The sequence below is a fragment of the Neopsephotus bourkii genome, unplaced genomic scaffold (assembly GCF_033783945.1).
Source record: "Neopsephotus bourkii isolate Nb327-2 ecotype Australia unplaced genomic scaffold, CSIRO-AGI_Nbou_v1 NB_533, whole genome shotgun sequence".
NCBI classification, from domain to species: Eukaryota; Metazoa; Chordata; class Aves; order Psittaciformes; family Psittacidae; genus Neopsephotus; species Neopsephotus bourkii.
In genome coordinates this window covers 800046-1328061 of record NW_026901034.1, presented here as the reverse complement: position 1 = coordinate 1328061, position 528016 = coordinate 800046, and the positions used below count along the sequence as shown (strand labels likewise).

General features: G+C 51.7%; 27 protein-coding genes across 71 annotated transcripts; 8 read left to right on the top strand and 19 right to left on the bottom strand.

The window, feature by feature from the left end:
- Positions 1-1600: 1600 nt before the first annotated feature.
- NME3 (NME/NM23 nucleoside diphosphate kinase 3) lies at positions 1601-5206 on the bottom strand. Its single transcript, XM_061350729.1, has 5 exons — positions 5052-5206; positions 4836-4966; positions 3913-4014; positions 2693-2805; positions 1601-1891 (listed from the first exon to the last, which is right to left on the bottom strand). Exons 1-5 carry the CDS (start codon positions 5095-5097, stop codon positions 1774-1776), a joined length of 510 nt encoding a protein of 169 aa, XP_061206713.1. The 5' UTR covers positions 5098-5206; the 3' UTR covers positions 1601-1773.
- Positions 5207-11628: 6422 nt separating this feature from the next.
- SPSB3 (splA/ryanodine receptor domain and SOCS box containing 3) lies at positions 11629-20613 on the bottom strand. Of its 2 annotated transcripts, none has more exons than XM_061350718.1 (7): positions 20562-20613; positions 18863-19011; positions 16225-16402; positions 15368-15555; positions 13422-13524; positions 12904-13029; positions 11629-12641 (listed from the first exon to the last, which is right to left on the bottom strand). In XM_061350718.1, the coding sequence occupies exons 2-7, from the start codon at positions 18989-18991 to the stop codon at positions 12295-12297; spliced, it is 1071 nt and encodes a 356-aa protein (XP_061206702.1). In that variant the 5' UTR covers positions 18992-19011; positions 20562-20613; the 3' UTR covers positions 11629-12294. The 2 variants fall into 2 exon arrangements, with proteins under 2 accessions (XP_061206702.1, XP_061206703.1); XM_061350719.1 differs by lacking the exon at positions 20562-20613 and adding an exon at positions 20492-20499.
- Positions 20614-20964: 351 nt separating this feature from the next.
- NUBP2 (NUBP iron-sulfur cluster assembly factor 2, cytosolic) lies at positions 20965-25566 on the top strand. The gene is made up of 7 exons (XM_061350727.1): positions 20965-21036; positions 22068-22186; positions 22833-23031; positions 23313-23467; positions 23684-23794; positions 24072-24141; positions 24676-25566. The coding sequence occupies exons 1-7, from the start codon at positions 21018-21020 to the stop codon at positions 24819-24821; spliced, it is 819 nt and encodes a 272-aa protein (XP_061206711.1). The 5' UTR covers positions 20965-21017; the 3' UTR covers positions 24822-25566.
- An 837-nt stretch (positions 25567-26403) lies between these two features.
- On the bottom strand, positions 26404-29901 carry IGFALS (insulin like growth factor binding protein acid labile subunit). Its single transcript, XM_061350717.1, has 2 exons — positions 29328-29901; positions 26404-28759 (listed from the first exon to the last, which is right to left on the bottom strand). Exons 1-2 carry the CDS (start codon positions 29341-29343, stop codon positions 26946-26948), a joined length of 1830 nt encoding a protein of 609 aa, XP_061206701.1. The 5' UTR covers positions 29344-29901; the 3' UTR covers positions 26404-26945.
- A 5847-nt stretch (positions 29902-35748) lies between these two features.
- On the top strand, positions 35749-50587 carry CCDC78 (coiled-coil domain containing 78). Of its 2 annotated transcripts, XM_061350693.1 has the most exons (16): positions 35749-35825; positions 35918-35986; positions 36249-36377; positions 36568-36654; positions 36921-37100; positions 40530-40670; positions 40748-40798; positions 41440-41528; positions 42134-42212; positions 43297-43422; positions 44073-44284; positions 44918-45089; positions 45744-45787; positions 47797-47863; positions 49073-49170; positions 49846-50587. In XM_061350693.1, exons 1-16 carry the CDS (start codon positions 35811-35813, stop codon positions 49964-49966), a joined length of 1680 nt encoding a protein of 559 aa, XP_061206677.1. In that variant the 5' UTR covers positions 35749-35810; the 3' UTR covers positions 49967-50587. The 2 variants fall into 2 exon arrangements, with proteins under 2 accessions (XP_061206677.1, XP_061206678.1); XM_061350694.1 differs by lacking the exon at positions 40748-40798.
- A 25-nt stretch (positions 50588-50612) lies between these two features.
- Positions 50613-53365, bottom strand: ANTKMT (adenine nucleotide translocase lysine methyltransferase). Its single transcript, XM_061350827.1, has 5 exons — positions 53015-53365; positions 52832-52936; positions 52182-52322; positions 51637-51687; positions 50613-51083 (listed from the first exon to the last, which is right to left on the bottom strand). The coding sequence occupies exons 1-5, from the start codon at positions 53363-53365 to the stop codon at positions 50880-50882; spliced, it is 852 nt and encodes a 283-aa protein (XP_061206811.1). The 3' UTR covers positions 50613-50879.
- A 4721-nt stretch (positions 53366-58086) lies between these two features.
- On the bottom strand, positions 58087-62039 carry METRN (meteorin, glial cell differentiation regulator). Of its 2 annotated transcripts, XM_061350697.1 has the most exons (4): positions 61916-62039; positions 60558-60979; positions 60378-60437; positions 58087-59861 (listed from the first exon to the last, which is right to left on the bottom strand). In XM_061350697.1, the coding sequence occupies exons 1-4, from the start codon at positions 61999-62001 to the stop codon at positions 59554-59556; spliced, it is 876 nt and encodes a 291-aa protein (XP_061206681.1). In that variant the 5' UTR covers positions 62002-62039; the 3' UTR covers positions 58087-59553. The 2 variants fall into 2 exon arrangements, with proteins under 2 accessions (XP_061206681.1, XP_061206680.1); XM_061350696.1 differs by lacking the exon at positions 61916-62039 and having other exon boundaries at positions 60558-61213.
- A 6085-nt stretch (positions 62040-68124) lies between these two features.
- On the top strand, positions 68125-80971 carry FBXL16 (F-box and leucine rich repeat protein 16). Its single transcript, XM_061350692.1, has 6 exons — positions 68125-68426; positions 76531-77241; positions 78126-78634; positions 78925-79009; positions 79342-79405; positions 79625-80971. The coding sequence occupies exons 2-6, from the start codon at positions 76546-76548 to the stop codon at positions 79771-79773; spliced, it is 1503 nt and encodes a 500-aa protein (XP_061206676.1). The 5' UTR covers positions 68125-68426; positions 76531-76545; the 3' UTR covers positions 79774-80971.
- A 1623-nt stretch (positions 80972-82594) lies between these two features.
- On the top strand, positions 82595-89804 carry WDR24 (WD repeat domain 24). Of its 2 annotated transcripts, XM_061350691.1 has the most exons (10): positions 82595-82679; positions 82791-83490; positions 84136-84313; positions 85155-85830; positions 86080-86195; positions 87582-87703; positions 88258-88362; positions 88448-88785; positions 89160-89344; positions 89476-89804. In XM_061350691.1, the coding sequence occupies exons 2-10, from the start codon at positions 83010-83012 to the stop codon at positions 89642-89644; spliced, it is 2370 nt and encodes a 789-aa protein (XP_061206675.1). In that variant the 5' UTR covers positions 82595-82679; positions 82791-83009; the 3' UTR covers positions 89645-89804. The 2 variants fall into 2 exon arrangements, with proteins under 2 accessions (XP_061206675.1, XP_061206674.1); XM_061350690.1 differs by having other exon boundaries at positions 82601-83490.
- A 276-nt stretch (positions 89805-90080) lies between these two features.
- JMJD8 (jumonji domain containing 8) lies at positions 90081-92120 on the top strand. 2 transcript variants are annotated; one of them, XM_061350720.1, is made up of 10 exons: positions 90081-90181; positions 90259-90342; positions 90496-90544; positions 90666-90762; positions 90841-90909; positions 90993-91112; positions 91207-91274; positions 91395-91529; positions 91609-91685; positions 91806-92120. In XM_061350720.1, exons 1-10 carry the CDS (start codon positions 90093-90095, stop codon positions 92098-92100), a joined length of 1083 nt encoding a protein of 360 aa, XP_061206704.1. In that variant the 5' UTR covers positions 90081-90092; the 3' UTR covers positions 92101-92120. The 2 variants fall into 2 exon arrangements, with proteins under 2 accessions (XP_061206704.1, XP_061206705.1); XM_061350721.1 differs by having other exon boundaries at positions 91609-91816.
- On the bottom strand, positions 91933-95918 carry STUB1 (STIP1 homology and U-box containing protein 1). Its single transcript, XM_061350726.1, has 7 exons — positions 95715-95918; positions 94959-95157; positions 94684-94849; positions 94422-94512; positions 93452-93508; positions 93157-93273; positions 91933-92816 (listed from the first exon to the last, which is right to left on the bottom strand). The coding sequence occupies exons 1-7, from the start codon at positions 95901-95903 to the stop codon at positions 92691-92693; spliced, it is 945 nt and encodes a 314-aa protein (XP_061206710.1). The 5' UTR covers positions 95904-95918; the 3' UTR covers positions 91933-92690.
- Positions 95919-96539: 621 nt separating this feature from the next.
- Positions 96540-101967, bottom strand: RHBDL1 (rhomboid like 1). Of its 2 annotated transcripts, none has more exons than XM_061350689.1 (8): positions 101807-101967; positions 99753-99884; positions 99327-99551; positions 98763-98911; positions 98561-98673; positions 98229-98329; positions 97802-97862; positions 96540-97396 (listed from the first exon to the last, which is right to left on the bottom strand). In XM_061350689.1, the coding sequence occupies exons 1-8, from the start codon at positions 101843-101845 to the stop codon at positions 97125-97127; spliced, it is 1092 nt and encodes a 363-aa protein (XP_061206673.1). In that variant the 5' UTR covers positions 101846-101967; the 3' UTR covers positions 96540-97124. The 2 variants fall into 2 exon arrangements, with proteins under 2 accessions (XP_061206673.1, XP_061206672.1); XM_061350688.1 differs by having other exon boundaries at positions 96542-97396; positions 99726-99884.
- A 2220-nt stretch (positions 101968-104187) lies between these two features.
- RHOT2 (ras homolog family member T2) lies at positions 104188-115374 on the bottom strand. 2 transcript variants are annotated; one of them, XM_061350714.1, is made up of 19 exons: positions 115253-115374; positions 114974-115032; positions 113996-114077; positions 113873-113916; positions 112776-112829; positions 112358-112410; positions 111747-111855; positions 110711-110812; positions 110230-110328; positions 109672-109780; positions 109282-109402; positions 108391-108475; positions 107357-107502; positions 107169-107269; positions 106966-107096; positions 106486-106566; positions 106227-106349; positions 105926-106128; positions 104188-104627 (listed from the first exon to the last, which is right to left on the bottom strand). In XM_061350714.1, the coding sequence occupies exons 1-19, from the start codon at positions 115287-115289 to the stop codon at positions 104510-104512; spliced, it is 1857 nt and encodes a 618-aa protein (XP_061206698.1). In that variant the 5' UTR covers positions 115290-115374; the 3' UTR covers positions 104188-104509. The 2 variants fall into 2 exon arrangements, with proteins under 2 accessions (XP_061206698.1, XP_061206700.1); XM_061350716.1 differs by having other exon boundaries at positions 114974-115027; positions 115253-115336.
- Positions 115375-115526: 152 nt separating this feature from the next.
- Positions 115527-150495, bottom strand: WDR90 (WD repeat domain 90). Of its 5 annotated transcripts, none has more exons than XM_061350698.1 (44): positions 150441-150487; positions 149601-149776; positions 149337-149513; positions 148935-149058; positions 148429-148599; positions 147241-147364; positions 145976-146043; positions 145792-145895; positions 144681-144911; positions 144395-144457; positions 144047-144115; positions 142949-143059; positions 142710-142855; positions 142369-142426; positions 140448-140566; positions 140113-140274; positions 139001-139119; positions 137317-137433; positions 136538-136773; positions 135669-135808; positions 135032-135162; positions 133766-133896; positions 133046-133207; positions 132641-132769; positions 131567-131700; positions 131435-131472; positions 130938-130994; positions 130741-130860; positions 130185-130367; positions 129134-129234; positions 128174-128276; positions 127293-127414; positions 126610-126769; positions 125044-125234; positions 124470-124638; positions 124056-124167; positions 123233-123404; positions 122399-122521; positions 122016-122196; positions 121652-121782; positions 120786-120929; positions 119454-119573; positions 118905-118989; positions 115527-115847 (listed from the first exon to the last, which is right to left on the bottom strand). In XM_061350698.1, exons 1-44 carry the CDS (start codon positions 150448-150450, stop codon positions 115693-115695), a joined length of 5679 nt encoding a protein of 1892 aa, XP_061206682.1. In that variant the 5' UTR covers positions 150451-150487; the 3' UTR covers positions 115527-115692. The 5 variants fall into 5 exon arrangements, with proteins under 5 accessions (XP_061206682.1, XP_061206683.1, XP_061206684.1 ...); XM_061350699.1 differs by having other exon boundaries at positions 144681-144881; XM_061350700.1 differs by lacking the exon at positions 130938-130994.
- A 126-nt stretch (positions 150496-150621) lies between these two features.
- On the bottom strand, positions 150622-174517 carry CFAP70 (cilia and flagella associated protein 70). 2 transcript variants are annotated; one of them, XM_061350674.1, is made up of 28 exons: positions 174449-174517; positions 173572-173683; positions 171328-171514; positions 170889-170984; positions 170413-170492; positions 169237-169413; positions 168660-168842; positions 168146-168237; positions 166997-167096; positions 165947-166081; positions 164268-164420; positions 163954-164034; positions 163390-163481; positions 161896-161956; positions 160372-160563; positions 159621-159752; positions 158886-159011; positions 158210-158343; positions 158018-158133; positions 157749-157874; positions 156174-156281; positions 155411-155499; positions 154628-154780; positions 153961-154122; positions 153206-153295; positions 151762-151863; positions 151448-151495; positions 150622-150733 (listed from the first exon to the last, which is right to left on the bottom strand). In XM_061350674.1, exons 2-28 carry the CDS (start codon positions 173677-173679, stop codon positions 150653-150655), a joined length of 3204 nt encoding a protein of 1067 aa, XP_061206658.1. In that variant the 5' UTR covers positions 173680-173683; positions 174449-174517; the 3' UTR covers positions 150622-150652. The 2 variants fall into 2 exon arrangements, with proteins under 2 accessions (XP_061206658.1, XP_061206659.1); XM_061350675.1 differs by lacking the exons at positions 165947-166081; positions 174449-174517 and having other exon boundaries at positions 173572-174343.
- Positions 174518-176678: 2161 nt separating this feature from the next.
- Positions 176679-180007, top strand: MSS51 (MSS51 mitochondrial translational activator). Of its 2 annotated transcripts, none has more exons than XM_061350682.1 (6): positions 176679-176978; positions 177275-177430; positions 177628-177752; positions 177953-178495; positions 179361-179454; positions 179536-180007. In XM_061350682.1, the coding sequence occupies exons 1-6, from the start codon at positions 176683-176685 to the stop codon at positions 179810-179812; spliced, it is 1491 nt and encodes a 496-aa protein (XP_061206666.1). In that variant the 5' UTR covers positions 176679-176682; the 3' UTR covers positions 179813-180007. The 2 variants fall into 2 exon arrangements, with proteins under 2 accessions (XP_061206666.1, XP_061206665.1); XM_061350681.1 differs by having other exon boundaries at positions 177932-178495.
- Position 180008: 1 nt separating this feature from the next.
- On the bottom strand, positions 180009-186739 carry LOC133210881 (cytoplasmic phosphatidylinositol transfer protein 1-like). 3 transcript variants are annotated; one of them, XM_061350683.1, is made up of 9 exons: positions 186457-186739; positions 183998-184178; positions 182897-182985; positions 182716-182723; positions 182189-182260; positions 181998-182093; positions 181763-181918; positions 181623-181686; positions 180009-180804 (listed from the first exon to the last, which is right to left on the bottom strand). In XM_061350683.1, exons 1-9 carry the CDS (start codon positions 186722-186724, stop codon positions 180539-180541), a joined length of 1200 nt encoding a protein of 399 aa, XP_061206667.1. In that variant the 5' UTR covers positions 186725-186739; the 3' UTR covers positions 180009-180538. The 3 variants fall into 3 exon arrangements, with proteins under 3 accessions (XP_061206667.1, XP_061206668.1, XP_061206669.1); XM_061350684.1 differs by lacking the exon at positions 186457-186739 and adding an exon at positions 185190-185480 and having other exon boundaries at positions 183998-184146; XM_061350685.1 differs by lacking the exons at positions 180009-180804; positions 186457-186739 and adding exons at positions 180865-181223; positions 185190-185483 and having other exon boundaries at positions 183998-184146.
- Positions 186740-188075: 1336 nt separating this feature from the next.
- LOC133210882 (myeloid-associated differentiation marker-like) lies at positions 188076-189622 on the bottom strand. The gene has a single exon (XM_061350686.1). It carries the CDS (start codon positions 189183-189185, stop codon positions 188319-188321), a length of 867 nt encoding a protein of 288 aa, XP_061206670.1. The 5' UTR covers positions 189186-189622; the 3' UTR covers positions 188076-188318.
- A 9-nt stretch (positions 189623-189631) lies between these two features.
- On the bottom strand, positions 189632-199423 carry LOC133210879 (septin-9-like). 4 transcript variants are annotated; one of them, XM_061350676.1, is made up of 11 exons: positions 199267-199423; positions 196435-197397; positions 192363-192551; positions 191810-191938; positions 191573-191654; positions 191340-191477; positions 191068-191185; positions 190895-190990; positions 190712-190808; positions 190469-190623; positions 189632-190366 (listed from the first exon to the last, which is right to left on the bottom strand). In XM_061350676.1, exons 1-11 carry the CDS (start codon positions 199319-199321, stop codon positions 189824-189826), a joined length of 2565 nt encoding a protein of 854 aa, XP_061206660.1. In that variant the 5' UTR covers positions 199322-199423; the 3' UTR covers positions 189632-189823. The 4 variants fall into 4 exon arrangements, with proteins under 4 accessions (XP_061206660.1, XP_061206663.1, XP_061206664.1 ...); XM_061350679.1 differs by having other exon boundaries at positions 199196-199300; XM_061350680.1 differs by lacking the exons at positions 196435-197397; positions 199267-199423 and adding exons at positions 194940-195485; positions 195528-196264.
- Positions 199424-202450: 3027 nt separating this feature from the next.
- Positions 202451-280434, bottom strand: RAB11FIP3 (RAB11 family interacting protein 3). 5 transcript variants are annotated; one of them, XM_061350709.1, is made up of 15 exons: positions 279939-280434; positions 259458-259551; positions 240122-240213; positions 227001-227188; positions 223842-224015; positions 220069-220203; positions 216641-216676; positions 214053-214146; positions 212461-212564; positions 210044-210184; positions 209005-209086; positions 206848-206985; positions 205888-206043; positions 205446-205586; positions 202451-204717 (listed from the first exon to the last, which is right to left on the bottom strand). In XM_061350709.1, exons 1-15 carry the CDS (start codon positions 280251-280253, stop codon positions 204604-204606), a joined length of 2004 nt encoding a protein of 667 aa, XP_061206693.1. In that variant the 5' UTR covers positions 280254-280434; the 3' UTR covers positions 202451-204603. The 5 variants fall into 5 exon arrangements, with proteins under 5 accessions (XP_061206693.1, XP_061206694.1, XP_061206695.1 ...); XM_061350710.1 differs by lacking the exon at positions 220069-220203 and having other exon boundaries at positions 279939-280403; XM_061350711.1 differs by lacking the exons at positions 259458-259551; positions 279939-280434 and adding an exon at positions 253287-253435.
- A 1290-nt stretch (positions 280435-281724) lies between these two features.
- DECR2 (2,4-dienoyl-CoA reductase 2) lies at positions 281725-288335 on the bottom strand. Of its 3 annotated transcripts, none has more exons than XM_061350725.1 (9): positions 288050-288335; positions 287831-287899; positions 287499-287550; positions 285414-285549; positions 285181-285305; positions 284576-284669; positions 284206-284310; positions 283458-283646; positions 281725-282699 (listed from the first exon to the last, which is right to left on the bottom strand). In XM_061350725.1, exons 1-9 carry the CDS (start codon positions 288244-288246, stop codon positions 282665-282667), a joined length of 1002 nt encoding a protein of 333 aa, XP_061206709.1. In that variant the 5' UTR covers positions 288247-288335; the 3' UTR covers positions 281725-282664. The 3 variants fall into 3 exon arrangements, with proteins under 3 accessions (XP_061206709.1, XP_061206706.1, XP_061206707.1); XM_061350722.1 differs by having other exon boundaries at positions 288017-288328; XM_061350723.1 differs by having other exon boundaries at positions 283429-283646; positions 288017-288325.
- Positions 288336-288757: 422 nt separating this feature from the next.
- LOC133210898 (nucleoside diphosphate kinase, mitochondrial) lies at positions 288758-290749 on the bottom strand. The gene is made up of 5 exons (XM_061350728.1): positions 290606-290749; positions 289400-289530; positions 289179-289280; positions 288995-289107; positions 288758-288909 (listed from the first exon to the last, which is right to left on the bottom strand). Exons 1-5 carry the CDS (start codon positions 290694-290696, stop codon positions 288789-288791), a joined length of 558 nt encoding a protein of 185 aa, XP_061206712.1. The 5' UTR covers positions 290697-290749; the 3' UTR covers positions 288758-288788.
- Positions 290750-293519: 2770 nt separating this feature from the next.
- Positions 293520-350158, bottom strand: XPO6 (exportin 6). 5 transcript variants are annotated; one of them, XM_061350703.1, is made up of 24 exons: positions 349984-350158; positions 332907-332997; positions 331470-331582; positions 328131-328328; positions 325201-325360; positions 324731-324808; positions 318916-319369; positions 314396-314522; positions 313363-313472; positions 310959-311100; positions 309748-309840; positions 307490-307559; positions 305869-306028; positions 304960-305052; positions 303634-303778; positions 302881-303027; positions 301535-301724; positions 300226-300381; positions 298714-298828; positions 298049-298220; positions 297455-297616; positions 296084-296182; positions 294916-295146; positions 293520-294249 (listed from the first exon to the last, which is right to left on the bottom strand). In XM_061350703.1, the coding sequence occupies exons 1-24, from the start codon at positions 349984-349986 to the stop codon at positions 294148-294150; spliced, it is 3411 nt and encodes a 1136-aa protein (XP_061206687.1). In that variant the 5' UTR covers positions 349987-350158; the 3' UTR covers positions 293520-294147. The 5 variants fall into 5 exon arrangements, with proteins under 5 accessions (XP_061206687.1, XP_061206688.1, XP_061206690.1 ...); XM_061350704.1 differs by having other exon boundaries at positions 309748-309837; XM_061350706.1 differs by having other exon boundaries at positions 310992-311100.
- A 15462-nt stretch (positions 350159-365620) lies between these two features.
- SBK1 (SH3 domain binding kinase 1) lies at positions 365621-379856 on the top strand. 5 transcript variants are annotated; one of them, XM_061350671.1, is made up of 4 exons: positions 365621-366125; positions 377225-377427; positions 377534-377736; positions 378103-379856. In XM_061350671.1, exons 1-4 carry the CDS (start codon positions 366064-366066, stop codon positions 378883-378885), a joined length of 1251 nt encoding a protein of 416 aa, XP_061206655.1. In that variant the 5' UTR covers positions 365621-366063; the 3' UTR covers positions 378886-379856. The 5 variants fall into 5 exon arrangements, with proteins under 5 accessions (XP_061206655.1, XP_061206656.1, XP_061206654.1 ...); XM_061350672.1 differs by having other exon boundaries at positions 365717-366125; positions 377230-377427; XM_061350670.1 differs by lacking the exon at positions 365621-366125 and adding an exon at positions 370877-371024 and having other exon boundaries at positions 377230-377427.
- Positions 379857-391319: 11463 nt separating this feature from the next.
- DNAAF8 (dynein axonemal assembly factor 8) lies at positions 391320-487900 on the bottom strand. Of its 6 annotated transcripts, none has more exons than XM_061350664.1 (31): positions 487894-487900; positions 485547-485706; positions 482784-482897; positions 481530-482021; positions 477826-477922; positions 477156-477291; positions 476033-476179; positions 475150-475215; positions 472558-472920; positions 470566-470725; positions 455111-455302; positions 452439-452594; positions 438335-438451; positions 435556-435700; positions 433101-433395; positions 431364-431470; positions 428725-428879; positions 427378-427522; positions 424618-424740; positions 422968-423162; positions 421342-421668; positions 419457-419519; positions 417607-417660; positions 415407-415576; positions 409271-409466; positions 405558-405652; positions 403976-404096; positions 400843-401060; positions 399203-399288; positions 394890-394959; positions 391320-391524 (listed from the first exon to the last, which is right to left on the bottom strand). In XM_061350664.1, the coding sequence occupies exons 2-31, from the start codon at positions 485691-485693 to the stop codon at positions 391447-391449; spliced, it is 4830 nt and encodes a 1609-aa protein (XP_061206648.1). In that variant the 5' UTR covers positions 485694-485706; positions 487894-487900; the 3' UTR covers positions 391320-391446. The 6 variants fall into 6 exon arrangements, with proteins under 6 accessions (XP_061206648.1, XP_061206646.1, XP_061206647.1 ...); XM_061350662.1 differs by lacking the exon at positions 487894-487900 and adding an exon at positions 487616-487870 and having other exon boundaries at positions 485547-485739; XM_061350663.1 differs by lacking the exon at positions 487894-487900 and adding an exon at positions 487616-487870.
- Positions 487901-492605: 4705 nt separating this feature from the next.
- On the top strand, positions 492606-506650 carry ANKS3 (ankyrin repeat and sterile alpha motif domain containing 3). Of its 4 annotated transcripts, none has more exons than XM_061350660.1 (17): positions 492606-492662; positions 492812-492987; positions 493314-493512; positions 493733-493854; positions 494560-494641; positions 495274-495409; positions 495715-495873; positions 496959-497084; positions 498522-498637; positions 499526-499693; positions 500199-500323; positions 500578-500719; positions 501531-501703; positions 502862-502965; positions 503817-503900; positions 504404-504498; positions 504740-506650. In XM_061350660.1, the coding sequence occupies exons 2-16, from the start codon at positions 492818-492820 to the stop codon at positions 504484-504486; spliced, it is 1989 nt and encodes a 662-aa protein (XP_061206644.1). In that variant the 5' UTR covers positions 492606-492662; positions 492812-492817; the 3' UTR covers positions 504487-504498; positions 504740-506650. The 4 variants fall into 4 exon arrangements, 3 of the variants coding, with proteins under 3 accessions (XP_061206644.1, XP_061206643.1, XP_061206645.1); XM_061350659.1 differs by having other exon boundaries at positions 502862-502977; XR_009725054.1 differs by lacking the exons at positions 504404-504498; positions 504740-506650 and adding an exon at positions 502615-502770 and having other exon boundaries at positions 502862-502977; positions 503817-503835.
- Positions 506651-508415: 1765 nt separating this feature from the next.
- On the bottom strand, positions 508416-513462 carry LOC133210874 (glucagon receptor-like). Of its 5 annotated transcripts, XM_061350657.1 has the most exons (13): positions 513217-513462; positions 512931-513027; positions 512490-512597; positions 511768-511889; positions 511589-511695; positions 511340-511496; positions 510973-511132; positions 510723-510783; positions 510483-510552; positions 509993-510081; positions 509658-509796; positions 509359-509400; positions 508416-509219 (listed from the first exon to the last, which is right to left on the bottom strand). In XM_061350657.1, exons 1-13 carry the CDS (start codon positions 513292-513294, stop codon positions 509148-509150), a joined length of 1302 nt encoding a protein of 433 aa, XP_061206641.1. In that variant the 5' UTR covers positions 513295-513462; the 3' UTR covers positions 508416-509147. The 5 variants fall into 5 exon arrangements, 4 of the variants coding, with proteins under 4 accessions (XP_061206641.1, XP_061206639.1, XP_061206638.1 ...); XM_061350655.1 differs by having other exon boundaries at positions 511589-511889; positions 513217-513367; XM_061350654.1 differs by having other exon boundaries at positions 510973-511496; positions 513217-513367.
- Between the last annotated feature and the right edge of the window lie 14554 nt (positions 513463-528016).

Genomic DNA, 528016 nt, shown 5'->3' with positions numbered 1-528016 from the left:
AAAAAAAGGAAAGGAAAGGAAAAAAAGGAAAGGAAAGGAAAAAAAGGAAAGGAAAGGAAAAAAAGGAAAGGAAAAAAAAGGAAAGGAAAAAAAAGGAAAGGAAAGGGGAAAGGAAAAAAAGGAAAGGAAAAAAAGGAAAGGAAAAAAAAGGAAAGGAAAAGGGAAAAGGGAGGGGAAAGGGAAGGAGCCGGTACCGAGGGGACCGCTGCCGCTCACACCCTCACCGCCGCCAACTGCCGCTGGATGGCGCTGCGCTCGCGCTAAAGCGGATTGTTGCCGGCCACGCCCCACGTGACGACAGCGGGCCAATCCACGGGCAGGAGCCTCCCTCGCACTTGAGGCAGCCTCGCGCAGCGGTGGCTGCGGCCGGTGCCGGGACGGAGAGGCCGCGGGGACCCGGGCCGGTGCGAGGACAACGGCGGGGCGGGCTAGGGAGCGCCGGGAGCTGCCGCCTGCAGGAGGCCTGGGGGCAGCAGAGCACTGGCTGTGGCCGATGGAAAGATGAGGGAAGCCCTCAGTCCCCTCAGCCCCTGCTCCTGAGTCACTGCCGGCACTGCCGACCTCAGCACCACCACCTTCGGGGTCAGCCGGGAGCAGAGGTTTGGGTTGAGCTCAATCTGCCCTCAGAGAACTCTGCTCATTCAGCAGATACAGAAGTGGAGATGGAGAGAGAGAGAGATGGGCTTGTAGGCCACAGGCAGTACATGCCCCCCTTCATGCAGGCAGGCCTGCCCCTGTCCCACAGCAGGATGCCACAACACATGCAGGGCTATGCCAGACCTGGGACACAGGTGTTCCAGGAGACTCACAGCAGGGTCAAGGTGTTCTCCAACTGATTACAAATGGGGTCTCCAGAAACCCTTCCACAGGAAAACTCCACTGTCACAGACCTCAGGATCCCCCACTGCTCAGTGCTGCACAGCCTGCACTGCACACAGGACTGAACAGTGCTGGTCCTTCCTGAGCCCCAGCTGTACAAACCCTTCCCCACCTCCCTGTCACTCCCTGAGTGCTGTGCTGTGCACAGCGCTGCTGCTTCACTTGTGTGTGGTGGGTGCCATGGAGGGACAAGACCAGGGCCATGCAGCCAGCAGTGGGGCCCACCAGAAACCAGAGTGGACCAAAAGGAGCTGCTCCAGCACCCACAGAAACTGTGTGTTTAACAGCATCTGGTTATTCTTCCTTCCAGAGACTCTCTAATTCCACCTGAAGCCAGGTGAACTAGTGCCAACCCTGGCACGCAGAACTCCCACCAAGGGACACTGAGCATTTTGTCCTGTCCTTTAACACTTGCCCTGGAATGAGTTCTTACCCCAGGGGGCACTGCCCCCTTATCCCACAGCAGCCCAATTTTTTTAAAAGCCTTGGGTGAAAAACCTTATAGAACTGCAGAGAAAATTACACCAAACACAACACCAGAGCTCCCAGCAGGAGCACATGTTCTGCACCAGGCGTATCAGAGAATCCACCAGAATAGGTGCACTTTTCACTTCAGTGAATCACCTTGAGTTATTTGGGATTTAAGACACTGCAGCAAACAGCCACAATACCAACTACATACTACAGCAGAGAGAGGAGAGAAAAAAAGACACAAGTAGTCTTGCAGGGAGCTGAACCAGAGCTTTCATCCAGAAACCAGCTCCCAGGACCCCTCCAGCCACACACAGCACAACTCCCACAGCAGGATCCACAGCCAGCTCAAGCAGCTGAGGTGACGTGGATGGCAACACTCCATGCCCAGTCAGGAAGATGTAATTCCTCGGCATGCACTTCTCACTCATAGATCCAGTGCTCAGCTGTGTCCTGCCAGCAGGTCAGCTCCTCCGGCCGGAACCACAGGGAGATCTCCTGCCTGGCGCTCTCAACTGAGTCACTGCCATGGATCACATTCCTGGTGGGAAGACAAAAGGAATCAGCCAGCACTAAGCAGAGAAAGGTGAGAGAGGGAAGCTGCAGTTTGGAGTAATTTCATCTTGAGAGATTTAACTGATGGATCCAGCTACATCCTACAACACTCCTTCACATCCTACAACATTCCTTCTCACTACAGAGCCTTTCTTCCTGCAGCTCAGGGGCTGGCTATGATTATGCTGAATGTGGCTTAGGCCATGGATGTGTCTTCGTACGATGAGAAGCCATTTGTTTGCTAAAGGAGGAGCTGCCCATGGCTGTTGATTTGGAGGTTGCTTTTGATTTATGTCAGGAATTCAAGTATTGCCTCCAGACTTCCCCCATTCCAGGTTTCCCCCTGTTGAAGCAGGTTTGTTATCAGGCACCACAGAATGGACACCTAAGCCAGGAGGATTTGATACAAGCTCTGTCTACCAGAAGCCAGGCTGCAGCCACCCCTGGTCAGCACTTGTGGATCTTCACCCGTGAACAGCCCCAGCACATGTAGAGCTCCAGCCTGGCTTTTGTTACAACCTCAGATGCTGAGAAAAAGACAAGCAAATCCCACTTGCTTTCCACAGAGTAGGCCTGAGGAGGCAGGAGAGGCTCTGGAAAGCAAGCCCCAGGAAGCAGAGCTCAGTTCATCCTGAGAAGGCTGCTCTGCACACCGTCACAGGGAGACAGCTCTGCTCTGAGCACAGAAGGGAGCAGCCCTGCTCTGCAGATGCAGACTCCCATGGCTCAGGAAAGCCTGGAGAGAATGCCCTGGAATACTGAGGGACCAAAAAGGCAAAGCTCTCACTTGCTGACTTCAAGGCAGAAGTCTCCTCGGATGGTACCAGGCCTGGAATCAGCTGGGTTAGTCTCCCCAATCATCGTGCGAACGGTCTTGACCACGTCCAGGCCCTGCCAGACCTACAATGACACCAAAACAAGAATCAGCTTTAACAACTCCCCCAGCAGGTCATACCATCAGTCCTCTACATTCCACATCAGATCGACCTGGGTGAGAGACAGAAAAGGGTCCCCGTAAAGTCTTCAAACATTCATTTTGGAAACTCATCAGAATTTTCTGTGGATTTAATTTATCACAGAATTCCAAACTGGTTTGTATTGGAAGGGACCTTAAAGCTCATCCAGTCCCAACCCCCTGCCACAGGCAGGGACGCCTTCCACTAGACCAGGTTGCTCCAAGCCCCGTCCAACCTGGCCTTGAACACTGCCAGGGATGGGGCAGCCACAGCTTCTCTGGGCACCCTTTGCCAGTCCCTCACCACCCTCACAGGGAAGAGCTTCTGCCTAAGAGCTCATCTCAGTCTCCCCTCTGTCAGGTTGAAGCCATTCCCCCTTGGCCTGTCCCTACAGGCCCTTGTCCAAAGCCCCTCTCCAGCTTTCTTGTAGCCCCTTTAGGCACTGGAGCTGCTCTAAGGTCTCCCCTTAAGGAACCTTCTCTTCTCCAGGCTGACCCAGCCCAGCTCTCTCAGCCTGGCTCCAGAGCAGAGCTGCTCCAGCCCTCACAGCATCTCCATGGCCTCCTCTGGACTCGCTCCAACAGCTCCACGTCCCTCTTGTGCTGTTTCCCCAGAGCTGCAGGGGGGTCTCCCCAGAGCACAGCAGAGGGGGACAATCCCTCTGTGCTGCTCATGCTCTGGGGGTGCAGCCCAGCACATGGCGAGTTCTGGGCTCAAGCACTCACTGAAGCCGGGTCATGGGGAGCTGCTCACTGACCAACACCCCCAAGTCCTTCCCCTCAGGGTTGCTCCATCCGGTCTCCTGCAGCCTGTGTTTGTGCTGGGGATTGCCCCAGCCCAGGGACAGGACCTTTCACGTGGCCTGGCTGGACTTCACAAGGTTCGCACAGGCCAAATTTACTACAGAAAACATCCCTGCAGTCCAGTGCAGCTTCAAGAGGCCTCCTGAAGAGACAGGACACCTTGTTTCCATCATACCACACACCAGTGCTGCTTACTCATTGCACTTACTTTCTGTTCCTTGGTTCTGGAGAACCTGGCCAGCACTCACCATGGCTACAATGGGCCCAGAGCTCATGTACTTCACCAGCCGGCTGTAGAAGGGTCGGTCACGGTGGGCTATGTAGTGCTCCTTCAGCAGCTCCTCTGAGGCCTGAAGCACAAAGAGCACAAAGCTTAGCCTGCCAGAGCAGATGGAGACTTGGGAAAGGTTACACCTAAGACATGTAAAAGCTGGACAGTGCCTGTTCAACTTAAGCTCCTGCACAGATATGCCCTTCCAGGAGTAAAACAGTTTCACTTTGTTGAAGCCTGACATACAGAGGGAAGAAGTTTCTTGGTCAGAGGAGCAGCTTACACCAGCCATGCATGAGAGCCCTGGGGCATGGACATCCCAAGTGACAAGCTTTCACCCCATGGCTGGCATGGAATCATAGAATCAAAGAGTGGTTTCAGTTAGAAGGGAGCTTTAAAGCTCCTCCAGTTTCAACCCCCTGCCACGGGCAGGGACACCTTCCACCAGACCAGGTTGCTCCAAGCCCCATCCAACCTGGCTTTGAACACTGCCAGGGATGGGGCAGCCACAGCTTCTCTGGGCACCCTGTGCCAGCGCCTCAGCGCCCTCACAGGGAAGAGCTTCTGCCTAAGAGCTCATCTCAGTCTCTCCTCTGTCAGGTTAAAACCATTCCCCCTTGTCCTGTCCCTACAGGCCCTTGTATCTTCCTTATATCTAACCTGAATCTCTTCTGTTTAAGTTTGAACCCATTAGCCCTTGTTCTATTGCTACAGTCCCTGATAAAGAGTCTCTCTCCAGCACCCACCTCTCCAGGAATGATTTAAGCCCCTGGGTGCCGAAATCCTGCTGACCCGTGATTACCCGGTGCCCGAATGACCCCAGTAGGCCGGCGAGCAGGCAGAGCCCCTGACAGAGCCGAACGGGGCTTGTCCCGAGCTCCTGGGCTCCCGGCCCCTCACCTGCAGGAGCTTCATCCCCACCAGCTGCAGCCCCTTCCTCTCGAGCCGCCGGATGATCTCCCCGACCAGGTGCCGCTGCACCCCGTCCGGTTTGATGGCCACGAACGTGCGCTCGTTGATCCCGCCATAGCCTGCAAAGACAAGGCGAGGCGTCACAGCGGGGGAGGCAGGCACTGAGGGCCTTCCTTCAGCCGCGGGTCCCGTCCCGTCCCGTACCGCTGTGGAAGAGGCCGGCGAAGAGGCCCAACACCAGGCAAATCATGGCGGCGCCGCTCTTAAGGGGGCCGCGCCGGGCTCACAGCGCCCCTTGTGCCGCCCCGTGATCGGCGGAGCGACCGTATCGGGAGCGAGGAGCGGCGGGGGCGAGAGCGCGGCGCTGCCTTGTCCCTCTGGTGCCGGAGCCCCGCGGGGAGAAACCTCGGGGAGGCGCTGGAGAAGCAGCGGGTCCCGCGGCCGGGGAGGGGTGCGCCCGGCTCTGCCTGGGCTGGCGGCCACGTTCCCGGCTCCCAGGCCTCGGGTCCGCACAGCCTCCAGCCTGTTTGTTAGACTCGTCTGGCTCCGTTACTTCTGTCGCTGCTGTCGCGACTGCAGCCGAGCTGTGGTTTCACTGTGGCAGGTACCTGCTGCGCTGCCCGCACTGCTCCCGAGCACCCCGAAGTACCAGCTCCTGCGGCTCTGGAGCTGGCGAGCCCGGGCTGGCATCTCTGGAGAGTGAACTAGACTCGGGCCGACAGCTCCACGTCCCTCTTGTGCTGCTGCCCCAGAGCTGGATCAGGACTGCAGGGGGGTCTCCCCAGAGCGCAGCAGAGGGGGAAAATCTCGCTCGTGCTGCTCACGCTCTGGGGGTGCAGCCCAGTACATGGGGAGTTCTGGGCTCAAGCACTCACTGAACTGCGTCATGGGGAGCTTCTCATTGACTGTATCTTGAATTGCTCTGTTCATTAGCATCTGTCATGTGCCAATACTGCTAATTACATTATCCCTACACAACTCATTCACTTCACTGTTAACTGCTAGCAGCAAGATTTGCTTAACTAAACATGTTTTTTAAGGATGCATGGTTTGCATCCTTAAATGTTCAGACTTCTGGTCTGCTCACTCTCCTCCGTGCAGGTCTTGGGCAGGTACTCTTGGTTCTTTGTATGACAGGGACCCAGTTGCTTTATTTGACATAGTTTTGAGTAAATTATTACCATGCTTGCACCAATAAAATAATTAGAGGTCATATTCTGGGGATATAAAGCATGGCTTTGCCTGAGGAAGATTGTCCCTGTTTGCTCCAACACAGTTGTGCTGACTATTCTGCCAGTAGAAAAGTCTTTGTAGGGTATGTGCTGTCACCCACTCTGCTGTAGGATTTGCTGTGAAGTGGTGGGTATAGGCACTACTTGGGACATGGTGGAGGTTTCACAAGTGGAACCTTTCTTCAGGGGGGAGACCCGTTCGAGCAGGGTGGCCTGGTGAGGCAGGCTGCTGGTGTAACCTAGCACACAGCCCAAGAACATGTGGTGTGATGTCCACTATGGCTGTATCAGCACCTACCGCATCCTCAGAGATTCTCTCTGTCCCTGGGTTTCACTGGGTTCCCTTCTGCCCCAGAGCTGATCAGTTCAGTTGTTGCTCATATCCTCCTCCCTGTTCCTGCCTAGGTCTCAGCCCTGCTCCTGCCTTCCCAACCCTTCTCTCTACTCCTCACCTCACTTCAGCAGCTTTTCTTTCCTCTCCCCCTGCGTGCTCAGGCGCACAGTGGCACACAGCCCTGTACCCTGCCTGTGCCCCGAGGTCCACCCCTTGGAGTTGGCTGTCCTGCTGGCAAAGCTCCCTCATAAAAGAAGGTGCTGATGTTCTTAATGGGGGTAAGCAGCATGTTCTCAGAACCAGCTTCCTGGCCACAAATTGTTCTGCCTGTTGTCTAAGTTCGGTTTTCTTGCACACACACACACATTAAGTTTCTGCAAATGTAATAAACATTGTTCTTGGTGACCAGAAGAGCTGGCTTTGGAAGTTTGCCTTTGGCAACCTAGAATGCATGAAAAGGTTTTCACAGTCACTGTGGCAAATGGGCCGTTGCTGTCCCAGGTGCTTGGCTGAAGGAAGGAGGGAAGAACAGTTTTACAGGTGCCTGCAGAGATGGTCACAGACAGAGTCAGCAATCCAGCCAGCGCATGCATGTGCTGTAGGCAACCACAGTTTGGAGCCTTTTCTTCTCAACACTTGCAGAATTCCTTGTTTCACACTAGTGTTTGTATTTCTTAGTGCTGATGAAGTACCTCTTTTGTTCTGTCCTTCTCCACAGGTCTCCTCAAGGATCCTGGCTCAGGGGTGAAGGTTTGAAACTCATTGGACTGTAAATATTCTTTTGCGCCTCAGGCGATTCCCTGCAGCATAACCTGGAGGAGAAACATGCCAAGCACAGTTCACTCCAGTGAGTCCTTCTCTTCTCTGTGCATGTGAGCTGGCAACTGAGGTGCTGGCAGAAGAAAGTTTGGACTTAGTTCTCTAGGCTGGACACTGGAGCCTCAGAAACCTGACCAGCTAGCTTGGGCAATGGAGCTGGGTCTGATTCTCACACAGATTATTCCAAAACCAATGTCTTCTAAACATCTACACCCCATGGCTTTTGGCAGATGTGTAAACATTCCTGCTTACTGCCCATTCCCAGGCAGTAAAACAGAGGTTTCACTGGGGTACAGAGCCGCGTTTCCAGCCGGAATGCTGTGCATGGCACAGCATGCAGCAACCACTGCACATCTGGAAGCTGCCAGGTGAATTTGCTGCCAGGCCTCTTGTTTGGAAAGGCAAATGATTGCTTCTGGGACCTCGTCATGAGGAACCTGAAAGGGCAGGTACCTTCTGGTACCACTTACAGTTCCCATTTGAGTCTGTTTCCCGAGTGGCAGTGGAAGCTGTTCTCATGCTCCCCCCCCACTCAGGCTGAAAATTGCTGTGTTTGCTGTTGCTGGATAAAACATTGCAGATATTGTGGTCATATAATAGACTACAGATAATGTAGGTGCAGATAACATGGTCATCAAAGTGTGTGCAGTGCAAAGGCATTTTGTGTCCTTTTGTCTTAGTTAGCATCACCTGCTGTTGTTCCTGCTTCCTCACCAGGTTATTTTTGCACCTTCAGTGACTTGCTGGCTCAGAGAGGTCACCATGGTCTGTCACCACTGCAGTGTTGACAGAGCCGTGTGAGTGCTGGTGCCTCTCACAGGCTCTACACAGGTGGAGATTTGCTGTCTGCTTTTCAACCCAGCTGCTGCTGAAAATGATTTCATCTTCTTTAGTGTCCTGGGTTCAGCAGTAGCAGTCATTTTTTCTCCTTCTTAGTAGCTGGTGCAGTGCTGTGGTTTCGACTTTCAGCCTGGGAACGGTGCTGATAACACCGATGTATTTAGTTACTGCTCAGTAATGTTTACTCTGACCAAGGACTTTTCTGAGCCTCATGCTCTGCCAGGGAGGAGTGGACGCCGGGAGGAAGCAGAGACAGGACACCTGAGCCAAACTAGCCAAAGAGGTATTCCATACCACATGACCATGGCATGGCCAGGATGTAGAACTGGGGGCAGTTACACAGAAGGATTAGATCACTAAGGTGGGGTATCATTACCAGTGACAGCAGCAGTGGTTTGTGTTACACCTTAGTTACTGGACTGTTCTTACCTCAACCCATGGGAGTTACATTCTTTCGATTCTCCTCCCCATCCTTCTGGGAGCTGGGGGGGCAGGGGGGGAATGAAGAAAGGGGGAGTGAGAGAGCGAGCTGCGTGGCTGACTGGTCTTAAACCACGACATTTAGGATGGTCCCATGGTGAAGACTGAAGAGGTGACAAAGGTGGTGGTAGTGGTAGAGACAGATTTTCTTAAGTACCTCTTTTCCCTAACCCTGGCAACACAGATCTTGGAGCCACACTGGCACAAAATGCTCTACAGCAGAGCCGCTTTGCGAAGTGAACACCAAAGGGGGGGAGGATTCACTCACAAGTGCCATTGCTGCACTCTGAGACAAAGCTGTGTGACAGAGGGCAGTGATTTGAAAGAACTTGTGGGGAAGCCGTATGCAAGTGCAGGTCTTTAGGGATATATGCAGGCTCCTGCCTTTAACCCCGGAACAGGGGGGACTGGACAGGCCAGATTTGCCTTTCCTTGCATTTAGCTTTTCCATTTTCATGGAGCCCATAAAAGATTTGCTTGAAAGAAATGTTGGGAGTACACAGCCCTTGGGTACACTCACATTTTGAGTCAGAGAGATTTGTGTGCAGTCCGTCAGCATTTACACCTGTCTAGGCAGCCTGTGCTGCTGTGCTGAGAAGTTCCCCAGTTACAGAATCATAGAACGGTTTGGGTTGGAAGAGACCTTAAAGCTCATCTGGGAGGTGGCAGATGTGGGTAGGTAAAGTCTGGCCTCTTCCTTTTTATCAGACAGCAGTGCCGAGGTGTGAATGCATTGATCTTGTGTGTGAGATACTGGAGGTAAAGCTTCTTAAAATCCTTGAAGGTTTATGTTCCTTGGGGTTGAGCTGTATGGAGAAGGCTCCACTGGTGCGCTCCTGTGTGTGAGGAGTGCTTTTCCAGAAGAGGTGGTGGCTGGCTTGGATCAGGTTACATCCGCTCCTCCTTCACCCTGGCCCACAGTGGGACTGAAGAGGGACTGCAGGCTTTGATGCACAGTTTGGAGCCTTTTCTTATTAAGACCCTGATTCAGAACAGGTCCAGCCTCCCCTCCCCAGCCCCACCGACAACTGCCTGTGTCTCTGTGAAACGACCTGCTGATCCTTGCTCAGGTCTTTGCCTTGCAGAGCCTGTGTCCCACGGCAGAGCAGCAACACTCCTTGTGATGCCTCAGCAGCCATAAACTAGGTCAAATACCATCTAAATCCTTGCTTGATATCCCTTGAACTAAATTCCTGCCCTGCCTCAGCATGCTTCAAAGGGGGTCATGACTTGCTGGCTCACTGGGAGCCAAGAAGGATAAGCAGGATTTACCACAGCTCTGTGTAAACAGAGCTAATGCAGTGAGCCAAGCCCAGCTTCATCCCGCAGGGATGTATCCTACCCATGTGCTTCCGTTGTTGCTTCACTGGGTGCCTTCGGTGGCCAGGGCTGACACCAGTGCTGCTGGCTGAGGGGTGACAGGTGGGTGAGGGTCTCCCCCCCATGCCTGCCTTTGTCCCGGTGATTGCTGTGTTACATGTCTCACCTCTGTCACTTTTCCTGGCCCCAGTGGTACTGCAGCTGCAGGGTAACATCAAGGTGTTGCTCCTCGACATGCGTCAGGAATTCAGCCAGCAGGTCCCTGCGCTGATGAAGGCAATACCAACACACCTGTGCAAGTGAGTTGTGTCACTGGAGACAGCCACGTCCCAAGCCCAGAGCTTTGGGAATCCTCAGCAGAAGTTACAGGAACATTGATCCATGCCTGCCCGCCTGCCCTCAATGCCATCAATGTAAGGCCCAGACTAGATGTGTCCCAAGATGACTGTCAGTCTCTTGTGCTGATGGAAATCCTCTATTCTTGTGGTGAATGCAGTGGTGATTCAGCACTGGGAGTGGAGGGGAAATGACAGCCTGAGGAAAATCTTTTCACTCCAGAGTTCTGGAGCTTTCCAGGAAAGGAAAGAAAATTGAGTTGGGTAAAATATTTGCCCACTGCTTCATGCTCAAGGAAGACTGCAGCATCTGGGGTCTGCCTTTCACTGAGGTGTTCAATGAGCCATGTATTTCCTGCAGCGTGTCCTGACTTTTTATGTCCTACTCATTAAGGTTCTCATTCAAAGCCTATCACAAGAGAAGCGAGAGCCACCTTTGCTTACAGATCTGGGGTGTGGGAAGGGAAAGTATGGAGTCACAGGGCTCCATGGGGAATAAATGCACATGGAGCAAAAGCTCTACCAGAACCTTTGCCAGTCCTGGGCAGGAGCAGGGGAAAAGGAAGCACCTGGAGCTCTGTATTCTCAGTGACAGGGCTGGGAGGAATCCTGTGGAGAAGACAGGTTAAAAGCCATTTATAGCATCATACTTATTTCATAAATATATTTATTAGCTCCTTATTTCACTTCTAAGCGTCCTGCCCATCCGCTCTCACAGCAGTGCAATTGCAGCTTTGAGGGATGCAAGCAGGACAAAGTGGAGGTGCCAAACGTGGCCATGACCAGATCACCTCTGTGATGGCTCCTGGAGCTGGCCTGTGCCAGCAGCATGACACAAGCTGGGCAGTGAGAACTGCTGAAGCACCCTCACCCTGCTCTTCCTGAGCAGTTTGTGTCCTCTGCGAGGAGCAGTTCAAGTATTTTCCCTTCCTTTTCCCTGTATAAAACTGAGGGTGGCTCAACTGCAAAAAGCACGCAGGCAACAGAACCAGGCCACTGCTCCATCAGTGGCTCACCCAGGCTCTAACCTGGCACTTCTGCTCACAGAAAGCCTCGGTGAGAGCTATTCTGTGTGAAGATGCTGCACTCATCCTGCCCTGTGAATTGAATTTGGGGCAGGGGGGGGCTTGTCCTGAGCTGAGGACAAAAATCCTGCAGCCTCCCTATCCTCCAGTGCACAGCCACAGGTGCTTTTCTGGCTGTGCTGAAGATCCATCCCAGCCCACCAGGAGCCTCAGCAGGAAGCACAAGAACCCTCCCCAGAGCAGAGGCACGGGAATCTCCTCTGCCTTTACCTCCTCCTGATGGGACATGAGTGTGGCACCTATAACACCCCCATCAGCCTCTTAGCTGTCCCAGTGTGGCTATTTTTGGCCAGCATTTTCAGATTCTTGCCTTCAACGGCCATAAGAGGAACCAAAGACAGTTTCTACTTTTATTATTATGTTTTAATACAGTCTTTGATAGAGGAGAACCAGCAGGAGCCAACATGCAAAGCAATTAAAAGTCATCAGGGGCTGGAGTGAGCTCACCTGTAGCTCAACTCATGTAACTGCTCCCACAGAGCAGCGATGCGGATACAGCCCCAGGAGCCCACGTCCCCACATGCTGCTGCTCCATCGGGCCCCACAGCGTGATGAGTTCATGGCAGACACTAAACCAACACACAACACTTAGGAGGACATGGACTGGTCTTTGAGTTTTGTCTTTTGATGAGTCAAGTCTGCTATCTGACAAGACTCTGATGTGCTTTGAAAACAGGAAATCACCTTAGTTGTCTCTGCCAAAGGTGAGAAGAGAGATCCTTCAGGAAGAGGCGATGGCTTTGACAGAAAGTCAGGAGATGAAGCACAGATATTTGGCTGCAGTTTACCTGGTACATAGAGCTGAGACCTCTTTGAGTCAAACAAGGCTTTTCAATGCATGTGATGGATCTTTAGGCTAAAGATTTCCAACAGAGAAACCTTTGCAACTGAGTAGAAATGGACATCCCTGTGAAGAAAGAGGCGTGTTGGGCCTGGGCAGCCCTCACAGACAGCAGAACAAAACCCCACTGAGTCCCTCACAGCAGTTCCTCTGCAGAGACATTATGTCCTCCGGCATCTCTTCCTTTGGCAGGCCTCTGCATCTGAGCCACAGGAGCTGTCTGAGTCACTTCCCGAGGACGAGGAGGAGGAAGGCTTCGATGTGCTATAGTTCATGCTCAAGACCCAGCCCAGTTTGTTGTGTAGCACCTGCTTGAGTCCCGGTGGCAGGGGCAGCACTTCCAGTGTGTCCACGTAGTTGGGCAGGAGCTGGCGCAGGCGGTAGCAGCAGAGGTACTGCAGGGATGTGCAGCTGGCACAGGACCGGATCACCTTCATGCTGCTCTTGGCTGCTGTTGAGCACACCATGGGGTAAAACTTCTTGTTCTGCAGCTTCGTGGCTGCAACCCCTGCCAGGGGACACCAAGGGCAGGTTTCACGTTAGTTTTCACCAGGTGACCTCACTCCTCCCAGCTCCCCTGAACCTATTAACTACAGAGCTGTTTGAATCACTTGGAAAACAGCTCTTGGAAATGCCAATCCATAAAACAGCAATTGTAGCCTTCCTCCCACTTGCTCCATGCTGTGCTCCTGTTTTGCTGGTGTTTCCTCCTGCAGCCTGACTCTGAGCTCAGCCACATGTCCCCTGCCAGCATCTGCCCTCAGTCCTACCTATGCACTTGCGGTTCTTGAAGAAGGTCAGCGTCCCATGCCACGTGTCCAAATGCACCCCGATGATGGAGCCTTGCCCAAACCTCGATGAGAAGTTTGTTTTGTCTCCCTTGTGGTGCAGCAGTCCTTCAAACAAACACACAAAGGCATTCAGTGGAAAGACTGTGCTCTGCAAATTCATCCCAACTCCCGCACTGAGAGTTCCCACTACTCCAGCCTCACCCAGTGCCTATAAAACCCCTCTGTTGCCTGATCCCTTCCCTCCCACCCCAGAGTAGGGTGACAAGAAGGGGGTAAGTGGAGGTTTTGCAACACCAGAGTGCAGGCAGCAGCATGAAACCCTCACCAGTGGTACCTGGACTGATGGGAGCTGCTGGCACCTGCACTGGCTGTCATTAACAAAGGGACTCATGGGTCTGGTGGCCTCAATCCCCTTCAGAGTGTTTTCAACCCCCTAAGAAAATGCTTGTGCCCGATGCTGCCCCTCCACCACCCTGCCACAACCCTGCCTGTATCACCTGTGTAGGACAGTCCCCAGCTGTCCTCATCCTTGCCCAGCAGGCTGCAGAAAGTGTGGCGGTACTTGTCCAGGTTCACATCCGATGTCCCAATTCCCACCATCTGGGAGGCAAGGCCAGGTAGAGAACACAAGCTTAGTGTCTTTCCAAGCAATAAGATACAACTAAGACTCCCTGCCTCCAGCTCTCCCCAGATTTTCTTGGCAAAGTCCAAGTAATCCAGAGGTTTTGGTGATGCCAAGACAGAGGTTTCATGAGCTGGAGGCACCCAGCTCCAATTTCTTCTGCTAAATGAGGCCCAGCTGAACTGCTGGAGAAGCTTGCTGTCCTGTTCGAGGAATCCCAGACTGGTTTGGGCTGAAATAGAATTTAAAGCTCATCCAGTTCCAATCCCCCTGCCATGGGCAGGGACACCTTACACTAGACCAGGCTGCTCCAAGCCCCGTCCAACCTGGCCTTGAACACTGCCAGGGATGGGGCAGCCACAGCTTCTCTGGGCACCCTTTGCCAGCAGCTCAGCACCCTCACAGGGAAGAACGTCTGCCTAAGAGCTCATCTCAGTCTCCCCTCTGTCAGGTTAAAGCCATTCCCCCTTGTCCTGTCCCTACAGACCCTTGCCCAAAGCCCCTCTCCAGCTTTCTTGCAGCCCCTTTAGGCCCTGGGAGCTGCTCTAAGGTCTCCCCTTAAGGAGCCTTCTCTTCTCCAGGCTGAACCAGCCCAGCTCTCTCAGCCTGGCTCCAGAGCAGAGCTGCTTCAGCACTCGCAGCATCTCCATGGCCTCCTCTGGACTCGCTCCAACAGCTCCACATCCCTTTTGTGTTGTTGCCCCAGAGCTGGATCAGGACTGCAGGGGGGGTCTCCCCAGAGCACAGCAGAGGGGGAGAATCCCCTCCCTCTTGTGCTGCTCACGCTCTGGGCGTGCAGCCCAGCACATGGGGGGGCTCTGGGCTCAAGCACTCACTGAGGCTAGGTCATAGGAAGCTGCTTATCGACCAACACCCCCAAGTCCTTAGCCTGCTCCATCCAGTCTCCCCCAACCTGTGTTTGTGCTGGGGATTGTTGTGATCCAAGTGCAGGACCATGCACTTGGCCTTTTGAACTGAGGAACACGAATCACTGGTCTCCACCCCTACACTGAGCCACTGACCACAACTTTTGAGTGTGACCATCCAGCCAATTCCTTATACAGTGATGGTCCATCTGTCAAATCTGTGTCTCTCCGGGTTAGAGACAAGGTTGCTGTTCAGGACAGTCAAATACTTTGCAAAAATCCATTTAGTTGTTTGTCCCTTACCCACCATGGGGCCACAGCCCCATCACAGGCCACCAGATTTGTCAGGCATGATTTGTCCTTAGTGAAGTTGTGTTGGCTGTAACCAGTCATCCCCTTACTGCCCATGTGCCTTAGCACACTTTCCAGGAGGATCTGCCCCATGATCTTGCTAGGCACTGAAGTGAGACTGACTAGCCTGGAGTTACCCGGGTCTTGCTTTTTTTCCCTTTCTAGTAATAGGGGTTGTGTTCCCCCTTTTTCAGTCAGTGGGAGCCTCACTGGACTGCCACAACTTCTCAAATATTCTGGATAGTGGCTTGGCCACTTTATCCGCCAGTTTCTTCAGCACCCTCAGATACTACTCATGTCCCATGGACCTGAAGTGATAAATGCCCCATCCCTGGCAGTGTTCAAGGCCAGGTTGGACAGAGCCTTGAGCAACACGGTCTAGTGTGAGACAACCTTGCCCATGGCAAGGGGTTGGAACTGAATAATCGTAAGTTCTCTTCCAATCCAAACCAGACTGTGAATCTACGATTCTATGACTTGTGCATCTTCAGGCTCCTTAGTCTCAAACCTGATCTTCTCCTATTTCAGTACTTCATTTTCACAATCCCTGTTCAAGGAATACTGGACATTTCTATGTGCCCATAAACAACTCTGCTGCACGTACCATGTCTGTGCCATAGACAGGGGAGGTCATCTTGATCTCCCAGAAGTGCTGCCCCTCAGCCAGCTCCTTGTTGCCACGGATGGCAGCAGTGCCGCAGCTGTACTCCATGTGGAAGTTCACCTTGCGGTTGTCACATGTCAGCTGCGTGGCTGTTGACTTGTTCAGGTCATCCCACACCCAGTCAAAATCTGTTCAGGAAGCAGAGAGGGGACACGGTTGACAAAGGCCGTCAGGGAGTGATCCCCAAGCCAAAGCACAGGTGGGTGCTCGATCTGAAGGCCTGTCGTGGGGTTTATTTATTTAGGTTTTTACCATTTAAGAGGGTAAATCCTAAGCTGTGCATAGGGTTCCTTGGGGGCTGAACTATTCTGTGCTGTCCCACTGGGAAGGGTTCAATGCTCTGAACCTGAAGCTGCTGGCATTCACCTCTTCCCATTTTGGCCAACACGAGGCTCCACAGACCCAGATGGAACCTCTTTCCTTCCTTCTTGCACTCTTTGAAGGCTCAAGTGGCAGCTCCACCATGCTACAGGCTTTCTCAGCCAGCTCAAGCCTACAGTTTCCCTACCTTTCCCCCCTGCTCTGAGCACCCTGCTAGGATCAGTGGTAAAGAGGGTTATAACCATAAGAGCCTGTTTCACCAGTGGCCTAAGCCAGATTTGCAAGCAGGTCCCCAGAGGTGAACTCTGAGGCATTAACAAGCTCAGCACTTAGCCCCTGAAACACCACCAAGGCACATGCTTGTAATCTCCCTGCAGCCTGTGTGGCCTTGAGGTGTAAACAAAGGAGCTGGGGCTCCATGCTGGATCCTCAGGGCCAAAGGACTATGGTGGGGTGATGGGGAACCCCTCCCTTACACTCGTCCTCCTCGCCACACTGGCAGTCCTTGACGCGGTGGAGGCCGTGCAGGCTGGAGCAGTAGGGAGCTTCACTCTGGTTCTCACAGTTGCAGTATGACTCTCCAGTAACAGGGATGGCACTTGGGATGGAAGGTGAGAGGGAGGAGAACTCCGGCTCCGAATCAGAGTCGCTGTGCTGCCGGAGAGAACACAGGAATGGCCATAGAATCATGGAATGGTTTGGGTAGGAAAGGACCTTAAAGCACATCCAGTTCCAATCCCCTGCCACAGGCAGGGACACCTTCCACCAGACCAGGTTGCTCCAAGCCCCGTCCAACCTGGCCTTGAACACTGCCAGGGATGGGGCAGCCACAGCTTCTCTGGGCACCCTGTGCCAGCGCCTCAGCACCCTCACAGGGAAGAACTTCTACATAAGATCTAACCTGAACTTGCCCTGTTCACTGTTTCCCCTGGTCACTACTGAAGGAGCCCAGGCTCATGGAGATGGGCTGGCAGACGGCTGCATCGTGCCCTGGCCAGGCTCACCATGCAGGGACATGAGGGGCTGTGTCAGGCAAATTGCCCCACTATGGGACCTGGTTAGTATGTGTCTGAGCCACAGAGACCTCTCAGCAGTGGGCAGTCTATGATGGAGGTATGGTCTTTGTGCCTTCCAGGGGTTAGGAGCTGCCATAGCCTGCACACAGTGGGACAGGTCATGTCTAATCACACAGCTGTGGTTTTCAACGGGCAGGTTACAGCCAGCTGGAAACCCTGGCTGAGGTGTCACAACAGCAGAGCACACAGCTGAAACTGCTGCTCTGGAGCGCCTGGAAGCTGAGAGAGAGGAGAGGGAGGCAAACAAGACAAGGAGGAAAAGGGCCAGGAGGGGAAGCAGCTCAGCAGCAGGGCAGCAGCTCCTTGTGCCAGCAGTGCAGACAGACCCACAGGGAACCCACAGGAGGATCAAAAGGCTTTTGTTGACCTTCATGCACGAGCACAAAAACTTGATTTCTTCTTCCCCCCCGACCCCGGTTTGATGATCTTAGTTTCCAACCTAACTGATTCTATGAGACCAAAGGGTCCCTTCAGTCGATGCTGTTAAGAGTCAATGCCCCATCTCACTCCCACTATGGGAGGCTTGGTGTCACCTCACGGAGTCTCTTATGACAGACTGCAGCAAGTTACTCTGGGTTTACATACTTGTCAGGTGCACCTGCTCATTATTCATACCCTGGCAGACTTTGCAGGCAGTATTTCAAGCCCGTATTTAAACTCATGTTCTTGTGGCTAAGACAGTGGAACTTGAAATGACTTGGGCTTACTTAGGTAGTTCCCACCCTTCCTTCTCTCACCTGCATACTAAGAAGCTTGACTTCCATCTCTCACTGGCACTTCCCAACCACTGCTTTGGAGCAATCCTACCATTCCCATTACTGCAGAAACATAAAGCTGCTCTGGCTCCACAGAAAACTCATCTTCTGGGAGCACAGTGCCTGGGTTTGGACTGAGCTCTGGCAGGGGCCTCGCAAGGCTTAAGCCTAGCTTTGAAGCTCCAGGAGCAGCTCCTTGCGTCCCCACTGCTGCACAGGGACCTGAACGCACACACTCAAGAACTGGGGAGAAGAGTAAAGGGCGGTGGAGGTGAACCCAAGTCACACCTCTGTTTTACTGACCACTTCTCCCCACTGGGTTCCCATCTTCCAGGGCCAGGTTCAGAAGTGATGTGCACATTACAGAGCAGGAATTCCACTTTGAGGATATGTGAGGCTGTAACATCACAGACTGAAGCAGCTTCACTCCCACTGCACAAAGACCAGACGTCAGCGCTGCCCTACAGCGAGCCAGAGCTCAGAACTGAACCAATTTAATGCTTATTTAGATCACTACTTAACAAAGAATATTTAAAATCCGTTGTATGTACTTTATATACATCACACACATTTTATATGCTTTAAAAAGTCTCTAGCTTAGTGTCAATCAACTCCCTGGCTCAGCTGAGAGCTGTGGCACATGGCTGGGGAGCAGTTCAGCATTCCCTGCCTAGGGAAGATATGCTGGGAGCCCCACAGCCCATGCTGGAGCTTGGAGGAGGCTCATTATTTGTGTTCTGATTTCATTAAGTCTGTTCTGATTTGAGCCAATTGCTGGCTCCTCAGTTACATGGACCTTGCAGAGGGGCCTGGAGCACAAGTCTGATGAGGAATAGCTGAGGGACCTGGTGGGGCTTAGTCTGGAGAAGAGGAGGCTCAGGGGGGACCGTATCGCTCTCTACAATTGCCCGACAGGAGGATGGAGCCAGGAGGTGGCTGCTCTCTGCTCCCAAAGAACAAACAATAGGACAAGAGGAAATGGCCTCAAGCTGCACCAGGGGAGGATGAGACTGAATATTAGGAACAGTTTCTTCCCCAAAGGGTGCTCAGGCATTGGAACAGGCTGCGCAGGGCAGTGGTGGAGACACCAACCCTGGAAGTGTTCACAAACTGTGTAGACAAGGCCTTCAGTGACATGGTTCAGTGATGGCCTTGGCAGTGCTGGGGAACTGTTGGGCTTCATGATCTTAAAGGTCTTTTCCAACCCAGTTGATTCTGTGATTCTACGGGGAAGGGAAACCTCTCCCCCATGTCACTGCACACTCAGTGTCACAGTAGCCTACCTGCCCATCGGAGTCGTAGCCCCAGCCCCGCGTGCCACTGGCCAGGGCGAGTGCCCGAGTGTCCGCCTCGCGCCGCACCCCACTCAGCACCAAGTGCCAGGCCCTGGAGCTCCGCGGGCGCCGCGCCATGCTGTTCCCAGACAGGTAAGCTGCAGAACAAGGGACAAGAGTTTACACACAGCACCTGTGGCCTGCTTTCAGTCGCCAGCCACTGAAGCAACCCCTCCCAGGTCCCCACAGAGCACCAGGAACGGGTCAGCACAAATGCAGGTCTGCACAGTCGCCATCAGCAAACCAATGCAAAACAATTCCTCCCACACCACAAACATTCCCACAGGGACAACCTCGCCCTGAGCCCATGTGTTGAACAGACCCCAGAAATGCTCTCAAGACCCAGCAGCAGCAGCAGCTCCCTCTCCAGTATCTCCCTACTGGCCTGGCTCCACCAGGATCATCAGCCACCGAAACCCAGCCTCTCCAATGCCTGTCACCCTCATGGGCTCTGGGTGCTGCTTGGCCACCACCGTGTCCCCTGTGTGCCTGAGCTGTGTGTGTCTTGCTGTGGGGAAGGCTGTTTGTTCACCTCTGAGCAACTGCCAATGGAGAGAAGACTTTGTTCTCAGTGGCTGGGGTGGGGGAGACACCATTTGCTCTCTTGCTGAAGGAAAACCAGTCTTTACATGGACCTGTCCTGACTTGCCTCAAGGACACCAGACAAAAGTGAAGCAGCTCTCTGTCTCCCCACTCCAGTGGGTGTTGTTCAGATTTCCATAGGCTCCTTCCCTGTGTACAGCCTGACAGGCCACAGCAGCTCCCAGCCACCCCATAGGAGCGCTGCACCAGGGGTGATGCAAATAACAGCTCCTCAGCAAGAGGCATCCATAGGGCTGCAATCCCACTCACACCCACTCCCTCTGCTGAGCCTCTGGGGCTGCTGCCTTCCACAGTGAGCTACTCTGTGCACCCACACCGGCTCCGGCGCTGCCCTAGCAGCGTGTGAATTCTGCAAGTATGTGGTGGGCCAGCCCAGGCCGGTGCCTCTCAAACAGCACCGTTCTCATTAGTCCTGCACCTCATTCCCCGACTGGATGGCATCTCTTGGAAAAGCAGAACAGGCTGAGTCACGACTGGTCGTGCCGGTGCCCACAGATGCTCTGAAGGGCTCCGGGCATCCCCCTGCCCAGGATCAGGAGGATCCCACCGCTGCCGAGCACAGCTCTGCCGGGAAAGCAACTAACACCGCGGCAAAGCCGCCCTGCTCGGCTCTGAACACTGCACTTCCGCCCCCCGCAGCAGCCGAACCCATCACCTCCGCTCCCCGGCACCTGCCTGAGGCCTCCGGCCGGCTCACCGGGGTAGCGCTGGCCCAGCGCGGCGGTTGTCCCGGACAGTGCTCTGGCACCAAGGGCTGCTGGGGCCCTCCCGCAGGCCGCGACCCGCTCGACGCGGGCGGCGCCGGCAGCTCCTCCCCGAGCGAAGCACACCGCTGGGGTGGGCAGAACCGGCGGAACAAGAGGCAGCCCGCGGCTGTGGGACCGAGGGCCCTAGCTGGGCCGGATGAGGCCAGGCCGCAGCGCTTGCCTCAAGCCACACCGCACAGCCCAGGCCAGGCCAGGCCTCGGTTCCCACTCGCGTCCCGGTCCCCGGCCCGGTCCCGACCTACCTGCCTGCCTGCCCGGCACGTCCCGCCCCGTGTTACCCCAAGCCTGGCTCGGCCCTGCCGCCGCGCTCTGACCTACATTCCCGTCCCGGGACATAAACAATCCTCTCTTGACACCGCCCCTCAAGCGTCCATTGGCTGAGCCTGCACCGTTCCCCCTCGCGATTGGCTAAGGTCTCCGTCACTCACAGCTGAAGGAGTCAGGAGGGTGCGGTGTCAGAGGGCAGCTCAGCGCCATTGGCTGCACTGGACGTCAATCCGGAAGAGCCGCGCCATTGGGTGACCACTGCTGAGGGCGAGCGCCCGTCACTTAGCGAAGTCACTAAGCCCATTGGCTGGCGAAGGGGGAGGGCAGAAGGTTTGATTGGCTGCAGAGGCCTGAAAGGCGGGCTCTCTATGAGGAAGCGGCTTGTGATTGGGGTCGGTGCCCGACAGTATGAGAGGGCGGGGCTTTAACCCGGCGGAAGGCGGAAACGGGCGCCCCCGGGCAGCAGCATGGAGGAGGCAGCCGGGGGTGAGGGGCGATGGGGCCTCGGGAGGGGGGGAGGTGGAATGCGTCCCATTGTAAGGTGGTCGGGCCCTGCCTTTGTTGTCACCAGGCCGCGGTGATGGGCCTCGGCTCCTGGTGAGGGGAGCCCAGCGGTGCTCGGTCTGGGCCGCGGCCTCGAAGCGGTGGGGCCCGGTTACGGGGCAGGGGGGAAGGGTGATGTCGCTGGGCTTTGCCGGAGCCCTGGCCTAGGCTCCCGTTGGGGGCAGCGCCGAGGAGCCGGGGCCACCGGTATCAGCGGGTGGAATCCCGGGAGCACCTCGCTGCGGGGCTCCGTCTCCGCCCCCCGCCTCCTCTTTCCCCGCTCCCCTGTTACCGTCGGTGGAGGTGCGAATGAGGTCCGCCATGGTGCGTGCAGGCTCCATGCCGCCGGTGCCGGTATGAGGCCGGGGCGGCGCGGGGTGGGTGAGACCTTGGCTCGGTGAGTCAGTGTCCGGCGGTGACGAGGTGCCCGGGAACGCGGACCCGGGTGGGCTCCCGGCCCGACCTGACCTGACCCGACCCGACCCAGCCCAGCCCAACCGACCGGCTGACACCCGTGACCCCCGGATGGGGCAGCCGGCCCCGAGCGTTCCCCACCGGTGGGCCCGAGCCCGGCGCTGCAGGGAGGTTGGAGAGGAGCCTGTGGCCGCGGGGAGGCGGCCTGGGCGGTGTGGTGGAAGGAAACGCCAAGGGCCTGACTTCACCGTGGCCCCGGGAGGGCTCGGCCCGGCGCTGGCGTAGCGTGACCTATGGATGTTTATTGCTGCGCTGCCCCAAAGCCGCTTAGGTCATGGGAACAAAGCCTCTGCCCCTGCTCGTATTGTCCCTTCCCCGATGGTGAAAGGCCCGCGGCATGCCCACCTCTTCATTCCCTGTCCCTTATGCTTAAACCAGACTTGTTGGGATAGTGACAGCCGCTGTCACCCTCAGTGGGGACCGTGTCTCCGTGGTGACCCCGCAGGTACTCCTGTCTTGCACCAGAAGAAACTCTGATGCCTCCTTATTCTTCCTCCCAGAGAGAACCAACTTGGCTGGGGTGCGGCACATCCTGCTGGTGCTCTCCGGGAAGGGTGGCGTTGGGAAGAGCACCATCTCCACCCAGCTGGCTCTGGCACTACGGCATTCCGGGAGGAGGGTGAGTGAGGGGCTGGGGGGCACTGAGCTCCATCTGACACTTCATAACCTCCACCTGGGCTGCGTTTGCTCATCCTTTGTGTCTTGTGTGGGCAGCGTGTGAAAATGCTGTCTTTGACAGCAATTTAAATGAATCCTTTTTTCTGTGTTCACTCAGTCCAGCACAGGTTCATTCCCCTCTCGTCCAAGAGGCTAAAATCACCCCAAACTTGCTGTTTTTTGGTGCTGAGAAATGATTTTGCTGCTCTGTGGTGTAACGCACACTCCCTTTGCAAAGTAAAGAGGGGGAGCCGAAGGAGAGATTTAAGATGGGGACAAAAGGGGATTGTGTATGGGCACGAGGCAGGCAGAATTCCCTGAGGATTTCTTTTAAAGGCTCTGTGCAGCAATTGGATCCTGGTAGGTGTCTGGCAATCTCTCCAAAGCACCTGGAAATACTTGGGAGATGCTCCTCTGAGAGAAGGGGGTGAGGAGGGTGGTGAGACCTGAAAGCAGCTCTTTGTGTTTCAAATCCAGCTGCTGAAGTAAAGTGCTGTGAGCAGCTGAAATCCAGATACTGCCTTCCCTTGCCCTGGGAAGAAGCATGGATGGGGGCAGCCGCCAGGCTCATCCCAGGCTGAAGGGCTCTTCATCCTCTCCTGCTGCAGGTGGGGATTATGGACGTGGACTTGTGTGGCCCCAGCATACCCCGCATGTTCCAGGTGCAGGACAGCGATGTGCACCAGTGTGACAGCGGCTGGGTACCGGTCTATGTGGACCAGGACAAGAGCATCTCGCTCATGTCCATCGGCTTCCTGCTGGAGAAGCCTGATGATGCTGTGGTGTGGAGAGGACCCAAGAAGAATGGTATGGTTGGGTTTTGCTAGGAAGTGTCCACCTTCCTGGAGGTGGGGCTGGATCCTGCTGGGGACAGGTCATTCCTTGGAGGAACAAGGCTCCTGTTCTGCAGGAGTGGGTTCAGACTGCTTAGATGGGGAGAGTGCAGCATGTGTTGTGTGCCCTGCAATCTCTCCCTGGGTCCTTGTCACCTGGGGTGTTTCCCAATCCCTGTTCTGCTGGGTCCACAGCCCCCACAGCACCCGCTAAGAGCTGTTAAGTTTCTTTTCCTGCCCCTTTTATTTCCATAGCTTTGATCAAACAATTCGTTGCTGATGTGGCCTGGGGGGACCTGGACTTCCTCATTGTGGACACACCGCCGGGCACATCTGATGAGCACATCTCCACAGTGGAGGCCCTGAGGCCTCACAAGTTGCTTGGAGCAATCCTGGTCACAACACCCCAGGTAGGGCAGCTGCCTCGGCCTGAACAGGGGCTCCTGGGCAGGCTTCTGCCTCCAGGCATGGTTGGAGGATGAAAGCATGCACCCGAGGTGGGTGTTGGCACCAGCCTGTGTGTGGCTGCTTGTTCTACACATTTGCCTTGTGATGCATGCTTGCTCCAGACCCATGGTCAGCCTGGGCAGACAGGCACCCCTAACCCCTGCTGCTCTCCCCTGCAGGCTGTGTCTGTGGGAGATGTGAGGCGGGAGCTGACATTCTGCAAGAAGACAGGATTAAGAGTTCTTGGCATCGTGGAGAACATGAGTGGCTTTGTGTGCCCGCACTGCTCGGTGAGTTTGTCGTGCCCTTGGGGCTATTGTGGGGCCTCAGTTGTGATGTGATGTTGTAAGATGTAGTGCCTGGGTTGGAAAACGTGCAAATGCTGTGAGGGTGATGTAGGGAGATGAGCTGCTGCGTGTCAGCTTTGGAAGAAGCCACTGGCTCTGCTTTCCTAATGGAAAAGTGCCCTGAGGCTGGAATGCAGAGGGGAGCTGGTTCTCATGTGCAGGCAGCGCCTGCACAGTGCTCTGGAGTTCTTGATTCACTGCTCTGCTCTTCCTCCTTCAGGAGTGCACAAACATCTTCTCCAAAGGAGGAGGTGAGGAGCTGGCCAAGCACGCTGGGGTCCCCTTCCTGGGTGAGTGGCCTCTTGAGCAGAGCTCGCTGTGTCACAGGTGGTGTCTGTGTTGTGCTGTGGGAGTAGAGCTACAGCGTTGGAGGGGTGTTCAGGCTGGGCTCTGTCCCTGTGAGCCATGGCACCCTCTCAGAGGTGAGGGGTGGTTCTTGCTTTGCTGCTTTTGCCATCCAAACTGCTCTGAGTGGGCACCTGGCCCTGCTGGGGCAGAGGAGGTGATCATGGGCAGCCTGCTCTGATGGAGTAAGCAAGCCTGGAGCTGCACAAGAGCTGTCCTGAAATGCCCTGGAGCCTCCCTGATAAATGGGGCTGAGGGCTCTGGATTGGGGTGAGAGGAGAATGTCTGTCATGAAGCATGTGGTGTGGGGGGGTCTTGCATGAAGAGGAAGCTGTTCCTGGAGAGCTCAGTGAGGGTAGTGCTCTTCCCAACCGCTTCTCCTGGAGTTGGCTCCACCAGGATATTTCTTTAATCCTGACTCCAGGCCTTTGCCTTACAGTGAGCAAGCAGTCATTGTCTCTGTTTCTCCTATCCCACAGGCTGTGTTCCTCTGGACCCCCAACTCAGCCAGAGCTTGGAAGAAGGCAGAGATTTCATCCAAGACTTTCCCAGGAGCCCTGCCTTCACTTGCTTGACTCGTATTGCCCAGCGGATCTTGGATGGTACATTGCAGCAATGCTCCTGAGGACAGTGTGGGGCTGGACTTCCTGCCCAAGCCCCTCGCAGCACCACCAACAGCCCATGGTGATGGAGCAGCGGCTGTGAAAGCTGCTAAGCTATGAATTGTCTCAGTGGGGAGGTGAGGGAGGGAGCACAGCATTGATGCTGCTTGCAGTGATCCGAAAAGGGAAGTTCTGCTCCATCCCTCTGGATCCAAAGAGCCCCTGCACAGACAGCAGCCTGCTTCCTGCCTTTCTGATGTGATGCTCTGCCCAGGTGGTACAGTTGTTCCTGATGACTTCCTCAGCAGCCTGCCCCTGTGAAGGGGCTTGGGGAGCTCTAGTTTGTGTCCCCAGTTTTCTGTATGCTGTGGTGCTTCTGGCCTTCGCCCGGTACAGCTAAAAAGACCCATCAATTTGTTCTTCACTCACTGAGCCCAACCAGCACCAAACATCTTGATCGTGGCTCCATGTGCTGCTGCCTTCTATTGCTTTTCTTGCATAATGGATTAGATGGTACTTGGTTCAGTGGCTGGATGCTTCCATGTGGACTCGAGCCAGGCCACCCTGCTGTGAAGTCTCAGCTCGCTGGTTCCTGATGGGCCGGTGGGGACACAGTACGTCTCACATGAGAAAAGGTCTTTAGGAGATCTGCCACCCTCCTGAGTGCTGAGTTCCTGCTGGAAATGAGGCCTTTTTGGGTTCCTGGGGGTTATCACTCAGGAATATTTGTAAAGATTCCAAGCAGTAAATACTTTTCTTAAAATCCAAGTCTTAAAATCCAGTTTTTTCCGTGGCTTCAGGCTCATTGTAGCTGAGTCTTCGACTTACAAGCACTGTGTGTACATCCACGTCTTTCCTGCTCTGCCCTTTCCTTGCTGAGGTTCAGCTAAATCAATCCTCCTTTCAGCTTCCAGATCTGGCTGGTCCCTTGTCTTGCTGGAAGCTGGCCTGAGGCATGTATTGCCATGGCTGTTCTCCACATCTCTGCCATGCATGAGGCTACTCTGGTCCCCACATGGTTCCTCCTTTGTTGTTCTGTCTTTTATGCTGTTATGTCTGTCATGGCTCCTGTGGGACCTGCCTCCTCTTGCAGGCTTGAGTTAAGCTGGTGAAGCAGACAAAGGTGGTATCCTTGCCTCTTACCTCCCTCCCTCCTGGTCTCTAAGCCTGTGTCCATGCTTGGGACTTGCCTTCATAGTGCTGTTTCGGGGAGATGGGGGGGAATCTAGGATTTCCACTGACCAAACCAGGCTGTAGCTGGCAGCATCACTTGGAAGCGAGCAGGAGGAGCATCTGTCCCTGCTCCTGCTGTGCCACAGCAGGAACTCACCTGACCAGGTTTCCCCATGTGCTGCTGCATGGCCAAAGGTCAGTTATCTGGGTTTTGGAGCACCGGGAACTGACCCAGCTGCTGGCTACTGTGGGGTGGCTGGGCAGCTCTCCTCCCACCCTGGGCACATGTCACCCACCCAGGGCTTGCAAGTTCCTCCAGCACCCTGGGGACCCTGAGCAACTTGCCCTGCAGCTGCAGCCCTGATGGGCTCCGATAAGAAACCCGGGCTGGGTGCAGCATGTGCTTTGGAAAGAACATACTTACAAGATGGGTTGCGATAGCTCCAAAGGTTTATTTGTCTGCTACGGTTTATCAGGTGACAAATGTGGCTTTCTGCAACCTGCCTACACCTGCTAGTGCAAGGAATGAGTAAAGCAGGTCTGCCCCCTCCTCACCAGGGGGCTTTGAGGATTTCTCAGCTCCTCACGGCAGGAAGATGCTTTCATTTGTCCCACTGCGGAGTCCCAGCCCCAGCAGCACTGCCCCTCACTGTGGGGAGGGCTCCAGCCTGCAGGTGCAGCTTTCCCCCATCCCCCTGAGACTCCGGGTTGGGGAATGCTCCCATTGGGAGCAACCTTCCTGACCCAGGGGCTCCTGTTTAAATAGTCAAGGCCTGAACCATTTCAGTTTTAAGCCTGGGGAGCAAGTGCCCATTTGGCATTGCCTGGGCAGCACCAAGGTGAGGTGGTGGCAAAGGTGGCCTGAGTTGCGGTGACCACAAAGCCAGAGCTCCTGCTGCTGCCCCTGGAGCCTGGGCCTGGGCCAGGGCCAGGGAGGTGGCAGGTCAAGGGTCCATCCCTGGGGCCAGCACAGCTCAGCAGTGAGCAAAGCTGTCCTCAGAGGTGTCGCGGAGGTCCAGGCCTGCCACGGCTGGGGGGTGGAGGCAGGTGAGGTTGTTGTAGGTGTAAACAGGGACATGGGCATCATCCCCCTCAGCCACAGACTGCACGAAGCGTGGGACCACCACAGGGTGCTGCAAGGAGAAGTCCCTCAAGCCCTTCAAGGAGCAGTTGCAGTGCCAGTTGTTGCCCCCCAGCCACAGCTGCTCCAGGGTAAAGGGGCTGCACAGAAAGCCCACTGAGAAGGTCTGCAGTGAGTTATTCCTCAAGCTGAGGTACCGCAGGTTGGCCAGGGGGGAGATGATGGAGTTGTCCAGTGTCTCCAGCTGGTTATGGGAGAGGTCAAGCCAGAAGAGTCTCTGGAGCGGGGTGAAGGTGTCCTGAGAGATCTCGAGGAGCTGGTTGGAGGAGAGGAAGAGGTACTCCAGGTTGCTCAGACCCACAAAGAGCTGGGGTGAGAGGCTGCTCAGCCTGTTGTGCTTGAGGTCGAGCTCCAGAAGCTCGTGCAGCTCGCTGAAGCTTTGGTCCTCAATGACAGTGATGGCATTGTGCTGCAGGAAGAGGCGCCGCAGGCTGGTGAGGCTGGAGAAGGTGTGCACCCGGATCCTGCCCAGGCAGCTGTGCTCCAGGTGGAGGCTGTGCAGCTTGGTCACCCCCTTGAACACGTAGTCAGGGAGCACCTTAATGCAGTTGGCAGACAAGTGCATCACAGCCACATTGTACAGCCCCAAGAATGCACCAGCCCTGATGTCCTGCAGCTGGTTGTTGTTGAGGCTCAGAACCTCCAGCTGGCCCAACCCATCAAAGGTCCTTTCTGCCAGGCTCCGGATCCTGTTGTGCCCCAGCTGCAGCTCCTCCAGGAACTGGAGGTCTTTGAAGGTCCTGGGCCTCAGGCTGGTGATGGAGTTGGTGGACAAGCGTAGGACATGCAGGCTGAGGAGGCCCAGGAACGTGTCCTCAAACAGCGACACAAGCCGGTTGTGGGACAGGTCCAGCCACCGGAGGGACTTCATGCCCATGAAGGCGCGGGGTGCGATGGCATTGATCTGGTTGTGGTTCAGGTACAGCTTCTGTAGCTTCTGCAGCTTGACAAAGATGTTGATCTTGATGCCCTTGAGCGCGTTGCCACTCAGGTCCAGCTCCTTCAGCTCGGTAAGGCTGCAGAAGAGCTGGTGCTGGAGGTAGGGGAGCTTGTTCCCGGCCAGGATCAGCTCCCTCAAGTTGGGCAAGTCGTGGAAGATCTTGTCAGGCAGGACCACGAGCGAGTTCCAGCCCAGGTTCAGATACCAGAGGTTGGAGAGCCCAGCGAACAGCCCTTCCTCCACCTTGCTGAAGTGGTTGTTGTTGAGGCTGAGGGACACGAGGTTCTGGGTGTGCAGGAAGGTGTGGGGAGCCAAGTGCTTGAGGCGGTTGCGCTCGAGGTGGAGGTGGTAGAGGCCCCGCAGCCCGTGGAAGGCGTGCTGCTCCACGGCGGCCAGCTGGCTGCTCTGCAGGTCCAGGAAGTCCAGGGACGAGAGGTTCCTGAAGGCAGCGGCCGGCAGCAGGGTGAAGTTGTTGCCGTCCAGCCACAGGGCCTTGGCATTGGGGGGCACGTCCTCGGGCAGGCGCGTCAGGTTGCGGGAGCTGCAGAAGATGTTGAGCTCCTCGGTGTAGTCATCCAAGCTGCAGGCGCAAGGGCTGGGGCAGTGGGGGGGGTCCACATCCCCCTGCTCCTTCGGGGTGTCCCCCCCAGGGGGCTGGGAGGCTGTGACCAGCAGCAGGGCCAAGGGGAGCACGAGGGTGATGCCCGCTGCAGGGTGCAGAGGAAAGGGGATGCATCAGTGCAACCCTGGGTGCTCATGGGGACCCCCATGGGACCCCCCCTCTGGGTGCCTGTGCTGCCAGGGCCATGGTGGGGGTCAGTCCCACCCCATTGCACATACTGAGCAGCTGCGTGAAGGGTGGGGAGCTGGATTCACCCTTGGGAGAGGCCGCTGGTCCACCCCCCACTCCTGCTGCAGCTCAGATCCCTTGGGTGCATGGACCCCCATACACATTCATCTGTGTTGCAGAAGCAGCTTCTCCCTCTCAGGGGAACACATCCTCAGTCTCCTCCTTCCTTCTGCTTGCCCACCATTAACTTGCTCTTCCTCAGAGAAGAGGGGTCTTGATGCTTCCTGGCCATCCCTGCAGCCCCCATCCAGCTCTGCGCTCTGCATGTACCCAGGCAGCACGGGGGATCCCCAGATTTCTTATTAGCAGGGGAGGGGGGAGAAGGGTGAAGGGTGACTTGGGTGTGAAGCCCTGGCAGGGTTCTAGGGTCTCCCCTCCAAGCCCCCTGCCAGCAGCTGGGTGAGCAGGCGGGATCCCTGCCTTACCTTTGCCTGCGCTCATGGTGCTGGGCAGGGCAGAGCTCCCTCTCGGCGCTCCGGCCCCTGGGACTGCGCAGGGATGGATGGAGCAACCACCTTGACGCCTGTCCAGCCGCCCGCCCGGCCAGGCTTAACCCTACTGCTGCTGGGACGGGCCATGGCTGGGGCTGGTGTCACCTTGATGGGCTCCTTGCTCCTCCTCACTGGTCTGTAACTGGTTCTATGGCAGTGCTCAGACCCCCTCATGGGACAGGGAGGGGGAATGAAATGCTCAGGAGGACAGGCTATGGTGGGGCTGCGAGCAGAGAGGGATGGATAGGGCATGACCATGTGCTGTGCTCCTGAGGATCCCAAACAGCAGCACTGACCCTGCTCAGCTGGGGGTGCCCACGGTGAGCCCTGGAAGCTATTCCTCATGCTGCATTGGGACCTTAAATACACACCATGGAGCTTGGAGCATCTGTACTGCACAGGGGTGTAGAGGTGTGGGGTTAATCTCATCAGTAGATGGGCTGAAACACCTGAAGCATTATGGTGATGCAGATGGGAAATGAGTTGGGAAAGGGGAAAATCTTTTATCCATGTGGCATTAGAAGCATTGGGGCTGAGCCTGCAGCCGCCTCCTGCAGGTGGATCTTATCCTGTGGGGGGGATGGTGACAGGAGCTCTACACACTGCTTGGCTTGGTGCTTTCATGCTGAAGGGGAAAAGCAGAGAGCAGAGCTGGGTCCCCCCGGTGAGGTGATGGCTGTGAAGGTCCCTCGGCTCCTCTACCCCTGTGTGTGTGTGTGTGATGGTGAGTGATGCTCCGGGGCTGGCAGCTCGCACTCTCTGCCTGGCAGCTCATCAAACCAGCCCAGGGAAGGCTGGTGACCTTGCTCTGTGTCCCAGGTCATTTCCCCACCCGGGTCCAACATGGTTTCTGCAGAATCTTTTACCAGTTTCCAGGAAAGAAAACAAAAAAGAACTAGATAAAAAGCCACTTCTGCCCCAGTGAGAGGAGCCCTGCTGCTGCTGGGGATAACCCTTCCCCATGTCCTGGTAGTACCGTTCCTCCTTGAAGATGCACCAGGATGGGGCTGGCACCACTCACATCTATGTCTCCAGGAATGGGTGTCTCCCACCGGAGCTGCTCTTCTCAGCCCTGGTTCCCCCTGTGCCGGTGGTGAGATGGAGATGGAGCAGGGACACTCTCCACCACCAGCCCCATGCCATGGGCACCCCACCGTGCTCCTACCTCACCCGTCCCCGTGGGGGCCTGGCACCCCCTCCTCTCTGCAGGGCACATCTCAGCTCTTCACCACAGAGCTCAGGTGGTTTTAAGGAACCATCTCAGCAGCCAAAGCAGCGCCGTGCCCATGGGAAGAGGTGCTGGAGAGCGACAGCCAGGCTCCAGCTTTGCCACCCAGTTTTCCCACAAGCGCTGGTTTCTCCCTTTCTTTTTAGGCCCTGAGCACTGCTCTCCCCCCTCTTCTATTTTAATCCTCTCTTCTGGGAAATTATAGATCAGAAGGGTGAAATGAGAGACGGAGATACATGCACCCACTAATAAGCACTAAGCACATATTGACACAAGGTGTAATCAATCTGGAAGCTGAAAAGAGCTGAACCAGCACGGGCCAGCCAGCCAAAACCCACACAACCTCTTTGGGAAGTTTAAACTAGCCCTTCCTGCGGCTGGGAGCAGGTTCATCCCGGCCTCCAACAGCCCTCTCCAGGAAAAACACCTAAAGAGCTCAAAGGAAAAATAAGGAGGGTCAATAATAAACCCTTCCCAACACGGCTGGGGTGAAGGGAGGAGCTAGACCTGTCTCCACCTTTAAACCTTCTTGAGGGCACCTCCTCCAGACACGTCCCACCGCTGCGGCAGGGGATGCTCTGACACCCTGGCTGGTCCCTCCAGCATCACCCTGAGCCCATCCTGCACACCTGGACCTTGTGCCTGTGCAGCAGCACCATAGCCACCATGGGGACCTCAGTGTGCGACCCCACCAAGGGCGTGCTGGTAGCTCTGGCCAGCGTGGACCTCCCCAGCCAATCCCCCCTGGTTTCAGCCCCGGCAGCTAATCTCCCTGTCCGGGACCAAAGTCTGACCTGTCCCACCTGGTTGCCATGGAGAAGGCTGTAATGGTATTAGGAAAAGCAGCAAAATCATAAACAAAATGGCTTTTAAACTAGTTAAACTCTAAGGAGTCACTTACCCTTCCGGGCCTGCAAGTCCCACCCCAGGAGCTCCCTCTGCATCCCATCATGTGTGTAGATGCCACTGGCTGTCCCCAGCTCCCTCTTGTGTCCCCAGCTGCCCCAGAGGGATGGGTGCTGGTGGCTCTGCCACGTCTGCTGTGGGACCCCTGGAGCTTCCCAGCCCATCCTACACAGGGTGCGTGTTCCTGGGCCAGCTCTGGGTACCAGCAGGGACAACCCTGACCTGGCTCGAGCCCTGTGGGGGGCAGGGATGTTACACGGGTGGTATCACCAGGGATTCCTTTTAGCAGATCTTGCCAAATATTGTCCCAGTCCAGAGGAGAACATCTTGCATTGCCAGGGCAACTGGTTCTGCTCCTCATCCAGAGCCCTGATGCTACTGCCCAAGAGAGCCAGGAGGAGTTACAACAGCACCCCAGAGCTTGTGCTGCTCTCCTGGGGACACCTGCAGGGACCAAGCTCCCTCCTGGAAAAGATCCAGTTGGAGATGACCTCTGTCTGATTTCCTGGTCCCACACTCAAAAGGTCCCACGTCACTGGAGATGGGGACCTGGCAGTGGTGGTGAAAGGTTTTGGCAGCTGCTGGCAGAGGTCCCTGTTGGCATGTCCAGGTGGAGATGTGCCATGACTACCACAGCTCCTGTGGGGAGCTGGGCAAGGTGGCTGATGAACTGCTGGCGCTTGGAGGTGGTAATTACCACCGTGGTAATTGCCATCACCATTACCTCAGCGGCCCGTGTGTCCACGTGAAACTGCGTCACCAGCTCCTGCCTGGCTGGGCTGGTTGGACTGGGAAAGGTGAGGACAGCCCAGAGCTGTGACTCAGGGTGGCCACACGTGGGAAATGTCCCAACCCCTGAGGTCTGGGGGAAAAGAGCTGTCACTGGGAGCAAGGTTTGAAGGCACATGGGGACAGCGATTGGCAGAAAAGCCTGTCCCAGAGGCAGCTATCATGCAGAATGAAGCTGGATACGGGGCAAACAGAGGCATGGGAAGCAGCTGCGTTGCTTAACTCCTCTCCAGGACAGGGCAAGTGTGCTGGGGCATAGGAAGGGTAATAGGGGGCCAACAAGAAACCTGGAGAGGGGCTTTGGACAAGGGCCTGTAGGGACAGGCCAAGGGGGAATGGCTTTAACCTGACAGAGGGGAGACTGAGATGAGCTCTTAGGCAGAAGCTCTTCCCTGTGAGGGTGCTGAGGCGCTGGCACAGGGTGCCCAGAGAAGCTGTGGCTGCCCCATCCCTGGCAGTGTTCAAGGCCAGGTTGGATGGGGCTTGGAGCAACCTGGTCTGGTGGAAGGTGTCCTTGCCCATGGCAGGGGGTTGGGACTGGGTGAGCTTTAAGGTCCTTTCCACCCTAAACCAGGCTGGGATTCTGTGATTTTCCATATCCCATATAAGCTCTCCAGACCTTCCTGCTGGTGGGTTGCTCCAAGCCCCACAGAGGCTGCTCCAAGGCTGATGGCGATGGCAGGAGCAGCCCCATGGTGGCAGCCTGCAGGGAAGCATCTGGAGGTGCCAGGGTGTGACAAATGGGACTTGAGCCACCAGTGGGCACTTGGAGCCAGGCAAACCCCTCATCTCCTGCGCTGCATCACAGGCAGCGTGCCCAGCAGGACGAGGGAGGTACTCTCCTCACTGAGTCCCCTGAGACCCCATCCAGGAGCACAGGTCCAGTGCCGGGTCCCAGCATGAGGCAGTTGGACCTGTCAGAGTGGGTCCAGAGGGGACCACGGGAGCAGCCAGGGTCTGGAAGGACTCTCCTGTGGAAAAAGACTTGGAAGAGGGGGGGTGAGTGAGCCTGGAAAAGACTTTCTGGAGCCCGTCAGCATGTCAGAGGCTGGTAGGGATGATGGAGGGCGGCTTTTTAGCTGTGGAGACCGGAGAAAGGTGTCACCTTTCGGCTGGAAGCGCATGTATTTAGGTTGGATAGAGGCAGGAACACGGGGGGCAGGGGGCTCCGGCTCAAGGCTGGGCTGGTGCCGCCAGCCCAGACCTCCTGCCGACAGGGGGCACTGCCGCTCCACCGCCCTCACCCGGAAGTGCCGTTTCCCTGGAAACAGGACGCGGCGGGGCCTGTACCGGGGCGGTGGCGGCAGCTCCCGGCGGCCGGGGCGGGATGGGGCCACACCGGGGTAGTTCCGCAGCACCACTGCCTGCCCAGGGAGTATCTGCGGATCCGGAGCGAGGGTAGATTCCCTTCGCTGGCGCTGGAAGCACATGAAGCAGTGGTGGGAATTCGGGGCTGCAGCGACCCCCTAAAGCTTCGTTCCTCATTCGTTTTGCTGTTAGGGACATCCACTGGGACAAAATCTGCTTCGTATTTCCAAACCACGGGAAAAGTGGTCGCTGTCATTCCGTGTGCTGGGATGGCACATGCAACAAAAGCCTCCCAGGCACTTCAGGGCCATAAGTAACACTCTATAAGTGTATTTTAATTATACTATATATATTATATTATTATATTGTTAATATGTGTCTTATCTTGCTGTCTGTGAGGTAAAACAGTGGAGGATTGAGTGCACCCTCAGCACATTTGCTGATGACATGGAGCTGTGTGCTGCAGTCAATGTGCTGGAGGGAAGGGATGGGATCCAGAGGGACCTGGACAGCCTGGAGAGGTGGGACAGTGTGAACCTCATGAAGTGCAACAAGGCCAAGTGCAAGATCCTGCACATGGAGAGTCCAGAGGAGGCCATGGAGATGCTGCAAGGGCTGGAGCAGCTCTGCTCTGGAGAGAGCTGGGCTGGTTCAGCCTGGAGAAGAGAAGGCTCCTTAAGGGGAGACCTTAGAACAGCTCCAGTGCCTGAAGGGGCTACAGGAAACCTGGAGAGGGGCTTTGGACAAGGGCCTGTAGGGACAGGCCAAGGGGGAATGGCTTTAACCTGACAGAGGGGAGACTGAGATGAGCTCTTAGGCAGAAGCTCTTCCCTGTGAGGGTGCTGAGGCGCTGGCACAGGGTGCCCAGAGAAGCTGTGGCTGCCCCATCCCTGGCAGTGTTCAAGGCCAGGTTGGAGCAACCTGGTCTAGTGGAAGGTGTCCCTGCCCATGGCAGGGGGTTGGGACTGGGTGAGCTTTAAGGTGCCTTCAACCCAAATCAGTCTGGGATTCTGGGATTCTATGAAACAGGCACTGCTGCAGCTCAGGGTGCACCCAGCTTTGCTGGCACGAAGGCGTGGGCTGTTTGCTCTCCTGAATTGGGTCTCTCCAGTGCTTGGGGCCGGGGCTGTCTGTGGCAGTGGCATGAGCCACCCTTCGCCCCTCTCTGGGCAGTGTGTGCTGGGAGCTCCTGTCCTCGCCCGGCCCGTATGGGCCTGGGGGCTGGAGGAGCCAACGTGCACCCTGGGAGCGGAGCTGCAGCTCAGCTCTTTCACGTGCTGTAGCACCCGTAGACCTGTGAGCCCCTCGGCACTGTGGGCGGTGTGTGAATTTGGCTTTCTGCTCAGCAGTGGGTGTAAAAAGAATGTGAGCTCCCATCAGCACTTTCATTACCTTAATACAATCACTTCAGGTCTGCTAAGTTCTTCTGCAAAAATATAACACAATTGTGTGTTTCATTAGCTTCTCCTTCCCCTGAGCCCCAAAAGAACTCAGCCCCTGGATCTCACTTGCATGGTCCATGCAATCCATGTCAAGAGGCTACAGGGTCTCCAACAGCCTGAACCAGGCACTGCTGGTGAGGAGCTGGTAAACCCTGCTCAGCACAGAGCTTCTCATCCCTCTTCTCTCCTCTTAGCTTTGACAGGTACTAAGGACTTCTTCAGAATCAAAAGTTTTCCTTCTGTGACAGATTCTTACCTAAACTCACCTGCTCTCCAGAAATAGCAGCAATAATGAGCCTGAAGTGAGGAGATGAACAACTGGCAATTCTTGAACACCCTGGTACCATTTGGATGGCTCATTGGCACACAAGATATGAGGATGGCAGAGATCGAGAGAGTATTGCTTGGAAACAAGTTGATAGATGCTGCTGGGTGGTTGGATGAATGGTTTAATTAATGAGTTAGTCAGATCTTAAATTCTCTAAAGAAGCCTGCAATAGAGATGAAGGCCATCCCTACAGCTGGATTTTAGGAATGGTCCTTAATACAGAGTGGTACCTCCCAGCTAGCAATATTGCTTCACCGAAGGTATCTGTTAAGCTTCTTGTTTCAGTCTCTGCCGTGTGATGTCTTATGAATACAGAAGCCTCTCGACAAGCATCATTTCTTTGCCTCTAGCAAAGGCATACACACACACCTCCTGGGGTGACTGTAATAACTGGCTCCACCTTAAACCCCAGGTGGATGCCGCACCCTGTGGTAACCAAAGTTGATAGCAACATGGCTTGTGCTGGACCTCAAGGGGAAATTTAGTGCCATAGAGATCCTTAGATCCTGCCTTTGCTTTTCAGTCGCTGCCGTGCAAGTTGACCTTGGCCTCCAAACACATGGATTCTGGAGTTGTTGCAGAGAAGGAGAATGTAAGTACTCTGACAGAACACGTGCAACGTCCTGCTAATGAAAATCTAAGTATGAAGGACTGCAGCCTTTTCTTAGCTCATGGAACCAGCACTCTGCAAATGAAATCTGAATGGCAGGAGGAAAATAGCAGCTGAAAATCCCATCTGCAGTCTGTTCAGGCTCCGAACAGCTGGATGTGCTGTGCTCTTCCAGCAGTGCTGCTGTGGGAGCAGAGGGCTCTGCTGGCTGGCACCAGCTGTGGGAGCTGTTGTGTGTCCCTAGGTGCAGCTTCAGGATGGGGATGAGAGGCTGGGATGGCTCGGAGACCTGCCCGAGAGGATGGGGAAGGTGACTGGCTCCAAACCAGATCTGTCAGCCAGAATGGGCTTCAGTGAAGAGGAAAAATTGAAGGTAAAACAAATACCTGGGGAGCTGGAGAGAACAGAGGCATGAAGCCACATGAGACCAGTAGATCTGTGGTGGAAAACCTGGTGGGAAATGCCTCTTTCTAGGGGTAGCATGTGTTGTGCTCAAATTCCTTGTTGGAACAGTGTGTTGGCCTCACAATCCATGGCTTTATAGTATACTTTCTCTCTCCTAGATTTCCAAAGGCCTCGTTGATCTCCAGATCGAGACAAACAAAATGAAGGAGCAGTACGAGGCAGAGAACTTTGAACTGAAGAACATGGTATGCCAAAGTTTGAAGTAGTTGGTTTCAGCTCTGCCAACACCTTTACCCAGAACTGCAGTCTGTTGCACATCCATCTTTATTTTGCTTGGCATATTCTCCTAGCTTTAGCTAAAGCAAGGGATTCCTCCTCATTGGCCGAAAACTCACATGAAACTCATCTCTCTTTAAGTTATAGCCTTTCCAGAACCTGTTTGGCCAAATAAATACCCTGTGACTGCTGCTAATCTGTGCCACAGTCTAATTCTGCTGCCTCCCCTCTGCAGATCCTGGCCCTGGAGACCCGTGTGCTGGAGCTGGAGCTCTGCAGTGAGAAGGTCAGTGGGGAGCGAGATGCCTTGCAGGAAGGCCTGCGTGCCCTGGAGACCAGCCGGAAGGAGCTGGCGGATGAGTACATCATTCTGAAAAGCAATTACCTAGCCCTAGGCAAAGAGCTGGACCAGGAGGTGAGACACTGTTCACTCTGGTGCTCTCCAGTTCACCCAATCTACACACAACTTGGCTTTGGGTTGTGTAACATAGCTTGGGTCCAGAATGGTTTGGCAGCTGTGAGCCAGCAGAGCTTGGGCATGGGTTCATTTTCAGGCTCATGGAAGGTGACCACCTTCTCACAGGGCTTGCAGAAGCCACTCTGCTCAGCAGGGACAGTGCTGAGCCCACACTGACCTTGTGCTCATGCAGGCACCCCGCTGTCAGAGTCCTCCTCTCTTCACTCCATCCCAGGGCCTGTCTCCAGCATTACCAAGGGGTCACTGAGGGGCTGGTCTGAGTGCACGCTGCAGGTCTCTCCTGACTGCCAGCATGCTTTGTTTCCCTTTCCTTCTGCATGGCTTGAGCAGGCTGCACGTGAACTGCTTGTAGTCTCTCTCATTTCAGATGGCTGCGGGAAGGGCCCTGGAGGTTTTTGGGGTCAGCAAGTTTAGAAAAACACTGAATATAAGCAAGTTTTCTGATTGCTCCTTAAAATATAGTAAATTTCCTGATGACTGTTAGTTTAGCAATTATTAATGAAGTTATTTGGACTTCGATTTGTGCAATTCTTTGGCAATAATAGCTGCTCCTCTCTCCCCTCCCACTCCCCCTCCTGCTCTCTCCTTTTTGAATTGGATTGAATGACTGACACCCTCCTGCCTCCCTCCCCCAGCAGACAGTTTAGCTGTTTCAGCCAAATGACCTGGTTTCCCATGCTGGTCCTGTGCAGAGCTGTGATGGGAAGATGTGGGGCTGGGTCCAAATGTGCTGGTTTTTGCCGTTTCTGGTCTGGTTTTATGGGGAGCTTTGCTCAGGAGAGCTCTAAGGATATGAGATCATCATCAACCCGTTGCAAATAAGTGAGTTAGTGACTCGTGAAGCTATCACTTGTCTCCCATAAGCTGAGAAATGGAGATGTCTTAGGAGGAGGCAAGCTCAGCTCTTGCAGGGGTGTGAACCTGCCCCCTAGTCCTGCCAGAGCACGAGGCAGCACGCGTGCAGCTGACTGCCAGCAAGGCAGCACGCTGCTGGGACACGGTACTGCCAGGCTCACCAGGGAGCAGCTCAGCCTTCAGCAGTCTCAGCTGCTTCTTGTCCCCAAGGGGGTGCAATGTGTTTGTCAAAAATGGGATTTTGAGGTGGCTGCTCTCTCTCAATGATGGGTTTAGCAGGTTAGCAGTAATAACACATCGGCTTCACATGGATCCTGGAATGTTTAAGAGAGTGAAAGCACCTGGGTTCAGTCATCCTGAAGAGGTGGTGGAGCAGCGTCCAGAAGCCAAACGTGAATCCTTGGTTGTAATTGGTAGGCTGAGGGTTTCCCCCCAGTTTCTTGGCTTTGACTACCAACTATCCCTGCCTGAAGCGAAAGAGGTTCCAACTTGGCAGGCTGGGACTTGTCATGGCATGGGCCTCCTGCTCATTATTTTCCCAGTGTGGACTTTCCCAAAGGAAATGGGAAAAGCAGCCTGTGGTTCTGCCCCCTCCCCTTCCCCAGCGCTCTTCGGGGGAGACAATGAACCTTTTACACATTCCCAATTACAAGTGCTACTTGTGACCTTGCCAATATGTTGTCATGGCTGCTTGGCGCAGCAGCAGCTCGGCGAGCTCATTCATGGTCCCTTGTACAGGAGCAGTGAGAGCCTCTGGATTGTCCTCAGTGCTCATTGTATGGCTCGATTCACACATAGTCCCGGGCAAAGGAGCATGGAGCTGGCCTTGCCTGTCCCTGGGGAAGTGCCTTCCAGAAGATGCCAGCCAGGCACTTTGTGCCTGTTTTCTAACTCGTTGTAAATTCTTCCTTTTCAAGCCTTTGACCTTTCCTTGACTCTCTGTTTCCTCCTTCTCCTTTGTTCCACAGGCTCACGTCTGCGGCGGTACAAAGTGAGGCTGTGGAGGGAACCCAACTGGCTGCAAACTGGTTCCACGCTGGGGTTTTCCCTGGAGCCAGGCCAGGCTTGGGGGCACAGAGAAGGCAGCGATACCCATTCCAAACCTGGAACTGCCTCTTTCTTTCCCCAGGCTGGTATTTCTGAGCCTGTGTAACCCCCTCTGATCGAATTGTCAGGGCAGGCAGATGCAGCTGGATCATTTTCGGTTGGAGAACAAGCAGCCTGTCTCTGCGTAGCTGTCAGTTTTCACAGCTGTATATCTCACCTCTTTGTCAGCCTCCTTTCTCCTCTCTCCCCCTCAGCCCACCCTGTGCTATCTTTTGATAAGCTATTCTCTCCACGGATGACTCAGATGACCTCTGCATCCCATCCTCCCGATTCACTGCCATGGTAACAATTACTCAAGCTTGTCCCCAGTCATAAACCCCATCAAAGCTTTGTTATCAACATAGAAACCCTCCCGTGAGACATGAATTCCCCCAGTGTTCCTTCCAGATCACCTGTAACAGAGCCTTTCTCATTCAGATCCTCTTTATCTTTTGGAAATGTGTCACTTCACACCAGCAGCACTTTGAATCTCACTGCCTACATGGTGCTGTGGGCTGGCTGCTGCTGGGGGGATGCATTCAAACAAACCTGGAATTAGCTGGGTGGCGGCAGCCTGGATGGATGGATGGATGGATGGATGGATGGATGGATGGATGGGTGGATGGATGGATGGATGGATGGATGGATGGATGGATGGATGATTTCGCCCTTCTCTTACACATGGAGTCCAGCACTGTTCAAAGCTGTTGTGTGGAGAAACGTGGCTGAAGCGCTGTGTGGAGGGTGCAAGGGTAGAGTGAGGAAGGAGGATGGAGTTCAGGATGGAGGGGAGGTGGCAGAGCTGGGCTGGGCTGGCACTGTGCTGTGGATTTCAATGCCAGGATGAGATGGGCAGAGGGAGAAAAGTTCCATGTGAATAATCCTGATGCCTGGCAATGAATGATGGGGAGCAAGTCTTCATCGGGGACTTTAGCAATAGGACAAGGGGGGAATGGCTTTAACCTGACAGAGGGGAGATTGAGATGAGCTCTTAGGCAGAAGTTCTTCCCTGTGAGGGTGCTGAGGCGCTGGCACAGGGTGCCCAGAGAAGCCGCGGCTGCCCCATCCCTGGCAGTGTTCAAGGCCAGGTTGGTCACAGGGGCTTGGAGCAACCTGGTCTAGTGGAAGGTGTCCCTGCCCATGGCAGGGAGTTGGAACTGGGTGATCTGAAGGTCCTTTCCAACCCAAACCATTCAATGATTCTATTAATCTATGATGGCATCCTGCATTTCCATGAGGATTAGAAAATCATTGGTATTTTTGAACATATAAGAGACAATTAAGAATAAAGCTTGCTTTCAGGAGGGGATGCGAGTGCCTGCCTTGTGCACACACCAAGAGCAGCAGGTATGTGCTGAACAGACACTGTGCAGAGCTGGAGAGGCAGCATTTCAGAAGCTCTTCTCTTCTTGTTTGACCTGGCAGGTCATGAAGAATGAAGAGCTCAGCCAAGAACTGCTCAACCTGGCCAATGCCAACCGCTCTCCTGCCATGGCTGGTGAAGCCTTTGCTGAGCTGGGAAGAGCGAGGGCAATGGTGCGTCACCTCTCCGCTCGGAAGGTGAAGGTAAGGATGCCCTGCCACCAGCTCCTTGGAGAACAAGGGTCTAACAGGCACCTTCTTTGGTCTCTTACTAAAACCAGACAGAAGATGTTGCTGCCTCTGAACATGAGCAACAAAAACTGGAAAAAAAAGTGAGTGTGTGGGGGTCTGGTGCCAGATCCTTGGGGAAGAAGAGGGGGAATTTATTCCAACTGTGGCTGGCACCTCCTGGTGCTAACTTGAATTTTGTTCAATGATGCCTTGATTGATTATAAGTTATTATTTTTTAAGCAGTGCAGTTGAAAAATGATACTACAATAATCTTGTGCAGGCAGAAGCTGAGAGAGGGCAGTTGTGGTTCCCTCATTTCCCCTTGCTAAACAGAGGCAGAGGTTTAGAAGCCAACAAGTGCAGAGGACACCTACTTCTTTTCTTCTTGCCAGTACTTGAGAAAGATGGGGATGACAAAGCACCCAAAGCTGAGAGCACAGAAATGCTCCCTGCCTCCTTCCCATCTGCAGCTCATGCAAAACCAGCTTAGGCTCTGCCACCAACTCCTGCTGGGAATCTGACTCTCAGTGTGAGAATTTCCTCTGGGAGAGAAACATGTGTGCCCTGTCTCCAGATCACACACAGCCTCTGATGTCCTACAGAGCTGGTCACTCCCAGTGAAACCTGTCCTTTCCCCAGTATGTCACTGCTCAGCTGGAGGCTGTCCTCACTTCTTCCCCCTTCATGAATCCCTCTCTTAGCTCAGCCCTCTGTCTCATCTTCCTCTTCGTTTGTCCCTCAGTTGCTTGGAAACCAGGATCACATAAAAGTAGAGCTTGAAAATCTGAAGAAAACCTATGATTTGCAGCAACAGAAGATGGAAGAGAGAGTGTGAGTGTTTGAGGGCACATCCTTCTGTTTGGCTGGGCATGTATGGAGCTTGTTGCAGCTGAATTTGATCCTTGGGAGCAGGAGAGGAGACAGCCTGCCTTTGGTGGGGTACAAGGTGGGAAATGGTGATTCACTCTTGGGAGAAGTGAGGCCTGGAAGCAAAACCTGATGTTTACAACACTCTTTAGAGGGTTAACTGCCTGCTTAGAAGTGGGTTGTGTTTAAGTACTCAACTGGCCTATGCAACTCTGAAAATCCACCTTCTGTGATGCACACAGCACATGTGTGACAGTCCAGAGATGAACCCAGCCACAGCCCTTGCCCCCATGGCTGTTCTTCCATTGACAGGCTGCAATGAGGTTGGTGTCCCAGCAAAGGCTGCTACAGCAGGAACACTACAGAACTAGACCCTCTGAGTGGGGAGGATAGTCACCTTTGGCTGTGAGGGCTCTGTGGCTGCTGGCTGGCACACATCTGGGGGCTGGTATCTGCTGCAGAGAGATTTCTGTCATCCTGTAGTGACTTCCTGCTCAAAACTGCCTCTATTGGACCTACAGAGAACTCTGGGGACTTAAAATAAACACGGCTTCTTCCTGTGTGTCCAGGATGGCAATGCAGAAGGAGCTGCAGGAGGCAAAGTGCACGACTGGGGACACCCAGCGCAAGCTGGTGGAGCAGTCAGCGGTAAGGGCAGGATTCCCTCCAGCCCCTGGCACCCCGGCTCCAGGACTGCCTGTGCTCATCAGCTCCTCCGGGGCACCATGAGCTTCTCCTAGAGCTAGCCGGGGGTGGATGTCTCGTATTGAGGTATTCCAACGTATTTCCTTCTCCAAGGAGTTTGTCATATCAAGGTGCTTCTCCCTGCACTGCTTCATAGAACTATAGAATCATGGAATGGTTTGGGTTGAACGGACCTTAAAGCACATCCAGTTCCAACCGTCTGCCACAGGCAGGGACACCTTCCAACAGACCAGGTTGCTCCAAGCCCCGTCCAACCTGGCCTTGAACACTGCCAGGGATGGGGCAGCCACAGCTTCTCTGGGCACCCTGTGCCAGCGCCTCAGCACCCTCACAGGGAAGAACTTCTGCCTAAGAGCTCATCTCAGTCTCCCCTCTGTCAGGTTAAAGCTATTCCCCCTTAGCCTGTCCCTACAGGCCCTTGCCCAAAGCCCCTCTCCTGGTTTCTTGTAGCCCCTTTAGGCACTGGTAGCTGGTCTAAGGTCTCCCCTTAGGGATCCTTCTTTTCTCCAGGCTGAACCAGCCCAGCTCCCTCAGCCTGGCTCCAGAGCAGAGCTGCTCCAGGCCTTACAGCATCTCCCTGGCCTCTGAACTCTCTCCAACAGCTCCACGTCCCTCTTATGTTGTTGCCCTAGAGCTGCATCAGGACTGCAGACGGGTTCTCCCCAGAGAGCAACAGAGGGGGAGAATCCCCTCTCTCAACCTGCTGTTCATGCTTGTTTGCTTCTGCAGGGGTGCAGTGCTGGTGGAAGGTGCTGTTTGCCACAGGTGGTGGGAGGAATTTTGTTCACTGCTGTTTAGTAAGAGCTGGTGTAATCACAAGGCAGAGGGGGATTGTAAATGACAGCAGGTAGCAGGGGAATAGAGATGATGAACATTTCCAGTGGGATCCTGTGAAAATCCAGGTCCTTCTCAGCTCTAATGCAGCTGGATATTTGGCAATGAAGTCATCCATCTCTAATGGGGCTTTTTAGTGCCCCTTGTGTGGCCAGAGGACGAGGGCAGGAGTGAGCATGTTTGCTGTGCCTAGGTGCTGCTCAGCTCCCAGAGCCAGCTCCAAGAGGTGGAGGCGGAGAACTCTCAGCTGCAGCTCCGTCTGAAGGAGCTGAATGAGGAATATCGCTCCCGGCTGGCGCAGTACATCAAGGACGTGGCGGTGGGTACCCCCAGCCCCAGGGGCTCTCCTTGCAGGGAAAGCCCTTCTGTGCTGGCTGCCCTCTTCTTGCAGGCTGTTTCCCCTTCCTGCTGGCTGTGGGGCTTAGGGAGCCAATGCCTGCAGCTAGAAGGGGGCTCTGTACCCTTGCCTTGGCCTGGAGGAGGAGATTCCAGGCACCCTCTATCAATCCCCCTAGTTAGCTGTAAGCAGGTTTTGGCAAGAGCTTCTGTGCTGGGAGAAGGCTGGTACCAAAGAACACAGTGTGGTGATGGATCAGGACACTCAGCAAAGGAATCTTTACTGTTAAGAATAGTTTAATTCCCAACAGGGCAATGTTGAACCATGTCCTAGCTAGCAGAGAATGTGGGAAAGGGAATGGACTAGAAATGATAACTCCCAACACCAACTCGTGTTTCCCTAGGCAGGGATACAGTACAGTACAGATGTACATCTGGTACAGCACAGATGCCTTCTCTGTCTTGAAGGTCCATGATGGAATTTAATTAGTCTTTCCTGCTCTTTGAAAATGGAAGATGTGCCTTATCCTCTGTGCTGTGAGCACATAAATGCCTGTAGTGTCTCTGGGAAATGGGTTACATGCCTTAGGGAATGACTCAATCACCTAGATGTCTTTCTCTGTATGTTCAAAGGACTTCATGGACAGCAAATCCAGCAATGTTATGGAGCCTAGCAAGGCCCCAGCTGCTCATGTTCCCATGAAACGCTTTGTGGACAGCATGCTGAAGGACATCAGGGCTTCCTACAGGGCTCGGGAGGAGCAGCTAGCCAGAGCAGCACGTGGCTACAAGAAACGCATGAAGGACTTGGTCAAGAAGCATGAGAACCTGCTCATTGCTTACGGGTAGGGCTAAGGCCCAGGGTCTGGTTTTCCTCTGTCTCTTCTACTTGCTGCAAAGGCCCAAGTGGAAGTGCCCTGGAACACCCAGACCTGTGGTGGGGACAGAGTCAAACAGGGCTCCAAGGTGGAGCAGAGGATCTGGAATACATGTTGATCTCCCTGCTCTTGACAAGCCAGGAGCAAGGTGTTTCCAGCTGCACCTCAGGGTGCTCTGAACACCTTGGAGCTGCTTTGCACTTACGTTTCTTCTGTGTCAAATTTAGGGTGAGAAAGTGATTCCACGTTGGATGGTGTGGAAAGGCAGAGGTACCACAAATAACTCCTGCCTCCCAGCCTGCTCCTGCAGTGCTCTCAGCTCTGCTCCACAGCTCTCAGCAGCTTGGGCTGTGGGAAGCAGCAGAAATTCTTGTGGCATAAAAGCCACAAATAGCTCTAGGACAAGCTCCCCTCAGAAACACTCCCAGGAATATAATGCATACTGCTGGGCTCTCCTGCCTATCCTTTGCAGGGGAACTGGCTCTTGGTGGCCAGAAGCCAGCAGCTCTCAAGCAAATGGTACCTCCATCAGCAGCAGAAACACTCGGTGCTATGACCTAACCAAAGATAACAGGCACTAACCCCTCTGGTATGTTCCAGGCTGCAGCGAGAGCAGATCCGGTCCTTAGGCAGCGCCGCTGCAGACTGTGGCCCTGCCGAGCTCCACTTCTCCATCACAGACCCAGAGCTGCTGACAAACACCACACGGGAGCTAAACCGGCTGCGGGAGGATAAAGCAAAACTGGAAATGGAGCTACATGAGCTGCAGAAGGTGCTGGCTATGCTGCTGGCTTTCGGGGTGGGGGGTGGGGAAGATTCTCACAAGCCAGATTCACCTCCCTCCTTAGGCATTCTGAGGGTTTGCTGTGCCTGCAGCACAGGCAGGGATGGTGCTTGCTCTCTTTCTCATTTGGGGAGAAGATGGAATGTCCAAGCAGTCCCCTCATTGCTTCAACCATGCTGTGCAGGGCTGAGCTATAGTTACTGGCTGGGCAGCCCCATAGTTTGGGATTGCTGAGCTCTGGGAGGGCTGAGGAGTAGCTGATGTTATGGGAGAGCTGCCAGGACAGCAGACGCACTCCCTGCTAAGAAGTGAAGAACGGAAAGTAGGACGGGGCTTTCTATTGAATGCCTCTGCTAACTGATCAGGAGACCCCCGTCAGAAACCCACCAGTCACCTCCATGTCCTCCCACTGGACCTGCCTGGGCAGAGACATGTCTCTTGAATTGCACAAAATGCATTTATTTAACAGTTCAGAGGATGTGAGACCTAAACCTTAAGAATCTACCACACATCATTCCCTGCCAGGGCACTGGTGGCTATTGGACTGTGAGGATATGATGTGCCACTTCAAAGCGGTGGGGTCTGTGGTGAAACTGCAATGGTTTAAAGTTTATGGGAATACTCTTCTTCCTTTGCCTTCAGAAAACCCTGAAAGAAACCTCAGCCTTTCCACTGGCTCCTGAGCAGTAAGTGCTGTTTCTTGGGATATTTCTAATTCACTCTCCTTGCTGTGTGGATTGAGAAGTCTTTTCTGATTTACTTGGAGGTGGTAATAAATAGAGAGAAAGCGAGCTGATAGGGGCTCATCTGAGAAGAAAAGCCAGCTGTCACCTCAGTTCAGCATTCCCTGCAGTGAAATGAACTGGTCATTTGGGCTTTGGTCCAAGAAAGCTCTTAACCTCATGTTTGATTTCATCATGTTTTTAGTCCCACTGATCTCTTTAGAAGCTGAAGTTAGACATACACCCCAGTGCTTTGGTGGAACACAACCTGGGGAAGGCAAGTGAAACACCACCAGTTTGGGATGGTCTTATTTCTTGGCCTACCCAATGCAGAAGCTAGGTTGGATACCTTCAGTGACCCTGCTACTGCCCTGGCTTCATGACGTGCCCTTTATTCGCTCCTTTTTGATGGGTTTCATCCCCCTGCTCTGTTACTCAGTTGAAACTCTATCAACTGTACCTGTGTAAAGGTGGAACAAAACAGTGAAGAAATCTGAGCTGGGATTTTTCAGCCTTTTAAAAGTTTGGTACCCTAGAAAACATGTCATGTATTTCACTGACTGGATGCCAGCACTGACTAGTCAGTGCCTGAGCTGGAGTCTCTCAGAGAAGAGCTTGAGCCTTGACCAGGCTCTGCCATGTTTTCCACATTGAAAAGTAGTTGTAGTCCTTACAGCATCATAGAATCCCAGACTGGCTTGGGTTGGAAGGGACCTTAAAGCTCATCCAGTCCCAATCCCCTTGCCACAGGCAGGGACACCTTCCACTAGACCAGGTTGCTCCAAGCCCCGTCCAACCTGGCCTTGAACACTGCCAGGGATGGGGCAGCCACAGCTTCTCTGGGCACCCTGTGCCAGCGCCTCAGCACCCTCACAGGGAAGAGCTTCTGCCTAAGAGCTCATCTCAGTCTCCCCTCTGTCAGGTTAAAGCCATTCCCCTTAGCCTGCCCCTACAGGCCCTTGTTCAAAGCCCCTCTCCAGGTTTCTTGTAGCCCCTTTAGGCACTGGAAGCTGCTTCAAGATCTCCCCAGAGCCTTCTCCAAGCTGAACATATAGATATGAATGCACCTATCCTTGAATACATGCATTAATTTTGGCAGACTCACCACAGGAATAAGACACAGAAAGTCCAGACCCTTAATTCTAATGATATATCTAGCTCTTGAGGTGCCACTTTTTAGCTGCCACAAAACTTGACCACCTGATATATTTGTTTTCTGCATGCTAATGGTTTATCCATGCTGTTACCTTGTTCCTCTAGCTGGTGTTACTGCAGCACGTAGCTATAATTCTTGCTACTTCTCATTTCTAGCAATCAGCTGTGTGGCTTCACTGTTTATTGTTCCCTTTGCTCCCATGGAATCTCGGCCACGATTTCCTGTGTGCCTGGACTGGGAGGCTGCAGCCACCAGAGGGAACTCGGGCAGTCGTAGCTCTGGAGCACAATGCATTCCTTCCTCCATACAACCCAAATTCCTCCAGCATCAGATGTGACCTGTATCTTGCTTATTCAGACAGGGACAGAAGAGGAAGAACTTTCCCACGTTGGGCTGCACAGACTGCTCAGCACCTATCATGCTCAGTGACCAGAACAAGTGGGTTTGTGCTCCGAAACGTGAAAAGTGGCAGCATTTGGCATTGATCACTGTTTCCATCAAATTCAGTGTCAGGATAAGAACTCTTTCTGCACGGAGTGCTCTGATGTATGAGTGTTGATGTGCTCTTGGAACAAACCCAGCCATTGCAGTGTGGCATCCCAGATTGGCAGAAGGGCTGTGACTCTTGTGCCCAGGCACAGGGACAATGCTGCATGCCCTGAAGTTTGGGGCATCAGGAGAAAAAAGGGTTCAGAGCACTGGGGTTTATGGTTGGATGGGCATGAATTGTGTCCAGCCCCTCACCAGAGCTGTGTGACCTATGGCTGGGCTGGATCTGAATGTCTGAACATGATCAAGTTCTGCTTTTCCCTCTCAGGCCACTGGATGAAGAGGGCTGGGCAGAGGTCAGGAAGCAGCTCCAGGAGTTCACACACACCACCCAGGTAAAGGCCTGGAACAGCCCATCCCAATAAAAGCTTGTCCCTAACCCACATGCAAAGGTGGGCTGCCCCAGCCCGCTGCTAGGGCAAACACACTGCTCCTGCCTGGAGCAGGGTGGCTTTCCACAGAGCCTTGCTGTGGTTTTGGCCTCAGCCCAAGTGATGCTCTCAAGGCTACTGGAAGGGTAGCAACCTTTGTATCTGCTCATTGCTAGACCATATTGGTCTCTCCCATGTTTCAGCACAAGCATTAAGGCATCTGTACAACAAACTGGGTCTGTGTTCAAGCTGGTTCAAGTCTAGGCTGCATCTCAATCAGCTTTCCAGTGTGGTTCCCCCTGGGCACATGAATATTTGTGCCACACTTGGGAATGGGCTGGCCCAGCACGGGGAGGAAACTGAGGTGATGTGAGCAGGCTTGTCTAAGGTGGGGATTGCTGTCTGCTAGTGATGGCAGCAGTGGGAAGAGGAGTTGGTGCTGGGGTCCCTGCCACACTTGGGGAAAAGGGTTTTGGAAACCAAGCAGAGGCTTGTTTTTCTGTGGTAGACAAAGCTATAGATGTGCTCCCAGACCCCTTCCATGTCGACCACAGCAGCCTAAGGAAGTGCTTCACTATTGTCTGGTCAGGTAAAGATGAACATCCAATTTGGGTGTATCTTTGTGGCCAAAAGAATGGAGATGCTGTGACTGAGGCAGAGCACTGCACACAGAGCAGGTCCTGCTCCTGGCTCTGTTGTGCACCTTGCAAGTGAGCTCAGACAAACACCTCAGGTTCTCCTGGTGACACAGGGACTGTATGGTTACCTTGGGTGAGGTGGTCATCTACTGCCCAGAGACACTGTGCAAAAACTGGGGTTCTGTCTAAAAGGGTAGGTTAAGTTCATTGCAAAGGGTTCCCTTTGGTGTAGAGGTGTGAAAGCTGTTTGTGTGCCAAATCCAGTGACCACCGCTTCAGCTGTGAAGCTTCTGGAGTAGGACATCACAATTGGCAGCACTGTGGTGGCCCTGGCACCCAAGCCTGTGCTCTGGTGAGCGAGGGGAGCTCAGCTGATGACGCCTGCAGAAAGCTGCACTGTCATCACCAGGCTCCCTTCCCTGAGCACATCAGTTTGGGGTTGCTTCTGTAGCCTAATGATAAGTGGTGTTGGAGCCGAGTGATAGGGAAGTGGTCACTCCCATCTCAGTTTTCTCTATGGTTTTTGCCCCTCCAGAAGGATTTGGAGGAGAGAAGCCAGCTGCTGACTCGGGCCATTGTGGCAGAAGAGCAGGTGTCAGAGCTGCAGGAATACATAGACAAGCATCTTGCAAGGTGAGATGGTGGGATCCCCCTTCACACGTTCTCTGCTTTGTGCTCCAAGTTTCTTTGTGCTCCAGGAACAATTGCCACTTCTTTTCCACAGCACTGCCAGCAGGGCTAATGTCCCACAGCACATCCAGATGTGCTGCAGCTGCCACCAGCCCTCCTTCTGTAGGGCAGTGGGGTAGAATCTGGCCTTACCTGTGTGCTCACTCATCCTGTGGAGGAATCTGAGAGGAAGTCTTAGCTGGAAGCTAAGAGAAGCAATCCCTCTCTTAGCTGAAATCTTCCAGCAGCCCCTAATGTACAGTCCTTTCTGACTTTGTGGCTCATCATGCCCCAAAGCAGGGAGAACAGCTGCTTGGGCAAGGAAGGGTGAGAAAAAGTAGAGCACATCTGTTGGAGCAATGGTCCAGCTGTGCCTCCTCTAACTCCACATATTCGGTGCCTGCCGTGAACTCAGGTCAGACTCACAGGTCTACTACCTGGCAAAAGCCTCTTCCCTGGGAAAAGGCTGGGTTTGTATCTGCCAGGACTCAGTTCCCAGCAGGCTCAGTGCCTGGGCTGGCTGCTCTGCACTAACTGACGCTGTGTGTCCTTGGCAAACACAAGGTGCAGTGTCCCTTTAAACAAATCACTCAGGATAGTGAGTCCACAGGCAACCATGGTGCTAATTCCCCACTGCAGGTACAAGCAGGAGATCCTCCAGCTGAGGAAGCCACGTGCGCTCAGTGCTGGGGCAGCCGATACTCGCTGCACAGAGCCAGGACTGTCAGGCATGAACCATAGCTATCCACCACGGCTCTGAAGAGCAGAAAGAGCAGCATTCCAAAGGAAGGAGCTTTCTGCTTTGTGGACTGGCCAGGGCACATATCCTTTCCTTGCTGAGAGCTGGGAGGCACAGCGAGGGCAACCACGTGGGTGTTCCGGGTCTCAAATTCACAGCACTAACATGAGACAACTGCATGTCTGTCCTGACCCTTCAGCAGCAGGAATTCTGCTGTTCCCTGAGCACATCATGCCTGGGACACGGGGTCAGGTTCCCAGGCAGCTTTTTACTGAGGGGCTCCAGGTTCCCATTCCTGTGGTAACATTTCTCCTGGGTCAGACCTAGACTGGAGTCCAAGGGCTAACTCTGCTCCTGTCTTCACTCCCCTCTCAAAGAGATAAGGCATGGGCTAGCTCGAGACAGACTTTGGTCTAACAGGCTAGAGAAAGGGGGTGAGCTGCTCTTTTATGGTGAGAAAGCCCCTTTTTCCTGTTTCATTACATTCCATTTTCCTGGAAAATGGGATATTATACACCGTGAGCAGGACCAAACTGATTCTTCAGCAGGAGGGGAGCTGGACAAACTGCCTCCAAAGCTGCCTCCAAAGGGCCAGCAGAGCAAAGCCTGAGGCCAGGAGCAGCTCTGGCTCCAGGAGCACCCTGCAGCAAAGCAAAAGTTTCAAGGGAAGAACCAATCAAACGTTTATTTTGAAAACTTAACTAGAAATAAGGTAGCAAATGTACATAAAGAGGCACTGGAGGCTTAGCCCTTAAATCCTACAATAATTCCAGGATTTCTAGGTCTGATTTTCCCCTCCCTTGCTTCCCCCCAACTGCCCATTCACTGGAAAACTGAGGCACTGCCAGCCTGCAAGTCTCCGGAACAAAAGCCTGGCCAAGCAGCTCTGAGCTGAGCCCAAGGACTGAAAGGGCTCCAGTGCTTAATGCCAGGCTTAAGGAGCCTGCTCTTGGACCTGGCTTCCCTCTGCACTGCTCTGCGCTGCTCGCCGCACCTCCTTCATGTCATATGCCCAGACTTGCTCCAGCCCCTGCCCAAGGGTGCTGGTGGGGGTCCAGGAGGGGAAGGGGAAGCGTCCAGCCACCACCCGGGCTTCGTCAGGGAGTTCTGCAAGGAGCTTGGTGGCCAGGGGAGGTTTCTGGGGAGAAAGAGCCAGCCATGTGGTGCAGTGCCACCAGCAACCACAGGACAGCTTCTCGGGAGGGCTGGTGGGGCCCAAGCAGGCTCCATCAACCAAGGACCCTTCCAAAACATATGGCTGGTGCCAGCCCTGTGTATGGCTGGGACTAGAACCAAGTAACAAGAGACAGGACAAGAGGAAACAGCTTCAGGCTGCACCAGGGGAGGTTTAGACTGGGTATTAGGAACAGTTTCTTCCCCAAAGAGTGGTCAGGCATTGGAACAGGCTGCCCAGGGCAGGTACCTCCTTGGAGGTATTTAAAAGATGTATAGATATGGCACTTAGGGACACATTTTAGTGTGGCCTTGGCAGTGCTGGGGTAATGGTGGGACTTGATCTTAAAGGTCTTTTCCAACCTTAATGATTTTATGATTCGATAAATGTGGATGGTGCTGAGCACCAAACCACTCATAGAGCCTTTGCCACTGTCCAGATTATCTCTCTTTCCTAATAAAACCCTCCTTGGAGTTTGCTCTGAAGAAGTTGGGGTGTGAGGGAGGGATGGACTTACCACGCTGGGGGCCAGGAACACGATCACATTGTGGCAATCAGAAAGATTCACCTTAAAAGAGATGGAAAAGGGGAATGCAAGAAGCAACAAGCAAAGGGGGACAAGGGGGAAACCAAGTATCTCACCACCTTCTGTATGATCTTCTGAACCTTGGAGGAAGCAGAGACGCCCCACAACATGTGGGATGAGGATGTGCTGGTGTGCCTGGGAGCAGCACTACTCGCAAGTGCCTGCCTCCGGCATCATCCCACATCCACCTTCCCTGCTGGGTTTCTCTGGTCAGGCTGCAGGCACCTTTAGAAGCACACCTCTGAAGGCCACCATGTGTCAGCAGCACCTCATGCCTCTCATCAAAGCTGCTCTGAGAAGGAGCACTGCTGCCTGCTGAACCAGCAGCCAGCCACGGGCTGCCCAGGCTGGCATTCCCCTGGGAACGAGGATGGTTTTCCACCTCCTGGGAGCAGCACAGGTTGAGGAAGGAGCAAGCAACCACAAGCAAGCCCTAGCGCTGGCCTGAACACAGACACGCCTTGGGACACTGTTACCTTCCACAGGTCTTTCTTCAGGAAGAAAACCTTCCCATGGTAACCAGCCTTCCAGGCCCGGTAGTGGGACAGACACAGGAGCCAGGGATTGAGCTCGTAGCCAAAGGCTGGTCTCAGACCTTGCTTATAAGCCTCTAGCACCTGAGGAGAGACAGAGAGCTGCAACTAAAACAAACATCAGGGTCGAGTCTGGGGGCCAGTTGAGGGGGCAGGGGCTGTGTCCCAGTTCCACTCGCTCCCTCCTCAGAGGCAGGGTGGCCTCAGGCCTTGGCACCTCCCTCCTACAGTGCCTTCCCATGCTGCTCACTGCATGTGGTGTCTTCTGTTGCCATCAAGGACTACCTAGGATTGTCTGGGACCACAGAGAACAGTCCAAGGCTATTTATGACCGCCTAGCACTGTCTTAGGCCACCTAAGGCTTGTCTATGACCACCCAGACCTGTCTAGAGCTGTCTACGGCCACCTGGAGCTTGTTTAGGACTACCTAGGACTGTCTAGGAGCTGTCTGGGATTATCTAGGGCCAGCCAGGAGGGCCATCAGAAGCCCAGCCGGGTGCACGGCAGCAGCTGCTCAGGGGGGGATCGCATCCATCCTCCTGCTGAGCACAGCCCCCTCCCTGTCCTCCCCGCACCCCCTTGCCCGCCCTTACGAGCCGTCCATCTCCTGATCCCAGATCCACCGTCTTCCCGGTGCGTCCCCGCAGCAGCGCCAGCGCGTTGGCCGCTTGCTGCGGGCTGGAGGCCTGGTAGGGCACCTGCGGAGAGCGGGGTCAGCGCCGGCGGTACCGGGAGGACACGGGACTGGGAGGGGCGGGGGGGGGCATCGGGGGTACCTGCAGCCGCAGGGGCACCCGACGGAAGCCGGGCATTAGCAGCACGGCCCAGGCGGCCCAAGCAGCCACCCCGGTGGCCACGGCCAGCTCCAGCAGCGACCGCCCGCCCAGCGGCCCCCCGCCCGGCCCGACCCATGCCGCCTCCCCGGGCTCCCCCGGCTCCCCCGGCTCCATGGCGGGCGGAAGGGGCGGCTCCCCAGCTCCCGCCCTCCGCGGGGGCCGGGCCGGGCTGAGGCTGCCCGCACCGGGAGGGGCCGGGGCATAGCGGTGCTGCGCACCGGCGGGTCTTTGTGTGCGGGGCGGGAGGAGCGGCGCCGCCTGTTGCGGGCGTGCACGGTTGTGCGTGGCCATGGGCAGCCGCGCGTGAACGCGCGCCGTTGTGCAGGCAGGGGGGGTTGTGGCTGAGCAGCGCTGTGCGCGCTCGCGTGCGGCTGTGCAGTGCAGTGCGGTACGGTACGGTACGGTGCGGTGCGGTACGGTACGGTGCGGTACGGTACGGTGCGGTACGGTACGGTGCGGTACGGTACGGTACGGTACGGTGCGGTACGGTACGGTACGGTGCGGTACGGTACGGTACGGGCTTGTGCGCGGCTGTGGGGCTGCAGCCGCGGTTGTGCACGTGGGCACCGCTGTGTGCGGTTGTGCACTGACGGTGTGCTGTTGCTGTTGGTTGTGCGCAGCTAGTCACAGTGGGGCATGGTTGTGAGCAGACGGGCGGCTGTGCATGGTGATGTGTGAGGTTGTGAACAGCTGCGTGCGGCTGTGCGCGCTTTCATGTAGTTGTACACGGCTGTGCGTGGCTGTGCAGCCATGCACGGCTGTGAGCAGTGGTGTGCACGCTTGTTCACGGCTGTGCGTGCCACAGGCGGTGGGTTTCCTCCTGCGAGAGAGCCACGATTGTGGGAAAATTCCAGGCTGTGGGATGCGGGGGGGGGCTGGGCTCCACAGCTCCTGCCCACCCGCAATTAACCCCCCCCAACCCAACCCCAACGTGGGAACAATGACGGCTCAGGAGGGCAGCCGCACACAAAGGGCAGCAGCTCCCGGCCCACATGGCCCCGCTGTCACCTTCCTCTCGGGCCTTCCTCGGGCCTCTGGGTCAGGGCTTCCGGGGGGTCCCCTCCAGCAGCATGTTGGGGTGTCCCCTGGGAGATGGGGATGGCCCCAGGGGTCTGTGCCGTGGCCGGTGGCACCCCAGAGGGTGACCAGCCTCCTCCAGGGCTTTGGGACATCCATCACTGACTACTTGTGGGCAGCCCCAGCTTTGGGGTGGAGGGGAGTGAGACTGGGGGGGCATTTTACAGGGGCCTGTAGGGACAGGACAAGGGGAATGGCTTTAACCTGACAGAGGGGAGACTGAGATGAGCTCTTAGGCAGAAGCTCTTCCCTGTGAGGGTGCTGAGGCGCTGGCACAGGGTGCCCAGAGAAGCTGTGGCTGCCCCATCCCTGGCAGTGTTCAAGGCCAGGTTGGACGGGGCTTGGAGCAACCTGGTCTGGTGGAAGGTGTCCTTGCCCGTGGCAGGGGGCTGGGACTGGAGGAGCTTCAAGGTCCCTTCCAACACAAACCAGTCTATGATTCTGTGACTGTGGAGCGGGATTCCCACCTCTCCAGCCCTGTAGAAGGCACCAGCCTTCTCCTTGTGGGAGCCAAATACTTCACCCTTGGAATGAGAATGCACACACATGCACATGTGTGCTCTACCCTTGTACCGCACCATGCAGCTTGGGGTGCTTAACAACCAGACCCAATTAAACCCAGCCAGGGAGCAGTGGGGCAGCTCCACTGGGGAGGAAACACCATCTGTAGAGCCCAGAGATATTGCTCAGGGGTGCTGCCCCTCCATACCCTAATGTGGCTGGAGCCAAATCGGGGGCCATGGGGATTGCTCCGATTTTCTGGTGGGGCCGGTTAAGACTGAGAGTGAGCAGAAAATCTGGGGAAATAGGAGCTGGGAAAAGAGGGGGGCAGGGGATGTGGAGGAGGAGGAGGATGGTCTGTGTGGACAAGCTGGTCCCTGGGGCAGCCCAAGGCCCCACCGTGATGCTGCAAAGCAAATTAATTAAGGAAGCAATTCCCAGGCAGAGCTGAGCTCTCCCTGCTGGGCCCCTGGGACACTGTGAAGGGTGGGAGCATCCCACTTCTGCCCCAGCCCGCAGTGTCCGGAACGTATCAGGGAACTGTGCGAGGGGACCATTGGATGCACCACTGGAGCCAAAGAGCTTTTAATCCACCTCTTTCCAGGGCAGCTTCCCCCCAGCGGGGCTGCGGCGGCTGCAAAGCAGCCCCAGCCGCCAGGAATTTGTCACTATGCGCTGGGAAAGCTGCTTCCCAACAGCTGCTGGCAGCCGGACACACCAAGCGTAGGCGTATTGGACCAGGAGAGCCGGGGTGAGGGGCTTCAGGGCCCCCAGCATCCCTTCCAGCCAGAGGGATGCTGCTGGCTTGGCTTTGACCCAGCCCAACGGGGCGCTCAAAGCAACCCCTTATGGTAGGCTTTGGGGCACACCTCCCCAAGGGGTGGAAGGGCTGGGGGGTGTCGGTGTCCTTGGGGCCACCAGGCTCCCGCTTCTCTTGGTGCTGAGGGTCCTGCCCTCAGGTCCCTTCTCTGCTGCCCAATGAGGACACCCAGACTGCCTCATCCTTTCTGCTGTTGTGCTTTCCCCTGGCCCAAGGGCATCATCCTGACCCTTGGGTTATCTGTGAACCACAAGGTCTTAATTATGACCCTATGGGGCACCCCAAGCCCCAAGGACATCATTCTGATCCTACGGGGCTTCCCCTGGCTCCAGAGGATCATCCTGACTCTATGGGGTATCCCTGAACCCCAAGGGCATCATCCTCATGCTGTGATGCATCTCTGTCCCAGGAGCATCTTCCAACCCCATAAGGCACTCCCAAACCCCAAGGGCATCATCCTGACCCTATGGGCCACCACCTGGCCCAGGAGCATAAATCTGAGGCTATAGTACATTCCCTGGTCCCAGAGACATTGTCCACCCCTATAGAGGATCTGTAAACCCCAAGGATATTATCCTGACCCTATGGGCCCCTCTCGGGTCCCAGGAGCATCCTCCTGCCCTGTGCCAGCTCCTGGGTGCTGTAGGCAAAGCAGGCAGGGCAGGCAGGATGAACAGGATGGGCAGGGCAGGCAGCACAGGACTGGTCATCCCAGGGTGGCTGCAGGGGCCGCAGGGGGGCTGAGAGGGCCTCCCTTTTGTGCCTCCCCTTTGTGCCCCTCGATTCACTGGTTTGGGCTTTCTTCGGCAGCAGCCGGGGAGGAGGAGGGTGAAGGGGCAGGAGAGGGGGAGGAAGGGCTTGGGGGGTGGGGGGGGTGGCGGGAAACGGCGCTGCCTTTGTGCGGCAGGGCTGGGGACAGCGACGGGGGCACCTCGGCAGTGCCACCCCTCTGTGCCTTGTTGTCCCAGCACAGACACTCATTGGCAGCATGACCAAAGGGCTCTGTGTGTGTGTGTGTCCCCTGCCTGGACACCTGCATCCACAATGCTGCTGATCCCATGGGATGAGGACTCTGGGCACCTCCCTGGGCACATTGCCATTTAGGAACATGGTTTGGGGGTGCTGCCCTCCGTGGTGTCCCTAAACCCCCCATAGCAGGAGATGGGTTTGGAGCGGGTCTGGCAGGTTCATCCCCAGGGGAGCTGCATCCACCCTTGTCCAGGTGAGCACCTCAGGGGGATCTTTCCCTACGCTCCCCGCAGGCCTTTGGCCATTGTCACTGCTCTCACCAAACCCAGCTGGGCTCCAGCTGCCTTCCAGAGGCCCCCAGCTCCTGTCTGGTCCTCCCAAAGCAATCCCTGTCACAACATGGTCCCTAGCGCTTCCCCCTCACCCCACCACATTTTCCATCCTGCCAAGGAAATAGTAACCGGAATGGAGTCTGGCTCATTGTGATTTTACCCTCTGTGGCCAAGAGGCTGGACAGGATTTTGGCTTGGCTGGGGCTGGACTCTGCTTTCGGGGAATCGGTGGGACAACCAGCCCTGGGGAGATGGGGACGATGGGGCTACGGGATGCAGGATGCTGCCACGGCAGCCCTGAGCAGCAGGGAAGGGCTGTTATCCCTTTCCTGCAGTAGGGAAACTGAGGCACTGGCTGCCTGGATTCCCTGTGGGATGGTCCCATAGGAAGTGCTTGTGCCCTGGCTGGGGCCCAGCTGCGGGAAGTGAGAGCAGCCAACCCAACATGACCCAGGGCAGAGGGCACCAAAAACAGCCCGAACCCCCCGCAGCGGTGAGCGAGGCACAGAGCAGCCCTTTCCGCAGCAGCAGAACGAGCTGCTCTGGCCAAATAAACAGATTTGAAGCAAAACAGGAGATTCTGGTGCTGGGCAGATGCCGCCGGATGCTCAACACATTAAATCCCGTTCTTCAGCAGAGAGGAATGCGCGGGATTGCGGCAGGGTCAGAGCAGCCGTGATTTACCCTCGATGTGTGCGGAGGATGCCGTGGGCAGCACAATTCCCTTTGCACCTCATTTATTGCTTTTCCATCCCCATTTTCTCTCCTCCTCCACTGGGTTTCCCACTCCTTCCTCTTTCCCACTGCTTGCTCAGTTCCTGCCTGTTGCCAAAATCCAGGGGGATTCTGGCATCCTCAAGAGCCTGGCATGGAGCATCAGATTTGCCAGGGATGGATCCTGCCCTCGGGCCCAGCCTGTCCCCAAAATGAGCACCAGCCCTTTGGCAGGAAAGCATAAAATAAGCATCACATTCTTCCCTGGGGAAAACATGTGTTGTGTATTGAGCCCACCACCACCTCACAGGCAGGATCATATCACAAGCAGATCATTTTATACACACACACATTTACATGTACATATTTGAACTCCAAAGCCTACGGCACTCATTGGAAATGGTTTCTTGGCAAGGAAAAGTGCATTGTAGACAGCAAGGACATCAAATGAAGTCCAACCAGGCCAAGTGCAAGGTCCTGCACATGGGCCATGGCAATCCCCAGCACAAGCGCAGGCTGGGGGAGACTGGATGGAGCAGCCCTGAGGAGACTTGTGCGTGTTGGTCAATGAGCAGCTCCCAAGAACCCCCCCATGTGCTGGGCTGCACCCCCAGAGCGTGAGCAGCACAAGAGGGAGGGGATTGTCCCCCTCTGCTGTGCTCTGGGGAGGATCTCCCCTGCAGTCCTGATCCAGCTCTGGGGCAACAGCACAAGAGGGACGTGGAGCTGTTGGAGAGAGTCCAGAGGAGGCCACAGAGATGCTGCGAGGGCTGGAGCAGCTCTGCTCTGGGTGCTCAGGGGCTGAGCTTTTCCAGCACTGAGTTCCTGTGGGCATCACTGATGTGGAGGAAAGGTCCTGGCCAGGGTTCCTGTGCCCCATCCCCGCTGGGCTCCTGTCTCCCTCCCCACCACCACACACAGCCCACAGGACCCCATGGAGGGGGGAAGCAGTGGGGCTGGGGGCCCAGCACGGTGCAGCCCAGCACAATGAAGCCTTGTGGCTGGTGACTCTGACGAGAATGAGCCCTGACAGTGGCTGCTCACCCGCCGGCATGGGGCCACCCCCAGTACCCAGGGAGAAGAACCTCAAAATGACCCATCCCAGGGATGCAGCACTCAGAAACAGCAATATATCACTTTATGGAGGGAGATAAAGAGAGAGCAGGGCTGTTTCCAGGGCAGGGTCAGTGGCTGGAGCTGACACATGGGGAGGCATAGGCCATCCCGCTCAGCTGCCTACAAACCAAGGAGTCTCACACACGTGCTCTACAAAGACAGCTTAGTTTATCAAAAAGGTCACACATTTGGTATCGTTATCACTGTAGTGCACATACAATGCCCCCCACCCCCACGGTCAAACCACTCCCCCTGGCTGACAGGCTGTGACCCACCAGGATGACCCGGCAGACACCACGAAGCCACGGTGGCAGGATGGGCAGCACGTCCCGGCCTGTCCCAACCTCTACCCACTCTCACGGCACCTTCCTGCATCGGTGCTTTGGTCCTGCACCAGCTTTCCTCCCCCCTTGCCATCCCCTTGCTTTCTTCAGCCTCACTCCCTCCTTATCCACCCCATGGCCCCTGCCCAAGCCCTCCACTGCAGGCAGGGTCAGGGCAAGGCTCACTGCCATCCTGCTCCCACTTCCACCCCTGACATTGCAAATCACCTCCTGGCCCTTCCACACCCCACTGTGGCACCCACTGCCATGGCCACCCATCACCGTGCCCTCCCGGGGGGAACAACAGCCACCCCCATCGTGCTGCACCCACAGCATCCCCTGAGCCTGCAGCACCCCAGTTCCCTGGGAGCCCCTAACCCCCTGCCCCACACAACAGCACCCCTCACCTGGGCAGTTCCCTGGGAAAACCCCTTCCCTTCCAGCAGGATTTTCTCGGGACCCCCCCAGCCCATCAGTGGATGCTGCTGGAGCCCGGCTGCACAGCAAGGACCAAATCACTGCTCCTCTCAGGCTCTCAGGCGCCATTCAACCCCAGGGATGCTCTTGCTGCCTGTGGGACCCCCCAGCACCTGCGGGGCCGAGCTGTCCTTCCCGCCCCTGAGCCACTCAGTCCATGGGGAACTCGCAGGGGTTCTGGTGTGCGCGCTGTGCCCCCTGGTAGATGCGCTGGAAGTCCCGGTACCGCGGTGCACAACTCAGCCAGGCCTCACCAAAGTGCAGCCAGCCCGTGAAGAGGAAGGTGCCGGGGCCTGGCCTGACGCCGCAGTGCAGCGGGGTGTGGATGCTGCCCACTGGCCGCCCCCCTGCCTGGAACAGGGGAAACTTCTGGCGGTGGATGCGGGCAGCGCTCACCCCGATGATGGATTCCTGCAGCTCCACATCGTTGGAAACGCTCCGAATGCTGCCACGGATCACTGCGAGGGGAAGAGAGGGATGGGTGTCAGCATGGCCCTGACCTTATCCCCATCCCTGTCCCCATCCTTGTCATGATCCCTGTAGCCTTTCCCATCCCTATTCCTGTCCCCATCTCCATCTCCATACCTGTGCCCACCCTCATTCCCACCATTCCCATTGCCACCCACCCCCATCCTTGTCCAAATCCACATGGCCTTCCCTGTCCCCATTCCCATTTCCATCCCTGTCCTCATTCCCCCCATTCCCATCCTTATTCCCACCATTCCCATCACCATCTATTCTCATCTCTCTCACTATCATCCCAGTCCCCATAGACTTCTCTGTCCCCATTCCCATCCCCATCTCTATACCTGCTCCCATCCCTGTCCTCATCCCCATCCCTGTTCCCATCCCCATGTGGCAGCAGGCTCTGTACTGATGCCTAGGCAGGGCAAGCCTGGGGGGGCTTCGGCCCCCAGTTTGAGTTTCCTCCCCTCCTGTTGGGCTCCCAGCACCCGGGCAGGGGCTGCACTCACCAAAGTCACTAGTGCAAATGGCCATGAGGATCTCGGTGTCGTTGCACGGCCGGCAAGCCCCTGCAATGGCCAAGCACAGCCCGTCACCACCCGCCACCGGTGACCGGCCCCTCCGCGCACACCGGGGGACACCCGGCAATGGCAGCTGGGGCAGGCCGAGCCGGGCTGCGGGACACTCACCCTCCCCGGTGAGGCTGGCGGCGGGCAGCGCGGGGCGGGCCAGCCAGTCCCCCCGCAGCTCGTAGCGGAAGGCGGCGATGCGGCGGCTGATGTCGCGGTGCGGGGTGGCCTGCAGGAACAGGGCCACCTTCTCCTGGGGCGCCCAGCTGAAGCAGCGCACGCGGGGCCGCGGCGCCTCGGGCAGCAGCAGCTCCAGCGCCCCGTCCCGCTCCAGGTACAGCTGAGCCCCACGGAACGTGCCCGCGGGTTTCACGCAGGCGGTGACGTGCTGGGGGCTCCCGCCCGTGGCGGCGGCGGTGGCGGGGGGCAGGCGGGGGGCCAGGCGCAGGCGAAGGGCCCCCGTGGGGTACAGCCATTCCAGAGAGCCCTCGGCGCAGGGCAGGGAAAGCTGCTCCACGCTGCCCGCCTCCTGCGACAGCCCGCTGCGAGGCACAGCACTCCCGTCACCGGGACATGCCGGGTGATGGGGACCCCCAGCCCCAGCCTGTGTCCCCCCAGGTGATGGGGACCCCCCCCAGCCCTTATTCTCCCAGCACTCCATGGAGCTGTGCAGGATGAACACAGGGAGGAATAGCACCAAACCCTCGATGCCACAGGCTGCATGTGTATCATTTGGGGGTTCTCGGCCCCACCAACCCCCTGGGTAGGTGCCGCGAGGGTGGGGGGTGTGCAGCAGCACACACCCCCCCCTTGCACCCAGAATGGACTCCCCAGCCTCCCAAGCCACGGCACGCACAGCCTTGGGGTCGCCTGTTCCTTGCATAACCCAACTTTGGGGGATGCCCTGTGGGGGCTGGGGGTTACCATCCCCGTGGGATTCGGGCTCGCGTGGAACCGCTGCCCGAAGCCACGTCTTGCCTGTTGAATATTTAGGGGAGGGGACAAGCGGGAAAGCCCTGCCCGGGGGAGCGGAGACAGCCGTGGGGCTGCTTTGTCCCGGCCACGCTGCTGCCGGGTCTTGTGTCCCGCCCGTGCCCCCCACGGCCTCGCGTGGGGCTTGCGGCAGCCCAGGCCCTTTGTTCCGGAGCTCGATGCCTTTCCCACCACGGCCAGCGGCGCTCCGAGCCCTGCCGAGGGGCCCCAGGGGCCGCGGGGCTGCAATTCACGGGGGAAGGGGCTGCGGGAAGCGTTCCCGGTGAGGCGGGCCCGGACCCCGCACATCCCTGGGATGGGGAAACTGAGGCAGGAGCAGGTCCTAGCATCCCACTGCGACCCAGCCCCGCAGGAGGCGGTGGCAGCCCCTGCACAGGGGGATGCTCCCGGGTGGGGGGCGGGCTGCTAGCCGGGCAGCGGGGTTTGGAGGGGGGATGCTGAGCCGGGGACCCGCGTGTGCCGCCGGTGCCGGTGCCGGTCCCTACCTGCCCCTCCAGCTGCACGGATCCGCAGAGGCGCCGCCGAGCGCCGCGCCCAGCCCGGCCAGGCACAGCGCTCGCAGCGCCCACATGGCCGCGGCCGCGGCGGCCCCGGGGCGGCCCGGCCCTGCCCGCGCTGCCCGCACCGGCCGCGGGCAGGGAGCGGGGAGCGGGGCCGACACCCCGCGCCGCGCCCCAAACTTTCGGCCAATGGCGGCTGTGGGGCGGGGCCGGACACCCCCCACCCCCCCGCGTCTCCCCCCGCACCCGCTGCCTGGGGCACCGGCAGCGCCGGCACCGGCATCCCCGGACCCCCCAGCGGCACCGGGGAGGACACACGGGGGGGGGGGTGGGGGGTGGGCAGGGGCTGAGCCTCGGGGCAGGGCTGGGGCTGCGTGGTGCTCCCCGGGGTGGTACAGCCCAACTGTGCACACCCCAGGTCATGCAGACCCCGAGTACAGGCACCTCAGGCTATGTACAGCCCAACTATCGACACCCCAACTGCGCACACCCGTTATGTGCACCCCAAGATATGTACAGCCCAGGCCCTATGCACGCCAGGCTACACACACCTCAGGCTATATATACCCCAGGCCATGCACACCTCAGGCCATGCCCACCTCAAGTTATGCACAACCCAGGCAACAGGAACTGCAGGCTATACACACCCCAACTATGCACACCCAAACTATACACACCCCAGTTGTGCACACCTCAGGCTGTTGATAGCGGAATAGACTTCACAACTTCGTTAAAGTTGTAAAGTAGGTATGCTTTATTCAGCTGAAGGCGCACGGGGGATGAGCTTGTCAAACAAGCTATGACTTAAGCAGTACCCCCTTGTACAAACCCCTCTGTTCTCCTCCTTAGGAGGTTCTATCCTAGTACTGCCTGATAAGGCATCTGCTAAGCTTGTCAAGCCAGCTATGACTTAAGCAGTACCCCCTTGTACAACCCCCCCTGTACATTTTGTCTAACCCCCTTGTACAACCCCCCTGTACACAATAGGCCACATCAGTTTCACTGTGTACACCCCAAACCTATACAAAGCCTGACTTACGCACATCACAGGCTGCACACACCAAAATCCAGGCCCTTGGTTTGTGCACCACTAGAACTGTGCACCCCAAGACTTACACACACCCCAATCTCCATGCACACCCCCCAGCAGCAGCACACCCCTCCCCACGGGGACACCCTTAACAGGGGCCATGGAGACACATGGTGTGGGTCTGTCATGGGCGGGTTCTGCACACCCGAGCCCCCACTTCCAATCCCCCCCAACCCCCCTTGGGATTTTACACCCCCCCCCCAGCCGCTATTGTGCCAGCCCCACAATTAATTAAGTGTCCATCCAGTGACAGCCCGCCAAAACGTTTGAAATAAACAGGGAACAATTGGGATGGGATGATACAGGCCGGGAACAAAGTCCTAGTGAGAGGGTGGAGCGGAATGGAAATGAGGGATTGTAAATTTGGAGGGTGAAAAGAATGAGGGGAAGGGGGGGAAGGGGAGTGGGCCAGGCGGGAGAGGGGGATTCGTGGCCCTCCCGCCATGGAGCGATGCTGAAACAAGTCAGGCTGCTGGAATCCGTGGAAAATGAGGGGCCGGAGGGGCTGCGGGTTAAGGTGGAGCGGGTCGGGCGGGCGGGTCGGGTGCTGAGAGGTCTGCGAGGGGGGCTCTGTACCCACTGAGCCTTATGCTGGGGTCTGCCGTGGGTGTCGGGGAGAGAGGGCCCGACTGCGGGTCACAGTGACCCCGGCACGGGGGGATGTGTCCCGGGACTGGTTCCTGGGGAAGCAGGGCCGGGTGTGCTCCCTGCCCGGCATGGGGTACAGGGACCCCACAGACAGACCCCGCCGGGTGCCCGAGGCCGAGGTGGCACGGCAGTGAGTTGGCACCAGGCTCTGGTGTCCCCAGGCAGGGACCTCTCTCAGACTGACTCCCACTGTCCCGTGGGGTCCCTCGGGAGGGGTTCCCTTGGGACATCCGAGCGTGCAGGGAGATGGGACGCTGCCATTCGCAGGCTGGATCCCGGTGTCCGCATGGGCACACGGCGGTGAGTGTGACCCAGCCCCACTGCAGCACCCCGCGGGGGGTTTGCACCCTGAACCCCCTCCCCCAGCTCGGGAGGGGGAGGAAATCCCCGATCCACCTTAACGTGGTGTTTTGGGAGGAACCTCGGCCACAGCTGGACAAAGCCACCGTGGACACCCCTGGCGTGTCCACCCCGGGCCGCTCCTGGCCTCGGGCACTGGCCGGGGGGGCCCGGAGCACTCAGTGAGCAGCCACTGGAGCTGGGGCTGAGCTGGGACAGGGCAAAGCCCCACCCCCGTGGGGCAGAGCATCCCCGGGCTTCACAGGAGCTGTCACCCCGTGTCCCCGCTGCCGGAGGGAGGGCTGCGGGGCCGGGGACCGGCTGCCCCCCGGGACCTGCCCGAGCAGGGTGTAGGGGACCCGGCAGCGGGTCCTGGCAGCTCTGGTCACCGGTCCCTCCCCTGTCCGGTGCCCGGGACGCTCGATCTCGCAGTGCCCTCTTGTGACCACGGCCATTGCGGCTGCTCCTCCCGCCGCCCCCGGCGGAGACCCCTTCGGGCTGGACACGCCGGGCTCTCAGGGTGATGGGGTGTCTGTGGCAGGACCCATGTCCCGCCGCGGGGCAGGGGATGGGCTCATCCAATAGGACTTTCACGGATCCCCTGGTCCAAGCCCTGCCCTGGGCACGGACATCTCCCCTCAGTCAAGGAGGCAGCTCCCTCCTACCCCGTGTTCCTTGCCTTATATCCAACCTAAATCCATCCTCTTCCAGCCTAAAGCTGTCACCCTTCTCCCATCTCCATCATCCCTATTAGCACCTCATACACTGACAGGCTCCAGAATGTCTTCTCCAGGCTCACCCACCCTACCTCTCCCAGCCTTCATCTGAAGGAGGCACCTTCCAGCCCCAGCCATTCCTATGGTCTCCACTGGACCCTCTCTGACAGCTCCAGCTCTGCCCTGTGCTGGGACCCCAGCGTTAAACATGCGCTCCAGGATGGAGTGTCTCTCACCAGTGGGGACAAAGGGGGCCGTGGGTGCTCCTGTGTTGTGGGTGGGTGACAGCAAGGGCAGGGCCCAGAAGCAAAAACCCTCCTGCAAAGGCAAAAAGGGGACTCGGGAGGAGCTGCTCAGAGCCCCCTTTTTGGGGTTCCCCATCCTCTGCATCCCGCTGCCTGGCCTCCCACGGCTGCGTGGGAGCTCAGCTGAGCACCCAAAGGAGAAGCAGCTGTGCCAGGCACCCACCTCATCGTTCAAAAATAGTTGAGGAGCCTCACCTCAACGCCCAGCCTAGCAAGGGGGCAATTAGGGATACCCCCAGCCCTTCCCCATGGAACCTGTGTGCTGAGCAAGCTCCATCCCCCCCACTGACTCTGAGTATCCACACCCCCAGGCTGGTGTCCCACACCCCCAGGCTGGTGTCCCTGAGGGCAGGCATGAACCCTGGAGAAGCTCAGGGAGGCTGTCAGGAGGGGAAACACTGGATTAGGGTCCCCGTGAAATGGCAAAGATGGGGTCCCCCATGGCAAGGCAGTAGTCCCCAAGGCAAAGAGGGGGACCATATGCCAGGGCAAGCATCCCCACAGGAAAAAGGTGATATCCATGGCAAGGAAGGAGTGCCCATGGCAAGGTGGGAGTTCCATGGCAAGATGGGAGTCCCTGTGGCAGGGCAAGGGTGCAGTGGGCAAGAGGAGTCCACATGTCAAGGCAAGGGTCCCCACAGCATAAAGATTATTCCCATGGCAAGGAGAGCATCCCATGGCAAGGGATGTCTACATCCCTTGTGGACTAGTGGGGGACCACGGTAGTGGGAGCAGGTCCCCGTGGCACAGTGAGGCTCCCAGCAGCTGCAATGAGGGTGCTCACAACTGAAAGAGGACCCCCACAGTGAGGTGAGGGTCCTAATAGCAAAGCAATGGTCCAGTTGGTATCCTGCCCTCACCAGCCCTCCCCTGCTTAGGGCTGTCACCCTGGGGGGTGTCAGATCCTTGGCAGGGGAGGTCCAGGGGCACTGAACCCTATGGAGGGCACTGGGGGGAGCCGAGAGAGGCTGAGCCCTGTGTGTCCCTCGATGGGCTGTGCCAGGATGGTGACCCCAGGCCGGCCAGGCCATGCGGTCCCCATGGCAGCCCCCCTGCCACCACCACAGCAAGGCCCCGCGGGAGCATCCTGCGGGGCGGCGAATGGAGCTGCCTATTGATTCACAGCCCGGGCTAAAAATAACTTTCAACTCTTCATCCCGAGCTGTGAAATCCCCCATTGCTAGGCGACGGGTTACCGGGAGACAGCCGGCGCTAGGCGACGGCGGTTGCCGCGGCGACAGCCCCCTCCCCGGCGCACTGCGGTCCAGCTTCCGCACCCCTGGGCCGGCTGACCGACCAGTGATGCTCGGCCCAGGGTCGTGTCGTTATGGGGCTCTGATGGGAGTGTGGGGTGTGACCCGTCAGCACCCCCAGGGCGGTGGGGCTGCTGGAGGGCCAATGGGGTGCTGGCAGTCTGCGTAAAGATGAGTTGGGGAGCAGTGGTGTCGCTTGGCTCTTGGCTGCTGACCCAGCCTGAGTGTGGGGTTATTGGCCACCACCCTGCTGGTACCCATGGGGGACAAACCCCATGGACCAGGGAGGCTCGAGGGTCCAGGTCTGCCAACAGCACAGAGTTGCCAGTGGCTGCAGGGTGAGCTGGGACACCCCACTAGGCACCCCATGATGTGGATACCCCCACCGAGCTGTGCTCCCCCACTTGGAACATGTGCATGAAGAATCTCCCTGCCCAGGGGTTTCACCAGCAGCTGTGAACCTTCTTGGTATGAGAATGTGCCCAGGACATGGGGCCACCCAGACATGTTCTGCCTTGTGCCTGGAGCTGGCAGGAATTAGTGACAACAGAGCTGTGCCAGGCCCAAGAGGACAGCAAGGACCCTCTGGGACCCGGCTGTCTCCCTGTGCCTGGAATCACTGCAATCACTCGGGGAGTTGGACCACCACCTGCTGCTCTTGGACTGGCAATTGCCCTGGGACACCCCATTTGGTGAGGACAAGGGCTCACAAGGTGAAGGACCTCCAGTTCCTTATGCGATGGGGAGAAGATGCATCACCATGATGAGGATGCTGACCTGCACATCCCCACAGTCACTGGAGGGCACCTTTATCTGCATTGGTCACCCATTGGGCAGGGTGTGAGTGAGTGTGAGTGTGAGTGTGTGTGTATATGCCCAGTCTCCTCCCACAGGCTCCCTCCCGGCTGCCAGTGCGAAATCCGACCTGCTTCATAAATAATGGAGGAAGGAGCCAGGCGCCGGATCCAGGCAGCTCCATCAGCCTCCCCAGGGACAGGGGAAGGGGCTAAATGTGGCAGCTAACCGGTCCCCTGCAGTCTGGGGAGCAGTGGTGAAGCTGGGCCCTGGCCTGCTGGGTGGGTGCTGAGCTAGGGGGGTGGGAAATGGGGCATCCCCCAGCTGCAGGTCCTGCTGCCAGCTATGGCCTGGTCAGCTGAAGCACCCCCGTTCCCCGGGTGTCCGCAGCACCCCGGCTTGCTGGAGCTGCAGCGACCATTCCCGTTGTGCTCTAGGCGCTGTCAAGCAGAGCCAGAGCTGGCTGCTGAGGCGAGGGGTCTGCACCAGGATCTCCGGCTGCCAGCGCCCTGCTGGGGAGAGAGCCAGAGCAAGCATCCTTCTGTCCATCCAGCCTGCCAGCCACCCCTCCAGCCCTCCAGCCACCACTTCACCCGGACCTCCATCCCTCCTTCCACCCCTCATCCCTCCATTCATCCCTCCATCGCTCCTCCATCCTTCCATCCCTCCATCCCTCCATTGCTCCATCCACCCTTCCAGCATACCTGCTTCCCTTCATCCCTTCATCTCCTCCATCCTTTTATCCCTCCATTGCTCCTTCATCCCTTATCCCTCTCCCATCTAGCCATTCTTCTCCCCATCCTCCCATCCTTCCATCTCCCATCCCTCCCTCCATCCCCCCCATCATCCCACCCCTGCATTCCCCCCCACCCTCTCCCCCTGCCTGCACACCCCGCTGCCAGCCCAGCCCTGCCCGCTCCCCCCCGCATCTCTTACCGGTGGCCTCGCCGCTCACCTCACCGCTCCTGGTGCCGGTGCCATCCCACCTCGATCCATTACCGCTTCCGACGACCGTGTCTCTTTAACAGCCTCAGCTGCTGACACTCGTGTGCGTGTGTGAACCGCGCGTGTGCGTGTGCAGCTCCGGCTCCCCGGGCTGGCGGGCAGGAGGGACCCCCCTTCTCCATCCTCCCCGGATCCGGCCCCATCCCACTCCCACCCCCCTCCCCGCTTATTTTTCCTGTTGTTCAGCGGGGCTGGGGCGGGGGCCGGGCAGGATCCGGCCCCTTTTCCAGCGGGGATTTGGAGGGGGAGAATTTTTCCCGGTTTTCTTCCCGGTGTTTTTTTTTCCTGCTACCGAGAGAGGACGGGCAGAAGGCATGGCATGAGCTGCGGGAGACGGCGCTGGAGGTAAGAGCCGCCCGGGAAAGCCCTTCACAACACAAAGCCGGTGCCGGTGCTCCTGAAACCGGCACCGGCACCGACACTGCATCCACCCCCCGCCGCCGCATCCCGCAACATGGAGCTTCGTTATATAACGGCGGCGGAGCCGGCCCGGCCCCGGGGCTCCCGGTCCCGTAGCGCCCCCCCCCCCCCATCTCCCGCCGGCTAACAGTAGCTCAACCGAGGATGGTGTTCGGTGTGACCCCCCTCAGTGATGCTGCATCACGCCCCCAGCGCCCTGGTTTGGGGACCGGGGGAATGCTAGGGGGTGGGGGGTTAATGTGATTTCCCCCCCCCCCTCCCCGTATGGCCGAGCATCACCGAGTGGGCAGCTGCGAGGGGGGGGTGGGGGCAGGGTAGGTACCGCGGGATGTTTTGGGGTTGGGGGGACATCGCTGTGGGGACAGTGTCACCCGGGTGTGGGGTTGCTGCTGCCCCCCCCCCCCCAAACTGACCCTTGTCTTCCTTGGTGGCACCATGGGACCACTGGCACCCCCAGAGCTGCCCCCCAACACCTTGGTGGGGCTTTTATTGGGTGCAGGGTGACACAGGCGGGGGGGGGGAACAGGGGCGGCCACGCTCATCCCCAGGCCCATGAGACAGAGGAAGGAAAGGTCCTGGCTGGGATAGGGCCAAGGAGGCTGAGCCCCACAGCAGGGTCCCACAGAGCCCAGTGTGAGGCCAGGGACACCTCAGCAGCAAGGATGGGGGCAAAGGATCAGGGCAGGTTGTTTGGGCAGGGGAGGGGATGGGGACAAATAGAGTGGTCTGTGATTGAAGTCAGGTGGGTCTGGGGGCCAGGCAGGCTGAGCCCCATGGAAGAGCTGGGCCAGGCATAGGTGGGGGAAACTGAGGCAAGGGGTTGTGGCAGCAACCAGGGAGAGACTCCCATGGTCTCCATGGGTGCCATGGAGAACTGGGCCGGGGCACCTCTGGCTCTTGGACATCCACCAGTGCTGGTGGGACGTGGCAGTGCCCAGGCAGTAAAGACTCGAATGTAGTAGTCCCTGCAGCAGTAATGCTCTGGAAGAGGTCCTGCTCCATAACCACACTCTGCTGGGGGTGCAGGGGCTATTGGGTCCCCTCCCCAGTACCCAGAGGGTCTTGGCACACAGCAGGATGGGAGCAGCAGGCGCAGAGCAAGTGCTGTGCCGTGCTGGCATCTCCCCTCCTCTGAAAGCTGGTTGCTGATTTCACTCCGGCTACCAGGAAGAGGGAGGGAGGTGGCTTTGGAGTGGGGAGGATTCGTTTGAGCATCCATTTTTAATGAGCTAGATATCTATTTTTCCCCGAGCTGGCTTCCCCCACATCGATCCTTCGCCATCCACCGGGCCTGCTCCCCTCCCTGTGCCAGCAGCTCCCCATGCAGTGGGGAGCAGCAGGATGAGCATCCCCAGCGCTGGGAACCTCCTGCCTCCCCAGATCCTGCTCCTGGGGGTGGAGGGACCCTCTCTTGGGCCATGTGGCACATATGGGATGGCAGATGGAGGGAAAAGATCCCCTTGTCCACTCTGGTGGGGTCACCTCCATGTTGACCATCCCATGGAGATGTGGCCATGCTCCAGCCAGGATAAGGGCTGGAGTAGGATCACTTTGAGTTGGGGGGCTGGATCCTGCCTTCATGCTTTGCAGATCTGAGCTGTGCCTGGCTCAGACTGGCAACTCCATGGCAAATCCACGGCACCATTCCCATACCTCTGTTTCCCAAGCCATCTCCAAGCCATGGTCTGTTGCTCCCCACCGCTGCCTGTGCAGATGGAGCAGCACCCAGAGGAGGCAAAAGGGGATTCTGGATGCGAGTGGGTGTCGATGGTGTGGGAGGGAGAAGGATAGAGTGCGTGGGTGTGCAGGGCTCTCTCAGCAGCATCCCACCCGCAGCCAACCTCTGCCCACCCACCACGGGGACCATCCACACTTGTTCGGGGTGCTCCACAGCCAGCAGTGCTGAGGGCTCAGGACATCAGAAGCCCTTTCTCCAGGCTTTTTCCCTGTTGGAAGTGTGACCTGTGCCCATCTCCTGGTTGGGGGAGCAGGATCAGGCTCTTGCTTTTGCTTCCAGAGTGCAGCTTTTCAGAGCCTGTGTTGGCATTTAGCACTCACAGCTGCGTGCAGCAAGGAGCTCTGGATGCCCCAGTGTCCCACGACCCTGGTGCTGTTAGCTCCATGCTGGAAGTGTTTGCCCACCTTGCCTCAACCCCGTCTCCTGGCCAGACTCCTGAGCCCCAGGGCAGAGGGCATTGCTGCTTGCATGGCTGTTGCCTTCTCTGGAGGGATAAAGGGGGCTGAAGAAGAAACTCAATTCCCAGCAGTTCCTAAGGGAACATCTGTGTCCTGGGGAGAGGGGGCTCAGCGGCAGCCATGGGCCACGGTCTCCATTCTCCTTGTGGGATCTTGCATGTTTGTTCACCCCTTTCTGGGCCCAAGAGGGACAATGAGAAGGGCTGTAACACAGTCGGTGCTGTTGGTTGAGCTCTGGCTGGCTTTGTAGTGAGGGGAAGCCAGGCTGGGCAGGAGCTGTCACAAGAGGAGCCGTTCCCTCTTCCCCTGCCCTCAGCTGGTGGGGAAATAGGCTGAAGCACAAGCATCCTCCCATGGCGCTGAGAGCCAGGACCTTCAGAAGAGGCTGAGATCCAGCTCTGCCCTGATCTGGACATCCTGTGCTTCTCTTGGGCAAGGGGTTCCTCCTGAGGGGATGTGGGGCTGCCTGGGATAGGGATGGAGGTCAGGGCTTGATGTCTTGGGAGATTTGGGTCTTAGCAGAGAAGATAAATGCTGCTGCAGGAAGGGCTTGTGGCAGCCAGAGCAAGGAAGTTTTGCCTGGCCAGGCTGGGAGGGCTGGTGCTCTGCTTCCTCCCTACAGCTTCCCATGCTGAGGGCTTGGGTACAGGAGCTGCATCTCCTGATGCTCCTGGACATGAGCTGTTCTCTCAGACAAGCAGAACGTGGTAGGTCTGCAGCAGAGCTTGGCTTGGGCCCCTCAGCCAGCATTTCCCCAGCTCCCTGGGCACAGGGCTGGCCCCACAGAACCTGGCTCCAGGTCTTGCTGTTAAAGCTGTGGGACCTGGGGCAGAGCAGTGCTGGGGACGCCTGGTCGTGACAGCTCCACTGCCTGGCCATGAGCTGCCTGAGACTTCGCAATGGATTCACCAGCCAGCCCACCACTGACAGCAGCATCCAACAGGAATGGGACTCAAACCAGTTGTTTTCCCAGCCTCTTTGTCCACTGCAAGGTGGGATACCCTCTTTGGTGTTATTGGGAGCCAACAAGGGAGCAGGAAAGCTGCTCTTAGCCCTCCAGACTCCCAAAGAGTTCTCAGGGTAATCTTGGGAAGGAGTTTCCTGGCTCCCATCACACAAATGGCAAGTCTCCAGGGCCACACAGAGCAGCAAGGTCTTTCCCCACCATGAATTCCTGGCTTGTGTGGTGGGGAATAGGCGGCACTGAGCTTGAAGCTGTGCTCTGAGCCTCTCTCCCAGCTGACTTGTGTGAGTGCTGAGCCCTGGATTGCAGATCCACCTCTGCACACACAAGTACAGCTTCTCTCTCCCCAAGCACAGCCACTGCCCCTCCAACTCCAGGGGAGCCAGTGGCTCCTCAGGGCCTTCTGTAGTTCCTTCCCATTCCTGGAATGATCCAAGCCCTCTGAGGCGACCTGGCCTTGGAGGCCAGTGGTCATACACGCACTACTCACAGCATGGCAGTGGTCTGACTTGGTGGATAAAAGCAGGAGGCAGCTCCTACCCCACTAAGAACTGCTGGGGAAGGCAATCTTTTTAGTGAGGTGTCTTTATTACTACCATGCACTCTGACCTGTAGGTTCAGCCCTCCAAAGCAAGACCCTGCCTTGCACGGCTGCTGGTTGGGATATTGCGTAGAGCTGAGGGAGTCCTGGAAAGCTGTTCCCCACAAGAGTGCTGGACAAAAGCCTTGCCACAGCACCACATCTCGGGTGTGTTTTCTCTGCCTGTAGATCAACTTGATTTGCTGCATTAGTAAAAATAGATGGGCTAATGAATTCAGCTGATGCAACCCTCTGTGTGTGTGTGCGTGCATGCGCTCCTCTCTGTTTGTGTGTGGATGTGTGCGTGTATGTGTGCAGCTGAATGCCAAGGCTCACATCAGGTGCATCCGCCAGCTCCTGGGGCTCTGACGAGGTGACTCTGTGTGTGTGTGTGTGTGTGTGTGTGTGCAGGAAGCCATGAGTGATGGCTGCTTGCTGCCGAGCAGCTCTGTCACGGAAGCAGTGGCTCTACAGAAAGAATCTTGTATCAGGTTTGGATTGTGGCAGGGCCATAACAAGGCTTTGCAGCAAGAGAGAGGACTGTGGGGCCACATCAAGGATCTCACCGGGACCTGAAGGGCAATGGTGGGTCCGCACAGGGACCTGGTGGGGAATGGCGGACCCTCGCAGGGGGCCGCTGGGGCGGAGGGGTCCCGCACGGACACGTTTGCGGGGTGCCCTGCTGGGGTGCCGCGGCCCCGAGGCACAGTACAGCTGTTCACGGCGCTGAAAGCGGTCGCTGTCCGCGGTGCTTAACTCGGCCCGGCCGCTGTCTGTGGTGCTGAACCTTTCAGTCCGGCCAGCAGGGCAGACCGGTTCGCATTCTCTGGCCAGTCGGTTTCATCTGCCACAGCCCAGGGTCTCCCAGCGAACACCCTCACAGGGGTGGCACGAACAGTGTGACTGGTTATCCTGCCTCTTTCTTGAGGCCCTCATTCCTCTTCAACGCTACACGGGGATGGTAAACTCACCAACAGCTTGGGCAAGCACTGTCTTCCCAGCAGCTTTCATCCTATTCTTCCCAGCATCTTCATTGTCTGTGCAATGTTTGTAGTGACAGGCTCTTCGACCCTCTTCTTTCTTCTCTCTTCCTGCGTCAAATCCGCCCCCCACCACTGCACCATTGCTCATTGTGGATGACAAAACCTGTATGAATGGACTGACTTCTGTGGCAATGACGTTTTCTGTGAAATGTGCTCCCTGGAGTGAATTTGGAAGACTGAAAGACTTTGCCCTTTGCTTTTGTCAGGGTTCCTCCCACCGTGGATTGGGAGCTAGCACTCCACTGCTGGCAGGTGCTTCCCCCGTGAGCTGTGGCCTGTGAGAGCTGCAGGGAGCATCTGGGGAGAGCATGCAAAGCTGGGCCCTTCCTGTGGAATCCCAGAGTAAAGATGGTTGTACCAAGTGCTGACCTATCCTGATGATGTTGTGGTTGGCCCAGTCATGCAACCTGCAAACAGTGAGTTATGGTGTGAGGAAGAAAGGCCAAATTTCTGCTCTCCTGCACTTTTGGGGTGACCAAAAAGCATATGGGGGAGCTCATGGAAATGCCTGAACATCAGGTGGGCTCAGTAGTGAGATCTCCAAGGCATACAGTTTTGTATTTCCCTCCCCCTCTGCTGTTTCAGTGGTTTGGAGTGAGGTCTTGGGGCAGGGCAGAACGTGTGCTGGGTATCCCAGCATAGAGCAGCTCTGGTCTCCATGGGATGTGGTACTTGCGGTTTGTACATTGGAGTGATGTGGCCTGCAGGAACCTGGGGCTGCAGGCAAGGGCTTTCCTGCAGCAGTAGCAGGCAGATCCCAGCGCTGCTCCATGGTGCCAGAGACAGAGGAGACAGTGGAGAACCACTCCCCACCTTCTCTCAGACCACCTTCTCCAAGCTGAGGTCTTCCCCCCCCACCCCGCCCCCAGCACAGTCCTGCTCCTTTTGGGGTAGTAGGAATCCCCAGAACCTTGCCTGCCCATTTCCCATGCCATGTAGAGCCTTCCTGTGCTCAGAAGCCCTGAATCCCTGTCTGTCTATTTGAAGTGACTTCCCAGCTCACTCACAGTTGAGGGTTTCTGTGAGCCAGACAGGCGGCCCCAGTGCCTGGGGCAGGGGGACCTGGCTCAGCTTTCCAAGGCAGGACAGGAAAGCTGCTGAATCCCCCCTGAACGCGGCCTCAGGGACCAGCCGAGCTCTGAGCTGGTTGGAACCATTGCCAACACCTCCCGCTGGCTGCATTTCAGACCGGCGACTTGTCAGCATCTGTCTCCTCCCATGAGTGTCCTCCGGGGCTCCCGAGGCCCCGGGCTGCCCTTGTGCCACCACCTGCCCTCTCCCCTGGGGACAACCAGTGTGCTGAACGGGTCTGGCTGTGGGCTCCATGCTGGAGCGACAGCCTTCCCGTGCCGCCTGGTAATTATCTGTTTGGATTTGTGCTGTGTGGCGGTGTTAGACACCCTGGTGCATGTTCTGTTTGCTTCTGTAATTGCTGCCAAGCACCGAGCTGCTGGTTTTAAGTTTCTTCCTTCTTTCCCCTCCTCTTCTCCTGCTTTCAAGAGAATTTAACACATGTCCAAGCGTCAGAGGCCCAGCTCTTCTGTTGGGCAGAGTGAGCAGAGGCAGCAGAGGCTGCATCCGAGTGGGGAGCGGCGCCAGACTGTCTGCACAGGGCCGGGATCATCCCCAGAGGCCACCAGGCCGGGCTGTCTGCCACTCACACTAACGGAGAGGCTTCGGCAGCTCCCACCAGCCCTCTCCCACAGCCCTGTCCTGATATCCCCAAGAGATGCCATGTTCCACACATCCCATGGGGTTTTCTGGCTGAGCCAAGAATTTCGTAGTGCCTTTTGGGTGCCTGATTCCACACCACACACACACCCTGCCCTGGCTGACCCAGGAGGGCTGTGAGGGGGCTGTGAGGGTGAAAGTGATGGGCTGGGGGCAGCAAGGATCTAGGCTGCACCCCAATTAGGAGCCACCCCCCACCCTCCCCAGGCTGAATGGAGCATCCAGAGAGCCCATGGACCTGGGCTATGAGCATCACCAGCTGGGACACTCCGCCCTCAGTGCCCCTCCATCAGGGCCTGGCCATCTCCATCCCAAATCAAGTGGTTAAAAGTTATTCTCTCACTTTTGGCTTGCTCTGGGGTAAGCTGGCAATGGAAGGAGTCCTCAGGTCACATTAGACACGTCCGGATGATATGCCAGCCATCCCTTGGGACTTGGGAACCATGTTCCTGTCTCCTGGTCTCTGGGCTGGAAGCCGCTTTTGCTGGGCTCCAGCTCTTCCCCAGGCACCAGATGGGGCAGGAGGGGGGGGCAAGCCCCCATCAATTATTCACCTCTGTATTTATAGAGGGCAATGTGTTGAATAATGTATGGTGGGTGTGGAGGGCGCTGAAAGCCGGGCACTGCCACTGCAATATTTATTGGCCTGGTTTGCTGGAGCCGCCTGACTGCCACGGGGCTCAACAGGGCTATGGCAGGCATGGCCCCACTGCCCAGTGCCTGGCTGGCACAGTGAGCATGGGCAGCTCTGCCACCACCATTGCCTTCTCTGCCCTCCACAGAGATGCTGCAAGGGCTGGAGCAGCTCTGCTCTGGAGCCAGGCTGAGAGAGCTGGGCTGGGTCAGCCTGGAGAAAAGAAGGATCCTTAAGGGGAGATCTTAAAGCTGCTCCCAGTGCCTAAAGGGGCTACAAGAAACCTGGAGAAGGGCTTTGGACAAGGGCCTGTAGGGACAGGACAAGGGGGAATGGCTTTAACCTGACAGAGGGGAGACTGAGATGAGCTCTTAGGCAGAAGCTCTTCCCTGTGAGGGTGCTGAGGCGCTGGCACAGGGTGCCCAGAGAAGCTGTGGCTGCCCCATCCCTGGCAGTGTTCAAGGCCGGGTTGGATGGGGCTTGGAGCAACCTGGTCTGGTAGAAGGTGTCCCTGCCTTTGGCAAGGGATTGGAACTGGATGTGCTTTAAGGTCCCTTCCAATCCAAACTATTCCGTGATTCTATGATCCTGTGCCATCTGCCACTGGTTGCTGGAGCCCAGGCTCTGAGATGGATGGGAATTTCTGGGGATAAATACCCATCCACCCCCATTATGGGGGACACCAGGGCCATGCAGCTTCCTGGAGGATCCCACTCAGGGCCCAGCAGCCCTGCACTGTCTGCTCCCCTGTGCACTCTGCACAGGGACCTCCAGGGTGTCCCTCCCTGCTGGTGCCATGGCGTCCCCCAGCTCTGCCCACTCCTCCTGCTTGCTCTCCCTGCCAGACCAGCAGCCTCTCAGCCCTCATCCCTGTGTTGCAGAGAGACCTGTGGAAGATGTCGAACCCGAGAAACGGCGACACCAAGCCCCCATGTTTGCCCCGCAATGGACTGGTGAAGATCCCCACGCAACCCAACGGCCTCGGCTCCGCCAGCATCACCAAAGGCACCCCCGCTGTCAAAAACCGCCTGTGCCAGCCTTCCTCCGTGCCTGCCATCCTCAGCCCGGCCTTAGCGCACCGCAGCGACCTGCCCATCCCCAGCCTGGCCTCCCCGCTCTCCTTGGCCACTCTGGCCGGCGTCTCCTCCCCTCCCGGCGCTTCCTTGGTGGGACTGAACACGAGCGAAGGCTCGGAGCAGCCCTCTCCGGAGCGGCTGCCCGGCTCGCCCTCGGAGAGGCAGCTGGCGGTGGACGAGAAGATCCTCAACCGCTTGTTCTGGTACTTTTCGGCGTGCGAGAAGTGTGTGCTGGCTCAGGTGTGCAAGGCATGGCGGCGCGTGCTCTACCAGCCCAAGTTCTGGGTGGGCTTGACGCCTGTCCTGCACACCAAAGAGCTCTACAATGTCCTGCCTGGTGGGGAGAAGGAGTTTGTCAGCCTGCAGGGCTTCGCCGTCCGTGGCTTCGAAGGCTTCTGCCTCGTGGGTGTCTCTGACCTGGACATTTGTGAGTTCATTGACAACTACCCCCTCTCCAAGAAGGGGGTCAAGTCCATGAGCCTTAAGAGGTCGACCATCACGGATGCGGGGCTGGAGGTAGGTGACCCCACTGTGGTGACCAGGGTGGCTGAGATGTGGCAATGGTGGGTACTTCTAGTGGCCCTGGGGACACATGCATGGGCAGAGCTTTCACCAGCCACAGGCATGGAGCAGGAAGGTGTCATGGCCATCCCATCCACAGCAGCATTGCAGGCAGGCAACACTGGGAGTCCCTGAATGTGGTCAGGGCAGTGGGGTGGGCTGCAGCCTGTGCTGTGGTCGCGGGCATGGGGTGAGGATGCATTCAGGGAGGGTTCATCCCTGCTGCCCACTGATTCTTCCTGCACATGCTGCTGGGAAAGCAAAGCCAGATGAGGTGGCCATGACACTGGGCGACGGATGTGGCAGTGGGCAATGAGCTGGATGCTGGGGACAGGGACATCCCTCCTGGCTGGCTGTGGGGAGGACATGCAGGCAGGGGGCTGTGGTTCAGGTGGAGATGGGGCAACTCGTGGTCCTGCACAGAGCCAAGCAACATCTCCACAGAGGTCCCCTGCCCTGCAACATGGCCTCACACAGCATCAGCTGCTCCGTGGCTACATCCTACCCAAGCGTTGCCCATGCTGGGAGTGTGGTTAATCCTTCCCCTGTCTACACCATGTACAGAGCAGGGGCCGCGGCCAGGGATTCCTGCCTGTCCCCTCCCATTCCCCACCAATGCGGGTATCGAATCAGAATAGTTTGGGTTGGAAGGGACCTTCAAAGGTCATTTAGTCCAGCCCCCCATGTCCTAGAGCAGGACACTGCTCCCGCACCAGGGCAGTCCCACTGCAAAGGCTGGACCCAGTCAAGGCTGGTGACAGTGGAAAGGCTCAAAGGGAGCCAGTGTTGCACAGGGTGACAGCAGTGCCCAGCATGCACTGACTCTCTGCCCCTTGCAGGTGATGCTGGAGCAGATGCAAGGTGTGGTGCGGCTGGAGCTGTCGGGCTGCAACGACTTCACGGAGGCCGGGCTGTGGTCCAGCCTCAATGCCCGCATCACAGCGCTGAGCGTCAGCGACTGCATCAACGTGGCCGACGACGCCATCGCCGCCATCTCGCAGCTCCTGCCCAACCTCACCGAGCTCAACCTGCAAGCCTACCACGTCACGGACACGGCGCTCGCCTACTTCACCGCCAAGCAAGGCTACACCACCCACACCCTGCGCCTCAACTCCTGCTGGGAGATCACCAACCACGGCGTGGTCAACATGGTCCACAGCCTGCCCAACCTGAGCGTCCTCAGCCTCTCAGGCTGCTCCAAGGTGACTGATGACGGCGTGGAACTGGTGGCCGAGAACCTGCGGAAGCTGCGCAGCCTTGACCTCTCTTGGTGCCCTCGGATCACTGACATGGCCCTGGAGTACATCGCCTGCGACCTGCACAAGCTGGAGGAGCTGGTGCTCGACAGGTATGGTGCTGTGCTGGCCTGTGCTGTGCCATGCCAACCTTTGCCATGCTGTGCCCCATCAAGCCATGCCATGCCATGCCATGCTGCATCATGCTGAGCCATGCCATGCCACGCCAAGCCATGCTGTACCATGTCAAGCCATGCCATGCCATGCCATGCTGCATCATGTTGAGCCATGACAAGCCATGCCGTGCCATGCTGGATGCAATGGGTGCAACGTGGGGCTATGGTCAGGGGACACCCATGGGTGCCCTGCTCCCGACCAGCCCTGTCACCCTGTGTCCCATCAGGTGCGTGCGGATCACCGACACCGGCCTCAGCTACCTGTCCACCATGTCGTCCCTACGGAGCCTCTACCTGCGCTGGTGCTGCCAGGTAGGTGGGGGACACAGCTGCGCCTGTCCTGGTTGGCATGGCGGGGAGGTCAGAGTGGCTGGCACTGGCCTGGGGACAGACCACGAGTTCAGGATGGGTGCCCTGCACCAGCTGGGGCCCTCATGACTTGGTGTTGGGAAGTGGGGTTCTCCTGTGAGCTCAGCAGCAATCAGCCCCAGCACCCAGCTCCTTACCCCCTGCCCCAGCATCCCGCACCCTGCTCAGGCTCCCTGCCCCAGCACCCAGCATCCTGCCTTAGCACTGCTGAGCCCCCATGGTGGCTGCCCCCCATTTGTCCCCCCCCCCCATTCCCACTCTGTTTTCTTTTCCAGGTGCAGGATTTCGGCCTGAAGCATCTTCTGAGCATGGGCAGCCTGCGCCTCCTCTCTCTGGCTGGTGAGATCCTTTCCCTTGCTTCCCTGGGAATGGGGTGGCCAGGACCCCGTGGGGCTGGGGAGACACTGGATGTGGGGACAGCCTTGGGATACCTTGCGGGACAGCCAGCTTCCTCCCAGGCATCCTCCCTGTGGATGGGTCCACAACAGGGCTCTTGGGGTGCTGGTTTATTTGGGTGCTGGTGTTTTGGGGGTGACAGTGCACATTGTCCCCTTGCAGGCTGCCCCTTGCTGACCACCACAGGGCTGTCAGGGCTGGTGCAGCTGCAGGAGCTGGAGGAGCTGGAGCTGACCAACTGCCCCGGCGCCACCCCGGAGCTCTTCAAGTACTTCTCCCAGCACCTCCCGTGCTGCATGGTGATCGAGTAGTGCTGGCCCCTGCTGCCCCGCTCCCGCTGCCGCCCCATCTGACATCACCCATCCCCTTTTCTTTCCGTCTGTTTGGGGATGCAAAAGACACTGTTGAATACAACCAACCCCGGACATCCCCTGCATTGACACCCCGAGGGACGTGCGGCTCCGCAGGGACATGAGGACAGTGTCACCCCTTGCCAGAGCCCCCCCGGTCACCCTGTAAATTCTCCCACACTGCCAACATCGCCCGTCCTTCACCCAGTGTCCTGCCAATCCCTTCTGGACAGACAAATGGACATCATGGAAACCCAAAGTGGGAAGGCAACAGTGGTGTTACCCCCTCTGGCCGCATCCTGCTCCCCCTCTGCCCCAGGGCCATATGGGTGCATGGCCCTGCCACCAAGGATGCTCTTGGGGACCAAAGAATGCTCCCAGGGATGGGCGAGAGGAGGACGCTTATTTTTGGCACCCATGGGTAGCGGTGGAGGCTGGATAGGTCCCCTTGCATTCCCGGAGTGGGTCACTGAGCCACCCCCCCTTGTGCTGCGTGTCCCCCCCCCGAGCCCCCAGTCCTGCACCTGGGATGCCCGGCGCTTTCTCCTGGTGAATAGGATGTTTCTCTGCGCCCGCCCGCTGCCCTCGCATGCTCGCTTGCTTCATTCTTGTGCTACAGCAGGCTCTGGGGTACCCGGGGGGATGGTTACAAGTGGCAGCCTCCACTTGGCTCTTTCATATGGCTTCAACGCGGCCAGATCCTGCTTCTGGGTTCCCCTGGTTCCCCCCTCGCCTTTGGGATGCCGCTGCACCCTGGTTTATGTGGGGTTGGTGGGGTTACATCGACGCCGACGAGTGACCCATCCGGCTGGCATGGCGCATCCAGGGGACCGGGGCCAGCTCTGAGCCACCGCGGAGACACTGGCAGCGCGGAGCAGAGGTGGAAGGCGGTATTTGGGACACGCTGCCACCACCAGCACGCTTCCAGCTGGAAAGCCATCACCCGACGCCGGCAGCAAGCGGGGAACAGAGGATGAGCAGAGCACGGGCACGGGGCTGGGGTGACCACGGGGACCTGGCGCGGGACGGGGCTCGGTGGCCGTCCCTGCTGCCACACCGGCTGCCTGCACGGACATGGACACGGGCACGGGCACGGGCACGGACACGCTTTCGGTTTGTTTTGCCTTTGTACCGGCCGGGAAGGAACTGCTGCACCAACCACCGCCTCCGCTGCCTCCTTTGTCCAAAATGCCCTTTTCTGGCCCCAAAATGGTGCAAGGATCCTCTTGGCCTTGGAATAGGGTTTGGGGTGCATCTGGAGCAACCGAGGCTGTGGGGCAGGGAGCAGCCTGCAACCCCAAAACCCACCGGTGCCCGTAGGACATGGGTGTGAGGGGCTGGGGACGGGGCTGTGGCACACGGAGGGTCCCCCTACGGAGGGGGAAAGAGCAGCAGGGGACAGCTGCAGTTGGGGGGTGTTGTCAGCCTTGCTCACCCCCACGGTCCCACACCCCCAGAACAGGCACAGTGCTGGGGCTCTGGTGTCCCCATACCCCCCTCTGCAGCCCCCCATGGCAATGGACCCACATACGCCCCCTCACCCCCCTTGCACCCTCAACCCCTGCACACCCACACGTCAGTGTAGCCCTGGAACTGCCTGCATATCAGCCTCCCATGTACCCCTAAACCTTCGTGTACCTCCATACCCCAAAGCTCCTCCAACCCCTAAGCAGCCCCACACCTCAGTGCAAGTCCATATCCCCCCAGTGTATCTCTGCATCCCCAATGTACCCCATATCCCTTTGACACCCTCATTCCCCTCCGTGTACCCCCACCCCAATGCACTCCGTATTCCCCCGACACCCCCATTGTCCCTCTGCACACCCACACCCAATTCATCCCATATCTCCCAGGCACCCCCATTCCCCCACTGCACTCTCACCCAAACGCACCCCATACCCTCTTGACACTCCCCTTCTCTCCACGGTACCTCCAAACACTGCAGTCCACGTCCCCCTGACATCCCCACCCCAGTTCTCCCCGTATGTCCCCCTGACACCCCCATACCCCTCAGCACCCCCACTTCCCCCCGCATCCCCCCAATTTACCCTGTTCCCCCCGCACCCCCCGTCCCGCTCCCCCCAGTTCAGAGCCGGGGGACAGGGTCCGAATTACGGGCGGGGCTTGGGACGGGGTGCGCGCGCGCCCCCCGGCGGAAGGGGGCGTGGCCCGGCGGAAGGGGGCGCGAACCGGCGGAAGGGGGCGTGGCCCGACGGAAGGGGGCGTGGCCCGGCGGAAGGGGGCGTGTCGCGGCGCCTGTTTCCGTGTCGGCGGCGGTGTCTGCTGGGGCCGAGCACCGGTACGGCAGTGGGGGGCTCTGAGGGCACCGAGCAGGGCCTGAGGAGGCTCTGAGGGCTCCGAGCGGTGGCAGAGGACCCGGAATAGGCTCTGAGAGCTCTGAAGGGGCCCTGAGGGGGCTGTGGGGCAGGATCGGGCTATGAGGGTGCCCTGAGTGCCAAGAGGAGCCCTTAAGAGGCTCTGAGCACGCTGGAGGGGGTCCTGAGGAGGCCTTGAGGTGGCTGTGGGTCAGGGGCGGGCCCTGAGGAGGGGGAATGTGGGCTCAGGGGAGCTGCGGGGAGGAAAGTGCAATGCCAGGGCAGGGGCTCAGCCTGGCTCGAGGGGGGTTGGCTTGTGGTAGCCTTTGGGCATCCCAGAGCAGCTGCCCAGCGCCCCGGCTCGCTCCGGTGCCCAGGGGGAGCTGCTGGCCCCTCTGCTAGCAAGCAGGGTAAGCCCCTCTGCCTCCTGCAGCGGCTTGGGGCACAAGGAACGCCTCATGGAGATGACTCAACCTCCTGTTGGGGACTCTGCTCACCTTCAGCCCACGACACTGCAGTCGACATCCTGTAGTGTCACCAGCAGCCACTGAAGTAAGGAGGGAACCAGGAACCCAGGAAGGGTTTCAAGAACTCTCTGGGAGGGAGTTACAGAAGGCAGCAGGAGGAGAAGCCCAGTGTGGGGCCATATCTCTGTTCCCACAGGTCTCAGCCGGGCTTTAGCCTCTTACCTCCTGTTGATGTGGCTACAAAAAGCTGTGGTTAGAGCTGCCTGGTCCTGCCAGGAGCTGCAGGAGCCGAGCCTGTCCCTTCCCAGCTCTGGCGGAGGTGGAGCAGGGCAGCCGTGCGGGCGTGAATGCAGCCAGTGAGGACACAAGCCTCCGAGCCAGCTCCTGGAGAGGGGAGTGCGCCCCAAGGACAGCCATGGAGAAGATGGCCAGGGTCACCACGGCCCTGGGGGGCAGTGCCCTGACGGGCCGTACCATGTTCTGTCACCTGGACGCCCCTGCCAATGCCATCAGCGTGTGCCGCGATGCTGCCCAAGTGGTGGTGGCCGGCCGCAACATCTTCAAGATCTACTCCATCGAGGAGGAGCAGTTTGTGGAGAAGCTGAACCTCCGCGTCGGCCGCAAACCCTCCCTGAACTTCAGCTGCGCCGACGTGGTGTGGCACCAGATGGACGAGAACCTGCTGGCCACTGCTGCCACCAATGGCGTGGTGGTCACCTGGAACCTGGGAAAGCCGTCCCGCAACAAGCAGGACCAGCTCTTCACAGAGCACAAGCGCACCGTCAACAAGGTCTGCTTCCATCCCACCGAGGTCTACATGCTCCTCAGTGGCTCCCAGGATGGCTACATGAAGTGCTTCGACCTGCGCAAGAAGGACTCTGTCAGCACCTTCTCTGGTAGGAACATGGGCTGTTATTTGCCCCCTTACTCTGTTGAGAGGCAGAGGTTGTGGCTTTGCCCTTTCCCTGTGCCCAGGGGGAGGCTTTGCTCAGGAGTGGATGTCTGGAGCAGGCAGGGAGGAGCTTTTTGGCAGGTTTTTTTCAGCCTTCTGGTGCCTAAAGGGGCTACAAGAAAGCTGGAGAGGGGCTTTGGACAAGGGCCTGTAGGGACAGGACAAGGGGGAATGGCTTTAACCTGACAGAGGGGAGACTGAGATGAGCTCTTAGGCAGAAGCTCTTCCCTGTGAGGGTGCTGAGGCGCTGGCACAGGGTGCCCAGAGAAGCTGTGGCTGCCCCATCCCTGGCAGTGTTCAAGGCCAGGTTGGATGGGGCTTGGAGCAACCTTGTCTAGTGGAAGGTGTCCCTGCCTGTGGCAGGCGGTTGGAACTGGATCAGCTTTAAGGTCTCTTCCAACCCAAACTATTCCATGATTGTGACAGTTTTGGCTGCTCAGTGGGCTGGCTCTGCAGGGAGGTTGAAGGTGGCCGCATCACTCCCTGCTTCCTCTCCTCCCTGGGCGGGGGACCCCCATGGCTCTTCCAGTGGCGTTTTTAGCCTTGCTGAAGCATGTCCCAGCACTCCTCACGCTCTCTGTCCCCTCAGGCCAGTCGGAGAGTGTGCGGGACGTGCAGTTCAGCATCCGGGACTACTTTACCTTTGCTGCCACCTTTGAGAACGGGAACGTGCAGCTGTGGGACATCCGCCGGCCCGACCGCTATGAGAGGATGTTCACCGCCCACAATGGACCTGTCTTCTGCTGCGACTGGCACCCGGAGGACCGGTTTGTGTGGGGGTGGGCCCTGCCAGCTCCCTGGCCTCAGGACAGGCGAGGGAGGCCCTAAAAATGGGGTTGGGGACAAAGCAGGGTCTCTTGATACCCTGCCCCCTTGTGTCAGGGGCTGGGCTGTTGATGGATGATGGAAGCAATGATTGCTTTGAGGATTTGGGGTGGAGGGGCTGGCAGAGTGTTGGGGTGTTTTGGCTTTTTTTTTTGACAAATTGGGCACTTCTGAGGCCCTGGATGGAGCTCAGAATGGTCGGGAATAGCAAGCTGCTGGTTTGCCCCCGGCCAGGGCAGGCTTTTGCTTGGGTGCTGGGTCTGGGGGGAGCACTGTGTGGCTGCTCTGGGACACGGCTTCCTTGTGTTTGGTCAGGCCTTGCTTGTGTCTGATCATGTTTCCCTCCTGCCTTTGCCTGGAGGTAATTGGGGGGTGTGTGGAAATAGCTGTTGTGGTACCTGGGTCCCTCCTTGCTCCCTGTCATGCAGTGCTGCAACTCCTCATGAGCTTAGAGAGGCCCTGAAGTCTGTTCATAACTGGACCTTTTCCCTATCTGTTGGCCCTGGCAAGTGGAAATCAGGGGTAGCGCGAGCTGGTCTGGCTGGGAGCCCTTCAGATGAGCGTGGCTCAAAGATGCAGGGCCTTAAATGGGGCCAGGAAGGAGAGGTGTTGCCTGACCTGGTTGTTGGAGAGTGGAGGTGTTAGGGCAGCACGTGAGAGGAACAATCCCTTGGCATATCTGTGTTGTGAGTGTTCCTGTGCCACTGTGGGAAAGAAGAGATGAACGAGCACAGATCCTGGCCCAAGCTAGCATCTAACCGTCTTTCCTCCATCCGTCTTCAGGGGTTGGCTAGCAACAGGCGGACGGGATAAGATGGTGAAGGTGTGGGACATGAACACTACACGGGCGAAGGAGATCTACTGTGTGCAGACCATCGCCTCGGTGGCACGGGTGAAGTGGCGCCCAGAGTGCAAACACCACATTGCCACGTGCTCCATGATGGTGGACCACAACATCTACGTCTGGGATGTGCGGCGGCCCTTCATCCCCTCCGCCATGTTCGAGGAGCACAAGGACGTCACCACGGGCATCGTGTGGCGTCACCTCCATGACCCATACTTCCTCCTGTCGGGCTCTAAGGACAGCACCCTCTACCAGCACATATTCAAGGACGCCAGCCAGCCCATTGACAGGGCCAACCCTGAGGGGCTATGCTACAGCCTCTACGGGGACCTGGCCTTCGCCGCCAAGGAGAGCCTCATCTCTTCCGACTCCAACCGCAAGCCCTACATTGGCGACCGGCGGCACCCCATCTTCTTCAAGCGCAAGCTGGACCCCACGGAGCAGTTTGAGTACATCTCCTCCTCCAGTGCCCTCAGTGTCTTTGAGACAGACGTGGAGAGCGGCAGCATGGACTGGTTTGTGCACACAGCCAAGCAGTATGCGCTGGCCGGCCGGCCCCTGCCCGAGCTCTGCGACCACAATGCCAAGGTGGCCAAGGGCTTGGACCGCAACCAGGTGAGGCCAGGGCTGCAGGCTCTCCTTTGAGACCAGGGCTGGTGCTGAGGTTGAAGGGTGCTCAACCCGAGCTCGGTGGCAGCTCCATGACCTCTGCCTGGCACCAAACCTGCCGCCTACAACAAGCGTACATCATTGCTCGAAGTACTGAGCCGCCCACAAGCCTGTCCAGCTTTAGAGTTTGCTGTCAGGCACATGGCTACACAGGGTTTGTACTTGTCAGGGTCTGACTCCAGCTGTCTTATGCAGGTGGCTCAAACTTGGACAATGCTGCGCATTATCTACTCCAGCCTCGGCACCGTGTCATCCACCAACCTCAACCACAGCATGGGGAAGGGCAGCACTACCCTCCCCCTAATGAACAGGTAACAGGGGGGTTGGAGTTGCAGCCAGCCCTGGGGTGGCAGCAGGGACACTCTCCCCAGGCTCAGGTCATCCTGGTTTGCAGGTTGGCATCGTTTGAATGCAGCCCATTCTCCACGTGGGAGTGAGAAGTGATGGCCAGCCCAGGCCTGAGCCCTGCAGCGTTGTGCTCTGCTCCCTTTCTTACTTAAACAAAGCTTGGAGCTGTAGTGGGGTGTGGGACTGAAACCAGCTTTGTGGTTACTTCATTAGTGACCGTGGCAGGGCTGGGGATGGATAAACTGTCTCACTGCTGTCGTGGAGAGGTTGTCTTCTGGCTTTCAAAGGGAGAGGAAAGCTCTGTGAGCTGCTCTCTGGCATGGAGAGCCCCACTGTGGGCTGATGAAGCAGGAAGACTTGTTTTTCTTCTTCTTGAAAGTGAGGGGTGAGGACTCCATGTTAGCTGTCAGGCCTTTCAGGGCCAGGTTCCCCGGGTGAGTAGCAAATCCTCAAGTAACATCAAAGGAAATGCTCTCCTTGGCCCAGCCCTGCATCTAGCAAGTTCCTGTCTGTCCCTGACTTCAACACTGCAGGCAGCACACTGAAGATCTCAGCTGTCCTTCAGCCCCATTCCCTTCCATGACTGAGCAAGTCCAGAAGAGGCCACAGAGATGCTGCAAGGGCTGGAGCAGCTCTGCTCTGGAGCCAGGCTGAGAGAGCTGGGCTGGTTCAGCCTGGAGAAGAGAAGGATCCTTAAGGGGAGACCTTAGAGCAGCTCCAGTGCCTGAAGGGGCTACAGGAAACCTGGAGAGGGGCTTTGGACAAGGGCCTGTAGGGACAGGACAAGGGGGAATGGCTTTAACCTGACAGAGGGGAGACTGAGATGAGCTCTTAGGCAGAAGCTCTTCCCTGTGAGGGTGCTGAGGCGCTGGCACAGGGTGCCCAGAGAAGCTGTGGCTGCCCCATCCCTGGCAGTGTTCAAGGCCAGGTTGAACGGGGCTTGGAGCAACCTGGTCTGGTGGAAGGTGTCCCTGCCCATGGGAGGGGGTTGCAACTGAATGAGCTTTAAGGTCCCTTCCCACCCAAACCATTCCATGATTCCTTCTCTCTGTCTGTGAAGGTGGGGAGCATTGGTGCTTTGAAAACAGCAAAGCATCTTGTAGCAAGGCAGCTCCTGAACCTGCCTCTGAGGTGAAGGTATATGTTAAAAGAGGGAGTCAAGAGCCTGTGCTGAGCTCACAAACCTTCAGAAAGATGCCAAGCGGGGCAGCTGACTTCTGTACTCTTGGGGAAATTGCCCTATCTGGGGTTTCACCATTCAAGTTGCAACTGGAGACCTCTATCCAGGCTGTTTGCTGGCTAGAAGCTTGCTGTAAACTTCTGTGACTGAAATTTGGCTTCTTTCTCAGCTTTAACCTGAAGGATATCCCCTCTGGGCTGGGCAGCGAGTCCAGACTGGACCGTAGCAAAGGAGAAAGCCGCTCGGAAAACATCCTCATGGATTCCTCCTCCACCCTGATGAACAATGAGGGTAATGTTCATGGGGCAGGGGCAGTCCGGGTCCTACAGCTCTTCCCTCCTTAGCTGTAGATATACGACAAACCAGTGAATTTACCCTGCGCATTGTGGGGCTTAGACCTGCTGCAGCCCCCACATGCAGCATGTGAACCTGGAGTGCTGCAGACAGGCAATTTGCCCCTGTGGGCCCTGTGGTGATGGCTGCAGAGCCAGGAACGTGACCATGGTATGGAGCTCGGACACAGACCCGCACATGGGGCAGTACACGAGGGAGCATGCTTCTGACAACGGCCTGTAGGGACAGGACAAGGAGAAAGCTTTAACCTGACAGAGGAGAGAGATCGAGATGAGCTCTTAGGCAGAAGCCTTTCCCTGTGAGGGTGCTGAGGCGCTGGCACAGGGTGCCCAGAGAAGCTGTGGCTGCCCCTTCCCTGGCAGTGGGGTTGGAACTGGATGAGCTTTAAGGTCCCTTCCAACACAAACCATTCAGTGATTCTATGATCCAGCCATGCATCCAAGGGGGGGGGGGGGGGGAATTAGCTGATTTCTCTCTCCCTCATCACACAGACAACGAGGAGACGGAGGGCAGTGATGTCCCTGCAGACTACCTGCTGGGAGATGTGGAGGCGGATGAGGATGACCTGTATATGATGGACCATGAGAACCCACACGGTGAGTGCACAGCGGGTGCTGGGAGGTGTTCCCTGGACCAGGCAGGGAACTGGCCTTCCCTTCTCATTTCTGAAACTCCTTACAGCTGAAGAGCAGGAATACAGCCTTCCCCAGGAAGCCTTCCCCCTCCGCCATGAGATCGTGGACAACCCATCGGCCTTGGACCACCTGCAGGACAAGGCTGACTCACCTCACGTCAGCGGCAACGAGGCTGAGACAGTGTCGCTGACCCCTGTGGAGTCCTTCTCCCTAATCTCCATCTCCCACTCACTGTATGAGAACCGCCTGCCCTCAGACTTCTTCAACCCCATCGTGCGGGACACACTCCTCTTCTATGCCGAGCAGGGGGACGTGCAGACGGCCGTGTCTGTCCTCATTGTGCTGGGGGATCGCATCCGCAAGGAGATCGATGAGCAGACACAGGTACATCTGGGGAATCCCCTTCCTGGCTGTGTCAGAACTGAGCCTTCCTTCCAGGGAAATTGGTGTGATTGTGAGGTGGCTCTGTGGTGGGACCCAGGGGTGGTGTATCCCAATGGGGTGGGATCCTGCCTGGCCTCTGGGCACCTCCCTTCTCCTCCAAGCTGGCTCTAACCTTGGGTGGGCAGCTTCAGGACTCCAGCAGGGACCCAAGGGGCTGTCGGCAGGGGGATGTGGCCTTGGCCTGTTGATTTGGGGAAGGATGCCTCTTCCCATCCCCACAGAGCATTTCCTCCCTTCCCTTTGGGATGCAAGGCTTGAGTCCTCAGGAGGTTCTGGGGAGTTGTCAAGGCTTGGATGTGTGCAATCATCCCCAGGAGCACTGGTACACGTCCTACATCGACCTGCTGCAGCGCTTCCAGCTCTGGAACATCTCCAACGAGGTGATCAAACTGAGCACGTGCCGTGCCATCAACTGCCTCAACCAGGCGTCCACGACCCTGCACATCAACTGCAGCAACTGCAAGCGGCCCATGAGCAACAGGGGCTGGATCTGTGATCGGTGAGGGCAGGGAGGTAGGGATCTCCAAGGGGAGGCCCAGGGAGGCAGGAAGATGGTGTAGGTTCCTCCTGCTCCCTGGTGTTGCCCTCCCCAGGGCTGCCCCACCCATACTCCCCGCTCTGCCCATGCAGATGCCGGCAGTGTGCCAGTATGTGTGCCGTCTGCCACCACGTCGTGAAGGGGCTCTTCGTGTGGTGCCAGGGCTGCAGCCACGGCGGACACCTCCAGCACATCATGAAGTGGCTGGAGACCAGCTCCCACTGCCCTGCGGGCTGTGGCCACCTCTGCGAATACACCTGAGCAGCACTGCCCGGCCGGGGAGGCTGCGGGCAGGCGGGCACAGCTGCCTGCCCCGTGCCTCCCTCTGGTATTTATTGTGTGTAAATAGGGGCCCTGTGTGTGGCCAGCTCCCTGGCCGGCACTTTTGTACTGAATTAAAAGAAAACACCAGCTGAACTGAGCTCTGCCTCTGGTCTGTGCATATCCTGTCCGCAGCAGGGCCCGGGGCTCGGGGCTCGGGGCTCGGGGCTGGGGCTGGGGCTGGGGCCCAGCTATTCTGCAGCTTGTGGTTCCCACGTTCCTGTTGCCCCTTTAAGATGCCGTGGCCCCTTTAAGACATCGTGGCTCCTCTAAATCATGGCCCCTGCGGAGATCCGTAGTTGCGCGCCCAGCCAATGGCGGTGCGCGGAGTAGCCCGCGGTGGCTGCCGGGAAGCGTAGTCCGCCGGTGTCCCAGGTGCCGGTCCGTGATGTCGGTGGCAGGGCGGCTGCTCCTGCTGTTGATGTCGCTCGGCTGGGCCCGGCCCGCGGCATGCACCGACCCGGCGAGCGGCGGCTGGTGAGCACGGGGGGCAGAGCTGGGCCGGTGCTGGTACCGGTACCGAGCCCGGTGGCCAGCGGAGCCTCCTGTTGCAGGCTGCTGGGCACAGTGCCGGAGGAGCAGCGGTGCACCGTGGAGCGGGCAGACGCCTCCCTCACCTACCCCCTCTTCCTGCAGCGGTACGGGCAGGCCGCTAAACCGAGAGGGGGTCCCAGGCGGGGGTGCAGGGAGAGAAGGAGGGAGGCAGGTCCCGGTGCCCCGGGATCGGTTGTGGGGCAGGTCTCGGTGTGCTCGCCCGTGCGGGACCCGGTGTGGCTGCTCTGTCTCCCCAGGTTCGCCTTCTCCCGGCCGGTTATCCTCCAAGGGTTCACGGACAACTCGGTCAGTGCCGGGACAGGGACCGGGGGGGTCCGGGCACGACCTGGGGGGACACGCACACCTCGGTACCCCGGGAGCGGCGGCGGCAGCATCACCCCATCCCCGCTGTGCGCTCCCTCCCCAGGCCTTCCGAGCCCTGTGCACCCGGGAGAAGCTGCTGGCGGCCTTCGGGTCCTCCCCGGTGCGGCTCAGCACGGCCAACACCTACTCCTACCGCAAGGGTGAGCAGCGGGGACCCGGCCCTCGGCGGGCAGAGCCTGTCCGGGGGGCACCGGCCTAACGCCCGCCCCTGCCCGCAGTGGACGTGCCCTTCACGGAGTACGTGGAGCAGCTGCTGGAGCCGCAGGATCCTGGCAGGCTGGGCAGTGGTGGGTAGCATCGTCCTGCTCCCCACCACCGGTACCCACTGCCTCGCTGGGCTCAACCTCCCCTCTGCCCCCCCCCCCCCCAGACACCCTCTACTTCTTCGGGGACAACAACCTCACGGAATGGGGCCCCCTCTTCCAGCAGTATGTTCCCCCCCCCTTCCGCCTCCCGGGGACCAGCCTTGCCTACAGCTTTGGGATCGCAGGTGGGATCAGGATTGCCAGCCAGGACGGTGGGTGCGGGCAGCCCCAGGGTGGGGGGATTCTCCCCAGCACCCAACCTCCCCACTTCTGCCATAGGCTCAGGCTCTGGTGTTCCCTTCCACTGGCACGGCCCTGGCTTTTCTGAGGTGATTTTCGGCAGGAAGGTGAGCTTTGGGGGGTGTATTTAGGGGAAGGGAAGACCCCAATAGGCATCCCCCAACATGGGGAATGGCTGAGCCCGAGGGAAACAGGAGATGGGGTGTGTGTGTCCTGGTGTCTTCCAGCGCTGGTTTCTGTACCCACCGGAGAAAACACCCCACTTCCACCCCAACGAGACAACACTGGCCTGGCTCCACCACACCTACCCCACGCTGCCACCAGCTGAGAGGCCACTGGAGTGCACCCTCCGCCCTGGGGAGGTGAGTACCAGCAGGGCCCACAGCACCCCTGCTCTGCACTCCCCTTAGGGAGGACACCAATGGGTCCACCTCCTGGCAGGTCCTGTACTTCCCTGACCACTGGTGGCATGCCACGCTCAACCTGGACACCAGCGTCTTCATCTCCACCTTCCTGGGGTAAGGCTGGGAGCACAGAGATACATCTGTGTCCTCCCGCTCCTGCAGCCACCAGGTGTTGGGACCAAACGCCTCAAGTTCTGTTTTTTACTGGTCTTTTCCCTCCCCTTTGGATTAAAGTTGTTCTGCTGTTGTTCCTTGTGTGTTGCTCCATCCCCACCGCCACAGGAGTGGCCTAAGCCCACGCGGACAGGCCCTGGTTCCCAGACCAGGCTCTCCCTGGCTGTCTGCCATGAACCACCCCAGCTTTGGATTTTCCACATTTATTGCTGAAGTAATTTTATTTTCATATATATATTTCTTAAGTTGCCACTTCCAGAGGTGTTCCGAAGCCCGGCAGCCACCCGAACACCTGGAGGCTCGGTCGAGTGCAGGTCTGGTGGTTATTCTGTTGTTTGTCAAGGGATTTCAGTAAAAGGAAGAAGAACTTTTTAACTCGGGTGGTTGTCTGCAGGGAACCACGGTCCCAGCGGGTTGAGGGGACGCATGAGCCAGCCCCATCCAGCCCGAGGGGGCTGTTGTTTCCCAGGAAAAGCCAAGGCGACTCCCTTGCCACTCTCACAAGTGGCTGTTTCCAAGGAAGAGCAGGACTCAACCCTGGCCAGGCAGGAGAAGGAAACAACTATGTACATCGGGAGGGAAGGGGGCCAGACCAGCAGCAGGCAGTCATCCCAGCAAGCTCCTCACAGCACCTCCCTGGCGCAGGATGGGATCTTTGGGGATTGTCAGCTGCTGGAGCTGAGGGGGACGCTGCTCTCTGGGCAATGAAGATGATGGTGAGACCTTCCAGGCTGCTGCAATGAGCCAGCCTGCTCAACAAAAGCTGGTGGAGAGGGGAGCCTGGGGAGCCTTCACGCCCACCCAGCCACTGTGGCTCCTCAGGAAGGGGAGGTGGTGACAGTGTGCCCTCACCCAGCCACCGCCGGGGCTCTGGGTACCCAGAGCAGAGGGGGAAGAGCCAGAGAGCAAGTTAAGGCCTGGTGCCAGCCGCGGGACCATGGCCCCTCAGTAATCCTCCACCCAGCCATTCTCCGAGATGAAGGCGTCAATCACCTCCTTCATGGCGAGGTTGGGGATCAGCTGGTCCTGGGTCAGGGGGCTCCGCGTCACCGGGTCGAAGTGCCCCACACGCTGCAGGGGAGGACACCTCCATGTGAACCGGTTACTCCACACGCTCAGCCCTGGGGCATCCGGCACAGCATGCCGGGAGCGGAAGGAAGGGGACAGAGGCACAGTCCCCTCCCACAGTGCCACCCAAAGCAGGGCCAAGGCCCTGCCAACAGCCACCTCCGCTTTGGGCAGTGCCTGCTGCTTTCCTGCATGTCCCAACGCCTCCTCAAGGAGCTGCCCGGGCAGGCACCCGCGACCAAGCCCAAGGAAGCTTCTGAGCCCTTGGCTGGGCAAGCAGGTGCCTCCAAGCCCAGGCAGGACAGGACCTGGGGAGCCCCCAGTGCTCCCAGCCCAGCAGTACCTGGAGATGCTCCTCGATGTCCTTCCTGTCGTAGGTGATGCCGCTGGGCGTGATGCACGGCTCCCGCATCAGCTCAAAACTGATCTTCCCACACAGGTAGTCGGGGATGTCTCGCTTCTGGAGAGAAGCAGAGCTGGGTCAGCAGGGGCTGGGGGAGACCAGCATCAAAGAGAGGGCTGGGAGGTTGTGCTGGATCGGAGCGAGGAGCAAGGAATGTGGCAGAGGTGGGAGCATGGACTGAAGCACGTTTATGGCGAGCAGCTCCAGCCAGGAGCGCAAGCCGGGGCACGCTCACCTTCCTCTTCTCATCCACTTGAGAGAAGAGCTCGTCCATGTCTGCCAGGTATTTGTCCTGAAAGAGAAGGCCTTGAGGAGAAGGGAACCCTGGTGTATGGGGGTCCCCAGAGGACAGCACCAAGGCCTCCCACCCACGGATGCTGTGGCAGGTCCTGGTGGCCCCTTTGCCTTCACAGCCCCAGCCAGGCTGAACCGCAGGGCGGGAGTGATCCAGCTTAAAAATAACCCTCCAGGAGGGGCTATTTTTATCCCAGGATTAGTGCCCGGCGCCATGCTGTCACCCAGACCCACATGTGGCTGAGAGCCCTGGGACAACAACAGGAGAGTAACAGGAGCAGCAGATGAGGGAGCACAAACAGGAAGGGCTGGGACCTCAGGTGACAGAGCAGGGGCAGTGTCACATAGGGATGCAAAAGCCCTGCACCAGCAGCTCAAACCACACAGTAAAGGCTGAGAGGCCATGCTCTGCCCCTGGGTCTCTTGACTTTGGCCCGCATGGCCCTGCAGCTTCCTTGACCACAGCATGAGGATAAGGCAAGGATGTCATGGAATTATGGAATGGTTTCGGTTGGAAGGGGCCTTAAACCTCATCCAGTTCCAACCCCCTGCCACAGGCAGGGACAACTTCCAGTAGACCAGGTTGCTCCAAGCCCTATCTAACCTGGCCTTGAACACTGCCAGCGATGGGGCAGCCACAGCTTCTCTGGGCACCCTGTGCCAGCGCCTCAGCACCCTCACAGGGAAGAGCTTCTGCATAAGATCTAACCTGAACTTCCCCTGTTTTAGTTTAAACCCGTTACCCCTTGTCCTGTCACTATAGTCCCTGATAAAGAATCCCTCTCCATCATCCTTATACGCCCCTTCAGATACTGGAAGGCTGCTCTGAGGTCTCCACACAGCCTCTCTCTCCTCCAGGCTGTCCCCGAGCTTACCTCAGCCTCCACAAGCAGCCCCACCACTACACTCACATGTTTGGCCTCGATGCTGGCTAGCTGAATGCGGCTCCGGCTCTCGTCGGCGTTCTCTTCCTGCTGAGTCTTCCTGCACTCAGCCAGCTCTCTAGGACAGAACAGGGACATCAGGACAGGATGGAAGGACACCACCACTCCCTTCCCTGCTGCTGCCCCAGCAGCAGGGCTCTGGGTGCCTCCAGGAAGGAGGAGCCACCACAAACAATGTGCTTTGTGGCACTAAAACGGCCTTGCTGGGTGCTGCCCCTTGGCACCTTACCTCTCCTTCTCCGCCATGATCAGCTTGGTCAGGTAGGAATGCAGCTCGTTCTCCTGGTTGATCCGCTTCTCCTCAATACTGTTCCAACGCTTCTTCTTGGCGATGCGCAGCGCGCTGGGGATGTCATCCCCGAAATTCAGCCGCTGCTCCTTGGCGAGGTTGTAGGCTGGGGGCAGAATGAGCACCTCAGAGCCAGCATCTGGCTTCCCCTTTGCTATGCCTGGCCGCCTCCCGGTGCAGGGCACAGTGGGCACACTGGCAGCGCTCCTGCTCACCTCGCTGCAGGTTGGCGATGGCCTCGTCATAGTTTTCCATCTCCATCTGGCACTGGCCCAGGAAGAAGTGAGCCTTCACTGACTGTCCGTCGAGCTCCAGCGCTCGCTTGCAGTCCGCCAGCGCCTTGTCGTGCTGCTGCATCTTCAGGTAGCACAGGGCTCGGTTTGTGTAGTACACAGCCACCAAGGGGTTTCGGTTCTGCAAAGAGACACTGGTGTCATGGCCAGAGACAGCAACTGCTGGCACGGGTGAGACGTGGTGACAACAGGGTGATACTAGGGTGACTCGATGAGCCGGCTGCGCAACACTGTCACTGTGGTGACCAGCTTGCACCCTGAGGGGAGCTGCTCAGATGGATGTGGGACAACTTGGGGTCAGTCCCCATGGGGCACCCATGTCTGGGGACACCCCCCTGGCCCCATGCCCGACCTGGGAGCACCCCGGGGGGGCAGCCTGATGGAGGGGGGAACACCCGAGGGTCCAGTTCAGAGCGGGGCAGGCCGGGGTACCCACGCCCAGGGATGGGGCTGGAGCCAGGCCGGGTGCGAGGCTGTCTAAGCCAGGCCTGGGAGGAGCCGTTCATGCCAAGGGGAAGGATGGGACGGGGCCAGGTAGGGGATCAAGGCCCGGGGGGGGATCCAGGCAGGGGTAGGTCCCGTCCCGTCCCGGGGGGACCCAGGCCAGGCTCGGAGGGGGCGCGTCCCGGCGTTGTCTCCTCTCGTCCCGTCCCGGGTGGGGGTGCCGCAGACACTCACGATGGCGCGGCCGTAGCAGGCGGCGGCCTCGGGGTACTTGCGTCCGCCGAAGAGCCGGTTCCCCTGCTCCTTGTGCTCCTGCGCGCTGTGGCTCTTCTCGGGGCTGCCGCCGCCCCCCGCGCCCCCCGCGCCCGGCCCCGCCGACCCGGCCCCCGCCGCGCCGCCCTCCCGCTCCTCCTTCCCCTTCATGGCACCGCCCGGCCCGGCCCGGGCCGGCGGCTGCGAGAGCTCCGGCCGCGCACTGCGACAGCCGCCGCGCCGCTTCCGGGGGCGGGGCCTACGCCGGGGCGGGGCCTCTGCGGGGGTCAGGGCCACAGGAGAGGGGCGGGGGGAGAGAGACGAAGGGGCGTGGTCATCAGGAGGAGGGGCGGGGCCAACAGGCGGAGGCTGGGCGGGGTGCGCTTTGGCGGCTGGGTTGGGGGGGGCTGGTTGCGGGTTATGGGGATCGGGAAGGAGCGAATGGGCGCTATGGGCTGCGGGGCTGAATGGGGGGGTGAAGGGAAGCGTGGGGGCCTACAAAGGCGGTGTGGCGCAGATGGGGGGTGCAGGAGAATGGGGAGGTGTTGGCTGTTTGGGCTGGGTGCTTGGGGGGGGTGTCAGTGCCCAGCCATGGCTGCAGCCACCCTCCCCCCGCCGCTTCCCGCGTTCTCCAGCTCCAGTTCCCACACAGGGATGGGGACGCAGCCTCGGCCCCCCGCCCTCCTCCTTCACATACGCACCCCGGCAGTGTGCAAAATATTTATTTATACTCCAAAAAGGCCGGGAAAGGGGGAATTGGGAATTGGGGGGGGTTGGAGCAGGCCCCCCCCCCCCCCCGAGACCCCGTCCCGGGGCTCGCCCCTGCCACGGGGAGGGTGGTGGCAGCAAAGCGGGGGAGAGGGGGTGGGGGGGACACTGCTGAAACGAGTTGTGCCGGTCTCAGCCCATTCGCCTCTGGCTGCGCCCCCCCTACCCCCCCGTTATTCTCTTTTTTTTCTCTTATTTATAGTTATTTTGGCATAGAAAAATAAATGGTTCCTATTTTGGCACCAGTCCTTGGTGTGAAAGTGCAGGTCCTGGGGGGCAAGCTCAGCCCCCTCTCCCCCGGAAAGGGGGTACAGGAGCAAGCGGGGTGTCCCCACTGCTCAGCTCCATCCCTGGGGGCACATCAGAGCCCTGCGGGCACCCGGGGAGGGGGGATGCCGGGGCAGGGCTGGAGCATCGTTGGGGTGAGGGGGGGGCACAGCCGATGGGGGGTCCATGGGGTATGTTATGGAGTGGACACAGCCCGCGGTGGGGGGCATCGCGCTCGCTAGCACCGAGGGGGCAGGCGGGCAGGGGGTTGGCCTGTCCCCATGTCACGCGTGTGACCCCACCTCTTCATTCTCCGGCGAGCTTTTGGGGAGCAACATAAAGGGGTTGGGGGGGATGTTACGGCGGGGGCGGGATCTGTGCCCCCAGCAGGTCGTAGGCAAAGATGTTCCAGAAGACGGCGAAGAGGAAGAAGGTGCCGTAGGAGAGCAGCAGCACCCACCAGCCGCACTGCTCCCGCAGGCTCTCCTCGTAGCTGCGCAGGATCGTCAGCCCCATGCTGATGCCCACGATGGCCCCGGCCAAGTGCGCCATGAAGCTGGGCTGCGGCCCCGCGGCGGGCAGCGGCGGTGAGAACCGGAGCCACACGGCGCGGCCCACCTCGGAGCTCACTGCGGGCGGAGGTCAGTGCGCCCCGACACGCACTGCCTGCCCCATTCTGCACCCTCTGACCCACACTGCATCCCCTGCCCCACACTGCACCCTCCAACCCACACTGTGTCTCTCTGCCCCACACTGCACCCTCCAGCCCACACTGTGTCTCTCTGCCCCACACTGCACCCTGCAGCCCACACTGTATCCCCCTGCCCCACACTGCACCCTCCAACCCACACTGTATCCCCTTGCCCCACACTGCACCCTGCAACCCACACTGTATCCCCTTGCCCCACACTGCATCCTCCAACCCACACTGTATCCCCCCTGCCCCACACTGAACCCTCCACCCCACACTGCCCAACCCACCCAATACTACATCCCCTCACCCCACATTGCCCACCCTGGCCCCTGGTACTCACTGCACACCAGCGCCAGCACCATCCGCAGCAGCTTGTAGGGGCAGCGCATCCCAGCCCAGTTCTGTGGATGGGTGGGCAGACGGACGGACGAACGGATGGATGGATGGGTGGATGGACGGACGGATGGACAGGTGGACGGACAGGCAGACGGACAGATGGATGGGTGGACTATGGGACAGTGTGCCTCAACAGAGTTTTGCCCTCGCCACATGGATCCCCCCCAGTGTCCCCTCTTCTCTCAGCCACACTCATCCCAAGATGACACCCGCATGATGGTGCCCACCTTGTGATGCCACCCTAAGGCATCATCCACCCAACCATGTTGCCCACCCTGCAATGACACCCAATGCCACCACCCCATGGCATCCCCCCCCAGCTCACCCCACCCCACTGCCCTCCCACCTCCCAGTGCCCCCCACTGCCTGACCATGACGACGTTGGCGAGATGTGCTGAGCAGAGCGCATAGACCCCCCCTGAGCCCCCGACCAGCGGCGCCCGCATGTCCGTGATGGAGACGGTGAGGGAGCCTGTGGGCACAGCAGGGCTCAGCGCAGGGCCTCCCCCATGCCGCTAATTAATCATGTCCACATTAATCAATCATGGGCTGTGATGCCTCCGTGGGGCACGCGATGCTGCTGGTACCCAGCAGTCAAAAGCCAAGCCCCGTATCCCCATCAGGGGGCATCTCCCCAGGGGCTGGTGATGGGGACCAATGGGGACAGTCCTGTCCCCCCACCCCCCAAGTACCACACACCCACCTGCCAGGACCCCGGCCAGATAGAGGAAGCTGATGCGCAGGATGCCATGCACCATCTCCAGGGGCACCCCGATCATCAGCTGCAGGAGCGCGTTGAACCCCAGCTGCTCCAGCCTGCGCAGGCAGCAAGGGAGGGGACACCTCAGCCCATGGGTGTACCCCCCAGACCTGTTGTTGTGTCCATCCCAGCATCAGGGACCTACCCCACATGCATGAACATGTAGGTGAGGAAGCGCCAGGCACGCGCGCGGTGCCCTGGGTGGTAGACCAGGGGGCTCTTCATGTACTCAGGGTGGTAGGTCTGCAGCACCCACTTGTTCAGCCGGGCCCCATAGCAGAGGAACACGATGATCTGCACCAAAGCCCACAGCCACCATCAGACATACCACTGAGACCATCACCCTCGTTGTTTCTCTGTCCTGGAGTCACCCATGCCCTCTGCCCTGGGTCTGAGCCCTGTCTGGTCACCCAGGACATAACAACTGGCATCACCCATCCCCTCCATGCCAGATCTGAGCCCCCCATGGGCACTGACACATCACAACTGGGATCACCCATCCCTTCCACCCTTGGTCTGATACCCCACGGCTGTCAAGACATCACAACTGGGGTCACCCATCTCCTCTCCTCCAGATCTGATCCCCCATGGCCACTAGGACATCATACTTGGGGTCATCCACACCTTCCATGCCAGATCTGATCCCCCCATGGGTACTGGCACATCACAACCAGGGTCACCCATCCTGCACACCCAAGGGCCGCTGTACCTGTGTGAGGGTGACGGCTGCCATGAAGACAGGGGGCGGGCAGGCACGGTGCTGGTAGAAGTACCAGCGCCGGTCCATCTCACAGGGCAGGATCTCGTAGGCCACGTAGCGCACAAAGCGCTTGTAGAAGCCGAGGCCGGTCTCGTCCAGCAGCACGTCGCGGGGCAGCGCGCGCTGCCCGTTGGCAATGGCGCGCTTGAAGCTGCTCGAGCGCTTGCTGCTCATCTGCAGGGACAGGCCACCCCCTGCCCATCGCCGCAGCCCGGCCCGGGCAAGCCCCCCCATCACTGCGTCATGCCAGGGGAGCCCCCCGAGGAACACCACCACCCCCCCGTCCCCAGGGACACAAGGAGATGCCCAGTGCCCAAACCATCCCAGTGCACCCCCCCCAGCACTGACCAGGTCTACCAGCTCCTGATAGCAGACCTGCCCCTCGTCATTGCCCTGCGCCAGGGCCACCAGCATGTCCAGCTTGGCGGGGTCCAGGGGCAGCTCATGGCTGTGCACGAGGCTGGCAAACGTGTCCACCCCGATGAAGCCGGTGTTTTCAGGGTCGAGCTGTGGGGCACGGTGCGAGGCATCACCGGGATGCAGCTCCCTCATTGCCCGGGGAAATCACCCAGTGCTTCTCACCCTGGCCTCAAGCCTGGAGGTCTCATATGCTGCTTCACAACACCACCAGCCCCTGCCTGTCTTGCAGGAGGCTACAGCCCGCACCCAGACTGCACCCTGCATGGTGGGGGTGCCATGTGGGTGCCCCGGTGCCCTGCCAGTGTTCCCATCACCATCCCCATCTTCCCCTGGCACAGCCAATACCCTCCCACTCAGTTATTTCTTGCCGCCAGCAGCCTGACAGCCAGGAAGCCACGAAGCTAAACACACGCGCAGCCCTGGCACCAGCCTCCTCCTCATCCTCCTGCTCCTCCTGCACACAATACACCAGGCACCCTGTGCCGGGGCACCCTGAGCCCTCCAGGCATCATGCACCGTTGGTACCCAGCATCATTGGGCATCCAGTGTGGTCCCACTTGTGGGGAGAAGGCACCTATGGCTGGGGGTGGCCAGGACCCTGCACCCCGCAGCATCACCCTGAAATGAGTGTTGGGTTTCGACCTTTCTCCTGTAGGGAATGAAATGCAGGCGAGGAAACCATCCTCATGGGATGGGCAGGACTGTACTTCCATCCCGATGTGCAGACCATCCCTTCCAGGCAGGGAACAGCCAAAGCCTCTTTCCCAAGGCTGGTGCGGCTATCTGAAGCCTTGCTGAGGTCGGCGTGGGATGCAGGGTGGGATGCAGGGTGTAAGGTGGGATGCATGGTGCAGGGTGGGATGCAGGGTGCAAGGTGGGATGCATGGTGCAGTCTGTGGGTGCAGGACGTGGGGTGAAAACAGCACTTATATCCTCAGAGCACCCCGAGGCACTGGGGTGCAGGAGCACCCTGGTGCCACCCATCCCCCATGCCCCCCTGCTGCCCCACAGGAGCCACGTGCATGTGCCACACCGGGACCTGGCACATGCTTTCCCAATGCACTGGCACACACTGAGCTCGATGGTCCTCCGAGCCCAAGGAGCAGCCACGAAGCCCCTCTCTGCTTTTGGGGTGCATCTCCCCCCAGTGCCTCCCCGCAGCCGCCCTGCAGCCCCCCCAGCCCTTCTCGGCTCTCCCAGTTCCCACTCTCTCCTGTGAAGATGCTGCCCATCCCTGAACAGTGCAGAGGCACCCGGAGCCCTCATGGTGAAGCTGGCGTGACACGGGGGATGCACCCCAGCTCCTGGGCTGGGGAACAAGGCCAAGGTCACGGAGCCAGTGGGGGGCGAGGGGGGCCGTTAATATTCCTGACCCCCAATGAACTCCCTCCCCATCCCCAGGGCAGAGCAGTCGGTTTGGCCCAGGGCCGGCGGGGAGGGAGGGATGAGGTGGCCAAGCACAAGGGGGGACGCTCGGGGCACCGGGTGCCAGCGCGGGGGGAGCTGATTCCCCCATCCCAGCGGAGCCCAGCGCGGCGTCAACGCTCCACGGCCTGATCCTGCAATCAGGTCACGGGGCTGGATGCGGCCCCCCCCAGCCCAACCGAGGCGGGGCACAGCTCCACGAGAGCCCCGGGCCCGATCCTGCGCCCAGCGCCAGGGCTCGGCACATGGCGGGGTTGGGGGGACCCAGCACCTCTCGTCCTTGAGGGAGAGCCCGGCGGGACCCAGCCCGGGGCAGCCCCGGGCCGAGAGGGAGGCCACAAGTGAGCTGAATTGCGCGGTCTCAGCGGCGTAACAGCGGGAGGGGGGTCCGGGCCCCCGGGGCAGGGCCGGGGACACCGGGGGATGCTCAGCGGGCGCGGGAGCCGCCCTGGGCCGGCAGCGCTGCCCGGTGCCTGCCGGAGCCTTGGTCAGCGCTGCCCCGTGCGGGCGAGCATCCTCCCACCGCGAGCGGAGCCCGGCGCCCCCCACCCGCGAGCGGTGCCCGGTGCTCCCCCCGCGCTCACCTGCTCCTGGATGAGCTGCAGCAGGGAGCTCCTGTCCATGCACCCGGCGGGCGTTGGGCTCCGCCGCTCCCCCGCGCCCGGGGCCGGCGAACCGGGCAGGGGAGCGGCGCGGGCGGCGGGGGCTCCGGGGGGGGCGGCTCTCCCCGCCAGCCCAGCGTTGCGGCGGGCCCGGGAGCGGGCGGCAGCGGCGGCGCCGGGAGCCGCCGGTGGCAGCGGGGCGGCGGCGGCGGCGGCGGCGGGGGCGGGAGCGGAACCGAGCGGAGCCGCCCCCACCGCAGCGCGCGGCGCAGCGCTCCCCCACAACGGTCCCCCCCCCGCCGCCGGGAACCGGGACCCGCCCCGCTTCCCAGCAGGGAAGGAGGGAGGGCTCCCGGCACTCGCAGCCGGTGCCTGCATCCCGGTAGGGTGCCCACATCCCGGCCCTGGCACCTACATCCCAGAAATGGTATCCACATCTCAGTATAGCACTCGCATCCCAACACAGGACCTGCATCCCGGTACGGTGCCTGCACCCCGGTCGAGTATTCACATCCCAGTGTAGCACCCACATCCCAGTATGGTTATCACATCGCATTATACGTACTTGCATCCCAGCACTGGTATGTACATCCCAGTACAGTCCCACATCCTGGTACAACACCTTCATCCCAGAACGGGTACCCACACCCCCGTATAGTACCTGTATCTTGGTACATGTTTCTGCATCCCAGTACAGCACCAGCATCCTGCTACAAGAATATGTACCCTGGCATGGTGCCTGGCACCTGCATCCCAGTACAGGTACCAGGATTCCAGCATGGGTACCACCCTTCCAATATGGGTACCAGCATCCCAGTATGGATACCACCCGTGGGCCACAGCTCATCCCCACTGCAAGCGGGGAGCTCAGTACGTCACAGCCTTGCCTGCCATGCGGCTGCCCTGTGCAGGCAGGAATGCCAGGCAGGGGGTCAATTCCCAGGCTCCTTCCTCAGGGACCATGCACACAGACCCAGCACACTGGCACTATTAATAACTCACCACTGGCCTGCTGCTCCCACGGGGCCAGGCCTGGTTTGGACTCACCAGGGAGCACCGTGTGTCACATCCACCTTGGCATCGCCTCCTCTGTCCTACACAGCAGTGCCGCTTCCCATCTTTGCCCTGGCACTCCTGGATACTCTGGCTCCCACCCCTGGGACACACACACATGGCCTTGCCTCCCACAGGGCCAGGCTTCAGCCTGCCCTAAATCCCTGGAACTGCTCCAAACAGGAGCAAACCCCCAAGGCCCATCCCTCGGGGTGTCCTCGCTCCCACCCCAGTTCCATCCTGCTCCCCAGGACACACAGGACATGCTGTGCAAGGGGAAGGTGTGTAAAAATTTATTCTGCTATAGAGAACAAACCTCAAAGTGTGGCTTTGCCAGGCACAGACCGGTGCTGGGAGCAGGGTCAGAGCACAGGACATGGGCCTGGCCAACAGCCACACATGGAAAAGGTATATGGGAACCCCAGGTCAGCAACGAGCACCCAATGGGAGAGCAGCTCCAGCCAGCGCTGGGATGGGCAGCAGTGGGATGAAGACACCCGCCTTGCTGGCTCCAGGCCCCGACAAGAAGTTTCAAGAGACAAAACAGCAGCTCTGGCAGTGACCTTGGTGCTGTCCCAGCAGCTGCTGGCTACAAACCGTGGCCTGAGTGTGCTCACAGCCCAGGAGCTGGGGTCATGCAGGCAGGAGCTGACCCAGACTCCCTGCAGGAGGCTGGAAGCCCAGCGATGCTGAGGAAAGCACAGGGGCTGGCACATGCTGGCCTCGCTCTCTGGGACATGGAGATGGGGATGATGTTGGACCCTGGCCTCAGATCTGCACTGAGCTGAAGTAACAGCATTAACACTGGTGAGGGCAGAGGACAGTGGAGAAAACAGCTTCAGTTGCACCAGGACATAAAACACGCAGAGCCTTGTGCTTGGGGACAGCCACAGCGGGCCCAGAGGCCCACACTGGGGCCAGCAGGATGAGTCCTGACATGTGCCAGGCCCTCATGGAGGGCAGAGGGGCCAGGAGCCTGGTGCACTGCAGGGCTCAGAGTGGTTTTGTGCTGGAACAAGAGACAGAAGGAGCCTGAGACAGGTCCTGGAGCTCACTTGCTCCCTTTGCAGGGAGAGCTGCAGCCACAGCATCCCAACCCCAAAACACAGGGGTCTGCCTTTCCCAGGGCTGCTGAGGGACACAGGGACCGGGGACAGAGGTGTGACCCCGGGGGCTGAAGCCACAAGCCCGATGGATGGCTCTGCTGCTGCTGGAGGTGCTTTGGGAGTGCTGCCCCCCCGAATGAGAGCACCAGCACAGGCCGCTGGGGAAGGGGTGTGCCCGGCCCCACAGACACTGAAACACTGACGTTTGAGCTTAAAAACGTTAAAAAATATTAACAGAATAAAAGATGAGGCTGATCCCTCCCGTGGCGGCGAGGCAGAGCCCCGGCAGAGCTGCCTGGCCCCGGCCCAACAGCTGGGCAGGGGCTGTGAGGACGGCAGGGTCAGGGTGGCTGGTGCTGGGGGGTCGATCCTGCTGGTACTGGGAGCTCTGGTTTCACTGGTCCTGCAATCCAGGCTGGGCGAAAAGGAGCATTTCTTACCAGGGACCAGCTTGAGGCAGGGCCCCTTGGGGCAGTGCTGGGGAGGGGGAGGCTGGTGTCACAGCAGGACAGGTTGCAGGGGCCTCTCATTTGTTCTTGCCCAGCACCCGGTAGAGCGTGAACCCCACGAGCGCTGTCACCGCGGCCCCCAGCGCCACCCGCAGCCAGAAGGATGCGGCTCCCAGCTCCACGGCGTTCAAGTGACTGCAAGGAAAGAGAGAGGGTAGTGAGAAGGTGCACAGCAACTGTTTAACAGCAAGATCCCCGACAGCCCAGAGTGCTTCCACCCCATGCAGTGAGGTTGGGGTGTCCCAGGAAAGAGAGAGCAACCACAGCGAGCTCCAGGCTGGGGACAGAGGCAGAAAGCACCGAGAGCCTCCCCTGCCCTGCACACTGTAGCATCAGCATCAGCATCATCATCAAGCCTCTGGTGAGACAGATGTGGCTCTATCCATCCTGGAAATAGCACAGCAACCCCTAATAACAGGTATGAAGTAGGAGCTGCCTTTCTAGGTCAAGCTGCTTTCCCAACTCCAAGTGCACACAGACCCAGGAGCGGATGCAGGCAGAGACCAACCGAAGCGCAGGGAGGAAGAAAAGGCTCCATCATGCCCAGTGTACACATTCCCCTCCTAAACATGTGCTGTCCAGCATCAACATGCTCCTCTCCGAGGAGGAAAGAGATATCCATTATTCATTCCCCACTAAATCGAGGGGGAAGAGCCAATCCCTGGCCCTCCATTACGCTGTTATTTATTTATACCACATACCCTAAGATATATTAAGAATATTTAAATTTTAATACTGCAGAGGGGGAAAAAAATAAAAAGAAGTGTCAGCTCTAAAAATAAAGTTGTTTATTGAAAAGCAGCTGGAGGGAAAACCACTCACTGGTAATCCCAGCCTGGCTCCCAAGGCACCCACACACTCTCCCTGGGAGGGCTCTACCCACGGTGTTGAGCTGACCGTCAGCCCCCTCCTCTGCTCCTCAAGCAGGGTGATGCCACACACAGACTCCTTCTCCTTCCCAAATGTCCCTGGCCGTGTCCTGCCCTGTTATCCAGCCCCTTTCAGGTGGTGTTCCTTCCCAAAGGGAGGCTGTGTGAACAGAGGTCTTGCTTTGCTGACCTCTTTTTTCAGTCTGATCCACCTCATTGAGAGAAAATAGCTGCCACCCCCCTCTGTGGGCCTCGGCAAACCAGGCTGGCTGCTCCCCTTCAGCAGCTTCATCTCAGGCTTCAGAAAGAAAACCTCCCATGGCAGGATCTATCTAATAAATCTGCCAGAGACACACACAAGGCAGAAGAGAGTTTCCACCCACTCCAAGCAAGGAATAAAGCGCCCTTTTGGTTTTGATTACTTGTATGAGCAGATGACACCAGAAGCTTACAGAGAAACCAAACCCAAGGCATTGTGGCAGAGGCAGGGTTTGGACACATCCCCTCCTGGCCCCCGAAGCTCTGCTCCCCACCAAGAGCACCCTCCATGGAAAGGATACCAACGGGAAGGTGGCGGCGGTGGCCAGCTTGGTGTACACAGCGCTGCTGGGTGGCCCCTGGCCATGGCAGGTGAAGAGGAAGGGTGGTGGGAGGCAGTGCTTGTAGCAGAACTCAGCAGGGGAGAGGCCAGGCTGGTGACTCGCTTCTGGCAGGTCTGTCTTGGAGGCCACAAAGACACAGGGGATCTGGCTGTCCATGTAGTGCTGCTGCAGAGACAAGAAGTTCCAGCAAGGGGTAAGCCACCAAGCCTGGGAGATGTGGGGCTGCTACAGAGGCTGAAAGCCCCCAGGGCCCCTGCGCCTACCTTATAAATACTGGCACAGTAACTGAAGGACCTGGGTTCGCTCAGGTCGTAGATGAAGCAGGCAACGTCACAGGCTGTGTCTGATGGCTTCAGGAACGTTGTGTCAGTGCCCACCTCATATAGCTGGAGTGGGAGGGAAAGGACATGTAGCACAGCACTGTGTCACCAGGATGGGCCACTTCCAACACCAGCACCAGGTACCGTGCCAGCCCTGCTGCCAGACAGGCACAGCAGCCTTTCCCTCCTTTCCCCAACTTACTATAAGGTACTTCTCCTGGCCGTTGACCTGCACTGTGTTGATGGCATAGAGGGATGGCTCTCCTGGGTTCTCCTTCTGAGCCTGCCATGAAAACACCATCTCAGAGGGCCAGCAGCAAGAGCTTGAGGGAGGGAGAATATTTCATACTGCCCCAGGTCCCCATGGTGTAATAGCCACTGGAAGGCCAGCCAGTGCCTGGCATGAGACACGGGGCTGTTTGTAATGCAGGACAAGCCAGTATCACCTTGCCCAGACATGGAAGGTGCAGCTGCCTGGGAAAGGCACAGCCCCTCCAGCCCCTCGGGACAAGCAGAGGGGATGGGCCCACTGCCAAAGTTAAGGATTCAAGAGCCACAGCAACCAGCATGGAGCAGGCTGTGAAGCCCTTTGCTGGGATCTGGCCATGGGCAGATTTGGCCAGCTCAAGGGCCGCAGGGCTCTCGGCCGGGCCTCCCCTCTCAAGAGGGGAGCAGCACTCACCACCAGGCTCCTGCCGAGGAAGGCCTGCAGGAAGGCAGACTTGCCTGCTCCCCTGGCTCCCAGCACCTTGCAGAGGAAGACGTTTCTCTGGGTCTGGCCTTTCTCCAGGTCAATCCTCTTCTCCCGGGTCACTGGCAGGAAAGAGCTTGGGTGAGTGAGAGGAGGAACCTGAGCCGTGACAGGAGGGGAGGGCATGGCTGTACCCGTGAGGGCCTGTGTCTGGGAGTCCTGCTCTGAGAGGATGGGGTAGCCCAGGTAGCCCAGGCACGCCAGGCAGTGCCGCACGTCCAGGTAAGCCATGAGCCTGCAGAGATGGAGCACACCAGGAAGCCAACAGGATCAGCAAGGGCTAAGAGATGTGAGTCCAGGCAGGGAGAGGGACTGAGCTTACGTCCACTGGCAGAGGAATCCATGCAGGGAAAGCAGGCCTTTATCAGTGGTGCATACCGTATTGTAGAGCTCAGGGCCCCAGGGCATGCAGGGGAAGACGCTGAAGAAGTTCTGCAGCTCTGTGGGTGAGAGGGCTCCATCCTGGTCCTGCAGAGGCAAAGAGCAGTCAGCAGCTGAGGACACAGCCTGGGCAGTGCCAGCAGCTCTCTGCAGCCACACCAAGCACTGACAAGGTCCAGAGAGCATCACCAGGACACAAGCCACCTTGCTTGCTGCTGTGTAACGACACAGGGATGCTTCCAATAGCAGAAATTAATCCCACAGCCCTGAGCTGCTGTTCCTGGCTTCCCCAAGGCCAGCCACCCCACAGCAGCCTGCACTGGTCCAGCCTGGTGCTGAACACTGCAGGGTAGCACCCAACATCTGTGTGTGCCCACCACCACAGGATCTGCAGCACTGGGCACACTTGGACATACACCACCTCAGTGCTCAAATTCCCCGTGGCCACAGAGCTGCTGTACCCCAGTGCACATCAACATCTGAGTAACTACTGTGTGCAGGTGCACAGCAGATCCAGCACATCCCCTTCTCCCTCTCTCCAAAGAACCAGAGCATGGCAGAGATCACTTGCTTTCTCTCCCTATCCAGCCTGGCACCCCCTCAATAGGGTTGGCAGCTGTGTGAATGCTCGTTCTTGGTCTGTGGCTGCAGGCCAGCAGCTCTGCCTGCTTCCCTGCCTCCCTTCATGCTGCAGCCAGGCACCAGCTTGTTAACTTGGACCCAGCCCCTGAAGGGACAAACTTTACTGGCTGTCCCTTGGTCAAGGGTCACAACCACAACCCCTTGACATGCCACCAGTCTTGCTGTGACCAATTCCTGCTCCCAAAGCCTGGGCAAGCAGCTTTGAAGGGAGCGCTGTGGCAGAGGGAAGCCCTTCAGCTGAGGCTACATCTGCTCCCTGGAGCAGAGGAGAGCAGCTACGTGCAGGCCCAGCAGAGCACCCCCTCCCAGGCAGCTCCAGCACACTCTGCCCACCTTGTCATGCTTCTCGAACAGCCGCTGGAGGAACTGGTAGCCCAAGTGGTTGAGCTCTGTGGAGCAGCCAGGGGGCAGCCGGAACCTGGTGGAGGAGACCTAAGTGACCCTCTGTGAGCTCTGAACCAAGGGCAGAGCTTGAGCAAGACTGCAACCAAGCCAGAGCTCCCCACTCCCTCCCTGCTCAAGATCAGTAGTTGTCTCCAGGCCTGGCAGCCCCATGCCACAGCCCTTTGTTTTGGGAAGAAGCCCTCAAGGGTGCACAGTGGCCTCAGCACATCCAAAGCAGGCAGGGAGATGATGGAGCCTCACACCCAAGGCTTCAGCAGGGCACAGCACTCTCCCCGGGGTGCTTTCCACCAGCATGCACCCTGTTGCCTCCTTGCACAGCCTGCTGTCTGGGGAAAAGACAAGGCAGCTCACAAGCCAAACCCTTTCATTACTGCTGGATCACCATCTCCAGAGTGGCAGGGAGCAGAGAAGAGGCAGCAGCTGCAGAATCAGCCGGGAGGGCCATGCTGACAGCTCACTGCTCCTGACAGAGCTGTTCTGCCTCAGCTCAGAGATGGAGCAGCCTTCAAAAAACCCTTGCTAACGTGGTCAGGGACAGGCCTTTGTTCCCCACCTCCCTGCCTGCCTACATCAGAGCTAGCAGCACAGCCAGCAGCTCCAAGGCCCATTACATTCATTGCCAACCCCATGTTGGTCAGCTCCTGCCCACTGGGGAAGATGTAGGAGCATGAACCTGACCATGAGCTATGGTGTGGATTCAGCCTCAGCTGAGGAACGCAGCAGGGTGTGGGCAGGAGCCAGCAAAGAAGCTGGGGAGCTCAAGCTGTGCACCACGGGGGGTGTCACACCCGGCCCCCCCACCCCAGGCAGGATACGCACTGTGGGTACAGGTAGTCATCTGTCAGCTCCAGCTCGTCGTCGTACCCAAAGCGGCGGAGGATGGTCCACGTGGTCTCGTGCCGGCCCCTCTGAATGAAGAGTGTGTTGAGGAAGAGGAAGCCTGCAGGAGAGATCAGGTGGCTCAGACACAGCAGGGCCTCAGCCTCAGGGATCCACTCCTTGGGACCATACCTTCCCTGGGAAAACATGTTGCTGGACAGAGAGCTCTAGTAGCCAGAGCAGGCTCCGACTGGCTTTGACAAGAGGGACTAACTATGCTTGGAATGACAGCTGGGTGGTTCAGACCAATGTCAGGGCCCCTCACAATGTGGTGAAGGGGGGGGTCCCCATCTCTTGATGGGATGGGGCACAGAGCCCCTGTGCTGTTACCGTTCAAGGTCAGGCCGTTGTCCTGCACCCCGTCTGTGGTGTTCTTACACACAACCACCTTCACATCCTCCAGGGCCTGGGGAGCCAGTGGGTTTCCAAAACAGGATTTCTGCCTCCCAAGAGAAAAAAGGTCATTGTCAGCAAAGCACTCAGAGAGCCCAAGCCTCTGTCTCACCAGCATCCCTCTCCCCTGGCAAGGGAATGTGAGTTTCTAGGAGAGAAAATCCACCCAGACCAGGGACTCCTGCCTTGGACCTTCACCAAACCCCTGCTCTTCAGCATCCCAGTAATACATGACTTTCAACAGCTCCAGTGCCTCCTGCTATTCCCACTGCAGAGCAAACTCAGTCCAAGCTTAGTGAAGATGGAAGACCTGTGGATCACCGTCTGCTACAAGATGCACCTTAAGGCGCTTTAGCTACAGCTGCTCAACAGCAGAAGTACTGGATGCAAACACGACAGCTGTGTCTGCCTTTATGCCTGGTGTTGGATGGGAAGGGGACACTAGGGCTTTCCATGAGGGGCTGGGAATCATCTCAGCTCTGCAGCCAGCCCTACCTGGAAGTAGTTGAGTTCATCATCACTAAGGATCTGGTTGTTATCCTGGTCCGAGAGGTTGAAAATCCGTGTCAGTGCTCGTGCACATGCAGGTTTCAGCTGCAAGGAACCAACCATGGTGACAAAAAACAAGGCAACACCATCAGCCTGGCTCTGCCTCCTGAAACCCTGTGTGCAGAGGGGTTGCCTTCCTGTGCTGGCTGGGAGCACAGTCCAGCTATGCCAGTATCACAGCTCCAGGGGAAGTCTTCTCCTGGACCTTTCCCACCATGGCTAACATGGCCTACAGCATAATGGCTTCTACCCCACCATGCTCCTGGCCTCTCACTGACCTGGCCATGCTCAGCTGGCTGTGCTGAGCACAGGAGATGAGTGCTTTCCCCTTGGTTTAGCCCAAACACTCCAGGTGCAAAAGCACAGCACCAGACCAGGGCACTGTGATGGGAAGGAGGTCCTCCAAGGGGCTTTGAGCAGACCTTACCTGCTTCTCCTCTGGGTCATATAGAGGAGCAGTGGGGTGCAGCACAGCTTTCTGGGCATAGTAGAAGAGCTCAGAAATGTTCTTGAGGTTCTTGGCAGAGCACTGGGGATTCAAAGGAAGAGACAGCCCTGTGAGTGAGGGCAGGCAATGGGCTGGTGACACAGAGCAGAGGGAGGAGGACGCAAGCTCCCTGAACCAGACAGATTGTGCACCAAAGCACAGAGCAACATCTGCTCACAAGAGGGAAACCTGTTTGTGCTGTGGTTTTGCGGTGCCTGCTCCACCGCCCCAGAGCCAACATGGGCTGTGTATACCTCCATCAGTTACAGCAAGAGCCAGAGTGGGCAGACACTGACAGCCGCCCCCTGCACGGAAGACAAAGGACAGAATGCCTAAAGCACAGGCCCTCAAGATCCAGACAGAGACTTCTGCAGTGCAGGGTTAGCAGGGAAGATCATAGAATCCCAGACTGGTTTAGGGTGGGAAGGGACCTTAAAGCTCACTCAGTTCCAACCCCCTGCCATGGGCAGGGACACCTTCCACCAGACCAGGCTGCTGCAAGCCCCATCCAACCTGGCTTTGAACACTGCCAGGGATGGGGCAGCCACAGCTTCTCTGGGCACCCTGTGCCAGCACCTCAGCACCCTCACAGGGAAGAACTTCTGCCTAAGAGCTCATCTCAGTCTCCCCTCTGTCAGGTTAAAGCCATTCCCCCTTGTCCTGTCCCTACAGACCCTTGTCCAAAGCCCCTCTCCAGCTTCCTTGTAGCCCCCTTAGGCACTGGAGCTGCTCTAAGGTCTCCCCTTAAGGAGCCTTCTCTTCTCCAGGCTGAACCAGCCCAGCTCCCTCAGCCTGGCTCCAGAGCAGAGCTGCTCCAGCCCTCCAGCATTTCCATGGCCTCCTCTGGACTCACTCTAACAGCTCCATGTCCCTCTTGTATTGGAGGCCCCAACATCATCTCCACAAGCACAAAGGCTCCTTGACTCACACCAGATAAGTGCTGCTATCCCTCAGGAAGGCTCTGGAGTTCCCTCACCTCCACACAGGTCTCAATCTCTGAGAACTGGTTCATGATGGGCAGGATGACATCCATGGAGCTCCCCATCTGCAGGTCAGACTTGTTTCCCACTAAAATAATGGGGATCCTGGGGAAGAGACGGAATGTCAGAGAGCACGAGTGAGGCCAGTGCTGCCCCAGCCACATGAGCTCGCGGGCAGCAGGTTGGGAGCAACCCCCCTCCTCTGCAAGGTCCAGAGCAGCTGGGAGCGTCCATCTGGAGAACAGGCTGCCTGATCCTGCTTACGCTTTCACTGAGCAACAATATGCTCAGGAGCTTTTAATTCAGCACAGCAGCCTTCTGCTCAAGCAATCCACACACAGACTGAGGCATCCGAGCCTCCCTTTGCAGGCTCCTCTCCCTGCCTGGCTTAGAAGGGATCAAGGAGGGGAAGGAACCCTCTCCTGGAGCCCTCAGCTAGATCCATGAAGGAGAAAAGTCCCTGTGTTCTTCAGCTACAAGTGGTCATGTCACAAGCCACAGAGCTGGTCTGATCTCAGTAACCACAGGAGGAGTTGAGGGTGGTGGGCATCCCGCAGCCTCCATAACCCCCCAGATCTGCACACACAGACCACACCAGACATGTTACCTGGCGCCCTTTTCAGCTCCCCCATTCACCATGGGGATCCACTTTGTGCGAATCTGGAAGGTGAGCACAGGGAAAAGCCTGTCAGTGCAGCCCCAGCACATCCCTGCAGCCATCTGCTCCCAGCATTTCCCTGCACCAGCAGGCTCAGCTGCCCCAGGGAGGCTGGATGCCAGCAGAAGGATCCAGCAAGCCTTGTCCCACAGCACACGAGGACAACAGCCAGCATGGGAGCACACTTAGGCTGTGCTCAGCCTGCCTCTGCTTACAGGGGTCTCAAAACCCCAAACCCCCTCCACAAGGCTGGGGGGCACCAACATCCACCCACAGCAAAAAGCCAGGGCAGAGTGTGAAGACCCAGCACTGGGCACCCCTCTCCCTCTGGTTCTGCTGCTCAGGACTCTGGTGGGACCCCCGTTACCTTGTCAATTGTGGCCTCTTTGGTGACATCGTACACCACGCAGACCACGTTGGCCTACAAGAGAAGTAGCAGAGGGTGGTGAGTGAGGGTCACTGCAGTTCTGAGCCCACGGCACAGCCCTTGCACTAAAACCCAGCAAATACACACAGCAACACTCATCCGCCATCAACACAAGCTCTGCAAGGTGGTGCTCAGAGCACAGACCAGCTCTTCTGCTCCAGGAGCCCCCTGAGCACATCTGCCTGCAGGCCTGAGCCCTGGTTCCCTGCTCCCACCCCTCAGCGGCTGAGCTGGTCCAGGGGCCACTGCCCCCCTCCCCTCCTGACCCCGTGCATGCAGGGTTGAGCCCAGCTCTGTGTTTGAAGCAGACAGGAGGGATCACTGGTCCCTTCAGGAGAGAATTCAGTGCTAATCCTGAGGACACACAAGGGTTTAAGGCAGGATTTCCCAGAGCTGTTTTAAGCCTGTGTAGAGGAAACAAGATCCCTGTGCTCACCTCCCTGGCCATTCAGTCATCGAGGTGGAAATATTAAATAGCTCTGTGCACGTGAGACATGCAGAAGAGAGGCAGTTTTATCATCCATAATCAAGAAGTCCTCCCCTCTGCAGAGCTAGGGTTAATCCCAGGGCAGGGAAGATCAGCTGGGCCCACCCCAGCCAGCCAAGGGGATTACTGGTCCATGGCTGCTCCCAGACACATGGGAGCCCTCGTTCCTCCCTGCCCATCACTCTCCAGGGCTCCAGCTCCCAAACCAACTCCTCTGGGCAACTACTTCATCATGCAGCCACAAGGACCTAATGAAGGGAGCAGGGGAGGCTCACCCAAGCTCAGCAACTACTTCTCCCCTCTTCTGAGTCCATGGGGAACATCCTGAGGCTGAGAGCATGTCCTCTGCTCAGTAGCCTCTTCTACCTCCTGGTGGGCTGCCCCCTTCTGCTCTCCTTCTGAAGAATCCCCAGAGGGCTGGGACAAGCCACACACACCAGATTACATACAGGGAAGGATTAAACAAACCCAGAGCATTAACCTGTGTGTCTCTGGTTGGCTAAGAGGGAGAGTGAGCAGCCCTGCAACACCCCTGTCCAGCCCTGCTCACCTTAGAGATCTCCTCCTGCAGCTCATCCTCCGTCTGTTCGGACTCTGAAAGGAGAAGAGCCCATCATCAACTGGACCCCTTCCTGCTCCCCTCAGCCAGGAAGGGAGGGGACACAAGCCGTACCCGAGTAGTCCACTATGTGTGTGGGGACCTTCTCTGGGGTGACATCAGCCGGGATCGTGATCTCCTCTGCACGAGGCGGCACCTGCAAAGCCAACAGCCTCCGCTCCAGCCCAGCACAGATGAGAGGAATGACAACAAGGGACTTCAGAGCCCAGTGTGGCTGCTCCCCAGCTCCCTCGATGCTGGGATGGGACGAGCTCCACACCAGGGATGGCTTCTTTCCTGACTCCCTGGGCTGCAGCTGCCACCCCAGCCTACCGCAGGACGCTGGGGAAGCTGCCTCTCCAGTGCTGCTGCCCACGCTGCTGCTCCAGAGATAAGCCCTCAGCACTCCCCCAGCTCTCCAGACAGACCTCCTGGCAGCTGGGAGAAGCTCTAATCTGATTGTCCAGGCTTTGCCATGAGAGCACAGGAAGGTGCTCAGGGACGGTCCTCTCCCAAGCCCCCAGAGCTGATGTTTCCCAGCAGGAATGTTGCAGAGGGCACCATCTGCTCGTGGCCAGTGGGGGAAGCCACCTGACAGCACAGGACACACACGCCTGGCCAGAACGACCCCATTTTCCTACCCACACTGTGATGGGACAGCAAGCTGCCCATGTGGAAGCTCCATGGGGCCAGCTGGGTGCTGCTCCTCACAGGTGGCCCAGCTCAAAGCACCAAGCCTGTCTCCAGATGGGCACAGAACAGGGAACGTGGTGCAAGCCCCTTCTAAAGGCGGTGTGCTGGTGCCACCAGGGAAAGGCCAGAGCTGGGGAACAAATGGCTCCACTCTGCGTGGCAAGGCTGTGCCCAATGGTCCGCTGTGCCACAGAGACCCCAGCAGCACGGAGCAAGGCCTTCCAGGTCCCTACACTCCTCCGCAAGGCAGGGATTAGAGCGCAGACCGGAGACGGCACCGTTCCGGCGGAAGCCCTCCGCTCACCCGCCGCAGCCCCACGGCCGCCACCCGGGACACAGCGTCCCGCCGCTGCCGCTCACCTCTTCCGGGAACTCCTCTCCCACCAGGGCCATGATCAGGGATGTCTTCCCCACCTGGGCTAGGAGAGAAAGGCAGCACGCTGGCACCGGCCCGGCCGCGGGGCCCTCTCCCAGCGGGAAGCCCCAGGCGGAGGACGGCGCACCCCGGCCCGCTTGGAGGCAGCCACGGGGAGAGAGGGAGGGCGCCGGAGCCGCCAGACTGAGGGCAGGCAGAACCCTGCTCCCAGGGCCGGCCGCAGCCGCCCTCCCGCACAGTGGGGCGCCCCGGCTCGGCCTCACCGTCCCCCAGCAGCAGGATCCTCACGTCCCGTTTCATGTCGGCACCGCCGCCGCTACCGCGGCCGCCCCCTCTCCGCCACAACCTCCCGCTTCCGGCCGCACCAGCGAGCTGCGGCGCAGAGAGGCGCAGGACAGGGAGCGGCGCCCCCCGGCGGGCAGGCGGAGCACGTCGCGCAGCACCCCAAACCCGTCGGCTCTCGGTGTTTTTATTAAACAAAACCAAAAGGTGGAAGGGCGGATAGAGCCGTCAAACACACCCCGCACCCCGCCGCCGCGGCCGGACCCAGCCAGGGGAACGTTGGCGTCGGGGCCTAGTTGGGGCCTAAGCCGGGGCCTTTCCCAGAGCCTAGCGCCGAGGCGGCGGAGCCGGGTCCCGGCCCGCGGGATACCATGGCCATGCCTTACTCCTGGAGGAGCGCCGCGGGCCCGGGAGCTGCGGCTCAGCCGCCAGTGAGCTCCCAGAGCAGGACGGCGCTGTGCGAGGCCGTGAGGAGGCGGCGGCCCGACGGCGCGAAGCAGCAGCGGTGGACGGTGTCATCGTGGCCGGCGTAGTCCTGCGCCTCGCCGGGACAGCGCAGCAGCCGCAGCAGCCGGGCTGTGGAGAAAGCAGGGGTCAGCCCTGGGCAGGGGCGCTGGGACTAGCACCGTGCCCATCACCTCAGTGCTGACAGGCAGTCAAGTGAGAGGCAGGGACAAGCTCCTGCTGAGGCAAGTAGGCAACTGGTAACAGGGGGAGTGTGATGGCACAGCTCCCTGCTGTGTGTCAGGCTGTCCAAGGGCAGTGATGGGTATGGCAGAAGACACTGGTGCAGCTCTGTTAGCTCACAGACCCCTAAAACAGCTGGTCCTGGGCTCAGCCGGTGCCCCACAGCTAGGGGGCAGGGATGGAGCTCAGCACAGCATGGACATGTGCTGCCTCCTCAGCCAGGGTTAGGGTTAGGGTTAGGTTCAGGGTTAGAGATTAGGGGTTAGGGTTAGGGTTGGGTTAGGGTTAGGCTTGGGTTAGGGTAGGGTTAGGGGTTAGGTTAGGGTTGGGTTAGGGTTAGGTTTAGGGTTGGGTTAGGTTAGGGTTTGGGTGTTGGTGGGGTTAGGGTTTGGGTTAGGTTAGGGTTAGGGGTAGGAGTAGGGTAGGGTTAGGTTAGGGTTAGCGTTAGGGGTTAGGGCTTGGGGTTTGGGGTAGGAGTAGGGTAGGGTTAGGTTACGGTTAGGGTTAGGTTAGGGTTAGCGTTAGGGTTTGGGTTAGGTTAGGGTTGGGGTTATGGGTAGGGCTTGGGCTTGGTTAGGGGTCAGGGTAGGGTTAGGGTTAGGGTTAGGGCTTGGGTTAGGGTTTGGGCTAGGGCTTGGTTAGGGTTAGGGTTTGGGTGTTGTTAGGGTTAGGGGTTAGGGTTAGGGTTAGGGCTAGGGCTAGGGCTAGGGCTAGGGTTAGGGTTAGGGTTAGGGCTTGGGCTTGGTTAGGGTTAGGGTTTTGTTAGGGTTAGGGCTAGGGCTAGGGCTAGGGCAGGGTTAGGGCTAGGGCTTGGGCTTGGGTTAGGGTTTGGGTAGGGTTAGGGTTAGGGCTTGGGCTTGGGTTAGGGTTAGGGTTAGGATTGGGTTAGGGTTTGGGTTAGTGGTTGGGCTTGGTTTCGGGTTCGGTTTAGGGTTCGGGCTTGGGCTTAGGGTTAGGGTTAGGGCTTGGGCTTGGGTTAGTGTCAGGGTTAGGGTTTTGGGTAGGGTTAGGGCTAGGGTAGGGCTTGGGCCTGGGCTTTGGTAGGGGTCAGGGTAGGGTTAGGGTTAGGGTTAGGGCTAGGGTTAGTGTCAGGGTTAGCTTTTTGGGTAGGGTTAGTGTTAGGGCTTGGGCTTGGGTTAGGTTTAGGGTTAGGATTGGGTTTTGGTTTGGGTTAGTGGTTGGGCTTGGGCTTGGGTTTTGGTAGGGTTAGGGTTAGGCGTAGCGGTAGTAGTAGGGGTGGGGTTAGGGCTTGGGCTTGGCTTAGGCTTTGGTTTAGGGCTTGGGTTTGGGTAGGGTTAGGGTTAGGGGTAGGGGTAGGGGCAGGGTTAGGGTTTGGGCTTGGGCTTTGTTAGGGGTCAGGGTAGGGTTAGGGTTAGGGTTAGGGCTAGGGCTAGGGTTAGGGTTAGGGCTTGGGCTTGGGTTAGGTTTAGGGTTAGGATTTGTATTAGGGTTTGGGTTAGTGGTTGGGCTTGGGCTTGGGTTTTGGTAGGGTTAGGGTTAGGCGTAGCGGTAGGGGTAGGGTTAGGGCTTGGGCTTGGGTTAGGGTTTGGTTTAGGGCTTGGGCTTGGGTTTGGGTAGGGTTAGGGTTAGGTGTAGGAGTAGGGGTAGGGGTAGGGCTTGGGCTTGGGCTAGGGTTTGGGTTTGGGGTAGGGGTTGGGGTTGGGCTAGGGTTTGGGTTTGGGGTAGGGGTTTGGGTTTGGGCTAGGGCTAGGGTTTGGGGTAGGGTTAGGGGTTTGGGGTTTGTGTTTGGGTTTGGGGTAGGGTTAGGGTTTGGGTTAGGTTGGGGTTGGGTAGGGTTAGGGTTAGGGTTTGGGTTGCGTTAGGGTAGGGTTAGGGTTAGGCTTGGGGTTGGGGTTAGGTTAGGGTTAGGGTTAGGGTTAGGGCTTGGGTTAGGGTTAGGGCTTGGGCTTGGTTTAGGGTCAGGTTTAGGGTTTCGTTTAGGGTTAGGGTTAGGGTTAGGGCTTGGGCTTGGGTTAGGGGTTGGGCTTGGGCTTGGTTTTGGGTTTGGGTAGGGTTAGGGTTAGGCATAGGAGTAGGGGTAGGGTTAGGGCTTGGGCTTGGGCTAGGGCGAGGGTTTGGGTTTGGGGTAGGGTTAGGGGTTTGGGTGTGGGTTTGGGTAGGGTTAGGTTAGGGTTAGGGTTAGGTTGGGGTTAGTGTAGGGGTAGGGTTAGGGGTAGGGGTTGGGCTTGGGTTAGGGTTTGGTTTAGGGTTTGGTTTAGGGTTAAGGTTAGGCTTGGGGTAGGGTTGGGTTAGGGTTAGGGTTAGGGTTAGGGTTAGGGTTAGGGTTAGGGCTTGGGCTTGGGTTAGGTTTAGGGTTTCTGTTTGGGTTTTGGTTAGGGTTTGGTTTAGGATGAGGGGTTAGGGTTTGGGTTAGGGTTTGGGTTTGGGGTAGGGTTAGGGTGAGGGGTTATGGTTAGAGTTAGGGGTTAGGGTTAGGGGTTAGGTTTAGGGGTTAGGTTTAGGGTTATGGTTAGGGTTAGTGTTAGTATTAGGGGTTAGGTTTTAGGGGTTTGAGTTTAGGGGTTAGGGTTATGGTTAGGGGTTAGGTTTTAGGGGTTAGGGTAGGGTTAGGGTTAGGAGCCAGATGCCGTTGAGAGGAGCAGGGTGCTGACTGTCCCAGATTGGCTGTGGGCAAGTGCCTTCTGCCTCCTCAGCTGTAGCTTACACAGCTAGAGACAAAGACAGTTCCTAACCCCAAGTCATCATTCAAGTGACAAACAGGACTGAGCTCATGGATCTCATTTCTGACCTATCAGTCACATAGTGCTTTCTCCTTGCCCAGTGCATACTCTGCCCAGGACCACAGCTCCCAGCTCTGAGAATACAGGGTGCTTGTTTAAAGGAAAGGGGAGACTTGTTTTCCCCCACTCAAAGGAAGAAGGGGACATCCCTCCCCACCAAAAGGTAGCCTGGGCAGCAGAGTCCACAGCACTCTCCCGTACTCACCCCCAAAGCCAACAGCCATGAAGCGTGCTGCAGGAGACAGGCTGAGCGACGTGGCAAAGTATGGCAAGGGGATCTTCATGACTACCTGTGCTCCAGCAAGAGAAACAGCACCTCAGAAAGGCAGCGGGAGGCCAGAGCTGCTGCAGTGATGGTTGTTAGGAGGGCAAAGGGCTCCTCTCAGAGGGGAGGCTGACAGATGCACAGCACTTCTCAGAGCTCGGAAACCTGCCAAAGGCATTGACTTTCCAGGGGAGATTTGACTCAAAGATTTTGGAGTGTTGGTGCTCCTGAAAGCAAATGCCTTCCCCTCCACTGGGATGGAAAGGCAGCAGCGGGGCTGGCAGCCTGCCCAGACCAGGGCCTCTGGAGGTTCTGAGATGAAAAGCTGTTTCCCTGAGCAGCTGCTCACCTGGGCCAACCTCGCACCTTGAGGCATGACTTTATACACAGGGCAGTGCTGCTTCTCCCCACCACTGCACTCCATTCCGTGTGGCCATGGCCCCGCAGCAGCTGAGGAGTACCCAAGCTGCCCTGGCAGGGCACAAGTACCTGTTTCTTGTGCAGACTGTAAAACAAGGCTTCCTTCTGCCTCCCAAAGCCGACATAGACCAGGGTGCCGTGTTCCCATGGGCAGAACACAGCCAGGCTGGGCGGAAGGGTGTCCAGACCCTGGTGAGGGGAACCAAAGGGAACAAAACTGAGGCCAGCTTCTCCAGCCTGACCTAACCCAGTGGGGGCTAAAAGGAGAGCATGAAGACACCTGTCCTGGGGCTGTGGTGTCTGAGCAGTATGAAATTAGTATGCTGGAGGCTGTTTCCTCCCTCCTGCATTGCCATCTCAGCCATGCTCATGGCAAAGCAATGAGCAACCACACATTGCCACAAAAACCTAAAGCAAACTGTTTATTGTTGTAGGAGTGGGACATGGGAGGGTTGAATTTCCTTTGAGGTATTATTGGTACATGGATTTGAAGGTGGGATTGGATTACGGATCAGTTTAACACAAGAAAATAGGGCCCATAAGACAGATCTTTAGTAGTGGATGCAAGATCAACCTTTTCCCTGTTCACTGTGGGGAAACCTGTAGTGAGCTTCTTTCGCGGAACAAGGAATCATGTCCACATCTGATATACACCCTCCTCTCCTTCTAGCAAGTGTTCTGCTGCCTAAGTCTCACACCTGGGTTGAAGCCAAAGGGTTCTGCAAAGCATCACAGACACACAAGGCTGAGTACTTGGTCTATGAGCTGGTCCCTGGGCTCCTGGCTCTGAGTATTCATGCTCTTTGGGAGTGTCAAAATTGGCAGCATGTTCATAATGAGGTGTCACTCCTGGGTGCTGTGCTCACTGCTGCCTGTGCTCTGTTCTGCGCAGCACAGGGCTGTTAGCTCTTTGCAGATGCAGTTTTGTCTCCTCACGCTTATAAAGTCAGTGCTTCCCAGAAGTCAGGCACTGCTCCCATTCCCACTGCTCTTCAACAGACAAGAAAGTGCATTGCCAATATACTCTACAAGCAGCAGAATTAACAAGGATGACTAAAATGATAAGGAAGAAATTCTTCCCTGTGAGGGTGCTGAGGCGCTGGTACAGGGTGCCCAGAGAAGCTGTGGCTGCCCCATCCCTGGCAGTGTTCAAGGCCAGGTTGGACGGGGCTTGGAGCAACCTGATCTAGTGGAAGGTGTCCCTGCCTGTGGCAGGGGCTTGGAACTGGATGAGCTTTAAGGTCCCTTCCAACCCAAACCACTCCATCATTCTATGACTGATGAAGTTCACCCTCTCTCTTTGGCCCCATCCTGTTCAGAGCCTTGAGTCATTCCTTCTCCAGCTTGCTGGTTCTGAGACTTGTGCCACAAACAGGCAGAGGCTGGCAGTGGAACACTCACCTCGGGGCTGGCAGGAGCAGGGAAGCTGAGCCAGTCGAGGAGCTCACACTTGTCCTTCAGCCAGTCGGAGGCCCAGACGCTGACCCGCCGGTCCGAGCTGGTGGCCAGCCAGAGCTCGCCTCCTTCTACCCCAAAGTCCCGGTACTGCAGAAGATGAGCACAGTGCTGTGAGTTTAAGCTTGAAGTTTAGTCCAGAAGCTGCCACCAGCGTGAGTATGGGGCAGGAGCTGGTGGGAACACAGGCCTTATGCTGCAGGGGATCAATTCACTTCCATTTGGGCAGTGCTTAAAGTCCCTTAAAATCCAACAGGAGAATGAGGCTGTGTAGAAACCAGCAGCATGCTCTGGGCTGAAAGACCCAGCAGAAGAGGCTGCTGGAGGAGGGAGAGTGCCTGGCCTGAGCAACATGGATCTCTTCCCTGGGACGCCCTCTGGACCTGCTCCTGTCATAGGGCAGTCCTTGCTGATACTGTGTGTCCCCTAACAACATCCTTTACCTAAAACTGAGAAGGAACTCCCAAGTCTAGAATTCCCAGGGAGCCCAGCCTTGCAGTGTGGATGATTTTAAAGCCTAAAAACTTAGGCAAAATTATTGTCATTTCCACTGCACAAAGGAAGAAGACTCCCCATAAAGAGGAGGACAAAGGAGATGCTAAAACCATCACACTGCTGCACAGCCAAGTCTTCCCAGCTCCGAAGAGGGACAGTACAGAGCCAGAAAAACTGAACAGAAGCTACTGGAGGGGTTGATGGCCCGAAGAGGAAAAGCAAGGGACAAAAAAAGCAGACTCACTGACTGACATGGCTGTGCAGTGACCCACAGGGACTTGCTGCTGCACAGGGCCAGGGCAAAGGTGAGGTCTCACCTGCTTCATGGTGCACTGCAGAGCAGTGATAGGGGAGCCTTTGTGGTCAGCAAGGACGTGGATGGTCATTCCAGTGCGAGGGCTGCTGACGGCCACGAGCCCATCCTTGCCTCCCGATAAGATCATTTCTCCTGTGGGCAGAGAGAGAAAAAGAAGTGACACTTCTTGTAGAAGAAAAAGCTCACAGGAGAAAGGTCTGAGAACATGGATACCAATGTCCCAAAACACTGTGAAAGGTTGGGAACAGCTGAGTCAGGGCTGGGTATGATGAGATGTTTTTGGGCAGGTTGATGGTGTGCAGAGCACTTGGACGTCAGGGTAACCCAGGCACAACCAAGCCATGTTCCACACTCGGCAGCCTCACCATCTGTGGAGTAGGCAATCGCGGTCAGTGCTACGGCATGGGGTTGCATTTTCAGCTCCATCTCTGTCCTGGAAATGTTGAACACACGGATGGTGCCATCACTGTACCCTGCCACTACGTGCTGGCTCTCAGCTCTCCATGCAACGACAGGATGAGGCTTCCAGGCCAGGCACTGGCAGCTCTGCAAAGGAACCAGGGCAGACACCTGATGACACAGTGAGGACAGCAGGACTGTGCAGTCCACTGCACTACAAGCTCCACCTACAAGTATTTCCCCAGCTTTATCTCCTCCATGAGGACATAGCAGTCCTTGCAACCCCAAGCAAGGATTCCTTCCTCCTGTGCCCTCTCCCAGGAGAAAGAGGTTAATGCACCACAATTACCTGGTTGAGCACTTGGAACTGTACCACCAGCTCCATGCTGCCCAGAGACCAGATCCTCACACTACCGTCCTCCCCACACGTTGCACAGCGAGTCTCATCAGGACCAAAGCACACTTCAGTCACCTACAGCGAGAAACAAGATGGGGAACAGGGATCTACAGATGCTCCTCTCCCCCTCTCACCCCCCCCAGGACCTCTCCCATGGGAAGCATCAGCCAAGAAATCCTAAAGGCAAAGAGAGGTGGGTGATTTGGTTTTGCGCTTAAACTCTGGGATGATAGCTAAGCTTGTAATGTAAGTTAGTAAACCTAACCCCAAAGGTAGGACCAGGCACTGTGCAGCACAGGTCTGCATAAAATACCTTCTCTTCTACCATCTGAACTCTTTTTTTCTAGAGCATAACGATACCGCAAAGCAACAGCAGAAGTCAGAACAGTCATTCTTCACCTGGGTTTGGATTTTTCTGGTTTTGGCAAAGCAAATGTTATTCACTATGGATGTCCAGCTGGCAAACAGAAACTGCAGTACTCGGTAATGAAGCCTTAGTGATTGCAAACTATATGTTTGTGCTCCAGCAGAAAGGCCCACAGCTGCTCCCAGCCTGAGACTGTTGAACACTGAGGGCTAAGAGTGGATGAGCTCAGACTTCTTCAGGCTGGACTCCTCAGTGTGCACAGTTCCCTGTAGACTCCTCCGTGCTGTCCCATCTGCCCCGCAGCTCCTTGACCTCTCCAATGGCCAGACCAGGGAGTGCTGCTGCAGCCCACATGTGCTTCCCAGGGCAGGGGCAGCACACACAGCACTTGCTGCTCTGTGGGGCAGACCACCTCTAACCTTGTTCTTGTGGCCGCTGATCAGTCGGATGCTCGTGCTCTCTACCCAGTTGATGTACCACAGGGTTCCTGCCGTGGTGCCCACAATTCCCATTTCCAGAGAGTCATCAAAGGCTGCACTGACTATCGTCCCGTCAAGGGTGATCTCATGTTCTAACAGGACCAAGTTAGACCTGGAGGAGAGGAGGATGTGAGAAGAACGGGCTCAAATGTTGGAATGGTCACTTTGCCTCCTTTAAATGCAACTTTCCAGTGAGGCCAGTCATGTGTTTGCAGTTAATGGTTCAGTGAGGGGCTCCTCTACACTAACAGTGACTACTCTTGCATTTGCACTACAACCGTCTTTTATAGGAAAGATAAGAGAAGAAGGAAGAGACGGAAGAGAGGGAAGAAATGGAAGAGAGAAAGAAGGAAGAGAAGGAAGAAAAAAAAAGGAAAGAAAATAAATAAAAAAAAAAAAAGGAATGCAGCAGTGCGGGAGAAGAAACAGAGGCAATGTTTTCAATGTTCCTATTTCATCAGGAATTCCTACAAATCACTAACACAAACTTCAGGCATGCCAAACTCCACCCATTTCCAGTATTAAGAGGGTTCAGCTACCTGTGGCAAAAGTTCAGTAAAAAGATCCAGACAGAAAGCATCAGTAGTCACAGCATGGACAGGAAAAGCTAAGAATGAAGAGCAACAGGAGCAGCGTGGTTGCAGGCAGAGCTGACGTCTGTCCGTGAAAAGCCACCTCTCAGACAGGTCCAAGGAGCTGCTGGATGAGGGGGAGAGCATCTCCAGAGCACAGTGAGACAGGCACAAGGGCCCCCACCTCCTACCTGGCATCAGGACCTTTCAGCCTCAGCTCCTGCACAGCAGCCACTGCCCACAGACGGATGCGTTTCGCGTTGCTGCCACTCAGCAGCCTGTTGTGCCGACACACCAGCACACCTGGGAGACCATGGAGGGGACAAAGGGTACCTGTGAACATCCACTGCTCCCAGCCATCACCCATCATGTGTTCCTCACAGCCAGGCCACCGATTCATTCAGGCAGGGCAGACTAGAGGTGAACCCCCCAAGGAAACCCAGGACCCTGAGGAAACCCAGGACACAGAGCCATCGCCACGCCATGCACCCTGCATCTGACACAGCAAACTCATTTTCCAAGCACAGCTGAAACTGGAGGACTGCAAGTTCAATGCTTCTTTCCTTGTTACAGCCCCAAGAAATGGCCAGAGCACCTGCACCCACCGATCTCGCCCTCATCGGCCTCCCACGTCATGAAGCAGCAATTAGTCTCAGTGTCCCACACACAGATCTGGCCTGAGTTGGTCCCACTATAAAGAAGAGTGTCAGCACCGTAACAGAGAGAGGTCAGCTCCACTGACCCCAGCACATCTGGGGCAGAGGCACGATGAACCTGCAGGAGCACATACAATGTCAAAGAGAATATGGTGCTTACCTACATCAGGTAAAATAACCCTCCTCCCCTCCTAAATTCATGTATTATATAACTCAAATATAACTGAAAGCCACTCATGGCCAGCCAACATTATCTCCTTAAGAGAAATCATCAGCTGTCACAGACTCTGGGGGTAGAGCCTCCATCACACTCAATGAGGGGCTTGGGAAAGAAGTCAGAGGTGGTGAATGCTCCATCTCTGTCAGTGTTCAATACCAGGTTGGAGGGGGCTTGGAGCAACCTCATCTAGTTCCAGCGATGGCAGGGGGGCTGGAACTGAATGATCTGAAGTTCCCTTTCAACTCAAACTATTTTATGATTTTGTAATCACGAATTATAGAAGAAGGTAAAACTGAGGTTTACCTTGAGGTGGACATTAGGTCCCTGCTGCTCCAACAGCCAGAACATCACAGTTCCATTCCCCACGCAGGCCAGTTCTCTGTGAGAAAAAGGACTAAAAGCCACGTCATGGACTGGCTCTGAGATACAAGTTGACCACATGAGTTCATAAGTGTAGGTGTTCCACAGAGCAATGGTTTGATCGCTGTAATCCCCTAGACAGAACATGAAAGAGTAGGAGGAAATTCTGCAGCCCCAGGCTGCTTACAGCATAGGCACTGTGCTCTTGCATCAGCTGTGTCACTCCCTCGTCCTGTTGTTCGGAGATGACTGCTGCAAACACCATCCCAGGAGTGGACACAGCTCCCTGCACACAGTGAAAGCTGCACAGTGTGATGGGTCCTTATCCAAGTTGAGGACAGATATAACTATCACACTTCACAGTGGAGTCTTTAGCAAATCTGGCCCAGCAGAGGGTCTGCAGCCAGCGCTCAGTAAGGATTTCAAGGCAAGAGCAGGTTTCCTGCTGTTTCTACATCCTCATGAGCTACTGCACACCTCATGTGTGCCCCACACAAGCCCTTCAGTGGTATTGTGCACTCAGGGCTAACAACAATCTGGAAATCAGAAAGGGATGTCACCTCTGTTGAGGTCACAGCTGAGACGGGAGCTGACCTGAATGGAAGCCACTACATCTGGGTGGCAGAAGGCACCAGCTTTGGTGATGGCAAACATCCCCAGCTCCCAGACAGCTCCGGAGCACAGTGCTCTCTGCTGCCTTGCTCAAGCTCCACAAGCTTAGTGGAGACTCCCAGCTTTTCTCTCCTCTGCAGCCCAGACCGGAGCTGGAGGAGGAGGCTGCTCTCCCACACTGCTCCATGGAGAGCACAAAGCTCTTTCTCTCCAGCAAAGGCTGCTTTGTTCCAAGGGCAGACTCACCAGCCCAGAGTGAGCCTGTTGCCTGCTCCATAGGTCCTCTCTCATGCAAAACAAGAGCTTACTAATTGCATATTTGTCCTTTAAATGTCCCCTGCCTAAACTAAACAGACAGTTTGAGTGTCCATCTCGTGCTCGTACTGCTGCCTGGCAGGAGGCTCACAGTTTGAAGCCTGGCTACTTCCATGCAATGCCACCTAAGCAGCAATAAGTCCAGAAAAAGGCTTTTCCCTCGGGACACTATATATAGTAACTGGAAACTATTTATACAGGTTTAACAAGGACTTGTGAGCCAGAAGCAAGCTGTAACTTGAAGGAAAACGAGCTAGCTGGGGCAACGAGAAAGGACTGAAGGGGAGCTGGGAAGCTCCATATTCATGCACAGGATGCATGCTTCCCCTTGAAACACTGGTGACAGTGTCCTGGACCACACTCAGCTGGAAGAAGTGCCTCAGCAGGTAGTCACTCCCAGGAGGATCCAAGATCACCTCCAGTATTATATGCTGCATTATGCACTGCCCCAAGGCTACCAAGGAACAGCTTCATAGCCACAAGCCTGGTGCATGTGTCATGGTCTTGCACAGTTATAGCATCACCCTCCCACGAGATGTCTGCTGTAGAATGCCCCACACCCCACGTTATGGGTGTACTCACCGAGGGTGACAAGGAATCGATCATCCTGAGAGAATGCCATGGCTTGCACTTGGGTCTCATGGTGGAAGAGACTTGCTGTGCAAACCCCATCTGGGACGTTCCAGATGCAGATCTGACAATGAGAGTCTCCATTCCTCTTTCCTGAGGCAGAGGCAAGAACCTAACAGAACAATATGTTGTCATTGAGACCTTGGTAAGTAATTAGAGATACTTTGTTAGTCTTAGAAACAATTAGTCTCAAAGTGAAGTTTGGCACATGGAAAATCCTGTGAGAATAACCATCAGCTGATGGCAAGAGGGAATGGGCCACCACCAGGAGGGAGGGAGCAGCCTTTAATGTTGCACTGAGCCAGAACAATGGATGAGGCTCCAATATTGGAACAGGCTTCCCAGGAAAGCGGTGGAATCATCATCCCTGGAAGTGTTCAAAAACCATGTAGATGAGGTGACATGGTTTAGTGGTGGCCTTGGCAGTGCTGGGGAATGGTTGGACTTGATGATCTTTAAGTCTTTTCCAACCTGGTTGATTCTATCATTCTTTCAAAACCATTCACTGCATTTCCATAAGCCCAGGTCTCCACACAGAAGGAGGAACAGACAAACAGGCTTTAAGCCTGTAACATTCCATTATCGCAGAGCGACATGGACAAAACCCAGCCTGGGGCAGCAGAAGTTTCTCCTACCTGGGCATCATGGCTGACAGTGAGTGTGGAGATCTCCTCTGCGTGGCCAAGCCAGTGATTCTGTGATCCTGAGTGCAGGTCTTCCACCACGATGATGCAGCCACAGGTGTAAGCGAAGAAGCCTTGTGGAAGAGGAAATGGGATGTTTTCATGTAAAGGCTTCACATACAGCACCCACTACCTCACAATTCAGTTAAATTCTGGGTTTTGCTAAGAGGTAAAAGCTGACTGTGTAGAAACACAGCGTGTCAGCATCCTGCCCATCAGGTTAGGGGTGGAGTAAAATCTCCCTTCCCCTAACCTGAGCAAAGCTGCTGGGCATCCCTCCAGCCTACAGGGAAGGACTTCTGCCTAAGACAAAATCTAAGTATACCCTTGTTTAATTTGAATCCATTCCCCATTGTCCTGCCACTACATGTCCTTTCAAAAAGGACCTCTCCAGATTTCTTGTTGGCCCCCTCAGGGTATTGAAAGCCTGCAATAAGGTCTCCCCTTCTCCAGGCTGAACAAAGCAGAATCAGAATCACAGAATCATAGAACAGTTTGGGATGGAAGGGACCTTCAAAGGTCACCTAGTCCAAGCCCCCTGCAATGAGCACAGACATCTTCAGCTAGATCAGGTTGCCCAGAACCACACCCAGCCTGATTTTGAACCTCGCAGGGACTGTGTACCCACCTCTCTGCGCAACCTGTGCCAGTGTTTCACAGACTGGTTTGGGTTGGAAGGGACCTTAAAGATCATCCAGTTCCAATCCTGTTACTGCATTTTACCAATGCAAAGAACCCCTGTGTTAAAGCAAAGATCCCAACCCAACAGCTAGAAGATCATAACCTGGCTCAGTGCACACTTCTCCCACCCCTCCAGAGCCTTCCTGGTGTACCTGTGTCCGGGTTCCACACCATATTCCCTCTGCCATTCCCATTGTAGCCGATCACTGCTTTCAGCTTCAAGACCTCACTGCCAGTTGGAGGAGGTAAGAAACTCTGCAAGAAAAATACACATTGGTTTAAAATAAGCTCTAGAGGAATGGCCCAGGCAGGTGCATTCAACACCCACATGAGAAAAAGCCTGAGTGCAAGCACACACACACATTGTCCTGCACACAACACCCAAATTCATGCCAGCACTCACAGCATTCAGGTTCAACACATCAACAGATGAGTACCAAAGCACACTTACACATACAAAAGGGAGACAGCACCAGCAAAACCAGGCAGAGGTGCTTTCAGATGAGGCACAAACCAGGCTGGCAGCAACTGATTAGCAGCTGCTAATCCTGCTGGGAAAGAGTTTGGTGGGTTTTGCTCACTTGGGATATAGACAGCGGGGAGGGGAAATGCTGCTGGGTAGAGGGACAGAGGAGCACAGTGAACAGCTGAGAGCTTAGGAAAAGGTTAAGTCTCTGGTTTATTATTGCTCTGTTTGTTCACGGAGCCAGAGCTGGGCTTTGCCCATCCTCCCCACGCTCAATGGTTGCCTTCCCCAGCCTGCTCTGCCAACGCATCTGCTCGCAAACACGGGTGTGAAATGAATCACTCCACTGCTCACTCGGCTTTCCCTTTCAATAGCACATGCCATTTGCATTTGTTTGGAATAAAAATGTATGCAGATTTGCTGAACCGAAAAAAGAGTTGATCACAACTCTCTTTCCACTAGTCTGGAAAGAGCCGCATGTAGAGGAGAAAGGGTAACTATCATGAGGAGTTTGTAATAGGGCATCAGGCGCAGGAGTACATTTCACAAACTACTTTCAAACAGAATAAACCAGAAGTAGTTTGGAAAAGCCATCTATCCCAGCCCCAAAATGCGCATTCACCACCTGCCCAGGTACAATTCTCACCTTGGGAAGCACTGATGCCTTGAAGCAAGGAGTGAAATGCCGGTAGGAGTCTGGGCGCACAGAGCACTGGGGCTTGGGGTTTGTGGTCTCCTTTCTGGGTTCTGTCACACAGAGAATTAAACAGTTGTTACCTCTGAGATGCTGCTCTCGAGAACGGTTTGGGAGCGGCACTTAGGCTGTGGCTTGTGAGCTGCTCACATGCTGTGTATGGACCCAAACACAGACAGGGGGAGACTGGATGGTGCAGCCCTGAGGAGAAGGACTTGGGGGTGTTGGTCGATGATCAGCTTCCTATGACCCAGCTTCAGTGAGCACTTGAGCCCAGAACCCCCCCATGTGCTGGGCTGTACCCCCAGAGCATGAACAGCAGGAGAGGGAGGGCAAAAAAATCACACTGCAGCATCAGATGTGCTCCTACACAACTGGCTGTAGGAAAAGCACCAGCTTTCCAGGATTGAACGAGGAACCTCCATTGCCACCCATCACCCTGCTCAGCCACACCACACTGCAATCAGCCCCTGGGCATCCATGCTGTGCCTATCCCCTGGGCATTGCTGTGAAAGCATAAGCCACTCAGCTAGAAAGACATCCTTGATAGAAGAAGCAGAGGCACAGTTTTGTGTTGAAGCTTTCCAACAGCTCCTGCCTGCTCTGGCAGCTGGCCACCAACTGCTGCAGCTTTGAGGCTGTACATCTATTAATAGAGACATGGGGAGCTTTAACAGAACGTGCCACTTGGAGATGATATTGGCTCCAAGCTGAACAGGTGCTTCTGGTGTGCCTAGAAGCAATAGTAGGGAAAGAGCCAGAATAAACAAGCAGTCTTGGGGACTACAGCGAGCTTCTCTCAATACTGACTCCTCCTGGTAAATCACAGGCAAAGGGAAAGCCCCACAGCTGCTGCCCTTCACCTCACAACTCTGAGCACGTGTCTGGGTCTACCTGTACCATATCAATGTTCTTCATTTTCCAGGGACAGACCAAGCTGCCTGTGCATACTGTGTCCCAAAGGGGTCATGCTCTGTACAAGATGGCAATACCTCTGACTTACCACTTGCCAATGTTTCAGGAGACCTTGAGCTCTCCTGCCTCTCTTTGGGCCTCACCACAATGAGCTCCTCATTCCTCACTGGCTCCACCACAAGGACCGATGCATCTTTGTCTCTATTCACCAGCATCCTGCTGCTGCCTGGTGGATCTGCTTCCTCCTCTTTGTCTGACTCGGAAAAGATACCTGGTGGGAGGAGAGAGCCACTGTGTCCTTCAGGAACACTTCACGTGTGACCAACCCTTTGATTTCTGCCAGTGTCATGCCCCTGCTATGTGTAACAGTCCATCTGTTCAGGTGGAGGGCAAAGCAGACATTTCCTACTGGGTATGTCGAACAACGTATTTACTGTAGCCCTCAGAGAAGCTTGTGCCAGCAGCTTAGTGTGTGGAGGAGAGCAGGGGATAGGAGCTTAGGGAAAGAAAAGCACAGCCTGGTCTGTCAATCTGCAGGAAGGGGACCATGGGCAGGGATGGCTCCAAGGATACTGCTCAACTACACAAGGAGTTTTTCCTAAAACAAGATTATTTTTCCCCTTCCTGCAAGCAGCTCTTCTTACTTTGACATCCTGTTTGGTGGACAGAGCTGACATCCAAACACGGTGGTGAGGACAGCAATGGAAGAGGCACTGCCTGCCGAGGTGTCTCAGAGGCATCCTTCAGAATCTCAGAGCTGCCTTCTGTGAAAATAACAGGTTTTGTACAATTTCCTTCATCCCCGATTCCCTCATCCTCTTGGGCTGATCAATGATGATACCTCCAAGCTCATTTCTCCAGCTTCCTCCTACATGGGAGAAGCCATTTTTCCTCTGCTCTTCAAGAAATAATCATAGAATCAACTATGTTGGAAAAGACCTTTAAGATCAAGTCCAACCTTTACCCTAAGACTGCCAAGACCACCACTAAAACATGTCACTAAAGAGAGGGATGGAAAGAGGGAGGGGAACAATGAGGGCAGGGAAAAAGAAGACAGAAGAGATGGAGGCAGGGAAAGACAAGGCAAAAGCTGAAAGACCTAACAGAAAACCAGAGCAGCTCTGCTCAGAACATCCCCTCCCTGGCAGACTCCTACTGAGAAGTGCTAGTTAGAGACCATCCTTTGGGGCTAATTAGCTGGTTATACCCCCCACCCCCACCCTGCTGCTATGTAAATCCCTAAGGGAAGGAACCAAAAAACCACAACCCCTCCCCTCTGCCATGAAGAGCAGTGGTGGAAGAGCTGCAGTGTCAACTCATGGGAGGAAGCAAACTCACCTGGTCCCAGCAGTGGAACAGACTCAGAGGAATGAAGCCTGGAAAAGGCAGGAGAGTGGCATTAGACCAAGTGAGGATGGGGCAGAGGAGTAAAGGGAGGCAGGGGAAGACTGCCCAGCACTGAGCACTTACCCAGCCGGTGGTGATCTCTCCTCAGGCAGAGCTAGGAAATCCCATAGGAAGATGGCATCTCCAACACTGATGACATGCCGCTGGTCTGGGGTGAAGGCAACCTGGCGCACTGGCTCTGAGTGCCCAATGTACACCTGGGATAGAACACATACTGAACTTCAGCACCACCCTGTCCTATCAGCATGGTGGTTACTCCACTCTGTGCCCTCACAGCCAGTGTCTACACAGCTCAGCAGATCCTCTCAGAGGCCAGCAGCATACCTGCAAGTGCTCACACCTAGGGTTGATGAACCTAGGACTGACCGTCCTCACACACATCTGGAGAAGCAAGCAGGAGCTGAAACTACCCAAGATCTAAAACTAGCTCTCAATAGCTACTGGAACACTGGGCAAGACATTTTCTTCTCTGGGTGGCTCTGTTCCTAGCACTGAGGTCACACCTACATCTCCTTCACAGAGGGTCTCATTAAGCTTGGTGCTTTGGCAGCCCAGCCTGTGCTTGGTGCCGAGTGTTATTACAACATAGGAATAGGGCTGCATTTCATAGAATCCCACACTGGTTTGCGTTGGAAGGGACCTTAGAGCTCATCCAGCTCCAACCCCCTGCCATGGGCAGGGACACCTTGTACTAGACCAGGTTGCTCCAAGCCCCGTCCAACCTGGCCTTGAACACTGCCAGGGATGGGACAGCCACAGCTTCTCTGGGCACCCTGTGCCAGCGCCTCAGCACCCTCACAGGGAAGAGCTTCTGCCTAAGAGCTCATCTCAGTCTCCCCTCTGTCAGGTTAAAGCCATTCCCCCTTGTCCTGTCCCTACAGGCCCTTGCCCAAAGCCCCTCTCCAGGTTTCCTGTAGCCCGTTAGGCACTGGAGCTGCTCTAAGGTCTCCCCTTAAGGAGCCTTCTCTTCTGCAGGCTGAACCAGCCCAGCTCTCTCAGCCTGGCTCCAGAGGAGAGCTGCTCCAGCTGCACAAACAGGGACACTGGGCCAAGTCCCACAGAGGGCACAGGCTGCTCTCTTCCCCAGGAGTTCAGAAATGCAACAGCAACCCCATTCCCTCCCTCTGTGGGCAGTACCTGGAAGTTGATATTGGAGTGCATCTGATAGTCCCACACCTTGATGACCTTGTCACCAGCAGTGAGCAGGTACCTGCCGTCCTTGCTCAGCACCAAGGAAGAGCAGGACACCTTGTGCACAGGAGACACCTGAGGACAAGAAACACCACCAGCAGCATTAACTGAGCTAGCTCATGTCCTTACTTATGCTTCAGCAAGAAGGCAGGAATGCAACAACACTGAAAACAAGCTCAGGCTCACCCTGAGCATGACCGCATCAGGATAGCTACAGGCTTGCCAACTGCTGTGTTTCTTTGAAGCCTGTGAACTCCAGAACGAGCTCTTCTCTCATTTCCCCTCCTACAGTGACATTCCCAAGGCTTCTGTGACACAAGACCTCAGTGCATGAATTTCTCAGTGTCCTACCTCTCGCACCAGTCGTCCCGTTTTTGCATCAAGCACAAGGATTTTATTGGAAGAAGTGGCCACCAGGAGCTCGCCTCGAGGCACAGGAGCAAAGCAGACTCCCACTGCAGAGTCCAAGGCTGTGCTGTTCAAATCGAGGATGCTGATGTCCACCCTCAGCAGCTGTCAAACAAGGAGATACTGAACAAATACTGGAGCAAATACTGCAGAAGCCTCAGAACTGCTCTAGTGGCTCTCCCAGCACGAGGCTATGGACCCCCCCAGACCCTTCCCTTCCCCCCTAATGAGGGGCTACAGGGTCCAGGCTATGTCCCTGCTGCCCAAGAGAGCAGCTCACAACGAGAAGTTGGAGCTGACAGTCTACACAACACTTCTTCAAATTATCTTTCTAGAGGGGATTGAAGCTGGAGAAGAAACCTTCATAGAATCACAGAATGGTGTGGGTTGGAAGGGACCTTAAAGACCACCTAGTTCCAAACCCCTGCCATGGAGGGGGTTGACTTGTTTCTGTTTCACAGAATGGAAAACCAACCTCACTGTAAGCACCCTGAGGAAGTGTCTGCTGTGCAGGAAGGGCCCTCTCCAACACTGCTGGTGCCCAAAGCCCTTGATCCATCCCATCTGATGCAGCCCATGGGAACTGCCTTTCCTGCTCACAGCACTCTGCAGCCCATGCTGCCCTCCCACCCTCTCCCAGGACGAGGGGAGCCGTTTGGGTACCTCATCCAGTGAGCAGGCCTCCATCACAGTCACAACATACTTGGAGGGCCCCACGAAGGCGAGGAGATGGCTGTCCTCACTGACCACCAGCACACCTGGACTGCTCCCAGTGTCCGGGGCCACCACATTGCCTGAGGGCCACAGCCAGAGAAAGTGAAGAGAGAAGCAAAGCCCACACTGCAGCCAGCTCACCCTGTGATGGTGCTGCTGGCCCTGCAGCTTCTCCTGCCTCTCAATCAGCCCTGGGTTAATGTTCTGGTCTCAGAAAGAAGCAAACTCTGTTGTAGAAGATACTACACATTTTATCAGCAACACTCAAAGTTGTAGACCTCAAAGACAAGGTCTAGGGTCATGGCTCATTGCCTGACTGAATGTGCTGTGTTTTCAAGGACAGCAGAACGAAGTCAAGGGAATAAAATGGATTTTAGTGTTTCTTTTTTAACGTTACAAGAAGCTGTGAATGTGAGGTCGTAGCTGCAGCCTGGGCATCTGAACCCTGTGTGGCATGAGGTCAGTGCCAAACTCCTCTGTGTTGATGTCAGCCCAGCGGGCAGAAAGACCCAGAAGTCTAAAACTCACTGAAATCACAGCAATCCTTGGTTTTTATTCCACTGCCACTGTTCTGTCCCTGGAACACGGCCAGGCAGTGAACAGGGTTTCAGAGCAGAGTCAACGTGCGAAGGTCCAGCTGCAGCACTGACACCAAACTTGGGTGATTTATCTGTCCAAGCCCCTATTCCTTCTCACCTACTTCAAGAACACTTTTCCTGGGGCAGGATCCTCCTCTTTGTACAATAACAGAACTCCCTTTCCCTGCCCAAGCTTCTCCTGCTGCCACAGCTCATTTCAAAAGGCTGCGTTAAATGTGACATTAACATTTCCAAACTGCCTTGCCCCTGTACTGCTTCCCCTGCCTGGAGCTCTCCACCTTCTCTGATCATTGGCACAGCTGAAGGCAGGGTTAGGGAAATGATCCAGTTTAAACAAACTGCACATCCATAGGATGGAAGGATTCAGGGCTTGGGCATGAACAAGTCTCTGTGATTCCAGCTTGTTCATGGAATCATAATGCCAAGCAAGTGGAGAGTGTTTGAACTGGGAGGGGTATGGAAGGGGTGGCAGTCGCAAGGGTTTGCTCACACATTAACACAAATGTCACAGTTCAGAAGATTCATCAGAAGAGCTCTCTGAGTCAGGTTTGGTTTTGGTGCTAAGATGTCTGTGCTCAGAAAAGAAGAAAGGTAACCCACAGCCACAGGGTCTTACCCAGGACTCGCAAGACGTGGCTTTTCTGTGCCATGCAGCTGTAAAGAGCCAGACTTCCCTGCAAACAGGAGCTGAACATGAAATTGCCATCTGGAGAGAAGGTCAGCCCAGTGATAACAGTGCGGTGCTGCCTGAAAGAAGGTGGAAAACATAAAACAGGGGTGGGGAAAGAACAAACCAACTGCCAGAAAACAGGAGCAATGTTGAGCACAACATGCTGAAGAACCCAGGAGAACAAAGCAGTCAGGGGCAGGACCCCACCATGCTCATGCCTGCAGCATCTCAGGGCAATCAACACTCAAACTTCATGGAAAACTGAGCAGCAAGCTCAGCACTCCAGCTGTCCACGGGATGTGCTCCCTCTCCCTCTGGACCACTCTGCTTCCCATGCTACGCCTTGCAAGGGCTCCGTCTTCAGCTGCTCTCTAGGACAAGCTTTTCCTAATGTGGGCCAACTGTCCACTGGGATGTCACAAAGAAGGCCCTCAGAGCCTTCCCAGGTTGGACTTTTCCCACCCAGAGCAGGCCACCTCTGCCTGAACACCACTCAGCTGGTACATGAGCATTGCCAAGCCCAAGTAAAGCACTCTCCCACCTCCATGATTATCACTGTGGCTCTTGCCAGGACAGCCCTTACTTGTGCTCCACCAGGAGACTGGAGGTGGCCAGGCTGAAGGTCCACACCATTCCATTGTCAAAGCCACAGGCCAGCATCTGCTGGGTAGGGTGAAAGGCCACAGCACATGGCGTTCCCTCTTCAGCTGTGAAGTCGTACCGCTGTGGGGAAGAGACACACCACAGGCATGAAGCTGGATAAAGCTCAACTAACCAGCCTCAGACCTCCACCAGAAGCATGTCTTACAACGGAAATCTGGTCCTGCCTGGATGGATCTGAAGCCCAGTGAAGTCCTGGCATCTAGATAAAACCCTTGGTTATTCTGCCTCATTGAAAAGCAAGATTCTACATGAAATCTGGGCTATTTACAAGGGCCTGTAGGGACAGGACAAGGGGGAATGGCTTTAACCTGACAGAGGGGAGACTGAGATGAGCTCTTAGGCAGAAGCTCTTCCCTGTGAGGGTGCTGAGGCGCTGGCACAGGGTGCCCAGAGAAGCTGTGGCTGCCCCATCCCTGGCAGTGTTCAAGGCCAGGTTGGACGGGGCCTGGAGCAACCTGGTCTGGTGGAAGGTGTCCCTGCCCGTGGCAGGGGGTTGGGACTGGATGAGCTTTAAGGTTTCTTCCAGCACAAACCTGTCTGTGATTCAAAAGATGGAGGAAGTGGAAATACTGCTGTTTAACAAAACCTGCAGGAGCTAAGGCCAAACTATGCATTAAGCTAAACCTCTCAGAATTCCATTATTCCAGAATATTTCTTGCCCATGCCCCTTACGCTCCAGGGAGGACATTTAAGGGCTCTTGAACTGTGGAGCTTTGGTAACTGGACCAAAGATAGACCAGGGAAACTATTAATACATACAAGACACCTTCCAAGTCTCATCTGACCCACCTGCTGCATGGAGACGAGGTCCCAAACCCGGATGGTGCTGTCCTGAGACACCGTTGCCATCCACTTCCAAACCCCCTCCATGGAGAACGCCAGAACGGAGTCCTCATGAGAGCGCATGAGGGTGTTGGAGTCCCAGGACTGGAGATCCAGGTAGCCCAGGTACCCAGCAGCTGTTGTGCACAGGATTCTGCGGCCATCTGGGCTGATGCACACACTGCTCACCGGAGCCTCTTGCTCTGGGGAGAGACCCAGGAGTCAGCAGCCCCCCCTGGAAAAGGAGCAGGAGCAGCTGGAACACAGCTACCAAACCAGATTCGCATTCAGTAATGAGCATCCCACCATCTGAAGACTGGATGCTTGCAGGTTTGAGTTTAGTGATAAATTTGTCTCTGCCCTTTCTAGAAGCCCCGGGACTCTGCTGTGATGGTGATTGTTTCAAGAATTGTGAAGAACTGCTTGATTTCTCCCCTAATTTTCCACGGACAGATGAGCCATAGGTACAAGGGTGCAGAAGTCAGACAAGAGTGCCTGTGCTCACCCAGGAGATCCTGCCTTTCTCCTATAAGTTACAAGAATGAACATCAGTAAGGCTTGTTGGAGTAGAAGACTTCCAAGCCAGTCACCCCTAATGACAGCAAGCACAAAAGATGCCTGAGAATGGCTTTAGGAGAGAGACTGAGTTCCTAAGAATAGCTTTAGGAGACATGGCAGTGGAGCTTTGGCTTCACAGCAGCAGGCTGAAAGAGGTGTGGAGCTCAGAAGCTCCCAGCTCTACTCACCTGCCTCTGCGACAACGGCCGAGAAGTCCAGTGGCCACAGCCGCAGGTAGCCATCTTCTGAACCCGTGGCACAGAAGTGTGAGGAGATGCTAATGCTGTTTATAGCAATCCCAGCACCTGAAGAAACGAAAAAACAACAGCACCTTGTACAGTCAGAACAAGAAAACTCAGACTGACAGTTGCTCCATCCCAGAACAGTCCAACAATCCACCTGCACCAGCAGCAGAACCCTCAGAAGCAGCAGCACCCAGGAATCCCACAACTGACTCACAACAAAGGTTGAAGAGTCTGAACAGCCCCTCTCAGGTCTCACACCATGTCTAGTCCCTCTCCTTTTCCAGCACTCCTCTTTCCCATAAGCAGCGAATGCTTGAACCCAGAACCACCCCCCATGTGCTGGGCTGCACCCCCAGAGCATGAGCAGCACGAGAGGGAGGGGACTGTCCCCCTCTGCTGTGGTCTGGGGAAGATCCCCCCTGCAGTCCTGATCCAGATCTGGGGCAACAGCACAAGAGGGATGTGGAGCTGTTGGAGTGAGTCCAGAGGAGGCCATGGAGATGCTGCGAGGGCTGGAGCAGCTCTGCTCTGGAGCCAGGCTGAGAGAGCTGGGATGGTTCAGCCTGGAGAAGAGAAGGATCCTTAAGGGGAGACCTTAGAGCAGCTCCAGTGCCTAAGGGGGCTACAAGGAAGCTGGAGAGGGGCTTTGGGCAAGGGCCTGTAGGGACAGGACAAGGGGGAATGGCTTTAACCTGACAGAGGGGAGACTGAGATGAGCTCTTAGGCAGAAGTTCTTCCCTGTGAGGGTGCTGAGGCGCTGGCACAGGGTGCCCAGAGAAGCTGTGGCTGCCCCATCCCTGGCAGTGTTCAAGGCCAGGTTGGATGGGGCTTGGAGCAACCTGGTCTGGTGGAAGGTGTCCCTGCCCATGGCAGGGGGTTGGGACTGGATGATCTTAAGGTCCATCCAAACCAGTCTCCGATTCTGTGATTCCAAAACTGTGGGTTTGATTCAGGTATAAAGTTTACTGGTCAAAGCACTGGCAAAAGCCAGCACTGGTACCAGGAGGACACCTAAGGACATTGTTTCATCTCCTCTTGGGTGCTTTCTCACCCATGAAGCAAGAACCACAGTTACACACATCTCAAAAGGGCTTGCCCTACATTAATCAGCTCAATTTGCCAAAGCAAACTGGGCACTAGGTTTTGAGATATGAGAGCAATAACACTTGAAAGTGAATTCTTCCTGCTGTTAAAAATCAATGGAAGAGCTGAAAGCTGCAAAGCTTTGTACACAGCAACAAAGACTTCCCAAACACTCTGCACAGGCTGACAAGTGAGAAACATCCCCAAATTCATCTTTTTTTAGTGGGCTGCTTAGCTCTTTTTCCATCTCTACATTAAGACTCCCATCAGCAAATTAAGACTATTTCATGTTTCTAAAAGTGGTGTTTCTCTGAAAGTGCAATCAGCATTTTAGATGCTAAAATTCTCAGAATGATGCTTTGCTGTATTAAGGATTATCTGAGGTACTTCAGAAGCAAATAGCTACAAATGCTCTAATTGACCCAAAATAACCCTTAGGTAGGTAAACCACTGGTTTATTTTACCAGGGAGGTGAGTTCATTTCTGCCCCCAGATGACGGTGGGGTGCTCCTGGCTGGTCCCTCCTCCCTGCAGATGCTCCTACCTGTCTTGTCCAGCCGCTGGCAGTCCTGGAGCGGCGCAGGCAGCAGCCGCCGTGCGCTCCTCACGCTCACGTTCTGGTAGTCCACCTCCAAGATGTGGCCGCTCTTGCTGCAGACAAAGCTGTAGAGGAGAAAGATCCCTGCTCTGACACTTAAGCTCCGCTTAACCAGGATTAAGAGGGGCTGTGCCAGCGTGGTTTAGTAAAACCCAGCTTTGTTTAGCCATTCAACTGCCTGACGGAAAGCAATCCTGGTTCATGGCAATATAATTAGTCAACTAGGTCCAAGGGCAAATCTACAACCAAGAGCTTCCCACTCTTATTTCCTGAAAGGTTAATTAACAAAAGAGCTAAAAGCTCAGCACAGACCTCAGAAAGGAACCTCTCTGCCACAGGACACAGCCCCAGGGAAGACAGGGCCAGCTGAGCTGACAGCTCTGCTTGTGGAATGGTATGTGGCAGCAACAAAGATCTGGCTTTGATGATTAAAATAAAACAAGGGGGAAAAAAGCATGTATCTGCCTATATGCAAGAGGCTATGCACCACACTGCCAACAGAAAGCAAAACACAGGTCTCAGGTGGGGAAGAAATTCATTAAATATGGCAAAACATCAGTACAGAACCACAGGATCCCAGACTGGTTTGTGTTGGAAGGGACCTTAAAGCTCATCCAGTCCCAACCCCCTGCCACGTGCAGGGACACCTTCCACTAGACCAGGTTGCTCCAAGCCCCGTCCAACCTGGCCTTGAACACTGCCAGGGATGGGGCAGCCACAGCTTCTCTGGGCACCCTGTGCCAGCGCCTCAGCACCCTCACAGGGAAGAGCTTCTGCCTAAGAGCTCATCTCAGTCTCCCCTCTGTCAGGTTAAAGCCATTCCCCCTTGGCCTGTCCCTACAGTCCCTAATGAAGAGAATGGCAATAGGAAAATCATGTTTCTTGGGCTGTTCTCAGGCAGTCAAATCTCTTTTGGGAAGCAAAGTGTGCTGAACAGGAGAGAAGCTCTCCCAGCCTCAGAAGGCACCTGATTCTAGCGGGAATACCCTGTGCTCATGCAGAGAATGCCAAGCATCCCTCCTCACCCGGCAACCCCAGTGATTCCCTCAGCCCCTTACAACGTGCAGTCCTCGTGCTCCCGCTCGGCTGCGTGTCCGTCTTGGAAGGCCAGGCCAGTGAACTCCAGGGAATGGTACTCGCCCAGGTCGACAGGACAGGAACGCAGCACTCCACTCCGCACTCGCCACAGCCTGATGTTGTCCCTGCCACATGACACCATCCTGTCCAGGGAGAGGCTGCATGAGCACCAGGGCAGCACTCTCCCAATGACAGGCCGATGCCCCAAGGGCCACCAGTTACCAGTGAGGACTGAGAACAGGTACACAGCACCATGATTCTACCCTCCAGGCTGTGCCAGATCCAATGCTTTTGATTTATTTCCTTTGCACCCTACCTGGTATCATCAAAAGAAGTAATCTTCAAGGCCTGGATGTCCACATCTGTGTGTGCTTTGGCCAGCACAGCCACCTCTCCACCTCGGGTCACCTGAGCAGTGCTCCACACCACCACCATCTGAAGCAAGAAAAGATGCCGGAGAGGGACTCTTCATCAGGGACTGCAGTGATAGGACAAGGGGTAATGGGCTCAAACTAAAACAGAGGAAGTTCAGGTTAGATATAAGGAAGGTATATATACTCTGCAGGTGCTGAGGTGTTGGCACAGGGTGCCCAGAGAAGCTGTGGCTGCCCCATCCCTGGCAGTGTTCAAGGCCAGGTTGGACGGGGCTTGGAGCAACCTGGTCTAGTGGAAGGTGTCCCATGGCAGGGGGTTGGAACTGGATGATCTTAAAGCCCCTTCCAACCAAAACCGGTCTTGGATTCTGTGTTCTCTACTGACAGAGCTGCTCAAACGTGGAAACCTTGGCAGCAAGGGAGCTTTTGTCACACATCTGACCAGCTGCACACATGGGAACGTCCCCAGAGCTGGACACAAAGTACTGATCACAGAGTTGAAGCAGGGGAAATAAAAAACCCTCACACAGAGGGTTCAGGACAGTCCAAGAGCTTTATAAAGCTTCATGGGAATATGCTTCTCTAGCATCCATAATTACAGGTTCTGAATCCCAGGCCTGCCTGGCAACAGGGATCAGACTTGGAAAGAAAATCCAGAAGAGTGGGAATTCTGGCTGCTGAGATACGAGATCTCTACCAGGCCTGAGCTGCTCCGTGGGAGCTGGAGATAGCACAAGTCTGGCTGCACTGGCTCTCACAGGACTTTGCTCTGATGGGGGGTCACCTGTTCACAGTGCCCATCATGAGGGGCAAGTTTCCTTTTCCCAAAGGAAAGAGAGAGATGGGGGAAGAACTGTAGGTGATTTGATGCTCTGCATTCAGAATAGTGTTAAATCCACCTCAGAGGCTGAGGTGGGATGAAGCATCACCCTGGGAGAGGTGGTCCTGGCCAGCCCCCACCAAGGGCTCCCCCTTTCTCCCATCCTGTTTTCACTCTATAAGTCCCTCCTTCCCAGTTGCAGCTTGCCTGCTCCCATGCAGCTCAGGGACCACTGCCATGTCCTGGGACAAAATAAGGGAGCAGTGTTTGGCTTTCCTGCAGGCAGTACCTAGTGATCAACAGCACAGCTAATTGCTGGTGGTGGTTAGTAAGGGATCAGTGGATAAGAACAGTCCCACTGATAAAGCAAACCCACAGCCCCATGAAACAGTTTCATTTTTGACTGCTACACGTGGACTCTGCATCATCGCCCACCTACAGTGGTGTATGGCAGCTTCAGTGCCCAGCATCCCTCCCAGCAGTGATGCCTGTAACACTCAGGACTGAAAGATTAAACCTCACATCTTGCCCTAAATGCTATAAAAAACTCAGATTTGGGACTCTGGACAGTGTTGAACCTCCCATTCCAATTCCCACTCTCCTCCCCTACATGCTTGCAAACCTGCCAGCTCAAAATGCCACACAAACATGTCACCCTCAGCCCAGTGGGCTGGAAAGCTGTGGAAGCAATGGGTACAGGCAGAATCACACAGCTGCCTTCATCGCCCCATCTGGGCTCCTAGCTGGCACCACACCAGGGAGAGAAACAGCCTCAAGCTCAAACTGAGCTGATCCCTCGGGCTGCTTCCAAAAGGATTTGTTTGCTCCCCGCTGAGGAACATGTGTGTGAATGCTCACAAGCACCAAGCAGAAGGTAAGTGACTTCTAAGGGGGTAATGAGAAAGGGAACTCCCTCTGACTGCAGTGAAGAACACATCTAGGAAGGCCCAGAGCAGAGGTCTGTCTGCAAAATAACTGCAGAATCCTGGCACTTGCTCACTCACAGGGCAGGGAAACCTCCAAACCCAAACCCCAGTTCTCACCGTTTTGCCATGCCCATCCTTTCCGACGCCGCACAGAACAGTTCCACTGTAGGAAAAGCTGCAAGAAGAGACACGGTGAAATGCAGCTCTTGGTACCCCAAGCGCATCGCAACAGGGAATAAAAGGAGACAAGTTGTGAGGATGAGGAGACAGCAAGACCTGAGGGATAAACTCATGAGGGAGCTGGCAGCATATTGGCTGTTCCAGGCCAGGTTGCCAGCAGGCTGAAGCAGAAGCTGAAATTCGCCCCTCGTTTATCACTCAGGAATGGCATGGGAAAGCTGCCGTGCTGCAACGCCTTACCCACCCAAGCACATCCCTGCATTCAGGCTGAAACCCACCTCAAGGACAAGAGGGAGTGGACGTGGGTTTTGAACACGGAGAGGCAGCTTCCTGTTGGGAAGTCCCAGAGGCGCACGACGCTCCGGGGACCAGCCTGAGCAGAAGCCAGCAAGGTGCTGCTCCCATCGAAGGCCAGTGCTGACACCTGCAGGAAGCACCGGGATAGAGCTGGGACTGGGGATACATCTGGGGTGCATGGGCAGCGCTGCCATGGGGCTTTGTAAGGAGTTACGCTCACCTTATCCGTGTGCCCAATGAAGAACCTCTGCTTCCTGGAGTGGATCTGCAGGGTCACGATGACCGCATGGCAGGGGTAGACCACTGCAGTGCTGTTCTGAGCCCACAGTGCCTGCAGGACCCAGACAGGAATGAGAGGGCTGCAGACCCTCCAGAGGTGCCCCAGGTCTTTGGGCTGGACCTGCAGGGATTTCTTCCCCAGGAGCTCTACACACATGTGTACATCCCATATGAGTATTATTCTAGCTCACAATGGAAAACTAAGAGCCCAGCTAAAATCCTACTTCACTCAGTGGATTTATTGTACAATCCTGTCTACTACATGAACAGCAGATACAAGGAAAAAGAGGTTGGCATGGTCTTGAATGAACGAGCGGGACTGGAGGATCTACACCAACATGTTCACAAAGTTTTTTTAAAGGTCTCCCCTTAAGGAGCCTCCTCTTCTCCAGGCTGAACAAGCCCAGCTCTCTCAGCCTGACCGAGGTGGGTTGCATCATTTCCAAGGGATCCCATTCCTTCCCCAAAGGCTTGCTGAGCTTATGAGGTGCAACCTTGGCGAGCTGCTAAGCCAAGAAAACAGGAACCTCCAGTGTGAACTGCAGTAGTCTATAGGCAGGGGGGGATCTTACATGGGGAAGAATTTCCAAGATGGAAATTTTGGTTTAGTGGTGGCCTTGGCAGTGCTGGGGTAAGGGTTGGACTTGATGACCTTAAAGGTTTTTTCCAACCTGGTTGGTTCTATGATTCTACGACTGAACCAAAATGACCTTGTCTTTACCCAAACACACACTGCAAGCTGGGCTCCTGCAAGGCACAGCGCCATATGGAAACAGTATGAAACCCTTTGCAGACTCCTACAAAGCATCTCTATTTTAACATGTTAAACCACAGAAGCTACGAGATCTAAAAGGTGCCCTGATCTCTAATTCACCATCATAACAGCAGCAGACTCATGCACAAACATAAGCTTGTACCCATCTGTTTTGGGGTCGTTTTCCCTATCGAGCAGTACATTCAACTTCCTTTCATACCTCCAAAGTTAATACCCTGGGCATGGGATTACAGATCAGCTCCCCAAACCATCCGAGCTACTGACCCACTTGGTGCTGCAGCCTCCAAAGCCAATAATCATACTCAGCTTCAGGATGGGATCTGGTAAGAGCCTCTGGAATTAAAAGAGACAGAGCTGTTGTATGTAGAGCCAGACAGAGGTCCTCCACCCTCCCGTTCCCATTGCTGGTTTCTCTCTAAAGCACAGGGGTTCTTTCCTGCTAGAGGGGATGGCTTTACAGTATTTAACCTGGCAGAAGCCAGATCTGTCACCAAGAGCTGGGATTTCCAGTGTTAAGCAGCAATTCCACCCAGGCTTGGTTACAGCCAGCCCTTGCAGCGTCCTGGTGATGCCCAGAGCCAGTGGTTGCTGGGGGAAGCACCAGCCTCTTACCCTGCAGGCAGCAGCTCTCCTACTGGGCAGCACACCTGGTCCAGGGCCCTTCCTGGATGTGCTCTGGGCAAATCAATACACACACATTATTAGCTCAAGATCAGTGCATCCGAACACGGGGTCCCTCCTTCAAGGTGAGCAAGTGGAAAGGAGAAAAATAACGCCAGCAAAAGGGATTAACTGAAACTCCATCTGGAAGCCTGTGTTCCCTCTGCTGCTTCAGCATCAGCGGTAAGCATCCCAAAGCCACCCTTGGGCTGCTGTGACTGCTCAGTGCTTCACCCACCTCCTCTGAGGCAGCGTGGACAGCTCGAGTGGCTTGCTTGCTCCTCTGGTGAGCGTACACATGGATGCCTCCATCGCCGACTGTTGGAGACTGGCCAGTGTCCTCCCCACTGCGTGACTTCTGATTCTGCTCTAGCTCCTGGTCCCCAGCTGGCATAGCTCTCGGAGGCCTGGAGGCTGTCAGGTGAACCTCAGGGATGCTCTTTGGAATGACAGCACAGTGGTGTGGCATCTGAGAAAGAGCAAAGCCTCAGAGTGAGATCAGCCCTCCTTGAATACTTCCCACCTGCTGCAAAGGCAGAGACAAGGGAACCCACGTGTCTCCCAAATGACTCTTCACAGCCATACACAAAGCAGCATGGAGGCAGAGTATCCCTGTGGGTACCCAGCTAGGCCATGTATGTCAACCAGCCGCTCCCCCTGTGCTCCTAATGTTGTCCATACACAGTTCATCTCCTCCAGACAGCAAACCAGAGCCCCACGAGAGACCTAGCCTGGAACAGACTCGAAGAGCTGCTCTCCACTGAGCAGAGGCTAAAAGCACCAGCTTGGCACATCCCAGTTCAGAGCAGCAATGTGGTCACACTCCTCATTTTCTCCCTCTCCACAGTGTGAGAAGGATGCCTTCTCCCCATCTTTCTCCAAAAGCCTGTCATCATGCTGTCCGGTCAGCTAGCTGAGTAGCAGCTCCCCATCACCAGTGGGGAATAGGAAATCAGGGGTGAGGGCAGCTTCTGTGGTCCCAGCAGTCCAGACTCCACACACTGTTCTGCCCCAAAGGACACCTGATTGGGTTCTTTAGCCCCAGCCCTCATTTCTTATCTATAATTTGAAGACACAACTATTTGCTGCCTCAGCTGAGATGTGGAGGAGGTGTCTGGAGATTGTGAAGTGCTTGGCATTGAGCTCAGCTCTGCTCTGCACTGGGCCACACTGAGCCACCCCATCAGTAACTGCAGGGCTGCAGTCAACAGACTGCCCAAATTGGGGTCAGATCAGCCACAAACAACAAGAAGCAGCTTCTTAAATACAGGCCCTCAAAGAGAAGATGTGGTGAAAAAACACAGGAGGCAGAAGGGAAGAAGTTGCAGCCTCCTCCATGAGGCACTTACAGCTTTGGGACTGGTTATCTGCTGAATGAGGGACAGTCGGTCACGGACTGCACTGGTGAGCGCCACTGGCTTCTGCTGGATGGGATCCTCTGGGGCTTGGCCACCTGGGTAACACGAGGAGGAGACTGGGCTCCCTGGGAAACCCAAAGCATCCAACCCTGGCTGCCATCCCCAGCATTCCCACCTGCCACAGGGCCAGGACAGCTCTTCTGGATGGAGTCCTTTGGCAGCTTGGACCCCTCGGATGGGAATCTGACCAAAATCAGAGGAAGACATCGTGGCAACAAGGAATACCACTTGGTAACTCATGGCCTGACACAGAAGCTTCTTCGTGTGTCCTGTTAGATTTCCCCTTTTGCCCCACCCTCCCCTAAATAAAGCACCTCCCAGGTCTCATCTACAGCATCACATTCCAGGGGTTAACTTGGCACTGCACACTTTAGGTAACGTGCTAACCTGATACTGTGATGAGCTGAGTTTATGACCAACAGGGTTCTCTGGCAAAAACCTCATAGAATCATGGAATGGTTTGGGCAGGGACAACATTGACCAGACTGGGTGGGAAGGGACCTTAAAGCTCATCCAGTTCCAACCCTCTCCCATGGGCAGGGACACCTTGTACTAGACCAGGTTGCTCCAAGCCCCGTCCAACCTGGCCTTGAACACTGCCAGGGATGGGGCAGCCACAGCTTCTCTGGGCACCCTGTGCCAGCGCCTCAGCACCCTCACAGGGAAGAGCTTCTGCCTAAGAGCTCATCTCAGTCTCCCCTCTGTCAGGTTAAAGCCATTCCCCCTTGGCCTGTCCCTAAAGGCCCTTGTCCAAAGCCCCTCTCCAGCTTTCTTGTAGCCCCTTTAGGCACTGGAGCTGCTCTAAGGTCTCCCCTTAAGGAGCCTTCTCTTCTCCAGGCTGAACCAGCCCAGCTCTCTCAGCCTGGCTCCAGAGCAGAGCTGCTCCAGCCCTCACAGCATCTCCATGGCCTCCTCTGGACTTGCTCCAACAGCTCCACATCCCTCTTGTTTTGTTGTCCCAGAGCTGCATTAGGACTGCAGGGAGGTCTCACCAGATATAATGGAGTCCTGTGCTCTGACACCACCAACAGGAACCCAGCACAGGAGCTAGGGGCTGTACTTTTACATCTGCCCCCCAACAAGGTGTTACATGGGAGCTGTCCCAACAAGAGGTCACTGACAGAGAGGACTGGTGTTAACTCGGGACACTGAAGTGCTCTACAGCCTCTTTCCTGCCCCAAAACATCACCCATCAGCATTAAGCTTAGACCAGGCTAGAAGTGTTAACAACACCTAAATGCTGGACTTGGGGTGATGGCAATGTCTCCACTGAGCCCCACGTTTGTCTGGATCTGTCATTCCTTAAGCAGTGTTATCTAAGCACCTTTCCCAGAGGTCTTGAAGCTGCAGTGGGGTCAGTGAAGCCAGGAGCAGCCGTACCTGATATAGTCATAGAGGTCGTGCCACTTCTCACCCTTTGGCACAGGGAATGCCATTTCCCGTGGCATGGGCACTACCCCATGGCATGCCAGCTCGGCTTGATGGGCCTCGGAGAACGTCATGCCTGGGGGCAGAGGGACAGAAAGAGGGTCAGGTCTTCAAGGGCTGTGGAGCTGCAATCGTGTTTCCAGTGAAAGGGCTCAAACCGCTTCCATCTTTGAGAACACCTGAAAAGCAAAGAGCACAAGCCCGAGGTGTGCAACAACACACCTTTGCACAGGTATTCCAAGGGACATCCCAGAGCACAAACCCATGACTGGCACAGGGTGCCCAGAGAAGCCGTGGCTGCCCCATCCCTGGCAGTGTTCAAGGCCAGGTTGGACGGGGCTTGGAGCAACCTGGTCTAGTGGAAGATGTCCCTGCCTGTGGCAGGGGGTTGTAACTGGGTGAGCTTTAAGGTCCCTTCCAACCCAAACCAGTCTGGGATTGTACCTCCCAGGCCCAAGATTCCCCAGATTCAGTGATTCAGCAATTTCACGTTATTTGTGTTAAGGCTCTTTACACATTTGCTTGTCTTCTGTCCTTCATATGTTTGTAAATTCATGCAAGTCTCCAAGACAGAACAAGTTCCACGAATCCAAAAGCAGCACCTGGAACATCCTGAAACTCCACTGATGGAGTCAGTTAGCTCGGGCAGATTACCGGTGCAAAGAAAGAAAGGCAAAACCAAAGGTTCTGATTGAAGTATCTCTGCCACACTGAGCAGGGGGATCAAAAAAGCAGGTTGGAAGATTTCTGAGACAAAAGAACCCACAGGCTCTTCTAGCAGATGAAAGCACAGGCCTTGGAGAACGAGGCTTGGGAACACCTTGAATTGTTTACCCCTGAAAAAGAATTCTAACCTCAGTACGATATTTAACTTTGCTCTTACTGTTCACTTCTACAGCTGGAAAACGAGACAACGCTTTCCTCTGGAGGCTGGGAGATTGTATTCACCAGCACACACAGAAACTTAACGTCAGACCAAGTATTTTGGGCTTTCTGCTTCCTACCATAATGGCAGCCAGGTGCTTAGCCAGGGCTAACAGCCCTGTCAGCATCACGCTGCAGAAGCCAGTATGATCCAGGGTTCCATTAAGACTGGGCTGACGTCAAAGGAGAAATGAGAGGCCACGCTGAGCTCCTCACCTGGGTCAAACACCAAGTCGCTGGTGCAGAGGTTTTTCACCAGCAGGCTGGAGCAGAGCTTGATGCTCTTGAGGTGGCTGTAGTGGCGGTTGAGGTAGAGGGAGAGGATGGAGGGAAGGTCGAGCACGAGGCAGGTCCAGCGCACGTCAGTGGGGGCATCTCCCACCAGCTCTGGGGAGGAGAGCAGCAAGTGGTGAAAGGCAAGAAGATGCTATAGACCTTGGGCTTCACAGAACACAGATGCAAGATTAACGTGGTTAAGTGGTACTATTCACCAGGGATGACTCCCACGAGGCTTGGCTTGCCTGCGCCAAGATGGGAGATGGGAAAATATGCCCAGTAATTCATTGCTGCAAAGCAGGGACATCCTTCCTGGGAGCCACAGCTCTGACCCCCATCTGCTGAGGGTCTCCTGCTCTTCGCTCTCCCCAAATACATCAAGTGCACTCCCAAACTCAATGAATTTGGTGTTGTGCACCATGAGCAGCAGCACAAATGCTCCTCACCATGCCTGGGTGACCTGGCCGAGCCCTTGGCAGCTCCACAGACGAAGGGGAACTGCAGCCAGGTGGCCGTGGATTTGAATTCCTTGAAGAGGCTGGAGAAGGAGATGCGAACCACTTGCTTTTCCTGAGGAGACAGACACAGACACAGCTTTAGTCACCCTGGTGGCTTCAGCAGGGATATGCTGCAGGGGAGAAGGTGAGTGATCCTATCTCCTGTCCCTTCCTTGTCTCCTGTCACCAGCAGAAATGCCACGAGGGCAGAAACCATTTCCAGGATAAAACACCAGTGACAACAAAGGTCGGCCAACCTTTTCCCCCAAAGACCACCAGTGCCACCCCTCAACCCTTCCATTAGCCACAATAACAATGATGGCAGTTTAACGAGGCTGCCCAGTGTCCTACCTCGGTGGTGACATCCAGGTGGACAACAAAGTGCTTGTGAGGCACAGGCCTGAAGAGCAGGTAGAGGTAGCGCCCGGTCAGCCCCAGTGACTGTGTCCCAGTGCGGGGCAGCTGCAGGTAGCTGCTGCCAGGTATGGAGCCCCGTATCCGGTACACAGTTCCCTTCAGCCTTGTGTCCTGCCAGAACCACAGGGCCATGGGGGATCAGCGGTGCCCACTGCAGCCAGTCCCCCCGTGCCCTGGTGCCAGTGTCCCCAGTGTTACCATGAAGGTGGCCACGTCCCCCTCCCTGGCAGAGCGCTTCCACTCCTCCACACGGAAGTGCTTGAAGATGTTCAGGTATGGCCGCTGCCAGGCTGCTGGTACCACGAGCGCTGGGGGGACGGTGCCCCCCGCACCGCGGACCCCGCTGCTGTCCCTGCGTCCCGAGGTTCCCCGTCCTGTTGGCACCCAGTCATCTCCATGTCCCGAGTTTACCCGGCCCCGGTGTCAACCTTGTGCCCTGAGCCTGGTGACAGACCCGCTACCAGCCCCATTACCCTCATGCTCTGGGTCCCTCCATCCCCAGTGATGGCCCCATTACCTCTACAACCCGAGTTGCCCCTAGCCCCAGTGTCACCACCCTGCCTCTAGCCCAGTGCCAGATATGGTAATCCCCGAGCTCCGAGTCCTCCCAGCCCAGTGACACCCCTGCTACTCGCGTGCTCTGAATGCCCATGGGCAGAGCCCCCATGCCCCAATGGCATCCCTGTTATCTGCGTGTCCGGAGCCCTACTTAATCCGAAACGCGACCCTCCCAACCCCGGTGAGGCCCCCGGTATCTCCGTGCTCCGAGTGTCGCCCCCTCCAGATCCGGTGTCGCACTCATGCCTGGTGACACCCCCATGCTCCGAGCCCCCAGCCCCGGTGGTACCCCCGGTATCTCGGCATCCGGAGCCCCCCATGACGCGAGCCTCCCTTTTACCCCGGTGACTCCCCTGTTCCCCCCGCGCTCCGCTGCCGCGCCAGCCCCGGTGACACCCCCGTTACCATCGTGCTCCGAGCGCTCCCCTCGTCCCCAGCCTCTCGTCGCCCTTGGGCACCCACACTCCCCCCCGCCGCTACCTGCCGCCATAGCGCGCGCCGCCGGCTCAACCGTCCCGCGTGCCCGCCGCAAATCCGCGCCCGCCGCCCGGCCCCACCCCGTCACGTGACGCACACCGAACCACGCCCCTCAGCGCGTGCGTGGCACGCCCCCCAGCGGCCGGGCCCGGCGCGGTCGCGAAGGAGCCGGACAGGAGCGGTGGGGATAGGGGGGTTTATTGCGGAGCCGGCGCTCAGAGCTCCGGGTTGCCGAAGCCGAGCCGGAGCTGGGCGGCGCGGAGCTCCCGCAGTAGCGCGTCGTTCGTCAGGCCCAGCTGCGGGGAAAGCGGCGGGTCAGGCAGGGCAGAAGCACAAGCACACCCCCGACCCCCGGACAGAACCGCCGTGACAAGGGCGACAGGCAGGGCAGCTTTAACCCTCCCATGGCTTCCTGCCTCAGCCCTTCCGTGCTGAACCATCGAACTCAGCTCGCAAGTCAAAGGGCAAACGCTTTGACCAGGAGGTCAAAGGGGGTGATCCTGCCCCTCTGCTCTGCTCTCGTGAGACCCCACATGCAGTGCTGCATGCAGTTCTGGTGTCCTCAATGTAAGGAGGACACAGAGCTATTGGAGCAAGTCCAGAGGAGGACATGAGGATGATCAAGGGCTGGAGCACCTCCCGTATGAAGATAGGCTGAGAAAGTTGGGGCTGTTCAGCCTGGAGAAGAGAGGGCTGCGTGGAGACCTCATAGCAGCCTTCCAATATCTGAAGGGGGGCTATAAGGAGGCTGGAGAGGGACTCTTCATTAGGGACTGTATAGTGATGGGACAAAGGTAATACATTCAAAATTAAATACAAGAGATTGAGGTTGGATATAACGAAGTTCTTCCTTGTCCCCAGTGGTAGGGGGTTGGAAGTGGATGAGTTTAAGGTCCTTTCCAACCCAAACCCATTCCGTGATTCCATGACTCATAGTGGGGCACACTCTGGCCAGTGCCTGGCCACACACTGCCCTGCCCTGGCCACCCTGCAGCAGTGCAGACACTGACCTTGAGGACGTACTTGTAGCACTGCTCTGCCTCCATATGCCGTCCTCCCTGGGAAAAGGACACAGAGCAGTGAGGGCATCATCCCATAATGATCATCTCCCTCGGGGAGATCACACATGGTAAGAAAGCTCAGCACAAAGGATGGGCCCTGGAGGAGTGAGTGCAGGCAGTGAAGGAGGGCACTGCTATGCTCATCAGAATGTTTCACCCTCTCCCAGTACAGCCCCCAGACTTTACCACCAAGATCTACACCATGTTGTTCAGGCTCGTGAGCAGTTGCAATAGACCATGGGGGTGGTGGGCTGGGCACTCACATGCAGGCAGATGAGGGAGAGATATGCCCACACTTCAGCGTTGGTGTTATTGAGGGCATTGGCTTCAGAGAGGGCATCTTCTGCTTCCACCATCTCCTTCAGCTTGAGAGAGAGAGGAGAGTCATGGACAGGAGGCAAACAGAGGGAGAAGGGTTTTCAGAATCTCTCTAACAGCCGAAGGTCTCAGTGCAACAAAAGCATCTGGCAGGGTTTCACCAACAGGGATGTGGGGAAAGGATTTAAGGCAGAAACAACCAGTTACCCCTGGAGCTAGCATCCAGCAGTCAAGGCTGAAACATAAGCCTCTCACTGCTGACTGCCGACCCCCTGTGGGAGCACCCGCTATTTACACATCAGACCCAGGCATAAGGAAAGCAGTATGAACTCCTCCGCCTTGGGGAACTGAGCAGTGAACACGGGCTGAGAGAACTGGTCTTGTTCGGCTTGGAGAAGAGAAGGCTCCTTAAGGGGAGACCTTAGAGCAGCTCCAGTGCCTAAAGGGGCTACAAGAAAGCTGGAGAGGGGCTTTGGACAAGGGCCTGTAGGGACAGGACAAGGGGGAATGGCTTTAACCTGACAGAGGGGAGACTGAGATGAGCTCTTAGGCAGAAGCTCTTCCCTGTGAGGGTGCTGAGGTGCTGGCACAGGGTGCCCAGAGAAGCTGTGGCTGCCCCATCCCTGGCAGTGTTCAAGGCCAGGTTGGACGGGGCTTGGAGCAACCTGGTCTAGTGGAAGGTGTCCCTGCCTGTGGCAGGGGTTGGGACTGGATGAGATTTAAGGTCCCTTCAGCACAAACCAGTCTGGGATTCTATGATCCTTCTTCCTCGTGTAGGGTGGCTCAGGGAGGCACAGGAGCCAGTGCCCAGCAGGCTGCAGCCAGCTCCCAGGCTGCCACTCACCTCTCTGGCTCCCAGGGGATGCATGTTTGGCCAAGGGGGAAACAGAATTTCAAGTCCTCTCCCTGTTTCTTCCCTCAGCCACATCTCAATGGAGAAGCCTCATGAGGTGAACCCCTGGTTGATACCACAGTGCCAGGGTCAGAGTGTCCTTGGCAGCCTGTCAGAGATGCTGGATTCTTCAAGGCAGGGAAAGCACTGAGATTCCTGACATTCTGCCTAGTTCCTTTGTGGTGACGTGCAGGTCATGGACAAGTGCTTGGAGCAGAACTCAGGCCTGGCTGGGTTACATGATGCTTGGACACCCTGGGGAAGGCCCTGGCAGTGGGATGAGGGGAAGGATTGTTGCTCCCAAAGCAGTTGTGGGGGTGACGGCTCCAACATCTCCTATACCAGCAGCCCACGGTGCCAGGCAGGACTGCACAGCGCAGCACACGGCATCCCTCAGGAGTGTTCATTTCACAGGGAGCTGAGCTTTAGTTTGGGCAAGGGGAAAAGCAGCCCAGGCCACACCACCAGTTAAAGGAAGGTCACCTGTAGGCACTTACCCTGTAGCAGGCGATTCCCACCCCCAGCCAGGTGAGGCAGGATGCGGAGTTGTCACAGGCGAGCAGGTAGATCTTCTTCGCCCGACCGTACTGCCACAGAGGGTACACAAGCACGTTACTCTGCAGCAAACACATCATTGCAGACAGCACCCCCTTTCTCAGGAATGGGTTCAAACTTAAGCAGGGAAGTTCGGGTTAGATGTAAGGCAGAAGTTCTTTACTGTGAGGGTGCTGAGGTTCTCTGGTGCACAGGGTGCCCAGAGAAGCTGTGGCTGCCCCATCCCTGGCAGTGTTCAAGGCCAGGTTGGACGGGGCTTGGAGCAACCTGGTCTGGTGGAAGGTGTCCCTGTCTGTGGCAGGGGGTTGGAACTGGATGAGCTTTAAGGTCCCTTCCAACCCAAACCAGTCTGGGATTCTGTGAATTTGCTAAACACCCAATTCCCATCTCTGGTGGGGTTCAGACCCCCACTGTCTCCACTGGGGGACTTGGAGCCTGCCTGCTGCCCCTGCTGTAGTGACTCTGCTGGCAGGTACTGGTACAGTCACCTGGTGTCTGGGATGATGAGAAATGGCTCAGCAGCACCCAGAGATGTTGCACCTGGGATGCAGAGCTGGCACAAAGGAACACAGCACTCCAGGATTTGCTGGCTTGTGATATGTTGGCTATGGCAACAGCTCATGGTGTTTCATACCCAGGGTCTGGAATCTTCTGCTTTGTGACAGATTCCCTTTTGCCACTCCTGCTGGCTCCTCACCAATTTCTCCTCCAGGTAGATGGAACCCAGGCGCAGGTAGACGAAGTGCATATCCGCAGCATCCTCCATAAACCCCATGGTTCGCTCATAGCACTCCTTTGCCTCACCAAAGTCTTTCTTCAGGTAGCAGAGGTGCCCTTTCTGAGCCCAAACATTTGGATTCTGTGCACACAAACCCAGGAGTGAGATGTAGCTGAGAGAAGAGAGGGAGGGAGACTGAGAGAGGGGCAGGGACCCAGTCAGCAGCAGAAAGGAAGAGCTGAGCGGCGTTTAATTATAGCAGGGCAGATTTCTATGTACAGAGTTAAAACCAGATCAGTGGCTGCCTGCAATGGGAGCCCCCTCCAGACATTCCCTGCACAGTGTCCTGGTTATGCCAAGCTCCCCAGGGATGGTGAATGTGCAGAGAGCATTCAGGATTGTAAGCTTCCCCCTGCCTTCCATTCAACCTGCCTTCCATTCAACCCAACTCCCCAAAGCCACTTTGCCACTGTTGAATAGCAACCTTGTTCCTCATGAAACAGAGACTGACCCACAAATAGAAAGAGGCTGTACACATTCAAAGGGAAAAGAAAGGCAGATGCTACAGGGAGAGGCGTCCCCACTCAGAAATGCTGCGTGTCTGTGTGGGAGAGGACAGGAGGCAAGTGATCACACACTGGGTTACCATGCAGTCAATCCTAACAGCCTCACAGAGACATTCTTCACATTTGGAGAGTTCTTCTTTCAGCAAGTAAGTCTGGGCCAGCACCAAATAGTACCCACTGGAGGGACCTCCCTGGAGGCTCAGCAGCTCGTGGGCAAGGGCCTTGTGAATAAACTGTGGAAGAAGGACACCCATCACGTTAAGAGAGCAGGCAAACCATAGGCACCCCAGAAGGACATGGCAGGAAGGCTGACTAGCACTTATTTGACTTCCATGAACACAAAACACACAGGAGATTTCTTTCTTTATCCCTCCTTTAAATATTTAACTCCATTACTTCTAGTTTTGGTTTGCTTTAAGAAACTCTTTCTGCCATGTAAAATTAAGGCAGGCAGCATCATGTGGTAGTCAGAGAGGTCCCACAGAGCCGGCTGTGTGGGAGAGGGACACTCCACAGGTGACACAAAACTTACTCTGACATACACAAGTGTCTCAAACAAGGAATGAGTCTTGGAAGCATCACACTAATGCATCTCACCACTTGTGACTTGGCTGCTCCCTCAGCAGCAAGTGGTGCTGAGCTGAGCACCCCGAGAACCTACCTGAGGGGACCATGTCCACCACCAGCATTTTGGGCTGAACGGGTTTGCATTTCTGGGTGGGTTTGCTCCCTCTTTCCCTCAGCATTAGGAGTAGCCACAGCTTGTTCTCCATGCCCAAGAGGGGGTTTGCTGGAGTTCGCTGGAGCTCTTTGGAAGAAGACCAAACCTCCCTTCCCACTCCTCCACTCCACATTGAGCTGACCTGGACAGCATTGGCTTTCATCAGGAATTCCACTGTCTCCATGAAGATCGTGCAGGGAGGTTGTCCAAGTCCTGAAGCAGGGGACACCGCTGCAAGAAGATGTGTCAGTTCCGGGGGCAAGTTGTATTTCAGATGCCAGAGCAGGGCCTGAGACCCTGGCAGGGACAGAGGAATCCCAGCAACAGAGTGTGAAACCCAGGAGGTGGCAGGGAGGGCTGAAGCAGGGATTAACTTGGTGTTTCTGTCTAAAGGGTTTAAGTGTTGTAAGAGATGTGAAAAGAAATGATGCTCTAGACCCAGTAGCTTTCCAGTCCAAGCTCAGAGGAAGAAAAGGTAGGAATTTATGAGTGAAGCTTGTCAGAGTTAACTACTGTGAGGCCCCTGCCCCCCCCCAAACCAACCCAGGGGGACCCAAAGCACCCAGCACTGCCATCTCTTTGCCACCCCTGGGAAAGTGGAGCTGTAGAGGAGGCAAATCCCACAACACACGAGCAGGGGAGATCCACAGGGACAGTTTAAGAGCTGGCATCTCAGGAGGGAGACACCTAGGTAGCCAATAAAAGCCACTGGGTGCACTGACATGTAGGGAGGAAGCTGTGTTCGCCCACTGGCTGTCCCTCCTGAGATGTGCTGCTCCGGAAATCAGAATGAACCTACTTTGTTTGGAGATTCCCAGCTAGAAAGAACAAGCCATGATATCTTGACCTGGCATCAGGAGGGTCACAGCTCAGTGCTCCCAAGATACTCTCCTTCATCTCCATACCTTTCGGGGCTGCCTCTGGTGCAGTCGCCTCTTCCTTAGGTGCCACACAAGCCGGGGCAGGCTCCACCACCTTTGTCAGTTTGTCAGCAGAACCATCTGGAACTTTCTCTGTAATGAAATCCCCAAAAGCTATTAGATGCAAACAGTTTTGCCATAAACTGCCCAGTTTGGAGCATTCTATGATTCTGCAGAAATGGGGAGGGGAGAAAATATAAAAGATCTACAAGATATTCAGAACTGGGAAGAAGTTTCTTTGTAGGAGGGCCTAGTGTTTTGAGTACAACATTACCATGTGAAGCTAGAAACAGGTATAAATGAGGCAATACGGAATTGAAACAGGTTGGCCCTAGCACAGGGTGCCCAGAGAAGCTGTGGCTGCCCCATCCCTGGCAGTGTTCAATGCCAGGTTGGATGGGGCCTGGAGCAACCTCGTCTAGTGGAAGGTGTCCCTCCCCTGTCCCTGCCCATAGTAGGGGGCTGGAACTGGATGAGCTTTACGGTCCCTTCCGACCAAAACCAGTCTGGGATTCTATGAATATCTCTTTCCTCATAATGAGAAGGTGGAAAAAAAGGCATACGACATGAGGCACTGGGCATGGAGTGGTAATAACAGTAAAAATAAACATTTCCCGCAGCCTGGCCACATATTTGGGCCTTGGGACAGTAAGTCTTGGCTCAAAGTTAGGCTGGACTCAGTGGGGCTCCAGAGGAAGCCTGATGTTCAGGATCACCACCCAGCAGTTTGTCCATTGAATTGATGAGGCAGTGATTTCCAGGTTGCACTGGGAAGTCACAGCAACAGCTTTGGTTAAAGCTAAACCGGCGTGAGTGTCATGTATGACTGGCACAGGGGCATCTCTGCCCTCCCAAAGCCTCCAGAAGCACACTCTTCTCCTCCAGCCACCCTGGCTGCTTTGCACACATCAGTTTATCAGTGGCACTGGGCTGGGGCAGAAAAGTAAGTTCAAAGACTGGTCCGTTTAGTAGGTTGTGGGTAAGACAAGGCATTGGCTGTGATGCTTTCAGGGAGCTTCAACATTTGAAGCAGCACACTTGTGCTGTTATTTCTCGCTAGTGAAGTTGTGGTCTACTGTAGCTCACAGACCACATCTTCCCTTAGCCTTTGTATGATGGCAGTGGTTTTAAACTAAGAGGGAGATTCAGGCTGGATGTGGGGAAGAAATTCTTTACAATGAGGGTGGTAAAACAGTGGCACAAATTGCCCAGAGAGGTGGTGGATTCCCCGTCCCTGGAGACATCCAAGGCCAGGCTGGATGTGGTTCTGGTCAACCTGATGTAGTTGAAGATGTCCCTCCTCACTGCAGGGGGGTTGGACTAGATGAGCTTTGAAGACCCCTTCCAGCCCAAACCATTCTATAAATCTATTTCTCCTCTTAGAAACACTTAGAAGTGTTGCATCCCCTTCCACTGTTCACCATCTCCCTCACTGCTCTGAGCCCCCTTCTTGCCACTGCTGGGGCACCTCCTGGTTTCACCCAGCATTACCTGGCAAGTCGTCTTCTGGGCCTGGGCTGTGACACCTCATACACCCAGCAGAAATGGGCTTTTTTTTACCTCCTTCTCCCTCAGCAGCCTCAGGGATGCTCCTCTCCTTGGCGAGCTGTGCTTGCAAGAGCTTTTTAGCCTCACGGAAGGCCATTTCTGCCTGAATATTATTATCCTGCAGCTCATAAAACAAACCTATGTGAGACAGAAAGAGAACTGCAAGCAGACATCCAGCCTTAGCAAAATCCTTCCCTTAGCCCTTAGATTAGAGAAGGGAGCAGCAGCAATGCTTGGCTCTAGAGGAATGTCTCGAGCACACAGGCTGCTTGGTTTTGTACCTGAAAGTGTCCAGGCCACCACGCTGGATGGCTCCAAGCAGCAGGCATCCTCAAATAAAACCTTTGCCTCTTCATCGTGCTGCAGCATGGCAGCTGTAATCCCACACAGCAGCAAACTGGGGACAGGGACAGGCAGGTTAGCCTTGCAGGACACCCTCACACACCTGGCCACCCCCCAGGAGCACACAGCACCTCTGGATGTGATTGGGATCCAGAGAAAGGGCCTGCTGGAAGCACTCATGGGCTTTGGTTGTTTCCTCGATCAGGAGGCAGAATGCCCCATAGTCCAGCCAGCACTCGACGTTGTACTGGTCCTTAGCTATCCTCTAGACAAAAAGAGACTATTGCTGGAGTGAGGAGTGCTGCAGTTGTGCTCAGAACACACAATGGACTGGAGACAATACTGGAGTGACCACAGCTTTCCTCTGGCTACCCCAGCCCAGTTTAGCAACAACCAAGCCCTCGTCTACATCACATGCTAGGATTTCCCTTAACTGGGATTGTGCTGGGCTTCCTCTAAACTTCCTTCACCTAACACACATCCTCCAACTTCAGTTGACATCCTCCTAGCTTCCTGTTGAGGGCCCAGTGTCCCCAGTACTGACACTGCATGCCTTTTGGAGCAGCTCACCCCATTTGCCCTGGCCTCAAGGCTGACACCCTCAGTGACCTGGCCAGGCCCTGTCTCATATCCTCCAGAGAGCAGCATCTCCCTAGAAAATCTCTCACACATGTTCAGCCTGAGTATCCCCATCACATTCTCCTCCTTTCTCCCTGCACAAGTCAGGGCTGTCAGCAGCATGGCCCCACGCTGGCTGCCAGCCCAGACACATGGGAGATGGTCAGGAAAGAACAGGGGCTCCTTTACCTGCTGGTGGTAGAGAGATGCCAGCTTATAGTCCTTGATGACTTGAGCCTCATGAGCAAAGAGCAAGAGCTGCTTCTGGGTCACTTGAGATGGAGGGGCAGAAGGAGCAGCTTCCTCAAACAGCAGCTGGAAGAAGAGAGACAGAGTGCTACCCTGGAGAGGGTGAGAATGGTTCATCCCAGTACAGCAGCAGTCCTCAGTCTGGCACTATGCCGAGTGCAGCCTGGTATGGCTGGAGCTGAATGGCAAGACGTCCTGTCCTGTGGTGGGACACATTCTGTCATTCCCAGGTACATCTGCCACACAGAGACAGCAAATATCCACTACTTGCAACTCACAGAATCATGATAGAATCCCAGACTGGTTGGGTTGGAAGGGACCTTAAAGCTCATCCAGTCCCAACCCCCTGTCATGGGCAGGGACACCTTCCACTAGACCAGGTTGCTCCAAGCCCCGTCCAACCTGGCCTTGAACACTGCCAGGGATGGGGCAGCCACAGCTTCTCTGGGCACCCTGTGCCAGCGCCTCAGCACCCTCACAGGGAAGAGCTTCTGCCTAAGAGCTCATCTCAGTCTCCCCTGCCTCTGAACGTGGCTTGAGGCCCACCTGTGATAACTGCAGCAAAGGAAAGCATGAGCCTGTGTCTGTCTTGAAGGCAAAAGTCCCCTGGCTTTCACTAGATGCAGTGTCTAGCCCTGGATCCACAGTGAAGTCGTATCCCAGCTTTCTCCCTACCTGATTCAGGGCAATGTGCATCTGGTCCATGAGGTACACGTAGAGCTCACTGAGGAATGCCTGGAATTGCTCCTGGCTCTCAAATGCCGTAGTCTTCAGGTATTTCTCCCTCACAATCTTCACTACAGCATACTGTGGAGACATGAGACTCTTTGGACAAGACAGGTCTCCCTGTGCCCCCCTCCAGCTCTGTAATCATGCAGAGCCACAACACACTGGTTGTGCCTGAAGAGCCAGCTTAGTTCTGAGGAAGAATCCCAACCCAGAACTGATAAAAACAAGCAGGGGTGAGCTCCTTTTGCACCTCCTACCCCTGTTTCTCCCTGACACACTGGTGCCCCTTTAGGAACGACATGTGGGAAGGCTCGTCCCCTTGGCACACAGAAGGGGTCCCCAGGCGGAGCATGGCCAAGGCTGACCAGCTGAGACAGGGGAACCCCTTCTGTCTGCCAGGGCAGACTGAGTGTGTAAGAGTAGGTTTTGCCTTCCTCAGGCTATTAACATCGGGCAAATGGATATGACCAGCTTTGGAGTCTCCCGCCATTGACAGGAATGATTCTTCTGGTGTGTGATCAAAGCAGCTTTGCCTGCTCCATTAGAAGGAGAACCTATCCCCCCTCCCCATGTCCTGCAACAGCCTCAGCTAGCAGGATGGGATCTGGAGCCACACATCATGGAGCAGCAGCTCCTCACTGAGAAACTGACAGGAGAAAACAAGTAGGGAAGTGAAAAGCACAAATGGACTCTTTACCTTTAGCTGTTCCTTAAAAGCAAAATATTTGCCAGAGCTGTTCAGCTCGAAGTTGAGCTGACGCTTCTGTTCCTCCAGGGTTTGGTGATCTGTCGTTGTCTGGTCAGGCAGCTGCTTCCCAAAGAGCTCATGGCATTCATTTAGGATGGCAGCAGCAATGCTCGTGATGTGATGGTGATAATCTTCCACAGCCTACGAACAAATAAAGAAATAATCACCCTTCACAAGGCACTCATGCCATCAACCTTGAAATGGATTTGATTTCACCTCCCACGAACTCCACCTGAGGCAAGTCCCAGTTAGTCTGTCACTCATCCCTTCCTGTCCATGCCAGAGGGCTGTGAATACATCTACGTGTCAATACAAAAGAGCTCCATAATTAGATATTGCTTCTGCTATACTTTTCCATCAGAACCCAGTATTTAAGTCATTGGTGTCTCTTCTATAGCAGTAAAATTGGCTGTAAGAAAAACATTTGCTGGAAGCCTTTTAAACCCATAGGCAGCCCTCTTCAGCAGTGTCTAATCTCCATATTCTCCATGGCAGAAGCTTCCATGTGCTGTGACAATCAAAATATAGCACTGGAAGCACTCCAGACAGTCCAGCACGAATCAATTCTGCAGCAGCACTGGGGTCAGTCACTGCAGTGCTGCTCCTTCCTCGCTGTGCATTGAATTCACTATTGTCCAGGGGCCACCTGGGGACATTCTCCTTTGATGGCTGCTCTGTGCGCACAGATGAGCCAGCACTGTCAGACCATTTCCTGAGGATGTGTCACACACACAAAGGTCCTCAGATATTCTGGGTGACCTGAGAGTGCTCAGGGCTGATTCTGTTCATGTTTGTCTGGGTCTGAGGAAGCACATGGGCTAATCTGAGACAAGAAACTGCCGGGACTGCCTGGGGTAAATCTAAGATTTACCAAGGAGGTCGCAGTGAGGTGGCGGTCGGTCTCTTCTTCCAAGAAACAAGGGGTAGGACAATAGGAAAGGGCCTCAAGCTGTGCCAGGGGAGGTTTAGGCTGGATATTAGGAGCAATTCCTTTCCCAAAGGGTGGTCAGGCATTGGAGCAGGCTGCCCAGGGCAGTGGTGGAGTTGCCATCCCTCGAAGTGTTCACAAACCATGTACATGAGGCCCTCAGTGACATGGTTCAGTGGTGGCCTTGGCAGTGCTGGGGAATGGTTGGACTTGATGATCTTAAAGGTCTTGTCCAACCTGGTTGATTCTATGATTCTAAGGTTCCGGTAGCCTCTTTGTCCAGCATCCTGTTTCCTTCCAAACACTCCCACTGCTGCCTTCCCTGCTCTTGCTACATCTCTCCATTTTGTATGGGCTGCAAACATGAATGATGCAGGCATACTACTGCAAGGATAACACATCCAGAAGTTCCCTTTCTGTGTATTTCCTCTTCAAACCTCATGTATATGTTGCTGTGGAGCTAAGATTGAGAATGAAGGTTCTGTGTGAGAGGTATGAGGGCAAGAAGAGGTGGCAGAGGCAAGGCCACAGGCTCCTGCATGTACCTTCTGGGCTCCTAAAGTCCAGGGAGGCAGCAGAGGGCGAGGAGGAATCATTTGCTTGACCCTGTCAATGAGAGGATGGAAGAAATCAGCCTGTAGAACGTTCTCACTCTAAAGCCCAGGCCACCACCCCAGCAGCTCTCAACACATCATGGTGTGGTTATGGCAGGCATTGACCCCTTGGCACCATCCCAACCCTGGCTTTACCACTACTAGAGTTACACTGACCTTTCAAATACTCATCAAAACCCCACAGGGATTACCAGAACTTTTACTGAGAACTTATTAAAACCCTTGGTGTCAAAACAGTGTTAATTTATTGAGATTTTAATCAAGATTTCCTGCTTGCTGATAGCCAAAACACCTTCAGTCCTTAGGACACAATCCAGCCCACCAAGCAAAGGTGTGATGGCTCCTGCCCAGCTAGCAAACCAAATTGCAAGAGGCTGACAGAGGCTTTTGGGTGGAGCCCAGGAAAGAGAGCTATGCTTTTCTACTAAGGCATGTATTTAAATGCCCTTCCCCAAAAAGATCTGCTGATCTCCTCTTCAAGGACATATGTATGTAGCATCAGCTGGAGCTCCCCAAGACTCAGAGCCCTCAGGAGGGTGGATTCTTCATGGCAGGCCAACGTGGAGGAATTACACTGAATTTAAGCAAGTTCCAGTTGGGTAGAAATGGTATAAAGAGGGCCAGGAAAACGTTCTACAGTGGTTCACCTTCTTCAACCTGTTCTTCCTAGCAGAGAGCAGGCAGCACAGAAGATGGCACACACACTTTCTTTGCAAGGAATGGCTGCTGCATTCTGTTTGAGAGTGACATACCACCTGCACTTGTCATACTTCATTCATTTGCTGCATTTTCTCTGTTTTAGTCAATAAATGATACATGCTAGACCTTTCCTAGACTGAAACACAGCAGGGCTACCACTGGAGAGGAAGAAACTGCCTCAAATCAGACAGATAAGTGTTTGAATCAAAGCAGCAGAGATGAGAGCAGCTCTGCAGTGGTTCAACTTGAAAACTAAGAGGAGAGCTGAGGAATGGGTAGAAGACTGGGGGAAAAAAAAAAACTCCTGTAAAGGTAAAACCCAAAAGATAGAAGGCTATGGGGAAGTTAGAGCAGTGCTACTCAGGGGAGTCCACACTGGTGGCCAGTTCTGACCAAGCAGCACATGCAAGAGGCAAGCACACAGGGATTAGTGGGAAACAAAGCCCTGATGGGAACAAAGGCACTGTTGTGCTTCTCTGGTATCTCTCCTTTTGAGAGGAATAGCAGGGAGATGCCAGCTGGGATGAACATAAGTGTTTTCCCAACACACCACATACCACCCCTTAAGGAGTCTGGCCAAATCCTCCCCCTGATTCCAGTGGGTTTTGGCTCAGGCCCTTGCATTTTCTGTATGGAGCACTCCTAGGGGGAGCTCTCTGTGCAGCCCTGTTTCTACCCTGCGGAAAGGAGCCGTCAGCCCGTGCGTCATAGCAGGGCTTTACGCACTGTTTGGTGAGCTCCTCTCGCAGTCTTCTTGGTACCAAGGCCTTGTACAGCTTTATCTCCATCACCAGGAATGTTCCTGCTTCAACGTATTGCTATAAAGATAAATATTGCTGTCTCAGTGTCGTGCTGTCTAGAGCCATTACACTATGATGGAAGACTGAGCATATAGCTACAGATCTTCAGCAAATCCCCTTCAAGCTGCAGAGATACAGCTTGTTTTATAACCCGAGAATGATTGATTGCAGCAAAATTCAGCTCAAGAAGCCAGTCTAGGAAAAATGAGGAGGCCCAGATAATCAATCTGCTTGCAGAATGAAGCTGCATTCTCAGTGTTCTGAGGAATAAGCCAAAATTTGAAGGAGCCCTTTTAAATTTAGAGAGACCTTCTAGCGCAGTGCTAGACTGCCCTCCAGCTGGACGTCACTGGGAGGACTCCAGGACAGCACTGACGCAAAACATCCCTTGTCCAGCTCACTCTTGAAGAATTTAACTGCATGCAAGGTGTGAGACACCAGCACGGTGATGGTCTGGCAAGTCTCCTTCTCTTTAGAGATACATAATTACCTGTCCTTCAAGGTTGAGATGCACGGCGTTTTCTGCTTCCCCAGTGCCATTTGGCAACTGGACTTTGGGCATGTGGGACATCTGTTGAAGAAGAAGAAGAAAAGATGTGTCTTGTTTGAGATGTAATAAGCCTCACACGTTCACATGTCCAGGGTGTGAGTTGGACATTTCAGGCAGCAGGTACTGATAACACTATCTCCCAAAGATAATCTCTCAGTTGGCTGAGGCACCCCAGCATCAGTCCCTGGTTCCTCCAGCTACCTCTGATGGGGAAATGGAGCAACCGTGTTGCAACGTACCTCTTTAGACCTCACCTTCTTGTTGGTGCTTTTCTCTTTGTCTTCCTTCTGAGTCTTGCTGGGAGCAGCTCGGTCAAGGGGAGCACCGATTCCTAAGGTCCCTGAGCCCATCCGAGTCACACTGAGCTGCCCCCTAAGATCCTGGAAAACGCTGTGCTGGCTTTTGGTCTGCAAAACCAGAAGGAACAGAGATTCAAGGACCAGACTAGGGCTTCCCCACCCCTTTGCCTTAACCTCTCACATCACAAAACACATTGTCAGTGTCCTAAACACATTAAGAAGCTACACAAGCTCAACCTCCACTCCTAGTTTAGCTGTGGTGCTCAGGGCCAGCTCTGATACCATATAGCTGTGAAGCCTCAGGTCAGACTATGAAACAAGCTGCCTGAGAACATCTCTGTAGGCGCGCTCTGTCTTCTCTCAAGAGCTGCATTTCCACTGAGCACAGGCACTTGATTCTTGAGCTATGTTAGATAGGCTGGCACCCAGCCCTGGGCTGCCCTGATCCTGACCTGCTGGCCTGAATTCCTCGCTTGAACCTGGACCTGCCCCACAGCTATGGACCTGCCTGATGGTGCAGACTGTTGGATGAATGTGACTACACTTCTCAGTTCTGCTTTGTAAGTTTTGGGTGCCTCAACCTGCCTTGCAATTACTCTCAGCTCCTACCTCACCTTCTGGCATGGAGCAGCTTCCCTGACACATGTCAAGGAGCAGGTTTGGCAGATTGTTTACACACAGTTTGACCACAGACAGGCTGCTCCCTCCCAGCCATCACTGTTATGTGAACTGGGCTAGCAAGAACTTCCTGGGAAGAAGATGGAGCAGCTGTACTGAGACTGCCTAGACCCAAGGAGCAGCCCAAATCATCCACAAAATCAGGGGATGAGAATGACAGTGTCACTGCACTGTGACAGATAAATGCTCCAGGACAATTAGAACAACACAGCCATAAGGCCATTATTCACATGGATGAAGCAGAGACCAGCAGAAAGCTGTGTGCTAAGCTCTGATTTGCCACAGCCAGCAGTGGAGGCAGAGAGAAAGGCTGTAATTCACCCAGCTCCTGTGGCCTGGACAGCAGCACTCCAGGGAATGTGGGCAGAAAAAACAGGTTTGTGCATCTGCCCTCCTGAAACAAGCTCAGGTCTGGTCTAGGAGTGCTGGGGGAAAATGGAGATGCAGCTGTCACTCTTAGCAACAAAGGTGGGAGAAAGGCAAAGACAAATAAACCTCCATGAGCTATAGCTGAAAGAGCTCCAGTGACAGCTTTTTTTGGCTGTTGCCTGGGGTAACGCCATCCTTTTAGAGCCACTGTTTGCTTTTCCCAGCAGCACAGTTCATTTGCCCATGTTCCAGACTGGGGAGAGAGAAGCATTCTTACATCTCTTCCTGCTCAGCTGCTGGCAGAGAAAGGAGTGGAGTGAGATTCAGAGCCTCTCCCAGCCCCCAAACCTGCCCATGCATGCCCAAAAATCCCCTGCCTTTGAGGATTCTTCACCTAAAAGCTTGTCTTATTATTTTTCTCCAGCACCAGAAAGTCAATGAAGTTTCGGAGTCAGCCTCTGAGTACCACACTGCCCATGTGCCTGCTCCCAAACACCACACTGCCTGTGCCGCCTGCTCCCGACCCCAATATGTGCAAATCCAACTGCAGAGCTGGGGCTGAGCTTGGCTGTCTGGTCTGCTCTCACCTTCTTGAACACTTCGCTGTCTTGGTAGGCACAGACACGAAAAGCACCTCTGATCTGCTTCACACCAGGGCAGAGCAAAGGCATCATGTTGACATATGCCACACCATGGAAGGAAATCTGCTTTTCCTCATCTCCCTGGAAACACAGAGCAAGGGACTGAGACAGTGAACGGACTGTGATTCTCTGTAAGGAAACAAGGCCACCAATCCCATTAAGAAGAGCCCACAGAGCAAACTGCTGCACTGATGAGGCAGTGGCTCTCTGTCACTGGCACACAGCCGAGACGACCTGGCCAAATACACTGGAGTCATTCAATATGTAGAATATCAATTCAATCCCAGTGCGTGCAGGGCAGCTTTTCTCTCTCATGCCATTCCTCAGGGTGGTCTTTTTGCGATACAGCTGTAAGATTATCTACTCTGTGCTTAGAAATCCAAGTAACCCTATCAGAGGTGTGCATCCCTGATAGGAATCAAGGCAGCTAAGGAGGTCTGAGTGTCTGGGGTAGCAGCAGACTGGTGAGGGTAAGTGACAAGGGTCTCCATTCTGGCACCAGTGGGTGCTGAAAGGGATTTAGACAAACTTAAATGACTTTGCATTGCAACAGGTTAGGACCCCTCACATAATCAGCTGCCATGAACAGAACCATAGCTGAAGGGCTGTTTCTTTCTTAAAGCACGCCAGTTTTTGTGCAAAAGCATAATTTATTTACACCCAAGAAAGCAGGCATGAATTTCTTCAAGATGTTCCAACCCCATCAGCTCCAGTGAATTACCTTAATTCTCAGAAAGCTCCCTCTCCCTGACCCCTTCCCACTGGGCTGCCACAGACCATCAGCCAGAGCTCTGTATGCTATAAGAAAAAAATATGATCCTTTGTCTATTTAACAGCTCTGTAAAGCTGATTATTCCCTTCACAAAGCTGGTAGCTCTCTGACTCGCTTTGCCTGGTTCAAGGCTGGTTTTGGTATTACAAAGGCATTGAAAGGAAAATGCTCAATAGGACAATGCTGCTCCACAAGCCAGAACAACGCATCCCTTCCCACTTTACCTTGTCAGCTTTGCTGGTTTTCCCTTTGCTGGGTAAGGCCGCAGATATCCTGCAGACCTCCATGGGCCAGTACTGGCACTCTGCAATGCGCTTCTGCAGACTGAACACAAAGAAAGACACTGAGAAGAGGCAGAAACAAAGCTGGAGAGCCAAACCACCCTCCTTTCTGCCCCAAAACATCCCCCTTTGGGTTTGTTCCCACCCGCTCCCATGGGACACAGGAAACTCTGGCCACTGGAACGTACGTGCTTTGGGGCAAGCTGGGGACATTTTCTTCTCCATCCACCACTGTGTGCATTTATGGCACAAGCAGCTATAAAACAATCATAAGATTAACAGGCTGGGTTTCTTCTCTCCCCTGGCTACTTCAGAAATGAAATGAATACAAAGGAACATTATGAACTTTGGTATAAATCCTGAATTGCTCAGAGCAAGCGGACCCTGAGCTCCCATTCAATGTGCTTGGTAACTCTGAAATCAGCAGGCAGGCTGATGAAAGTGTAGGGGGAAAAGAATTAAATAGCAAACCAGATAGAAGGAAATATTTCCACATGAGGACTAATTTGGCTGTGAAACTCACAGCGATGATGCAGCTGAGGCCAAGAATGAAGCGGGATTCAAAGAGGAATGGGATGCTCATCTTGATGTTGAGCGTGTCTAGAGCTTTAAAGGTAACATTTATCCAATAAAAAAGCACATGAAGAGTGCCTACATGGAGTGAAAGGATTTTAATGTACTGGGAATTCAGCAAAACTTAATTAGCAGCTCAGAGGAGAGCTGTGTGGGCCACTCTCCTCCATAACTGTGCTGTCCTTTCCTTCAAGCAGAGGGAGCAGTCACCACCTCCAGTTACTGGCAGCATGAGCTGGAGACAGCAGCTACAGGCAGTTCATCTTCTCCCACTGTAGAACTAAGCTGCTCCAGCACTTAAAGGCGTATACCTAATTCCCTTGCTTGTGTTAACACCTCTGTCCAACAGTGAGCCACAGGAGCCATGGGAACTAAGGCAGAGCCACGCTTTGATCATGTAAGAGGTGTGAGACCACCTGCATGTTGCTGTTCCCTGCCTTAGGTTACCCAACTGAGTGCATTCTGGGGTGGTTTATCCCCACTGCCCCATGCTGGAAGGGAAGCTCTCAGGTCCCTTACGTGACTACTGCAGCAGGATCCAGGTAACAACGACTTTCCATGTCCCACACAACTCTCTTCATGCTTTCTGCTTGGATCCTAAATTCCCTGTCCTGTGAGAAACAGCACATGGTCAGAGCCAGGACAGCAATCTACATCATTCCCAAAATGTTCCCTGGGAGAGAACGGAAGTCAGACAGAGGAGTCCAAATCACCATCACCATAGCAGAGTAAGCAAGCAGCCCTTCCTGCAGACACCAGATCCCATTCATATTAGGAGCCTGGCTCACAAGGAAACGACACAACTCTCAGCCCAGCAGCTGAGGGCTGGGTAGCTTTCTGGGCACCAAACCTGCCCCATGGTCCCTCAGAACTCTCCTCTGCTGTCCTAGGGGACCCATCTGTGTGTCTGCACACTGCGCAGAGCACCGACCACCTGCTTTCTCCTGTAACAAGTCTATGCAAGTCTTCCTCAGTCCTTTCAGTGAGACCTGCTGGTTCTCTCCCAGCCATGACACTGCCAGTCCTTCCTCACCTCTCCTTTTGTGAGCTCTCCATCCTCATCCTCATAGGGACCACCAACAATGAAGGAGTTTGGTATGCTCAGAGCGCCAGGGGCCATGATGTTAGCAAGGGGCCACTTTTTGGGCCGGGGTAATGGCTCTTTCTCACCAGCAAGCTTCAGGATGCCATTCTTGAAGAGCAAGGGGAGTTCTTTCTAGAGAAACATGAGAATGAATGGACTTGCATGTCCAACATGAGCAGGAGCAAGTGCCAGCTGCACTAAGCTGGGTCTAACAAAGCTAAGCAGCAGCGCAGGGGCCTGGCTTGGAAAATCCACTCCACCACACACAAAGAATGGAGAAAAACCAAACGAACAGCCACATGGAAAAGAACCTGCCATTTCAATCCAAATCTTGCTGAGCAGACCTTGTTTTGTGTTTAAGAGACACATCACACCACAGAGATCCCAAGCACCCACAGCAAACGCTGCTGTTGGACAAGCACATGAGCTAAGCACCCCACAGCCTTATTCCATGCTACATAGTGTGGGAGAACACTCCACTTTGAAGCAGCCAAACACCTTTCAATGTGCCAGGACTGTTCCTCACCTCCCCAGCTGCTGGTACTTGCAAGCAAGCCATGTAGTTTTGCAGGGGTCCTGTGGCAGCAAACGTTTCAGGGATAGAATAAGCTGCCTCCAGTGTGATGCTCAGGAAGTTACTGTTTGAAAGCTGTGTGGCAGAAAGCAAAGGCTCTTTGGTGCGCACTGTCACTTCAAGGCCACCCTAGAAAACAAGGATAAAGTAGAACCAGTAACTTCACAGTTATAACACTCCTGCTCTTGAGGGAGAAGCCAGCAGAAACCCAAGGCCAGAATGTATAATGCCTTCTTCCTCACCTTGAATATGAAAGAGAACAGACCAGCTTAGGAAGGGAATTTCACGATGGCTTTGTCTGAATTGTGGTGATTTGTCTGTTTAAATTGAAGCCTGCTCGAGGCAGGGCACATGCTCCACAGGTCTCATAAAATGAGCCACAGAGAAAGAGTCAGGGTCTCATAAAGTGAGCCACAGCAAAAGAACATCACTTTTCACCCAGTGATTCAGAGCATGCTGAGCCAGGGCCACAGTTTGGCGCTGCCCCATCTCAGTCTTAATTACCTGTCCCAATCCAATAGATGGTGTGCAGCGAAACCCAGCTGCTCAGCATTTATTATCTCTCCTCCCTAGTGAGAGCCCCTCTCATACACTGTGTAACACCTCTTAGATACAGAGAAGTTAGTGCAATCTCCTCCCCTTCAATTTACTGGTGGTGCTAACTGGAGGCAGGCTCGAAGCAAAATGAAACACATTTTCTCAGTCTCATGCTTTATTCACCAGGTACTTTTCAACCACCTGAATGAAAAAGGACCTTGCGGGGAAGGCAGTCAGAGCTGGTACAATAACAGACTCTGAGATATTTTACCCACAGAGAGGAAGACTAATCAAGCCAGGCAGCTAATGCTGCTGTTCTCTTTCTGGGTTTTCAGCACTGGGCTTTCCATCTTGAATGTTTGTTTACAGAGTGATTTGGTGGCTGCACACATTAACATTTCTTAGCACGATTTCACCTGTCATAGGCAACAAGGGACAGACATCAAGAGGAGAAGGAAAGGCCTCCAAGCTGGTAATATACAGAGTTTGTTAACATCTGTGATAAGCCAGGTGGCTGAGTCATGCTCATCTTCCCATTAAAAAGCAGCAGAGAGCTGAAGGGGCAAAGAAACAGTTCCAGATTCCACATACCTTGGCCTCTGGGTGGAGGCTCTCTGATGGAGAGGTAGGCACTGCATGTAAAGGAGCTGTGACCTGAAATGAACACTGTCCTGGAAAGAAACAGGAATGAGAGAGCATGGAGTGAGACCCTCCCTAGGGAAATCATGGCCTACTGATGTCACCCCATCTTCCCCAGTGCTACAAAGAGCATTTTGTCAAAAGGAGGGAAGTGCTTAGGGTGGTGAGGCACTGGAACAGGCTGCCCAAAGAAGTGGTAAATGCCCCATCCTTGGCAGTGTTCAGGGCCAGGCTGGACAGAGCCTTGGGTGACATGGTCTAGTGTGAGACGTCCCTGCCCATGGCAGGGGGTTGGAACTGCTCTTAAGGTCCTTTCCAACCCTAACCATTCTATGATTCAATTCCTTTGTCAGGGATCCATAAGAAAAGATCCAAAAGTGCCAGGGAGTAAGAAATAGTTACAGAGGCTGTGGAAGTCAGTGTTGTACCTTGCAGCAGAGGTAGAAGATCCACCACTGCTTGGCCAAGAGGTGTGGTCCTGTCCTTCTGTTTCTTGTCCTTTTGCAATGTTTCTATCACTGTCACTAGAGGGATGAAAAAGAGAGGAGGTGGCAGTTTCTCAGACAGCTTCAGACCAGCAGTTCAGGGGCTGCAAAGGGCAGCTCTGGCATGTGCTACTACTCCATCTCCCAGGGCTTACAAGAACAGTGAAGCCAAGGAGCACAGGCCAACATGAAAGGAGACCCTTCCAGCTGGCAGAGATGGGGACAGAAGCTCTGAGACCCTGCCACCACTGCAGTGCTATTCTTAATGTGTGACTCCTGCAGTCAGAGTCGCAGCAGGCAGGCAGAGCAGGGCAGAGCAGGGCAGGGCAGGGCAGGGCAGCTGGTGACTCCCACCTCCAACCAGGGACATTCAGGTACTTACAGAGCACAGGGGTTTGTGCAATGTCATTCAGGGAGTTGGGCCCATTGGGGCTGCTCTCAAAGCTGGTTGTGAAATTGTAGTCTGCTGTCCCCTTTGGCAGGACATTAGTCCTGAAGGACTCTCCCAGGACCACTCCATTGAACTCCACGCACACTGAAGTGACTGACACGTTGCTTTTGAGAGTGTTCTGTCAAGAAAAGGCACATTAAGCAGCTGGCTCTGAGGCAACAGGTCTAGGATCAAAGTTGCCTCTGGCAGGCAGCTCAATTCAGTGCCCAGGACAGGGTTCTCCAGTGGGGTCTTTTGCTATTCCCTACAGAAATGGGGAACAGGAGCAGAGCTTGGCCATGCTGAGACCTTAGGCTTCCCTGGCTTTTAGGAGGGAACTTTCCTGCTTTCCCATGCTGTGACACCCCAGGGGTTATCAAAATCTGCGGCAGCAGAGAGGGAGAGGTCTGGGCTTCACTGCATGAGAGGCAGTGAAAGACACAGCTGAAGCAAATCCTAAAATACCCCACTGAAGGGGTAATGGCCTCAAACTTAAACAGAGGAGATTTAGGTTAGATATGAGGAACAAATTCTTCCCTGTGAGGGTGCTGAGGCGCTGGCACAGGGTGCCCAGAGAAGCTGTGGCTGCCCCATCCCTGGCAGTGTTCAAGGCCAGGTTGGACGGGGCTTGGAGCAACCTGGTCTGGTGGATGAGGGGGTTGGGACTGGATGAGATTTAAGGCACCTTCCAACCCAAACCAGTCTCTGATTCTGGCTGATTCTGATATTTTTGTGCTTCCAGGAAGCTCAAGACTTTTGTAGTTTCCTCAGCTACATGGCTGAGCTGAGAGGTCACTTGTGTCTATCACATGGCTGCCAGTGGCCTGAAATGACAGAAGGGCTCCAGCAAGCTCTCTGGGGAGCTCTGCCATATGCTGCTACACCACCTTCATACCACTTGCTTCAAGCAGAGATGAGGAGGTTTCAGTTTCAAGGAGGAACATGGTTTATTTTTCCACACAGGGAGCAGCAGCCACCGCTCTGAACATCAGGCTGTCGTACCCAAACCCAGCTTTTCTTTAGTCTTGAGCCACAGGGATACCTGATCTCCACCCTCAGCACCCTCCCTCCTTGTTGGTGAGGTAATGAGTTCCGTATTGGCTCTTGCACAAAAGGAGATTTCATTCACTTGGTTTTAATTCTCAGTCCTTCTCACTCTCCTTGAGCGTACATTCTATGAATGGCTAAACAGAAGAATCCAATTAACCTTTCCTTGTCCCATTAATTATCCTGGGCTCCTCTCTCACACTTCTCTCCATTACCTCTAATTAAGCAGATTACACACTTCTTACAGCTGGTTTTTTTTTTTTTTCTCATATTGTTGTTCTTACTATCACACTTTCGTAACCTTCCCTCCTGTTCCCAGAGCTGTTTCTCAGAATGGAGCAATAAGAAACCACAAAGCAACATTTCACGTTCAATTAATCCATGGGTCTATCCTTTTTAGCGTTGTTTTTCCTCCTCATACCTTACACTTCTCACCTAAGATGCTGTTTGATGAACCTGTCAGTGTGAGAGGTGGTCAAAAACTACAGTATAAAAACCTCAAAACCGCAACCCAGGGAGCTGCTTTTGGTTTGCTGGTTTTGCCTGCTACTAGAGCCGAAGCAGGGATTTGCGTTTTCTAGCTGAGCTTCTCCTCTGCATTCCCTCCTAAATGCTAGGGCCTCTAGAGGACTTTAAGGCCAGCAGGGTGCATCATGCTGCACATGGAAATTGCAGGAGTCATGGTTTGATCAGAACCACCTCACAGTCTTCCCTCTAACTGGAGCCACTCTCTTGGTTTCAACATGATATAAACTGCTGTAGCTGGGATGAAAAGCCAAATTTACATCCAAAGTGAGACCTTTGGAGAGGTATTTGTCTCACTGATACATATTTTTCACTCTGTTTTGCTTTAAAAAGCTGCCATTTACACAGAGATAGGCGGAGAAGGTGGAGAGAGATATTTCAACCCATCTCTGGAGCATTGCTGAGGAGGTGCATTCCCCAGCCTACATGAATCACAAGCCTTTACTCTGTGCAAACAAGCCCTCAGTGGGGAAGAGGAAGCCACAGTGTTGTATAGCTGAATCCATGATATTCCCACCAATCCTTCCAATAACCCTAACCACCTCACAGCTCCTCTCAAACAGGATCACAGCCCACAACATCACTCTAGCTTTGTTTATTAAACCATTTTCAGAAGAGCTTTACCAGGTCCTGTGCTTTCAGCACTGTGATCTGTACTGGTGTTGGTTGTGACTCACTGGGAACAGATACAGTGGACTCTTTTCTGGAAGACAGCCCCCCAGAGACCTCCATGGCTCTGCAGGAAAAAGAATGGGGAAAAGAAATATGAAACTGCTCAATTCCTCTCCCAGAAGCATCTGCAGGGCCCAGCAGCCATGGCTGTTGGCATTATTCTAGGCTTGGCTGTCAAAACACCACTGAAAGTACAGGGCTTTGTCAGTGAGGAAGCTCTCATGAGGAGCATAGGGAGGACATGTAATGCCAAAATTATGCTGCTCAGTAAAAGGAACCCAGCTGCAGCTCCCAGCGCCTTCTGCACAAGGGGAGGGCTCGGTGTGACTGCTACTTTCAGCCAGGCTCACCCTGGTACAGCTTTAACCTGACAGAGGGGAGACTGAGATGAGCTCTTAGGCAGAAGCTCTTCCCTGTGAGGGTGCTGAGGCGCTGGCACAGGGTGCCCAGAGAAGCTGTGGCTGCCCCATCCCTGGCAGTGTTCAAGGCCAGGTTGGACGGGGCTTGGAGCAACCTGGTCTAGTGGAAGGTGTCCCTGCCTGTGGCAGGGGGTTGGGACTGGATGAGCTTTAAGGTCCTTTCAACCCAAACCAGTCTGGGATTCTGTGATTCTCGTTTGACTGACAGTGGAGGCTGTGGGGCCAAAGGCCTCAGCTCCTGACAGGCCCCACAGGGCTCCCGCAGCCCCAGGTACTGGCTCCATCCCGCACCAGGGGCCTGTCTGCAGCACCCCACAGCACTCCACAGCCTCGCTCCCCCCAGTTCCAGCCACCCCAGACAGATGAGAGGTACCAGCCTCACCCCGGCGCTGGCAACCGCCTCAGCGCACCGTCCTGCCGCCACCAACAGGGTCAGGGCGCTCCCGGCTGGGTTTGCAGACCCTCCCGCACCGGCCCGGGGCGCGAACCAAGGCTTACCTGCCTCAACGGGAGGGCCGCGCGTCCACCGGTAACCACGGCGACGCGACTGCTCCCGTGAAGTCTCGCGAGATCTCAGCGCTGCACCACGTGTTTATGGGGTTCGGCCGTGAAGCTGCTGCGGCCGCAGTGGTGGAGGTGGGCAGCGTGCGGCAGTGCTGCGGGGTAACAGAGAGGTTAAAGGGGGCTTAAAGCTCCTCCAGCCCCAACCCCCTACGGGCAGGGACCATATGAACTTATGTGTGAGATGTACAGCCAAGTACGAAGTGAGTGCGAAGTTCTGATCCGTTGTTTTGTTCTCCTGCAGTTGAAACAGCTGGAAACAGGCAAAGCAAAAAGGAAAATATGTATTACCCTGAGACTGAGGTGTGTTTGTTTCGTCCTGGTAGTGAATGAGAGACAGATTGTGTTCTAAATTGTACCAGTGTAACAAAAAGGTTTGGGTAAAATTCGAATGGGATTTTTACTGCACGGGGTGCAGAATTTGGTCTGAACAGTATAGGTTGTGGGAGTAATTAAAGTATGGTGCGGGGGAGAAAACAAAATATCAGCAAGGTGGGGAGTCAGCAGGGAGAGTAAAAATGGGAAACTGGGAAAGTTAAAATACAAGTCTTCAAAGTCCACTGGAATGCGTCCTAAGACACTGGGGGGAAACTGGGGCTCTCCCAGGAGGAATCCCAAGCAAAAAGACCTTGATGAAATACTGTAACAAGTGGTGGCCATTGTATAAATTGGGAGGTGGAGAAAAATAGCCAGAAAACATCCTTAAGCTATGATAGAATGTTAGAGTTGATGCCCTTCTTACCAAGGGAAGGAAAGCGGGATGAAGTCTTTCATGCATATGTTTTTCCCCCTCTGGGAACATCCAGAGTGGCAGAAAGAGTGGGATAAACATGGCACCCAAGGCGTGATACAAGCCCCCCTTAGGGAAGCTGCGGGACCTGAGGGACCCATGAGACTAAAGGTTAATTTCTGTATGGGAGACTTACAAAGTTGAAAATCGATAGCAAGGACCTATAGAGATGATCCCGCAGGAGCAGCAAAAATATTCAAAACCTTCACTAAAGCCGTAGACCTGGATTTGGATGATACTGATTTCATGTTAGATGCAATCACAGGCACTGAAAAGGAACTAGTACTTAAAGCTGCCAGAACCCATGTTCAGGCATTAATTGCTGCAGAAACACTGCAGAGAAATGCGGACGATTATGTCCCTACAGCTAAACCACAATAGGATTATAATAACCCCAACCATTATCAACTTCTCAAAAGGTATGAAACATTTGGATTGGAGCATGCAATTCCTAAGTCCATGAATTGGGGAGCTTTATGTGCTGTCAAACAAAACACAGGTGAAACTCCTACAGAATTTTTTGACAGATTACGGGAGCAATGCAAAAATATACTACCATGGACCCCTCCAGAGACCAGGGAGAGCAGCAGCTGATATCTCTCTAGGACAATCCTCAAATGGTATTAGAAAGAAACTACATAAACTTAGTGCAGAGGACCAGAGAGATATCAAAAAGCTGATTGAGGAAGCATGGAGGGTGTGCCGCAACCGAGACACAGTTGGGAAGGCAAAAATTAAGCTGAACAATTACTCATGCAACCAGTGCAGCCTTAGGGAAAAGAAACTATCCGGGAAATGGAAAAACTCAAGGTGCATGGAAAGATTGCTTTCGGGATAGTAGAACAAGGGCCCCTAATAATAGGGTAGGGCCTAATCGCTTCTCTGCCCAACCTGTAGCTGTGTGTCGGATAGCACCAATCCAGGTGTAGGACTTGCACCATGTCCCCACCTGACGCCTGCTGCCCCCCAGCCCTGCTTGGCACACACCGTGGTGCCCACCCAGCTCACACTGCACCAAGGTGCCCAAGGGAAAGGGCCTCATGGCGGGGGGGTTGGCAGGTCCCATGGGAACACTGGGGACAGATCGCAGAGGTTGTGCAGCCCCCCCGGGTGCAGCGCGGGAGCAGCTCCGAGGCAGACCCGGTAGCGCTGGGGCGGGTGCCAGACCCCCGGCTCGGGTTGGCCGGTTCCCGGGGAGGGGATGCCCAGAATAGCTGCGCTACCCGATCCCGGAGGGGCCGAGGCGCTCCTCTCCTCGCTATCTCCTCGGGGCTGACATTTGAGCGCAGCGGGATGGCGGGCGGCCGGCGGCGTGGGGGCAGCGGGAAACGGGGGCCCCCCCGGCAGCACCCGGGGACCCCCGCACCGGCCCCTGCACCCCCACCCCCGTCTGCCACAGCCACCACCGTGACTCAGAGGAACGCAGGCGCTGCCCCCAGACCCGGCCGCACCAAGAAGCCCACGAAGGAGCCGGAGGCGAGGGCGCCAGACGTGGACTCGCTGGGCTTTCAAGCCATGGACCGCAATGTGCCGGGGCTGTCCCATGTCATCCTCCAGAAGCTCAACATGAAGAGCTATGAGGACTACAAGTGAGTGAGCACCCATGGGTGTGTGTTTTCCCCCCACGGACAGAGCATCCCGTGTGCGTCCTCGCAGCTGGAACATCTCTGGCTCATCCCACCCTCCTGGCTCAGCCTGTGTGTGGGTGCTCTGATGGGGCTCCTGGGTACACCCCTCCATTTGCCCATTCCCGGTTCTCTGTCCCGGGACAGGATGCTCCTGGCTGGAGGTAGAAGTCCTGGTGGCCTTAGAGAGAGGACATTGGCCTCACTGTGGTGGCAGAGCAGCTTCTGCTGGATCCTTCTCATTCCCCATACATGTGCAGGTCTGCCATGGATGGGAGGAAAAGCGGCAGCGATTTTGGCATCCGGACTTACTTTGAGATGTTCCAGAAGATGGAGGACACCTTCAAGTTCTGTGCTGAGTGCAGGAAGCTCCCCGATGCTCTCCCGGACCCCAAAAGCCTCCGGCGATGCAAGAGGTATGTCAAGGGGATGTGGTTTGATGGCATGGGGATGAATCCATCCCCTTGCTTCCAAACAAGATGAAGCCAGGGGGGTATTGTCCCAAAACCCACCTCTAGCTACAGGGCATCCCTCAAACCACAGCAACACAGATCTGGGAGGGCTGTCAGGGAGCCTTGGTTTGTCAGGCAGAATCCTCTCCCTGTGTCCCCAGGTGCCAGAACGTGTACTACTGCGGCGTGGTGTGCCAGCGTGCCAACTGGCCGCTGCACAAGAAGTTCTGCAAGAAGCTGAAACTGGTGGCCCTGGATCGGCTGGTGGAGTGGCTTGTCTTCACAGGTGGGGCAGGGGACACTGTGTGTACCCCTCCAGGCCTGCCTGACCCCCACACCATGCTGCAGAAATCCCATGGAGGGATGGGGGAGTCCCTCCTCCTGGCTTGTGGGTCTGGTGGGACAGGCAGCCTGGGCTGTGGGGCCACCATTGTGACCCCCAGTGCTTCTCTCTGTCTCCTCTAGGAGACATCCCTTTTCCCACAGAGACCTGGACAAAGTCCCCCTGGGATGTGGAGGGCTGGGAGGACTGGTTCTCCATGCAGGAGCAGCTGGAGGAGAAGCTGGGCGCCATCCTGGCCGGGCGATACATGACCCTGCTGTGGGCCAACGCTGGGAAGCCGCGGCCAGAGGACAGGGAGCTGCGTGACTCCGTCCGACGCCTGGTCACCGACTTCCACTCGCGGCCGCTCACCATCGGCCTGGGGCTGCGGCTCTTCAGCATTGAGCCCCTTGCCAAGGCCCTCACTGTGCACGTGGTGGGAGCATCCCACGTGGAGACCCTCAACGCCCGGCTGACAGACTACGACGAGCTGACGCGCATGTTCCCGGGGCACCGCGGCATGGAGGTGGTGATGGTGGGGGTGGATGTGGTCGATGGACCCATCATGAGGCCACCCCTGGCCACCCCAGCCCCCCGGGGAAGGGTCTATCTCAGCAGCTACAAGGGGCTCTACCATGACTTTTGGGAAAGCCACGTGGAGACCAAGCTGGCCGCTCGCCCTGACCTGGTGGTGGGCTTTCACCCAGGTGAGTTCCTGTACGTCCTGTAGGAAAACAGGCTGAGAAAGTTGGGGCTGTTCAGCCTGGAGAAGAGAAGGCTGCGTGGAGATCTCATAGCAGCCTTCCAGTATCTGAAGGGGGCCTAAAAGGGTGCTGGGGAGGGACTCTTCATCAAGGACTGTAGTGATAGAACAAGGGGTAATGGGTTAAAACTTAACCAGGGAAAGTTCAGGTTAGATATAAGGAAGAAGTTCTTTACTGTGCTGGTGGTGAGGCACTGGAACAGGTTGCCAAAAGAAGTGGTAAATGCTCCATCCCTGGCAGCATTTGGGGCCAGATTGGACAGAGCCTTGAGCGACATGGTCTAGGGTGAGGTGACCCTCCCCATGGGAGGGGGCTGGAACTAGGTGATCTTAAGATGATCCTACGCAAACCATCTGTGATTCTATGATTCTGTGGAGGGGACTGGACCCTCACCACCACACTGCTAGCAGCAGGATATCCCCAGAAGGGTGCAGGTCCCTCAGCACCCCAGCAGTGCCTGCTGGTGGCTTGGGACATATCCAGGGCTTTGCAAGCTACAACAGGCAACCATGCAGCCAGGGTGATGCCCTGGGCTTGGCTGTCTTTCCCCCTCTACGGGTGCTCAGTGTCCTGCCTGTATCACCCACCTGCCACATAGGCAGCTCCCAAAAGGGTCCCTGCCTGTGGCTCTCAGTGTGGTGGCTCAGCCCAGGCACCCAGAGCCATGCTGCTGAGATGGTACTCACCTTGCTAAGGGTGACAAACTATTGCCAGTGTCACCATGCACCCCAGCATGAACGGGTGCTGTTAGATCCAGTGTCAGAGTGGCACAGGAAGAGGTGGGACCCTCACCACTGTGTCCCCACAGGTTTCCATGCCTGCCCAGACCTGCTGGCAGGCTGGCTGCCCACCCTGCTGCTGCTGCGGGACTACCGCTTGCCGGTCCTCTTCACCGTGTACAGGTGAGCACAGCCCCACTACCCTGGTGTGCTGGCACCACCACCAGCACACCATAGCAGGGCCTGGCCTTTACTCCCTGGCAGTGAGCAGGAGCTGAAGTCCTCCCTGCAGCTCCTGGTGGAGCTCGAGATGCGCATCATGGGCTATGCCACCAACCCCTTTGCCTCACTGCGGCCTGAGCAGGTCTACTCCAGCCCCAACAAGGCACCCGTCTACTGCAGTTCCTACTATATCGCCCTGCTGGGGCCGGTGGCATCAGCTGTGCCGGGTGCTGAAGACCTGGAGGATGGTGATGGTGGGTGGGGAGAGGAGCCCAGTGCTGCTGGTGGGGCTGGGGGCATCACCCCAGGGCTGGCCTGACCCAGTGCAGCCAGCACCATCCTGCCCACTGGATTCCCAGCCCCTCGCTGCCCCATCACAGCACCCTATCTCCCCATTCCGGAACTGGTGATCCAGTCATTCCTCACTGCACACATCCAGTCCTGGGACACACAGCACCTTGCCACAGGCATAGCACCCCTCCATGGCATCGAATAAACCTCCACCAGCAGACGGCTGGCTTGTCTCGAGCTTTATTTCCAAAAAGGCCTGTGTTTTCCCAAAGAAAACAGAGGGCTGAGCCCTCCTTGGGCAGCCATGGCCTCTGAAGGGACGGCAAAGGGGACCCTGCTGCAGGACCTGCTGTGCCTAGGGGTCCTGCGGGGAGTCCCCACCAACACCTGGTGGTTCCTGTCACTGTCACACACTCTTGTGCCCCTGCGCCGGTGCCTACCTTACAGCATGGAGCTCCAGCATCACTCACTGGGTACATGGGCACCGGCTGCCACCGCGGTGCCACTCAGCAGCCTCGGCGGTAACCGGGGCGGGTGGCGCTGAGCGAACCGGCTCCTGCCTGATGGTGCTGGGGACTGCTCCCGGTGCAGGCAGCGGCGCTAGATGGTGGCAATGACCTGCACGGGCACCCGCGATGGCTCCGGGTGGTCGCACCCTCCCTAGGGCTCCCTGCGCCCCAGCGGCGGGTTCCTCCCCGTGGCTGCGGTGGGCAGCGTGGCCGGCACAGTCCCGCCCGGCTCGGCACCGCCGGCATCACTCGGCGCCGGTGCGTTCCCGCAGCGCGGGCAGCGTCAGTGTCTCCGGCGCCGACTTCTTGCGCGGCCGAGTTTTGGGGGGGGCGAGGAAGTCGGGGGAGTCGTCGCTGAGCGGGGTGGAGGGGGCGCTGGCGGGCGCCGAGTGCGTGGCCGTGGGCTGCCCCACCTCGCTGACAGCGATGGTGGGGGCCACCAGCCCGACGAGCTCGTTGGTGGCCTCCTGCGTCTCCCGCTCGTAGCGCCTCACCTCCTCCATCGTCATTCCTGCGAGCACAGCCGCGCTTGGAGCCGCTCGGCACGGACAAACCTGCGCTCCGTGCGCCGGCTCCTCACCGAGCTGGGTGCTGGGGACAGGGGGACTCGCAGAGCAGGGGACGCTGCCCCCACCTCCGGCACCAGCCCAGGCATCAGTGGGGAAATGACGGGCAGGCAGCGAAGGCAAGGGGATGCGCAGGCAGAGCAGAGGGGGACCCTTGCCTCAGGGTGCAGGGGGGGCTCAGCGTGCACCATGCACAAGCCCCCCTGCCTGCACCCACCCGCAGGCAGTGTGGTGGGGTTCAGGGTCCCTGTGCCCTGCAGACAGCATGGGGGGGGAGGGGGTTAGGGATGCTGGCTCCCCAGCTTTTGGTTTGTGGCCACTTGCATCTGAGTCTCGAAGTCCCGGACCTCTTCCAGGGACATGTCTGGAAGGCAGAGAGCTGCTCGCCGGGATGGCACCGCTGCCAAAACCAGGGGCTCCCATCCCCGTGTCCATGTGTGACAGCATGTGTTGCTGCCAGACCAGGGTGCAGGCAGTGCCAGCAGCGCAGCCAGGGGTGCTCGGGCTGTGCTCCCCATCCCTCACGTCAGCCAAGCCTCCCCAGGCGTGCAGCAAGAATGGCCAGTGTGTTGGGGTACAGGCAGGGGTGAGGGCAGGGAGCAGAGCAGCGCAGGCAGCAGAATACAGGGAGCTGGAGGATGAGTGGGAGCTGCCTATGGGGTTAGTGGCATTACGGTTAAACTCGCAGCCCTCTCCCACCCTGGGGGTCTGGAGCCACCCCCGGCCCGTGTCCCCTGCCACCGGCAGCACCGGGGGGACTCACCACACCACTCGTCCACCCATGCGAACGCCTGCCGGTGACCGATCAGCAGGATGTCCCGGATCACCTGTGACGCACCATGGAGGTCAACACCTCATCACTGTCCTCCCAGTGTCTCCCCCTGGCCTGGAGTTCCCCCTCACCTTGTGCACAAACTGCTCCACCCGCGTCTGAAGCCCCCACACCTCGAATTTGACGCTCACCAGCTTGTAGGAGCACATGATGGGCTTGGTGTGCTGGCGCCAGCCCTCCCGCAGTGGCCCCCGGCCCGTCTTGGCCGAGCTGAAGAAACGGGGGTCCTGGGAGAGCACAGCAGGGCTGTGAGCCCCCAGCCTGCCACAGGGGACAAGGGGGTGGCCCTTGGGAGCTCCGCGATACCTCCAGGCTGCGGTAGTACCGCTCGGGGATCTCGTCAAAGGCGATGTCCAGGAAGGAGACTTCGTGGTCGCCCAGGATTTTGTCACTGTGGAAGATCTGGGGAGGGGAGGAAGGGTGAGAGGTGCCGGTGCAGTGCCACGCGTCCTCCCTGGTGAGGAGTTTGCCAGGTCCCAGCTGCTGCGCAGACTCACGTTCTCACTGTCCCCGCAGTTGTCCTCGTACTTGGTCTCGATGTAGATGGAGAACTTGGGCAGGAAGGAACACTGCAGGGACCGGCCGTCAGCTGGACCCCCAGCCAGGGGGACACACTCCCAGGGATGCCCACCTCAAACAACACCCATCCTGATGGACACCCAGCCCCAAGCATGCCTACCCCAAGGGATGCCCAGTCCCAAGAGACACCTAGCTCCAGGGACACCAGTCCCATGGAACACCCACCCCAAGGAAACTCAGCCCCAGGGGATGCCCAGTCCCAAGGGACACCCACCCCAAGGGACGCCCCAACCCAAGGGACACCTAGATCAAGGGATGCCCACCCAAGCGACACCTAACCCAAGGGTACTCACCCCATGGGAAACCCACCTCGAGGGACACCCCACCCCTGAAACTGCTGACCCCAGGAACACCCAGCCCTGGGGGATACTTCCCCCAGTGCCCCATTCCCCAGTCAGGGTAGGTGCTGGGGAAAGGGCCAAGTCCCCCCATGCCATCTCCTTACTGTGTACTCTGCAAGGACAGCGTGACACATCAGAAGCATCAGGGGGTGGCACCATGGGGAAGAGAGGGAGAGGTGAGACTGGGCAGTGGCTATAGCCGGGCTCTCCCGGCACCCAATGGCCACTGATGGAGAGGGGCAGAGTGCCTGGGGGTGCCCATCCCCTCTCCCTGCCCTGGCTCACCAGTGATGGTGTAGGGGTAGTAGTTCCAGGCCTTCTCTGTGATGTAGAAGATGCGGGGGGTTACTGCCCGTGCCCAGCTCGGCAGTTTGCTGCAGGAACCACAGCATATAGGGGTCCATTCAGGGCAGGATGTGGCCACAGCACCACCCAGTGCCACCCAGCCCTGCTCCCCCAGACACAGCCCTGCATGTGGGACTGCCCTCACCTCCACCCCAGGATCCCTCCAGGACCATCCCCTACGACCCATCACCCCAAGGAACCCTGGCACCTCCCCAGCACCCTCATCTGCACCCCCATGCCCCTATCCTCTTCCCAGGACCCCCATCTCCTCCTCAGGCACCCTTACCCCCTCTCTGTGCCCAGGGCCAGGACCCCGGGATGCTGCTGCCCCCCCCCGGTAGGATCGGGTCCCGGGGAGCTGGGCGGTGGTTTGATTCATCCGCAGGCGTTATAAATACCATCCCCAGGAGGGGAATCGTGAGCACCGCTGCTAAAAATAGCCTGAGTCACGGCAGCGCTGCCGGTGCTGCGCCGCGGTGTGCCGCAGCGGTGGGGGGGACACCGGCTGCCAGCGGGCACCGGGGACACCGGGACAACCCCGGGGTGAGCTGAGCACCAGCTGGGGCATCCCCACTGAGCCCTGCACCGCAGCCGAGGCACCCTCTGGCGCTGGAGATGGGTGCTCACCGTGAGAGAGGGTGTGTGCCTGGGAGATGGGCGCACCCCAGGAGGTGGGTGCAGACCCCAGAGAGGGGGGCACCCCAGAGAATGGGTGCACCCTGGAGGGTAGCCCGAAAGATGGGTGCACCCTGGGTGATGGGTTCACTCTGAGTGATGGGTGTAGCCCTCGAAGATGGCAGAGTGCATGGCTGGGAGATGGGTGCACCCCAGGAGGTGGGTGCAGCTCCCCAGGATATGCTCACCCAAGGAAATGGGCATACCCTGAGAGACAGGTGAAGCCCCCAAAGTTGGGTGCAGGCCCCAAAGATGGGTGTACTCCAGGTGCACCCCCGGGAGATGGGTGCAGCCCCATTGCAGGGTGCCAAGCACCCAGAATGGATATTTCTGGGAACTGTGGAGGAGGGAGGGGTAGGGCCTCACCTGGAGAGGTGGACGCGCTTCTCAGTGAACTGGCCATGGCCGTGGATGGGGTCCTCGTGGGGCTCGTTCTTCACCACCTCGACGCCCTCGCCCTTCTCACTCTCCTGGTGGCTGTGCTTGCTGATGGTGTAGAGCTGCCCCACACGGTACTGCAACCACAGCACCCGGCTCAGTGCCACCCCTGCCCGGCACCCTCCAGAGACACCACCGAGCAGGGAAACTGAGGCACGGAGCAAAGGGTGACAGACCAAGTGCTGTGCAGCAGGCAGGGGTCTCCTAGGGCACCCTTCTCCAGCATCCCTGCCCAATGGCTGCTCCAGTGCCTAGGTGAAGCTGGATTGTACCCACCCAGCTCCTCCGCACTGTTCAGGTGCCTTGCAGAATGCCTGGAGGCTTTGTCCTCAGCAAGCTACCTGGCACCCAGGGAAAACTACACCTAGGTATGGATATGGATATATATGTGTGTGTATTTGAAGACGTGGCTGTGCAATAAGTGCTTTATTGTTCCACTGAGGATTCCATCCATCACCAGCCCCTCCCTGCCCCATTGAAAACCTCCCTGTAGTGTGACCACAACCTCAAGCCTGGGGAGAGCTGGTGCTGCCCAATGTATGCACCGTGGCTGCAGATCCCCAAAACAGCCCCATCAGTGCTCAGGAGCATCCTTTGTCCAGGAATGCTGCTGACTGCCAGCTATTGACTTGCTGCTGGGAATTCGAGCTCCCTGCTGGAGCAGTGATTGAGACGGTGCTCCCCATCGGAGCACCTGAACCCTGGTGCCCTTCGCCCACAGGTTCATCCCGTGGTCCTGGGACTGGGTTGCCCCAAGCAGACCCCTGGTGCTCCCGTTGGGATCCATGTCCCAAGGTCACTGTGCCCAGGGACGAGATGTCCTCGCTCTGCACCCCAAAACATGGCTCAGCACATACACAGAGCATCCCAAGCCCAGCAGCCATGGCCAAAGCTTACCCTGTGGCTCAGCCAAGGTCCCTGCCACAAGCCATGCCATGAGGAGATGGGAATGGGGCCACCGTGTCCCCCAGCCCCTTTCTGAGCAGTCACCCCACTGCTGCGGGTAACCCCACCCACAGCCCTCTCCACTGGTGGATCCTGGCACCCAGGGGCTTGGAGACTCCCTGCCACTGCACCCCCCTTCCCAATGAACACCCCCTTTCCCTCCATCCCTCCTCACCTCCTCGGTGGTGAGTGGCATGCAGATGCGGTACTCCTTGACGAGCATGGTGCCAGGGTCAGAGGGTCAGGCGGAGTTGGGGTGCTGGCGGGGGCACAGCTCATTCTGGGGGGCCCGAGGGTGGGTGGTGAGCACGCGGCAGCTTCCCCATGTTCCCATCCCATCACCCCATGCTAGAGGATACCGGCGACTTCATGAGCCGTTGCCATGGCAGTGGTGTGAGGTCACCAGTACGAGGATGAGTCTGGGTGTACCCGGCTGGGGACACCCCAAACCCCCCCGGTGTTAACCTCTTCCCTGCTGGGCAAACACACACTCTCTTCCCCTCCCTATACACCTGTCTTGGAGCACCCGTATCCCCCAAAAGATACGGTGCCATGCCTTCAGGGTGCCGCGCCTTCAGGGTGCCACATCCACACCCACCCAATGGCCAGCAGGGATGCTAGGATGGGATCCAACATGCTGATGCCCATGGGGCCCCACCCCGGGGGCACCCACCTGGTCCACGGCCCTCGGGAAGCACCCGTGCTCATGTCTCTGGTGTGGGAGGTCCCTTTCCGAGGAAGGCGCTCCCCAGGCCCCCCACGGCTGCCCCCCAGCCCCCATCACATCCAGTATTTCCAGGCTGCCCTGCTCATCCCCCCCCGGCCCCCGCTCCAGGGATACATCCCAGGGATGCTTAGGGTAGATAATGGAGCAGCTCTGGGGGTTCCTAGCTGTGACCTCCAGCTCCATGGGGCAGGGAGGGGACATGAGCACCCCGGGGCATCACCCTGAGCGGGGCATCAGGCTTTGGAGGGGGCACATGGGGTCTCACACGGGGTCTTGTCTGAAGGCAGCTTGTCCGGCTGGGGACACAGGAGCATCCCTGGGGAACGCAGGGGCGTCCCTGGAGGACACGGGGAGGCACTGGGGCATCCCTGTGGGACTCGGGAGCACCCTGCTGACCGGGAGGAGGGCTGAGGGCTGGAGCCGGGCTGCGCGTGCCGTCCCGCCACCGGAGCAGCTCAGACCTGCGCGGGTTGAGCTGTGGCTGCCCGGGGCGGGGGTACGCACATACCGCCCGGGCTGTGCCCGAGGGCTCCGGCCGCGCTGGGCGATGCCGGGACCGGCAGCATCGACACCGCTTTCCCCGGCCCGCCACCCCCTCCCCGCCGCCCGCAACCGGTTCGGCCTCTCCGCGCATCCCTCCCGAGACTGAAGCTGCCGCCGCCCTCCCGCTCCGCCCGCACTCACCCGGGCCCGCCGCTGGGTACCTGCTCCCCACCGCTGCCGCCGTGCCCCGGCCGTCCCGGGCCGTGCGCAGGAGCGGGCCGCCCCCCGCACCGCCCTGCGCACCGCCCCCCGCACCGCGGCACACCGACCCCTAGGGGCAGGAATGCACCGGCACCCCGCCGGCATCGAACCGGCACGGCACCGGCACCGCGCTGGCATTGAACCAGCACTGCACCGGCACTGCACTGGTGCTGCACAGGCTCTGGCACCTCACTGACATTGCACTTGCACCGGCACCAGCACCACACCTGCACCAGCATCACACTACAAGGGCACCACCAGCGGGAGGCCCTCTGACACGGCACAGCACCGGGGCTCCGTGGCACAGCCCAGACCGGCACCGGGGCTTCCTGCACCCACCGGGGCTTGGCTGCTCCCGGGGTCCCTCGGCAGTCACTGTGTGCCCTGGCAGGGAGATGCTCCGGGGTCCCCAGCCGGGTGTAGGGAGCTGGGACTCTTCAAACCTCCCCCTGCACTGCAGTCCCCTACACCCCACTGCCAGCCCAGCGCTGGCACCCAGCACCATCGTGCCCCATACGCCGGCACTGCCAGCCAGAGCCAAACACTTAACTCCCACCCGGTGACAGCAACAGCCCGGCCGCGCCGCTCGGTGTGAACGTGGCACCGCGGCACAGTCCAGCCTGGCTGCCTGCTGCAGGGGAGCAGCCCCTGCCGTGCCAGGGTGCTGCAGTCACTCGGTGATGGCCGCTATGGGGACACCCACCAGGCCACCCTGCAGCCGGTGCTACCACAGTGGCTCTGGCATGGGACACGGAGGTTGTACTGCCCAGGCACCACGCCAGCTATGGGTGCCCTGGGGTGCCAAAGATTCGGCCTGGGCTCTTTCACCACCACTGGGGCAGCTGGGCTGTGCCATCTCATGGTGTTGGTGATGCTGTTCCGTAGCACTCAGCAGCCCTGAGGTGGTGAGGGTGGGCACCCAGCTGCAGTGGAACCAGAGCAAGCAGTGGCAGAGCTGGGGACAGTGGCCCCAAAACCCTCTGGGGTGCCCCATGGGTACATATCCCACATCCGGGAGTGCCATGCCAGGAGCAATGCCTGCGGGCACACCTTACCTGCCTGCACCCATCGCTATCTGCCTGCCCCATGCTGCTGCCTTCTTCCTGGTTTCTCCCCCTGCAGTGCCACCGTGCTTCCAATGCCAGCTCTGATGGCACCGGGCGACAGCCATCCCTTCCCCATGTCCCCCAGGAAGTCCCCAGAGGGTAACGCAGGAGACACAGGTCTCCCACCAGCACAGCCAGGACCAAATCCAGCAGGGCTCCTGCTGGGTGACAGTGGTGGTGACCAGGACCTGGTGGTGCTAGTGACAAGGACTTGGCAGGCTCTCAGCCCCCCCAGCAGCCACATTCCTCTGGAACCCGTTCCGCAGGGTCCTGTGTGGGTGCCAAGGGAAAGGCATCTGGGTTAGGTTTTTCCTGGTCATGCCCTGCTTTGCTCCGGCTCCAAGTCAACAAGGAGCTAAAAAGAGGATCTGCTGACAACCCCCAGTGTCCCCCCAGTGCCATCAGTACCCCTGAGCGCCCCATGCTGCTGGAGGGAATCCTGCGGAAAATCAGGAAGGGGGAAGAAAGAGGAAGCAGAAGCAAGTGAAAAATGACCCAGTTTAATCCCAAAGCCCCCAGCTCCAGGGTTCTGGGAGCACCCTGGTGTGTCTCCCCAGCTCCAGGCAGCCTGGGGGTCCCCAAGCTGAGCACACCCCCTGGAACACCCATGGCTCTCCACTCTGGCATGGGGAGAAGGAGCTTTCCGAGGTGTCCGGCCTCTTCCTTAGCTCCACCGGCACCCAGCCGCGTCCCACCACCCTCGCCCCAGCATGGCCACCTGCAGCCTTTATGGAGGTGCCCTGATGAAGACCATCTTGGTGGAGTAGACCAGGTCCACCAGGTAGGCGATGAGGTTGAAGATGGTGAGGAAGGTGACCCCCAGGTGCTTGTTCCACCAGCAGTTCCTGCCGCAGCTCTGGGGGCGGCTCCTCCCCCTGAAGCTGTAGAGGGGCCAGAGGATGGTGGCGGTGATGTACATCATCAGGGCCAGGGCGTTGTACACCACCAGCATCTTCTCCAGCGGGCAGGGGATGTAGGTGAGGCACCGGCCTATGGTGAAGATGATGATGAGGAGGGTGACGATGAAGCAGATGGAGTAGACAGCCACGCACCACTGCAGGCCGGCTTCCGAACTGAAGGTATCCAGCAAGGAGAAGATGAGACAAGCCATGTAGGCTTCAAAGACCTTGAGGAGCCCAGGCACAGTGGAGAGGAAGCTGCTGATGTCCCCTGGCTTGGCACGGGTGAGCCCCACCTCAATGGCATAGGCAAGGAAGCAGAGGCAGGACATGGCGGTGGCCATGGCCTGCCGGGCACACTTGCTGCCACTGCAGGGGCTGATGATGAAGGTGGAGGGAAAGACCACGGAGGTGGTGAAGACCATCAATGTCGCCAGCATGGAGAAAGCCGAGGTGAAGTCATCCCAGGAGAGCGGCAGCTTGGGGTAGAGCTCCAGCAGCTCCAGCAGCACCACCAGCAGCGTCACAGCGAAGCAGAAGCACCAAGTGAACATGCACCACGTCCCATAGGGACCCCCAAAGTCCCAGGTGGAGGCCACCAAGCTGAAGGCGATGCAGGACAACACGATGGCAAAGAGCCGGGCGATGCCCACCCAGGAGGTGACAGCATGGAGGTTCACCGTGGCCACCGCCATGGTCCCGGCCAGTTCTCCCAGCCACGCCGCGTGCTGGGAAGTGGGTGCTGATGGCGTCTGCTCTTATTGGGGTGCAGGACGGAGGGTGCGGCGTGGGGCAGCGAGCCGCTGGCCCCCCAAGCTGCCTGTGCTGCAGAGCCCAGCTCTGCTGCCACCTCCACCAGCTCCAGCAGCTCCAGCTCCACACCACGCGCCCTCACCGGTGTGGCTGCTGGCTGCGGCACAGGCGGGTGGATCATTAACGTGGGGCCGGGCGAAGGGTGTTGGTGCTCACGGTGACGCCGAGCCCTGCGGTGGGGCCAAGGCAGGGGGGGACAGCGAGCCACTGGGTGCCACCATCCTGACACTGCACCCACAGCGGGAGCCACAAAGGAGCCTTATATGCACCCCCAGAGCACTGGGGGGACCCCCGACACCCCCATCCCTACACTGTGCCAGGGCTGTGGGGTCCGCCTGAGGCGTTGGGAGGCTGCACCCTGTGGTGGTGCCCTAGCAGGGGGTGTCCCAGCAAGCAGCAGCTGGGTGTAGCCCCTCACACCTTTGCGGGTGGCACCTTCACACCACTCCTGGCACCTCCACACCCATCCGGAACTTCTGCCACCGATAAGTGGCTCAAAGTCCGGCCATGGCAGCTGCCGTCACCGGGCAGGGCAGGTGGGGTGACCGCAGGGAGGGGACCTGCTACCCAGCCACCCATGGCACCACCACAGCACTGACACTGCCCCGGGGGTGCCTGGCTGGTGCTGGCACCCTACACCCCAGCAGCATATTTGAGGGGTGTCTGTCTCTTGCCCCATGGTCCCAGTGGCCAGAGCAGCACAGGAGAGCGGTGGCACATCAAAGGTGGGGAGTCCAGCAGGAGGATGGTGATGGTGAAGGCTGAGAGCTCCAGGCTGAGCTTTACCATTATGCAGGGTCCAATGGGGTCTGTGCTTGGGGACAAGGGAGGACCTGGCCCAGGGCAGGCTGGCACTGCTGGGGGGGCTTCTTACGCGGGGCAGGGCGCAGGGGTGGCTCCGGGGGGATAGGTGGTGGCTCAGAGGTCGCTGCCAGCCTCGCCCTTGCCAGCCAGCCCATTGAGGGGGCTCAGCGCCAGGCGGTTGCTCTCGTTCAGCCGCCGCACACGGTAGCTCTCGTAATGGACGTTGTGGGTGATGTCCTTCAGGTCCTGCAGGTGGGACCTGCCAGGGCAGCAGCGGGGAGGGAGAGCATCAGGCCACAGCCCCATCGCCCCACTGTCCCCTCCATGGGGTGCAGCACCCCCAACCCCATCCCCTGCTCACCGGATCAGCAGGTCCCGCAGGAGGGGGAACTCGCAGTGTGTCGGGTTCTCCACTGCAAAGCAAGGCAGAGGGGCAGGGGGTGGAGGGATCGCAGGATGCACACCCCACAGGCTCTGGGTACCACCAGAGCACTGGCACAGCACCATGCCGCACCCCTAGGCAGGGATGCACCCATAGGTGCTGCTCCTCACGCCCCCAGCAGACAGCCCCCCTATGCCTGGGGATGTGAGGGCCTCCACTCACCTTCAATGATGCCCCACTTGGTCTTGCGGCCCAGCACCCGCTTGCCATTCACCTGGTGCTCCTGGTCTGCTCCCACCACAGCAAAGGGGATATTCTCCTGCCAGTGCAGAGCAGGGTGCTGTGCTCAGCCCTGGTGTGGTCTCCAGGGGTTGGCATCCCCAGTCCCAGCATCCCAGCACTCACCCGAATCCTGTCGTTCAGCACCCTGTCATCTGGGTCCTGGTCAAAGTCCTCCTGCGGGTACACGCTGATTGCATGGGTCTTCAGGTCCTCCTGGATCTACAGGACACAGGGTTTGAGACGGGGCTGACGGGCACATGGGGCACCCTGGGAGCCCGTTGGGGTCCTGTCCTCACCTGCTGCTTGAACTCCGCTCGCTCCTCCAGCGTGAGTGTGTCGGCTTTGGCGATCACCGGCACCACGTTCACAATCTTACTGAGCCGCCGCATGAACTCGAGGTCCAGTGGGCGCAGCCTGACAAAGGCCACCATCACCCCAGGGTGACCCCACCAGCGTCACCCCACGGCAACCACACCACCACCACCCCAGGGTGACCCTACCATCATCACTGGGGTGACACACAACACCAAGCAGGGAGCACCCATGGATGATGTGAGTGGGGACTCACCAGTGACCCGTGGGAGGGATGAAGTAGACACATCCATGGACCCGGGTGTCCGGGATCTTCCTCTTGCGGGTGATGAGGATCTCCTCACGCAGGTACCTCTCGTACTGCTCGTTGATGTATTTGATGATGGGGTCCCAGCTGAGGATGAGGAGTTGGGAGACAGTATCTGAGCTCAACCCTCACCCAAACCTGCCACTCACCAACCTGGGATACTGCACCCCAAAGTGTCCTACCAGTTCTCATTGTTGATCTGGTCCCCAAACCCTGGCGTGTCTGTCACCGTCAGCTTCATCTTCACACCCTTCTCCTCAATGACTGTGGGGCAGAGATGTGGGTCAGCGGGGACCAGACATGGGGAGCAGCAGAGGATCTGCGGTGGATGCTCTGAGGCCGTGGATGCAGCCTCAGACACAGCGCCCCCTGCTCCTCCCCAGGGCTGGCGGATCACGACCCTGTGGTGGTGACCGTACCATGGGTGATGGACTGCAGCTGCACTGTCTTGGGGATGCGTTCCTCCTGGCTGGGCTGCGAGGCTTTGCGGCTCACCTTGGACTTGAAGAGGGTGTTCACCATTGTCGACTTCCCCAGCCCACTCTGCCCTGCAGGGATGCGGCAGATCTGGTTTGTCCCCCATGACAAATTAATCCCACTCTGGATCCATTTGGGGGCATCCCAGAGGTTGGGATAGCTCTGGTTTGTCCCTCCAATGAACTTATTCCCCAGGATGATAGCACCTTGGTACCTATTTGGGAGAATCCCAGAGGTTGGGATAGCTCTGGTCTATTTCCCCAAAAGATTTATTCCCAAGGCAATAACTCCTTGGTACCTATGTGGGAGCATCCCAGAGTCTGAGCTGATCTCACCCACCAGCATCACTGCATTATGGGGTATGGGATGCTGCTCTTCAATTTATTGCTCCTTAAAACCCTTCATATCCCTTAAGCGCATGATTCCCCCTGGCATGGTGACATCAGAGCTGGGATTCCTGCCCCAGCCAGGATGAAGCCCGTGCCTGGCACTCACCCACAACCATGATATTGAACTCGAAGCCTGTCTTCATGGTTTTGATCTTCATCTGGTCCAGCACAGCTTCGATTCCCACGTAACCGAAAAGCTGGCATCCCACCGGGCTGGGCGCCGTGGTGATGGGCACCTCCTCCTCCAGCTCAGCCGGCGGCTCCATGCTGCGCTCCTCAGGCTCCAGGCTGCTCCCTGCACGGGTGGGCAAAGCCGGGTGAGCCCAGACCCCTCTGCCAGGGCCGTTGTCCCGGCAGCAGCCGCCCCGGCACATTCCTGGCATCCAGCAAGGCTCGGCATGGCAACGGGCAGCCCACGGGCAGAGGGGGACGGGAATGTGCCACAGGGGTATCCTCGTGGTGGCTGCGCCACCCTGCCTGTCCCATTGGCTGCTCACCCGGGGGGCTCCGGCTGTGGGGCAGGACCTGCCACCCCCCATCATACCCACCAGTGCCTGCCGTGGAGAGGAGCACCTGCCTGTGGTCCCGGGGGTGCTTGGCAGGAGCAGTGCAGGCGCTGGCACAACCCCGGGGCCATGCATGGTTTGCTGTGCCCAGATGGGGGCTACCAGAGCCCCACACCCACTCCAGCCCTTTGTGCAGCAGCTTGAGGGGCCCCCGAGCCCTTTCATCTTCCTCCTCCTCCTGCTGCTGCTGCTGCCCGACCCAGCCATTGTTCAGTCCTACCTCGGCGCGGCGGTGCCCTCTCTCAGCACCCCGCTATGGCCAGGGGGGGTCCCCTGCACGCCGCCAGTATCCCCGGCCCCATGAGCGCCGCAGCCCGGCCCCCTCTCCTCCGGCTGGCACCAAACCCAGCTCCGGCGAGGCTGCGGTTCCCACGCATGACCAGCATGGCAACATCCCTCCCTGCTCCCTCCCTCCCCTCGCAGCCCCCTCCCCACACAGCCGATCCCCTGCGCTGAGTCTGCCGGTGCCACCCCCCCACGGGGATGCCTCCTCCCACCCCACAGCACCCAGCACACCCACGGGTGGCACCGAAGGGGCACGGGAGCGCTCGGCTGCGAGTACCCAACCCCACTGTCACCCTGTCACCGGGAGCACCCTGTGCCCCCCAAGCAGCATCCATGCCCAGCCCCGGCATGGTGAGGTGAGGTGTGGGGTGGTGGCACTGCCGCAGTGCCCCACGGCGCCTGCGTCCCCCACGCTGCAGCCTGCCACATATGTGCCAGCCAGTTCCCAGCATTGGCAAGGATCGAGTGGCAGCTTGAGGAAGGCCGAGGGGGCCAAAGGAGCCAAACATTGCCGAGCACACAGCCCTGTGCGACACAACCCGGGGACAGGAACACGTGTAGGATCCAGCCCCGAGTACCAGATGATGGAGCTGGACATGCCCATTGCCTTGCCAATAGCGTCCCAGGGGCCACCCGGCACCCTGTGCCCACGGGTGGGTGCAAACCCACCGCCTGGGACAGTGACGGGGTTGGGAACGGCTGGGGCTCCCCCCTCCATGCTCTGTGGGTCAGGGTGTTCCTCGGAAGTGGTGAAACACTTGGGGGCCTCCTGGTGACAGCAGTGACACCCAGCGGGGGGGGGCCAAGGGCCTGCAGGCAGGCAAGTAGGTATGTAGGTAGGTAGGACCCCCCTGATGCTGACCTGGGCATGCCACCACTTCCAGGGGACCCCTGTACCCCCACCCTCCTCCTGCCAGCCCCCAGCAATCGCCAGGACACATCCACAACCAAGCGATGCAGCCACTGCCTGGAGCCACCCAGGGAGGCTGCACACTGCAGGCAGGATGTGGTGCCTGCATCATACCCCCAGCTCCCTGCATGCTCCCCACAGTGCTCCCCACGGTGCAGCACCCACAGCTACCTCCTCTTGTGGGGCTGGAGCCCACCATGTCCCTGGCCTCATTGCTGAAAAGCCCCACTGGCAATGGCCAGCAGCCACAGACACGTGGAAGCTCTTTGGCATCCCCACGCACCTCCAGGGCTAATGGCTCCTGCAGCCAGACCTGTTCCAGGACTCATTAAGGATGCTCTTGTTTTCCAGGAAGGGACAAGCAGTCCAGGTCCATGGTGTCCTCCATGGATTTAATGACTGATGCAGGGCTAATTGGCTGGTTGCCCTGTAATAAGTCTCTGGGGTGGAGGGTGCTGGGAGAGGAGCTCCCGTCCCAGTCACTCGCTGCTGCACCAAACAGGACATCGGGTGGGGAGAGTGTGGCTCCCAGTGGGTGGGCACGGAGGGAGCTGAGCCCTCTGGCAAAGAGATGGAGGATTTGGGGATGTGGAGGGAGCGGTGCCCAGCACACCAGTGAGGAGCTCACCACAGCTCTACCCACCAGCATGACCCAGGCATGCTGGTGCCTCTTCCAGTGCCAAGCACAACCCAAGGGGACAAGTGGTGACAAACCTCATCTGCAGCTGGACCTGGAGCCAGCCTGCCTGCCTGGCTGTGGGAGCCACAGCATGGAGCTGGGACCGCTGGGGACTGGTGGTGAGCAGAAGCAGAAGTGAACCACGCAGTGAAACCCTGCACCCCACAGCACCGCTTGCCTGCCAGGGACTGGGGACCCTCACCCTGCCTTGCCCACTGCCACCCTGCCCAATGCCATTCCTACCTGGGCGAGCTGGCCAGAGCCGGGGATGCTGCCACCAAGACCTGGTCACCGAGGCCAAATGGCTCCTGGGGTGCAGGCAGGGAGGGCGGCTGCAGCCTACGGCTCCTCCTCTGCTCCTCCTCCTCCTCGCCCCGAGCCCTGCGTGGGTGACCCGGGCTCGCTCCGTGTGGAAGTGAAACACAGTGGCTCGCTCTGTGCATCCTCCCGTGGGGCGCGGGACTGACGTGCCACACGGACACCATGGGTGGCACTGGCTGGGGGCTGCGCTGGTCCCCACAGAGGAAGCAGTGCATCCACACCTCTTCCTGGCAGAGAAACTGCCATGCCCAAGCAGTGCCTGCCAACCCCATGCCATCTGCAAGGCAGATGGTGCCCACACGCTGCTCGATGGCTCATGGCCTGCTCTGTATGCCATGCTCAGCCACCTTGCCATCACCGTCAGTCAGCTCTGAGCATCATCCCCATCACCACAGCCCATCCCCAAGCATCATCCCCACCACCCCAGGTTGGTCCTGAGCATTATCCTACATGTACCCATCACCCTGGCTCAGCCCCGAGCATCATCCTCCCACATCCTCATTCCCCCACTTGGGTCCTGAGCATTGTTCTCCCATGTCCCCATAACCCCGGCTCATCTGGAGCTCTGTCCATGCACTTGGCTGGTGCCGCGGGCAGTGCCGGTCGGTCGGCAGGGCAGCCAGGCTGGCTGGGCAGTGCGGCCACGGGCATTGCTGGGAGATGATTCACACCAGCCCGGAGCAGATGTATGGATGCCTTTGCCAGCGTCAGTACTTAGAGCCAGGCGACAGCAGCTCTGATGACACCAATGAGCCCCAAGCACCGTCTCCTACCACCCCGGCATCCTCCAGCCTTCCCCAGAGCAGCCACTGGGAAGGAGGACACAGGGGGTCCCACACTCCACACATGGGAGAGCACTAGCTTGGCTGCACCCACGCCGGCATGGTGGGAGCCAAGGGCATGGCTGCACCGGGAGCATCTTCTCCCCAGCATGCGCCAAGCAAGTCCCAGTGCACCTTGGCCCCCTGCCACCTCCTCTGCCCCCCCCAGGTAGGGAGTAACAAGATCCATCCCTGTGCCAAGGTGAGGAGAGGGATGAGAAGGGAAGAAAGTGCTGGAGGTGGGACAAGATCGTGGCGATAGCCGGCACGCGCGAGGCCTGGCGCTGCTGCCGATGGGCCACATGTGTCCTGACCTGTCTCCCTGCACTGGGGAAAACAATCAGTGCCAGGGCGGCACGGGATGCTTGCCAGGCACCGCAGGGCTGGGAGTGCTGCCAGCACCGTGCTCGGCTCCACACGTACGGCCCCCTCACCATGCACAATGCACCCAACAGCCCCCCAGAGCTGGTGGGCATCATCCTATCCCCAGCGTCACCATCACCCTGCACCAACCCTCACCCCCACATTAGCTCAACGGGAACACTGTGCCCAGCAAGGGAGACCTGGTGGGGAAAAGGGACAGAAGAGAGTCCTACCGTGCTCTAGTGTCACCGCAGCCTCTGCCACCGTGCAGGGTCCACGCAGCCCAGCGCTGAGGAGGGTCATCCCCACTCCACCAGGCACTGCTGGGGTCCCCAGTGCCGGCACCAGCACCAGCCCCTCGAGGAAAGCAGGCTGGGAGCTCACTTGCACCGTCTGTGGCTGCGACACAAGCTTGAAGGTGGCGGCTTGTGGGGCTGGTGGTGGCCCCTCCGCCCTCCCCGGGGAAGGGGCAGCAGCAGGGGCCGGGGCTGTCCCACCCTGGCCTCGGGGCAGTGCTGGGGACCGGTGGGATGGGATGGGGCTGGCACCAAGGCTGACCCTCGGCTGTGGCCGGGGCAGTGCACAGAGGGCCACATCCCGCCCCCCTGGCCCCTCGGCCAGCCCCAGTGCTGCCTCAATGCCATCGTTTGGGGCCGTGGAGGAGGAGGACGACGGCTGCCGGGCGTGCGGCTGGGTCGAAGGGCTCAGAGTGCCCCATAGCAGGGGGTCTGGCGAGGGGGTGCCCATCCCCGGCTCCTCAGCGATGTGCAGGTCCAGCGCTGGCAGCGAGCCGTGGCTGGTGGCGGTCCCGCCGAAGGGGTGCTCCAGTTCCACCGGGAAGACGCTGCCGTGGGACGGGACCTTCTTCAGGCCAGGGCCGGAGGAAGGGGGGGGCGTGCGGGGCGGCGGGGGGAGCCCGGTGGGCGCGGGGCTCTCCAGGCTGGAGGAGGAGCTGCGGAGGCTCTCGCCGTCGCTGCCCGGCCCTGCGGGGAAGCCCTGGCAGGGCTGGAAGGAGCCTACGCCGAGCCGGCTGCGCAGCACGGGGCTGGGGGCCGGGCTGGCGGCGCTGCCGGAGCAGGGGGGGTGGCCGGGCTGCGGCGGCCGGGGGCTCCCGCCAGTGCCCGAGGGCAGCGGGGACACCAGCGGGGAGCAGGGCGCCTCGTCCCCATCCTCCGCCTCGAACGACTTCTTGAGCGCTGGGGACAGAGAGAGAGAGAGAGAGAGAGAGATGGTGGCATGAGAGTGGCACCCGGTGGCACCCGTGGCTGGGCTCTGCCCCCTCCCCAGCCGTGCCAGCACATGGAGGTGCCCCCGTGCAGCCGGGTGCGCTGTGAGCCCACCCCGCATGGGAAACCAGCCCGGCGCCGGCGGCCTCCCGGCGCTGCCGCATTGTTTCCCCGGTTTATCTGTGCCGGGCCGGCCGGTGCCGCACACTGCCCGCTTTATTCCCCTGTAAGAGATCCTTTGCTTTATTCCCCTGTAAGGGATCCTTCCCGAGTAACCGGATCCTCCACCACAGACCTTCTCCCTCTACATCCATCCCAACAGCCAACCTAGGGAGGATTCCTACCCCCTCTCATGGCATTAACCCTGATGCCTGTTGATGGCCAGAGCTACCCCTACACGCAGCCATACGGTCAGAGTCCACGCAGGGGGCTGCAGCCATGCCTCCCATGCAGCTTCGCAGGAGCGACGGTAACCACAACCCCAAGCCGTCATCCCGGGTTGCTGGTGGGGATGTGCCCCCCACATGGATTCCCCCAACCACCCCATGGGCATCACAGCACCCGGCTCCTCTTCAAAGCCGCCTGGCAGAGCAGTCAGGACGCTTGGCTGTGGTGAGGGGGTGCTCTCTCCCCCGTGCACCATTGCCTGGCACCACCACGGCAGCTCTGAGCAGCCGGGACCCCCGCGAAGCTCCCGCAGGAAGGAAGTTCCTTTGCCGTGCAGCAGCTCTGCTGAATGGCACCTTTGGTGCCAGCAGCAGGTTCCTCACCCTGTTCCAAGCAGCGGGTGGCTGCCTGCTGTGGGGAGGCCCCTTCATCCCCACTCTGTGCCAGCCTGCCCCAGCATAGCACCCAACGGCACGAAGCTGTCCTCACCCTCCTCTTCCTTGCCCCTCTGGCTTGGCCACGGTGCTGGGGGCAGAGGGGGTCCCGTCCTGGTCCCCTCCCCTGTTCACCTCTGTGCCCGGGGCTGGGCAGGGGTCAGGGGCCGGGGCACGGGCGCTGCTAATAACAGCCCTCCCCAGGGCAGGTATTTCTGTCGCCGGTCCTGCCCTGCTCCACCTCCCGGCCAGAGCTGCCGGGGGCCATGGGGCCGGCGTCCTCCTCCCCGCATCCATCTCACTGCCCAAGACATGCCAAAACGCCTCTTTTCACCCCAAACCTGCCCCTGGCCCCTGACCCATCCTCACCCAGACCCCAGGCCGTGTCCGCAGTGATGGGGGGCGGCAGCGGGGGGGCGCAGAGCGAGAGGGGGTGAGGATGTGGGGTCAGCCCGGCAGAGCCGGGGTTAAGGTGCCGGGGTAGGTGTACACATTCCTCCCCGCCGCGGGCAGCACCGGCCCCGGGTCGGGTTTCGCCGCCCGCCCCGGCCGCGCTCCCGGCTCTTCCCGCCGCGGCCTCTGGGAAGCGGCCGGGAAATCATCGCGGGCGGGAGAAAGACGAGCCCGGCCCGGGACCCCCCACCCCGCAGCCCCCGGCCCGCCCGCACACCGCGAGCAGGGGGGGTGCCAACACCCACAGCCCCCCGCCCCCGGCACCGCGCAGCCTGCGTCCCGTCGGGCACACCCCCCCATGAGCACCCTAACACGACCCCGCAAGGAGCAGCATCTCTCCCCACGATACCCAGCCTCGGGGGGGGAACACAGCCCCCACCGTGCCCCATCGAGCGGGACTGGGGGGGACAGCCCGTCTCCCTCCGACGTGCATCCCACCCCCACAGGCTGCCTGGCACAAGCTGCATCAAACGCCCCCCCCTCCCCGCTCATACCCAGCCTCCTGGGGTACCCCCCGCTGGCACCCGGCCCCCCACCCGCGGAGGTCCCGCAGCCCCGGCCGCACCTTCGAAGTCGGAGAGGATCCCGTCCAGATGCTCCTTAACGGAGAGCCGGGCCATGGCGGGGAGGAGGGGAGGACCCGCATGGGGGGCGGCGGCAGCGCCGGGGGGAGCGCAGCGGAGCCCCGGGACGGGACGGGACGGCGCCGGCTGCCCTCGGAGGGAGGGAAGGGGAGGGGACCGGCGCGGGGGGAGGGCAGGGGGAGGTGCTGCAGCAGCCCCCGCCCCAACCGGACCCCCGGGCCCTGCCCCGCTGCTCCAGTTCCCATCGCACCAGCCCGGGCCTCCCCGCTGCGGCAGCGTCTGCCTGGGGTCTGCTCGCTGGGGGCGCTGCCTGGGACCCGCCGAGACAGGGGCTCCGGGCCGGGCTGAGGGTCCCGGCAGGGTTGGGGGGTCCCAGGCAGGCCGTACACCGCAGGCCCAGCTCCCCCAGGGGTTTCCAGCGTGGAGCAAGGGTTCAACACAGGCTGGCACAGACAGGGCTGGGTGCGTGGGGTGTTTGGTTCACAGCTTTTGTTCTCTGGTGTGACTGTCCCTGCCAGGGGCTGTGTCCCCAGCCTGAGCTCCTGGAGCATCCCTGAGGAACAACCGCAGGGATCATGAGCACCTCAGGGTGAGGGGCCGCAGTGGGGCTCCCCCCCTTACACAGAGGGATGCATAGGGTTCGGGGTATCATCCATCCCGCTCCCACCCTGTCTGCCAACGGTTAACTCCATCCCAGCATCAGCAGCAGATGTGGAAGGACTTGGAAATCCCTTCTCTAAGCAGGGTCCTGCAGTGGGAGCCCTGCTCCTCACCCTGCTCTTCACATTCCTGCACTGGCCCCAGCCCCATAGGGTCCTGTTGGACATGGCCCCTTCCCGCAGGATGCAGGACATGGTGGTGGTGGTGGCCCTGGTGGTAGCCAGGCTGTGCAGACATGTGGAGGTGCCCGCTGGCACCGTGGGATGGACTCCCACCACCCATCCTGCAGCTTTTTGGGTGCTGGCAGGACTGTGATGGGAGAGGGCTGATGCCCTTGGGTCACACTGGATGAGGATCAGATTGAGAGCAGCCCAGCATTCCCACTGGCTTTGGCCCTTCATCCTTCCACCCATTCCTGCGTGCTGGCACAGTGACAGGACCACCCAGGTGGGTGACAGGGGCCGGAGGATGGCTGGGTACTCACAGCAGCCCTACCTGCACCCCACATCCTGCCTGCACTGGCTGAGCACCTCAAGCTCATCCTGGGGTGCTGCCGCTGAGGCCAGGAGCAGTGTGGGGGCACCCAGGACATTAGGGTGGCTGAAACCCCGGCACCACAACCAGGGTCCAACCCTTGCTTGGAGCCAGCCAGTTCCCACTGTCAATGGTCAGAGCATCCCACTGTAAGGAAAGGAGAAGCTGGAGCTCCACAGTGGTGTTCAGAGCAGTGCTCCGGAACCAGCTCAGCTGCCCCTTAGAGCTTTGGAGCTATAGAAGCTCCACACACCTATAACCCTATAGCAAATACATTTGTTTAAAGGCATTTAGGTTTGTTTCTAACGGAGATGAACCCTGAGCTGCCTGGAGCTGCTCAGAAGCTCACCAGCACCATGTCAAGCCCGCACCATGCTGCGCAAGGAGCTTGTGGCAGCTCCAGAGCTGTTCTGGAGACTCTGGAGAGCTCTCAGAGCTTTAGGGCTTTTCTAGAGCAGCTTCAAAGAGGCTGGAGAGGTTTGGAGGCACTTGGAGCCCTTTTCAGAGGCCATGCAGGAGAAACTGTGTGCTTCTGAGCAGCCACAGGTCACTGTTGGTGTGTTTGTGAGCAGCTCTGGAGCAGCACAGAGCAGGGTGAGGATTGCTCACCCCTCTCCGGTGTCACCCAAAAGGGGCTGAGGGTGGTTTCAAACTGGTTGGAGAAGTTTAGAGGCGTTCCTGGGAGGTTTGAGTGCTGCTGAGAGGTGCATTCGAGAGGGCTGGAGGAGGTTCAGGGGCCTTTCAGGGAGCATTAAAGCACTTGAGGCATTTCACAGCCATGCAGAGGAGGTTTGGAGTGCCTCAGAGCTGCTGCGAGACCTCTACGATCCATCTGGAGCTATTTCAATGAGTTCTGTAAGAGTTTTAGAGGGCTTTGAGAGCTACTTTGAATGGCTCTAAACGGTTTTAGCACCTTGGTGCCTTTTAGTGCTGGTTTGAGGAGCCCGAGAGCTATTTGAGCAATTCAAGAGCTCCAGCTCTGTGCCAGTGTCTGTCCTTCCCGAGCTTGGAGCTGCTTGGAGGTAGTTTGCAGCTCCTTGAGGCAACCCAGCACTGCACCAGTGCTCCCAGTCACCTACTTCCCCCATTCCTGGATCAGCTTCAGGATGCTGGAGGTTGAGCTTTTCAGGGGAGCTGTAAAATCAGTCTTAGAGGTGGTCAGAGAAGTCTTGGTGTGCACTAGAGCTGCTTGGAGGGGTGCTGAGAAGTTCAGGGTGCTACAGGGGTGCTTTAGAGATGCTCAGGGGTGTTTTAGGCTCCTGGTGCTGCTCAGTGCAGCATGGAGCAGTCTGAAACGCTTTGGGGTGTTTCTCAGGGTGTATCAGGAGGCACTTCCCAGCACAGGGGCCCTCGGAGCTCTTTTGCAGCAGCTCTGGGTGCTGCAGGGCTCCTTGGAGGAGTTCAGAGCAGCAGCCCGGAGCCATCCGGAGGCACCCTGGGAGCAGAGCGGGAATTCTGCATGCCCAAGCCCTGTGGGGCAGCTTCCAGGCGGAGGGAAGCTCAGAGGGGTGCGGAGCAGCTTAGCAGGGTGGGTAAGAGCGTTTAAGGGATTTGTAGGGCAGTTCCAGCAGCCGGGTGCTCAGAGAGGTTTAGTGCAGTGTAAGGAGGGCTTGGGAAGGCCTCCAGGTCCCCACCTGGAGCAGAGCCCAGTGAGTCCCACCAGTGCCGAGCCACAGCCTGCCCCAGTCAGCCCAGCGCCTCCAGAGCAGCAGGGCACATGGAGAAGGGACAAAGCTCTGACTGTCCCTCATCCCACCAGGGATGAGAAACCCCCCAGATCCCACCTGCACAGAGGCTTCGGCTCCCCTTCACTCCAGCCCCTCCGGAGCCATTCAAGTCTTGGCTCCCCATCCTCATCTCCCCAAATCAGGGCCCTCTTTGGGGCTGGAGCATTTCCACCCCCATCCTGCCCTGCTGGGGAGCCAGCACTGGGATGCTCTGTGCCATTGACATCCATGTGGAAAGAAGGGGTCTGGGCAGGAATAGTAACAGCTTTTAATCGGACAAGAATTGATACATCATTTAAGACAATACTGGTTTTGCCTCTTTTGTTTTTGGAGGAGGGGTTAGGGAACTTCCTTCACATACCGGTGGGGAAAAGAGGAACATTTCTGGGAAGTCCAGTTTTTAGTTTCTATTTCCATAAGGATTTTAAAGCATGGTGAATGTGCAAGTCAGTGCTTAGAACTTTTCCCCGGTGCTTATTTACAGTTACAGTACCTCTTTGTGAGAGACAGGGAAAAAAAAGACGATTGTTTGAGAACTGGGGATCCAAGATCCCAAGTGGAGAAAGGCAGATCTCCCATATTTATATATTTATATATATATATATATGCTTTAGTGTATACACAGATACATTTCTCTCTTCTTTAAAGTATTAAAAAAATGAGCAACCTTCATTCTATAAAAATACCTACTCTACAAGATAGAAAAATTTTCCCTCTCCAAGTATACACTGATTTACACCCAAAACTTCTCTGGAAATGTACATTACGTGGCTTCTTCCTGCGGACCCGGGGCAGGGAGGGGATGGGGTGTGCAGGGGGTCTCCACCCCCCTTGGCCAAGGGGATGGGGTTCACCCCAGGTTGAGCACCCGCAGGAGCGGTGTGAGCAGGGAGGGTGGTGGCAGTTGATGCCGACAGCGCACGGAGCACCCAGCAGGGATAAGGCCGTGGTAGGTGCCACCCTCGGGTGCCACCCGGCTCTGCCGCCATGGGAAGAGAGGTGCCAACTGCGTGCGTGGAAGTGCTGTGGGGAGGAGTGGGCACCCCCCAAGGGATCGCCGTTGGCTTCTGTTTTCAGGCCGCTCCTGGCACCTCCGAACCTGCAAGCAGGAAGAAGAATGGCTCTTTGGGCCTGACCTGAAGCTGGATCCTTGGGAGGCTGCTGGCTTCTCGGCCCGGTGCCGGACAGGAGCAGGCTGGCTCTCGCGGCTGCTCCGCAGGGTCACGCTACGTGCAGTGAGCCAAAAGCTGTCTGGTGTAAACATGGCTTTTGTTTCCCAGGGAGCTGCTGTTGCACCTCTGGTCTCCTCTCCCCCGCAGCACAGAGGGATTTCAGCCCAGGCTGAGACATGAGAGCGGCGGCTCCATCCCAGGCTGCAGCACAGGGAAGCAGTGGGAAAGGCAGCCGGAGCAGGCCCTCCCTCCAGGACTGCAGCTATCACCAGCAGAGCCCTGCTCCGGGTGGGAATGGCACAGGCCACTGGCCCCAGGCCGGGGACTTTGGGAGAGCTCAGCCCTCTCCGCTGCAGCTCCATGTGTGCCAGGACCAGCCTCTGGTGCAGACTGAAGAGTTGCATCCTTTCCCCTCCGTCCCTGCAGGCTGGACAGACAGACAGCATCCGTGTGTCTGCAGTGGGGGCTGAAGGTGCCTCTCCTCCCAGAGCCATCCGCAGGAGCCGGGAGGAGGGTGGCAGAGCCGGGAATGCCGAGAGTGAGCCACGGACAGCCAAATAAATAAGGAGGCAGGTGACAAAGTGTCCCGAAACGGCTGCTCCCTGCCTGTGCCTGCCACCAAGGGAGAGGAGCCAGTGCAAGACCCCTTCCCAACAGGAGCAGCAGGGCAAGGATTAACTGCGCCAGCTGAATGAGGACGTTTGCATTAAGTTAACTGAAAAACAAACCAAGCAGAACCCTCTACAAGCCCGGGACACGCTTCCCTCTCCCCCAGATCTGCCCCAGTGAGTGAGTGTGTCCGGGACACTTTGGCAAAGCAGATACGTGAGCTGGACAGGGCAGCGAGGGAAAGCATCGGCGCCACTGATTCCTCCTCCATCTCCTCAGAGCTCCTGCTCGCACCCTGCACCCAGAGGGTCCGACGCCGCTGTGAGGACAGTTCCCAGCTTCACAGGCAGCTAGCTTCCCATTGCCTATGTTTCTTCTCCAGGTTCCCTTTCACCCCCCAAAAGCCGAAGGGTTTCAAACCATTGGAGTCAGACAACAAAGCCTTGCTGCTGGTCTTTCTTATCCCTGCTCTGCCGGCTAATTCACCTGACGACCTGATGCGATGCTTCCTTGAGCCTTCATCAAGAGCAAAGACGTTCCCAGTCCCTCTTTATCCTCTCAGAGCAGCAAATGCACACCCCTCGCTGAGTGGGCAGCCGGCAGCTCTCGGCCGCCCTTACTTCACCTCCAGGATGGAAGGGTTTGTCTCCATGATGGCCACGATGATTCTGTCAATGTAGTCCTGCAGCCGGAAATTGATCTCCTCTTGCTTTTGAATTGCTTCCATGAGCTGCAAAGGAGGGAGAAAGGGAGTGAGTGGTCAGTGCCTGCACAGGAACGGGGCTTCTCATAGCTGTGTGCAACCACGGAGGTTTCCCCCTTTCTTCACTTTGGCCTGGGATGCTCCTGGCCATGTATAAGCAATCAGGGAGAACTCCCTCAGCTGCTGGTTCTGCCCTCTCTTGTCCTTCCTCAAGTCCTCAGCCAGAGAGGATGTAGAAAGCAGGGAGCACCCGTCTCACTTTGCCCCCCAAAACACCCAGGTGTTTCCCCACTTTTGGGGGTCTGAAAGATTGAATTCTGATGCTCACGTGGGCTCACACCCCAGCATCTGGGGTTTAGCCACGGAGCAGGGGAACACACACCACAGCAGCCACCATCTCCAGGGCAGATGTCCTGGGGTTTTAAGACAGCTACAGGCAGACAGACACATGCTGCGGTGGCCGGTGTGTCCCAGGAAGAGGACGGCTGTCACATGGCAGCAAAGCGGAGCTGCCAGGATCAGCAAACAGGGAGCAGCTTCCCTCTTCCCAGGAAGGAGGCTGGCAGGCAGGGAAGCCCTGCAAGCTCTTCAAACAGTTGTGTGGGTAGTTCTTAGCTCACAACAGCTTTCAAGTGGATTTTGGGGGTGAGCTGGACTACAGACAGGGCCACGGGAGCCCTCTTTGGCTGAGAGCAGATGCACCAGCCTACCCCAGGAAGATGTGGCTGAGGTAAGCAGTTCCCCATGGCACGTACCTCGTCTCTGGAGACTGAGCTGATCTCTGCTGCCAGGGATTCAGAGAAGGAGGCTGAGAAGAGGTTCTTGGCTCCCTGGATGCTCAAGTTAATGATCTGCCCATTCAGTTCATCATTCTGCTCCTTCAGGTTCCTGTTATCCTGTTCACAACAGACAAAGCAGATGCTGTTGAAGGACGTGGTGCCCTCACAGCAGCTCACACAGCACTGAGAACAGCACACAGTCTCCTTTCGGCAGAGCGAGGGGCTCTCTCAGAAGGAGCCAACCTCTCCTGTCCCAGGACAGGAGAGCAAGAAGGCAGTGGGGCTGCCAGATCCATGGTCACCTCCTTGGGACACAGCCCCCAGGCTCCTGCTGACCACTCCTCAGGTCAGGGAGTCATGGAATCAGCATCCCCCAAGCATCCCCAAGACGCTTCCCTCCCTGCCCAGCACTGGGTACCTGCTTGAGCTGCTTGATCTCTTGCTCCAGCTCCGTCTCCCGTGTCCTGCTGTTGTACTCCTGGAGCCCCATGCTGCTGCTCCTGCCCCTCCGCTGCTCAGCTTCCAGTTTGAAGAGCTGCAAGTGCTCGAGCTGCTTCCGGAGGTCCTCAATGAGCTGCAGCACAAGAGAAGAGGACAACTGAGTGCCACTACCCCCGCAAGCCCAGCAGCTCGCCCTGGTCCCTGGCGGGGACCCCTCCATTGCTGCAGCAGGATTAACAGATCCTTCTCGGGGTCTTCCCCTTCCTCTCCCACACCTCTAGCAGACAGGAGAAGGGACGCTACTGAAACCCATGACTGCAGCCCTGGAAGGACTTCTCTAGGGCACCATGGGGCAGCAGACAGACCCCACCAGCAACCTCCAGGGGCTTGGAGAGCTCCCTCCTGCCCAGTGTGGTGACTTCCCATCACCCGAAGTGCTCTCGGCATCACCACAACAATAATCTTCACCTTGAGGCCCAAAGTCCCTTTCCAATTGTAATAGAAAGTCCTGCTCGAGCCTCCAGCTGGAATTACCGACCCCAGATGCCTGTAAGGGGCTGAGTTTCTGCCCCTAAGTACACAGAGGCTGGCAGCTCTCCCCCAGGTAGCCTCGCACCCCTCTCTTCCTGCCTGCTACTGCCTGCTGGTTCCACGTGCCCTCATCCCATCATCGCTTGTCCCATGCGGAAGAGGGACGGGAGGTGGCACAGCCCCATGGGTCTACAGATGCAGACACCTGGGCTGAATTTTGACACATCCAAAAGCCAGGGCTGTTCTATATTGAAGCTGCTGTATGACCTTTCTCTATCCAGGCAGGACTAAAAGCTCCACTGACACCTATTTTTGGAGGCTACCAAGGCCAGTTTCCTCACACAGCCCTACCTTGCCCTACCTACAGCAGGCCAGGGCTGTGGCAAACAGCCCCAGCTCTACTTACCTCCTGTGTCGACTCCTTCTCCTTCTGAAACTGGTGCCTCTCCTGACTCAGCTTGTCCCCCATCTTCCTCTTTTTCTCCTGTTCCTCTGTGAGCTGCACTGTGAGGTCTTCGATCTCATCCAGCAGCTTCTGCTTCTCCTGTAATGACACACAGAGCAATAGTCTCGGGGCCCGTTTTCATTCGGTGCTTGCCAGGGCTCTTCCCACTCGCTCAAGGACACGGCACACGCTGAGCACCACGGGGAAGGTTCTTCTTGCTGACGCATTTGGATGCTCTGCCTGCTGGGATTTCATTTACTGGCGGAGGGCTTCAGAGCCCGAGTGCTTTGGCAGCAGCAAGAAGAGCCACACACCAGAAAAGCATTGCTAAGAGAGAGGCAGTAAGAGATGACTCAAGAATAAACGCACACAGGCAAATACCCTGGTGTGGGACACTGCCTGGGTGGGCCTGGAGCCAGCAAAGGGCTACAGGCCAAGAAGAAACACAAAATGAGGTCTGGATTTCAGAAAAGCCATGAATCCAAGATGTTAAGCTACTCTAGGGATGCTCATCCTTTGTTTCAGATATTAAAGAACTTAACTGAGGACTGATCCAAGAAGGAATACAACCAGTTCAAACCAGGATGAAAGCATACAGCCCAGCTCTCCCACTTGGTCTCCCCTATGAAAGATCCTTTTGGCTTTCAGACAGCCAAAAATGCCACAAGAACCCAGCCAGCACTGGTGCTGGAAGACCCATGACATGAAGAGGTGAGAACAGCTCCAAGGGGGAGCTCCAGCTGCTGGGGCTGGAGTATCCATGGAGGAGAGCACCAAAAGCCCCACCAGGAGGAAATGCAATGCTGACAACAAAATTCTCCTCAGCAGGGAGGAGCAGTATTTGCACCTCTCGCTCCTTGTTAATCCCATTAACTGTGGAGAAAAGCAGTGTGGCTCTCCAGGGAGATTAAGGATCAAAACCAACTTTGTGTGGCTAAACACACCTAGGCAGGAAATTTAGCTTCAGGCTCACAGCAGTTTGCCTACCCCAGCATCCATGCACTGAGCTTACAAGGTCTTGGCAGACAAAGACCATCACTGTGGCCACATCAAGTAGAGATGGAGCTGCGGTGCTCCCCCAGGGGCTCAAAGGTTGTGAGTAGATGAAATGCTTGAGTGCCTTCAGCAGGCAGAGGTTGGATTTCACTGCATTTTTAATCTTACATCTGCCACAAGCTTGAACAAAAACAGAATGCAGCCTCTGCACCATGTAACATCTGTAACTCACATCCTCTCCTAAAATGAGGACCTTGTCCATCCCGTGGAGACTGTGGTGCCTTGGCAAAGCTCCTACCCCAGCCCCATCAGCCTTGAATACAGGCTGAGAGAGCTGGGTTTGTTCAGCCTGCAGAAGAGAAGGCTTCTTAAGGGGAGACCTTAGAGCAGCTCCAGTGCCTAAAGAGGACGCAAGAAAGCTGGAAAGGGGCTTTGGACAAGGGCCTGTAGGGACAGGACAAGGGGGAATGGCTTTAACCTGACAGAGGGGAGACTGAGATGAGCTCTTAGGCAGAAGCTCTTCCCTGTGAGGGTGCTGAGGCGCTGGCACAGGGTGCCCAGAGAAGCTGTGGCTGCCCCATCCCTGGCAGTGTTCAAGGCCAGGTTGGACGAGGCTTGGAGCAACCTGGTCTGGTGGAAGGTGTTCCTGCTCATGGCAGGGGGTTGGGACTGGAGGAGCTTTAAGGTCCCTTCCAACCCAAACCAGTGTGGGATTCTACCATCTGTGAGACTCAACTCTCCAATCCAGCAAGCGCACATGTGCCCAGGCAGGATGTAGAGATGAAGCACGGCTGCTCCTCCTCCTCCTGTGCTGTGGACTGTCCTGCTGTGGACTGTGGCCGCAGGGATGGGGACAAGCTTCCACAAGAGGGCACGAGTCCCCTGCTAACCAGGCAGGACAGGGCTGCCACCACTGAACAGAGAGGTTTATTAGGGATTTCTTAATCCCAGTTTCCAAGCCAAACCCCGGGATCCTGTACAGATAGCAAGACGAATAGCTCTAGTCAGAGGCAAGACCTGCAGGGACTGGAGCACAGAAACAACTGATTTGCTCATACATTAAACAGATCTCACATGAGAACTGAGCTCTGGTGTGGGCACTCTAGCACCCCTGGTCCTCACCTCCTCAAGTCGTTCAATGCTGGCTTTTAAACACGGGACACAGGATCTCAGCTCACTGTTCTCATCATCCAGTTGCTGCAGCCTGCAACAGGAAAGAGACGTGTAAGAAACTCACCCAAGCACCCCGAGTGTGGGAGACCTGGCTGGAACATCACAGGGAATATTAACTAGGACCTGCTGAAGGCAAACCAGCAGGGAGTTATCTTTACAAAGCAAATTCTGAGACTTCAACTATTTCTACTCTCAGGGGACAAAGCAGGGCATCTACACGACATCTGGCAAGTCTGGAGGCCACAGCCATGCTCTTCTCAACCACGTCCAACTCTAATCTTTAGGTCAAGAGCTTTATCAGTCCATGGACAAGCTTCAGCTTGGCACCAAAAAACAGAGATATGGCCTGGGCAGAGCAAGTGCAGGGGTTCAGAGAGGGCTTTGGTTTTGCTTCCTCCAGGTAAAGTAACATCCATTTGCCATGGTAACTGTCCTGGTAAAAAACCCCACCACCTTCATCCTTCATTTGCTGGAAGGGCTGAACAGCAGCAAAAAACCTGTCAAATTAAACCTCTCCCACAGGATTTTTCCCTTTGGAAGCCAACAGGTAGCATGAAGCACCCTGGGACACTGCCTGTCACACAACTCTTCCTTCCCAGGTATTTGCCTGTTTCCATGAAGGTGGAAAACATGTGAGCATCAAATGTGCTTCCACAGGTCATTCATGGGAATAAGCAGTACCAAACCTTTTCATTCACGCACTGCACGGCAAGCACATGGATGTGACCTTAAACTGAAACTGCATCAGGGAACTTCAAATACAGAGATTGAGACTAGGATCAAAGGAGGGACTTGATTTTTGGAATTAAGGTAAAAGAAGCAGCCAAAACTCAAGGTTTATAATGACTTTGTTTACACCTTTCATGAAGTTAAACTCACTTTGTGTCCCCAAAGGCTGCAGTCACAAAGTGACAGCATGTACACGTATTCCAGCTTGTAGATCTGGGTCCAGGAGCCCTGTGACCACCCAGCCCTGCCCCAGCCCCACCTGGCCTGCAGGTTCTCAATCTCAATGCTCTTCTCCCTCTCCATTTTGCTCAGCAGCTCCCTTTGCTTCTTGATCTCCTCCAGCAGTGTTTGGTCAGCTCTCAGCTCCTGCTCCTTCAGCTGTTCCTCAAGAGCATTTGCTCTGTGAAAAGGAGACAGAGGATTAACCATTCCTGATGGCCCAACCCCGCCACAATGCCATCCAAAGGGAGGGATCACATGCTCTTCACACCCCTTCTCTGGAAGGAGAACTGGGAGAAGCACACTGTAAATCACAGAGAGCTTTCAGGGGAAGCACACCTATAGCAGTGAAGGCTGAGAGAGCTGGGCTGGTTCACCCTGGAGAAGAGAAGGCTCCTTAAGGGGAGACCTTAGAGCAGCTCCAGTGCCTAAAGGGGCTACAAGAAACCTGGAGGGGGCTTTGGACAAGGGCCTGTAGGGACAGGCCAAGGGGGAATGGCTTTAACCTGACAGAGGGGAGACTGAGATGAGCTCTTAGGCAGAAGCTCTTCCCTGTGAGGGTGCTGAGGCGCTGGCACAGGGTGCCCAGAGAAGCTGTGGCTGCCCCATCCCTGGCAGTGTTCAAGGCCAGGCTTAACGGGGCTTGGAGCAACCTGGTCTGGTGGAAGGTGTCCCTGCCCATGGGAGGGTGTTGGGACTGGATGAGCTTTAAGGTTCTTTCCAACCCAAACCAGTCTGGGATTCTGTGATTCACTTTATCCCAGCAGATGCAGTGGGAGAACAGTATCATGGCCCAGGAAACTCCCAAGGACACAACTGCTGACCAACATGGCAGTCAAATATAACAAGCAGGTGGTGCGTGCTGGTTTGTCTCTGTCTAGTTTATGTCCCCATATCTCTCTTTAAGTGGGAGTCCGACAAGAGAGTGAAGTGAGGGTGGAGGCACAGTAATCACTTTAGAACCCACAACCCGTGGGTCACAGTCACATCATCCCCCAGAACCAGCAGTAGCCAAATAGAATCATTTGGGTTGGAAAAGACCTTTAAGATCACCAAATTCAACCATAAATCCCAGGGTTGTGGTTCCACCTGTAGTTGCCATGGCAGAGAAATCCTCCTGCAGCTGTTTCTAGTGTTTGGGCTCCTTTACTCTGCCCTGAAGTTGTCTTGTTGCTCAGAGAAAAACCAGCACACTGAGCTGCCCTCTGGCAGAGGCACCCACATCCCTGCCCTGCACTAAGCACCCAGCCTGGGCAGCAGGAGAGCCAAGAGCATGCTAGAGTTGATGGAACTGCATAGCACAGGCAGGTGGAGAAGGGGTTTTGCCACATGAACCTATTCCTCGAGGAGCAACGACTACACTCGGGGCTTTGCTTGATTAAAAGCGACTGACACTTCTGGGCCAAGCTGCTAAAGTGAAAACATTTCCCTGCTGCAAAGTTCATCAGGGCTTAGAAGAGCCTTTGTTTGAATCACTGACATGATTGTTACTTAACAGTCTTACAGCCCTATAGATAAACTCTGGCTGGGTTTATCTGCCAAGGGTAAATACGCTGCTGGGAGACAGAAGCCTGCCAGATTAGTAAAGACAGTGATTACATCAAGCAGGATCCAAAGGGCTACACCCCAGCCCAGATCCGAAGGCAATAGGCTCAAGGCTGGCTGTGGAGAAGGTAAAGATGGGTGGTAGGGACCCTGCTGACCCTTCTACCCACAAGTAATGGGAAAATGCAGGCCAGAAATTCCATACAGAGTGACAATGAAGTACACATCCTCCTTGAATGGGAGGCTTTCCAAGCAGCATGACCCCTGCTATGGTTCTCTGAGCCAACCCCTGGAGCTCCAGAGCTCCACAGAGACCTTTCAGGATGGACATGTGGGGCAGGGAAGCACATAAAAAAATTCAAATAAAGATCCAAAGAGCACTGTCACAGTTACATGCATCTGAGCATAACATTGCAAAGATCTTGGACGAGGCTTGCAGCAAGCTGGTCTAGTGAAAGGTGTGCCCATGGCAGGGACTTGGAGCTGGATGAGCTTTAAGCTCCCTTCCAACCCAAACCAGTCTGGGATTCTACAATCTTTGACACTTATCCCAGCTGAACTGCAAGTCATTTCCTGTGCTCCTGGGATTTTCCAGAGCCCCAGAAAAGTACCTGCAGCATGGCATAACCCTTGAGCAGAGAAGGCAGCCAGAATCCCAGCTGGATTTAACCACGGCTGCGCTCTGCCAGGGCAGGATCTGATTGTCCAGGGCAGAGCTGTGAAGCTTTTCTGCTATTCTCTGTCCATCCCCTTCCTTTCTCACATGCTCCAGCAGCTCCTGCCTGCACACAGGCAGGCAGCTGGCCCGCAGGGACGGTTCAGGATGCTGCAGAGCACTGAAGGGGAAAGGAAAAGGCACCCGGGGCAATGCCAAGCTGCGTTTTGACCACAGCACAAGCCGGGGTGCCTTACCTGTGTACGAGCTGCAGGTTTTCCTGCTTGAGGCGGCTGTGCTGCTCACCATTAGCAGCTGTGTCCTTCTCCAGCTCCGTCACCCGCTTCTCCAGGAACACCACCTGTATGAGAGGAGAGGGGGATCAGCCACCCTGCCCAAACCCGCTGGCAGAGCAGCACTAAGTGCTAGAGCAACTCCCACTGCCTCCAGCACACGGCACAGCTCCTGGCATCCCCTGCATCCTGCTCTCCAGCACACAAGGTGGCCAGAGCTTCAGGAGCCATCACTGGGGTTTGCTCTTTAAGATGCTGCTGGAATCATGCCTTGATTTAAAGCATCCTTTTAAAACACCTTTTACACCCTAGCTGCTCAGGTTTGATGTCTCCCATGAACCAATATGGGGCCAAAGGCTTCACACTTTCCTTACTTTGTGGTGACATCCTACATGGAATTCTAGAGGGAAAGACACCAGCTGGATCACCAGAGCTCTGCTCTGACCTGAGGCAGGGAATAACCACCTGCTGCCTGAAACAGGACTGAGAGATGCTGGTTCACAGCTCTATGGGAATGAAGTCACATAGGAGGAGCCAATGCTGGCTGGTGGGAAAGGATCAGGGATGAATGTTTTCTCTCTGTACCTACACGGGGCTTATTTCAGCTGTGTTTGCATTTCCATTCATTCCAATCCCATTTATACCCACAGAAGAATGATCAGCAAAGAGGCAATTAGAAGCATGTCTGCAAAACCCAACCCACTGCTCTGGGATAACAGGGAGCAACATGCGAGTGTGTTCAAAAAGGAACCCTGGAGACACAAGCTCTTTTCCAGAAGTACATACAAGGTTTCTTGAGCCAGATGGCCTAAGGAATGTGTTTTATCAATCTTTCAGACCTGTAAAAATTATGATATCTAATTTCATTAACCATCTTCTATGCATTATAGTGACACCTGAGTGCAGCTACATGTGTATGTATTTCTTTTTCACATGCCGCTCCATGCAGCTCTCTGTGATTCCAGAATTAAAAAGCCATTTTCAAGGAGTCTCAGGACTGCAGCAGACATTTACACAAGCCACAGCTCAGCTATCTTTAACTTTCCTTTTTTCCCTACTATTTTAAGCTAGAGGTGCTCAAACAAAGCCTTTCTCATGCTCCTATCTTGTCCTATAATCCTTTTCTCATAACACCCTAGTAAACCCCGACTGGACCAGCACAAAATCGGTTTTACATCCTGGTGGCATAAACAGCAGCAGCAAGAGTGTGCCAAGGAAAGGAATTCCTTGTTTCACATCGAGAGACATTGCCCATCTCAGAAAAGCAGAATTTGGGAACATCTAATGTGAAGCAGAAGTGAAAATACAGCCTGCAAGTAGCTACTCCCCCCTCTCCCCACCTCCACCCTGTGGAGAAGACACCAGTGCCACCTCCTGACCTGACACAGGACCTCTGCAATTCAACTCAGTGCTCCTGTTCTCCGTCCTCTCAATGAGGAGGGCTCCAGCACCCATCTACCCTGTGCTTCACAGCGTGAGAAGCTTCAGCCTAACTCCCGCATGCAGACCTGAGGGCACTGCAAGCCCCACGACAGCACAGACAGCACCACCCTTACCTTGTCTGTGATGTCCTCTTCTGTACACTCCAGGGTGTCCCGGTAGGAGTCCTCCATCACCCCCCCGGCCGACGTGCTCGTCTGATGCAACTGTCTATAATAGAGACAAACCACCCCAACCCACAGCAACATCAGCATTAGAGCGACCATCGCAGGGCATGGCAATTCCAGATGACAACCGGGCCCCTCTCTCCCCTCCTCAGCTGCCACCTCCTTTTCCAAAGGGGTTTAAGAGCACTGCTCCTTCTTGGGCTGCTGGATTTACAGCAAAGGGCAGCATGGATCAGGTCCCTGGCAGAGCAGTGGTCCTTCTCACTATCAAGTTCTGCAGTAAGCCCAGCACCCCGGTGTGCCCAGATAACAGGGCTGAAGGGTGGCTGCTTACCGGCGGAATAAACGCGCCCGCTGAGCAAAGCGCAGACGTGGACATGCTTCTGGGACTTCATCCCATGATCATTTGTTCTTGCTCTTTGGAATGGGAAGAGATAAAAGCTCGCACTTTTCACTTTCCTGCGTTACGAACCCACCAAGGCCACGTGTTATCCAGCAAAGGACAGAGTACTCTGCTCTAGCCACTGACAAGGTTAATAAGAAGGGAGTGCAGTGGACGTAAGAGGAAGAAGGGCAGGAAACAACACCCTGAAGCTGTTGTGAAACACCCCAGCCCACCTCCTCACACCAGCCACGACAGCCCAGAGTGAGCTAATCATTACCCAGGCCTTGTGACACTGGTGGCCGCACTCTGCAGCGCTCTAAAGGACACCCTGTGGAGGGGCTGATTTGTGCTTCATCCTTGTGGTGTCACTGTGGATCAGCTCCATGGGCATATGGCACTGCAAACTGCTATTGCCATGGGGAGGGAGAGCTGTATTCCAGCTTTGTGAGCTCCAGGCAGATGTTGCCTGGAAGCAACCACTCTATTCCCCCACTGCAACATGAATGATGAGCAGCCTGTGCTGCTTTGAGCAGGAGGTGAATGGGAAAACCATGGAGGTCTCTTTGAGCCTTAGTTTTCCTTAGGAATTTGTAAGGTGGGCTCTCAAATTCACCCTGCTACACAATATCCTCATGCAAATATTCATGAAATATAAGTGGCATTTACCAAAGAGCCTATAGCTGATTACCACCCTTATTTTGCATCCTCACCCTGAATATATATTTAGATTCTAAACTCTCAGGCACATTTGTCATTTAAATCATGCCAAGGCACAACAGAGCCTAAGCAGCTGAAATTTCTTGGCACAAGCAGAACCTGGATAACAAAACCCAGGAAAGAGCCCTTACCAAAACAAAATCAGTTTCCTAGAAGCACATGGTTTGGTATTATTCAGTAATTACAGTACCTGCAAAGGGCTTTCTGTGGGTTCATCTTAAGGATCTGGCTCTACTCTGCAGCAAAAGCCTGTTCTCTCTCTTATTACCACAAATTAAACTCGACTGCTCTTGAATTAACCAGTATTTACCTAACCCCACAAGTCCCAGTCTCGGAAAAGCAACTTGCACATGCAAAGAGCCAGAAGGGCTCAATCCCATAAGAGGGCACTTCCATTCCCAAGTTTAACTCAAATCCTCCCTGAATTTGCTCTGCCAGACACAGGACAAAAACTAGTTCTAAACCGGGAAACCTGGAGACAAGCTGCTCCCTGCAACCTTCTTTCCTGCCAGTGTTTTTAACAAAGATCTAGAAAGTAAGATGACAGGAAGTAGGAAATGTAATATCAGGGACCTGCTTCCTTGCCAGGAGGGGAAATTGTGCCAGGGGAAACTTGCTGACCACAAGGAAAAAAACAGAGAAGGGAAAGGTGTGAGAGCACAGCGAGAGAGGCTGAAGGAGCAGATCGAGTTCCAGGGCATGGGGGCACGAGCATCACCCAAACTGAGCTGCTGCTCCTCTGCAGCATTCCTATTCCACTCAGAAACAACTGCAGAAGGCAGGGCCAGCAGGACCAGGGGCAGGGGCAGCCTCAGTGTGTTCTCAAAAGCAGGATGACATAGAAGAGGAGGGATGGCAGAGCTGGGAAAGGAAAGATGAGCACCAAGTATCATTGAGAGGGGCTGGACCCTCTGCACAGTGACTCAGAGCAAAGCCCCTTTATGGAGAAGGGAGTCCAGTGCTGAGATTACACCGAGCAAAGTCAGAACCAAGAGAGTCGTCTAAAGGTGGGTAGCTTTTCTTGGGGGGGCTCTGGGGAAATCCCTCAGAGTAGGGGGACTGAGTGGTCTGGTCTTCTAGAGACCCACCATGGTGGCACTGGGGAGGAGAGAGCCCAGCTGAGCAGTCCAGAGGGATGTGCCTTTCTAGAGACTCCTTCCCCCACTCCACGTGCCCCCTGCTAGGGCACATGCAGGATGGGTGGGGGAAAGCACCCCTACTTTTGCCCCAGAAGAAATCAGGTAGGCACCAGCTGCGTGCACAGGTGAGAAATCCCCCACTGCTATTGCAAACTGGATCAGAATGAAACCTGCTTTTCCCCAGCACTATGCAACACATCCAGAAGCTACAAGCTTATTTTGACAGCCTTCCTTCCTTGGGCTCATCAGCTAGGAAGGACACCCCCCCACAAGCAGTAACAGGAGTATGAGCTTACCTTGCCACCTTCTTGCTTGAGAGTCTTTTATTGGGGCTGCAGAATGAAGAACAAACAGGAAAGCGTCAGGAAAGCCGACAGTGGAGAGGAAGGGAAGCAGGAAACAGCTAGCACTCCGGGGCACAGGGGAGCGCCCATGCAGCATGCAGCACCCGCGCAGCCCAGCCACAGGCATCGCCAACGCAGAGACACCGGACCAAAGGGAATAACCTCACCGGTGGCAACGGCCGTGTCCTCTCACTGGCTGAAAACTGATCCCCAAGGAAAGTGCTAATAATAGCCATGGGGTTGGTGGGCTTCAGCCCAGCGCCAAGGGCACACTGAGCTGTGGATCCTGCAGCATCCTGGCCCTCCCTGCCCCTACATGGGTGCTTCCACCCTTCTGCACTGCCTAGCACTTCCCACAAAGGTCATTCTCGCTGTTTGGCAGGGAATCGGCGCCTACATGTAGCTCAGGTGTTTCAGGAGCTGTTGATTGTGGCCCCTTCTGGGGTTTTGAGCATGAGCACGGGCACAGTTAGAATTGCTGGACAGGGGTATGAGCTCTGCTTCTCACCAGGAGATGACGGAGGTCACACACCCTGGCTCTGTATATTCCCAACCCAGCTGCCACCATACCACAGCGGTCAGGTTCAGCATGACCCACAGCACAAGCAGCCAAGGTCTGCTTTACCCTGCCCCTCAGGACAGGGCTGTCGGAGCTTCTCACCTTCCACCAGACCAGGCTGCTGCAAGCCCCGTCCAACCTGGCCTTGAACACTGCCAGGGATGGGGCAGCCACAGCTTCTCTGGGCACCCTGTGCCAGCGCCTCAGCACCCTCACAGGGAAGAGCTTCTGCCTAAGAGCTCATCTCAGTCTCCCCTCTGTCAGGTTAAAGCCCTTCCCCCTTGTCCTGTCCCTACAGGCCCTTGTCCAAAGCTCCTCTCCAGATGTTTTGTAGCCCCTTTAGGCACTGGAGCTGCTCTAAGGTCTCCCCTTAAGGATCCTTCTCTTCTCCAGGCTGAACAAGCCCAGCTCTCTCAGCCTGGCTCCAGAGCAGAGCTGCTCCAGTGCTCTGACTGATGCAGCTGTGTGCTTGTGAAGCAAGCGGGGGCTTGGCTCTCACTCCTCATCTTCCACCCAAACACACACTGTTGTCAAACAGATGCCACTGGGACACATTACTGATACAAATCACTGCTGAGCGATGGCAGCAAACGCAGCTCTAGCCTGAGTGGAGAAGCAACAATTGCATTCCCAGGTGCTTAGCTCAGTTTAAAGACTCATCTGGGAGTCCATTCCTGCCAGGAATTGCAACAACTTCATTACTTCTTAGAAGGAGGAATTAAAAATAGCTCAGGGCAATTTTCTTTTCTATAACAACAATGACCCACCAGGGGCTGTTGTCAGAGCCACCAGCCCTCGTGTCAAAAGGACATCCTCAGACACACATTTCCAAGGAGCACAGGAGCCACTGCTGGACGGGCTTCAAGGACACTTGACACCCACCCGAGGTCAGGGCCTTGTGTTTGCCAGCAATTCCTATGAGGAATTCACGCATGTCCCAGCACTGGAGGGAGGAAAAACATTCTTCCCTGCAAACACTTACGGGAAAGCAGGGCTGGCATCTGCGGGTGGCTCTTGGAGCGGATGAGCCACACACAACTACTGCGTCAAGGACACTGAAACTGAAGACTTCCACAGAACTGGCTCATCCCAAGCTCCTTGCAGATTTCTTCCCCGCCTTCCCATGCCTTAGGTTCAGAGAGAAGTGTCCCAACGCTATGACCAGGCTCCCCATCTTATTCCAAGTATAAAGCACTGTATATATGCCCACAGCCTTTAAGAGTGAGGCTTCACCCCAGCTGCCAGCATTGTCTGTGGAGCGGGTGTCTTCAGGCCTCAACAGGCACAGTGTGAGACTGTTGGGCTCAGGTCTTGGTCCATTTCCTGCTGCAATCTTTGCCTGCAGTCTGGGACTTGTCCCCTGCACTAAGGGCTTCCTATTGCTCGTGATGCTGGGAGCAAACCACAGGCCCTGCCACATCCCGCACATTGCATGGGGACACCTCACACGTCCTTACAGAGAAAGGGTGGGCAATGCCCCTTCTGTTGGGTCCATGCACAGGGCACATGAAACCAATTTCTAGCAAATCTGAGCATGGGAAACCCTGGACACTGATGGAGGAACGACAACACCTGCTTGCCCTGAGCCTGAAGGACACGTGTTAAATCAGAACCTCTGGAATTCCCACCGCAACACTACAGGATGGGGAAACCTCCTCTGGAAGTCCCATCCATCACGGGAGGCTCTGAGGTGTTAGTTCAGCTTTGCAGGTCAATTTCGTGGAGAAAGCCTGGAATGGAGTGGGGCTACTGGTGCATCACGGGCAGTCCAGTGTTATCCTTAACTGCATAACCCATGACCCATCACAGACCCTTAAGGCCTCCAACAACTCTTTACATGAGGAAAAGAAAGGGACAGAAGTACTTTTTCCATTAAAAAAAAAAAAAATAAGGTCAAGCTCCTATTTGTTCTCTTCCCATAGCTATAGAGCCCAAGAGAGCTCCCATGTTACACTGGCCCTGTGTAGGACAAACAAAGACCAAGAGCATAACTGAAAACCAGGCTTAAAAGAGTACACCAGATGTGAAAAGCACGATTATCATTAATGCCACAATCCTTCTACCCAGCAGATGACAAACAGCTCTGAAAAGCTAAAAACCAAATAGAAACCCCTCTCCACCTGTCAGATCAGCAAGTCCAGCTGCTGGCTGGTGGACCTCAAACATTACACTCGAACCTCATGAAGTTCCTATGCAAAGGCCTTGGTTCCTATCACATCCACCCAGCTGGTAATGGCCCGTGAGTGGGCAGGCAGCTGGATGACATGAGATCTTACTGTGGCAAGCAAAAGCATCTACAGGAGAGGTTCCAAGCCATGGAGAGCAAGTTGCTGTCTTCAGAAGAAGGCTCTACCTGCTTTTCCAGGTTGGTCCAGTAACTCAGGCATGCCTCCACACTGGGTATGACCAGCCCGAAGGCCTGGTGGGCTTTTCCTTGGTGACAGAAATACTGTACACAATCAGCTTACAGCTTTCAACTCCCAGTGCACGGACTGCAAAACTCTGTGTGGAGAAGCACCCACCACTCAGCAGGACATGCAAAGAGGCTGCCCGGAGCAGAAGGGAAGACTCTCATTGTCTGCCAGCCTCTGTGGCTCAGAGTAAAGGGAACTTCTTATTACAGCCTTCAAATAACCTTAATAATGGTTATGACAACCTTTACTGCCTGGAGAGGCTCACTTTATCTGGTGGAATTCAACCCCTTTACCAACCAGGAATCAAGCAACACAGCAGCAAAGTAAAGCTGTGCCAGACAAAGGAGAGTCTTCCCTTCCAGACCATTACTCCCAACACTGAAATGGCCATACACGAGCCCAATTACCTATTCATTTCAAGATCATTCAGGCGAGCAGAAAGATCCTCAAGGCGGTTGATTTGTTTGTGGCACTGGCTACAGTAAAACTCAAATGCTTCATCTGCGATAATGCTGTGCAGTTTCGCAGCAAGCGGATGGGTGCTAGAGAGATCACAAGGGTCATTTCAACAGGACAGAACAGAACAGACAGGGCTGACTTCATCGTGGCTTCCACAAGCTGAGTGTACTTTGGTGAAGGGGAGCTTTGGGGGACAGACACAAGACTCACAATTCAAAACGCACGGCAGATTGGGCCATTGTCCCTCTCTTTAATTTAGAAGCCAAATTTACAGCAGCTGAGCTTGGCTCATGTTTCCAAAGCCAGCTGAACAGCCAGCTCTTTCAGAGGACCACCAAGAGCCCAGGGAAGGGAACATGCATGCTCTCCACAAACCCACATGACTACAAAGTTTATTTTCCAACAGGATTTTCCAAGCAACCTGTCTCAGGATGCTCTAACAATGGTCCTGGTTTGCCTCAGTAAATGCAGACTGAACTCACTGCTGGGCTGGCTGCCGCGAGAGCCAAATCATTTCCAGTGGATGCTTTAAGAGCAGAGCAGCATGCTGCTGCGGTCCCACCTCAGTAACACACAAAGGCAGATTTTAATTACAAGGAGCTTTTAAGCTGAGCTCAAAAAGGTGGTTGCAATTCAACTTCTCTGTCCTACAAGATGAAGAATGAGGAAGCTAAGCAGCGGTGGTGGCTTACTGTAGAGAACATCATTTGGCAAGGTGTCTACAGGGCTTTAACAGCTTGGGAAATTAAGGGGACTGGATCAGCTTTTTATTTTCAGCTGCTGATTTGGACAATAAGCTCTGAGGCACCCACCAGCATTTGGCAAGCCAGGGAGCCATTCCCCCACCTGACATGACTTGGGTAGGACAGAGCTTGGCCAAGGGTTTCTCAATAGCAAAGAGTTTGTGGTACTGCGGGGCCAACTACACACCACAAAACCTTCTTGTAGGAAAACATGCTTCTGGAAGCCACAGATTTGAATCAAAGAAAGGTTAATAGCGAAAAACCAAAGCAGTTCAATAAGAAAGACAGGTAAAGGGGTGAGCAAACACAAGCAAGCTTAAAACTAAAAGGCATCTGAAAGGGCTTGTCAGATACAGATACACACTGGCAAGTCCTGGCCCGGGAGACGATGAGTGCGTGGGACACCCCAGCAGGACTCAGCCCCTTTGTGTTAACCCCTCAGGGACATTTTTGGTGCCCCTGCCATCCCCATGATCAGGCCTCTGAGCTTGTGCTGTCTGTACAGTATTTCCGAGCTCCCTTAGAACAAATAACTGAAGAACAGTAAATGCCAAAACACTCAGCTCTTCCCATTCCTGGAAAAAAAACATTAGTTGGGAAACATTCCCCCTACCCTCCAGGGCAGGCTTGGACCAGGGTAACCATTATTTACCAGCAGTCAGTTCAGTTGCTCAGGCTTTGCACAGGGTAAGAGGTGGCAGAAGCTTTGTGGCATCTGAAGAAGGGATGTGCCCTTTTCTGGGCTCTGCTCAGTGAGTAGAGCCAAACCAGCTCACCTGAGCGCACCCCTGGGCGAGGTGTGAACCCAAATCTAACAAACATTAATCAAACAGGGGAAAAGCAGTGTGGAGGAGAGCCCACGGGCCAGCCTGGCAGCTCTTCGGGTGCGTGCACGTATACTAGGCCTCCGGCTGCGTTGGTTGTGGGCCCATTGAGTGGGTGAGAGCCCAACCGCACTGAGCCTCGGAGCATCCCCACCTTCCCCTCATGGCAAACTGCCACGTGCAGCATTTGCGCCTCCTCCCTCCATCTCGTGGAGTAACGTTTGTCTTCCACAGGTCACTGGTGCTTATTGGGGTTTGTACTGGAGCTCTGGTGAAGATCTGGAGCTGTGGCAGGAAAACTGGTTGATGTCATTCCTGTTCTCTTGTAACACAGAAAGAGTGCGTGGCGATGTGACCATTTACAAGTGATGCCACTCCTCATATTCAAACCACAGCCAAAAAAAGAGAAAGAGTTAAGCCTGAACCAGCAATATCCTGTAGTTCTTTAAAGTTTCCCTATGTTTAAATGCATTGGGGTGGCAGGGCTTTATTCAGGAAAACAGCCCAATCACAGAGAACAATCAGCTAAGGGCCGCCACACACAAGCCATGGTAAGGGCTAGACCTGAAAGGCATGGGGAAATCCTCTGTTTCAAACAGACTGCATTCTTGGCTCTGGAGGTGGTGCAGGGTTTATCTCCCTAGCAAGCCCCAGCAGTGAGTCTCCAGCATAAACCACCACAAGCTGTGTGGCCACGTGCGGAGTGAGGCCCTCCCAGCAGAGGAGGGATGCTGCAGAGTAGGATCTCATGGATATAATCCAAAGAGACGGAGAGCAGAGGGGAGACAATAATCTGACAGAGCAAGATTTGAAAACTGAATGTGTGGGCAACCGGCAAGCTCCAGACTGATGTTAAAGATACAGCCTACCCGATTGCAAAGCTCCTTCAGATGAGTATTTTTCTTGCCAGGAGCCTTCTGGACCAGGTTGGAAGCCCACCCTCAAAATGAACACCAAGGCTGCTTTTTATCCAAGAGCTGCAGCACCAGGACAGACAGCCACCCTCAGCATTTCTGCCCAGTGCAATCAAAGGACAAGTGTGGCTGAGCTTGTGCCCCTTCCACTGCAGGGTATCCAATCATATCAAGCTCTGGAGTGCTGGTTTCCTGAAGTAACTGGTTAGGCATGCTCCACAGCAACACTCCCCTATGGCAGGCTTAGTTAACACCTTCAAAAGTGCTGCTTCCAAAACAAAAGTCAGCTTTGGCCTGTAGCAAAATGCAGGTTTGGAGATCTGGAGAGCAATTCTTCAGCCCTGTGCAACCAGAACAGCCCAAACCCTATGAAGGGCTTTGGGAAGCTGGTGGAAAACAGGCAGACAGCAAAAAAATGTTATGACGAGTTCACACTGCTGCAGAAGACACTAATGTGTATAATCCCAAAGGATAAAACATGTTCTTGTCTTCAGGACAAGGGTGCGGCTGGCAGGGACCACTCCTGCCTTGCACGGAGATGCCCTGCCCCAGGGTGGAACGTGTCTCTGGTGCTATTTGTCATCACAGAGACTTGGTGGGCTGAGCATTCCAGCTTCAGCTTTTTTTATCTTAGAAAGTAAGTATTGGTGGATTTTGTAATGTCACAGCAGCTTCTCAGTCCACCCCACATGGTACTGTACTTGCCACAGTACTTGCCTGGTTTCAGACCCCAGCGCAAGGAGTGCAGCTGTACAGAGAAAGAAAAAGAAGGATGCTGCAGCTTGTGCAAATCCAGCCAAGCATCACATCAAAGCCAAAAATACAAGCACAAGAGAGAAAATTCGAAAGATAAAGACATCCAACAGGATGTGGGGAAAGCTGAGAAGTGGTTTTCTGTACTGGAAGGTTCTGCAAGGAGCCACATCCCTAATAGGAGTGGGAATGTGATGCTGTCCTGAACACATGTGAGATGTGGACTTCTTCTTCCACCTGCTACTGGGCATTAGTGCTTCTGAATGGGAGGCTGGAGACTGCTCAGGAAAAGGAAAGACTGAGGGAGGCAACACCTCTGCCACTTCTGAGCTAATTATCCCTTTGTATCCAGTTTGTGAAAAACCCCTTCCTGCAAGCTGACCAATGTGCAAATCCAGAGGGAAAAACTCTCACACACAACGTACAGGCGAAGATACCAAGCAACTGAAATGGGTTAAAACATTGCCAGTGCTGTGCTGAGCATTACCTGGGAGAGAGGAACGAGGAGCTATTAAAACTGCTTTCCCCATTACACAAGCTGTCCGAGAACAGATCTGCTTCATTCCCTTCTCCGTAATCCTCAAAATGCTCCTCTCCACTGATGACAGTAACAATGGAGTGGCTGAGGTCTGAGCCCAGGGGCAGGTCGTGTGGATGGGATCTGTGGGAAAAGAGGGAAAAACATTAGAGGGTGGCCAGCACAGCAGCCTTTCCAAATGCGTCTAATACATCCCTTTTCCATGTCTCCATTTCAGCAGACATGCTGTTTCTTCATAGAATCCCAGACTGGTTTGGGTTGGATGGACCTTAAAGCTCATCCAGTTCCAACCCCCTGCCTCGGGCAGGGACACCTTCCACTAGACCAGGTTGCTCCAAGCCCCATCCAAGCTGGCCTTGAACACTGCCAGGGATGGGGCAGCCACAGCTTCTCTGGGCACCCTGTGCCAGCGCCTCAGCACCCTCACAGGGAAGAGCTTCTGCCTAAGAGCTCATCTCAGTCTCCCCTCTGTCAGGTTAAAGCCATTTCCCCTTGTCCTGTCCCCAGAGGCCCTCTCCACCTTTCTTGTAGTTTCTTCATAGCTGTATGAAGTCAAACTAACGCAGCAGTACACACACTCAGAGTATCCTCATGTTCAGAGGACTGAGGATGACGAGATACCAGAGAAGCTACGGATACTGCTGCCCAGAGAAGCTGTGGCTGCCCCATCCCTGGCAGTGTTCAAGGCCAGGTTGGATGGGGCTTGGAACACACTGGTCTGCTGTAAGGTGTCCCTGCCTGTGGTAAGGGGCTGGGAATGGATGAGCTTCAGGGTTCCTTCCAGCCCAAACCAGTCTGTGGTCCTGTGACTGTCCTGCTCAGGACTTCAGAAGGTTTCAAACCTGGGGAGAACAAGCCAGGGGGAATCTGTAAGAACCAGGCTGTGAAAGCAGCCCACGTGCCTCTGAACCACAGGTATGTGTTTGGGGGGACGGGCACTGTTCTCTTCTCCAAAATTCAATGCTTGAAAACAAGAAAGATTGCATTATCATAAAAACTGGTATTTCAGGCTATGCCCTCATCTGCATCCACTTGCTAGGAGAGGGAAAACGGGGGCGTGACTAGATTGCTGTACTAAATCAGAAAGAAAAGATTACAGATAAGCCATTTATGACAAAAACCTGCACCATCTGAAGGATTTGCCCTTATCCCACTAATAAAAACACATCAATCCTCCAGCCAAAACAGCAGCAGATCTCTATTGAAGTGCAGACAAGTCTAGTCCAGCTTGTGGGCATCTGCACATCCCCCTTGTGCACTAGCGAAGTGCCACTATTCCCAAAGTGGGATCCAGCCTCCCCAGCAGTGAGTCAGACGCTGCACCCAGCAGACCACTGCCAAAAGCATTGGAAACCTCACCAGGAATAGAAGGCAGGGGGTGGAATTTTTATCTTGGGAGCAAAACCCAACCCCAAATCTCTAAATCTGGGGCTGTGGTTTGACATGCACTGCACAAATCTGATCAGGCTTCAGGCAATAAATAGTACAGAATTTCCCATACCTCTATAACGGTGCTCTAGAAGCTTCAAGATCCAGAGTCCAGCTAATCTTTACTAGATTCAGCCTAAATAACTACTTAACCTCAAACCATCTAAGGTATGCTGAGCTATAACAGCTACTGGAAAGCACTGTTGAAGGTTTGATTCAGTCCCCCAGCTGCGCTGGTCAGCCTGTACTTACTGACTGTCCCTTGGAAGGGCTCTGGGCACTAGAGGTGTAAAACCATTGTCCTGCCTGGGTTTTGATGGCACCAAAATCAGCCCATAACAACTTAGTACGAGATTTCTAGAGGTTTCCATCTCAAATCTTCCAAATCATGAAGCCAAATGAACTTTCTCCTTGATTTTTTTGGCCACCTGCAATTTGCGTACATTTCACACACCTGTCAACAGGCACCACTGCCCTTGGACAGAGCACCCAAAGGACACCCCACCTTCGCAAGCCCACACTGGGAGTAGCGGGAACCCTCAAGAAGAACCTAAAGAATCAGTTCCCAAGCAAAGTATTTGGTACCTACAGGCAGGTGAATCCAAGGCACGTCAATCTCCCCAGGGGACGAGAGTGCACGCAGGCTGTCATGGCCCCTCCGGAGCCCCTCTGCCTTGTGGTTGGGTAGCTCAGCGACCCATTGTATCCCAGTTTAACAGTCACTGAGCTGAATGCTTGGGCAAGAAGAGCCCAGCCTGATAATCTCATTTATTCTCTAATCCACAGCACCCTTTCATTCCCAGTGCTGAGTGCCCAGCAGCACTGACCGCTCACAGCGCCCCCTGCCATCCCCAGATGAGATTCTGGGCTGGAGGGAAGTCCAGTGCTTTCTAAAAGCAATGAGAATTGTATGTCCTCACCAGAGCACCGAGCCTGGGTGATGTGTTTTCGGCAAAAAACAATTCTGTGTATTAGCAGACCTTAACCCATCATTGTTCCAGAGGTTTCAGTGCAGACCTGTGTTCTTGGGTCACTATTAAAGGAGTTATTCCCTCCCCTCCCGCCTGCCAGCATCCCAGTTTCACCCCGACACCCACTTTTCCTGCAAAAGCTAGGAAAGGAGGTGGGCCCAGGAACAGTTTCGCCAGCAGCAGTTCAGATTCGGGGAAGAAGATCTTAGCTCACACTTCTGTGCTTCAGGCACAAGTTTAAAACTAGTTATTACAGGAGCTGGTTGCACATCAAAGGGCACACGCGTATTTAGGTAAAACAAGAATATGGTGAGCTCCCCTCCCGACTTGAAAATTATATGTTGCATTTCTGTCTTAAGTGATAGATTAAAAACTGCAAGCATTTCAGGTGTTTGGATCACCTGAGAACTTATTTTAGAGGTTAAGGATGCTAATGAGGGTACAGAACTTCTCCCAAAGGCAAAGCAACGATTAACTCAAAGAGATTGCCAAGCCAAGTTCCAAATCAGCCTACACATGGTGCAGTCTAATTGTCATTATTCTTAAAGAAGAGCTATTTTGGTCTTGCATGAAGTTACAAATACAAAGAAGGAATCAACCGGTTTCAGCAAGACAGGCTCAGCCCACTTCATTTTAAATCCTTGCTCTTGGTTTGCTCCCAGTTTCCTGCCCCACACAGTGAGTTTTGCTCCCCGTCCTCCCCACTCACCCATGCTCTGGCTCCTCGATGGGATCTGTGAACTCTGAGTGCACGGTGGAGTCGATGGCACTGTCTGTTTCTACTTCATCGTGCATCTCGTGATGTACAAGTGTGCTGGTGTCCTCATCCGTGAAGGTCTCGCACTCGCTGTACGTGCTCTCTGAGCCCATGTAAGCACTGTCAGTCACCTCATTTGCCTGGTAAAAACACAAGAGGGAAAGAAATAAGAGTACAGATACACAGTCGTGCTGCAGAGCAGGACAAAACACATTTGGTAGCTGATTATTGCAGCACTGCACTTCTAAGCACAGAAATCCAACCTCCAACCACAGTGTGAGCCCACGTCCAAGTTAGGCTCCATCTCCAGGTCCAATGACCCAGCAGCACCCTGGGGTGCACCACGCCTTTCAGGCCACATGTGCTTTGTGACAACAGCATTCGGAAAGCAGATTACAGAAATACACACTACATAAGAGTTGGAGGGAGACCTTGTAGAGAGTACGGATTTGTTGAGTCCAAGAGGGATTACCCACTGGACCATTACCTGCAGCAGGCTCTAGGAAAGCAGCATGATTTGGTTTTTAACACATCACGCCAGGAGCATGGAGGACTGGGTTTTCCTCCCAGTTCAGCCCGCCAGGAAGGCGCTAGTGTTTGGTGCTCGTACATGTGGGCAGGGATGGTCCTGCTTGGACACACTGAGCCTAGAACTATCCTCATGTTCAGAGGAGAGCCCTGGGAGCAGGAGAAACACCCTCCTAAAACAAAGCGCTTGTTGCATCAAAGCACCAGCTCATTTCCCAGCACTTATGGGACTTCCCCAGTGCACCTCTGAACCATCCAAGTAATTTTTGTCTCTGGGATCATGGTTGTGGTGGGATCTGCCAGTGCCAGCTCTGAACTACAGCTGACCCATGTCACTGGAGGCATCAGGCAGAGGGACAGGAGCCCATGGGCCTGGCCTCAAGATAAAGAGAAGCTCATGAAAAGCTGTTTGCTCCACCTGAAGTTCACTCAATGGATCAAACTTGCTCAGCTGCTGGCTGCCCTTTCTCCAGCACAGCAGCAGGGCAAAGCAGCAGCATCTGGAATGCAGGCACAGCTGAAGCAAACCTCTCTTCCAGAGGGTACACAGAGCAGCTTTCAGTGCTTTTTTCCCAAGGATTTTCAAGAAAAAAATATTTCTCAAAGCCCTGTATTACAGCAGGAAAACACACACACAGACAGACCATCCTTGGCAATAGCAGGATGAAGTTACATTAGAGCTGTTCAGTCAAAGCAGGGTACAGGAAAACACAGACCAAGCGGATAAACGTCCTGCTGACATTCAGTTGTGTACCCTATGCAAACCAGCCTGATCCTCCTGTTTTGGGTTAGTTTCTGCAGCACAAAGAACCACAGCTTTTCCTGGTGCAGAGGTGCAAAGCGGCTCAAGACACAACTAACACCTCATTTTGCTTCCCCACGAATTCCCAGGCTGCCTCAACACGCATGAGGCCACAAAGGGAGAACAGGAACTTGTACAGATGGTCTGAAAACCTCAAAGGGATGGAGAAAGAACTGCTCAAGAGTGTTCCTGTTCTACATGGGCACTGGGGAGCAATGCAATCTAGTCAGCAGCCTCACTGTGCTTCCTTCTCAGCGCTCTCACCGCCCCCGTGCCAAGTGAGCTGGGTGCTGGATGGAGACAGAGAGATGGCCAGGAGCCCCTCTTGGATGCTTGGCTCAGCTTTCAGGGACCCACGCTGACTTATGGAAATCAGCATCTCTCCAGGACACCACCCTGAAGTCAAACATGACATAAACCTCCACAGGACCAGAGTCCAAAGTCGCATGGGGAGGAGGTTGGGTTGTTCAAGTAGACTCATCAGAGGAAAGGCCACTGTGATGAATGTCACTCCCAGCACAGAAGAAGTTGGCCTTTACTAACCTTCAAGATACAAGCAAAAGCCTCCTAAAATCCCCTGCTACTTTTAAAAGCATAAATCCAACACAACTGCTTATATACCTACAGCTGGGGACTTGCTAAGTGCTTTACTGGACTTATGCTGCACTTCCTAGAAACACTGCCTGGGCCCTTAATGTTCGAGCAGAAGGAGGACAAAGGAGATCTGGAAGTGGTGGCTCGGTCTGCCGGCTTGCTCATGGGCAGGGGAGGACATTGCACCATGTTAGGAGAAAACCCTTCCCTGTGAGGGTGCTGAGGCGCTGGCACAGGGTGCCCAGAGAAGCTGTGGCTGCCCCATCCCTGGCAGTGTCCAAGGCCAGGTTGGACGGGGCTTGAAGCAACCTGGTCTGGTGAAAGGTGTCCCTGCCCATGGCAGGGGGTTGGAACTGGATGAGCTTTAAGGTCCCTTCCAACACAAACCATTCCATGATTTTATGATTCTCTGATGCCTGAGCTGAGCCCGCAGCTTCCCCAGACTCCAGAAGAAGGTGTGCTTAAGCAATTCAAGTATTCTTCCATTATATCTGCAGCACGCACCAAGTTTAGGAGAGACCAGGCTTCAGCGTATTGGACAATGTTGTGTTGCAACATTGGTTAAGTTTGATTTTAGGAGAAAAACCTATCTCCAGCTTGCACCGGCAGCGATGATGCTTCATGCTGGACTGGCACAGCTCTGCCAGGAGGGATGCAGCAGGGACCCAACTCAGCAGAGAGGGCCCAAGAAATGACAGCAGCTGCCCATGTCTGCACATTTCCCTGCTTGCTTCAGAGGGATGCTTTTCGCCTGTTTGAGAAAGTTTCATGCCAAACTGGAAATAATTTTGCTTGTAGACTCCAAAGTAAATGCTGCCGGTCTTGTTGTTTTGTTTTTGGGGGTTTTTGTTTTAATAAACCCTTCCCACTGAAAAAAATGAAATTTAAGTATAACTTGAAGCATTTTAATGAGCACAAAGTAAAGACAACTAGCGCAAAGAAACCAACAACCCCAAACCACTCCAATCCACAAATAATTTGATTAAAACCCACCCACTGCTGACCCTCTCAACATGAAGCATAACCAGGAGCTGAACAGCTCAGGGCATCAGCACCCTTAGTTAGATAACTTATTTATCAAACTATCAGAAAACATCTTACTGATGAGAAATACAGGCTGAATGAGGGAGCAACGCTTTAAGCTAGAAGTAGTCACCATAAGAGCACATTAACCACCCTCCTTCAGCCATAACAAGGATGTGCAGCCATTTATTTATTTACAAAGAAATAAAAAAGATGACCCATCACACAATTTACAAGCTTTCTTTGTGTTTAGCAAAGGAGAAAAAACAGTCTCTTGAGATTTCAAACACAAGAGCTCTATTAAAATTAAACTGATGCGGTCAATGAGTTAAGAGGCAGTTGACACCATAAACAAAGTCCTTCTTCTGAGCATAAGCGTGGAGAACTTTGCTTCACATTTCATCACAGATTAAGTAACTAAAGCCCAGGAAAAGATGCAAAAAGCAGATAGCCAAACCAAGGGGGTAAGGCATTACCACTGCTTGCTAAAGCAAAGCAAATCCAAGCCTCTAAGCCCCAGGCAAAGGTGCGCCGCAGGTCGCACAAAGCTCTTGTTTATGGCACCAGAGCAGCTGGTGTGTGCACTGACCCTTCAAACCTCCCTGCCACATCTCTTACTCGGCCAAGCTGTGAGCAGCTTGTGCCCTTCTGTGAGCAGGCAGTGAGCAAACACTTCTTCAGATTAAAAACCCCATGATACACTTAAAGATGGCTGTGGGCTTGGGACAGCCAGGCCAGGCTGCGAGTGCTGCAGGGGGCTTGCCAGGAACACCCCCACCACATTCAGAATGGGGTTGGTGTCACCAGTATCAATGTATTTCATGATTTTATCAAATGAAACATACCCACAGATGCTTCAGGTAAACCTTAGACCTTAAAGCGAGGGCCTACACACATACAGAGCCTCTGAAATAGGATTGTGGTTCAGCTCTGGTGCTAGACCTGTTCCCTCTTCTGAGCACAATGTCGGCCATCCAGGCACAGCTCTGCCCAGTGGTGAGCCCTGCTGCTTCTAAAGGAAACAGGAAATAAATGGATGAAAAGGAAATAAAGGGATGAAATCAGCATTGGGGTGATGCATTATGCCCTGATAAAACTGGTGAGATGATCAAGCACCTTTAGGAGACTTCCCCAGAAGCAGTTCATCTATTCCAGGCACTTGATTGCATGTTGGAGTAAAGACCATTTGATTAAGTGTTGTAAAGTGCTATTAAAACCCATCTTCATTAAAAGAAAAGAGTATGAGGAGAGGAAACAAGACTATTGGGAATCACCTGCAAGGCGTTACCTTGGAGAGAAGGGCAAAGTCTGGCTCCCAGGGAAGTTCCTCCCAGGCATTTTCTGCAGGGCTGGTCCCTGTTCGTGGCCGGAGCCACCCCAGCATCCCAAAGCTCTGATGTCCTTGGGCACAAATACTCAGAAGGTCAGAAAGGGAAGCGAGGGGAGAGGAACAGGAGAAACAACTCTCTTTTCCCAGCACGCATGAGCCTATTTATGATGAACACCAGCTCTGACTGCACACAGGACAGACCAGCTACAAAAAACACCCTCAAGGACACCCTCTCCTGACTACAGCCAGGGCCCTGGTGCCAGTATCAGGCTCAGAATGCTGCCCTGCCTGGAGCCAAGCCAATGCTGGCCCCATGAACACCCAGAGACCCACCAGAGCTGTGGGGCAGGCTCAGACCAAAAGGAGATGAGATGAAGAGCATCCCACTGCTCGGTGCAGGACCTGACAGCGCAGAGGGAGCTCCCACAGCTAACAGTACCAAGGCATCAGCCAAGTGCTGCAGCAGGCAACCTGTCCTTACATTGGCTTTAAACCAATTCAAAGCCAGGAAGAAGGGAGTTATGTTTACAGTCTCACCCGAGTCTATGGTAATACAAAGCCCCAAAGCCCTGAAACACCTCACAGCAGCTCAGCCTCCAGCACCAGCAATGGTCCAGAAGCCCATCACACCTCTGAGTGATCCCACATCGGACCCTGCCATCAGCAGTTATCTGTTGGCCACAGTATTTGCCTCTTCCCGCATACTGGGCAATGTCTGCTTTCCAGGGAAGACTGGAGCCTGTGCTCAGCCTTGGGTGAAGTCAACTTTTACAACACAGCTCCTGAAGTTGGGTTTTGAGGCTGCTACACTCAATTATGCCCTTTAAGACTGAGCAAGATAACCATGCACTGCATCCACTGGGACAAACTGAAAACACCCACCTCCCTCAAAAAACAAACACAAATCCCAATGCACAACACACCACATCGTGCAGACTGACCTCAGCACCCCAAAAACCTGAGCTACAGTCCCTCCCGGTCCACCTGCCCCAAGAAGACCCAGGCAGAGAGGAATACGAAGATGCATCATGTGCATACACCCCATGGATTACAGGGAGGAAGGATACATCACACACACCAACACACTCCGTAAGAAAACAAGTGACCCAGCCTGGTGCCACCCTGCCTCTCCCCAGCACCTCCAGGGCCAAGAGCAATCCCTCTAGAAACCCTTACTTCATGTTAGCACTCAAAACCCACCTGTGGACACATCGCCTCGTCGCCCAAGTCAAACCCAGCTCCAGGAGCTGCTGGCTGCTTCTGCAAGGCAGGAGGGAAGCAAAGTCCAGGAGACTCCAGGCATGAGACTTACCGGCTCGGCGCCGGTCCGGAACAGAGCGCCTTTTGTTCCCGACCTCCCAGCCTCCACGATAAGGAGCTAACACACACTTCCCTGCCCTCAGACTGCAGCCCTCCTCCTTATGTGAGTACCAAAATAAAAGCACACTTGTGAAGCCCCACACAGCATTCAGCCCTGCATACTTCTGTCCATGAAACCATCACCAGTGCAAAAGGTTCATTTGGAAGAGGACCTATAGAGGCTTCCAGGGCTTATCTCACCCTTCCTGATAGCTCTGGTGAATATTTAAGCACTAAATGACAAATTCCTTCCTTAGAGCTACAAATAGAAAAATAAAGTAGGCTTGCTATGATCAGCAGGGGAAGCTCAGGGGCAATCACGATCACCCTCTGGGTGACTGAGGTGGCAATCTGTGATATATGATGATGATATTGACCACAGAGCAGGGCTGGTGCTTCAGTCATGGGTGCTTAACTGAGCTTACAAACACATGAACCCCACCACAGCCCCAGCTCCTCAGTGCCCTCACCCAGGCAGGTGCCTTCTATGAACGCAGGAGCTCCATCAGAGCCACAGGGTGACCTGATCCACAGGGAGACCAGAGCCACAGCAGCCTCCTTCCCCCAAGCAGCTGCTGGCGCATAGAACCAACATCCTTGACAGCGCATGGTTTGCAATGCACCACTCAAACCCACAAGTTTTGAGGGGTTTCTCTCTTTCTCTGTCTCCCCTCCATACAATCTTCACATATTTCAAACCTCTGGCTCCCCCAGTCGTGCCTGTCAGCATAAATAAGCTTATTTCCTTCCATTACCTTACCAAATCACATTTGCTCCGAGTTGTCCTTTATCTCCTCTGGGCTACATCCTTCCTGAAGCACAATGCCCCAAGCAGAACCCATGACTCAGCAACACCGGCAGTGTCTTGTACCTTGATAACCAGCTGACCCTCTGTGCCGAGTCCAGAAAAAACAGGGACTGCTGCTAACAAGCACAGCAGCAGCAGAGTTATGCTTTAACCTGAGCTCTCCTCCTTGCCCTGTCTGCATCTGCTACTCAGCTGAGCAGGTCACTGCCCTTCTGCTCTCATAGCTCCTCTGTCTGTGCCCTGAGATCTCAGGGAAGGCCTGGCACCACTGTGAAGGGCCCAACAACAGGTACCCCTACAGCAAAGCTAATGAGGAAGCTGCAACCACGGCCAGTTTCACCCTTCAAACTCTTATTGAGACACCTTTGCTTGCACCGTGGCTTGGCCTGCTCGGTGTGCCGCAGCCCCACTCAGTTTCTTGGTCCCACGCACTGCGCTCACAGTTCCAGATACGGCTTCAAGGTCTTTATTTTCCAGCCTCCTTCCAGTCTGTTTTGCGCGGGGCAAACACTCCAACTGGAATCTTTCACTACCAGCAAAGAAATGTCTCACCCTGACCCTGCAGTCCTGCCTTCAGGGACACATCACACTCCCATCCTTTCCTCTAAGCAGTACTCTGTCTATATATACGAATATATTGAATAGATGAATTCCTTTTGTATTTCCAGGCTTTTTGGTACCAAATTATCACCACGGACTGACTCTGGAGTTCAGTTCAGGAGATTTAGGAACCTGATTACTGCATTTTCTTGTGCCTAGTCAATACAAACAGAATACAGACTGTTCACTTGTTTGCTATGAAGCTGTGCCCTGGACTTGCGAACAGGATGGGCAGCTCCTTCACCTCCCCACACGAGGAACAGAAAGGCTTTGGGGACAGTGGGACATGGCTCAGGGCTCTGCATGCTTCCCCAGGGGATAGGAAGATGAACAGACAAACTGCATCAGTTGTGTTTCACAGCCCTGTGGTCACCTGCAAGATTTTGAGTGCAGAGCTGTTGATGACAAAATTAACAGCAATTCCATCAGCCAAACTGGAGAAGGGTTTGTGATTTTCTTTCATTCAGACATGCCGATGCTTCTGGGTTAGCTCTGTGACCAGAAGCCTGTTGAGGCCAGTCCTTCCAGACAGAGGAACAGCACTGGTAAGGAAAGCCCGGGCCAAGGGGTGGAGAAGCTGCTGTCTTTGAATGCTGCTGTGTCATCTCCATCTTCCCATCCCCACTGTCGTTGCGGTGGTACAGTGGTGCCATGTGGCAAAGCACTGCAGACCTTCATTCCTGTGGTCAGGGCCACATTTTCCCTGGGAGAGCTGGTGAGCTGAGACCCAGGCCTGAGCTGAACCTGTCCTGGCCCTGCAAGCCCCTGGGCAGCCAGGAGGCAGATTGCTGCAAAGCTTCACCCCATCTTTTCAGACTAGTTGCATCTAGTAGACATGCATCTGCTGGTAACAGTGGTATGGAGATTCTGCTGGGGATTGCAAAGCAGAAGAGGCAGAAAATACATAAGAAGTCCAAACACTCTGCGCCTACCAGGCACAGCTCTCTGCCTTAGGGGAAAGCAAATAGAGAATCCCAGACTGGTTTGGGTTTGAAGGGACCTTAAAGCTCCTCCAGTTCCAACCCCCTGCCATGGGCAGGGACACCTTCCACTACACCAGATTGGCTCAAGGCCTATCTCACTTAAAATTGTCTCACTCTGATACCTTTTGTCTTTCAAAAAGCATTAAATTCAGTTGCTCCACTTGAAATGAAATTCCAGCTTTAACAGAGGCAACAGTTCTTCCAGCAGCCACCAGCTGTGCCTGGAGTGGCCCATCCTCCCAGAGCACGCACAACTGGATGTGGGACCTCACCAACAACCATTTCACTCCCCAGATCCACTCCAACTGTGCTGTGTGAGCTGCTGCTCGCAGGGTGCCCATGCACATGTCTGGTCAGTGCTGCTGCTCTCAGAAAGCACAGCTCCCCTCCCATGGCTGTCTGTGCACGGCTCCGTAGGATGCATTTTCCCGGCCGCTTCCGAGCGGAGCCACAGCGGCTGCCCAGCAGATGGCAACAGCCCTGCACCAGGCTCACAGCACCGCACAGCGCCGCACTGCATCCCCGGCCCCTCATACACAGGGGTTTTGGCTGCCCTGTCCTGAGGTGTCGAAAAAAGGGTCCTCCAATGACCTTGCTGGCCCAAAGCACGAGTTCCCGTGGCTAAACCCAGCACCTGTGCTATTTACTGTGCTCCCGGTCATTCCTTATACAGCACAGCACAGCACAGCCTTGAACCGGCCCTGTCTCTCCTCCAGCCTACATACAGCTGCACATCTTCATGGAATCATAGAATAGGAGGGACCTCCACAGCCCATCTAGTCCAACCCTCCCGCAATGAGCAGGGACATCTTCAACTACGTCAGGTTGCCCATAACCACATCCAGCCTGGCCTTGAATGTCTCCAGGGATGGGGCATCCACCACCCCTCTGGGCAACTCGTGCCAGGATTTTACCACTCTCATTGTAAAGAATTTCTTCCTGATGTTCAGCCTCAGTCTCCCTCTTTTAGTTTAAAACCATCACCCCTCATCCTACTGCAACAGGCCCTGCTAAAAAGTCTCTCCCCATATTTCTTATAGGCCCTTTTTAAGTACTGAAAGCCCAAAGTAAGGTCTCCCAAGAGCCTTCTCCAGGCTGAACAACAACCCCAACTCTCTCAGCCTTTCCTCATAGAAGAGATGCTCCATCCCTCTGATCATTTCTGTGGTCCTCCTCTGGACCCTCTCCAACAGATCCATGTCTTTCCTGCACTGAGGACTCCAGAGGTGGACTCAGCACCAGCAGCATGCCAAAGTTTTGTGGCTTGCTTTCATGCTGGGAGAGTCAGTCTTGCTGCTCTGCATTGTTCAAGTGGGCTCATAAGCACAGCAGGTATCGTGAAAGCTAACTCCAAGTTTTCCCTGTCCCCCTGCAGAGCATTGTAAATGAGTCCGTGTACCCCAGAACTGAGTCACAAGCTTCATGGGAGCTTGCACGCGAGGCAAGGATAACTCCTACCTTGCAGTTAGTCAGCACTAGCTGCACAAACCCAACCTGGGGGAAAGCAGGCGAGCACTCCGGTGTGTGGACAGACTCCAGGCTCCCTTTGCACAGCTTTACAAAGCAGTGTAGCCAGAAACGCTGTCATTATTTTTTGGTGGCATTTCCCTGTGTAAGTACAAAGCTTGTCATCAGCTGCTCTGCATCCACCTTGGGCAGGGAGAAACACTACCTGGGGGCTGCAGACAGGAACCCCTACTGAGGTGATGCTCTCCCTGTTCGGGGGGGGTGTATAGGGATGAGATTCCTCTTGCACGTGTGGCAGTGGAGCACTGGGGATTGCCACAGCTGGATGCAGGTGGCAGCCATGCGGCTGCAGGAACTGAGGCCTCTGCAGTTCCACTGTCCTCGAGCCACTGTCTCAGTGAAGCCATGCTACCAGAAATCCTCTTTGAGAACAGTTTAACAGCCAGACCAGTCTGCTGGACAGACCTGGCAAGGTGCAACAAGAGCCAGGCGCTCCATGCCACACTGGGAGCCACACCAGTGGCTGAACTGTGGCCGTACTCGACATTACAAAGGTCCCTGTGTGAAGTGCCAAGATCTTGCCCCCTGCGAGAGGTTTTAACGCCTTTAATGGAAGATGAAGTGTTGGTTCTGCTCCCTGTAGAGCAAACACTGGCTGCAGACACCAATAGTGGGTGCTCAGGGTTTTCCACAGATGTTCAGCTCCCACTGCTGACAGCCACCAGAAGAGGGGCTGAGTCACCAAGAGTAACCGCATTAACTGAGAGAAGACATTTTCATTTAGACTGCTTAAAGCACTTGTTTACACTTGTTTGAACAAACATTTAGAAGAAAAGCTCTCCATCAAGGCCCCAACACTTGTAAGAGCCAAGCACTCAAGCCACCGCAATTTTGTGCTGCATAAGGAGGACCAGGCTGATACTGCAAATCCAGTAACCTCAATTACTCCCAGTACCATGGCAAAGCAAATGCGGCACCTCTCCTTCAGCTCCTTTCAAAGGTCCTCTGATGTGACACAAGCTGTGCTTCTTCAGCCCATGGCCCTGGCAAAACAAGAAGGGCTCAGCCGCTGCTTGAACCCACCAGCTGTGTTTTGGGGGCTGAGAAAGAAGATGTCATGTTTAGAAGCAGGTTTCAGGGCTGAAATGGGGACATTTGAGAATACAAACTGCTTTTTGGTGGTATGGAAGCTCTGCTCGGAGGAAAGGCAATGTCTTCCTTCGCTTTTGAAGGGTGCTTTTTCCCTGCCCTCTCTTCCAGATGAATCCAAGCAAGGTGGAATATATATTGGAAAAGGCCATTTACCTGTTTTCTGTATTAATGGTTCCTAGAGTAGCAGCCTGCGGCACCTAATGACAAGGAGCCTGCTGGAGCTCTCCTGCAGCTCCTTTGCACAGTGCTTCAGTGAAAAACACTCATCTGCTGCTCCCAGCAGGTTGCTTCCTCATTCCCCCATCCAGCTTCTCTCATCCCCCCCTCCCTGAAACAGCTCAAGCTTTCCAAGGTACAGCATTACAGGACATGTGGAATAAAAGACACGTTGGGAGCTCACGGCTCAGCCGAGCAAGAACAAAACACCGCACGCCCCAAGACACCAGTTTATTTTTACACACGCAATGCTGAGCGGTATTTCTTGGTCATGTTCTCATTTGCTAAACCTCTACGAAATCCTTGCAGGCTGGAAATTATTTCAAATCATGTATCCAAGACAACAGAGGTAATTCTTCCCCAGCATATTAAACGTAGACACCAACAGAGCTCTGATCTTTAGATGACTGCCCTGAATTCCACGTAAGAATCCATTTACATCTTTCTCAGAAGGAGATTTCAGGACTCAGCACCTTTTCTCCTTTGGGTCACCTTGTTGTTTCAAGGAAATGATGGCCCAGCAGCAGAATTATTTCATCCCAGCGGGGCACACACCAGCTTGTTGGTATTTCTGCCCAGAATAGCTTGCAGCACTGACAGAGCTCATCTGTGTTAAATTAGCCCTTAGAAAACATCCCTAACTCTGAATCTCAGAGAAGACCGTTCCTTGACGCAGGTCTGAGGAGCAGAAAGCAGAAGCCCTTGCCTGCATGAACACTGCAACTGTCGCAGCCTCCAAACTGCTCAGTCCAGTGGATAAAAAAGCACATTTGTGACCTTGTGCCAGACAGAGAACATGAAAACCCACCTCCCCTCCTGCCTTCCTGCCCCCCTTTCTGCACAGCTATTCCTGGCTTGTGTAACTCTCTCTCAAAAAGGAAAAACAATCTAATATTCAAGATACCCTTGAAAGCTTTCTGGGGGAGGAAGTGAGCTCTTAAAGCTGTATTTATCCAAGCAGTCCTAAGGGAATATGGGACTTGCTCAGGGTGACACTGCAGGTCCCTTGACTTCATCACAAGAGCTGGCAATCAGCTCAAGAAAACCACTGCTTGGTTGGAAAATGGAGTAATGGCCTGGTCAACTGTCAGGCCTAAGTCACCCAAGTGAGAGCTTGTAGCCATCTCCAGTGATGGACCTTCTAACTGACACGGGGAAGAGCAGTTGCCCAACACCCAGTTTATACTTAGAAAACTCAAAAGAATAGCTCGAGCCTTTTATCAAGAAGTCACAAACAACATACTACAGACTACGCAAAGCAAAGACATGGATATTTGCACGCACATATGAAGGAAGCTGGGAGTCCCTTTGCAAGTAACAATCTATGTGATGAAAACATCCAGGCTGCCAAGACACAAGAGTCAAAAACCTGAAGAGGAAAGTTTACAAAAGGAAAAGCAGAAAGAAGCTCTCAGTCCCCATGCTGGACTAGGGAGCCAGCCAGCTCTTTGCTCTGAAGGCACCTCAGCGCCTTTGGCTCCAGGCTGAAGGCATGGAGGAGAAATGGAGAAAGCCTTCCAAGCAAAGCCCAAAGGCTCATAAACACAGACAGCAGGGCACGGCAGGAGCAGCTTCCTTTCTACCCGGGGAGAGCAGATATGGGACATCACTGCGATACACTTGCGTGCTAAGGATTACTGGAGGAAACAAGAATGAAGGCTGTAACTTTAACAGAAGGAAAAATACCCATCCCAGATCCGCATCCTTGATCAAGCCCAAAAACATTAAGGAAAAATCTACATTTTTGTCTTCTGCTCTGCCTCTTACTGGCCAAAGAGCACTGAGTGCCAATGTCCAACCGCGCCGCTGTGCCTCTCCAGCAGGGTCCTGGCTTGGACATCTCAAAATCAGGCTCAGGTTCTCCAACCTCAGCAACTTCATTACTAAGACAAACACAACAGCAGCAAGCACCCTTTCCACATTGCTAGTGCGGCCCCTCTTTCACCCAGGACACCATGCTCTGCATGCTAAACTAGCACTAGCTATAGGGTTTTCCTTGAACACCAGTTTTTACTGAAACAGCTCCAAATTCTTGATGCAAATTCCCCTAGGCCAGTTGCCCTTAGATTAAAAGCTTTGTCTTTATAACATGTTAAGTATCCCTGATCCCTGTGAGAGCAAATGCTCATCTCCCCCAGCCAAACTCTCCATGCTCAAGCCTCACACCGTATAGAGCCAAAGTCTGTGGGAGCCAACAGCGCTCATACTTGCCTCAAACGTGACGAAGTCATCAAACTCATCAGGACAGGCCGGGGCTTCCTCCTCAGGGGTGTATCCCATATCATACAACTGGCTGTCAGGATCTGCAGAGGAAGATAAGAGAAGAAAGAGAATTACCAAAAGGAAACCCGCATCCTCGAGTGAAGGATGGTTTTGGGAAACTTGACAGCAGCAGGACAGGAATCTCCTTTTGCACACACCGATGCCTTCAGCTGTCAGAGAGGACCTCTGCTTCCAGACATCCCACCACCAGCTCTGGTGGAAGGTACTTAGGCTGGCTGCTTCCTGGCAAAGGTCCTATGAGGCCCCTTGCTGCTCTGATGGGGCCAGCACTGGATTCATCCCTATGCCGCCATGGTCTCCACTCCTTTTCCTGGTTTCTTCCCTACCTCCGTTTCCTGCATCCTCTTAGTCTTCTCCCAGAAGGCATTAATCCTTCTGTGGGTAGGGAATACATTAGATCTATGTGTGACAGCGAACTACCATGGGAACCGCAGAGAAAGCAGGCTGCACCAAAGCTTTTATCATCTACTGCTCCTCCCATGGCCAGCCACATCAGGAGCCATCCTTGCAGGCAGATGGGAAAATAGGAGGTTTTCAAGGAGATTCCTTTACAAAAAAAAAATCACCCCTCCCGCCCCCAAACACCCATCTGCAGCAGAGGAGCAGCATTTCTGAGCCCTTCCACAGAGGAAAGGCAGAATGAATTCCCCATGTTCCCTCCAGCAACAGCTAATGCCCGATCCAGCACACGACCCAGATCACAGGCTGGAAACACCAAATCCAGATCAGATGCTGCAGTCCCAAAATAAATAACAGGCTCAGAACCACATGCCTTGGAGCTGCAAACATTGCAGCACTAGCGCTGTCTGATATCAATAGACTTGGCCAGGCAGGAGGAGTCATTATGTCAGTGCTCTAGGAAAGCTTGGCCATCACCTGGGTTTGTGGAGGGAAAGGCCTTCCTTTCCTGGTTGCTCAAGGCAGATGATGGAGCAGAGCTATGAAGCAGGGTCAGCAGGCTGGCAGCACAGCCACATCGTGTGACTTGAACCCAAGCCCAACCAAAGGAACTCCTTAAGTCACACAACGTTTTGCACAGCCACCCAGACAGGATCACACTCAGCTTCCCGCAACGGATGCAATCCCCATGGAGTCACAGCCCGGGCTCCCACTTTGGGTCCATCTCCGGTAGCAAGAAATGCCATTTTTCATTAAGGGATATGTACATCTAGTATGAAGTCAAGGGAGAAGGGGTGATGGCTTCAAACTGACAGAGGGGAGCTTTACGTTGGATATGAGGCAGAAGCTGTTCCCTGTGAGGGTGCTGAGGCACTGGCACAGGGTGCCCAGAGAAGCTGTGGCTGCCCCATCCCTGGCAGTGTTCAAGGCCAGGTTGGATGGGGCTTGGAGCAACCTGGTCTAGTGGAAGGTGTCCCTGCCTGTGGCAGGGGGTTGGAACTGGATGGGCTTTAAGGTCACTTCCAACCCAAACCAGTCTGGGATTCTATGATATGGTCAGGGCACAGGACAGAGTAAGGTGCACACTCCCTCCCACCCACACACCCTCCCCAGTACCTTTCCCAGATGACACTCAATGAAAACAGGAGACACTGGGGCCATCAACCTGATGGGTACTTGGCAGCCCTTGGAGGGGAGGGAGAAGCTGAGCACAAAAGAGCCCTCCCCTGACCTAGGTCTGGGGCTCCCAGGGCTTTGGCCATAAATCAAACCCGGGCTCTGCCCTGTACCATGTCCTACCTGCACAAGCCCTGGTGACAGCTCTGCTCTCCACAGCCTCTCCACACAGCACAAACACCTCATCTACAACACGTGATTCCCTGATCTGACAGCAGCAAGATTCCAGCCAAGCAGCTGAGTGCTGGGAAGCTGCCAGTGCTTCCAGTGCCTCATCCCACACCTCGGCCAGGCAACACACCTGCAAGGCCATTTCCAGTGCTCCCAGTGCAGCGCTGAGACCCGCAGAGCAGCCCAAAGGCAGTGAAGTGAGGCACAGGCTGCTCCCTTCTGCTTTTTCCCCTGTCATTTCTCTTCCTCCCCCTCCAAGCAGACACACCGAAGCTTCCTGCTTTCCTACCAACACAGATGAAGGTATTTATTCTGCTCATCCCTTCCAAAGGGACTTGAAAAGGAAGGATGTAGAGTCAAGTGAAGGCTTCCAGCTCCCTTTGGAAGCAGGGCTGTAACACGTGGGGAGATGGCGCACAAACAACTCCCTGCCATCAGCTGCCTCATGGGCAGCTCTTGCCCAAACCACGTGCTCCTTGGAGCCATCCCAGCCCTTTGGGTACTTCTTGGTGTGGGGGTGAATGTGACAGTAGCTGCAGAGGGGTTCTCTGCACAGGCAGGGTGTATTTTACAGAACCTCCACTGTAAAAAGCAAGGAGAGGCCACTTGAGAACTCACCTGCAGCCTCGCTGGCGGCATGGCCAGCAGAAGCCATGCCCAGGAGACAGCACTCAGTGTTTCCACTTCCCTGTGCTCCACGTCAGACAGCAAAGACAAACACCACCACAAACAAAGGGTGACTTTTCTGCTTGGTTTATTCCCTCCCCCTCTGAAAAAGCCATATGGTGCTTTGTGTATAGGGAGAGTTGCCATGGAGAGCTTGCCTGCACATATCCCAGCACAAAAGGCTGCATTAAGCCTTCAAATTCCTGTCCAGAAGAGAATTAAAAAGAAACGAAGCGACCTATGCTGCTCAACTGGCACTCCCCGCGAGCAGAGCACCCTCCTGCAGGTGCAGGAGGAGGCATGTGGAGAAAGCAGAGGGCTCCGCACGCTCTTCTCCCACCCTGCACCACTAAGCACAGAAGGATGGCCATGGGCATCAGCAGCACCACACAGCCCTGGCTCCAGCAGCATGTGGTGAGCACAAACACTCAGATTCCCTCTGCTCTCCCCTTTGGATCTAAAACCCAAATCCCGGCTGACATCCTCCTCTCCCTCACGTGCCCTTCTCCATACTGCCCACACCACAGAGCGTGGTTTCCTCTCTTACATCCGTCCTTGATTTCACTTGACCTCTTTCCTTACGGACTCACAGACAGAGCTGGGTTGGAAGGGACCTTAAAGCTCATCCAGTCCCAATCCCCTGCCACAGGCAGGGACACCTTCCACCAGACCAGGTTGCTCCAAGCCCCGTCCAACCTGGCCTTGAACACTGCCAGGGATGGGGCAGCCACAGCTTCTCTGGGCACCCTGTGCCAGCGCCTCAGCACCCTCACAGGGAAGAGCTTCTGCCTAAGAGCTCATCTCAGTCTCCCCTCTGTCAGGTTAAAGCCATTGTCCAAAGCCCCTCTCCAGGTTTCCTGTATCCCCATTTAGGCCCCAATTCCTCCTCTTTGACAGTCCATGTGCTCAGCAAACCCTGAGTCACCTCTCTTTTGCCAGACATGTGGATGTCATTAGGGACTGACTGCCTCTTGTCCTCTCACCTGAGTGCCCATCGCCGGCTTGATGATCCAAGGACTGGGAAGGCTGCCCTATGAGGAAAGGCTGAGAGCTGGGTTTGTTCAGCCTAGAAAAAAGAAGGCTCAAGGGAAACCTTACTGCCATGTTCCAGCATTTAAAGTGTGGCTACAAAGAAGATAAAGACTCTGTTTTGTAATAACCTCCCCAGGGAAGTGGTAGATTGCCCAACATTGGACACTGTTAATATTCAGCTGGACAGGGTGCTAGGACATGATGCTTTGCTTAAGAAAGGTTAGACCAGATGACCCCTGAGTTCCCTTCCAACCTCATGTTCTATTGTTCCTCCTGCAGTTTCCACTCTATCCAACACTCCCACTGCTAGTCCCATTATATCCATGTACAGCCAAAAATCTCGAAGCTAAAAGTCAGGTTTAAAGAGACCCTCCAGGGAACCTTTCTGCCCCACAATTTTCCTGCAAAAAGGCTATAAGCAATATGCTAGGTCTTTTGCCCAAATTAATTGCACTAATTTCACTGGAACATGTGAGCAGCCATCTCGATAAAGCTTCAGTTGAACTATTGTGGCAGAACTGTTCTAACAGGGTAATGTGGCTGAGGTGGAAGTAATTGTGAGCAGTAAGACCAGGCACATGTATTATATCACCCAGTGAGGGTAAGGTGAATTTAGAAGGTAAAAAAAAATATGAAAAAAGCAAATTAAGTCTACTATGAAGCACATGCAGCATCCTTCTGATACCTTTCCCATCCCTGCCTTGAAGCCTTCCATTGCCCAGCATGTGCTCATTCAAACTCCACTGAGCTCACCACCTCCTGAGCCCATCGCATTGGCCACACCAGTCACTTGGGAGATGGAGATCTGCTGTCACACAACTGTTGCCAGGAGCCCAGCTTTGACTAGTCAGCCTTTGTCTCACACACATTTGGTTTTCTGTGTTCCCCACTGCTGCCCTGTTTCTTGCCAATGCACTAAACCCCGTGTCTCCCTCTATTCTTAAGATCCCAGACTGGTTTGGGTTGAAGGGACCTTAAAGCTCATCCAATTCCAATCCCCTGCCATAGGCAGGGACACCTTCCATCACAGCAGGTTGCTCCAAGCCCTATTAACCTGGCCTCAATCCTCCCAGCATTTAAAATAATTGTCCAAACACCCAAACACTACTGTGTAAAGCTTCTGACAAGGACCATCTATCTCTGCCTGAACACATCTGCATGCTGATGCAGAGCATTCACTGTTTTAAGCCAACTGCAAGCCAAGGGCAACCTCTGTCCAGTGTCTGTTGAGCCTCTAGAGCCACAGGGCACCTCTGTGGAGCAACACCGCCAACAGGAGACACACAGCCAGCTCCACAGTGGTTTATCATGGATGTACAGCATACACACAGCCAGAGAACAAGCAGGACAGGTCCTGGGCTCCTTGTGGGGCTGCACATGTGCTGAGCTCTTGCAGCAGCCAGAAATACCCCCTTCATGTCTCACTGTGCTTCCAAAGGGATTGGCTGTACAATGGTGACCTGGGCTTTTCAAGAAATGGACCGAGTATAGAGTGACAGGAACAGAAGTCCCGGGGTATAGAAAGCTCCTGAAATAGATTCTAAAAACTGCTTTCAGAAGACAGGATTTCAGTGAAAAGGCACCTTGAGTGAAGAGCTGTGGGTACAGTAGTGACACACAGGTCAGAAACAGAGCCAGTTTTATCTGCTTCATAAATGAATGACCTAGAAAAACAGAGCCTTTCAGAAGTATTTAAGTCATCTGCCAACACACACTGTACATACCACTGCAAGCCACAGAGCCACAAACTCAGAGTGAACAGAACAGTATGGATTATGTGCAGCTAACAGACCTGATTTATTCAACACAGGATAAGGCTGGGAACCTACAGGAATGGAACAAAACCGACCTCCAAAAAGGGGCAAGATGCAAGACAAAGTTATGGTTGGCTTAAGAGAGGACTACCGATATAAACCAGCTCCCTTAACTGGGCATTCTGGTTGAAAATAAGGTGGCAAAAAGGACACACAACTGAGTATGAAAAGGCCACAGGCATTTAGGAGGGTCTTGCATCCAGAGCAAACACACAGAGGGGAAGCCCCTGCCCAGTACTTCCAGTGGTAGCTCAGGGTCTGGTGCTTCCACTGAAGCTCGACACTGGTGTTAGTCCGTGCAGGCCCAAGCTAACACCACCCCAACCATCCACCCTTTTGCTTTCCATACATGACCCAGGAGCACATTTATCATCTGTTGCTCACACAGGAAGCAGTAGTACTGCTCATTGCTGGAAAGAGCAGCTTTCTGTAGCAAAACCTGCTGACTCTCCCAGGTGGGACAAGGGGCCAACAGCACTCACCGAAGTGCTGAAGTTACCAACATTTAACAACCCCAAAGCACACAGCAGCATAATGGAGTGGCAAGCTCAGGCTCCAGGGAGGCAGCATCAGAATTAAGGTTGCTTACACAACCCTCATCCGAGCTCCTCTCAACTAATGAGCTTTTAGCAGTCCTTCGCTTCCTGAATATCACAGCTCGCGGATTGGCGCTTATCACATATTCCTTCTGATCCTCTTCACAGTGCAGACCCTCAAGCTTTGTATAGACATTCCATCTAAAGACATAAGAAAGAAAATTAACTTCATGGCATCCAAGTGCTTTGGAAGCATAAATACAGCTGCCCTGACTTCAGCTCAGAGCCCAGCTGAGCACTGCTGCCTCTGCTATGACGAAGGACAAGAGGCAGGAAGCTACCACTAACACACGTGGGATGGGTACTGAGTTTAACACACGACTCCTTGGTTTGATTCTCAGTGTGTGCTAGCCATCAAGACCCGCCCAAATTGCTCCAGACTTGTGTCAGCCTAGAACAAAGGCTCACTGCTGGACAGGTGAAAAACGAGGAGCAGGCTTGTGGTCACCAGTAAGTGGTTCAGAGCCACTTCATGATGCACTATGAGAAAAGGCCAAGAGATAAAGCCTCCAAAATAGCACAGGGTGGCCTGTGAGGAGTCAGGCTGAGCAAATAGGGGCTGCTTAGCCTGGAGAAGAAAAGCTGTGTGGAGACCTCATGGCAGCTTCCAGTACCTGAAAAGGGCTTACAAGGATGCTGGAGAAGTACTCTTCACCAGAGACTGCAGTGATAGGACAAGGAGTAATGGGTTCAAACTAAAGCAGGGGAAGTTCAGGTTAGATATAAGGCAGAAGCTCTCCCCTATGAGGGTGCTGAGGTGCTGGCACAGGGTGCCCAGAGAAGCTGTGGCTGCCCCATCCCTGGCAGTGTTCAAGGCCAGGTTGGATGGGGCTTGGAGCAACCTGGTCTAGTGGAAGGTGTCCCTGCCTGTGGCAGGGGGCTGGAACTGATGAGCTTTAAGGTCCCTTCCAACCTAAACCAGTCTGGGATTCTATGGTGTCCTCCATCTCCTTCATGGTGTCTGCTACTTCTGACAGCTCTCTGTTTCAGGAAACAAAGATGGATTTTATAACCAACAGCTTTAATCCCTGTTCTGTGAAAAGTCTGAGGCAGGACCTCTTGGAAGAGTGCCTGCAGCTATGCAAGCAACAGAACATCCTAACTTAGCTAACTGAGCACACTCAATGTATACACGACCTTTGGGAAGCCAGCGGCTGGGCTCTTGTCAAACATTTGAGTTCTATGAAGTAAAAAGTAAATTACAAAGTCATTAGTAAAACCCAAATACAGTTATGTATAAAGGAGACAAGCCTGAGATCAGAGGATAGGTCCTGGCCAGAATTAAGGAGGAAAAAAACCCCAAATCATAAGAGATGAAGAGACATCAAACTACACCTGCAGGAAGAATTCTCCCCACTGCAGCATTTCACACTTCTGAGCCATCTCTTGGTTGTGTTGCTCAAGTGTCCTGTCTGTCACAGGGAGTATCAGGCAGCCAGCTTGCCCTCCTGCAACTGGCCATAGTAGTGCAGTTTGGAGTCCTTGTCCTTCAAAGTCCCTTGAAAGCCATGCAGATTAACAGGGAAATGCTCCTGAAGGCTCTCATGATTGAATACCCGTTCCTGTTTCTCCCAACATTGCCAAAAAATCCCTTGTCGAACGAGCCAAACTGTGTCCCACGCATCACTGAAGGAGTTAAAGTGCTTTTGCTCCAACTGGCTTCTCCAAAAGAAACTTTGCCCAACAGAAAACAAATGGAGGGGGGTCCTATAAGAGTGGGGTTTAATCCTTTTTCTAATGCAAGATTCCCCAAAGCAAGGCGGATGGTGGCAGAGGTATGGTGCAGGTGGACAGCCCTTCCTTCCTGCCCCTATACACCAGTGACAACACAGCACTCCAAAGGCACAAACCGCACAACACAGGCACCAGCAGGCATCATCAGCACTTCAGTCACTAATTCCTGGGAATATCAACTTTTAATAAAACTCACTGGGACAGCTTTTAAAGGTTTTGGAAACATTTTGGAGGCCAGAAGAGAATCGATGGCTGTTATTTGTGCCTGACCAGTCTCTTGCAGAGGGAAGGAAGACAGCTGAGGAAAAGCATTAGACTTTTTCAATCCAGAATGTAAGATCTCTGAGAAGAGAACCAACGGGCTGAGAGGTTACAAGCGTGACATTGCCCAGCTCCTACCTCAACAGGAGTGCTTGTATTAGAAGTCACCACGTTATCTCTGCTGAGCTTTCTGTAACCATCACCTGCATTAGTAAAACTACATGCAGAACAAAAACAGTCTTCAAAACCAAGCAAGTAGAGAAGCGCTCTCGTGAGACCCCACTTGCAGCACTGTGTGCAGTTCTGGCGTCCTCAACATAAGAAGAAAATGGAACTGCTGGAGCAAGTCCAGAGGAGGTCACGAGGATGATCAGGAGCTGGAGAACCTCCCGTATGAAGACAGGCTGAAAACACTGGGTCTGTTCAGTGTGGAGAAGAGAAGGCTGTATGGAGACCTTGGAGCAACCTCCCAGTATCTGAAGAGCTTACAAGGATGCTGGGGAGGGACTCTTCATCAGGGACTGTAGTGACATGACAAGGAGTAATGGGTTTTAACTGAAATGGGAGACTGAGATGAGCTCTTAGGCAGAAGCTTTTCCCTGTGAGGGTGCTGAGGCGCTGGCACAGGGTGCCCAGAGAAGCTGTGGCTGCCCCATCCCTGGCAGTGTTCAAGGCCAGGTTGGACGGGGCTTGGAGCAACCTGGTCTGGTGGAAGGTGTCCCTGCCCGTGGCAGGGGTTGGAACTGGGTGAGCTTTAACGTCCCTTCCAGCCCAAACCAGTCCGGGATTTTACAATGGGAGAAGGCGAGTCACAGCTCAGTACAGCTCTGCTCCCCAAGTCACAAGAGCAGCACAGAGTGAAGCCACCCTGTTGTGCACACATTGTGCTGCAAGAGGAAATACGAGTCCTTCACCACCACTCTGCCAACCTCTGACCAGCGAGGTCAGCGCTAGGCACCTTGTGAGCAGGAGATTTTCCTGTCACAAGGAGAAATAAGCTGCCCAGTGGCTAGGCATGTCCAGGAGCAGTCCAACCGTATGCACTTGGAAAAGATGATCAGAGGTATCCAAGGCATACAGGCACCAACCCAGGAGAGTACCCTGCTTGGTACAGGCAGAACAGGATCAAGATAAAGTGAGCCATGGTCAGACACAAGATTTCTCTCAACACAGGGGGTGCCCTCCAGAGCCAGCACAGCTCAACCCACCAGTTCTGCAACCAGGACCAATATCCCACCAATGCCACAGCACAGGAATCCTCTCCTGTCTAAGAGCAAATAGGAAACACTCAGAAGAAACAACCCTTTGCCACATCCATCTGTCAAGGCATCACAAGGGTACACTCACTGCACAGTCATAAGCCTACAGGCGTGACAGAGCAGGCAGAGCTTTTGGAAGAACAAAAGTCCTAAGTGAGTAATTATCCCTTCATTAATAACACCAGATAGACTGGATTCCTAACGAGAAATGGTCTGACAGCTCTGGCTTGCCTGCTGGTGCAGAGGCAGGAAGATGGACTACTTACTTAATGGCTTTAAAATGAAAGGGAACACTTAGATCTGATATCAGGAAGAAGTTCTTCCCTGTGAGGGTGCTGAGGCGCTGGCACAGGGTGCCCAGAGAAGCTGTGGCTGCCCCATCCCTGGCAGTGTTCAAGGCCAGGTTGGACGGAGCTTGGAGCAACCTGGTCTGGTGGAAGGTGTCCCTGCCCATGGCAGGGGGTTGGGACTGGGTGAGCTTTAAGGTCCCTTCCAACCCAAACCAGTCTGGGATTCTGTGGTTACTTTCCTTTACCTAAGCTCAGGAAGCCAACTCTGCCTGATCTCTGCCCAGGCATTCCTGGCGAGGTTGAAGGAAACATTCCCAGTTCCTGGGTTGAACCAAGCATTAGCAGTGCTGCGCTCCAGAGCCAACATCCCAACCTGAGAAATCAAAACAGGCAGGACCGAAACCTCCTCCCACACACCCCCAAGCCACAGGCGAGCCCTGTCTCTCAGAAGCGTTAACAGCAACAGATGTGGAACAAACCAGCACACTCCCGACACAGAAAACAAAACATGATGGAGAAACACGGAGGGTGGCAGATGGATGAGAAACATCTATTTTGCAACAGAAGTTGCCTTTGTTTTCTTTTTAGTCATCATCTCTGTAGATGAGTGCGCTAAGAGTCGCTCCAAAGCTCTAATAAAACACTCCTCTCTATTTTTATATTGACCATATTCCCAAGAAAACAAGTAATCCCTGCACTGCTTTTTCTTCTCCTTTGCCAGAAAAATTAGTGTTCGTTTGGGCACCCAACCTGGGCATTTCTTTTGGAATTTTAACTCACCCCAGCTTCCTTTATCAGGGGTTGACTGTGCTCTGAGGGTCTACACAGCCACCATGAGACTCCCTCCACTCCCTGCTTTGCAAAAGATCTGGCTGTACGGTAATGCCTTCCCCTCACAAGGAATTCTGTGCAAATAGTGATGCTTTGGGCATTCAATCAGGATCTGCTGCATGCTGCAGCAAACAAGGCAGCTTTGCAGAGCTATGAACTACATTCCCCTCAGACTGCCCGTGTATTTTGGACCTGCAGCCTGTTAACACTCCATGACAGTGACTGGACATGGTGAGATTCCTCTGGCATATGCTTCAAAATGTTCCTAGAGATTCTCAAAATGGGAGAGCTGCTTGTGCCAATCTCCCGTTCATCAGGATCCTGGGAGCTGTAAAGCCTCACTGGTGATTTTACAGCAGCACATTTGAGTGATTCCCACATCCTCATCCCAGTGCTGCGAGGAGGCCTGCGGACACTGCTCGCCAACACTCCTGCGCCTCTCCCGAAAGTAGGTCAATGCAGCATGTCATCTGCCAGGCTGGTTTTGGGAAGACGTGCTCCCTGCTCAGCTACGGTGCACATGGAGCAGCCTGCCTCGGCCCTGGTATAACCCCTCACCCGGCTGCCAAGAGACTAACAGTGAATAAACCCCACTACGTATGTGAACTAAAATAGAAATGCAAACCAAAAAACGGCTGTGGGGATCCAGAAGTTCCCCCTGTTCAGCATCCGAGTCCTTTCCCTACCATACCGGGCTAACAAGAAAGGTGGAGAGGGGCTTTGGACAAGGGCCTGTAGGGACAGGACAAGGGGGAATGGCTTTAACCTGACAGAGGGGAGACTGAGATGAGCTCTTAGGCAGAAGCTCTTCCCTGTGAGGGTGCTGAGGCGCTGGCACAGGGTGCCCAGAGAAGCTGTGGCTGCCCCATCCCTGGCAGTGTTCAAGGCCAGGTTGGACAGGGCTTGGAGCAACCTGGTCTAGTGGAAGGTGTCCCTGCCTGTGGCAGGGGCTTGGGACTGGAGGAGCTTTAAGGTCCCTTTAACTCAAACCAGCCTGGGATTCTAAGATTATAGCAGAAATAGTGACTCAGAAGAGCTTGAGGGTGATATGAGCTCTGCTCCCTGCTGCTCCAGAGCTCGAGGGTGATGTGAGCTGTGCAGCTCTGCTCCCTGCTGCTCCAGAGCTCAGTAGCAGGAGCAGTTTCACAGATGAGGAGCATTTCCTCACTCCCTGCTGCCCCAGCCCCTGTTCCTGCTTTGAAGGGGAGCAGGCAGTTCCCCCACTCATCCAAATCTCCCTGCTTAGGCTAACGCAGGGAAAGTCTGCTGAACCCCAGCAGCTATGTGGCTGGAGATACATAGTTTTGTGGGAGGTGGTTTTGCTCCTGATTTTGCTGTGAAGAAATAAATATCATTTCTCCCAGCTGAACCACTCTGGAGTTATCTTTTCCTGTGTGAAAGTATTCCAAAACAGAGGAACACGCACTGAGCTCCTGTCTCTCCACTGCTCACAGAGGCAGCAGAGCTGCTCCCAGCTCTGCACCAGCTGTGGGTGAGCTGAGGAGCATCTTCCTCACGCAGCCTGTTGTTTACTCAGTGGCAGCAGTGCAAGAACACAAGCAGCTATTAATAAGCACAGAGAACAAAGCTGTGTTTCTCAAGGTAAGTGTCCGAGCAGTCTGCCTTCCTCTTGTTTCAAGAGGTATGACAACGAGGTTGTGAATGCTCCATCCCTGGCAGTGTTCAAGGCCGGGTTGGGACGAGGCCTTGGGTGATATGGTTTAGAGCGAGGTGTCCCTGCCCATGGCAGGGGGGTTGGAACTTGATGATCTTGAGGTCCTTTCCAACCCTAACTGTTCTATGATTCTATGATTGATTTAGCAACAATCACCTGAGGAGGCAGCCCCTTTGAGGCTGGGCTGGGAACCACACGCTCTGCAGCAACCTGGGGCTCCTGGGAGCACTAGGCTGAGTTTTCTTCGCCAAAGAAAACCTGGTGTGACATGGGCTGGAGGAAGAGAGCAAACACCCGAGAGCCACCTGCCCTGGGGTCCCCTCCTGTGTCCTCCCTCACCCAGGAATGGAGATGATAGTGGGGCTGGACTCATACCTGCTCAGTTCTGTTTGTGCTTCATGCAGAGGACCTCCATCCCACACTTATTCTTCCCTGGGCACCAGCCTTCCACAGCAGAGTGCTCTGTGCTTCAGACACACCTGCCCCTCTCCTGTTAGGAGAGGGATGGAGAGAGCCCTCGGACCATTCTGACCACAGGACACCACCAAAGCAGCTCGCCTCCATCACAGGCCAGCATATACACTCCTAATTCCCCCTCCCCTGCGAGCAGCAAGAGTTAATAGACTCAATAGACAACCCTCATATATCTTCAAGGGCAGGCCCAGTGTTTTCCAAGATAAGTGTTGAAGTCCCACTACTTTGAGAAAAACCCCAAGTTTAGTATTCCATGAAAGACTGCTTCTGTTCCTTGCAGAAGGGGTCACAGATGACAAACACGTGGACTCCAAACTTAACAAGCACAGTAATGGCGCTACGAGCACCCCTCTGCACTAGAGGGATGAGGAGAGCTCTGATCTACAAAGAAGAGCAGGTCTGATTATTTTTTTCCTCAAGTATACATACAAATTTTAAAATACTTAAATCTTCACTCCTTTCAGGGGCAGAATTAACACTCATCCTCTTAAACTCCTTACCCCAACAAGCAGGAGATATATATATATATAGTACGTACATATATATATATATATATATATGCCAGAACAGAGCAAGATGCAATGCAAAAAAATGCAGAAGACATAATCAGAGCAATTTTGATTTCATTCTTGCTCCTGAATCAATCTTGATTCCCCATTCATGGCAGCCCCTATTCTCTGAACGACAGCTGTACACAAAGAGGCATCTGTCCTACCTTCAGCCATCAAATGAGCTGTGTCCCTAATCGGCAACGGTGGAGCCAGGCTTAGGAACAGGCAGGATCAGCAGGAAAGTCCTCACTGCAGCACTGCTGCACGAATGAAGAGATCAGCAGATCTGATGAGAACGTAGGAAGTGCTCACACCGGTGCCAGATCCTCACCGAGTTTAGTCAAACATGCACACGAGCTCTCCTTCCATCTGCTGAGCTTCAGTGAGACCTGCCTTTTAAAAAGCCTTGAATATTAAGTTGGGCCTGGGTACCCCCACTGAGAAAGCGTCCTTAGATGTCAGCAGCAGCCTGTTGCAAATCCTACCATATTTCCAGCATCAGTCTGGAAGAGACACCACTGAAGATGCACACAAACACAGCCTCGGAAATAATTACTGGATTGGGAGTCAGGGAACATAAGCTATGGCTTCTGGAATTATCCCTGTGCAAGGAAAGCTTTCGTTTTGCGTAGCAAAAGTCATCTGCAATGCAGATCCTACAGAGGAGGGAGAAAAACAAACCTACACAGAAACCAAACAGTGGTTTGTGTTACCAGATACCCAACACACTCTGTACCTTCAAACGCTCCGCAGAGCCAGAGCAGATCCGTGTCACCAGGGCAGCAGCCAGCCTGGCACTGCGGAAATGAACTTGGGGCCACCACACGCTATCCAGAGCCTCATACAAGTGGTTCATGGCACCCAGAGCCATGATCTCAGAGATGTCATTAAGCACTCTCAGATCCAGAGGCATCTCCAGGACGTGGGATCAGCAAGCTGGCAGCACAGCAGGGATCAGGGAACATTGCTGCTCCCCTTGCAGTAAGGCTGCAGAGCATGACCTGCATGTGGGGTGCACAGTGCAGGGATAATTCCCCACATCTGGGCCTGATAACTGATGTGCAGTTCCCTCTCTTGGCTGCAACCTTTTCAGATGTAATGCTCACACCTTTTATCCAGGGGCAGGGATGGACTCAACTGAGAGCAGCCCTGTGGAGAAGGACCTGGGGGTGTTGGTCAATGAGCAGCTCCCCATGACCTGGCTTCAGTGAGCGCCTGAGCCCCGAATTCTCCATGTGCTGGGCTGCACCCCCAGAGCGTGAGCAGCACGAGAGGGAGGGGATTCTCCCCCTCTGCTGTGCTCTGGGGAGATCCCCCCTGCAGTCCTGATCCAGCTCTGGCACAACAGCACGAGAGGGACGTGGAGCTGTTGGAGAGAGTCCAGAGGCGGCCATGGAGATGCTGTGAGGGCTGAAGCAGCTCTGCTCTGGAGCCAGGCTGAGAGAGCTGGGATGGTTCAGCCTGGAGAAGAGAAGGATCCTTAAGGGGAGACCTTAGAGCAGCTCCAGTGCCTAAGGGGGCTACAAGAAACCTGGAGAGGGGCTTTGGACAAGGGCCTGAAGGTAAGGACAAGGGGGAATGGCTTTAACCTGCCAGAGGGGAGACTGAGATGAGCTCTTAGGCAGAAGCTCTTCCCTGTGAGGGTGCTGAGGCGCTGGCACAGGGTGCCCAGAGAAGCTGTGGCTGCCCCATCCCTGGCAGTGTTCAAGGCCAGGCTGGATGGGGCTTGGAGCAACCTGGTCTGCTGGAAGTTGTCCCTGCCTGTGGCAGCGGGCTGGAACTGGATGAGATTGAAGGTTCCTTCCTACCCAAACCCATCTGGACTTCTGTGAAATTCTCAGATCAGCATTCAGCTACCAGGAGCACACCAACCACTTCAGCACATGAAACACCAGCTGAGGAAACTGCAGCCCCTGTTTCAGGGATACACCCATTGAAATCTTCCCCTGGCTGCTCTTAGGAACCAAGGGATGAAGGCCCACAGAGACTCTGACTCGAGCTCACACTGCTGCCAGCTCCTGACCACCATCCAGCTCTTTCTGTGCTGTTCAACACCCTGCCCTGTCCCATGCTTCTTTCTTCAGTCTGTCATTTGGAAACCTCTCAAAAGCCTTTGGTGTGCTGAACACACTGCCTTTTATTTAACCCCACAGGAGCATCTCTATTGAGCTGCAGCTCATGTGTTCAGAACGGAATTAACTACTGACCCAGCTCCCTGCAAGGCTGCCCCTGCCAGGGCTCTCCCCAGTCTGGCCACCCCACTGGCTCCTGCATTCCCTGCAAACAGGAACTCTGTGATAGCTTCCAGGTTTGGGTGTTGGCGCTGGAGCTGGATTTTCCATCCTCCCCAATCCAAAGAGCTTTTAGTTGAAACATTTGAAAAAACAGATTTGACTATTTCCATCCGCAGGCCCTGCCCTGAGCTCATGACCACATCTATTTCTCAGTGGATGCACTGTCTGCTCTCAATGCACAGGGGCCCCTTTGTTCAAGGATCAGAAGCCAATGCAGGAGAGATGGATGAGGCCAGGAGCTCCAGGAATGCACCTTTCCCGCCTGCCCAGTGGCTATATGAACTGAACCCAACAGTGATCCCCCACGTGCAGGCAGTACCTGCACAGAGCCCATTCCCAGTGGGCTTTTCTTGGGATGACAGATGTTACAGATGTTTCAGCTCAGGGCATGTGCACGAATCACACAACTTGTTCACTGCTGCTTTAGAGTCCAAGGAAGAGCACTGGTCTGCTGAAGAGGAAACATTAAATATGTCCTGCTGGATGCCTCTGTAGAAAAAGCAGGTGTCTGAAGCTGAAAAGGTTTCTAAATACCCCGTCAGAGAAAGGGACCTGCAGTGAGCACAACCCTTGTTTGCTTGCACCCAGCTGTGGCTGACACTACCTGTGCTTGGTGTCACCAACTCACCCCCCTATAGCAGTTCCTGCATCCACCATGCAGCAAAATAGAGCTGCTCTTTGGTCTTTGGCTTCAAATGACAGGCACCATCTTGCTCCCCCCCTGTGCCAAGGTCAGCTCCTGCCATACAGAGACCTTACTCCTGGACTGAGCTTTCCTAGGGGCTTGCCTACAGTCCCTCATACCTGTTTCTCACAGAGATCCCCCATGAGCTGTAGCTTCTAGGCATGATGAATGCAGCAGTCACACTGGCTCCCTTCCCATTTCTTTTCCCCTGCAGACTAGAAGATGTCCCATTGGATCTCCCTGATGGTGCACCAGGGTTTCTTCTGGCTGTGGATTCCCCAGGCATTACACACTTTATCTGCCTTCTTTCAGCATGCTCTGTAACATACCATGCTCCTTCAAATGAGCATCATGCCACCGCTACATTATCAGCTTCTCAGTTTTACAATACAAAGCCATAAAAGTCCACTTACCAGAGTTATTTATCATCCCTGACTCACTGCCAGTGTTTGTTCCACTTTGCTTTGCTATTTACAAGCTGCAGGACTGGACAGTAATCCAGCCACCATTCACACTAACTTTAAAAGCTCCATGGAAAGGGGGAGGACAAGGGTGTCCCAGCAGCCCAGGAGCAGGAAGGGGTGGGACACAGCAGGTTGTGAGGAGCTGAGACCTCTCTGGTGAGACTCCCCCCTGCACTCCTGATCCAGCTCTGGGGCAACAGCACAAGAGGGACGTGGAGCTGTTGGAGTGAGTCCAGAGGAGGCCATGGAGATGCTGTGAGGGCTGGAGCAGCTCTGCTCTGGAGCCAGGCTGAGAGAGCTGGGCTGGGTCAGCCTGGAGAAGAGAAGGCTCCTTAAGGGGAGACCTTAGAGCACCTCCCAGGGCCTAAAGGGGCTATGGGAAACCCAGAGAGGGGCTTTGGACAAGGGCCTGTAGGGACAGGACAAGGGGGAATGGCTTTAACCTGACAGAGGGAAGATTGAGATGCCTCCCCACACCTGGGAATCCCCCTGTGGTCCCCATGCCAGCCTGCTTGTGCCTGAGAACTGAGCCCAACTGCCCGAGAGCCATGGGCTCATCTCCTGCAGAGGGGAGGCCTCTCCAGAACACCCTAATGTCAATCACATACATGCAGCCACCACTGACACATGTATGAGGACCACACTTTCCTATTGAGTCTTCTCTTTGGGAAAGGTAGAAGGTAAGGCAGCAACAAGTGGCTAAAGACTCTTATTAAACCTCAAATCCAGCTTCTGCAGCATGCAAGTCACTTTGTCCTTTCTCTGCCGTGGTCAAGATTACCTGGCCGGACAAAGATATCAGAACTGCTTCATGGCAGTGGAGAGGTGGCATCGTGGCTTTCAGCGGTTAAATGAGTGGCTACATGGTGCTTTGCTGTGCACTGAAGTCCTAGATCAGCATGCTCCTCAGGCAGTGGAAGCACACCTCAAACAGTAGCATCAGAATCAGGCTGAGGAGCTCAGCGTCTTCCCTGGACCTACAGGTCAACTGCACACGAAAGCAGCTGCAAGGCAGGCAGCTGACTGTGCACATCCTGTGGGCCAACTGACGGTGCAAGAACTGCACTAGACCAGGGCTTGAGTAAAATCACAGCTACAACTATCCCATGAAGAGCCTCCAAGAGAGGGAGGAGCGGGAAAGAAAAGTGGAGCATCTTCAGAAATAAACCCTTACCTACATTAACACAGGCTCTGCAAGGCACAAGCTTACACCAGGTCCCACTTCAGTGGCTGACCAAAGAACAGCAGAATACCAGGAAATGCAAGAGAACTAACTCTGGCCAAAAATAGGCCCAGCTAATTAACAAAACCCTGTTAAAAGGGGCACCCAGCAGCAAGCATTACCTTTCTTCTCAAAGCAATGGTCAATATTGACTGTCTCAACAGCCAGTCCTCAAGATCACTTCAACATGAGCAACTGCTCAGCTGGTGAGACTCAAAAAACCTCTTTGTACCCTACCCTGGTTTTCTTTCATAATGCTTTAATGCTGTGCAGTGTTACAGAGCTCTGCCTTCCTTAACCACTGTAATAAATACATATCAATCTCTTTCAAGTTTAATAAATAGAGAAACTAAAAGCTTTGTCTGGATCTGCTTTTTCCATTCAATTAATACAACACAATACCAGAGCAATCAATTATTGAAGAGAAACACAAGCCAGGGCTTTCACAAACACACTACTCCAGTAGCAATTTATTACAAATTAATAGCATGATGCAATTCCTCCTGCATCAGGAGAGCTGGGAATCAGCTGCACTGTCAAGCTACACCAGCCACAAGGACTTCAGAGCTACCATTCACTCCAGTGAATGAGTGCCAGCACTCCATTCCTGAACAAAGATGAGCTGGAGGTGGGAGCAGGGAGCAAGAGGGATGGACAACTGACAGGCAAACTGGAGTCACTTGAACTTTGAGGGTTTTCTGCCCATGAAACAACATGTTTTGTAGAGGAACAATCAGTTTTTGCACATCTTTCAGATGTGCCAGAACTCAAAAGCATGCTCAGTGTGCAGGGCTGGCTACACCGCGCATGTTCATCACTGCACGAAAGCGATGCCAAAGTTGAAGATAAGCAGAATTTATCAATATGCAGAATTTACCGGTATGCAAGTATGATAATTCATATTTGCATGTTTAAAATGACACCTGCTCAGCAGGAGGCTTCCAATGTTTTGCACACCCTGCCCTTAACAACAGGTTTTCCCCAAAATGACCTTCTAAGACTCGTATTAGAGATGAATCCCACAAAGAAAATACATCTTTGCTTCAGCAAAGCAGTTCAAATGCCAACCAGCCAGAAAGATACTTCACATTTCACCAACCTATTGCTCTGGAAGTACTCACAACAATCACCTCAAGAGCCACATGGGAATTGCCACAGGCGTGTTTAAAGATGACCTGCCAGTCAGTGAGTTCAAAGCTCTTGTTTAATGTGCTTCTTGCTAGAAATCATCTGAGCACACTGATCCTCCAAATGGATGGAGTGAAGGCAAATGCATCAGTCCTTAGCACTGGGAAGACGTTACACTGCAGCAGACTGACATCTCCAGCAGCATGCCAGCCAAGCAAGCAATCTCCCCCCACCCCAAAACCACAGGGGAGAGCAGACATCAAACCAGAACGGATCTTCCCTTGATGGCTTTTCCTGTTTCAAATACACACTTAGGAAGGAACTTCCCTGATAAAGGGAAACACACCGCCACCATCACTGTTTTCAACTCCATCAGCAAACACACCCAACCCCTGCTCCTGCCCCTCTGTCCAACACAGAGGAGTGACTTTCAGGACACCAAACCCAGCTTGTTTTCACCAAGTGACCTCCCAGCTCTGTTACCCCATGGTGTGAAATGCGGTGCCCTCCTGCCCTCACACGCAGCACAGCAGCAAACTCACCTCCATTTTTGATGGCTCGGATCCCCCGATGGAAATCTTCGAAGCTGATGACTCCAAGTCCGCTCGGATCAAGGTACTTTGTTAGGTCCTTTACCTGCAACCACAAAAGCAGCGTTACCCACAGAGCCCTTTGGGGAAACAGCATCTTCCATCAAGCAACACCTTCTAACCCATTTTTCCTCCTCCCAGGAAAAACATTTGAGACTGAACTTCTTATGCTGACACCAAACTGTGGCTGTTCTTGCAGGGACCATCAGTAATCACTACAAAGGGTTAATCAGGATTTGGCTGGAGCTGGAAATGTTGCTTAATCTTGAAACATAGGTTAGGGCACTGTTTCTTGCAATGTGGTCCTGCTCTGCCATTGCAACGTGGTCCTGCTCTGCCAGGGATTTGTTTATCTCTATGTTTTTTAAGAGGCCCTATCTTAATTGGGAAAACTCAGTAATAGGCTGCCCAGTAGGAGGGCCCTGTTAAGAGGATTCAGTGATAATGAACTGCTCCACGTTACAAATTCAGGCCATCTAATTGAAACGTTTTCACAATTAGACAATGCCCAAGGGGGACAGAATCACGTCAGCAGGATTAGGATGCAGTGCTGGAGCAGGCACACACATGGAGAAAGGGCCACTCACAAGATCTGGACCTGGCAAGGAGGATGTGGGCTAACTATGGCCATTCCTCATGGCCCAAAGTCTTCAAACAAGTGCATGTGGTTCTTTCCTTCCAGGCTGCCACGAGCAGAAAACCCTTTACACTGCTGATGCTTCTCAAGCTGAGACAATCAGACATTTTTCCCTGCTTTTAAAAAAATCCAGCCTTCATTTTAAGAGCTATTGAGGCACATTTGTCTATTTGACAGCCACATCCTGCAGCTGAGAAACAAACCCAGGAGGGAGTGTGTGCAAGAGGTGAAAGAAGGAATTGCACAATCAGCTCGACAATTAGTTCTGTACTCCAAAGCTGCCCGCACCCTGCTCAACACAGGGATCACTCCTGCTCCTCCGTAGCTGATGCACTGGAGGAAGTCTGCAGGCAACCTGCAGTGAGGGATTTGTTCAGCTCTCACGAGCACAACCTTCTGTTGCCTTTTGTCTCACTCGGGTGATCTCGTGGTTTTGGTTTGTTCTTGGAGGAAAAAAGCTGGTGAATCACCAAACATCTTCCAGGGAAGGAAACCTCACATCTAAACGGGACTTAACACTGGAGGGTGCGGAGGACAACCAAGCCCAGGCATGGGGCTCAGAGCTGCCTCATTATGCACACCAGCAGCAGGGCTGCTTACTTTTTATTTTCCTAAACCCAGGTATGTGCTTATGCAGGAAACTCACATTCACAGCATGCTCAGAGCCATTCACCTGCATATCCATGGGGATTCTAGCATGTCTGGGGGAGGCAGGAGGTGTCTCTGCTTCAGACATCCCACCTCCCTGCAGCAGTGGCAAGTTTGCTGCCAACAAGAAGGAAACCACGGCGCTGAGACCATAAAAACTCAACTGTACCTCTACAGGGTTGCCATGAGAGAATCCCCAAGCCCCAGCACAGCACAGGCTTACCCGCCTGCCAGGTTACTCCATCATGAACAGGGAGAAGACAACACACAAGCACCTTTCCCACTTTTCTGGGGCAGTTTTTGGTAGGTAACAAAACTGCTGAACTCACACAGCGGGTATCAACTGGGATGAGTCAGGCTTCTTGCATGTCAAACAAAGGTATTTTAGACTAATAAAACAACTCCGAGTGTGTCACTTCCAGTTCATGCATCTGGCAGCTTCTTTTGAGTTCAAAAGCTGTAGCTTAATTTGTTATCTGTGTATACAGATAACAGAAATGCAAGTGACATTTAATCAGCCTATCAGCGATTATCATAACACACTCCAGTTTCTGCAACGATCCAGCCACGGTGACGCATGGGATATGCCAGGCAGGGCTGCTCACAGTGCTAGCAGCTTCTCAGGGACAAGCTGGGTTTCAAGCCCTTGTGTCAATCAGTACCCTAGCAAAGCACTGCTCCCGCACTGGTGCTTGTGCAAAAGAGACAGAGCAACCACACAGCTATTTTGTTTATGCAAAAGAGCCACCATGTATTTACATTGAGCTGTGGGCAGGAGGAAAAGAGGGGAAGTGTTCTTAAAACTTCACAACCCTGACATTACGGATGCAAACAAAAGCTACTGGGAAGCTCGAGTCCATGGTAGCATGCCTGTGCTGATCCAAACCTGCCTGTATTTGCTGTGCAGGCCTAAAAAGAACTCCAGTCAGCTTCTGCTCTCCCAGGACAGCTTCTCATGTGTAGTGGTTTAACCCCAGCCAGACAGCTCGTTCACTCACTCCCCCCCTTCTTGCCTTCCTCCTGCTCCTGGAGGGATGGGGAGGAGAATCGAAAAGAATGCAACTCCCACAAGTTGAGATAAGAACAGTTTAGTAACTAAGGGATAACACAAATCACTACTGCTACCACCAGTAATAGTAATGACAAAGGAAATAACAAGGGAACAGAATACAACACCTCAGCACCAGCCGACCGATAACTCGCCCCCCCAGCCCGACCAAGCACCGACCGATACCTCCTCCAACCCTGCAGTCCTAGCCCTCTGGGTAACTCAGTTACACCCCAGGCATGACGTGCTGTGGTATGGAATACCTCTTTGGTCAGTTTGGGTCAGGTGTCCTGTCTCTGCCTCCTCCCGGCTTCCCTCCTCCCTGGCAGAGCATGAGGCTCACAAAGTCCTTGGCCAAACCAAAACATCATTGTTATCAGCTCTGTTCCCAGCCCGAAAGTCAAAACACAGCACTGCACCAGATACCAAGAAAGAGAAAAATGACTGCTGCTGCTGAACCCAGGACATCATGGTGACTGGGAGGACCCAGGTACTGCTGGTGTTAATCATAGAATCACAGGCTGGTCCGAGGTGGACACAACCTTAAAGCTCATCCAGTTCCAACCCCTGCCACAGGCAGGGACACCTTCCACTAGACCAGGTTGCTCCAGGCCCCATCCAACCTGGCCTTGAACACTGCCAGGGATGGGGCAGCCACAGCTTCTCTGGACACCTTGTGCCAATGTCTCTAATTTTAATGCCATTCCATGCTCCCTCTCCTGTCCCCATCCTCTGTGAAGAAGGCCAGAACTGCACATGCGATTCAAGACACATCAAGACCTTTGAGCAATGCCAAACAGAGGTCCTGGGTGTTACTGATACTCCCTGTCTTCTTCACAGCGAGCTGTCATGGCACTGAGCCACCCACACTGGAGCGGTCCCCAACAGCCCCAGCATCTCAGTCCTGGGTTCTGTCAGTTTTCCCCATTTATTCATGTTGATGATAAACAGACCACCTTATTAGGACAGTTGGGAAAAACCCCAAGTACGGCAGCTCAAACTGCTTTAGATTAGCAAATCTTAGCAGCTCTGAAGTCATGGATTTGTTGGGTTTAGCTGAAGGCTAATCTGCCAGAATGCAGCAGCTAACACCACGCTCCTATTAGCACAGAAGCAAAAGTTAATATCATACCAAACTGCAACATTAAGGTAAAAACAAGCAGATACAAGCCACAGTCACAGGGAGGTTCCTGCTTCTGGCCAGCAATAAATATTCAAAATAAACATTTCATTCATGCGTGTTTGTAGCTGGTTACAAACTCTTTATGTGTTCAAAACTGGTTACAAACTCTTCTTGAAGAAGGGGCATCTAGAAATACAGAGCATTAAGGAGTCAAAGAGGATGATGTGATTTAAATAGCCAATTTAAATCCTGGTGGAAAGCACAAAGTTAAAACTACTTGAAGTTACTCTATCTTAGGCTGGACAAGGACAGAAGCCTGCAGAAGGACTGGTGGTGAGGTGCTCACCCTGGTGCTGGGGATGAGGCACAGAATGAGCTCCTGCCATCAGTCCCTAAGGGATTTCTCCTGCTGAGGGACATTGCAAGGGAAGCAGACTGGGGAGGAGGAGGGAGGTCATCCGGCTTTTCAGCAACAGAACAGGAACCGCTCACTGCACCAAGCACATTACCACGTCTCCTTCAGTATCAAACAGCTCTGCACGCCAGCAGGGCGCTTTGCCTTCCAAACCCAGTAAGATCTGCTGTCAGCCACCACCCACCTCCCACCACCTCCTCTGACCAAGCCGCCTCGGCATCACACTGTGCTGCTGTGTTGGCTGCCAAGGCTCCCCGCCATGTGGGGCACAAAGAGCTTCCCTGCTTCGACCCAGTGAAATCCCCTCACCAAGGGATCTCAGGCTTCAGCAAAGGCAACTCCAAACCCAGATGAACACAAAGGCTTGGCAGCCACTCCATGGAAGCTTCCCAGGAGATGTGGGACTCCCCAGCTGCGCGTGGCCCTGCCAGGCAGGCAGGAGGAAAAGGAAGCTCCAGGCTTATTCTTATGGATGCTCCATGTCTCTAGCACACAGCATATGGATTCAGCAGAACAAGATATCCCCTGTGCCTCTATTAAGTGCTGTTGGTTGGCCAGCAAACACCTCCCTGTAACCCCTGAGCCTGCCAGAAGTTCTCCTTCATATTCTGGCAGATCCTGGGCTGAATAAGCTTCCAGAAAGAAATTCTTCCAAGGGGTGAAATGAGGGTGGGAGATTTCTAGTGGTCACAGCAGTCAGGCACCCACAAGCAAGAGCCAGTGGAGCTCGGCTCCTACAGTCCTATGGTATCTCACACAGATGATGCTTCCAGCCTAGCCATGACCAGGGCCACGTCCTGCCCTCCACACAAGCTACTTATTTGATGAAGACAGAGTAATAAGTCAGCATTTCAGCACTGCTTTGCTCTACATGGACTCTGGAAGCAAATCCAAAGGAGACAAAAGGAGGAATCAATACTGACAACATATTCCTGATTAATATCCCCAAACACTCGAGGCAGGCAGCAAGTTCCCACTGTAACCAGTGCACCTGCAGTCTCACACATGCTGCAGTAAGCAAAGACAGATGCTTCTGCCTTGAAGTTGGTCCCTCCTTCCCTTGGAAAAGGTTTGACATGTGGTCTCAGTATTCAGAGTAATAGGACAAGCGCCAAGGTAAGTCATGGGAAAATAATCCAGGATGAAGAACCGGTCTGCTTCACAGATGATTTACACTCTCAGGCCCCCAAAGGAACCTGCCACATGGATTATGTGCGAAAAGAACCCAGGGAGCTGTTTGAAAGACACAAATAGACCTGTTCAGGTAAGGCACACCTTGCCAGACACTTACCTGGGGTCTAGTTCAACTGGGCACCATGCTTCGTGTGTTTTGGCCACTTGAGCAATCAACAGGGACAGACCAGCCTAGCCAGGAAAAAGCTTACAAAGCCAGTAAGACCAGTCCAGATGCTGCCTGGGTGACACAGCATGCTCATTGCTGGCTGGGCTTTGATTTCAGCCCAAACCATCAGAGGAACCGTTAACACAACCACCCAAAAATGACTTTCCCAGGCTGAACTTGCTGACCTGATGGCAGCAGCCTCTGCTGGCTGGGGACTGATGCAAAAAGCTACCTATAAGCAGCTCAGCATGCCACTTTTTAAAACCTGTTTCTACAGAAAGGCTAAAGAGTTAGCCTAAAGAGTAAACGCTGAGACACTCAAACCAGAGCTTTGAAAGCAACCACTCAGCATTCCAGCAATGAGACTGGGTGGGCAGAGAAAACGCATGGTTTCACATGTACATCCTTGAGCCCCTGGCACCTACACAGCTCCCCTGTGCAAGCCCACGCCAGGCCCATGCGCTTCTTCTTGCCCTCACCTCTTCCAAAACTATTTATAAAAGAAATTTCTCTCTCCTGAACAGAATATTACAGGAGACTGACAGGATTAAGGACCTTACCCTTGTCTCTTCCCCTCCAGAAGGAATGGGAGCTTTCATGGTCAAGTATAAACACAGAGCAAGGCAGGACCAGGCAAGAAAGCAGGGTCCACACTCAACAAGCTGCAGCTTCAGCTCCTGAAGGACCAGTTTCCACCTTTGAGGAAAGTCTATGGAGGGAAATCTGCTACCCCTCTGATAGGCAAGGACTGTGGGGATGACACACAGGGGGAAGGGAGTAACCACACCTTTTCACCATCACCATTGTCAGGCCAGAAAGGTTTCCAAAGCACTGATGGAGCTTTGCATGACCAAGCACAGTGCACGCGGACATGGTTCCCCACATCTGGATGTCTGGCTTGGACACTGGCTCTGAAGTAGTAAAAATAAAGAAAAGTTTGCTTTTCCTCTAATGCTGAGCCTTTTCTATCTGCCCCTAGTTATTTCCTCCAGCGCTCCCCTTTGCTGCCTGCATGCTCTGCTGCTTGGGTCTCTGCTGGCCTTGGTGCAAGGCTCCACTCAACACACCCCAAGCCAGCTGTTATCTTTTGTTTGGCTTTAAAAAAGGCTGCTCAAAGCACCCCTTGGCTTGTAGCAGGTTTACAAGGGCCTGTTTGCAGACAGCCTGCTGTGTCCAGCAGTAACAGGTTTGTCTACTTCGTGCTGCCACTAAGAAGGGTCCTGCAAGCAAAACAGAGGATCAAAACCATCCTAAAATCCAGTGGATGCTGGATTTTTAAACATAGGGAAGTCACTTACACTGAATAACCAGGTCCAGACCAATTCTGGGTGTACAGGGTCCACAAAGCCTGCTTGACTGCAACAGGACATGACAATCCAGGCACCTCTCGAATGACTTTGACTACTCAATTCTGTCTGCAAGAAGCTCAGATCTGCTCTGAGCATCTTTTATCTTTGGGGGGAGAACAGTATCATAAACCACACATCCCTGAACTGAAATGAACAGAAAGCCAAATGCCACATTGTCGTAACAGCAGCTAAAGGGGATTTTTAGCTAGCAATACAGAGTGCAGGAGAGGGCTCACACCAGATGCTCCTCTCTTTATGTTGAGACAGATCTTTGGCCTGAAGTGGATACTGGAATTTAAGAGAGCTAGCACATGCAGTGTGAAAATCTCTCATGGTTATTATGCAAAGATGGATGGATGCAGCATCTCTACCTTCTGCACTTGACTGAAGGGTATGAGCCAACGTACTCCTTTGTTTTTAAAAACCCACTTTGTCTCTCAAGGGCTAAACCCCTTCAAGGAAAAAAATAAATTAAATGCTAATTACAGAAGCCAGCATCTTTGTATTTTTTAATCTTTGGGAAATGTGCTGGAACTGCTGAACCTTCTGCAGCCAAATTCCGGAGCAGCATGCAACTTCCCAAAGACACAGCAGTCCCTATACAGCCATTCTCTTTAGGTCGTGCAGTCGCTCAATCAATGGGTTGCAATGTGATCAGCTGAAATGAATTGATCCCTCTTAATGCAGCATTTGTCTGGGGTAAGACCACGTCCATCCCCCCGCTTCATCAGCATAAACAAGCAGGCCAAGTGGAAGGCTCAGAACTTGGGATTGCACTGGCTCCAGCAATGTTTATAGGAACCGGCTCCGTGATTCCCTAAAGGATCTAGCACTCCAGAAAGCAGGAAGAACCTCAGAGCAAGTTTCTGTTCTGCTGCAATTACACCTCATTAACTAACCTTTGAAATACCCTCAAGGGGCAGATCTCATTACAGGCAGAAGCAGTGGGCAATTGTGAGTAAGCAGTGCAAGAGCCACGTTATTTATTGTGCAAGCGGCAGCACTTAGCCAGGGCTGCTGTGAGTGTGTCCCTCTCTGAGCCTTTTCTCTGACCTCCAGGAGGAGATCAGCAGCAAACTGTGTCTGGCCAAGTCTCTCTTTAAAGGGCCACCATAAGCAACACCCCAAGAAGATGCTTTCTGCAATGTCCCTCCCTAATCCTGCACAGACATCAGTTCACCTCTCCTTATTGTCACTTCAGTCCCAGAGGCTTTGAACACTGCAGGGCCTTTCATTATCAGCCTAGTACCTGAAACCAAAAATTGAGACATCTCTCTGAGGAGACAAAGGGGAAGATTCAGCCTGGTTTATTCTCATCTTTTTCTGCTACAGAAGAAATAATCAAACCTACTGTTTAAGGCAAATCGGGGAATAAACCTCCACCAGCCTGCAAGTATTTTAAAACTGGAATGGCAGAAGGATCACCTACAAACCAAGGGAGAGAAGGCCCAGCAGCTCAATCATTTCCTTTGATCACTTTGATTGTTTCCAGTTCAAAACAAGCTCCCACTCTTCCCTACCTGCCCAGGAAGATGATATCCTCACCCTTCAACACATCCACCTGCCTACCAAATCCTCCTCCCTCCTGTTTCTCCAGGAGAAAGCCGCTCAGCACACCATCAGCCCCTGATGCATGTCACCTACTCAGGCAGTTTCTACACCAGTCTCACATCCAGGTGCCTTCAGCCCTGAACCATGAGTGACGCTGCCGCTCGCCAGCCTGTCCCAGGGTCAGCGAGCTTGTTCTGTAGGCACAGGAAATACCAGAGCAGAGATGTGGATGCATAATGATCAGGAGACAATTCTCTCCCCAGCAAATGATCACTTTCCCATTGTGGAAAGGGAAGGAAGAGGTTTTATGTCAATTGTGAGCCCCAAGCTGATGCAGAGGAGCAAATCTGCCTTGCCTCCCTCCCAAAGCAGCCACCTGAGCACCACATGCATCAGGAGCAAAGGAAAAGGCCTTCCTTTAAACACTCAAAATTCAACAGGAAGAAGAAAGAGAAGCCAGAATATGCTTTAAAGAGCTGGCAGCCAAAAAAGCCTGAGGACGCATATCCTTCCTGCCCAGCCCCACAAGAAACCAGAACAAATCACTGCATCCAGCCAGGCCCTCAGTGCACAGCATGGAGCCAAACTGCAGGAGGTCTTCACCACCTCAAATCCCTCACTCAGCAGTTTTGGGGGTTTTACCTGCTGGTAGAAATTCCTCTGGTCTGACCCACATAACAGACCTGAGTACAGGACCTTTTGGAGTAACCCTACCAGCTCCAAGGCCTGTCTGCGGGCAGCAGCACACCTCTACACTCACCACAGCACCAGGAGCTTTGTCACATCTTCAAGCGTGCCCTCCAACATCAAGTATGGCTATTTCCAAATTGTCTATGCACTGTTGTCTCTGAAGTATAAAAATGTATTTAAAGAAACACCTTTAAGGATGGTTTGGAAACATTAAGAGGAACACAAGTTACACTGAAATGGTTTTATCCAAGTCTAATTGTGTTTGTCTCAACTGCTCCAGATTTCCTGTCGCTACCTAAGTGCTCAAAGGCTTCACCTGCAACACTACTAGAGGCATATTCATTTGCTTAATGAAACTTGAGAAGTGCTCTTCCTCCACCCTCCAGCACATGACAAGCTTTGTTTCTAGTTTTTGTTCCTCTAATGACAGGGGAAACCTGTTCTCACCCTTCCAAACACACAGCTCAGAGGCAGGAGACTGCCCTGGAAGGAAAGGTTTAGTCAGTGCTCAGTTATTTCTTACATAAAGCACATGCATTGATGTAGGCTGGAGCCACCCTCGGGGGAAGAGCCAGGCACCACAACCGGGCAGAAACCGGTGCAGGATTTAGGGGCTGATCTGAGAAGACAGAAATCAGCTCCACAGAACGCAACAGGCGGTCACACGCTGAGGACCAGTGTTTAAGATGCTCAGCATTTTGCAGCTCCTGGTATAGTTCTGTGTAAAGTCCACTGCAACACACGCAGGTACGTCTGCAATGGGGGCTCAGATTCTCCAGGCTTATAAACCCAAGACTGCAGCTTCTGCTTCTGTTTCCTCCCAACCAGGTGAGAACCCCCTATGGAACATCCCAGAATAAATCTTCTATCTCAGGACTTACTTTTACCAACTCACCCTCTCCAAAACTTGATGTATCGTGCTATAATCTCTACAACAAGCTCATAACAACAGGAATAGGAGAAGCCTCTTACTGTCAATGCACAAACCAGCAAGCCATAAGAGCAGGGGCAGCGAGCTGCATCTCTCAACTTGCAAATTTGGGGAATGTGGTGAGCACAAGAAGCCTCTCAGCTGCAGAGGTGAAGCCCAGGTGAGTGCAAGACACGAGCCTGTCCCCAACCAGGCAGCTAAATACTAGAGAGCCAAGTGTAAGAGAGCCCCCTGCCCTTCCCCAGCCAGGCTGAGTCTGCCACACTGTCACAACTAAGTTTTCTGTAAGACAAACAAGCAATCCAGAGCCCAGCAAAGCAGAGAGACTCATTTCCTCTTTAGAACTGCTTCAAGCTATTCCCCTTCTTTTGGCAACTCTTCCCACAGCCCTCAGAAAGTGCTGCTTGTACAGAGACAGGTACACAAAGCAGACATGCCAGAGGTGGGGAAGCCCACAGCAGGTTCTAGGTGCAGAGGCAGGTCCTCAGAAGAAGGGAGAAGAGGCTGAGATGCCATGTGCAGCTTGAGAAACCCAGGACTTCAGAGTGGGATCGCAAACACTGGCTGTACAAGCTTCACCACAACACCACCCCCCCTCGCCATGGTGATGTTAATGCTTCTCCAGTGCCCGCCACGTGCCCAGCACCATCAGCTCCTCCAAGCAGAGGAGCAGAAAGAGGTCTGGATTCTGCTCCCCATGCTACACCATGGCTTTGCAGGTCTCTGCTGGTCTGGCATCCAAGTCACCTTTCACTAGGTACCTGCCTCCATGCTCCAGGCTTTCAGTCCTACCTCTGCTACCGGCATCCCTCCTTCATCCACTACACCCCTGACAAGGCACCACCAAGGGACGGATCCTCCACCAAGCCTGAGGAGGTGCAGCACAACGTCCAAGAGTCAGTTCCCTGTTGCACACAAAGGTCACCAGCACCCCCCCGATGCACACCAAAGTCTCCAGCATCTCCCTTGGACCTTTCAGGGCAAGCAGCCTCCCACAAGCTTTGCTTCTGCTCTCTGCATCCTTCCATTGCACTCCTGCCAGCACAGCAGCCCCACAGCTCCAAGTAGTCAGGACAGGATTAGCTAGTTGCTGCATCCATTTAGCAGGCATAGGAAGAAAACTTCCACAAGGATATCCAGATTTTTTTCAACATATAATCTCCTCATGCAGTGGGATGGGTGAAGACCTGCCACTGCCCTGGCAGAAAATCAGGAATATGGCCATGCAGAGGGGAGGGAACAGATGCCTCCAGAGGCAAAGGTAGCGGCAGGGGCCACCAAGTCCTGATCAGCTTTTAAAGCCAAGGTAGAGCTGAACATTACTTCCCCATCCGAAGAGTTTCCCTTTCGGCACAGCTACACTCTCCCTGAGCAGGAGGCGGTCCCAGGAGCATCCCCTCATCCCGTGCCGTGCTCAGCACCGCGGAGCAGCCATGTGGCACAGCAGCGCTCTGCCTTGCCCTGCCCTTGATAGCTTCTGTTCTCTAAACCTGATGGTATGGGCTCCTTTTACCCCTGAACACTCTGCTCGAGCCCCGCTTCCTACTGGACTGTGGCACATGGATTTTCCACAGGGCTGTCAGCAGTCCGCTCCACTGAGTCACGCCAGATTATGCAGCTCCCAGCACCACGTCCTCTCCCTCCGGATTTACTCCTTCCTGAGAGAGAAGAGCAAGCAGGAACAGTCCGTCAGTCTGCAAGCTGAAAACCCCTTCCAGTAGCAGTGACTCAAGCACATTGTGACACTGCTGGTATTTGACCATGGGATGCTGGAGCAGAGCGAAGGGGAGCTCTTTTTTCTGACAACCTACAATGCATTACTAAAACCCAATGAAATGGGAGCCTAGCAGGGCTGCTTACAGCATAACCTGACAGAGGGACATTCAGCCTGCAGTCTGGCCACCTGCTGTAACAATCCCTTATAACACAGGCAGCACTGCTGCTCTTCCCATAGAACACCACAGGGCATCACCAGGGCTGTCACCTGCTGGACCCCGGTGCTTCTGCAGTGCTGGGGATACACCGGCGCCAGGACCCACATAGGCAATGCCAGAACTGGTGTCATTTAAGCAAGCACTCACATCTGCATCTAATGCCACTGCCAAGACTGCTTGCTCTGGCTTAATTACGCATCAAATAAGGTAACGCTCGGTGAGCAAATTCAGCAGCTCTGTGTCACTGGCAGGTTTTGCTGTTACAATATGAGGAGCCCGCCAGGCAGAAGCAGTGCTCGGAGCATGCCAAGCACCATGTGGCCTCCAGGTATTTCTCTGCTTTCAGACCTGCTTTCTCCCTAGAGAGGGAGAAGTACCTGACCAAAACTAGGGCTAATCAGGCAGCAGGATGTTCCCAGCGACACAGCAGCAGCAGTGGAGCCCATCCCAGACCCACAGCTCAACAGGGCTCTCACCTCCATTGAGGAAGCCCCAGCCCCAAAACCACAACAGTGGTGCAGGTCTCCAGTAGAGACTCTACAGAGAAGGGGAAACCTTATCATGAGCTAAAGCTTGGGAATAACAGATGACTTGTCCAGCTTGGAGCAGCACAGAAAGCCCAAGCTGGCATTTCCACTGCCCCATTACATCTTCAGGGATATTCCTTGGTTTCCCAAAACAAGGTTCATGTCAGGTACCACTGATATTAGCTGTGACCTACCCTACTCGTATGGAGGATGAGCTCCCTTTGAGCCTGTGGGTGTCTTCCTGCTATCAAGCAGAAACACACAAAGATATTAAGAAGCTATTAAGTGATTTTTCAGCTTTATGAAACCCATGATGTCTCTCCCACATTGCTTGATGGAATTCCTGTCTCCGCTGGGAAGCCTCAGACCTGGACCTCCAGCTCAGCAGCAGCAGCAGGGGCAAGCACCAGCCTTCAGCATTGTGCCACTCGTGCTTTAGCATCACCATGCAACCTGGCCATGCATGGACCTGCCTCCAGCTGCATCATGCACAGGCCAGTGCAGCCACTGTCACCAGCAGCGCTACAGCACGGCTTGGCACTGACCTCCTCCAGACAGAAGCATCCCGTTAAAGATCAGTTTGAGAGGAATGAAAGAAGCAATGCTTTTATCATGGACAATGAAGGCTTTGGGGGTTCTGTTGGACTTGAAGCACCACGGTAGTACAAGTGTCTTGCAGACTTGGTGTGGCTGGTTAAGTGAGCAGCTGTAGTGCAGATGTTCCCAAAAAGCACCATCAGGAGAATATCAGGAGAACAGCTCCAGGCAGCTTAGCACAGCACCGGGAGCACACACTGTAGTCCAAGGGGAGGTAAAAACGCTTCTGGCACGTGGGAGCCATGCAAAAGTCACTGGAACTACAAAATGCACAATTCCGCAAGGACACGGGCACATTTCACAACGTGAACACAGTAGCAAGACCTCAAATCACCACATAATCCACTCTTCTTGTGCCAGCCCATGGTCAGACTTGATGAGTCAGACGGCACTTTAAGCTTCAAGTCGTTGGAGCTCGCTTTCTGCCATGTCCTTACCAGCACCATGCTCCCCAACCACAGTACACCAGGTACAATGAACCACTGGTGAAGCCCTGCTGCTGCTATGGAGAAACTCCCCAGAACCAGCCTGGCAGGATTTTAGTTGCATTCTCCATGGGTGCCCAAGTCATGCAAACAAGCAGAGGGAAAGGCTGGCACTGCCCACTCCAAGCTCACATGGAGGAACCAGTCACAGAATCCCAGACTGGTTTGGGTTGGAAGAGACCTTAAAGCTCAGGGACAGGGACACCTTCCACTAGACCAGATTGCTCGAAGCCCCATCCAGCCTTGCCTTGAACGCTGCCAGGGATGGGGCAGCCACATCAAAGGACTAGGAAGGATGCCCCTATGAGGGAGGGCTGAGAGCTGGGTTTGTTCATTCCACTGACTGCTCCCACAGGAACTGTACCAGTGGCTTTCAGCACTGGGAACCCATTGTCCCAAGAGAGAGGGGAAGGCAAGGGTGGCCCAGTGAAGGAGCTCACCCTGCCCAAGCAGGGCCAGAGCCTGCAGCTAATGGGAAATCGTCTGTTTTGCAAAAAATCAAAATCCATAAAGAAAGAAAAGAAGGTGCTGGGCTCTGAGTGGATCTCATCTGACAACCAGCAGCACAAAAAGTTAAAGCAAGAATAAAACACAGAAAAATTCTGTAGGCAATTGTTGTAATGACTGTCAATTACTGGCTGCATTGAGTTCCACCATGATCCAAGCAACTCTGCTATGCTCTGGGAGCCTTCATTGTAAGCAATACCAGGTCAAAACCACTCAAAGAGCTGAATCACTGTCGTGGTGCAGTATCATATTCCAGTTGGCTAATTATGATGACCCCAATCCAACCGTTATTAGTCAGAAAATACCTCCTGCTCCTGAGAAGGAAGAACCTCTTGTGAATCAATCTGTCTTCTGGAGATTAGCCCCACACTGGGTGGCAAACACTAAGCAAAACTTCGGAAGCATTTTTATTGCATAAACCCCCCAGCTGCAGGAAAAAGCCTTTGCAAGCATTTTTAATGAATAACTACACACACACACACACTGAAAGCCTTTAGAGGGGTCCATTTCCCCTGCCATGGCTCCTGACCCAGCCTTTGGCAGCACTCACCCAGCACAAGCTGCCCTCACAGCTGGGAAGTGCCACATCCATACCCTGCTTCCCTGGAAATCCCAGGTTTGTCCCCTTGCTCCCAGCATTTGCCGACTCTACAGAGGTCGAACTGATGCTTTTCCTTTCACCTGGATGATGGAGAGGGGAGAATGTTTCTTTATTTGCAGAAATGATCTCACATTCCAGAGGAGCACATCTAACTTGTACCAAAGCCTGTAATTAAAATGCATCAGCAATAGCCGTATTCTCAACGCAAAGGAGACAGGAAGAACAAAAAGGTTTCTTAAATAAACTAGTAACTGGGATAAAATTACCCTCCCAGCCTGTGCAGACAAACCGTGCCTTTGAGTATTCACAGTCCTGCCAGGCTGCATCCAGCGGGATAAGCCATCAATCTTATTATGGCCGCAAACATCATCACAAAGATCTGTTTGTGGTATGAGACGCTCCAAACCCGTCCCAGCCATTCCGGGAAGGAATGCCTCCAAGAAGCTCAAAGCCAAAACTTAGCAGGAAAAGGAAAAACCCGGGAGCAGAGAAATCATCTCTTTATAGGAGTCTTTGGGACATTTACAAATGAATAAACTTTGCAAATTCCATTTTCAGCTGAGCAGCAACCACCCCGCCCAAAATACACCACATGCAATATGTTGCCCTGGGGGCGTTTTCCTCCCCAAGGGAAAAAGAAAAGCTCCCGTCCTCAAGCTCCTGCTCCTGCAGAATACGGATGTGTTGTTAGTGACAATAAAGCACCCTTGGAAGGGGGAGGAGGACAGAGGCAGCCAAAGCTGCGGCTGCGCCCGGCCAAGCCAGCCCAGGCTGCAAGGTGAGGATGGGCCAGGAACCAGCAAAAGGAATAGCAGCTCCACCGGGAATTCCTGCGGTGAAGAGCTGGGCTCTGGGTCAAAGCAAGCAAAATGTTTCAGATGCGTTCCTCTCCCAAAACACGTGCTGTGTCCACAGGCATGCTCAACCTCGCACACCCACAGCACTGCCCTGCTGCGAGCCCAGCTCTGCTCCCAATGGGATGGTTTGGGTTGGAAAGGACCTTAAGGCTCATCCAGTTCCAACCCCCTGCCACAGGCAGGGACACCTTCCACCAGACCAGGTTGCTCCAAGCCCCATCCAACCTGGCCTTGAACACTGCCAGGGATGGGGCAGCCACAGCTTCTCTGGGCACCCTGTGCCAGCGCCTCAGCACCCTCACAGGGAAGAGCTTCTGCCTAAGAGCTCATCTCAGTCTCCCCTCTGTCAGGCTAAAGCCATTCCCCCTTGTCCTGTCCCTACAGGCCCTTGTCCAAAGCCCCTCTCCAGGTTTCTTGTAGCCCCTTTAGGCACTTGACCAGAGTGGTCACAAAAGTTTAACAGCAGCTAAAACCCCTGTAACATACAGCAGCAGCAGCAACACAGTTGGACATAATTTAAGCTTTACTCACATTGACACAGCCTGCAAATCCATGCAGGATAATTTTAGAAATCCCTTTATGAGCAAAGCCAGTATTTCCTCTGCTCAAAGGGTGCAAGAGCCCTCCAAAATATAAATAAGAATTGAGGTTGCCTTATGACAGAGATCCAAACTGCTAGATTTCACAGGGAAGTGGGAGAAGACTGAGGGGAATAGGGAGGGTGTTCAAGATCAGATGCAATGTCAGCAACTCTGAGAGGACTACACTGGAGGTAAGAAGCATTTGAGCCAGGGTCTGTGCACAGTTCCCAAAGGATCCATCAGAGGAGAGCTGGAAAAGCAAGCCTGAATTCATTGAGAGGGGGAAGGCAATAAAGAGCTGTGGTTTAGAGTCATGGAATCCACTAGGTTGGAAAAGACCTTTAAGATCAAGTCCAACTAAAACTAAAGCCCAGGACTCTTTGCAGGTGCTGCCTGGAGCAATACCTGCTACTCCCAAGCTGTGAGTTCTGCAGTACTCAGCTCAGGCTGGGCACGCACTCACTACAAGAAGCTGAAAAGGTGGTGGGAGGAAAGCACAACAAACCTGATCAAAAGCTGCAGAAATCACCAAGCAAGGAGAAGATAAAAGCTGAATACGGAGATGAAGGCTTGTAGTTAAGGACAGATACCCAAAGGATGTAAATGTTCAAGCGAGCAAAACAACTCGCATTGAAATGAAGCTTGACCTGCTCATCAAGATTAAAAATAAGGCTGAAGATCTCTGTGAGAGCACAGGGATGTTGTAGAGCTCGGGGTGACTGAAAATAGGTTACACAAACTCTGGGACTTCTACTTAGTGGAGCAGCGAGATCAAGCGGTGCAAGAGGCTCTTCCACCCCAGTTGTCTTCTAGAGCTGAAGAAGAACAAAACCAGGGAGGGAAACCCCGAGATGCCAGCAGCGCAGCCTCTGCTCATGCCCTACAAACACTTGGTGCTCCTCTGCCCCAACCCTGCATTTCTAGAGCAACAATCTTCCTATGTTGGAGATATTCAAGGCCCGCCTGGCCAAGTTCCTGTGTGATGTACTCTAGGTTACCCTGCTCTTGCAGGGGGGTTGGACCAGATGATCTTTTGAGGTCCCTTCCAACCCTTGGGATTCTGTGATTCTGAGCAAAGGCTCTGCCTCTGTCACCAGTGAGACAGACACAGTGCAACCATACAACAGGTGAGACAAACCATCGATTTGCTGGTTTAAAATCACTGCACAACAGCCTTAAATTCTGCATAATCCACAGAACTGCAAGACATGACCCTCCTTGCTTTACAAGGCGACACAAAACTTATGTTAAGTGTGCCTCTACTTCCCAGCTCCCTGCCTAACCAACCTTACTGCAGGCTTTGGTACCAGCCAGAGGGATCCCCTTCACTGCTGCAGCACACAGAGAGCTCCAAGGGAGCATCCCTTCCCTGCTGAAGTGCGGCGATAAAGAGGAAGGAAAGGAGACGGCAAAAATGCCCCATCCCAGGCCGGGTGGATGGGGCTTGGAGCAACCTGGTCTAGTGGAAGGTGTCCCTGCCCGTGGCAGGGGCTTGGAACTGGATGAGCTTTAAGGTCCCTTCCAACCCAAACCAGTCTGGGATTCTGTGATACTATGACAATACAACACCATTAGAAGCTGCCTCACATGTTACTCATGAGTGGTCCAGATGTTCCACACCCAAAGTCAAGCTGGCTTCAAGGCTTTTCTACCCCACATCTTGTTTACAAGTACAACAGGTCCTAGCAAGCTTTCCAAGCAGCACAATGGTCAGGGTCTGCCAAACACCCCCATTACAGAGTGCTGGAGGACCTCCACATGGCTGTTATCGTCCTTGCTCAAGCTCACCCCTATTTAGGGTGTCACCTCACTGCTGGGGCCTTGGCATCATCCTTCCCATACACCTTTTACCACGGAGAGCCCCAATCCCTATCAACTTTTATCACTTCAGAGAAGAACAAACCATCTTAAGATTTCCATGCCTCAATCTCTTCTAGCCCGTACCAGCACTGCACCACCGATACATACCGCAGCCACGAAATGCCTTAAGGAAGTCTTTCAACAACTCAAGCTACGTCACCAAAAAAACCCCAACCCAAAATCCAAACCAAGCCCCCCCCCCCATTGCTCTACCCATGACTGCCATCATGCAAAGAAAAACCCCCATCCTAAGGGATTCACAGTCATGTCATTTTTAGGGAATAAACGCCAGCTGGTCTCTTTCCTTTGACATTTAGCTAATAATTGTTTCAGCCAAGTAACCCGACAGCGCTGAGCTCAGTAGCCCATAAATGCCGCTGGTGTTTTACTGAACGCTAAGACAACACTTGCTGCTCTCCAGCTCCCTGGTACATGTGGTTACACACACTCACACGAGCCTTCCTCAGCCCTCTTGGAGCCCTCAGATGAATCAGCTGATGACTTGCTCTGCCTAAATGTACCCATCTGCCCCCCCCCCACCCCATGCGTACCTCCCATGCGCACACCCAGAAACGGGTAGGAAGCAGGCAGAAGGGAAGGAAGCAGGTACCTCCTCGATAGTAAGAGGACTGGAATTTGCTTGTCATTAACAACTCCCAGCCGACTGCTACCCAACACCTCCTTCAGGCATCCAACCCAGGAACCTCTCTTTCAAGCTTCCCAGTTCCAGATGTACTAAAACCTTTGACGGCAGCACCCTGAAAATTCCTTTTAGTTGCCTCAACATCATTTCACTGACCCAGTGATGCTCCTATCCCTTAACTTTCACCCAAACTGGGTTTCCATTTTCCAAAACACCTCTTTTTGGCCCAAGTTACACCTGCTTACACAAAACAGGTCAAGAAACTTCGCCAGAACATCTCCCTTTATTACTCTGCATGTCTGCTGGGAGCTCACAGAGCCCACCCCCACCCCCTCCTCCTTCACACTCAGTGTGCCCTCTTGCTTATCTAAGCTGCAGGCTCCTAATAACCCCTCTTGCATGCAGAGGAACCCCAAATATTACTTCTTCTCCATTGACAGGCTATGCAAAAGGAACCTGGCTGCACTCCCTAAGCTGCCTGTTACCTGTTGGCTTGGCTGCTGCCACATCACCCTCATCAGGGTGCTCAGCACTTGCTGTACAGAGACACAGTTGTTGTGCATGGTGGGAGTTAGTTATAAAAGCCTCTTGCTGGAGATAAATGTGCCTAAAAAGCATAAAGTATTTCAGCAGAGACAGTGTTACTGGTAGCAGTGGGAAGGAACAAGCCACTTCAGAGGGACAGCCAAGGCAAGGAGCCTACAGCCAGCCACTGCTAAGTGGGGTCCATGAGAACAGGCAGCTTTTAGCAACACAACCCCCCCCTGGACATCCTGCTTCCCATGCACTTGACCTTCTTCACACCAAGGGAGAGGCACACTGAGGCAAAAAGCCCCCTGGCCAGCTCCCACTATGCCCCAAAGCCATGGCCATCACGCCCAAGGTTCATGAGCATCCGTAGAGTGACACAACCTCCTGCTTTCTCTGCCAGCAAGAGCAAGGGGGGGATGCAGGGAGCGCCTGGACCGCAGCAGGAAGATGCAAGTCAGAGGCTTTACGCTGAATAAAGGTTCTCCCACCCAGCAGATGCAGCAGCACGTTGCTGAGATGATCTTGTAACACTCCCCGGGTGCCATTACGCTACCTGGTTAACCACACAGTGAGGCAGTAAGAGATGCACAGTGCCCCTTACCACAGCAGGAATCTGGCAGAGAAGTCACACATCTGCACTTTATAGAGCTATTTTCTACAAGAAATGCCTCTGTTTTATCTTTAAGAAGCATTTTCACCATGAGGACAGAGATGAAAAGCCCTTCCTCCACAAAAACACTCCTTCACACAAGATGATTTGCTTTGTCATGCCACTTTAATACGTGCCCAACAGCTTCAGCTGGACAATTAAGGCAGATCTCCCGGGTGAGCACACAGGAACTTCCCAATACCTGCACGCATTAAAAGAATAAACATTTTTTTCTTGTAGAGACATCAGCACAGGCCAACAAACCGTGCACAAATCCATTCCCATTCCCTGGTATGCTGCTGGGGCTCGCTCCATTTTGGGTCATACCAGGCAGCTTCAAATTACATCACATCTGATCCGGTGCAAGGAAACACAAGCTCACCGTGACCGAAAGCAGCAGAAAGGAAGGGAAAAAACCACAGAGCCGGGATAAGCAAGGTACCCCACACCCAGCGTGGGGACAGCAAGGCCATGCCGGGGGGAAGTAGCCGATCCCAAGATCCCGGGATGCAGCTGCTGGTCCCTCAGACGCTGGAGCTGCTCACACCTCAATGTGGTACTGATGGAGAACAAAGAGAGGGGATGCGGGCGCACAGCGGCACCGCTGGGATGCTGCTCCAAGCGGATTGGGACCTGGAAAATCGGTTCTGTCCAGCTCCCTGCGTGTCCCCCGCACCCCTTGAAGCCCGCACACGCCCTTCACCGGGACACGGACACTGCTCTCCCTCATGGCCCGCTCTCCTGAGGCTCGACGTGGACACGAGCTGCCCCTCGGGCACGCACGGGACTACCGGCGGCCCCAGGGAGGCTCGGCCGGGTTACACCAACCAGAGAGGCAGCACCCGGTCCCCCGGTGGACAGGTGCGGGAGGCGGCCTTGCCCACGCCGGGGCGGGCCCGGGCCGGTGCCCCGGTGCCGCGGCCTCACCTGCTCGGCACCGTAGGCCGTGGCGAATTGGACGAACTCCTCCACCCGCACGAAGCCGTCGCCATCGCAGTCCAAGGCGTCGAATACGGGACGGAGGCGCGGCTCCTCCTCGGTCCGGGCCGGGGGCTCGTCGAGGCAGCCCCCCGGCTCCGGCGGGGACCACGGCTGCGGCCCCAGGGCGGGCTCGGCGGCCTCAGGTGCCCAGAGGCCCGGCTCCGGTTCTAGCTCTAGCTCCAGCTCCGGGCTCGGCCCGTCCCGCCACGGCCCCCGGGGGAACGGGGGCTCGGGCACGGCCGCCGGCGGATGCGGCTCCATTTTCACCGGCGGCGCTCAGCGCCCGCCGCCGCCCGCCCCGCCGCTGCCCGGCGGCCATGCCCCGCGGCCATCACCCGCTCACATCACGGCCGCCCGGCGCGGCGCTGCCGGTACCGGGGAGGTGATGCCGGTAGCTCCGCCTGCTCCCGGGCGCAAGGCTTTGTGCGAGGCGGCGCCGGCCCCGCCCGCAGCACCGCCACCGGGGACAGCCCCGCTCCACCCCGCCGCCACCAGGGACAGCCCCGCTCCGCCCGGCGGGAGGGGCGGCCCCGAGCGCCTGGGAACGCGGTTGCTCCCAACGGTCCGGTGAGGAGGCGGCGGCGCCGACAAACAACCCAACAACCCGCCCGCCCGCGCCGCCGCTCTACCGCAGCCGGCAGAGAACCCCCAGATCCAACCTGGCACCACCGCCGCAGCGGCGGCCAGTGGACGGTGACGTAACCCGCCTGCCTGTGCCGAGGCCCCGCCCACCCGCCCTGGCGGCCGAGCGAGGCCGCGCAGAGGCCACGCCCCTTTCCCCGGTCCGGCGCGCGCGGGGCGCTTGCACGTGCTGCCTTTTCCCATCCCCGCGGGGCACGGGGCACTGGCGGGGGGGAGCACTGGGGCCAGCGCACCCCTCTGGAGGGGGGGAACCGTCACCGGGAGGCAGCGGCCCCCCAGCCGCCCCTTGAGCCCCGCCCCGGGGTCGGGCAGCCTCTGTCCCCCGACTGCCCAAACCCCCCCGGTTTTATTCGCGCGGCTGCTGGCGTCCCCAGCCCGTTAGCGGCAGTTCTGCACCACCCAGCTCGGCCTGATCCTGCCCCCGGCGGTCGGGGTGTGTCTCCATGTGCCCCGCACACCGAGGGGCTGCCAGGGTGTGGCTAAAGCCAAGACCTCTCCGAGGGACCACAACTTCTCCTACACGCGGGACAGTCCGCACCTCGCTTATGTGGGGTTCAACAAAACATGGTTCCGTACATGGACCCTCCTGGAACCTGAGACAGGAGACTGCAGCAGGGACCAACAAACATCAAACCCGTACATTCTCCAGTAGAAAATACTCATCCTGATACCTGGAAAGAGGGATAGTGTGGCTGGAGGCAAACCCCGGAAGACACTCAGGCAAAGGACCCCAGTTCAAGCACCACATCCTCATCTCCACTGACAGGGTCAGTGGGTCTCCCCCCGAGTCTTCTTGGCACCTCTGTCCTGCAGCACTGGGACCATACAAGGCTCTGCTGGTGGCAACAAGTTTTCCACCCTCTCTCAGGGCCCAGTCTGGAGCAGCAGGATCAGCCAGCATGGCAGGGCATACGTGCAGGCTTTGCTCAAGCAGCAGCGAGCTACTGCAGCAACGCTCTGACCAAAGACTGCTAAAGCTCCTGATGCTGCTGCCTCACAAGACAAGGAGCACAAGCATTCCCAAGCTTCCAGCAGCCAAACCTTCAGGATCATCCCCTGGCACAGTCAAAGTGATGAGAGGCATCACAGCTCAGGGTGGAAGTTCTTTATTCATGGCCTGGAGGAAGGAGCAAAACCTGTGAGTCTACAATGAATTAGGAAATGCAATCAAGTAGGAAAACCTTCACAGAATTCAGGATAAGCTTAAAAACTGTTGGCAGCAGCAGCAGGCTGCTGCACACAGCAGCGTGTGTCCCCCCCCAGGTGCTGGCACCAGACACAGGCTCAGCTCCAGCCGCTCGGTAGCTCAGCACCCTGCTGGGAAGAGGATTTCATCTAGCCCTTGATTGACCCTCAGCTGTAGTGTCCCTGTGGAGGAAGGAGACAGCCTGATACTGGCATTACAGACAGATGGCTGCCAGACAGACAACTGGAGACCTCAGGCTCCCAAGAGATACACTGCTGTGACCCACAGCAGCTAGAGCCAGCTCCAGTGGGATGTGACCTCACACTACCTCTGCTCCTGCATCCATCATCCATGGCAGCCTCTGGGGACCACTGCCCTGTGTCAGATTCCCACTGCCAGGGGCCAGCCGGGCCCTTGTTTCCCCTCCCAGAGCCCCCAGCTCCTCCTGCCATGCCAAGCTTGCCCCAGAGCTGAACTGAACCCCAGGCCCCAAAAGAAGCTGCTGCTGGGGGTCCTGGGCAGCTCTCAGGCTGAGATGGGGGACAGAAGAGGAAGAAGACGGACAATCCATGGGTGGCACTGCCTGGGACATAGGAAAAGTCAGAACAACTCGGAACACAGCCCGCTCACCCTGTGCTGTCCCCGCACCCTCAGCCACATCAGCACAGAGGGAAGTAATGGCACAGAACAGTGGGGTGAAGGGTGGGCTTGCTCCCCACAGCACCGCTGGGGCTCCCTCCTCCCAGCTGATGCAGGACCAGCAGCATCACCCAACCCCACGAGGTGTCCCAGCGCAGCAGCGTTCGGTCCCTTTCCTGTCCGTCAGTCAGTCTCAGGCTGTCCATCAGTGATTTTTGTTTGCTCCTGCAGCCCAGAAATCTGCAAGACAGCACAGAGGTGGGTACAGTCCTGCCCTGCTCACGGGGCAGCACCTGCAGAGAGAAGGGGGAAGGAAGGAGAGCCCTCTCCCAGGAAGCACCAGCTCCCTTCCCACCTCTGCAGACACAGGCAGTAATGCACAACATGCTACAGTAGCTCATGCAAGGAAGGAAGGAAAAGGGAGGCAGAGGCTGTCAGGACTCTCTGTGCCCAATCCTGCTGGTGGGACACAGAAAAGGAACATCCTATCACTTCAGGGAACACACAGCAGTGTCCAGACAAGCATCCTCTGGCAGAACAAAGAGTACCATGTCAACTGCCAGCTCAGAGGAAAAACCCAGCCAGGTCTCCTGCCCTTCCCACCTCATCCCTAAGGACTCTCCATGAGGATGCAGAGATGTTCTCCCTTTGCTCTGTGCCTGCTCTGGAAAACACCACGGGGTGTGACCCTTTTCCTCCATCCCAAAGGCAGAGCAAGGTCTGAGAACAAGCACTGCCAAACTGAGAGCTGGGCCGGCTGCCCTCACCCACAGACCCCAACACCCAGAACCTGCCTCTTCCCCAACACAGTATGTGCCTCAGGAGGGGTAGAGCCTGGGACAACCAGGACAGCGGCAGAAGGTAACACCGTACCCACTGCAAGAGCAGTTGTACCCCCAGTACCATAGGGCAACAGGGTTTGTGACAGAGGCCCTGCTCTAGTCCCATGGAGGGGGAAATGCACATCACCTAGAGTTTAGCAGAGGATGAAGCAATACCCAGCAAGGCAGGGAAGCTGTTGGCAGAGGTCAGCCAGCTCCCACCATCCACGACCAGGGTGGTGCCTGTCACATAGGAGGAGAGGGGGCTCGCCAGGTACAGTGTGCTGTGGGCGATCTCCGTCTTGTTCCCTGCACGCTGCAGGGGTATCATGTCGAAATGGCTTGCTTCCTCAGCAAACTTCCCACCTAGGAGCGGAAGAAGAGAAGTCAGCCTCGATCACAGGCCCACCAGCCCACCACCACTGCTGGCAAACACTGCATGGGGCTTGCTGAGAGCCCAGGAAACCTGGTGAGATCCTGGCACAGCCCTGGGGACAGCCCAGGGCCAAAGGCCTGAGTAGAGTTAAACAAGGGGAGCTGAAACCCAGAAGTGGGGTTTGTACTGTACAGTGAGCTCAAGACAGGGCCTTGTAGAGCCTTCCCAGCCTCCAGGGCTGAACCAGCACTCCACTGATGGACTGCAGCCATCAGGCAGGGCAGCTGACTGGGCTGAGCATGTTACATCATGTCATCAAAGCTCAAAAAGCTGATGCTTGAGAGACTAAAATCAGTGCCCTGCGAGGTACCCAAGGATGTGGGGAGGACTGGCCCCCGTAAGGGACACACCAGTGCAGGCACGGGACAGTCGTGCTCAGCAGCAACAGCCCCATGAGCTGCACAGCCCTGGTGGTCCCTCAGTCCCCTCCCAAGCAGATGCCAGGAAGCCACCACCAAGGCAGAGACAGGAGCCCCAGGTTGCCCTCACCCAGCCGCCGGTAGCCCTCGGTGCCGGTAATGGGGCCCGGTGCCAGGCTGTTCACTCGGATATTGTTGGGTCCCCACTCCACAGCAAGGTGACGGGTCATGGCATCTGGGAAGGGAACACAACAGGACTGAGAAGGAGAGCAGAGCTATTCCAGTAATGTTTGGAGGACACAGAAGACTGGCCAAGAGCAAAGGGCCCCACAAGAGCCCTGGAGGAGAGAAGAGCTTCATCCCAAAATCAGGCATGTAATAGCCACACCAATCCATATTCACCTCTCCCAAGGATGTCTTCCCACCCCAATATTTGTGAAGAACTGGCTTGCTTACTGGCCCCACACAGCTCAGAGCCCCAGCAAGGAGTGCTTAGGTACCTATGGCAGCCTTAGCAGTACCAGCATGCACCTGCAGGGCCTGCCCTCGGTAGCTCAGTGTTGCCGTGATGTTGACAATGACTCCACCGTGGTCCTGAGGAAGGAAAGGAGATGTGGTGTTAGGCTGGGAGCTGCACAAGTGCTCTCATGTAAGAGCAGTGGGACAAGAGCTGGGCTGGCACTGCCAGCTCTGTACTGCTGAGGCATCACTGCCCACCTGGTCTGACTGAGCTAGGGCAACTAGTGGGGACCCTCCAGAGAGCAGGGAGATGCAGGGGATAAGCAAAGGCCACAGGAAAGCAGAGGAGCTGGAAGAGGAGCAGATCACAGCTTCTTCCCCAGCATGTGGCAAAGCATGGGAAGGTGCCACAACGGTTAAAGTTCCAGGGGTAGGGACAAGCAGGATTCCCAGTCCCTGTGAGGGAACAGACTGGGGCTGAGCAGAGTGAGTGGCAGCAGCACAGCCCTGGGTACATGGGTGCTGTGCTCTGTTTTGCCCTCCATGCTTCCCTTAATTTCTCAGGAGCAAAGCGTGGTTTGTTTGACACTAACCCCCTGCCTACAGGAGCCCCTCCACCGAGTCCTCTGGCTCTGGTTCCACTTACGTGGAAATACTTCTCAAAGAGGACTTTGGAGGTGTTGAAGGTGCCAATAGTGTCGATATCTATCACAGTCTTGAAGGCATTGAAGGACAGGGCACTGGCTGGGCACAGAAAGTTTCCTGCAGCACCTGAAGAACAAGCAGCCAGGACACAGTTAGGACCAGCTCCAGGAGCAGAATATGCCTTTCCTGGCAGAGAGCCTGTACCAAATCTCCCCGGCCACTGCAGCAGCTCACCATTGACGAGGATGTCAATCCGCTTGAACTCTCTCAGTGCCTCATCCACTGCTGCCGTGATGGTTTGGGGCTGCCTGACATCGATAGACAGAGGCAGGCACTGCTGGCCTGTGGCTGCCACCAGCTTCTTGGACGCCTGCAAAACAGGAAGAGACTTGAGATCCTTTCTGGGACTCCCTTCTTCAGCAGGGGTTAGTCCCAGAGCAAGAAGTCAGGCAGGAGCCACACTGTGGTCAGCACACAGCAAACACTGTGGGCAGGGGACAGACCTGCCCCAACACAGCTCCAGCACAGCAGCACCCTCCAGCTAAAGCCCTGAGATAGCTGAGAAAGCTCCTACGGCTCCTCCCAAACAAACACCACGCTGCCTCCGGGCCACAGCTCACTAAGCCCGGACACCTCCATGACCCTGCACCGACACAGCACACCCTGGCAACATCTCTGCAGGGCAGGTACAATGGCTGGACCCCGACAAAGTATGAGGCAGATATAAGTAACTTTTACATTCAACACATGTCAGTAGGCGAAAGGGCAGAGCAGCATTTACCAGGGTGTCTGCCCCAGAGGCAGCTCAGCCCAGCTCTGCAGCTCAGCCTCTGCCACAAACCACCCCGAGGGGCCCATTAAGAACATGCTTCCCCCTGGCTAATTCAGCACAGGGGACCCTGAACTCAGCAGCAACCCCACACAACACCCAGTGATGCTCTGTGTTCCTGCTTGGGCTTGTCAGGCCCTTCTGCGGGAAGCTCTGAGCACCAACCAACCCACACATATGCCAAGAGCCTGGGCAAGCAGTCCCTGTGTACTCCGAAAACTCCAGCCCCTGAGGACTAGAAAGCTGCTGAACTTTGCAGCTTGTTTTCTCACACATGAGCATGAGGGAATGTGGAATGACAGCAAGGCATGTCTGGGAGGCAGCCACGTCATGCCAGCTCATCCCCAGGCGCTGGGTTTGATCTTTGTTATATTGCAGTGAAGTTCACACACGCAACCACAAAGCTCTCTCATGTCAGGCTGCTTTCAGTCTGAGACCAGAGCAGAAGCCATGGTGAGGAGGAGAGACTGTGACCAGCCAGACTCCAGCTGGGGTCAGACACACCAGGGTGGGTGTTTGCTCTGTTCAGTTGCCCCAAGCAGAGATAGTTGAATTCAGCTTCTTCAGTCAGTGTGTTCCAGACCTGCATCTTCACCCCCAAACACAAGAGAACTGAGATCCTGGGGCTCAGCATACCCACCTCAACATACAGATCGCTTGGCATGGGGGTCTTCTACTCAGAGCTGAGATTCAAGTTTGACCTTGGGCCCTGCCACTCCCATGCTGACAAACCTTCCCCACAGTTTGGTTCTTTCTGTCCCATCAACAGAAAGGTAACGTGGTATCTGGAACAGACACCCCTACAGCTGGCAGGGGAAGGCACCAACTTCCACAATTAACTAAGCTCTACTGCGAGATGTGGTGGTTGCAACGTCCCCTAAACCTTCACCCACCTCCCATCACTGCTGTTACTGAGGCACTTAGAGCCAGGACATCATAGAATCCCAGACTGATTTGGGTTGGATGGACCTTAAAGCTCATCCAGTTCCAATCCCCCTGCCTTGGGCAGGGCCACCTTCCACTAGACCAGGCTGCTCCAAGCCCCTGTGTCCAACCTGGCCTTGAACACTGCCAGGGATGGGGCAGCCACAGCTTCTCTGGGCACCCTGTGCCAGCGCCTCAGCACCCTCACAGGGAAGAGCTTCTGCCTAAGAGCTCATCTCAGTCTCCCCTCCGTCAGGTTAAAGCCATTCCCCCTTGTCCTGTCCCTACAGGCCCTTGTCCAAAGCCCCTCTCCAGGTTTCCTGTAGCCCCTTCAGGCCCTGGGAGGTGCTCTAAGGTCTCCCCTTAAGGAGCCTTCTCTTCTCCAGGCTGAACCAGCCCAGCTCTCTCAGCCTGGCTCCAGAGCAGAGCTGCTCCAGCCCTCGCAGCATCTCTGTGGCCTCCTCTGGGCTCACATGCACCGCTGGGACCCTGCCATAAGCCATTTCTTCTGTTGCCTTACCCAAGGCATTCCCAGCTCTCCCTTCCGCTGTGTCCCCCAGACTCACCTCCACCACCCGCTGCAGGTTCCGGCTTGCAATGACAGTCCGGCAGCCGTGCCTGCGAAGAAGGGCGGGTAAGGACCTCGCAGCGCTGCCTGCTAAACCACCTTGACCGTCGCCCGGGGGTTAGCAGGGGCTCGGCCGGTGAGCGGTTTCGTGAGGTCCTGGAGGAGCCGCTGCTCCTCCGAGCCCGCGGGAATCGAGGAGGGGGACTTCCAACGCAGCAGAGCGGGAACCGGGGCCCTGCAGCCCCCAGAGCCACCGGCACACCCCTCCCGCCTCAGCCACACCGCCTCAGGGCAAGGAACTCCGGGGAGCCCTCCCCGGTCACGCCGTACCTCATGAAGATCTCTGCGATGCGGAAGCCAATGCCCGACCCGCCGCCGGTGATGAACGCGACCTGACCCCTGCGGGAACGAAGGGACGGTCAGAGCCGCGCGCCGGGCCCAGTCCCTGACCGAGGCGGCCCCGATCGGCGCGCCGGCCGCACCCCTCCCCCCGGCGCCCCATGTCCAGGCACTCACGCCAGGATGTCGGGACTGAAGAGGTGCCTGTACTCGCGGAGGCACTCATCACTGTCCACGTCCGGCGGCAGACGGGAGCCCGCTGCGGCCTCCGCCATGGTGCGCGATCCCCCGCCAGCACCGGCACTCGGACCCGAACTCTGACCCGCTGCGGCGACGCGCGGCGGGACAGGGCCGCACAGCCTGCTGGGAGATGTAGTCTTCGCCTGCGCAGCCTCCGCAAGCCGCATGCGCAGGCGTCGTCAGGCGTTGCCTGGCAACAGAGCGGAGCCGGAGCTGGGTCCCTCAGCGCCCCCGTGTGTCCGCACAGGGCCCGATGCATCCCATTGCATCCCAGCGCCCCCCCGGCGACAGACCAGCACATCCCAGTGCTTCCCAGTGCCCCCTGGGGATATCTCAATGCATGCCTGGGATCGCTCGGTGCACCCCAGTGTCACCCAGGGACAGCTCAGCTCCTCCGAGAGCTTCACAGTGCACCCCATCACTTCCCAGAATCAACCCAGGGTTAGGCATGGCCATCCCAGTGCCTCCCAGAGCTTCCCGGAATCGCCTCAATACCTTCCATGAACAGCCCAGTGCCTCCCACATCTTTCCCATGCCACTCCAGTGCCCCCTGGGGATACCTCAGTGCATCCCAGAATTTCCCAGTATCACCCCAGTCTCCCAGTGACATCCCAGTGCCCCCAGAGCTTTCCACTACGGCCCCAGTGGCAACCCAAGGGAGGAGACCGGAGCCTAGGCTGGAGGCACTGGTGTTTATTGAAGGGCTGCCCTATGGCCCATAGGTGTAGTCCTGGTCTCTGCTCTCCCAGGCCACCAGCTCATCCCTCTGGAACCAGAAGCTGATCTCCCGCTGGGCCGTCTCCACCGAGTCACTGGCATGAACAACGTTCCTGTATGGAATGAAGCCAGAGCCAAGAGCAGGGGATGCCATGTCCGGCCCCGCTATCTGCCCTGCATAGGCCATGAGGTCACTACCTGCTGACATGCATGCTGAGGTCCCCCCGGATGGTCCCTGCTGCCGCTATCGCCGAGTCTGTGTCCCCCACCATGGCCCGCGTGGATCTGACCACGTTGTAGCCCTCCCACACCTATGGGACACGGCACACCTGAGCCCCCCACACCCCACCAGGCCCCCCGAGCCCCACATCGCAGCCCTTACCATGGCCACCAGCGGCCCCGAGGTCATGTAGGCAAGGAGTGCGGGGTAGAAGGGCTTCTGCAGCAGCTGCTGGTAGTGCTTGTCCAGGAGACCCCTGTCTGCCTGACGGCAGTGTGGGGGCACAGTGGGGACACAGGGCCAGTGTTCCTCACTGACACCCCTGTCCCAGCACCTCCTGAGCCAGGCTGCGTGGGGGGACGGGTGGCAGCTTCAGTGGGTACCTGGAGCAGCTTCATGGCCACCAGCTTGAAGCCGCGCCGCTCAAAGCGCTGGATGACCGTCCCCACCAGCCGCCGCTGCACCGCGTCCGGCTTCACCAGCACCAGCGTCTTCTCCTGCAGCTCTGGGGGGGCTGGACAGGGACCGAGGGACCAATGTCACCACCAGATGGGGGGCACGGGCAGGGGACATGGCAGCAGCACCCCAAGCTGCCCATGGAGTACCAGAGACTGCTGCTCCACAACTGCTGAGGCAGGGTGAACCTGTCCCCATCCCAAGGCCGTGTCCCCCTGGACAAGCTGTGCCTCACAAGGACCCAAGGGACATGCTGGAAAGCCTTGACAGGCACTTGGGGACACGTCCATGGCCAAGAAACACCCTTCAGCCCAGCGTGGGATGGGCTGGCTCTGGTTCTGAGACACTGTGTCCTTGTGCTGGTGCTGCCAGCATCACCCTGTGTGCCATCGCTGCTGGACCATGGGATGGCAGGCTCTGGCTTCACTATCACCCCTTCACCACACTGGAGCCATGTTGGCAGGAGGGGACACAAGTCCCCCAGCGGACTGCATCCCACCCATTGGAGGTGTGGAGGGGACAGGAAAAAGAGGAAGGGAGAGGGACAGAGGACACCAAGCTGGGGTGCTCCGCTGCCAGCCCAGGCTTCGTGCTCCTGTCCTGGACTGCGGGGCTGGGCCGGTGCTGGCGGCACCAACCCCACAAGCCCACCGGCTGCTCTGGTGCTGCTGGACACGGACCAGGCTCACCAGGTTCCCACCTGTCCTCCCATTGCAGCCCTGGGGACACCAAGGCTGGGACCTGCAGGGTGGTGCTGGGGCAGCTCTGCCCCATCCCGGCACACAGGGCTGGGCCAGGAGACCCCAGGAGCAGCTCACGCCACAAAGTGGAGGAGGCCGTGAGCTGCCCACCCTGCCTGGGGCTGCCCTTGGGATGGAGGGACAAGGGGGCACAGGGGGACAACAGGGGGACAGGATGGGGATGGGAGCCCCGAGGGACAGAAGGCTGAGGACAGAGTGGGGACAGAGACCTGGTCCCCAGGGTCAGGACAAGGATGGGGACAGGGTCCCCTAGGGGCAGGGCAGGGATGTGGAATAGGTCCCCGGGGCAGGAGAGGGAAGGGGCTGGGGACAGGGACCGGTCCCCAGGCAGGGATGAGGACGGGGCAGGAGAGGGAAGGGGCCGTGTCTCACCAGAGCCGTAGCAGCGGGGCCCGGGGGGGCGGCTCTGGCCCAGCTGCCCCCGCAGCAGGCCCCGGGACAGGCAGCGCCCCAGGGAGCCCATGGCAGGGCCGGCGGGTCAGACCTGGCAGCGGCGGGGCCCGGCCGCCCCGCGCAGGATTTAAGGGCCCGGCCGAGGCCACGGACTGGTCAGCAGCTTGCCGTGTCCCTCCCCTTAAAGCAGCCGCCGGGACAGGGGCAGCCCCCGGCCCGGAGCACCCTGTAACGGGGCTCTTCAAGGGCTGCCGCAATGAGAGCAGAGCCTGCACCCACCCCATGGGTGACCCTGGGGCAGGGGGAGCCCAGACCCTGCCACAACCCAGCCCTGCTTCGTGTCACATTGCGCAGGCAGTGGGGACAGGGACAGAGGCACCTTCCTTGACCCAACCTCTGCAGAGGGATGGAGAAGAGAGAGGGAAGAAGCAGCGGCGGGCACAGCCCTGCGGGCAGGAAGAGCACGGTGCTCCTCGTCCAGCATCGCCCCAGCTCGGAGTCGCTCTCCTTGGGGCTGAATTAAACCAGTAAGGGAGCTGCGCCCTGCAGGCAGGGGTGTGCGGCCTTCGTGCTCCGGGGTCCGCCCCAGCCCCACGCTGGGAAAGCACACGTTAGAGAGCTATCAAATACCTGCAAGCTTATGGAAAACCCTGCTCAGGCCGAAGCTGTTTTCGATCCTGTGATAATATGAACGGTTGAGGTACATCCCCCACTGCCTACAGTGAAAGTAACAGGGTGGGAGGGGGCACAGCAAGGCCGGAGCTGAGAGTGTTTCCAATGTGCATTTTACTCCTTACTCCCCATCTCCTGTTTCTTTCCTGCCTCCCTGAGGTGTCCCCACACCTGGGACAGCATCTCAGAAACAGCCTGGGGGTGACGGGGGGGCCCAGGCCCTGCTCTACACCATTCCAAAAATGTCGCATGTGGCATCTCTGTGAGCAGAAATGGATCAACAGCTTGTGCAATAGACAGCAGCACCCACCCCACAGAGGTGGGTTGAGGTGGGGAAAGGGTCCTCTCCAGTGCCTATAGTGAGGGTAGAGAGGAAGTGTGTTCTTTATCTGTGCATGCAGAGAGGCTGAAGCCGGGGCTTTGGCCACCTTCCAGCTGCTGCCCTTGATGCAGGGGCAAACATGTACTTTCACCCTCTGTCAACCAGAGGTTTTGCAAGAAGGAAGCACCAGCACCACTGTGGGAGGGCAGCAGTGCCAGCAGCGCATGAAACCCCTACAGCCTCCCACTGAAGGAAACAATGGCCAGGGTAGGAGGTGCAGGGGCTGACACTGTGGGTGAGCAGGGGACAGCTCAGGACACTAGGGCCAGGTTTGGACCCTGAACTGCATCTGCATCCACCTGATGACCAACAGGAAGAACAAGGACTCAAGGTTTCAGGTGCAGATGATGACATTCCAAGAGTTACTCCAAGAACTGCTGCTTTGAGCCATGCGCTGCCAGTGCAGGTTCCTTAAATCATGGAATGGTTTGGGTTGAAGGAACCTTAAAGCCCATCCAGTTCCAACCCCCTGCCACAGGCAGGGACACCTTCCACCAGACCAGGTTGCTCCAAGCCCCGTCCAACCTGGCCTTGAACACTGCCAGGGATGGGGCAGCCACAGCTTCTCTGGGCACCCTGTGCCAGCGCCTCAGCACCCTCACAGGGAAGAGCTTCTGCTAAGAGCTCATCTCAGTCTCCCCTCTGTCAGGTTAAAGCCATTCCCCCTTGGCCTGTCCCTACAGGCCCTTGTCCAAAGCCCCTCTCCAGCTTTATTGTAGCCCCTCTGGGGCTGCTCTCCCCTCCCCACTGGGAGCTGCTCTGCAGTCTCTCTGGAGCCTTCTCTACTCCAGGCTGAACAAGCCCAGCTCTCTTAAGAGTTCCAGCTGCTGGGAGCTTGGTGTCATTCACCTGGAGGAGGTCATATCTCTGCAGCCCAGTGACAGATCATCCATCACCCACCTTCATGTTGGTCTCCAAAGGTCCATGACCTGTGCAGACAGTGGCTGTACCTGGTGAGGCAGGGCTGAACTCCAACTCAAGCTGCTCACTGGAGGGTTTGAAACCCAAACATCAAACTGGTCCCAGTTCAGACAGCCTGGATGTGAGGCTCTGCCTGTACACAGGTTATCCAAACAGCAGACATCTCCAACAGCAAACACAAAAGAGCAGGATGTTTTCCACAAAACTGGAAATAAAAGAGCTATGAAGCAAGTGCTCTTACAGTCCAGCCAGATACATGCACATCCCTGTTGTCCATGTGCAGCATTTCACCCACATCCACATACGTTTATGGTTGAACACCTCCTCCAGGCTTCGCCCTTCACAGTGACCTGTGCTGTCCAAACTATGCAGCTGCCCTGGTAACTGCAGAGAATTAAGACTGATTTAAAGCTCTGCCCTATCTACCTGTCTCGTGGATCCAGGGGAAAAATAAATCCTTCCAAGCTGCATGGTCAGAGATTCACAAGCCCCCAGAACTCTGTTCCTGACTGGGTACTGGGATTTTAACCTTATGCTCAATGCCACTCTCGGGTCAGGCTGGCCAGCAGCTGGCCTTCAGCTCCGGTCTCCTGTGATGCAACACCCTGAATGTTAGATTTCTGCCAGCAGGCAGCTCTTGGATCAATACAGACAATGGTCTGCTGGAGGCAATAAATAGATCACAACAGAAAACACCAGGGAACACAGGTATGAAACACAGTGAGGGGACAGCAGAGAAAAGCCAACACTGATCTGGCAGCAGGCTGGGAGCTGCTGGACTGCATGGGAGCCTTCTGCACCCAGGGCATGGAATGGGTGATGCTGGCCCTCTTGCCTGATCAGGCAGTACAAAACACTCTTTCCTCTAGTGAAATGGCTCAGTGACAGGCCTACAGGGAAACTAAAGCAGGTTACAAGTCCTTTAAAACAACAAAGTAAGCACTTTATTTCCATTAAGCATGTTGTTTTAGTATCACAATGGAATGATGAGAAAACGTTTAAAAAAAACCCCAAAAAAGTCTCTAATCCCCCCTAACAGCGGGAGGTTTTCAAGGCAATTTAAAAACCAAGGAGTGATAGAAGTGCCAAAACAGTCCCAACATCAGGAGACTCCTCCTCCGAGAGCTGGGCAGGGGCAGGAAGGTGGAATGACACGAAGGTACGAATGTCTGAAGTAGTCTTTGGCGCTTCTGCCTCGCATTTGATACGTACATGATCTCTCAAGACAACTCCACAGAAATCTCCGGACGCAACAAAGTGCTACTTTAGTAGAACCAAACCCCAGCAAGGACGTTCCTCTAGCTGAGGTGCCTGGCGGTTGGGCGTTAAGACACATCCTGCAGACAGTGCTGACTCCAGCTGGGGGCCCTTTGGGTTGGGAGAGGAGGGAAAAGAAAGGAAGCGTGGTGCGTGAATCCCAGATGTGCCCATGTGCAAGACACGGCGTCCTGCAGGACTGACAAAACCAGGGAGGAGAAGAGATGGTGGCAAAACGAAACATGGATCTGTTCCCTACAGTGATCAAAACAGGAGTCCAGTGCAGTAACTATAGTTTCACAGTTCCAGGGGGCAAACTGTCGTTGCAGAGCCTGTAGTAACGCAGGTCATTCACCAATCTGTGCACATTCTGGGTAAATGATGGCAGATCCTGGAAAAGATGAAACAACCCATTGGACTGCAAACAGGAAAGCACCTACAAGAAGTGGAAAACACAAAGGAACCGAGGGCCCAACACCCAGCCCCCTTCTGCTGGAGCCTGAGCCCCGGGAACCTGATGTTTGGTGCCCCATGAACAGGGAGAGGACACAGCTCCATCTCCCATGGGAAAGGAAACACTCAACGGAGAAGCAAGCTCCCGCAGATGGAAGCCACAACTTGCTGCACTCCCTTCCATAGGGAGGTTATAGACCCAACCCCTCCCCCATTTGCTTCACACCCATACAGTAGGTTGAAGGAAGTGTGGGCCATTACAGCTACTCTGCTGATGTCTCCACTGCAACCCTCAAACATCTGGCCAGCAGCTGGAGTGAGATTTTGGTGAGGATTTGGGTGACCCACTCTAGAAAATGTCAGTCTGCCTCTATGAAGACTTCCTCCAGGAAGCACATTCCCTGATTCCCACAGCATTCAGCAGAGAGGAGATGGCAGTTCTGCTACCTACAATGAGAACCTTTGGCTACAGGTGCCCAAGTATGGAAGCATTTGGAATAAAACTGCCTAAAAACACCATCCCATACAGCTCATGGCTTCCTGCCACCACGTTCCAGGCATCCTGGGAATACTGATACCCTGCTGCAGTGTCCCCCCTTCTTACCCTGTCCATTTTGAAGTTCCTTCCCAGCACGTTTTTCTGGTTTGAGTCCACACCATCACAGCTGGCCAGGAACTCGGGCAGAAAGGCTGAGTAGAAGCCATCAAAGTCCACTGAGGCCATATTGTACGTGGCAATGCCAATCTCCTCCTGCAACAGGTCATGTGACTTGTGGACAAGCACCTGAAGTAGCACGTTCACAAACTGGAACAGCATGGTTGTCCGGAAGATCTTCTGCACAGCGAGAGGAGAACACAGTTAGGAGTCTTCACACCAGCAGTGCTGCCACAGGAGGTACCACAGCAGCCAGCACATTGCTCCAAAAATACAGGCTCATCAAGGGCAGACCAGACATGGCTGCACAGGACTGCTTCAACTCTTGTGAGCACAGAGATAGTTTCCTGAACCAAGTGGCTACAATAAGCTGGAATAGTATCAGCTTTAAAGTTCACAGCGAGTTTGCCACATTTACCCTTGTACCTGACCCAAGTTTTAAGCAAAGAGCTTCATGTCCCATTCCAACTTGAGCCAGTTTGAGCCCTGCCCTGTGCTTCTGAAAGCCACGACATATGGGGAGCTGCCTGCAGCAGGCAGTTGTTAACATGACAGGCTGTCCTTCAGCTGTGACCACAGATGTGAATTTGAAAGCTCTGCTTTCAGAGCCTGACCAGAAGGGCAAGACCCTGGATTCCAACTTTAATCCATTGTGAATGCAGCTCAGAGATCTAATTAGAGGGTCTGGAGGGTGGGTCCTACATGACACTGATGGAGACAACCACCTGGCACTGACTTGACTGTAAGTATCAGATATGCTGCTACTGACACAGTGAGAATGCTGGAGGGACTTGGGCACAGTCCCACTGATGATCCCAATTCCTGCTTTCTCAAACTGCAGTGTCACTGTGTATGCTCTTTGCTTTCCCTCACTGTCACAGGAAGGAACACATCAAGGCTTTGCTTTGACTAGAGCTGGGATCCCTCCTGTGCTTGCTGCATCAGTTATCAGGGAGGTGGCAATGCCACTGTCACCAGCACCATATCCATCAGGAACACAGAAAGGCTGTGACATAAAAAAAGCTCACCTTCAGTTTCTGAGTAGTTTTAAAAGAGTCTTAGATCAGCACCTGCCTATTACCATGCACATGGTGTACATTGGAGAACCAGGACCCACCTTGTGATACAGCTTCTGCTTGGTGTTCAGCGTCTCCAAGTAGAAGAGATTCTGCTTGAACAGGTGAATGTCAGGTTGCAGGAAGGACTGGCCAAATGCCTACAAACAAAGCAGAATTGAAGGGGTTTGATGTTACAGCATCAGACATGCCACGCAGATCATCATCATTTTCACCCTGACACCAGAACAAGCCCCTGGCAGCCTCTGCTGCTTCTCAGTGTAGCCAGTGAACGTGACAGGCAGTTGTAGGGCAGGAAGCATGAACACCAATAGTACACATGGACAGGTTCTGTTCTCAGTCCAAGCCAAAAGACCAAGGTGACTGCACTAAATCAGAAAGACATCAGAGATGGGAGCTGGGAGGCTGACCTGGGAATTACAGAAGCAGTAAAGAGCCTAGGAGCTAAGTCTGCTGTATCCTGCTAAACTAGTCTGGTTGGCCTGCATAGACTCTGCAATAAAACGCACTGAGAACCTCTGAAACACTGTACAGGTGATGCAGACACAGGGAGTGTGCTCTGTACAGAGACAGGCAGCAGAATTTCACAAGATGCTGCTTCAAGGCATGACGAATGTAGAAGTTCATTTCCCCACACCAACCATTTGTTTAATGGACAAAACCAGGCCAAGTCCCTTCAAGACTGAGCCAGTCCTGGACTCAGATCTCTGGTAGAAAGCATCACACAAGCTATTAATATCCTCAACATAAAACACTGGTTGCATGAAAAGCATTTACAGAACATTAAAGAAGAGCTCTGTATTAAAACAACAGGAACAAAGTAGTAAAACAAGCAGAGTTCAGTATTTTCAACCAGCCTGAAGTTAGTACTGAGATTACCATGTGAAGATCTTCCAAAATGAGGTACTTGGGTGGGTTTGGAAGTGTTACACTGCTACGAGTGAAAGAAAGACGCTTGGACAGCCCTTTGCCTTCTCTATTCCCCAGGCAAAAGCCTACAGGATATTAGCCCACTGACCCTTCTCTACCAGATCCAACGGTACAGCGTAGAACAAGTCCATATAAACCAAAAGACATCTTGGTCTTGGGAAACTTTCCTGCACTGAAGTTTGTCCTAGTGCTAACCATACACTAGTAACAGAAGTAAATGGCTCAGCATTAGTAATTTATTCTTACTGCAGGATGAGGCATGGAAAGGAATTAACATTCCTTCCTCCCTGCCTGCTTCCCTGTGCAGCAAGGCACTGTGCCTTGTGAGCACATCAGCAAGACCACTCTGCTCTCATTTCCAGCTGGTCCTGAAGACAAGACATCACTCAAGACCCCATCACCCACATGTTTAATGCACTGCCACAAGCAGCATATGCTCTGCTGCAGAAAGAGTTCTAGACAAACACAGGAGTAGCTGTTACCTGCATAATGGCACTGAACTGTGCTTCGTTCTCCATCTGCTCTTCTGCTACTCCTCTTTGGACACTAGCCAGCACACTAGATTTGAAGAAGTACCGCCAGTTATGGTGGAGGACCCGGAAAAGCAGCTCGAACAACTCTGCTTTCACATCAGGAGATGAGCGCTAGGAGGAGAAGAGAGTAAGAAGCTCAAAGCAGGCTCCTGTGCTGGAATCCCACCATCCCTGGATCCCACGGCTGGTGGCCACCCCCAGCAGTGCTTTGCAGCCAAGGTGCCAGAGCATCAGAGCATTTCCACCCAAGGCAGGCGCAGAACTCAGCAGCTGTTGGATCATGTTAGAAACACGTCACTGAGTTTTGAGTTTACCTCCTGCTTTGGGCATGTCTGTAATTTTAGCCTCTTTTTTGACAATTCCTGACAAAATCCTCCACCCACACTGCTTCCAATTCCCACTGTCTTGTTAGCCAGTTTTCCCTGCAGCGGGACTGACATTTACAGCTCTTGGACAGCTAAAGGCTTCATTGCTCCCACACCCCCAGCAATGCCTTCCCTTCCAGTCTCTCCCATCCTCCACCTCGTGTGAGAACAGCCCTACCTCCGCAATGATGGGGTAGACCTGCTCCATGCACAGCGAGATGACACTGGGTAGAAATGGTTTGAACACTTGGCCTGGCTCTTGTACCACCACTTGCAGAATCTTCAGGAACTTCTCCACCACCCGACAGCCAGTGCTGCCCTCATGGAGGATGCTCTCTGCCAACTGCTCCCTACGACAGAAACAGTCATGGCACAGGAAGCTTCACAGGGGTCTGCACACTTACTGGAAAGCAGGTAGTGCATCTGAACTTGTTTAATGCAAGCTAAGGAGATGAAGCCACAGAAAGGAACTAGTTTTTGACTGAGGACTGACAGACTCCACTCCAGAATAAGAGCTTAAGTGGTAGAGTTGGGGCACCCTCAGATTTTGGGTAGGAACTAAACAGACAACATGACAGTCCAGTTCAGCATCACACACTTCTAGAAAGTCTGTGGGAGAGCTGAGACTGTGCTGGCATGTGTGATTGATGTGCATGGGCTGGGTCACTTCAGACTTGGAAGCATTTTACTTGGATTTAGTCCTGGAACATAACAGAAGTTTGGACACAGACGGTCTGGATTGGAAACACTACACTCTTCAGGGACAGGGACCTGTTGTTTGAGCCCCTGACTAAGGCAGATCATCCTGAGGGATATAAAGCAGCACCCAACACAGGACAATACCTGGTGAACATGTTTAGGAAGGTCTGTATGATCTGCTCAGTGAAAGGCACTCCCATCTGTACCCTCAGTCCTTGAAACAGAGTGAGGAAGAAACTCAGCATCTCGTCTGTCACATCTAAGAACAGAAAGCAAAAAGAATGTGTTAAGGTAACATTCAAATTCATCAATGAGTGAGATTTGCTCCAGGGAACCCCATTTACTCTAATAAATTTAGCAGGAAGGCCATTAGAAACTGAAATCAACAGCCAGTACTACAGTTTAAAGGTTGTTCATCCGTTTCTGAAAACTGCCGAGGATGACCAATATAGGCAGCACCAAGCAGCTCAGATCAAATACAATACCACCAGGGAGGCCCTTAGTCTGCTCTGCCTACACAGAGTGTGTGGGGAAAGCCCTGGCCATGGTCTGGGCCTACACAGAGTGTGTGGGGAAAGCCCTGGCCATGGTCTGGGGTGATCTCCAGTTGCTCACCACTCGTACAGGGTTAACAGGAAATCCAAAGAAACCCAAAACAGCTCTGCAGCTTGCAGGGGGGAGGGCTGGAGGCACAATCCAGCTTTTTTTTTTCTAGGCAGTAACTGAAAAGATCCATCTAACTTCAACAGTCCTCTGCAGCACATGGTTATGCACTAGCTGAGCGGCACCAGGGCTAATCAGCCCCAACATGCTTTATTGAATAACGAGGGGAAGCTGAACCTGCCCTACTCCTCCTTCACACAGACTTTTATAGCCAATAAACAGCAACGGCATGAGGCTGCAAGCCTGTTCTGAAGACAGCAGTTACTGCAGTCACAGCATCAGCCTGCTGTCTTGGATTTGCTCTGCATCTCAACTTTGTTTTGCCTCCCCCTCGCCTGCTTCACTGAGAAAATCCCACCTAGCTCCCAAAGTTTTCCTGGAACATCATGGTCTTCATGAGAGAAGCTGCTGTAGTCCTGGGCATCTGAGCTACTCTGATGTGATACAAAATGTAAATCACTGGCCGGAAGATTGCCAAGCAATAGTCCTGGTTACATCTTGGGAGCCTTTCCTTTAGAAAGAAAAATAAACCCACATCAGGGGTCTGGAACTAGATGATTTTTAAGGTCCCTTCCAACCAAACCACTCTGTGATTCTGTGATAATTTGACCTAATCTGATAAGATTGTCTCCTCTTTGCTTTCAAGGGTCTGGGGAAAACTTAAGTGGCAAACATAGCTAGACAGGGTATTCTAAAGCTTTTTTTATGTGCTCAGGATCAGCTCCATTTTGTCTCACTGCTGAACACAACACAAGGCACCTCCATCTTCTGGAAATCTGACAAACCTTCATGCCTGTATCCTAGATGGCAGAGATCTCCCTTTTCTGTTCCAGTCCAGCCCAGCCCACCCAGTACAACCTCAGTTTACACTTAGTCACAGAAAGCCCACACACTTCACATGACCACCACCATGATTCTATGCTGATGCATTCTGGGTGTCATCAGTAGGTCATGAAGCTACTCACAGCATTAAAACCTGTCCTATGGTTATACCTGACTGATGAATGAAAGCTGGGAAGAGGGCTAGTGAGACCTGCACGGATTCTTGCAGCGACTGATAACAGATCTGTCGAGACTTGGTGGATTCTCCAGAGATACTTCCTACAATATCTTCTAAAACGCTGAGTGTCTGATGGATGATCACTTTGGCTGGAAAATAAGAGAGGTGATACTTCCTGCATGTGTCAACACTACTCAAGAGGCAAGAAATGAAGTTCACAAACAGAGCAACTAAAAAAACCCTACATCGCAGCACATACACCACATCCAGGTTGGAGTCAAAGATGTTTCCAAGTGCATGCTCATATTTTGAATTGGTTTTATTTGGTCACTGTGGCTACTTGCTTTCTGTTATACAGGTTTGCTGCTCTACAGATGCATCCACTGCTCAGCTGCTCAGGTGCAGAGGCGGAGGGGAGCTGTAGACAATATTATTACCAATATGCTAATGCTACAGAAACACTAACCAAGAAAAACAGCACATTATGACAGGCAGATATACTGAAGATTTCTATTTCTGAAATAACAGCTGGAGTGATACACTATCACTATAAACTAACCCAAATGCTGGGAGACCTTAACTGGCTCGGTTCCTCCCATGTGAGCAGTCTCTGATACCCTTCTCATGAGGAGCAAACCGCTACCATGCTCCCTCCCCACACACAGCTGACCAGCACACCACGTTGGGCAGAAGCCGTCACACTGCATACTTACAAGCAATAGTTTGAAATTGATTCTCAAAAATAAAATCCAACCAAAAACCTCCCAGACATCTCCCAAAGCAGTCCCAAAATATAAACAGAAGCTTTCCAAAGGTCCCTGGACCAAATCAGTTTAGGGCTCTTCTCCATCTACACTTCTTCCCAAGCCTGGAATCAATTCTTATTTCCTCCCTTACGTTTTTATAACCATAATCTTCATTTAATGCTGCTTCCACCCAATGTTTCTAATCCTACACTGTTCCAGCCTTAGGCTGTGAAGTATACCTAATGCAATCACTGCTATTGGAAGTCTTATCAACAAATTTGACCCCACTTTCCCTGCACAACTAAGGAAGACAGTACTTTGATGGATGAGCCTATAGGCAAGCTGGGGTGAGAGTGCCCTTCACAAACCCCACAGAAGGGTCTCTAAAGAAAGAAAGAAAAACAGAAATTCCTCCTTTCCTGTCCTGTCCTCCCCATACACTAAACACATTTTTTCGGGCAAAATAACTGTTGGGAAAAATCAGCTTAATGTCACCCATCAGCAGTTTACAGTGCAGGTGTCAGAAAACAGCAGACACCAAGAACATGGTACTTACTGTCTTCCAGCTGCACCTTCCTCTGTGGCAAGATGGCATTGGTTTTGAGCTGGCGGTATTCCCTTGTGAGGGCAGAGATGAGACTGGCATGGTTGGTGGAGCGAACTGCCCACTGCTGTTCGCTCTCTGGAAGGTTTGGCCAGGGCAGCAACAAGACATTTGACAGTGCTCTGCATACCAGCACCTGGGCCTATAAGTGATGACACATTAAGCCAAGAGACAAAGTTTGACCTTTTTGCAATGCATTTTTTGCTAGAGCACAACCCCAGAGTGAGGGGACGTTTTCCGGCTCTTCATCCGGCAGTCTGGATAAGAGAAGGCTCAGGGGGACCTTAGCGCTCTCTACAGCTACATGAAAGCAGGTTGCAGTGAGGTGGGGGTTGGTCTCTTCTCCCAAGTAATAAATGGTAGGACAAGAGGAAGTGGCCTCAAGCTGCACCAGGGGAGGGTTAGACTGGATATGAGGAACAATTCCTTCCCCAAAGGGTGGTCAGGCATTGGAACAGGCTGCCCAGGGCAGTGGTGAACACTGGAAAAGTTCACAAACCATGCAGATGAGGCCCTCGGTGATATGGTTTAGTGGTGGCCTTGGCAGTGCTGGGGAATGGTTGGACTTGATGATCTTAAAGGTCTTTTCCAACCTGGCTGATTCTATGATTTTATCAAGCAGCTCTCACTGTTGAAGGAAACAGTTCAACAGTGGAAGGTGAGCCTAAGTAAAAACTAGCAGCTCTGCAAGGTAAGAGAGAAGCAAAGCTCCATGACTTAAGGGCTGGAACCAGCTCCCAGCTCTATTATCCCTCCCAAGCAATGGTAAGTCCCTGTTCTTCATATCCATAAACCCAAAGTTGACACCAGTTTCATTACTTCTTGTCTGGTTTATACACTAAGTTTCTGTGCTTGTGTAGCACTTTATGCCTCCATGCCAACAGACAATACAACCCCATCCCAGCCTCCACTATGGCTTTTCAGTACTTCTGTAATATAAATACTAACTTGGAGTGAGGTATGTGGAATAATAATACAAGTTTCACAGAAAAAAAGCTTTTATGTGTCAGAATCAATGTGCCTCTCCTGTAAAGAGAATGCATCATCAGGGACTGTCTTGTGTCAACAAGTGAGGAAGGAATAAGATCTAAGGAGTGCAATTGTGATTTTTCCTTATTCTGTTGCTTGAAATAGACCATTACTGACAAACTATATCACACTGACTCCTGCATAGCCACAAGAAAGAGATAACTACTGCCCCTGCCCTTTATTATTGAGGTTATACCTCATAAAGTACGAGCCAAGGCACAGCTTCTTAAAGACACCTTATCTACACATCTCATGCTTCTGACAATCACCTTATCAGGAAGCTGCTGAGCAGAAGTGTCTGTGATCCTGTTGAACACCTTCTGTACTGCTGGGATGCTGATCAAGAACACTGGTCGCACTGTGGTGGCTAAAGAGACTAGCAGGTGGCACGCAGATAGCAGCAGCTTCTCCTGCACCTGAAAGAGAGATTTGTCAGGCTGCCCAGTAACACCAGCATGTGATGCACCACTGGTGTCAGATAGCACAGTGAGTTGCCATTGAGAGCTTTTCACAAGCGAGACTGTTTAATAGCATTTATTTGCCAATTAGAGCACAGATCAGCTCCCTCAAAAGTGTGAAAAAGAGATTTCCCTGCTTCAAGCCATAAAATCATTAGGCTGAATTTATATGCCTGAGTTGCTTATCTCACACTAGCCTGATTTACAATGCTATCTAGGACTAATCTTGGTCTCACCCTATATGAGAAAGGAAAGACACCCAGCTCTCATCCCTGACATACATCATGCCTGCCCCATCCCTGGCAGTGGTCAAGGCCAGGTTGGACATGACTTGGAGCAACATGCTCTAGTGGAAGGTGTCCCTGCCTCTGGCAGGGGGCTGCAACTGGATAAGCTTTACAGTCCCTTCCAACCCAAACTACTCTATGACTCAGAATGATTCATATCAGGAGAAACAGCATGGTCCAAAGCAGACTGTTAAACAAGTGAACACAACAGTTGTGCCCCTTGAGGGTCTCTGGCACCAGGGGAAGCCTTCCCTCAGCCCAGAACTGACAAAGGTACCTTTGAGCTGATGAGGGGTGTAATAGCCTCCAAAGTGGTGGAGACGAGCGAGATGAACTGCTCCGGGTTCTGGCGATGAACTTCACTGTAGAACTGTGCCAGCCAGTGTGCATAGGCCTGCAGGGCTGCCAGGGACTGAGCATGCCTGCGGAGGAGCAGAGCAAGGATAAGATACATACATGGGTTAAAAGGCACATCCTCCAGGACCGCTGCAGAAGGGCCCATGTCCTGAGCATGGTAGTTCTGATAGCACAAGGCAGAAGAATATTGATATTTTCAGACAAAGCTGTCAGCTTTTTCTTTAAATTGCTTACTACCATTTTTTGCCTCAGACCCTGTATATTCAAAGCATATTTAAACGTGCTGAAACTGAACTCACTCACTCAGCAACAGTATTAAGCCAAAAGGTCAAATCATAATCGATTATATTTGATAAGGTCAAATTCTAATCGACTGGTAGGTCTTTATAATTACACTTCTGACACAAGGCCATATTAAGATTTTTGAGTCAGGACATTTCTTTGGGGCTATATAGAGGAAAACCCCTCACTAACAGATCATGGGAAAAAGCCTCCCATATTATTTTAAACTAGAAAAGGAAAAAGACCATTAAAAGAACATTACCTGCACAAAAATCAGTGCTAGTAACTTGGGATTATTAGGAGAAATCCAGGGAGCTACATGATGAAACCTCAAGAGGGGTTTCAAGGAGCTCCTGTACAGGCAATTGCAAACCAGAACAAGCACTTGACGTGTTCAAAAGGACAAACTTAAATTCTGCTCACAAACACCAGCTGGCAGGAAATGAGTTTGTACTACACAGCCTGAGGAATAGAAGGGCTCTAAAAGGCTGTCAGAGTGGGGCTGTATTACTAGCAGCACCAATTTCACACTTAATGTCAACTTCTGGATTGAAGGTATTCATTTGTTTCAGAAATGACCTGCATAGCTGGAAGGCACATTTGTCTTGGAAGTCAAGTAATCAAAATCCTGTACTAGGAAAAACATCTTCTTCCTGAGCCATAGATCTGACTTTGGTAGCAAAAAAACCATAAAGTGGAGCTACACACAGAGAGCAGACCAATTTCTTAATACACCGCTATTATGGCCCTTTATTTCATAATTTAATTACACTGCAAAAGAATTAAGCTTTTACAACCCCTGGTACAGGGCAGAATAACAGTTTTAGAGCTAATGGGTATTTTTAATTCTCATCACAAATGTCTTTTTCTTTAAATAACCTGAGTACATCCATTTGAGGATGTACCATCCCATGTAGATACCAAGTTTGTATCCAACCATTTGCACTGTCTATCTCATACTCACACATCGATAAGGTCAGGTTTCAGTACAGATGGTACTGCAGTTTCGATGTTGTACAGTTTAATCTGGGATCCATACAGCGTTACTTTTACCAACCTGAAAGTGAACACGTACATGGCAGTGTGAGATGGATATACACATGTACAAATCTGCTTTAACATCTATAAGAATGCAACTCTTTGCAAGTCTGTGTCAATATTTAGCTAATATATAGACAAGGCTTAGATCATTTAGTTGAAAACAATTTGCAGTCAGATGGAACAAATACAATGTTCCTGCATGAAAATGAAAGAACATAACCAATGCAGTCATGTAAAGCCCTGAAGGTCTGTAATCTGCAACCACATGCTAATTAGGTTTCTCGAAGGAAGAATGGAAGGATGCCTGCCTTTTGGTTTTCGCAGATCTTTTCATAGAATCATGGAATGGTCTGTGTTGGAAGGGACCTTAAGGCTCATCCAGTCCCAACCCCCTGCCACGGGCAGGGACACCTTCCACTAAATCAGGTTGCTCCAAGCCCTGTCCAACCTGGCCTTGAACACTGCCAGGGATGGGGCATTTCTCTTTCCACTTAAGAGATTATGGTGATTTAGCTTTGAGAGATACAATTCTGAAGTAATCAAGCTCTACATCACATTTCATTGCATCATGCATGCAGATGCTGGAAAACAAGTACTTCAATCTTTCACGTGACTGATATTATTTAATCCCTTTGACTAGTTTTTTCATTAAGGATTTAGAAAGCTACCTGGGAAACATAGCATTGATGAAGGTAACAAGATTCTGGCCATTGAGTTCTTCATATCTGAATTCAGTCATAACAAGGGGAGGCAGAAAGAAACCTTGGTTTTCACACTCACTGCAGTGGTGGCGATTGCTTTGGGTACAGCAAACCCCAAAACCCATTCCTACCTCTCTACCACTGTCAGAGCATCGTTGAACCTGGCAGCAAACACATCCCCAGTGAAGTACTCTGCTAAGCGCCCAACAGCCTGCAACAAGGAGCTCAGGTCCCTTAAGGAGCAGTGTAAGCGGCGGCAATCATTCTCTGCAGTGATGTTCAGCCTGTGACCTGGGATGACAGGAAAGTTCATAGCAATGAAGCCAACAGACCTCAGTGTCGACAACTGCTTGGGCTAACAGCCACTGACTAAGAGCCTAGCAGTCTGAAAGCCCATACTTGAAAAACCTCGTGCAAAAAGTCTTATGTGTTCTAATAAATACAGCTCTTTGAGCTGGGAAACCTAATTACAGTGATACAGGAAATGCAAAGTTTATTCTAATTACATTACAAGCATTCTTCTTCAGTTAGCTCAGCAGCGGGTCACAGTTCAAATCGCAGCACTGCCCAAGTGACTGAAGTACTCAGATTGGGCAAGACGAGTTGAACTGTTCTGACTGCCACGCTTGAATTCCAATTTAAAGGCTGAAACATGTTACCAAGTACTTCAGCTTTTCATACATTTATTTTATTCTATTTGTGTTAATACCTACATAAATGGGAGCCTTTCTGTCTATCTGTTGACATGGAAAGCCACCCCAGCTCTGTAGAGGTAATTAGCCAAACTCCCTCTCCTGGCCAGAGGGTCAGAAGTGTTCCAACAGCACAGCCACATTGTAACAATAGTGCTTGCTTCTGATGTGAAAAGTCGTTATAATTAATCATTATAATTAAGTTGTTATAATTAAATCGTTATAATTAAAAATATAATAAATAATAAAATAAAAATTAAAAGTCATTATAATTAACTTTTATATTTCTCCTATAAGGAACATATGAATAACTAGATTTACCAGTCTTATTATTTATGCAATTATCCTACCACTCAGTTGTATATATACCTGCTTTCCAAACACTCCAGACCTTTAACTAAAAAAATCAAATCAGTTCTGCAATACCACATTTCCATGTGCAGCAGTAGTGAAATCCAAGAGATTCCTTTGCTGGTCATACCAGAAAACTTTAATCAGCCCAGCTACATTCTTTTGCTATACTTCAGCTACAATCTTTCCTCACACAGATCTTACTACTATGACTTTCCTTATTTCTCAGGAAGGAGCAAAAAAGCCACACTCATGCTTTATATTCTGAAAGCACTGGTGTCTTTGTAAACTACTTTATACATGAAGACTCCTGAAATGCCAGGTAGAGAAGAAACTACTACAACATTGTAAATAGCTCATCTTCTCATTGACTCAAACCAGTTTTAATTCACCCTAAATAAAAATACTCCTATAGTGGACAACTTCACACCAGATTTGAACCCCAAGCAAATGGGCGCACAATCTTTCCTGAAATAAATTTAATGGGAGGAAAAAGGTCATCCTCTCCACGTTACTGTAGTATTTGGAGCTGCATATCTGTTTTTAACAAGAAAATAAATCACATTAGATGTCTGCTGAGATGTTTACTGAGCCATTAGACACCATACATGTGTTCAGACCCTCAATGGAATATGGAAGAAGCAACACCAAAGCAGGTCTAGATGGTTTTTGCAATCAGTTATTCAGTGAGGATCACAATGGTTATTACCTGTCCCTGAAGTGACTACAAACTGCTGGAGTCCCAGATACACTTCCAAGTTATCCTGTAGAACTGGAAACTACAAGAGACAAGAAACAAGAGTGATTTTGGGGCTTGGAAGACAGTTAACATCCAACTACCGATTACACAGTGCAGAGTTTTCTTACTTTTCCCTAGTGTTTTCAAGACATTTGGAGAAGAGGCAAGTTGCTAGGTTATGGCCTGATCCTGCATGCCACAGCTTCTCATGTCCTGATAGCTGTCATGAAAGCCACCAAGATCACCACCCTGAAGGCACTTCACTGTGGTAGCTCTCCCTTTCCCACAAATACCAGCAATCAGCCTAACAAGATAATGGTCTGATAAGTCTAAGTGATGGCACGGCATGCCCCACTATGAATATACAGATGGATGTATAACCCAGACCAAACAGAGCAGAGGAAAGGCAGAGTTTGGAGCACAGGATGCCTGTGCTGCAGCTATCTCACTCGTAAGTATCAGCTCCTCAAAATGCAGCTACCAAAATACTGTTCCACCAAAGGAGTTTCCAAACAGAGAGCCTCTACAGCAGAGTGTAAAAGGGAAGTACTGCAGCAAGTAAGCTGCAGGCTGCATTAGGAAAGCTCTAAGGGGAAAACAGCCAAGGAAGCAGCTACCACAGTCCTCATGCATCCCAGTCTGGGAACAGAGGGCAGGACTGACAGCAAAGATGCCTGATCCTGGTGATACTTCAGCTGGTTATGCTGCCATGGGGGAAGTGAATTGTGCGCACAGACTAGAAAGCCTTCTAAACAGTTTTCAGCTAGCCAAGGTACCTCAGTGTTCTGAATTAAGAGATTGTGATGTACCTGAATGCATTTGTATCCACACAGGCCAAAACTGCAGACTGACCCTTTCCTTGTAGACATCCCATCAGAAAAAAATATTTTCTAACCTTTTCAGTCTATTGGCAGAAGTGGTTGGTTTTATAAAAGTTCCCCCTCATCCATGAGCAGAAGGAGCCACAGCCATTCATTGTCCAGCATGGGACAGAGTAACAGCAGCTGCTGTATGTTGTTTTAATTATTTGCTACTGACAGACCAGCCACTGCATCCAACAGCACTGCAGAGCACCATGAGAAGCACCGGAAACTGCTTGAGAATCTCCCAGTTTATCCACTATACAAGAGTGATCTAATGCAGGGCTCAAGAAAGCACTCACCATCAAGTTTCTAACGTGCTGTGCCTAAATAACAGTGTAGATACTTTATATAACTGCAGGAAGAGGGCAGAAAGTCTTCCTCATGTTAATGTGTTACTTTAAGGAAGCCACATGCTCTTCACCATATGACCCATATGCTCAGTGAAACAGCTGCTCCTCTGTTTGCCTCTTGCAGACTCATGCCGTGTGCCACGCTGCAGAACAACTTCTACTTTCACACAAGGGCTGCTAAGTTCACTACTTCAGTTTCTAGGAATAGTGCTTAGCTCAGCCAGAATGATTCTTGAATAAAAGTATCAATTAAAAGCAGTTCAGATCAGGCATCTTCTGCCCCTGCAGCAGCTTCATTTCCTTTGCTTATTGGGAATGTGGTTCAGAGGTCCAGGTACCCAGTATCTCCAGGACAATTAATAGGCTTGCTTTAAGATCCTACTGCTATTACTTGTCTTTCCTCTCACCCAGCAAAAAGGCACTGACTACTCTGAATGTTGAACTACACTGGCTTACAGCCTCAAGATCTCCTCCTCAAAACCCACTATAACGCTACAAACCCCAACAGCTTTTACACCACCGATTTTAGCAAAAGCAGTGGCACTAGCTGGAGCAAAGCACTTCTCTGTGTTTATCAGATGTAATTCCCAATTGTCTGAGGCACTTTCTTCAGCATTTATATCCAGCCTTTCATTTAAACAAAGATTCCACTCTTCTTAAGACCCATCTGCCCAATTCACAGCACTGCCACCTAATATAAAGACCAAGATAAACACCAGTGAAGGACTGCTGCCAAATATTTATACTTTAAAAGATGGTCTAAAGAGCTTAGTGTCCAGCAAGTAGGACTCAGATGCTCACTGAAGCACTCTCTTCAAAACACACCAAGGAATGTGAGAAAGCCAAACCCCAAGAGTTTTTCCTTCAGTTTCTGGTCTCCTCTTGCCAAGGTTTTACATCCAAAACCAAATTTCCCTCTTCTCTTTGGCACTGTGGCTTCTATTAAACAGCTTGAAACAAACTCCAGCAGTTGGTGCTCATTTCACATTGCACTTTGGTCTGGGTAACAACTTACTAGTGTGGAGAAGGCATGAGTTGGCAAGAGCTCCATGACTTTTGCAACCACTTCCAAGCTCTGGCGCAAGTACCGCTGCCACTCGGTCTGCTGCTACGGGAAGAAACACCAAGGTAAGTACAGGACATCCAGAGGGAAACAGCTTTTTGCAGACTAGTAGATCTTAACTGATGTTTGGGTCTAGCGAGCTCCTTTCCAGAGCTTGGCTTTTGCAGACAACCAGATGCTGAAGAGATACCGCTCTTGTGATTCCCATGTACCACTAAGTACCTGATGGAGAATAATTTTGCCTAGCCAGGCTTTGGGCATGAGGGCATATGCTTCCCTAGAGTGTAAGGCATAAGCGTTCACTCCCAAAGCACAGTTACTGCTCAGATGACAAGCATCTGTTATGCAGAACAACCTCTCGCAACCATTTGATAGACCTATTCCAATTCTAGATTTATCAGTACTGAGATGATGTTTACAAATACCAACTTAGAAATATCATAGAATCCCAGACTGGTTTGGAAAGGACCTTAAGGCTCACTCAGCTCCAACCCCCTTCCACAGGCAGGGACACCTTCCACTAGACCAGGTTGCTCCAAGCCCCATTCAACCTGGCCTTGAACACTACCAGGGATGGGGCAGCCACAGCTTCTCTGGGCACCCTGTGCCAGTGCCTCAGCACCCTCACAGGGAAGAACTTCTGCCTAAGAGCTCATCTCAGTCTCCCCTCTGTCAGGTTAAAGCCATTCCCCTTGTCCTGTCCCTACAGACTAAATCTCCTCTCCAGGTTTCTTGTAGCCCCTTCAGGCACTGGGGGTTGCTCTAAGGTCTCCCCAGAACCTTCTCTTCTCCAGGCTGAACAAGCCCAGCTCTCTTAGCCTGTCTAGAGAGCAGAGCTGCTCCAGCTTAAAGATTTTGTATCAGAGATAGTTCAGCACTTAATTTCCAAAACAACCAGATGCGGACACCTAATGCCTCTGAGAATCAGAATGTACGTATCTATATCCCCTTCTCCCCCAAAGAAGTTAAAAGAACAAAGTTAAAAACAAAGGTAATATATTTTCAGTGTGACTTTAAATCCAGTTTTGTCAAAAGTATTTCATGCTGCTTTAAACCTCAAACCCCACACAGCAGCAACTGTAGTAGCAACTGAAGCAGCTTGTACTCCAAAGCACAGGGAATGACATTCCAGGTGTTACCAGTGCAAGAGCTTGTATCTGGACCTGTAGTTGTCCTTGTTCAACTCTGCTCCTTACATCATCATCCAGTGTCTCGTCATCCAGCTCCTCCAGCTGTGCCTGGTTATACCTGAACTGGATTCTATTCAACACCTCTGTCAGCAACAGAACCAAGGCATCTTCGTACCTATGACCACAGAGAAACAGAGCAAGAGTTTGACAAAATTCGGCAGAATTGCTGTGCCACAGCCCTTTCTGCAAAGGAGATAAGTCACACAGATGACAATTTCTAGTGGGCCACTGCAAAGAGCCTGCAGCACAGCTTTAGAGGTTTGTTGAGGAAAGACTAAGCAGATCCTGGGATTAAGAGTATTATGTCATTTCATGTCACACACTACCTGCAACGAAACAGGTCGGTAATACCTGATATCCCACTACTTCCAGAAGGGAAAGGGAAAACTGACAGCAACAGAAGCAGCCCACAAGTTCAAAACAGGAAAGGTAGGAGTGGCTTGCCAGGAATAACAACAGATGCACATGCACAGGAGGCACCAAAAGCTTCTTGTTGCTTAAGCTGCTCCTCAGCAGCCTGTCTGATGCTCTGCTTTTGGGCAGTGAACGCGAAATACGTGAAGCAGGGCAGGTACTGCTGCATACCTCAAAAGGGGGACTCCTCTGAGGCTATTTGTTCTGCTATCCTCTTTCCCTACACTGTTGGCTAAAGAATTCAGGCCCTCGTCCTCTGAAACAAAGCCAGCCCTTTAACTACTAGTACTCTAACACAAAAGGCATGTCACTGAAAGATGCCTTTTCATCTCTCAGAGCTAGGAAGCTGGTAGAGAGCACAGAAAACCCTCCTCAATGACCACCTAAGAATGATGCCAAGCTGCAAAATCAGCACAGAGCCACCTGAGCATTCAGTCATTCCTGCTGATGCAGCATCAGAGTTTGGGGCTTTCAAGTGGAGCTGATCTGATTGTTATAAAAACCTCCTTTCTTCTTTCTCAGCTGGGTTTCAGTGTAAAAGATCATGCTCTTTTCTAGGTCTGACCAAGTTGGAAAATCAGGCATTAGGATACACTACCAGACATTCAGAGCATCAAGTAATCGAAGTGTCAGCCTAGTCGGCTGAAGAAACTGATGGCTCTCTGTGCAAGGGAGGCTGAGCTACCATCTTTTCTTGTATTCAGATGATGTAACTCTCGATTTAGCAATTTAACCAATAGTAAAAGCTGCAGTGTGCACAAAATGCAGTTTGTCAACCACAGAACAGGAAACGTCATCTGTGCTCCTGCGCTGCAACCACTCCCAGGCTGTCAAAGTGCAGCACTCGGCTGCCTGAGCGCATGCAGGAGGCTGCTCGTGTCAATGCTGTCCTTGAGGACAAAGCAGTACAAGCTCCAACCACTTGTGTGCTTTTTAATCTGCTTCAGTCTCCTACAGACAGCTATTGTATGTTTCCATGCTCTCCGTCACAAACTGTTTGACACAAGTACACATTACGCACACATTAGCCAAGTGAAGAGGAGCAGAACACCAAGGCAGAATTCAACAGCATTAGGGGGAGAGTGACAAGTTAGGAACAAATTATAACAAAATTCAAATGCAAATACCTACTACTTGAGAAACTAAAACCTCATGGTTCCCATGCTGAGAGGAAGAGTAGTGTCTGGTGTAAGCCTGTTCCACATTTGTTCTTTGTGGTTATGATGCCAGGCTGCCTTTCAAAAACCAACCACTTACACTTAGTGTGCTTGAGGGAAAGCAGCTTCCTTCTGCATTTAAGACAGCACAAGCCATGGCACTTCTAAGCCTCCAAAACTTGAGCAAAGAACCAGTGTATTCCCCAGATCCTTAAAATGGGAGCAAAGGCACTGTTATCCAAAGAAAGCCCCCAATTTCAGGATACAGCACCTACAAAGGCAGAGCTGCCAACCACTGTTGCAACTGATGCACACAACCAGCATCACAGATAAGCAAGGGGAACTTCTAACTTCCAAACACAGTCTCAGCAGTGTTTCTCAGAAACACATTCTCCATTTCAACAGGAATTTCAAAATCCTAATAAAATATCTTTTTTCCTAATTCTTAAATTATTTGTATGAGCTGTGCAAACGCTTACCAGGCAACTGACTCTGGATATGTGCTAAAGCATCCTCTAAAATTCGCTAACGTGTTGAAGTTCTATTTTAGACCACAAAGCTTTTTAACTCTGGCTGCCAAGTTCACACACAACGCATGTGGCAGTTTTCTACCCTAATCTGCTCAGTTTGAATTCTTTTGAGTGAGTGTGAAACACTGAAATTTACACTTCTTCTACTTCACAATTTCAGAAGAAAGGGCCCAACCACAGCTGGTGTAAGCAACAGCTTGTTTCTCACATCTTCTGTCATGGTGACCATGAAGGCTCTTTGAGCTGTGACATCCTGAGAGCTTCCCCACTGCTCACCTGTTGAGTACTGCTTCTTTGTCTGCCAGACGACTTTTGATTTTGCTAGTCAGGTAGTCCAAGAAGAGCGTCCAGATGTCCAAGCAAGAAAAGTAGCCTTCATGTGTAGGCTGAAATACCCCAAAATTTACAATGAGTATTGCAAGCTATGGCAAGACTGATTTCACATAATGAAAACACGAGTTAGCACGCACTTGACAGGAAGGATTTCTTGCTTTATTAAAACACTTTTAGAAAGTCATTGGAGACATCAATAGCTGGCAAAAGATCAGAAAAAGATTTTGCACAAGGGTAGGAACCCAGGAATTACAAAGCTGCTCTCAGCATTAACCCATCTTATGGCTTGCTGCATCAGCTTCGAGCATTTTATAAATCTGCAGCCTTGTCATTATTCATACATGGGGACAAACAGGGGTTTGAATTCACTGTGACAGCTTCTACAGCAAGGTAACACACAATAAAACCCCAACCTTAGCTTTTGATGCAATACCAAAACTTACACAGAAAGCCTCAGATGAAAGAGTCACATTCAGGAGAAAGAAAAGCATCCCCAAACACAAAAAGAGCAAGATGGAGATGCCCTATCACTGACAGTGCTCAAGGCCAGGTTGGACGGGGCTTGGAGCAACCGTCTAACCGTCTAGCGGAAGGTGTCCCTGCCTGTGGCAAGGGGTTGGAACTGGATGAGTTTTAAGGCCCCTTCCAATTCAAGGCAGTCTGGGATTCCATAACTGTTCCAGGCAACAATGTCCATTCCAAGGACTAGCAAATACATAAAAGCAAAACTAAAGATAAACACCAGGCAAGTTGTTCTTGCAAGATGTGACCCCTGTCTCCAGCTAAACCCAAGGGCACATTAAGCCATTTCCAAGTCCCCAGCACTAGACGGGAAGTGCCAGAAAGACAAGTTAATAGGTTTTTTTCTAGGATAACCTGAGGTATCAGCTTCCCTGGGGAAAACAAGCTGACCCTGATCTCTGTACAAAACAGAAGAGAGAACAGACCATGGAAAAACAATGTCTCAGGGCTGTACCTGATGAAAAGTGTATTTGAACAACAGTGCCAGGAACTCAACCACAGGGAACTGGGAGTAGGATTCAATTCGTCGTAGGTGGACGCTGACAAAGAGACGGAGAAAATCCGTAAACTTCTCGATGTAACTACAAGGAAAAGGAGAAAACAACTGAGAAAACATGAAGGATGCCACAAGGGAAAGCAACTTCATTGAAACAGTGATCAAATTTACTCAAAATCCTTTTAATAAAAGAAAGTTACAATTAACAACCAGTAGAACAATTAAAATACAAAGCCCTACAACAATTACCTACCTTCATTCTGTTAATACCTGAAACAGTAGAAAAGACAGTCTAGTCAAAAGCAACTTTAATATTCAGGTAAATATATTTGAGGTCAACCATGGCTGCAAATAAGCACAATCTCCCCCCACCCTAGAGGAATAATTAACAGCAGGGGTCATCTTACTGACATAGATAGGATTAATGGAATAAATAGTACCGCTGAGGAATTCAGCTGGAAGCAAGAAGTTAATGCAGGAGTTAGCAATACATGTGTTACATTTAGACAAGGTAGTGGAAGCACCATGGAGCTGAGACCTGGGAAGAATGGTTTCTCCTGCAGCGCAGACCAAAGTTTCTGAACTGAGCCCAGGCTTTTGTGACTAAATTACACGATAAAGACAAATCTTATTCCAAAGCATGGGACTACTCAATGCTTGGGACTGCACAAAGTGAAGATCCAAAGGAAGCCTGCTACCAACACTTACAGGAGTCCAGCAAGAGTGCAACCTCAGTGAAGCACTGAGGGTTCCCAAGGATGCACCTGCGGTGGAATTACCGAAACCACAGTGGGGCAGGTAAGCTCTTACTGGGGATTAAGAACAAACCCTGCACAACACAAGTTTCATCAAGGTTAGAAATCATCCTCATGTCTACCTATACAGAAGTGTTCAATACTCCGTTAATTCAATGCATTCATCAGAGGACCAATGTATTGCAGCATCATACACATTGAGAGCTCCAGCAATCCAGTGGCACGGCTATGTACAGAGAAGTTCATCCTTCCCACATGGCAAGAACTCTAAAGGGCAAGACCACTTGAAGTTTTTCTTTTAACTAAAAAGTCAGGCTTAGCAAAGCTGCAGACACACATTAACAGACTGGTTTTACTGTACTGCCTTCCTTTTCCCTTCTGTAAGCTTTTTTTGGGGGAGGAACCCTACTCTTCCTAATGACGTCTCACTCAAGACCATAAGTACTGCCAGCTAACAAAGAGCTGCAACACTGTTGGTTGTTACAAGCCTACAAAACCACATAATACTTTGAATACACAAAAAGATTAAGTTTCCTTTTTATTTGGCATTGCCTACTTCACAAGAGATCACTAAACATAGCTGATCACAGATCAAACACCTCAGAAGTAAAGCTAGCAGGAAAAGAAAGAGGCCACATCCAAACATCTCCTTCATGCTTTTATTTTTTTATTTCTTGAAGAGCTTCTGATCTCAGACCAGTGAAATTCTTACTTGGCCCCTAGGTCTGCCAGCCCCAAAGGTCCTTCTGCAGCCACTGGGCCACTGGTTGTATCCTTACTTGCCATGTTCTGCGATCTTCAAGTTAAAACCAAACACAAAGTAAAAGATAGTTTAAGCTTACTCCTTTTCTGGACTACTCTGGTAGTACCAGCTGTTCACAACCACTTTGTAAAAGAACAGAAATAACCAGCACCATGGCAAGAAGGGAAGGAACGGACCCAGGGCAAGCAGGTTCTGAAGACAGCAAACTCTCTGAAGTTTCTTTAGGGCCAGTTCTCTTCAGGATTTGATTGTTAAGGTCCTTTCCAACCCTAACCATTCTACAGTTCTAGGATTTTTTTCAGTCCAAGCCAAGATGACACTGTCATGCAGTATTGCTGAGGTGAGTAGCTCGAGAGAGGCCGCCTTCAACACCGGAGGGGGGAGATCAGCGTCCAGGAGCCTCAACTCAGAGCGACAAGAGCAGAGCCACCGGGGAAGCCTCAAGTCCTCGACAGGACCTGCCCCGGAGCCGGCAGCTCAGCTCCCGCCAGCAGGGACCCACAGGGGGCGGAGCCAGGAGGAGCGGCGCCAGCCCTGATTGGTTAAAAACCTGCCCCAGGGAGCGCGGGCGATCAGGAGCGCAGCGAACAGCGCGGGTCGGGGCAGTTCGCGCGGGCAGGCGAGCGGGGTGGTGAGCGGGGTGGTGAGCGGGCTGGTGAGCGGGCTGGTGAGCGGGGTGGTGAGCGGGGTGGTGAGCGGGCTGGTGAGCGGGGTGGTGAGCGGGGTGGTGAGCGCTCGCCGTGGGGCCAGGGCCCGGTCTGGGAGCTCTGCTCTGGCGGGCCCAGCGGTGGCCACCGTAGGCACCCAGACAGAGCCGATGAGAGGGGAGCCTGCAGTGCAGAGCTCGGGGTGTAGAGAGTGCCTGCACTGCTCTGGGGAGGGAACGGTGCACAATGGGCAGGGCTGCACTCGGTGCTCCCTGGTAGAGGTCCTCCTGCAGCAGGCGGCTGAGCTGCGGGATGCTATTGATAGGCTACAGGATGTCAGGGTAGCTGAGAGAAAGGTGGGTTGGAACTTGATGATCCTAAGGTCTTTTCCAACCCTAACTATTCTATGATTCTACAGCTGGACATATTTAGACATACAAATATAGCTATGCCCTATAGGGTTATATACAAAGGGAAAATCCTCACATCCCTTTCCTCAGAGAGGACAGTCAGCCTGGAGAAAGCTCTACTCCTCCAGAAGCCAGCTAAATCTTTCCACTTTCCAGAACATGTTAGTTACATTCCTATTTCAGACCTTCACAATGAAGGGGTCTCACAATTACAGACACCAACAAATCTCCATGGATAACATATCTAAGCAGCAGAACATGATGATATGGCAATACCATATCACGAAGGCCAACACAGTTAGAGACCTCCTGCAGTCTTGCCAGTGAAGGCTGCTTGCTCATGTTTTCCATAAAAGAAAGAACAAAGTTATACAAGAGATTGTGGGGTTCCAGGAAAGCTTTTCTGAAATCCAGAGTGAAAACCCTGGCACTCTGTGCACACATCTTGTACGCAATGGTGGCACATTTATATGTCTTATTTCTAGGACTCAGTGATACTGAAGTTGGAGGAAGTTAGTAAAAAAATGAACAAACAGAATTCACTGTTAAGCAGAAGTCATGATTAATCTAAGTTTATCACCCCAAATTTACACATCTAAAGAGACGGAAAAATGGCATTTTACAGAAGAAACATGCAAATCATCTCTACAAATGGACCCACAGTTTGTCTCCTAAATTTGTTTTTATTCTTGGTATTAAAAAAACAAACCACCAAACAAACAAACAAAAAAACCAACCCCAAACCACAAACAAGAAAACCCCATCAAAAAGCACCCAAAAGCTCTAAGTCCTTGCAGCTGCATCGGGGATCAAGTTTTACACAGCAGCACCATGTATCTGTAACAGGACACTGCGCACATTCACAGAGTCACAACCTATTCACCAGCATTAGCCCCAGCCTGCCAGGCTCCTCATGGCAGCAGCCTGAAACAGGCAGCCTTTAAGCCCTCACCTCTTCCACCACAGGTGGATTCAACCACTCAACACAATGGCAAGACACTGAAGGTGCTGAGGCACTGGCACAGGGTGCCCAGAGAAGCTGTGGCTGCCCCATCCCTGGCAGTGCTCAAGGCCAGGCTGGATGGAGCTTGGAGCAATCTGTCTAATGGAAGGTGTCCCTGCCTGTGGCAGGGGGTTGGAACTGGGTGAGCTTTAAGGTCCCTTCCAACCCAAACCAGTCTGGGATTCTATGGAGTAGGGATATCCGATATCAAAGAATTAAGCTGATTTAGGCAAAAAAGGTGGCAGTAACAGTCTGGAAAATGACAGCACAGTCTCAAGATGTTCTGTCTTCCTTGCTGCCTCCTGTCAAGCCAGACAGCCCTGCAGCAGAGCCATTCACTGCTGCCATGAATGGAGCTCTTGAGGCTGTCTTTTGGTGGTGTTTAAAAACCAAAAAAGTAAAAATGAAAAAGCAATGAGGAAACTGTCACATCTCAGTGAAGGGTAGGAAACTACTTCTATTTTCTTTTGAGTCATGACTCGTAGAATATCTACCCACTCTTTGTATGTTTGAGTTTAAGCAGAGAAGGCAGATACTGACCAGAAAAGGGGATACTGCAATGCCTTTACCTGACTGAGCCTCTTCTGTTTTCTGTTACAACTGAATGAAGGGCAGGTTCGGCTCTTGTGCCACCTCAGACCTGCAGTCAAACAGTGACGAACGGGGGGAAAGGGGAGGAAGAGGACAGAATACCAATGTGTGCCACCATGGTCCCTTAGCAAACTCAGCCCCTCACAAGAACCTTACCTGTGGGCACCTACCTTTTTGTCTGTCTCCCTCAGCACAGCACTCTGAAAAAAAGGCGATTAGACACGCCATGCATGACTACAAAGCAATAAAGACTGTCTTTTAGAAAGCAAGAGGCCCTAGCACAGCTACTTAGCTGTTGGTTGCTCTTACCTTTCATCCAGTTCCTCCAGCCGGCTCTTCACCGTATGGGCATTGTTCTCCTTGGTAATCTTCTGCAGGAGGTAGAAAGTCTGCTGGAACATCCGCAGCAAATACTCTTCAAACTCCATAGGCACACAGTTCTTAGACATCAGTTCATTGATGCAAGACATAGCCAAAACACCAAGGCGGCCGCGCTCCTGTCCCAACACTGAGTTCTGGCTGCTGCCATTGACAGAAGACATCTTCCGAACACGGGTGTCGCAGCCAAAGCGAGCAAAGTGGAAAATGGTGGTAAGGAGTGATGGAGTGATACTAGTAGATAAAGGGATCCAGCTGAAGAGGTGTGCCAGGCACTCCAGAGCCAGGGAACATATGTATTCACTTTCTGTGTCAAGGATGGGGATTGGCTGGTTCAATAGTTTGGCTGCACTGGGACTCTGCAACAGGCTACTCAATAGGTCACCTGGGAAACAAAGCACACATTTGCATTACAAGTCAAGGCAATTCCCTTCAAAAGCTGCAATTGACTAGCCCTAGCTATAAAGCAAAAGCTACTGGAGCCTGTGGCATTCATCAGGTTAGTGCACAAAGACTTGTCTGAGATGAGCTAGGGATTTTGCTCTTCGGGAATTCAGGAGTTTTGATCAGATCTCACATCAGATCAGACTAGGAAACACACCCACAGTGTTTTGGAAAACAGCAGTGCCACGGCATGTATTTTAAGAATTTAGGATAAATTCACCCCCCTCACTAGGTCAACCATCCTTGATGTAAGCTTGCATGAGTTCTCTGGCACATCCATGTTATACTGAACTTTGGCAGAGTTGTGACTGTTTGTATGTGACAGCCTGTGGATGATGTAAGAGCAGATGTTCTGAGTCAGACCAAGAAGCCTACTTAATATGGTACCTTCTGTCAGTGATCAAAAGCCCAGGCAGGCACAGACCACATTCCCCAGCCTCCAACTGCTCGCCTTACAAAGGTTTCTGAAGCCAGGCAGAGTTTTGAAGGATTCTCCACAGCCTCAGGACTTATCTTAGAATCACAGAATGGTTAGGGTTGGAAAGGGCCTTAAAATAATCTACTTTCAACCCCCCTGTCATGGGCAGGGCCCCCCCCCTTCCATGACTTTATCTAGTCTCTAACTGCAGCCACATAAACTCAGTCGTTTGCAACATTCTGTGACAGAGTTCCACAGCTTAGCTATACATCATGCAAATACAGGCTTGGTTTGGGGCTTTGTCAGCTGATTGTTTCATTTCCTATCTTCTGTACCCAAACAGGGAAAAGAAATAATCTCTTTCCATTCACATGTCACTCAGTAGGTTTCTACTGCAGCTCCTTGCTCTCAATTTCTCTGCAGGAGTGAAGAGTACCACTTTTCTTGTTACTTATATGGAAGCCATTCAATACCCTCAATCACCTTTACTGCCTTCTACAAAGCTATCATTTCTACTCTATGCCTATTGATAAAGGAAGATCATAACTGCAGCTACTATTCAAGGTGCAGATGAACCTTAATTCCATGCAGCACCGTAGCAGATAGCTATTTTTGACTGCTACTGACCTAATTTTTTTGTTGAATCATATGGTGCAGTCCTCAGAAGGGAGTTCTGCATACTGAAGGTGAGTTTGGAACCTGTGATTTGGCATGAAATGAGTGTATATACATACACATATATACATACACACACATAGAAAGAATAACCCAAACACAGGTGATACTTACTTGCATTGTGTTTCACCTTCCATTTGCCCACAGACATACAAGACCTTCATGTAGGTCTCCAGTAACACCTTCCTAACCATTTTGACCATCTTGAAGCCCTGTTCCAAAGTCTCTAAACAAGTATGTCCATGAGCACAGTTCCAAGCAGTATACCAGAGGTGACATCCTTTCTCATGGCAAGAAGGGACTATCTCCACTCACCTTTTGTCTCCCGCCTTCTACCCAACATATTCATGATCCAGAAACTCCTTATCCCTGATGGTCTTTGCTTTCTCTAAAGCTTTTGCCACAAAGCCTTGTTGAAAGCTTTATGGAAATCCATGTGGACACCACCAGGTCAGCTGCCTTTCCCCCGCAGAAGCTGATGGCTAACTTGCAGGCTTCCACATTCTGAAAACCTATTCACCCTCCCCAGGTTATTCAATACTCTGGAGTACAAATGTCTTCACCTTCAGAAATCCACAAGCACTTGCTACATTACAGTACGTGAAGTTCTCCACAGAAAATCCAAGTAGTCTTATTCTTTTTTTCCTTTGGAAAGTGAAATGACCCAATGCACCAGTAGTGTGAAAATAACAGGTATGATTTACTGAGCTATTTCCAAAGCACTCAGAAGTATGCATGGTGAACAGATCCCCCTTAAGTCTCCATTTGTCAGCAAGATCAATGTTATATATCACTAAATTCATAGCTCCCTGCCATACCTTATCATTGTTTATTTCTGCTCTGCTCCAGAAACTTAAGGCATCATGCTGCTTCGGTGGAATTAGATAACCCTGCACTTAGTCTTTACATAAAAGCAGCCCCCGTGGTGTCATCCACAACTATCCATAGGCTGCAGTGTGACAGCTGCTTGCACTGTGCTTTTACAGAAGCAGATATGCTTCTTCCAAATGTCCACTCCAGCAAGCTCCACAAAAATCAATGAGAATCAAAGACAGACACCTTTCAATCCATCAGTACCAGAAACTGTAAATCTGGGCTAACTCATAGCAGTCAGTGTTTTCCACAAAGTTAAATTACTGAAATTCAGACTTTAAGTTATATCTGTTGTCTTTGCAAAGAGGTGATAAATTTACAGGATCGAATGTATTTGTGCACAAGGAGAAAACTCCCAGAAAGGGCTGGAATGAGGCTAGTCTGCACAAGGTAGCAGCAGCAAACATTTCCGCTTCTCATCTGTTCACCATACACGACTGCATATCCCTGACAAAGAAAGAGCACCTATTATGCACACCTATTTGGACGCCGAGAGATTATTGCTGAGTAACTTCTACACCGATACAGAAATTCAAATGGTTCCCAACATAGGATGTTATCAGAGTTCCTTTGCTAAAGCGGCATGAGAAATGAGTTTCACATTGTCTTTAAGTGCTACTTAAGAACTATGCAAGACTTGCAAGTAACCACTCTGCTTCCCTGTACAAAAACAGGAAGCATAGCTTTTCCAAGTTCCTAAAGAGATTTTGGCTCTGATGGAAGATACTAAGTATTTATAAGAACTCTGAAGCCTACTTTCCTTTTTGGAGCACCTTTAATTTCACCTAAATATAAGGAGAGAAAGATGGTGGCCTCATCTAAGCAACAAAAAAAGTTTAAGTGTCAGCAGTAAACAGGAGTCCTCTGCTGCACAAACGAGACTCAAATATAGCTACGTGGGTAAAAAGATCTGGTGAGCTCACAGATTTCACAGACTTAAAGGTCAGAGAAACAATTAACATCTCCAGTGCAGAATTTAATGTCAGTTTCACTAAACCCATGTTTGTCCTGTAGTTCACCTTCCAATCACACATTTGTCTCTGCCTGCAAGTAAGGACACATAAATGTGCAATGCTAGGACTGCCACTCACCACTACAGTCTTGTGTATCTGTCTTTAAACCTCATAGGTTCTCCATGTTAGCAACTCATGTTAGCAACTCCAACAGTGCTCTTCCTCCACTGTGGATCTTTCAACCGTCCTCAAATAGCCACCCAAAGGACATTTGGTTAATAATGAAAATGAAGATAGTTCTTCATGAAACCAGAAAGTGAGCAAGCAGTGGACATGAGGGAAGCACTCAGTGCTCTTCCTTTTGGACTTCAAGAACTTAACCAATTTTAACATGGAGAGAGTAGCTGAGGCAGAGCACAAAAGAAAATTTCCAATAAACAAGTTTGCGTAAGAGGACTCAGTGAAACCAAGCCTGAACTGCTAAAGAAATTGCAGTGTAGTCTCCATTACTAGCAATTACCTCGAAAAGATGCTGTGTGCAGTTTGCTTGTTTTCCCTGAAAGGGGAGAAAGGAAAGACCCAGAACAGAAATGGAGCATGCTTTCACTCTGAGAACTGTAATCTAAAGTCACAAGGTGAATGCACAGGCAGATGAAAATCTGCCTCAGCACATGCACCATATGCAGTGATTCACTGAGGAGCCGAGAGGACACCTCGCACAGGCTCCCACCAGCAATCAGCCCAGAATACATTCCACTGCTTACTTTTTATTACGACTCTAGACAACAAAAGAGAGATTTTCTGGGTTGCATCAGTTTAAGTTACCAGCACCTCAAACCAAAACAGTGCTAGTTTTTTCCAACTGCAAGCTGCTGTTCATGGTGCAGCACTCTCCTGCAGGCATTGCCTTGGATGAACCTGCATTAACCAGCATCTGCAGCATAAACTTGGGCTCACCAAGCAACCCAACCTGGTTTATACCAACAGAGTCCTTGGCCACTGAGGAACTGGTTACCAGCAGCTGACACCAACATAGACCAGCTTTTTTCCCATGAAAGACCCCAATCTTATGAAAGCACTGAGGCTCTTGCTGCCAGGGTGGGTACAGCCTGCACTCCTGCAGCACACTCACTCTTGCCAAGTAACACAAGTTTTGTTTTTTTCTGTTAATATTTTATTTCTTTTAAACTTGTGCAAGCTATAGCAAAATCCACCCCCTCTAAACACATGGAAATATTTCTTCCCATTAAGTATGTTTTGTATATAACTGTAAAAGTGCCTTAAGCTCTTCTACAGAAAAGAAGCACTTGAAATTCTGCCCAAACTTAAACGTGAAAGTTTTAACACTCACCAAAACCTCAACACAGGCAGCTGTTTTAAGCTACTAGTGCAGTGTGGCCAGAAGGAAGCGATCTGCAACTCTCAATTAACTGTTTAAGGTCCCAAAGAGAAGAGAGACAAAGTTACAACTGTGTTAACTCACAGAACAGCACCAAGCACAACCAGGTATCAGTATGACTGTGGAGAAGGAAGTACTGGGTCCACAAGCCTTTCATGTTCTCTCTATACACAACTGGGTTCCAGACCCTAAGCCCTTCTTTTTCTTGTTAAAAGCAGACAAAGCCAAGATCAGACAACATAATGATTTCACTGCATCCTGGTATTCCTCTTTACTTTGCTTTCCAAGGATCAGGAACAAAGACACCGCAATCTGCTGGATAATGCTTGGGTTAGCGAAAAGTAACAACAACCCATGTTACATCAAGGCACAAGAGAAACTGGTAGTCATCAAGATGAGCATTAAGCCTGGGGTAACCCTAATGCATCCACCCCTTATTTAGGCTTAACTATATAAATGAAGTGTGAGCCAAGTATACAGACATAGAAATAAATTATCTATTTAAGGTAACTATAAAAATATATGTAAATGAGTTTAGATAAGTTAAATACCCATGCAAAAGACTAACAGGAATAGGCAGAAAACAAACTTTCAGTATAGTAATCTTCTAGCACCCGTTTTTTTAGTTAGGTCTTCAGTTTTGCTCCACTTTGGCTTTTGATGCACTAAAATTCAAGGAGGGCAAAGCCAAATCCCTGATGTTAGAGCATTTTGCACTGATACTTCAGAAAGCTTTTTGCCATCTGAGGATAAAAAGAAGCTATATGTGCACTTTACAACAAAGTGGCATTTTCCGTGGGGCATCCCCTGCAGTGGAAATTACTTTGTGTAAGGTTTGTCTTTCCAACCAGGAATTTGCTGTCCTATGAAAAGTTCTAGGAAAGGGTTATTACAAGAGATTAGACAGCAAAGAAAAGAATCTGTGCCTAATGTTGCAAGTTTAAGTATATGGGAATATCATCTTCTAGCTTTAGCCATCCTTACCACTTTCTCCTGAAGTTGGGGATGGTGGTGGAGTGGCAGCAGTAGCACTGTGTTTGTCCCAGATGCTCTCCAAAATACCTGCCCAAAGAGAGATTTTTCAGAACAGCCTGCTGAGAGACGGACAGATCAACAAACATACTGGAGACAGCAAGGCAACTTCGGTAGAACACATCTTCAGTGTTTTGATAAGGAACGCTGTCTTCCCTTAGTGAGCTCAAGAAAATTACCACGTGCTTATACACATATCCCTCTTAATAACGAGGGGGATATATAGCTATACAGCTGCTCTACTGCACAAGTTGTTTCATAGTAAGCTGACCCAAATGCCGAAAGGTAGAGTTGAATGCTCGAACTACAGGAGCAGCCACTATATTGCCAACATGTTGCTTCACTGAACCCAGAATGTTCTAGCATCTTAAACCTGGTAAAGGAGGATATTTGTTTCAGGGTTCAAGACCAGTAACTCATACCTGTGAGGAGCCCAAGCACTGTTTGCACCTGGTCTAGGAGCAGCTTACGGAGCTCTTCTTTCCGGGCCACGCTAAGATCTTCCCTTGGACATGCCAGTTCTTCCGAAGTAGTTTTCAACATAATCAGCCCCAGAGGAGTGGTCACAGGAGACTGAATTAACTGAGGGGAAAATATGAGTGCAACATGTGATTATAGCATTCTGTAAAGCACTCAGCTGACAGGTGGGATTATCAACACTGCCAGCAGTTTACAAGTGCTTCAAGACCACTGGAGTATCAGTTCCCAGTTTGCAGTGCTGCATGTTGAAGGAAGAGAACTGCAAATACTTGATTTCCTGAGACATTAATCTATGATGTTGCAACAGTTAAGTACCATGGGAATCCCTGGGGTTTGAAGAGAGCTTTCCTAATGTCACTGTACACATTCTCTGTTTCACCATGTTTACCAGGAACAGTCTGTTGCTTCTGTTTACTGCCTTCTGCTGACATCATCACTTCTCAGAACTGCCTCAGCACCAGCAGTTTCACCATGTAACAGGGCTGCAGCCACGCTGGGCTCAGAAGCCTGCACCAGCAGCCAAGCAGTCTCCCACTAAAAAGCCCTCCCCATGCAGACAAAAAGCTGCAGCTAACATCAGCTGACACCAGAACACAGCTCAGGGATCCAACCTCTCCTTGCCTCTGTATCACATCTCAAACTGTAAATCTTATTTCCCCTAAAAACAGTAACTTCCACCACATGCAGGAAGAGGACTGGAGAAAGGGATTCTTGCCTTTGGTAGCCACTGTGATTATTAAAGACACATTCAAGTGGGACAAAGTTTTATTTTCAGCTGAAAGACAGCGCTGCTCTTCACTGCTGACCTGGAACATCCAAAATGGTTTATGCACTACCCCCTCTGGGAAAAAGAAGACTGACGCCAATCACGATTACTACAACTAATTCTTGAAGTAACAAACTGTGTAATACAGCCTGATTTGGGTCCTAATTTCCCTGACCCTCCAAGCCAGAGACAGACTGAGTTAACACTGCTAAGGCTACACATCAGGGAAAAATGCCCATCCAAAAGCTCTTCATCTAGACGTGCATGAGCTTGGCTTTCAGAAAGGAAGCACAATGACTTTCAGAAAGGAAGCATGATGGCACAGGAGCAGACAGCTAAAGAATTAAATGAAATGCACAGCTTGTTAGGAAATTGCGAAGAGTCTGAATCGTCTTCTCTCAGAGTACTTTCTAACAATACCAGGAAATTTAGCAATACCACAGACAGGTACTTCAGTAATTTTGAACAAAGTAGAACCTTCTGTGTTTGCATAATGATAACACAACAGTCCAGGTAACTTCTCTCCAGCCCTCAAATGGTTCAATAAAAGGTTTGCAGTACTGGGATACAATTTAATGCTAAAGAACAAACCAGTTGCTTCAAATGATCTCAGAAGTCTTGAGACTGGAGTCACCTGCAACTCCAAAAGCAACTCATTCTGCTCCTCTGCTACTCTTCATTATTTGGAAGTCTTAGAGGTCAGTATTAGTGTTTTAATTCCACTTTCTCTGAGTAGTTTTGGAAGGTGCTACAGAAGTTAACTTATAGGATCATTTTCCTCTGCAGCCGAGTCCAAAAGGAGAGGCTTAAGGAAAAACAGATTCCCAAACTGGGCTCTGCAATCACTCAAGAGAACCTCCAAAGCAAGTAGAAGCCCAGACAGCATTTCAGCTCATACCCAGGTGAAATCAAAGCTTAGACAGTTGTCTCATTGTCAGATTGGCTACCCAGGAAAAAAACTGCAGCACGTTGCACTACATGACTACAGAAAGCTGCCTGAAAAGAAATTACACCAGTTAGTAACAGGCTCTGTAGGCCAGGTTAGCACATCTTTTAATTTGAAATTAATACTAGACCTATTTCTCTTAAAGAAACTCATGACACTCAAGGACTTTGATTTATTTAAATAACTGCCTGTGGCTTGTCTGTGGGCATAGCTGCATTCGATCACCTCACTATGTCAGCAGGAAAAAGATTGCGCAGCACTTCAGTTAACACTCAGCCTCCTTATGCCAATTATGACTAATTTTAAGAGAAATGGAAACAAACTCCTTAAACCAAAAGAGGAGGTTTGCACCAGCCTCTTCAGGCTGTAGTGGCAGCGAGCTGTTCACCAGGCTCAGGCTTCACTCTGAAGATGCTGAATTACAACCAACAGTCAAACTAATGGCACTGTCTCAACCAGGATCCTCCAATACATACTTTGGTCTTCCTCCAACAGCCCTCTTAATAAACGCCCCAACAACGTTCCACCAGTGACTTTACATGATGTGGCACCAGAGGTTTTAGGGTATCTTTGGCTGTTAGGTGAAACATTTCCGACAGCCACATTCAGAAACTTCATTTGTGAGAATCATCCAGTGATGCATCCATAGTGTTACTGACTTTTTACCTTTAAAGAACCCACAACCCCTAAATTTTCAATAATTACTCCTGAATTCTCCCTTGTGAGGGTGCTGAGGCGCTGGCACAGGGTGCCCAGAGAAGCTGTGGCTGCCCCATCCCTGGCAGTGTTCAAGGCCAGGCTGGACAGGGCTTGGAGCAACCTGGTCTAGTGGAAGGTGTCCTTGCCCATGGCAGGGGCTTGGAACTGGATGAGCTTTACAGTCCCTTCCAGCCCAAACCAGTTTATGATGATGAAACAGTTAAAATTCAAACTGCAGTTGATACTTGTTGCTTTGTCAAAACACATGAACATAAGAAAAATATTATGTAGGAAGCTAAGGTTCATCTGCAAAATTAAAAAGGAAGATGAGTTTAAGAAGCAGTTTTGCTTTTTATGTAGTTTTTTAACCTCTGTCAAGTCACTACTCAAGGAAACAAAAGAATGTCTCTCCACAAATTAATGTAAGTTTAATACGAGTCTTCTCTTTATAAACTCCTTACCTGCAAGATGTTAGTGAAAAAGTCATGGTAGAACATTGGCCAGTCTTGCCGGCCAATATCCACGATGACTTTGCAGAGCTTGTTCCTAATGAAGTAAGGCAGAGTTTTATGGTGAGCCAGAAGGAGCTTGGGCAGGCAGCTGCGGATCTCCATTTTGTCTTGAGATGGGACCCCAAGCCACATCTTATTGATTAGGTTCTGGAAAAGAAACAGACCTCTCAAACAAGCTCATCTTAGACCTGCTTCATTGAGTTAAACGTCAAGAGAACTGGACACAGTGCAGGGACAGAGCACTGGGCAGAGCAGCTGCATCTTACATCCCAGGATTGACTGCCCCTGCCACACTGCATGGGCAGGGGAAAGGTTATAGCTTTCAATCTATCCAGGCCTCACACTGACCAAGCCTGAGCAGTATCGCATCACAGTATCACAGTATGCTAGAGATTGTAAGGAACCTCAAAAGATCATCTAGTCCAATCCCCTTGCCAGAGCAGGAACACTCCTAGATAAGTTTACACAGGAATGTACCTATATTTGTTGTAGTTCAACCTTCATTACTGCTGTGGGCAGACCTACAGGTAACGAAATGCGTGGGTATTAGCAGGTTAAACAGATGTTTCTCCTTTGTTAGAGCTCCAACACCTATCTCACTGGGCAAAGAGCTCAAATTTAAGACGTTTTAATAGCTCAGCAGCCCAATATCAACCCTAATACCTTTAACAACACGTAGAGTGTGTGCAAACTAAGCTAGGCAGAACAAGAGCAGCTTCATGGAGGGCAAACCCCACATCACTAACTTGGAATAAGCTTTGCTACCTAAAGGAGTACTCAGGCAACTGAAGACAGCGATGGCTCAAGCTGCTGAACAAAACCTGTTGAGCTTTACAAGCCACACCGCATGTAGGCTCGAGATCTAACAAAAACCCACCCCCACCACAAGAGTATCAGATCTGTACAAGCCCTCCAACAGGAGAGTTTCACACAAGATGGGTTTCAGTGCCCCATAAATTGCTGCTCCTGGAAAACACCATCATTTCTATTAACTGACAAGTGTCAGCAATGTTGTGATTTTAACTGGATTTAGGTCAAGCAGAACTGGTCTGGCATGCCTATAAATTATTTCCACCATACCTCAAGCCTGGATGCGTAGATCTTCCCCGTGAAAGGGGGAAGCATAGTCTTGTATGGAGCAATAAGAAAAAAAAAATAAGAGGGGAAGCAAGTTCAGTTTTAGATGACTCTGAAGCCACGCAGGTCACCTTAAGCTGGAAGGTCACCAGAGTGACTGCCTTGCAGTGACAGGGCACCACTTTACCTGAAAGCTTTTAGTCCACTTAAAGCCAGACAAAATCCTTAAGAAGGCAGAGCTGCAAATTGCTTTCCTGCCATGCTACAATCCCATTTAAGGGCTCTGGAGCACTAGGAGCTGAGCCTCTCGGAGTAACTTACTGAAGGGACCTGCTACTGAGGCTACCTGCTACTGAGGCAACGTTTGTACCCATCTGCAGGCAGATAGTTTGGGGAACCCATAAGCAGGAGATGCTGCAAAGAGGTTTCTTGCAGATAATGGAAGATTACCGTCAAAGCAGATCCAATTCACAGTGTAGACTTACCGTACAGAGGTACCAGTTGAGAGTGTAGAGATACAGAGGTACTTTTACACATTAAGTTTCTAAAAAAGGTTGCTTTCTGGGTGCTCTCACAGAGAAGATCCAGAAGTTATTGCTTAAAAACAATGACAACCAAACCAAATGAGAGTTTCTTGCTGCAAGTCCAGAAGAAGAGTTTCATAATCCCCAATAAAACTGGAAGACGTTTTAGTTTTAACATTCACGCTTTAACGCCCACTGAGTTTTGTCCTACTCATCTGACCTGGAAGTGGCAGTCTTCTCCACCTACGAAATGTTTTTGGAAAGATGTTCTCTTCTCCAAAAGCAAGAAGTGAAAAAGGTTCACCTGGAAGGGGGCCATGGGATTTTTATTCCAGATCCACCATTAACTTCCTAGACACTAGAAAATACAACATTCTCATGTATGTTTTGGGAATAATCCCTATGTTTACATACATGCTGTACTGAAATTCAGTACTCTGACAGTTGAAGACTAATGAAGTTGCTATGAAGACTAGTTGAATGGGCAGCACTCCAGTAATTAACTTTGGCAGTTCAAGCTATCAATGGTAAGATCCTAATCTCTCATTGATCTTTAGACTTATGTCCCTCACTTTACACTTGGACAATGATTTCTTTATTCTGCTTAGTTATGGGCACAATTATTTTTTCCAGTACTACTCCCCCCTCCCAGAGGGAAAGCAGAGGCTCAGTAATCAAGCATGCTTTAATCTTCATAAAAAGCAGTTTAATTATTGCATGGTGCTGCTGTGTGACATCCACCCCCAGAACAGGGAACAGCTCCCACACTCTGTCATGATTACCCCCTTTTTAAAAGGAAGGCAAACCAGATTCAGTTTGCACATCAAGTCCAGACAAATAAAGTGAACACTTAAAGTGAAGAGGTCACCACCAACAATGTGGATAATTCTGTTCATAATAAGAGTTGTTTGCTCCATCTAAAAAGTGGCTGCTGCAAAGGATGTAAACCCCCTCTGATGTAGGAGCAGAGCTCAGTCTGCCCACCCAGCCAAGATCATAACACAGAGGCCAGGAACAGACCAGGGAGAGGTGTGACTCTGACCAAATCCCAGACTATCGATAGGGAAAAACACTGCGGTGGTCATGGAGAAGTCAGTTGATGAAACAGAGCTGCTCACAGAAGACTTCTGTTTCTTCCAGTAGATACACAAATCAATATTTCAGCTTTTAACCATAACTTTTTTCTTTTATAAATAGGTGGGATATGGTATTCTAAAAGAGACCTTACCTCTACACCTAGCAAGTAAGCTTGTGGGATGTTGTTCAAGAGCATCAGCCACAACTGAGATGTCAGAAAAATGAAAGAAAACTCTGTCTTCCCTCTTAGCATTACAGTTTGCAGGAGTAGCAGGTAATAATGCATGTCTTTCTGACCATAAAAATACTATAAAAGCAATATGACTCTTAAAAGCATTGTGCAGAAAACTCAGGCAGCGTCTGAAACTGGAGGTAGCTCGTACTGTGAGATGCCAGGAAATGAATTCTTCAGTTTCTGTACAATGATTCATATTCTCCTACTCTTAGTTTGCCATTAAGCAGCCTCTCTAGGAGAGCACAATAAAAGCATCCTTTTGCACTACACTTACTAGGACTGCCCTTTCAGACAAACATTTTCCAATCAAATCAATTGCCACACAAAACTGCACCAGACAGAAAATGCACTAAGCAGGCAACAGCCACAGCTTACCTCAAACACAGTCAAACTGTACATCATGACATAGTCATTTCTTGTACTTGAGAGGAAATAGAGGCAGAATCTCCAGGCTCCTATCTGCTGGGCAAAGTTATTTAAAAGCTCCTCTGAAAAAAACAAAGTATTAAAGAATTACAGGGTGATTCTTAAACTGTTAACAAATCCTTAACAATGTACACTGGCAATGCAATAACACACTGAGCATGGAAGAAACCCCATGCTCAGGGAATGACTCAGCCTGGAGGAGGGAAAAAAAAAGAAAAATCCCACTCCAAAGTATTAAAAACAACCTAATAATAGGCTTTAATGAAATAGGTATGTCACTTTAGAATACAGTTTGGACAAATACTACACCAGACTAACAGCAGAAAACTAAATTACACAGAAATCATACTATGAACATTACCATTTTATCTATAAAAGCCAAATGTTGGGATACCAGGTCACTGCAAAACATAAGGAGTACTTCAGATCTGGCACAGTGTTATAAATCCCCTCATTTTAATGCAGTTGCTTCAAGAGCCATTGACTTTGGTATAGGTCAGCATATTAAAAACCTTCTCTGAACACTTGGGTACAGGATTTGGTCACCTTGCATCGAGTGACTACATACCAAACGTGGCAAAGGGAAAACTTTACAGGGCTGTTTTACAGGTTATTCATACTGAATCCTTAATCAGTTTGTTTCTTTCCTACAACTTAAGCAGGAAAATGGGGGGTGCTGAAGACTTTTACCTTTTCCACAGCAGATCTTCACAACAGAAAAAAGACTCACCCTTGCCTAGTCACTTATTCTTTATTTTACCAGATCTCTGGGAGAAGTTTTTCCCTGCTGGGACACTGAAGTTAGAGATGACAGAAGTTTGAGCATAAAAGCAAACTGCCTATTCACAGCCATCAATGACACATGCAAGAAGCTAATATAGAGCTTCTACAGCCCATAAGATCTCTGGTGGTTTTTCAGGACACCAGCCAAAATGAAACCTCGCTGCTTATTCCTACTTGTCATTTCACATAAGCTAAGCCAGTTTTCTGCTTTCCCTTCTTAAAGCTGAACAAGTCCGAAGGTCATGCTTCACCTCCAGGCAGAAGGTAGAGGTTTTTCCAGCACATGCAACTGAACAATGTACAGACAGAGAAAAACCTAACATCCTTCTCCTACCCTAACCAACTTACCACACTTGATAAAAAACATCTCCATACTCACAGCAGTAGAGGGTTACTGACATCTTATCTATAGGACATGCCATGGGATCTCTAAAACACAAACTACGTCAGCCTTTTCTTAAGCAGGAGAGGCCAAGGTGCCAGTTTGGTATGGGATAAAGTACTTTCTCATGCTGTACTGGTTGAATATAACCAAGTCATCTGCTGAGGTCTGCACACAGCAAAAACAAAGAGGCCCATCCTTTAGCAGTGGCATGAACTCACCTATCTCACGCTTCCGTTCATTTGTTGTGCAATTGTGGAAAAACTCTGTCATTAGACTCTCCAAAGCCCGTAGTGAGGCCTCCTCAGATGCCTGGAAACGACATTTATAGAGAAGAGTTAACTCTAATTTCCACTTTTGACTTGCACACACGGGGTCGGTGTCATTCATGTCACAGATGCACCCAACAAGAGCATAAAATCCAGGTGGGGGGCAAAATAATCTGCAATTTAAACTGCTTGTTGCTATTAAGTAGCAATAAAGTTTGACTATGTAAGTGAAAGCTTTGGACGTGAAGGACCATTTGCTGAGCTGCATTAATGAAAACAGTACAAGAAGCTTCCTTTATTTTTGCTGGCATTTAGTGATGCTAAGTTAGTTAATCCTTGTCAAGTTATTCTCAAAGACAGCAATTTCAAGAAGAGGCTTTCAGATATTTAGACACTAAACACAGCGATAGCACAGGGAGCATGATCTCTGAGAAGACTCCTGACATTTATTCCTACTTCTGTCTCAGTGCCAGGTGTCACCTGCAACACCAAAGCTGCTCAGCAAGAACTTCCAGCACTGTGAGAAGCAGTATACAAGTATTAAGCAATTTGATTCAGGAAGGTCATCTTCCTATCCCCAAATTTAGCTTTTATTATTGGAATTCATCAGTTAAAGCTCAGTGTTTTTAAGTCCTAAAATAACAATCATTATTAGTATATAGCTGTTGCAAGATTGCTAATGCTTTGCAGCTTTCTGGAGTCGGGATGATATTATCCTAGTAACAGCTCAGCATGGAGCTTAGCCTCCCTAGCTATGCTATGCTTCCTTTATTTTAAGCCTGATAAACAGCCTTAGAAAACAGTATTACCGCAGTACACACCATGCCATTAGTCATTCCTCTAATGTTTTCAGTGCACACTATCAATAATAAATGCATCAAGATTCAAACCCCTACCTTCATCTACACAGAAGCAAAACAAGCCATTAAAGAAAACTGAAATTTCTGCCTCAAAAAGAAAGAACAGAAACAACCCCAATGCCTGGAAGCCTTCTACAAAGCGATGGGCAAGAGACAACTTGCAGAAACATGATGGGCTTCTGGGAGGTCCCATTTCCACATACAGCAGTTTTCCCCAAGGACCACTGTGGGGCCAAGCGGCAGGAGACCCTCCTCAAACACCTGGATTAATCCCCGCCCTGGAGAGCCAACAGCTCGACATAACAGTGTGGAAAGCAAAATTCAGCTCTGCTCTCCCAACAGCTGCAAAGGGATGCTCTGTAGGACACCACACACTTCCAATCACAAAGGAACACTGAATTTCATCCTACCTTTCCTCTTCCTTCCCCCACTTTTCCTCTATTTTTTTTTTCAAAGACCCGCTCTAGAAAGCAGAGACTGTTTTAGCAAGAAACACTGTTAGTGGGAATTTGGCTTAAAATAACCTACAATCAAATCAAAGCCACTTTGCCAGCTTAAGCAAGATCAAGAACCCATTATCACCACTTTAATCCAGTTATCCATGGCCTCTGCAAACAGTCCCTCACACTATAAGCCTCCCTTGAGCCACCCAACAGTGTCCCTCTCCTGCCAGTCACCATTTCCTAGATAACAGCAACATGTATTTGATTAAGTGGAGTCCTTAATGACATTAGGATACAGCCACACTGCCATTTCTGTGCATTTATTTCTAGGATATCATGCACTGCTCTGAGTTCCTCCCCACTAGATCCAGACATACACATGCATGTTTTCCTAAATCCCTCCAAGTTTACTTCTCTGCTGCTCAACACTGAGTCTCACCAATAGTTTCTGATGCCAAACTCCCAACAAGCAGTTTCCAAATGTTTTGCAGATCAATTTGATGCAAATTCCTGTGTAAGGAGCACAGTTCTCCCACATCGCTCCTCCATTGGCCAAGATCGAGATCACCTCAATTCACAGCAAAGCATTAGCTCTGCACATAGGAATGGCAGGGATAAGCTTTTTCACATAGTTAATTCAACCCTTCTTTTGGAAGTGTAGTTAAGTAATTTCTTTCCAAGATTCAAGATTTATTTCCTACTTTTGGAAATAAATTGCAGAGTTCTCATAAATCTTGAACATCTGACATGTCCTCCACAGACTTCAAACTGTCTCAGCACTGAGATTTTGAAGATGACTGAGTCTACTCCTAGGAGTATGCTTAATCTTCTACATTAAAACCACCACCATCATAATGCTCAATGTGCAAAAGCAAAATAGAAAACAGAGCACAGCACAAGCATTTTATGTACAAAGCCTAGGCTGGCCAGAATCCAAGGCCAACATGGGCAGAAAGAAACAGCATGGCCTCTGAGATTGTTTTCTCCTATTTGACTTCTCCTAGCTTTCTGGAGGCTTGTCCAGAGGAAGGTGGAGTAGCACAGATTGTCTGAAGCAATGAAAACCCAGCCCAGGATGGCCTCTGCAAACAAGAGAGTCTCCCACATACAACCACAGATGCTATGAGATGGCCACTCCTTTTTAGCTATTGCCAGGGCTTGAAAAGGTAAAAAGCAGCATTCTGCACTTGCTCGTGCCTTTGGGTATTCCTCAAGCTAACCAGGAATGTGATAATTGCCCACCTTTCAAGCACAGGCTCTGATAACTAGGTCACCAAGATAAAGAGGAGACGTGCTGTTGGAGAGCTGCAGAGGAAATTTACTGTCCCTATATCCAGACACCCCAAAAAGTAGATTATCTAGTGAGGCTGTAATGAAAGCAGAGCGGTTTGTAGCACCTGCAACTGTACCTGGCTACATGTAACTAATATGCAGTCTGCTTTCCTTGAGGGCTTGGTGCTTACTCTGCATTGAGAAAAAGAACAGGAAAGTACCACCAGGGTCTGCAAAGAGAAATGCCAATCATGATACTGAGCAGCACTGCAGACACATTGAGGACAGCTTCGGTCCTGCAACATCAGGACAAGATCAAACCCCAAGAGCAATCAGAACCAGCACTACTCAGCTCAGCTTCTGTCCAAGTCCTCTTTCCTGCTTAAGCAATAGCCAGGTGGTCATCATGGCTTCATCACGGTTACGCTGGACTTTGGGGAGACAGATACCAACACAATAGCTAAGGGCCATAAATCTTGGTCAACAGCTGAGGGCCAGTTAAGCGTGCGCCTACTGAAACATGCTGCTATGCAAGTATAAGTCAATCATCTCACTCTGTAACTACTGGACAGTCCAGGTCCTGTGGAGCAATCCTGCACAGCAGCAGGCTGCATGCCAGGATCTCCCCTTGAGCAGGGACACCTCTCAAGGTTACTCCTGTGGCTGAGATCACTTGTCACAGGTCCTTTTTAAGTGACTAATAGCATGCTAAACTTTGAAATCTTACCTAAGGGATATAAAGGATTGACTGTGCACATACAATCCTTTAGACATAAACTACTGACCAAGTCTGGGACTACATCTGGATGCAGCTGCACACGGACTTCTCTCTGAGAAGGAGCTTAGAACACAAGAGGGTCCTTTCTGAGACTCCTGACTCAAAGAGAGGGACTCCTGACAGCTTTATCTGACCCTGTCCTCTATGCAATAATAATCAAGTGTACCTCACTACTGAATCACGTTAATCCACTGTCGCATTTCCTATCAGCTTTGTTAAATCACTGCTTTATGTCAATAAACATACTCCTACTTCTCTCTTACAAGTGAAGTGCATCTCCATCTGCAACAGGGTTGGAGTTTCATTTTAAAGGGTTTCAGGGAAAGTCATGAAGTCTGGACCATCATTAGCAGATTACTACAGACTTTCTGGGTCAGGGCTAGCAGCTTGATTCACCTTCATGAGGCATCACTAAATATTCAGCTATTCAAATTGAAATACTCCCCATTCACTTTTGCCAGTTGCAAAATCTGATCCCTCTCAACCCCAGGGCTCACTCTCAGGGCTTTCAATTGCCTGAACTCTTTGGCTGAGCTCTGACCTGCAGGCTGCTATAGAGATCATCTTAGCTGCAGATTCAGCAAACCCTCCAGCCAAAGATAACACCCTGAAGTCACAGGTTACTGACACATGAAAGTAAGCAAGTGGGTCTAAATGCACCAACAGCTACAGATTCCTGTGTTCCAGTAGGGCATCCATACTATAGTGTCAAAACTGTTTCCAAGATACCATCTTGGAGAGATGTATCCCAGCCGATTCTCCCCAGAATAGGTGCTGTTAGCTGCTGCTGTGCTGCACTGGGTCCATGTCACAGGGACTGGAGAAGTGTGCCCTTACTGAACTGCCCTGTGTGACCTGAACAAGACTTGAAATGGATCAGGGCGGGAGACAGCCACTGGCAATCTACATCCTTAGCATCCCTGTTTCTGCTTCATTAAGTTTGCCAAAGGTGTTTCATTAACAGTTATCAAACCAGAGGGGTGTAGCTGCTTACTCATACCATTTATCTATGGACTCCAACCTTAAGTTCCCTCCTCGTACAACCAGAATAACAGATTCACAGCTGAGATTACAGACTCCTATTTTGACAGAAGTTACGAGATAAGCTACCAAGAACTTTGCACAAAGACATTCTCCATCCAGCAAAACAAAGATCTACAAACCCAGGATGTACTGGCTAGCGCTGACGCAGCCAGTTCACGCTAGCGTGTTTCAGGGCTAGCGTTGATGCAGAGGGTTGACCAATGTACAGGGGGGTTGTACAAGGGGGTTAGAGGAATTCACTTGCTTAAGCAAAGGTATTGTCTGTACCTATCATGCCTACTAAGCAGAACAAAGGCACTAACTACTGATAAGGAAAAGCAGGCACCTGGTTCTATTGATAAGGAAAAGCAGATGCCTGAATCTACTGTTAAGGGGGAGAAGCAAATGGTTTATGGCTGGGACCAAACCCTAAGGCCATACGTGAAGACTAAAAGGTGAAAAGTTCAAGAAGAGGAAGACTCATTTACTTCATCTTGAAGACCCCTACCCACAGGAGGAAGACTCATTTACTTCATCTTGAGACCCCTGCCCATGACCAGAGGGGGCACTGCGCAGGCGCAAAGGACCTTCTAGTTCATTGTAATATGAAGTGGGGATAGGATATGAATATATATAGGCGTATGGTGCAACCATATAAATGTAGAAGGAAACAACACTGGGGTATGCATGACTTTGAGGAATTATCTCCGTGTGTCTCAGCGCTGCAAAAAAGCATACCTACTTTACAACTTTTAACGAGTTGTGGAGTCAATCCGCGCATCAGCGTTCAAATACATTTTAAGATGCATGAGCCATTAACCAATTTGGGTTGATTAAGGAAAAAATATTAATAGCTGCCAACTTAGAGAGTGTTTAAACTCCAGTTCACTGCATCTCATTGAAGCTCTAGAGAAGCAAAGTCTTTGTGCCTTGTTGCTTAAACCAGGACTCTATCCCAAATTCAGTTCAGAGTGTAGACTGGGACAACAGCGTTTGGGTAGGAGGAGTTACCCATCCAATTCTGATGAATGACAGCAGAATGATCTTTGGATTGCAATTTAGACATTGTATACTGAATTTAATAGAAGACACAACACACAGTTTGCAGATAACCAAAGACAACCCCACCCCTTAAAAAAACGTACCTAATCATTCTGGAAGATATGAAAGTGCTTTATAATGCTATTTCAATTTGTTCCAGAAGTGCTTTCATTTAGGGGATCAATTCCTATCCTTTAACTTCATTTTAAGTTGTCTAAAGTGATTCTTTTAAAGGAAAGCTCTTCCCTAATGCTTTGCCATAAAAACACAAGCTGTTAACTTTACAGTTTGCTATTAACAGCTCAGTAGAGAATCAGTCATGCAAACAACACTCTAAATAGGGCAACTCAGGCTGATGACAACTGCAAGAGGAGAGTTATGTCTGTAGAGTACTTCTCTAATGTGTTTGGAAATGGGTATCACTCCAAGACAAACTTAAGGTAATCCCCCTACAAAGCTCTTTTTAGTAAGATGTTAATTGCAGCTGCAATGTTAACAAAGGTGACTTTACCCCTCAGGCAGCACTGGAATACTTTCCTCTGACACAGAAGACTGGCTTTTGCACTACGCATGCTGAACCTTAAAACCACCTCATTCAGTGGAAAATCTAAACCTCCTTTAACATCTCTATTCTTCAGATAAAGACAAGGAGATCTTTCTGTTAGGCATACCATCATGTTTTTTAATTCAGATGCCCACTCTTGTTCCATCCCTCCCTTCAATACCTGCACTGCTGAAGCACTTCTCACACCGTATCTAACACCCACCATCCCACAAAACCTCCTACTCTGTGTACCAGTTACATCTAACGACTTGTGCTCCTTAATGGGCAACTCTTCCAGGAGAGGAGGGACTGCAGGAGAGCACACAATATGAAACCCAGCTGTTTGGAGTGTTCCCAGCAGGAATTGTAATGCCACCAAGCCCGTGCATAGGGTTAAGAAAAGAGAAGAATCATGCACACAACACAATGGCAGCTGCTAGTATAAAATAACTCATCATGCTACTTTTGCTGAATTACACTGTCCCATCCTCTTCCACCTCAGAGCCTTCCGCTTCCAGCTTTCTGCAGTTACTTCATAGCACAGTTGAACATGTACAAATACAAACCACTACACTTCAGCTGAATTTGCTTCCTTCTATTATTACTTTTATTGCTGTAGATATTTTTTTTGGAAACTTGGGTCAAGACTAGCTTAGTAATATATATACCTAACATGTGTATGTATTAAAGTAGTAATTTACTCATTTAAGAATTACCAGGGTGTCTTTCAGAGCCTCTCCCTGCCCAAGCCCAAACATAACATGGTACTGAACATGTAAATTAGTCATCACACTCTCAGAAAGACTGTGTTATTCCAAACTTGCCCGTGTGGGCCACAGAAGTCTTCCTTCTGCAGCCATCAGCAAAGCAGACATTACCACCACTTTGGTGAACCCCTGGAGGAGTCCCAAGTCACTCGATGCAGTGAAGTTCATGAACCAAGTGCAGTATTTTTAGCAACAGAAGCAGAATTATAGTGTTTTAGAAAGAAGTTGTACAACACCCAGCACATCCCCTAGAAAGGATGAACGTACACACCAAGAGGCAGAGCTGTGCTGTTCAAAGACACTATTACTTCATGACATATAATCATTTCCAACTCAGGATTTTTGAAGTCTGTGATCTCCTTATCAGTACAAATCACACAGAGGTCTTAAATTAGGAGACAGCCTGCAGAGCCTGCCACATACGTGCTCCCCGGCAGCACACTGCTGATGGTATCAAGACACGGCTCTGGCTTTATTCTCAGCTTCCTTGTTGCATTTCAGAGATGCTTTTGTGGTTTTAATGAATCAAAAGTAGACTTAGCTTTATTCTGTGCTTTGGGAACAGCTCAGGCTCCTGGTGCTACTTCAAGAAATATTCTGGCTGCAGAATACATCCCACTTGGTTCACTCATTTCAAGGGCCACAACTTGTGCAGCTCACTAATGAGATGTACATTTCACAAACTCATTTCTGCTTCACCATAATTTAAGCAGAAAAATCTACTGTAAGAGTCATGAATTACTGTTCCACCTCAAGGCAACCAGTAGAGGAATAAAAGCACCATGGCCCTGTCCATCTCCCTGCTCTGATGAAGCCAATGTCCAGCTGCTCAAGGCCCTTCTGCCTGCACAACTCATCAGTTTAGAAACCCCAAACTGCTTCAGAAGTTGATTTATTTCATTTTAACATCAGTTAAGGACTAAAAATGACCACAGGCTGAACACTACGGCACAGGACAGGCTGTGGAGAGGCAGCAGTGATAATGCGATTTCTCAAACGACAGGGATATCATCTTACCTGTAAACACTGCCTGCTACACAAGTAATCAGGCACCTTTTTGAATACCTTAGGGATCTTATTTCTTAAATCTCCATGTACAGGCAGTTTCAGTTAATCAGGCTTCAGGTTTTAAGGCTGAACTTTGACTAACAGGCTCAAGTGTCTAATTCTTTCTAAACCAGTAACTCAGAATCAACATAATCAAGCCCAGTAGCCAGCACATTCTCCACTGAGCATTTCACATTCACTTTCCTGTTTACAACAGGAACACAGCAAGCACAGAGCATTAAAACTCAACACCTAGAAATTCTTCTAGAAACCCACCAAAAGGATAAAAATCATCAACAGCAAGCTGGCCTGGGCGAAGTAAGATTTAGGTGCAGCACCATCTTCCAAGCCATGCTCTTGCTGAGGAGGACCCCAAGAGGAAGGTGGGCTGCCCACATGCTGACAACTCACCAACTGATTTACTGTGGTTTAGCTGCTGGAAAAGACTTAGTAATACATTATTTCCCCAAACAACTAGTTGCTAAAACAATGATACACAGATGAGAAGTGCAGGAGTGCCCAAAGCAGACTACCCTGCATCGTACAACTGTGGATCACCATAGAAAAGGGTCCCCAGGCAGCACCAGAGTCACCTTTTGGACTCAAGGCTTAAATTTGACAATCTAACTACTGTCATTAGAGCTTCCTCAGTAGACACTCAGCATAGACAGTCCTCTGCTGCTGTCCATCACTTTTTAAGCCACCTCTGATAACACCCCAGCTGAAAATTTATCTGAAAAAAAACAATCCATAAGGTCAAAGTAAGCTCTTAAGATGGACACCACACAAGGTTAAGCATCTGCCAAGGGCCACTTCCCACTTGCTAAACACTGCAAGGTGACTCTGCTTCTCTCCAGAGTACAGAACTAACTCAAACTCTCCCAGTGAAGTCCAGAAACTGGCATGTCTCAAGGGAACAGTTTTGCAATCGCAGTGTTTGTGCCCTTCCTTTCACCTCACGTGCTCCCTTGGCTGCGTTCCCTGGGATGTGCCACACTTCAAAAGAGCCGCCGACACCATAGAGGAAGATCCTGTCCTTTTTCGTAAGGTAAATGCTCTTGCAGAAGCTCCAGGATCACAGGGTACAAATCACTTCCCTTTTCTCTGCATTAAGCAAGTTTAGGCTTGCACAAACCACAGGGCTGGTCCAACCTAACTCATTTTGAGATAACCCTTCCCGTTTAGGTGAAATAACACAAGTTTTACAAAGGAAGGTAAGAACAAGAACCCAAGACCATACTATTTTGGACACAGGTATGTTGGGGGTGGAGGAAAAGGAAAGGTATTTGTGGAGGGAATTAAAAAAACTCCTTATAAAAAATATTTATAAAAAGTAAAAAAAAGCGGTTAAGAAAAAAACTTGCATCATCTTCTTTATGCTCCAGAACAATCAACAGCTGAGCAGCAGCAGCACATAAAATGAACTTACGAACACTGCAAAGCTGAAATCAGTTTTAAAAACCACACTTATCTTCCAGTTTTAACCAAAGAACTCTATTCTTGCTCTTACAGATGGATATTTGATGCTTCAAAATGCTGAAAAGCTTGTTCCTCACCTCTTGTTCACATGTGGCAGCTCCTTTGACCAGAACAGATTATAAAAGATGTGTGACAGGAGTCTAAACCTGGCATGTCTGTACACCAGCAAGAGCTGGCCAAGATGCATTAATGGACTTTAAAAAAAAAATTCTCAAGTACTTCATTGCCTGCAAATAAGCTCGTGTTTATCCCAACCTACAGGCAATTCACAGACACCTCTTAAATCACAGTTGTTTGCAGTCCTAACTGAAGAAGCCTATGAAAGTATGCACCTATGCAGAGTGGGAAATGGAAAGCATCAGGACAAGCAAAAAAGAAAGTGAATGTAAGAAGAAAACAATTATTCAACCCATTTCTTAAAATGGCACTTGTATTCAGATGCAGCTCCAGCAAGGCAAATCCTTGTTGAGATTTAATGGCGCTGACACATTCCAGCTCCCCATTTTCCAGGTAGTTCTTCCACATCTGCTTCTGCCTGGCAGGACTCGATGATGATGATGGATGATGATGATTTAGCCCATTACCTTGGGAAAAACTCTCCCAATGCAGACTACAAAGGGCCATTAAAGAGAGGACGGAAGACTGATATTGCAAGTTAAATTCCTGTCAAGAACCTTAAAGACTGTGTTGGGCATTTAAGAGTGTATAATGAAACCATCATGGACAACACCAGGGGAATAACTTCAAGATGTTCTTTTTCTTTTTAATCTTAAATGCTTCCAAAGGACAGCACATGCAGGAAGAACATTTAGTGCACTCAAAGACAAAACAAGAAGCTGAAAGTTATTGCACTTTGGGCTATTTCACAGCAACAGCCTACTTCTCACCCTTGCACCTCCTGCAGCTTTGGAGCAAGCACTGCATGCAGCCTGAAGGGAAAGTCGCAGGGTTCTCAGGCCAACATGTAAACAGACTTTGGTCACCTCGACCCAGCCCACTTCATCAAGCACCGACAGGAAACAAGAAAAAGCAGCTGAAACTTTCTTGCCAGCTGCTGCACAGCAGCTTCCTCCTTTGCTTTTCCTCCATCACAAAAACTGCTTCTCCTGGTCTCCAGGGCTGCTGGTAGGATCAGAGGAGAGACTGGTGCAGCCTCAACCACGGATAGGAGCAGGAACAGCCTTGCTCCTGAGCACCTACCTCATGCTTGCACGTCAGAAATGATAGGCCATGAACACACTGTTCCCCTCTTTCCCTTCACATTTTAAATAAGAAAGTCAAGGAATTGTAGAAAATTTAATCTTACCCCTGAGAAGCAAAGGAACAGGGCAATGGTACAAGATAAAACAACCCTAGCCACTACAGACAAACATGGTCTAGTGGAAAGTGTCCCTGACGATGGCAGGAGGCTGGAACTAGACAAACTTTAAGGTCCCTTCTAACACAAACCAGCCTGGGATTCTGTGATAAAGAGCTGCTGTCTTCACTGTATCGCTTCCAGACCTTGATCTTAAACACGCTGTCTGATCTTCAACACCAGTGACCAGTCCAGGAAAACAAACAGAGATAAAGTTCAAGGAAAGAAACTGTCCTCAATCCCAAAGAAAGGGACAAGTATTGCAGTGCAGAAGAAATCTGTTTTGGGTTTACCCACCGAAGCAGGAGAGAATCAACCCAGAAGAGATATTTCAGACAAAATTATCTCTCATAAGGAAAAAAACCCTCTTTGCTCTAGAAGGCTGCATCCCATAAATTCAATGCTGACTTTGGCATCCTGACAAGCCAGTACACAAAACAGATGAGTACGCTCTTTCTCTAAAGAGGGGGCAAAAAGGAATCAATCACAATCCCTCTTGGAAAGAGATTCATGCTGCAGTTAAAGCTGGAATAAAAGAAGAAGTCACACTGCTAAAAGTACACACAGACTTGCAAATCCAGCCACAAACTCCAAGATGTTGAAACAAATAAAAGATAATATGGAGCATGGTGCAGGGAAATGGTAAAATAAATATAATTCTGCGCAGAATCCCCATAGGAGAGGGATCAGGGAAGATTAGGGAAGAATATTAGGAATTTGGGATGTTGCTAGAAGAGCCTGAAAAAATTCAGGTGGAGTGAAAGCTTCCTACCCTGACTGTAAACAGAAATCAGAAATACAGATAAAGAAAGGAATACTATGTGGAGGGGCAAAAGATCAGACTGGAAAGCTGCTTCACCACAGAAACACCTTTCATAAACCTTAGGTGCTCCTGAGCCCACGCCTGGAGAGGCTCCACCATTCCCAACCTTCCACAGGACCCACTCCATTTCTGACCACAGATATTAACCACTAGGACTGTCTGGGTGAGTAAGCAACTTCTTGAACATCATAATCAGTAGGGGTAAAGCCAATTCCTCTACAGTCTGTTAATATTTACACTTTCATTGGAACAACCAGACCTTCATGAGAGATCAGGGACACGCTACACGCTTTACCACTTTAAATGGTATTCAAAGCATTTTATTCTGCCAAAACAAAGATGGCAAACACCACCTTTCTTCTCCAAAAACAGAGATTGCCATGCTCATATCTGGGATGCAGAGAAGGCCAAAGCACAGTGACACAAATACAGTTATTAACAAGAAATGTCTGCTGGCTGATAAAGGGTAATGAGCAGCTCTGCTCTGGAGACAAGCTGAGAGCTGGGCTTGTTCAACCTGGAGAAGAGAAGGCTCCTTAAGGGGAGACCTTAGAGCAGCTTCCAGTGCCTAAAGGGGCTACAAGAAACCTGGAGAGGGGCTTTGGGCAAGGGACTGTAGAGACAGGCCAAGGGGGAATGGCTTTAACCTGACAGAGGGGAGACTGAGATGAGCTCTTAGGCAGAAGCTCTTCCCTGTGAGGGTGCTGAGGCGCTGGCACAGGGTGCCCAGAGAAGCTGTGGCTGCCCCATCCCTGGCAGTGTTCAAGGCCAGGTTGGATGGGGCTTGGAGCAGCCTGGTCTAGTGGAAGGTGTCCCTGCTTGTGGCAGGGGGTTGGGGCTGGATGAGCTTTAAGGTCCCTTCCAACACAAACCAGTCTGGGATTTGGAAAGATTTTAGGACACATTATTCTACTAGACAGGTATCAGCCCATACATGTAAAAGCCACTATGTTTTTCTACTTTGCATATACTAACACCCTTAAGAAACATAACAGCTCTTTCTCCATGATCTAAATGGCAACACTTAATAACATGCATCAAAATAACCAAATAAAATAAATTCCTCAGGGCTTTTGGGTATCCGGACACTGAGAGATCTCATCACAGCACTGAACCCCACTGCATAAGCTCATCAGAATATGCCAAGTTTTAATGCTTTTCTACTAAAATAATTGCAACAATCACCACTCATCTATCAGCGGATTGTCATCACCATCATCTGGCAGAAAGAGGCTTTTCAAGCTGGTTTAGTGGACCTTGAGGCTCTTCCTTTTTTCCTTTGATACCTTTTAGTCGAATGGGAGACAATGCAGGGCTTTCAAACATTGTGTATGTATTGTAATAATTATAGATCTTCAATGTATTTATATATCACCATGCTACTAAATTAGGCATTTTCTTTGGAGAAAAAGCTTCCATTCTGAGGGAAGCAGCCTTAACAGCCGCACTCGAGACCAGCTTTCCTGCTCCAAGCTTACTTCCGATTCCCCCTTCTCTTAACTCTGCCCAAAGGAATGTACAGGCTCAGACTCCACTGAGGGCCACCACAGGCAGTCGGTACTGCTGGATGTACCTGGCTGTGCTCTGCACCTACACGGGCTTTGCTGCAGAGTAGTAAATACATGAAAGTTCTCCAGCATGAAGTCTCAGCTCCCATTTCCTGATCTAATAAAGCAGGGGCACAGAAAGTTATGACGTGACTCGAAGGCTGAAAAAGGAAGCCAGATGTCAGAGCTACAGCTCGAACTTCGAAGTTCCCATTCTCTCATTTCTCAGTCGAGTGAGTCAGAATGGTTTAAACAGGGTTTACTTTTATTTTTGAGCTATAGACTTTAAGGGGATACACAGGAAGCTGACAGAACTTCAGACCAGCACACCACAGCGGTCTGTGTTTGATACTGCACATCAGCCAGCAATGCCTTTGGCAGGGGACAACACACTCCAGCTCCCTCCTGCTCTCAAGAATCTCTTCATTGAGCAGAGGACACCTCATCACCCATGAGCACTTTCTACCTGCCCTGCCCAGGCAGCGTGCTCAGCTTTACCATCTCCTCCACTTCTTGTTATGGCAGGACACCCCTGTAGCTCATCAGCTCCATGAACAGGTGCAACAGCCCAGACATGATTTAAAACACGACTTTTGCAACAGCAAGAAGCTGCTGCTGCCTCTGCCACACCAGTGTCCTCAGCCTCCCAGCACAGGAGACATCAGGAGTGGTCCCAAAACCACAGCCTGCAGACCTGATCCAGCCTCGGGGTCACCAGCTCAGTTACACTGAGATACATAATATGAACAAGCTATTTCAGTAATTCAGCAGCAAGCTTCTTGGCAAACAAGTGAGCCAGAATAACCTATGGCTCACCATTACCTGACCAGATACACTGCAATCCAGACATACTTTATTCCTTAGCAAACGGAAGGCTTAAACCACCAGCAGGTCTCCAAAGGAAGCTTCAAGCATAAGAAAATGACAGCATCTATTGCTAAAAAAAGAAAAAGAAAAAAAAAAAAAAAAAGGAAAAAGAAGGTGATAAAGGTTATAAAATAAAGCTAGGATGTTGCCGCAGAAAACTTAGAAAGATTCAAGCTACACACGCCCACTGCCCACTTCATTTCTGCAAGTAATATTTGCTTCACACGGAACAGGGATACGAGCCGCTGCCACTTTCATTGTCTGCTTCCCACCATGCCAAACGTTTACAAGGCCTGGTGACAACCCTAAAGAAGGGTGACTTGTTTTGTAACTAGAGCTTGTTTGCAGTTCTCTAACTGAAGGGCTGACTTCATACGGCATCTTTAAATCTGATACCTCACACAACAGCATTTCCTGGAAGAAGTCCCCTTTCCTAAGTGGTTCCTCTAGTTGCTGGCAGGATACAGACCCCACATAACTAAAGAATACATTCTCTGGTAGGTGACCCCCTGACTTCCAACCTCACATAGGAGTTATGAGGTAACTGGCATTCTTAGGTGATCATAACTGAGCTCTGAGATGGCTCACCTTTGCTAGTGTCAGCAGAAAAAAGGTGAAGAATGAGCAATGAGACAAACTCATAGCTTATCTGGATACAAAATACAAATGTATTCAAGGACTAGTTCCACAACAATATTAATTTCAAAGCTGTTTGTTAAAATCATCTAGAAGGATCATAAAAATTGTCTAAGGAACTCTATTAATACTTTGTGGTCTATCGAAGAAGAGAAAAGCTTGAAGAGTCCTACCTGAGCGCTTAAGTTGGAGCTAGTTACCCTGTGGTTAGAGCTTAACTTGATTCCACAGAAACCCACTTGAGGAGCCTGTATTTTACAACACTATTTTCTCTACAAAGATATCATGACATCATCAACACTGATGCATCCTTTTCTCAGAAAGCCACAACCCGGATACCCTACAAGAACTATTTAGCAGATACACATTAGTCTGATGTGCCGTGAGCCTGTGATAACCACCACACAGACTAACAACAAGCAGAAAGCTTCACACAGCAGGGCTGCTCTCTACAAATACCTCAGAAAGCAAAAGAATGATTCAAGCTTCCTGTGAAACTAAACAGCTTTTTAATGGTGGCATTAAGATTTCTGAGCCACTTGTGGCATCTGAGCACAGAGAAACAACACCTGCTCCACAACACATGTAGTTTCTGAGCTCACTGTACACCACTGTATTCTCCTCCTGCCTTTGCTGGCTGCTCCAACTTTGCAATTTGTCCTCAACATTCCTTCCCAGTTAACCAAGCTCTAACTTATTACTGCTTCCATTGCTTACTCCCCTCCCTACCTACCCAATTCAACCTCATTTAATAAAATCTGCTTCCACAAGTCTGTCTTTTGGACAGCAGAGCTGAATTCTGTTTTATTTGTTCCCAGTATGCCTTACAGCAGCTCATCTTCACACCTTCCCAACTGTTTCCAGGAAGGAGGGTACACTACCAACAGAACATGCCCATCTGTGAGCTACAGGGAAATGGGAACAGAAGGAAAATCTTGTACAATACTCACATGGTGAGTTACAACAGTAAATTCTGCAGCATAGCCCAAGGACTACTTCATAACTTCCAAAGCCTGTACTCTGCTGGTAGCTGAACCAAGAATTGATTTTCAAGGTAAAAAAGAAAGCCAGGAGTAACTCAGGAGGCTGCACATGCATAGCTGTATGGAGGTAAGGGAAGAACTAAGGAGTCCTTTTGCTACCTGCAGTTATCAATGCAACCCTGAAGCACAAAACTTTGTAACTTCTTTCCACATGCAGAGCTGCAATTCGTTACATACAACTGGTCTAGCAAATTCCCTAGACTCTAATGTTTTATTTATTCATCTTGAATAGGAATATTAGGCTGAATACATCTTCTTGAAGTATTCACTAAAAAGAATCCACCTCAGTATCATGCGCCTTTGGTTGAAGTTAAACTCAGAAAGACCTGTGACATGTGGCAGAGAAGTTCATGAGTCCATCCTGAGCAGGCAGGCATATCCCTCACACTCAGATCCAGTAGCAGGCTGCTACTTGTGTTTACTGAGGAGGCCATACCCACCCCAGCAGACACCCTGCGGAGCAGCAAAACCTCTCAAAAGGCCTAATGAAATTCAACTTAAATGGGCTACAGAGAGCAAGGCTTCATAAACTTACAAAAGTACAGAGGAGCACATCAAACAGTGCACAGATATGATTATTTTGGCTTCTGGGTGAAAAAAATCACAACTGCAAACCAAAGATCTCAGCTTCCTGAAGAAAAAAGGTGCAAGGCCTGAGCCTACATCACCTAAAATGGCTTAAGGCAGGAAGTGGTAGAAAAGTAGAGCAGTAACTAATGCATTTGCCCAGTGGGGCTCTCTGGGTTAAAGGGGACAGGAGGCAGATTTCCATGAGCTGCTGAACACACCTCTACTTACTGATCAACTGCAAAGTACATGTGTGTGGCTCCCCTTTGTCAGCCTGATCAATTTAGGGATATGAGATTTCCCTGCAGGTAGAGCAAGGGAAAAATAAGAACAGCAGTTGTTACTCAGCATATCACTGCCAGCCCATGCTACAGTGATAGTGAGTGATATCACAACCCCCTGAAGACAGATTTCCACCTACCAGCCCTGCAAGCCTGACTGTGCGTGCAGCCAGTGGATTAAAGATGTCTCCTCTGGCTTCTTCTCAAGAGAAAAAAGATTGTGCAAATCAAAGCATGCCACAGCTCAGCTCCGTATCCCTCCCAGGACTGCACACTGCTACTGCTGCTGGGAGGCCGCTGAAGACCAGTATCTGCAGCAGAGTTACGGAAAGCTCTGCACAGAAAGGAATCCAGGTCACTGCCGCAGCTTGTCAAAGGCTAAACCGGAGGCAAAAGGGGGCAAATCCACGGCTGGCACCGGAGAAAACCACGATTTTCCACCCTTCCCAGACGCTCCCAGGAGGAATTTCTGCCTTCACGGCTGTTCGGGCGGCGGAGGCCTCCCCTCACCCCCTGCGGAGCTCCCAGGCCCGCACCCCCGGCCCAGCCTGCTCCCCGCAGCAGGCCGCGGGCCGCCGGGCCCCGGCCCGGGAAGCAAGCGTGCCCGAAACAGGCCGCGGATCCCCTCCGCCCCCCCCGCTCCTCCGCACTCACCATGGCTGCCGGCGGCTCCGCGGGGCGGCTCTAAGCACGGCGCCGCGCTCCGCTCATGTCATGGCCAGCGACTGCCGCCACCTCCCAGCCCCCGGGCCTCCCCCGGCCGGCAGGACGGGGAGCCCCGGGGCGCTGGGAAGGGGCGGGGCGGCGCGGGGCTGAGCGGGCGCGGCGGAAGCGCGGCGGCAGGCGGAGGGCACGGCTACGACTACTCCAAGCTCATCCTGCCGCGCACCGGGACGCAGCTCCGCCCACTCCGCCCCGCCCCCTCCCACCGCCGGAAATGGTCACCGGGCCCCAGCAACCAATCACAACCAAGGCGGTGGTGCCGGCGCATGCGTACGTCACCTCCCGGAGCCGCCGACTGCCATCTTTGAGTCGGGCACGGTGCCTCGCGGTTGGGGTGGGTTGCGCATGCGCAAAAGGCGGCTCCCCCGGGCAGGTCGGGCAGGGTGTGAGTGCGCCCTTTGCCCGCGCGGGAGGAGGGAGGGGGCGAGGGCGGAGGCGGAGCTGGCCGGGCACGTTGCCTGGAAACGCGATGGGGCAGCCGCGGCCTAGGCTAGGGCCTAGAGCCTTGACCTTGACCCCTGCCCGACCGGCATAGCCGGCAGCGCTGCCTCCAGCTCCTCCAGAGACATGCACAAGGACGCTGTGTTCACTGGTTTTGTGCCCATCTGGCAAATTGAATAGCTAAAATGAGCGGGAGGGGAGCCCCTCAACCCTGCAGTCAGCAACCATGATGAACCTACATGGCATAGAAACCCACTCCAAAACACACACACCTGAGGGTTTACCTCAGCATGGGCTCTCGGTTTTCCAAACACCTGACGTGGCATTGGGTGAGGATGTTGTTATAAATTGTGACCACAAACGGATCATAATCCAATTAAAATTTTATTAATTATAGCAAGTAGAATATGAGCCAAAACAGCGCTGGACGACAGGGGAGTCTGCGCTCCGCCAACTGCCGTGCTGATCAGTTCAAACAGCCCCTTTTTATACATCTTTAATGCTTCCAGAAGCATTATACAGCATTTTTTTATGTTTGCAGAAGCTATATAGAGTCCAACCTACAGACACGGACAGGATCGACAGACCGAGAGCTTCCCCTCGACTCTGTGGGCGGTGGTGCTCGGTCGCTCCCAGTCAGTGCAAGCGGATGCGGTTATCTCATCTTACAGACCGAGGGCTTCCCTCGACTCTGTGGGCGGTGGTGCTCGGTCGCTCCCAGTCGGTGTAAGCGATTGCGGTTATCTCATCTTGGGCAGGCTATGTCTGGTGGTTGTTTGCAGAAGCAATTTCATATCTTTTATTGCCTAACTTTTACATCGAGCTTAACATAAGTCTTAATAAACAATATCCCTAGTTCTGAGTTTCTTACAATTCCCCCCTTTTTCTTTTTATCCTATTGTTTATTACACATTGTCTTCCTTTAAACAGTGCTCGCATGGTTGGAGGCATTGTTGGGTCCCCACACTACTTTCATTTAGACATTGATTACATGGTTGCCAACATTCACAAGATGTTTCTTTGTTACAGATACATTTATGAGTTACACATCCACAATTCTCATCCTCATCATAGTCTTCTCTTTCATTGGTAGGTACCTTTTCATATTTTGTTTCAGTTCCCATAGTTAAAATAAGCAGTTTCGCTATGTCAAATCGTTCTCTAACAAAGCGTAAAATATAGCTTAATATACAAGGCCCAAATACAAGTCCCAGAATCAATATAATAAGCGGTCCTGCTAAAGCAGACAGTAGAGTGGTTAACCAAGGTGAAATATTAAACCAATTCTCATACCATGATCTACCCGCCTCACGATCTCTTTTCCGTTGTTCTAATCTCTTCTGAAGTTCAGACATGGTGTCTTGGACTACTCCCGTATGGTCAATAAAAACACAACATTCTTCTTTGAGAGCTACACATAATCCTCCTTCCTTTAAGAATAATAAATCCAACCCTCTTCTATTTTGCAGTACTACTTCAGATAAAGACTTTACTGAAGCAGCTAAGTCCTTGATAGATTGTTCTATTCTTATTAAATCCTCATCTACAGCCGTTTGTAAATTTTGTAATTCTTGACCTTTTACTAGGGAGGCTATGCCTGTGCCTGCTCCAACTCCGCCCGCTATTAACAGTGTAGCTAAGGTTACTACGGTAATTGGCTCCCGTTTTTGTCTGCTCAGATCTTTGTATTCAAAATAGGGTAACACTTCCTCAGAGGTGTGATAGATTATACGAGGAATAATAATTACCTGTACACAAAACTGAGATTGATCAAACACGTTTAGGGATAGGCAAGGTGTTACTCCGATGTCTGAACAAACCCATTTAGCTCCCGGTGTCGGGATAGCCCATTTGTCATTTCTATTCTTATGTCTCTTTATAGTTTCTGTAGTGATTGTTACTGTTTGGTTGCACAAAGGCTGATATCTTTTGGGCACTGTACCTATACATTTTCCTTGACCTGTTATTAGTTGAAGAGTAATTCCTTGCGTATGGTTCTTCTGGTCATCCCATGAGCATTCTCGTGGGTTTGAACCACTAGACCATTGAATTTTACCTGGTATTCCGATCGCCTCAAAATATGGTGGTCTAATATTGTAACATAACCAGCATTCCTTAGTTAAATTTGGTTTGCTTTCATTAAGGATACGATAAGAGGCTTGCATTAAATCCCATAAAGGGTCTTTGGATTCTGACACTCCTGAATCCCTAATTAAAGAGGACTCCGTTACCATGTCATTAGTTGTTCTATCTGTTTCTGATAGGGAGTTTGGACGAGTGGTTGTAACACTTGTGGGGACAATCTTGGAGTTTGGACGAGTGGTTGTAACACTTGTGGGGACAATCTTTTTCTTAGGGACAGTGGGTGGATTCAATACCTTATTTGGCCCAACAGGGAGTGGATCATGTGGTATTTTAACTTTTCTTATGAGAAAGTGCCCTCCCCAATCTTTAGGAATTCCTGCATAGACACGTATTCCCCATGTTCGTCCTACTAACCACGTGTCGTCTAGGGGATGCAATACTTGAAATTTGATGTAGGTACAGATTTCCCTGTCATGTGAAGCTACATAATCCACGTCACGCAGACCTGTAAGATCTACACCTGTTTGTTCAGGTACACAATCGTTAGGAGTCCAGGTTGCTTTTATATATTTATCAGGATTCTTTACTTTCCAGCCCGAGGCTATTGTCTCACATCCCCAATAACCACAATAATAGTGCCCGGGATAATTACAGTAAGGCTTTCCAAAAGCCGGGCATATATAAAATGGAGGTCCTTTTTCACAAGGTATTGGTACTAAATTACAAAGTTTCACTATAAATTGAGGTGGCCCTGGTCTGTGAAAAGTGGCTATTGTTCTCGTTCCTTCCCAAGATATTAGTTCCCACTTAAATGGTTCATGTGGGTTTCCCCCTTTTGCCTGAGTTATTATCAATAGCAAGACTAACAGTATACCAGGAAAAAGGGTGTCTGTCAATTTTGCCAATTTAAGTATATTTTTACCAGTCCTGGGGAAGTTCAGCCATTGCTGCTTCTGCGTCCCATTGTTCTGGTTCTTTTCTCCACAGTTTGTTCCTCTTCTGCCTCGCCCGTCGACTCGGTTGCTTCGAGCCACGGGGTGTACCATCTTCTCGGCAGCAAGGGAATTCTTCAGGAGGACAGCTGCTTCTGGCTTTCTGCCTATTCACATAGGCTTCCCATTTTGCAGCTTTAACTAATGGGGCAAAGCAAGGCACGGTTAATACTTCCCTTCTGTACTTGATAGCCAAAATCTCAGTTACAAAGGGGACTGGTTCGTTAGAGTGGTAACAATAACATTGAGGATTTATTCCCTTGGCAAAAATTTCCCACCACTCATGGGATTCCCGAATAATTTCTTGTCTAACCTCCAATTGTTTTAATGTCCGCTTAGTAAAAGTTCTTTGTATTTTCCAACACCATGTACAAACCCTTGTCGGAGGATATCCGAGTTTACAGTGTATCCACCATTTCTCCTGGCATACTTTACATCTAAAACAAGCAAATGGATAACAATTGCAGTTCAAATTATTACATCTAATTCGTATATCTAGAGTACATATATTATTTACATCAGCATATTTTCTATATTCGCTATTGTGTGGTTGCATATGTTTAGCAATTTCCTTCAGCACACTTTGTATGCTTCCATATATAATAGATAAAAAGAGAAATAATTATTGCAAATATAAACAGCAATACGCACTTTATACCAAAAGGTAATGCAGCAAAAGAATCAAATAAAGTCTCTATCATTACGTTATCTTTTCAGGGTTATCTTGGTGTCACCTGGAGTACTGATTACTTTCCAGTGGGGTCTCGTCACTGGGCCTTTAATGCGACTGGCATGAGTCCATCCACGCTCAGCAGTTCGGACAGCTGTTTCTGTTGTAAGCAAAACAAGATAAGGTCCCTCCCAATTGGGTTTTAGGGTTTCTTCCTTCCACACTTTGATCAATATCCAATCCCCCGGTTTAACATTGTGAATTTTTAAGTCTAACGCGGGTCGTTGCACAATCAGTCCATGTTCCCAAAGCTTGTTACGATGTTCTGCTAATTGTGAAACATATTCGTTAATCACACGGTCTCGAATTAAAACATTTGTTTGTGGACTTTCAATTCTATAAGACATTCCATACACCATTTCAAACGCTGATATTCCTACATCTGCTCGGGGTCTGGTTCTGAGAATTAATAGTGCCATGGGTAGGCACTTAATCCATGACAATTTGGTTTCTATCATTAATTTAGTCAAAATAGTTTTAATTTCTCCATTCATCCTTTCAACTTTTCCCGAACTTTGCGGATGCCATGGTGTATGGTATTCCCACTTAATACCCAAGCTTTTCGTCAGATCTCTAACAATTTTTGACACAAAATGTGTTCCTCTGTCCGAGTCGATTACTTCAGGTACTCCATATCGAGGTATAATGTGTTCAAGTAGAACTTTAGTGACTTGGTTAGCGGTTGCCCTGGAGCTAGGAAAAGCCTCAACGTAATGTGTTAAATGATCCACCATTACTAATAAGTATCTGTAACGCCCTACCTTAGGTAGTTCAGTAAAATCTACTTGTATGTGTGTGAAAGGTCTGTACGCTGGGGAACGTCCTCCAAGAGATCTTTGTCTCATGTTGTTTCGATTAACCTTTTGACAGGTCTCGCAGGCTGCCGTGACTGTCTTTGCTATATTATATACGCCTATACAGGCAAACTGTTGATTGAAATGATCAACTAACGCTTGAGTTCCCCAGTGTGTTTTACTGTGTATTTTTGAAAATATTTCAAGTGCTATGCCCTTCGGCAAGACTTCTCTCCCATCTGGCAATATGTACTTCCCATCTTGTTTCTTAGCTCCCATTTGTTCTAGTTTTTCCTCTTCTGTAGACTCAAAACTCAAATTCTTACTAACAGGTACTTGTTGCATAGTCAAAATCATACTATAATTGCCTGCCACTCGTTTTGCTTCTGTATCCGCTGCATTATTTCCCCTAACTTGATAACTTGTACCTCGCTGGTGTCCCTTTATATGTACTACTGCTATTTTATTTGGCATTTTCAATGCCCCCAGAACTCGCCGAATTAATTCCGGGTGTATCAGTTCTTTTCCCTGTGAGTTAACAAATCCTCTTTCCTCCCATATTTTTCCAAAAGCGTGTACTACTCCGAACGCATAACGTGAGTCTGTATATATCGTTCCATCTTTTCCCTTCAGTGACACTAATGCTTTCCACAATGCATACAGCTCACAGGCTTGAGCCGACCAGCTGGCACTCAGGGGGCCTGATTCTATTGTCTTAAATTCTCCTTCTTCCAATTTAATGATGGCATATCCGGACAATCGTTTACCTTCCACTATTCGTGATGACCCATCTATAAATAATACTTCTCCACATTGTAGTTCTTCTTCTTCTAAATCTGGCCTAATGCGTGTTTGTTGTTCAATTGTTTGAAAACAATTGTGCAATAGTTCATTACCTTCTCCTGGGTACAAAAACTCAGCGGGGTTAACCGCTCCAATAGTTTTCAAAGATAGCTTAGGGGATTCTATAAGTATTCCCTCATACTTTAATAACCGGCTATCTGTAAGCCATTTTTCTGCTTTTTGTTGTAACACTCCCCTGATGTTATGAGGCGCATATAAGATAACTTCTCCATTAAAGGTAATGCGATTCGTTTCCTCAAGTAACAAGGCAGCAGCTACAATGATTTGTAAACAACTCGGCCAACCCCTGCTCACAGGGTCTAACAGCTTTGATAGGTATGCCACTGGTTTCTTTTGTCCGGCCCATTCCTGAGTTAATACTCCGAATGCTGTTCCTTCATGTATGTTAACAAATAAATGGAATGGCCGCTTTAAATCTGGTAGGCTTAAAACCGGTGCTTGACTTAGCTCTCCTTTTAGACTGGCAAACTGCTCTTGATCCTGAGGGGTCCACTTGGGTATCTTGTCTTTAGACAGTTGTTCATATAAGAATTTAACTTTAAAGCTGTAGTTCTCTATCCATTGCCTACAATATCCAAATAGCCCTAATGCCTGCCGAATTTGCCTCTTAGTGACAGGCATAGGTAATTCCAGAATTCCTTTAATACGTTCTGGGTCTAATATCTTCTGGCCGTTAAACAGATAATGTCCCAGATATTTCACTTTTTCCTCCACAAATTGTAACTTTTCTTGTGATACCCGTAGTCCCTTTTGTGCAAGAAAGTTTAGGAGTCGAATGGTTTCTTTTCTTACATTCTCCTTATTGTTCCCCGCTATGAGCAGATCATCTACATACTGTAACAGCACATTCCCCGTCTGTACCTGATATTCTATTAAGAGTTCTTCCAGGGCCTGTCCAAACAGATTAGGGGATTCAGTGAACCCTTGGGGAAGCACGGTCCATCTCAATTGCTGTCTACGGCCTGTCTCTATGTCTTCCCATTCAAAGGCAAAATAATCACGGCATTCTTCTGCCAGTGGACAGGCCCAAAAGGCATCCTTCAAATCAACCACACTATACCATGAGTTATGGGGTCCTAGCTTGCTTAACAATGTGTATGGATTTGCTACTACAGGGAATCGGGTGATAGTTCTCTTGTTTATTTCTCTCAAATCATGTACAAGCCGATATTTCCCATTTGGTTTCTTTACAGGCAAAATGGGGGTGTTAAAGGGTGACATACAAGGCTCTAAGATTCCTTGTGTTAACAATCGATCAATTTCTGGCTTTAATCCCCTCCGTCCTTCTAGGGATATGGGATATTGCCTTACCCTCACAGGTATGTGGGGTTCGGAAATTTGGATTTTAATCGGTGGAATTTCTAGTCTACTAATTTTGTTCGGAGAGTACCAGACATCGGGGTTAATTTGTTTTTGATCATCCACGGTCAAAGGATAAGCAGACACTGTTATTTCTTGATTTTTCACTATAATTTCTAATTGCAATTCAACAATTAAATCTCGTCCTAACAGATTAAATTCTGCTTCAGGGACGAGCAAGAGTTCACCCATTCCAAATTTATTTTCAGTTTCGAATTCCACATTTTTGATTTTACTTACTTTAAAGGGTTCTCCTTTTGCCCCAATTACTTGTACTTTTTCAGGGGAAATTTTACATCCTTCAGGTAGTTGCTTAATGGTTGATTTCTCAGCCCCAGTGTCTACTAAAAAGGTGAACTCTTGTTTATGGGGACCTATTTTTAGTTTTATCAAGGGCTCATGATGACTCCTGTTCCCCAAGATATAGAGCCCCTGACTTTCCTATTCCGTTTTCAATATTTCCTCATCCCTGATCCTTTCTCTGCAGTTCTTCTTTATATGTCCCTTCTTTCCACAGTAAAAACAATATCTCTGTTCCTTTTCTACTACTACGTTTCCTTGTTCCGTCCTAACAAATCTGTGCTTACCAGTTCGCCCTTTGCGATCCTCTCTGACCGCTGCTACCATCATTTTTACTTGTCGCTTGCTGCTCTCTTCTTCCCGCCTTACGTAGACTTTCTGAGCTTCCCTCAATAATTCATCCAACCCTCTATTCTGCCAGTCTTCTAACTTTTCAATTTTCTTTCTGATATCTTCCCATGATTTTGCCACAAACTGAGTTTTGAGGAGCGCTTGCCCTAAAGGGTCGTCTGGATTTACCCCAGAGTACAGTTGAAGGGCTTTCCTCAGTCGTTCCAACCACTCAGTAGGGCTTTCGTCTTTCCTTTGCATTTCATTAAATGCTTTATTGATATTTTGGCCACGGGGTACTGCTTCTCTAATTCCCTGAATTACTATAGTTCTCAGGTCCTGCATATGAGTTCTATGCACCGGATCCTGGTTATCCCAATTAGGTCTTTGGAGTGGCCATTTAATATCTGCTTGAGGTCCCTGGGCATGTTGAGCATCCCACAGCCTCATTCCTGCTCGTCTAATCATATCTCTTTCCTCGGTAGTAAATAATTGACCAAGGATAGATTGCATCTCATCCCAAGTATAAAGGTTTGGTCCCAAAAATTGATCTAATCTTTCTGCCACTCCGAGTGGGTCTTCAATTAAGTTTCCCATCTCTGTTCTTTTAAAGTCCCGTAGGTCAGCCGAGTTTAAGGGTACGGAAATATATCCGATCACAGGTTGAGGTCCCCCCATAGGCATTTCCCTTAGGGGGTACATCTGAGCTGCCCCTTTTTGACTTCTAGTTATGTGTCTAGGAGGAGGGGGAGACCCCTGTTCCGACTCTGGTGGGGGAGTGGGCGCTCTGGGGACCTCTGGAGGGGCTGCGGGAACAGGAGGAGGAATGTAAGGAGGCGGGATCAGAAGGGTTTCGTCTAACTCTTCCTTCTTTTTCTTTTGTTTAGTTTTTATTTCATTCAGCGGATAAAGTCTAGCTCCTGGTCTTTCTAGCCACACTTCCGCATACTGACTCTCCTCCGGGTTAAGGGGTTTTTTATTATTAACCCAGAGGTTTAATTGCTGTCTTACCCAATCTTCTTCTGAGCCATAGACTGGCCAAAAGACATTTTTAGAAATCTTCTTCCCTCCCCATATCTTAGTACAATATTCTATCATTTTCTGCTTATCTTTCCCTAGGGGTCCAGGGAAATATCTCCAATTGTCTAAGATATATGCCAGAGGGGTATTCTTAGGTACAGTGGGTACCCTTCCCATGGGAGTCGAAGGCTTGCTGCCCTTCGCCCCCATCTTCTGGAATATCCACAAACACACACTCACTCACTCCTCTTGTTCCTGGCCCAGTCCCTCGCGGGAGATGGGAAACGCAGTACTTAAGAGTCCACACTCGCTTGGTTCAGTATATCGAACCTCTCACTCGTTATATTCCAGGAAACCCAATCCCGCCCGAACGGCAAACCCGCGAGCAAATTCGCAATATACTTACGCGTCCTGCGTCTTCGTCCGGACTCCCGTGCACAGAATTTTTATGGGATTTTACCGGTTTCTTCTTTGCTCATTATTCTAGAATTTAGGTTCGTCGGTAAGGTTGGGGTAAGCTGTTGGTCGCGGGGCCGCGAAATGTCGCGGGGCGCCTCCCCGGAGGACCAAAGCCCACCGTTCCTGATCCGAGTCACGGCACCAGAAATTGTTATAAATTGAGACCACAACGGATCATAATCCAATTAAAATTTTATTAATTATAGCAAGTAGAATATGAGCAAAACAGCGCTGGACGACAGGGGAGTCTGCGCTCCGCCAACTGCCGCCCTGAGCAGTTCAAACAGCCCCCTTTTATACATCTTTTATGCTTGCAGAAGCATTATACAGCATTTTTTTATGTTTGCAGAAGCTATATCTGGTCCGGCCCAGACACGGACAGGATCGACAGACCGAGAGCTTCCCCTCGACTCTGTGGGCGGTGGTGCTCGGTCGCTCCCAGTCGGTGCAAGCGATTGCGGTTATCTCATCTTACAGACCGAGGGCTTCCCCTCGACTCTGTGGGCGGTGGTGCTCGGTCGCTCCCAGTTGGTGTAAGCGATTGCGGTTATCTCATCTTGGGCAGGCTATGTCTGGTGGTTGTTTGCAGAAGCAATTTCATATCTTTTATTGCCTAACTTTTACATCGAGCTTAACATAAGTCTTAATAAACAATATCCCTAGTTCTGAGTTTCTTACAATGTTAACGGAGATACAGCAGTGGGTGAATTTAAGGAAATCCAGCACCAAAGTGGTGCCTGGGACCAGCCGGAGCACCAAAACAACAAAGTCAATACAGATCAAACCACTTCCTGTGGTTTCCAACCTCTCCTGCGGTGTTTCAGTCAGAAAGGATTGCTGAAACTGGCAGCTTAATGGGCTCTAGAGAGGACAATATGCATATGGGGACATTGCAAATGCGTGTGCTTGTATTAGAGGATTAAACAAAACAAGAGGGAGGGAAATAAACCCTTTGGGGGGGTAATTAATCACAAGGCTCAACAAGAAGATAATGGTTGAGCAGTCCCATGTCTTCTCCACAGCAGAGCACTGACCCTGCAGCCGCTGTCCTGCTCAGCCCACTCAGCCCTTCCTGCTGGGTAGGAGCACCATTCCTGGGCCATGCAGGCTGGTACAAACCTCTCCAAGAAGTAGACATGCAGCTCACAGCCGAGCAGATGCACAGGAGATGCCAGCCCTTCACTGCCATGTGCTGGTGAATTGCTATCTGCAGCCCCAGGCACAGCAGCATCTCCAAAACCTCTCTCTCCAACACCTCCAAACCCTTCCAACACCCCCAAAGTGCCTCTGACACCTCCAAAACCCCTCAGCACCTTCAAAACCTCTCCAACATCTCCAAAACCTATCCAATGTCCTCAAACCCTCTCCAGGACCTCCAGACTCCCTCCAACATGTCTAAACCCTCTCTGACACCTCTGAAACCTCTCCACCACCTCAGAAACCCCTCCACTTCCCAAACCCCTCCCAAACCTCTCCAACATTTCCAATACCTCCAAACTCCCTCCAGCCCCTCCACAACCTCTCCATCCCTCCGAAACACCAGGCTGAGGTGAGCTATGTGCCGTTGACAGCGGCTGGAACTGCCTCGAGGTGCTGCCTCAGCGAGGATGCTGCAGCATCACAGGCAGAGGGCAGGTTCCCATGGTGAGCATTCAAAGGATAATCTCCTTATCCCCGTATTCCGACAGTGCTGTCCACATGTGCTCCCAGGTGCACGTTGCCCACCGAGAAGAGACGGCTGCAGAACACGTTCCTGCTGAGCTGTGCACCCCATGCCTCTGAAGCCACAGAGACCTGCTCCTTCCACCCCTGTGGAGTCTGGGATGGTTTGTGCTTTCTGGCTCTCCAAGAGAGGAGCAGCTCCAGCTCCTGGGCTGGGGCAGGAGGGATCTGGTGTGCAGGAACCAAAAGAAAGAAGGGAAACCTGCCAAAATGCTGGAATTTCACAGGGAGCTTCTCTCCATTCATACTTCCCTCCAAAACCCAAGCTGTGGAACACTTTTAGCACAGGATTTGGGGCTGACAGCAAGCTGTTGTCCCTGCTTTAGAATCACAGAATCCCAGACTGGTTTGAGTTGGAAGGGACCCTGAAGCTCATCCAGTCCCAACCCCCTGCCACGGGCAGGGACACCTTCCACTAGACCAGGTTGCTCCAAGACCCATCCAACCTGGCCTTGAACACTGCCAGGGATGGGGCAGCCACAGCTTCTCTGGGCACCCTGTGACAGTGCCTCAGCACCCTCACTTGGAGTCTTTATAGCTCTCACTCTCCTTCTCATGCAGATAGGGACAACTGTCTTGGGTTCACATGCTGCCTGGCACAAGAGGGACCTGAACTTCATCAGGCTTGAAAGATTTCATTGAGCATCCAAGTATTCATCACTTCTCCCACCCTTGTAAAGGAACAGCCTTCCGCTAAAGTCTAACTGCCACCTGCCTCTGGAATGAGGGACCTAAGTGCAATTTTACTGCCTTTAAAGTGCCAGAGACCTGTATCCCCCTGGTGGGACCATCCACTCCAGCCAGGGTGGCTGTGGTGGGTAAGGGTCTTCTGTGGCCACCCCAGCTCCTGGCCAGGTCCTTCTGAGCACTCCTGCTCTGTTCTGCTGGAAATTCATCCAGCTCTTTTTGGGTTCTCAGCTGCTTTGTTTGCAGCACACTGATTATCTCTGGGAATGGCTTCCCAGTCCCCACTGAAGGACAGCTGCTTGTATGCCAGGACAAAACAAGCCCATGGGCCCAGGCTGCTGAGACACAACAGGAGGTCCCCAAATAAACAGACATGGAGGGGAGCACAGGCAAGACTGTGTTTTGGGCAGGCCTTGCAGGTCTGGTGTTTCATGTGCATTGGAAAGAGAGGCCTGGAAATTCATCCCAGTGTCCAAATCATCCTTCCAACAGCTTCAGACCCAGAGGAGCAGGGTGGGAGAAGAGAAACGGGCAGCCGAGGCAGCTCACTCTCTCTGATTAGGGATTCCACTTCGGTTGCACACAAGGGAGAAAAGACATTTTGGATCTGGACTTTTTTAAGCTTACACAAAGTTCAGAGTCTGTCTCTACTTAGACCTCGAAAACCACCCAATGCAGTGGGCAATGCAACAAGACGTCCTGACCATCCCTTCAGCACCTCTCCTTGTTCTCAGCCTCCCACGATTTTGAGAAGGCATTGGCAGAGGTGCAGGTGGGAGCAGAGGAGAATGGTAGAGCTTGAGCTTCCATGGGCTCCCACCCCATCACCACCATGAGCATCCTCCGGGAGCCACATCAGTCCATGTCCAGCCTCTTGCTTGGGGGGACACTGCTAGGCAGCTCATGGGTTGTTATTGAGCCGGGGGGAGCAGGGCATCACCTAAGTGCAGACACAGAGCAGGAAGGTCTACCCTGCTTCCAGGAAGCGCAGGGTGGAGGGAGCTGTGAGGCCATTAGGAGCTCCGTGGGGCTGGGCACACTCGCCTCTCCCTTCCATGCAGGAGCAGCCCCTTTTCCCCGGGTTTCTGCTCCTCTCCACTCAGCCCATTAGCCAAGGCATTACATTTTAACTTTTTCTGTTGCTCCTCACAGCATGTTGCTGGTGAGTGGGTGCCTGGGGGCATGCCAGGGCTTGCTGACTCCCCCTGGCACTGTACCCTTATGGAGTCTGGCTGTGCTGTGGGTACCTGCCTGCATCCCAGGGGCAGGAAAGGGGCTCCCCTCTACTGGATTCCTGCAGGATACTGATGCTCCCAAGGACCAGTGTGGCAGCAGCATCACTGCAACATTCTGCACAGCCCCATTGTCCTGGAGATATGTCCCTGCAAGTCCCCATGTTGTTAGGGGGTAACAAAATGCCACCAACCCCTGTGCCCACAGTGTGGCCATCCTATAGACGATGCTGCCTGTAGCTCTGCCTGCTCCCACTTCACCTCTGAGTGATGGGCAACAGCCCTGCAATTGCATGTGCCCCAACCTTGACCACCACCAGCTTCATGGCATGCCCCAGCCCTCACAAGACACCTAGTGTAGGTAGGTAACTAGCCAAGGGCAAGCTCTGCTTGCAGACACAGCCCAAAGCTGCTGCTCTTGAGGGTTTTTTTGCTGCCCCGCAGCCCCCTTGGTGCAAGTCCCCCCAAGGAGCTTGCAATAGGGGCCTGCTCTCCCCACCCCGCAGCACAAACTGTCTCCCAGCCCCTCTGCCATGGGTCTCCAGTAAGCACCCTGCTGGTGAGCTCGTGCTAACATGGCAGGTTCAAGGAGAGCATAAGTCCTTGAAGCACCTTGGAGGGATGGACTCAGCTTGATGGCAGGAGAAATGTTCCGGCTTGAAATAGCTGATGGAAGTGGATGGCTGGAGGACGTGCCCTGCTCTGAATCATGAAGCTCCTGCAGCTCCTGGCCTTGGGTGACATGTGCTCACACAGCACGGCTGTGCACACATACGAGCACTGAGCTCAGCCCTGCACACATGTACACCGCCTCCAGCCAGCCCCCCGCCTACGCACACCTGTAGCCATACTCCCACCCCACACATCCCTGGGGACGTGTTCACCCGATCTCAGCACTGGAGGCAGGTCTGACAGAGGCAGCTCTGAGGCTTGGCCATGAGGCTGGGGTCTCTGCTGAGCCCTGGCCCCCATCCCACGTCTGGACCAGTGTAAGGCAGCTGAGACCCCATCAGAGCATGGGCACCACATAGCCTTGTGTGTGGGACCATATAGCCCATGGTCCTTCTAGACATATGGAAGCCCATGTAGTGTTCTAGATGCATGGAAGAAGGTGATGAGTTTGGGATAAACCACCCCCTGGTTGGGTCCCGCTCTGTCCTGGGGCAGCACTGCAGTGAGGACAGGACCCACAAGGAGCATGGCCAGGAGCTTTCCATCCATGAGACGTCAAGAAGCCATCGATTTTTGCCATTAGAGGGGGTGTGCCCAGAGCAGATGAGCTGCAAGCAGAGCCACACACTGAATAATTCATGGCAAAGGATGACGAAGCTGATGGCCAGGCTGGGGAAGCCTCTCCATGTCCTCCCGCTTCTGCCTCCCAAGGACGTGGCCTTTGCTTCTGCCCCAGGGTGTTGGATGTGGGCTGGGATGAGTGACCTGCACTGCCCTGGTTCACAGGGACCTGGGGGGCACACACCGGTCCCTGAGCTGGTCCCAACAGAGCAGGGATGGTGAAACTCCAGAGATGCTCACAGAGTTTGCCCCCCAGATCAGCTGAGTGCTGTGGAAAGATCATGAAGAAGAAGAAAAACAAGGCCAGGTTGGATGGGGCTTGGAGCAACCTGCTCTAGTGGAAGGTGTCCCTGCCTGTGGCAGGGGGTGGGAACTGGATGAGCTTTAAGGTCCCTTCCAACACAAACCATTCCAGGATTCTATGATGATACTGCTGGCATGACTACCCTGGCACGCACTGTTGTTGCAAAGCCACCTTTTGGGGCAGGGACACCCATCATAGGGCAAAGATGCCACTTGTGGCATGGGAACACCCCTCACAAGGCACCATGATGTTCTGCTGTGCCCAGTGGAACTGGCAAGCTATGTCCTGCCATCTCCCACTGTGTCCAGCCACACAGTAGAGGGCAACCCCCAGGAATGGATCCCAGGCCACCTTCTCCACTGTCACCCAGGGGCACCAAGGCTAAGAGGGATACCTCAGGGCTGTGCCATGGGTAAGTAAGCCAGATGTGGCACTGCGGTGCATGGGGAGGGTGGGCTGAGCTTGCCAGGCCACAGCTGTGGCACTGGTGAGCCCCAAGGCAGCAGCCCAGAGCGAGGAGAGGGTGGCTGGAGCCCGGGCAGGGCCGGTGGTGGCAGCTGAGGAGTTAACTTCCCAGCTCCCCGCATGGATCTGGAGCTATTAATACTCACACGCTGGTTTTGCTGTCAGAGCAAGCGGCGGCTCTGCCGGTGAGACAGGCCCCGCGGAGCCGCTGCACAGACACGGCGCAACTTTTCCTCCCTCAGCGCGTGGGGCTCCTGGCCTGGCCGCCTGCCTGCAGACCCTGCCAGAGCCCGCCAGATCCTGCCAGAGCCTGCCACAGCCTGCCAGACCCCACCAGAGCCTGCTGGACCTGCCAGACCCTGCCAGACCCTGCCAAACCCTGCTGGACCCTGCCAGACCCTGCCGGACCCTGCCAGACCCTCCCAAACTCTGCTGGACCTGCCAGAGCCTCTGCATCCCACCTTCCACAGCCCCTGTGCATGGGACACTTCCCTGGCAGTGACACAGACACCATCGGGTGCCATATGGGCACTGGGCACTGGAGAGGGGCAGCCGCTTCCCATGGCCTCTGAAGCATCTCAGGGCTTGGCAGGGACCTCCCCCTGCCCTGCCGGACCCCTCAGCCCAGTGATGGCACCCCAGGTCGCTGCACACACCCTCTGAGCCCCCTCTCTCCGGGCATCCCAATGGGTGCCAGGGTGGCATTGGGCACTGCCAGCCCCACATCGAGGGTGACACAGGACACAGCACATCCCGGCGCTGCCTCAGTGCATGGTGAGCAGCTGGCCGCGACACTCAGCCCAGCCGTGTGAAGGGCTCCTGACACAATGGCTCCAGGCAGGCGAGTGTGAGCCTCCAGCTGCCGGCAGCACTGGTGAGGGCAGGAAGATGCCAACACTCCTGCGGCACTGCCTGGCCTGCGGTGTGCTGAGTGATGGATTCCTTCTGCTTCATCTGCTTCCAGAAAGAGGAGCTGCAGCCCCTGCACCTGCACAGGTCAGTGCCACCGTGTCCCGCTGGTGGGGACATGCTGCAAGCCCATGAGGGGCATGAGAGCACAGCACCGAGCTGAGCTGGGCACCGTGCCGGTAGGAGAGCTGCCGGCCTTGGCCGTGCCGAAGTTCCACCTGGAGCGAGCATATCATAGCTGGCCAGAGGAGAGCAGGGCCATGATGTGCCATGCCAGGGAGAGGCTGTGTGCACAGCAAGTGTGCATCCAGCAGGTGCTTCCCTGGCAGGAGCTCTCCAGAGTGCAGGGTGGGCATCCTGTGCCATGCCGAGTGGTGCTAGTGTGCCCACAGGAGTAGGCTGTTGGCAGCGACCCCATGGCATTCCGGAGCCATCCTGCCAATCCTGCTCACCCAAAGGGGTCCCTGCTGGACTCTGCTGTCACCTCTGGGGCAGGTGCTGGCTGGGGGTCACCAAGGAGGGTCACCAAGGAGGGTCACCAGGCTGCTCTTGGCAGTGGCACTGCCACTTGCCTCTCCCTCCCCAAAGCTCCTCTGCCATCCATGCTACTGAGCCCCAGCCAAGGCAAATATGCCAGTGCCAGAATGAGCCAGGCAGCCGGCAGGGATGTGAAGTGTGAACGCTGGCACACGTTGTGCCCAACTGCTCCTCAGTGGCACTGAGCCACTGCCGGCTCCTGTCCCTTGCTGCCGTCCCCAGAGCAAAGCTCCCCTCATGGCTGGGAGCCCCCCAAGTGCTGGATGCCCACAGGGAGGTCAGGGGTGGTGGTGCTGCCGGGATGCCGGCCAGGCTGGGCTGGGACAGTCTGAACTGTTTGTGCTTCCTCCTGGTGTGTGGTGAGCTGTAGGATTTGTTTTGGTGTGAATCATGGGGTTTGGAGCCTTGATTCCCATGTGTTGCTGCCAATGAGCTTAGCACTGTCTGGGACAGCACTAGGAGGTGGTGGTGGGAAACTGGGATGGGAGAGGGGCCTTGGGTGTGGGTGCTGCTGGATGGAGACGGGGACAGAGCATCCCCAGGGCTCACTTCTTACATCCGGACTCGAGGTTGGAGGCAATTGCCTGCATCCAGCCTGTGCTGGGCCACAGGCAGCACGAGTTTGGCATTCCCAGCTGGTGTGGGGCAATATGGTGGCCCCAGATCCTGTGTGGTGGCCGTGGGGACCACCTCCACCCCCCGGGATGGGACAGCATGGGATGGACACCCGTGGCTTGTCCCAAGAGACTTCTGGTGCTGCCTGATTCAACGTGGGCTGCATGGCTGAGGATCCCCTGGTTGTCTTCAGCCTGTTTGTGCCAGCCTTGTCCCAGGCCATTGCCCATTGTCTGCCACCAGCCCTTGGGGACAGGGCCACCATCGCCTGCCGCAGCCGGCACAGCAGCTACGGGGTGGGCTTGCCCCGGGCCGGGGGGTGCAGGCAGAGGGACCCTCCGGGTGCTCCCCACTCCGCCATCGCCCCAGCCCCGGCCCTGCGCTCTCACCCCGAGCCAGCGGGGCCGTGCGGGACCCGCAGGTGGGTGCCGAAGGCGGTGTCTGTCCGCGCTGCCTCGCTAGATGGTGCCAGGAGAACGGGCTGCGAGCGGCGGGCGCGGGCGGGCGGGGCCAGCAGGCGGCGGGCGGGCCAGGGTGATGGGGTGGTGGGTACCCGAGTGATGGGGTACCGGGGTGCCAGGGCAGGGCCCAGGGCTCTCCCCGTGCTCCCAATTCAATCCCGCTTGTTGCTTTGCCCACGCTTGGTGATGGACGCACAGGCAGCGATTCAGCTGTGTCTGAGGCTCCAGACCCAGATGAGGTGTGTGAGGGGGGCAGCGCCGTGTCCCCGCCACACCCCCAAATCCCACCCTCCCATGAAGAAACCCGTTCTGCTTCTTTTCAGAAGGAACCTGTTCCGAAGGAAACCATTCTGTTTCCTTTCAAGCCAGTAGCTGAATGGTGATCATTATGCTCCGGAGTCAACACCACGTCCCAGCTCCCAGCGGACGGTGCTGCAGGTCCTGACCTAGGCCATGCCGGGGGCAGGGCGCTGTGCCCCCTACCCGTCTGGCTCGGGTGCATCCTGTGCCCCCAGGGGCACAGCACGGGCCTTGGAGGACTACAAGGGGGCTGGCGCTGCGGAGGGCTGATGGGGTGGAGAGCGGGAAGAAGGGCACAGCAGTGACACAGCGCCCAGTGGCGAGGCAGAGGAAGGGATGACCGACCGCAGCGGCCGGACGGGAGGTTTCGGAGCCTGGGGGAAAAACATCCCAAAGCATCTGGAGGCGCGGTTGGAGCTCCCGGGCTGAGCGCGTCCCCTCTGCTGGTGCTGCGGCTCCCGGCGTGCTCCGCTCCCGCGTCGCCCTCCTCCTTCCCTCCCCGCCTGCTCCTTCCCAGCATCCCTGCCAGCATCTTAGGGCAGGTTTCAGCGCCTGCCACCGAAGCGTGACAGGCTGCAGGGAGCTGTGGTACCCTGACCCGTGGCTCCCATTGCCGGGGGAGCAGGGGGGAGAACAAGTGATAGCAAAGGGACAAGCGACTTTGTCACTGGATTTGGAGGGGATTGGGCTTGCTAAAAACATTTTGGCCTTTTCAGGTCATTTCCCTGTTCCGTGCCCTGTCCAAGCACAGCTCTTGCGGTACGAGCCAGGACATTTCCTTTCCAAGCAGAAATCCCGGGGGGCATTTGTGTTCCCCTGCAGAGCCATGGGCTTATCGCATGGTTTGGGATCACCCTGGGTGATAAACGTGTTTGATCTGGCTCCTTTCATCTCACCAATCTGAATTAGTTATTAATATTCTTTGAAGACCATGAGCAGTAACTGGTGCTATGGGTGTTACTATCAGTCAGTGTGTGACCCACGTGCTGCTGATGTGCTGCTCTGCAGTCTGGCAGTCCCACAGATCCCCACGGATCCCTGCCAGCCCCTATGGAGCCCTGCAGAGCCCCACCACAGCCCAGCTGGTCTGTCACTGAGATCTCACCTGGGGCACGGCACAGTCCCATGCTCCAGCACCGATGCAGTGGCACTGGGAGCCAAGCTGTGTGCGGAGTGTGCAATGCTGCTGCCGCAGCCCCCATGGTCCTCGTGCAGGCTCCCGGGCACCGGTGCCTCACACACGCTTGACCTAGAAACAGCCCCAAGCTATAAATAGGGCGTGCAGAAGGAGGGCTCAGAGGCACAGCTCAGAACGCAACAAGCAGGAGGCTGCGGGAGCCGGGAGCCGCAGCGTGGCAAGGGCAGGCAGGGGACACATGGGGTCGGTGCCTTGTGTGTGTGCCTCGGGAAGGGGCGAGGCTGGGCTCACTCCATCCCCTGCAGCCGATGGAGCAGGGCCTGCGAGGAAACACTGGTGCATTTCACCAGCCCGTGTCCTGCTTACACAGCAGAGGAGGATGCGTCCTGCTCTGCCCCATCTCCCGTGCTGTGCCTGTTCCCAGCACCTCTGCATCTTCAGTACCTGCCCTGGCTTGTGGGGCCACTGGGCTCCAGTGGTGCAGGAGACAGCATTTCCCCCCTCATGCCACACAGTTCTCCCATCCCAGTGGGGATCATGCATACTCGGAGCATCCAAACCATCCAAAGCATGGGTACTGGGAGCTGTGGCAGGGACCAAGTTAGTGGAGGGGGATTGAGGGGACCAGCACATGCTCCTGAGACACAGCTGCCTCTTGTGCTGCCATTACCCTAGGCTGGTAATGCTCTGGGTGGCTGCTGGATGGGAGAAGGGTGACAATGTCACCACAGTGCCTGGCACCGAATCAACAGGATGTCAGAATGTGATCCCACCTCTTCCTTTAGATTAATTTATGACACCAACTGGTCGGGTGGCAGCAGGATGGCCCTGGTCCCAGCAGTGCATGGGAACAACCTGCTGCCACCCCTTGAAACATGGGGCAGCCCCATGGCTGTGAGTCAGCTCAAAAGCATCATCAACAGGAGCAAAGGGACCTAGTGTCCAGATAAAAGCCGAGGGACCCCAAAGCCAGCCATGGCCTGTGTTAGAGCATCCCTGCTCAGTCCCAGTGAGCAAAGAAAGAGATCTTGAAGGATTACAACAGCCCAGGGATGCTCTGAGGAGGGGCACAGGGTCTTCCCCTCGGAAGAGCTGCCCCTGGGCTGGAGGTGTGCAGAGCCCTCTGGCACTGCTGGCTGAAAGCACTGCTGGAGCATTCTGAGGCTGAGGAAGCCTCACACAGTGCCTCTGCCTCGGCCACTTTCCCTGGGCTCCGGGCGAGCGGTCACATCCTGGGGAGTGTAGCGGAAGGAGCTGCGTGTCCCGCACATGTTCTGGTGTGACGGTGGCCATCACCTGCACTGAAGGCAAAGGGATCTGAAGTCTTGGGAGGCTCCGGGAGAGTGGGGAAACAGGGAACATGCCGGCAGCAAGATGTGGCCCGGCACAAGGATGTTTCAGATGCATGCTGTGGATGGTGGTGACCCCCTGATGCTCCAGGCGTGGACTGTCGGAGCCCTTAGAGTGGGGTGGGGAGGGGGTTGAGGAACCAGACCCCTGCCTGGGGAGCTGAGAGGGACCGAGCTCCTCCCGGAGCCCCGGAGGCCGGCTGCGCTGTGTCCCCGGCTCCACCCGCCGGACACCGGCTGCCTCCCGCACCGACCACCTTGAGGGCTGCCGGTGCTGGGGGGGGTCGGACCGGGCTCTCCCCGCACCAGCGCCGGGGGAGCGGCGGCGGCTCCCCCCGCTTCCTCCGCGGGGCGGTGCCGGTGCCGGGCGGAGCGCGGGGCGGGGCGGGGCGGTGCTGCCCTGCCGGGGGCTGCGGAGGGGGGGCTCCGCCGCGCCGCTCCGCTCCGCTCCTCCGGTGCCGGCGGCGGGGCCGCGGCATGAGCCCGGCGGGGCGGGCGGCAGCGGCGCGGCTCGGCCCCGCGCGGGGGGGCGGGCGGCAGCGGCTCCTCTCCCGCCGAGGACGGGGCGCGGGGGCTCGCCCCACCGGTAAGGAGGCGGCAGCGTCGGGGAAGGGGCGCGGGGGGTGCCGGTACCGGCCCAAGCCTTTGTGGCGGGGCCGCCCTTTGTCTGCCCGCACGGCGCGGAGGGGGGCGCGGGGCGGCGGCGGGCTGGAAAATCCATCACGGTACCACCGGCGTGAACAACGGGGAGGGAGGATGCACCGGGAGATGCGGGTGCTGCCCCAGGGCCCCGCCGCCACCTGCGCCCGGCCCCGGCCCTGCGGCTGCGGGGACAACGCGGGGCCGGAGACGGAAGCGGTTGAGTCCCACTTGAGCGGAGTTAGGGTCGGAGCGAGGTGGTGGGGGCCGACAGGGGCGGCGGAGATGGTGGGGGGGGTCGTGCCCTGGCAGGCGGTCCCTGGCTGCCCCCAAGGGAGGAAGTGGACCTGGTGAATGGGGGGGGCAGGTTGGGAAGATGCGCTGAGATGCTGGAAGCGGCTGGAGGCAGGGGAAGGGCATCAGGGAGGGGAGAGGTGGCCTCAGGGGCACCTCATGCCATCTCCCGTCGCCTTCCCTCTCCGCCAGCGCGGTGCGGGCACAGGAACCGGCCTCCAGCCCCCACCACCCTTCGCCGGCAGCGGCTCGGGAGCAGCTCGGGAACGGGAAGCGTGACCCACTTTCCTCCAGGTCCGGCCTCCCCATCGCGGTGGCCGCGGGAGGGCGGGTGATGCCGGCGGGAATCCTGCCGCAGCTCCGGGTGACAGCACGGGGAGCCGAGGCTGAACCGCTCCGGCTCCCCTCGGCGCTGGCATCGAGATCACCCGCTGGGAGCCGAAGCCGCGGGGCTGGTGCCCCCATGCCGAGGCCCTGGCTCGCGGTGTGGCTGTGGCATGAACGGGCAGGGATGCTGCGGGAAGAGGCTGCCTGGGGGCAATGGGGCAAAAGCGAGGAGAGGGAGAGGTGGGAGCATCCCCCGCGGTGGGACCCAGGGCGATGCCCGGGCTGCCAGGTCACAGCAGCTCTGGCCATGAGGGTCCCACACGGGGCTGGACGCAGCCCCGCCATGTGTAAGGGCCGTGAAGCCCCTCAGAGGGGCGGTGGAGCTGGTGTCGCAGCAGGGTGATGTGTCCCATTGCCCCCCAGAGCGTGAGGGGCCCAAAGGCTGCTGGCCCTGCTGTGGGGACCGGGCAGGCAGCGGGCAGGTGCCGCTCCGGCCGTTTGTCTTTGCAGATCCCAAACGCTGCTGGCGCTGGTGGAAGAGTTTTGGGAGGGAGATGATGACAGGCTGATGAAACCAATCAAACAATGAAGTAATCAGAAACCCCAGTGCTGGCGGCAAAGGCGGGAGGAGCTGGAGGCTGATGGAGCCGAGGTCCTAAGGAAGCCATCCCACTCGCCAGGAAAAACCCCAGGAGGCCGAAGCACTCAAAGGCACTAAGGTCCTGTGTCAGGGATCGATGGATGGAGACTGTGCTGATGAGGGCAGGGAAAATCCTGCTGGCTTCTCTGGGAGAGCCTTGTGGAGGGCACAGAGGACGGGCATGGAGCGGTGGCTCCCCAGGGATTGGCTGTCACCCATCCCTCAGGAGGACAGCATGAGCTGTTGTTGGAGAGCCTGGGCACTGCTTTGGCTGCTCTTCTCAGATTGGCCTGCAAAACCTGAATCTGGGACCAGAAGCTGAAGAAGGTGGGCACAGGATGACGGCTGGGATGAGAGGTGATTCCTGCAACGGGGAACGCTGCAGATGGGTGTGATAAGCCTGACCTTGCCCTGCAGTGAGACATCCCCACCGGGACTACAGTGCCCACTGACCAGGGGACCCTTTCTGGGTGCTCACTGGCTTTGCTGAAGCTGATCCTGATGCTGGGCAGTCTGCTCTGGTCCAGGCAAGGAGCTGGTATGAGAAACTCCAGATAACTGGGAATTCAGTGCCATCACATGGAGAAATGTCCCGGACTGGGGACACTGGGGAGTCACGATTGCTGCAGGTGCTTCAGTGGAGCTTTGGTGCTGGTTCAGGCTTGTGGTGTAAGCAGATCATGTTTCCCAGTGCCTTTCCACTGCCACAGAGCCAGCGGGACATGGAGATGTGCCCCATCCATCCATCGGCTCCTTGTGGGGTGGCTGCTCCTCCGGGGTTGCAGGATGCTGTCAAAGAGGCTGTTCCACCTCCCAGACACACTCGGCTTGTTGGGATGGACAGGGTGCAAAGGGACACTGTCCCCACTTGTGCTGTGCTGGTTTTGCTGGGGCAGAGGATGTCTGGATGTGGTGGGTGCCCATGGCTCTGAGCCCAGCAAGATGCCTGTCCCCTCCCTGTGCCTGTGGAGCCGTTGTCCTTGTTCAGTGAAGGTGCCTTTGCCAGCCCTCCCTGGGTGCTGGTGCCCCAGGGAAGCGATCTTAATAACACCTTGTGCTGGTCCCAGTGGCGCAGAGGAGATGAGAGAATGTCCCTGGAATGGGGTCAGGCAGGAGCAGAGGCAGCAGAAGCTGGAAGTGGAGTGGGGCACAGGGAGGCTGAGGCACCTCCTGCCCCAGTGAGGCAGCACAGGTAGCACCGTGAGCGGGGATGGCACTGACTGAACCAAGCACTCACTTGGGAATCATTTTGCTGGCGCAGTGGGTGCTTTGGAGAAAACAGGGGAGGTTTTGGAGCTGGCTGGGGTGCAGAGAGATGAGCTCCATGCAGACGGGTGCCCTGGGCTCCAGCCTATGTTACCTGCTGATAACTAATGCCAATTACACTGTAATTAATGCTGTAGTAAGTGTTGTAGCAGCAGGAGGGTTTGGGATGGGGACACGGGGAAATCAAAGCTCTGTGAAGTACCTGTGGTGCGGTCGGGGCACTTGCAGGGCAGAGCAGCCTGTGCCCGCACCCACCCTGCTGCCAGGTATTTCTCATTTCTTCCCTCTCTAAGGAGAAATCCGGGTCTTGCAATGACCCGAACCCTGCCTCGTGTGGTTTTTCTCATCATTTTCCTGGTTCCTTGCCCCAGAGCTGCTCATGGTGCGAATCCTGGCCCTTCACCAGGCTTCCAGCACACTGCCTGGCCGCAGAGAACCAGGACCAGCCCAAACCCTTTGACCCCACTCAAGAACCCTGTGGGTCTCTGATGTGCCCAGAGAGGGTTGTTTTCCCAGTTTTCCCTTCTTAATGTCCAAGCAGCCACTGGTGCCTCCTCCACTGGGTGCCTGGGGCAGCTCTCCTGGGCTGCCTCTGCTCCTCTCAATGAGCTCTTACTGAGTTTGCAATTACTTGTCGGCAGAGCCGATGTGCCCAGGGCTGGGAGCAGCGGAGCAGGATGTGGAGCAGGGGAAAGCACCCCCTTGCAGGGAGCAGTGTGTGGTGCTGGCCCCGGTACCCAGCAGGGTGCCAGGCTCTGGATATGGGATGCTTCTCTTGGGGTCTGCTCAGTGGTGTTGGAATGAAGCTGGGAAGGTCTGGGGAGATGAGCAGCAGCTGCCGACGGGAGACGAGTGGCTGCCTATAAATACCTGCCAGGGAACAAGGAAGAAGTGGGTGGATTATCCTCCTCACTCAATGAGATAAATGCTTCTGAAGCTTAAACACAGAACAATTTTAGTCTGAATAGTAGGAGAAATGGTTCAGGATGTGGAGATGATGGCATGAACCACCTGAGGTGAGCAGTGGGGTCCCTGTGCCGCTTGGCAGCACTTCTCTTCCACTTTGCTGTTGCCTGGGGTCTCGTGCTGCAGGGTTGTTGCTGGGACTCAGCTGGGATGCACTTCATTCCTCCTGGCTTTAAAAGCTCCTTCTTCAGCAACACCCAAAACAATGGAGCTGGGGCCTTGCACTGGGAGGGGGTTTTGGCTTCCTTCAGGCACAGCACTGGCTCCACTCCTCCAGTGCTTCAGGGCCGTGCAGTAGCAGCAGGAGGGGAGCTGGTGTGCTGGGAGAGGCCCCGTTTCTCCTCTGGTTTGACCTGACGGCGGTTGTGTTGGCATGGCTGGCATGGGACAGAAGGCAGCCAAGGACACAGGACCTCAACCCGGCCATGACATCTCCTGTTGTACTGGCACTGTCCCCTTCTATGCCCATGAGCGTGCAGAACCAGCTGGACACAAGCCCTCACTCCCTCCCCACTGCTGCCCCGCTTTGCTGCTTCCATCAACCCAAAATGTTTTCTAAAGCACTTCAGTTTTCAATGAAAACTTCTGCCTTTACAACTTCTGTTTGGCCTCAGCACGTTGGGGGTTTGGCCACCATTGCTTTTGGTTTTCCCTGGGATCGGCATTGGAGCTATGTTCCTGTGAGCCTTGACAGTCAGGGGTGCATTGCACCCAGCTGGCTGTAATGAGGCACAAAGCAGGATCCCAGCTGTAATGGAAGCACTGTGGCAGGATTCTGCTCCGGCAGCATGACCTCGCTTCTGCCCCACAGACCCGCACCTCAGGATGTTTCCCTACTCCATAAATCTTCACAAATGCAGCATCTGCAGCACTGGTACAGTTGCAAAAACCCGGCAGCAGGCAGCAGGGAGGGGACATGGGTTGGTGGGACAACCGTTTCCCATGGGGATTTCTCGGTTGCTGGTTGGAAAACCCAATGGGTCTACTCAACCCTAGTGAGGCCACATCTGGAGTACTGTGTCCAGTGTTGGGCTCCTCAGTACTACACAGACAAGGAGCTGGTAGAAAAGGTTCAGCAGAGGCCACAGGGATGGTCAGGGGTCTCAAGTGCATCTCTCTTACAAGCAGAGGTTGCGGGAGCTGGGCCTGGTTAGTCCAGAAAAGGGCAGACTGAGAGGGGTCTCATCAGTGCAGATCAGTACCTCAAAGGCAGGTGCCAGGAGCATGGTGCCAGACCCTTTTCAGTGGTGCTGAGAGACAGGATGAAGAGCAATGGCCATAAAGTAAAACACAACGAGTTTCACCTCAACATGAGGAAGAACACTGGAACAGGCTGCCCAGAGGGGTTGTGGTGTCCTCCCTCTCTACAGACATTCCAAACCCACCTGGACACATTCCTTGTGATCTGCTTCTGGTGGCCGTGCCTTGGCAGGGCGCTGGACTGGGTGATCTCCAGAGGTCCCTTCTAATCCTAATGGTTCTGTGATTCTATGAAGTAGCCCTTGGCTTGGAGGGTTCTTCCTAGCAGCTGTCCAGCCTCACTTCCTCTCTCACATCCCACCGGTGGGTTTTCTCTGAAACCCCAACTTTGCCAACTCGAGCAGTTGGATTTCAGCACTGGTTAACAAGGAGACACGGACGATGATAAATTGAAGCGTAGACACAATTCTTCTTGCAGGATGCTGGGAGCTGTTTTTAGTCATGCATCCATCGAGCTGCTGTGCTGATCCACCTCCACCTCCAGCACTCAGACGCTGAAATGGTGCTCCTCATCCAGGAGGCCAATAAAACACTATGGAGATGAGCTGCTTGGGAGATCTTATGAGTCAAGCCGTTACATTTTTGGAACATCATGATGTTGAAGTTCCTTTTCTATTTTTTACCCAACTTCCCAGGAACACACAAAAAAATATATAATCAACTAAGAAGCTGAGCTCTGCTCTGGGATAAGAAGTGGCTACAGAACCCAAACGATGCCAGATTTCTCTGCCATGGTACCCAGTGGTGCCTGTGTCTCTGCTTAAGACAGTTGTGCTGCACCCTTGTGTGTGCTCATAGTGCGGGTTTGTGCCTTTGGGGGATGATGGAGGGTGATGCAGCACCCTGAAGACGTCAGAGGAGATCCCAGGGTGGTTTTGCTGCTGTGGTGGTGTGGTGGGTGAGTCCAAGCCTGGCTCATGGGGAGGAAAAACTGCTGCTGGCTTGTTGGGAGGGTGGAACATCGGTGTTGTCATCAGTGCTCTGCAGCAGAGCATCCAGCACAGCAGTGATGTGATGGATGATCAGAGGTATGTGGTGGTGATTTGCTGCAGAACCTATATCCTGCTTAGTGCCTGTGGTGTGGCCCTGGCCACACTCCAGAGCTCTGCAAAGGCAGGAGGGTGGAGACAGGGCTGGCTCCTGGGGTCCCCATTGGACCCTGTGGCCCTGCCTCTTGTGGCATCTGGAGCATCAGCTCCAGATCCACTGGGTTGGTGGCTTCTGGGGACTACTCAGTAGTGCCCTGAGCAGCCCAGAGTCAGCTCCAAGCCCCAGGGATGGGATGGGATGGGATGGGATGGGATGGGATGGGATGGGATGGGATGGGACGGGATGGGACAGGGTGTGGTGGCTTTGCAGCACCCATCGGGAACAGTGACACCTCTGCCTTGCAGCGCAGCCATGAGTGCAGGTTCGATTGAGCAGGAGCCGTCGCGCAAGCTGGCCTGCTGCGGGGTGCCCCTCATCACCGAGGACATGCAGTCCCTGGCCATCCGCACCCTCTCAGGCACTGACATCAGCAAGCACTACGACCTCATCCGTGAGCTTGGCAAGGGCACCTATGGCAAGGTAGACCTGGTGTCCCACAAAAGCACAGGTGAGAGGAGCACGGGGGGCACTGGGGACATGGCTGTGCTGGGAGTGGGGTGCTCAGCTTGTCCCAGCTGTGCCCTGGGCTCATCCCTATCTCCTGCCTACTGCAGGCACCAAGATGGCCCTGAAGTTCGTCAATAAGAGCAAGACGAAGCTGAAGAACTTCCTGCGGGAGTTCAGCATCACCAACACGCTCTCCTCCAGCCCCTTCATCATCAAGGTCTTCGATGTGGTCTTTGAGACCGAGGACTGCTACGTGTTCGCTCAGGAGTATGCCCCCGGCGGGGACCTCTTCGACATCATCCCGCCACAGGTGGGACCCCTCCTGTGGGGCTCTTTTGGGGTGGGTGGGATTTGGTAACCCCAGGGCACTAAGCAAAGCTCCTGCTGTGCTTCAGTGGGACGGGGCCCCATGTGTAGACACCGGGCATCTCTGTATGGGTTGACCCTAACCACAAGCACCTACAAGCAAGACTGGGACCCATCACTCATCCCCTGGGGTGGCCTGAAACCCATCCCTTGTAGGTCCCTGGACCCATCACCCATCCCTAGGGTGGCCCAGAACCAGCAGCCATGACCGTGTCGGACGCCTAACGACACCAATGTGGTGGTTCCGGACAGGGTGGGATCACCGGGGGCTCGGTGGCTCGCAGCTGACACTGTGTCCCTGCTGCTGCAGGTGGGGCTCCCCGAGGAGCTGGTGAAGCGCTGTGTGCAGCAGCTGGGCCTGGCCCTCGACTACATGCACAGCAAGAGCCTGGTGCACCGGGACATCAAGCCGGAGAACGTCCTGCTCTTCGACCGCGACTGCCGCCGCGTCAAACTGGCCGACTTCGGCATGACCCGCAAGGTGGGCTGCCGGGTCAAGCGCATCAGCGGCACCATCCCCTACACGGCGCCTGAGGTGTGCCAGGCCGGGCGGGCGGAGGGCTTCGCTGTGGACACCAGCATCGACGTCTGGGCTTTCGGGGTGCTCATCTTCTGCGTCCTCACCGGCAACTTCCCCTGGGAGGCGGCGGTGGCGTCGGACGCCTTCTTCGAGGAGTTTGTGCGGTGGCAGAAGGGGCGGCTGGCGGGGCTGCCCTCGCAGTGGCGGCGCTTCACGGACAGCGCCCTGCGCATGTTCCAGCGCCTGCTGGCCCTCGACCCTGAGAAGCGCTGCCCTGTCAAGGAGGTCTTCTACTTCCTCAAGTGCGACCTGATGGCTGAGGTGCGGTGCCGACCCTCCTACCGCTCCCGCAAGCACGCCAGGGACAAGCTCCCGGCCGGGCCACACTGCCATGAGGCAGCCGGGCCCTGCACCCCTGCCCCACTCAAGAGGACCGTGCTGACCGAGGGGAGCAGCCCCCGCGGCCCCGAGCCGAGCACGGCGTCCCCGGGCACGGCGAGCAGGACAGACGGACGGCAGGACAAGGGCAAAGGGCAGATGGTCCTGGCCACAGCAATAGAGATCTGTGTGTGATGGCACCAGGGCAGCTAGCGGTGCCCACCCGTCCTGTCCTGTCCCCCTGCCACGGGGATGGGGATGGGCGGTGCTGCTCGTGGTGGTGGCATGAGACGGGACCAGGCCCCAGGTCTCCCAAAGGAAGAAAAGATACAGAAAGCAAGAGGAAAAGGACAAAGCTGGCTGCGCTCTGCAGCGCTGAGGATGCTGATCCCCCACTTCCTGCCTGGCAGCAGCACGGCCAACGGCACCGCTCACTGCCCATGAGGACGCTGGTGCCCCGGCTCCTGCCATCCACAAGCCTCCCCCAGGGTGGCCCAGGAGGGGTCTCCCAGTGTGGGGAGGATGCACTGAGGAGGCTGCACACCTGGGGGTCACTGCCCAGGGTGGGGGGTCCAGGGCAGTTGGTACCCACTGGCTCTCCCCACCCCATGCTCAAGGGAAGGCCGATGACACTGCATATGGAAGAGGCCTTTGGGGACGCTTTAACCCCTTCCACCAGTCCCTGCCCCATTTGTGGGGCCTGGGAAGTGATGGAGGGCTGGTGATGGGGAGCTGGGGGTCACCAGCTGCCTCCCTGCAGCAGGAGATGCTGGCAGCCATTGATGTAGCAGTGTCCCTGTGTGTTGTTGTGTGTCCCAACCGCCGGCAGCACCGGCCCGCCCTGCCCTGCCGCTGGAAGCCCCAGGCCCCCACAGAGGGACCGGTCCCCTCGCAGCCGGGAGCTGAGCTCCGCGGTGCCAATGTCCAGCAGGTTGGATGCTTGGTGTGGGCGGCTCTGCCATGGTGGTGTCCCTTTGTCTCCTCTGCAGACTTTTTGTACCCAGGGACTGGAAGAGGCGGTGGTGGCTCATCTCCAGGCTGGTCTGCACAACCTGGGGGCTTCGAGCAGAATCCTGTGTTGTCCCCATCGCCCCTCTTTGATGTCACCCCTTCCCCAAACCCCCATTACCTTCCCGTGGGGCTGGTGGGGAGGCAGCAGTGGGGTGACCCCCCAAAATCTGGCTGCAGCGGGGCAGGACCTGCTGATGGCCCCTTACGGACAAGGTCATGGGGTGTGTGTGGGGTTCACAACTCCCCTCCTGGTTTTGGGGGGCTCAGGGGGCACCCCAGAGCAGCAGCATCCAATCCACGGCATGGTTCAGGCTTCCTCCCATCATGGTGGGTGCCGTGGGGACCCCTTCTGCTCCCTTGGGCGTCCCAATTCCCGCACAAAGGGCTATCCAGCTATCCAGCAGCAGCAGCAGTTTACACAGCGGGCGGGCGCCCGGCTGGCCCCACCACCGCCGCTGCCCCATCCCCGCGGCCCCCCCGGGCCGGGTTAGAAGTAGCATTGCCCTGATGTAGAGACGCTAGACGCGGACTTTCCTCCTTTTTGCCTTAGGTCCCTCGATGTCCTCGAACTTTTCGTGCAATAATGTAGATGCGGGGCTGCGGCCGCCCCGGGAGGGCCGGGCTGAGCCTCCCTGCGGGGCCTGGCGCTGGTTCCTGTTCTCGTCGAGGTCGCTGTGTCCATAGGTTGTTGGGTTTTTATTTCCAGTTCCCTTGGCTGTCGGGTTTTGGACCTTCTTCCCGTAGGAGAGGCTGTAGTGTCACAGACGTTACCTCAGTTTGTCACTGTTGAAAAGGAGTAAAAAACAAAACACAATCCACAAATAATAAGCATAAAAAAATGACAAAATACATAGTTATAAAAAACCAAAACCAGTCTCAATGGTGCTGAAGACGTTTTTCTTTCAAGAAACAAAAGGTGATGCTGCTCATGCAGCTGCGGCCTTGGGGCTCCCTGTCCGCCCCTTTCACCTGTCCCCCCATGCCCTGCTGCCACCCCAGGGTGGGAGGGAAGGGGAGCAGGAGCAGCACCCATAGGTGGGTGGGGACAGGCAGAGCTGCCTGATTCCAAATGTATTCCAGCCACGTCCCCAGGCTAATTTCAATTTCCTGGTAATTATGTAAATGAATGTGGATTTAATTAAGGGCAGATTTCATTAAAGTCTTCTTTGGGAAATGAGAACAGGGTGGGGTGAGCAAGGAGGAGAAGGCAGTGGCAGGGAAGGAGGGATGAAGGCAGCATCTGCCCCTGAAGATAAATGGCTGCCTGGGATGCTGAGGAGATGGGATAGGATCCACTGTGAGCAGGGCTCCTGCCTTCTCTCTGCCATGGGAGCCCTATTGTGGGGGCTCAGGGTCCCCAGCCCAGAAGCTGTGTGGGACATGGCTGGGGGGCAGCACTGGGGACGACAAGGGAAGATGCAACAGTGGCTGCTCCAAGTGCCTCCAACCCCGCTCTGGGGACAAGGGACAGCAGCATCCAGCCCTGTTCGTCCACTGCCTTCAGCAGTGCAGGCTTTCACCTCCTTTCCCTTCCCATCAGGGCAGAGAAAGCATTTCTGTACCACGCGGTTTATTTCCCCCCCTTCCCCAGCTAAAAATACTGATTTGGCCACAGCAAAAGGTCTGGGAAATCAATGTCATTGTCACTAGGCGCTGGCTGCAAGGACTCTCCCCTCCCCGAGCGCAGACAGAAAAGGAAATGCTGCCATTTGACGTCTCTGAAGCGAAGCGCTGGGGCTGCTCGAGCTGAACTCATTCAAAGGGAAATGGCTAATTTTATCCCAGCGAGGTCGGGGATGCTGAGAGCCAATAGGTGCCAGGACCGCAGGCGCTGCCTGGCTCAGGTGAAACCTTCAGACCCAAAACCATGGTCACAACAGCAGCTCAGCAAAGCCACCACGTCCCCTCCAAGCTCGGTCTGGGTTTGGCCAGGAAGGTGACCGCTGCCCTTAAGCATTCCCAGAACAACGGGTGAGCAGCATAGGCATCGCTCTGGAAGAAAATAACTTGTAAATGGGTACAGATCCTTGAGCCGGGAGCAGAGATGGGGGGAAGAGGCACAGGGTGGGAGAATAGGGTGGGTGCTGCAGGTCCAGCTCCACTGGCTCTCCATAAAACCAGACCCTTCCTGAGCTGGGGAGGCCAGGAGGCCCTGGTTGCGATACTCAGCAGAGCCTGCCTGCCTCTGGCTTCATCCAGCCCTCGATTCCTGGAGCTGAATTCTGCCTGTTTTGCCCAGAGATGCCAAATGGGCCCGTGCAGCCCAGCTGAAACACTGGAGCTTGCGAGTAAAAATAACCGCGAATGATCCACTCCTTTGGAACACAAGCGATCAGTGCCACAAGAACACCCCAACCAATCCCGACAGCCCTCCAAAAGGTATTGATTTTGCCCCCAAGACGCTGCTTCAGCTCCCCGATGCCCCAAGAGGGGCTGCAGGAGGGGCCCGGTGCTCACACACTGGGCCGGGATCACAGGGGCTGGGCGGTGGGTGGGGGATGGGAGCTTGGCGCGGTGGGAACATTCATTAACTGCGCTCCTGAGGGCTGATCCGCTTCCAGGAGCTCCCAAAAATAGCTCCAGCACCGAGCAGAGACGGGCGGTGGAAGGAAACGTGACTCATGTGCTACCCAGTGCCCTGCAACGCCAGGCGAGCCGTGAGAGCCAGGGACACTACTGGGAGGACACAGGAGCCACCCCAGTGCCCTTCCTGGTGCAGGGGCTGTATGTGCCCGGGCTGTCCCTCCCGCAGGGCCCCTCTGCTGCTGCGCTCCAGCCGCCAGGGAGATGCAGGACAGATGTCAGTCAAAGCCTGGTGGCTGCTGAGGCCCCCCTGCAGGGACAAGTCGCTGGAGCCAGGCAGCAGAAGCTGTCCTGAGACGGGGAAAAAAAAATCCAGCCCCACAGGATTCAGGGGGTGGCAGAAAGGAGAGGTGACCTTGTGTGTCAGATCCAGCACCTCGGCATACAGCGAGGGCAGAGCTGGCTGCACCCCTACCCCTATATCCATCCGGCCCCATGGAAACAGCCCAGTGAGCATCCCACAGGGAATAGCTCCCAGCCACAGCCAGCTGGGAGGATTCCAGGCAGAGGGAAGGCAGAGGTTCTGAACTGGCTGGGTGCTCCTGCAATGGGTTTGGACATGTTTTTTCACCCAAAGGTGCTTCTCCCTGTGGAAACCCCAGTGTTTTTCACCAGGATCTTTCAGCTGAACACTGGGTTGGTCGACTGTGGGAGGAAGGGGGTAACCACAGTTTTGGGGTGCAGTGAGGGTCCAGGGAGGTGATGGTGAGAGCACCCAGCCCTCCACCCCCCATCACCCAAGCGCTAGGTCACAAACTCCAGCCCGGCCTCCTCCTGTGTTGCCATGACAACTGCAGCATCCCAGCGTGCAAGGACAGGAGATGTGGGAGGTCTCATCCACCCATCCCCACCACCACAGCTCAGGATGTGGCACAGGGAGCACACTGCCCTCAGCCCCAGCCGCGAGTGCCACCAGCAGCACCCCAAGCTCACAGCTGAGCCTAAGGTTCTATTTAAATTGGTCTAAATCCACACTTCTCTGAATTCAGATGTTCCTTTATATTCCTCCAAAAGCCACAGGGCTGGCAGTACAGGGGGCAGGAAAGGTTTTGGGGTTTGAGATGAGGATTTGCCCATTCAAAGCCCATCTGCAGAAATGTAGCTTGTGCCATGACCCAGCTGACGCTCAAGCCACACCAGTGCAGACACGTCCCCCCAGCCACAAACAGCAGCTCTAGCCTTGCTGGGTCCCTGCCGGCAAAGCATCAAGACACAAGGTTCCCTGCCTGCCCCCAAACCCCCGTCCTCCCTGGGGTTATGGGGTCAGTCACCCCTCAGTCACCTCAGCTTTCAGGGTGGTGGAGCCCTGGGGTGCCTCTGCATCCAGCATCATCCCACACTCAGAGCTCTTGCTCACAGCAGCCTCACAAGACCTCAGCTCTCAGCCTGACTAGATCCTGACTTAAACCCTCGCTGACATCGGTGGCACCAGGCTGGGGAGAAGCTGAGCTCCTCACCTCAGAGGCTGCTACACCTCCAGAAAAGTCTCATTTGAGAAGCATTAATACAAGATTAATAGAGGCTTTAATAAGCAGTGAATCAACTGCTAAGGGAGCCCAGCTTGTAAGCCAGCTCTAACACTGCCGGGGCTTAGAGGCATCCAGAACATGCCTCAAACATGTTTAAAATGGATGTTAATCACTTTGTAGCTGCAGAGACACTACACTGGAAATAAACTTCATGACAAAAGGTTGCAGATGGGTCAGGAGGACCTGTCTCATCCCTCCATCTGCTTCACAGAGTTTGGTTCTACAAGCTGGGCTGCTTGCACACTGGTGGGAAGACAACAGGAATTTGGCTCACCCTTGTGCCCCTGGGGCTGGGGCTGGAGCTGGGTCAGGACACCACAATGAAGGAAGGCCAGTTCACAAGGGACATCCTCATCCCACCTGAAGCACAGCCACCCTGGGAACGGCACCTGCCCTGGTCACAGAGTCAGGGCCATACACTGCCTGGAGCAGGACAAACACCAGAGCTGGCCTCAGGCCCCTCTCTCAGGGCCACACCACCCTCCTCCTCAACTGCTCTTCCTTCTGCCCATCAGCACCACCTTTCTGAAGCTTCACTGCTCCATTCCTCTGCTTTGCACGCCCCCATCTCCTCTGCTCCCAGCACTGGGTAATCCCAGAGAGTGATTTAGATCCCTACCCTCAGCCTCCTCTTCACCGGTGATGAAGGTCCAGCTCCCTCCACCTCTGCTGGACTCACTCCAGTTTATGACACACCTGCAGTCACTTGAGGGGCTGGCCCTTCCCTAGCCTAGCTTGAGGAGTACTCCCAATGGCCAAGGTTTAGTCTCTAAGTCCTGTTTCCTTTGGGCAGGGCAGGAGGGTGGCCTGTCCTGCAGAGCTCCTCAGCCACATCTGCCCTCATTGCCCACAGAGGCTGCCCAGGGTAACAGGCACATGGCAGGTCTGACTGGCTGACCCACAGGATGCCCAGGACACTTGCTTGGCTTCAAGTCCAAGTGGATTTCAATATTTAAAGGCTGCCAGGCTCTGGAGCTGCACATCAGAATACAGGGTATGGTTGTTTGAGAAGCTCAGCAACATATATGCAGAAGACAATGGTAGTTCAGTGGTCTGGAGCTTCCTGGTGGGCTTTCATTTGCTTCATAGCACCCCTGTTCAGCATGTTCAGGTCCATGTGTTTGGGTGTTTCCTTTAGAAGGGAGCAGCTCTGCAGGCACAGGGGCACTTGGGCTGTCATCAGCTCTAGCTGCCTCAAGCAGACCAGGACCCTGTCTCCTTTCAGGGTCAGGAACTGGACATCTTACCTGGCTTCCAGGCTTCCTGAGGGAGGCTGGATCCTGTGGAAGGACAGGCATGGACGGGGTCAGAGACTGAAACTGGCACAACAGTCACATTAGTCCTACACTGAAACCCCACAACATGAAGTAGCCAGCTTTGAGCCATCACCCAGCCTTTGGCTGGAGACACCCTATAGCCATTCTTGGGAGCCACTTACTCATGGCAAAGCCCCCTCTGCTCTACCCCAGTGTGAGCCTGGTCCACTTCAGGCCAGATCCACCAGTCTGAATGGCTCCATGGCTTTCAGCGGGCCTCCACTGGCCAGTCTACTTTGAGAGGGTATCAGCATCTCAGTGCACAGCACAAGCAGCTCAGGATCTTCTGCCAGAGCTCTGGGAAGGATGAGTCCCATGCCCAAAGTCCAGGCTTAGAACATGAAAACACTGCTGTCTCACAGCAAGAGCTCCGCAGCCATGGGAGCTCCTGCAACTGCGGAGCACAAGCTGGATGCACCATCCAGGCCTCAGGCAGCAGCTGAGGGCCAATGTTCAGCTGGGGCAGAAGGGCAGGGACACCCATTCTACCCTGCCCTGCTCCTCTTTACCTCTCCAAGTCATTTGGGGAAGTCTCCCAGATTTCTTCAGTCCGACAAGTCATCCAAAACACTGCAGCATCAGCAGCTCCTCTATTAGATCAGCACCGACAGCCCACAGTAGCTTCAGTGCAGAGTCAGCAAACACAGACATCACCCACAGCAGAAGAAGGCCTGGAGCAAACTGGCCACAGGCAGGTCCATTAGAGGTACTTGAAGATCCTGATCAGCTGTAGCAGCTTGGTAGAGACAGTCTTTATCTTCCAAACCAAATTTGAGAACTCACGAATTCCTCAGGAAGTTCCTGATGGCTGAAACATGGCAAACATCACACAGGTCTTTCAGTAGGAGATTCTAGGGGGCCAGCATAAAACCTCTGATGGACCTAGGTGGTCCCCAGACCCATCCCTTTACCTTGGGAGAGCAGCCAAGGAAAGCCCATGGGTCCTGAAACCCAACAGAGCCCCACCAGTAGGAACCTGTGGCCCTCCCTGAGGGTTTATATATCCCTCCTGACAGTAGCACCTGCATGTGATTGGCAAGGGCAAGAGCAGGGCATTGGTCAGGATTGGTTAGGATTCCCCACATCCCACAGTAATCCCAGCCTGTGATGGAACTTAAACCAAGGGGAGGAAGAGCTTGGTTGGTCTCCTGCAGGACCTAGGCATGTGATGGCTTGGCATGCTGGGAGTGGGGATGGAGGGATGGAGGGATGGAGGGATGGAGGGATGGAGGGATGGAGGGATGGAGGGATGGAGGGATGGAGGGATGGAGGGATGGAGGAATGGAGGGATGGGGACTGACTGAGCCTACAGTATCTCTGCTGAGCTCCTCAGGAGCACTTGCAGTACCAACAGCCTCCAGCTTGACCATGTGAAACTGTCCACACAGAGATTCTGCCCTGTCTTAACAGAGCATCTTTGGTTTGGGGACTGGCATTGCTGTTGGATCATGTCCCACCAGGGTCAGCTGAGCCCACAAGAGGCTCTACTGGTGCTGGTCTCCTGCATGACCCAGGTGCAGCAGTTCCATGAGCTCCTTGCTCTCTGGGCTGGTGTTTCTGCCTGAGCCATCCACTGTTCCAACCAGTTTAATTACCCACATCTGAATCATCCCCAGCCCGGCTTCATCACAGCTCCCAGCCTTGCAGACAAATCACCCTTTGTGCTCCTCCAGCCCCTGTCCATGGGGAATTGCCAAGTACCAACTAATCAGTGGCTCCTGCTGCGACAGGCCTGGGAGATGGTGCCCCAGGAAGATGGAGAGGAAGGAATGGAGAAAGGCCACTGCTTGCCTTATGGGACAGAGCTGGGACTAGAGCCTGGATCCTGATCCCACCCCAGGAAGATGACAGGGGAGGCACATGCAGAGTAAAGGGGGAGGATCCTTCTCTGCTGCTCAGGCTCTGGGGATGCAGTCCAGCACATGGGGGGTTTCTGGGCTCAAGCACTCACTGAAGCCGGGTCATGGGGAGCTTCTCATCACCCAATGCCCACAAGTCCTTCTCCTCCTCATAGGCTGTTTTCAGTCCAGTCTCTGCCCAGCCTGTGTTTGTACTGGGGATTGCCATGACCCAGGTGCAGGGTCTTGCACTTGGCCTTGTTGAAATCCATGAGGTTTGCATGCTCCCAGCTCTCCAGTCTGTCCAGGTCTGTCTGGATCCTATCCCTTCCCTCCAGCATGTCAACTGCATCATGCAGGTTGGTGGTGGTGTCACTTGCTGAGGGTACTCAACTCCACTGTCCATGTTGCCCACAAAGATGTTAAATAGTGCTGGACCCAATGCCAGCTCCTGAGGGACACCACTTGGCACCGGTCTCCATCTGGACATCAAGTGTTGACTGCTACTGTTTATCTAGCTAATTCCTTATCCACTGAATGGCCCATCCATCAAATCCATGCCTCTTCAGTTTAGAGACAAGGGTGTCGTTTGGGACAGTGTCAAACACTGCACAAGTCCAGGTAGATGACATCAGTTTCTCTACCTTTATCCACCGATTCCATGACCTCATCATGGAAGGCCACCAGATTTGTCAGGCATGATTTGCCCTGTCCTCATCCTAAACAGCTGTCTCACCAATACATGAAGCATTTCATCTCTCTGGCATGACCCAGGTCTCTTGTATGGTGGTTCAGCAAGCCCTTTATATGCCAAGACACCCGAAAATCCAACAGTGGCAGCTCTCAGCCAAGAGAGAGGTACTTATGGCTTATGTCAGCTAGAGCAAGGGAATTTGTGAGCATGGGAAGTATGTGGATTAAGATCATCCAGCCTGGTGAGGATGGCTGGTCTGGGGACAGCTCCAGCAGGTCTATCAGCTCCTCCTGCTTCCAAAGGCAGCTGTGGGCCTGTGGAGATGAAAACCAGTGCCCAGTTTATATGTAGTTCACCGGCAGGGCAGTAAATCCTGTTTGCTGTGCAGTGGTTTCCAGGCTAGCAAGTCTGAGTGGTGATGTGACACATCCCCGATGCTCTGCAGGGTTCATGTGCATAGGGCTGGAGCAGAAATCATTTTTAGGGTGAATGATATATTTCTTTGGAGTGAATAGATGGTGTTTGCAAACTTATACAGAGAAGACTGAGATGAGCTCTTAGGCAGAAGCTCTTCCCTGTGAGGGTGCTGAGGCGCTGGCACAGGGTGCCCAGAGAAGCTGTGGCTGCCCCATCCCTGGCAGTGTTCAAGGCCAGGTTGGACGGGGCTTGGAGCAACCTGGTCTAGTGGAAGGTGTCCCTGCCTGTGCCAGGGGGTTGGAACTGGATGAGCTTTAAGGTGCAAAGCATTATTCTGGCCTAAATCAAAGGCACATGTTGGTGTTAAGGGGTTGTTTCAATTCCAGGTGTTTTCCAATCTGTTTAACACAGCAGAAAGGTGATGGGGAGCATCAAATTTCAGCTCCTCCACCTGCGACTCACACAGCCACGTGCCTGCGCCTGGCTCAGTGCTGATAAGGGAACCCAGCTTGATATCGGATGACTGGGAGATCAGCTTTGGGTGCTCTCATCCTTATAGCAGGACCAGAAGGCATTAACACAAAATGCCGCTGACTGTATTTTCTGTCCTCCATTGAGGCAGCTCTGACATGGCAGTGGAACAATGCTCAATTCTGATTAGCTCTGGTTTTCCAGGCGGGGAGGCACAAGAGGGTAGGGATTTAATACTATTATGTGTAATTCTTAATCTAAAATTCCATTTCTTTTCTTTCTCTAGGAAGCAAACAATCTAGGGGGTTTTGTACTCAATTTCTTGCTTTCATAATCTAAATGAATTGTTTGCAAGTAGGAGCCAGCTGCAAAGCTGGCAATCTCCGATCAAATCTGCCTTTCTCCTGGTTCCAGCAATCATTAATTTGCTCCTCAGCCCTGATTAGCTCATCTGGCTGCCTTGTGGTGGGGAAGAGCAGGGCGTGAGCTACAGCTTTCTTTGCCTGATCTGGAGCTGTTGGAGGGTTGATGGGATTGATTTCTGCTGGGTCCATGGTGCTCTTGGTTGTCAGCTCTCTGGAGAAGAGTGGGGCACTCCGGGAGGAAAGGCTGGTGAGGTTATTTATGGAATCCTGGCATTTTGGAAATATCAGAGAATGCTGCTTTCCCCTGCTCTGTACAGGGTGTGCTTGTTTGTTACGTTGAGGCTAATTAGCTGGGCTTGAAAATACGAATCAAAGACACTGCAGCAGCCTCATGCTCCAAGTATCTGGGTGCTGCCCCATTCTGATGATGTTACTGGTGTGTCTGGTGTGGCAGAGCTGTTACCTCTACTTCATTGGTGGGAAACTGAGGCATGGGTCTCTTCATGTTGGCGGATGGAGGCTCACAGAGAACAAGCCTCAGCAGCAAGGCTGTCAGGAATGGGGCTGGTATGGGTGTGTTTTGTGCCAGGCCCTGGTTTATTCCATGGTAAATTATGAGCCATGGTCTCAACTCCTGCCATAAAGCTGAGGGAGCTCTGGCCTGCTGACAGCCTGGATAGGGCCAGGGGTGTTTGACCAGGATGTCACCTCCCCAGTGCCTGCTGCCAGTCACCAGAGCATCACCTCCTTATGTCCAGCTCCCCATCATCCCATTTATCACTGGTCTGAGGGCCAGGTGGGTCACTGGTGGGCTGGGTGGGTGCAGAGCTGCTGCTGGCCCCGCATGCCCCTTTCTTGCACATACCTTTGCAGGCTTTGTCTCTCAGCTGCTATCTGACTGTGCTTTATTTCAACAGGCCCTGTTTCCAGATCAAATTCCCCAAGTGCTGGGGGTGGATCCTTTTAATTCTCATTTGTCTCAAAGCTGTACATGGCTTACAAGCATGACAGAAATGTGCCTGGAGTGCAGGAAATGGCCTACTTAGCTGCAGGAGCAGAGCAGGCTTGTCCTCACGCTGACCCCCAGGGCCCTGTCCTCCCAAGGGAGCAGGGCAGCTGCCTGCTTCCCTCACAGGCACATGCTTCTGGAGCTGCTCCTCAGAGACATTCAGACCCACCATAAAGGCCAAACAGCCTGTGCAGGTAGAATGATGCTGGGGAGCAGAGCTTTGGAGGTACTTCCAAGCTCTGACACTGAACCACTGTGTGAGGACGAAGCAGGCCCCCGTCCATGTCTCCTCTTCACCCAGCTCTTTGCTGTTTCTGTTTTGCTCTGTTGCATTTTGCTCTTTTGCTGTTAAGACGTTTGGTAGCTTAGAGAAGGAGACTGTGTTAGGACTATTACTGGCTGAGGAAGCAGAGCTTGCAAGGCCAGACCTCTGACAGCTTTTGTACTTACTGAGCACTTACAGCCTCATTCAAAAGGGGACAGAGATCTCAGAGGTGTTGTATTCTCACAGACTGTGTGAGCTAGGGGCTGTGGAGAAGGAGGACTCATACCAGGCTCTTACACAGGGAAAGGCTGTGCAGAGAAGTGGTTCACCCCACTAGCAGCACTCAGAGGTGGGCTGGCCAGCCAGCTGCATGCTGCTCTGCCTTAGCAGCACCTGGAGAACACACAGGGACTGTTCTTGCTATGTGTGTGATGTCTGGAACCAGAGGCACGTGGACATCCAACTCTTTGCCTTAGCAGGGCAGGTAGGAACATGAGGCCTCCTGGGCTGAGAAGAATCTTCCCCAAAGGAGCTGTGGACCAGTGGGTTCCAGGAGGACTGAGGACCTTTGTATTAATGTTAGCTTCCTTGCTTGATAGCTCACATAAAGGACCTGGCAGAGGATGAATTGTGCAAGGATCCATGGGGGCTGTGGAAGGCAGAACAAGAGGCAGGGTTGTGTGCCCACAAGAGGGCAGTAAGCTGGGGCTGGGTACGAACAGCTGTAACAGGGCTGCTGAAGCAGAGGATAAGAGTACATTAAGATGTCCAGCTTTTAATCTTACTCAATGGTACTGAACTCTTCAGGGACCCTGCCTTCCCTCAGACTATTTCAATTTCTTTTACTGGATTTTTGTATTTGATTCAAAGAACACAGCAGCAACAGAAAATGGAGTCTCTCCATAATGTCTCTGAGGACTGGGGAAGATGGAGTCCCAGGCACCTGCCTCTGGATTTGTTTTACTTCCTGAGTTTTTCCAGCCACAGGAATGCTCCAACCCCTGCTACACAAATACAAGCCTCTGAACACGTTCCACTAGAAACCACAGCTACGGTTCAGAGAGATTTGTTCTTGAGCACTGATCCTGCCTCCCACCACTCTCATTTATCTTACTGATGCTAATACCACACTTCAGACATTATGTTTTAATGACAAACAAACATCAGTGCTCTTAGAGGCTGGGTGTCCCCTGAGTGTCCATCTGCACAGATACCCGCAGCGGCATCCACCCATGCTTGGAAGCTTGGACCATCCTGGCTAGCAATCCTGGGATTCAATCTGGTGGATGCTCTCAGATGTCAGGGAGTCAAAAAGGCAACAGAGCAGCTCTTCAGCCTGGGGAGAAAAGAAGGAAGGGGTTGGGGGAGAGCTGTAAGTTCTGTGAGACACTTCTTCCAGAGGCAGGTTTCTGTGCAAGCAGCAGGCAGGCAGCACAGTGAGGATGTTTACCAGGTTGAATTAATCCCAGCCTAGAGGCAGCTCTGAGTGTCCTGCAGCAGGGAAATGTCTTCTAGCCATGGCCACTGTTTGGCTGTTCTTAAGATTCACATTTTCAAGGAACTGAAGAAAACCAACAACATGCAAAGTGCCAAGCAGGAAGTCTAACTCCCCCCACAGCTGCTCTGCCTCTCCTTCCCAAACCTCGCTCTTAGGTGGCTGCTCCATGGATGGGGAGACCAGCTTAATGACAAGGGCTTCAGGACCAGTCTGTTACTTGACTGTGTTAATGAACACCATTTTTCCCTAAAGCATTATGCATGCTGTGCTGACAGCCCTTGGACCCTCTTCCTGCCAGCACTCTGCCTCTCCTCATAGGCTTTTAGGTCTCTTTTAGAGGACTCCAGCCCTTCTGCCTGCTGCTGACAGGCTAAGGACCATGCCAATGGTGACTGAGATGTGTTATCCCTGTGTTGCTCTGGTGTAGTTGCAAGTTGCAGCTGTTTCTGCAGGGAGGGAGATGCTAGAGCAGCCTTTGTGGCTGCTGGCTACAGCTCCAGGGCTCCAGGCAGAGCAGAGGGATTAGCACTGCCTGCCTCTGGAACCTTGATTGCACATCTGTGGGCTCATACTGAGGAATGGCTGTGCTGAGCCTGTGCTGTCTCCCTGCTTTGACATGCTAACATGATCACAGGTCAGTGATCAGAGGTCACCCCAGCCTCATAATCTCATCCCAGCCATAGTGTGTGTGAGGAGAAACTATTCAGCCACAGGACATCCCAGTCCAATGGCTGAGCACAGCACTCCCTGACAGCTCTTATTGCTGGGAAGGTTCCAGTTTGGGTATGGACCACGTGCAGGGAAATATGGGACCACTTTATAGAGGTCCACTGGAAGATCAAGAGCCCCTAATGATCTCCCCAACAAAATATAGCTTTATCATTTCCAGATATGAACTGGGTTGCATGTGTCCAAAAGAAGCCTGCATGGGGAGCAGGCATCTGCAGGTTCACTGCATGAGCATAAGGAACTTCTAAAGCATGGATTCACCTGCTCCTAAGGCACCTGTTTCAAATAGGCCAGGGGAAAAGTGCTGTAGAAATGCTGCTTCTCTCAGGGACTGCAGAAGAAGGCAGACAACTAGCCCAGACACAGATATGAGCACTAAAATAGTCCACATTTGTAAAGAGGGTTTCTCATCCTATTGCCTAGTCCAAATCACACAGGGAGCAAGTACAAAATTCCTTTCCACTTCCATGGTTCAACACCACCAGTAAATGCCGCAGCTCTGCTTAAACCATGCGGATTTTAAATCCATGTTCATTTAACCCTCCTGAACTTTGCCTGATATCATGGTGTTGCTCATTAGCTTTGACCTGGAAAGCCTGGCTGACATTTCATAAACTCATTAGCAAGAGATCAGAGGATCAAACACAGTTTCTAGGCACATCCTTTGATGTCCAATCATTCCCTGGTGAGCTTGCTCCTCAGATCTAGCTTTGTGATGATAGAATCATAGAGTAGTTTGGGTTGGAAGGGACCTTCCAAGGTCATCTGTCCAACCCCCATGCAATGAGCAGGGACATCTTCAACTCGATCAGGTTGCCCAGAACCACATCTGCCTAACCTTGAATGTCTCCAGGGATGGGGCATCCACCACCTCTGTGGACAATGTGTGCTAGGATTTTACCACCCTCACTGCAAAGACATTTTCCCCACATCCAGCCTGAATCTTCCTCTTTTAGTTTAAAACCATCACCCCTCATCCTCTTGCAAGAGACCCTGCTAAAAAGTCTTTTCCCATTTTTCTTATAGGCCCCTTCTAAGTGAAAGGTCTCCACAGAGTCTTCTCCAGGCTGAACAGCCCCAACACTCTCAGGTTTTCTTCATAGCAGAGATGCTCCATTTCTAAACCTACCCTGAATTTTGGAGCAAAAGGACTATTTGAAAATAAACATTACCTCCTGCTGTGCATCTTATAACCCACAATGCAGAGCGTGGCATCCACTGCTATTCAAGGACTAGACTCACGGTCTAAACTCTGAGCTGCTGTGAGTAGCCACTGCATCTACCAGCACCAGAGGGATCTGATTCAATGCCCCAGGCTGCCAGAAGCAGGGAGAAGGGCTGAGCATATTTGTTTTCCTCTTATCAATCACAGAAAGCACAATAAGCCACTTTCTGATAGGCTGATTCCCCATAGCTGTGAAGCAGAAAGGATTTTATGTCAGCCAGACATATGTCATGTCCTTTTCAAAGCAAATCAGAAAACAGCCTGGACTTGCTGCCCTGTCGTATCACTTGGCAACAGCCTGGCACTCTGGAAGTGGCGAGCACCATGCGATGACAGCCTTGCAGCTATCACAGACCTTCCCTGCCAGTGCCTGCAATCCCAGCTACACCCAGGGAGAACATTACGAAGCCTCAGGGAAAGCTGCTGCAAACAGCAGCTGTATGACTTTGGGGAAGTTTGGGGCAGTTTTGCCTGTGTTAAAAGCAGGAACACAGGCTTCCAAGAGGGTTTGGTGTCTTTTAAGACTCAGTCCTTAGAGCACTGGTACTGAAGCAGCAGCTCTGATGTGTTACACGAGGTTACAAACACACCGAACTCTCCTGCTGTGTTTTTCTGGGGAAGCAAAAGGGATCCAGGGGGGATGCCTGTCCCTTTGCTACTGTTCTCATCCTTCCCAGTTCTTTTACACCTGCTAGTCCTAATTCTTCAAGCACTGCCTCCTCCATCCAAATCTTTCATTTGTTTTGCACTAAACTTTGATGATAACAGCCCGAGTTTTAAGGGTATTTATACAGTTTATTCCCATAAGCTGCCCACGTGCCACTTAGCATTTCCCTTCTTGGGATGAACTACTGAAAAAATATTCAGATAGCCTATCCCTGGAATAGTTAATGGCCTAACTTCTCCTCTTCCATTTGGATATGAGCTGAGACAGAACTCCCCAATCACAGAACATGTGCCAGCTTGCCAAAAGGGCTGAATGAACATTCGTGTCACTAATTATTGACATATATCACAGATACCTTACTAAGTGTTGATTTTTCATAACAAGTAACTGATACCCATGGAAAATATTGAATCTTTATCAAAATCGCCAAATATTTTGTTTCAAAATAGTGACACCATTGTAATGTGAAGATGTGTGTTGTGGTTTAAGCCAAGACTTCTAACTTTCAACCAATTTTGACAACTTTCATTCATCACAGGGACACAAAGGAGACAAACCTGTACCATAAACTTCTCTACTTGCCTGATTCTCATTTTGAGGATAAAGGAGATGCTGCACAGTGTCCAGGACTGACTGCTTTTGCCAACTGACCCTGGAGGTAAAGGAAAATGAAAGCCAGTGTTATTTTGCCATCCAAACTATCAGAAACTGCAGATGACCCAGCTCTGAGGAGGACTATGCTCTGTGCCAGCAGCTCTGGCTGTGTGCATCTGTTACTGAACTTCTTTACACAGCTAAATCCTAGGTTTTACAAAGCTTTGTATAAATGGATTTGGGTTCTTAAAATACAAGCCTTCAACCAAGAGTAATGACCTGTTGCATAATGGGGTCTCTGGGTCAATGGGAAATATATGTAAACGTAGATAGTCAGCTCTGTGCAAGCATGGTCTTCTCAACAAAGATAATCTGTGTGTTTTTCCCAAACCCCAGGACTATCTAAGTTGCCTTCAGCAGCACTGTCTGCTTCACTAGTCCTTCTTTTGCTCTGGTCCACACACAGGCTGATCTGTAGCGATAGGGAGTGTTGGGTTTAAACTTAAACAGGAGAACTTCAAGTTAGATATAAAGAAGAAGTTCTTTACTGTGAGGGTGGTGAGGCACTGGCACAGGTTGCCCAAAGAGCTGTTAAATGCTCCATCCCTAGCTGTGCTCCAGGCTAGGTTGGACAGAGCTTTGGGCAACATGCTCTAGTGTAAGGTGTCCATGGCAGGGGGTTGCAACTAGATCGTCTTAAGATCTTTTCCAACCCAAACCAGGCTGTGATTCTATGATTCTGTAAGGCATATTCAAGAGAAATTAAGAGGCAAGAACAAATTTCAAAATTGCCCTTTAACCTGACTCTGTGCACACTCAAGTCTTAGGCTTGAAAACTCTCAAGAGTGGTTTTGGAAATCAGTTCCTGCTCCCTGCCCCCATATCCAGGTATTGTGCTTGGCAACTTTTCTCTTCAGCGGTTTTCAACAGCTCAAATATTTTACATCTCGTGTGTTCATCTTTTTTTTTTACTTCTACACCTCCTTCCCCTCCAAAGCTCCCAGAGATGAGCTTCCTATAGGGACAACATCACTCCCTGCTACCAACAATTAGCACTTGGCAAGAATGTTTCATCAGAGAAAAAACATCTAGCTAAGTTCCTTAACACTTGACTTCTGATTGCACACATTGTCTAAAACCAGAAGGGTGTAAGGCTGAATCTATTCTCTGGTTTTCTTCTGATGCAGCTAAGTTTTGGGTGTGCTGGAGTCGAACACTGCTCATTGAGTTCAGTAAAATGTTAACTAGGTGAGCTCATAAGGACCGTGCACAACATAAGTTAGGTCCTAACAATCTTTTGGGCATCTGAAAGTACTTTTTAAAAGCTCAAATAACCAGCAGTAATCGCTATTAAAATCAGTATCACCTATTAAGGCAGCTAAATCTTGTTTATCATGCATAAAAAGCAGAGTCTGCCTTTCTTCCAGGAGCTGCTTTGAATCTACTTGTAAATTCTTCCTTCTGCTTCCCTGCAGCTCAGAAATCTGGCTGTAAAAACAAGTTATGACAGGGAAAATTCAAATGCTTTATACTGGAGATCCAGGCAGCTGGATGCTGACAGAACAAACTAGGTAAGTCTCACATATTTTTCCTTGCCTGTGGATAGGATTGTGTCACTTCATTCTTCGGATTCTGCCCCAGTCCCCATCTCTCTTCAGCTTCCCCTCACCTCTTCCAAACACTTCACTCTGCCCTCTGAGTTACCCTTGGCACCCTCCCAGATTCTCCCAGATTCCTGCTTCAGCTCCACTCTAGGCAGCCAGTCAAAATCACAGGCTGCTTTTGTGCCCCCACCTGCATCAATGTTGTCCCTTTCTCTTTTCTTCCTGCTCTTTGGTGCAGAAATAATGCCTTCATAGATGTCCAGAGAGCAGGCAGAGTGGGTGCTGCTGCTGCTGCACAATAATCACTGCACAGTTATAAGCGTCTGTGTCTGTCTTCAAGGCAACTGTTCTGCACAGCACATCCTCCAGTAACTGAATGTCTCCTCGAGGTGCCACTGCTAGAGCTGGCTTAGGAAAGCTTTAATAAGCTCTGAACTATGAGCAGTTATACTAGCAAAGCTCACATTGTTCCTCTCAGCACCTGATTCCTCCTTTTTATCGCAGCCCATCTCTGACATCATATCACAGGCTTCCGTACAGATGGCAACATTTCTCCCTGTGGCACAAAGCCTAAATAATGTGGCTCAGCTGTGAATCAACTCCCAGGGCTGTAAAATAATCTCTTAAAATGAGGTGCTTCAGCAATGCAGCTGAAATGCAGGCCAGAACCTGTGCAGGTACTGGAATCCTGGGCTGTGGCAGGAAGAGGGAAATAAATACAGTGATTTAGGCGTTACAAGAAAGGTCCTGTGGCTCCTGCTGGTGGAGCTGTAAGTGTAATTAACCTCCGATGTTATTCTGAAACGAAGATGTCTTAGCATGAATTGTCCTTATGAGACACTGGTGGAGCCAGGCTGGGTTTTCAAAGATATTTGCAAAGCTGATTTTAAACAGTATGATGCTTATGCTGCAATAAAGGTGTGAGTTTATTGTTGGCTACGGTGGATCTATCGAGGGATCTCTGTCTCCTCCCCATCCTTGGGCACACCTCACCACCCTCCCTTCCACAAGCATCATCAATCACAAAGGCAGTTATTATTTTGCACAGCTGGTTTGAAATGGCTGCAGGATCACTACGTGTGGCACTGTGGGTAAGAGGCAGAGCAGATCCTGCCCCTTGGGAGTGCCTCCTAACAGGCAGAATTTATGCGCATGTACTTTGCAGTTCAGCAAGGAAGTTTATCCTTTGGAGAGCCAGCCACCCTGGCACAGAGCAGGATGAGGGGTGAAAACACAGCTGAGACTGGCACTTATCCCTCCCTGTGAACGGCAGTGAGAAGACACCACAAGGTTTGCTCTAGGGGTGCTGCCTTGAGACTGACGATCATAAAACATACCAAGTTAAGCCTACAGAGAGGGAAGCACTGTGTTGAAGCTTATCTTGTTATGCAGCATCCATGACCCTGATGAACAAAAGCCTGGGGAAAACAAAGAGGTGGGGGATCTCTGTCAGGTCTGCTGACAGCCACTCTCACAGAACTACCTTCAGCAGTGATCTCTGGGTTTCCCAACAGCCCCCTTTTTCCCCGTAAACGAGGGAACCACTGGAGAAAACATACTAGAAAAATCTTGGATAACTTGCTCTTTTCTTCTCCTTAGTGCTGTACTTTGCAGGGTGAAAGATTTGGGATGTGGCTCCCCAGGGTGTGATCTTAAATCAGTGGAAGCAAGGTCTAAATTTTGTCATTGGGTTCAAAACATTTCTGAGAAGTTACTGATGAAATTTGTTCCAGCTATTCTTCCAAGGTGTGGCCTTGTGACTGAGCACCATGACTTTTCAACAAACTGCAAGAACTCCAAGGTGTGTCTACCAGCTTGGATCAGATTTGTGAACCAGCTTGGTTCAGATTTGACCCCCTTAATTCTTGTAAACCCATGACATCCTTGAATACCACATGCCTGTCCCACTAACAATGTTATCTGGAAGTCCTCCAGATGAACGGAGGTACAGCCATGGTCACGACAATCTTATCAGTGTCCCTGCTGAACTGCTCTGCACCGTCTGTGTCAGAAAAAAAAAGACTCTCTTGGCTTCCCCTGCCAGAGGAAAACATGTGCAAGAGCCACACACACATGGCATTGCCAAATACCAGCCCTGTGCAATGAAACCTTCCCTCTGGGGAGTAGTGGGTTAATTGCCCTGCTAATCATTCCGTTTCACTAATCAGTCCCTGCAGAGGGGTTCTGTTTGTTTTACCAGGCTCATATATCCTCTCCACAGCATTTCTGGTGATTTATTTAAGAGGCTCATTTTTGATTTTGCTCTCTGGCATATTTTAAGTTTGGTTTGGTTGGTTTGTTGTTTTTTTTTTTTTTTTTTTCTTTGATAGCAAACATAGAATCTGCTAAGCTATTTCTCCTAGGAATTTTATTGATTCAGAAGGTTTATTCCCAATGAGAGCCCCTATTTCAGAGAATCCTGTGTATTCATGGAACCATGACCCCAAGCCTCACAGACACCACAACTCAGTGTTTAAGGGCCTAGTGTAGGACACGTGGCTTTGAAACTGGGAAACGTGCTGACCCATTAACAACACAACTTAGGAAGGCTATGTTGCCTTTGAGAGGCACCTGACCTCATGGGAGTCTGAACTGGAAGTGAAGTACAGAGAAGAAAAGCAGCTGCCCTCCCTTGGATCACAGGCTCTCTGGCAGGGGGTGAGACAGTGCTGGTAAAGCAATATTGTCCTCACTTACCTGTCCAGCAGGGAGTTGAAGGAAATGACTGCATTGTCTCGCTGTACTGCCAGCACCAGACACAAACCATTCTTTAAAAGAGAACACTGCAAGAAGAGGGAAGAACAGTGTGTTGCTGTTGCTGTCCACTTAGGTGAGTCTGTAAGCCTCACTGATAAACTGCTGACAGCACAGATAACTGCTTATGTGCTGTGTGAGGGGAAGAAAGTCACAGAGCAACAGACTCTTTCAATCCAAAAGAGTATCATGTCTGAACTGTTAGTTACCCTGCTCCTGTGGCATAATATTATTCCCGTTCCCTTCTCTCAGAGTGAAAATAAGCAGGTTATTTAGGTGTGTTATTCAGTTGGTAAGTCTGGAATGGAGAATATGGAGATATCAGACAATGTCAAGATACTGTAGCAGAAACAATTATTACTTGACAGAGCCCATCTCCCTCCTGGCAAGGGAAGGCAAATGCTGTAATGTTCACCTTTGGCTCAACAGTGTCAGACCCTTATGAAAACACTCCAGCTCTGCCCAGAGCAATTTATCTCTGCCAGGAGGAAGTGTTTCATGGCCAGGTGAGCAGTGCTGCTGCCATGGCTCTGTCTCCCACATGCTGATTCGCTTTGTCCTTCCTAGAGAGCTGTGCACCTTTCCATGTGCAGAGGGATGGCATCCTAGGGGAGCCACAGGAGAAGGAAGAAGTGCTTACACTAATTGGGTGTTAGGTATAATTGCTGTTCTATGCAGATGTACTTCAAAGGCATGCTGTCAGTTTAAAAAATCATGACCTGAAAAGATCTTACCTGTTCTTGTTACAGATAACACCAAAGACTCATAACTGAAAGGCTGTAAGCACCAATACTTGTGTTTTTTCTGAGGGACTGCTGTGTGTCTCTGACAGCGCTTTGTTGATTGCTACTTCCAGCATAAGTAGTTTCCCCCCTTGTTTACTCTATGCTGTTGACAACACTTTCTTGCATGTTCTACCTTAGTGCTTTGCCCTAGAAAGGTTCCTGAGATGGTGGGCTTCTCCCGCACAAGCGCAAAGAGACACTGATGTAAAGCAATCTATCTGCTTGCCCCAGTAACATATCTCATGCTTAAGCCCCGTGAACACTTGCTCAAACCTTATTCTGGACTGCAGCTTAAGCTGTCAGCACCAACTAAGTGGGAAGCAAAATGAAATCTGTGCCTAGGACTCCAGGGCACAGTCCAGAAAATGGAAGGGTTATTTAGCATTGTAAAAGAGGATTAATGGGGTGTGATTAGAGAAAGGGAAATACAAAGTATATTATATGTAAAACTAAGACAGGATACAGTGGCAGCACATGCATAATAGCAGCAACTGCACACTGAAATGTTAACTGAATAAAATGTTTAACGTGGATGTGCTGTTCACATTAGGGCACACATAACAATGTCAAGGTTAGGTGTCAGCAAGGTAGTGGAGATACAGGAACACCAGGAACTAGCTAGCAAGGCATGCTGCCACATTCCCTACCAGAGGTATTAGAGCTTGCATGCAGTGCTGTGCTAATACTGCTACTAAAGCAAGTTTGCTCCAAGCTAGCTGGATCCCCTAGCACAGCATGGCATTAAACAGCTCCTGTTTTGCCCGAAGGAAGCAAAGCGTGACTCCAGCTGTTCCATACCTGTACTGCAGCACTCCATCCTGAATTGCTTAGTGTCTTGGAGATGCAGCGAGCTTGTGGCATGTCCAGAACAGTGAGACGTACTCCAGTCACTGTGAAATCTGTGCCAATGAGCTCATCAAGCAGTTCCACATAAGGTGGGGGCTCTGAACCCTGAAGGCTCACCCCCGGCAATAGGAGGCAAGTGGTTTGGCAGAGGTTGTCAAGCAATGGCTGATCTGAAAGATCAAAGCACAACACATGCTTGTTTTATATCTATCCCAAACAACTGGCAGCCCTCTAAGTAATTCTTCCTGGCCACAGACCAGTAACTGGAAGATCTGAGGCCCTCAGGCATTGTTATATGGTTTGGGATGTTCACAGATGCAATTGCTCACCTTGAGCTGTTGAACTGCTGCATGCCTATGTGTATGTATCTGGAGATCACAAGACAGCAGTAGTGACCCCATTTCAGAAGTCAGACAAGGACAACTGCTGCTTCGCCACAGGAGATACTAGTCCATTTAATTTCTTCCAAGCAAAGAAATCTGTTAATCCAGCTGCTTTTTATAATCCAAAATGTAATTCTGAACCAGTGTACATAGGACTTAATGTGTTTCATATTTTCCTCATGATAAATCTGCCTGTCCATTAGGCAGCAGCTTTGTGATAATGATTCGCTCAAAAGGAGAGGCTTCTTTGTGTGCAAGAGCTACCTCTAGTGTTCAAGATGAGGCCACCAAGTGAAGGATGTGTCTGGCTCGCTGGAGGCACTTACTATATTGCTCCTGACAGTTCAAGGATCACGTGTGCTTGCTTTTCCAGGACAGTGACTCTTTGAAATACATTTTCTGAGACACAAACACATCAAGGATGAACACTGGTTTCCTTTCGACTCTGCTTAGACATCTCCAAAGCAAAATGATCCTCATGCAGCAGGAAATTAGGGGTACATCATTTGAGATGAGCTCCCACCACTGGGCTGTTCAAAGCTTGCAGAATACTTGTGCTCTCTCCACAATAAACTATGGGATTTTTTCCTATTTTATCTTATTTTCTGCAATCTCTTCTAAAAATTAGGAAGTACAAACCTGGGCACAAGCCCAGTCCTTTCCCATCGTGTAGTAAGTTGGTGGGGGACATACCCTGCAGCAGCAGCAATACGGGATGTTTTGGACTGGGAGCAGCTGCAAGTCCCCTCTCACTGCAGCTCTGTGCTCTGAACACAGCCTGAGCTGACATACCCCACCAGAAACACAATGTGATTGCATCTCTGCAGCCACCCAGACAGCTACATGCAGAACAGCCTGGTCATCTCAACAAAGCTGCTGTTGGATACACAGTCACCAAGTTCTTCTTTCAGGACTCATACAAAAGTTTTAGGAATGTCAATAACAAATCATAGAATATGAGCTTGGAAGAGACCTCAGGTATCATCTGGTCCAATCTTCCTAGACTAAGTATGACCTAGACTGGATATCCCAGCACCCTGCCAAGCCCAATCTTAACTGTGTCCAGTGTCGGGGAATCCACCACTTTCCTGAAAAGATTATTCCAATGGCTGGTTGTTCTCACTGGGAAAAATTCTCCTTTTCTACCCAGTCAGAATCTCCCCCGCGGTTCACTTCTGCCCATCCCCCCTTGTCTTTTCGATGTAACTCCTTACAGAAAGAGAGCTACACTGAAAACAGAGACTTTGTAGCCACCCTTTAAATACTGTAATAATGTTGTGAGATAGGGCTCACACTCCCACTACAGGGATCAGTTAATTCTCAAACCTTCATGCAGTCAGGGTCTGCTGTCTTAGTGGCTACAATAACAAGGTCTTCCTTAGGTCTGCAACCTAAGAAAGGAGCTTGCCTGAGGATTGATGATTTTTGCAATGGTCATGAAGCATGCGTGGAGCCAAACCAAAAGCCAAACCAAGTCAGTGGAAATAATTCATTGTCAATTACCTTAGCTAAAATCCTTCAGAGACACCCCCTGTTCCCCCCAGGTGACTCTGCGCTTCTCAAGTAGCTCTGCTGGCATTAAGGCACAGGCCTTGGCCTACAGCACCCTCCTTGCACTTCTACATGTGCTGTCACATGCACCTGCAGCTAAAGGTCAATGCCCAAAAGCACTTTATCAGTAAGGGGTTATGGTGGGATGTGATGGTCAGTAGTTCTGTAGCAGTTTTATCATACTCTTTGCCTGTCCACAGCAATCTTGTGGTTTTATAGCTGGGCTTAACAACTGCAGCACTCAGACGCAGCACAGGAACATTTGCTCAGCTCTCCACCCTCGTGCTTGCCAGTCACATCACAACTCAAGCTACAGGAATGAGAATGACCCAGTTCCAAACAAGTCTGCTCCCCAGTGAACACCACAGGGATGCTTTACCTAGTCACTGCTTGTTTATGAAGGCTCAGAATCAATCCACAATATCCCAACATGGAAGCATCCCCATGTGTGAGTTACATATCCTGACATAAATGATGTTGCCTGTGGTGTACACATGCTTATCAAGTAAAATCAGCAGAAAAGGCTGAGAAACTGTAAGTGGCTGAGGGAAGTGAGAGGTTTGCTGAAGGTTCAGCTTCAAATCAAAGTCAGAGCAGCAGTAAGTAGAAGTCATTTTGAGCTGGCAGCTGTTCATCAGCTAGTGGGAACTGAATGAGATCTCAGTCCAGTTCCTGAGAGTGCGCTGGCACTAAAGCACTAAAAGCATAAATTGTATTTACCTACTCACAGAAAAACACGTCTCACTATCGCCCATCCCTACAGCGTGCTGGCCTCTCTTGTGGCAGGCTTTGAATGGAGATGCAAATCACTGTAGCCAAGTCAAAGTTTAAGTGCAGTGTGAAAGTGCAGCAGAGAAATGTGCACTACCACTTACATGGGATGTGTGACAGTGCTGGTTCTGCTGATGGTAAGGTCAGCAGTTCTGAACAGGCTTGCATTTCAACCCATGAAAGCTCTGGCAGTGGAAGGCCCTGGCAGGTAAGCAGTTAAATGCCTGGACTCCACTGGAGCTGTTTTTTGCAGCTCAGAGCTGTCTTTTCCTCCTGAAAGGACATCAATACCAAATCTTGCTGCCACCAGATGGTTTGTCTTGCTATCCAATTAATCAATAGCAGTCTCAATCTATGACAAGGGTTACGCACTTCCTTACCAAGGTTGCATGGCTGCTCAGAGCCCAGTGAACTGAGCTGTCCTCCTGCCCCACACTTTATGATCTTCCGGTGCTTCTTGATTTCCAAACTGACTATGGGGTCACGTTTCAGGTTATAGATCTGCAGGAGGGAAGGGAGGGAGAGAGAGGCAAGTCATGGGAACACCATTACCTGATCAGGAAGGATAACACTTCAGATATATTGATTGAGGCAAGCTGTGAAGCTTTCATTGTGTACTTCTGTAATTGCAGCCCAGGAAACACCTGCTTGTCTAGAGACACAAGAACATTTTACATGCGTTGTATTTATTTTTATTGGGGCTCAATTCAGAACAGCATCTTGAGATCCTTTTGAAGGTCCTGTATACAGACATCTTTCTAAGGTCTCTGCTCCAAGCTTTTCAAGGCCAGAAACTAAGGGACTGTGTGTGTCTGACATTTTTATCCAGTGTGTAGTGGCTCCCTTCCATCTCTGTATGAACTGGTATATCTCTCCATACCAGTACAGTGTAGCAATGATGCCCTGGATCTGAGTTGCAGAGGGAGAGCATTCACATTAGTGAAGCATATTACGGATGTGGCTGGCTGCTTCCAGCTCCAGAGCTAATCTCCTTGGACTAACTCAGCTGGATCACTTCTGTGCCATGTGGACAAAAGCAAGGGTCAAAAATTTCCAGCCCTTTGTTGAGCATAACCAAATAATTTCAAAGTCTGGTTTTGAGAAGAGAACGATCAGAGTGGAAATGACATACAGAACTAGTGGAACGGGAAAGACTTACTATTTCATTTTAGCCATTGGCAGACTACAGTGGTTTGAATTAGAGACCAGCAGCATGAGGGCTAGATGAGCAGAGCGGGCCACAGTGGTACTGGCAAGCTGCTTGGCACTGCCTGAAGGCAAGCTGAGGGGCTAGAGTGTGAGCCTTTATGCCCCTATCTATGGGCAGGGAAAGATGCAGGCAGCCAGCAGCTGTGCAAGTAGTGTATTTACAGCTTGAGATGTCTCACACATACAGCTTCACCCTTTGCATTGCTGTGATCTGGTACCTCTGCACACAGGGCACAAAAGACAACACCCTTGGCACACAAACAGGGCAGTGCTCACCCTGTGAGCATGTGGATGTGTGCATATTCTGTGGTAGACATTCAGCAATCAGTGAGTTACATTATCACCTGTCCCTCTTCACCTCCATTCCTGGATACTACATGAGAAAAGCTGGTTAAAAAGCAGCCTCTGGGCCAGCTATGTCTTAGCAATTGTTGATGATGTTGCTATCCCTCCCTGTGACCTGCTTCCACAGCGATGTTGACTCTGTCTGGGAACTTAGCTTCTAAAGTATGAGCCCTGAATTTACAGCACAGGTTACTGAACAAACATATCTGGAAAAGCACTTTTCCACTAAGGCTGTCTGGGTCAATATAAAGTGAGCACCTTGTGATAGGAACATCCACAGGAGAACAAAATCTCAGCAGCTGGTAAAACACATCAAAAAAAGCATAATCTAAAGTGTAATAGGAAAGAAAGACCAAAGCCACTGCTCTGATACAGCAGGATACTTCTCAGGAAAGGGCAGAATCTTACCTCTTCCTCCTCTAATGTCGGACACTTGGCATAGCACAGCCCTTCTGGGAAAAACAGCTTCATATCCCGGACAGCTATTTGATAGGATTCAGAGCCTGAAAGATAAATACAATGACAAGGTTCTCTCAGGCCATGAATTAAACATTTTCTAGACTCACACTCATCTTTTGGAGAGACTGATGATGTGCAACGTACTGAAGTAATTGCTTTAAAGGCCAGCTGTCCTATAGTAATATAGTAATAGCAAACATTTTAAACCATTATATTTAGAATAGTTTCATTGCCTTCTTGATTTTGTGATTCTGTCCTGTTATCACTCAGCTGCTTCTTCATGTAAACAAGACTCCTATTTCCCAGCAGAGTAGTAAAGCGAATTGTGTTAAGGAGCCTGTGAACCTCTTTAATACCAGCTCCAATCTCCTATTTTTGTTCCCTTGCTTCTGAATCACATCAGACTGGTCTTACTGAACGGGAAGGAGCTACTAGCTGCTAAAACAAATGTGCCTTGTAACAATAACGCAAGTCCCAGATAAGCTGGGGGCTCTGACTTACAACAGAAATCAGAATTAGTGAGACACTGCTGACGGAAATTGAGACTGGGACAGGTACACAGAGAAACAACATGAGGATCACGGAAGGAATGGAGAAACATTTGAAGAGTTAAACTAAAAGACCTTGGCTCATTTGACCCAACATGATACAAAGCTGAGAAGGAATCTGATTTCTGATAAATACACCTGGGTAGAAAAGGTCAGAGAAGAAAAAAGAACTACTTAAAACTGAAGTAAAGGTATTGGCCCAAGAACAAATGGATACAAATTGGGTATGACTACATTTAAATTTGAAAATGTAAGAAGAATTTTAGCTATCAGAGCAGTGAAGTTCTGTTACAACCATGCCATAAGGATGGGGTGGATCCTTATGAAAGGGAATATATGATGGCATTGTCTGTGGAGGAATTAACTGAACTCAGTGGCTTGAGAGGTCTCTCCAGGCTCAGCATCAGGATATAGCATATCCCTATAAAACAACATTGTTACAAAGCACTATTCAGAATGCTTTGAGATTTGTGGGTGGGAGATGTTAGAGAAGGAAAAGCTATTTCTATATAACTGGAGTTCAGATGGATTGTCAATCGCTGGCACAGATCCATACCCCTGGGATACAAATATACAAAACGTAAATATCCTCTGAAATATTACCACCTTTGCAGGCTACCCATTGAAAGAATCATGCCTTACTGCTCTTAGAGCACTCAGCCCTGTCTGAACTTCATAATTCCAGCTATTGAACTGCCAGAGTCCTTAACGCAGTAGTTTACAATCCTAAGATTGCCTAAGTCATCAGCATGTAAGTTGTGCTGGATCTTTTACGTACCTCTGAGTCAAAATCTTCCTTGTTTAAGTAACTGATGCGATTACAGAGGACACAAATGTTCCCAAAGCTTGCAACATTTTTACTCTCACTTTGCTCGAAGTATAAGACTGTGTAAGACGCCTGTGTAAGAGATCTTTGGGTTCAACAAAAAGCACTATATGATGACTTTGTAAGACCAAGAAGAGATGAGATGAGTGCAGGTTTACCTCTGCAGCTGAGCATCAGAGTATTAAAACTGCATTACTTGGTTCAACAGTATCACTGGAACGTAGTCTTCATCTCCACTGATACTCCCCAATTACTCTGGGAGGAAACACACAGCTGGAGTTTGCTCTACTTCAACAAGGTGACATTAACTAGAGCTCTTCCTCAGTTGAAGCAAAACTGAGCAGGCTCATTATTCCCTCCTAGGAGAGGAAGATGGTGCTCCACAACCCTCCCAAATGATTACTCACACAGTGATTCAGCAATTCCTGCTTAACTTGTAGGTAAATGCTTCACCCCTTTTGGAGGACAAGCTCTTGGAGATGCAATGGGTTATAAATGCTCCTTCCCTTATGGACAAACGCCTCCCTGGCCCAGAGCTGGATCAGAGCTGGCATCAGTGAGTACATCAGTTACAGCTGCCTCCAGTCTCCTTGGATGTGTGCAACGATGGCTCTCTGAAAGAGTCACATTGCTGCCATCAACACAAGCACAGGCTGCACTCAGAGGATGGGTGGTGGCCAGCTAAGCGCAGCTCTGTGCTCAACCCAGCCTTTGGAGTGAGCAGGAATCTGAAAGCAATCAATCCTTCAGCACACCTCTGAGGGCTTCTCTAACACAGTGAGCTATTCCAGTGAAAGACAGGGTGAGGCTTGGCTTCTCTTGCTAATACAAAGTAAACTTCAGCTGAGCTATGCTAGGGATGCTCTAACATGGGATGCATGGGTATCCTAAGTTTGGGGTATATATTACTAATTATTAGCTGCGAGTGAAGAGTTCTCATTCTCAAGGCAACCTGCATACACAAACTATTAAATTTAAGAGCAAAAGAAGCAGGGGCTTCTTGGAAAATTGGCTGAAGAGCCCTGACCATTCCTTTTGTGTAGGTAGATCCTGCTCTTCAGTCACTCCCATGAATGAGATTCTGTAAGTGGTGTGAGCTCTCTCTTGGTTTAGTCTTGTTCCTAAGGATTATGATCATACCTGAGAAAAAAACACCAAGGTTCTACCTCAAGGGGTTGACTGTCTCCCCCAGACTGTACATGGGGGCTACTTCGTTCCCTACCAGTTTTCCTCAAAAGATCACCTGATGTGGACAAAAAAAGTGTTTTGATAGCACAGAATACAATAGAGAGAACCAAATAATCCAATCTTGACAAGAAAGTTCTTCTGGAGCATGAAGGTACATACACAGTGTCTGCTAGCTCACACTAGAGTGTGCCTATAGAAACTATTGCTTTTATTATTTTTACATCCCTTTAACCACACACAGCACAATCAGCACCACACTGAAGAAAAACCCTGTTCATGGGCAGTGAACTAATGGTGCTTAATTCCCTAGGAATGTTTGAACTCTACCCTTCCCACCTTGTGGCAGAAGCCCAGGCCCACTCCAGCAATAACCTAGGCTGTCTCCAGTCCATTCTCTCCAGCAATACTTCCCATTTTCCCCTCCTTCACACCCACTCCCAGCTATCTCCCATCCCACCTCCCACTGCAGCATCCTAGCTCCCTTCCTGCTGGCAGATGAGCTGGCTCAGCATCCAGGTGCTGACTAACTGGTGTGTCTCTGCTGATGCGGCAGCTGGCAAGAGCCTCTTTGAATGGAAAACAGCCGAATTTACCTCTTTCCTTAGGGAAAGCCATTTTTGATCACCTCTTTTTAGTCAATCATTAATGTTTGGACATGTTACAGGAAATCAGTATCTTGGAGTTTTTTCTCTCTCTGTGGAATCTGGTGGCAGTTGGCCGGTTGGTTATGAGGTTACCAGGAGGGTAGCTTTGAAGCAGAGAGAAGACAGATGGGCTCTTGGGGATAATTACAAAATAACCAAGCTAAAAGTACAAAATAACCAAGTAGTGAAGAGATCAAAGGAAATCTGTTCTGGTGGAAGGCAGAGCTAGGGCTGTTCTGGAAAGAAACCTTTTAATATATCTTGTTGGGTTATATTTCACAGCTTGAGACATATTCAGCTCAGCCACCAGGACAACAGTGAAGGCTTTCAAGGGGGGGATAATGGTTTCTACCACCTGCCAAGGCTAGACCTACACTGACAATTCAGGAGGTGACAGTACATAACGTCTTTTTTCCAATGGCACGTTTCAGCCTTTGGACTTTCACAAAAACTTACCATAAAATCCATTTTGGACTGTGCTGGTGCCATACTGAGCCCTCCAGAGGTATGGATCTAGTGCTTGGGCTACTTTAGGGTCCTCTGGCCCCAGTAAATCTATCAGCTTCTTCACAGCATTTGGCCTCTGAAGACACAGCACGAGAGCAGTGCCTGAAATAAGGTAGGAACAGTGAGCTTCTAAAACAGCAGGATCCTGAAGAGAAATAACAGAGACAAAACAGGTTACGATGAACAGTGCTGGTGAGTGCTGGGTACATCACAGCTTTCCTGACCTGCTTTCTCTCCATAATATATGTGCTAGTGGTTTCTGCAGGCAGAGCTTCCAGAGTACATACCATAACCATTAAGCCAGCATTTGCTGTTACATGCGCCAGGTAGTAGGAGATCTAGTTCCCACCCTAAGTTCCCACAGAGCTAAAGAAGTTAATGACAGGATCTTAAGCCATAGCAGCTTGTGGTTCTAGTCCTCATGGCCCTAGATCAACCAACAGTAGGTTTTATACATACAAAAAACTTCAGCAGTAATTTCCTAACGTTTTAGTAAGAAAGGAAACAAAATCCTGCTCCTAGAATACAGGAAGCCTTGTGCTGTGCTTGTTCTGTGTATCTGTACATTCCAGGTACCAGAGGTGGAGTTCATTTTCAGGGGATAAGGATGAAAACAAATTGCTACTCTGCAGTTTACTCATCTACTAGTGACCCTTTGATTTATGCAATAACCCTTTTAACTTGACCTTCAACATGACACGAGGATAGGGTGGAAGGAATAGACATTAGAAATATCAACAAGGTCATAAATGCTCTGGGATGAGGAACCACATTTAATTCCTTAGCTGATATATAATGAAGGATTGCAAATACTAGAACTTTTATTCTTGCATTCACGCAAGGAACACACACAAGTTAGGATCAGGACTACAGAACTAGTGAGCTTAAAACAAGGAGGCTCAGAGCAGCAGGGCACTAGATAGGGACTGAGAGAAAATAGCTCCCCTCCTGGCTTTGTCACCGATGCATTGTGCTCCATGACTTATTTCTCTACCCTCATTCTTTTCCAAGTGTGATTGGTTCAGCCTATGACCACTCTTGAGCAGAGATGTTCCTTTTGATGCTGTGCAGGTCACAACAACCTGGGATCTTTATTTTAACTAAGGATAGGTAAAGACGATAACTAGCAACCACTGCACCAGTGAGAACAATCTGATTTGGAGGCTTGAAATGGACATAATGATTGAGAAGCACAGGGAAAGGCAGCAAATGACTGGGGCAGAGGGTTCCAAGAGGCAGCAGAGCACTCACAGCCTTGTTGACTGCTTTAATTAAGTAAACCCTTGGAAAGCCAGGCTTGTTGCAGACATCTCTGCTGAGTATGAGGTCAGGGTGCCCACAGCAGATCCAGGGTGCCTCCTCCTGCCCCTTCATCTTGACAGAGTGGCAGGAGCACCAAGCTCTGCCTCCCCGTGCTCCACAGAGAAGCCCCACACCAGAACTATGTCCCCTGTGCAGCTTATGCACAGCAGCAGTTTCAGCGCCCTGCCTGAACCAGCCCATGGTTATTTATTTATTTATTTATTCAATTTCGGGGGAGATGGAAGGGGGGTGTGGGGAAAACCATCATTTGATTCAGCTGAAACACATCATTCAGCCCCCTAAGGGGTTTAATTCCTCTATTTCTTAATCTTCTATTATCTAGATAAAACATTTCCAAAAGTAAACCCCATAATTTCATTTAAAATATGGAGATAAACTACTCAAGGTCTCTTTTGCTTTCCTATCATATGAAACCATTCACTGTCTGTGACCCAAATCTTCTCTCTCTCACATTCCTCCTCAGCTGTATTTCCAAGAAGTAGGCTATGAATTGAAAAGCACAGGCTCAATCCAGATATTCTTTTCTGTATTTGAAAATGCAAAATGATCCATGAGAAAGCCCCCCTGTTTTTAAATGGGTTAGTTAGGTAACTGGTTTGATATGTATCCATCCTCACACCTCATGGAAACACAGGGCAGAGGAAACCCTGGGATGTCACCTGCAGAACAGGACTGTGCAGGGAAGTTTTAGCACAGGCTCTCCTCTGGCAGGAGAGCTCCATTTAGATGAGGATGAAGAGTTTCAGCAGGTCATAGTATACTGCAACATGCTGACATTCATTCAGTTCTGTATAATACAAGATTAAACTTTTTTGCTTGAAATCTTTTGGTAGCTTGAAAGAATATGTACATAATACACTTTTCCAAGGGCCTTCTCTTTGGGAGATGAAACACAGTGAGGATGACTTCATGTAAACTTTAAAAAGGACTGAGTATAACATACCAACATTCATCCATATCAGAAACATCTGCAAAAGAAAATATTTAGAGATGCTTTCTGTTAAACAGACCGAAACAAATAAAGTTGTTTTGTTCCAGAACTTTTAAACACCGTTTTTAGATCTACATAACAGAACCTTACTGTGTTTCCTGTCTTTCAGTTGTTCCCCCGCAAATACGCAGACTTTGTGTTAAAGATGATGCTTTCTCTGATTGCTACTGATGGTGTCAGTGAGTCAAGATGACTTCTCCCATCCTAAGAGATCTTCACATCTGCTCTAGGCTCTGCCAGCAAAATGCTTCTCTTGTTTACATCCTGCCTTTCCACCATCTTCACCCGTGTCCCCACTGACACCTGAACAGCTGTGGCGAGATGTGCAGCTGACCCAAATTCAGTGAGTGATGTTGTTGCTGCACACAGAGGAAGTTCCAGCTGTGCACTGGCTCTGGAGGACTAACAGGATTAAAAAGCAGCAAAATCATCCTTTGGCCTCTACTGTCAGAATCACAAGATAGGACTGGAGGGAATCATCAAGCTACTGAGTCTAGCGACCTGCAGGCAATCATTTCAGGTGATTCCCAAGAGGGTGATAAGGTCCAACTGTAAAATCAAGCTTTCTAGCTGGCAGCCAAAACTGCACATTGGTGCTGGGCTGGAGCTGTTGAAAGTAGATCCAGCCTCCACGGGCAGAAATCCCTTCAGGAGTGGCTGCTTCCCACAGTTAGAACATGACCAGGTCCTGTTAACAGCTGAGGAGACAATGTCAGCTCTATTTACTGACTCTTATTTTTGTAAATTATTCATAAACTTCAGGTAAAAAATATGATCATGGCTCCTGTAATTAGATGCCTCAGCAAACAGCAGACCAGTCCATTATTTATTGTATGCCAAAGACCATATGCTACTTAGAAGCTGAATGTTAATATATAAGTTGCAAAAGCAATTGTGTACCTGAAATCATGTTGCTGAGGATATTTGTCAGCGTGCATATAAATAATCCATTAGAAAGAGAAGGAGATGCTAGGTAGTCTTTCTATGAATGAATAAACCCCAAATCTGTGATCAAGTACTGTGTATACAAAACAAACTGGCACACTGAGGAACACACAGGAGCTCTCTAGAGATTCTTGGAGATGGATTTTGGATCAGGCTCCAGGTGAGGAGGAGGTAAAAAGCCCTTCTAGAAGTGTCAGACACACTGGTTCCATGTTCTTCAAGAGATGTTAAATTTCAGCAATTTGCCCCCATATTAACAACCTCATCTTAAAATCAGCCCTGTATCCTGTTGTCCCCACAAAGACTGACAATGAATAGCACTCCAATTCAAATGTTTATATGAAATTCAGCTACAAGAAATATATCTGCCCCCACCAGCTGCCCTTGTAACACTTAGAAGCTGGATTTTGCAAATAGTCCAGGCCCTGAAGCATACTTTGGCTTTTTGCAAATCTATCTGTTTATCTTGGAAGCTCAGCCTCTTCCAACCCTCACAAGCGAGAGACTTTCAGATGTGCTCTAAAACTGAGAAGCAGCCATACAGCAGAAAGCATTTCCTACTGCCCATTCCCTCTGCCAAAGGCAGTTGGTGATCTCTGCTGTCTCACTTTGAAAACCTGCCTTTCCACCCACCAACCCCCACGAACAAAACCCCAACAGTCTGTAATTTTTAAGCTCATTAGTCACCAGCTCTTCCAGGAAACTAAATCAATGCTCAGCAGCTGCTCCAGTGTGCTAGAGACCTCCCAAAACAAGAGAAAATGTTGATGAAACCACTCCCCTGTAACTTTACCCAGCATACATCAGCATTAATTCCTGAGGCAGACATTGGGATTTTTTTAAAGTGTCTTGTTTCAGATGATCAACTAAGCATTTTTGTATTTAGCTGTATGGTTAAAAGCCATATTGGAAAGCACTCCTTCAGCAACTCTTCACAGAATCCCAGATCGGTTTGTGTTGGAAGAGACTTCAAAGCACATCCAGTTCCAACCCCCTGCCATGGGCAGGGACACCTTCCACTAGACCAGGCTGCTCCAAGCCCCACATGACCTGGCCTTGAACACTACCACAGATGGGGCAGCCACAGCTTCTCTGGGCACCCTCTGCCAGTGCCTCAGCACCCTCACAGGGAAGAACTTCTGCCTAAGAGCTCATCTCAGTCTCCCCTCTGTCAGGTTAAAGCCATTCCCCCTTGGTCTGTCCCTACAGGCCCTTGTCCAAAGCCCCTCTCCAGGTTTCTTGTAGCCCCTTTAGGCCCTGGAAGCTGCTCTGAGGTCTCCCCTTAGGGATCCTTCTCTTCTCCAGGCTGAACCAGCCCAGCTCTCTCAGCCTGTCTCCAGAGCAGAGCTGCTCCAGCCCTCACAGCATCTCTGTGGCCTCAGGACTCTCTCCAACAGCTCCACGTCCCTCTTGTGGTGTTGCCCCAGAGCTGGATCAGGACTGCAGGGGGGGATCCCTCCAGAGTACAGCAGAGGGGGAGAATCTCCTCCCTCAACCAGCTGCTCATGCTCTGGGGATGCAGCCCAACACATGAGGGGTTTCTGGCCTCAAGTGCACACTGAAGCCGGGTCATGGGGAGCAGCTCCTCATTGACCAACACCCTTCTCCTCAGGGCTTCTCCATCCAGTCTCGCCCAGCATGTGTTTGTGCTTGGGATTGCAGGACCTTGTACTTGGCCTGGCTGGACTTCAGGAGGTTCACATCATCCCACCTATCCAGCCTGTCTTACAAGTGGCCTGTAACTATTTAAAAATCAGATGCATGTGCTCCATGGCTTTGCCATCATGCAGAACGTGGTAACTGTTCCTGATTGGTGGTTATGTTAGAGCACTGTCCTGGCATGCTCCTCTCTTCCTCTGGAAGACTAGTAATACTTTCTATGAGAGAGTACTGTAAACTCTCCCAACATAATCCCAGAGCAATATTGATTAGGAAGGCTTGTTTTCTGTAAAAGTTAATTGGTTAAATGTCTTCATGAAAGCAATCAAATAACAAAGAGATTAAAAAAACTAATAATAATCATCTAGCTCCTCAGGAGTGCCCAGATTTCAGTTTCTGGCCTCTTGTATCTTTACACTCATATCAGGGTATTGCATTTTGGGAAAGAAATCATTTCTAAAGGTGTAGAAGAGCAGAAACATGCACCTATTTTTAGCTAACAAAAGCCTGTAATGCCCTGAGATTTAAGAACCTTCTTTATTGTATATTAGACAGTAGAAATGACAGTAACTCAATTTTCTCTCTTTGCGGGTCATTTTTACAGGCTCTTCTACACACACTCCTGGAAGACAGATTCAGCTGCATGTGTAAGATGTGTAATACATGTAATCTAAGGGAACAGGGCTCCAGAGGTACATATTCTCTGGCAGTGCAGCAGATATTTCTCAACTTCCAGGTTTAAACACATGGAAGGAGAGCCCGGCCCAACTGCAGGGGTGTTGGTTGCACCTTAGATATGCCTTTACCTGGAATGACCTTAGGGAAGGAAAAGAGGACACCTGTTTTACAGTTAGAGAATCAGCATTGCAACTTGGCAACTCCACTGATTCCTGGGAGATCTGTATTAACCAGATCCTCCAAACTTTTGTTTTAGAGAAACCAGGTCCGATGCTTTATGGCATGCAATAAAAGAAACAGTCAGCACACCAGCTTGCTTTGTGTCCGACACTGGTACAGAGCTGACTGTTCTATATAGCTCACTTCAACAGCTCAGAAATCCCGGATGGGAGGTTTGTGTTTTTTTCAGGAACGGATTATTCACTAGCTAACATATTTCCCCACTCCAAACCTAAGTGTAGCCACAGATCAACCAGCTTCTTAACACACCTGTTTCACTTCAGAAGAAAGGAGTCGTAAGGCAACACCTGGTTCCAGGTTTATGTGCTTCATGCCAACCACAGTGAATTTTTCCAGGTCTAGTTTTCGGAGGATCCTTGCAAAACTGCGGCTCCAGGCACCGGGTTTGATCAGCAGCACTGTGCAAAGAATCTGGGCTCCTGTAACAAAGCACAGAGTGAAACCCACAGCTGCTCCTAAAACCCGAGGTAAAACAGAGGGCAGAATTTACTAGCCTGGACAGACATCAGTAGAAGAGGCTTATCTAAAAGCTGGCATCAAGTTCACAAAAATTTGAATAAAACAAAGTCATAATTCCCCCCCCCCCATCAATGCATGTGGGGTCTTGTTTGATTTTTAGTTAAAAAATATATCCAAGCAACATATGCTTGTAGATTGTTTTTTCCCAGTATATCTGCTTTGAGTCCAAGACTTTTACATGGAAGGTCTGTAGGATAAGACTCGATTCTTGATATTAATATGAAAGTTTTAAGAGGGATAAAATATTCTCTTTTACATTTTTCATGTCAACTGTAGTGATTATGTGATATAATCCTTAAGGCAGCTATTAAATTCTCATTCCTCAGTGCTTTGCTTTTGCTATCTCTGTTAGAGCTATGTTTCAGAGAGGCACTAACAAGCATGACAGGTCTCAATTAATGTTTTAAACCTATTACAAATAAGAATTATGGTTAGTAAAACTGAGATTTCAGCAAAACCCCTTTTGCTCCTGACAAAGCTGCCCCAGCAGAGCTGCCAGCAAGGTGCAGCTCTGTGTGCTGGGAGAAACAGAACAAACCAGGCCAAGAGAGTTTTGCTCTCTGATGATACCAACTGCATTAAAAGGCAGAAAGCAGAGACATTTTCATTTTTAAATGGCAGCATTTTCAAACTATTAGTTTTGCTAAAGTACCTTATAACTAGGAATATAGTTAAGATTCCCAATATCCTAATATTGAAGATAATAAATCTTTGAACAGCCTTTGAAGATTTATTGACAACAGTAGTGTCAGAACCAGTCAGTTAGGGCCCATTAACTGCTGGTGCCTAACTATGGCAACTAGCATGAAGCATGAGGCTACAGTACTGCAGGCTGCTCACATTCATCCATGGTTATCTGTTTGTATACATAAAGAGTCATTTTATGCTTCCTGTATCCCCACTACTATTTATACAAATGTCAATGCAACGAAGCATCAACACTACATATAACTTACTGCATACTGTTATTTCTAAATGGCATGGTACTGATTCATGACAGAAATATGGGATCAAAACTAAAAAATTATATTACTGCTCCCCCACTTGATAGGGAAACTTAACCCTTATCATGCAGGGAGCCCTCCTCTTAGAGATCTGACATTTTATTCACATCATTCTTGAACAGAAAGGTTTAAATGCCATAGTGCAGGAGTAGAGCAAACTACTTAGATCCATTCAGCTGCTTGCACACTGAACAGCAATCTCAGCTGTGTGCTGCTACATGAGTTCTCATTGTCCTCCAGATGTTTTATTTGCCATCTGCTATGTTTCTGGGCAAACATTCTTATTCCTGTGGTATGTGAATCATTACACACTAAATTTACTGACTTCAGACATTTCAGGAGGGATTTGTTTTGTGTCACTTTGCCATCTTTGTTTGCTCAAAGACAAATGTTGAAAACGGGTGAGAACACCTTGTCACCTGGAGTTGGTTTTATCTCCTCGGTGATTATAAGTAACAACAGCAAGAGAAAACATCTCTTTGGCAGCCCTCAGATGTGCCTGATTTTCATCTCCAGCCCTGGCTGCTTAGTGGCCTTTCCAGGTTTGCTCTAGTTGCCTGCTATTTTTTATGTTTTTCTGCTTCATTATGTTTTTAGATCCCTTCCTCACAGCCAATGATTCCCCCCCCCAAAAAAAAAAATATTACATAGATTTTGATTTCATAGTGTAACTGTGAAAAATACTACTTCATATGATATCTATATGCAATAATCTACATATGTGTGGGACTCAAAATAAGTGTAGACTCAAGAGAAGCAAATACCAGATTTCCTGGCATGTTCAGAAAAGAGAGTGTATATCCCTGCCTGTACTCAAGCCTGAAGATGAAGTTGGTATAATGCTTTTTACTTATTTTTGGCTGTTAGACAAGTTAGTTCCACAAAGCCCTTCCCAAACCACACTTTCCCTTTTGCTCTTCTCTCACCTGTTTGTAAATAGGTGAACAGAGATTCTCCGTGGCATCCCTGCCTCTCTCCCACTAAATGAGAAAAGCAGAAAAAATTAAGTAAGTGCTGTGCATGTGCTGGGACAATAATTTGAGAATGTAGCCATCATCTCTACATAATGCAGCTATGACACATTCTAAAGCATTATACTCATGGGTCACTCATGGCTTGATTTCAGTTGTTGGGATACACTGGGATGCCCTCGGCGATGTTCTTCCCACTTCTCCAGTAAGTCCAAGCCTTGCTGAGGCCTGCAAGTACTAAATCCTGTTGATTCTTAGTTACCTTTTCTGTATTTCAGAGAGTGGCTAATGGTGTGCTCCCAAGGTTTCTCAGTCAAGTTAGAAACTGCTTTGTTTCCAGTGTAAGTCCTAGTTTTGTTTAATGTCCTCTCTTGTGCCCTTGGAAGCAAAGAAAAGCTCTGTCTTCTGATAACACACCTACTGAGCTCAGAACTGTGGTTCAGTCCTCTTCTCAGCTCTGCTGATAAAACATCACTGACATTTCCCAGCAGCCAGGAACGTTACTTCAGTAGTTCCTCAGCAGAGCAGTACAAAAGGAGCCTGGTGAGGAAGAACTTACAACAAAAGCTTATATAAAAATGTTTCTTTCAGTCTAATGTAAAACCTGCTGTGTCCTGGGGAGGTGAGGAAAATTTAAGGCACTTCAAGGCACATGTGATTCCAGAAGTTATCTAGGACTGGGGTACAATGAGAAGCTTGTATCAAGCTGATAAAGGACTTCCTTTCCAGGGACTGACACACTTAAGCAGTGTGACATGCAAAGTAGATAAGAGAAAACTAAAATCTGTTTGTCAAAACAAAATTACCATTTCTTTGTATTTATTACTTTCTGAAATCCCTATATTTCTGTTTCCCAGGGCAATGTATCTGGAAGGTATCTAGGCAAAGTGTTCTTTCCTTTTAATGAGACCTTTTTCCACATCTGCCATTTATTTTGCTTTAATAATAAGTGTACATAGAGAGGTAGAGCCAGCTTCAGGGTCCTTACCTCTAACTTTTTAGCTCATACCCTCACAGTAACAATCTTTTTTCTTTAGTATTGAAAAACTTGTAGGACTTGTGAATTCTGTGGTGACTTGGGTGGCACTATAATTCAAAAGGTAGAGTCCCTTGTGTGAGACTAAGGAAATGGCCTTCTGCTCCCATTTCTGTCACTCATTGGTTAGGGAATGGTGGTCAACACATTTCACCTCTCTAGGTTTCAATTACCCCTCTGTAAAACATCCTGAAACTCGTATTTTTTGAGATCTGCATCTGAAAAGGGCTACTAAAGAGAAGCCATTAGTTGCTCTTCTAACCTTCATTCCACGCCAACCCTAGATAGGCTACATCCAAGCACACAGAGAACTTCATAGAGGAAAAGTGATCTGGCAACACAACCACCTTCCCCCAGTACCAAGTGGACCCCTCTGTCCTTTGCTTCCTAATTTCCTGGGATTCTGATGTCTAACTAGAGGTTTACTAATCATAGAATCATAGAACAGTTAGGGTTGGAAAGGACCTTAAGATCATCAAGTTCCAACCCCCTGCCATGGGCAGGGACACCTCGCTCTAAACCATATCACCCAAGGCCTCGTCCAACCTGGCCTTGAACACCACCAGGGATGGAGCATTAACAACCTCCCTGGGCAACCTATTGCAGTGCCTCACCACCCTAACAGGAAAGAATTTCCTTCTTATAGCCAATCTAATCCCATTTTAATGACTCTGTCAGAGGACGCAGGGTTATAGTTTTCTTCAATCTATGAGTATAAAATTATTTGGGTTTATCCAAGAAGCAACTGGTGCATAACTTCTGGTCTTACCTTCAGCCCTGGCCCTCTTGTCAGGTGGTGGCAGGTATTTCCTAGCAGGGCGGTGTTCTGCATCTGTAAAAGGAAGGAGATGTATTGTTATGGATTCATAGATGGGAACCTTCTCTGTCTGGGAGCACGAGGGGTGACAAAGGTGATTTTATTTAGCAGGGGAAATGGCAGACATTTGACCAGCTGCAAAATATTGCAGAACTGTTATCCACACAAACACCTCACCATTCTTCCCACAATAAAAACAGGAGGAAACATGTAATGCCCTCATAAAAGAGTGCAAGACGCTGGAGTCATGCTTCAGCTATGCTCCTTTGCTCTTGACAATGGCTTTGGTGGGAAAAGATGGCACTGTGATTACAACCTTCCTCAATAAACTGATCTGACAGTTGTGCTTTCATCTTATCCTGTCTTTTGGTCTCAAGATGTCTTTAATGAAGGGCAGCAATGCATCAGTTCCTACAGTTTTATACACTAATTTGGGATGTCTGGTGCCTTCTTTTCTGAAGGCCTCTTTTTCTTGTTTTCCTGTCTCACATAAAACACCCACATAATTCACTGTCTTTTCCCAGATGTCATCACATTTTCTTTTTTCTATTTAGTAAAGCTAATTTTTTACTCCACACTACATAACCACTGTGTGTTTGACATGAGTATCTAAATTTACTGACAACAAAGGACCTTCCTTCCTCACAGAAAGGTAGGGGAAGAGCTGTAAATTACAAAGCATGAATGTACTTCTGGAACTGCATCACTCCTGCTCAGTTCATATATAGTATTACCACAATCTTAATTTCTCTCTGTTTCTGAATAATCAAGAATTGTCAGTCTCAGAACTGTTTATCTTTAGGTGTGAGGAGTCAGACATCCCCAAGAATGGAGGTGATATGCCAATATATTTCACATTGGAAGAAAACAGTGAGAGCTCATACTCTGCTGCTCCAAAGCATCCAATAACAGTAACACCATAGTCCGTGCATCAATTTAGCTTAGAGGCATGATTCTACTTTTCTAATTTTGTGAGGAAGCTCTCAAGTTTACTACGCTGAATGATCAATGCTAGCATATATCACTGAAGTCGGAGAGGCTTTTGACAACGGTCTTCTTTCCTCATAGAATCATAGAATGGTGTGGGTTGGAAAGGGCCTTAAGATCATCTAGTCCCAACCCCCTGCCACAGGCAGGGACACCTTCCACTAGGCCAGGTTGCTCCAAGCCCTGTGCAACCTGGCCTTGAGCCCTGCCAGGGATGGGGCAGCCACAGCTTCTCCGAGCAACCTGTACCAGCACCTCACCACCGTCACAGGGAAGAACTTCTGCCTAAGAGCTCATCTCAATCTCTCTTCTGTCATGAATGAACTGTTCATTCTCTTCTGGGATGAAAAGTAATTCTCAAGAAATCTGCTTTCTTTAGCTGTTGCAGAGTGGTTGTACCTTTGGCTCCCCAAGTGCAGAACAAAGGCTGTGGTATTTGCCTCAGCAAGTTAGGCACCACAAATAGGTAGCCACATCTAATTGGGATAGATCTTGGTCTCTGTTTCTAAGTTTCTCTTATATACAGAGACAAAACTTACAGTGTTATTTACTGGTCCTGCTAACTACTGTAATATCAATTTAGTATTTATGGAATACCTCAAGACCTTTAGAGAGGGGACCAGGCCATGCACACATGAATTAATAGGCTAACTTGTAGATGACCTCAACTGGCTCCTGCTGATTTCATATCCCTCATCATTACTCAGCCAAGCATAGAATTTAACCCCAAATTATTACACTTTTCTGTGCCTGAGAAAAACTCATTGCACTGGATTCCTTTGTCCAGGTTCAATAAATTCCTGAACGCCTTATACCTAAGGACATTATAAACAGTAAAACCACATCTTACCAGTTACAAACTCCTTCTCTGTGAAGAAGAGGATGGCTTGCCTGAATGTCACCTCTGGGGTCAGGGCCATTACTACCTGTAGAAGACCGCCACTTTTGCTCAGCTTCTCCCTCCATTGTGTTAATCTCTCCAATGCATCTGCAAGAACTCTGAAGGCATTGGTCCGCCGTAATGCACACACAAGGACTGGGTTTGACATTAGTGTATCAAGGCTGCTTTGCCAGGAAGTATCTCCAACTTCAAAAGGGGTTACTTCTTTGGCCTGACATCGAGTGAGATGGGACAACCATTTGAGACCAAGGAGCTCAAATCCCAAACTGTGCTCTTCTGCAAGTAAGAGAAATCTGTTTAGCATCTGTTCAGTAGGTAGCATGTGTTTCATAGAAGCTGTTTTTCTTTTGGAGACAAGTGTTCTGAATTCACATGGATTTTTTTTACTAGACAAGTTCCAAACCTTTGCCCCCTGTTGCAAAATGTACTGTAATGCAGATACAGAAATGTACATGGAAAATCCACAAGATACAAATTCTAGAAAATTGCATTACAGTGAAACAAAAGATCAGCTATCTGGGAAATCAACAGGGAGCCATGGAGCATAAGTGTCATGATTTGATTAGAGAACACAACTAGCGGAGAAGAGCTGAAAGGGAGAAAACACTGATAACACTGAGAAAACACTGATAGCAATGTGGTTTGACACACTATAGTCCATAATTATAGATCCTTTACCACCTCTCATGATGTTCCATTTTAAGCTATATTCATTATAGTAATAAGCCACAATTTAACACCAACTTGTCTCTAAAGTAGCTTAAATGTTGTTGTGCGTATAAAGTAGTCTTATGTCCCATGTAGCAAGATATTTAGGGGCTCAATCCATGAGTGCATGTTGCTGGAAGTTTCTGTCAGCTAGAATCTCCTTGCTTACATACTACAGAGTAAGTGATGCAGAACTTACTTCATAATATTGTTTCAAGAGAGTACGATACACATAGTATAACACAGGGTGCCAGACTCCTGCCCTTTATGAGTACACTCCCTGTATCATTACACATCGTTGCTATCTGTATCATGAACTTGTCTAAATCAATCATCCTGCTTAGCACTTGACCACACTCTTCATGCTTTTCTGAGTACTTAATGTGGGGAGAGAGTAATTATTTCTTCTTCCTGTGTGCATGAGGAAACACAGAGTGAAGTGGGACAGTGTTTTGCTGCTGAGCACAAAGGATGTCAGTGGACAAAATAGAGTTTGTGACTCCTGAATTCGCATTGCTGTGCCCCAATTACACAGGTGCTCTGGCTCCTGGTACTCAGGGAGAGAGCCTGTGCTCTGGATTACATAAAAGGCTCCGTAAGCCTAAGCACAGCTTTCAATTAATTTGACACTCTCCAAAGAACATTATGCCCACCTGAGCTGTTTGCAATATAGAAAGTGGCTTTGCCCGTGACTAACTAGCCATGATAAATTCTTCAGCTCTTTAGGCAGATAAGCAAAGAAACCTGTCCTTCTTCCTCAGGCCCTTTCACCATGTTTCATTATATTCCTGCCATGATAAAAACAGGATAGACAGGATGAACTTTTCTGACCAACTTCTACAGCCCACCCCAAGAGTTTGAAATCACCTGGGCTCTGAGACGGACTATTGGGCCCAGGAAGAAGGATCTGGTGAAGGAGCTCTCCAGCGCTCTTCATAGCATCTGTTCCAACCACTGCCAGCATGACAACTTGCTCCATTTCAGGATCAGAAGCATAGGTTCGATTGCAGAAAAAATCCAGAGGAATGTAACGGGGCTCTGGCACTGCACTGAGGCTTCCTCCTGCACACAGAGATAATCAGAATAAGATGAGTTACCACACGAAAACAAATATCAAGACTTTTAGTGTGAAGTAACTGACTAATTCTCCGCTCATTAATGGGCAGTGCCTGTGATGCCACTCCTCATGCTGCAGTTCAGTGCAGCCTGAAAAAGGATCATGCATGAGCAGCAGCATCACAGCAAACCCTCACTGATTAGTTACACTGCTTAACTGGAAGGCCTTTTTGCCGCATAAAGCAAATATATTCCATTGTAATTTTGCTATCCTTATTCACACCATTAAGCAGAGTTGATAGATCTGTACCCAAATGACTGAAGGCATCAGTTTCAGATTGATAATTAATGACTGACTTCACATTAAATTGATACTTCATTTGTATTCTAGGACATTACATGGCATATAATGGAGGACTAAATTGGGGACTGGTACAATAGCATGTGGATGTCCACATTCCCACTGGGAACAGCGTAGCTTGCAGAATCCCCAGCCCATCAGAAACCTGTTGGATTCTATACTGTTTCACTACATGATTATTAAGGAATTGTATAGATTAACAGTTATTTACTTAGTTATTCCTACATATTAACATTCCCTGATGCTAGAAAATGGTGAATGACATGCATTTGATAATTATTTTTCCTTATGATTTGTGGGAATTTGGTTTTGGAAAGCAATATGCTTCCACTAAAAATCTTGATAACCCAAGTTTAGAATAATGCATCTAGTTAAATAAAACTATATTAACCTACTGAATACATAACAAAACACTATCCTATAGTTAGTGAAATAAACATCTGATTGCCATGACTTCCAAGTAAGTGTCTAGAACTAGGAGGTTTAAGACTCTCCTACCCATCTGAGTCATAGATTTATAACAGAAAACACATTCACTTGCTTTTTTTCAAGTCCTATCAGTTTCTCAGCTTTGAATGAATGAGTTACTCAAGTGAATTAAACTGCAGAAACTGAAATTAAGAACATCTAAGTGAAATGAAAAAGTGCTTTCCCTGCATCTCCAGAAGAACTACAGCTGCCAACGGTTATCACTGCAGCAAATTCTAGTTTAACAACCTTAACCACCAGTTAAACACAGTTCAGTAGTGAGACTTCACTTGAGACTATGGCAATAAATACAAATTGATTGGTTATTAGCCTTTTAATTATGGCTTAAGGCTTAACTGGTTGTTATGTCACATTTGAATAATTTATTTTTTCACCTGCTTTTTAATTTACTTTATAAAGGTATTTCCGTTTAATTTTTCTATTGATTCTTTCATCATTACCCAGCAACAGAAGACAGCTAATAACAGTATGACTGACAGACAGCAGAACACTAAATGAGTTATTATAGACAAGCATATTCCTAATGAATTCCTAATTCAGAAAAATCCGCTAATAAGGTTGTCAGACCTTGCAAAACCCACAACAATGCGCTTCTCATAGCTTTGACCTACCCAGTGCCTGCAGCAAGGTCTCGGTGTAAGGAGCCACATGAAACCACATGGAGGGGTTGGGTTGGGCAGTGGGAGCCTGGCTGCTCTGTACATGGCCTTGCTTTGCCAGTTCATCCATCAGTCCTATATATAGAACAGAACAAAATGTGAGGAATACAGAGTTCTGTGATGTTTCTGACATGAAAACACTCTTCTTATTGATACAAAATTAAATCAGTATTTCACTGAGCTTATTTTCCGGAATTCGTTATCAGATATTTGGATTCATCTGATCACAGTTCCATTACAGAGATGTTAATGAAGGTCATGCTGAGCTTACTTAAGAGACATGAAATGCACCTTAATCATCCTCTCTCCCCCAGATCACATTCAGTTAAAGCAGGGCAACAGCTGTTGAAAACTGAGGCTTGGCCACAGCTTTCTCTGGAAATATCTCTCCTTTGTGACCAGCACCCCAGTCATTTCTATTACCTTCTATCTCCTGCTATGAATCAAAACATGGAATAAATGCATCAAAGATGCTACACTGCTCTTGACTTATAAGAAGTCTCTTAAATAAGGTGGTGCCACAAGGAAGAGAAGTCACAAACCTTGAACCCAGTGGCTAAGTGCAGGCCCTCAAAGTGCAAGGCCAGTATCCTGCATCCCTCCCGGAACCATGTGGCCTGAGAGGCTTTGCTAGGATGACACTACGTGCTAGAAAACAGCAATCTCTCAGTTCCTGTTCTCCCTCTAAAAGGCCTGGCTATGTACAGGCATACGGTTCACTTCTACAATTAGTTCAGCCTTCTGTAATAATATTTCAGACCACAGTTTTAAAGGCTTGTTATTTTTTAAATTACTTTGTATACATTTTATTGCTTTCTACCATACAAGCCTGTAAAAAATCTACTGTAGTGTAGCGTGAGGAATGGATTATTAGTGCTAGAGGCTGATCATAAGCCTTGGATGTCAAATGTAGCTCTGACTGTGAATTTGAGCCTGTACTGCTGGCAATCACATACCTGCTTTTCAAAATCAGGTGCCATGAGTAACCAAACCACAGCAGCAGCACTACCTGCTGTTTGCTCAAACTCAATGTATGGCAAAAGGTAAAGCTTGGACAAAAAATTATGGTGTTTCATCCTCAAGACAGAGGTCCAATACCAAGGACACTTACCTCTGCTTTATTTTGGGAACGATTTGCAATGATTCAGCAAGGATTTGAATGTTTTCTGACTTTGACAATGGAAGAGCTGTCAAGACCTTGAAGGGGTAACTGCTCTTCAGGGGTACTGATTACAAATGTAAAACTTCTTAGTGTGGTATTTACCCTACTCAAATTCTAGTGTTATTCTACACTTCCCAGAGGCCAAACCAAAGTTTGTGTGGCAAGAATGTCAGCTTTCTGTAAGAAATGGTTCTCTACAGTGAGGGACAATATTTACCTTTCCAGAATATCTTTTGCCTCAGTGCCCACCTGTATATTTCTAGTGGAAATTTCCCTGTGCAAAACATGTGAACACTGTAAACATCATCTGTGGCACTCTGAGAACAGCAGCAGAAACTGTATTGCTTTAATGAGCAACTTTCCTTGGGTCTACAGGCAGTAGGTGACATGGTGCTGCAATTAGTCTGCTTTTGGAACATTCTGTGATAGCCTTAGCAGAAAAAGCAGAGGCCTTTTTGAACTGTCATTTTTACCCACACTTCTAAATGTTCTTTTCTCTTGTGGATAGATTAAAGGAAGCAATTGAGCAGTGGCTGAATGTCTCCATCATGTGCTATTTGAAGTGGCATTAATGGAGGGGCCAGCAACAGTGACCCACGCTCTCAGCAGTGGTGTCTAAAGGAGACATGCAGGAATGAACAATCCTGCTGCAGGCAAAGTGCCTGCTGACAGAGCAGGAAGAAGCAGGCAGCGCAGGGTTATTTGCTCCCTACTCATCACCCCTGTTGCCTGTGATCTTCCCTGCTTGAGAACAATGACAGCTCATACTTCAGAGATTTTTCCTAAACCAGAGTCTCAGAACAGAGTCTGATTCAAGTAAGATGATTTGGGGCAGCAAATTTTTCTGGGTTTTGGCAGTCCTTACAGTTCAGTTCAGAGTTACAGTTCAGATCCTTGGAAGTGACACATAACCCAGGGCTGAGGTTGGCAGCATCAGATGCTATTTTCACATATCTATTTTTTGCCACCCTACCTCTCTGTGCAATAAGAATCCCCAAGAGGAGTTTATTGAGCTGACGAAGCTAGGCCCACTAAGGAGGTGTACAGTAGGAAGCCAAGAGACAAAGCTCACCAATTCAAACAGAGGAGGTTTCAAGTCAATATAAAGGAAAAACATTCAATAAGGATGGTCGAGCATTGGAACAAAGGCCCAGAGAGGTGGGGGAATCTCTGTCCTTGCAGAATTTCAAGACCTGACTGAAAAAAGCCCTGAGCATCCTGATCCAAATCTATTGCTGATGCTGGATTGAGCAGGACACTGGATGAAAGAACTTCTAAGATCTCTTCCAAAATGAATTACTTTGTGTTCAAGAAGACTCCAGTGCTAAAGATCAAACACCTGGCATAGATCAATCTGCTCTGTTGGATATGTAGCAGTGACTGAGTTTCACCTTGGTCTGGAGATACATACAGCAAAAATACCAGGCCCTGCTGTTCCCCATAAATATTGCCTGCAATGCAACAGCCATGGTTAGTCTGCTAATATTTAGTTCACATGAACTGAAATGCAGCCCTCCTTTTCCCAGGTTGTTGAGCAGTGGAGGTATTACCTTTCACCAGTGCAGGAATGTGATGACAAGCATTCTCCTTCCTCAGCAGCAAAACAAGACAGTGCATGTATGGTTCAGCAGAGAACTCTCCTGTTGCAGAACTGTCAGGAGAACTTGAAATCTTGCTAGGGCAAAATACAGCAACCTGAAATAATGAGGGCCACATTAAACTACTAATTCCAAGTATAATCATTATAGAGCTCAAAGCAAAAATTTACAACAAAATACACCAGCTGAACCATAGTAACTTCCAATAACCAGGCATTCATGTGTCATCTATTCAGGAGACAAAGAAACTTAATTTAAACCTCAGGGAAGAGGATTAACATAAAAATGTTCTGCCCTGCAATTGGGATGGACTAAAACCACAACACCTATAACTCAGCTGATATGTGGTGCCATCCTGTCACTCATGCAAAAATGATCTTGAATCCCAAACAAAGGGATAATTTTTCAGAAACATTTAGCTCCAGACAGCACACTGAAGCAATAGTTTCTCTTGTTATTCCCTTAAATGGCCATTTAGGAGCATACTCGCAATGTTTGGCTATTTGTGCTGTAGTATTCTGTAGATATTTATTCCACAAAATATTACAGGCACAGAAAGCATTATTCCTCAGGCTTGATCACAGAACAACTAGAGAAGAGAGGGGTTGTACTCCATTTAGCCTGCAAAATGATGCATCTCCTGATAGACATGGCAAATGACCCTAAGCATAGTAATTTAGAATAAGGGGTCCACTCCTTGGCAAAAGAATGCGTCACAGGATTCCTGGGTGATTTATCATTTTAAGAAGTGCAGATCTGGACTTCTTGCATATGTCAAGCTTGACTGAAATCTTGTATCTATGATTATTGCTGTTTTCTTTGGCTGACTTGGTCAAAATGCCAACTGCACTCTAACTCAAATCTATTCATCAGGTTAGAGTTTCACAGAAAAAGAAGAAAAGTCCTTATTTTTGACAATAAGAAAGCTCTTTTTGCAATCCATCTGGAATGCATTAAACCAGGAGACTTTATGTTGAAAGGCCATAAGCAGTCCCACAGGGACTGTGAAGCACACAATCAAACATGAATCTGTCAGACAAAGACTGTTCTCCTGAATATGCACCTTTGCAGATCTGAAACTGTTGGTTTGGTTTATGGGGCTACTGCATGCTCTTCTTATTTTGAGGTCAGTGGTAAAATTCATGTCTGCCACTTGGAGTAAACAAACATGTAGGAGGAGGAGGCCCAATTATGAATTTACATTTTTGTTCTCAGTGAGAGGCTGAGGCCTGGTGGGATTTCCCTACTAAATTAAAATGACACAAATTACACAGCTGAGCTGTGCGTTCATTCCAGTACCTGACTTTGTGTCATGCTCAGCACAGCAGCTTGCTCAGGTGAAAGCTGCAGCTGTCTGACTCCTTGCAGGACAAACCCCCGACGAGTACAGACTGAAATCACATTACCATATGCACAAGGAGATATCAGAGGTGACACCATCAAAATGACATCCCCTAGATCAAAAAGAGGGTAAGAAAAGCAGCATATTATTTTTACAGGAGCTATGATATCACTGCAAGACAACTCTGACAGTGGCTAGTTCCAACTCGATCCACATCCCATATGGTGACACTGTATTTTCTAGTTTATTTGCTCTATCCAGCTCATAATGACTGCTGTCAGATGCCAATCTAGAATGGCAAAGCTTATGGCATCATCAATAATATCTTTATGCATCATCTACCCCAGACAGTCCATCTCATCAGGTCCATCTAGCTATCTAATAGCTACTCACCTACTTTTGGGGTATCTGTGCTCTCAGTTCACATCAGTCCTTGCCAGGCTGTTTGAGCTGTTACCTTTCTGTTTCCTTCTTTGTCTTGTCTTTAACCTTTCCCCAAAGCTTGCCTTGCAGCACAAGCTCCTGAATCTTTGGACCAGTTTGTGATCATGATCTCACCTGACTCTTTGGTTTGGTACCTCCTGTGGCTCCTGTCCTTGGTTATTATGATAATGGTACCAGCCTTTTGTCTCCTACCCAGTTCTCATCCAATAGGTCTGGCTGCTCATTCTCTCCTTGTATCCCTCATCCCAGTAAATAAGGTTGTAGAAGCAACTGGAGTTTACATCGGGTTAGAACCTTGGGTTTTTAGGCTCCTGTTTTCCAAGTTGAATCCCAAACTCACTGCCTTTGGTGACAACAGATGCTATGAGCCAACTTAGGGGAAAGAGCCTACAAGACCTCCTGAGCAGTGTCTAAGCCCCATTTAGGTACTACAGGACAAGCTCAAGCTCTAATCTTATCACAAGTCTCTGCTTTTAACACCACCTTCATTACTACACTGCCCTAGTCCTAATATAGCTTTTTATTCTGCATACAACATACATTCAGATATCCACAGCCTGCCAAGAGTTAGCTCTGAAGAGAAATTCTCAGTATCACTTCTACATGGGTTTCCTCTACACTGTCCCATTATTCACTTTTAGCTCTAATCAAATGATATAATGAGGTTGGAATATTTTAGTTTCTGTGTCCCAATTACACTTGTGATTTGGGGGCAGGACTATCAGCAGTGAATGTTTCTTTTGGTTCTGGACTTTATATAGGGATATCTGTACCCCCAGGAATCTGACCTGGTGGTTCAAAGCCATTGCAACAAAGGGAAAGTTTATGGGACAGGCAGGGTACTTTGCCTAAAATGTCTCTTTAGGGTTTTGGCTTTAATTCTGCTGGCTTTGAGCCAGACTGACATTAGTGCCACATTAATTATATGTGAACTGAGAAAATTCAGAGTTGCAGGTTGTAAGATTTTGTTTCCTCTGTAGTTGGTAACACTTTAAAACCCAAGCATCTTTTACGTAATACACATATTCCAAATCAGTTTTGAGCAGCCTGGTCTAGTGGAAGGTGTCCCTGCCTGTGGCAGGGGGTTGGAACTGGATGAGCTTTAAGGTCCTTTCTAACCCAAACCAGTCTGGGATTCTGTGAACAAGAACACCTGCTAGGGTTGGTAAAGGTTTGATTACTTAGGAGGGGCAGATATACTTTGTGGGAGCTGCAAGTATATTTGTTCTGAATGTTCTGCATGGGTTTATCTTCCTGTCTCAAAGAGAAGCTGCTGGAAACCTGAGGGAAGGAGTCCTTTCCTTTCCTTTAAACACCCCAGGGTGTCTGCTCCCAGATCACATTTTCAGCTTCTCTTCCAAGAGTCACGATAAGAGTTATCTATCTGAGGAGCAAAGCTTGAAAGTGACTTCCTGAGCCCAAATACAGATGGAACGTGGTGTGGTGTAACTCAGCAGCCCACACCAAATGTGAATCATTAATGGCCATAAAAGGAAGGGGAGCAGAGAATGTGACTCATTCCATCAGCAGCAACCAGCTGCCATCGATACCAATCCCAAATAGCACAAAGCCAATGGCTGTCTGCCAGGCTACCTGAGTTATGCACCATTTAAGAAAGAGACAAGGGGGATTTGGGCAGGGCCAAGTGATAGCCAGTTAATATCAGCCCTGTGAAGTACTTTCCTTTGTGATTGTGGTCAGTCTTGCCCTAAATGAAGTCTTAACCATTTCATCCTCTCAACAGCAACTCTTCAACCAGTAGAGGTAGGTGATCTCTAATCAGATAAACATGCAGTTTAAGGGCACTGATAGGTCTTTCACATCACTGTTTCTTTGCAGATCAGGTCCCTGTGTGCAGAGATTTCCCATGGGGTGTTGTCTTGTTTTCTCTTTTTTTACCTTTCAGTGAAAGCTAAGCAGCCTACAGGACTCCAGCAGCTCCTCCCACAAGGAGAATGAGCTGATAATGCTCATTCTGTCACTTCATTTTAGGAAGCAGTGTTTCACTAGAAATTCATTTCTGCCTCTAGAATTGGTCAGGTTACAGTACTGAGCAATCCAGTGGGGCAGAATGTCCTGACACAGGTGCACTGCAGTAAGGTAATATTGTCAGAGAACCATAACACCTCACAATTCATTCCTTAACACTGACCTTTGGTACTTGAGACAAGCATTGCTAGAGGTTGAGACAGCACCATGCCCTGGAGATCAACCTGTTCTTCATCTGCTTCTGCCCTAGTTGATAAAGGGCTATGTGAGCTAAAGAAAAGCAATAAATATTAAAAGCTGTTACACCAGGTTCTGACTCAAACCTACTTTCTGCAACAAACCCAGGGCCACAGAGCTTCTTTGGTAAAGCTACTTTACTGGAAAAGCCATTTCAATCCCTTGACCATAACATGACCTGCCTCAAGGTCTCTCTGACTAAACATCTTTTTCTATTATTCCCCCCAAGGCTCTTGGTGTTCAGTTAAAAATAGCTAATGCAGAGTAGCCAGCTTGGCAAAGAAATCTGGGGACTGAGTAATGTGTCAGGTCACATCACCAGAACTTTTCCTACCCACAGATACATCATAGTTGCTACTCACTTTTGGTTCTTTAGCCCAAGTTCAGCCAGTTTTAAAGGTTGCTGTTGGACAACATGCACAACCAAGTCTGGCAGAGATGAAACCTCCACAACACCCCTGCATATCCGAAAGCACAAATCACAGCACAGTGAACATAAGGTGTGGTTCTGAAAGCCAGGAGCTGACAACAACTCAGACTGCAGTGTGTGAAACTGGCTGCGTCTGGGAAGCACAGGCTGCTCAGGCAAAGCTGCCTTCCTCATCCTTTGACACCACTGAGCTGGCTGGAATACATCCTGCTTTTTCACTCCCAGGAGACCATGGCATTTGCAAGTATAATCTGAAAACTGCAATCTGAGTTGCAGTTTGTACCTTGTCTCCCAATGGACCAAATCACCAGCATTAAGAGAAAGATAAGTGCATTACTTAAAATGTAGTGGTACTCTGGAATGGCTAAGATATACCAGATGAGCAGAGTTCATCATCTTTGTAAGATGATAAAAGCCCCCCTAAGGAAAATGAACAAATAAATAAAGAAAATGAAACTTTGTTGAATTTATTTTTTTCAAATATTTAAAGTCAAAATGATGAAAGTTCATGACTCATCAGAACTGAACTCTGACACACAATCCCTCCATGAGCATCAAGTTAATTCTACATGGATGTACTTTGCCACTCTGCAGAGAGCATCAATGGGCTGTGGATTCCCTCACCTCTAGCTTGTTGCCACTGACCCAGTGTGCCACATGGCACCCAGTAACAAGGATGAAAAGGGAACTTTAACACCCTGCAGCCCTTCCCCAGCACCAGGCACAGCTGGAGGAGGTTTAAAATCAGTCTGATCAGCTGGATATGGGACAGGAGGCACAAGAGCAGATGCTGCAAGGGTATTAATTACATGCCTAGATACCAGGAAACAAGTAGTGGGGAGCAACTGCAAGAGCCTCACATCTGACACCTTGACACACGTATTAGGTGCTGCAGAAGAGAATGTCCTGTGAGAGAGGGACGTCTGCACAGAGTAGTAACTGGTTTGGAACTATAAAAGTAGGTAGATTGCTCCCACCCTGCACTCTTGTTCACTGAGACCTTTAGCAGAATCATAGAATCATAGAATAGTTAGGGTTGGAAAGGACCTTAAGATCATCTAGTTCCAACCCCCCTGCCATGGGCAGGGACACCTCCCACTACACCATGCCACCCATGCTGGCATGGGTAAAGGCTGGTAAAGACAGAGCATGACTAGCTGGGTGCCTGTCTGGCCTCCATGTCACACTTCACCTACGGAAACCACCATGGTTCAAAACCATGCAGGCCATCACCTTGCTCTGTCGCACTGGGAATCTGTACGCAGGACACCAGCATGCAGTGCTGATGCAGCAGCCCTCCCTCCAAACCAGAGGCAGAGCTCCCTTTGTGCATAGCTGTCCAGGAGGGGCAGGTGGATGAGAGGATCCTCTGGGCTTCTGCAGTAGATGGCACTGATGGAGCTGCAGTCCGTCATGCTGGCCAGCTGTGGGGCCTGCAAGTTGCTGCATGCTTCAGGCCCTCTCACACCCAATGCCACCACTGGTTGAACCTTGCTTGTCTTTGAAGTACAAGAAGAAGACAGCTTTCCTGTGAAAGACAGACATATATGTGACTACAACACGGAACAACCCATCCTGAGGCTGTTCATTCCACTCAAATGCTCTTTTCAGATCTGTTATAAGTGGACTTAAACCTACTAGTTACCTATCCTGTGGGTGACACGCTGGCAACCAGCTGGATGTTTTTACACAGCAGTAAATCTGAGATTATTCAAGGTAGTCTGTTAAAGAAAGAAGAGCTGGTTGCCTCAGATTTGCCATGGCAAGGATTGTGCAGGTTCTTTACTATGGAGCAGCTAATACCCTAGAAGTCAGCAGTAACTTCTTGTACAGGCGGTTGTTCATTCCCATGAGGAAGCCAGGGGATTGAGGGCAAGAAAAAACAAGAACACAAGCCTCCAAAGAGAGATATTTTCTGTGATGTTTATCTGACATGAGAAAACTGGGAAGGGGATCACAAACTGGAAATCTGCAGACTTCTTTTCTAGATTATTTCCTTCTGCCTCCAATACAGATTTTGTACTATGTCAGATGACATATCCAGGCAAATATTTGATTGGGTTCCTTTATTCCCCTGCCGGGACTTGTGCTGAGGCTTCCTTTATTTCCTATAACAACTCTTCCTTACATCTCAGGCAAGCCTTTCTCTATGTCTACTGTCAGCATAGTTGGGGCCCAGTAAGTAACCCCAGAAACAGGAAATTTGGCTCCTCTTCAGTTCTTACTGCAGATGTCAGAAAAAGATGCCAGGTGTGTCTTTTTTTCCCAGAGGATTAAAACCATTTTCAATTTCAATTTCAAATTCCTCAGAATCCAGAACATAAGTCTCCAGAGTAGGTAGATAACAGGTAACAGAGTAGGTAGATAACAGAGAAACTGGCTGTATATATTTAAAATAATAATTTTAAAGTTTTCAAGCTAAGGAGACAGATGTAATCTACAAACTCACATAAGCAGTTCTCAGCTCAAATGAATTGTCTCTTCATACAAAATGTTCCTAAATAATGGTGCATGGTACAGATCATTGAAGCAGATCTGCTGCCTCTCATCTCCTAATGACTGCTGATTTTATGGTTTTCTTATTCATTTCTGGACTCCTTAATTTCTCCAGCTATCAGTATGAATGCATTAAGCAGCACTGAGCCAACCCCAACTGCAAGCCCATTTCTAAGGCAGTCTGCTCTTGTTGTTTTCAAATGTAAAAAGGGAGTAGGGAGACAGGAGAGTTTTTCTCTGGTTAAACTGGTCTTCACTCACCTTCTGCCTGAGGAAAAGGAAGCCCATTTCTCTCAGCCTGCCTATACCTTTCCCCAAGAGAAATAGTTTGCCTGTATTTGTGATGGTGTCAAACAAAAACCTGCCAGGAGAACTTCTTGGCTTAAAAGGAAGTACAAACCATGCTAGAACACAGGCAATCTCTATACTTAGCAGCTAATGTAACATCTGTTGCTCTACAGTTCTATTGCATTAGCTACTAATAATATTCTGGACATGCTTTAAGAAAGACATCATTAACTCTGTTTTAGAAATGGAAAAACAATAAAGACCTGAGTGGTGCATGGCAGTGTGTGAAAACACTGGAGTCTAATGTTAAAGACTCAGTGATTTGAGTTCAGAGACCAATATAATTTCTGCTTACCTTATCTTGCTGGTCTCCCATCTCAGACCGGCTTCTCTTCCCAAATATGATATTTTGGTGACAGTTTGTCAGCCAATGCAATTACAGGACAGCTAAATCACTGCTTTTGCCATGTTTCTTAAGTCCCATGGACAACAGGATGGGGGAAATTGTGGAAGGGAAGGCTGGATTTTCTGCAGTTAGAACAGTCAGGAAAGTCACTGGGGGCTAATATAGTATATTTAACTCACACAAGTAACCCTGGAACACAAGGCACTGCAATCTGGGAAAGATCACTGCAAGTGAACATAACTGAAGTTGTTTGAGACACAAAAATATATCAAGACTTAAAAATTCAAATCCTGGATATTCAATACTGGGAACAGAAAGAAAGAATCAGCCCAGAATCTTCTATCATTTCTTTTGAGAAAGAGATGGGAATTGATAAAGCAACACTTGTAAATCTGATACCCTCTTCCCCGTGTTCACAGCATCACATCACTCTTCACCTTCATACATTCACAGATCTTTGCCTCCACCTCAGTTTTCTGAAGGAAAACCAGACCTCACCTGAGCAGGAGAGCAGCACTTCCTGCTGAGGACAGAGCAGGTGGAGTCCACAGGTATCCAGACCCGCACTGAGTACCAGCTGCAACATGTGATGGGTAGCCAGGGGACTTTGAAAGAGCCTTTCAAACAGGAACACCATGGCAACCTGAAGAGCAAGAGCACATTGGAAAAGTGAATTAAATGCTTCCAAGCCCTCAACAACCATACAGCTGTATCTCTTCTGCTCACCTTTAATTCCCATGCTTTATTCACATTGTAAGAGCTACAAAGAGGCTTTCTTTTATGTTCACACGCAATTCAGCTTCAGACTGAATTACAGATAGTTATGATACTTATGATTGACTATTTCTGCTGATATGACTGTGCCTTTTGTCACATAAACCTACTAGTAAAAAAACTGCAAGTTCTCTGGGGCAGAGCCTGAAGCGCAGCCCTCCTGCTGTCAAACTTCACATAATACAGAAATACAGTTAAATAATAATAGACCAACTGGTTGTTTCTTTATACCTACATAAAAATGTCAAAACCAACATTTAAAAATACAAAATTAAAAGGCAGACACATCACTGGTTCTGTACCACATTTATATTTTGAAATCTTCTTTACCAGACCAATGCAATTCAGTCCATCCTGGTCTGCAGGAAAACATACACCAAAACAGACTGAATGTCTATACCCAAAAGGAAGCAAATTATTATTACTTTTTCATGAGAAGAAATATTCTTTCAAGAAGCAAACTCCTTATGACAGGAAGTTGTGTGGTGCTATGGATAATAAATTGTCCAGCTGTAGATCAGACAAGTGTGATTGTAATGGCTTCAAACATGTGCATGGTCCCCCAGATAGAAGACAACTCAACGCTCTCCCCAGCAGCAAGCTTTATGGCTGTGGTGAATGCCAAATGAATTCATCACCATTGGACACTTTAAATGAAATGCTACTCCCCCATAATCACGTTATAAGGCTTATAGAATCATGATAAATGAGGATATAAATTTATTTGAATCATAAGAAAGTGGTCTAATTAGGAATAAAAGCTCTATTTCTTTATGTTTGTCTAGCTCAAGCTCTCCTGCTATTAACCCAATATTCAACAGCCAGCAAGGACAAATTTTTCTGTGGCTGCTTTGAGTCCCTGGGGCTCGGCTGCCTGGGCTTAGGGCCAGCTCTGCTAATGCAGCTCTCCAGCACTGCACAGTTTCAGCACCAGCCCGGCTGCCTCTGCTTTGGCATCAGGTACTTGCCTTTGGCCTCTGCTGAGCTTTGCTGCAGGTATGCCTTGGCCCAGTCTCATAGGATCACAGGCTGGTTTGGGTTGAAGGAACCTTAAAGCTCATCCAGTTCCAACCCCCTGCCACAGGCAGGGACACCTTCCACTAGACCAGGCTGCTCCAAGCCCCATCCAACCTGGCCTTGAACACTGCCAGGGATGGGGCAGCCACAGCTTCTCTGGGCACCCTGTGCCAGCGCCTCAGCACCCTCACAGGGAAGAACTTCTGCCTAAGAGCTCATCTCAGTCTCCCCTCTGTCAGGTTGAAGCCATTGCCCCTTGTCCTGTCCCTACAGGCCCTTGTCCAAAGTCCTCCCCAGGTTTCTCGTAGCCCCTGTAGGCACTGGGAGCTGCTCTAAGGTCTCCCTGGAATCTTCTTCAGGCTGAACCAGCCCAGCTCTCTCAGCCTGGCTCCAGAGCAGAGCTGCTTCAGCCCTTGCAGCATCTCCATGGCCTCCTCTGGACTCGCTCCAATAGCTCCACATCCTTCTTGTGTCACAGGTCACTAATTCTGGCTGTTACCCTAACCCACAGGCTTTCTGGTTTGAGCTTGTCACTGTGGACTCTTTGGCTAAGCCTGGTTACAGCTGCTGGACCTGCTCTGTTTTTCTTGCTTAGATACTATGGGACTGCACTCTCTGCTCCCAGATAGCCTTCCCTTACAGAGCACCCTGCCCTTGCTGTGAAAGGCCTGTACAGACCCACTTCAGCACTCCTGAGGCACATTGAGGAACTGTAACAAAGGCATAAGGCATTTTCCAGCTGTGCACAAGGTATCCTCAGCTCTTATATGTGGACCTCAAGCACCTTCCAGGAGCAAGCCTGGTACATCTCAGCAATGGCTCAGGCATGAACTGTTAAGTGTTGAGAGGGAACTTCATGTATGTGCATCTTCCTGAATCAACACTAACAGGAAAGATCAAACATGCTGTTTGGTGTTGCACAAGAGCTAAGAAAGGTAAGTTACTACAGTTAACAAGTTATTGTGGTTGGAGGTCCAGTGCATTTTGGGATGTACTCCTAAATATGACCTAAGTTATCCTAACCTCTTCTGTGGTAAACCAAGTAGAACTGCATCCTACTTGTTCATAGAATACACACAGTTACTATAGGTCAGGTGGTACCAGAAGCTTCAGAATCAGTTTTTTTGAACATTTCTGAGCACAAGTTTTAGGTAAGTTGTGTTATATATTGGCTTACAGTCAAGTGGGTTTAGGCTATCAAAATTCTGTCTCCCGTTACTGATTTGCACCCTAGCTGGTAGCAATTTCTTCAACCTCCTCATTTCATAGTTTAATCTTCTGTGGCTCAGAGCAATCAGCACATCAATACTGATGACACAAAATACTCATCTGATATATTTAGGTCTGAGTGAGAAATACTTCAAGATCAGTATTTGTACCAAACCTCAAGATTAAAATATTTCAGGCCACTTAATCATCTCTCATCTTCCCACATAAGTCTTCCCATAAGTCAGAAAGGAGTGGCTTGGGTTGGTTTTTCTTTTACCTTGGTGTCTGTATCTCTGCAAGTCTTAATGTTGCTGCTAGTAGGGAAGTATTTGTCATCAGTTTGAACTGTCTGCCAGTAAAATCCATTTGGCACTGCAAACATCTTCTCCACTGCCTGAAATGCACAAAGGACATCTCTTACCTGTATGTTGTCTTGATCTCTCAAAATAGGGCAAGGAGAAAAGATAGTATTTTATGGCTAGAAAGGACATAAATGGATTAAGCTCATCAGTCCATAATTGTTCATCTATCATTTGCTTTCTTACAACCATACCGTTAGCTCCAATTAAGTGATATACCAAAAACATGAATCTGGAACTATTTCTGGAGACCCTGAACATTCCCAGGGTCCAACCCAGTGACTCGCCAATGTGCAGAGCACCCAATGACATGAACACGAGTCACATGTGAAAGGCACTGCAGGATCAGGCTGAGCAGACCTTGATTCTCTAAGACTGCATTGAGCATCCACAGAAAAGGGCTTTGTTAAAGGAATGCTCTAATTAGCTAATGAAATGGAAGGGAAAGAATTTGCCTGCAACCAAAATAGGACATTTTTCTTGTGCTCATGTCACCACAAGTGACACATATCCGTAAGTCTTATTTTGCCATATACTCATGGATAGGCAAAAAGACTCCCTCATTTAGGTCACAGCTTTACGGAAGTGAAGTGTTTCCCACTTTCAGCACCTTATTTTGTTTCTCATCCATTTTCTGCACAGCCAAGCAAGCAACTTGTACAACTGCCAGTTTAAGGATGTGTCACTCATGAGAACTGGCTGTGACTGCATGCTCAGTAAGCATGGGCACAGTCTGGGAACACACGTGGCTTTGGGAAGTCACGTTCCTCAAGTTCTGGTATGGGAAGAAGTGATGTTCACATCTACGCCAACATTGAACATTCCAGAAGTACAGGTGCATTTAGCTAGAGTTCACAGTGAGCAGGATTCATTCCAAGACTGAAATAAATCTAAAAAGTTCACTTTGGAGACATAAGTTCAGGTGGTGCATCTCAGAGTAGCTTCACTATTTTAAAGACTCTACTTTGATTCCCAGCAGTCATTAATCTGCCCCCACCTCATGGGGACAGACCTTTTTAAAAAGGAAAAAAAGGAACTCCATTTCAAGATGGCCTCATCAGGACTTGTATTATGGATAGAAAGTGGACTAACTGCCTGATGAAGCATCCATTCTAAATTATGAGGGTAATAATGCTGTTCAATTGCATAATTATGCAAAATATTTCCTTCTTCCACTGCTCAGCAGATAATAGGCACTTTGTAACATCCTACAAATGTTTAAAAACAACACCTAGAAAATGAAATTAATTTTAATCATATTAAACCCTGTCTGACATCTGCCTTTCTGCTTCAGTAACTTTTTGTGTTTCCTCCTTCCTTTATTTTCTGTGCTTCACCAGATGTTTGCCTAAAAGCAGAACAGGGGATCTTGCTTTTCACCCAATTTCAGTCAACATGACTACACCAAACCAAGAGCTTTGACATCTCTCAGTGGATTTGTCCATTTTGTCCTGTGATTAATTCACCAGCCTCCACTGTGATATTACACTTGGAAAATATCATCAGAGGAAAAATAAGAAATCACTGATTTAAAAAATCAGATCTTCACTGTCTCCAATGTTTGCTGCCAGCTCCTGCATGCAACACTGGCAAAACACAGTGAGCACAGACAAGCCCTACAAAGTAGGAATGCAGCAAGACCCCAGTGTCCTGTTGATTCAAGCTGCTTCAAACCAAACCTCAAGTCTCCGAGCTTTTCAGAAGAAGGAAAAGGGAAGGGACATACATAGTCAGACTCCAGCCTACATTTTCATGGAGACCTTCATTATAATGCTCCAGCTCCAACTAGGACACAGAGGATGCACACTGAGAAATCCAAGGTAAAAAGCTAACCTTCAGGAAGAACCATGGTACAGGCTGTGGATCAATGGTGACCCCAGGTATACTGCCACGCGGTCAGCCTCTCCTCCCGCTGGAGCAAGGATCTGGCCACTGCTAGGAATCAAAGTCTGTGATCTGTCAGACTATTTTCCAGCAGCCAACCTGGATGTGATTTCAAGAAGTAACAGGAAATGAAGCTTGGAAAGTCTTATTTCTCCTAGAAAATCCTTCTTGTCACAATTAAGAAAGCAGTCATAGATGGCTGCAGTATGACAGCCTCTGTTTTGTCCACTCCAGCTAAAATGTGCCAGTGTATAACTCCCCACACTGCCTTTCTACACAGTGCACAGGGAAAAGTAGAAGAAAGCAACTTCGCCCATTCATGTAGGAGGGAACTGCATCAAGTCAGTTGCTATAATATTTAGATGAGCCCTATTTGACATCTAATGCAGAGCAACCCTTCACAGGCAGCTGTGGGATGCCCCTTATGTTGAAATAATTTGGGTGATTTTGACACTATCTTTACGATACTTTGGTGCTACTGTTACTGTTTCACAATGAGAGCGCATAGGTGTGAGAATTGTATTGGTCTCACCTCGGGGCTGGTTCCTCTCTTATGACTCCAACATCAGCTGTAAAGCTTCTCTGCAAACATAGCAGTTCAAGAAGCCTCTCCCAGGCTGGCTGATACACCATCTCTGAATGCTGATCTGTCTCCCAGAAATTCCCTCCTCACGCACTGCAGAGTGACTTAGAGGCAGTCCAGCCTTTGATACCTACCTGAAAGGAAGACTCTGCAGACTCAGAGCACTAAATCTCATGTCTGATGGCAAAGGCACTAAACCAAGGTTGCCCTATAGGCAACCAGCAGTAGCCACAGGAGCCCCAGGGGTACCTTGATTTATGCTGTGACAGGCTTTAAAGCCAGAATCATTTAACCACAGCTATTTCCATTACTATACCCCTCACCTCCGCTGTCAGAAAGGAGGGCTTCTTACAGTACCAACATCATCCTCTCCATCCACATTGCCATGACCAGAAAGAGCAATAAGGGAGTGCATGTGCATAACCTCCCATTTGTAGTTACTCTTTTTTGTCAACTATCCTTTTTTGTACTTGTTTGGAGACAAATCCAGATTTCTACTACCTACTACACAGGAAAAGACCAGTCTGTGCCATAGCCAGGATTGAATGTGCACCATGCTTTCAAAAAGAAACCCAGAGCTTTGTTTCACATAATATTACCAAGACAAAGCCAGACAGTTATGGGAAGGACACTCAAAGCAGAACAAAAATGTACTGTAAAATACTGAGCAGAAACAAGAATAAGCACATTTTAGAGAAGACTGGAGCTGTCTGCAGCAAACCCATAAATATTTAACTGTTATACAGCAACACAACCCAGTCCATGATCTCTTCTTCTTGCTTACAGTGTATTCCCTTCTCATTTCCAGCAACAAAGAAATTGCTTTTGCTGTCAGATGATCTAAGAGAGTCTTTTAAGCTGCAGTGAGTCTTCTAGATGGCTTCCCAGCCACATCAGGGAAACAGGAACTGCAGGAAGGATTTCTGTGTACTCCATGACCTCATCTCCTCACATGAAAAGTATTTCCCAGTGCTTGGGCATTATCGTTATGGAACCAAACTCAAATCCCTTGGAGAAAGATGCTGCATCCTTCACTATCTCCAGGGACAGATTGTACATTCTGTGCCTATATAACTTCTTTTCAGCTCCACTGACCACATGAGTAGCAGCAGAGGAAGCACTATTGTCACTCTAGCAAAGGCCTTGATGCTAACACACAGGCAAGGCTGATGTCTGATGTGATTCACTGACATGTGCCCCTGAGTTAGGCAGCATTATTCTCAAGCTCTCAGCTGCCTGCTGTCATGAACCCCAGTTCATTAGCATTGTATTCACAGAATCCCAGATGGGTTTGGATTGGAAGGAACCTTAAAGCTCATGCAGTTCCAACCCATGCCAGGGGCACGGACACATTCCACTAGACCAGGTTGCTCCAAGCCCCGTCCACCCTGGCCTTGAACACTCCTCATGAAGATACAGCCACGCAGCTATTCTGGGGCTGCAGTTATAGATTCATGTCCACAAAAGCATATAGATGAAGCCCCAGGACAAATGTCCCACCCACAGACAAGTCATGTCCATGTGGAATCATCAGCCAGATGACATGCTCTTGCCAAAGCTGTTGATATAACTTCATCAGGCTGCATGGCAGATTCAGGGTGCCAGACATATGAGACCTGCTGCTGAGCATCAACTCAGATAGACATAAACCAGGTTTGCTAAGCAAAGGGCAGGATGAACTTGTCCTTTTGACCTCCTGTTTTACAGCTTCAGCCTGGATTTCAAACCATCAAGCTGCTGGACCTATGGCTGGCACCTGCTCCTTGTGCTGTGTCTGCTTTGGGGAAGCAGATGTGGAGGTGCTGTGCTGGGTGCTTTATCCCTCCCTAATGCCTATTTCAGCTGCACAACAATCAAGTCTTTCAAGCTCTGCAGAAGCTTTGGAGGAGGAAAGCATAGCCCTAAGCCATACACTAAATCTAGGAGTGTACAACATCATGTAGATCAGGTCTAACAGCTGGCCAAGATGTGCTGCACTCCAGGAAGCTCAGTCTGAGCTCTTCACCCACAGAACATTACATGACTCAGCTTAGGTACTGCTTAAAGCTGCCAGATTGCTGCTTCTCATGCAGCAGGAAAGGAGAAAGAAAGAACACACCAGCAATAACACCAAATCAAAGCTGCATCATTGCTAACACCATGAGGCACTGAACCACAGAATACTATGAGCCCTTACAAACTGAGACATGCAAAAGCAATGCCCACACAGCCAAGGTCCTGAAGTGAGCTGGGGGAGAAGCTGTGGTGGTGGTAGTAAGCAACAGTTCTCTGAGCAAGCCTCTCACTAGCACTGAAGGTGAAAGAAGTTGTAGTAAAAGACAGTGTAAGATTATAAAGCCACTCAGCAGGGCTAAGGCCACAACACTTGTCAGTGAAATAACATCAGAGCATTCAAACTCTGAAGCTTGGTCTTCTTGCTGAGCCCACGGTAAAACACAGACTCACAGCTCAAAAATTCTCTGGAAATACCTCTCACTCCCATTTCAGAGACTATTCACAGAGTTAGGGCCACCACACACCTGAATTAGTTGCCCAAAAGTGCACAAAGCAACATGTGATGCAATGAGGCTGCTTTTCCACAGCAGGGAAGAGTCTAATTGCACCAGGAGTGCATTGCTCCTCTGCTGTGTGGTTATTTCAGTCTTTGGAAAAAGGTTTGCAGCATTCAAAGCTTGTGTGTAGGTGTAGAGCTCCTCTGGTAATTGAGTTTCCATCAGTTCTCTAGCAGGGAAATCCCAAAAGTTGGAAATACAACATGAAAGAACTGCTGTAATTTCTGTGAGTCCACTTCCATACATCAAATTTCGTCAGTTCAGTCTGTGCCATTTGGAAGTGTTGGCATCTTTGAGTAACATCACTGCGGTAAATTTAGCTCCCTGGACCCAGTTCTGGAATTATCTATGCTTAGCCAAAACTGAATTAATGAATAAATAAAATGGAGCTTTGCTCAAGCAAAAAGAGAGAACGGGACTTTGTGTAGACCTGCCTTTAATCAGTACTGTTGTCTCAAAGGAGAAAACATAACTCTTGTGCTGGAAGTCAGCAGGGAAACTAGCTAAAGGAGCACCAAGAGGGACCTAAGCACCAAGAGGTGCAATGAAAACATTTTTCTGCAACTAGAAGGAACACATCTCATGCCCCTGGACTTAAAGATGGAGGTTCCTCTTCTTCCTTGAAACCTCCCTGATGCAATCACCCATCCAATACTGACATGCCCTCACTCTGTCCTGGCAGGCACCTGCATAGGTTGGGAGATCAAGGAGATGCTATGGAAGGTGACCAAAAGGTGGTGAGCATCAGGGATTGCACCCTTTGGGCAATGTCCCAGTGTCCAGAACAACTGAAAGAGAGCAAGAGTTCCAGATTGAAATGGAACAAGCATGCAGAGGAAAAGCAGCATCAACACTGCGTACGTATGTTGTCTGTATCCCTAAGGTTAATGCTTGCATTGTAAGGCTTAGCAGGAGAAAGTACTTCTATGCTAAAATGAAGAAATCTTCTTTTTGCTGACAAGGGACATTGCAGTTAATGACTTCCACAGGGATTAAGTCACTCCTAACCTAACCTGGGGTTTTAATGAGCTACTCTTCATATCAGCAGGTTAATAATCTGTATGCGTAGCATTAATAAGAAAGCCTCCGAGAAAAACAGTCAGAGAAAAGCAATCTGTTTGTAGTTCAGAACATACTGAAAACACAACAGATCAGCCGAGTGAAAACAAGACATTGACTCCTACATTAACAATGTGCTTAGAGGTTATTGCAGTTACTGCTAACATAAAATTGCTCATAAAATCATACACAGAGCTAGTCAGTACACAAGCAGGCAGCAATTTTACCTGATGTTCCCCTCCCTCCACTCCTACCCATTTGTCCCACCAACATGTCAGGATCTCTGTCTCAGACTGTAAGCTACCTGGAGCAGAACCAGGTATCCCCTGCATGCTTTTTCAACACGTAGTGCAGGATCTTTGGTCTACTTAGTTTTGTATATACCACCTCTAAATCAATATCTAAATATCTAAATATATCTAATAAATATCTAAAAAGCAAGCAGGAATCACTGGCCTTGTATAAAATCTTCAAACCAATGAAGTTAGAGGATTACAATGTTGAGTTTTCTCTGTGGTGCTTTTTGGTTGTATTTTAATGACATTTAGGGGCATTCTCAGTTGGTACAGCTTTGTAAAGCTGCAGGGCAGAGAACAGGGTTTGCTGCTGCCTGCTGAGGGCCTGGCTCATTGAGCCTGGCTTGGAGAAATCAGCCTCTCTGTTTAATTGCAAGACACATCTGTTCAAAAGCCAAGCTACATAGTGGCCTTGGTGTCATTTACACCTGGAAACCTGGGTGGCACACAGCATTTGAACTTGGGAAGGGAATGTGGTCTTTAAATTGACTTCAGTTTTTCTATGGCATCAAGGCAAAGATCCACCCCCAGAAAGTGCCTGCTATCTAACTGTTCAATTTCTAATGATTTATAATTCCCCTAATAAGGGATTTGCATAAAAGGCCTGACTGTTTTAAATGATGCCTTATTTTATGCCTTAAAAGCGTAAAGCAGATTTATCTTCTACAAGTACGTCAGCCTGCTTTATAGCACTTGCTTCTACTTGAAAGCTACAAGGACTGCAAATCAACAACATTAAGCCTCCTTTCCCTCCATGGAAGTGGGATAAACCTTTAGGCAAATTGCTAAGTGCACTGCTAAGCCCCTAAGCTTTCATGGCATTGATACTCACAGACTGATAGTAATCCTCAAATCTGGTCGAAATTGCAGAAAGATTTTCATTGTGAATCAGAAGTGGGGTTTTCATCATTCCCTGGAATTGTGTCTCAAGGTTTTTGTTGATTTAGAAATATTGGGAAAAGACCATGATTGTCCAAAAGTTAGTGATGATATGTGAAATAAATATGTAGGACATTCCCCTAAAAGCTAAGGAGCTTCAGGTCATACGAAGTGTTTCTGTGAAAACCCTGTCTAAATACTCACACTGAGGTAGGATTGGCTGTTAAAGGCCTAAAGGCAAAGATGGATGCCCTCAAGAAATAAAATCCCCCCAGTAAGTATAATGAACTCTTGTAACATTGTGTTTACTTGAACATTTGTTACGGAGCCCTTGCAAACCTGAGAGAAGCGAATAAGTGAATTATCGTTCTCCTTATAGACAGCACAAAGTGAATGTTCTTGCAGACATATCTAGGCAGGCACACGATTCTAATACTTGGTTTTAAGAGGTGCTATGTCTTTGTAATCTCATGCACTTAAGCGGAAATCTAGGCTTAAAGCACTGTTTTCAAACTCTTTAATCGTCAGCTAAAGGAAATAAGAATACCTCTTAGCACTAGAAGAATAACAACTTTTACTGGACCTAATGAGGGAAAAAAAATAATTTCCAGAGGTCCAAGTATTTCCATACAGTACCTGAGGATCAGGATTAATACCAGTGACATGACTGAGCAGGACAGAGGGAACTGCAGGAAGAGGACATAGCTGGTTTTGGAAGCGATCAGCCAGTTCTGCCCTCCACCAGGTGACACCTGGAAGCCATGTACAGGCTAGAAAAGAAGAAATCTTCTGGTAAAAAGAAGAATGTTTCTTGTAGATCATCTTTAGTCTGCAAAGAGTCAATAGTTACAAAGCACTGATTATGATCTCGGGAACTTTCTGTCCTGTACCATGCATCTGTAGCAGCTTTGTCTGCTGCCAGCTCTGCCTCACACTTCACACATCTGCACTTCAGATTCTGCAAAACAAAGCCCTAGATTAGCTTCTCAAACCATCATACCACACAACCGGAACTCTAGACCTGTTCCTTCACTCACAGAAAGCACGCTCTTTCCATGATCCTGGGTCCTATTTATCACCCCATAAGGTCTCTACTCCCAAGCCCAAAGACACAACTGAAGGTCCTGCCACTGTTGGGGCTCCTGACCCAGTAGATGGGACTGGAGAGCAGATGCTGTCTGCAACAGCCAGTTACACCCATCAGCTGTGTGGAAGGGCTCACACCATGGACTGGGGACATGTTTTCACATAGACCTGACTCAAAGAAAGCATCTCTTCGTGAGTGCAAGGAGATCAGCAGCACTGCCCTTCCTCCAGAGTACTTGATACACTCAGACTGCTCAGCTATAAAGCTCCACCACAGATGGTGACTGCTGCATTAATAGCAGTATTCACCTTCTTGCAAGATGCTGGTGTAAAGTAGCTGGCTCACAATACTGGTCAGCCCACAAATATTACTCCAAAGCACATTACATATCACACCTAAAGAGGAAGGAAATGCCATAAACAGGATCATAAACAAGCCCAATACAATGAGACATTAATTTGTAAAGGGCTTCATAGGGATATAAATAAAAAGCTTTATTAATTTCAAGATTTTTTTTAAGATTAAGACTAATATTAATATTAATATTGTTACATTAACATTGCACTGCACTGTTATATTACAGTTTCCCATCACTGAACTTCCCCTCTAAGTCCCTTTTACTTCCAGATAGGGTCTTAACTGAACCACGGGTCCTGAAGGAGCTGGCAAATGAAGTTGCTAAGCCGCTGGCCATCATATTTGAAAAATCATGGCAGTCCGGTGAAGTTCCTGATGACTGGAAAAAGGGAAATATAACCTCATTTTCAAGAAGGGGAAAATGGATGACCCAGGGAATTACAGACCAGTCAGTCTCACCTCTGTGCCTGGCAAAATCTTGGAGCACATTCTCCTGGAAGGCATGCTAAGGCACATGAAAAACAACAAGGTGCTTGGTGACAGCCAGCATGGCTTCACTAAGGGGAAATCCTGCCTGACCAATTTTGGTGGTCTTTTATGATGGGGCTACAGAACTGATGGACAGCGGTAAAGCAGTTGATGTCATCTACCTGGATTTGTGCAAAGTGTTCAACACTGTCGCACATGACATCCTTGTCTCTAAATTGGAGAGACATCAATTTGATGGATGGACCTGGGTCGGAGCAATCCCAGGCACATCTACAGGTTGGACAGAGAAGAGATTCAGAGTAGCCCTGTGGAGAAGGACTTGGGGGTGTTGGCCGATGAGAAAATGAACATGAGCCGGCTTCAGTGTGAGCTTGCAGCCCAGAAAGCCAACTGTATCCTGGGCTGCATCAAAAGGAGCGTGACCAGCAGGTTGAAGGAGGTGATCCTGCCCCTCTACTCTGCTCTCATGAGACCCCGCTTGCAGCACTGTGTGTAGTTCTGGTGTCCTCAACATAAAAAGGACATGGATCTGTTGGAACAAGTCCAGAGGAGGGCCACGAGGATGCGCAGGGGACTGGAGCACCTCCCATATGAAGATAGGCTGAGAAAGTTGGGGCTGTTAAGCCTGGAGAAGAGAAGGCTGCGTGGAGACCTCATAGCAGCCTTCCAGTATCTGATGGGGGCCTATAGGGATGTTGGGGAGGGACTCTTCATTAGGGACTGTAGTGACAGGACAAGGGGTTAAACTTAAACAGGGGAAGTTTAGATTGGATATAAAGAGGAAATTCTTTCCTGTTAGGGTGGTGAGGCACTGGAATAGGTTGCCCAGGGAGGTTGTGAATGCTCCATCCCTGGCAGTGTTCAAGGCCAGGTTGGATGAGGCCTTGGGTAATATGGTTTAGAGCGAGGTGTCCCTGCCCATGGCAGGGGGGTTGGAACTTGATGATCTTAAGGTCCTTTCCAACCCTAACTATTCTATGATTCTATGATTCTATGATTAATTAGTAGGACTTTCACTGAACAAAACTGGTGACCCCAATGACACCCAATTAGAAACTGACAGAATCAACAGCCATGCAAAGTATCTTTCCTACAACAGGTATTATCACACCTAGAAAGTGGAGCTCAAGCCTGGAAAGGACTCAAAGCCCCCCCTATCTAATGAAAGAGATTGTGAGTGAGCACAGAAGGTGTCCCTGCCCATGGCATGGGGTTGGAACTGGATGAACTTTAAGGTCATTTCCAACCCAAACCAGTCTGGGATTCTATGATTCTGAGCTACCACAGAATCATTGTGTGATTGAGTCATACAGACAAGAACCATGCTGCTCTGCAGGGTGCTGGTGTGCCTAATTGGCAATGCTTAGTAGATTCTTAGAAAGTATACTCTGTACAAATCTAATTCCCATCAGACAGGCTGTAACTGCAGCTTGTCTGTCAGCATGCAAGAGTTGCAAGAGGGGACTGTACGAGCATTTGTTCTGACAGTAAGTCAAGAACCTAAACCATGCAAGGATGTTTGAATTTGCTTTGCTCCTCTTGGTTGCTTGGAGGACAGAAGTAAAACAAGCCAGACTAAACCACAAAAACCTGAAGAAACATAGCAAAACCACCAGATACAGAAATAGATGCCTTCCTAGTTGAATAAGTCTTATTGATCTGGTAAGAACAGGAGCTTTTGCCTTGAGAAACCATTATTCTATTTGTATTCATAACTATTAGACCTTGGGAGAGAGAAATAAAATGTGACAAAAAATAAAAGACATACAGATGGCAGTGAAGTGTCCAGTAAATAAAAAGTTGATGGCTTAGAGGTCTGGAGTACAGCTCAGCTCCAGTTAATAACAACTTGGAGTGAGGGGGAACCCAAGCAAACTAAACCAAGAAAAATATCCTAGCAACAACCTGTAGTGCCATGACATCTGCAGCTGCCTTGGTCCTGTTCTTGGTGAACTGTACCCCACCATTACAGTGTGACTCTACAGCAGGCAATAAGCCAACATCAAATAACATCAAAGCCAAAAAGTAACAAATGCATTCAGCATGTTCAATCACAGTAGGGTCAGGAATTAACAGCGGACAAGCTGGGGAAAGGCAAACCTTGCCTTGTTGATACTGATAGGGCCTTAGGCTCTTAGACCAGCAATACAATGTCTGCTGCAAAAATCAGAGTCATGTAACAATGTGAAGAAAATCCATGGCCAACTGTTACTCTGCTATTACAAGATATGAGTACAGATACACAAAGACAGACATTTCTATGTTAGCATCAAGCAGGCATGAATTGGACCTAATAGTCTGTGTAGTCTTATACACACCCATTTTTGGCACTGAATAATACACTCTGGACTCTACACCTTGAGAACATTAAAATATCTATTTGTCATAACACTTCTGGTTAACATTTACACTACTTGGTATGGCTTCTTTTATAGAATCAAAAAAAAGATTAACTAAGATTGCTCCACTTTCTTATAACAAAGCGATGCAACAAAAACACCTGGAAACCGGGCCTTATTTTGAAGGTAAACCATGGTAATTGGTGCTCTTCACACCCCTAGGAGACAACTGGCACAAGAACCTGCCACAACAGAATTTTGTTACCAGATTCAATCGTTAAAAACCTCTATGATAACAGTACAACAAGAGCCTGAACACTTAAGTGTGAAGAATAAATCAATCACCAATAATTTTTCTCTAGCAGTAGTTGAAACTGCCCAGGGAGCAACAGGGAGACAGGACTACTTGCTGTTGCTTCCCTTGTGTCTGCTGCAGCTGAGTTTCTCAAAGACTTGTGTTGTTCCTATCAGCTTAATCTCTGCTAGGGAAAGCAGCAGCTTTACAAATGCCTGGGGAAAGCAAAACTGTCAAAAGCCATTGCTACAGTAGAGCCTCTAATGAGAGGAAACCCCAGTTACACACAGTCCTACTTTGAGGAACACTGACTGAATGCCTTGGATGTCCACTGCTGTACACACTAGCTGAACTCAAGCAGTATCAGGAACTGTAAATGAGGCACCAGAATAGCATTTACAATCTATACATGGACTGGAAGCTCTGTACAGCTTGTTCCACCAACCTGTGATACAACACATCCCTGCTCCAACCAAATATTCAGAGCATCCAGAGCCCACAGCTTCAAAAGTTCATTCATTAATTGCATAACACAGGGTATGTATTTTGAGCATAGTCAGTGCTCAATAATTTTGATATGGCCAACACCTCAGCTGAAACCACCAGAGAGCAACAAGGCACACAGACAGAAAGCAGGTCAGTCTCTCCTCCTCCATTTTTTTTGCTCCATACAGCAAACATCTTGAATTCAGTTGCTTTACACAGAAATCAGCATTAAGCCCTTGTCCTAGGGCTTACTCCTGTTCTTGATCCTTAGTATCATTAGCTCCTGCTGCCAAGTCCTCAAACACTAATGGCAAGGTTGCTTAGTGTTTTGGGGTTGGGATTTTTGGTAGTGTGTTAATCATGACATTTGTTGCCAACATCAATCATTTCCTTGCAGGAGCACTGGAGCCACAGCTGTCATACTCCAGCCTTTATGATACATTATGGGCAATGTAATCTTTACTTCTCACAGGCAGGCAGCTGCAAGCAAAGGATGTTTGCTGCAGCCAAATAGGGGAAGCATAAGGACATTTTAAAACCATCTTTACACCTCTTCTGCCATTTAAACTTCACATGGTGAGTCCAGCAGGTATGACTCAGATACCTAGGCCCCTCTAAGACCACCTGCTATTGTGTCTTCTCAGCACAGAGGAAGTGTGGAGAATGAGCACATACATTGCCACACTCCTGCTAACATCATCAGGGGTGAAGCAAGCAAAAATAGGGTAGAAAAATCTACTACCAGCTCACTAAAGCCACAAGTGTTATTTTCAGCCACCTGAAAGAAACTCACCAGCCTCAACAGAGTGCAGGGCCAGCACCTTAGAGATTATTCTGTCACAGTATAGGTATTCAAGCAAATGACCCACAGGAGATCTGGGGTACACAAGGATTGCTGCTCTCCAAATGTAGCTGCATACATTTTCCAGCAAGTCAGCTATTCTGCATAGGTAGGATAGGCACTTATACCAGGAAGCAGTAACGATAATACCTAAAATACTGTCTCCAAAAAAAAGACATTTGCTCTGTGAAACAACAGAACCAACAAACTAGAACCCAGGGCTGCTATTTCACAGCTCTGCTGTTTTCAGGATATGAGTTCATATCATCCCTTTCATTACACCTGTATGTGCTGGATTATCAGTTGTGTGCTACACCTCTCAGACTAGCATTTTATTACACAGCACAGACTGCAGTCTACCAGAGCTGAGGGAACAGCGTCTAAGGTCCTGCCTCTGGGTCTTGACTCCTGGGAGCCAAACAGCAAGACAATATTCCCTCTGGAACTTCACATAGTTAAAATAGAAAAGTTAGAAAGAAAACCTATAACACATGCCAAAGATATACTTCCTCTGAATCCAGTTAAATTTCTGCACGGTGGGGTTATAGCCTCCAAAAGCGTCTTACCAGCTAATGAGCAGTAGAGACAAAAAACCCACACCACAGAGAGCTGGTTTCTCATCTGCACTAAATCTAAATTCAGCATAACTGAGGACAGCTTGAGTTGGCAATCAGCTGGAAGCAATCATTCAGTTCCCACAGTACTGAGCTCTTCCCTCAGTCTAATTTAGAGCAGCACTCATGCTCTGTACTGGCTCACTGAAATTGGAACTTGAATTGGCCAAGCCAATATCCAAGCCTGGGCCTTAGTGAAAACCAGTGGTCACTGCCTGTGGCTGCTGTGCATGAGTAGCAAGCATAAACACTGCTACTCACTTTTATCTTCTGGGTCTCAGTGCTGTTCTGGGCTGAAGGCTCATCTGCTGCTGTTAGACAAGCATGTAGGGCCAAGCCACCCTCTCCCGAGGCCTGCTGCAGCCCTACCACCTCAAACAGAGCTTTGGGTCCATCTTCCATTTTCACAGAAGGCACCTGTAAATTCATTTGAACATAATTTCATTTTTAGATGGCTGGATTTAGAAACTCAAAATAACCCTTTATCTTGCTCTGTTGCTTTTGAGTAGACCCCCATAATGTACAATAATTCAATAAACACTCATGTTCAATTTGTGGATTAACTGTGATTGAGCCTGTAAGAAAATCAATAAAGTCCAAATTAAATAGGAATAACATGTAGGGTTTGATAAGTCATAGGATTTATTTTGTCAATGTGGACTTGCAGACTCTGACTTCCAGCAGTTTTGCTATGTGAGAGTCAGAATTTGCACTAGTTCTCTATTCCAGCAAGAAATGGGAACAGTCCCTGTCAACGCTGCACTTCATGTTCTTGTCACAGTGGCACCATGTGCTGCCTTTATTAATGGTAATGAGATTGAGCCAATCTCAGTTCAAAAATCAATGCTAAGTGGTTATGCTATTCTGGGGAGCTGGTACAGGCTTCCTGAATAAGCCTTGGTCTTCCCTTTTAGTGATCACTAATAGCCAAAACTCCATCTGCCCCTCTCTAGCAAATACACCTCTTAGACTGAGGTGTGTGTGGGAGGCAAACATTCTATTTTCCAATATAGACCCAAAACAATAAGGGTAAAAAGCAACTTCTGCCAACCACAAAATGATCACAGGACATCTTTTATCATGAATATCACTTCCATTCCAGAGACAGGGTTTGAGCAGGACAGACCACTGTTTGGCTCATGAGGCTGAAACATAATGAGCTTTACCATAGAGAATACATGAGAAAATTTATTACTGGGTAGAAGAGAGGCAGAAATGATACTTGAAACAGTCGGGGAAGGCACTGTGGTACTGCAAAGCATCCTGAAACCTGGGGAGCAGGTGAAAGAGGGCAGAAGGCTATGGGAATGCCAAACTAAGGCAACTGGCAAAGCCATGAAAAAGGAGTAGCAGCCACCATGTGAAGCAGAGATGGTATGTTTGAATTATAGGAATGCAATTCCTTCCTTGGGTTCTGGTGAATACAGAAGCCACTATGTCTTGTTCTCATGGTCTATACCATCACCATGGTCATGATGGATTAACAGCTCTGCTATTTACTGTATATATAAACCAAAACTATTTACAGCAAGATAAATGCCTTCAGAAATATGTTCTCCCCATAGGGCCCGACTGGATACTCAAACTGCTGCATAGGTCAGCTGTACAACTCAAAATAACACTACAAAGTCCTTGACTACTTTGAACACTAATTTCACACAGGAAATCCCACAGCAGATCCACCACTGGGGAATAGTCCCATCGGAAGAGTCATGCTCTCTACTGATAGATATCAGCACATCTCCAATGAAATCAATAGATAAGCTGATAGAAATCAATAGGTAAGCTTGGAGGCCAGTGAATCAGTGGAGGGGCATGAATTGTGACCAGAAGAGAATCTGGGATAAATATGCCCCAACCTTTCCACTTCTTTCAATTAAAGACTTTTTCATTGCTACCCAACAGCTGTTTGAGAACCTCTCTAGAAAAATAATCAGTGGAGTTTAGCCTGGTTTCTCCTGGGCACAAAGTCCGTTACAACATTTGACCCTGTAGTCTTAGTAGAGTGATGCTGAGCCCTGGAAGATGAGATACCCTTGGAAAAAGCTGCTACAAGTCAGAGCTCAGGTTTAAATGTGAATAATACTAGGGAAGAAAACTCACACTGCAGCTGGTCATGAGCTGACTAATTTCTGATTGGAAGATTCAGACTCTGGTGCTGCTGAAGTGATGATTTTCATTAGCACTGAACTAACATAAAAGAATGTTAGCAATGTTTTGATGGAAGGGAGAGCATCCTTAAAAACTAATACTGTTTAAGTGGAGTTTAAGTGATTTAAAAACCTTGTCTGCTCAGGGTGAAACCTACCTGGAGTGCACGGGTTGGGATTGGTATTCCAAGGTCTTTAAACAGGGAAAAAGAATGAGGCCAACGTGCAGGAGGAGAAATACACATACCCTGCTCTTCCTAGGAGAAAAGGCTAATATGGGGTGGATGGGAAGAGTGAGGAATAGGTGGTTCCTTTAGAGGAGAAAATTATATGATCCAAAGGACAATTAAGAGGAAACAGACCACCACTTTTTACAGACCTCTTGACTGTCAGAAAGGATCTATTCTTAACCAGAACAAGTGGTAAGAAATAGGCACTTATGTGCATCTGCTTCTTGTTCCAAGGACGAGGTATAGTACTTCCACAGCCCTCTACTTCAGTAGTCCCTTCTGACCATTGTGAGTCTGGCCCAGCAATGTTTTACTTTTTGTGCCTTGTTCTTTGTGAACTACAGGCACAATCCAGACCCCCTGACTTCAGCAAGACACATTTACTGAATTTAAGGTGAGTTAGAACATAATTTCCCCTTTGTTCAGCCACTGTTTGGCAGCTGTTGGAAGAAGGTGATTTCAAGAATTATTGTATATTCATCAGAATATATATAGGCAAAACACAGCCTTAATCATGCAGAATCTTTTGTGCACTTTCACCACAGGTACTCACCAGAGAGAGCAGCCATGTCACAAGAGCCTGGTAGATTTTGGCTGCTCTCAGCAGCATGGCAGGCCCCTGCTCCCTGTGCTGATCTGTAGCTACTTGGCCACAACTTGACAGCCGAAAGGTCAGAAGTAGCACCTCATTTTTCATACTGTGTGGACTAGGCAATGTGTCAATAGCTGGCAAGTAAGAGGCTTCCTGTCAAAAAACAGTATGAAAATGGAAGTCATTTGGATTACTGGAACTATATTCATCATCAGGAATGAATTACATTCATTGCCAACAGAGGAAGGGCAATTAATACCTAGCAAGCATTTATCAAAGAGGAAGCACAAAGCCATAAAATCTAGGTCATTATATCAGTGACACCTTTCTGAGCACTTCAATTCTTCTTGAAGAGCTGTCACCGGGGACTTCATTTAGTCAAACACTGCTTGGTGAATGGAACAGCGCATGGTCACAGCTGGAAATCGCCTGATCAGGTTTGATCTGTATTCTTTAGGATTCATGTTTTTTTTCTTTTTTTTCTTTTTATTAAGATCAGTGAAATGCCTTCAAAATAAGATGACTGTGCCAAAACTTTCATTGTTTTCTGCTTCATTTTACATACCTCATTTCATAGACAATGGTACATTTAAGTGGACTCTTCTCTTTTCTTTATTATTGATATGTAGTTATTTAGGTTGCAAACTCTCTCTCCTTTTAGAGTCCTATTTTTTAACAAACAACCCCAAGCTTGACCCATGGGGTTACTGTTTATGTGATATTTTTTGTTCTCCCAGCGATGCTGGAGCTGCAGCTGTAATTACTGGCTTATTATTCCCACCTATAGTCAATGTGCTGACCCTGACAGTCTTTTTATTCAGAACCTATACCTTAAAATCACATTTTCCAGTATGCACAAGTGTATTGCTCCTCAACAGCTATGATCATAGAATCATATCATAGAATCACACACTGGTTTGGGTGGGAGGGGACCTTAAAGCTCATCCAATTCCAACCCACTGCCACAGTCAGAGACACCTTCCACTAGACCAGGCTGCTCCAAGCCCCGTCCAACCTGGCCTTGAACACTGCCAGGGATGGGGCAGCCACAGCTTCTCTGGGCACCCTGTGCCAGTGCCTCAGCACCTCACAGGGAAGAATTTCTGCCTAAGAGCTCATCTCAGTCTCCCCTCTGTCAGGTTAAAGCCATTCCCCCTTGTCCTGTCCCTAAAGGCCCTTGTCCAAAGCCCCTCTCCAGGTTTCTTGTAGCCCCTTTAGGCACTGGAGCTGCTCTAAGGTCTCCCCTTAAGGAGCCTTCTCTTCTCCAGGCTGAACCAGCCCAGCTCTCTCAGCCTGGCTCCAGAGCAGAGCTGCTCCAGCCCTCACAGCATCTCCACGGCCTCCGCTTCTTAAGTTGATCCTTCAATAAATACCCTCAAGGCCCCGCAGGCATCCTGAGTACATGTATTCTACAGGCATGGACACACTCTCATTTTGCAAACAGCTGTTCACAGGGTTGACTTTTCCAGGGTTACTTGTTACAGCATCAGCTGAGGGCCACACTCTCCACTGCAGTCAGCTAAGTGCAGCACAGCTGCAATCCCTGCAAATGTCAATGCAATCAACCAGACTAAACTGCTCATTAAAGTATTCAGAGCAGAATTCATCCAAAATAACCTACCATAGTGTAAGACTGGCAAGCACCCCATTCTGTGAGCTGAGCTGTGAAACACTAAAGGAGCATGAAGGGAGCAGAAGCATGGTGAAGAGCAGCTAAGCAGTTATGTTCTCAGTTGTTCCACATAGCCCTTAATGAGGATGTCTGCCCACACCTTTACACTGAATTAACCTTCATTTGATTTACCTGAATTTACTTTGGAAGCTAAATCCACTTAAAACCGCTTTAATTCTGAATTCAAACATCCACAAAGGTGTTTAATGACTAATCCACTTGACAGGTTCATGTAGCTTGTAGTTCTCTGCCTGTTCTCTAAACAGATCATTCCCAAAAATGGTTTGCAAAAGATACTCCTAAAAAGCCAAAAGCAGATCTATGGTGTCATCCAGTGTTTTGGTGCAGAAATCCCTGCCACAGGCACAACACTGCCTGCAAGGACCACATAAAACTGCAATTAGTAATAAAGGAAAAATAGTTACACATATTCTTGGCTGCTGCAATGTGTATTACTCATGTTACTGTAGTCCTGGGAGCTCACTGAATTCATCAAGGCTTTGAGCCTACCAGTGTAATTCCCTTAGGAAGAGGCCTTAAAAGAAACTTGGAGAATTTCAGGAAAAGATTACCTCCTTTGTATCCTGTACTGGTGATAGGATTCTTTCTTCTTCTCTCAACAAGGCTGTGGGGATCAATGATAGGAGGGAACTCAAGAGCTAAAGATTAAACCAGTATCTACAGATGCTTCAGCAGGAAATTTCCAACTCATTTCAAGTTTGCTTGGCCCAGCAGCAGGGAAGGGCTCAACAAGCTTCCGACAAAGCCCAGCTAAGAATTTTGCTCATCAAGGTTCTTTCTGAGAATGAGTGAGATTTTAACTAATGTTGGTTCTTCCCTCTCCTCCATCAGCCTCCTTACCCTAACAAGCTAGGCATAGAACTACTTAACTAATTTCAGAAATATTAAGGTTAATGGGCAAAAAGGAGCTAATTCTAGGTAAGACACATTCAGTGCTTTCTGAGTATGCCTTCCCACAGCATTGCCCAATCTGCCCTAGTCTACCTATGAAGAGAGTTCGATTTGCTTACATGCTACACTGGCTTTTATTTGTGACAGCATTAGATTATGAAAAGACTAAAATGACTCAAATGTTGGGCTATTTTGGGTTGCTCTGGCTAGTGTGATATCAATCATATGCAGGCTTGTGGCTGATTGTAATCAAGTGCCAACAATTACCACAGAGTAAATAAGATAAAATCTCCTCTTTCCAAACTGTTTGCTATTTTATTTTGCAATTATACTTTACAGATTGCAACTCCAGCCCTTCAGCTCTATTTTCCACCCCCAGTTCTGCCTGTCTTTCTCTGCTCTAACATAACACCAGTGCAAGCAGCAGTAACTGCATTAAGGAGCCAAGGAATAACCTCTTCTCAAATCTACACCAAAAAAAGAAATGAGGGGAAAGGAATTGCAAGACAATTTAAGGATACCCACAAATTCTAGCCTTCAGCTACAGCAGGGTTTAAGTTACACACACAGAGGCACAGGCCCAAAGGAAGCTACTGTTCATAAGAACCCCTCCTATAATGTTAAGGTATCTGTACAACCATTTAAAAAGTAGCATTTCACCTCCATTTTATTATTTCTTTTGAAAAAACAGAGCTGCTTATGATCACAGCTTGCTGATGTTTAGCAGATACAAGTTTGTCAGCCAGGATTAACATCACTCTGTTTCCAATAAAATAGCTGAAGTGGATTAAATGATACTTTTGTTGGTGGTTTTTAAGAGCCTAGTTGGCACTGCTTTTACCACACCTGTGTACTGGATCAGACAAACAGCTCCTGTTCCTACAACTGGGAAACATCAGAACTGTTAGAGGCTGGAATGACTGAGTAGCAGCTCAGAAGCCACAGGGGCCAGGTGACAACTTTGCTGCTGGTGTCCAGCAAGGTTTGAGTCCGATAACAAGTGAAAGCAGTGACTACCAATTGTTGCTTGGATACCACACTACATCACACATTTAGAAAGTTAATTTCATCACATGGACTCAAGAAAGCAGCAAGTATGTCCCAGCAAGAATCGGCTCACCCAGCCTGAGGGTTTCTCCCAGTGGAAGGAGAGATCAGGGAGAAGACAATTTTACTTCGTTTTAAGATAGTCTCTCTTTCACAGGTTAAAACATCGATGTTTCCCAGTACTAACTAAACTGATGCTAACACTGAAGCAAGGTATCACATTCAATCAAAAGCCATTCCCTTCTGTGTTGAACAGACTCCAAAACAGCGATAAGTACATCAAAACATCTACTATATGCAAAATGCAGACAAGTTCTACTAGCGCAATCTCTGCCTCCTTTACTGGAGGAGGTGAGTGAGGGTGAAGGGGAGGAACAGGCAGAATCTTACTGTCATTGGCTAGAGACTTAATCAAAATAACTGTTTTCAGCCATGTCTAAATTTATCCTTGTGTGTCATCTGCACCCTGGCTTGGATCACAGATTGAAGAGGCAATCCCTGATGAATGGCAAATTACTGACTGCAGGAACCTTTTGCCAACTGATGCATCTGCTGTAGGTTTGTAAATGTGATGTGATTTCTCAGCACTTCAGCAGCTCCAGCTAATTTCTCTAATGAAAATACTCCACTCTTCTGCAGAACTAGCTGTAGCATTGCATGTTTGTGCTTCCTTCTGGACACAGCTCATGGTGCAAAATGCAAGCACGTTGTTTCTGTGGTTTTACATTTCTGTTCCACGCAGTTGTGTTGCTAATGTAGGAGAGCAGATAGCGAGGACACATCTAACAATCCTGTCCATCTAAGGCAAAGCAGATAACACTCTTTCAGGGCTTCTAAAAATTCTTGCAGTAGATGAAGACATATTGGAAATGTCAAGTGTTTGTTCATTTTCATTCTGTGGGGAAGGAAAAACGATGACAATGCCATCTGTTAGATTATTTGAAATTCCACATTAAATTGTGGAATAAACCCTGAGACCATTCAAAGATCTGCTTTATCATTACAAAGTGTGAGCAATGGATAAGAATGAGGAAAGTATCTGCATTTCCTTCCTGCAACTCACAGAATGTAATTAGGAAGGCAATATTTAATAACAAAAAGGAGAATACGATTGATATTAATGGTCTGAATGGTAGTTCTGTAAATGAATTTTTGTACCAGATTCACTCTCTGTGGTACCAATGGCTGAGTATCAAATGTCCTGAGGTTATAGATCTGAAAACTATGAGGGTGGCAAGATGTTACTGAAATGTTCTGCTCTGAACTGAGCTTCAGATTGCTAAAATTCTGGATTTATGAGCCTCCAAAGCAGATAACTCTGCCAAAGTAAGACTGCAGGAATGTGAAGAGCTGCATAATGGGAGCATTATTGGCTCTGATGACCATAGTTCTGCAGTTCAGTTAGGACATTATACATCATGGGAGTTTAGGTTAAAAAAAATATAAAATAATAATAAAGAAGTTTTCTTTGCTGGAAGTTATCTTCTTACTCTGAACAGTTAGTCTTAGTCTTGGGCAGGAAGACTGTAACCTCTCCTGATCCAGAAGAAATCACTTTTCCATCTCTGGCAGCATGAATGTGCTGAAGCCAGACAGTGTCTCTGCTGGAGTATAAAAAGGGCACGTGTCAAAGAGAAATGTCAGCTTGTCACCAGAAATTACTGGCTATAGGAGTGTGGTCCAGATGTGAGGTATAGAAAAGAACTGAGCTCTGTTTTGCACAGGAACCAAGGGCAGAAAGTGTACTTCATATATTTTTGCAGGTCACTGCCTGCTGAGCAGGGTAACCCCAAGTGAATTTTAAAGCAGCTTTATGACCACAACAAGACTGGCAGAGCTAGTGATAGCTGGGATTGGCTACATTTCTGGCTCAGGACATGTCATCATTCTTACAGAAATCCCTCTTTGTCCCACCCATAGTCTCTCTCAACATAAATGAAGACCACCAAGAAATGTGATGTAATGTGAATTAGTGTTCCATACCAATTCGGCATCAGCCTGTATTAAAGAAATTCTGAATCACTTCACTAGAATTAATGACTCATCTGTGCTGTCAGAGAGATGCATAACCCCTCATTCCATGAGAACCAATAGGGGCAAAATAGCTGGCGTCATGTACCTGGACTCGCGCAAAGCATTCAAAACTGTCCCTCATGACAGCCTTGTCTCTGGAGGACATAAATTTGATGTATGGAATGGGCTGGATGTGGCTGCCCACAAAGACTTGTGGTCAATGGATCAATGCCCACTTGGAGACCAGTAACAAGTGGTGTCCCTCAGGGGTTAGAGTTGGGACCAATCCTGTTCAACATCTTTGTCGGTGACATGGACAGTGGGATTGAGCCACCCTCAGCAAATTTGCTGATGACACCAAGCTGTTTGGTTCGGTTGATACGCTGGAGGCAAAGGATGGAATTCAGGCAGACCTGAACATGCTTGAGAGGTGGCCAATGCCAGCCTCATGAAGTTCAACCAAGGAAAGTGCAAGGTCCTATGCATGGGTCGGAGCAATCTCAGGCACAGCTCCAGGTTGGGCAGAGAACAGATTCAGAGCAGCCCTGCAGAGAAGGACTTGGGGGTGTTGGATGGGAAATCAAATATGAGCTGGCTTCAGTATGCACTCGCAAGACCAAAAAGCCAACTGTATCCTGGGCTGCATCAAAAGGAGCGTGACCAGCAGGTTGAAGGAGGTGATCCTGCCCCTTTATTCTGCTCTCGTGAGACCTCACTTGGAGTATTGTGTGCAGTTCTGGTGTCCTCAACACAGGAAGGTCATGGAGCTGTTGAAGCAAATCCAGAGGAGGCCACAAGGATGATCAGGGGGCTGGCTCACCTCCCATATGAAGACAGGCTGAGAAAGTTTGGACAGTTCAGTCTGGAGAAGAGAAGGCTGCATGGAGACCTTACAGCAGACTTCCAGTATCTGAAGGGGGCCTACAAGGATGCTGGAGAGGGACTCTTCATCACAGACTGTAGTGATAGGACAAGGGGCATGGGTTCAAACTAAAACAAGGGAAGTTCAGGGTAGATATAAGGAAGTTCTTTACTGTGAGGGTGGTGAGGCACTGGAACAGGTTGTCGTAGGAAGTTCTGCAAATGCTCCATCCCTGGCTGTATTCAAGGCCAGGTTGGACAGAACCTTGGTCTAGGGTGAGGAGTTGGAACTACACGATCTTAAGGTCCTTTCCAAGTCAAACTATTTTATGATTCTGTGAGAGCCAAGGGTCTGGCCCATAGGATATGTTAGCAGAGAGACACTGTGGGATCACTCAGGATCACACAGGAAAAGGGTAGTTTTGGCCAAAAATTCAACATTCATTTATTCTATAGTGAAATATTTCCTCCTGAATCAGGAGAATCCCATCCCCTAGGGTGCGCTCCTTGTCCTACCCTGCTCACTTTTGCTTGTCCTGCCAGTACTCCTGCTGTGAGCACACAGCACTGTCCCTGCCACACTGTCTCACTTGCACATTCTCATTTACCTTACCATGACATCCTGCTCTGTCCTGTCATGTTATTACTATCAGAAAGTTACACACAAGGAGCTCATGTTCTTTTTTCGACAGCATCTTTCTAGTCTACCTGGGTTCACTGGACCATAACTATGAATGAAACACGAAAATGTGTCAGCCAGCACTGACAGGCAAGAACAGCTGAAGTAACTTTCAGATGAGTAAGGACCAACATAATTCTAATGTTCATTACAACACAATGTTCATGCAGTTGTGAAGCCTGCTAATAACCAAAAGTGCTTGAAAATGGGTATTTTCACTTAAATGTGTTTAGGAAAATAAGTGTAAATTGAGGCCATTTAGTACCATACATCTGAGTGCAGCTAAAAATGTCCAATGGCACAAGTAACTGGTACCAAGTAACTGGTTTTTTGTTTATTTTTTTAGAAGTGGAAAAATTTCTTGCCAAACGCTCAAGTCCTAAGGTGAAGAACTGCTCTGACAACTGCACTGGAATTTTAATCCAAGCAGCACTGAATCCTCTTTGATTTTGTTTTCTTTCTGAGACATAATCATTAAAAATGAGAAGTGCCTTCTCCGTGATTGGTGTTTACACACAGGAACACTCAGAGAGGCTCTGAAGGGTTCCCAGCCTCATTGTGCTGGTGGGCTGAGCCCATGTAACAAGAAGTTCTTCCTCTAATGAGTTTCTACTCCTGGTTAACAAGCAGCAGCTGAAATAAGTAAAAGAAGTTTAATTATTTACACACTTCATGCTAGCACAGGACTGGGAATCAGGAACTTGTGCCTCAGTCCTGGCTCTGGAATGGGTATTTCTCTGTGAGACATTCAAGTGAGGATAATACTTCTTTATCCTTCTCCCTGTCTAGCAGGAATAATTATCAAAAGCCTGTAAAACACTCTGAAAAAGAGTGAGAGATTATCAAGAAACTGTTGACATTCATCTCTGTTCCCTTTCTTTACCCTCCTGAACCAGTATCTCTAAACCCCAACAGCAGCACCAGTATTTTCCATAGCACTGTTCTTCAAACGATTTCAAACTACCTCACAAATAAAACATGCCACCAGTTCCAGAGCTACAGCAGGGGAGGAAATTGTACATGGTCACTTTGAAATGCTGCAATAGAGCATGGAATTGGTCCTCAGCTACCTGAAATCTCACTGGTGTTCGGCACATGCTTCTATCTGGCTTCAAATACTATTGAAATGGCTATAGTTTGATACTCCAGGAGATTCATCAGGTATTTATCAACTTGGGTAAAGCCTTATTTTTTCTAGCCTTTCATCTATTTGTCTTTTTATGTATTTCCCCTGACACTCTACAGAAATCCCCCAAGAAAATAAAATGGGGGCTGTGGAGGAGCAAACTATACTCAGCTGCTGCACCAGGAGGTTTTACCAGAGATCAAGTAGTTGGTTTTTCGAACTACTGTCTTCCAGTTTAGAAATGGATTGCATCCAAGTTGCCACACAGGCTCTGTGATCTTGCATCCAGCTGCAAAAGGCTAAGCAGATAACCCTTCAGATCTGTGAACTCTCCAAGGCTGTTTATGGCAATACGGGGTTTAGTGATTCTGGGAGCTGGTAAGTTCTTCCAACATTCATGGAAGCTTGCAGGGGCTCTGGGTGCTTGCCACAGAGCTGGACAAATAACTGCACTCCATAATCTCAGATAAAGCCTTGAATTCCATTCCCTGCCACTAAGAATAATGCTTCCATAATTATTATTTGTGTAATAATGTGTTTACAAGTTGTGACCAAACTTATCCCCTTGTGCGTTAAGATTTGGAACTACAGTGCAACCTAAAGCAATGCTAACCAAGAAGGCATGAGAAAAACTCAGAATGCATCTGAAATTATAGTTTCTTTAACAGCAGTGTGGACGTGTCATACAAGCATGTACATCCTCTCAAAAAACACAGGACAGCTCCAGTCTCCTTTCATCTACAAATAGCATCACTGCTCACAGCCCTGAGGTAAGACCAGGAGTTGTGAATTCTATTCTGAGTCCAAGAAAGAAATTCATAGCAGAAAGCATTTCTCTGTATAATTAAACGTGACTGGCACTTGTTCATACACACTGCAAACTTAAAGTAGCTATTCCTTCTGCCAACAAATGCTGGACCTGGCAAGAGCAAGACCTGAAGAGACAAAATGTACAGAAATGGTTTTCTGTCTTCCTGCCCACCTCTTCTAAATAAGAAATAGAATTTAGACTGTAAGTGTTTACATTATTGTCTTCTCTTCAAGTTTACTCTGAACCACCCTGCTTATGTGAATGGAGGAGTATTTAGGACCTCTACTGGCAGCAAGTTCCTGCATGTAATTCTGGAAGCTATATTCTTGTTACACATATTAACCTTTCCCTTAAGCAACAGCAACAAATGTTCCCATCTGTCAAGATCATGCATAAAGATATTTAACAATAAGCCTAAACTCATTTTAATCAATTCCAAGATATGCCAAGGAATATAAAGGATTAAATATTTCATATTTCCTGGGGCCATTTCAAACTTCAACCAGAGAAACAGCACTGAAATCACTAATTTCTTGGTAAAGACTTGACTGTTCAATTAATTCTGCAGCTGGAAAGTGCAATGGAGAGAGGTGGGAGTCCCTATGAAGCCATCAGAATGGGTCTCCATGTGGAAGTTTACATTGAAGTTTCTCTATGGCTTTGTGGTGCTCCTGTTGCATTCAGTATGGAAGGGGGTTTCCTGGTTCTGAGCACATCTGCAGCAATTTGGCTGAGAAACCTGCTGAAGCAGATAAGAGGTTATTAAAGCAGGGTTACTGTATATCATGTTTTAACTCTTCTGGTTGTGTGAGCAGAGCCATCAGTCTGTAAAGCTCCTGGCTTGATTTAATCTGTGCCCTAGCAGTGCCAAAGCCCACCCTCTTCCCTAGTATCCCTTGCTCAGAGAACATGGAGAGCAAGACAGCAGCCTCTGCCTGTCTAAAGGAAGTTGTTTACAACAGACATTTAAGGCCTAAATTCTCTCCTTTCCCTATTAAGGCAAATCCTTAGGATAGACCTGTGCCCTCCTGAGCCTCAGCAGAGGCAGCAGCAGCCTCAGCTCCTTTGGCTCACTGACTGCAGCCAAGGAGACTGCAAAGCAGCTAAACTCAACCTGAGCACAAAGTACAGTGCCAGCAAATACCCCATTTACTTTTGCTGGCACTAAGTGGAAAGCTGAAGAGGAGGCCAGAAACCCAGGCTCTGGGCCAGCTACCAGTCGCCTGTGCTAGAATAACATTTTCTTGGGAACTTTCATGCTATTCCGAACCCCGTGTACTGGCCTGGTGGTACAAACAGGAATCTTGGCCTTCTGATTATGCATGCTAAATTTAACTACGTCTCTAATTGCCTTCGTTTATTTTTAAGCCTTTCTTGAATTGAGGCAGCAAGTTCATTAAGTACAACAGATTTGAATCTTGTTTCAGGAACTCATTAAGTCCGTCCCTGTAAAAACCAGGGGAGGGATTCAGGGGCCATCTGCAGGCTGGTTGGCACATTGCTGCCGGCCACAACCCCGCAGACAGTTCCGAAGTGAAGCACAAGCCAAATTCAGCTCTGATGTCAGAAAAAGATTTAGTGTAGGAAATATTTTGTAATGTGCTTTTTTTAAGCTATAGTAAAATAATAGCAAGGGCTTAATGCTGGGTTCAGTTACATCCACACAGGTGCAAATATAGTGGTGGCTTTGGTTCAGTATATATGAAAACATTTGGTCACAGGGCGATTTATACTCATAAGACCAGTTTTAGAGTACTACAGATATAGAAAAACTCAGTTACTGTGCCACAAGATCATTATGACTGAAATAAGATTGTACAGTTTGTCTCCATTTCTCCAAAGATGTATAATCACCACTTTCTGGAAGATTAATTGGTATTTCTGTATAGAACTAGCACAAACCCTATTTCTTTCATAACTGGTAGATCAGGTCCTTCTACATTATCTCTACCAAGACATGAATTTCACTTTCTTACCATCTTTTCCTTTATGCATTCTCCACACAACATCAAAAATGGAGACTTTTTAAAAATTGCTTAGGACATCACCTAAGTGTATTCATATGAGAAGCTCTGCAATGGAGTTTGTGAAATACCAAAGTCAAGCAGTCCAGCTGGTAAACTGTTGGGTTAGGATCCTGGAGCCCTCTGCTCATGAGCAACACTTTGTGCTCAAATAAGACACCAGAAAAAGGCAATTCCCAATGCTACCTTAAAGAGACCAAGACACCCATACAGAAAATCATGGACACCTATTTTAGCAAGACAGGTAACAAATCAAAAGCTTTTCACTGACTACAGTGTGGATCAAGGCACCTACTATATATACAAAAAAATCCCAGACCCAAAAGTACAAAACACACCCATATGGGAGCAGTAACTGAACTAAAATCCCTCTACAAGCTTGGAAATCTACCTCTACTTTCAGTTACACTGTGCTAATCCAGGGTAACTGCCACAGTAACTGAACATAAATGCTTCGGCACTACTCCTGATGGCAAGGAATTTTGTCAGGGATTTCACTATAGGAGCAATATCAGATCTAAGTGAAAATAAAGCCCTAATAGGAGAGGGAAGATTTTGACATAGTGTATTGGTAATGTTAGCTTTGTGGGAATGCAAGCAGAAAAAACTTTCAGTTGAGAATTTTACCTTACAGTAGTGAGCTGAGTCAATGGTATCTTAATCTAAAAACCCTACCAATTTTGGCAGAAAGGTTATAGAGTCTATGTTCATGAGAAGGAAAAGTATCATCATAACAGATTTGTTAAGCTAGAATAGGTCTGTTGCATGCCTGAATGTTTCTGTTTTGTAAGCCAGCTGTAAGGCTAAGCTGCACTAAGATGATAATCATGGTAATATAATTACTAATATGAGGTAAGCCAAAGTGATTGTGTAGCCAAGAAAATTTAGATGCTTCAGTACGAGTCAACACATTCATCATCCAAACAATTTAGCTGTACAAGGTAGATAAAACAGTGTTTATAACATACTGACAGCAAGGTGACTCCAAACAGCTTTCAAACTTCTTATCTTGTTCTGCCATATCACAATAGAGCAGCAACAGTAAAGAGAGAAGCAAGCTGAAGCCCTGCTGAAAATACCTATTTTGTCCCAGTAGTAAAAAGGCTTGAAAAAGCTAAATACCAGTTGCTGTCTGGTACATTAATTCCATAGTGGGATGTGAAGTATCAGGGCCATGCTGGTGTTCAAGGCCAGTTCTGACACAAGATTGGGGAGTAATGCCAAATGAGATCACTAATGAGTGCTGTGAAGCCTCTGCTGGGCCCTTCTTCACTTGAGAGCTGCATTTAAGCTCAGACACTTATCCTTGGTGTCACCTTGAGCTACACCACACCTTTACCTTTCCCAGGCCTCATATCACTCAGGTGAACCCTGCCCATAACTAACAGATCTGACCTTGAGGCTTGGTCTCAGACCTGCTTTATCACTACAGACTCCCTGGGTGATCACTGAGCTGCTGGCCCACCCTGACCCTAGACTGTCACTGGACCAGTCCTGCCCCAGACGGTCTTTCTGGTGTTGATCTTAGGACCTACCTCATTCCTACAGACTTCCCAACTGGATACTCTCAATGGACCTGTTCTGCTCTTGTTTGGGTACTGGGGAACTGTACGCCTCACTGGTGAGGTCTCTGCCCCTGCCTGCCTTGCTATCACCTGCAGCTCCTCCCTTGTCTTCTCTTGTCTTATTTTTACAGAGTAACCTGCTTGTGCTGCTCCCTGACATAAAACTCAGATATTAGCCTGGGATATTAACTATTATCCAGATCCAAGCTAATGGGAATGTGATATAGAAATCAACATTGGTAGTAAGTTACTCTGTCATACTACACAAGATGAATGACAAATCAAGCCCATTTCATTTCACATCCTCCACTTAAGCATTTTACATGCTGTGCAGCATTCCTTCTCTGTCTCCCTTGTCAGTAATGCTTACTCTGCCCAAATACTGAAACAAAGCCTGTGCATGCTACTCTAAATTATTAACTCAGCCTGACCTCACAGCATGGATCCCACCACCACTCTGCTGGCTTACCTGAAATACCTCTGAAAGCTGGTTCTTAGGCTCCTAAATTACCTGCACTGGTTTGAAAGTGTTTTTCCCAAACCTGATTCTCATTTACATCAGTGCTTCCCAGACTGAAGCTGAGCAGAGTTTGACTGAACTAGGTTAAGAAAAAGCCCACCAGCATTAAATCTGAATGTCACTGCTTTTAAATTTTAGACAAGAACTCTAATGCAACCCTAATGCAGCTTTTCACATTTTGTTTTTCTTTCCCAGCACCTCAGCCTCAGTAATTGCAGAGTTTCTAAACTTTCCCTCTGGTTATTATTCAGTTCAATTATTTATGTACATTATAAATGGTCAGAGGAATTCTGGAAACTATGACAAGTGTTCCAGATCTGAACATCTATCATTGCCAACACAAAGGACTTAAAAAACAAATTTGAAAGTGTGCTACTCTGTCAAAGTGTGGCTTGTTCTTTGAATATACGTGTTTATATATAGATATCAGATATTTTCACTGAGATACAGCTGCCAAATTACAGCTTCTTTAGTTTTAAATGTCAAAACATTCAAGTTTTTCTGTGCTCCTCTGAGCAACAAAGGGAAAAAGTAAGAAAAGAAAAACCTGTTTTAACTCAAAGAAAAAATGCTGCTGTCAAGATGTATTTCAAGTAATCTTACAAATGACTTGTATTTGATGATGCTAATACATTTTTCTCTCTTAATTTTAATAACGGAAATTTCTGAAGTAGAACTAAGAGCAAAGTCGCTCATAGAACACAGTTATTATGGGTTGTGCTGATATTGTTTCTACCAACAGTGCCTAGTAAGCTCAGGCTGGTTTCCTTCCAGCAGGCTGCTGGTTCAGGTACTGGGTAGCTGTTTCTACAGACATCAGGCACCGAGTAAGCCCTGGGCTGGTTAGTTTATGCCACTGTCCATGAGTAGCCGGCAGGAATAGCATTACATCTATTAATGCGCATCATTACACTGCAATTTAGTTACAGCAAGACTATAGTGTAGCTGTTCCCTGAGCCCTACTTGAGGGAAAACCCCATTACCAAGCCCTCATCTTAATTTCATTGGCTTCAGCACAGCAAATGTGGGAAATGATCAAGACGCAGAACAACTCAACAATCACTTGGTGCACTGTCAGGAATGAGTTAGCAAGGCCCAAGTGTATTTCCAATGAGCAAGTATGTGCCTGCATCCTAATAAGGGCTAACTGGAATTTATTTGGTGGTAACTCCCAGGAGACTGAGACTGAAGCAAGCCTGAAGACTACATTCATGACCTTTACACCTTCAAAGCAGAACTCTGTGCAGTGCACTGGCCTTGCCAGAGCAAGCTGGCAGAGGGAGAGTCAGCTCCAGTTTTGTTAGTTCTTTGCTGCCCATCAGCAGTTAATCCAGTGCTACAAAAATGAGCTTCCAATCTCCAGAAATACAGCAGTCAACTTCTTACCAAAAATCCAGATGTGAATAGTCCATCTCCTAGTTTAGGGCTCTAAGGTCTTTCAACTTGTGTACTGACAGTAGAGCTTTGTTACTGTTATGAGTTCAAATAAATCTTTCTGGTGGACTCATGGACAAACTCCAGAGGTTCTCATCTCCTCTCACCTTCTCAGCTGGCCTTGTGTTCAATGAGATCAGTGCAAGGATGAATTAGGACTACATATACAAGTCTTCTCAGGAGGAAAAACAGCCCTGTCCTCTGAGCCATAACTTAGGCTCTGGGAAGAAAATCAGGATAATTTCATACTTCCTTAATCAGGACATTAGTGAAGAGCAAAACCTATTATTAAACTCAGAATCCCCAAACCCCCCCCACAAAACTGAAATATAAAGCTGCTAGGAGCAGACAAACAGACCCAGCTCTGCTTTAGAAGTATGACCAAAAAAACCCAAACAAAACAACAAACTTCATTTTTCTAAAAGGTTATGATTAATCATGTTTGTGAAACTCTGGTGCTTGTGAAGCAGATGACACTGAGCTCACTCACTTCAGCACGACAGGGCTCCTGGAATACGCTGACATGTCAAATCTAGTGCGCAGCTATATGGGGAGCACACCCCGTACAGGAAAGGTGAGAAAGATACTAGTGTGAGAGAAGAGCTGTAGGACTGCTCATGTCATCAGGTAATGGTGCTCCATAACAAAGAGCTTAAATAATGCAATGAAAATTACTTTTTGCTCCTAAAATCACACTTGCATTTAGTTAGGAGACCATTCTGAAAGGGACAGTCCTACACTAAACCACTAACCATGTGGAACAAAACAGGGGTATTCTCTGCCATGGGCTGCTTTCCAGTAACTGACTGCTGAGGCTGCAATCTCTCCAGCTGCTCCTGGAATCTGTGTCTCCTGTGTCTCTCTTTCATCTGTTCTTCCTTTTGGGATAGCTCTTTTTTACTTTCTTCTGCCCTGAAAAATATACAGATTCTGCTTTGCTTAAGCTTTTCACTTTGGAAAAAAAAGGCACCCTTATTCATCTGTTTGTATTTACTTTTTCTTATATTTATACCACACATTTGAGAGTGAATCATGACATGAGAGGCTAAAACAGGTTTAGAAAGTGCTTATGTTGTTTGGCAGGGACACACACACACACACACACACACACACAAGAACTTGTTATTGGATAAAATCATCTCTCTAAATAAAAAAGCCACAAAAACAAAGCAAACAAGCAGACTTCAGACCTCTGGTAAGTGGTGACAGTCTATTTGGAGACCAGAACTCTGTTAAGCAGAGGCATGTTTGTGATGTTTCACATCTTATCCCTGAATATAATTCCCCATCTAACTCCACTTCCTTTCCTATCTGCTGTCATATAGTGACACATTCCTCCGACCCAAAGCTTTCCAGCTTTCTCTGTTTTGATGTCTGCAGAAAGATTTCATCTGCCATTTCCACAGCAAATATGAAGTTTAATTTCTCCTGAATTCTTCAAGCCCCAGGTGCCCCAACAATAAAACTGAAATTCATTAAAATCCTTGGAAGCTATTACAGAGCAACAATAAATAACCCAGATTTTGGCCCAGCCAGATCTGTGGCAGGCTAACAGGTAGACAACATGCAGTTTTATAGAACCGATGAAACAGGAAGCTTTAATGTCAGGAATTCCATACAGAAAAACTCTGCAACCAACCAGCTGCCATTTAAACCAAGCACATTGTCTGATTGGCAGGGTAGGCAAATGTTTAACACCAAAAAAAGCAACAGTCTCTAGAGCACACAGGTTCTCATGCTTTCCAGGGCTTACATGCAAAGTCAAAATGGTAAATTTCACTCCCAAAATAGCAAAATATAACCTTTAAAAGCCAGCATAATGGAGCTCTCCCAAATAGCTGGGCAGGTGCACAAGGCAACCACCCAATTTCAAGTATCAAATTAGACTTTATGCAAAATACACCACATTAAACTAAGCCCAAGGAGGCAGAGGCCCAAAGAATGCTGCTATTTCCTCAGTTGATACCATCCTTATTTCTCTTTCTTTAAATAAAAAAGCAGTTTTCAAAGATATTCCAAGATATTCCTGTGGCATAATCCATACCATAGGGGTGTACTTTGTCCCTCTAAGCTCTTGTGCTTTTCTTAATGCTAGAATTGCTTTGTTTGGGAAAAAGTTACAAGGGGAGACATGACACATCTTCCAGTTTATAGAAGGTTTTTCATGTTGGAAATCAGAATAAAGTGTTTTCCATACCTCCTGGGAACACAACAACAACAACAAAAAAGCTTAAATTGGAGATATGATCATTTAGACTTAAGGAAAAGCTTTACAATTATAATTAAGCAGTGAAATGTACTACCTGGGGGAGGTCAAGGAATCCTCACCACTGAGGATTTCAAGATCAAGTTAAGCAAAGATCTGTCAGGAAAGGACTAGATTTTACCTCACTCTATACTGGTACAGGGAGAGAGACCCTTCCCTGCTTAGTAAATCTCAGTACCATTCTTCATGAAGGAGATCAATACTGTCTTACCCTCCTCTTAAACAGGATAAAACCTAAAGTAAATGGCTGCATTTCCAGTGTCAGAATTGCCATAGTGTGTCCAGTCCCAGGCCAATTCACTGATCCAGTAAGCCTGACTATAAACCTTTAAGTAATAGCCACCAGGACTGGACATCTTTCCAGGTAACAAAACCAGATATCCTTTTGCTCCAACTTGCAGACTGGATAAGCAATGTTCTTTAATTTTAGACAGTCAGATAAGTCATAGACAACAGCTGAGGGCTTCTCTCATGATACCTTGGCAATTCTGGTGTAGCTAGAGGAGGCACTGGAGAATTTCCTGGATTCTGAACCTTTTCAGCTTCCATTTTGGTTTCTTTCTCTATGTCACTTCCATTACCCCCATGGCTTGACAAGGGGGTATTTGTCTTCTCTGGTTCCAATCTTATCCTGGGAATCACCTTACTTGTCTCTTGCCTCACTTCATAATATGGGGTTTGATTTATTTCAGATGCACCTATCTCTTCCAGACTTTCTGGATCCTGTTTTATTCCTTCAAGTTTTTCAGCTGGTGTAGATGTTTCATGAGAAAGCTCTGAGGCTTCTTTATGGGCTCTATGGAGTTGTTGGAGTAGCAGGCTTTTCGCTGAACAATTCCTCCTGCAAAGAACATAACCAAGATAAAGCATTATATGAATAAATTCAAACTCTGAGGAACTTCTCTGAGTGACAGCTAAAATCAAGGGCTGGACATCTACACAAATAACAGCTGTTGGTAATAGGAGCTTCAGCACATAGGCAATAGAGAACACTGCAGTGACAGAAAATGACACTGATCTTACAGGCAATTTAGTCACCAGTTCTGGATTGCAGGCACAACACACATCTTCCAGAAAAGCCCTGAACAAACGTGATGTTGGTAGGGAAATTAGAGTCTACAGATTTTTGACCCCTTTGGATACAAGTGTTGGGATTTAAATACATACATAAGAAAAGTTCTTCTAATAATTTTTAGGATTTCTGTGTGTTTGGCTTGATTTGCTCTATGTCTTCTCCAGGTTAATGAGACAGCTAAATTGTCAGCAACCACAATATTGTGATAGTATTCTGCTGTGAAATGTCCTGTCATGACATAATGGGCAGATACGGTTATGTTTTCTGGCAGTTCTGCTCAGTGATGTCTCCCAAGTCATCTGCTCCAGGAAGACTGCTATCACTTTGTAGTTCGTGTGGTGATTATGAGCAAATAATATACCTTATTTTAGTGGCAGCTGAAAATTACATGGACTGAGTAACAGATTGAGTTGGATATTAATGATGTGGTTAGGTGGTAAGAGCACAGAGCATCATACTGCTGTACTTAGCTAAACTGAACCTATGCGCGTTCAGAACAAATCAAAAATAGGATATTCTTTCTCCTTAAGAATCCCACATCTCCTGCCATCATATCCAGAACCATCAAATCAATATTTCACACTGATGGCTGGACTACTAAGGAGTAGGCCTAAGCAGTGGTAATTTAGGAGAGAGCAGCCTTATGGTATTTGCTAGAGGTGGCCTTGACTACCCAACGACTCCAGATATAAAAGTGTATTTTTTCAGGCTAAATGAGTGGAGATCAAACCAACTAACTCTCCAAGCCCTAATATGTAGGCACATTGTAGAACAGAATATGTATCCCTGTTTAATAAACCCATCCAGATAAGAGTGAAACTGTCACTGACCCCTCATGACTGAGATGAGAATCTTGCCCTGCTGAGCCTCTGAGGCTTTTTTATTTAGAAACAGAACTGAGCAACATTTGCCAGGCATTTCATTTGCATATGTTCTTTAGCAACATTAAAACAAATCAAAACCCAATATGTTAAGCTCTGCTCTCCATCACTCCAGATTTACACTGATGAAACTTCTGCACTTGCATCAGTGCCAGTGAGAGTTCCCCAAGCATCATCCTGTCCCTGCTTTATTCTGGCTTTGGATTTGATGTTCTAAATTATGTTGGTTAGGCTCCATTCCCCATCAAATCATGTATTCTTTCAAACCAATAAAAAATAAAAAGAGTAATTGGCTGGCACAACATTGTAAGTGTTCTTCTTGCCCTCTGTACTGCTGTGATGTGAACTTACTGTATTTAGGCTCTGGATTACATCTAGAAGCCTGATGCATGTAAGATGTAACCCAGAGCCTAAACGCAGTAAGGTGTTTAAAACATGACATAGCTGCTTCGCATCAAACAAGTATTTAACAACCTATTGGTATAAATCAAGCCTGAGTTTAGCAACAGAATAGGTTGGCATCTGTGCCTGCTGAAGAATTTATGGTTTGGGATTCCATCCGACACTTTCTCTCCCCTTTCCCCTATTCATTTCCTCCCAGTTAAGGAGACTTGAGATCATCCCTGCCCACAATGTGTTCAATACTCTCTTTAAATCAACATCCATTCTAGCTTATTTTATTATTTCTAAAGATAAACATTTGTCTGAGTCAGCTCCCTACAACATTTTCAGTTTGATTCTGAGTTATTTAAAAAACAGTTCTCATGTCACTCTGGCAAGTCTGGAGAAAGCACCAGGTTCCCCCAGCCACTGTGGTCTGCTGTATTGTCTTTTGAGCTGCTCCCATGCAGCTATACAGGACCAAGTTGCAGCGCTGCCTCAAGGATCAACAACTATTTTCTAGCTTCAGTATCGTTACTGAACAGAAAATGAGTGATATCCTAGGGCCAGACTGAAACACTGCTGTTATTGGGCTTTTTTGCTGTGAAGACCAGAAACAGGGATGTTTCAGTACATGAGGTCTCTCTAAGCACTGTTAGGGCAATTATTTTAGTTTCAGAAGAAAAAGTGAACATCATATAATTTGCACTAAGGTTATGGTAAAGAATCTCACCTTCTCCTTTCTGCTTGGTCCTCAATCATCATAGTCTCTTCTTCTTCAGTGGAGCTGTCACTTGTGCTATGAAGCAAATTGGACCATATGAGTTAACTCTGCTCCAACTGGGAGTTGGCTTTTTGTCATTTCTAGGCTGCAGTTTTAAAACCGTTATAAAAAAGGGGGTGATAATTTCGAGGAATATATCTCCAGGTGTTAGAGAGCTCTTCACACTAGTACTCTTGCCAAAAAAAATAAATTAAGCAACTACATCAAAACCCATTAGTGTTTCTTAACAGCTGTTTATTAACGACAAGGTTTTTTCTGGGGACTGTTTTCTTCAACCCCTTGCTCCAGCAAACGTACACCTTGAGAAGGAAGCAAACAGCTGCCTCAGACACTGTTAGCTTTAGGGGGAAGAACATCTTTGCCAGCATCTATTGCAGACTGAAAAGGATTTGGCCTCTCAGCCCTCCCTAGAAAGCCCTCTTATCCCACAAGAGACAGCAATCAGCACCTATGGTTGCTTGCCAGGAGTGTAGCAAACGATGTCCATTTTGTACCCAAAACGTAACAACAGTGGCCCAACGCCTCCAGCACTGCTTTGCAGTCCCAGCCCACTCCTTTATGAATGGAAACTTTGTAAATGTGATTTCCCTGGATATTTTGCACATTGTGGCTGTGTTGCCTGCAGCCCCATGCATTGACATGTTCTGAGACAAGTTATTCTGCCTTAAGAATATGCCTGTGCTCAGATGGGGCTATACTTTCCTACTCAGGTCACAGAGCTGTGGAAGGAGAGAACACTTTCAAAGCTACTTCACAAATACAAGCTGCAGAGAGGTTGCAGCTTCTCACTTTTTATTACCTACTTCTCACTAACAGTAAAGCCAGACTTTACCTTTGCTGCTCATCAGGGAATGTTACTGACTCCTGTGGTTTAGCATCTCTCAGGTCGATGTACACGGTTGCAGGGTCTGGCAGGCTCTGTAAGCTCACCATATCCATCCTTGAAGAACTTCGTGGAGATGATAGCAAGGCAGCATCCCTAAGCACAGAAAACTCTGTTTCAGCATGTTCTCCACCTTAGCCAGACAAGAAGCCCTGCAGGGTGTGGATTATGATCAAAACGGGATTGTGAAAGGAGCTTTGTGCTTGGCTACTGCACAGATTCAAACTCCTCTTCTGCCTACTCTCCACCACCTGTCAAAGATGAGCACAAAGAGCCAGCTTCCCCTGAGGAACACAGACTAGAAGTAGCATGGTGTCAGATACTTAGTTCTCAAAAACTGACAACATCAAATCGTTCTGAAGAACAAAGGCAGCAGTTATGGTACCAAAGCGCTTGCACATTTAAAAAGCTTATGGCCATCAGTAAAACCAGGTCTCTTTTTTCCCCTCTGCCTCCTTTGGCAATTCTATTTCATCCTTCAGAGCATTTATGGTGCAAATCACTCTTGTGGCTCTCCCTGCCCTGAAAATGAGGAAACTCTTCACCTTCCCCTTTTCAGGCCTGTTTCACTACTGCTTCCTCTGTGCTACCACCATTGATGATGTTCCTTCCAAAGAATCTGGAAATCCACTTTCTTCACACTGAACCCTCCAAGATGCGCTGACACCCTCCCCCCCCCCGAAAAAAAAAAAAAATCCTGTATACTTATCTAAATTGAGGTACCAGTAAGGGAAAGCAATACCCTAGATGACAAAAAATGTGGCCACGATAATTCGCTTTGCCTTGTTTTCCTGCATTTCCCACTTGTCCCAGGTGTCTGGTAAGGTCTAGACAAAGGTGGTGGTTGATGGAAAACACTAAGGTGGCAGGATAGTGTTTATCATCAAATGTACATGTATGGCAGAGTCTAAGTTATTTCCGTTAACATCCCTGCAATGTATTCAAACTACAATATCAGCTTTCTGCAGAAGCTACAGAGAAAATCCCCTATAGAAAACCATGAGATTTCAGGTGTCCCTACTGACAGTTAGGATTATCCAGTGTATATGTGTATGACAGAAAAAGGACCTACTTATAGTTCTGATGTTCTTGAAAGGAGAGCTTGGCTGATGGCCACCTGCAATATGGAGACATAGTCCTAGACTGCCTGGCACACAGCTCTTTTAGCTTTTCCATGAGCTGATTTTCAGATTTACTCCTGAAGGTGCCTATGGAAGAGCAACAAAAAGAATCACCAGTTGTGTTTCTCTGCCACAGGATCACCCAATATCCTCTTTCCCCAATTTCACATCGACTCTTTCTCCACAGCCTGTCAGAAGGGGAAGGATAAAGGTACTATCATCACCTGGCTCTGACTCGCTTCAAACCATCATCCATCTTTCCTGATTCAATCTTAGGCCATGGCAGGCCACAGAGCACTGCTTTCAAGCTATGAAAGCAAGATGAAATCCTAGAATCCCAGACTAGTTTGGGTTGGAATGGACCTTAAAGCTCATTCATTTCCAACCACCTTCCACCTGACCAGGTTGCTCCAAGCCCCGTCCAGCCTGGCCTTGAACACTGCCAGGGATGGGGTTACTTGAGGGAAATGAATTAAAAATGTTTTACAAAGGCATTAAAAAAACTCACCATAATTTCAGCATTCAAAAGGATGCTAGAGAGAATGACTTAAACACAGGAACCCGAGTTTTATTTATTTTTATGCACTTTCAGCAAAGTTGGTATTAATTTAGCAGTGTTACCATGATCTGCCAAGGAGAAAGGAACTTCTGCATGAATGTTATCTTTCTGCTGCTCCGGCTCCTCAAGAATCTTGTCTAGATCCCATTTTTCAATGCTCTGAAAGAAGAGAGCCAAGATGTGATGGAAAATTCCTTCCCAAAAGACTGCTACAAAATAAGTCTCACATTCTTTGTAGCAGCCTCATCAGATTCTCCTGGCACATCTAAATACACAAATGGCATGGAAGCCCACCTTACTTACTCCAGTACTATGATAATGTTGAGAGATATCAGTTATCTGGCATAAATAAGTTTTAAACAGTTTGAGCCACAAGCTGTGGACTTGCACTTAGCAATGCTTTCAGCTGGACTATAGTTTTCTTAGTAATTTTCCTAGAAGCTGGTGCAGCATTGTGTTTTGTCTTTAGTATAAGAATATTGTTAATACATTGATGTTTCAGTTGTGGATAAGTAATGCTTATCCTACATCTAGGAGTGTTTTAGTGTCCCATGCTCTGCCAACAAGAGGCACACAAGAAGCACAAACAAGAACTACACAGCCATCAGGAGAAGCTGCAATTCGACAAGAACACTTAAAGGCCTGTCTGTGTGAAGACAGAGAAGGAACTTAATAGGGTGTTACAAGTCCCCAGACCAAAACTTACTACTAAACTAGCAGTTAAAGTTTTGAGTGGTGCATGTGTGAATGCTCAGGCAGCAGCTTCTCCCCTAACAGCCACTGTCACTTGCCAGTAGATGAACTGGTGTGTCACTCTGGACACAGTTGCTTCAGTGCGAGTCTCAGTGGTTGGCACAACTAACAGCAGGACCTTTGCCGTTTGCACACTGCCTGCCTCACAGCACTGCCAAGGCTCTGCACATCTAGCATAGCCAAGTGCAGTATGACTGCTATGAGAAACCAGTGAAGGACTAACCAGTGTTCATTCAAATATATGAAGGTGGAATTCTCTCTCTTTCCCTACTTAAAACTGCAAAGTCTAGAAGAATTTTCTAGAATGGGCTGAACTGAGAGCCTCTTAAAAGGAGAAACCTAAGTCCATTCTGACCATCCACCTGACCCATCTTGCCATAAGCTAGGACATAAGTCATGGTATGTCCTCTTCATGGCTCCATATTCCCCATGCCTTCCCATGGTGGAGTCTTCCCCACAGCAGGGATGCCCCTTCATCCCTCAGACCCACTAACAGTACCAGATCCCAACAAGTTTTATGTCCCGCTGTCCACACCTCCAAGTAGTCTTCCCTCAAGCTTTCACCATCTCCAAAAGAGGATGTCCCTAACTATACTGCTAGCTTGCTTTAAGCAGCTCCACAAGGAAGTGCTGTAATGAAAGGAATGCATTTGCTATGGCCCTTTCAGCAGCTCATCTGTCCAACTGCTTCATCTACCTCTGCTGAGGGTTTTTCCTCTGAGAATCATGGACCCTTTTGATATAGGCTACAGAAAACCACAAGAGATACTAAAACACATTAAAAGATAGCCAAAAAAAAGACCAAACACACGTATTCTCAACCAGAATAATGGTGAGAACTTCTCACTGCTACCAATATGAGAAGGACCTTCTGCTTTTTCATTCTTTGAGGTGAGGCCCACAGCCTTTTCCTCCCTGTCAAACTTCCAGCCAGGGCAAATTCCCACTCCTCTAGGCCCGGGCAGCATTAGATGCAATCTTATAGCTGCTTATCCCACACTGAAGACAGGATCATCAATTTTGTTGCTATGACTCACATACAGTGGCTGTGGGCATGCTCACACTGCACACTGCTAATTTAGATACAAGAACCAGCTTGTGATGATAAAAGCTTACATGCATTTAAAGCACTGATTGCTTTCCCCTTTGAATATTAGCTGAAATTAAAGTTTTAACTGAAATATCACTAGAGCTTAGAAGTTCCCATGATTTTTTTAAAAGAAAGGTGGCTGTCAGTTACGACAATTGTGTCACCACCAATGTGCATTTCATGTGACTACTCAGGGCTTTAGAAAAGCAGCAGCAGCAGCCGCCTCCCAAACAAGGGGTTTCGCCCTGTAAAAACCTGTCACCTGCCCCTGCCATTTAGAAGGGGATTCTCACTCTTTCCTGAGCAATAAATCTTCACACACCTGAACCAGGGTTAGATCTATTCTAATATTACACACTGCAGGTGATGAAAGGTAAAAGCTTGATGAGGGTCACAAGCTGAAGTCTCACACCGCACAAAGCTAATACTGGTTCAAGGATGTCACTGAGGTGTATTGGTCTGGAGGAGGGAAGGATGGCTGACAAGTGAGCTTACTGCAGCAAGAGTGATGTCACAGGGCTGGGCAGGTGCTGTTTTACCAAATAGCCTGACACATGCATTTGTTTTAATTAATGTGCAGTTGTAATAAGCTTCTGTTTCAATAATACTGCTTAAGTACAAACCATTATTATCAAAAGCTCAAACCACCACCTCAGCTGCTGTATTAAGGCTTTCTTCTCCTAACCCTTACCAGAAGTAGCACTATTGTAAGGTACTATACAGGGACCAGAAGAAAAAGAAATGAAGATTTGCATTATTCCATTTCTAATATAGAAAGGGACTCAAGGGAAAAATATTTTTAAACAAATTGGTATGATTCAAATCAAGAAGAAACTGTATATTAGTTTTAACAACTTTACTTGACATAAACTGAGGCTTATGTTAAACCTTTCTAAGCTGGGAAGTAACAACCACCTCTCAAATCTAAATACACACATGAAGGATAAGGCTTTACCCTCCCTTTATCAAAGTGAGAATACACTGAGCCTGGCCTCAGTACTCACCCAAAAGCATCAGACTTCAGTTCATTGAAGTCAGTGATATCAAACAGATTCTGAAAGGACAACCACACCTCCTGAATTAATAGAGCAACTGACTTACATGAGATGAGATGGGAATTAAACCCTGAACCACACAGAAATGATCCCCTCCCACAATGGTACAGTTAAATGATGCAGCACAGTTTAAAACAGGCAAGAAACTGCACTCTTTGCCTATACCATAACAGCTCTAACACCAATCTGTGAGCATATATGAAAGGGGAAGGGAAACATCTGTACTCTGATGCTATAGAAGGCTTTGAACAGAACTATCACGTTCATATTCTGAGCATATTAAGTCTTAACAACCTTAAAAATCAATACAGGAAGTAGAGATGCATAACTAGTACTGAAGAGAACCACCTCACCATGCTAAGGCCACATGACAGTTAAGCACACACAAACGGTCCTAAGCACCTGCTGTAGGTAGGTGAGATTTAGGGCTTCAGGAACAAGCCTAACTGCCTTATCTCCTCACCTACAGCACCCCCACAGTGTTACAAAGAAGGCAAAATGCTGAAAGGCCAGAAGGTTCACTGTTTGAATGCAAAGTCTGCTGAGACCAGAAGAGTTCCTGCCTCCCCAAGTCCAGAGGTTGTGGTTGGCTGTCCTGATTATGACCATGAAACATGCAGCTGACCCTTGCCTTTTGCTCCCATTATGGGCTTCTAACAACAGCTCTGCAAGAGTGTTTGGTAACTTGCATAGCACATGACCCAGCAAACTCCAAACTCAGGACAATGAGGAAAGCCATTAAAAACACCATGGTGTGTGCGGAACTGGGCATTTCAGTTCTTCATCTTAGTAGGATTTTGCAAGTAATGCTCTGTGCCATCTACTCAACGAGTAGCACTCCCCGGAACATGTTGTTTGTGCTGCTTACCTGCAGTGACAGATGGGTCGATCCTTGAAGATGACCTGAAGAGTTTTCTTCCTTATCAGTTTTTAATAGGCTGTTGTTAATATCATGGGAGGAAGGCTTGACATCTGGCTCTGAGTGGCCTCGTGATGGCTCCAGGATTATTTTGGAGAGTATTTTTGTCTCTATCAGTTTTCTTCTCTCTTTCCGGTTGCTCAAATCCTCCACAGACAATGCTTTATTAAGCAAAGAGGTCTGTCTTTCCCTGGCCTGTGTCGTGTCCAGTTCTTCCCCTTCAAGGCAGTCTGTGGGATCTGCAAGAGACTCTTCACCAACAGCTGCCTTTTGGTTTTGCATTTCTTCAGTATAGCTGGCAAGACTGGGAGTCTCACCTTTAATCACTTGTACACCATCTTTTGCAATGACTTGGGCACCATCTGTTTTTTTCTGAAACCCAAAGCTTTCTAGATCTCCACTACAGATCTCCCATGGATGGCTTTCTGTTCCTTGGGTTTGCTATGGGTAGAGAAAATACACACAATTAGAAAGTCATATCTCCCTAAGCTTTAGAAGCTGATGACAAACAAAGCCACAATGTTAAGAAGATAGCAGCTCCAACTCAGACACCATCTGGAAACAGCACACACCATGTCCATCATTGAAAATAGTTTAGACTGTTTATTTTCCAGAGACTAACTTCATGAAGTGCTAAAAATCCTTAAAATTGATTTTCCTTACATGTGTTTATCATATGACATTCCTTACAGTAGGTTAATTAGAAAAAAGCAGCACTGTGTTAGTCTTGCCATGATGGAAGGGTCAGGTCAGCTGGCTCATCTTCCACCTTCCTATGCTGGCTCATCTTCGACACTGCAGAGGCAGTGTAATAATTTTATCTCAAAAACACTGTTCAAGGGTTAAGCTTCATACTTGTCCCCCTCCCTACACCGTCCTAAATGATTTGCTGTTTTCTAGATACATAAAATTGTTGCTGAAATTATTTCAGAGCCTGCAAAAGTTTAAGTCATTGCACAGTGTTAGTGTCAGTGCACAGGGAAAAAAAGAAAACAGTAAAGAACAATAATAGGAACTGAGAAAAAGGTTCTAAAAAACTCAAGAACAGAGAAAACAGCATAACGAGAAAAACTAGTCTCTAGGGGAAAAGGTACTGGGGACTGCTCTTCCATCACACACATTAAATAGCAGCAGCTATCCACACTGGTGACAACCAGAAGAGGGGGGCTACAGTAGTAGAGCCTAGACACAACAGTCAACAACCTGCATGTTTGAGTCGTCCAAGGAAAAATCCATCAGTTCTTCTGACAGGTCAGGAATTAAGTTTGGCTGTTCCCGCTGGAAGATGAAAAGCTCCCCATCACTGTCACAGTCAGGCTGCAATCAAAACCAAAAAGAAACTAAATGAGAGCCTGTAACACTCACCTTAATATCTGTTTTGAGTGACAAATCCTATGTCACCATCATGTGACTACAGTTCAGACACAAGAATTTTCTCTGCTGTCACATCAGCAACTGGAGAGACCCACAGCCTCACTCTAGATAGGCTTACAGTGACCTAACATTTGAGCAAGCTACAGTTATAAAGATGATGTAAAACATTGAACTGCCATGGGCACTGGTGACTAACATTCCTCTGAGCAAAGTAAGGACAAGAGTGCGCAAATTCTCTAACTTTGTGCTGCCCTATACACCATCACAAAGTAACAAGAGCACTGCTGCTCCCTAGGGGAAGGGGAATCACATAACTGGAAAGGTAAAGCCCAGTCCTACAGTACCCAAGCAAAGTAAGCAGGACAAACCAGAAGTAGCAAGTAGGCTGAGTCAAGAATTGTGGTGATGAGAGAGGTCAGAGATCAAGCCTGAAAGTCAATTCACAGTCTGGATTAACAAAACCTGTAACCAGAAATCAGTACTCCTCCAACATAGCTCAAAGAGTGAATGCCCAGAGCCGAGTTTAACTAGAGCTGCTGACACATAGCTGGGAGCACCAGCTGAGGCTGGGCAGGGCAGGACCATGAGGCTTATTATTGCAATCAGGAGCCTGCCATTCATTATTCGTGATGTAAAGCAGTATCTCCTTGGTTGCACAGAGTTTAAATAGCTTTGAAAATTTCTTTTCTGAACATAGGACATGTATTCAAGATTAATCCCTACGCTTAGTCACTGAAACGAGATTAAGCACCTCCTCAGCAGTCAGGACACAGATTTCCTGCTAGTTCCTTTGTGTGTGTGTTTCAGTAACTCACACTGCAGAGAATTCTCTCTGTCAGGTGTAATTAATTTTTCTTAACATGAAGCAAATTGCAACAGAACTTCTTTCCTCTTAATAAATTGTGTATCAGGGTAACGAATGTGCTTCAGGATACTAAACACATTTGTCACTGCTGGTTTTGAATGCAGGAGCACACCACATTGAGGTTACGTATCTCAGATGCATAAAGGTATCTTCACACAAGTGGAAACCACGTGGACACAGGTGTAGTGCTGAAACTGCAGGCTCAGCAGTGAACTGGTCCACACTAAGCAGGATGGGGATTATATAACCAGATCTTCTGAACGCAAATTAAGGGTAGCATGTAAGCACCAAGCAGATTGCCTCAGATCCTTCAGCAGGGATTTCCAGATGTCATAGAACAGAATTTGGAGTTTGTTTATAAGTAAAAAATTTCAACATGATTTAGAGTTATAGAATGGTATTGTTACCAAATTGTCACAAAGCTGCCTCTCTGTTATAACTTTATTGTACACTTACGCAGTCAGAATGCCTAAAAACAACTCCTGAGTACTGGGCTTTAACCTATATTATATAGACACATATAGAAATTGTTGTTTTAAATAACTAAACCAGAATGTGGGTAGAGAGAAACTGAGAAACACTGAGGCACTATGACTTATCCCACGTGTTAGAGACAGAGCTGGGTGCAGAAAAACAGTCAAGGAATTCGTATCACCGTTTTATCCACTAGCTCACACTGCTTCTGATGATTGACTTAGTCTGATGTAATAAATACCACATGGAGGCATTTCTGGCTCCTTCACTGCCCACAAGACTCCCTTCTATCAGTAAGGGCCACGCTAAGAATATATATCCTTTCAGTGTTAAAAAAAATAAAACAAATTCAAGTTTATGCATGCTTGAAAATTAACAAAATATTCTGGTTTAGATAAAAGGGCACTAATAATGAAACCTTGAGACACATTATCACCTCAAAAGTCAATGCCAGAGGCAGCATCTTGTGCCAGAGAAGCTTTTATTTCCACCAAACTGTCACTGTTCTGTGAACAGAGATCTTCAGCAGCCATGAGGCAGCCTGTCCCAGAGACTAAGACCCAGCAAGTAAATGGTGAAGCATATTGCACAATATCTATCAATCTTAGGCTTTATGTTAAATGATTCGTGGCATTATGCTTCTTTACAGGTAGAATTGAAGCACAAGAAGGCAACATGGCCTGTGGAGAATTACAGGCAGGGAAAAAAGCAGAATCCAGGATTGAAATATCTGCCAAATGCCTTTTCCAGTGGACCACAAAGTCTTCAGGAATATCACTTCCCTGTGATCCTCATACATACAAAAACATACCGACAGGGCTACTGTCTGGCAAGTACATTATTGGAATGAGTAACTTAATACACTCATACATAAAACCTTATAATCTCATTTTAAATCAACAGTATGCTTCTTTCATACTGTATTTTTAACCAAACAAAGAAGAAATGACAGTTCATTCTGCAAGGTGCCCACTGCCTCCTCTTCCCAGCCTGGGAATACTCATTGTCTGGAGAAAACAGTACCACTTTCCCGTTCCAAAGAACACAGCGAGAGGAGATGGCATTTACACTTTGCTAATTAGAGATAATCCAGAAGGCTGTGGATTAATGCAGTGTTCCAACAGTCAGAACAGGTAGCCCGCCGAGGATATCATGCTAGCTACTGGGAAATGCCTGGCTGGGATGACCTTCTCTTGCTTGAGAGAGATTTTTCTAGAAGACAGTGAGAAAGAAAGGCAGGTTTCAGTGCTTACTGTGGAGTCATCAGAGTCCAGAGATGGTAGCTGATCTTTCACTGCAGCAAGTATAGCTCCCCATTGAAATGTTCTGCCACTCTGAAGAGGAGCTGCAGGAGGCTCAGACAGGTGCTCTGTATCCTCACTTTGCCTTTCTGAGGCCATTGGAACAGCTTCCCTTCAGCCAAATGAAAGATGAGCTGAAATACACCTCACAAAAGAACACAAGGGGTAACATCAGAACAGAATAAGAACAAAGAATGTGGTTTCAGGGTCGCTATAATTCTCAGTAGGGTTTTCATTATCAGCAGAGAACAATAAAATGCATTTTTGGAGTTGTGCCTTCCCTCCTGAGTTCACAGGGCTGAGAGCTTTCTGTCCTGCTCACCATATACACCCATAATTGGGGCCACATCAGAGGCAGTTTAGCCCCTCATAAACCATTTTTGGGGTTTCTTAGCAACACTGACTGTAACTGTTCTCAGAGAAGTATATTGACACTGTCAGCATGGAGAGGGAAGACACGCAGTGAAGACAGAGCTGATGCCTCTGCTCTCAGCTGGTGTTTACTCCTCATCCCTATTTCTCCCATGTTCCCCTCCTTACTGCTCAGATGATAGATAAAATGATTTATGTTTGGGTTTTTTTTCATTGGATTTCTATAAAAATAGTTGAGAGTAGGCATGGTCTTGGGTTCTGACAAAGTGTTTATAAAGCAAACTCTTTCCTCATGTGTTCCTTGGTGTACATGAGGAGTCAAGACAACACAGTAGGGACTACTGCTGTACTAACAAGTTAGATAACTAATCCTCATGGAAAACCTTTGCTTTTAACATTTTAAGCTACAGTTGCACAGTTTCCTGGGGATTCAAAAGTGAAAGCAAATAATTTCTCTTTGGCAAGAAAGGTTGAGAGGTTTGTATGTTACTCAGTACTGAAGTAACTGTCCATGTGATTACACGGTCACTATTATTTACATTGGCATGGACTGATAATGCTCCTCTAAAGATAAAGTGAAACTCATCTCATGCTTAGGGAAGCATACAACTTGGAAAGTGCATTTGCAAACACTTCATATGCCATATTCACATAACGGTGGCTTTGTCCATTCTAAAAAACACCTGACTGATTTGCGCTGAGTGGAGGGAAATCTCTCCAAGGCGGCACTACTGTGCTCTGACAGCAGGCAGAGGTTGCAAGGAACAACAGGAGTCCCGTGTGGATAAAAACAGAGTTCTGCAGCTCCCTCTGCCAACTTGAGAGCTCAGTCTCCCAATGTTAAGGATGCTATACTGGGTCTGATGTATCAGTCATCTAATCCAGCACCTTCTCTGGGAAAAAGCAGTACTCTATGTTTAAAATAAAGTGCAGACTTTCTAGCTGTAACACAACAAAACCTTTCTGGAGAGCTTGGGCCAACTGGGACATGGATCCAGGGAGTGGCCACAAAAATGGTCAGAGGGACGGAGCACCTCTCTTATGAGGAAAGGCTGAGGGAGTGGGGGATGTTCAGTCTGGAGACAAGCAGGCCCCAGGAAGACCTAATTGTAGCCTTTGAATTCTTAGAAGGGGCCTATGAGAAAGATAGGGAGACACTTTTTAGCAGGGGCTGTTGTGATAGGATAAGGGGTAATGGTTTTAAACTAGAAGAGGGAGACTGAGGCTGAATGCAAGGAAGAAACTCTTTTCAATGAGAGTGGTAAAATTCTGGCACAGGTTGCCCAGAGAGGTGGTGGATGCCCCAATCTGGCAGACATTAAAGGCCAGGCTGGATGTGGTTCTGGGCAATGTGAGCTAGTTGAAGATGTCCCTCCTCATTGACGAGGGGGTTGAACTAAATGAGCTTTCAAGGTCCCTTCCAACCCAAACTATTCTTTAATCATGAAGTCCCGAGCTCCTCCATGTCACTAGAGCCGACATTTCCTGCCAAGTCAATCCAGGAGCCTCACTGTCAGGGTGTGACAGAAGCGAGATGCCAAGAAGATGCAGGAGGGAGGCAGGAAAGAAACCCTGGTTTCAGGGTTGTATTCACGGGCCCGCCGAGAGCCTGTAGATGAGCTAACGCCTGCCCTCGGCACTCACCTTACCGGCAGGTCCCGGGACCCGCAGTGCTTCGGTATCCCTTGCTGAAGGAACCCCCACAACAACCAACCGTCAAAATGGCGGCCCCGGCGGTGTCACCATGGCAACACCGCCAGCTGCCGCCCGCGCTCCCTAACCGCCTTCCTGAAGCCGCTCCCGGTGGGAGCCAACGTGACTTAAAAGATGAATTTAACCCAGGAGGGGCCAGTCAGAAACAGTACTGCTCGAAGACCTGTAAAACCACCGTGACCACCACTCCACAAGCCCCAGCTCCCTCCGCTACCTCAGCCACCGGTCTAGCTCCGCCAGCCCTCCCTCCCTCGGAGCACCAAATCCCATTGGCTGTCCTTCGCCCCGCCTCCTCACAGAGGCACCGCCTATTGGTCCTGAGCCTCAGGAGGTGGAGCTTCCCTTTCCCGCCGCAGAGGATAGTGGAATTAGTAGTCGGGAGGGCTCCCAGCATTCCTTGCGCGGGAGGGACAACGTCCGGTCGTGGAGTTCACCGGGGGTGCAGGTGAGGGGTGGTGGGGCCTGAGGTGGATTGGCCTTGGGGCTGGGCTCCGTGGCCATAGGGAGGGTTGGGCGCAGCCGCCTATGGGGTTGTCTCCAGGCGGTCGGTGGATCGTTAGATGAGGTCTGCCGGCTCCGCGGTGGGGTAGGCCGGGGCACTCCACCGGCGCACTCCACCGAAGCGGGGTCTGCGGCTGGGGTGTCCCGGCCTGCCCCACCGCGAAGGTTAAGACCTAGCCTCTAGGAAGGTCCCGGACAGGATAATGTGCTTGGAAGCTATTTAGCTGTGAGAGTTACGGTAACAGCCTTGCAGTTGCTGGTTGTGGCAGCTCCAACCTCCTCTTTGGACACATCGTTGCGTGGTCTCTCGTGGAACCCCACTCGCAGCGCTGTATGCAGGTCAGGTATTGTCAACATAAGGACATGGAACTGTTGGAGTAAGTCCAGAGGAGGCCACGGGGATGATCAGGGTTGGAGAAGCTCCCCTGTGGAGACAGGCTGAGAAGACTGGGGGTTCTTAGCTTGGAAGAGAGAGGTTGCATGGAGATCTCATAGCAGTCTTACAGTATCTGAAGGGTGCTGGAGAGGGCCTCTTCATCAGGGATTGTGGTGACAGGACAAGGGGGAATGGGTTTAAACTTAAACAGGGGCGATTCAGGTTAGATATAAGGAAGAAGCTCTTCCCTGTGAGGGTGCTGAGGCATTGGCACAGGGTGCTCAGAGAAGCTGTGGCTGCCCCATCCCTGGCAGTGTTCAAGGCCAGGTTGGAAGGGGCTTGGAGCAAGCTGCTGTAGTGGAAGGTGTCCTTGGCCATGACAGGGGCTTGGGACTGGATGAACTTTAAGATCCCTTCCAACCCAAACTATTATATGTGGTTCTATGGAGCCTGCACAGCATCAAGCTCTGGGGGCTGTGGTGTCTGCCTCGTCTGGCATAGCCCTTGTCCTGGGAAATGTGCTCCCTAACGTAGCCGTTAAAGTGGTTTTGTGCTTCTTGTCTTCTTGGGAACATATGTGCTTTAACATGCTTGAGAGTGCCAGGTTTGTGATACAGATCACAGAACCATTAGGGTTGGAAGGGACTTCTGGATATCCAGAAGTCCAACCCCCTGCCAAGGCAGGGCCACTCAGAGCTGGTTGCACAAGAATATGTACAGATGGGTTTGAACGTCTCTAGAGAAGGAGACTCCACAACCCCTGTGGGCAGCCTGTTCCAGTGCTCTGCCACCCTCACTGGGAAGAAGTTCTTCCTCATGTTGAGGGGAAGCTTGTTGTGTTCTGGTTTATGGCCCTTTGTCCTTGTTGTGTCTCTGGTGACCACTAAAAAGAGTCTGGCACCATTCCGCTTGCACCAGCCTTAGAGATATTGATATTAATGAGTATGAAGAGCTTGGTGTCTTTTCAGCAGGTCTGTTATAGGAGCTGTAGGTCCTGAGCTGGAGCTTGTGCTGCAAGAATACTTTCTCTCACACACACCACTATTCTATGAAACTGGATGCAGTTTCTACAGCTCTAGTGTGAGTGTGTGCTCGTCTCTGGTCAGTAGCAGACAGCAGTAGTACGAAGATGAGATATTCTGTCTTTCGGAGTACTTATGACTGAGCTGGTAACAATTATTGGTACCTACACAAGGATGTAACAAAGCTTATTTCTTCCTGCTAGGTTATTGCTGAATTTAGTCTAGATAGAACTAAGTCAGGAGCAGAAGTAAAGCATGTTATCAATCTGATGGCTCAGTTGGAAACTCCAGCAACCTCCACACTTGTACTGTTCTGGGTGTATTCAGGGACAGAAGGACCCATGTGGATTTTACCTGTCCTTGTGGCAGAGGATGGGAGAACGAATATAGCCAGTACAGCTTAATGGTGCCTGGTAGGTGGTGATTAACAGCAGTGTTGGATTTGTTGTGTCCTGGGTACTAGGTGCCTCAATTGCTTCTGGAATTGCCTCCCATTTATTTTAGTGTGGTTCTTCTGCCACTCTTTTATTTTCTGTCACTGTTCCATAGAGTTACCCTCCAAAAAGGTATTCTAAGGTGCTTTTTTTTTGTGTCAGTTTTCATATTAACTGTATGTTTATCTGGCTTTCTCACCTGCCCAGACAGCAAACACAATGTGGGACAGTGTGATGTTTGCTGCCTGCTCTGAGGGTCAGGACTCATCCTGATAAATAGCTACATGTTGGTGTAGTAGATATGTTAGCAACAGCCTCTTGGGGCTGAGGAAGGTCTCTAACAGATGTTAACTGCTCAGCCCCAAAGCAAGAGAATAGTCTGTTTTCAGGAGGCCTTTGTCTACCTTACTCTTAGCAGCCAAATCTCTTCTGGTAATCCATCACAGTATTACACTTAGTTTTACAAGGATTTTGGTGGTCTTTAACCAAAAATCTTCTGTGCTACAATTTAAGCCTGTTATGTCCTGTCATGTTCACCGTGGCCACAGGGAGCAGATTATTTCTGTCATCCTGTCTGCAGCAACCATTTATGTATTTGAAGGCTGTTATGTCCCTTCCAGGCATCTTCTCTTTAGACCAGACGGCCCTCATTTCATTTCACACAGGTTTTCATTTCTGCCCTTAGGACTCTGATCACTTCTCTTGTTCTCCTGCAGATTCTGCTCAGCTCCCCTCTGTATTTTCTCAGGTGCTTACACAGCTGACATCATGCTCCAGTTCAGGCTGGGGTGAAATCCCAGAGTGAAGAAAAAGGCAAAGACATCAGCAGTTAGAGCACAGCACAGGGGATAGGGATGAGACTGAGAGTCTGGGTAGTCTGGAGTTAAGCATAACTTTCCATGTGCCAGTGTTGCTCTCTTGACTGTGGATCAACTTGCCAAAGTTGTGTTGCTAACTAGTACCTGCGGTGGGGCTGGTTCGGACAGAGCCCAAACACCTGTGAGCTTCATATATCTGATTAACAGAAGACCTGCAGAGCAAAGAGTGAGCTTCACTTTCATCCACACTTCTACAAACTGTTGTGGATTTAAATTCCTTTAACTGTCAACATGCCTTTTTGCCTACCAGAAGCAGCCTTAATCTGTTCTAATGAGAAACACTCCTACTTCCTGCCTTATGATCCACTTAAATACACTTACATCTGTATTTTGATTGCAGGGTGTTCATGTCTTTCATTTGGGTTCTGCCCTGCATATTCTTGCCTGAGGCTCTGGATTGCCAGTGTTATACAAATTGCTGCTGTTAGGTAGAAACAGATGCATTTGCCGATATGTTAAAGGAATTGTTACCAGCACATGCTGATTAGATAGAATGGATAATGCTTTTGTAGTCTTAACAGACTGAAGGTGTGGGGGGAAAAAAACAAGGTGTGGGAGAAACATCCAGGTGGGGAGTGAAGAGGTAAGAATTGAAGGCATTTTTCTTATCTTATGAGAAAAGAGGCTGGTGCTTGCAAGAGGGACTCCCAAGTGCTTAGAAAATGTAAGTACTGTTTCGAAATGTTACGGCTGGGGCAGTCTAAAGAACAAATGCTGCTGAAAAGTATTCCTGCTCTCTTTTATTCTTCACCAATGCCAAATTTGGCATTTGCATGACCCCAGCATGAATCAGGAATTAAACTGGCAAGAAATTCATCAAGAAAAAGAAAGAATACTTTCTGTTGGCTTAGCTACCCAGCATAATTCTATGGGACCAGTCAAACACCGTAAGTGCTGTGTGGTGGGTGATGAGACCACAAGAAGTGGAAAATGCTTCCCGTTGGGTTGGCTTGGATGTAATCTGAAGCTGTGGTTGAAGACCTCACATGACAGATGCAGCTCTGTCCAACAGCACTTTATGAAGTGCCAAACAAGAACACTCCTGTGAGTGGTTAAAATGATTAATATGCAATTGCTCCCTAAGGCTAGGGATGGGAAATAAACCTTTCAGACAGTCATGCAACTCTACTAGCTTTGTAATTAGGTTACTGCCTGAGGGGTGGTGGACATGATCAGGTAATGAATGTGCAGGTCACTGCTGCTCAGAGTGTTCCAGCAATTGCCAAGATCCAGAGATGGGACTGGACTGCTTCTGAAGTGCTGAAACAAGAACTGATAGCAGCAATCTACTTAGGACCTGAGAACATCATGAAGTGTGCTCCTATTCAGGTGATATTAACTACTTCTGAGAGCAGTGGACAGTTTTCATTATTAATGACCATGTCTTAATTTAAGCAGGGCCATCCTGTAATATAAGACATACGGAAAAAGACCAGGTATGTCTGACACATGAATTAATTCTCTGTTATAAAACCAAGAATTCCATCCTTTTGTGTAACACTGAGCATGCCATCAGAACTTAAATAGGTGCATAGTCAGTCTTTTCTTGACTTTTTTTTTTTTTAAGGGTATCGAAAGCTGCCTTAGGCACGTTTTGATTAGAAAGGGAAGAAATAAAGCCAGTGCTTCTGAAGGCTTAAAATGAGATTTAAAAGATGGCTTTTTACCATTATTGGCTTTTATATTTCCAGGGTATTCAAATCCCAGAGTCTGCTGCAAAAACTCCTCAGCAAGTCTTGTAGCTTCAGGTTACGGAGGTGATCAAAGTAGAGGTAGGAGTTTGGAACAGTGCCCTACCTCTGAGATGACCTCAGCTTCCAAGGCCATGGCACTTTGGAGCTGCAGCGCTAAGGGGCAGTGCCATGTTCTGTAGAAAATGGAGATGAGCAGCTCAAAGTTCTGCTTTGCTTTGATTACTCAGGGCAGGATGTCGGAGCTGAGTGATGAAGCTAGTGAGTCGGAGCTGCTGAGCCGCAGTCTTTCCATGTGGCACGGGGTTGGCCAGATGATCTGTTGGGAAGAACTGGATGTCCCCCTGGACTTGCACACAGCCTCCTCTGTCGGCCAGTGTGAAGTGGTGCAGGAGTGTATTCAGCGGTAAGGAGGGGCTGGGGGAGGGCACCGGTCTGTGATTACTTGCTGCCAGTTATGGTTTTTCACTGGCTGCATGCAGGTTGGTCTAATACTGCAACAGGGGCATATCACTGGAGCTCCCAAAGGGTTCTTAGGCACAAAATTTCAAGGGGCAAATCTCCTGATAAAAATTATCTCTTTAGTGATTTGTTGGAAGTTGTGCTACAGCTGAGAGGGCTATTTTTTCCAGCCTTCTTTCAGTACAAGGATGGTAGCAAGAGACCGCAGAAGCCTGCTGTGATCTACAGCTCCAGGACAGTCATTCAGATGATTTTTTTTCTGTTTATTAGTGGAGATCTGGATCTAAATAAGAGGAACTGTGGTGGCTGGACTCCACTGATGTATGCCTCCTATATTGGCCATGACAGCATTGTGCACCTGCTGCTGGAAGCGGGAGTGAATGTGAACATCCCAACACCAGAAGGGCAGACACCGCTTATGCTTGCCTCCAGCTGTGGAAATGAAAGTGTTGCTTACTTTCTTCTACAGGTATGTATGCTATATTAAATAACTAAAGCCCCAGTAAACAGTTTAAATGCACAGGGTAGGATTCTCCACCAGTTGCAACCAAAATACGCAATTTGTGTTCTTTTGCAAGTTCATCTTCCTGACAAGGATTTAAACTCTCTTGTTGTCCCAGCACAGAGGGACAGTGTCTAAAAGACCTAGCAGAGGGGTGCAGTAAAGAACATTCTCTGTTCTCTTGAAGCAAGGTGCAGAGCTGGAGATGAAGGATATCCATGGCTGGACTGCTTTATTTCATTGTACCAGCGCTGGACATCAGCAGATGGTCAAGTTCTTACTGGACAATGGGGCAAATGCCAACTGCAAGTAAGGAGGAATCTGTCATTTAATTTCTCAACAGATGTCAGGTATGACAGCAGCATTTGGCATATGGAACACACTTGGACATGGGCAAAGAGAAGACACTTATTTTTGTCTTTCCTCCTATACCTCAGGAAGCATGGCATACCAGGACAGGTGACCTGCAAACAAGCAGTGAAGTCATTGTTACTGTTTATTTACCTAAGATAAAGAGAAATCAGATTTAATGCTTGTTTAATTATGGGCTAAACTGAAAGCAAGCAGGTGCAGTGCCTTCTGAATTCAAGTGCACTTTACAAGTCTTTCTATTGAGTTTTCTGTGTACTTGGAGCTGAGTTTGTTTTTCTGAAGTGTGCAGTCCATTTCTGTGCCATAGGAGCTGCCTTACATTAATGTGTATTGGATTGCGTGAGGTCAGCAGGAGGCTCTTGCTTTGTTAGCTCTTGCAAAACTGATTTCACTACTGAAGGGCAGATCTGCAACTGGAATGGTAAGCTCTTGCTGTGCTGCCAAAAGAGTAACACTTAGTGAATCTCCCCTGGGAGTTTTGTTAAGGTAGACCAGAGTGCAGATGAGCAGGCAATACAAGGTAGAGTTTGTGATCAGCTGAGGGTAGAGGCTGGAGTCATGCTATTAGGGTATGGTAAAGACTGCAGCATATTTCAGCTTTGATTGTTGTAATTAATGTGTTCATGTTTGGTGTCTCTCTAGGGAGCCAGTGTATGGATATACACCCCTGATGGAAGCAGCTGCTTCTGGCCATGAGATAATTGTTCAGTACCTTCTCAGTCATGTAAGTCTCCAGGCTGTCCTCCGGAAAGCTGAAAGTCTGTGTTTCCAGCCCTCAGAGGAAGGACCAGAAGTCTGACACCAGACTTCTTAGTGTTATGTTTGATCCTTGATGACAGTCACCTCTCAAGTCCCAGGCTTACTGAACTGTTCTCAAAGTATTTGCTTTCTGAAGACTAGTTCTCTGATCTTACGCTGGCCTTGTGTGAAAAGAAGTGGTCCAGATTCAACTGAATAATCACTGATTTGGAAAACAGCTAAAGTGGTGTTCTCCTTATGGTCTTTATAGGCTTGCATGCTCAGGCTAGTGGGAATCTTCTGCCTCGAAAATCTTATGCGCATGTGTGTCTCATTGTTAAACAACTTGAGTTTGATATTTATTGAAGTGATCCAGCTTACTTCCAGAAGGAGGCAGCAGGGCAAAATATTTTTCAGATAAAACAAACTAGCTCCCTGCAGTAGTGCCATATACCTGGGCTACTGGTATCTACAAAGGCAGCAAGGTATTAGTGAAGCATGAACTGTCTGTCAAAGATGAGCCTGTTTCTGATGGAGGAGCTAAGACAGTCCTTTAGCTTCTTGCTTCTTTTGTATATAGTGCTGTGTTTCAAACGTATTTTTCTGTTTTTTGTACAGGGAGTGAAGACAGATGTCAGAGATAACACTGGAGCCACAGCACGAACACTGGCCATGAAGTATGGACATACAAAGATTGTGGGGTTGATAGATTTGCACGCAGCCCCAGTGCCCAAGGTCTTCTGTAGGGGTCCAGGTAAGAGAGATGTGCTTTAGTTTGCTCATTGTAATATAGACCCTGAAAAGAGGTGTTCGATGTTTTGAAAGCATGCTGCTGTATGTAGTAATAGGTGGTTTATCCTGGAAATTCCAGCATTTCTGGGGATGGAAGAGGAATGGATCCAACAGTTTTTTTGTCTGCTAGCTCTTTCCTGACCTAGATAAACTGTTTAACCCTTCCTCTTTAAAGTTTCTTTTATTTCCACTGCATTTATAGGATCAGTAGGAAATAAACTAGGGAAGTTATTACTGTATTGCTAACAATTTGTGCTTGAACTATAGGAAAATATGAAGAGCTGAGTTCCTCAGATGAATCGTGCTCTACTCCCCAGAGACAGAGACCTGTTCGTCGGACCAAGGGTCCCAGCATCCATGATGGGCCCCAGGCTTTGGCTAAGATAACAGCAGTAGGAATTGGGGGAAAGAAGCAGTCTCGCTATGGTAAGGATAGTTAGAAGCTGAAGTGAAAGTCCTTTGAGGTCTCAAATGCTTTGCAGCTACTTCTGTGCCAACAATTTTCTCTTTGTTTGGGATTCATGTGTGGCTTATACAGAAACAAAGACAGCAAACGCCATCTTAAAGGCTATCCAATCTGTGGTTTCAAAAGAAAACCCCTTGAACTCTTTTATATCGGGGCTGATTATTGGTGAATGGAACACTTACATGGAACAAACACTGCTGTTACCTCAATTACTGTTCAATTACTTGAGAACAGTTCAGCTTCCCTTTCTGAGGTGGGGTTGGAAGTTTGAGAACCCTTCTGAAGCTGATGACAGAGGAAGTGGTCACACAGGCCAAGAAATCATAGATGATGAAAGTGAACTCATTGCTCCTCGATCTGTCAGTTTTGTCTTCCCTGATGCTTGAAGTGCTGCTAAAAATGAGATTACAAACCTTTTGCAATAGGCCAAGAGAAATATCCCAATTCAGACATCAGTCCCTGGGTACAGTGGTATGAATTTTCTTGTGCATGTGTCATAGCTGTAGGTATTTCTCAGGCTGATTACCTAGTTGTCTAGAATAACTAAAAATGTGGACTTAAAAGTGTGTTAAAAATTCAGTTCATTCTGTTAATACAGGTAAGTATTATCCTGTGGGAAGTGGCCGTGTTGAAATGATACTGTCAGCCTCTTAAATAAGTGGGATGCTAGGGGCTGGTTTCACAGGGCATGCTTGGCTGGGGATGTGGTGTAGCTGGCAGCTTTTTTAAGCAGATGTTTTTCCCTTTGACAATTTGGTATGAAGAGGAGAGGAAAAGCTGAAAGCTGCTGCTTAAGGTGCATCTCTGCTATGAGGCTGTTTCCTCTGACTTATATTTAATGTAGCCATCTAAATCTGGTACAGCAGATGTGTGTCTGTGGGAAGGAGGTGGGGGCATATGCATTTCTCAGGTTTTCTCTGCTTTTTAGAATGAAAACTGCCAGCTGAGAAGACAGTATCTTCTTTTGATTAATTTAAAATCTCTGAGTGGTTGTTTTTCCTGCAGGAGCATCCTAATCTTTGTTGTTCTTTCCTCTTGCACACAGAGCAGGTCCCTCCTCAGGGCTACGTCACCTTCAATGATGATGGCAGCTGTGAAGCAGAGAATATCCGGAACAGGGATGTTACCTCTCCAATTAATGAGCAGGATGTGGAGAGCAGCAGCAGCAGGGGTAAGTCACTTCCTGGAAATAGTTTGGCTTGCAGATAGATGTAAGACCAAGCCCTCGGTTTGCATGTTCCTTTCCCACTAAGATATTGAGGGTTGGAGTATCTTTCCTGAGGAAAGGTTGAGACAGCTGCGGTGAGTTAGCCTACAGAAGAGAGAGCTCAGTGGGGATCTCATCAATTTGTACAAATAATCTGAAGACAGGATGTAAAGGAGATGGAGCAAAGTTGTTTTCAGTGATGTCCACTGACAGGACAAGAGGCAACAGGCACAAACCGAAAGACAGGAGCCTCCCTCTGAACATAAGGAAATGTTTGTTTTTACTGTGAGGGTTACTGCACGCTGGATCAGGGTGTCAGAGAGGTGGTGGAGTCTCCATCTTTGCAGATGCTCCTGACGTGGTACTGGGCAGCCTGCTGTAGGTGGCCCTGCTTGAGCAGGGGTTTGAAGAAAATGATCTCCAGAGGTGCCTTCCAACCTCATCGTTCTCTGAAGCAGCACAAAGGAAGGATATGGACAGTTCCTGAATTAATAGAGGATAATGTGGCTATGTAGTGGATCTAGGCTCAAGGAAAGACCTTTCCTGAGCTTTACTAATGGGAACATAGGCTGCATAGTAATAACCCACTTTTCCCCCTGTTGTGGTTTAACCCATTAGGTAGCTAAACACCAAACAGCTTTTCACTCACTTCCCCCTGGTGGGATGTGGGAGAGAATTGGGGAAAAAGGTAAAACTTGTGGGTTAAGATAAAGGCAGTTTAATAAGATGGAAAACAAGTAAAAAAGGTAATAATGGTAAAAGAATATACAAAATAGGTGCTGCACAGTGCAATTATTCACCACCTGCTGATGGATGTCCAGCAGGCTGCCATCCACTAGCCAACTTTCCCCGGTTTTAGTGTTCAGCACAGCACCATAGGCACAGGATGTCCCTTGGGCAGTTGGGGTCACCTGTCCTGGCTGTGTCTCATCCCAGCTCCTCGTGCTCCCCCAGCCTCCTCACTGGTGGGGTAGCATGAGAAGCTGGAAAGTCCTTGATTTGGTATAAGCCCTGCTCAGCAGCAGTTAAACTATCAGTGTGTTATCAACATTCTCATCCTAAATCCAAAACGCAGGACTGTACCAGCTACTAGAAAGAAAAACAAGTCTGTCCCAGCTGAAATCAGGATACCACTTCATAGCCAAGAGCCTCACAAATGCCCACACTCGGCCTTCCTGTTCTCTGTGGTAGTAAACAGACTTGGAGAAAGATTAATGTCTGGGATCAGACATGGGATATTTCTGTCTCAAAATTGTCTTGTGTCACGAGTATTGGATACAAAGCCTTGTTCAGGGCTTCTTCCTTTACACCTCCACCAGGTTTTACTGGTAACTGTGTAGCAAAACCAGCACTGAGCATAAGGGAGTTGAACCTGATTTTTTTTTCCCCATTCCTTTCCAGAGGATAATGTTTTCCTCGCCAACAACTTAGCAGCCGTCAGGAGCAGCAGCAGCAGCAGTGAATGCCTGACCAAAGCCCTGGGAGTCAGCAGTGAAGGCTCATTGGAAAGCAATGAGGTGGGATTTTCAGTTTTCCTCTTTCTGCCTTCAGCCTGCCCAGTGCTGTCACCCTTCCGCAGCCTGCTATGATTCTGCCTCTACAGGAGGCTGCAGTACCAGGCTGGATGAGGAAGAGTGGTAATACAGGGATAAGAGAACCAGCTTCTACATTGGAAGATTATGGCTTGCCTTGTTTGATCTCCAGCTAATAGTCAACTCTTGGAGAGCATTCAATCTAGAGTAGGTTGTTGATGGCTAGACAGTAATTAAGCCCGCTCCAGCTTCTAAAGAGAACTTACCTCTTTGCAGACTTCTGGATGGGTGGTGGTCAAGAAAGAAAGTGACTACAGCTAGGGCAGTTCTTGAGCTTGGTGAGATAGTAGGTAGTATAGTAAGATTTAGGGAAGTGCAGCAGTGTTGGAATTTCTGAAGTACATAAGAAAAGGGAAGAAGTTGGAGATTATTCTGTGGTTCATGTCACAGCTCACATGGTTCAAGACAATAGTTCTGGTGCTAATGTACAAAAGGGTGTTACAGCTGAACATCAGCAGAAGTTGCCTGTATCTTGAGGAGCTTCTCACAGGTAGAACCTTAGTGCATTGTATTGATTCAGGGAGGACTCGGTGTTGCTCTCTGTTCTGGCTTGCTCTGGCATGTTGCTTCCTAAGGTGGGATTACAAGAGCTTGATACCATTCCATGGTGCCAGGCTGCCATCTTGGGAGTGATTTGACTCAGCCCTTCCTAATGAGGGCTTTGCTAGTCTTTGCTTGTGTTTGTGGATGGCTGTCTGGGTTTAGAGGCTGGGACCTGAAGGAGTCTGCATTTGTTAGCTATAGTGATCCTGACATCTTCTGATGATCATCCTCAACCTTTATGTTTTGTGGGTTTTTTTCTTCCTTTTGCAGGACTCTGACCATGCAAACAGTCCCCCTAGTCGGAAACAAGCCAAGAGCTTTAAGATCAAGAACCGCTACAGCAACAGTGATAGCCAGTGGACTCACTGCCCAGGGAAAGCTGGGAGCTCTAGTCAGCACCTGCTCCTTCCTGAGCCCCCTTCCTACACAGGGCCCCAGGTAACTGCACACAGAGAGCCGTATGAAGTAATGCAGTGTTAGTGTATCAAGCACAGGAGGTTTTGCCCCGGTTGCCGAAGCCACTTTCTTGGATAAAAGGGAAGTTGTCACCAAAATACCTTTGACTCCAAACCTCTGCCCAAACTTAAATGCTTGTTAAATAGCAATTTCTTGTGCAAGAACTATTTGCTTAGGTGTTGCTGTTGCTTAGTGAGGTATTTCAGACCCTTCATGCTTGTGGGTGTGCTACCAAGCATAGCTGGCATGTGGACTAAGGTAGGTGTTGCTGTCTTCTCTGCATTTGTTACAAGAGGCAATGGCCGCAGTAAACAGGTTGGTCCTATTGTGTTGTGTGACTGTGGAGAGAGGCAGTTAACCAGGGAAAATCATGGTTGCTGCTAGAAAAGCACAGCAACAATATGAGGAAGCAGATATTTGTGATTACGAGGAATGGTTACGTGTTTGTTGGTGAGGGTATAACTAAGTTTGTTTGGTTGTGCTGCAGGACCTGGCAACATTCCTTGAACAGATCGGGTGCCTGAAGTATCTGCAAGTGTTTGAGGAGCAAGATGTTGACCTTCGGATCTTCCTGACACTCACAGAGAGTGACCTGAAAGAAATAGGCATCACGTGAGTGTCTGTAATGTAGTTCTCATCTTTCCCCTTACAAACGATGCACACAACCTGGTCAGGAAGGTTTAGCTAGTGAGTGATTTTCTGTTCTGGCTGTCTCCCATGCAATTTTGATATCCCCTAGCTCTTGGCTGTACCAGGCTCCTGGTTTTGGAGGAGCCAGGAGACTGCAGAGGTCTTCATGGCATCCATGGGTCTGGGAACTGCTGGCTTAGTGTTTTGTCCCTGACGGTTTGCCATTCTGCCCGCAGTCTGTTTGGCCCAAAAAGGAAGATGACTTCTGCCATTGCGCGGTGGCACAGCAATGCTCGGCTGCCCAGTGATGCCCTGGAGCTGGCCTATGCAGACCGGCTGGAGGCAGAGATGCAGGAGCTGGCCATTCAGCTGCACAAGGTAAGAAGTCTGCCATGAGCTGCTTAATGCTTACCCCACTGCAGTGACTGGGAGCATATCTTTCTTCTTGTGCCTTGAATGGCTCAGGGGAAAGGAAAAGGCATAGCTTTCAGTGGACACAGTGTTGAGTCAGGTAACACCGTAAGTGCTTATCCACTCCTCATCCTCTGGATTGTATGCTTGTGAAGCCTTTATGTCTCCATTTCCCATTCACCTGAGAACTAAAAAGGCAAGTGGGAGGAATTGAATACCTACTCTTCTTCTGTAGTGTCATTTTTGTGGTGAATTTGTGCAGCTATTAGTAAACAGACTTCTGTTGATTAGGGGAAATTGGGCCCACTGAGCATCTTTGCTGATGGAGAGGAAGGGGGAATTATAACTGTGAGGCTGGTCTTGGTGTGGGGGGAAACTGTGTTCAAAAGGCTGAGAGCATTTGAGTGGTTCAGCCTGGAGAAGATTCTGGGGGGACCGTACTGTGGCCTTTCAGTACTTAAAATGGGCTTATAAGAAAGATGGGGAGAGACTTTTTAGCAGGCTCTGTTGTTGCGACAGAATGAGGGGTGAAAGCTTTAAACTAAAAGAGGGAGGTTCAGGCTGGATGTAAGGAATAAGTCTTTTACAGTGAGGGTGGTAAAACCCTGGCACAAGTTGCACAGAGAGGTGGTGGTTGCCCCATCCCTGGAGACATTCAAGGCCAGGCTGGATGTGGTTGTGGGCAAGGTGATCTAGTTGATGTCCCTGCTCATTGCAGGGTGGGTGGACTAGATGGGCTTTCAAGGTCCCAGCCTAACCCTGCTCTGCTCTGCTGCAGAGGTGTGAAGAGGTGGAGGTGATGAAGGGCCAGGTGTGCCAGGAACAGAAGCTGCGTGCAGTGGCTGAGAGCTGTTTGATGGAGCGGGATGAGACCTGGAATGCCATTCAGTGCCAGCTCAGAGAGGCTCAGGCCATCACCAAGGATGCTGGAGTTCTGTTGGATCAGATCAAGTAAGTTATTCCCAGGAAGTGGCGCTGAGGCTACTGGGAAATGGGATTTAAGCCACCATGGTGGCAGTGTTGCAGGTGATGCTCAGGGTAAGGCAGGAGAGCTCACCAGGTGTCTGAACCCATTTTGTATCCTGCCTGACTGACTCTAGTGGGAAGGCCCGGGCACATGAGCAGATGCAAAGCCTTAACCAGGTGCATGAGCTATAAATGGCCCAACTTTCCAGGGATGGTGCGTGCTCCTGTTTCAACTAAAACCAAAAGCCCAAGTGTTTCGTTTGTACTTACATGAGAAGACTTGCAATGCCTTACCCTGGCTAGTGAGGAACACTTTTCTTAAAACGCCGACAGCTAACAGAAGAGCCTGTCCTGCTCAGTCACACCACTGCATTTAAGTTCTGTCTTCCGCCACCTCCTAATATACTTTTTGTTGCCTATGTGGTGCTTTTCTCCCTGTCCCACTTGGACCCCTGCCATGGTCCTGCTTGTCCATTGATAGAACAGAGATGTCCTTGAAGGCAGCAGTAATCTTACAGCTTGTAGACCTTAGCCCAACAGGGTTGCTCACTACCAAACCAGGGTGAACTGGGATTGGCTTCCAGGACAGCAGCACAATATTCCAGGCTGCAAGGGGCAGAGCACTTGACTTTTCCCCCGAGCTGAGGAGCTGAGGCTGCCTGTTAGAAGGGCCTTGCCATGCTCTGGGGGTACACTGTTTGAATTAATGGCATGCTGATGACAGCCAGAGAACTTTGTATGCTTCTCTTGCTTTAACCTGATGCCTGTCCTGAGGTAGCTTAATTTGCCCATTAGAAAACTTGGATCAGGCTTGATTCTCATATAAATCAGGTGCAGCCCCTGGCTTGGGCTTTCTCCTGCTCATTCCGCCCCTTCCTTCTCTTCTCCCCCCGCAGCTCCTCTGTGGACAGGGGCAGAGATTGCTGTGGAGATGGGGCACAGTGGAGAGCACCCTGAGTTTTGTCTGGGGCACGTCTTCCTCTTCCTGGGAAGGAACAAGGAGCAGTTTGTAACCCAGGGCGTTAGATGTGGTCTCTCGGCACCCCAAGCAGGTACTTGCAGGATGTAGGAGTGCACAGACTGGCATGTTGTTCCAGGAAGTGTCCTTGTGCACTCGTGATGGGCTTTTGTCTTGTTTGGCAGATGCTGTCAGGCAGAGCTGTCCTCCCGGCTAACCCAGGAGCAGGCAATGGGCAGAGTGCTGGACACAGAGATGCAGCTGGGAACTGGTGAAAGCAGGCAGCCTGGTGAGCACCTGGGTGAGGAAGACCTTATCAACTACAGCACTGGATGCAGAGGGTGGGTGGGCAGCAGGAGACCCCAGAGCAAGCCATGTGCTAGAAAGATGAAGTTAAAAGTGATTTTGGAAACAGATGAACAGCCAAACCTTTAAATTGAATGTAAAAATTCTTGTTTCAGGAAAGGGTTTAAAGTGCTTGGGGCATTTGGACTTTAGCAGAGTTTCTCAGCAGCTTTTAATTATTAGCAAGTGGGAAGTTTGGGGCTCTGGCAGGTGTTTGTGACTAAAAGTGCAAAGCTGTAGCACGGGCACCCAGTGGCAGCCCTGCTCCAGGGGCCTATGGTTTCCCTTCCTGTGTGGCAGTGTGTGGGCACCTTCGGTGTGTTGCTGCGCTATGGACTAGAGCAAGGTCTGAATCTGGTGCCATGGCTGGTACCCTGACCTGATCTGGGGTCTGTGGGGGAACTGCTGCATGTGGCTGGGCCCACCAGCTGCTCATCATGAGGAGTTAGCAAATAATCCTGCTGCCCATTACATGCTTCTAGAGATGTGCTCTTGGCTACGTGTGTTTTAAAAGTGAGTCAAGTACAGATTCTCTTGATCTCTGTCCACCACGATTAATCTCTTTGAGAGTCTCTTAATATATGACCCAGACAGTATAAAAAAGTTAAGTGGTAGGATTGTCAGGAACCCCCCTCAGTTTGTTACAGGCAGTTCTAGCTCTCCTCCCTGACTGACTCAGAACCCCTGACTGGAACCACTTTGGGGGTGGATGTTTCACAGCATCTGCACCAAACCCTTGTCTCTGTCAGTCACAGCATGCAGATTGATTAAATGTATGGTTCCTCTTTCTTGCAGTGCTGGAAGGATGGCCACCTTCCCTGAAGTCTCTCAGCTTGCCTGAGCTGTCAGCTGTCCTAGAGGAGCGTGTGGGAGAAATGGGTAAGGTCAGGGACGACTATGGGCACATGAAGTGACTGTTGTGCTGGAGGGGGGCATGGCTGGACAGGTTTTTCATGATTTGGCAGTGGTAGTTTGGGGGGACCTAACAGTGCCCTCTCACTGAGGGAAGTCTCTAGGTTCTAAAGTTGGTGCTGGCATTTCCTTGCACTTGGTCTCACTGCAGATCTTGGGCTCCGCCTCATACTCTACTGAGAAAGGAGGGATGTGTGGCCCTGCGTCTCTCCTGCTTTGTGGTCAGAGCTGCTAATGAAGTGTTTCCCAAAGCCTGTGCCATGTTCTCTGACAGGACTTGTCCTAGCAACAGGCAGTCATAGAGTAAAGACACTCCTGGTTTTGAGACACTGGAAGCTGCAGGGGAAAAGGGAGCCTGGAGGCAGAATAACAGTGTCTGAATGCAAACTGCAGCCTGCTCTTTACTGCTTGCTGGCCTACTGCTAACACTGATTTTTATTCATTTTATTTTTCTTTTGTTTGGTCCTCAGGGAAAGCTCTGCAGACTGTGACTCAAAACCTCCAAAGGCTCCAATCCCCAGGGCAGAGTGGGCAAAGCTGGCTCGATCCGTAACAAAGCAGGAGGGTGAGTGGGAGCTAAGGACAGCCAGAGGGCTGTGGCACTGAGGGGAGACATCATTCCTTGCAGCAAGTAACAGCCATCTGCTGAGTGTGCCCAGTGCTCACTCACACTGAGTGAGGCACATTGAGGCTGCACTTTAACTGATCCTTATGTGCCCTCTGATTGGTTTTCTCTTTGGAAAAGCCTTACCCCCCCTTGTCTCTGTCCCACTGAAAGCGTGCCTGTCCTCTTTTTGTGGCTGTAGGAATACTGACGTCGGGTGACTGTTCCACCCGGAAGCTGAGTGTGCCTGGGTGAGTGAGTGCAAGGGCCGTGCTGGCAGCACTGCAGCTCTCCTGGGAGGGCCAAAGCAGCTGGTGGATGTGTGGAAGAAGGTCTCAGCCGCAAGAGAACATGCCTGGGAGGAGGAGTGTTAGCAGGAGACCACAATCCAGCAGCTCTTTGGACCTGACTGTTGTCTGCATTCCCAGGATCATGGTTGCTCATACCAAAAGGTTAAGTTATGAGGAGAAGCACTGAGCCCAGAAGTTTTATCTGCCTTAAGCTTCCTGCAGTCCTTATCATTCAGGGCTGTGTAGTGGCAGACAGCTGACAGTTACCCACAGCAGTCTAATTAACTATCCTTTTCTGCATCCCATCCTCCCCAGGGCCTCTGACACTTGCTGTGCCTCCTTTTATGCCATGTGGATTGGCACAGATAATGCATCATTGCACAGGCCCAGAAAGTGTATTTAAAGCAATAAGGAAGGCAGGTTTGTTGAGGATGGATGAAGTGAGCAGTCTGCAAAGCTCAGGCAGCAGTCCGTAGCTGGAATATTTGTTCCACTGCCATCCTAGATGTGTATTTCAAAACCTCTCTATCCAACCAGCTTACCCTGGTTCGGTTCAGATTCTGGCCGTCCTTTGGTTGTTTGCGATCATGTTATTCAGTCCCAAGGAACTTGTTTTTGTGGTAGGTGCTTTATGGCAGAGATTCTGCCTGTCTGGTTCGTCAGTGCCAAGATCCCAACACTGACAGTGGTTTCAAGGCAATGTTCCCCTGGAAGGACATGAGAGAGAACAGAGTTTGGGACTGCTCAGTCTCCTACGCCTCTGGCAAGCAGCAGAGGGCCAGGGCAGGCAGGATGGGAACTAGGGGATAGATATATTCCACATGGGAGATGAGCAAAAGAAATCATCCCAGGTGCAGTGGTGGTTCAAAGCTTTGTTCCTCAACCACTGCCTGTGTTTGGTTGACAGGCTTTAGTGTTTGGAAATAGCTCTGCCAAGGCATTCTTGTGCTGGTGCAGGTGATCTCCCAGGACAGGAAAATTTCACCCCAAAGAGCTAGTTTTGGTAAGGTAGAGCCAATTCTGCTAAGGCAGCATCTTTGAAGGCTGCTCAGAGCATTGAGGCTGTACTGGAAAAGATATTTTGGGCTTTATCCTCTGTTCCCCCTTGCTGGAGGAATGGTGGAGAGTGCCAAGGCACTTACTGCCCTCTCCCTGATCCTTGGTGCTGTCTCTGGCTGCACTAGCACATAATTGTCAGTGCTGTGTCCCTTAGAAGCCCAGATTTGAATTTAAGGCAAGATGTCTGTGTGGAAAGGGGAAAAGTTTTCTTGGAAGCAAAAGAAATCTCAACCCAAACCCCACAAATCCAAGTGGATAGGCCTGGGAGCATCTGGAGAGTAGGGGAAGCCCTGGCTCAGCAATGCATTCAGAGCTGAGTAGAAAAGAGGGTGGCTGGAAGCAGACACTGCACAGACTTGGCTTTGAAAAGGGCAGCATTAACATCTCTTTGGGCTGGCTTTGCTTGGTCATAGGGTGGAAGAAAAGGGGTTTGGGAGTGTTAAGGGGATACATCCAATAGATAATAATGTTTGGGGGCCTGGGAAAAAGGGTGAGTGAGATGCAGCTGTGTATGTGTGAAGGAAAAGGAGAGCCCTACAAAAAGGTGCTGCAGGAGCTCAGCTGTAAAGGCTTAAAGGGATGTTAGAGTAGCCGAAGGGGATTTTATAGGACAGTGGCACCTTGAGGAGAGGGAGTCCCTTCACTGGGGCACTTCACACGGCATGCAGAGCTGAAGTCAGGGCTGTGCAGGCAGTGGGGGTCCAGTGCTGTCCGAGTGAAATAGTGTTTGCTGACCTGGATGAAATAATAAAAAATGAAAACCTGTTTCTGGTGTGTGAGGTTGTATAATTCATGAATAGCCTCCCTCATTTCCTTCAGGATGATTGGGAATGCATACAGTGCTTTCCAGCTTCCTCTCCCATGTGGTCGTGTGCTGAGGGCTATAGGGGCTGCCTTATCCAAGGCTTCCCAGCCCTGCCTGGCTCCTGCTGGATGTGATATGGGAATTCATGTGGTCAGGCAGTGCCAGGGCTGTAGAGGAAGATCACGGGTGAGTGATACAGTGGATGCTCCCCTGAGGGCTCAGCTCTTCCCTTCCTGGCTGGGATCACTGCTTGCGCTCCCCTGCGGTCCCAGTTACATGATGAAAAGCTGTTTCTCTGCACTAACTCAGAAGTAAGTTTAAGCTTTGTTGAGTGGTGTGCTGGTGTTTTCCTGTCACCTTGGGCCCAGCTGTGCTTTGAGACTTGTGAGCTGTTGGTGTGACTGTTACACACCTTCACCCAACTTCTTGCTCACTAGAACCACATACTGAGTACACCATTCAGCAGCTGTCACGGAGAGCTTTGAATAGGGCAATATTACCATTTCTTTCTGGTCAAAACTAAAGCTCTTGATGTATTTCAACATAAATGGGGTTTCTTAGATGTGTTGTGTCCTACAGCCGCCCACCACGTGAGCTGGTGTGCAGCCGGAGCTTTTCCTCTTGTGCCAAGATTCAGAGTCCTCGGTGGTGAGAACTGTTACCTGTTTCTTCTCAGCTCCATCTTGCACAGCATTTCAGCAAGCACCTGGAAGCACAGGGCAGTGGGGGAGGCTGGCTGAGTCGAGCCAGGCCCTCTGGGGATCTTTTTAATGCCCTCTCCCTGAGAGGGTGTGTGCTGAAGCACAAATCTGTGCCCTTGGATATATGGCTGCATTTGCCTCTGTGTTCCCCTCCCTCAAGGCTGACAAGCAACATGCTCTGCCTGCTGAAAAATAAACATTTATTTACATCTGAGAAGAGAGTTAATGTGTAAAATGGGCTCAGAGGGGTTACAAGGAGCCAGGAACACCCGTGCATGCCTCTCTAGCCTCAGGCCCAGATGAGCTGTGCACATACTCTTTCCTTCCTGTATTCAAGGCTACCTTCTTTGAGATGCTGCATCTGCAAAAGGCTCTGTCCCAGGCTGAGAGCAGAGGGGACTGGAGATGTCGAGCCCCCTGTATCCATGCAGTGAAGAACAAGAGCTGCTTCCTCCCTCCCAGAGCAGACTTTTCCCAAGGTAAAGCATCATGCAGTGCAACGACAGACTCAGCAGCATGGCTATGTTGCTGCTGAAGGGGCAAGAGCAAGGGGGTCAGGGAATAGCGTCTGAGCTGCATTCTGCTCCCATGGGAGCAGAGTGCCAGGAAAGGAGCTGTAAGCCAGATACATGCAGCACTACTCAAACAACACAGCCTTGATGTTTCACTTGCCAAGGCAGAGGTGTAGGTGCTCCTTGGTTGCCCTGGAGTCACTTGGCAAGAGGCAGCGGTTGTGGCTTTGGCACTCTATTGGGAAGCAAACATCCCAAATGGCAGCTGTTGAACATCTGTACTTGGACACACCAGCCTTTTGCCGGCAAAACTGTCCCTGAGCCAAGTGTGGCTCCTACCCGGGCTTCCTGGCTCTCCCTGCTGCAGACTTGGTGCTGAGCTTGGTGCTGGGTCCTTCACACTCCCGTGTGATGTTCCCCTGTTACTGAGGGAGCAGCAGCACTGCCGTTGACATGCAGAGTGAATGCAGTCCAAGTGCTCAAGCACTGCAGGAAGCTACATGAGTGCTGTGGCTGTGGCTGGGGAATCTGCTGCAGGAGAAGCTCAGAGGAAGGACTCCCGAGGTGCAGATCTGTGCTGCTGGAGAGCTGATGCTATGATCTGTACCAGGTGTGAGCAGTGTGAGAAGGTGCAGCAGAAGCATCTCTTTACAGGGCACTGTGCAGGATGGCTCTGGGATGGATGTCAGGGAGCTCTTGGTGTGCTGGAGAAATGGTCTTCAGGGCAAGGAGAGCAGGAAGGTCGTGTCCTGGATGGGAGCAGTGCTGGCACAGCCCCGAGTGCAGCAGGAGGTGCTGGTTCACCAGGCAAGGGGTGTGGATCTGTCAGCAGTGCTGGGCTGAGCAGTATCTCCCATTCGCTGCTGCTTGTCCTCTGCTGATGGATGGGCTCCTCTCCCGCAGCCACAATCCCCTTCTAGAGGTGCCCAAGTTGGTGCGGATGGGAAGGGGGTTTCATGAACACATCTGGTGGGTGCCAGTAGAGCTAGCTGATGGTAGAAAGGAGCAGCATCCCCCATGCAGCTCACCAAGCGAGGTGAGGCTCTTCTGAGGGAGCAGCCAAGGGCACCTGCCTCACTTTGGACCGCAGAAGGGGAACGTCCCCCCAGCAGCTCCAGTGCTCTCAGGTGTGGCACAGCAGAGATGCTGGTCCCAGCATGGCCATCCCAGGAGTGCTGCCCTCCCGCCGGGTCCCCGCACCCACCACATCCCTCTCCCTGGCTCTGCAGTGCCCAGTGCCACATCACTGGGCACAGCAGAGCATCGGGTGGTCGAGCTTCCAGAGCTGCCACTTCTTCTTCATCTCTGACTTCACCTGTCACAGACAGGAGTGAGAGGGGCTTTGTCCTGGCTGTGCCCTCCTGCAGCACGAGCAGCAAGGGCTGGGTTGGCAAAGCCTCTGGCTGAGGCAGGGCTGAGCCATGCTCTGGGCAGAAGCTGTGGCTTGTGCGTACCTCCTTGTTGGCGAAGCAGTAGAGCACAGCCACGAGGAAGCCCTGGAGGGTGAGCAGGGGAGGGGAGTGAGCCTCACTGGGGCTAAGATAGATCTAGTTTCCCTAGAGCACTTGTGGGCACTTTTAGGGCCAAGGTCTCCCTGCCACCACAGCCTCAGAGAGCACGGGAGGCACCATCATGCACTCAGTGACATGGCTGGAGGTCCCCATGGGGTGGGGATAATGTGCTGGAAGAGGACCCCCCCCCCCAGCTCTTGCTCCATGGTGTACCCATGGCAGAATAAAGGCTCCTGCCTCACCTGGAAGGAGTTGAGGAAGAGAGTGAAGAACACCTTGATGTAACGCAGGATGCCTGTGGTTTGCTCGTCAGTGGCGAAGATGAAGACAACCTCATGGATCCCAAAGAGGGGGATGAGGGTGAGCGTGGCTTTGGCCAGCCTGAAAGAGAATAAGTGGACTCCTCTAGCAGAGAGTACTGAAGTGCTAGGGCACAAATACAGTCAGGGACAAGCTTTTTGGTGATCTTAGGGTGGCTGTTTCCCGATGTACAGGATGGTGGTGCAGGGTAGGGGTGGATGGGGAGGTGGAGGCGGTGTAGGAGGTGGCAGGAGGACGCATGACCCTCCCAGCTCACCGCAGCTTGTAGTCTGCGTAGCCCTTCTGGTTGGCCCGGAGCTTGGCCAGGATCACCTTGAGGATCCGCATGAAGATCAGCAGGTTGATCTGCGGGAGGAGACAGTGCAGGGGCCCACACAGCCCAGCACCCTGCACACTTGAGCACTCTGCATGCACACCATCCTGCATAGCCGGGCACAGCCCACCCTGACAACGATATGCACCCTTGGGTTGCTGTGGGAGATGACACTCCCATAACTGCTGAGGCTGCTACAGCCCAGCAGCACTGGGTCCCCAGAGCTTCCTCCCCTCCCACCATCCCAAAATCCTGGCTGGGAAGCATCAGGGGCCACACCCAGCCCCTTTCTGTGGGGCTCAGCACAACCACCCCTCCATAGGCTCCCAGAACTCGTGCATTAGCAAGCTGGTGCACAAAACAACTTGTGTTTAGCACGATGCCTTGGAGAACTGCTGCTCTTGGGAAAGCCATGGGGCCATGGTGCCCATACCAGGGAGGCGAGCAGGATGGGGATGCGGATGATCCACCAGTAAGCCATGTTCTCATTCAGTGCCCAGCACCTGTGCAGGGATACAGGGAGAGCAGCACCATCACACCATGCATGGGGGCAGGATGAGGCCAAGAGCATGCCAGCCCCAGCTCAGTGGGTCAGGGACCCATAGCAGCCTCTATCCCACTGCCCATCCTGGGCTGAGCACCCCATCGGGACCCCGCATTTCTTGTCACTCACTCCGCGTTTTCCTTTAGGTACTTGGCGGCCACCCAGGGCACCACGAACAGCACGGGGGTCCCTGCAAGTCACACAGCAAACCCTGTAAAATCAAGCACCCACCTGAGCTCAGAGACCAGTCCCGGGGCAGGGAGCACCGTGGGGACACCCAGGGTCAGCAGAGCCCCCTCCCTGCACCCTCTCAGGGCCACAACCCACACCAACCCCAGGTCCTGCCCCCAGCCCCACCGCATGCCCGAGTGGCCCCTACCCCAGCCCAGGTAGAGGTAGAGCCTGTAGTAATTCTTCTCGGAGAAGACGGCCCCGATGAGCAGCTTGTAGAGATAGACAGCTTCCACCAGGAACCAGTAGTGGTTGGCCAGGATGCAATACTGCATCAGCACCTGCGCGGCCCGGCAACCCAGCGCCACCTGTGAGGGGATACCCACCATGGGGCACCCCATGGGCTTATCCACGGGCACAGGCACCCCAAGAGCTCCCCCATCAGGGGCATGGGCACCCCCCGAGCTCACTCTGCAGATTCCTGTGGCTGCGTGAGCACCAGCACCCACCGCACACCCATCTCTGGGGTGATCCCAGCCCAGCACCATGCAGGGACCCCATGGGGCAGCACTCACCTCGTGGCTCAGCAGAGCCTCCCAGTCAGCCACCTGCACCAGCTCCATGCCCCAGCGCCTCTCCAGGAGTGCATCCTTCACCATCACCGAGGTCGCCCGCAGCCCGAAGGAGGCGAAGAGGTTGGCATGGATGTAGTTTCTGGTGCAGTGGAGCTTCCTGCAGCAGTGAGAGCGTGGGGGGTACCCCTCAGCTCAGCTGCCACTGGTGGGGAGGACAAGGGGCAGGACCATGTGCCCTGGGTCTCCTACCTGAAGACAGTGAGGATGAGCAGGGCAGAGACGAGAGTGAGGAGTGACAGCGAGTACCCCACGGTGTAGAGCACCTTGAAGCTCACCATCAGCCGGCGGGCACCCTCCTGCAGGTCAGCACCGCGCTGGTGAGCCGGGGCCAGCAGCACCGCGCTGCGTGCCTGGGCCAGGGCACCCACCTCCTCCACGGTGGCCGCTGTCTCCTCCTCACACTGTGAGTAGTCGCGCCAGGGCTGGCTGCCGTTCACCGTCACCCACTGCCCGTCGGGGCCACACCTGCGGCTCACCAGCCCGTACTTCACTGCGGACACCAACACTGCGTTCCCCTTGCGTTCCCCCAAACCCTGCTCCTGCTATGGTGGGTCAGGTTCTACTCAGCCCCAAAGACCCTCTGCCAGGGCAGATGTGGCTCTGTTCCATGCTCCATGCATGACCTCACACCCAGCTCTGCTGTGGGTTCCTCTTCCCCAAGCAGTGGACAAGAGGGAAAACCCCAGGAGCAACTTCCCACCTCCCAGCATGCTCAGCCCTGGCTTCCAGCTCCAGGCCAGCAGAGGGTCATAGAAGCATAGCAATAACTAGGTTGGAAAAGACCTTTGAGATCATCAAGTCCAACCATTCCCCAGCACTGCCAAGGCCACCACTGAACCATGTCACTGAGGGCCTCATCTACAGGGTTTGTGAACACTTCCAGGGATGGTGACTCCACCACTGCCCTGGGCAGCCTGCTCCAATGCCTGAGCACCCTTTGGGAAAGGAATTGTTCCTAATATCCAGTCTAAATCTTCCCTGGCACAGCTTGAAGCCATTTCCTCTTGTCCTACCCCTTGTTACTTGGGAGAAGAGACCAATCTCCACCTCACTAAAACTTCCCTTCAGGTAGTTGTAGAGTCATAATCACCTTTCTCAAACCAGGGCAGGTAAAAGGGGCAGGAGACGTTGACGGTGATGCCAGGGCTCCCGTCGGGCCAGCAGGCATACATGTCAAATGTCCGGTTGCAGAAGATCCCTTCCAACAGCAGCGAGGGAGGAAAGGCAATGGTAAAATACTGGTGGTACAGCCACATCCAGCCCTGCCACCCCAGCCCACTGCCAGCATCTCTGAGGGGGCATCACCCTGAACAGGTCCTTGGTGCCCCACACCAGCCTCAGATCCCCCAGGACACCCCGGCCCTGGGCAGCTCATCTGAGATGTGGAGACACTCGTCAGTCCCCCAGCGCATCCCTCCATCAGTGACTAGCATAGGGGATACTGGAGGAAGGATAAAACCTGGCCCCAGCCCCACTGCCACCCAGCTCCACGTGCCCTCCCATGTGACCTGAGCCGGGGCACAGAGGGTACCTGCCGGGTAGGGCTCGCTCGCCATCCTCCTCAAGCACTCGTCACGGTACCGCATCCACTCCTCGAACGTCTTCTCCAGCACCTTGGCCCCACCTTGCTGCAAGCCCAAAACTGGCTCAGAGCCTCAGGTGGCTCCCGAGGAGGCTGCAGGTATCCCCCCAGTGATTCCTGCCTCGAGATGGGCAGGCACACACAGCCAAGCCAGGACCGAACCCATTCACAATGGGTCAAAGACCAGCAGTGCCAACCCTGCTGCCCCATGGGCCAGTCCCAGCTTGCCCCTTACCGGCATGGAGGAGAGCAGGCACATCCAGGCGAGATGGAAGAGGCTCTGTCGGTACCCAGGCCTGAGCACATCCCTCATGGTTGCCCCACTGGCAGGTGCTCCCAGTGCTGGGGCACGTCCTGGGCTGAGCTGAGGACCTGGATCCTGGGTAAGAGGGGGTGGACTGAGGGTGTGCAGAGGAGGAGATGTGCTCCCGGAGGCAGCAGAGAACCAGGCTGTGAGTGCCAGCTGCAGGCACGTCCTGGCCTGCCACAGCTCCCGTCACTTCCCTGCCGGAGCCAAAACCTCGGGGAGCACCAGGCAGAGGAGCCGGGGCACAACGGGATCCCGTCTCTTGGCAGAGCTTCCACGGCACCGCTGCCAGCCCTGGGCCAGCGAGGGGCCAGGGGAGCAGAAGCCACCCCTGTGAGCGGTGTGACAGCCCCTGTGCCACCGCTGCTCACCCCGGCACCCACGGGTACCCTGTTGCCACCAAGCCCAGGGGAAGGCAAGGAGACGTCTCCGTGCTCCCCCCGCCCCGCTGCCTGCCCGCCAGGACGGGACCCTCCCTCTGCCCCACTGCTGCTCTCACAGAACACCCCGCAGCCCCAGCGGGCGCTCCGTGGGGAGAAGCAGCCCAGGTCTCCCCGCGGCTCCCCGGCCAGCACGGACCCCCCCCGGGCTGTGCCCACCCGTGCTCCGCGTAGCGCGGATGCTCCCCGGTCCCGCTCCCCGGTGCCCGGGGGGCTCTCCCTCCTCCCGGGTTGCGCTTACCCTGCGCGGCGGCGGCGGCGGCTCCTCAGCCCCGGTGTGTGTTACCGGCAGCCCCGGTGTGTGTTACCGGCAGCCCCGGTGTGTGTTACCGGCAGCCCCGGTGTCACCGGCAGTCCCGGCTCCGCTACCTGAGCGCGGCGGCAAGCGAGCCGCTTCTGCACCGCGGCCGCCTCCCGCCAGCGCCGGGCTCCGACGGGGTGGGGGGGCGTGGGTGGGGGGTGGTGAGGGGGCGGTGCCGCCTCCCGGGGCTCGGGCCGCCCCGACGGGCGCCGGGGGTGTCGGTCTCCCGTCCCCCCGGAGCTCCGGCACAGCCCCGCCGAGCCCCCCGTGCAACACCCGGGGACGGGGATGAGGGTCCAGGTCCAGCCGGGGACGCTCGGGGATGGGCGTCCCGCCCTGCCCAGGGTTACATCACACGGGGACAGGGATGTGTTGCAGCCCCCAGACTGTGAGCCATGGGGATGGGAAGGTGGGTCCAGACCTCTGCCTGCTCCCCAAGAGCCTCCCCCGCCCCGCAATGCAGCCTAGGGAAAGTCATGGGGGTCCTTTACCTTCCAGGCTGGGTGCCGCTATGGCTCTCCCCTGCACTGGGTGCTGTGGTGCAGCCCGTCACCATGCAGAGCCCAGGGTGGGCTGCCTGGGGACACTGACCCCAGGATGATGGTGGATTCAGCACAGGGACACAGCCCATGCCACTGGTCACATCACCCAGCCCCAAGCCGTGGGACAAGCCTGGTGAAGCATGGCAGTCTGTGCTGACCCACCAAACTAGGGGAACACCATCTTGGCACTGGTGTTTTCCTATCACTGGAGCATGCAGAGGAGATTAAAAGGGTGTCTGAGCACTCCCTGAAAGCCCCCGGGGACCTGCCCAAAGACCGGCAGTGGAACTCCTCTGGGTTTCTTCTCTTTGCCCCAGCTAGAGTGTGCCCCAGCCTGGAGCCACCATGTGACAAAAGCTGATGCTGGCCCTGTCCTGCACTGGGATGCCAGGTTTACTTGCACTCAAACTGCTGCTGGCTGTATGCATCAGAACATGCATTTAATTAGTGAAAATATGTTTGTCCCAAAACTGTTCCAGCGGGCTGGGAGCACACAGTGATTGAGGTGGGTGAGGAGCTGCATCCATGGCTCCAGTGGATGAGAGGTGGCCGGTTATTCCAAGTGACAAAACCTGCCGGTGGAGCAGCCTGTGGTGATGTTCTGCTGTTCTGGGAAGCTGAATCCTCGGGTGCCTTTCTCAGCATGAGCTGACAGTGGGGTCTTCCTGGGGCCTCTCTACCCTGCGTGTTTGCTTGTGAGCAGATTAGAGCGAGTCTGCTCAATGCATGCAGATGGAAAGCTGAAAATGATGTGATTGAGAGAGACAGGGTGGAGGTGAAGGGGAGTTGAGCAGTGGGACAGGGCTGGAGGGTGAGTTGGACCCTTGCACACCTCTGAACATCACTATGGTGTGAGCACTTCAGTCTCATGTACAGGGAGCGGGTCCTTCCACCCCCATGGCTTTTCCTGCCTGGGAAGTGAACCTGCAAAGCAGCCATGAGCTCCTGTGGCTCTTCACCCACCTTCAGGGGCTCCCCTGGGTGTCCTGGGGCAGCAGGTGCCTGTGCCCCAGCTGGGCACTGATGTGCTTTAGGAGTACTGGTTCCTACTGGGAGGCTGGTGCTGGTGCTGCATTGCCCCTGCAAACCCACCATGGTGCCAGGAGCTGCCCCACTGGTCCACATGGAGGGTCTGCCGCCCTGGCAGCAAGGGGCAGGCACCGGGAGCTGCCCGGTAGGTGCAGGCAGGGAATGCACCTCTGGTGCTCCTAATGGGACTGGGAGCATAAAGCAGTTTTGTGGCAGGATTTGAGCAGCCTCTGCATGAGGACAGCATGTAACACACAAGCACCAGCAGCCAGCACAGTGGGGATGCTGCTGCGCCTGCTGGGGAGCACTGGGGTGTTGGGGACCCCTCCAGTGTTGCCCCATGGTGGGCAGGGTTCATGCTGCGGGTGGCCCATGAGCCGTGGGTGGGGGACTGCCAGGCTGTGTGGATGCAGATCCCTGTGATCCCCCTCCTTCAGGGGCAGTGACTGGATTCCCCAGGGCTGTGTCCATCTGTACCAAGGCAGAAGGCAAGCTTCTCCCACCAAAAATCACCGGGAGCTGGGATAGCAGTGGTGGGGGCGAGAACTCCGGCTGGGAGGGCAAAGACAGGAGTGGGTGCTGGAGAGATACCAAGGGTGGCAACGTTTCCATCAGCACTGACCAGTATGATTCTTGAGGGGTGAGGCCACAACCTGCTGAGTCCCAGCATGAGGCTGGGGTGACACCAAGGTTGGTTTGAGCCTGGCAGGTTATGGAGACACCCAGGCAGATGGTAGCACCATAGCCCTGGGCCACCACTGCAGGCTCTGGTGAGGGAGCTGGGCTGGTAACTCATAATAAAGAGCCCCAGGCACCACGTACTTAACCCTTTGCAGGATGTTTCTCGGTGGACCAATGCATCAGGGTCCCTGGTAGGAGGCTCAAGGAAAGGCAGGCTGAGCGGATAGGGGGCTCAGGAACCCCATTCAGGGACTTCATGCCTTCAGAGGATGAGGAGGTACAGGCAGAGCTGGCAGGAGGATGTTTGTCTGTGGCACTGAAGATTGAGGTCTGGCTGAAGCACAGGGGCTGTGGGAAGGCCTGCCTGGCCCAAGCCTCAGAGTAAGGTGGGGAAATGATGGCTGGAGGGCGCTGCTCTCCCACAGGAGTGATCCCACCGAGATTAGGACAGAGCAACACCACTGGCGTGAGATGCTTTTAGGGTAATCCTGGCCAGGAGGGACCTCAGGAAGTTTCTGATGCAACCACAGTCACAGCAGGGCCAGCTTAAAGGTCAGACCCGGCTCAGGGTGTTACCCACCCTGGTCTTGACAATCGCTGAGGATGGAGATGGGAGACAGAGCACAATTAAAATCTCTAAAGCCTCCAGGCAGCAGATGGCCTGAAAGAAGAGGGTTTCTCTACGCTAGCATCACCAACCGAATGGGACAGGGCACTGCCCAGTGTAGTGTTTGGGCACCATGGAAACCTGTAAGCCATGGAGAGTGATGAGAAACAAGCACATGCACTTGCAGGCACCTTTAGCTGGTGCAGACAGACATGTTCTCCCCCTGTAACAGCCTCACTGGAAGAAGATGCAACAACTATTAACACAGAGAGTAGTTGGCATCACCCTGTATCCCTAAAGATGGTCAAATAGCGGAGAGGGATGGGGATGAGGAGGAGATGTCACCTGAGCCATGCTGCTGAAGCAGCTTTTACGGAGATTTTGTGGTTTTCCTTCTTGGTGGCCAGCTACCTGTTTCCCAGAGTGGCACATGTTTCCACATAAGGGTATAACTCCCAAATAGCTCCTGAACACCAACTTTGCTGGAAGACGTGGAATCTCCCGCAGCACATGTGTAGGCAAAGAGGGATGAGGACCCGATCCCTGCCCAATCCCACCCATACCAACAGGCTGGGCCTGCCCCTTGCAGAAGGTGGCACTTGAACTTTGCTTTGCTGCTGTGGTCCCCCCTTCCCATCGGCAGCAGAGCGGGACCCACCGAAGCTCGGCAGCTCACTGCAGCCTGGCTCCTCACCTCTGGCTCCACGTAAAGAACTCCCTCTCTCGCCCTACCGCGGCAGGCAGCGGGCTGGCTGTGTCTAGCTTTGACCCTCCCTCTATGGGCTGATGCTGCCACGTGGTGGCTTTAGTGCCCTGTGTGCTGCTGTGTGCTGACCTCTGTAAGGGGATGTGGAGTGCGGAGGATGCTCAGAAAGCTCCTGTACAAGGCTTCCTGAAGGGACAAGGACTCCTGTCTCGAGGGAACTGCCTGAGGGGCTCCTTTGCTGCTCCCGTATGTCACCCTGCCACGGAGCGGGAGCTGGTTCCAGCTCTCTCAGGGTCGCATCCTGCCCCATGCAGCCATAACATGGTCTTGGGGCACCTGTAGGGGATGCTTCCACCAATATCCCCCTTCCCAGACCTGGGCACCCTATGGCTTTGTTCTACAGACCTCCCTGTATGAACCCTTCTATTGCCATCTGGGTTCATCCCATAGTGATGCTGAATTTGGAAGACAGCCCGGGGCTCCAGCATGCAGGTATGTGAGCTGGAGCTGCAATTCGCCAGAGAAGGACCACAGACCTCCTGGCATCACTGCCTGGTGTGGTCCCTTTGAGCTCTGAGGTGTCAGCAGGGACCATGCCAGGGTGGAGGGTCCATCTGGAGGTGATGTGCTCACTGATCCTTTGAATGGGGACATGAAGAACAAGCTGTTCCTCTCCATATTGATGCATCTCAGGCAGGGTCTCCATAGCGACTGCAGCACTTGTGGCTCAGCTGGGGCTGTGTTCTTACCTGTGGGGTGCTGCAGAGCTGGTTGTAGGCATGGGGAGGGTGGCTGGGAGAGCATCCCAGGTCTAAGAATCACTAGGATGGATGCAGAGCTGGAGCCTGGTGCTCCATCCCACAGGGCTGAGCTGCCCTCCCTCAGGACAGCCATGTCCCCCACTGTCCCTGCCCAGGGACAGCCCCTCACTGCTGCCTGGCATCTGAGGAGATGCTTGGGCATTCCCACTGGCAGTTTTTCAGGCACCATGTGCATCCCCTGGCTGTGGTCCTGGCTGTCCAGCAGCGTGCGATGGCAATTTTAGCACCTTAATCTCACCGGTCAGGCCCTGACAGCTCTGCAAAAGACACAGTTGCTTGAAACACCTTCCCAGTTCTTCATGCAATGGGTAAGAGCCTGAGAGGCCACCACCCCCTGGCTCTCCATAGCTGCTGTCCTGCTGTGGCGGGTTTGGGGATGCTGGCTGTGCTGCACGGTTGTCACCAAGGAGATATCATTGATAAGTCTGTGTTAAAAGCACGGTTCAAATTGCCTCTGAATGGTCTCTTGTATGGATGGTGTTGGTGCCTCTTGGGCATCCTGAGAGCTGCAGGGGTGCTCAGGACTCTTCCAGCACCCTCCATCAGTGTCACACCAAACCAGATAACCACACAGGGCCAAGTTCCTTTCTCCAAGGACTGCTACCAGGCTTACCAGCAGAAACACCTCCTGAAAGGAAGCAGGTTTCATTTTATCTGGCTGCTACTGACAGAAAAATTCAGACGTGTGTATTATTGCAGCCTTTACTAACTGTGCTGCTTTGCTTCCCATACACAAGTAATTCGTGGAACAGAAATGTTAATCAACACATCCTGACTTACCATTATTCAATGAACTTCTCAGAAACGCCTGCCGACTGTTACCAGGTAGAGAAATCCATCAGCATGAGAAAGCCCATGAGCCCGAGTGAGGAGGAAGGACAGCATTCCTGGCAGCTGACCAGTCCTGCACCACTTGCTGCTGGACCTGGGAGGCTGTTGTAAGCTCAGGTGCACCAAGAGCTTCTGTATAGACTAAAAAGCATTTTTCATATCAGATGATGGTGCTATTAAAGATAAGTGCAGCCTGGCGAGAGGCAGACCCATGCAAATGTGGACCTGCTTGTCCTGAGGTATTGCTCTGTTTGGAAGCTCCTTCTGCATCTGAGCAAAGCCTGTTTCTTTCTTGAACCTCTCTGATGAAGGGGAGAAATGACCACAAGCCTTGCCCAACCACAAAGCTCTTCCTCTTTCTGCAGGACAGTGGTCTGGGGGGAGGCTGACCTCTGATCCAGAGCAGCAGCTTACACACCTTCCGTGAGCCATCGAGTCACTCCAGCCAGTGAGGGCATCACCATGGGGCTAGACCACCACACCTCACCGACAGTTGATTTACTGCTTTGGGTCTTATTCCTGCACAGACAATGAGAAATGTAATGTTTAATACCACATCATGTGCTTGAGCATCTGCCTGATGGCCACAGTCTTTGCTACATTATGATAATAAAAGGATTGATAATATGTCAACCTGTCCATAGCCAGAAATCAGCCAAACACCACTGCCTTCCCACCCATTTTGGACCATTGGGGTGATTTTCCAGAGAATCAGATGCTTGGACATTTATTCCCAATAAGTGCTGGTTTAAAGAGATACTGGGGAACAAAGGACTTTGGAGGCACAGGGGGAGATGCTCTTTTGAGTAGAGAGTAAGCTTGCAAACCACATCCTAAGAGATGCTTTGGAGGGTGCCCCAATCCAGCACCTTACAGGGGACATAGGAAAACTGGAACTCTCAGACTGGGGTATTACAGAGTGTTTGTATCCCATTTCCGATCCTCCTGGGCAATGGCAGCGCAGGGATCCCACCTCATCCACATCCACACTGTTTTTCAGTAAAGGTCACTTCCAAGCTGGTGTTTCAGTGCAGCGTTGCCTCATTCTTGTGATAAATGACTTTTCCCAGCTCATAAAGGCACTATTGAATTTGGCACTTACTCAGAGAGCCCCTCAGCAGATGCTGTCCTTCCAGAGAGCCTGCGGGCACACAGATTGCCAGGTCTGCTTAAACCTCACCAAGTCTCTCTAGTTTCCGCTGTGTTTCTCACCTGATTCAAGCAGGAAGGCTTAAAAGATAAGATCAAGAACTTCTCTGAAAATCATCTATATTCACTTCCTGTCCTGGACCTGGACTCTTTGTACCTGTTCTCTGCTGAAGGGCACAGCTCGCCCTCTTCAGTATTTAAAGCCCTGGTGTCCAGTGCAGCATCTGTATTCCACATCAGGGTTTCTATACCCTTGGATTCGGAACTCAAGGAGCAGATGAGAGGCTGCATCTTTTACTTCCTTTCTGCCTACTAGGAGCCCAGTTTCAACTTCTTCTGCAGCACCTACTTAAGCAGAATTGTGCCTGTCTTTCCCTGTCACATCCAGGGAAAGCAGCGTCTCCTTTCCACCTGCTGGTGTGGAAATGATGGTGGTCAGCCCCTTCCTGTGTGGCTGTGATGTAGGAGGGGATGGCGATGGACCTGTGCTTTGCTCTGCAGCCAGCTGCATTTACAGCCCTGGGGTGGAAATCCAGATGATTTTCCAGTGGTGAAACACAGCCCTGAAAGTGACTTTGGAAAAATCCCTTTGGAGAAAAAAATCCCTTTGTCCCACACTTTGAGCAAGGGGCAACATTTTTGTTATCCTCAGGGCACAGTGATGGCCTCCCCTTATGAGCCCTGTGGACAAGGTACATCTGCTTGTCAGAAACAGAGGGGACACGAGCAGGTTTCCAGGCATAAAAGATTAAAGGGTGGCTGCTGGGGCTATATCCCACCAGCTAAACCCCAGTGGGGCAGTTTCAGGTGGGTTTGGAGCAGGATTCTCCCCCCTGCCAGCATGTCCTGTGTCCTGGGTTCAGCAGTAGCAGTCATTTTTCTCCTTCTTGGTAGATGGTGCAGTGCTGTGTTTTGACTTTCGGGCTGGGAACAGAGCTGATAACAATGATGTTTTGGTTTGGTCAAGGACTTTGTGAGCCTCATGCTCTGACAGGGAGGAGGGAAGCTGGGAGGAAGCAGAGACAGGACACCTGACCCAAACTGACCAAAGAGGTATTCCATACCACAGCATGTCATGCCTGGGGTGTAATGGAGTTACCCGGAAGGTAACTGTGGGGTTGGAGGAGGTATCGGTCGGTACTTGTTTGGGCTGGGGGGGCGAGTTATCAGTTGCCTGGTGCTGAGGTGTTGTATTCTCTTCCCTTGCTATTTCCTTTATCATTACTATTATTGGTGGTAGCAGTAGTGATTTGTGTTATACCTTAGTTACTAAACTGTTCTTATCTCAACCCGTGGGAGTTGCATTCTTTCTGATTCTCCTCTCCATCCCTCCAGGAGTAGGGGGAGGGCAAGAAAGGGGGGGAGTGGGTGAACAAGCTGTCTGGCTGGGGTTAAACCACGACAATTCTTTTTGGTGCCCAATGTGGGGCAGGAGGGGTTGAGGTAACGACAGTTCTGATGGGATTGATAGTCACTCATCACAATGCTGATTTATTGGCTCTCAGAGTTGTTCCTCTTGATCTTGCAGCTTCAGAATGTTGTAACTTACTTAGAGACGGTATTTGCTGTGTTAGTGTTTATCAGTCTCACTGTACTTTATGGCAATGACTTGTAATACGGGCGGGCTCCAGCAGCAGGGCAGGACGGACGTGGCCGTGGACTGGTCCCTGGCCGTCCGGCTGCTCCTCACCGTCCTGGCCCTCATCCTTGCCTCCGTCTGCGTGAGGCTGCGGGGAGCCGAGGGGGAGCGGCCCCGGGAGCCGGCGGCTGCTGAAGCAGCCCGGGAGAGCGGCCCCGGGGACCAAGCAGGAGCGGGACCGGAGGCTGCGAGGGGACGGCTGCCGGTGGAGGAGGTTGGGGCGGGCGAGGAGAAGGAGGCGGCTGCCGAGCAGCGGGAGAAGGCGGCGGAGGAGCCGAGCCCCGCGGAGGAGCCGAGCCCAGCCCCGCGACGGCCGAGAGCATTCTCCGGCAGCCGCCCACGGAGCCCCAGGAGGATGCAGGAGACCCCGCAGCATTTCCCAGCAAGGCAGAGGAGGAAGATCTGGACTCGGGAAAAGAGAAGCTGGTGGTGGGAGAGCGGTCGTTCTGAGGGCATGAAGTGGCGGCTCAGCCCTGCCCAGGGCTAATCTCTTTCACTCGCCTTTTAACATTAGGTGTGATCTGAGGCATCCTTGTGCTGCATCACTCATCCTCCCCACCAGCCACAAGCAATGGTGGAGGGGCTGAGCCTGGCTGGAGGAGGGCAGTGAGGTGATGATGTAAGGATGTCCTGCATGAAAGCTGTTTCTTTCACCAATGGCTGGATCTGACCTGCACCACTTCCTCCACCATGCCTGGATTTGCCAGGTCTTCATGGTCTATAAACTAGCAGAGTCCCCATGGGCACAATCCTCTTGGGAGGCTTCACATGCCTTCGTGGCTGAATTTCAAAGACCTCCAGCAGCAGCAGAGGCTGCTGTTCAAAACATCAGAAACAACTTGACTCTGGGTCAGCTCTCCTCCGGTTTAATTTCTGTCCCACTGAACACGTAGGGCAAGCGAACCCAATTTTCTCTGGATGAACCAGTTTAAAGCAAGTGCAAATTTGTCAGCCAGTGCATGAAAGTGTGTTTTGGACTAGCTGGGACAGTGTGGATGAAGAGGAAAGGGCAGCAGCTGGCCTCCCTCTGATCACATCTCTCCCAGGTGACCTCCTCCAAGCAGCAGCCTGCACTGGTTTCTGATGTCTCCATAGACTTTCATTCACTTCATCATCTGGATTTTGGTGATTCCTTTTTCCAGTTTCTGCTTATAAAGGCCAGTTCCAACCCTTTAGAAGGTGGCTGGTCACACTAGATACCTGAGCTGCAGGGCAGTGGTGCATGCTGCAGAAGTACCTGTCTCTACAGGGACAGTAGTAATAAGTAGGTGACACCAATGATGTACCGGCAGTTTTCTCTGAGAAACACATGTTTCAAAGTGCTCTACAAACACTGTGTCTGTGGGATTTTTAATTCTAAACATCTTAGCACTTATTTTTCCATGTTCTCAAATAATGTTATTTCAAGATTCACACAAACTGGGGTGAAAATTGGTAATTTCTGGCATTTTCAAGCAGGGAGAAATACAGATTCAAGGGCAGGTGTTGCAGAGCTGGGCACACCTGGGGACACATGGACATGGTCCCATCCCACTCTACCTGTCAGACATCCCTCCCAGACATGTGTCAGCTCAGCTACAGATGAGCCAGGGCTCAGGACATTGTTTGCAGACATGTGGAGGAGGATGAAGCTGTGCTCCTCACAGTGGTGGCTCTGGCAGGGACTGTCCCCTGCAGCCACCATGGAGTCTGGGCATAGCAATAACCCGTGTCCTCAACCTCCATCCCTGCTGATCCCACTCCAGGTAAAACCACTGCTAAATGTCATTTAGCTTCATGACAGTGGTAGGGTCTGGGCTAACTCCAGGTGTAATCCCTTCAGGTCACCTTCATCTAAGCCTCCTACCAACTACTTATGTGCTTACAGGGGTAAGGTGTTTGGCAGATGAAGGTAGGAGACAGGAGGAGAGAAGCTGCTCTCTCAGATGTTCAAGAGGAAGCTGGGCAGCCTGAAGATCTCCTTTGCTGCATGCCAAAAGACATGCTTGCTCTGCGGAATAAGAGGCTCAGTCCTGGCATGTGGGCTACTGCTGCCTGGCATCCCCAGCCCAGGGCACTTCTGAACCCCCGCTACACAAGCAGAGGAACTACGGAGAGTATGCTGCTGCGGCAGGGCAACCTCTGCCTGCCCTGAAAGCAGTGCTGGCCCTTGGCTGGTTTGAGAACAGAGGTGTTTTCTATAGCTTTGATAAACTATTTTTGCAAAACCAAGCCAAATAACTGAGGGCTTAAGAAGCTGCCTTGTCTTACACTGTGCGCTGGGTCTTTTCCAGCCTTCCAGCTGTCCCAGATGTTGGATGCTTGCCACTTTATGCTATCGTGTGATGGAAGAAAATGTATTTTTACTCAGGAGTATGATCTGCATGACTCTGTTATGCTCAGCAAAGCGTTCAAGTCACTTGGACCTGTAGGGTGAGAGGCGTGCTCTGCATTTCTTTCCTGCCAGCAGATCTGAAAGGGCTTCAAAAAACAGTCACAAGGCTGTCACCCCCACTTGTGATATGTAACATAGCTTATAGCTGGGGAAACAAGCACCTAGCTTGCAGATGTTGTGCAGTGTGATGGGGCAGGTCACTCAAGGTGGGACTGGTGGACCCTGAAAGCCCAGCTACTGGAGGAGATGCCAGGATGCATCTCCTCCACCTTCTTCTCTCGGAATTGCCTAAGCTCCCAGGGTTGTGAGGCTGCAGCTTGCCAGGCACGGTGCTGTATCACAGCATGCTTGGGTGTTCAGCTCACTGGGAAAACTCCCTCCTTCTCCTCGCTTTGGGGACAATGCAGTAAGAAAGGGGCTTGCTGGTTTCCTAGCAGCTCTCCACATGTGTTACTGTGTGAGCTCCCCAATTAGCTGCTGTTAGGGCAGTTCTGAGCCGGCGGTTAGCGGAGTGGCTGCTGTTTGCTGTGTTTCTCTTGCTCTTTGCAAGGAGATGGCTCCTCTGCTCAAACACAACTCTCCTTTGAGGCTCAAACAGGAAAACCCTGGGCAGCTCGACACATGCTGCTGTTCTGAGCTTTTTCTGACTTTGGATTCCTGTGTATGTACAAAATCCTCACAAACAAGAGGGAGGAGGGGTTGGGCTGGGAATCTAAAGGTATCAATAGATGGCATGAGCTGGGCTGAAGACAGAAGCTTAGATTTTTGTGTTATCCAGACTGCCTGTGTTTGACTTCCCCCTGATGACAGAAGAATCAGTTAACTGGTATAAAGAGTCAAGGCTGCATAGTCCCTGGTCATTGCTTCTTCCCCAGTTGTTTGTTTCCCCTGTTACAGGGAAGTTCTCCAGGAGCAGATGCATCAACTCTGTGCCTTCTGTCTTGGCAATTTCAGTCTTCAAAAAGCTTTGCTTCCCCATAGGAGAACAGAGAACACTTTTAGCTCTGGCTGGGCTTCCTTCTGCTGGACATCACCAGCACTAAGGGCTGGCATACCTTGCTTGGAGGGTGCAATCACCCCCCCTCCACAGTGATGGGGTACTAGCAAACCCATTTACTGGTGAGGTGCAGGCAGGCATGATGTCAGACTCCTGCTTTGCAGCTGTCCCACCCTGGAGGCATCCTACTGGTATTCAGTAGGCTTTGGACTAAGTTTCGAGGGGTATTTGCTTCTCTTTTCATTAATGAAACCTGAAGCTGGGCCCTGGGTTTGCTGGCAATGTGATGTATTTTCTGGAGCTCCAGTAAAGGGAGATTTCGATATGTACAGATCAACTCTGCTCATAAAAAGGCCCAGACATCCTCATTATGAGGGCTTTTTCTGATGTGACCGAAGATCTTCCAGCAGCATAATGTCTCATGAAGGCACTCAGCCTGCAGAGAAAACAATCCATCTCTTGCCTAGGGAGCCAGAGGTACTTGTTACCTAACTGAGGGGGGGTGATAACTGCCCAAATCCCGTAATATCTGCAGTGCAATAGCTTTTGCTTCAACTCCAGAGAAGTTACAAGGTTTCACTCCATCTGCTGTATGCTTCAGACAGGCAGATGACAGCACAGAGCTGCTGGGAGCAATGCTGAATTCCTCTAGGAGGAATCGCTCCCTCCAGGCTCAGTTTCACAGCTGAGTGTATTTTTGCAGTAGAAAAAGGTAGTTACAAGGAAGGGGTTGTTTCCATATGTGGCCGCCTGTACCTGCTAATGCTCCTCTTGTCCTTGTGGTCATGTCTGGCTGAGGTTCCTGCAAGCAATGAAGCTGGATGTTGGGATCCCTTTGGCTCTGCTGAGAGCCATGAACCAGGTCCTGCAAGAGGACTCGGCAATGCCAGTTTTGCCCAGGCACTGTCAACACCAGTCTGCAGGTTGGGGCTGCTCTGCCACCTCAGCAGTGCCCAGTGACACCCGCTCCCTCTTGCACCACTCTGGCTGCACCCCATCCCCTGCCTGAAGCCCCTCTAGCACTTCCACTCCAAACATTTCCTTGCCACACACCTATTTTGACATGTATTTAACATAAACCAGCTGCTTTTACCTTTTAGCAAGAGCAATACTTAACTCTGCTGCTGAGATCACAGGTTTCTGCCAGCACAGGGACATCAAGCTGTTGGACTGACTCACCCTAAGGTCTATTTACCCAAGACCCTGACTTCCCCTGTGAGCTGGGATGTGCAGAGAGGCTGTTTTAGACAATGATGGTCTGAACAATGATGGTAACACTGAAGCAGAGCTAGGACCAGAAGACAAACCCACCTCCCAGTGCAGTTTGCTACATTCAGAAGTTTTGAAGCAAGCTGTTTCCTCTCTTGGCAGAATCACAGGTTACATGCCAAAGCAGCTGCTGGCTGGTTTAATGCTATTATTTCTGTGTTTCCCTTTGAGTTCTTTGCCTCCCTTTTTCAGAGGACAGGGCTCTAACCTCATGCCACCATGGCTGTTGGTAGGGCTCCTGCTGCCCTGTTGCTGGTTGAGCAGCCATGGGGCTCTCCTCCCTGTGATCCCCAAGCTCACTCAAGGCTGCATGGTGGGACTGAGGACACAGATCTCCGTGATCCCACCAGGCAGGTGCCAGGGGGCAGCACCCTGATAGCAACAGGGGAGGGTGGAAAGCCACCCTTGGGCTGAAAACTGTGCAAAGGTGGTACCTCTACAGGAAAGGAGGATTTGGGATAATCCTGAAAGAGCTTTTGTTTCCACTCATTTGTATTCCTAATGTCCAAATGATGATTGCAATTAAATACTGTGTCTGTGCCAAGACTAGAGCCTCAAGAAGACCTTGCCCTGAGGGCTTGCTTTACCCTTGCACTGCTCAATGTTGCACTTCTCACCTGTGAAAGTGGCATCTTTGCCTCCTGATCCTCATCAAAAAGGGAAAATTGGGTAATGGGATCATGTCCTTCCAAGCCTACCTTGACTCTTCTTCCTGTCTCTTTGGCTGGTTGTTCTCTGTACCCTTCTCTCCAGGCAGGTCAAGAGACAAATGTTGGTGTTGCAGAAAAACACACCAAAACATTTCACGAGAGACAATGATTTGGGGCTGATCTGGACTTTCAGCTTCCAGGGATGCACGATGTGCTGTCTTGTCTATAAATCAGGTTATGCCATGCCATCTTAAATTGGACACCCTGAAATTAAGCAGATTCTGGGAAATCAGAACTTAGTGCTGGCTTCAGTGGGTCAAATGGCACTTCTTCTTTGGAGGGATCTAATGGACAGTGGAAATATAGCCTTGGTTTTCACTGCATATAAATGAGAACCCAGTCTTTCCTCTCCTGACCTGTCAGGCCAAGTCTGAGATAAAAATCTCTTTGCCTGGGGGATGCTTTTTCATCAGAATTAGCTTCTCACTTATCTGTTGAATGATCAAATGGAGCCTGCTGATTTATTACCCACTTCCGCTTGATACATGGGCTGCTGCTTATCCTGGGTACTGCACTCTGCTCTTGGAGCTCTTCTCTAATGCCAGCCCATTAACAGGGAGGGAGCTGCTCTGCAATGTAATTACAGGGAACGTGACATTTCTGGGTATTTTCCTTCCCCAGACACGAAGGCT

Excerpts from the sequence above, each read along its gene's own strand:
- XPO6 (XM_061350703.1), bottom strand. Across the intron at positions 325,361-328,130 it reads TTTTCACTAACATCTTGCAG|TTAATTCAGTCTCCTGTGAC; the intron begins GTAAGGAGTTTA and ends TTTTCCCCTCAG. Across the intron at positions 313,473-314,395 it reads TCAAATACACTTTTCATCAG|CCTACACATGAAGGCTACTT; the intron begins GTACAGCCCTGA and ends GGGGTATTTCAG.
- DNAAF8 (XM_061350664.1), bottom strand. The coding sequence starts at position 485,693 with ATGGCCTCAGAAAGGCAAAGTGAGGATACAGAGCACCTGTCTGAGCCT. Across the intron at positions 427,523-428,724 it reads TGAGCATGACACAAAGTCAG|GTTGCTGTATTTTGCCCTAG; the intron begins GTACTGGAATGA and ends TCATTATTTCAG. Across the intron at positions 421,669-422,967 it reads TAGTCCGTCTCAGAGCCCAG|AAGAGCACAGTTTGGGATTT; the intron begins GTGATTTCAAAC and ends TCTTACTTGCAG.
- LOC133210898 (XM_061350728.1), bottom strand. The coding sequence starts at position 290,696 with ATGGGCTCCCTGGGGCGCTGCCTGTCCCGGGGCCTGCTGCGGGGGCAG. Across the intron at positions 289,531-290,605 it reads GCCCCGCTGCTACGGCTCTG|CCCCCCCAGAGCTGCAGGAG; the intron begins GTGAGACACGGC and ends GTCCCTGTCCAG. Across the intron at positions 289,281-289,399 it reads TGGCCATGAAGCTGCTCCAG|GCAGACAGGGGTCTCCTGGA; the intron begins GTACCCACTGAA and ends CACTGCCGTCAG.
- SPSB3 (XM_061350718.1), bottom strand. The coding sequence starts at position 18,991 with ATGGCGCGGCGCCCGCGGAGCTCCAGGGCCTGGCACTTGGTGCTGAGT. Across the intron at positions 16,403-18,862 it reads GCTACGACTCCGATGGGCAG|CACAGCGACTCTGATTCGGA; the intron begins GTAGGCTACTGT and ends TCTCTCCGGCAG. Across the intron at positions 13,525-15,367 it reads CTGTCTATGGCACAGACATG|ATGGTGGGAATTGGGACATC; the intron begins GTACGTGCAGCA and ends CTTGCCTCCCAG.
- DECR2 (XM_061350722.1), bottom strand. The coding sequence starts at position 288,246 with ATGCGGCTTGCGGAGGCTGCGCAGGCGAAGACTACATCTCCCAGCAGG. Across the intron at positions 285,550-287,498 it reads ACCTGCAGCGGGTGGTGGAG|GCGTCCAAGAAGCTGGTGGC; the intron begins GTGAGTCTGGGG and ends CCTGTTTTGCAG. Across the intron at positions 283,647-284,205 it reads CGAGGGCTACCGGCGGCTGG|GTGGGAAGTTTGCTGAGGAA; the intron begins GTGAGGGCAACC and ends TTCCGCTCCTAG.
- FBXL16 (XM_061350692.1), top strand. The coding sequence starts at position 76,546 with ATGTCGAACCCGAGAAACGGCGACACCAAGCCCCCATGTTTGCCCCGC. Across the intron at positions 77,242-78,125 it reads TCACGGATGCGGGGCTGGAG|GTGATGCTGGAGCAGATGCA; the intron begins GTAGGTGACCCC and ends TGCCCCTTGCAG. Across the intron at positions 78,635-78,924 it reads GAGGAGCTGGTGCTCGACAG|GTGCGTGCGGATCACCGACA; the intron begins GTATGGTGCTGT and ends GTGTCCCATCAG.
- NUBP2 (XM_061350727.1), top strand. Across the intron at positions 23,032-23,312 it reads GAGAGGACCCAAGAAGAATG|CTTTGATCAAACAATTCGTT; the intron begins GTATGGTTGGGT and ends TTATTTCCATAG. Across the intron at positions 23,795-24,071 it reads TTGTGTGCCCGCACTGCTCG|GAGTGCACAAACATCTTCTC; the intron begins GTGAGTTTGTCG and ends TTCCTCCTTCAG.
- STUB1 (XM_061350726.1), bottom strand. The coding sequence starts at position 95,903 with ATGAAGGGGAAGGAGGAGCGGGAGGGCGGCGCGGCGGGGGCCGGGTCG. Across the intron at positions 95,158-95,714 it reads CCTGCTACGGCCGCGCCATC|AACCGAAACCCCTTGGTGGC; the intron begins GTGAGTGTCTGC and ends GTCTCTTTGCAG. Across the intron at positions 94,513-94,683 it reads ATCATGGCGGAGAAGGAGAG|AGAGCTGGCTGAGTGCAGGA; the intron begins GTAAGGTGCCAA and ends GTTCTGTCCTAG.
- CCDC78 (XM_061350693.1), top strand. Across the intron at positions 36,378-36,567 it reads GTGAAGAGGAAAAATTGAAG|ATTTCCAAAGGCCTCGTTGA; the intron begins GTAAAACAAATA and ends TCTCTCTCCTAG. Across the intron at positions 45,090-45,743 it reads AGCTACATGAGCTGCAGAAG|AAAACCCTGAAAGAAACCTC; the intron begins GTGCTGGCTATG and ends CTTTGCCTTCAG.
- LOC133210882 (XM_061350686.1), bottom strand. The coding sequence starts at position 189,185 with ATGGCGGTGGCCACGGTGAACCTCCATGCTGTCACCTCCTGGGTGGGC.
- LOC133210874 (XM_061350656.1), bottom strand. The coding sequence starts at position 513,294 with ATGAGGGATGTGCTCAGGCCTGGGTACCGACAGAGCCTCTTCCATCTC. Across the intron at positions 511,497-511,588 it reads CTCATCCTCACTGTCTTCAG|GAAGCTCCACTGCACCAGAA; the intron begins GTAGGAGACCCA and ends TCACTGCTGCAG. Across the intron at positions 510,784-510,972 it reads CTACCTCTACCTGGGCTGGG|GGACCCCCGTGCTGTTCGTG; the intron begins GTAGGGGCCACT and ends TGTGACTTGCAG.
- SBK1 (XM_061350669.1), top strand. The coding sequence starts at position 371,464 with ATGCTGGAAGCGGCTGGAGGCAGGGGAAGGGCATCAGGGAGGGGAGAG. Across the intron at positions 371,666-377,229 it reads CGTGACCCACTTTCCTCCAG|CCATGAGTGCAGGTTCGATT; the intron begins GTCCGGCCTCCC and ends CTTGCAGCGCAG. Across the intron at positions 377,428-377,533 it reads GGTGTCCCACAAAAGCACAG|GCACCAAGATGGCCCTGAAG; the intron begins GTGAGAGGAGCA and ends TGCCTACTGCAG.
- WDR24 (XM_061350691.1), top strand. The coding sequence starts at position 83,010 with ATGGAGAAGATGGCCAGGGTCACCACGGCCCTGGGGGGCAGTGCCCTG. Across the intron at positions 84,314-85,154 it reads GACTGGCACCCGGAGGACCG|GGGTTGGCTAGCAACAGGCG; the intron begins GTTTGTGTGGGG and ends ATCCGTCTTCAG. Across the intron at positions 87,704-88,257 it reads CACCCTGATGAACAATGAGG|ACAACGAGGAGACGGAGGGC; the intron begins GTAATGTTCATG and ends CTCATCACACAG.
- ANTKMT (XM_061350827.1), bottom strand. The coding sequence starts at position 53,365 with ATGGCCACGCACAACCGTGCACGCCCGCAACAGGCGGCGCCGCTCCTC. Across the intron at positions 52,323-52,831 it reads GATCAGGAGATGGACGGCTC|GTGCTAGAGGCTTATAAGCA; the intron begins GTAAGGGCGGGC and ends GTCTCTCCTCAG. Across the intron at positions 51,688-52,181 it reads TGAAGAAAGACCTGTGGAAG|GTGAATCTTTCTGATTGCCA; the intron begins GTAACAGTGTCC and ends ATCTCTTTTAAG.
- RAB11FIP3 (XM_061350709.1), bottom strand. The coding sequence starts at position 280,253 with ATGGAGCCGCATCCGCCGGCGGCCGTGCCCGAGCCCCCGTTCCCCCGG. Across the intron at positions 212,565-214,052 it reads AAGAGGACATCACAGACAAG|GTGGTGTTCCTGGAGAAGCG; the intron begins GTAAGGGTGGTG and ends CCTCTCATACAG. Across the intron at positions 206,044-206,847 it reads AGAAGGAGTCGACACAGGAG|CTCATTGAGGACCTCCGGAA; the intron begins GTAAGTAGAGCT and ends CTTGTGCTGCAG.
- ANKS3 (XM_061350659.1), top strand. The coding sequence starts at position 492,818 with ATGTCGGAGCTGAGTGATGAAGCTAGTGAGTCGGAGCTGCTGAGCCGC. Across the intron at positions 492,988-493,313 it reads GTGCAGGAGTGTATTCAGCG|TGGAGATCTGGATCTAAATA; the intron begins GTAAGGAGGGGC and ends TCTGTTTATTAG. Across the intron at positions 493,513-493,732 it reads TTGCTTACTTTCTTCTACAG|CAAGGTGCAGAGCTGGAGAT; the intron begins GTATGTATGCTA and ends GTTCTCTTGAAG.
- NME3 (XM_061350729.1), bottom strand. The coding sequence starts at position 5,097 with ATGATTTGCCTGGTGTTGGGCCTCTTCGCCGGCCTCTTCCACAGCG. Across the intron at positions 4,967-5,051 it reads CGCCGGCCTCTTCCACAGCG|GCTATGGCGGGATCAACGAG; the intron begins GTACGGGACGGG and ends TTGTCTTTGCAG. Across the intron at positions 2,806-3,912 it reads CTGGGCCCATTGTAGCCATG|GTCTGGCAGGGCCTGGACGT; the intron begins GTGAGTGCTGGC and ends GTGTCATTGTAG.
- LOC133210881 (XM_061350683.1), bottom strand. The coding sequence starts at position 186,724 with ATGCTGGTGCAGGTGTGGTGCTGGTGCCGGTGCAAGTGCAATGTCAGT. Across the intron at positions 181,919-181,997 it reads GGTACTACCGCAGCCTGGAG|GACCCCCGTTTCTTCAGCTC; the intron begins GTATCGCGGAGC and ends GTGCTCTCCCAG. Across the intron at positions 181,687-181,762 it reads TGGAGCAGTTTGTGCACAAG|GTGATCCGGGACATCCTGCT; the intron begins GTGAGGGGGAAC and ends GGTGCGTCACAG.
- JMJD8 (XM_061350720.1), top strand. The coding sequence starts at position 90,093 with ATGTCGGTGGCAGGGCGGCTGCTCCTGCTGTTGATGTCGCTCGGCTGG. Across the intron at positions 90,182-90,258 it reads GACCCGGCGAGCGGCGGCTG|GCTGCTGGGCACAGTGCCGG; the intron begins GTGAGCACGGGG and ends CTCCTGTTGCAG. Across the intron at positions 91,686-91,805 it reads TTCATCTCCACCTTCCTGGG|TTGTTCTGCTGTTGTTCCTT; the intron begins GTAAGGCTGGGA and ends TTTGGATTAAAG.
- LOC133210879 (XM_061350676.1), bottom strand. The coding sequence starts at position 199,321 with ATGGCCCGGCTCTCCGTTAAGGAGCATCTGGACGGGATCCTCTCCGAC. Across the intron at positions 191,939-192,362 it reads GTTCAATATCATGGTTGTGG|GGCAGAGTGGGCTGGGGAAG; the intron begins GTGAGTGCCAGG and ends GCATCCCTGCAG. Across the intron at positions 190,991-191,067 it reads GAGCGGAGTTCAAGCAGCAG|ATCCAGGAGGACCTGAAGAC; the intron begins GTGAGGACAGGA and ends TGTGTCCTGTAG.
- WDR90 (XM_061350698.1), bottom strand. Across the intron at positions 140,275-140,447 it reads ACTTCTTTTGATGATACCAG|GATGGTGTCATGTGGCAGGG; the intron begins GTAGGGTGCAAA and ends CTCCCTGGACAG. Across the intron at positions 115,848-118,904 it reads CATGGCTGTTGGCTTTGGGG|CCCGGCTGCTGCGGCTGCTG; the intron begins GTGAGTACGGGA and ends CTTTCTCCACAG.
- CFAP70 (XM_061350674.1), bottom strand. The coding sequence starts at position 173,679 with ATGGAGGTCTCTGGGGGGCTGTCTTCCAGAAAAGAGTCCACTGTATCT. Across the intron at positions 167,097-168,145 it reads GATCCTGCTGCAGTAGTCAC|TCTGCAGAAGCGCATTGCAG; the intron begins GTAAGGGACCTG and ends CTTTGTGTTCAG. Across the intron at positions 151,864-153,205 it reads TGGGAATCGCCTGCTACAGG|CTGAAGGAGATGGTGGAAGC; the intron begins GTAAGTGCCTAC and ends CTCTCTCTCAAG.
- RHOT2 (XM_061350714.1), bottom strand. The coding sequence starts at position 115,289 with ATGAAACGGGACGTGAGGATCCTGCTGCTGGGGGACG. Across the intron at positions 115,033-115,252 it reads GATCCTGCTGCTGGGGGACG|CCCAGGTGGGGAAGACATCC; the intron begins GTGAGGCCGAGC and ends TTTCTCTCCTAG. Across the intron at positions 113,917-113,995 it reads ACACATAGTGGACTACTCGG|AGTCCGAACAGACGGAGGAT; the intron begins GTACGGCTTGTG and ends TTCTCCTTTCAG.
- METRN (XM_061350696.1), bottom strand. The coding sequence starts at position 61,098 with ATGGAGTGCTGGGAGAATAAGGGCTGGGGGGGGTCCCCATCACCTGGG. Across the intron at positions 60,438-60,557 it reads CGCCAGCCTCACCGGGGAGG|GGGCTTGCCGGCCGTGCAAC; the intron begins GTGAGTGTCCCG and ends TGGCCATTGCAG. Across the intron at positions 59,862-60,377 it reads CATTTGCACTAGTGACTTTG|TGATCCGTGGCAGCATTCGG; the intron begins GTGAGTGCAGCC and ends TTCCCCTCGCAG.
- RHBDL1 (XM_061350688.1), bottom strand. The coding sequence starts at position 101,845 with ATGGACAGGAGCTCCCTGCTGCAGCTCATCCAGGAGCAG. Across the intron at positions 98,330-98,560 it reads TCTGGCCGGGGTCCTGGCAG|GCTCCCTCACCGTCTCCATC; the intron begins GTGGGTGTGTGG and ends CTGTGCCCACAG. Across the intron at positions 97,397-97,801 it reads GGTGCTGGCGCTGGTGTGCA|TGAGCTCCGAGGTGGGCCGC; the intron begins GTGAGTACCAGG and ends CTCCGCCCGCAG.
- MSS51 (XM_061350681.1), top strand. The coding sequence starts at position 176,683 with ATGGCGGGCGGCCGGCGGCGTGGGGGCAGCGGGAAACGGGGGCCCCCC. Across the intron at positions 176,979-177,274 it reads AAGAGCTATGAGGACTACAA|GTCTGCCATGGATGGGAGGA; the intron begins GTGAGTGAGCAC and ends ATACATGTGCAG. Across the intron at positions 178,496-179,360 it reads GGTGGTGGGCTTTCACCCAG|GTTTCCATGCCTGCCCAGAC; the intron begins GTGAGTTCCTGT and ends GTGTCCCCACAG.